Source organism: Hyperolius riggenbachi, chromosome 3 (assembly GCF_040937935.1).
Source record: "Hyperolius riggenbachi isolate aHypRig1 chromosome 3, aHypRig1.pri, whole genome shotgun sequence".
NCBI classification, from domain to species: Eukaryota; Metazoa; Chordata; class Amphibia; order Anura; family Hyperoliidae; genus Hyperolius; species Hyperolius riggenbachi.
The window spans coordinates 235257577-235834292 of NC_090648.1; the positions used below are offsets into that span (position 1 = coordinate 235257577).

General features: G+C 43.9%; 4 protein-coding genes across 18 annotated transcripts; 2 read left to right on the forward strand and 2 right to left on the reverse strand.

Moving 5' to 3' along the window:
* Positions 1 to 81543: 81543 nt before the first annotated feature.
* NET1 (neuroepithelial cell transforming 1) lies at positions 81544 to 153792 on the reverse strand. Of its 2 annotated transcripts, XM_068275998.1 has the most exons (11): positions 153554 to 153792; positions 123269 to 123335; positions 115417 to 115476; positions 91579 to 91686; positions 89839 to 90006; positions 89115 to 89274; positions 88938 to 89014; positions 88564 to 88821; positions 87123 to 87293; positions 84887 to 85073; positions 81544 to 83649 (listed from the first exon to the last, which is right to left on the reverse strand). In XM_068275998.1, the coding sequence occupies exons 1-11, from the start codon at positions 153703 to 153705 to the stop codon at positions 83255 to 83257; spliced, it is 1803 nt and encodes a 600-aa protein (XP_068132099.1). In that variant the 5' UTR covers positions 153706 to 153792; the 3' UTR covers positions 81544 to 83254. The 2 variants fall into 2 exon arrangements, with proteins under 2 accessions (XP_068132099.1, XP_068132100.1); XM_068275999.1 differs by lacking the exons at positions 115417 to 115476; positions 123269 to 123335; positions 153554 to 153792 and adding an exon at positions 94670 to 94921.
* A 113-nt stretch (positions 153793 to 153905) lies between these two features.
* On the forward strand, positions 153906 to 186351 carry LOC137561351 (tubulin alpha chain). 2 transcript variants are annotated; one of them, XM_068272637.1, is made up of 4 exons: positions 153906 to 153961; positions 179956 to 180172; positions 182090 to 182238; positions 185272 to 186351. In XM_068272637.1, exons 2-4 carry the CDS (start codon positions 179998 to 180000, stop codon positions 186244 to 186246), a joined length of 1299 nt encoding a protein of 432 aa, XP_068128738.1. In that variant the 5' UTR covers positions 153906 to 153961; positions 179956 to 179997; the 3' UTR covers positions 186247 to 186351. The 2 variants fall into 2 exon arrangements, with proteins under 2 accessions (XP_068128738.1, XP_068128737.1); XM_068272636.1 differs by having other exon boundaries at positions 153908 to 153998.
* A 23641-nt stretch (positions 186352 to 209992) lies between these two features.
* On the forward strand, positions 209993 to 221810 carry LOC137561352 (tubulin alpha chain-like). Its single transcript, XM_068272638.1, has 3 exons — positions 209993 to 210203; positions 214841 to 214989; positions 220836 to 221810. Exons 1-3 carry the CDS (start codon positions 210029 to 210031, stop codon positions 221808 to 221810), a joined length of 1299 nt encoding a protein of 432 aa, XP_068128739.1. The 5' UTR covers positions 209993 to 210028.
* A 1027-nt stretch (positions 221811 to 222837) lies between these two features.
* On the reverse strand, positions 222838 to 458664 carry LOC137563493 (testis-specific gene 13 protein-like). Of its 13 annotated transcripts, XM_068276004.1 has the most exons (14): positions 452011 to 452866; positions 429542 to 429629; positions 383924 to 384103; positions 363947 to 364030; positions 334825 to 334962; positions 306858 to 306955; positions 300962 to 301029; positions 239898 to 240012; positions 238159 to 238250; positions 237892 to 237983; positions 236221 to 236430; positions 230856 to 230974; positions 227043 to 227194; positions 222838 to 223699 (listed from the first exon to the last, which is right to left on the reverse strand). In XM_068276004.1, the coding sequence occupies exons 8-14, from the start codon at positions 239969 to 239971 to the stop codon at positions 223536 to 223538; spliced, it is 903 nt and encodes a 300-aa protein (XP_068132105.1). In that variant the 5' UTR covers positions 239972 to 240012; positions 300962 to 301029; positions 306858 to 306955; positions 334825 to 334962; positions 363947 to 364030; positions 383924 to 384103; positions 429542 to 429629; positions 452011 to 452866; the 3' UTR covers positions 222838 to 223535. The 13 variants fall into 13 exon arrangements, with proteins under 13 accessions (XP_068132105.1, XP_068132108.1, XP_068132103.1 ...); XM_068276007.1 differs by lacking the exons at positions 334825 to 334962; positions 452011 to 452866 and adding an exon at positions 458585 to 458664; XM_068276002.1 differs by lacking the exon at positions 334825 to 334962.
* Between the last annotated feature and the right edge of the window lie 118052 nt (positions 458665 to 576716).

Genomic DNA, 576716 nt, shown 5'->3' on the forward strand with positions numbered 1-576716 from the left:
AAAATGAACAATCTCATCTACATAGGTGATGCAGTCATGTAAGACCATCCTACCTTTTAAAAGCCCAGGGATCTGAATTCATTGGCTGCGTCCGTGTCAGGCGGCGAGTGCTAAGGGCTCTGGGTGGATGTGGGCGCACAGGTGATTATGGCCGCGTGCGGGCAATCATGTGCGCGAGCTCGGGCGTATGTCAGCTGTTCATGTCAGTTTAAAAACTGGTGTTCTCTTCAATGCTGTTATGTGACTCAAGTAAGTTCTCAGGTTACTATCTGTAGTACTGTGGAGCTGAGTAGCTATGTGCAGTGATAGTTAGAAGACTGAAATAAGAGAAATATAGAAACTGCCATGTTTATTTTCTTTTAATCAATGCGAATTGCCTGGCCGTCCTGATAATCCACTGCCTCAAATACTTTTAGCCATAGACCCTTAACAAGCATGCAGATCAGGTGCTCTGACTGAAGTCTGACTTTGTAAGCCACATCCTTGTTTCAGATACGTGATACAGACACTACTGCAACGAAGAAAATCAGCAGGACTGCCAGGCAACCGGTACTGTTTAGTTTCAAAAACTTTTATTTGCAAATGTATAGAAAATCATTACAAAGCAACTTAAGAGATGTCCAGTACAAATCGTTATACATAGTTACAATTTACCTTTTGATATACATACAATCCATAACATTTCGAATAGGATTATATAGACCATAGTTTCTCAACGTGTGGTACGCGTACCCCAGGGGGTACTTCTGAGGGTTCCAGGGGGTACTCGGGCTTGATATACTTAACCAAGAATAACAAATTTAGAGTTTTAGAAAATGATAATTCTTATTTGAACAAAGCCAAGTTAGTATATTAGCTAATTATAAGCAATAGTAAAAGCTTGGAAATGGTTTAAAACCAATTATAATGTACTACGATTAAATATATATTTGTCAAGGGGTACTTGTGATAATGTTTACTATGCTAGGGGGTACTTCGTGAGTATATGGTTTTGAAAGGGGTACATAGGATTTTCTATAGGCATATGTTTGATATCAATTTTCTAAAGTTTTTTTTTCCCAACCGGTACTGTATAAAAGGAACTAAAATATGGCAGCCACCATGTGCCTGCAAACAGAAATCTTCTCAAATCTCAATCTGTGTCCAGCCAGGAATCTCAATCTGTTCCCATCCCAAAAGCATGATGATATCCAGCTGAACTTTAGCAGTCCCGCCCACAGATCATGCTGTTAACTCTTTCATCTGGGCTGCTTCAAGTCACATGACTACAGTTCTAAAAAAATGAATTTTAACCTGCAGAAGCTTGGTTCCATATTATAAGCTAGTATTCCAATGCTCAGCTAATCAATCTTTTTGATGGTATATATAAATTTGTGCCAGCAACTGGGCTTTTAAAATAATATAAATCAGCAATTTATACTTTGATATAATTAACCAAGAACATGTATAGTTTCCATCTGAACCAGCTGACTCATACAACTCATGGTCTGAAAAACAGCATTCTGTAATGTTCTGTACATATGAGTGGCAATAAAGTGTGTGTACACTGATAAGGTGGAGTAACTATGTCACATGCATTCTTCACATTCCCACTGCTGTACAGTATATTATTATATGGAACTGTACTGTACTATGTATTTTATCTTGAAATATCACGGGATATATTGGTGTAATAGGAGGTGTGCCTAGGTTTGTTCAGAAGCTGCTCTGTGACATAGGAACATTACATTGAGGTACTGTATGCATTCTATAATAGAAATATGGAAGGTGTCTGATAACGTAAGTTGTCATACTTCTATGCCCATCATCTGGCTTGTATACTTTCCGGAACACTAACTGGAATAGCGTTGCTTTAATAAATAACTATTCAATTTGTGGGTAGTTTGGCTGATGAGTTGTACATAACAACAGCAGCATGCTGCAAAAATTATAATCAAATGGCAGTCATACTTTAAAAGGATTCTCTCTTGAAGCATAAACCTCAACACGCATGTCAGACTGGTAGATCCAGGGCACAGTGCCCTATGCTGGGGGACATGGAGTGGCATCTCCATTGCTATGGCATGTGTCATCACCATTACAGTAGGCAGAGCGTGGTGCACAGAAGTCATTACCCAGCATGCAAGGGGGCAGAAGAGTGCACAACACGGAGGCGTGTGGTGGGCGGGGCTACAGATGCATTACACCAGTGTTCCCCAACCCTGTCCTCAAGGCCCACCAACAGTGCATGTTTTCAGGAAATCCACAAAGGTAGATAATCAGCTCTGCTGAGACACTAATTACCCCACCTGTGTATGATTGGGGTTTTCTGCAAAACATGCACCGTTGGTGGGCCTTGAGGATGGGGTTGGGGAAGTGTGCATTACACTGCCTGCCAGTAAGGAGGAATGAGCCTCACTTTTCCCTCACCGACTGCCCAGACCCATGTGATATCTGCTGCTGGGCAGTGTAATGCATCTGTAGCTCTGCTCCCCACATGCATCCGGCTTGTGCAGGCTTCTACCCCCAGCACGCCAGGTAATGATTTCATTAGGATTCCAGCCTGTGTCCATCACACTGATGTAGCAGGCATATAAAACTTAGAACACAAAAGACAGAAGTATGCTATTATGTATGGTTTAATTGTTAGATGGAGAGCAGGTAGTACTTTATTACAACTAACAAGGTGTTGTGTTTCTTTTGTTATTTCAAATGCGTAAGAGGTGTTATTCTATATCTGCTAGTAACAGCATTCTCTATAGGTTTTGTATTTATGTTACACATAGAAGATACATTTTCTTTTGGTTCATAAATATAGTATTTCCAAATATGGCAACATTTGTTATGTAAAACTTATTTCTCAGGGCTAAATGTACTAATGGATGTGGAGCTCAAACTTACATAAGACCTGAGATTTCATATGGACTGAATGACTAGAGCTTTTGGTGTGGCTATATTGATCTCCCTAGGCATCTTCTGTATGTTGAGTGGCTTTCTTTTTTGTTTTAACTAAGCTGTACCTGTGCCTACAGGATATTGTGCATATATGTTGTAATTACATACATGTTTCAGAAGATGGACTGAGTGGCATGAAAAAGTTTAAAGTTCGGCATACTGTTATTGCAAAACAAGGAAACTTCATAAAAAAAAAAAATTGGAGGGGCAACTTTTACTCAGGTCACGCTTTATCTCTTAGGGCCTGAGCCCACTAACGCAGTTGTGTGCAGTTGTGTCCTAGAGTCCCAGCAAAGCATCTTTCAATCTGCAGCCGGGGTTCCCTATTAGTTCACTGTCTGAGACATTTTCATTGGTCCAGACTGTGAACCAATGGGGAGCCCCGGTGGCAGATTCAAAGATGCTTTGCCGGGACTCTATGATAGAGAGAGTAATTACAGTGACTCATACACTGTAACTACACGTCGGGGACTTGCGGAGAGATGCGGCGGAGTCACAGCGGTCGGACAGAAATTGATTCACAGTACCTTCGCAGATACTGGGGGGCTTCATAGATGAGCAGCGGCCCGGCAGGAAGCTCCGGGGGTCTCCTTATTAAAGGAGGCCGCCAGATGCAATGGCGGAAGATGTCGACGGGTGTGCACATATGTGCGGAGCGAGGCCATGGTGCTGAAGGACAGCACCACAGGGTAAAACCTTGCTCCTCATCACCCGTAACATGGGAGCATCGTTTAGGCTTTCACCTGAATAATGCTCCCTAACGATCGGCCATGGCACGAGTGAAACTGGCAATAGGATTTGCCGGTAATCCTCGTGCGATGGCAAGGTGATAAGTAGCTCACATCTTGCAAGCTACTTATCACCTTGAATAGCATCAGGCCCCAAGTTTAGTAACTATTAATGTAACAGTGTCTGCACAGCAGGCTTGAAAATCCTGTACTCTGTCCTTCTTGTGTGCGTTGTGATGACACTACCAGCAACAAAGCAGCTTCTCTTCATACAGTAAAGAAAAAAGGTCATACATCAGCTATGGAAAATAGGAATTCATGAAAACACACTGTGAATATCTGTTTAGTATTTATTTTAAGTTTGCCTTAAGTAAAGGTTTGTTTTAAATAATCTGAGTAATCCATGAATAAAAAGTTAGGACTCAACATGCTTAGCTATTTAGATCTTTGTTGATTCTGTTCACTGGGATATTTGAACACATCACATACTCTGCACGTCAATACCAAGATAGCTGTGCTGCATTTATCAGTGCAAGGGCCACTAGTAAATCCCCTGGAATACCGGCTGCTGGAGTTTTATATTGGGCAGCAATTCTCAGCATGCTATGAATTTATGTAAATATGTTTTACTGGCTTATGCTTGCTTTACAGGGTATGTAATAAAGCGGCTATGTATCATAATAAAACAAAGTTACAAACACTCTAAAACATTGATATACATAATATTATACAGAGAAGATCATTTTCAAGATCATTACGTGGATGGGCATCCAGTGGCTGCATAATACATATTGCCATGCCTTAGGTACAATTGAGTAATCATCATTATTATTATTACATAGTGCTGAATATGACAATCATCTACTTTGTGTCCTCTGATTTCATAATCTAAGCCCAGTATGTATATATCTTGCCTTTTTTCTCAGCCTGCTGGGTCTCCTCATCTATGTCCCTCCCACCCAGGGCCATGCAGAGCTTACACTCACCTGTCCGCCGGTGTGTGTCTTCTCTCCACCACCCGCGCTTCTCCCTTCTATCCCTGGGAGCTGTGTTTCCCATAACTAAACACTAGAGGCCAAACACTACAGGCACAATGGCGTGACAATGAACACAACATGCCATGGCGTGGCATTACATGACCTCTAGAGGCCTGATAGTGTTTGGCCTATAATGTTTGTCATGTGACAAAGGTGTCCTGGGACAGAAGAAATGAGAGAAAGTGCCAGCAGACAGGTGAGTATAGCTCTGCTGCTGCATTTTTTTCTTCCCCAGACTACCTTGTTATCCTTATGTAAGGCAATAGTGTGATAAGGTGATGTATTGGTATGGATCTGTATATCAGACCAGAAAGTGGGAAAGAGGTGCAGATGATTTGAATCCAAAGTGGGAACAGAACTGTGTCTTTAAAAGGAAGAATGTTGAGATCCAGTGCCAAACCCACATCAGAATACCAGCAAGTAGAAAACTCAGAACCTGTACAAGGGAGCAGCACAGCTAGGGAATTGCTAAATAGACTAAATGGGAACCCAAGGCCACTCCAAAACATATTTCGCCCAAAGTTTGTAACTTTGTTTTAATATGCAATTGGACTGGCTTGCAGAAACACTATTTACTGCAAGAACTTGCCTAATAAACAGCGTATAACATTTTACATTTCCTTTTTCTTGAAAGTCACCAGCGGAAACTAGTTGGCCTCTATTATATGTATTCACATTTCTGGGAAGAAGTATAATAGTAAATGAATGCTGACAGACTCATAGCATCAGTGAACAGTGAGTTATGCTTCCTTTTCCCAAGACCTGACACAAATTCGAACTAGAGTCCGCCCTGTTTGAACATCATCAGTTTTATGATGCCCGCAGAGGCTTAGCAGTACTATCTGACTAGAATTTGTACATTTTTCCCTATGTTAATAGGGGGTTCCTCCAGAAAAAACAGTTCCTCCAACATCCTAAAAACCATACTGGTAGGCTTATTGGCTTCCCTCAGATTGGAGTATGTGGTGGACATTAGACTGTGATAGGTTGTATTAGGCCTGAACGATTTTAGGAAAACATTTAATTGTGCAATTTCTGTCTGAAATTGCAATTTCGATTCGATTCACAATTTCCTTCAAATCAAGCTTTGTTCCCCCTCTGTCTCCGTCTCTCTTTGTGCCCCCTTTGCCTCTGTAAGGAAACGCGGAAAATCAGCCGCCTCTACTCAGCGTGAGGCGGCTGTTACCATGGAGGGCATGGCGGAACGCGGAAAAACCGCCGCATCTGACGCGGCAGATAGCGCGCAGTGCCCTGCTGCTGACACTTTGACCCAAAGGTGCGACCAACCCTGCGCATGGGTCAGCAGAGACATTGCAAGGCAGTGCGAGGGTGGCTGGGACTGATAGTCCACCTAGGTTCAGAGTGACGCGCGTGCGCGCGGAGAGGCAGAACTTTTATGACAGTCAGAGAAGGGTCAGCTCACCAGGCCGGTCAGCTGACAATCACAGCAATTTAATTGGTCCAGCAATTAGGGGAGGTGCTGGAGAGCACTAGTGTATATATGCTGGGTGCTGGTCATTCTCTGGTTGTCTGGCGTTGCGATCACAACGTGGTAGCACTCAGACCTTGTTCATATCTGTGTTCTAGCATAGTCTCCAAAGGTGTTGACATCAAGGCGTTCACACCTTAGCGTTAGGAATATTATCTGTATTATTTGTTATGAACTTTTGCCTGCCTGACTATTCTTCTGAACTCTGATCCTGTACCTTGCTAATTCTGTTATCCTGTTGCCAAACTCTGCTCGTTCCTGGACTCTGTTTTGGCCTGCTGACTCTGTACCTCGTTATTCTGATTTCCCGTTGCCAAACCTTGCCTGTTATTGGATTCCGCATCTGCCTTCTGATTCTGTACTTTATCTGTCTGTGTGTTGACGACCTGGCTTGGCCGACCTCGAGAACTAGCCTTACTGTTAGAGGCAGTTCCCAGATCTGTTAGTGACACCCTCTCTCCTTGGTGTCACTCACACTCTGTCCTTCCTACTCTCTGCCCCCGGGAGAGTCTAGGCTCACGGAAGGAACATACTACGGTGTGTACTCAAAGTATTACTGTTGCACTAACACTCGCTCATTACTCAGGTGTCCAGAGGTTAGAATATATATATATATCTGATTATCGGTGATACTGCAGATCATCAATAATCGGGTATATTCTGCATTCTCGGTGATACTGCAGTTCACCGGTAATCAGACCCTCTCTGTGTTACACCGATCGTTACAGAACGCCAGACCAAAACAATATGGACGCACGCACTGATCGTCTGGGCGCACTTGCCACTTCGGTGGATAACATCAACCAAGTGCTGGGTACTCACCAAGCGTTAATTGATGCCCTATCAGGGTCTGTACAAACCCTCCAAGTTTCCACAAAGATAGGCACCGCACTCCAGATGTATTAATCAGCTCTTATGCTTTATTGCATGAAAAAGTGACAGGCAGCGACAGCCCGCTGTTTCGGCCCATATGGCCTTTATCAAGTTGCCAAAGTGTCATGTGATTAATACATCTGGAGTGCGGTGCCTATCTTTGTGGAAACTTGACCTGTGGACCCTTTGGTACAAGGGTGAGGATTTGGGCACGCCTCATTGAAACTTTTGAGCCTGGTGTGGGTGCTCCTGGACACACGTTTGGGTGTACAAACCCTCCAGACGTCAGTGGATGAGGTGCGATCCCCTCCTAGCATTGACATACGTATGCCCGTACCCGAAAGATTTTCTGGCCATAGATCTGACTTTCGAAATTTCAGTAGTAGAGTGTTGTCTTATTTTGAATTGAGACCCCGATCGTCGGGGACCGAGACCCAGAAGGTTACATTTATTAAAACCTTGTTATCTGGCGACTCTCAGACATGGGCGTACAGTTTGCCCACCGGAGACCTAGCCCTTACTTCGGTGGAGGAATTTTTTAAAACCATGGCAGTAATTTACGATGATCTGGACCTTGCCTCGACTTCTGAGCGCAAGCTCAAGCTTTTGCGTCAAGGCAGAGGTCCGGTCGAAGATTATGGAGCTGAATTTAGGAGGTGGTCAGTTACAGCCCGGTGGGACACTTATGCCCTGTTAGATTGTTTCTTGTCAGGGCTGTCCGATGAGGTCTCTGATCTAATGCTAAGCCAGCCCGAGCCCAGAACAGTCGATGAGGCCATCTCAGCGGCCATACGAATCGACCGCAGGCTACGCTATCAAAAACAGACCAGGGGTACTCATCGTGCTAGAGTAGTGTCTTACTTACGCCACAACACCAGTGACACCACTTCCTTCTGTCTCATCTCCTCCCGTCTCACCTCCACCCGAGCCAATGCAGATTGGTCGGTCCAAGCTGTCCCAGGTGGAGCGAAGACGGAGGATGTCTGAACAGCTGTGTCTGTATTGCGCTGAAGGGGGACATAGAGTACGAGACTGTCCTAACAAACCGGGAAACGCTACCGCCTAGGAATTGTAGGGGGTAGCACCCTAGGTGCCCGATTCTTACCCCTAGAAGATAAACGGTTGCTTCTTCCTTGCACTGTTACGTGGGAAGATAAAACCGAGGTCACTGAAGCCTTTGTTGATTCAGGCTCTGCCGCTAATTTTATGGATTTTGAGTTTGCTAAGAAATTGGGAATTCACTCACCCCAGTAAAACCACCCATCCAGGTTACAGCTGTGGATGATTCCCCCCTGCAGAGGAATCATCCGTTATCTCAGACACCGGAGGTGGGAGTCACTATAGGGGTGCTGCACAGAGAAAGATTGCAGTTCTATGTGTTACACATGACAACCTCCACAGTTATCCTTGGCATGCCCTGGTTGCACCTCCACTCTCCCCAGATCGATTGGGCCACCGGGCAGCTAACTAGCTGGTCAGATCATTGTGTTCAGCAGTGTTTAGGGAAGGTGAAGTTGGGCCAAACCAGGGTTCATTTGGAGGGTGTACCCGTGCAGTATTCTGAGTATTCTGATGTGTTCTGTCCCAAAGCTGCAGATAAGTTGCCTCCCCATCGCCCGTTCGATTGCCCCATCGATCTCCGATCTGGTTGTATGCCTCCCAGGGGCCATCTTTATAATTTATCTGGGCCAGAGAAGGTGGCCATGCAGGAATACATCCGTGAAAACCTAGCCAAAGGGTTCATTCGCCCGTCCCGGTCGCCCGCTGGCGCAGGTTTCTTTTTTGTTAAGAAAAAAGACGGTGGCCTGCGTCCCTGCATAGATTACCGGGGTTTGAATAAGATCACAGTAAAGAATCGCTATCCTTTGCCCTTGATAGACGACTTATTCTTGCAGGTTACTGACGCTCAGGTTTTTTCAAAATTGGATTTACGGGGTGCATACAACCTGGTGAGAATTAGAGAGGGCGATGAATGAAAGACGGCCTTTAACACACCCGACGGGCATTACGAGTATTTAGTGATGCCCTTCGGGCTGTGTAATGCCCCGGCCGTCTTCCAAGAACTGATTAATGAGGTATTCAGAGAGGTTTTGGGCAGATTCGTCCTGGTCTATCTGGATGAAATCCCTATTTTCTCCAATAACCTCTTTGAGCACAGATCTCATGTCAAGTTCGTGCTGAAAAAATTAAGGCAAAACATGCTTTATGCGAAACTGGAAAAATGCACCTTTGAGGTCACATCTGTCGCCTTCCTAGGATATATAATTTCCACCTCGGGCCTGTCTATGGACCCTGCCAAAGTCTCCGCTGTTCTCGAATGGCCACAGCCAGTGGGGTTAAAGTCTTTGCAGCGTTTTTTAGGCTTTGCGAATTACTATAGAAGGTTCATAAAGGGGTACTCCACTATCATTGCACCCCTTACCAGTCTCACAAAAAAAGGAGCAGATACCACCCACTGGTCTCCAGAAGCTCTACGGGCCTTTTCCACTTTAAAGGATCTGTTCTGCTCTGCACCCATCCTGAGACACGTTGACACTTCTTACCCCTTTATTGTTGAGGTGGACGCCTCGGAGGTCGGAGTGGGGGCTGTGCTGTCTCAGCGGTCAGGGTTGCAGGGTAGATTGCACCCGTGCGCCTATTTTTCTCATAGGTTCTCTCCGGCAGAGAGAAACTACGACATAGGCAACAGGGAGCTCCTGGCCATCAAGTTAGCCTTTGAGGAATGGCGACATTGGTTAGAAGGAGCAGAACATACGATCACGGTTTACACGGATCACAAAAATCTGGAATACATCGAGGGGGCTAAAAGGTTAAGCCCTCGTCAGGCTCGATGGTCACTGTTTTTCTCAAGGTTCAGATTTATTATTACGTACACGCCGGGTAGCAAGAATATTAAGGCAGATGCCCTCTCCAGGTGCTTTGAACCAGAGACAGCACAGCCCTCCATTCCTGAGACCATTGTCCCACAGAAATTGGTGCTAGCTGCAACTGAAACTTGGGAAGACTGGAAGGAGACTTTAGGTCCCTTTCAGCAGGACATCCCGGAAGGGAAACCAGATGGGGTTATGTTTATTCCGTTACCATTTCGTCTCCAGGTCTTGGAAATGTTCCATTCACACAAGAATGCGGGACATCCTGGGGCGTCTAGAACGCAAGATCTTGAAGCCAGGTGTGCTTGGTGGCCTTCTCTGGCAGCAGATTGCAGAGAGTTTGTAAGGGAGTGTGCGGTATGTGCTAAGAGCAAGCCCTCCCGGCTGGCACCTGTAGGTACGTTGCAGCCCTTGCCCACCCCGAGTGAGCCGTGGACCCACCTGTCCATGGATTTTGTGGGTGAGCTTCCCAGGTCTGAGGGCATGTCGGTCATTTGGGTGGTAGTCGACCGCTTCAGCAAAATGGCCCATTTTGTGCCCTTGAAAGGACTCCCCTCGGCCCAGGAATTGGCCGATTTGTTCATCACCCACGTTTTCCGGCTGCATGGCATTCTGGAAAACATAGTGTCAGATCGGGGAGTCCAATTTATTTCTAGATTCTGGAGGGCATTTTGCCACCAAATAGGCATGAAGCTGTCATTTTCATCGGGCTACCACCCACAGACCAATGGTCAGACTTAGAGAGTCAATCAGTCATTGGTGCAGTTTTTGAGGTGTTACGTTGCGGAGGCACAGAATGACTTGGTCAAGTTTCTGCCTTTCGCAGAATTTGCACAAAATAATCTGAAAAGTTCTTCCTCTGAATTTTCTCCGTTTCAGGTAGTGACAGGGAGATTGCCCAAATTCTCCCCATTGCCAGTGGCCTCCACTCCGTTTCCAGCTCTGGAGGCTTGGCAGAGGTCTTTTAAGGACATTTGGTGGACCGTGAGAAGCAATTTGGAAAAGGCGTTTCAGGGTCAAAAGGGTCAAGCTGACAAGAGACGTTCTTTAGAGTGGAGATTCCAACCAGGAGACTTGGTATGGGTGTCCACACGTCACTTAACCCTGAAACAGCCCTCAGACAAGTTGTGCCCCAGGTTTGTCGGTCTATTTCCGGTGGCTAGAAAGATCAACAATGTTACTTATACCATTGATCTTCCTGCCAGCATGCGTGGCGTAAGATCTTTCCATGTGTCACTGCTCAAACCAGCAGTCCATGTGGGTCCCACTCCTCCTCCTCCTGTGATGATAGATAACCAACCAGAGTACGAAGTAGAGAAGATCTTAGACTCACGTGTGGTGCAGAATTCAGTACAGTATTTGGTGCACTGGAAGGGGTATGGGATTGAGGAAAGGACATGGGTGCCTGAGTGTCGCATGCACGCTGACAAATTAAAAAGGAAATTCCACGCCTTACATCCTGAGAAGACAGGAAGGAGCTGTCCGGAGTCCACTCCTCGGGGGGGGGTTGGGGGGTACTGTAAGGAAACGCGGAAAATCAGCCACCTCTACTCAGCGTGAGGCGGCTGTTTCCATGGAGGGCATGGTGGAACGCGGAAAAACCGCCGCAATGCCCTGCTGCTGACACTTTGACCCAGCGCGGGGAGGCCGCTGCCGGTGTGGATAGCGGTGCGACCAACCCCGCGCATGGGTCAGCAGAGACATTGCAAGGCAGTGCGAGGGTGGCTGGGACTGATAGTCCACCTAGGTTCAGAGTGACGCGCGTGCGCGCGGAGAGGCAGAACTTTTATGACAGTCAGAGAAGGGTCAGCTCACCAGGCCGGTCAGCTGACAATCACAGCAATTTCATTGGTCCAGCATTTAAGGGAGGTGCTGGAGAGCACTAGTGTATATATGCTGGGTGCTGGTCATTCTCTGGTTGTCTGGCGTTGCGATCACAACGTGGTAGCACTCAGACCTTGTTCGTATCTGTGTTCTAGCATAGTTTCCAAAGGTGTTGACATCAAGGCGTTCACACCTTAGTGTTAGGAATATTATCTGTATTATTTGTTATGACCTTTTGCCTGCCTGACTATTCTTCTGAACTCTGATCTTGTACCTTGCTAATTCTGTTATCCTGTTGCCAAACTCTGCTCGTTCTTGGACTCTGTATTGGCCTGCTGAGTCTGTACCTCGTTATTCTGATTTCCCGTTGCCAAACCTTGCTTGTTATTGGATTCCGCATCTGCCTTCTGATTCTGTACTTTATCTGTCTGTGTGTTGACGACCTGGCTTGGCCGACCTCGAGAACTAGCCTTACTGTTAGAGGCAGTTCCCAGATCTGTTAGTGACACCCTCACTCCTTGGTGTCACTCACACTCTGTCCTTCCTACTCTCTGCTTAGCTCCTCCCCCGGGAGAGTCTAGGCTCACGGAAGGAACATACTTCGGTGTGTACTCAAAGTATTACTGTTGCACTAACACTCGCTCATTACTCAGGTGTCCAGAGGTTAGAATATATATATCTGATTATCGGTGATACTGCAGATCATCAATAATCGGGTATATTCTGCATTCTCGGTGATACTGCAGTTCACCGGTAATCAGACCCTCTCTGTGTTACACCGATCGTTACAGCCTCTTTATGCCTCCTCTGGGTTTCTCTCTTGCCCCCTTTGTGTCTCTGTTCCCGATCTGTTTATCTCTGTGTCTCTCTCTGTGCCCCCTCTGTGTCTCTCTCTGTGCCCCCTCTGTGTCTCTCTCTGTGCCCCTTCTGTGTCTCTCTTTGTGCTCCCTCTGTGTCTCTCTCTGTGCCCCCTCTGTGTCTCTCTCTGTGCCCCCTCTGTGTCTCTCTTTGTACCCCCTCTGTGTCTCTCTCTGTGCCCCCTCTGTGTTTCTCTTTGTGCCCCCTGTGTCTCTTTTTGTGCCCCCTCTGTGTCTCTTTTTGTGCCCTCTCTGTGTCTCTCTTTGTGCCCCTTCTGTGTCTCTCTTTGTGCTCCCTCTGTGTCTCTCTCTGTGCCCGTTCTGTGTATCTCTCTGTGCCCCCTCTGTGTCTCTCTCTGTGCCCCCTCTGTGTCTCTCTTTGTACCCCCTCTGTGTCTCTCTCTGTGCCCCCTCTGTGTTTCTCTTTGTGCCCCCTCTGTGTCTCTTTTTGTGCCCCCTCTGTGTCTCTTTTTGTGCCCTCTCTGTGTCTCTCTTTGTGCCCACTCTGTGTCTCTCTGTGGCTCCTCTGTCCCTCAAGCTGCATCAGTTCTGGACATAGCTTCCAGCACGAGTCCAGCGATGCCCGTCTATCCACTTCGCCTCCTGCAGGCTCTAATGCACAGAATACTTCCTGTATGTCTTGTGACATAGAGGAACCCGGAGTTTTGCCAAACACAAGAGCCGGCAGACGGCCAAAGAGGACAGACAGCGTTGGACTCATGCGGAAGGTATGTCCAACGCTGCGGGCCGCACGCGCTGGGATTTTGGGGAAGTTTGAAGCCACTTCTTCAAACTTCCCCATGTGGAAATGATGAGATCGCGATAATTGCCACTTTGACGATTCCGATGTGAGGGGTAGACAGTGGCAGGAATAGGTGAATGTTCTCTATGCACCACAGAAATTCTCTATAAATCACCCCAGAAATTGTAGCAGTATACTAATGTATAGTATTAACAATTACCAAGAGCTTATTACAGGTTCGTACACTGGTAGCATAACCCCCCCCCCCTCCACACACACACACACCCACACACACGATCATCCTCAACCCAGTGTGTAAGGCACACAAAGGGCTTGATTCACTAAACCATGATAACTCATATCACGACCGCCCTAGCGTTTTCGCGTGCAATTACAAATTTTCGCGCGCAAATATTTGCGATTGCGCGTGGAAATTCCCCCCCAAAATAGAAAACGCACGCAAAAACTGTAGCGCGGCCGTGATAGGAGTTATCAAGGTTTAGTGAATCAAGCCCTACAGGGGAGAAATGTATACTGTACAAAGTTTATATAGAACTTAAAGTGGAGTTCACCAACCACTGTTTATATGGGAAGAGGCAAATCTGAGTTCTTAACCATAACAATGCAGTAACTCACAGAAGTTTCACATTGCAGATATAGCACAGTCTTTTGACCTGAAAGGGTTTATATTTGATCTGAAGATCCTTTAAATTCCAACGTTTCGCAGGTTGAGCCATGCTGATCTAAAGTGTCAATTAGATTTTATCAGGGCCAGATTTATACCATAAGAACTTGTAGTAGGCACAAATATATCTCTTATGCTCTGTAGGCACGAATCTGCAGATAGTGTGATACCTATAGACACCTGCCAACTGTAATCAACAGGAAATCTGAGCCTGAGGTTCATTGGAACACTTGTCAGTATATTGTAAGGAACTGCATATGGAAATGAGTAAAAGTGGGACCTACTGCTATGGTGTATTTGTACAGGAGCACATCCCAGCATTAGTGATGATCATGTCTGGGAGAACTCATGGAGAAGCATGTGATTTGTTTCAATAGCTCATGGATTTGCAAAGCCCTGATTTGCTGTAATCATGTCCTGCTTTAGCACATGATCCTGACGGATCAGTGAATAATGGCGCACAGTGCCTATGCATAAAAATGGCGGCACATTAAAAAGATACGCTTATCGCTATTTATCGTTAGTACTGCATAATAATGGCGCACAGGGAAAAAAGAAGAAAAACGGCACACACTAACGTTATTTATCAATAGTGGCACACACTAACGATATTTATCAATAGTGCCGTTCATTTCTCAAACAGCAGACGTTAATGCCCACAGTAACGTTATTTATCAATAGCGCCCTGCATAAGTCAAATTGCAGACGTTATTTAACTTCAAAACGGTGAATGGATTTAATGTAACGCTGTCAAGGTTAGGGTTAGGCACCACTGGGGGGTCTTAAGGTAAGGCACCATCAGGGGGGTCTTAGGGTTAGGCACCACCAGGGGGGTCTTAGGGTTAGGCACCACCAGGGGGGGTCTTAGGGTTAGGCACCACCAGGGGGGGTCTTAGGGTTAGGCACCACCAGGGGGGTCTTAGGGTTAGGCACCACCAGGGGGGTGAAAGGGTTAGGCACCACCAGTGAGGGGGGTTAGGGTTAGGCACCACCAGGTGGGGTGGTTATGGTTAGGCACCACCAGGGGGGTCTTAGGGTTAGGCACCACCAGGGGGGTGGTTAAGATTAGGCACCACCAGGGGGGTGGTTAGGGTTAGGCACCACCAGGGGGGTCTTAGGGTTAGGCACCACCAGGGGGGTCTTAGGGTTAGGCACCACCAGGGGGGTCTTAGGGTTAGGCACCACCAGGGGGGGTTTAGGGGTTAGGGATAGGTACAGAGAGGGTTCTGTGTGTTAACGCTAAATAACTATAAGGCTTTAACGCTAAACAACAATAAGGCTTTAACGTTAAATAACAATAAGGCTTTAACGTTAAATAGCGATAAGCGGCAAACGGATTAGCGGCAACACCGTGCGCCATTATTCACAGGCGCCATTTTCAGATGGATCCCTAGGAGAACTCACGGAGAAGCATGTAATCAGTTTAGTCGGGTGATAGACATGTAAGTCTCTGATTTGCTAGTCAGGATCGGATCCATCTGAACATGACCATCACTACTAGCATGGGTCACCCATACCTCAGAACACAATACCACAAAGCAGACAGAAAGCAAGTTTGGCCAGTTGGATCGCAGCCAAACATGATGGTGTTGACAGGTCGGGAGCTACAAAAATAAACTGCAGTGCCCAGACATAACAGATACCGTCTTATGTCTGTACTTCTTTGTGCATTTTCCATGCCCTGCAGCTGACCCAACTCAGGAGCACAGCAAATAAACGTGTAGATTTTTTTCTATTTTCCTTCTTTTGGTTGTTGCCATTGTTTCCCTTCTACCCCACCCTGATGCCCATCACCAGTACTGTACATCTTTGAGCTGAGCCTGCATGTCTGTACAGAGATGCCTGGGCACACTAAAGACAATAGCTGAACCAAGCTTTGCACTGGCTAGGTATTATCTAATGTGTGTTCAGGGCTTAGACTTACATGGGAACTTTATGCCTGAAGCCAAATGTGTATGTGTATAATATTTATTTATTTATTTATTTATTTATTTGTTGTATTTATAAAGCGCCAACATATTACGCAGCGCTGATAATATAGTGAACAATAAAATCTGGATATAAATAGTTCTTTAGGAAGCATAGTCATTGTTACTGTAACACTGGGCATCCAGATTCCTGCACAAAATAAATGGAAGAGAGGTCTTCTCTTGTTGCATAATAGGAGAGCCGGCTCTGTTACAGTTCTATGATGGATGTGTTCATGGCTTGTGTTTAACTACTTAAACAATCACTTCCTCTCTAATAATTCTGTCCTATGCTAAGGATTTCCAGCAGCTGTCGGTAATGTATGCACTCCATGTAATCCAAACAATTCCTGTTGGCATCTCCAAAGATGGGCAAGTGCTTCTAATGTAAACCCAGATGAGCAATAAAATAATATACACAGCTAGGGCAGCGAGATCCTGAATGTACTGGATTCAGTATAAACCTTCCACAACCCCAGTTGGGAGTAACAGCACCAGGCCATTAAACTATGAGCCCATTGCAGATATTAAAGGAGGTCTCATTCTCCACACTTTATTTTTTTATATTTTCCTGTGTTTTTGGTAGCAGGAAGAAAAGGGCGCCGCAATAGACTATAATGCAATTGTCGTTAATACGGCGAAAAAAGCAGAAAAAAGGGTGACGTGATAAATTTAGCCTACAACATTAGAACATTAAAGTTTTTGAAGCTTGCAACTTTATAGTTTGTCATCAGAGGCGGCCTTTGGGGGTGGCAAGTGGGGCGATCGCCCCAGGCTCCGCACCTGAAGAGGGCCCCGCATGTCATGCCCGCCATACCATGCTCATTTTGGTGGTGGTGAAGGAAAGGTCTACAGAACTCTAGCTGTTTGTGTTCTGAGCAGTGTGTCATTTACATATACTCAGATTTTCCTATTTTGTTTTACACACCTTATATTTTGCACAGCCCCCCCTTTTATTGCTCAGGTTTTCGTCTTCACCATGCTTTACTGTACTATGCCATTTGCATTTTTGTAATGAATTTCTGCACTGACATGAAGCTTGCCAAATGTCAGATCGCTAGCCCTGTTTTGGGGGGGCACGTGCCCCCAATCTGTCCTGGGGTGCCACGGATCTCCGCCCGGCCGCCCCCTCTGTCAGACTCAGCGGCTCCATCCAGCCGCCGCGTCACTGACAGTCTCAGACCTCAGGATCAGGCGGCGAGCCGGGGGCGACCAATCGTGCGGGCGCTAGGACCCAGCGCCCGCACTGATATGCGGAAGTGACATCACTTCCGCATATAGAGCGGGTGCGTCCAGCGCCCGCTCGTACAACTGGTCAGGTCGCCACTGATCCTGAGGTCTGCTGAGAGGTAGGGGGGGAGCGGCGGCGGCGGCTAGAGGGGGGGCCTCCCTGTCACTCACTCACTCACTCACTCACTCAAGGGCCTCCCTGTCACTCACTCACTCCCTAAAGGGGCTCCCTGGCACGCACTCACTCCCTAAAGGGGCTCCCTGTCACTCACTCCCTAAAGGGGCTCCCTGTCACTCACTCACTCAAGGGGCTCCCTGTCACTCACTCACTCCCTAAAGGGCCTCCCTGTCACTCACTCACTCCCTAAAGGGGCTCCCTGGCACTCACTCACTCCCTAAAGGGGCTCCCTGGCACTCACTCACTCCCTAAAGGGCCTCCCTGTCACTCACTCACTCCCTAAAGGGGCTCCCTGGCACGCACTCACTCCCTAAAGGGGCTCCCTGTTACTCACTCACTCTCTAAAGGGGCTCCCTGGCACTCACTCACTCACTCCCTAAAGGGGCTCCCTGGCACGCACTCCCTAAAAGGGCTCCCTGCCACTCACTCACTCCCTAAAGGGCCTCCCTGTCACTCACTCACTCCCTAAAGGGCCTCCCTGTCACTCACTCACTCCCTAAAGGGGCTCCCTGGCACTCACTCACTCCCTAAAGGGGCTCCCTGGCACTCACTCACTCCCTAAAGGGGCTCCCTGGCACTCACTCACTTCCTAAAGGGGCTCCCTGGCACTCACTCATTGCCTAAAGGGGCTCCCTGGCATTCACTCACTGCCTAAAGGGGCTCCCTGGCACTCACTCACTGCCTAAAGTGGCTCCCTGACACTCGCTCACTGCCTAAAGGGCCTCCCTGGCACTCACTCACTGCCTAAAGGGCCTCCCTGGCACTCACTCACTGCCTAAAGGGCCTCCCTGGCACTCACTCACTGCCTAAAGGGCCTCCCTGGCACTCACTCACTGCCTAAAGGGCCTCCCTGTCACTCACTCACTGCCTAAAGGGGCTCCCTGTCACTCACTCACTGCCTAAAGGGGCTCCCTGGCACTCACTCACTGCCTAAAGGGCCTCCCTGTCACTCACTCACTGCCTAAAGGACCTTCCTGTCGCTCACTCACTGCCTAAAGGGCCTCCCTGGCACTCACTCACTGCCTAAAGGGCCTCCCTGGCACTCACTCACTGCCTAAAGGGCCTCCCTGGCACTCACTCACTGCCTAAAGGGCCTCCCTGGCACTCACTCACTGCCTAAAGGGCCTCCCTGGCACTCACTCACTTCCTAAATGGCCTCCCTGGCACTCACTCACTGCCTAAAGGGCCTCCCTGGCACTCACTCACTGCCTAAAGGGCCTCCCTGGCACTCACTCACTGCCTAAAGGGCCTCCCTGTCACTCACTCACTGCCTAAAGGGCCTCCCTGGCACTCACTCACTGCCTAAAGGGCCTCCTTGGCACTCACTCACTGCCTAAAGGGCCTCCCTGGCACTCACTCACTGCCTAAAGGGCCTCCCTGGCACTCACTCACTGCCTAAAGGGCCTCCCTGGCACTCACTCACTGCCTAAAGGGCCTCCCTGGCACTCACTCACTGCCTAAAGGGCCTCCCTGGCACTCACTCACTGCCTAAAGGGCCTCCCTGGCACTCACTCACTGCCTAAAGGGCCTCCCTGGCACTCACTCACTGCCTAAAGGGCCTCCCTGGCACTCACTCACTGCCTAAAGGGCCTCCCTGGCACTCACTCACTGCCTAAAGGGCCTCCCTGGCACTCTCACTGCCTAAAGGGCCTCCCTGGCACTCTCACTGCCTAAAGGGCCTCCCTGGCACTCACTCACTGCCTAAAGGGCCTCCCTGGCACTCTCACTGCCTAAAGGGCCTCCCTGGCACTTACTCACTGCCTAAAGGGCCTCCCTGTCACTCACTCACTCACTGCCTAAAGGGCCTCCCTGTCACTCACTCACTGCCTAAAGGGGCTCCCTGTCACTCACTCACTGCCTAAAGGGGCTCCCTGTCACTCACTCACTGCCTAAAGGGGCTCCCTGTCACTCACTCACTGCCTAAAGGGGCTCCCTGTCACTCACTCACTGCCTAAAGGGGCTCCCTGGCACTCACTCACTACCTAAAGGGGCTCCCTGTCACTCACTATCGGGGTCCCTGTCACTCACTACCTAACTGGAGGCGCCTGTCGCTCACTAGCTATCCTGCGGGTCCCTGTCACTCACTAGCTAACTTGGGGGGCTACCATATTAAGGGGGCATTCTGCCTATTTATGTGAAATGCTGTCTATTTATGTGCCTCATGACTGCTGAATTTGTCTTGTTGGGAGCCTTATGATTTGTTGGGGGCCTCAAGATTGCTGAATTTGTCTTGTTGGGGGCCTCATGATTTGTTGGAGGCCTCATGATTGCTGAATTTGTCTTGTTGGGGGCCTCATGATTTGTTCGGGGCCTCATGATTGCTGAATTTGTCTTGTTGGGGACCTCATGATTTGTTGGGGGCCTCATGATTGCTGAATTTGTCTTGTTAGGGGCCTCATGATTTGTTGGGGGCCTCATGATTGCTGAATATGTCTTGTTGAGGGTCACATGATTGCTAACTGCGAGACTATGGGAAAAGCTGAATCCTTATCATATGAGACAATAGCATTAAACCTACTTTTTTAGCGTTTTAAAACAGAAAATAAAACTGGGAGGTTCTAAAAAATTGAATACATTTTTCAGGAGTAGGATGGATGAAATTGTTTATCTTCACAGTTTATTTTCAACTTGGATTTTCCATAATGTTCATGTATGAGTTAAAACGTTTGTACAGTATTTAGTTTAAATTGCTGTTGCCACTTTGCGATAGATAAGTGACTTTTGGGTTGCAGTTTGGGCACTCGGCCTCCAAAAGGTTCGCCACCACTGTCCTAATCTGATGTCCCACCATTGCTAGGTTCATGTAAATTTGTCTCCACCCGTTACCACACCTATATTCTGGTCCATGGCCCACCCATTTTTTGGTGCGGCGCGATAAGCACGCCGCACAACGTGATCCTCATATTTTTTGCATGCTAGCTGCAGTGTGCTGAATTCTGCTGCCTACAGTATGTACAGTATACGCTGTTCTCTAGTGCCTGCACTGTGTGCTGATTTACCTACAGTGTGTACAGTGTAAGGTGTTAGGCTCAACACACACCAGACAATCGTGGTTGTTCAATCCTACCACTTTCATGTAGTATAAGAGCTTATCCAATCAATCATTTAAGGTATTTTCAATCTGTTGGCCCTTATACTACATAGATTTGGTAAAGCTGTACAACCAAGATTGTATTGTGTGTGTTGAGCATTACTCTGTGCCTTTGATTGTAAACCAGCTGTATTGTATGCTGATCCCTGCTACTTTCAGTATGTACAGTATTAGCTGTAAAGCCTGGTACACACATACAATTTTGATTAGCCAATTTTAGCTCTGTTCATAAAATTCATTGTCTGTTGGCCCACTTACTGCATGGGGGTGGGAAAATTGGGGGTCAGTGATTGACCAATCAAAATTGTATGTGCGTATACATCTTTGATCTATGCCTATACTGATTGTAAATTATCTAAATAAAGGACAGGGGGCTCCGTCCAATATTTCGATGGGCAGGCCCGTTATCCGTAGCTTACACCGCTGCTAAGTTCATGTACATTTGGCCCCACCCATGGCCACGCCCACTCACCGCATGGCCACGCCCATTTTTTGCCGCGGCGCGCGCCTCCCTGCCTGGTGCCCACAGGTGCCCCCGATCTCCAGGGACCCTAGAAACGCCCCTGGATAACATGCAAGAGCCTCAGTCCGAGGGCCCCAGGGGCATTTAGGTCAGTCAAGGCTGGGGAGCTAGGGATAGGTACAGTTTGATTACATTACGTATTGTAATTGTTTCTATATTGGTTGGCTTAGTTTTTAAACAATAATAAGGCATACTGCATTAGAGGTGGACAAGCCCGTGACTGTGGTGGTACGGTACATGGCCTTCACTTATTGCTCTAGGCCCCAGGCCCCGCGTACTCTAAGGCCGCCTCTGCTTGTCATATTATTTCGTTTGTATGTAAAGATCTTACATTATCAAAGATATTATCATTTCTATGTGGAAAAGGGTGTTTCTACAGAGTGAGTGGTTAGAGTTAGGCAACATCAGGGGGAGTGTTTAGGGTTAGGCAACACCCGGGCGGCGGTTAATCTTAGCCAACACCAGGGGGGTGGTTAGGGTTAGGCACCACCGAGGGATAGTTAGGGTTAGGCACCACCGAGGGATAGTTAGAGTTAGGCACCACCAGGGGGTTGTTTAGAGTTAGGCGCCACCAGGGGAGTGGTTAGTTTTAGGCACCACCAGGGGAAGGTTCTGTGTGAGAGTAGGGTTGTATTAAGCTATATTGTTATATTATATAACGATTTTTTACGTTAATATATTTTTGCTATTATTTCCCGTCTGTTTTATCAATGGTATTTATTGTTAACCAAGTTTGAGAAGGATGTATATCGTTATCAGATTTCGTTAGCCACCGGCGCCATTTCGTTATCCAGCTGGGCGTGTTCATGCACGCGTGTTTTTCAGTTGTTTGCACATCAGGAGTTACGATCAACTCCACTGAAATTAATAGGGAAACGGACACACACGTACTTATACATGGTTAATTACAGAACGCGACGGGGGAGCGTGCCTGGCCACACATGCGCAGCGAAGCGCGACTCGGCCAAGCTTTCGGACAATATTACGGGTTACTCCCTGCACACCCTGGGAGACGGCAAGGGACGAGCGGCCTCAAAGAGGCTTAAGGAAGCCCCAGGTAAGTATGGTACCTGAGACACCTCTCGCCTCAGGTACACATTAAATCAATGTACATTTTCTATATCCCTAGGTAGATTGCTAGCATGTCCGGTTTCCAGCTGCAGTTGTTGGTTTTTATCATGCCAGGTAGCTAGTCCCTGGGCCACCACTTATCTTTCAGTGTAAGCCTGGAACTTGTTACGGTGGACTAGGAAGTAGAGTTGCCCCGAACGGTTCGGGCGAACATCGGTGATTTGCGTTTACGTCGAGACGCGAACTTTATGGCGAGTTCGACCCGTCAGCAGACACACGGCAGCCAATCATGCTGCACTCCCTCCTGGAGCGGCCCCCCCCCCCCCTTATATAAGGCAGCAGCATAGGCCAAGTTCTCACTTACAGTGCTGCTGTATTAGGGAGAGAAGGGAGAGACATTGGAGAGATAGTGAAAGCTTAGTTAGGCTCTTGTTAGGTTTGCTAGTTTGCTCCTTGCTGATACTTATTGCACCATCAAAACCGCTCTTTTGAGAGCTAATGTTCTTGTGATGTGTTTTTTTTTTTTTTGTGTGGCTCACTGACACTTGCATATACAGCCCTGTCTGTCACAGCTGGCCCTTGCTAATTGCTATACTGTGCCAGGTCTAGCACATTCAGTGTACACCTTTCACTGAACCTGTGTGTGTTAACACCAGTAACATCCACTGCGCGCTACCATATCTGCAAAACAATCTGACATAGCGTAACCTGCCTTCTTTGCATATAACTACGCCCACATCAACCGTGTCAATGGTGAGATAGTGCCCGTGCAAAACTCCCTCCACCTCTAATAACCTGTGTGTGACTGCACATATTATACAAGCAGTCAGTACCTTTCACTGCATCTGTGAGTGACTGCATATTTGTGCCATTGACCCTGCATATTACAGCCCTGTGTGTCGCAGCTGGCCCTTGCCAATAGCTATACTGTGCCAGGCCCAGCACATTCAGTGCCTACCTTTTCACTGCACCTGTGTGTGTGACAGCTGCACATATTATACAAGCAGTCAGTACCTTTCACTGCATCTGTGTGTGACTGCACATTTGTGCCATTGACACTGCATATTACAGCCCTGTGTGTCGCAGCTGGCCCTTGCTTATTGGTATACTGTGGCAGACTCAGCACAGTCCGTGCATACCTTTCACTGCACCTGTGTGACAGCACGCAGTTTTATATACCAGTCACTGCATACCTGTTCACTGTAAATGTGTGTGTGACAGCTGCACATTTATAAACCAGTCCGTGCATACCTTTCACTGCACCTGTGTAACAGCACGCAGTTTTATATACCAGTCACTGCATACCTGTTCACTGCACCTGCGTGACCGCACATTGTTGTACCAGCAGTCACTGCAACCTTTTCACTGCACCTGTATAACCACACACTGTTGTACCAGCAGTCACCTTTTCACTGCACCTGTGTAACCGCACATTGTTATACCAGTAGTCACCTTTTCACTGCACCTGTGTGATCACACATTGTTTACCAGCATTTACTGCAACCTTTTCACTGCACCTGTGTAACTGCACATCATATTAGTCAAGTCAATGCATACCTTTCACTTCATCCCCCCCAATATGGACAAAACAAGAGGCAGAGCCAGAGGCAGGCCTCCCGGCAGGTCTGTTTGAGGTCGAGGTGGCATGATTTTGTGCGGCCCTGGACCAAAGTATAGTGTTCAGAAGGCATGTGCCATCAACTCCTAAGATTGCCAGGACGTACTTGACTATTTAACACAGAACACCTCATCTTCCTCAGCTTCTGCATGGAACCATGACATATCTTCTTCCGCAGCCACCACTGCTACAACTAGCACCACATCTGCCCCATTTGACACTTCGCAGGAGTTGGTGGAATTAACTGATTCACAGCCATTCTTGTTACAAGATGACGGTGCTAAGCATGTTACACCACCACCTCATATATCTGAGTTAGGTGCCAGAATGGATCTAAGATTTGAGGATGATAGTACCTGTTGTTGGTGTAGTTTTGGAGGTGGCTGATACAAGTGAAGCTGTGGAGGATGATTATGATGATGATACTGCCATGGATGTCACGTGGGATCCTAATAGACATGATGACCAGGGGGACAGTTCAGAGGGGGAGTCAAAGAGGAGTAGGAGGAGATGAGTTGCTGAAAGAAGCAGGGGGAGCTCATCAACAGAAACAGCTCGAGGCAGTGTCCGGCGACATGTATCGCCACCTATAGACAGCCAGCCAACATGCTCTTCAAGGTAGGCTGCTGACGCCACCACCAAAGTGCCATCATTCCAGGGCTCAGCGGTGTGGAGGTTTTTTTTGTGTGTCTGCCTCAGATGAGAGCAATGCCATCTGTACTATCTGCGATCAAAGATTGAGTCGTGGAAAGACCAAGACCCACTTAGGGACAACTGAAGGTACATGGTGAAAAAGCACAAACGGCAATGGGAAGACCACCTGAGGAAAAGCAAAGCCACCCTCCACCTCCTTTTCCTCCTTCAGGTGCAGCATCTTCTTCAGCTGCTTTATCCCTTGCACCTAGACAGCCACCCTCCTCCACTCCGCCTCTCACCTTGAGGGCTTCCTGCTCCTCTGCCCACAGCAGCAGCCAGGTGTCCGTGAAGGAAATATTTGAGCGGAAGAAGCCAATGTCTGCCAGTCACCCCCTTGCCCGGCGTTTGACAGCTGGCTTGGTGGAACTGTTAACTCGCCAGCTGTTACCATACCAGCTAGTGGACTCTGAGGCCTTCCGGAAATTTGTGGCGATTGGGAAACCGCAGTGGAAGATACCAGGCCCCAATTACTTTTCTCAAAAGTCGATACCCAAACTGTACCGTGATGTAGAAAGGCTAGTAGTGTCATCTCTGGCACACAGCGTTGGGTCAAGGGTCCATCTGACCACGGATGCCTGGTCTGCCAAGCACAGTCAGGGCAGGTACATTACTTATACGGCACATAGGGTCAACCTGGTGACCGCTGGCAAGCAGGGGCTGTGTAGCGGACCTAGTTGTGACACCTCCATAGCTTGCAGGCAGGCCTGCTGCCACCTCCTCTCCTTCTCCTCCTACTCCTCCTGCTACATCCTCTCCAACTACACACCCCCAGCTCCCCAGGGCCTATGCTGCATGCCAGGTACGACGGTGTCATGCCATCTTGGACATGTCTTGCCTCAAAGCCCAGAGTCACACTGGAGCAGCTCTCCTGGCTGCTCTGAACAAACAGGTGGATCAGTGGCTGACCCTGCACCAACTGGCAACGTGGTGTGTGACAACGGCAGCAATCTCATTTTGGCTTTGAGTTTGGGAAAGTTGACACATGTACCCTGCATGGCACATGTGCTCAATCTTATAATCCAAAGATTTGTGTGTAAGTACCCAGGCTTACAGGAGGTCCTGAAACAGTCCAGGAAGGTGTGTGGGCATTTCAGGCAGTCCTACACGTGCATGGCGCGCTTGGCCCATATTCGGCGGAGAAACAACTTGCTGGTGAGGCGCTTGATTTGTGATAGCCCGACTTGCTGGAATTCAATGCTCCTCATCTTTGACCACCTGCTACAACAGGAGAAAGCCGTCAAACAGTATCCGTACAACTACAGTGAAAGGACATGCTCTGGGGAGCTAGGGATGTTATGGCCGAAGTACTGGACACTCATGCGTAATGCCTGCAGGCTCATGCATCCATTTAAAGAGGTGACAAACCTGGTGAGTCGCAGTGAAGGTCCCATATGCTGTCTTCCTGGAGCGTGCCGTGAGTAGAGTGGTGGATGAAGCTGTTGAAGAGCGTGACCAGGAACAGGAGGAGGAGGAAGAGTTTTTGTAAACATCACATACGGCATCATCAACACCTGCGGCATCACAGAGTAGGGGGAAGGAGGAGGAGTCGTCGTCTGGGGAAGAGGAGTCAGATGAGGAAGGTGTTTTTTCTTAGGAGAAAACGGAAGAACAACTGCAGCAGGCGTCGCAAGGGGCTTGTGCTACTCACCTTTCCCGTGGTATTGTTCGTGGCTGGGGGGAGAAGGAGAACTTACCTGACATCACTGAGGAAGAGCAAGACAAGACGGCTAGTACGGCGGCATCCAACTTTGTGCAGATGGCGTCTTTCATGCTGTCCAGCCTGTTGAGGGACCCCCGTATGAAAAAAACTCAAGGGGAATGACCTGTACTGGGTGGCAACACTACTAGACCCTCGTTATAAGCACAAAGTGGCAGATATGTTACCAAATACCCACAAGGCTAAGAGGATACAGCACTTGAAACACCAAGTTTGGCAAGTATGCTTTACAGTGTGTTTAAGGGTGATGTCAAAGCAAAACGGAATAAAGGTGCCACTGCCAGTAATCTTCCTCCTCCTCCCATGTCCACGCAGGCAAGGACAGGACGCTCTAGCGATCTCATGGTGATGTCCGACATGAAGACATTCTTTACTCCAACGCCTAGCCTTAGCCATTCTGGATCCACCCTCCACCAACGCCTCGACCAGCAGGTAGCTGACTACTTGGCCTTAAGTGTGAATGTAGACACTCTGAGCAGCAATGAACCCCTGGACTACTGGGTACGCAGGCTTGATCTGTGGCCAGAGCTGTCTCAATTGTGCCTTCTGGTTTGCCCTGCCTCAAGCGTCCTGTCAGAAAGGACCTTCAGCGCAGCTGGAGGCATTGTCAGTGAGAGTCAGTGAGAAGAGAAGTCGCCTAGATCACAAAAGTGTTCAGTACCTCACCTTTATCAAAATTAATGAAGCATGGATCCCGGCGGGCTACTGCCTGCCCGAAGACTAAGTCAGTCCCCACACACAGCATCTCTGCCTACACGCCGTGTGACTGCCTGCCCCAAGACTAAGTTGATCCCCACACAGCATCTCTGCCTGCAGGCCGCTTGACTACCTTCTCCACAACCACCAACAGGGTCCAGGACTCCAGGTGGATTCCTGAATTTTTAAGGCTATAATAATTTTTCTGGTGCGTGTACATGCCTGCCTAATTTTTCTGGCTGCACTGCGGCTGCAACAACAAAACAAAAAGGCATGTACTTGTGTCAATTCCCCTTCGTGATCGTTACCTTGCCACGGTGAAGGGGCTTGCGTATCACCAGGGGCGTTGCTAGGATCCCAAGAGATCCGGCGCACCTTTGGGCACTCCAAATAGAAAATGGGTGTGGCCACACACCAGAATGTGGGTGTGGTCATGGGCGGTCCAAATTTAAATGAACTTAACAGCGGTCTAAGTAGGCATGCCCAGCAAAATGTTGGATGAAGCCCCCTCTCCATTAATACAAAAATGCAGCATATCACATAAATAGGCAGTGTCACTTAAATATAACAAGGCAGAGTTACCTGGCTTCTGTGCTGGCTGGTCTGGCTTTCTGCTGGACAGGCTGGCCTGCTGCCAGGTTGTCTGGCAGTTCCTCATAGCCTTCCCTAACCTTCTAGTAGACCCCCCCCCAAGCTCCCATAGGCTTCCCATTGAGGCACCACAACTACCAGCATGACCCCATAGAAGAACCACAACTCCTTGCATGCCTCCATAAAGGCATCACAGCACCCAGCATGGCACCATAGCACCCAGTATGCCCAGATAGAAGCACCACAGTACCCTGCATACCCCCGATTGATGCACCACGGCTCCCAGCATGCCTGCCATTGAGGCACCACAGCCGATTCTGCCTGGGGGACATCCGGGGCACCTCAGAATAGATCCGGGGCACGTGCCACTGATCTTTGGGGACTAGCAACGCCCCGTATCACAATGAAGCAATGACCGGCTATATGAGTGTGTTGGGGGGCACACCTGACCCACGATAATAAGGTCGTTGCTTCATTGTGGACAGACCAAATTCGATCAGCTGGACACTCAGTCACTGTTGTTCTGTCATTCAGCTACCTCAGCCTGACCATATGAGCTTGAAAACCGCCACGGCCTGCACTCTCGCCATCACGCACACCAGTCCAGCACGGACGTCACTACACAAACAGCTGTTTGCGGTGCATTACACAGTGAGTTTGGTGTGTCAGTGTGAAGCAGTACACTAATTACACTCCCTGATTGATGTATACACATGCAAGATGTTTTAAAGCACTTTAGGCCTCCAATTTAGCAATGCAATGTGATTTTTGCTATTAAACCCTGCTGTGCGTCAAATCCGGATTTATGAACAGCTAGAGAAGAGGACGCAATTTGCAATAAAGTAGAGGGTTAATGAATTACATGGACAGTGATGGTATCCTCACTGCCAGGGGTAAGAGAGGCAATCCTTTGCTGGTTTTTTTTTCTTCATTTTTTTGGAAGGAGATCGTTGCACTTAAGAAATCTGTAATCTAAACGTTCTAACTCTTCTGAAGACCAACGGGCTCAGAACATTCAGAACACAATGCAGAACTGGTACAAGGCACATTACAATACAAACAGTCATTTACAGAGGTTATAGTTGTTTAGACTTCAAGTCCTTCAGCAAAAATAAGACTGTGAGTGTAAATCAATGAATTCCTACATAATAGCATAACATTTTTATAGATATGGTGTCTCTTTTAAGATGGGTATCACCATCCAAGTGCGGCAACATAAAAAGAAGTTATTTGGGTTGACATTTAGTTCAGCCAGTACAAAATGTACTATACATGGTGTTTGCCTCTCATATTGATGAATATGTTTATGACAGAGGGTTGCTGCTTGCCAGTAGAAAATCCCAAATATAAGTCATCCCCAGAAGATTATCCAGCCCAGAGGCCATGTTCACTCCAAACACAAATATAATTTAATAGTAAGTTTAGTTCAATACTTTTCAAACATTTCCTTTGGGTTATCTAAAACTAGAACTATACAGTTCAAAAAACCATATTAGTATTTTACACCTAAAACATTCAGTAAATTCACAGTAGAATGGACATTACATTTTCTATTGAGTGCACATTTATTATATGTACTGTATACAGTAAATTCCCGATTTTGGGTAACTTTCAAACTTTGCACAATTTTTTTCAGAGGTCATTACTCACAAACACTGCATTGGTCAAAGTTGTGTGAATGACTAAAATCATAAAGTAAGCTCATTAATTGCTTCACTTATTTCCCTGCTACTTCTGGGAAACAGGAACCTTCTATGGTTTCAGAGGTTTAGGAATAGGAAACAATGTATTACAGAACCAAAGACTTAATAGATAACTGTACAGTTGTTAAAAATAGATAGTGTTACTAACTTCCTGTCAGTATTACACAATTCATTTTGTAGATTTCCGACTTTACTGCGACCACTACAAACACCTCCAAGTATTGTCCCATTTTTTTCACTTTTAGTGGTAGGCCACTTTCTCTGATCATAGCTGTTTTGCAGTTTATCTGACATAAACCATTTTGGTATTATTTTCCTCAGAATGGATTGGGCTTTGTTTTTATACTTATAAATGATTAATTCATTACAATAAACAAATTATACATTTTTTTCATTTTGATATGATAAAAAATGTTTGAAACTAAACTTATTTTTACAATTTGTCTTGTGTGAAGTGACAACAAAAATATGGTTGCTGGTTTCCAGCTTGGTAGAATTGGATGACAGAGGAAAATGTCTATGCTTTGAGTTTTTCGACTGAAATCAAATATTATTTTTTTCTGGCACCTTATTTTATTAAAGTGGTTCGGAAGTGCCAAGTAGAGATGGCCTGAACAGTTCACCGGTGAACGGTTCCAGGCTAACTTCCGGGGGTTCGCGATCGCGGAGAACCGCGAACTTTACCGGAAGTTCGGTTCACCCCCATAGTGCACCATTAGGGTCAACTTTGACCCTCTACATCACAGTCAGCAGGCACATTGCAGCCAATTAGGCTATACTCCCTCCTGGAGCCACTCCCCCTCTTATAAAAGTCAGGCAGCACCGGCCATTTCAGTCACTCGTGTACCTGCAGTAAATAGAGAAGTGACAGCTGCTGCAGACTCTCATAGGGAAAGATTAGTTAGGCTTTTGTAGGCTTCTTAGCTTGCTCCTTGCTGATTTTTATTGCTAAAATAGCACCCACAACAGCTCTTTTGAGAGCTAATCTTGTTCTTGTGATCTATTTTTTTCTGTGTGTCCCACTGACACTTGTGTTGCATATACAGCCTTGATAATTCATACTGTGTGTGCCACTGCCAGTCAGGCCCAGCACATTAGGTGACTACCTGTGTGTGTGACAGGTGCACATTGTAATACCCATTACTGCATATACCTACCTACCTGTTGTTCACAGTGCACCCACCTAACTACGTGAGCTGAGCGCACGCAGTGTCACTGTGCCTGTCCGCTACCTGTCTGTGTGTGACAGGTGCACATTGTAATACCCATTGCTGCATATACCTACCTACCTGTTGTTCACAGTGCACCCACCTACCTACGTGAGTTGAGCGCATGCAGTGTCACTGTGCCTGTCCGCTACCTGTCTGTGTGTGACAGGTGCACATTGTAATACCCATTACTGCATATACCTACCTACCTGTTGTTCACAGTGCATACCTTTCACTTGAATGGATGGCAGACTTGCCCTCCATAACAGATTCTCGTTACAGGTAGTACAGTCTATCATTGTCATCTACAGCAGGGCCTCGAAAGTCCTCCTTTTGGTCACTACCTCGGGACGTGCATGCCATGCCGGTAGCCGTGCCTGCTGCCTTCCTTGGATGTGTGGTGGTGGTAGCCGTTTCTTAGGCTCCCACTCCGGACTGGAATCGAACCAGGATTCAAAAAAATAGATGTAAGCTTTAACAATGGTAGAGAAAGAACCATTGAAAGTTTTTAAGGCAGTCAGACATTACCTGACATCACTGAGTGAGGAAGAGCAATCTCGCCATGGTGTGCACCAGTCCAGCACAGCCGTCACTACACAAACAGCTGTTTGCGGTGCGTTACACAGTGAGTTTGGTGTGTCAGTGTGAAGCAGTACTCTAATTACCCTCCCTGATTGATGTATACATATGCAAGATGTTTTTAAGCACTTTAGACCTGCAATTTAGCATTCAATGTGATTTCTGCCCCTAAAACGCTGCTTTGCGTCCAATCCAAAATTTCCCCCTGGACTTTTGGCTTCTATCCCACTCCGCCATGCCCCCCTCCAGGTGTTAGACTCCTTGAAACATCTTTTTCATCACTTTTGTGGCCAGCATAAATGTTTCTAGTTTTCAAAGTTCGCCTCCCCATTGAAGTCTATTGCGGTTCGCGAAAGTTCGCGCAAACCGAATGTTTAGCGGAGGTTTTCGCGAACCGAAAATCGGAGGTTCGGGCCATCTCTAGTGCCAAGACCCTTATAATATCCCCATCCCCCTATCGACTTAATCTAGAGCACCAGACTCCCCCAATGTGTTTGGCTAGAGTTATTATGATGGAGTTGACCCTTTGGATCTTTTCTTGATTACAATTGGAAGGTGGAGTTAAAAATTAAAGATTAATTGTTTATGCTAAAAGAAGATAAACCATACATACTGTGCACTGGCCAGAAATACTCTCTAAGATTATTAGAAAACTCCTGTAAATAAAGATACCAGGCAGTAGTACTTTGGTTGCATTCTGAGAAAATGCTGGCACCCAAATTCAAAAAGAATGTGAGAATGTGGTTTGGGTATTACATTTCATTTATATAAAATGTAGATCCCCACCCCATTACCATTTATGATTTAAATGTTAATTCAAGGCTCAGATTTGGATAGAAATATGCCTATGAAAGAATAATATACAGTATATCTGCAATATTACAGCCCAATTCAGGTGGTAGTCCAGGTGGACACCATACAATAAAATCCAATAATCCAATCCAATCCGATTTTACGGCAATCAGTGGTGTAACAATAGACCCTGCAAGGGATGCAGCCGCAGGGGGGCCCAGAAGCAACAGTGGGCCCCGTTCTTAGAGACTGACAACCAAGGGCAAGGAGAGAAAAAACTTGCTGCTCTCTACACAATTGTTCTAATGACTGCATCTGCTCAGCCACTTATAAGGAATCATACAAAGTTTTGCAAACAAAGATTTGTAGACAGTCTTTATTCAGTATTCAGCAGGGTCTTGTGTACAGCACTGCTCTACACCCAGCCTTTCTACTCCTCCTCAAGTGTTCTATAGTGATGTTTGAGGAGTCTGGGAACGGAGAGAAAAAGCTTTTTATTCTCTGCACAATTGTTTTAATGACTGCATCTGCTCAGCCACTGATAACGAACCATACAAGGTTTTGTAGACAAAGATTTGTAGACAGTCCCTATTCAGTGTGCAGCAGGCTCTTCTGTACAATGCCTAGCCGCCAACCTCTCTACCCTTACCCAAGTGCTGTGTACTGTAGTAATGCTGGAGAAGTCTGCAGAGCCAGTTCTGCTCCAACTGAGATAGACAGAGTGAGTGTAATAAGCTGAGGCTGGGAACACACTCATCTGTCGGTTTCTGTATGTGTTTTCTGCACACCATGTGTGTCTGTATGTGTAAAAACATGCCCATATATCACAGAAACTAATGTAATTGATAGAGAAAATGCATGCAGTGCTTCACTGCTGTCTGTTTTTATCTGCATGGGAAAAACACATTCAAGTGCACTAGCCCAGTGTTTCTCAACATTTTATTGGTATGTACCCCTTTTAAAACCATGTACTCACCAAGGACCCCATAGCATAGTAAACATTATCACAAGTACCCCTTGACAAATATATATTAATCCTAGTACATGATAATTGGTTCTAAACAATTTTCAAGTATTTACTATTGCTTTTAATTAGCTAAAACACTAAATTGGTGTTGTTTAACCATTTCAGCCCGCAGGGATTTTTTTCTTCATCGGAGCAATTTTCACCTCCCAATCATTCACTAATAACTTTATCACTACTTATCACAATTTATTGATCTATATCTTGTTTTCTCCGCCACTAATTAGGCTTTCTGTGGGTGGTACATTTTGCTAAGAGCCACTTTACCGTAAATGCATTTTAACAGGATAAATACGAAAAAATTCATTATTTCTCAGTTTTCGGCCATTATAGCTTTAAAATAATCCATGCTACCATAATTAAAACCTATGTATTTTATTTGCCCGTATGTCTCAGTTATTATACCATTTAAATTTTGTCCCTATCACAATGTATGGCGCCAATATTTTATTTGGAAATAAAGGTGCATTGTTTCCGTTTTGCGTCCATCACTATTTACAAGCTTATAATTTAAAAAATGTTTGTAGTATACCCCCTTCAAATGCATATTTTAAAAGTTCAGACCCTTAGGTAACTATTTATGTCTTTTTTTTTTTAATTGTAATTTTTTTTTTCCATTAAAATTTTTATTTGGTTAATATTTGGGTGTGGGATATAAACAGTAAATTTTTTATGTTGTTATCTGTGTAAATAGTAATGTTAAAAATGTGTAGCTGTAGTTTTACTATTTGGCCACAAGATGGCCACCTTCCTTTTTGTTTACACTACTTGTACTTCTCGCTAAGCGGAAGTACAAGGGGGATGCGGAAATCTGTCCGGGCACAAGAACTGAAGCCTCACAGGTGAATGCTTCGGTTTTTCTGCGGGGGAAAGGGATCGGTGATCGGGAACCATGTTCCCTTTCACTGATCCCAGGGCTACCGGGGGACACAACGGGGGCGCGAGGGCGGGAGCGTGCCCAAGCGCGGGAGCGCTGCCGCCCGGAAGTGAGCTTCACGTCCGGGCGGCAGAAATGGTTAAATAAAATTTATAATTTTCTAAAACTCTCAATTTGTTATTCTTGGTTAAGTTAAGTATATCAAGCCTAAGTACCCCCTGGCAGGGGCTTAGCAATAGGGGTTGCAGAGGTTGTGACCGCATCGGGACCCTTGGTCCAGAGGGCCCCGAAGGGCCCTCCCTCAGCTACAATATTAGCTTTCTATTGGTCCTGTGCTCATAATAATCACTTCTATAGATACTTTGCATAGTGGTAATCATTAACAAACTGCTCCCCGCCCCCTTGTTGCACCTGTAGTTGCCATTGGCAGGTTTTTTGTGCGCCGTATCAATTCTTATGTATAGAGTGCTTGGGGGACCCCATTGTAAAACTTGCATCGGGGCCCACAGCTCCTTAGCTACACCACTTCCTCCTGGAACCATCAGAAGTACCCCCTGGGGTATGCGTACCACATGTTGAAAACCTAGGCACTAGCCAACTGAATAACATTGGTTCTCAGGAGAAGAAATGGAGACGGCACACCAATGGCTCAGCAAACAACTGTATTGAGTATGCAGAGGCACAGACACCACGACATGTTTCGGGCGTTGCCCTTCCTCAGGTGTGCCCCACCCTACTCCAGTGACACCTTTATACCCCACCCACAGGAAACCACCTGACCTTAAACCTGGTCACATGGTGGACAGCCATCATAGTGTAAATAGTAAACCATATACAAACAAATTCATCATTTGTCATACATCAATTGTCCATTAGTCCACATTTGGGAATCAGGTGTAGTTCCCCAAATGTGGACTAATGGACAATTGATGTATGACAAATGATGAATTTGTTTGTATATGGTTTACTATTTACACTATGATGGCTGTCCACCATGTGACCAGGTTTAAGGTCAGGTGGTTTCCTGTGGGTGGGGTATAAAGGTGTCACTGGAGTAGGGTGGGGCACACCTGAGGAAGGGCAACGCCCGAAACATGTCGTGTCTGTGCCTCTGCATACTCAATACAGTTGTTTGCTGAGCCATTGGTGTGCCGTCTCCATTTCTTCTATTGTACAAGTATTTGCAGGAGTGGTGGACCTGCAGGAGCTCAAGGTACCGGCAGCGGTCTAAGCTACTTGGACCTGACAGGTGAGCAAAAGTGTGGAACAAAAATTTAGATTCCTTTCACCAACGCACACACTCACCTAGAGTATGACAGAAAGTGGCATCCATGATACCTTGGACGAAGCTTTGGCAGTCACATTTGCCTATGGGAAAGAGGATATTGAGAGAATCTTGAGTCAAGTCACCTGTGAACCCTTGGTGGAGGATGAAGAGTCCCTGGTGGAGCATAAGAAAAATTAACTGTTTAATCTAAAGAAGTTGGAAGCCAGATATATGTCACATCAGTCGTTTCTGGTGGAATATGTGCGGGCTAAGCGCATACCGCGCGGATATAGAATCACCTTAAGATCAACCTTGTTGGTGCAAGATGTGGTGTTTCAGACAAGATTCTTTGAAATACTGAATAAAGGAAGTCTGGATGTTATGGTATTGACAATTGAGCGATTGCAGGTACATATCATCGAAATACGTTCTGAAGTGGGAAAACTGCAAGACGAATTGACCACGTCATTGTCCCCACTAGATTATGCAGCCATTAATATCGACTTCAATATACATGTGACCGCTTTAAAAAAAGAGCTGGCCGCCACCAAACAGTCTAAAATAAGGCGAGACATTGAGGATTACAAATTGGGCAGAGTCTATACCTGGCAGCAGGAACGACGGAGTGCTCGAGGGAGGCGGCCACAAGATCCAGATAGCCGGGGACCGGAGGACAAGCCGCCGCGTCATTCTCGCCCCGGAAGTGGTAAGCCGCAACCCGGAAGTGGTCACCCGCGCCAACCAGGAAGCCAACCAAGGCAAGTGAAGCGCCGCCGACATCCGAAAAAGAAGGGCCCACACCAGGGCGAGCAAGGCAGCACTCCAGCAGAGACCACTGAGGACACTCTCCCGGAAGGTTCCAGTGCGGGGTCCTCTCGGGATTTTCACGAGGCCGAGACCAGTTCAGACACCGGAGGCACCGGCGGAGCCGGGGCTCCAGTGAGGTCTATAGGAAAGCGGAACCCCAGAGAACCGTTTCCACGGGACCAATATCCAAAGAGGGTCACGAAACGCTAAAAGGGGTAAGCAACCCTGTAGTTAATATTTCCGTATATAACTTGACAAAATCTGAATTGAGTGTTCTAAGTAAAGGTCTGGGATTTGTCCCTACGGCTGAAGGTGATTTTTTCACCTGGGAAGTGGACTTCTACAAGTTTGTACGATCTATTAAATTGAAAATGACATTTGCTGATAAACCTATGATAGAAGGTAGAACATTTTTCAAGAAAAGTGACTGGGTCCCTGATATAATGAATACCTCTGTGAACTTGTTTGAGGGGGCGGTTTTACATGAAGTCCGATTATTATGGGAACAGCATAGTCGGAAAAACAAAAAATCATTATACAACAATTTGTCAGTGTTGGAGAGAGAAGCACTCAGAAGTTTACATGATAATGAAGGTATTATTGTATCAAAAGCAGATAAGGGAGGGGCCATTGTGGTCCAGGATAGGTCCCTATATGTTCAAGAAGCGATGTCTCAGCTGAATCAAGTTGGTCACTATAGAGAGTGTGATAGTGACCCAGGTTTTGAAATCAAAAAGAAAGCTGATGTGTTAATCCAGCAAGGGGTGGAAGATGGTGTGTTGGATGAGTCCACAGCAGCATTTTTGACTGTGGATAACCCACAGACGCCAATCCTATACCTATTACCGAAAATTCACAAATGTCTGGATGCCCCTCCTGGGCGTCCTATAGTATCTAGTATGGGGTCTGTGTTGTATCCACTGGCCAAATATGTTGACTTTTACTTGCAGGACCTAGTCAAGGATATAAAAACATGTCTGATTGACACAAAAGATTTCTTGTGTAGGTTAAGGGAGATTGGGCCAATTCCGGAGAATCTGTTATTGTGTACCTTAGACGTGCAGAGTCTTTTTACGTCAATCCCTCATGATGAGGGTATGCGTCGGATTGAAGAAAAATTATTGGAAACTGCAATCCCCAATGAGAGGATTTTTTTCTTGTTGGATGCATTAGAGTTAATATTGCGTTCCAATTATTTCCGTTTTCTCGATAAATTTTATATTCAATGTCAAGGCACGAGTATGGGTTCTCCGGTGGCTCCTTCTTTTGCAAATTTGTTCCTCACTGACCTGGAAAGGGCAATGTTTATCGACCACGAAAAGTATAAGAAACACATCGTAACGTTTTTTCGGTTCGTGGATGATATTTTTATACTGTGGAATGGATCTCAGGAGCTGTTCAAAGAGATGGTGGATGAGGCAAATTTAGCCCATCCAACAATCAAATTTTCAGCAGATTGTTCTGTAAGCAATATTAATTATCTCGATGTGACGGTTTATATTGAGAATGGTGAACTGTGCACACGTTTGTTTCAGAAACCGACTGAAAGGAACAATCTGCTACGTACGGATAGCTTCCATGCGGCCACAGTTAAAAGGGGTATTCCCAAAGGCCAGTTTTTGCGAGCGCGCAGAATCTCGTCGAAATTCGAAGATTATGAAAAATCGGCGGAATTGCTGATTGATAAAATGTTGGAAAAAGGGTATGATGAAACAACCCTTAGAAAGGTCAGTGAGGAGGTGAGGTCCATGGAAAGGGGTGATTTGTTGCTTCCCAAAAAGAAAAAGACATCCAATCGGTTACCTTTTGTGTGTGATTATGGTTATTTGTCAGATCGGGTGCGTTCTGTGGTGCGGAAGTTTTGGCCGATCCTCAGACAAGATCCCGATTTTGGGAAACTCTTTGTGGATCCGCCGGTGTTTGCGTACCGCAGAGGGAAAACAGTGAAAAATTGGGTATGCAAATCTGATGTTGCCGTTAAACCTAAAGTTCCATGCCTAAGCTGTAACTGTTGCAGTGGTATTATTAAAGGCAATAGTATTTCCCACCCATTCACAGGTGAAAAGGTCTTAGTTAAAGGTAGATACACTTGCTTAAGTACATATGTGGTGTATGGCCTCAAGTGTCCCTGTGGCAAGGTATATATCGGTAAGACAGAGAGAGAGGTAAAAGCACGAATACAAGAGCATAAAAGAAATATTGTGAATTTTGCGAAAGGGAAAAAAAGTTATGAGACGTCTGTGTCAAGGCATTTTTTAGAATGTCGCCACAGCGCATCCCAATTGCGATGGTTCGTGATTGAGGATGTACCAGCCTTGTCCAGAGGAGGTGATAGGAAAAAATTCCTTTTACAATGTGAGGCCAGGTGGATAAAGAGATTTGATTGTATTCATCCAAAAGGTCTTAATGAAAACCTAAGTCTCAAGTGTTTTCTCTAATGTGTCCTTTTTTACAGGCTTTTATGTGACTGCCCTAGAAAAGATATAGAAAAGATATTGAAATCTGAAAACTGAATGTATCAAGAATGGTATTGTAACATATTTTGAATTTACTTATCGGGGTAACTATTTCCTCAGTGATTCTCTGGGGTAGACACCGTCAGGTGTAGTTCCCCAAATGTGGACTAATGGACAATTGATGTATGACAAATGATGAATTTGTTTGTATATGGTTTACTATTTACACTATGATGGCTGTCCACCATGTGACCAGGTTTAAGGTCAGGTGGTTTCCTGTGGGTGGGGTATAAAGGTGTCACTGGAGTAGGGTGGGGCACACCTGAGGAAGGGCAACGCCCGAAACATGTCGTGTCTGTGCCTCTGCATACTCAATACAGTTGTTTGCTGAGCCATTGGTGTGCCGTCTCCATTTCTTCTATTGTACAAGTATTTGCAGGAGTGGTGGACCTGCAGGAGCTCAAGGCACCGGCAGCGGTCTAAGCTACTTGGACCTGACAGGTGAGCAAAAGTGTGGAACAAAAATTAACATTGGTTCTCAGGTTACCTGTGCAGAAAGTTTGGCAGGAGGGGGCCCCATCCAATGTTTCGCACTGGGGAGGGGGGGGGGGAAGGGCAGTGATTTCTAGTCATGCAATTCAATAAAAAGAATTGGTTGTCCCGAAAAATCGAAAGCTTTTTATTTTTTCATTAATTTGGGAAATCTGATTGAATTTCCGGTGTTTATTTCATCATAACTGGGAAACAAATTGAACATACCGTATATACTCGCATACAAGCCGAATTTTTGACCCCCAAAATGGGGGTCAAAAGTTGGGGGGTCGGCTTGTATGCGAGTCTTCCCTGGTGGTCTAGTGGTGGGTGGGTGGGTGGTGGGTGGTCCGCGCCCCGCTCCCCCCCGGCCGCCGCTGCTAATACCTGTTTAGGCAGCGGCCGCTTCCTAATCCGCGTTCCTCTTCTTAAGTGTCTTCTCAGAGTATCACAGCAGCGCGCCCGGCGCTGCTGCTGTGACGATGCAGGGGGCAGGAAAGAGCGGTTCCCTTGGCAACGGCGATACAGATCGCCGCTATAGGGAGCCGCGCTCTTTCCTGCACTCTACATCGTCACAGCAGCAGCGCCGGGCGCGCTGCTGTGATACTCTGAGAAGAAACTTAAGAAGAGGAACGCGGATTAGGAAGCGGCCGCTTCCTAAACAGGTAATAGCAGCAGCGGGGGGGGCGGGGGGGCGGAGCACTACCTACCTATGCTGGGCACTAAACTGGGCACTATACTGGCTAAACTGGGCACTATACTAGCTAAACTGGGCACTATACTAGCTAAACTGGGCACTATACTGGCTAAACTGGGCACTATACTGGCTAAACTGGGCACTATACTGGCTAAACTGGGCACTATACTAGCTAAACTGGGCACTATACTGGCTAAACTGGGCACTTTACTAGCTAAACTGGGCACTATACTGGCTAAACTGGGCACTTTACTAGCTAAACTGGGCACTATACTGGCTAAACTGGGCACTATACTAGCTAAACTGGGCACTATACTGGCTAAACTGGGCACTATACTGGCTAAACTGGGCACTATACTGGCTAAACTGGGCACTATACTGGCTAAACTGGGCACTTTACTAGCTAAACTGGGCACTATACTAGCTAAACTGGGCACTATACTAGCTAAACTGGGCACTATACTGGCTAAACTGGGCACTATACTGGCTAAACTGGGCACTATACTGGCTAAACTTGGCACTATACTAACTAAACTGGGCACTATACTGGCTAAACTTGGCACTATACTAACTAAACTGGGCACTTTACTAGCCATACTGGGGCACTATACTAGCTAAACTGGGCACTATACTAGCTAAACTGAGGCACTACCTACCCATACTGGGCGCTATACTGGCTATACTGGGCACTATACTGGCAATACTGGGCACTTTACTAGCTATACTGGACACTACCTACCTATACTGGGCACTATACTAGCTATACTGGGACACACTGGGGGGCTGCACCAATCCAGCATTTCCTACCCCCGGCTTATATGGGGGTCAATCATTTTTCCCTGTTTTTTCAGGGAAAAGTTGGGGGGTCGGCTTATATGCGGGTCGGCTTATATGCGAGTATATACGGTATGTGTGTGGTACATTGGTCAGATTTTTTTAATGTTACAATCACAGTCAGAAACATTGATTACAATTCTTGAATTGAAAAGATATTTTTAAAAAATTGTATGGTGTGTGGCCACCTTTATAAGGAACAAAAAGTTATTAGTGGTTAAACTGATGTAGCACTACAATGGACAACATGCTTTGGCCCTGAAGTGGTTAATGCAATGTTTATCGCATTATGTCACACCTGCAGATGAGTCCGCACAGCTGAGCAATTCTCATTTTACCATGAAAGTTGTCTAGGCTTTGATCTAGAAAAAAGATTGCCTTTTGTAGAAGAAATAATAAAAACATCAATGACTTTCCCAGGTGTATGTAACATGACGACACAGTATATGGAATTGACAACAAAAAGCTCACAACAGGAATTACCTGAATTCCCAAGTTCTGCCAACAGACAGGTGGTCTGTGGATATCCGAGAGTGAGTTACACACAACAACTGCTCTGTATCAAGTTTCATTTTTAGTTTTAAACAAAGACTTGACCTGTCTTAATTAAAGTAATAGCTAATGTGCCCAATGGGCATTATGTATTTCACGGTAGATGAGCTTAGCGGTAGAATAAGGGTCAATGCTAAGATGGTAGCTCAGGCAGAGCAAAGGTTAAGTTAATACTGATTGGTTGCCTCAGGCAGAGGAGCAGATGAGCACATTTATGATTTTTCTAAGCTAAAGCCATCATTCATGGTCATTTCAACCAGAAATATTCTGTAAGTCTGTACAGGTGAAGTTGTTGCACAGATCAATGACCCCGACCAGTACTTACTTCATGGGCTCTGCCCTTTTTGTTGCAATGTCAGTACCATGCACAATGGCTTGGTAACATCCTACACCTCTGTTTCTCTATAGTGATCCCACCTTGTTGTCTGTAAGTACATATCTTAGTGCTTCAATGTTTGCAAAAGGAAGATAATGTTCTGCCCTTTTAACCACTTGATGACCCACCCTTTACCCCCCCTTAAGGACCAGCGCTGTTTTTACTGATCTGTGCTGGGTGGGCTCTGCAGCCCCCAGCACAGATCAGGTAGCAGGCAGAGAGATCAGATTGCCCCCCTTTTTTCCCCATGGGGATGATGTGCTGGGGGGGTCTGATCTCTTCTGCCTGCTGGGTGATGCGGGGGGGGGGCACCTCAAAGCCCCCCTCCGCGGCGAAATTCCCCCCTCCCTCTCCTACCTGCTGCCCCCCCCCGGCGATCGAGGCTGCACAGGACGCTATCCGTCCTGTGCAGCCAGTGACAGGACGTCCCGTCACATGGAGGCGATCCCCGGCCGCTGATTGGCCGGGGATCGCCGATCTGTCTTACGGCGCTGCTGCGCAGCAGCGCCGTACAAATGTAAACAAAGCGGATTATTTCCGCTTGTGTTTACATTTAGCCTGCGAGCCGCCATCGGCGGCCCGCAGGCTATTCACGGAGCCCCCCGCCGTGAATTGACAGGAAGCAGCCGCTCGCGCGAGCGGCTGCTTCCTGATTAATTAGCCTGCAGCTGGCGACGCAGTACTGCGTCGCTGGTCCTGCAGCTGCCACTTTGCCGACGCACGGTATAAGCGTGCGGTCGGCAAGTGGTTAAATGGGATAAAACTCCATAATAACTGAAACAAATAAAATAAATCATCCAATAAGAAATTACTTATTTAGCTTACCTATGCTGTTGTTTTTAGTGTCCAATGAATTAAAGGGACTCCGAGCAGTGCAGAAACTATGGAAAGATGCATATCATTTTAAAGCTCTCTTTCTCCTCTTTCCAATGATATATAAACCACCACCCTACGTCTTTTAGTTTTCGCTATTTTCGCGATTAAAATCGCCGCGGCCGCGATTTCGATCGCGAAAATAGAGAAAACTAAAAGGTGTAGGGCAACGATTTAGGTGTCGTCAGAAAGAGGAGAAAGAGAGCTTTAAAATGATATCCATCAAGCCATAGTTATATTGTATTACACAGGACGACACTTTCCCCAGTGTCAGCAGCTCCATTTTGCTGAATGCAGCTGCTGACTTTGACAAAAAGTCGCCCTGTGTAATACAATATAACTATGGCTTGATGGATATCATTTTAAAGCTCTCTTTCTCCTCTTTCTGACGACACCTAAATCGTTGCCCTACGCCTTTTAGTTTTCTCTATTTTTGCGATCGAAATCGCGGCCGCGGCAATTTCAATCGCAAAAATAGCAAAAACTAAAAGGCGTAGGGTGGCGGTTTATATATCATTGGAAAGAGGAGAAAGAGAGCTTTAAATGATGTGCATCTTTCCATAATTTCTGCACTGCTCGGAGTCCCTTTAAGAGAAATGTGATAAGAAAAAAAAAGAAAATCGTATTTCTGCTGGTTTCTGGAGAGCGATCAAACCCATTTGGACATATACACCTCTGTAGGGTGGTTGGACCCATCACACCCAAGACTTCTACTGTGGTTTCCAATTTGCAGCCCAGGTTTCTGAGTACCAACTTGTTTTTATTTGTACCAATCATCCCGACATACTACACCAAGGGGCTCCTGGTCTCTTCTGTGTTTTTTTTTTCTCTGTCTGATCTGCAGGTGTTCCACACCTCCACTATAAAGGGGACACTATAATGGTTGGGATACACAACCCTTCACCCTGGTCCTGTGTTAGGCCCCAGGTGTTCCTGAGCTTCTGTATGCTATTTTTGTGCATATAGAAACCTCTTGCAATATATTATTCTTCATCAGGAATTGGCTCATAAAGACCTAATCTTACCTTATTTTAGACCTGTTTTAGGCTAATTATACAAATTAAATTGACTTAGGATGCTAAAAATAGAAACCCCCTGCAGTTAAGCCTGCATTTAGACAAGGTATTTTCCAGCTCTGGTACAACAAATGTGACCTAATGGTTGATTATCAGTTTTCCATTTTGCATTGCAACATATAAATTTCCTGACAGTTTACCCATGTCTGTTTTCATACCTCTGACAGTCTGACGTCAAGCAGTCTAGCAGCAAGCCGCCAACACCATCAATTTCATCTGTGGCTTTTATTATGTTGCATTAGGTTATAGGTTTGTATCTGAATTGCTTCTAGCCTTTATATCACCTCTCAAGTTTAGAGCTGTCATCAGGTCTCATAACGGGTTCTATCTTTGTAGGTCTGATGTAATACAGACTTTGTATGTTTATCTGAAGCTGGCTACTAGCCATTACCTTGCATATAAACTTCCTCTGGTGCATAAGGGATTGCAGCCATACAGCAATTCACATTTAACCGAGCATCAATCTGATATGTATTTTAGGCTGACAACTTCGCTGACCCCTTCAAGAACCTCTTACTCTCTTTTTTTACAGTATCTTTTTTTTGCCCCCCCCCCCCACACACACCTTCTGTAATACTTACCTAATGTCAATGTGGTGTAACGGGAATGGGGTAGGGGTTGAGTTTTACCCTCTGGGGTGGGCTTGCAGAGCTGTCAGACACACAACACAGCTGCCCAGCTGCTAACTAACTTAAACAAAGTAAATGTTGTTATCTATGGCACTACAGACAGAAAAACTATCACAAAGAACAAAAATACCTGTTTAGGTTTCCCTGAATTCACAAAGCAGACCTGCAAAGCTCTTGCTCTATCACCAGCAGCCCCAGAGTGAGCAGCTGCCTGCCCATTTTTCCCTTCTTTTAACTCATCTTGCAGGTCAGCTCCAGCTGCATTAATTATGCAAACAGGGCTGCATAATAGAGTTACCTAGGAGAGAAGTACCTTCCCTCCAGCACTATTCCCATTTACTCTTTCTCCCATTACATGCCACAGTGGGTTGTTCGGGGCCATGTAACTTCTATGAGATAGTTTCACCCAGTGCTTCTCTATACCAGTCAGTTGCCTGGCTATCTTAACATCACCCCATATACCAGGCTATACCACTTTTCATACACTACAATAGAGGTAAGAAAAGTAGCAGATTGGATGTACCTCCCACAATCCCCCAATCATGTACGATTCCAGAATCCATTGCAGTAGAGTTGAGCAGAAGTGGTGAGTACTTCACTCTGTTGACTTTGGGGGAGTAAACTGAATGCTTTTCAATGACTTTTTGAAATATAGACCGAGTCTGTATGCCATTGCACCTCTATATCTGGGAGAAAAATTGGTTCTTAAAATGTGTTTGCCCTTTAAATCTCCTATCCTGGGACTCTATTCCTGGTTTGTCCATTTTTTAAAGTCTGAAAAAGGTGACACTAGCAAAAATCAAAGGTGCATTCTGGTCATCCTTCTCTTCCTGGGTTTTAGATTGGAACTAAGAGTGCATCATTGGGCATTTTCAAGCTGAGTTGTGGACAATTGAGCTGAGGTTTGTGAAGAGAGTTTAGCAATGGACAAGGGCGTAGGGCCCGTGGTCGCAGCGGTCGCCTTGGCGACCGGGCCCGGCTCCTGAGGAGGCGGGGGAGGGGCCCGGGGGGCCCATCTCCGTTTGGAGGGCCATGCGCCCGTTCGCGCTGGTAGGAGGGAGCCGCAGCCGCGGGGAGGGCAGCCCGACCTCTTCCTCCCTTCCTCTCCCCGGGGCCCGCCCTCAGATGCAGAGTAAGCGGCTAACGGAAGCGCTATAGGCAGAACTCACCTCCCTGCGTTCCACTCGCCGCTGATCTCCTCTCTGGCTGGCTCTGCATAGATGCTTACACACGCAGCTTCCTGTTTAGCCGAAAGCTGCGTGTGTAAGCATCTATGCAGAGCCAGCCAGAGAGGAGATCAGCGGCGATTGGAACCAGGGAAGGAGGTGAGTTCTGCCTATAGCGCTTCCGTTAGCCGCTTACTCTGCATCTGAGGGGGGGCCCCGGGGAGAGGAAGGGAGGGAGAGGTCGGGCTGCCCTCCCCGCGGCTGCGGCCCCCCCCCTCCATTATGGGGACGGGCAGCTACCTAATCTATCCTGGGGGGCAGCTACCTAATCTATCCTGGTGGGCACCTACCTAATCTAACCTATACTGGGGGGCAGCTACCTAATCTATCCTGGGGGCAGCTACCTAATCTATCCTGGGGGGCACCTACCTAATCTAACCTAATCCTGGGGGGCAGCTACCTAATCTAACCTATACTGGGGGGCACCTACCTAATCTATCCTGGGGGCAGCTACCTAATCTATCCTGGGGGGCACCTACCTAATCTAACCTAATCCTGGGGGGCAGCTACCTAATCTAACCTATACTGGGGGGCACCTACCTAATCTATCCTGGGGGGCACCTACCTATTCTAACCTAATCCTGGGGGGCAGCTATCTAATCTATCCTGGGGGGCAGCTACCTAATCTATCCTGGGGGGAAGCTACCTAATCTATCCTGGGGGGCAGCTACCTCATCTAACCTATACTGGGGGGCACCTACCTAATCTATCCTGGGGGCAGCTACCTAATCTATCCTGGGGGGCAGCTACCTAATCTAACCTATACTGGGGGGCAGCTACCTAATCTAACCTATACTAGGGGGCACCGACCTAATCTAATTTATACTGAAGCAGAGGGACACCAAGAGCCCCAATAGTGTAATTCGTCTTGGGGACAACAAAATAAATGAGAAGTTACAATTATACTCACAAACCAGGGTTACCAATAGGCAACCACTGTATAGGCAGGTGGGGAGAACAATCCTGACCCCACTCAGGAATAAAAAGTCGCTCTCCGTAGACAGGAAGATAGGGTAACAACCCTCCACCCAGGGTGGACTCAATGTAGTGTACAAGATACAGAGGCGCCAAAAGAATAAAAGGTAATTAAATGAACTTAAAAAACCAACTGGTTAAACAGAGGAGGCAGCGGTGGTCTTACCCCCTCCAAACAGACACAGGCAAGGACTGCGATTCAGACAGTCAACAATTTATTCGGAACTCCAAAAAACAATGCAACGCGTTTCACGGGCCATACATCCCGCTTCCTCAGGCAAAATACAGTAGGAATCACAGCATCTGTATTATATCAGCGAGCGCCGAGCTCGCTGATATAATACAGATGCTGTGACTCCTACTGTATTTTGCCTGAGGAAGCGGGATGTATGGCCCGTGAAACGCGTTGCATTGTTTTTTGGAGTTCCGAATAAATTGTTGACTATCTGAATCGCAGTCCTTGCCTGTGTCTGTTTGGAGGGGGTAAGACCACCGCTGCCTCCTCTGTTTAACCAGTTGGTTTTTTAAGTTCATTTAATTACCTTTTATTCTTTTGGCGCCTCTGTATCTTGTACACTAATTTATACTGAGGGCACCTACCTATCTAACCTATACTGGGGGCACTTACTTATCTAACCTGTATTGGGGGCACCTAGCTAGCCTATACAGGTGGCAACTAAACTGGCTACCTATATTGGAGGCACCTACCTAACTAACCTATACTGGGGGCACCTACCTATCTAACCTACGCTGGGGGCAACTATTCTGGCTACCTATATTAGAGGCACCCACCTAGCTAACCTGTACTGGGGGCACCTATCTATCTAACTTATACCGGCGGCGCCTGCCTATCTCACCTATACCGGGGGCAACTATACTGGCTTACCTATGCCTGACTACCTATACTGGGGGTACCTATAGCTGGCTATAGGGATTTTGATATGTGTGTGCATCCGTCGGGTGTTGTCGGGGGAGGGGGGGCTGTTGTTGCCGGGGGGGCCCACATCCAGATTCCGCATCGGGGCCCAGAGGTTTGTAGCTACGCCACTGGCAATAGAATATATTACATCTCTCATTTCAGACTGGATTTTGTCTCTAAATGCTTCTTGATAGCAATTTTGACATATCAGTTTATTTAGATGCATATCTGCACCACAAAACCAGCCCTAGTTTCTTCTGAGCTATAGGCAGTGCTCTGTTTTGCAACTGTACAGTATGTGTCAGAAAACTTAAAAACAGCATTTGATGACAGTAGCTGCAGGGAGATGGTGGCGCCGAGGGGGTGTGTACTTCTCTGCACCATACGCAGTCTGAAAAGACCTTTAAAATATAAGAAAAACCTAGCAACGTCCACCCAGCAACAAATAATTTAATTCCTGTGTAATTCAGAGTGTGATGATATGATCTCTATTTCTGTAATTTTTTTTCTAAATATTTGTATTTATTGGAATATTTACCAGGAGCTTCCGAGAAACAGCCTCCCACTCTAAACTCTGTTTATGTGGGTTGCATGAGAAAAAGGTTATAGCTTATTCCTTGTAACATTATTGTATGAGATTAGTCACAAGCCTAAAATAAGGTTTCACAGAAATAGCAACAGTATATTACTAACGGGATGGGACAATTTTAAGGTCCTGATGGATATACAATACAGCCCAAATATGAATTATGCAGCATTTAACGCCTGGTTGTGTGGTGCTGGACTGTGTACCTCTATTTGCCTGTATAGAATGGAGATATGCCACATGGCACTGTGGACCATAGTTGTGTGCTTCGCTCGGCATGTGTGAACAGTGTCTTAGAAGAGGTTATGATCATTTAACTACTGTAAACCATCATAATTACAGGTGGTTTTACAGACTCCTTTTCACCAGGTTTAACTTAGATATGAAGGATATTTTCCTTAATCGTTTCCATATATCCAGGCTTAGCTATCCACAATCACTGCACTCCACTCCTATTGTAGTTAATAGTCTCTAGGGGTGTCAAACTCATCACATAAGGGCAGGTGACTTCCTAAAAACAATAGTTCTCATCACAGAAGAGAGGAAGAAGGTCTTAAATGGTCATCTCAAAATAAATAACTAAATAAATTAACAATGGTCTTCTTAAACAAAACGTAAGCAGTCCTCACCTATAAGCAGAATCAGAATGCACTTGTGACCCAGCTGCAGGAGCATAATAGGATGTTGCCACACAAACAATAGACGTAGAGTGAGACTCATCTATCCCAGTAGATGGCTGGAGGGGAGACCAATGGTGTCCAGTTACAGTCCAATCTAGAAGTTCATTTGAAATTATCACAAATTATTATTTTGGCAACAAAAAAAATCTTCCTGTGTGTTTAGCTTTCAACCCCTGTAGTGTTTTTGTGCCTGAAAGCTGCAGACAAGTTTAGCACAGCTCAGATAAAGGAACCCTATCGATTAACGTTTTTTAACCTGGGATTGAGAGTTCCTGAAGTGCTGGTATATAATGATGTATACATTTCACTTGCTTATCTCTTTTGTTTACTGTATCAAATTCCTTTCACTCTTAAGCAGCCCATACACTCAGCCGATTTTCTGGCCGACCGATCGATCCCGATCGATCGATCGATCAATCGATTGCAAATCGGTTGACCAATCGACCGATCGACGGCCGATTTCGATGGATTTCGATGGATTTCCATCGAACTTGCAGGGTGGAAAATTTAGGTCGATCTGATGAGATTGCTTATCAGTTTGCATTGGCCTTAATGGAAATCTGATGGCAAAAAAATGCCATCAGATCGAATTTCAATAGATTTCAAACTGAAATCTATTGGAATTCTATCCTGGTAAAAAATGTTCTAAAAACGCATCAGATAGATCATCAGATGCATTTCTTATCTATCTGCTGCCAATCTGACGAGTGTATGGGCACCTTTAACTGACAGCAAGTCTGCTCTAATCTGATGGCAGAGTGAACCATGAGGGGAGGAAGAATTCCCTCACAGTGCATCTGTTCACCCTGTGTGTGAGAGAAAGCTCTCTGAGCAGCTGCCTGTGTACTGTGTCTCTGACTGAAGTCTCTGAAGAGAGCAGAGGAAATGTAACTTCTTATAAACATTTGTAATTGTCTGTGACACCACAGCTTTTCATACTTTTTTTGCTTTCAGAGAAAAATACTTTGTAGTCTGATATGCAAAAAAAAAAAAAACAACATTGGCTGTGCATTGAAGCAGACACCCATTTTGAAAATGATTTGTTCCAATAGATATAAATCCTACACACAATGAATTAATAGTGTTCTTTTAACCACTTCCTGACCGCCTAACGCACAGGGGCGGCCGGGAATTGGAGCCCGCAAGGACCAGCTCACCCACAGAGGCGGCGGTCCTTGTAGGGGCATGGGCGGAGCGATCGCGTCATCCGTGAAGCGATCCTCCGCCGGCGCCTGACTCCGTTCACCCGCCGCAACATCCCGCCGGCCATACGGAAGCGCCGGCGGGATGTTAACCCGACGATCGCCGCATACAAAGTGTATAATATACTTTGCAATGTTTACAAAGTGTATTATACAGGCTGCCTCCTCCAAGGGACAACCAGGGCAGGCTGCAGCCACCCTAGTCTGCACCCAAGCACACTGATCTCCCCCCCTGATCGCCCACAGCACCCCTCAGACCCCCCCCTGCCCACCCCCCAGACCCCTGTTTACACCCAATCACCCCCCTAATCACCCATCACCCTGTCACTATCTGTCAACGCTATTTTTTTTTTAACCCTAAAAAAAATAAAATCTTCTATGAACTCACCGTACTACTAACGGAATACCTTGGGGTGTCTTCTTTCTAAAATGGGGTCATTTGTGTGGTTCCTATACTGTTCTGGCATTTTAGGGGCCCTAAACCGTGAGGAGTAGTCTTGAAACGAAATTTCTCAAAATGACCTGTGAAATCCTAAAGGTACTCATTGGACTTTGGGCCCCTTAGCGCAGTTAGGGTGCAAAAAAGTTCCACACATGTGGTATCGCCGTACTCAGGAGAAGTAGTATAATGTGTTTTGGGGTGTATTTTTACACATACCCATGCTGAGTGGGAGAAAGACCTCTGTAAATGGACAATTGTGTGTAAAAAAAATTAAAAAATTGTCATTTACAGAGATATTTCTCCCACCCAGCATCGGTATGTGTAAAAATACACCCCAAAACACATTATACTACTTCTACGGAGTACGGCAATACCACATGTGTGGCACTTTTTTGCAGCCTAACTGCGCTAAGGGGCCCAAAGTCCAATGAGCACCTTTAGGCTTTACAGGGGTGCTTACAAATTAGCACCCCCCAAAATGCGAGGACAGTAAACACACCCCACAAATGACCCCATTTTGGAAAGTAGACACTTCAAGGTATTCAGAGAGGGGCATGGTGAGTCGCAAGTTAGAAGAAATGGAAACTTTTTCTTTTTTTTTTTGTCACAAAGTGTCATTTTCCGCTTACTTGTGACAAAAAATAATATCTTCTATGAACTCACTATGCCTCTCAGTGAATACTTTGGGATGTCTTCTTTCCAAAATGGGGTCATTTGGGGGGTATTTATACTATCCTGGAATTCTAGCCCCTCATGAAACATGACAGGGGGTCAGAAAAGTCATAGATGCTTGAAAATGGGAAAATTCACTTTTTGCACCATAGTTTGTAAACGCTATAACTTTTACCCAAACCAATAAATATACACTGAATGGGTTTTTTTTTTATCAAAAACATGTTTGTCCACATTTTTCGCGCTGCATGTATACAGAAATTTTACTTTATTTAAAAAATGTCAGCACAGAAAGTTAAAAAAATAATTTTTTTTTGCCAAAATTCATGTCTTTTTTGATGAATATAATAAAAAGTAAAAATCGCAGCAGCAATCAAATAGCACCAAAAGAAAGCTTTATTAGTGACAAGAAAAGGAGCCAACATTCATTTAGGTGGTAGGTTGTATGAGCGAGCAATAAACCGTGAAAGCTGCAGTGGTCTGAATGGAAAAAAAAGTGCCTAGTCCTTAAGGGGGGTAAAGCCCACGGTCCTCAAGTGGTTAAGCATTAACAGGTGCACAACAGGTGCTGTGTCTTTTCCAAACTCCACACTGGAAGGTACCCATATTTTTTATCTGTGAACCTGGCTTCTAGCGAATTTACAATGAATAACTTTTGTCAAACATACAGATTCAGGGTCAAGTGACATGTTTTTAGTAGAGGTTTGATGACTGTTTTCTTTAGTGCTCACATTGCCAGGGCCGTTTTAAGCAACAATGGGGCCCCAGGGCAAAATAAACCTGGGGGGCCCCCCCAACATATACCCCGGAACAAAAATCAGCATTAGGGGACCTTTTGCAGCTTGTATAGTCAGGGTGTGAAGTCCCAATCGGTCGGAGCTCCACATTCTGGCTATCCCAGCCTGCATGGGGGACAAGGGGTTAAAAAGTTTCAGGAGGGGGGACCCCACATAATTAAAAAAAAAAATTCCCACACTCTAAACATAAAAACAAAATTGGGAAAATAGAAAAAAATGCCAGGGATCTTCATACAGCCATATTGCGGCTGTATAGCGATCCCTGGCCAAAGCGCTGTGGCTGCGTATGGACCCCATGGAAACCCCGTCAGGAAATTTATTGCGCTTTCGTTTGATGCATGTAAAATTACACTACCGTTAGATTGCTACTAAAAGTGACATTTACCGCATTTAAAATTATAGTTTTTCCCTTCGAAACTTTAAAATCGATTTTCTCAAAAACTATAAGGTCTTTTTGAAAAATGTTTTTTTTCTCTTATTCCTAATGATCTCAACATATCCTGCACATTTAGGGTTTCTAGCATTTAAGGTGGTTTTGCTATAAACCATTAAAGTCGGCAGGTTTTTTAAATGTGTATATTTTTTCCTTTGAAACTTTAAATCGATTTTCTCAGAAACTATAAGGCCGATTTGCAAAAATTTTTTTCCTCTTGTAGCCACTGGGGGCCCCTACAAGCTCTGGGGCCCTGGGGCAGCTGCCTCCTCTGCCTCTATGGTAGCGCCGGCCCTGCACATTGCGATGAGCTCCGAGATATTTTGTGTAAAGCCTGATCAGCTCTGTGAACTGTATTAAGGGACTGACTGGTTCAGGTTCAAGATCACAGATGTTAAGCATTGACAGTGTATAATGATTTTAAATACCTTTTGATTCTTGGCCTTCACTATCTGCATGGAATCTGTATGTTATTCCTGCGTTTGTCTGGGTTTTCTCCCAATGTAAAATCAGTAATCCCACTACTGATAAAGGAGCATTTTGGAAGTGATTTAATATATTTAAGTTATAAGTTGACTTATAATTTAATCGTTCCACATATCGACAAGTTGGACCAACACCCAACTGGATAACAGGAGAATTTCTATTTATGGCAAATCTTGTTTATCTTTCATAACGTACTTCCATTGTCCTCCATTTCAGATCATATTTTTCACTTCTATCCATTACATATACGCTGTACATTTTACCAGATTTTACCAAATTAGACAATAGATTCAATGAAAACATCAAATCTAATTTTAAAAAAATCATTAAGAACTAGGGCTGCGCTGGTTAAGATTTTTAATGTGTGCAATGCAATGCCAGTGACAGCAGGATGATCAATGTTTAACAAGAGTTTTGCTAAAATGTTGTCATCTTATGGTGCATGGTAGAAGACATGGGCCCATATGCAATTCACTTCTCCTAAGTTTTCTACTAGGTGATATTTTAAAACTCAATAAAACACCTTTTAAGCCATCAGAAAGCAAGAAAATACTCAAAATAATTTTGATAGTACCTTTCACCTACTTTTTGGTACTTTTTTCAGTTGAAAAGTGCTGGAAAGTTATTTTAATCAGAAGATGATCTCCTAGGAGAAAACTCATGAGAAATGTTAATGGCATATGGACCCTAGGCCCATTTGCCAACTTTCTCTCCTGGGTTTTCTACTAGGTGATAATTTCAAGCTTGTCAATAAAATGCCTTTTAAACCACCAGCAAGCAAGAAAATACTCAAAATAATTTGTAATCATTAACAAACTGTTCCCCATCCCCTTCTTGCACCTCTGACACTGTAGTTGCCATTGGCAGGTTTTGGTGCACCATATCAATTATCATGTATAGAGTGGTTGGGGAGGCCATGGCTTCTTAGCTACACCACTGGTAGGAGTGTGTAGGGTACAGGTGACATCTTATACCTTGACCTATATTTGTAGTTGGAAAATAGAGATAAAATAGGACAAAATATGAAACACTTCAAAACAGTCACATGAATTACAGCAATATGTTAGGTATCCATCCACACAGGGTAAAACATTTATTAGTGACATGGTACATAAAGCAACAGTCAGACATAGATGAAGGTAGATAGGGAATGCCAAATCTGTCTAGGAACATATGATTTCTTGCCTGTTGGGATCCGCTCTGCTACAGCTGTTCTTTGAATTTCACAGTTGCTCAGTTGAAGCAGGACAGAGCACAGCTGAACATATAGAAACTTGCAGCTTGGTTTCTAACTTTCAAATCTCCAAAGTGGTAAGTTGATAAGATTAGCCTGAAAGATGTTTGAAATAGAGGAGGTGGCAGCATTGCCTTTCACATACAAAAACACCTTGTGAAAGGATAGGATGGAAAAATAACTATGTAAAGATATACTGTGCAGTAAAATTAGTGCTGCATATGTAAGAGGAAGATGGCAATGTTATTGGGATATATTCATTTTCTTCATCATGTTACTGCCCCCAGGCAGGAGCTGGTGTTAGGCAAAAAGGCTGATCCTGAATGATGGTTATCATAACAGGGCTTTTCAACTCAGGACAGACCATAAATATAACTGGTTTGGTGTTGTTTTATTAAGATGACTTTACAGGTACCTTCAAAAATCAAACAGTTTATAGTAACTTTTCTAAAGTCTGATGTAAAAGTAACATGATTGTTGCAAGCTGCAGCCAATTCTGCTCTGTGTTTGACAGCCCGACTACTTACAGTGTAGACAATCCAACAGTCCTCCTTGCTCGATAATGTCACAAGGCAATGACACAGCACCACTACAGACCACCAGGATAAAGCAGCTGCAGCAGTCAAATAGCCAGAAATACTTTTCGAAGGAAATAGGAAATGTGGGTGATTGCACTAAGTGGACAATTTGGGTGCTGCCATTGGCACTAATTAGTTAATTAGCGTCAGCTGAGCACCCAAGCAGAAATGAGGGTGCCTGGTAAAATGTGTTGTTAATATTATTTATTGTTAATATTATAATTTATGCGGGGGGGGGGGGGGAGGGGGCGGGGTGGCAGTTAAGGTTAGGTGCCAGGAAGGGGGTTTGCACTGGGAGGGAGGGGGTGTTAAGGTTAGGCATCAGCAAAAGGGTTTGCGCAGGGGGCGGTTAAAATTAGGAGTCAGGAAGAGGGTGGGTAGGGTTAGGCATTGGAGGTGGAGTGTTCTGTGTGAAAGTAGTTGCAAACAGCAAGTATTATCAGCACACCAATTTTGCGATTTATAGCACGCTCTTTATTGTGCTAGTATCCCCAGAAAAGTCCAACAATTGTTTCTGGGGCCTCAGGGTCCCTCTTTGTCAAGGCGTGTCAAAAGAAGTGGAGGAACAAGAAGTCCCAAAAGAAGTGGAAGAAGCCCCAGGGTACATCGGTCGGGTAAGGAGGGGTAGGACCTGCCGGAGTGTGCGGACTACATCCTGGAGAACCCTGGAGTGTGTGGACTACATCTTAGGGAACCTTTTCAAAAGTTGTATTGATTGGATAACCAGGCTACAGGATACTGGAGGTAATCCTAGCTGGTCCATGGGCTATTAGGGTGAGACAGCTATAACGACGGTGATTGCTCAAATTAGCAAAAAGAAAAAGGGGTAACTTGGCCACTTAAAATAGCCGGTGCCCAAATGATGTGTCTACTTTCTCCCAAAGCCCCTCCCCCCTCCCGAGTTGCTACAACTCGGAAGGGGAATAGCAGTAACACCACCCAGAAATTTCAGCAGGCGCAAGGTGAACCATCTTTCGGCTTCACCCTGCACCGAAATTTGGCCATTTTCTATGGCTTTTAGAGATCAGGTGAAAAAAAATGTATTATGTTGTTAGTGTGAAATGGAAAAAGTCAGTTTGCTTAACCTCCTTGCCGGTTATCCCGAGCTCAGCTCGGGATAACCTGCACAGGAGGATTTCTCAGGTCCGCTGGGCCGATTTGCATAATTTTTTAGTCAGTTTGCTTAACCTCCTTGCTGGTTATCCCGAGCTCAGCTCGGGATAACCTGCGCAGGAGGATTTCTCAGGCCCGCTGGGCCGATTTGCATAATTTTTTTTTGTTACATGCAGCTAGCACTTTGTTAGCTGCTTGTAACATCCGCTCGCCGCCGATCCGCCGCTACCCGCCACGCTGCGCCGCCCCCCCCTCTCCAGACCCCTTGTGCAGCCTGGCCAATCAGTGCCAGGCAGCGCTGAGGGGTGGATCGGGATTCCCTCTGACGTCCCGACGTCCATGACGTCAGTGGCGTCATCCCGCCCCGTCGCCATGGCGACGGGAGAAGCCCACCAGGAAATCCCGTTCTGAACGGGATTTCCTGCTTGCAAAGATCGCCGGCGGTGATTGAAGTAGGTAGGGAGATGCCACTTGTCAGTGGCTATCATGTAGCGAGCCCTGGGCTCGCTACATGATTTAAAAAAAAAACATTTAAAAAAAAGTGCTGCGCCGCCCCCTTGCCGTCAGAATTGGAACGGCAAGGGGGTTAAGCATCATACACATGCTAGATGGCTTGAAGCCGAGGCAGTGAGTCAGAGCCACCATCTCTGGTGAAAATCTTGTGTGTGTAGAACCTACACAATGTATCATCCAGAGATCTGTACCGGATTGTCTCTGGAGTACTGGGTCCCTTTTCCTCTCTCCATAGCAACAGAACACATGTCCCAAGACTATATTGGCCTCAATTCACTAAGCAGTTTACACTAGTCTACTGATGGTTTTAGTCTACTGATGGTTTGGTCAGTTGTATCAAAGGGGAATTCACTAATAATTACCGAATGTTTTTGACCTGTTCTAAAAAATTCTGTATTTAGGTCGGTAAAGCAGTGGGAACAAAAGATGCAATTCACAAACGAGTAACTATGACTGACATCCTTCTCCTCTGATGAGCTCTCCACTGGATACAATTAAACTCCTGCATAATTAATTCAAAAGGGTCCATCCTCACGTCTAAAATACCTCACAGTATTACTTTACCGACAGAAATCAGCTGGTCTAATCTCTATTAGAAAAAGTGGGCGTGGTTACTCCTTGTTTGCCTTTGAATTGCATCTTTTGATAATTTCCCCTGCTTTACCGACCTAGTTAACGAATGTTTCAGACCAGGTCTAAAAACATTACACCAAACCATCAGTAGACTAAAAACCATCAGTAGACTAGTCTAAACTGCTTAGTGAATTGAGGCTCTGGAAGCATCTGTACAGCATTTGGGAACGTCCAAGGGATTGAGTTCCAATGAATGCAGAAGACGTTTTTTGTTCATTTGTATATTGCACAAGAGCAAGAAAAGGTGAACTATAAGATCTGTGTATAGATAGGCCACCAAAGGCTATCTGGTCCTGATGAGATACTGGAAAGTACCACACACATATTTTACTTCATTGTTTCTGCAGAACATCATAGATCAAAAGTCCTAATTTTTACTATTATATTAAAAAAGCAGCTCTGTTATGTTAATACTGCATGACAGTGTACAGAACACCTTGATGACTGTTTCAAACAATCAGAATGTTGACTAAGATTTCATGCTGGTAATGCAGGTGCCTTCACTGGTGTCTAGAATAATCACATCTAAACCAGCCAGTAAAATGTTATGTACAGTACATTATCATGAAAGTTTATTCATGGTGACCTCTATGTCACAGGCTTGCAGCTGAATTTGACTCTGGCATCATCACAGTGTCATTCCCCCATATGCATGCAAAGAACTCCCGACATTATGACATCATTTGTAGGTTATCAAACCAGCAACACTTTCCCTGCAGCCAACGCCCTGTGTGTATTTAAGATAATGAAAACCGGACCAGAGCTTTGGGGTGATTTTCCAGAGCGAGCAGGAATAGAAACTATTACATACTAGCTGCAGTGATAGTGTACCATTTCACAGTTTCCTCTAAAAGGGGGTGGAAGTAAGAGATAAGAATTGCTCTTGAAAACACATCCAAATTTCCACACAGCTTGAAAGGATTTCCTGGAAAAGTCACAAACTTCTCTTTGAAGAAAAATAGCATGTTTAAATTTAACAGTACACTAATGTTTATTATGCAGTGCATAAAGTGAACCTGTCAGCATTTTTTGGACTGGCATTGCTGCTTAAAGTATAACTGGATGTATGCAGTAGTTCAGATACAATTGGTTAACTGCAAACCTACAGGGAAGAATTTCACTCTGATACTGTCACACTATTTATAGGTACTGTAAATGACAGGAAGCAAAGAGAAATCTCAACAGAGACACGGACAACAATAACGGCACTATTGCTGCCTTTGTGTCCCTATTGGGGGAATTTAATTCACTTTCTGTCAAATGTAACACACAAAACAGGAAGTCCAAAGAACTCCTCTTCTTGATCTTGTCACATATAACAGAAAGGAAATTCTCCACAATACAGAAAGGGAATCTTGTGGGATAATGTATCAAACCCTTCTCCACTGATCCAGAATTAAAAGGAATAGTTATTCCGTCTTGTGTTCAGCCTCAGTATGTCTCCACACTGTTTGTCAGTCAGTCCTGTCACGCCAGCCTTCACATAGCCCTCTCACACCCGTCCTGCCCCATCTGTTAGTCCAGTTATCTAATCTTATCAGGCCTGTCATCTAGCACTACCTTCAGTCAGTCCAGTTACTATTACTGCCAGTCTTGTCCTCAACCAGGATGATCATTAGTTTGTCCTTCTTCCCTTAATGCAGGGTTTGCCCTCCTGTTCTTCTTGTCACTGGTGGGGCAGCCCTGGGGGTTGTGACCTGGTTGCCACCAGGCAGCAAAGTAGTCAATCACCCGCTTGGGGTGATGGCCTATCATCCCTTGTGGGTTACACTGGTGGTCCCTGCTCACTTAGACTCCATGCCCCAGGGGTGCCCAGCACCAATCACTGGTGCCGAGATCTACAGAACCTTGACAGAAACATGGTTGACATTGGCATTGAAATAACAATTCTGAATATACATATATAACCTACAGGCGTACATGTCTCTTTTTACTCCTTGGAAGGTTTCCTGGGAGCCCAGAATCCTGAAGCACCCAAATACGGCAGCCTAGCTATGACTGCCTTCCTAGATTTCCCCCGATAGCTACCTTCTACACAGACAAGAAGTACTTTTCTCTTCTCTCACCCTGGTAATAATGAAAAACAAATCTTCAGCTTAAAATAGATCTTCCTCTCCAAAGGGAAAAATAATTACGTGCTGAATTCACTTATTCACTAGGCTTGGCCAAAAATCTGCCTGTGTGAAGGATTTCAAGTCTTAATAATGCATGTGTCACAGCTGAAAAGCTTCTGCATTCTTCTATTGGAATAAAAGAGTACAAGAAACATGTTTAGTTTACAAAATTAGTGATTCATATAACTGTATGAGTTGTTGTATTGTACTGAAACCCTAAATGGGAAATCAGTTGGGGAAAGAAGTAAAACATAATTAAATATTAAAATATGACAAAAAATTGTTAAAAATATTGAACTATATTAATGTCAAAAAGGTGCCAGGCCAGCAATATGAATCTAAATGGAACACTGTGAATCTAAATGGAACACATCCTTAATGCCATAGTGGAGACATTCACAGAGAGGCGATTCCATCTAAAGTATTGCTACATTCTTATATAAAATGTAGTGGATATGTTGGATGACATGCTGATGGGCCCTGTTCTGTTTCGATTCCCATTTTATGTGTGAGGCACACTCCAGAAGACCCAGTCTGTATAGCAATATGTCTCCACATTGATTCAGAAACCTCCACAGGCATTTTAACTCGAAGTATCTTTACTTACAATTAAAAGCATACAGGGATGTTTTTAGAGCTTTTCTATAGGTAAAAAGGCGATGCGTCTGCAAGGTACACACATGATTACCTCACCAACTCAACTCAAATCTATAACTAAATCTTCTACAAAATGGCTGCTGGGAGTGATATCTAGAAAAACAAAAGTTTGCTTTCCTAAAACAGAAAGAATTTGCGATAATTCAGGTTGGAGTGAGCTCGAGATGTCTCCCAGGCACCACTGCTGAATATATGCAAATTAACCATTGTACCCTTAGAAGCTAAACACACCTCCAGAACCGCTGGAATGCAATGATGTGTCAGCTTGTTAATATGTACAGAGCCATAATAATCCAACATGCATACAGACTGTTTCGGATTGTTTGATCCTCATCAGTGCATGGCATGGGTTAATTTGGCTCTATGGAGTAGGGCTTGTAAATCCGAGAGGCACAGACTAACCAGCAAGCTCATGGTGACCCAGAACTCATTGGGGTGTGTAAGGGACTACAATGGTCCTAAAAGCCCCCTTACTAAGATGTTAAGAAAAACAAAAGTTTGCTTTCCTAAAACAGAAAGAATTTGCGATAATTCAGGTTGGAGTGAGCTCGAGATGTCTCCCAGGCACCACTGCTGAATATATGCAAATTAACCATTGTACCCTTAGAAGCTAAACACACCTCCAGAACCGCTGGAATGCAATGATGTGTCAGCTTGTTAATATGTACAGAGCCATAATAATCCAACATGCATACAGACTGTTTCGGATTGTTTGATCCTCATCAGTGCATGGCATGGGTTAATTTGGCTCTATGGAGTAGGGCTTGTAAATCCGAGAGGCACAGACTAACCAGCAAGCTCATGGTGACCCAGAACTCATTGGGGTGTGTAAGGGACTACAATGGTCCTAAAAGCCCCCTTACTAAGATGTTAAGAAAAACAAAAGTTTGCTTTCCTAAAACAGAAAGAATTTGCGATAATTCAGGTTGTGATAATTCACAATGTGATTCAGGAGTGATATCTGGGATATGCTAACTAGTTAAATCCTGCAGGGGAATTGGAATAAACAAAAAAATATAATCAATGTTGTCATTCAAAGAGGTAGCTGCAGGTAACAGTGTTTGTGTCACTTTGTCCAATAATTTAATCCTGAATTGTTCCTGTTATTATGTCACATATCATTTTGTTCTCTCTGTAAAAGCTGAGGTCTCCACTTCTGCTTGATGTAGAAATCTGCAAGGAGCTGGGGACATCCACACGTTCTCAATGGACATTTCTCAACCTCCGCCCCTACATCACTGTCATCTCCACTGAGAAACTCCTCTGCTCTCCATTAGCAGATGGAAAGTAATGAAGGGTCATAAGGCATTCATGAAAGTAACAAACAACACATTGCTCAATGGCTGTCTAGAAGTCACACTAACATCTAGAAACAAAGAGCTACATGTACTACAGCTGTACTCTGATATCACCACACCCCCTCCACTGATGATCAATTCTACTCTATCCACAGCAAACTTGATGCTGCTACGGCATAACTGGAAACAGGGTTACTCTCTGACCAATTATTTCTGCAGTAATAACAATAATGACAATAGTCTAGCAGTACTTAAAATGAACCTAAACCATACTAAATAAAAAGAGTTTCACTTACCTGGGGCTTCTACCAGCCCCGCCACAGCCATCCTATTCCCACGCCAGTCCTCAAAGATCCTCTGTTCCCCTGCGGCTTAGTTTCAATTCTGCCGCAATGCACCTGTGCAGCCCTGGCCTCATATATCCTTGTACGCATTCACGTTGGCGAGAGCGTCCTGCGCAGGTGCAGAACAAGGTTTTCTCTTACTGTGCCGGAAGCTCTCACTGACTTGAACGTATTCAAGAGGCAGTGGACAGAATCGAAACTAAGCTGTGGTGGGGGAACGGAGGATCGTTGCGGACCGGTGCAGGCACAGGACGGCTGCGCTGGGCTGGTAGAAGCCCCAGGTAAATGAAACTTTTTATTTTGTATGGTTTAGGTTCACTTTAAAGAACAAGCGACACCCATGCTAACCTAGAAATAAAAAAACACATATACAAGTAGATAAATACTATTTCTACTTACATAACAGATGTATTGTGCTATCCACGTAATGATTCCTGTGAATTTTATAAAGGAAAAGCAGAAAATCCTATTCTAGGTTGTGGCCATTTTGACAAGCTAATGCTTACATCATATCCTCCCTGACTCTTGTTTTCCCCCCTCCCTTCTCTTGTTCATTGTGTATTCATTAGCTTCCCTCCTTCAAGAGTCTTCAGACACTCCCACTGTCTATACTAACAACTGCACTGTCTTTTTTTTATTTACACATTGAATCACTGAGTTACCTCAGCCTTGCTTGTAAACAGTAATCAGAGGGTGTTTCTGATAAGCAGCTAGGCAGGGAAATAAATGGAAGAGGAGGAATATATTATAGATAAAAAGAACTCCCAGCATTCAACTCTTTAGCACTGTTTGGCACTAGGGCTAGTGCTCCTAAAGTACGGTATGTGATAACTACAAACCATAACAGCAGAAAAAGTTTTGCAAGTTTTGAATGCAGGATTAGCATCTTTATCACTTAATACACTCAGACCAGTTGCTGTTGAAATTTGATTTTTATGGTGACAATACTGCTTTAAAGGGAACCTAAAGTGTGAACAATGCCAGTTGCTTGACTTCTATGTGTGTGCTCTGCCTCCAATACACTGTCTTCTAGCGATGAGCAAACACATCTCCTAAAATGCACATTTTCACTGACCCAGAAAATAAAAGATTTTTTTTTTGCCTGTAAAACCCACCAGCTGCTGATCAATTAGCTAGAAGCTCATTAATGGAACAGTAGCTTAGATTTACTTAATTTAAATCCCTACCTAGGTCACTGGTGGTTTGCATGTGAAAACTATATTTTGATCATCAATATTGTCTCCTTGGGTAACAGGTTGGTTTATGGTTTCGGGGTAATCAATTGAGCCAGTTAGACCTGCAGGCACCTCACAACTGGTCCAATAACGGACTCAGTACTAGCAGGCGGAAACAGCATGAGTAGCTCACTGATTGACATTGCAAGTTGTCTGGAATTACCCTTTAAAACTTTACGAGATTTGGTAACTGAACAAAATCTATACATCAAACGCCTTTTGTTTCTGCCAAACGGAATTACACAAGAGGTTTGAATTAAAATATATAAGGATAAGAGCAAAATATTCCACAATATATATTATTACGTATGGTTTGCCGCTCTATAAAAAGCTACACACTTTACAAGCAATAATAAATTGTTTAGAGTGATTCCAGAATACCAAGCTTTGCAACTGGATAACAGTTATTGTGTCAGGGTCAGGACCTCGGCAAGGAATACTTACAACTGGAATTGCCTTCAGACTCGGCGAGCAGGAGGTGCATTCCTTACTTATTATGTCAAGTCTGACCCGCATGTTAGTCCAAAGTCGTGAAATACCAGGTGTACTGCACAGCGTCCTTCATAATAATCTTTCCAGACACATGATGTAGGAAAATACGTACTTTTACAGAGATTTGACCTTCCAGTAATATGAAACCGTAAGAGAACTGAGCAGCCTGCTAATCTCCTGGGCCGCAGTAGGTTTCACACTCCTGGCCTTTACTAACTCACTGAAGGAGCTCTCTACTTTTTTCGGAACCATAAATAAATGGTAAAATAATAATTCTTTCTATTTAAAAGTGGTTAAAAGAAAAACAAATTAGAGCCAAATTAATCCATGCCATGCATTGATGAGGATCAAACAACCCAAAACAGTCTGTATGCAAGAGTAACAATGGTTAATTTGCATATATTCAGCAGTGATGCACTGGGAGACATCTCAAGCTCACTCCAACCTGAATTATCACAAATTCTTTCAGTTTTAAGAAAGCAAACTTTTGTTTTCTTAGCATTTTAGTAAGTGGGCTTTTAGGACCATTGTAGCCCCTCACACACTCCAATGACTTATGGTTCACCATGAGCTTACTGGTTAGTCTGTACCTGTCAGTGTTACAAGCCCACTCCATAGAGCCAAATTAATCTATGCCATGCACTGATGAGGATCAAACAATCCGAAACAGTCTGTATGCATGTTGGATTATTATGGCTCTGTACAAATTAACAAATTGACACATCAGTGCATTCCAGCGGTTCTGGAGGCGTGTTTAGCTTCTAAGGGTAACAATGGTTAATTTGCATATATTCAGCAGTGATGCACTGGGAGACATCGAAAGCTCACTCCAACCTGAATTATCGCACATTCTTTCTGTTTTAAGAAAGCAAACTTTTGTTTTTCCTATACCAATTTGAAAGATTACTCGCTTTCAGAAATTATACTTGGAATATGACTAATTATTCATAGCTCCCAACTGTCCCTCTGTTGGAGGGACAGTCCCTCTTTGGGAAGCAAATCCTACTGTCCCTCTTTTAGAACTCATTATAGATCTATGCAAATATATGTATTTTTCTACAAAAAAATGTGTTTAACTGACTCTAAACTTTATTCCGTATCAAACGCAGATAGAATAGAGGCGCCAAAAAGAGTAAAAACACTATTATTTAAAAACAGTAAAAAGAGGGAAGGTAAGGTGGACTTACCTCCCTCTAGCAGTGGAAAACAAAACTCTGAGGTAGAGTAGAATGCATTTATTAAACAGTGTAACTCCTAAAGATGCAACGCGTTTCGCGGGCCACAGCACCGCTTCCTCAGGCTATACAGGAGTTCGAAAAAGCTGTAAATGGGACATATACATAAATCAACAAAAAAGCATCAAACACTGACAGAGGCATACAGCTGTAACATTGGAACATAAATTTCATTATAACCAGCATCTGCTGGTCTGTGAAGGTCAGATAAGTCTATCTTATCTAAGCAAAAAACACACAAAAAAAAAATACAAAAAAAACACGCAAAAAAAAAATAAAATGCAAGAATCTTTACACATGTATATTCGGACTGAAACAGTCACAATGATATAACCGCCAAGACTATGTAAGTGTAAAAACAGTTTAGAGAGCATGCACTCTCCCCACTGTCACACAACCTTTTTTTTTTTTTTTTTGCGTGTTTTTTTTGTATTTTTTTTTGTGTGTTTTGTGCTTAGATAAGATAGACTTATCTGACCTTCACAGACCAGCAGATGCTGGTTATAATGAAATTTATGTTCCAATGTTACAGCTGTATGCCTCTGTCAGTGTTTGATGCTTTTTTGTTGATTTATATATATGTCCCATTTACAGCTTTTTTGAACTCCTGTATAGCCTGAGGAAGCGGTGCTGTGGCCCGCGAAACGCGTTGCATCTTTAGGAGTTACACTGTTTAATAAATGCATTCTACTCTACCTCAGAGTTTTGTTTTCCACTGCTAGAGGGAGGTAAGTCCACCTTACCTTCCCTCTTTTTACTGTTTTTAAATAATAGTGTTTTTACTCTTTTTGGCGCCTCTGTTCTATCTGCGTTTGATACATATTACTTATCCACCCTTGGTGGAGGGGCACGCCCCCTTTTTTCTCCTGTCTACAGAGAGCGACTTTTATACCCGAGTGGGGTCGGGTACCAATTCTCCCCACCTGCCTTTCAAGTGGTTGCCTGCTGGTGACCCTTTTTTGTGAGTATATTTCTGCACGAACTATCTAGACAGATTTTCTCTGTTAAAACTATATTGCACTATTGGGCTCTCGGTGCCCTGTTTTTTCTTTTGTTTTACTAAACTTTATTCCCATCATTTTAATTGATAAATTCCTTATGATAGAAAGGACTTGTTATTTGAATGATAAAACTACATCTTTTGATTCTGAATTCTTTGTGATATGCATGGTGAGGGGTGTGGTAAAAAAAAAGTTGGGAGGTATGAAAATGAACAGCTGATGTGTATGCATTTTCCTACATATAAAATTCTACCTCAGGTTCTGAGAGCTAGGTTAGAAGCAAATGTACAGCTAATGATATAGAGGAAGCTCTATGCATAGTGTGCTACATAGCAAAACCAGAATGCTAAAAACACTGCTTTGACTTTACTTCCCCAAACTACTGGAGAAGTTGAATGTTCTGTAGTAGGAGATCTGAGGCTGTAGTATCAGAACTGAGACTGACATTGAGAACTGCAAGATTAGCTCATCACAAGTGACTCTTATGCTGGGCATACACAGCACGATTTTGCCGCTCGATTCCGTGCCTGATCGTTTTCCGCGCTCGATTCTGCAGGCGATTCTCTTATCTTCTGCTCGTTTTTCTTATCTTTTCCCATTGTCCTTCATGCAGAATCGAGTGCAGAAACGATCGAGCATGCAGGAGATTATCTATCGAGCCATATAAATGGCTCAGAATCGAGCCGTGTATTCCCAGCATAAAAGGAAACCTGAGGTGAAAATAAACTGATGAGATAAATAATTGCATCTTTCCTTTGCATCTATCCTGCTACGGATGAAAAACAATTGTATCTATCCTCAGTATCCTAAAAGATGACCTTTTTTTTTTAGATATCCCAGTTTTATTTTATAATTTTTAGATTTGTACTGTTTCATTGTCTATGCTCAATAACACCTACATTGAAGTATGTCAGAGCTCAAAGCTATGAATTATTGACCCTTTTTATCTCTTTCCTGCTCTAAGAAGCCATTTACTAACAAGAAAGTGTTTTATGGCTGTAATTACTTATCCGCGAGGGTTATGCTATAATCTGACCCAGTCTGACCCGGTCCTGACCTGGGCAGAAACTGTCACTTGCATATCTGATGTTTAACTTTTTCAGGAAGAGAAAGAAAAAAATAATAATCAGAATATTTATATAGCGCTTTTCTCCTGGCGGACTCAAAGCGCTCAAGAGCTGCAGCCACTGGGGCGCGCTCAAGAGGCCACCCTGCAGTGTTAGGGAGTCTTGCCTTGAACTCCTTACTGAATATGTACTGACCCTAGCCAGGATTCGAACCCTGGTCTCCCACATCAAAGGCAGAGCCCTTAACCAGTACACTTTCCAGCCACTACACACTATCCAGCCACAAAGGAATGCAGCCTAGTTATGTGTGTGCTTGGCACTGTACAATGACATTTCTATCTCATTATGTCATATGTCACCTCGGTTGTCCTTTAAGAATCCAACAGTTTTATTTTATTTTACTTAGACCTGTAGTCATTAGCCTAGGAGGAATATATGTGACCAGGAGTGCATGTGGTTTTGCAAATAAAAAAATGGGATGATGCTAGTGATAGCAATAACTCCCCTTTTTTACTTGCAAAACCACATGCACTCCCGGTCACATATATTAGGCTCCTAGGCTAACGGCTGCAGTTCTATCCAGGCTGTGGCCCCATACTGCTTGGCGCATAACTGTCCTGTGGAGAGGATACATTTTGCTATCGATTTACTGGAAAAGCAACAAATCCTGCTAACACTCTGGCCCAAGCCTAAGTGGCACAGGCTCGCATGCTGTGTCTGTTTTAAGATGCAGCCATCACATAAGGTGAGAGTCACTCATTTGTGACCCCCACCATTAGTACTTTCCATACATACTTTCCATACACAGGGAGGGCCTCTGGTTCGTTATAGAAAACATTTAACAGTTTTCAGGTTCATAAGAGAAATGGTGGCCTTAGAGGGTTTGATCTTACCCGAATTTTGCTTCAAACAAGTTCTTTTCAGTGCCAGGTCATTTTGGAATAGTCCTGGGCATACCAATTATCAAGTCTTTTCATCATATATGGTACCACTTGCACGTAAAAAAAAACTAAAAAAATCAGAACAGGTTAGGGTTAGGCCAGTGCTTTCCACATTCTGGTACCAGTGGTAGGTGCAGACTCCCCAGGGTTCAGATTCTAAGTGTAGGTTGTGGTCCCTGGGATTGCGCTAACAGAAACAAAGAGAAAAGGGAGTACTGTGAGGTTGAGTACAAATTGCAGGGTGCAGACTAAGCAAAGTTAGAAAAACAAAATAGGTCAGAGAAGACAACGAACAGTGTAACTGAGAATCAGGCCTGAGGTTGGGGCAAGCAAGAAACAATTAAAGTTGTGAACTCAAGCAAAAGATCGGGATAGGCAGTGATGAAGGAGAGGTCAGACTAGCCACGGGCACAATGGAATCAGACTATAACTGGTAATGAAAGAGGTAGGTACAAATTTAGGAACTACTGTTTTGGCCATAACTTATGCTCCTGTTTTGCATGTGCATTTGCAAGAGCAAAACCTATATCCACCTGTTAAACGACAGCATTTGATGTGCACCTGCATAAAAGGGTGCACAAAACCTGGATGCTACTGCAAAGGTAACTTATGACACCAACCATTTACAAGTCATGACCTATCACGTTGAAATTTCACCACTTCTTTACACAACATGGCAACATATCAACATATGTTTCAAACAAATATTATCAAAATATTAAAAATGTGTTCACCTTGTTAAAGAATTGCCTGGCTATGATGCGCTTGCTTACAAGATTTGCAGTCTGCCCTTGCTAGCTGACTTACTTGTCTGGCCTGGTGCTGGAGTCCCTGATCTGGTGCTGCCTGGTGTGGCATAAGCTGTTGGTGCTTATGCTGTCCTGCTAATGGCACTCCAGTACTGGCTTATGATACCATCCTAGCATTCCTAGCTGCTGCTACTACCGTGTTTCCCCCAAAATATGGCAGGCTGTTATATTAATTTTTGCTCCAAAAGATACATTAAGACTGTGCTGAGTCTTCTTTGCTGGTTGTGGCTGCTTGGTCTGGTTGTGTCTGTTCTACTCTACTGGTGGCTGGTTCTGGCTATTTGGTGGGGTTGTGCCCGTTCTACTGCTCTGGCGATTGGTTCTGGGTGAGCTGGATGGCCCCATATTAAACTAAATCCAAAGAATTGGACACTGATATCATTAGAGGTTGTATTATACAGACTCCCTGGAATGCTTATTTATGTATTTATGCCCACATCCTGCACATGCCAGTGTTTATAAGTGAATCCTTCTAATGCTAAATGCGAAGATTTGTTTGCCTTTTAGGCAAAGCTAGTTTCACTATACATGTGCCAGAACACATCACAGAATATAAACAATGTTATTTAATTAATGAACATTTCTAGGAAAACAGTAAAACACATTCCGGTCTGCATCACTGTGTGCCATGTTCCAAAGAATATTTCATATTGCTCTGTGAAACCTTTACAAGCTTTTGGGAGCAGGTGAGGTTAGTTTAGATGTGACTTAAAGAGGAACTCCAGTGAAAATAATGTAATAAAAAGTGCTTAATTTTTACAATATTATGTATAAATGATTTAGTGTTTGCTCATTGTAAAATCTTTCCTCTCCCTGATTTACATTCAGACATTTATCACATGGTGACATTTTTACTGCTGGCAGGTGATGTCACTGGAAGGAGATGCTGCTTGCTTTTTTGGCAGTTGGAAACAGCTGTTTTATTCCTACAATGCAACAAGGCTCCCACAGCGTGATGTCAGGACCTCAGTGCTGTGAGGTGCTGACATCACACTGTGGGAGGGGTTTCACCACAAAGTCAGCCATACAGATCCCCCGATGATCCATTTGAGAAAAGGAAAAGATTTCCCATGGGAAAGGGGGTATCAGCTACTGATTGGGATGAAGTTCAATTCTTGGTCACGGTTTCTCTTTAAGACTTTAAGGCTAGAGCAGAGGAGTAACTAGAGGTGCAGCCGCTGTGACTGCAGGGGGGCCCAGAGCTGTAAGGGGGCCCATACTACTACTTCACTCCCTCTGATAAAGGAGTCCATTCTTCAGATCAGGTGCCTTTGTGGCTACACTTGTTATGGGTGTGACGATTATGAAGTCCACACTTGTTTTTTGACCTTTGCAAGATGGGCCCTCAGGCTGTGAGAGTCAATAAGGGTAGGCAAGGGAAACGGTGTGAACGTTGGGGACCCCATGATTTGTAGTTATGCCCCTGGGCTGGAGATTATTAGAGAATAAAAGTCACTCTGGATCCCTGACATGTACAAACTGTCTTCTGTACCCGTCATGCGCGGCAGCTGGGTAAAATATCAGCTTTCCATGAATTAACTTTGAGATATCAGTGCTGACTACATATATACATGGTAATGAAGGGAATGGGGGAGGGAAATTGTATTGACACCCACCAATTAACCTTATATTCCACTTGGTTTATTTAACTCAACCGCCACAATTGTCCTACAATAAATTGATAAGTGACATGGTTGTCGTGAAAAAGGATTTAGTTTAATGGTTTCTCTGTGACACAGCAAAACATAAAAGTGTGCCTAGACACATCATTTAAAAACACCAGCACTGTTGTACATAGCTGCAGCACTCTGCCATACCCAGACACACCACCCAGTCACTACATGCACACGGGCCCAAAGCAAAAAAGGTCCACCATTACTATGATTCTTCAATTGTAAGAACACTATTTGATTGTATTCTTTAGGATTCTGAGGAAAAAAGTTAGGGCAACTGTATTGTTGGCAAGTCCAGCAACAGATGTAGAAAACTGTCTGCGTAGCAATTGCAAAGCAAGAAGCAGCAAGCAGTCCAAGACATATATAACTCACAGCCGTCAGGCTTGCTTATACTCACACCTCTTAGCTACTTCACTCCATTGAGGAAAACAGAAGACTGGTACCTTCATGCGGGGGCCTCTTTAGACTTTATTGTGCATGCATCAGTTCTCTTCCGCCGGCGACGTTCCTGATCTCCTGCATTCACGCTGTTTGTATGACATAACATGTGGTCTCCATCACCCACGAGTTGCTTGCACTCATGTCCTCTTACTAGGCAGTGCGCGGTAGTGAAGATCCCGCCTCTACACTGAAGCTCCTGGACTACGGTGGCCGCCTCTCGCAGGATGGTTATCCAGCCGTGACCTGCACCACACAGTCAGCAGAGATATCTTCCAGGACGCCACCGGAGAGAGCAAGGCTAAGTGGCGGCCTGGGTCGCAGGGCAGCACAGCGAGTCCGACTAGTTTCGACCGGTACTTCCGGTCTTTATCAGGGCGTCATATATACATGGTACAGAAGCAGGTATCACCTTTTATGATTACATATCTCCTAAATGCAGTTGACATTGAGACTGCATTATGAAGCATCAGTCGCTATAATTATTGGTCGCAGGAATTATCACTTTCGCGCCAGGGTTATGTTCCAGAAATCAGGCGTGTTCATAGGAGTAACTATAACCCCTGGGATGGCTCCTCTTCACCCCTTCTGCAGAGCTGCACAGAGGATCATATTACCAGCCTCAGCACTGCACATAGTCTGCTCAGTTCCCCTCAGAAGCCCTATGCTACCATCCTCCAGCTCCCGTTGACATGACATTTATTGGGAGCCATAGAAAGGTATCATAGAGGGTGCGGCTGCCTGGAAGAACTGAGGAGACCCAACGCAGTGCTGGAGCAGGCAATATAATGCTCCGCTCTGCAATGTGTGGAGAACTTTACTGGTAAGACTTGCAGAACAAGTGTGTTATGTTGTTAAAACTTAAGGGGAGCAGGGATTAGATCTTAGGGAGGGGGCCTCATGCTATTTTTGCTATTGCCCCATGGGCTCTAGTTACACCCCTGCTTGTGTTCTACATTTTAGTTGTGCCTACCAGTATGGGTCTTATTGCAAATCACATTGAATTGAGTCTGTATTTAGAATCCTTCTAATTTGTTGCTAACATAGCTATAAACTGCAGACCAAACCTTTGTACATTGCTAAATCTCTGTATGGTACCTAACTGCAGTGAATGTCTGCAAGGTAATTACCATATGTGGCTACAATATTACAGAGGATCTGTGTGCACCATTGCTCGGTATCTTTTTAAATACAGCCCAGTACCGGGAGAACACTTTCTGAACATGTGCTTTATCATATCTGCACATTCCAGCATCCTCAATACACTTGCTTTACTCTTTAGTTTAAACATTTGCATAATTTAAACAAAATGCCTGATATTATGTAGTTTTAAAATAGTTTAATTTCAAACTATGTAAGCAGAAAATTTCACTTGGTAAAATGTAGAACAAAAATTTGCATATCATATGTTGGAACTGAGAATTGTTAACGATTTATTAAAAATATAGTATACCATATGGTTATTGTGCATCTGATGCAAGAAAATCAAATCCTGGACAGGAAGAAAAGACTGGAAAAGTTGTGTAATGTTGATCTATGAGACTCCCATAAGAAAAGATGTGGGAACCAATATTTCACCCTGAGAAACATTATTTGCACAAATAGGGCAAGATTTAAAGTAAACCTGAGACACTGAAAAAACATTTTATACATACCTGGGGCTTCTTCCAACCCCCTTCAGGCTGACGATCATGAGAGGTCTGGAAGTGTCCACCTCATTGTCAGTCTCATTTCAACTGGCTCTTCACTCACTTCAATGGAGTTACTCGCATTGCATCTAGATTCAAGCCAATGCCACATTTGGTCTAGCTGCTGTAGTAAATACGGTATGCATTCATGCTTCTGTCTATAAAGAGAGAAGTATTGAGGATTCACACGTTAGATCAGTGGTTCTTAACCTGTGTTTGACCGGACCCCAGGGGTTCAGTGAGTCAGTCTCAGGGGTTTGGTGGAGGTATGCGTGTGTCCATATAGTTCAGTAAATATTACCGCCAGAACCCAAAGTCTGGCCACTTCAGGTTCTGGCTGGCCAAGATGCAAAGTGGGCAGGCTAATGTGGCCAATGTGCAAAGCAAGTCACGTTTCAGCACAAATTTCAATCACTCCTGAAAGAATTCTGTATTTGACGCCTCTGTTGCCTGCCCCTTGTGTCCTCCTCTCACCTCAGCATGCAGGGATGTAATATACAGGGCAGTCTGTCCAGTGTGCCTGTACTCGCTCCCTGTGTGTGTGTGGTGTCTCCGTGGGGTTTTATTGCAGCCTGTGTCACCAGTATTCGCTGACGAAACATATGCACACACATAAAGCAGGGAGGGAGAGAGTGCAGGCACAGGCTGCCCTGTTTATCTTCTACCTGCAAATATCGCTTCTCATATTGGCTACAGTAGCCCGGCCACTTCGCATCTGGCCAGGCCAGAACCCTAAGTGGACAGACTTTGGGTTCAGACTGTAACACATACACGCAGTGTGTGACATTCATGTTTTATTGGCTTTGTTCTTCGAACACAGTGATTTTATGTGCAACTGGTGCATTTCTATGTGTGTGTGTGTGTGTGTGTGTGTATGTGTATATATATATATATATATATATATATATATATATATATATATATATACACATACACACACACAGTATATTTCCAACTACGATGGGTTTGGTGAATGCACATATGAAATTTGCGTCAGTACCTACAACAAGGTTAATGGACACCCGAGGCGAAAATAAACGAATTAAATAAATGATTGTATCTATCTTCCTTCTCCTAAAAATGACTTTTTCAGATATTCCACAGTTTTATTTTATGTTTAAATCTACTTTTTAAGTTTTAACTGTTTTATTATATTTGCTCAATTGCACATTCATTGACGTATGCCAGAGCTAAAATCTATGAACTATTGACCATTTTTATCACTTTCCTGCTCTCAGAAGCCATTTTCTGCTAGGAAAGTGTTTTATAGTTGGAATTTCTTATCAGTGAGGGTCACGTTGTAGTCACTTTCTGTCAGGACTGAGTCAGCCACTTACATACCTGATATTTAACTCTTTCAGTTCGCATTCACAGTGGGACGGTGCGATTAATGCGACGTTAAAGTGTCAACGTGTCTGCGTTAAGAGGTAACACACTGCAAGCAGTGAGTTACCACAACGCAACAATTTGTTTTTTTTTTAACGCAACTTTAACGTCGCACTGTGAACGGCAGATAGGATTAGCGTTGCAGTGCGGTAAGCTGCGTTATAAGACTTTATAACACGTGACCATAACGTCCCACAGTGAATGCGACCTTAGACAGAGAAAGAAAAAAAGGAACAAAGCATAGTTATTTGTGTGCTATGCACTGTACATACCCATGTCTATCTCATCATGTCACCTCGGGTATCCTTTAAGAACCACTGCCTGCACTGCTAGAATATCTAAAAGAGTGCCCAGAGAAAGTTTTTCCTTCTTGGTTCCTTAGTTAAATATCCACAGAACACCATGTTCAGAATAATCTCAGAAATAGTTAATTGACTTGCACGGACTGCCATGCTGTAATCTTTTGACATCAGTGTTAAGGCATTAAAACAATTATTATCAACATACCATGTAAACTTTGAATTGGGTTGCTGAACCGAGACATTGTCTGCATAATGTTGACATTCACACTGTTTTACACGTGATCGAGATATTTAGAGAATGAAAGACAACTATGAGGTTCTTCCTTTGGTGCCCAAGTAACATTAAAACAAAGTAATGTGTTCAGAAACAACTGCCAAACATTATGCAACACATAACATTTTTAGACTGCACAAGACTCAATATTAAAGGACAACTGCAATGAGAGGGTTATATGGATGCTGCCATATTTATTTCTTTTTAACCCTCTGGGCGATACAATAAGATCGCCCAGGAGGGGGCGCAGCACTTTTTTTTTTTAATTTTTTAGTTTTTAAATCATGTAGCGAGCCCTGGGCTCGCTACATGATAGCCGCTGCCCAGCGGCATCCCCCCACCCACCCTTCGGCGATCAGAGTAAGCAGGAAATCCCGTTCAGAACGGGATTTCCTGCTGGGCTTCCCCGTCAGAGGGAGTCCCGATCCACCCCTCAGCGCTGCCTGGCACTGATTGGCCAGGCTGCGCAAGGGGTCGGAGAGGGGGGGGGGGGCTGCGCGGCACGGCGGCGATCGGAAGTTACACGTGTAACGAAAAAAAATTATGCAAATCGGCCCACCAGGGCCTGAGAACTCCTCCTGCGCGACATACCCCGAGCTCAGCTCGGGATTATCGCTCAGGAGGTTAAACAATAGCAGTTAACTGGCTTTCCTGCTGATCCTATGTAGCCATAGACCCTGAACAAGCATATGCAGTTCAGTTCATGTATTTATGACATTATTGTCAGATCTGTAAAGATTAGCTGCATGCTTGTTTCTGGTGTTATTCAAAGATTACTGCAGCCAAATAGATCAGCAGGGCTGCCAGGCAACTGGTATTGTTTAAAAGGAAATCGATATGGCAGCCTACATATTTTTCTCAGTTCAGTTGTCCTTTAAAGGAGAATTTGCTATACACTGCACATGCTTATAACATAACCCCAGATCTCCAGTGGTTCTCCAGGAGATGGAGATTTTAGAATAACCTTGATAGGTACTTATCCGTTAGCCGGGCGCATCTGGCAGGTGGCGACAAAACTCCACCAGAGTTACATCTTTCCCTACTATCCATGTCGGCCTGGAGGAGGAATAGTAATTAGCGCCACCTGCCGGATGCGCCCGGCTAACGGATAAGTACCCCTGATATTTTAGAGAACACACTGATTATGGATAAGTTAAAAACTGGCTACAACAGTTACTATCTGTTTTTGGCTGTCCAGGGTTAATTTTAGAGCTGGATGTTTGACTATGACACAACTAAAATGCCAGGCTTGGCTGTCCTGGCAGGGTTACTTTTGTTGGCAGGTGTTTGGCAAATAAAAAGCCCAAACACGGATTCTCTGGACATGGCTTTGTCAGCTATACTGATGGCCATTTTCCCTCCTGCCCTCTCTATAGCAATAGACCCGTCACATTTCTATAGCAGAGCGGGGTGTCTGTACAGCATTCAGCCTACTTTCATATGAGGGATTGAGTCCTGACCCCTTTGGGTGACAAACCAATGTGCATGTGGACGCATCTTTCGAGGCAGAATTAACTGTTAAATATCAGAAAAAAGTACTGTGTTCTAATAATGTAATTTTTAGAGTTAGCAGAAAACAAGATGTCAGGCAACATGACATCCAGAAAGTGAACAGATATCTAAAGGGGAGTAAATATCTTTTAAATGGGGAAGTCAATTTTGCTAGATGGTATAATACACAAGTATAGTACCTTGCATAATTATACAATCATTCATGGGGAGGATGCAAATCTACCTAGGGCCTGCAACTCCATCCAATTTTGATTGGCCAATCATTGACCAATTTTACCACTTCTATGTAGTATGAGGTCCAACAGATTTTCAGTGCTATGAACAAATTATGTACGTAAGCTCTCATACTACATGGAAGTGGTAAAATTAGCCAATCATCTGATGTGTGTATGTACCTTAACCTTCCTGGCGGTAAGCCCGAGCTGAGCTCGGGCTATGCCGCCGGAAGGCACCGCTCAGGCCCCGCTGGGCCGATTTGCATAATTTTTTTTTCCTGCACGCAGCTAGCACTTTGCTAGCTGCGTGCAGTGCCCGATCGCCGCCGCTACCCGCCGATCCGCCGCGCCGCAGCCGCCCCCCCCCCAGACCCCGTGCGCTGCCTGGCCAATCAGTGCCAGGCAGCTCTATGGGGTGGATCGGAATCCCCTATGACGTCACGACGTCGTTGAAGTCATCCCGCCCCGTCGCCATGGCGACGGGGGAAGCCCTCCAGGAGATCCCGTTCTTTGAACGGGATCTCCTGATCGCCGATCGCCGGCGGCGATCGAAGGGGCTGGGGGGATGCCGCTGAGCAGCGGCTATTATGTAGCGAGACTTTGTCTCGCTACATGAAAAAAAAAAAAAATAAAAAAAAAAAAAAGATTTGCTGCCCCCTGGCGATTTTTCAGCAAACCGCCAGGAGGGTTTTTAAAGTGGATCCGAGATGAACTTTTTCACATTGCATAATTGTGTTCCTTTCCTATTGTTTATAGGGCATCCTTAAGCCAAATACTTGTTTGATTTTGTTTTAATACTCCAATTCCCTATAAAAAAGCCACGCCCACAGGTTTTCAGAGAGCTAAGGCACTTTCAGACAGTAGCAAGGGCTCATGGGAGCTCAGCCTGGGCAGGAGGAAGGGGAGGTATTACTAGCCAGAGATTTCAGAGGCAGAGAGGAGGAGGGTGGATTAGGTTTTTTTGCTCAAGATGCAGATAAGCCTGTCTCTGTGTAATGTTTACAAACAACATGGCTGCCCTCATTGTATCCCAGGAAAAAATAATCATATTCTATTAAAGCTGTTTGCAGATAGATTTGCTGTGTAAACTATCTAAACATTAGATAAGATACATAGACAAGTTACTTGTTATATTTAGTTTTTCATGTGGGATTCCGCTTTAAGCGTCATTCTATTTTTCACTTTAGAATTGCAGCAGAGGTCCATTTTAAACTGAGAAATCCTGAATTGCTAACCATTGTAAAGACACGCAGAGTAAACCTTGTGTTGTTTTTGTCTTTTGCATTTTGGAATATTTTAGATAAAAGTTTCCATCTTCCTGGATAACCCAAGGCATTTCCTACCATCAGGAGTGATATCTGATTCCTTTGCTCTGAGACTATCTGGCAGCATGCCCAAACATCCATTACGTCGATTTAAGCTGAAGAAGGGTCTTCTGGCTTTCTGAAAAACAAGTTATGTCCTGTCTGTAGGAATAAAAATAAATTGAAAGACCCTTCTAAAAAGTTTATTCTATTTAAAATATTTGAAGATGTCTGAGTATTGTATACAATTTAAGCCAAATGCATTCATGAATTCATAGGATCTGAAAGAATAACATACTGGCGCAAAGCAAATCATTTCAGTTTGCGCCCAATTATACTGTATTGCATAAACAAGATGTCAGGTATGTTAGATAATTCCAAGTTGATGCAAAATGTTATGCAGCTTGAAAGTGAACCAATCAAATACTGCTGCTGCGGCATTTGATTGATCCATGTTCAAGCAGCATGTGTTTGCATAAAAATTTGCAAAAACTTGGGAGTTATTTGCATCTCACTGATTATCTAAATTCAGGAAGCAAAATACCTGAATTTTGTCACCCATGAGAGCAGCAATTGCCTGATTCAAACTAATTCAGATAACTTTACATTAACCCCTTCGGGACCATGGACGCTACAGTTACATCCTGTGCTGCTGAATGGACGTAACTGTAATGCCCCTTGGTCCTGCTGCGCACAGCCAAATGGGGGAGATTTAGCTATGCACATAGATACAGATCCTTAGAAATACTGTATATGCCAATACATGACTATGGAAGTAAACACAACACTGTTCAAAAGCAAAAGACAGCCATAGTATCATAAATTAAACGCATAAACACCAAGTATGTAAAATAGTCTCAAATTTGTTAGGAACGCATCCCTTTAAAAACAAAACCGATGCAGAGGCAGGTCAAGCAATCATAATACAATCATATGGTAATCAAAATGTTATTACAGTACCACCAGGGAAAAACCGAACCATAAAGGAACACAATACAGATAAATGAATATGGGAAACGTTGGCTGCAATAGGCGATACTGAAGTTAAGTGAATGGTATATACCAGTGATAGGCAAACTTGGCTCTCCAGCCGTTAAGGAACTACAAGTCCCACAATGCATTTGCCTTTATGAATCATGATTGTGGCTATCAGACTCCTGCAATGCATTGTTGGACTTGTATGGTAATAGTGGGCACTTCGGCTTGAGAAAGGGCTGAGATCAGAAATAGCGGGCTGTGGTCGTATAGCCACTTGATTTTATTGATGATTCAATAAAAGAGCTTTATTTACTTGGAAATGCCAGCCTTCATCTTGTCTGCAAACTGTTTGGATCCCAAGGTGCAGGGGTCTTCTGAGGCTTAGGCACACTAATCTCCTTTTACAGTGAGTGTTTTTGTTTTTTTTTAGCATTGTATACAAAGGTTTCAATATTTGCAGCTAAGGCACTGGTTGTCTTTCTTACCAGGGCTGTGGAGTCGGTACAAAAATCAGCCGACTCAGTTTATGAAACCTCCAAATCAATCTAATACTTACCAGGGCTGTGAAGTTGGTTCAAAAATCATCAAACTGCTTAGTTTATGAAACCACTGACCATCTCCAGTTACCCAAAAATTGCTCCAACTCCTAGACTCTGACTCCACAGCCCTGTTACTTACTAAGCCATCAAATAGAGCAGGGTTTCCCAACCCTGTCCTCAAGTACCACCAACAGATGGTCACTGTTAGACCTCTTACTGTCTTACTGAGCTCACTACATTTAATAATATATTTCAGCTAGAGTTGGTATCTTTTTGTACCCAAACCATGAAGATTTATGTGTTTTTGGCACGCCAATGTGTATGTGGAACCTGTCTTTGTGATGCACAGTTATTTTATTAAAATCAATAAAATTCTTGAAATAGACAATAGCACAGCGTAATGGAAATTAGGAAATGTGAACATTTTATTATGAGTATCTCCAGGTAACCCCATTTATTAGGGAATCTGCTCCTAGAGAGAGAGAGATGTGCTAATGGACTTTGTTATCTCCATGAGTGGTGGGAGTCCTGTACACAGGAGTGGCATAGCTTCTCTGGAATGTTGTTATTACTATAATTAGAGGATGCCTGAGGGACCCTGATACTTTTGTTCATGTGCAGCTAGCATGCCAGAGGATTTCCAAGATCTTTTAGATAGAAGCGTTGAATGCCATTGTATCTTGGAAAAACTGTTTTTTTATAGCCACTGCAAAACTGTAATTTACATTAAAATGCAAGCAAAGGCAGCACCACTTAGGCACCATTGCTTCTGATATCAAACTTTTACACTATATTTGATAGAATGGAAGAGTACTAGAATCACATAAATCAGTGTATTAAATGCTGTAATCTGTGATTCCAAGTAATGGATGGAAGCCACAAAGAAGTTTTATGGAAATCAACTTAGGGATTTTCAAAAGACTCTGTAACTAATTTTTCAGCCTTAGTTCTTCTATCCTATAAGTTCCTATGCCTGTTCTAATGTGCTCTGGCTTACTGCAGCCTTTCCTAATTGCATTGTCTCTGTAATAAATCTTATCTCCTTTCCTCTATCGTGTCTGTCGGGCTAAGGCTTGAATGTATGGAATGTGCAGGGCTGCTTGTGATTGGATAGAAGCGATACACACCCTCTGCAGGCCCCCTGCACACTCTGTATGACTCACACACATTGTTTATGTGAGCCTATAACAAGCTGGTTAGTTTGTTTGTAAACACTGCCTAAAACTGTTAATTACAATCCAGGATTGCAGCAGAGAGTGGCAGAAACAGCACAGAGGGGCACAGGAGAAAATAAGGAATAGAATGCTTTTTAGTGTAAGAATATTAGAGTACAGATTCTCTTTAAAGTAAACCAGAGACGGTAATAAAGAAAGATTTGATACTTACCCCGGGCTTCCTCCAGCCCCATAAGCATGTCAGAGTCCCTCACCATCCTCAGCCGCAATCAGCCCCGGTAACTGGCTCAGTCACATCAGTAGGGGTCTTCTGAGACAACTGAACCAGTTACCGGGGCTGGTTGCGGCTGAACAGCAGGCCGAGGGAGGACGGCGAGGGACTGAGACATGCTTATGGGGCTGGAGGAAGCCCTGGGTAAATATCAAATCTTTCTATATTACTATCTCTGATACACTTTAAAATATAAACTATAGCACATACTGCACATGCACCTATTAGCAAGTACAATACAATAGTTATTTGTACAGGCCAGACCTTAGTCACTACCATTAACGGATGGCATCAATAAAAAGTTTAAAATGTTGGTCTTTATCCAGTACAGTTACTGTGAGCCTCAGGCAAAAACGTCTGCATTAATAACAGTCACTTGATTTTAACAAGTGGTTTACAGTATTTCATTCTTTCATAATGCACTTTAATCTGTTTTGCTATGGGGAAGAAAAACTGATCTTACTACAAAGAAATACTTTTATGCTCGGGGCATGTTATACATTACCAGCTTTGTAAGAATTGTTTCAGTGTGTAAAACATAATTATACTATTCATCTGGAAAATATCAGTGTTGAACTTGCATGATTGATCCTCTTTCCCCAGGTGTGTTTGGCCAATACTGATAAAGATACAAGACAGTCAACGTAACCTTACAGGAAATGTCCATAACAGGTGACCTATCTTCTGTCTGTAGCATTCATTCACTTGATAGCGCAGGGCTGTCCATATAGTTGCCCATGGCCACATCCAGCTCTTGAGAGCTCAGGTCGCGGCTAGTCTGTTTGCTGCGTCGCTCTACTTCCTCTGCCGTGCCCACCTCTTTCTCTCCACACCTCCCCCCCCCAACCCAAAGTTACGACATTGCTACTGCACCTCCTCCAGACCAAGACTCCTGGGAGCATGTCTACAAAGTTGGACAGCACTGTGGTAGGGGATTTAGATTGTGGATAGCTGGTCTTAATATTTATGTAGGGCCTGTCTCCACTCAGTTTTTCTGTGCATTTTCTGTACAGGAAAACTGCAACCAATGTTAATTAATGGGCTAGTTCATACTAGAATGCATTTTTCACATGCAGAAAACTGTTAAGACAACTCATGAAGAAACACTGACTAGTGGAGACAGGCACTTTATTGGCTGTAATTAAGGCAATACAAACTACACTCCATTTGTAATGGTACCAGTCAAGTTCACAGATGGGTTTATTATAGAAGAATTGCTTTTCAAAGCACGAGAGACCACCCTTGTCAGCATCTCATTTACAACAAAGACGCTTGGCTTGAAGTGCAGTCAAAACATTTTACATCAGTAAACGTGGCAAAAAGGTCAGAAAGTAATTTTGTTACGGTTATAAGTAATCCCATTTTATAAAAAAAAAAAATAAAAAAATGCTCACTTCCTGTCCAGACAGGAAACAACACTTCAACTGGGAGAGACGGGGAAAAAAATTGCTCTGTAGTTAGAGGCCCTTATTCCGTTCACTTTGGGGTTGATGCATGAAAGTGTGTAATATTGCTGTGTGCAGACAACGCATTGCAATATTACCACTTGTACCAGCAGCAATGTACCGCGAGTTATGTTATTAGCGTGACCCGTGGTACTCGAATATTGTAAACGCTGCTGCAGTGACGCGCTACTAAGGAATGTTGCTGTTTGGAATGTGCGTTGTCATAGCAACGCTCACACAACCTCCAGTACTATGGGTCGTGCTTATATTGCAACTCACTGTACATTACAGCCGGTACTGATGGTAATATATTGCCGTGCGCTGTCTGCGCACAGCAATATTACCACACTTTCGTGCATCAGCACCTTTGTCTCCTAAGTTTTCTCCACTGAAATAATTTTTTCATCTTCTGTTTAAAATAACTTTTCAGCGCTCTGCAATTGAAAAACTACCAAAACAAACAAAAAAAAGTGAGAAAATACAGTCAAAATGATTCTATTTTCTTGCTTGCTGGTGGAATAAAATGCATTTTATTGATTAGATGTGAACATATCACCTAGGAGAGAGCTTAGGTGAAAAGCTGAATTGAATAAAGGCCAGAATCTCTATCGGTTTTAATGCAGTCCTTTCCTTCTATTAGAAATGACCACTCAAGGCTGACAAGAAATCACGCCAAGAAATGGAGGCAGCAGTTATAATAATAGTGGTATTTAACCTTCATTCACTAAGGGCCTGTTTCCACTACATGCAGATTGGATGCAGAAAAACTGACTCCAATGAATGCCTATGGGCCATTCTGCATCCAATCTGCATGTAGTGGAAATAGGCCCTTACCTAAAAATAAAAAAAAAATGTCGAAATTGGGTTTAAAGCAGCCGTTCATATCCACTTACTATGGAGAGGAAATGCAATATTATCAAATACGATTTCCTCATTAATGACTTGTTTCACACTTGAAAGTTATCTGAGGGATTTCTTTTTATTGTACTTGAAGATATATACCTGTACAGGTACATTTACAAAAAGACATGCATTTCATTTATGTACAGTCACCAGATTCCCAACAATGCATTATATCCAAGTTATCAAAACCGTATTTACAGTATATATGGATAGCACAGCAAATAAGATGGGCAGTGAATTTCTTTACAACACTGATTCACTAATTGTACAAAAAAAAAAAAAAAAAAGCTTTATTATTATGGTAGTATCATTTCACATTACATATTAGTTTCTTTAAACCATCTAAGATTAGCAACAGTCAAAAAGTATTTCCTTCATATTCAACTACATTAGTCGAAATTTGTTAATCTTTTACAACATTCCGCCCGACCTTCTACAACATACAAAAACCATCTACATCACATATGTGAATTATATAATATATATATATCCCATATGCCTAAAGCAGAAGCCCCAACCTTTGACGTCATTATACTTCATGAGTCTCGCAGAGTATAACAACAGAGGACAGCATTGTGCTGCCCAGGCACCGAATAGGGACAACTGGTCTAATTCTTCTTGCCCAAGTACAGTAATTCATTATTCAGCTTGCTGAGTCTACATCACAGAAATCCTTCACTATCGTCTACGTTTCTCACAAAACTAACACAAACCACAAAAAAAAAAAAACACACCTTCAAACAAAGAAGGAAAGGCAAAAAATAATAATATTATTCACCTGACAGTATTTTGGTATTCAGCTGCCCTGCAACATTTTGCTGAAAATAAAATGCATCTGGGGAATCAAATGCAGCCTCCAAGAATCTTCAAAGGTACAATAAAACTGATTAAAAAAACCCTCTAAACTACTTAAAAAATTAAATACCTGTCACACACAAAAGGAATGTACAGTAAACAAAAGGATATTCCAGTAGGTAACATGGATAACCTGTTAAAGCTCAGAGTCTGTTTCAAACTATAAATTTGCTGTAAAATGGGCATATTTTGATATTCTGTAATAGTACAAAAACTACTGGCTCAGGTTACAGTTTGCATATTTCAATAGCTTACTGCCAAGGAAATCCGCTGTAAATAAGAACACCAAACATGGCCATGATTACCAGATATCACACTGTTCTTGGAATCTACGACCTCATATACAATGCCCAATTGCCGTCATGTCACTTGGAAAGAATAATGTTTGGACAAATCTTTTCTGTCTTAAGTGCAAATGCATGGGGCATCAGCAAAAGCTTTACCAATGCAACATTTCATAGTTAAAATGCCCCCACACAGGAAAAAATAAATACAAGTATAATGCTGTATACACACTTCACATTCCCGCACTCGATGCGCCTGTCGATTCGCGTCGACTCGATTTCCGACATGTCCGGTTCGCGTTTCGATGGATCATTAGGTCGATTTGGCATACTTTACATGTAAATCGACCTAACAATCATCAAAATGCGCTCCGAAATAATTGAGTCGACGTGAATCGACGGGCGCATCGAGTGCGGGAACGCGAAGTGTGTATCCAGCATAAAACAGACCCTGATTTTAACAGTGTTAGCTGCATACCAGTAGCTGCCACTGAAAGGGAACTTGGGGAAGGTAACAAATACAGTAGGACCAGTGAAATAATCCCAGTATGCTCACATTGCAAAGTTATTAAAAAAAAAAAATGTACATATGTATAAATAACAAGTCCAGCCAAAAGGCAGATTGCAGGCTACACCAAAGTTTCTTTCCTTTTAATGCTCTGTGTTTTCTCTCTGGATTTCCAGCTGCCAGACAGAGCTCGCTGGAATCTCCCAGGCTTGGGATCTTCTGGTGAGTCCACAATGGAACTGTCTGCATTTTCTTCAAGGTCCATTTCTACAACGCCAGATACGGTGGACGATCTTCTAGATGTGACAGTGTTTGAAGATGGAGGGTGGTTTTCTTCACATTCCTCACTAAGCTCAGGGAGCTCCTTCAGTTCAGTTGGTGAAGCATTTTGGTATGGTGCGATGGCTGTTCTGATACAGTTCAGCCACTGCTGCTTGTGAAAAACATCATTTGCTTGGAGTGTGTGACTCTGGCCTATGCAGGCTTCTTGGAAGCGAACTCGGAATATATTCTTAGCTAAAAATGTAAAAGAACAAAGCACATTAGCCACAGGAAAATATTTAGAAGGACAAAGTAAAATTTTCATGTCTCAGTAGTTGATTCCATGACAACTGCTAAGACAAATACATAAAGCATAGAAAGCGTGAGATTTCAATGATTCTTGAGAGCAAGGTGAGGGCTCTTTCACACCAGTGCCCATTTTCTGTGGTTTAAAGTTAACCAAGGTAAAATGAAAGTCCATAGACTTTCACTTTACCTTTCTCATCCCACACTGCGTTTTGGTGCGTTGTGGTTCAGCGCACCCGGGTGCTTTTAATCGTCAGGAGCCGGCGTTTTCCCATCGGGTGAATTAATTACTATCGCTGCTGATTGCATCGCACCGCTACATCCCGACGACATGCCGCAGGGCATATAACAAATGCAGGAGAACGGCTCCTGCACGCGTTCTAGATGTGAAAGAGCCCTGAGAGTATTATCAAAGTGAGCCAATTTAGCAAACTTGTTCCATCCCTCTTCAAAGCTATAAAGGAGTAGGATCTGAAGAGATGGTTGGAAGATTACACCCCATAATATCTCTCATCCTCTATGGTCTGCAAGTCAGGACAAGGCCAACTTCATGTATACTTCCTTACATTAGATTCTCATATTTTAGGAAAGAAAGTGGGTAGAATTCAAGACAACACACAAAGAAAGTATTGTCGTGTCTCCCCAGTAACAAGTTCCCCAATTACAAATGTCTTGTCTCTCTCTCATAACAAGTTTAATGTGTCCCCAGCACACTGTTCCTGTTGCAGTGTGGAGCAAGGAAAATGTTAGCTTGAGAGATATAGTTACTAGACATCACAAGCTGCACTACTCCTGGAGCTCTCCTGGTGTCTCCGCCCATCTAATGAGCTCATGTGTAGTCACAAGACAGCAGATAAAATATGGATTCAGTTGCCAGGAGATTACCAGATGCCAAGAGAGGGAGTGCAGTCTGTGCTGTGTCAAGTGACTACACCCAAGCCTAATATGCTGCTCTGCACCCCTATGCATGGGACTGGGGGAGTTAATGGGGCAGGAATATTATGATTTTCTTAATTAAGAATAAGGTGAACTGAATATAAGTAGATTCCTCCCTTTTCCTACATACCCTAGCAGAGTAATCAGCTGAAATCACTTTTTCAGACTGGTGACACGATTCAGGTTTAACCAATTAGAAAACAAGTTTAATTGCCGATAAAAAGAAGCCACACTATTATAATCCGCATACCTTTGTCTGAATTGCTGAATGCACCTCTGAACGAGCCACCCATCCTCACATCACCATCTTGAAGATCCTCCAAAACCAGCTCTTGCACAGGAATTGGCTGTCTATAAACCTGGTAGCATTGGTGCTCATTCCGTGTAATTGGACGGGTTAGAACCAGAATATCTTGAAAAAGGAAAAGGTACAGCTTCTGCAAATAGAAAAAAAATATATATCCATTAGTCAGTTATACAGATCAATGTCCAACATGCTTGTCTTTGCTTAAAAGTGACATTATTTCTTCCAAGACTAAGAACAATGTGCTGAATTCTGGAGTTAGACTGGATTTGAGTGCTGAAAGTTAACCGAGCACCTAGAGAGCTCCTAGGTCAAAAGATGAATCAAATTAACCACACCCTAAGGCCTCTTGCACACTGCATGCATTTCAGATTCCGATTCCGCTTTTTAATCTGTTTTTACATCCGATTCCGATTCAGATTTTTAATCTTAACTGCATGCTGCGTTTTTTGATCCGTTTTTCTGTTGAATGTATTCAAGGAAAATCGGAAACGGAATCGGAAACGGAATCGAAAAACGGATTTGCAGTGTGCAGGGAGCCTTAAGGAGGTTTGTAAAAGGTGTCTGCTTCTCTGCCCCTGTGCTGCAGATGAAGCAGTTCAATGTTGCACACCCCTGGCCACTACTATGCATGTCAAGAGATGTAGTCCATTAAAGTGATTATAGCTCTGGGAATTGATTGCGGTGGCCAGGGACACGCGACATCACAGCGGCTACTTCAAATTGCTGTACTGTGGCACAGGGACAGACAAAGTAGTAGGTCACATATAGACACCCTCAATGATAAGTAAATGTGTGCTCCCCCATCCAAAGCACACACCATTTATAAATCTCCTTTTGATCTATTTGTTAAATATTGTGCCCAGATCCCTTTAAAGCATACATGTCAAACTCTGGCCTGTGGGCTTAATATGGCCCTCTGAGCACTCTAGACCACCAGAGAAGCTATATTGGGAAGGTAAAGCCCTAGAACACCAGGGAAGCCATATGAGGAGGAGGACAGCGCTAGATACCAGGGAACTGGATAGGGGAGGAAGGACCACTAAACATTAGGGAATGGAGGGGGACTATGAGAAACCAGGGAATTTTATAAGAGAGAGAGAGAGAGGTGGCCACTAGACATGGAGGTCGGCCCGCGACTTGGTCCAAGAGGTCAATTTCAGTCCATTTTTTATTTGAGTTTGACTCCCCTGCTTTAAAGAGAACTTGAAGTGAGAGGACTGCCAGGCAACTGGTATTATTTAATAGGAAATAAATATGGTAGCCTCCATATACTTTTCACTTTAGGTTCCCCTTAAGTGAAGAGCATGCAACCTCGTGTTCAACTTCATTTAACATTTTGAAGCGCCTGGCTATTGAGCTGGTCCTATGCCTCAGTACTTTGAGAATCAATAGTGCACAATACACATGCAGATGAGGGTCACCCACTCCTGTTGGCTGCTTGTTGCAGGTGTGTGACTTTATTCACACTACCGAAGCGAAAATCTCAGAAATTAGCAATTACCGAAAAGGAAATCTCCTTTTACCGAAATTACTTAAAGAAAAAGTCCTTTCACTTAAATGTTCCATGTACGTCGGAGTTAAAATGTAGCTTTAGATTTGCACTAAAGCCAAGGCTAGTTAGTCCAAGCTGTTTAAAGAGGGCAGCATGCTATAAAATTTGAGCTTGGGCATACAATCACTATTGTACTAGTAATGGGTCCATTTACTAAAGTCAGGCTGTTGTGAAGATAAGAGTAAGTGATATTGTACTGGGCAAACTTTATTAAGCAATTTCCTCTTTTTTCTTTAATTACTCCTTAAATGTACAGACACATTAGATAAAACACAGCTCCTATCACCTCAGTAGGTGCAGTGCTATAAAATAAGGAAATGCAGACACTTCACACTGATAGCTGCCCAAAGTGAGAAGTTTCATTGTCTAATACAATTTATGCTGCTCGCCTCTAAGTAATAATTACTTATTAGGTTACCATGATTATTGGACTTGTGCAGCAAACAGTGGTGGAGTTTACTGAGATCACTTAAAATCTAGTTTTGTTTTTTTTAAGAAACTACCCTGTACTTGGCTGGTTGTATAAAATGACCCGTCAACACATTCCTCTTTTAGGTGAATCACATCCACAGTATAATAAAAACAAATTAGTTTCCGATTGCATACTGTACATTAAGAAACACTTACATGGCCATTTTTATTCTTCAGCTCGCCATGACACAACAGTGATTTGCTTGACTCTATCCGAGGGTCTTTCTGCTTATCATCGAGGTATTCCAGCTTGTCGATGTAATATTGGCATTCAGACTCTCCCTTTTTCAAGTTAATGTCTGATAGCACGCCTTGTATTAAGCATAGCTGCAAAATAACATAGATAGGTCAGTGTGCTTATACTGTATGGTGATAAAACGACACACAAACACTTCTAAGGGTCCTTGAACACTTATTGCATTGCGGTACTCTTTCCTAGCGCAGCTTGTCACAATAGCCATAACAGGAAATGGAACATGACACGCTGCCTGTGATGTGACCGCAGTGCTCCAGGTAAAGCAGAAGCTGCAATGTGTAATCGTGCATTTTCTGCAGTAATCCTGGAAGTGTGGTTTTTTTCTAGGTACATACCGCAGCTATAAAGCGTGGTGTGACTTTTTGGCTGTGGTGCGATCGCTCCGAATCGCATCACACCAAGTGTAAAAGGACCCTTAATGTTCCAACAAAATTAGCATGCAGGTGTTTCTACAAATCTACATATGCAGAACGAAGACTCATAGATCCCCAATAAGGAAAAAACAAGACATTTTCAGAATTCATCTAGGAAGTGCAAGTTTAATGTCGAGTCATGCAAATACTCATATTTAGCAACTCTTTTATGGTTATATTCCAGCTTTTCTTATATTTCCCTGAAAACCTCTGAAACTGGTGTAGTCCCTGTGCTAAGTCTGGCTTAGATGCAGTTTGCTTCATGGGACAGTATAGTCACTAAAGTGAGAACAGCATATGGCAAATACAAATGAAGAGGTTTTATTGAAAATGGAAAGCACAGGAGTCTGATCAACTAAATTAGACTGGAGGTTAAAAATACATTCATAAAAAAGTTCTGTTTTGTAGCAAGTGGGTCATAAAAGAATAAGAGTTGCCGAAAGGTTAGCACGCTAGCAGCTATAAAACTCGCAGTGCTGCACTCACACCCAGTGTCAAAATTTCACTAGGACAGCCTGTATTTATTTATAGGTCTTTGCAATAGCGCAAACATTTCTAACCTCACGTTCTGCTGCGCAGCTGCTGCCCGAATCGTTAAGCTGTGCCATGTATGGCTAATAGGATTTGTGTGCATGCTGCAATGTATGCCTTCCTAACCCCAAACTGCAGTACAAACATACAAGCTTGTCTGAGCCTAGCGTGCATGTTTGCTCCTTCAAAGAAGGGACAGGAAGAAAAAATGGACCTCCCACTGCAATTGGAAAAAGCAACTAGCAAAACAGCCATACCAGTTCCTGTTCACCAAAAACTAGAGACACAAGATCCTGGACAATACTTCTCACTCATGATTGTCTGAGCCAAACTCAAACATATCAAACGACGAATATCTATAGGGAGCGTTAGAAACGTGCAGAGTAGGGAAACTTACAGCTTCCTCCAGACTCTTGCTGTCAGGATGCTCTTTCGCAGTGTGTCGAAGAATCTCTTTCAGCAACAGAGGATATTTCACCAAGCGGCTTCTGGGAATATCAAGGAAGCTCCAGAGGTCCAGCTTGCGGCTGAATGGCGATTCCAGACACCGTTGCAGAAAGTCCTGGACTCTCCTGTCTAATTTCTTTTTATCCAGTAGAGCCTTGGCAGCCAGCTGGTGACTACAGTATCCCTTATATGCATTTAGACGTGGTAACTGTTGAAAGAAAAGAGATTCTTGTTACATTTTGTGGTCATTTCGATGGCCAATAAATAAGACATCTGAAAACTATAATGTTAGGACACTTGAATGCAAAATAAAATGCAACTTACCCAATTAACAAGTATGTGGCCAATCTGGCCAACTGTTCCATCCTCCCTTGTAGCGTCTCTAAGTTTAGCAAGAAATTCTGAAAAAATAAAAAGTAGAACTTGAAGTCAATCAATTAAAGTAGTAATAAAAAAAAAAAAAAAAAAAAAAAACGACATTTGGTTTGGCTTTTAATGTACCTTCATGCAGGGGAATGTAAGCATCAAGGTCTCCGAATATCTGTGTGAGTTCCTCCTCTGACATGATGGACAGCTTCAGCATTGGATCATGGTAAGCCTTTCTTGCCAACTTGAGGTCTTCTATTAGGTCATGCTCTCCTCTAGTCATTTCAAAGATAGCCTACAACCAAACAAAAAATTTAAATTTTAACCTTGAAGTAGTAATTTAAGAGTGGGTTATGCAAATAAAAATTTTTTTAATTCAGACATTCTAAAGGCTCGTACACACGCTTGACTAAAATTGGATGAGGCAGCCAATAACTACCACCTCAGCCAATAAGTGTGTGTACGACAGCCCCCCAATCTGCAAGCGATCTGCCTGGCGGATCCAATCGCCAACTAATTTGAAGACGCCGCTCCCCCGCCCGCTGTCATGCAGGTGCAGCTCTGTTGCCCCTCCCTCCCCGCATAGCAACAGTATGCATCATCAGCTACATAGCTGGCATGTATCTGTACTAGGCGGCCCAGCAAAGTCACCCTAGGGGATCGGGTCCTGATCCCCGACATACATCACAGGTGTGTATAAACCTTAACACTGAGATGTTGATGCTCCAGTTTCCACTAGCTGGTGTTCCTGTATTGTTAACAGTTACTTTGTAACTAGTTTTAAACTCTGTGACTAAACTATTAATCAGATTTACATTGTGTGATTAACATAGTATACAAGGGCTAAATTAGAACTTACCTCTTGCCGTTTAATTTCTTTGGTGGTCAGGGTTTCTTTAGTATTGACATCCAGCATTTCTGACCACAAGACACTGTTCCTTCTTTTTGGAGGAGTAGGGGCCGCCATCTTGCTACAGGCCTTGTGTGCACTTGTTGGAGACTTGTTGTCAGCTCGCATGGTGAACGACTGACAGAGAGAAGTGGAAAGAGACCATCACCAATTATGACAAATAACGATGACAATAATACATTTATTAACAATATTTCACAAACATTTGCACAATGGCTTTTAATTTATTTTGTAACCATTAAGATAACAATGGAACAAAGTTTTTGTACGAATATAGCTATTCCATTAGGATTCTGGTTAAATGTAACAAATATGACCAATGTGGATAAGGAAAACTGAATTACAACACTGATGGTTGAGGGCATTGACCTCTTAGGCCTCGTTCACATCATACGCGCTTTCGTGCGGATATGGAAGCGCATATGATGTGCTGAAACGCAGGAACAGTAGAACGGCATAGACTGCCCTTCTACCGTTCAAATCTACTGAGCTGCGCAGCAGTAGGATGCCCTGGGAAGCACTTGCGTACTGCTGCCTGCATTTTTCCCGCAAGCGCAGAGCTGATACCATCACTGTCAATGGATGGGATCAGCAGCGCAGATGGCATGCGCTGCATTCAGATCACACGGCCATCTGCACTCCTCAGATGTGAACGAGGCCTTACTATCACTTATAACAACAATAATGCAATTGCAGCAAATGATTATAATATTTTGTAACATATTAGATTAATATTGTATTTATATATTTGGTTTTGTAAAGTAACCCTGTAGGGAGAGAAGTGTGTAGGCTATTTTTTTTCCTTATAAACATAGCCAATTGCAAGACTGTCCTGCTCATCTCTCAGGGCCCGTTTCCACTAGCGCGGAATCCGGGCCAAATCCGCAGATTTTCCCTGCAGGTAAATCGTGCGGGAAGATGCTGCCATAGGAGACAATGGCACCGCCGGCTGAATTGCTTACCTTAGAGATTCGGCCGACATTGCCATCAGTTTCCGTGCGGGAGTCTGCGAATCCCATAGCCGTGCATGGCACAGCTTATAAGATTCATCAGCATTCCAGCAGACCAGGAAGTGCCGCCGCACGTGTCGCAGCCGCACACGGCACTAGTGGAAATGGGCCCTCACTCTTCAGCAGGGCCTGAATTCCACAGATAAAATAAGAATGCAATTAAGCCTGGTACACATATCCAATTTTCATTGACTAATGCGTCGCCAATTTTACCAACTTCCTGTAGTAGGAGGGCCAACAGATTTTGAATGCTATGAACAGATTGTGTAGGTCAACCCTCATACTACATGGAAGGAAGTTTTGGCCTACCAGAATTGGATGTGTGTATGCAACCTGAGCTAAATCCCGATTCTGGATCTGTGACTAAAGCCTAGTATACACCTTCAATTTTGATTGGCCAATTTTACTACCTCCATGTAGTATGATAGGCAACAGATTTTGAATATTATGAACAGATTGTGTAGGTAAGCTCTCATACAATATGGAGGTAGTAAAATTGGTCAGTGATTTGCATTTTCTGCACTCCGTTATTAATGAGGGTTATGCTGCAGTTGACTTTTTTAGCCATGGATTGTTAACTTTTACAGTGAGGAAGAAAAAAAAGGCACAGGCTAGCTCTACTCAGGACTGGTACTGTACATACACTTAAAAAAACACGAAAATAAGTAGCTCGTATTACCTGGATAGTTTGTCCGAAGCGCCGAACAGCCCCATTTCTCACAGGGGATATCAAATTGGCTAGTGACGTTACACGCGCTAGAGGCCGTACTCTCTTATTGCTGGGCTCCTACAAAAGGAAAAACATATTGCATTGATTAAAGTTGAACCAGAACCATTTTTTCTCCCTCCCAGGCCCTGCAGCTACAAGAGTGTTCTCAAATCACAGACATTCTCAAACACAAACCAAATATGAAATGCTAACCTGCACTCCCTGGAACTCAGACAATACAAGCCAACATAGTTTAGCCTGTCTGCACGCAAGCTGCATTAACTAGAACAACAAAAGTAATCCCAGTAAACGTTCAAAGGGCAGTGTCTTCATGTAGAAACACATCCACGGCAAGCAAAGAGCTTGCATGAATGCTTTAAAGGACTGAGCAGATTCAATGCTATGGGGCCCAGTTTTCCAGAAAGGTGCAAACACTAGTGCAAATATTGAGCAATTTAGTAGGTTTTACCAGTTAAAATGTATCATATTTATTGTTCTGGGCAACTGCACCATTTTTGCTCCAGATTTCTGTATACAAAACTTGATAAAAACTACTGCATAAGTAGAACAGATGCACAGAACAACCAATCAGAATCCTCAAGAGCTGAACATCTGCAAGAAATTATTTGTTTCTATGTTGCTGCCACTTACAGTTTACCTAATGACAATCTGACTGATTTTAGACTAGCTCATCTCCTCATAGTAGATTCTCAGGTATTTCTTTTTCATTTCAAAAGCTCTCCCTAGAAATGATCTATACAAACATTCTGGCCAGCTTCCCTTTTCATTTGCACACTATTTTAGCAGTTGGACTGAGCAACTACCATTCAGTAAGTACTTTTGTAAATAAAGAAATACCCGAGAATATCCAATGAGGAGACAAACGATTCCAAAACCTGTCAGAATATCCTTAGCTACAGTAAGTGACAGCAACATAGGAAAACAAATGATGGTGCATTTTACTCTGGGAGAAGGTTTTATATATACCCTTTTTAATATTTTACAACTTTTCACAATAAGTGTCCTTTAGGGCTTTCCCCACCAACAAGCTAAATCCAAGTTCAACTTTTAAATAACCTGCTAGCTTAATGAAAAAATATTACTATTCAGTGCTAGCCTCCTGTACACTTTGCTCAATCTGCAATAAGCAACATCGACTTCAAAACCTCTTCACCCCCCCCCCCCCCCCACTTCCCACTCAAGTTAATCCATTCTACAAGTAGTAACATGCAAAAGCCATGGCAGATTAAACTATTGTTGGCGTCAAACCGGTCTCAGTAATGCAATCAGATGATTGTAGTTGCAAATGAACTCTAAATATTGTAAAATGTTCATTTTACTAGATCCATACAACACATAATCTGTTGTGACCCCCACTCTCACAAACAGCCTAATGTTAAACACGCAGGGCTGCATAAATACCACCAGTGGCTAAACATACAGGTCTCTTTAATCTTCCATCCACTATCAGTGTACTTTACAAGACAGCATATCTGCTAAGCACTGAGATCTGCCTCTGCATTTACTCTACATACAATGTTCTGAACTAGTAAAGGAAGACTTCCCTCAGGCATGGAGGACTGCTTAATAAATCAAACAAAGGACAATGGTTTACTGTGTCCAGTGAAAGACAGGTGTTAACGTCTTTACGGCACATATGTCAGCGTCACATTACAGGCCACTGACACAGTAAAGGCACATTTTTAACATTTGCCTGGAGGAACACAAGGAACTTCTTGTTTTAAATAAAGAAGGGGGGAAAAAAAAAATCAACTTTCAAAAAAGTAATCCACTCTTTCCAAATGGACTGATTAAAAGCAGCAGGAACGTCTGGAACTGGTTCTGCCTGAAAATCAGGGTACTTTAAGGATCTGCAACAGCCGCCACTATTACTAAACACACACTTGGAATATGCATTGCATGGAGGTAATAGGCTGCCACAGGTACAGCTCTAATTGAAAAAAAAAAAATCCAGCCACTCAATCTTGTACACTTTACTCAATACAGCTATTAAACACATACACGTCACACTGCACTCGTGACAAATTACTGCCACAACCAGGCTATGGAAATACAGGGCTGATCACAATCTACCAATCACTTTTCTCACAAGGTAATTCAAAATAAACAGGCTGCTAAACCTATACAGCCATAGCTTATTTTTGGTTTAATTACCCTGATAAAAAAAATAAATAGTAATCAGTAGCTAAATGAGACAAGTGTGAAAATGCTGTTCAACACATAAAATGTTATATTACCCGACAGGAATGTGTGTCATGTCTCCCTGTGAGTCCATTCGGAGGTCTGAAGACACGTTCTAATCAACAGGTGGAGAGTGTCACTACCACCCAGCTTAGGAATTTTATTTTTACAGCAAGTGTCCAGTGTGAGCTTACTGAAGACCATGCTAAATATATCTTCAACTCCATGAGATTTCAATGAAACGCCTAAATATATGTACATCCTATGTATTAGTCACACAGCGAAAACGTTACAGCTTTACACATTCTCCTACACAATCCCTCACTGTTGTCTCATGAAAGAGTTACTGAACAAACAAAATACTCAAAAACCATCATATAGACACGGAATGACCAGAAAGTACAAACTGAGGCTTCAAATAAGACACACATGAAAACAAAGAAAAGCTTCAGGGGGGAAAAGGATTCCAGACTATGCTACACAAACTAAACTATTCACAGCAAAAGCCCTTAGCATAAAAAAAGCACCAAACACAATACAGTTTAGACGACTTTCAAGATAAAAAGTCATGCATTTTAGTGAAAAGATGATAAAAACACATTTCAAATGCAACACACAAATTCAGTACAAAAAGCAACAGCTCCACCTCCAGTCCTAAAACAGTCCTTTTAGGCAGCAGTTACTGAAAAGCTGCCCTACCCAAAGGCAAGACAAATGAGGTGAATAGTTATTTAAATCCACATGGTGTTACCGGTACTAGTTAACATAGTACAAAAAAAAACAAAAAGCCTTAAGAATTCTGTGACAAATAAGCCTTTGAAGAAAAAAAAAAAAAAAGTTACTTCAGTCACAGTATTACCTCAAATTCCTTCGAACCTGGATTCTGTACTGCTATCACCTGAATAGTCCTTTTGATAGGCAAGAGACCTCCAATGTCATCATGAGCCACCATACTTTATAATATCCCTCTCACAGGAGTCACTGTGAATCCACTTTAGAGGTGCTGCTCTGTGTGGAGCAGCTAAATGTTCATAAACGAGTCTCCGGTGTGCTAGGAAACAGTCACGGTTTCTTCCCATGCTGCATACTTCCCTTGCTCTTGCTGGTCTGAGCCCTGGAAACTGCTCTGGCTGCTCTGAACTTAAAGGTGGGAGGGGCTACTTCAGTGGCTTAGTGGGCGTGTTCCCATGAAATACCATGTCATTACAATGACAGCTGGTACACCTACACTCTACAGATCGGGTTACATGCAGCATTCAGGCTGAGGCTACATAGCTCTTTCAAACCTACTAGTTTTTCTGATCTAAACACAACCACATAAAAAGGAGGAACACCGCTTTAAACTGAGCAGTTGCAAAAACATGTATCCAGTCTAATAACTTGTATATATGTTACTGTGGTATAAGCATTCTATTTATTTTAACTAATCTGTACCAAATTTACAAACATATCCTAGGGACTAACCAGTACTCATTTTATAGCCAACCTGAAGTTTATTATTGTTGTAATCTAGTATTTATATAGTGCTGACATCTTCCTCAGTGCTTTTACAGAATATATATTCTTGTCACTAACCTCAGAGAGGCTCACAATCTAATCCCTACCATAGTCCTATTTCCAAGGCCGATGTAGAACAAAGTGAATTAACTTATCTGTATGTTTTTGGGACATGGCTGGAAAATAAAGTACCCAAAGGAAACCCACACACAGACATAAAGAGAACACACACCTTTTTGGGTTGCCTTACTAAAGCAGGCCCCAGGTTCCCCCAGTCCAGTGTCAGGAGAAAAGATGCTGCAAACAAACACATTTTAACTGGGCATGCAGGGCCATATTTAGGGCAAGGCCACCTAGGCCATAGCCTAGGGCACCACAGGAGCAAGGGCACCAAAGCAGCAGGCTAAATTGGTGCAAGCTTGCAAATGCTGCAATGCCGGAAGATCAGGCGAGTGCCTGACTGCAGTACTCTGCTGCCAGCAGCATGTGCAGTGGCCACCTTTCTCTCTGTGCACGTTTGCTTTGCATTGTGGCCGGCGGATACGGACTTGGGCAGCATTGGAACCTGAAAGGAAGAGGAATCTTCTGCACTGGAGACGAGTGGAGAAATGAGTGACACTGATGGCTGCTGAGGGCAAGCTGGCTACCTATACTGAAAGGAGGTAGGAAAAGGAGGTATTAAAGGAAGTCATCTGGCTACCTATACTCGAGGGAAGGGGGAGGAGTCATCTTGCTACCTATACCGAAGGGGGTGGCTGGTGACAGTGGCCTTGGGCGGTAAAGAGTACAAATCCGGCCCTGTGGGCATGATAAAGTTCATGAGCTGCACATGTCCAGTAGAAGGAATTGCTCATACAACTAGTTCCTCTTACTGGTATAGTCCTCCTCTTCCAGGCTGTCCCAGCCCTGAGACCCCAGAAGGTAACAGGCATGTGGCTGCACTGTGCCTGCTCAGTAGCATGGCTCTGGCTAGGCAGACCTGATTGGTCTGTGCTACTGTGCAGTTGGCTCGCACATGCACTTTTACCGAAGCCTGAGCAGGTCCGTGAACTGTACATGTGCAAGCTGTTGATAAGCGGTTTTGCGTAGGAGATAGTGCAGGAACGGGCATATAGAGAAGGACGGGGGAACCTCTAGAGGACCCAGGGACTTCCCTTTCCCGAGGAGAGTACCCCTTTGCCACACTTTTTACATACAAGTTTCTTTTAAATATGACTACTTAAATTAAAACACAGATCAGCTAAAGTACATACTATAATTCAGTTTTACCTTCACACTCATGGAATTGACTGGGTGGCCCTTATAGCTAAAAGCTTACATTTAACCTCTTATCATTGCTCATATATGATGCTGACATTTTTCATAGTGTATGGTTGAACAAATAATGCCACTAGGGGTTGTTTTATACTGTCTGCGTATTGTGCAGGTATGTTTTATTTTGCCCGATTGCAAATGGTGCTGTTGCATTTGTGCTTGTGTAAAAAGTAAAGCAGCACAGGAAAATCCCTAAGAACTTCTTGTGCTGCAGCAATTTAAAAAAAGGATTTACGAAAAGCTGTAAATGCAATTGCATCGTGAAACCCCTCCAAACCTGTGATAATCACAGTGCAGTGAGTGTAGATAAAATCTTGACCGCGATGCAGCAGATTTATAATGTTCGCTGGAAAACAGCCTGTTTGAACTGAATACAGGGCATGGTAGTGCTGACCATTTAGGGCTCGTTTCCACTAGTGCGGTGCGAATCGCCGGGATTCCACCGCTGACGAAATTGCATGCGGATGAGATTCCGCGTGCGTTTTTTTGCCGCGATTTCGCATATTCAGGGTATATGCGAATTTAACCATGTCACTGCCTGGTTCAACTTAGATTACTTTTGGTGCGAATTCACACGCGAAATCGCGGCAAAAAACGCATGTGCGACTTCCCCTATTAAATACATTGCCTGCGAATCGCCTGCATTCCACACGCAGGCAAATTCTGCAGGCTGTACCGTGCAGAAAAACGCACCAAAAAACTGACAAGTGGAAACCGGGCCTTCCACTTGTATTGGTTATGCGAATCCGCATGCAGACAACGCATGCGGATTCGCTCTAGTGGAAACGGGTCCTTAGCATCCCCTCTTCCCTGCTGCTGACCATACCCCCCCCCTTTCACTGCAGCTGTGTTTTTCATACCACCTGCTGTATGTTACAGTCAGAGCTGTGTGGTAATGGCACTCGGGCATGATTTTAAATGGCAGAGATAGGAAACCCCATTTAATTATATTAATGCGGCTAGTCTGCTCCGTAGTCTGCTATGTGTAGCAGGCGTATCAAGCCATGTGCATAGCTCAGCACTGGTACCAGTATGAATGGACTCCAACTATCCCTGAAAGGTGCCAACAAGCTAATAACTCCACCATAGTCAAGCGCCAATTTGTGGGAAGCCACTGAACTTACCAGTGTGTTTTGTGGTTTTGGGAGGAAACCAGAGTGCATGGAAACAACACATAACATAAGAAGATCATACAAACTCAATGCAGATAGCCTCCTGGCCAGGAATCTAGTATAGGATTTTAGTACTGTCAAGTCAGAATACTAGCCACTGTGCTACACTGGCTGATATGTATAAAAAGCAGTTAGTACCTGACAGACGACTGCTTTTGGACTAGTCCATCTCCTCATGGGGGATTCTCACGGTTTTCTTTATTTCCTGAATGGCAGTTGCTAAGTCTAACGGACAAAATAGTAACCCCAGCCAACCTCCCTACTTACTATTTTGGCAGGTAGACTTAGAAACTGCTGTTCAGAAAATGCTTTTTTTTTTTAAAGAGAAACTGTGACCAAGAACTGAACTTCATCCCAATCAGTAGCTGATACCCCCTTTCCCATGAGAAATCTATTCCTTTTCACAAACGGATCATCAGGGGGCTCTATATGGCTGAGATTGTGGTGAAACCCCTCCCACAGTGTGATGTCAGGACCATGGTCCTAGCAGTTTCCTGTCTGTGAACCTCATTGTATTGTGAGAAATAACAGCTGTTTACAGCTAGGTCCAACTGCCAAAAAAAGCAAGAGGCATCCTCTTCCACTGACTTCACCTGCCAGCAGTAAAAATGTCACCATGTGGTAAGTGTCAGAATGTAAATCAGGGCAAGGAAAGACTTTACAATGGGAAAACATTGACTAAATAATTTTATGCATTATTATTGTACAAATGAAGCACTTTTTTATTACATTATTTTCACTGGAGTTCCTCTGTAAACAAATAAAACACTGAGAATCCCCATGAGTAGATGGACTAGTCCAAAACCTGTCAGTTCTGAGAGTACACTCAAAAATGGATTGAGAACATGATCATCAGCAGCAAACTATCAAAGAAACCAGCAGTTGGAAGCTTATGTTTAGTTTTGGTTGTTTGTTCAAACTAGATTTCTGCTGAAGCGGTAGAGCAGTGGCCCTCAAACTAAGGCCCGCGGGCCGAATGTGGCCCCCTGAGGCTCTGTTTCCGCCCCCCCCACTCACAAAATGTATTATAGATGCGGTCAGCTACATTTTTAAATATTGGTGGTCCGGATATAGAATGAAGCCAGAAAGCAGTAATTCGCTGGTTTCAATCAAATTCCACATCAGGTGACACTGTTGTCCAATTGGACTGCAGGTTCTCACCTGGGTATGCTTCACTGTCTGGCCCGCAAATACTTCTACATCATTTTATGTATACTCCGGCCCCCCAGCTGTCTGCAGTATGTTGACCCGGCCCTCCACCCAAAATGTTTGGAGATCCCTGCGGTAGAGGGTGCAATATTTGCAGCTTTCTGATCAGCATTTTGACACGATAGAATTTATATAAGCTGTGTGCCGCCATTCACAAGAATCGCTAAGAAGCAGTGCGATTGGTTTATGACAGTAGTTGGAAGTATCTGGAACTAAACTGATATCTGGCACTAATCACATGATATCTGGACAGTTTTTAATTGCCCGCCAATTGCCTCGCCCCACGTTTGTGGCTGACTGTGATCAGCACCATTAGGCCTCATACCTACTAGAGTTATATTTTGTGCAGCATGCAAGATCAGAAGTGTATAGACAGCAATGCCTGATGTTCCTACTTATGTTAACAGTAAATGCAGTGTAATAATAGTAAATGCAATAATGCAGCAAATGCATTATTGCAACACACTGCTGTCCCAGTAGTGTCTCATTTACAGTCAGTACATGGAATCAGCACTGCAACAGAGAGAAATATAAGTGCAGTATGTTAATACATGAAAGTACAGCCACCTGTGCTGTATAGTGGGAACAAGGATTTATTCAGCAACTGATTGCAATAATTTTCCTAGTTGCTTAAAGTGAACTTGTAGCCTCTAAAAAAAAAAAAAAAAAAACAGATACCTAAGGAGAGGTAAGGCTCTTGGTCCTACAGAGCCCTCCCGTTCTCCTCGTTACCCTGCAGGCTGCTCTGTTCGAATCTCCCGCTGCAGGAGACTCCGGCAATCTTCGTAAGCACTCGGGCTCCCGAAGACCAGCGGCTCTGTACTGTGCACGCATGAGTGCGCCAGAGAGGGCGCTCGTGCATGCGCAGTACAGAGCAGCCAGCTGGTTGTGGACTGGTAACGGGGAGCCTGCGGGGTAACGCAGAGACCGGCAGGAGAACGGGAAGGCTCTATAGGACTCAGAGCCTTCCCTCTCCTTAGGCGAGTATCTGTTTTTTTCCATTTTAAAATCCACTTCAGACTCCCTTTATTGGCTGAACACGTTAACTAAAATCACAATAACTAAATAAAATACAAGCTATAAGATGCCTAGGAAGACTAAGGCTTGGTGTCCAGTCCTGCCCTTTATATTTTTGAATGTTGGCATCAGTTTTATATGTGTTTCTAGGCTGTGTTCACACACAGGTGTACATTTCCAGGACAGTCAGGTAAAACTGACCGAAAACTGATGCGAAACTGACAGGATAGTACTGGACCGGAAATGTACAGATTTATTTATGACCCAAGCCTTAAGGTGCATACACACATCAGACTATAGTCTTTGGAAAATGAAAGATCACAGACCAATCTTACCACCCTTCATGTAGTATATGAGCCATACTCTACACAGTCTAATCTATGGAGCTGAACTCCCCATCAGAACAAAATCTTTGCAAGATGCTGCACACACAGATGCTGCACACACTCAAAAGATCTGTTCCTGCCAAAAATTCATTCCTGCAAAATGCAATGATAGTCTATGGAATCTGCAGATCCCCATACACACATGATTTAACTGACATTCATCTGCACATCAGATTCACCAGGATGGATTTTCAGATCTGCAGATGATTGCTTGATCTGCAGATGAATGTCAGTTAAATCGTGTGTGTATGATGATCTGCAGATCTCATAGACTATCATTGCATTTTGCAGGAATGGATTTTTGGCAGGAACAGATCTTTTGCAGATACTGATCTTTAGTGTCTGCACAGCATCTGTGTGTGCAGCATCTTGCAAAGATTTTTTTCTGATGTGGAGTTCATCTCCATAGAAAAGACTGTGTAAATTATGGCTCTCATACTACATGAAGGGTGGTAAGATTGATCTGTGATCTTTCATTTTCCAAAGACTATAGTCTGATGTGTGTATGAGCCTTTATAAGGGTCCATTCACACTGAATCAGTTGCTGACAGTTATAACTGAAAGGACAACTAATTAGCAAGGCAATATCCATGTTTCCCTATGGCTCAGCTCAGATTATATCCGTTTCAACTAACTTTTTCACAATGCTTTGCTTTGGAACAACTGATCAGTTAACCGCCTTAGAACCCTTTTCCATTAAGAAATGTAATTGCGGAATGTCCATTGCAGCAATTCTGCTGCGATCTGACAGGTGAACAGCGGTAGATGGAAGCCGGCACCCTTTGACAGTTCTCGTCAGTGCTTCCCTTTGTAAACGAGCTTGGCCGTACTGCGCTTGGACAGCGTTTCGGAACCACTCATTGAGGAGTGGCTTAGCTTACTGTGTGGACTGGCAGCGCTTGCTCACGAAGGTGAGCATTGCTGCGAGTACATAACCAAGAAGCTCTTGTTAGTTATGTCCAGGGAGTCCCTGTGCGTTTACGCTGGGGCAGACGAGGACAAGGGAAGCTTCTGGACAATCCTGAGGTTTCACTCTACCTAGCTAAGTATATAACTTTTTGTCCCCCTAACTTATGTTGATCTGTGTACAGATCAACACACTTTACATTCTTCTTAGCCAAATTGGCTTCCTGATCACTTAGGCCACAAATCTTACGTGCGCACCAGTGTCACCCGATGTCAGTAGCCTCCTCTTCTGCAATATGCCAGAATAGCTAGCCTCTCCTGATGTCCTTTGGCTCCTGCAGGAAACTTTAGAGTCTCAGCAACGTGTTGTCACTTGCTTGTGTCCCTACCCTCTCCATAATGCTGGGAATACACAATGGCCTCGATTCATAAAGCATTTCCGCATGAGGAAATGCTGAAAACGGCTCACTTTACCGACCACACAGCCAAATCTGTATTCATAAAGGCTTTTTCCGCATGAAAAGCCGACATCCACGAGCAGAGTGATAAATCACCGCCTTGCGCGGTGATTATCACAGCAAAAGTAACAAATGTCAATTCATAAAGATTAGAGGTAGCGGTATGCGGACGGGTATTACCGCTACCTCTGATGTGGCGAGAAGCGTGCGGAATCCGTTGCAGTGAATGGGACAGACCTCCCAAGCAGCTGCAGAGAGAACACCGCACGGAGGGATTCCGCCTGCTTCCCCTGTTTCCGCATGTCTCCCGACAGCCTAACGCCTGCCTACAGCGGAGTATCTCCGCACGCCTGTCACAACTAGCTAAATTTTTATGAATTACCACCCTGAAGGCGGAAATACCGACAGCGGTGTTTACCCGCTCGACTTTCCCCGCTCGCAGGCACTTTTATGAATCGAGGCCAATGAGTTCTTATGGAAGATAGATGGCTTGATAGATAATTTCCGGCAGGTCCAATCTAATTTCGATTGTTTTTCTGATTGATTTTCTGATCACTTCTATACAAATCGATCAGAAAAACTATCAAAAATCAGAGCAAACCTGTCGGAAATGATCTATCGAACCATCTATCTTCCGAAAAAACTCATGGTGTATTCTCAGCATAAGGTAGTACATGCTCCTTGGCTAAAAGATGAACAGCGGATGTACAGAGATCTTTCCAAAATCTAGTTTTGGGCGGCATAACGCTAATTTGTAAACCAGGCTTAACTTCTAGCAAGAACCTGAGGAAGTAGACCACACACACACACACACACACACACACACACACACACACACACACACACACACACACACACACACACACACACACACACACACACACACACACACACACACGCGCTATACTACAAAGTTTTTCTATTGCAGTGCTTTCCCCAAGGTTGTTCAGTGCTTCCTGATAGTAAAAGCAAGCCCGTTAAAAAAGGGCCAGCTTTAGGCACAACTATTAACATCCCAAAAACATACGGATAAGTCAATTGGCTTCACCCTAAAAAAAATTGGCCCTAGACTACAATATATACACTACACAATATATACATAGACATATGACTATGGTAGTGACTAGATTGTGAGCTCCTCCAAGGGATGTTAGTGACAAGACAATATATACTTTGTACAGCGCTGCGTAAGATGTCGGCGCTATATACCGTAAATACTAAATAATAATAGATTTTTATATCGCAGGTAAAAAATTCTATTTATATCATGGCTTTTTTTACACAGGGTTTCTATCTGCAACACTGAGGTGTTCAGGGCAGCGGAATCGGAGCAATTTTGGGTACCTGGAGACGGAGGTTTCATAAACTTAATAGTCAGATGATTTTTGTACCGACTCCACAGCCCTGCATGTGTTGAGAAACTTTAGTCTGACTTTTACTCTCTAACACCCCACTTGAAATACCAGTAAATATAAATGAGAAGCAAAAGGGAAAGCCACAACATGGTTAGTGTTGAGCTTCAAGAAGTAAGAGCTCATCAGCTATTAGGGCTGAGTCTTAAAATGTACTTTCGTTGCTTCAGTCACAATTATGTATAGCGAGAGCAATTCCTGGAGTCATGCACAAAGGCACATTGCAGTCACGTCAATCCTCATGCTTGTGATATGATACACTGTAATAAAATAGGCAAAACTATATTTTAAATAAATCTATAAAACACTAGAACTAAAGAGGAGGTGGATTTTTCCCTGAGATTTCTCTGCACTGTTTGTTGGATATTGTTGCTGTGAAACATAGGTAGGGCCTTACAAAAGTAAACTTAATAGTGAGTCACTTTTGTAGTAGGATGGTGTTACTACCAGAACTTTGCTCTGTAATACATTCTTGCCCAGTACAGGAAGCACTGATCATGGCAAGCCTGTGCAGGTTACACTTGAACATTTTCATAGTCTCAACACATTTTGAAAGCCACGATTTGGAAAAAGGTTTGTGCGGAACAGGGCAGACTATTTGGGTGTCAAAGCTAGGTTTGAAGCCCCACTGAAATCAATGAAGATGGAATTCAGGTGGATATTTCAAGGTCTGATTAGTAGGCTCCACTTCCCAGTCAGAGAGGACATCTACCCTGAACTGATATGACTGTACACTTATATTTAGTAGAATTGAACCTTCAGAGGTAAGCAAAGTCTCTGAATAGCTGGTCCAGATAATTCTATGGCTGGTCAACTGCAAAGATGTCTGAGCCCAGCAAAATTAAGTCTGTCACTGTGACGCCGTCGATATGACATATCGAACGCGTCATGGAGTTACGTACGCCAGTTTCTTCGCAAACCAAACTGACATTTGTTGGTTTAAAATACACTTTTTTTTCCTCTTACTCTCTGGCTGCTAACAAACCCTGGCTCTTTGGTAGCTTCTAATTACAGCTCTTCTCACCTCTGTGTTAAAGCGGTTCCCCCAGCATCCCTGGAAAGGTTATAGCTCATCCATCAGAGATTAGATGGACAGAAGCTAATAAACCGCCCCTTCCCCCAGACGGGTAGGAATCGATATCAGCAGGGGGTTCTCTCAGGATTACCTCAGCTGAAGGATCAAAGAGAATCCATCTCCCAGCTGACCTTTCTGTGATCTCACAAATATGAAATCCATCTTTTGTCATAAAGATGACTTTCCAAATAGGCAACGGCCTATAGAACCCGCTTATTATGAAATTCGGAACAAACCACACAATTGGATGTTTCCGAATTAAAGGTAAGCCCTGCCAAAGCAGAGATATGCATTTTGGGGTCACCGTTCACTCTAAACCCCCCCCAAGTTTGATATCATTGTTATCGTTAAATTCTGATCGACCTGAAAATGTTATTAGATTTAACATAACCTGTATGGTTTGAAGATTAGCACACCTATCATGACTCAGCTATATTTTTGTGTTCATGCGAGGGCCGGCAGATCTCCTGTTCCAAAGAGGTGTGTAATCCACGCCCCCTAACCCCTCCTTGCTGGAGTGGGGGCTATAACCACAGAGAGCCCAGAAAACTCTGGTTCCTTTACCTTTAATCTGACGCCTAGTAACATCCTGGCAGCCCGCAAGGACACGGGCCAAAACCTCCATCTTGGAACTATTTCTAACAAAGGCCTGTTGGCCGCATGGCAACCGCCATTTTGGACTTTACGCCAAAGACTTGCGATTGCCGCATGGACTACCAATAACGGTATTTGAACTGTATATTCGGACATTCTGTTTCTTTTAATCTATACTCTCTATCAAACCAAACTGTTCTAAAATAAGCTGTGTGTATGTAGTTTAGAAATAAACTAACGATTTTCATCGTTCAGTCGTGTGCCTTTTCTGGACATCTGATTGCTGCTATAACGAATCTGCCCTCTGAAGAGTCAGTCATACTACCGCATTGTTTTGTGATATGCTTATAAATTGTTGATTTGCTAGCTAGGTTGTAAATAACCGTTTCTTCCTTCTAGGATTAGCTAGTACCAGATTTCCTGTGCGAAATCGATAACTTTCGTTTCTCGATTGTAAATACAATTCGAGATTGCATCATATAGGGACCCAGTAACCTTTCATTTAACGTCCCATTGCTCACAGTCTTTAAGCCGTCGGAAGTGACTATTCCCCGAACGGTGACTGGAGCGTGTTGAACGTGATTGGGCTGGCTACCGTATTATGATAGCGTTGGGGTCTCTTCGCCCTAGTTGGAGACTGTCTGCTCCTCAATCAGGCAGTGGTGGCAGTGTATTTACCAGATTTCCAGCGCGAAATCGATATTGTTAGTTTACCGATTGTATATACAATCAGAATTGTACATGTATAGGCACCTCCAACCAATCTTAACCGTTTACTATGCACACAGTGAATTTGCCTCCAGCAGTCTCTAGTGCATGAGACCTGCATGGCAACAGTGGCCTAGTAATACAGGATTGGTGGATGTTTGTCCCATTACATATTGTCAGCAGCTGTGCGACCAATCTTTATGATCAGTCTGTTCACCGTACTTCCTGCATATGCTAACGGGAGCAGATTAGACGGGATTGGCACGCTCTGTCGCCTTTTCTTTCTTCTACCTCTGATGATCCAGCAACCGGTCTCGTTGTCTGTCTGCGCCCGTACTTCCTGCATACGCTAACGGGAGCAGATCTCGACGGGATCGCGGGGCTGGATTGTCACAATCACTATCTTCAGTTCTTCCTCATGCATTTGTAAAACAACTCATTGGAATAATTGACAGACTTACTTTTTGATGCATTCGAAAAAAAAAATGAAACTGCACTGACTGGAGAAGGGACCATGAGTAGTAACGCAGTATGATGCGTTTAGTGTGGTCGTGTAGGTTGACTAATCAGTTACAAACAGATCATACATCTATGGTACACATGCCACACTATTACTGTCACATTCATTATCTGAATATATAAAGCCAATAAATGACCGCAGCTTAAAGTGTACCAGAGCTGGAGTAAAGTAAACGTTTTATACATACCTGGGGCTTTCTCCAGCCCCATGTGCACGGATTGCTCCCACGCCACAGTCTTCTGTACCGGGCCCTGTTACTTCATCCAGTCGCGGCCAGTCTGCACAAGAGAAGTGCGTCCTCTACGTATCCCTCCGGCCGTTGCTGCAGAGATACGCAAAGATCGCACTTCACTTGCGTCAGACTGATGACTAATGATGACGAGTGGACAGTGCACACAGTGTATCAGAGCATCACTGGGGGGGAATAACATAGGCTTTTTTTAATATTTTTCCCAAGAGTTGTTTAATTTAATAGTCATTCTACATGTAAAAAAAATAAAAATAGGCATAAATGCAGAAATATACTATTTGGCGTGTCCAAATTAAAATGATGCCATACATGCCATATCTTGATACTAGTTGTGCGTGTAGCGGACCATTATCACCAGCCTAGGCATCTGTAGCAATTGGATGCGATCGCTAGCGTGCAGTTTGAGGACCCCAGTGCTGTACAGAAACATCACGAGGTAACAGCACAGTGATGCATCTATACAGCGTTGGGTCCTGAACTGTCACCTCCGATCGCCACGGGTGGCGACATTTCAGGTGTCAACAGATTTTAAAGGCAAGTATAGGGAACACAAGGGGTTAAAACGTCAATACAGAAAAGCAAATTATTTTATCTTTTTATTGCGACACTGTCACTCTAATAAACTTGGAAAAAATGTACACTTAGTATTCAAAGTTATTGGATGTGTGCAGGACGCGAGTATCACATCCAGGAACCTACAGGAGCACTAATCAGGACGTGAGACTTATGTCCAAAAACCGTACAGTACACCTGAACTGAGAGGGATATGGACGTTGCCATATTTACTTCCTTTCAAACAATACTAGTTGCTTGGTAGTCCTGCTGCTGATCCTCTGTCAGATCAGGTGCTCTGACCCGATTAGCTGCATGCTTGTTTCAGGTGTATGATGCAAACACTACTGCAGCCAAAGAGATCAGCAAGACGCCAGACAACTGGTATTGGTTAGTAGAACTTAAATATGGCAGCCTCCATATCCCTCTCAGTTCAGGTGTACTATAAAGGACAACTGTAGTGAGAGGGATATGGAGGCTGCCATATTTATTTTATAATTAAACAATACTAGTTGCCTGGTAGCCCTGCTGGTCTATTTGGCTGCAGTTGTTCCCGAATGACACCAGAAACAAGCATGCCACTAATCTTGTCAGATCCGACAATAATGTCAGAAATATCTGATCTGCTGTATGCTTGTTCAGGGTCTATGGCTAAAAGTATAAGAGGCAGAGGATCAGCAGATCAGCCAGGCAACTGGTATTGTTTAGAAGGTAATAAATATGGTAGCCTCCACATACCTCTTGCTACAGTTGTCCTTGAACACGGCTGTTATTAAGCTGCACATGCATTGCACACAATATCTGTGATGTGCACACAAAGGCATGGGCCTATCAGGAGATATCAGAGGCTGTCCATTTGTCAGGGAAGAATCATTCTCTTTACCTTTACCTCCCCGTACATTATTTTTTTTTTTTACATATTCTGTCTGTGACCAAAATATAAAATACAATATTCATATCTAAGTTGGAAAAAGTAATCAATTTAAACACCAGTATCATTAACCACCTTAGCGGTATGGACGAGCTCAGCTCGTCCATCACCGCCGGTGGCTGCCGCTCAGGCCCTGCTGGGCCGATTTGCTCGCTGTAAAAAGCAGCACACGCAGCCGGCACTTTGCCAGCCGCGTGTGCTGCCCGATCGCCGCCACTCTGCGGCGATCCGCCGCGAGCAGCGGCGAAAGAGGGTCCCCCCAGCCGCCTGAGCCCTGCGCAGCCGGAACAAACAGTTCCGGCCAGCGCTGAGGGCTGGATCGGAGGCGGCTGACGTCAGGACGTCGGCTGACGTCCATGACGTCACTCCGCTCGTCGCCATGGCGACGAGCAAAACGAAACAAGGAAGGCCGCTCATTGCGGCCTTCCTTGTTACTGCGGATCGCCGGAGGCGATCAGAAATATTGGTTAGGAGCGCCCTCTAGTGGGCTTTCATGCAGCCAACTTTCAGTTGCGCAGTACTTTCACGCCGGCCGCCGTGATGACGCGAGGCGGCTGGCGTGTGACGTAATCCGCGTCATATGCGGAAGAAGCAGCCCGACACTCGGGAGAGTGTCGCCCGGGCTGCGGCCTGTCAGCCATTCCGGAGCGGGGAGAAGGAGAGGAGCCAGGACGCCGGCGTGGGACCTCCCGACCAGCACTGGGCTGGAGAAAGCCCCTGGTGAGTACAACTTTTATTTTTCAGATGAGCTCGGAGTCCCTTTAAAGACAGTAGGTTTGTTTAGGCTGAAGTTTCCCTTTAAGGATTACCAATATGCAATGTGTATATATATATATATATATAGATATATATACACACACATATACATACATATACATATATAGAGATGTTCACCTCCTTAGCAGTAATCCAGAGTCTGGCTTGGGACGGAAATCTGCAGCTCTGAGTGGTTATCCCAAACCTGATTAAGTTATATGCAGGAACTGCTGCAGATCACTCTCTGGTATGTTTTATTTCTTGTTTTTAATGTCTAAAACCTTGTGAAAAAAAAAATCACAGCTTTTAGACCCTAAATCTGGAAATAATCATAACGCCAGGCAGCATAGCCCCAATGCAAAGCTAATAAGATGGAAGGAGGAGGGCACCCAGTGGGCCCCCTCTGGTCCAGGCATCCCAACCTCTGCATCTCCCCTATTGCTACGCCACTGATCCTAGTGCTGGAAAGTAAAGGTGCATACACACATCAGACTATAGTCTTTGGAAAATGAAAGATCACAGACCAATCTTACCACCCTTCATGTAGTATGAGAGCCATACCTACACAGTCTATTCTATGGAGCTGAACTCCACATCAGAAAAAAAATCTTTGCAAGATGCTGCACACACAGATGCTGTACAGGCACAAAAGATCTGTTCCTGCCAAAAATCCAAATTGCAATGATAGTCTATGAGATCTGCAGATCATCATGCACACATGATTTAACCGACAGTCATCTGCAGATCAGAACCGCCAGGATGGATTTTCAGATCTGCGGATGATTGCTTGATCTGCAGATGAATGTCAGTGAAATCATGTGTGTATGATGATCTGCAGATCTCATAGACAATCATTGCAATTTGCAGGAATGGATTTTTGGCAAGAACAGATCTTTTGCAGATACTGATCTTTTGTGTCTGTACAGCATCTGTGTGCAGCATCTTGCAAAGATTTTTTTCTGATGTGGAGTTCAGCTCCATAGAAAAAGACTGTGTAGAGCAGGGGTTTTAAACTTGCGGCCCGCGGGCCATTTGCGGCCCTCGATACAATATTTTGTGGCCCTCGCCGGCAAAAGCTTCCTTATAGTTCGCTTCAGTGCTCCCAAGTAATCCGCCGCATCCCCGCCGCTAAACGAGGGCTGCAGAGCCCCCAAATCGCCTGGGGGGCAATCCGCCGGCATTTCCTGGAAGGGGCAGAGCTTTCAGCTTCAGCTCTGCCCCTCCTGATGTCAATGAGTGAGAGGGGCGGGCAGAGGCGGCGATGCGCCGCGATTGTGAAATTCCTTATGCGGCCCAGCCTCATCCTGACTTTGCCTCCTGCGGCCCCCCAGGTAAATTGAGTTTGAGACCCCTGGTGTAGAGTATGGCTCTCATACTACATGAAGGGTGGTAAGATTGGTCTGTGATCTTTCATTTTCCAAAGACTATAGTCTGATGTGTGTATGAGCCTTAAGAGTGCTAAACATTTACATGCATCTAGCCAGAGGGAAGTGTGAATCAGCTTCTCAACTGCAAAAATATGCCTAGCGTATCCCGTGTCTTAAAGTCCATCTTCAAACAAAATACCTAAATCTACTACCAGACAGCTTAGTAAAGCACAGTGACCAATGTGAAGAGGGAGTTACTAGCAGAATCTGCAACATGAGTTTTTGGCTGAGTGGCAGAATCAGGAATTCAGATTGCAAAAAGCAGGGAATATACTGCACTCTCTAAAAGGGCAACTAAAAGTAAAGAATGTCTGTTTGCAGCAAGTGCCTCATGACCAGGTACTTTGCCAGTGGTTTGAGACAAGCTACCTATAAACTCGAATATAAACCGAGGTACTTACTTTTTCCTTGAGACACCAGAAAAATTGTTTGACTGGAGTATAAACCTAGGCTGCTACTTTTAACATCCCCATATTGTTTCTCTGGTGGTCTAGTGGACACCTTCCATCTCCAACATAGTGTCCCCCCTGCCTCATCCAGCGTTACCTGGTGTCTAGTGTTCATCCCCTCCTTTCCCCATACAGCGCTCCCTGGTATCCAGTGATCCCCATACAGTGTTCAAGTGTTTAGTGGCCACCCTCCCTCCCCACATCTCCTACTAGCAGAGTAGTGGCAGCAGAGATAGTTTAAGATCTCACTTGATCCAAGGGCACATGACACTGAAACTTTTATTGTGGTTAACCAGCTGAGCGGTCTGGACGAGCTCAGCTCGTCCAACACCGCCAGCGGCTGCCGCTCAGGCCCTGCTGGGCCGATTTTAATGAAATAAAAAGCAGCACACGCAGCCGGCACTTTGCCAGCCGTGTGTGCTGAGTGATCGCCGCCGCTCTGCGGCGATTCGCCGCGAGCAGCGCCGAAAGAGGGTCCCCCCAGCCGCCTGAGCCCAGCGTAGCCGGAACAAAAAGTTCCGGCCAGCGCTAAGGGCTGGATCGGAGGCGGCTGACGTCACGACGTCGGATGACGTCGATGACGTCACTCCGCTCGTCGCTATGGCGACGATATAAGCAAAACAAGGAAGGCCGCTTATTGCGGCCTTCCTTGTTTATTCTGGGCGCCGGAGGCGATCGGAAGATCGCCTCCGGAGCGCCCTCTAGTGGGCTTTCATGCAGCCAACTTTCAGTTGGCTGCATGAAATAGTTTTTTTTTTATTTAAAAAAAACCCTCCCGCAGCCACCCTGGCGATTTAATCAGAACGCCAGGGTGGTTAAAACATTAATGCATCATTGGAGTACTCCCTCTCTCCTAGTGCACTACAGCAACCCAAAGCTGCTGGGAGCAGCACAGTGGTATTGACACTTAGCTTCTATAGTACAGGAGTATTATCTAATACTTCCTAGGAATCTAGCCAGCAGCATGGATCCAATACTCTCCACAACAGTGAGTGCAGGTGTTAGGGGATGAATTGGACTGTAAACACATCAGTGCAATCTCATCCGCCTATGGATCAAGTGAGATATTTTATTCAGGGCTGTGGAGTCGGAGTCGGGCAATTTTGGGTGCCTGGAGTCGGGAAAAAATGCACCGACTCCGACTCCTAATGAATTTGTAACTGTAATTAAAATAGAAAATATGATAAAATGTTCTATTTCTCAGATAATGGTCATTAAAAATAATGTATATATACAGTAATAGCTGTGCTTAGTCCACAAAAATGAAATAAACCAATCAAAATTAGTTACTTGTGCTGCTTCAATAAAGCAGTCCCCGTATTTTTAAAGTCAGATATACATATCTGATTGTGACTGTATATATGATGTGTACACAGGAATCTCTTATATATGTTACGGCCAGAACCCGAAGTCTGGCCACTTCGGGTTCTGGCCGGTCAGAATGCGAAGTGGCCGGCTCATGCGGCCAAAGTAAGAAATGTGTGTGATTATCGGACTTTGGCCGGCCAGAACGCGTTGTGATTTCACCCGGCCGGCCAAGTCCCGAAGTCCCCCTTACTGCCGGCCAGCTGCTCTCCTCTCCCCACCGCCAGAAATCTCAGCTCCCCTCTCCTCCCCCGCTACTCAGACCTCCGATCAGGGCGACCGCACCAGCGAGGCAGAGAGAGGCAGAGCAGCTGCCAGCTCACGCGAGACCCGCAGGACCCGAACACTTCAATGCAGAAGTGTCATTGAACACTTCCGCATATGAAGTGTATGGGTCCGGGCGGGTAGCGAGTGCGCTGCGCTGCTCTGCCTTTCTCCACCTCTCTGGTCGCCCTGATTGGAGGTCTGCAGCAAAGCTCCCCCAGCCCAGCAAATCACCCCCAGCTATGCAAGGCACCCAGCAAAGCCCATAGCCCCCCCCCCCCCCGACCATGCATTTCCAGCCATCAAATACCCCCCAGCCATGCATAGCCCCCCAGCAAAGCACCCACAGCCATGCATAGCCCCCCAGCAAAGCACCCACAGCCATGCATAGCCCCCCAGCAAAGCACCCACAGCCATGCACAGCCCCCCAGCAAAGCACCCCTAGCCACGCACAGCCCCCCAGAAAAGCACCCACAGCCATGCACAGCCCCCCAGAAAAGCACCCACAGCCACGCACAGCCCCCCAGAAAAGCACCCACAGCCACCCACAGCCCCCCAGAAAAGCACCTGCATTTATGCATAGCCCCCCAGCAAAGACACCTCCCCGAAGCCATGCACAGCCCCCCAGCAAAGCACCCCCAGCCATGCATAGCCCCCCAGCAAAGCACCCACAGCCACGCACAGCCCCCCAGAAAAGCACCTGCATTTATGCAAAGCACCCAGCAAAGACACCTCCCCGAAGCCATGCACAGCCCCCCAGCAAAGCACCCCCAGCCATGCACAGCCCCCGAGCAAAGCACCCCCAGCCATGCACAGCCCCCCAGCAAAGCACCCACAGCCATGCAAAGTGCCCAGCAAAGCACCCAGAAAAGCCCCCTTCATCTATGACTAATCACCACTGTAATTTGATCTCTCCCCTGTGTCACCTGACTGCCACAGCAGAGCAGCTAATTTAAAAGCACAGGATGTTATCAATATGTCTGCTCCCAAGAAAGCAGGATGTAGACACACTGCCGATTTATTGCAGGATTTGTATCAGCTGTAACTAAGAAATGCTTTTCTTTAAAAAGATTATTATGCTGCATCTTTCAGAGCAGAGAGGAAGTTCCGAGTGCCATTCACGGTGCTGGACAGGACCCAGGATGTTCTGGGATTTGTGCGTTTTGGACTTTGGCCGACTGACTTTGGCCGTTTCTAGAACTGGCCGGCCAATGTCAGAAATTCCCAGCATTTTGGACTTTGGCCGACGTCAAATCGGCCAGTTCTAGAAACGGCCGGCCAATTCTAGAATTGGCCGATTTCTGGTTTTGGCCATAACATATACACTAAATAACATCTATGCTGTAAGTATAAAGCCTGATGTGTAGCTGTGTCACTAATAGAGATGGTCAACGAGATGGAAATAATTCTGCATTGATGCTGATTTATGCAAATATATGCACTCCCTTTGCTGATGAAATCAAATAATTTGATATGTTATTAAAATTTGGTTTGGTGACTACAAATTAAAGGGTAACTGAGACGGATGAAAAGTAAAGTTTTATACATACCTGGGGCTTCCTCCAGCCCCCTTCAGGCTAATCAGTCCCTCACTGTCTTCCACCACCCGGATCTTCTGCTATGAGTCCTGGTAATTCAGCCAGTCAGCGCTGTCAGGCCGCATGCCGCTCCCACAGCCAGGAACATTCTGCACCTGCGCAATAGTGCTGCACAGGTGTAGTATGCTCCTGGCGGCGGAGTGTGTGCATGCGCACTACGCCTGACTGGCTCAAGTACCTGGATTCATAGCAGAAGATCCAGGTGGTGGAGGAGGACAACGAGGGACTGATTATCCTGAAGGAGGCTGGAGGAAGCCCCAGGTATGTATAAAACTAATTTCATCTGTCTCAGGTTTACTTTGTTACACAGTAGTACTATACTCTACATATGCACTCCCCACAGAGCTGCAGGGAATCCACTGAGAATGCTGTGCACATTGAACACAGAGGTGTTGTCTGTTTACAATCTCCTCATTCCCTGCAGAGTACCTGCACATCATTCTTACATGTACCCACACTTACATTGCCTAGGGCCTGATAGATGTTCTTTGTTCCGGTTTGTACCTTTTACAAGTACTCTTACCAAGGACTAGTTTTAGTCTAAAGGGAATAAATATAGTAGTCTACATATCCTTCTCACTTCAGTTGTCTTGTAAAATTCCTAAGCGTTGGCAATTAAGAGACGAATTTCATGTTACATACTTTTAATCAACAAAATTGTAATATGCAAATTAGAGGAGTCAGAGTCGTGGAGTCGGAGTAATCCTAAACTGAGGAGTCGGAGTCGGTGGATTTTTGGACCGACTCCACAGCCCTGATTTTATTTATTGTAAGTGCCAACATATTACGCAGCACTAGTTCTTGAACAACCTCTGCTGCCATTACTCTGCTATTAAGGGAAGCCGGGAGGGATGGCAGCTACTAGACTAGACCACAAGAGAGCACCTTATTAGTGGAGGCGCCATTAGACACCAGGTAACGCTGTATGGGGGGGGGGGGGGGGGGGAGAGAGAGAGGAAAGAAGTCAGGTCCCCTAAAACCAAGTTTATTTACACTATATGGGCTTAATTGGGAACCCTTCTACTAGTAAAAAAAAATACAGGATTAAAAAAAAAAAAAAAAAAAAAACAACACACACACACACACACACACACACCTGGTTAGAATATATAATGAATTGTATGTGTAGTAGGATAATGAATACAACATTAGTAGCAAAGAAAAGGGTCTCATTTTTATTTCAGTTACGGTATATAGCTTTTTAATATTTTTTTTTATAGCTTTGCATCAAAATGTCACAGTTGCAGTTTTAAACCACACTGTCTTTTAAGCTATACAACAAAGCAGAAATAATGACCCTTTGAACTTTCCTGCATTTCAACCTTATCTCAAGCTGTCTCTCACTGTTTGGCTGTTTAAGTGCTCCAGAAAACAGGAATGTATTTGACCCAAATGGGTCAAATAGCTCAGAGAAGCTCTTTTGCAAAGAGAACTGAAGTTTTCAACTCCTTCTGTACTGTAAAACAATATGAGCCTCTTCTCTTTGCTACTAATGTTCTACTTCTTTTGTGCTACACATACAATTCATTATCTCACAAGTTTATTTTAGTTTCAGGTTTGTTTTAATTAAATGTTTCATTGCAAACATAAGGGCGGTACCAACAATATGTCAGAAAACATTTTGGGCCTAAACTTTGTTATGCTTTCCATGAGCCCAGAGGAAGTAGTGTGTTTAACAAAGTAGCTATGTATTTTGGTAACCTGACCCAAACAACCTTCACTATAATGTACAGAAGGCCTTGTTACCTTGAGATCAAAGCTACACAGGCTCAAAGTGTCATCATCCTTTTCTCTGCGTTTCCTTTTCTGAAAAGAAAAATCAGAAAGGTACACATTATACATCAACCTTAAAGCGGACCCAAACCAAACATCTTTTTAATTCAAAGTATTTAGTTGCACCACTCTGAAACATACAAAGATAAATAAACACCCCTTCAAGCCTATGAGCATTTCAGTGCATGCTTTTCACCCTTCTCTTTGCATAACTAGGGTTATATAAGAGGCCTCCATTAGCAATTCCTCCTTTGCCGGACACCATCTACTCCACCAGTTGGCCGGATTCTGTCCCGGGAATATGAAAGGAAGGGAGGGGTTTCTCCAATAAATATAAAATATTTTATATTTGTCATCATGCAGCTAAAAAAAGGCTGCTATTTATTATTATAAATTTAGAAAATAGATTTTATTTCTGAAATCTTGCATTTTTAATTTGGGTCCACTTTAAAAAGCAAAAATGCAGCCAAAGCAAGTTGAGTCTTAACAACCATGCCTAGGTAATAGGTATGAAATATGTAGTACTTACTGCGCTCACCGTAAGGCGCTGGGCCCGTTAGCAGATACAGCCGTGTGTATCTCCAACACTGATTGCCTGAGGAGGCGGGCGTTTGACCCGTGAAGCGCGTTGCATACCTGGAGGTTTTATAATAAATTATATTATATTGTATATATTAGTGACTCATTGGCTGGTCCTTGTATACTTGAGGGTGGTTCCCACCAACCGACCTCCTTTTGAACTGATTTTGAAACGGTTTTATTCTATTTTGGCGCCTCTGTTACTACATATTTCATACCTGATCCAGTCCACCCTTGGTGGAGGGGTGTATCCCCAACTTTTTCCTGTCTACAGAGAGCGACTTCTTAATACCTGAGTGGGGTCAGGCTATAATTCTACCCACCTGTACATCCAGTGGTTGCCTTTGTGGTAACCCAGACTTGTGAGTATAATACTTGTCTACGTATCATTGTGCTCGATTTACTGTGATATACTACACTATATTGGCCTCTCGGTTTCTATTCTTTGTATTTTTCCATGCCTAGGTAATAAACAGACTTATTTACTACGCAGTTGTTGCAGGTACTAAGAAAACCTACAATTGCAGACCAGTTAAAAAAAAAAAAAAAAAAAAAAAAAAAATAGTCACACAATAGACGTCTAGCACTGCTTTGCAGACATGGGAGCATAGCAAGTCCCAATACGCAAGACTAAACATGTCTGTTAAACCAATTGCAGGAGCACATCTGACTTCACTTGAGACATGTAAAGGAGCAAGTAAATTCTTTTCTCTAGTTGACACATCACTAAAATATAGTATTACAAAGGGCTCCAGCTGTTTCTGCCTCATTTTGCCTGGGGAATAAGGCAGTCAAAGGGAGGGGAACAGATCTATGATAAAATATATTAAAAATGGCCAACAGTGATACAAAACTTTTAGGGGGTGACACCACTTACGTGGCCACACGGTTTTCTATTATGTGTCCACACCCATGCAATCAGTAGCGCAGGCCATGCTACGGACACTTTCTGGCCTATTTTTAGTTGAGACTGCGTTTGTGACCCCTAAGACAGTTCACCTGGTCCTCTACCACAGAATGAATGGAAAAACAGAAGCAAGCTAATCCAAGCTTTGAGATTTATTAAAATGCAATTATTTTGTCATAGACTTACAAACCAATAACACATTTGTCTCACCAAAATACTACATATGGTAGTTTTCTGTAATAAATGTATAAGGGCCCATTCACACTTAAAAACACAAGCGATTTGCATTATGTTTTCTGCGGGTGATTTTTCCTCGATAAACGCAGAAAAGTCACTGGACAAATTTGCGGTTTTGGAGCGATCGCGATTACCGGTTCTATACATGCTAATGGCAATCGCTCCAAAATTGCCTGAAATCTGTTGCAGGTAACGCATTTGCGATTAGCGATAATTGCAAAACGCCCGCATCAGTGACAACACTGCCATAGGCTATATTAGCACTAGCGTTTTTAAAAACGCTTGCTATTAGAGGGAATCGCGAAATTCCCGCTTAATTGTGAATGAGCCCTTAAAGGGAAGGTTCAGGGACTATGAAAAATAAAAATCCACTTACCTGGGGCTTCCTCCAGCCCGTGGCAGGCAGGAGGTGCCCTCGGCGCTGCTCCGCAGGCTCCCGGTGGCCGACCCGACCAGGTCAAGCTTCCTCTGCACTCCATTCTGCGTTTCACGCCGGCGCGCTGACGTCATCGGACGTCCTCCGGGCTGTACTGCGCAGGCTCAGTAGTTCTAAGCCTGCGCAGTACAGCCCAGAGGACGTCCGATGACGTCAGCACGCCGGCGTGAAACGCAGAATGGAGCGCAGAAGAAGCCCGAGCTGGCCAGGTCGGGTCGGCCACCGGGAGCCTGCGGAGCAGCGCCGAGGGCACCTCCTGCCTGCCACGGGCTGGAGGAAGGTAAGTGGATAGCGGTAGCGATTCGGCCGGCGTTATCATTGCACTCTATGGCAGAGTTTCCCCGCACTATTCGCCTGCGGGGAAACTCTGCGGATTCGCTGCGTTTTCAGCTCAAATGGAAACGCGCCCTCAAGCAGAAGTTTGATAGTGCCTACCTCAACCTATCAGTCACTGACTGCACTGAAAACTTGGCACTGGTTTTCCACTTCATGCAAAGCTCACATTTATTGAGCTTATTACTGAGGGGCAGTCACAGCGCCTCACAGATGCATTCTGGGAATGAAATGCAAGCTAAGTTCTAGCTTAGGGCAGAAATGCTTTCTGATCTGCACGTTAGGAATTTCAGGCTACTTTCCCACCAAGACGTTGCGTTTTAGGGGACGTTATGGTCACATAACGTGCCCCTAACGCAACGCATGGTGGTGTTGAAGTTGGACGTCAGATTGAGCTGCGTTATGCGGCTCTCAAAGCAGCCGCTCCAGGTTAGTGATAGAAAGTCCGGATCTTTTTAAGGATTGGATCATTTGAATCGGATCATTAAAAAGATCAGGATCTTTGAACCAAATCATTTGAATCATTTTACTTGGGAAGCAGACTGGGTGAAATGACTAGCAGGACAGGACTTTCCCTGCACTGTACATTCTGTATGTTGCTGTTTCTTCCAGACAGACATCCACTGTGAACCGAATCTTTCATTGTGATAATCCGGATGATTCGACTCACAAAAAAGATCCGGATCAAATGAACAATTTGTTCATGATCCGGACAAAACTACGAGTCTCACCACGAGTCACCACAGTGCAGTGAATATTAGCCATGTGGCTGGCCGCGAAGGAGGAGGGGAGACGACCTCCTCCTCCAACATTACTGAGCATGTGCAAGCAGTCTAACGCTGCTTAGCCAAGTATAACGTACAGCATGCAGCACTTTGTTTAAACGTGCTGCGTTACTATGTAACGCAACGTGTGCACTGTGAACAGATTGATTGATTTTACAGTGCTGTGAGTTAGGCTGCGTTACTGGCTGCTGTAACGTGGGACTTTAACGTCCCACTGTGAAACCAGCCTCAGAGTAGCATTTCCCTGAATACATCAATGAAGTACATCCTGTGATAATCAGTCAAGTCTAAAAATGAAAATATTATTCCCCCCCCCACCCCCCTTTTCAATGATTAAAGTGTAATGGGTGCCCTCATGTGATACAGCTAAATATTGTGATGTTGATATTTGATCTTAGATTCACCTTCAAGCAAAAAGGTGAATTTAATTTAAAGTGGAATTGGGCAACATACATATATATATATATATATATATATATATATATATAAATATATATATAAAAAAAGACAGGTGAGGATATAAACTCAGCCCATCCTTTTTAGTTTGTGGTTAGTACAGTTTCCATGCAGATTTGATCACCATTTCCCTCTTTTCACCACTTGCACAAACCACATCATGATTAAGGCAAATATTCCTCCTAAAGGTGCTTACCACTTTATTTTTTTTCGATTAGATAATGTAGTTCGATTATTCCATTAGATCGAATATAAAGATGTTTCCAGTATGTCCGATCAGATTTTTCTCTAACAAAATGGGATAATCATTCGAATTTCTTGATCGTAAAAAAAAAAAAAATATTTTCAACTTTCATGCGATCATTTAGATTGAATAAATGGGAAAAATCGAACATTTTTATTGTATCGTGTATGGGCACTATAAGAGCAGGGCTGTGGAGTCGGGCAATTTTGGGTGCCTGGAGTCGAAGTCGGGAAAAAATGCACCGACTCCTAATGAATTTGTAACTGTAATTAAAATAGAAAATATGATAAAATGTTCCATTTCTCTAATAGTCATTAAAAATAATGTATATATACAGTAATAGCTGTGCTTCGTCCACAAAAATGAAATAAACCAATCAAAATTAGTAACTTGTGCTGCTTCAATAAAGCAGTCCCCGAATTTTTAAGGTCAGATATACATATCTGATTGTGACTGTATATATGATGTGTACACAGGAATCTCTTATATATACTAAATAACATCTATGCTGTAAGAATAAAGCCTGATGTGTAGCTGTGTCACTAATAGAGATGGTCAATGAGATGGAAATAATTCTGCACTGATGCTGATTTATGCAAATGTATGCACTCCCTTTGCTGATGAAATCAAATAATTTGATATGTTAAAATTTGGTTTGGTGACAACAAATTAAAGGGTAACTGAGACGGATGTAAAGTAAAGTTTTATACATACCTGGGGCTTTCTCCAGCCCCCTTCAGGCTAATCAGTCCCTCGCTGTCCTCCACCACCCGGTTCTTCTGATATGAGTCCTGGTAATTCAGCCAGTCAGCGCTGTCCGGCCGCATGCCGCTCCCACAGCCAGTAACATTCTGCACCTGCGCAATAGTGCTGCACAGGTGTAGTATGCTCCTGGCGGCGGAGTGTGTGCATGCGCACTACGCCCGACTGGCTCAAGTACCTGGACTCATAGCAGAAGATCCAGGTGGTGGAGGAGGACAACGAGGGACGGATTATCCTGAAGGCGGCTGGAGGAAGCCCCAGGTTTGTATAAAACTTTAATTTCATCTGTCTCAGGTTTACTTTGTTACACAGTAGTACTATACTCTACATATGCACTCCCCACAGAGCTGCAGGGACTCCACTGAGAATGCTGTGCACATTGAACACAGAGGTGTTGTCTGTCAGCCATAAACCTTGTTCAGATTGTGCATGAAGAATGTGTAATAGAGGAAGAATCTCCTCATTCCCCTGCAGAGTACCTGCACATCATTCTTACATGTACCCACACTTACATTGCCTAGGGCCTGATAGATGTTCTTTGTTCCGGTTTGTACCTTTTACAAGTACTCTTACCAAGGACTAGTTTTAGTCTAAAGGGAATAAATATAGTAGTCTACATATCCTTCTCACTTCAGTTGTCTTGTAAAATTCCTAAGCGTTGGCAGTTAAGAGACGAATTTCATGTTACATACTTTTAATCAACAAATTTGTAATATGCAAATTAGAGGAGTCGGAGAGTCGGAGTCGGTGGAATCCTAAACTGAGGAGTCGGAATCTGGATTTTTGGACCGACTCCACAGCCCTGTATAAGAGTGATTATGGAGGCTGCCATGTTATTTTCCTTTTAAGCAATACCAGTGGCCTGGCTCTCCTGCTGATTCTCTGCCTCTAACACTTTCAGCCATACTCCCTGAACAAGCATATGCAGATTATATAATTGACAATATTGTCCGATCGGACAAGATTAGCTGCATGCTTGTTTCAGGTGTGTGATTCAGACACTACTACAGCCAAATAGATCAGCAGGGCTGCCAGGCAACTGGTATTGCTCAAAAGGAAATAAATATGGCATCCTCCATATCACTCTCACCTCAGGTTCACTCTGGGAAAGCAAGGGTGGCAGCTTTGTTCAACAGAGATGCTTAACCTCGCACCCCTCCCAGAATTCCGTTTATTTGCAGTGACAGCACATGGTGGTTATGGTAGATTGTGAGTGAAAAGATGTGAACCAGATTTGCAGATCATTTTGACATATCTTTTTATAAGAAATAAAAGTATATTTCAGATCAGTGGACACAAATGTAAAAATGTAGCTGCAAAGTACAGCTGTAATGTGTGATAAAACACACTATGCAGACAACATACTTGGCATCCCTTTGACCGAGCAAAGATTCCCAAATCAGAACTAGTTTCCCCATTTTGGGATATAGTAAATGACCATTGTAGTCAGGATTGCCAAGAAGGTGAAATAATGCTGATGCAGGGAGGGAGAGGAACAGCAGCTGCCACTGTGAGTCACATGCACAAGAATCTGGAGGAAGCCGACCTGGAGCAATCCATCCCAAGTGATCAAACAATCCTGGCAACGTACAAGACACAATAAATCAGCAGAGGCTAAACTGACAGACCAATGCAAGGAACACACAACACAAATTTCTGGCAGATGTACCTGTCGGATCGATTTTTTCCAACATGTCCGATCTCAATTTCGATCAATTTTCCGATCAATTTCCACAGAAGTGAACGGAAAATCGACTGAAATTCAGATCGAACATGTTGGGGGGGGGGGGGGGGGGGGGGGGGGATTGTATTGTGTGTACCTAGCATTACACTCTCCTCCTCTCCATGGATAAAGCAGGCTAGATGAGGGAGATTTCATGGCTGACAACTGCTTGTAAAATGGATAGAACATGCATATAAAATGGGCATATAGGTATATGGCTCACCTGTTGGCTAGTAATGCTTGTTTGAATGTTTGCAGTGTAAGAGATAAACCATATGTAAAAAGTGTAGTTACCACTGTTTTACATGATGGAAACTAAGGAGGCCTGCAAGCTCCAGAAAGGCTGGTGGGAACTCATGAGGTATACACTACTCTTCCACTAGGGCTGGGGGAGGACTGCTGAGGCTGTTTCATCACACTGCCGGTAAACCAGGCAATAAGTGCAATACTTTTTTTTAAACATGTGGAGGACGATTTTTTTCAATTCTACTATAATACATCCAGCTACTAGTGGATGTATCTGCCCATTTGGGACAGTTTTTGGAAAGTCAGATTTATAGCCTAGTTACAGCACTTGCAAAATAAGTCAAGCTCTATACCCAGATGTAATATGCACATTTATAGGAATCATGAAGAACAAGATTATTTTCTGACTACACTTAAGTTCAAGAACTGAACTATCAGGATAAACACATGGGCATAAAAAAAATAATCTTTCCTGATCGCTTCAGGTGACATGTTTTCCTCACTTGGTGCACAAATAACCTGTTCAGCTAAACAAGCCATTCTGTACTGTGGAGAGGTTAAGGCAGAGACCAAGCAAGGGGCGTCTGCTGCAGATCATACATGGGGAGGCTGCCAGTGTTGGAGGTAGAGGTGTGTGTGTGTGCGTGTGGTGTTTCAGAGGACACAAAGTCACCCAGCGCTAGGGTAAGTGGGAAGAATAATGCTTCCTCCAGCCCCATAAGCACGGATGCATTCCTGGCTGCCCTCCCGCTTGCCTCCGCTACGCAGCAATCAGCTCAGGTATTCAGCTCAGTGACGTCAGCAGGAGACCTTCTGCGCATGGGTGGACCTTCTGCGCAAGCACAGAAGACCCCGGCTGATGTCACTCAGACTGACCGGAATAACGGAGCTGACTGCGGCTTAACTGAGGCACGAGGGAGGACAGCGAGGCATGCATCCATGCTTATGGGGCTGGAGGAGGCCCTGGGTAAGTAAAAAAAAAAAAAAAAAAAATTTAAAATCTGTCATCTCTGAGTCTCTTTAAACAAGCACAAAAGAAAAGTGTGGCTGAAATTAAGCCTACTGTATTACATATTTGTATGTATACATGCCAATACAGTATTCCCACAGTACTCACCAGAGTAAAATCCCATTGTGGCCCAGGGGTCAAGAAAGTAAAAGAACTTCCCCTTCTTAGAGAATGCCTGAAAAAGAACAGCAGCAGCAGCTTAGTATAGGAATTCTGGACTTATAATTATCAGTACAAGCTATACACCATTTGCTTCACCAACAGTGCACGTGTATGACCTCTTTAGAGCTACAAAGTTAAACTGATGGCGCTGCTGCCTACCGTTACATGGCAGGGTCCGCACAGCACAATAATCACAGAGTTCTCAATCATTCTACGAAAGTAGTAACGGGAAGGGGGAGGAGTTTGAGTTTAACACTGCACTCCAACGTTGATGGTAAAAGGGTGAATGGCATCTTTTTTCAAGGGGCACAAGTATAGTACTTGCATCTGTATGTACAGCTATCTTAACAAGGCACATAGGCACTCCAGGTAGCCTTCCTTTAATTTAATCTAGGTGCATTCCTGATATCTACTTTTACAAAAGAAAAAAAAAAAAAAAAAAAAAAAAAAAAAAAAAAACTTTGCATATGGTTTATAGTAAGTACCATGCTGTGGATTGAAATAATTGAATGTGTACTAACTGGATCTCTCCTCTTATCTCAAATTTGCACTGTATAACTAGTTTACTGGGGATTGTAAATAGTAACAGGATATTTAAAGCTCATTTCCTTGATACAATATAGTGAAAAGTGTAGCTGGTGCATTTTCAATGAATGTTCATCGGAAAACATGGGCAAGGTATACTCCACAATGCAAATGTTTTCAAATAAAAAAGGTAGTTGAAGAAACAGCTGAATTCGGAAGATCCCACTCCTTAACCGGCTCAGGACTGCATATAGCAGATTCTACACCTCAAATCGCAGCCCTTCAACTCTGATGCAGTGTCGAGTTGATGTCACCCAGACTTCTGTGGTCCTGAGCCAATCAGTTGTGCGTGTGGCAGCCAATTCGGCTGTCATGTGAAAGCTGAACTTCTTTTCTATCAGTAAGGAGCCAGTTTCATTGGCTCCTTACCAGGTGATCACTGTGAACCCGTGATCATAAACGAAAGTATGGAAGAAGAAAAGAGAAGGAAAAGAAAAAAAAAAAACACCCCAAAAAGAAAAAAAAAAAAAAAAAAACCTAAAACGAAAAACACCACACTTTTGGTCCTTAAAGCGGAACTGTAGATACAAATGTAACACATTGTTTCACTTACCTGGGGCTTCTGCAAGCCCCCAGCAGCTGTACTGTCCCGCGCCGAGTCTCCATGAATCTCCGTTCCTGCTCCTCGACTTGTAAGTCAATGCCAGCGCAGCCCTGCCAAGCGTATCCTTTCTTCGCGTTCCCCCTCTGCAATAGCGGGGAACGCGAAGAAAGGATATGTGTGGTCAGAGTTGCACAGGCGCAGTGGCCTGGCGGCGAAACCGAAAGTAGCTGGCGGTGGGAGAACGGAGGCTCGTCGAGGAGCGGCGCAGGACAGGACGGCTGCTGGGAGCTTGGTGAAGCCCCAGGTAAGTGAAAATGTGTTTAAATTTGTATCTTCAGTTCCGCTTTAAAGTGTGAAGCTGAATCAAAGAAAACATTTTATCCATACCTGGGGCTTCCCTCCAGCCCCATCCGCTCGGATTGCTCCCATACCGCCATCCTCTGCTGTCTGCAGCTCCGGTACCAGGTCACATCATGGGAGTGATCCGAGCGGATGGGGCTATAGGAAGCCCCAGGTATGCATCAAACTTTATTTGATTCAGCTCTGGTTTCCTTTAAGGGGCCAGAGCCTGTCAGTACTAAATGATTTAATTTTATGTCTGTGCACATTTTAAGTATATATTTGTTACTAGTTTAACCCTGATATACTAGTAACAGATTCCAGAGTTAAAGGGAACCAAAGTTCAGAGGGATATGGAGGCGGATATGTTGGTTTATTTTTAAAGAATGCAGATTGCCTGGCTGTCTTGCTGATCCTCTGCCTGTAATACTTTAAGCCATAAACCCAGAACAAGCATACAGATCAGATGCCTATGACAAATCTGATAAGATTTGCTGCATTCTTGTGTCAGGTATGCGATTTAAGGAACATACACACGTCTGATTTTCACAAAGTCGCAGTAGAGCGGCCCGACGGAGATTGGCTATTTTTGCCCATCTCCGTGGGAAAAGCGGATACTGCGCCAGCGCTGGAGCCAAAAGGTAAATATTTACATCTCCGCCGCTCCGGGAGGATTTTCTCTGCTGCCGTGGGGCCGAGGAGGACGACGGGGAAAGCTTTAATAAGATCCGGATGCTTCCCCCACCCGAGGCGAGTACCCCCCAGGGGAGGTTTTTTTATTACAGATTTTTTTTTAAAGAAAATAAGTATGGCAGCTTCCACAGATCTCTCACCTTGGGTTTCTTTTAACCTCCCAGGTGTACAATCTTTGCGGACATGCCTCCGCGGGAGGGAAATTTTTGTTTTAAACGTCAGTGTTCTCCCCAGGTTCTTTTATTCGGGTGCTCCACCCGGCTAGTTTTGGTGAGCACCCGGCAGCCATCGGCTCACCTCTTTCTATGCTGTAAGCAGAGTTGCACACAGACGCACTGGCCCTGCATTCTCTCACCTTGCCCCACCCGGCTACTTTTTCATGCCACCCGGCTACTTTTTCACGCCACCCAGCTGGAAAAAAATTCTGGGGAGAACACTCAATGTGTTTTAAATAATGTAGCTAGCACTAGGCTAGCTAAACATGTGCGCGATCCCACGAGAACCGCAACTTCCCCGAACAGCTGTCGTCGCTAAGGCAACGATCGACATGACATCTTCGACGCCATGCGCAGTCCCGATCCTCCCCATAGCGACACCTGGAGGCTATTGGAGAGGCTGCGCCATCGCAGGTTCCGGGGGGAGGTATGTATAAGGGCGGTGGCGATCGGGGGACACATGTAGCTAGCCAAGTGCTAGCTACATGATGTAAAACTATTTTTATTTTTTTTTAAAAACACCCGGGGCCATGTGATCCTCTGCGGTGGTTAAGGCCCGGTTCAGTGGAGAGAAGGGCTTGGCATTAGTTCTCGTCATTTGGTAAACACGTTGCATTTTGACCTCCCCTGCAGGGGGACACGGATAAGCCAAGACATTGCTTGAGCGACGAACGCCAAATGTGAACCATTACTAAAGGTAGAAACTAGACAGCTTCTAGTTTCAGGGCCCTTTCACACCGGGGCAGTGCAGTATTTTTACCGCACCCCACCGCCGGGCAATAAAAGTCTATGGAGACTTTCATACTTTGGCGGTACGGCGCAATCCCCGCAGGTCCAAAACTACATTAACGTTGCGGTGATCCGTTGCTGCGATCGGCCCGGAAGTCATGTTAGCCTATGGCGACACATGGATTTTTTTTTGTAAATTACCGGCACGTTGTTGATGTGTGCATGTGCAGAAGCGTATTTCAACAATACACTTCTGCATACCCGAAGCAGGAAGTGACGGCAAGCGCATGTCAATTCCTGCATGGCCGGTGGCCAGACAGGGAACACTGCACAATAGCGCGGTGTTCCCTGAAGGCTTGTTATTGATGGTGCAATGCGTCGGACACGACACACACCGCATCGCTAATGCTGGTTTTCAGTCTGAAACTAGCCTCAAAGAGCTGGGGGGCCATCTACTGCTTCCTTGCCGGTGCCACCCATCAGGTGGTGGCTACAGAATATAAACAAACAAAAGTTTCAGATCAGACATCCCCTGGTGCCTGAGGGCACAGCTAAAGACTACTCCATCGAAAAAAAAAAGGAAGCAGTTAAAATCTGACAGAACCAAGAGGTTTTGGACAAGTCCATCTCCTTATGGGGGATTCTCAGGGTATTCTTTGTTTTCAAAAGCATTTCCTGAATGAGGAGATGGACTAGTCCAAAACCTGTCGGTTCTGTCAGACTTTGACTGCTAATTTTTTATAAATAACATAACAGATATATAAAAGTGGTTGATATTTAAAGAAAACCTAAACCCTCCCCCAAAAATGAGTTTCATTTACCTGGGGCTTCTACCAGCCCCCTGCGGAGATTAACACATACATTGTCCGCGATAGCTTTCTGCACCAGCGGGAATACGTGCAAAGGAACGCATGGTGGCCCACCGACAGTCGGCAAAAACTAAAACTAGCTGGCGGCGGGGGACCGGAGCAGCAGTGAGTGACTACGAGGGCACAGGATGGCTGCACGGAGCTGGTAGAAGTGAAACTTTTGGGGGGGGGGGGGGGGGGGGTGGAATGTTTAAGTTTCCTTTAAAGGGACACTTAAGTCAAACAAAAAAAATGAGTTTTACTCACCTAGGGCTTCCAATAGCCCCCTGCAGCTGTCCAGTGCCCTCGCCGTCTCCCTCCGATCCTCCTGGCCCCGCCGGCAGCCACTTCCTGTTTCGGTGACAGGAGCTGACAGGCTGGGGACGCGAGTGATTCTTTGCGTTCCCAGACACATTAGCACCCTCTATGCTGCTATATGGTCTATGTTATATGCTATAGCAGCATAGATGGCGCTATTGTGGCCAGGAACGCGAAGAATTACTCGCGTCCCCAGCCTGTCAGCTCCTGTCACCGAAACAGGAAGTGGCTGCCGGCGGGGCCAGGAGGATCGGAGGGAGACGGCGAGGGCACTGGACAGCTGCAGGGGGCTATTGGAAGCCCCAGGTGAGTAAAACTCATTTTTTCTTTTTTGACTTAAAGTGAACCAGAGACGAAGCACCCTTGTGTATTTTACCATTGAAATCAGTGGGAACATTAGAGAAAACATTTACCATGCTCTCTGTTCCATCCTCACTGCTAAAAGTGTCTGTTATCTAGCTGAGATAAGAATCCCGGACTGAGCATTGATTCTGGCTTTGCTATAATGACTCAGCTATAATGATTCCTGAGCAAAGCCAGCAGGGGGCAGGCTTGGACTTGAAGACAGCAAAGAACACAGTCTCAGCTATAATTATTCTGTAGCAAAGCCAGACCGACTGCTTAGTCGGGATTCTTATCTTAGAGGTGATAACAGGCAAATTAAACAGAGAACAATGTAACAAAGAGCAGATTAGGTGTTTACTGTCATGTTCCCACTGATTTATAAGGTAAAATACATGAGGTTGCTTCATCTCTGGTTCTCTTTAAGTGTCCCTTTAAGGAAAACATGAATTAGGCATTCATCAAAAGTGTTCATTTATAGTGCATGTGATGCCAGCAGGAGCACTGGGGCTGCAGTGATATGCAAGGAACATCCTCATTGCGTTGTACTGTATCATGCAGTACAAACCTAGTGGCAGAGGCATAACAAATATTACAGTCTAGTTCTTGTCCAATATCTAATGGCACAAAGGGCTCTATTCACAATGAGATACCGCATGAGGTAATTTAGGTAGCACCATATTTTTCGGACCATAAGACGCACTTTTTCTCCCCCAAACATGGTCTTTATGCGTCTTATGGTCCGAATGCTGCTTGGCACCACATGTCCCCCACTGTAAGTATGCAAATTCAACCATGTCAGTGCCTGTGTGCATTTATATTGATTTTAAGCGAAAACGTACACAAATTCACATGGAAAATTCGCATAACGAATACACATGTGATTTTTCAATTAATTACATTACAGGCGAATAGCACACTAGCCTTGCGGTGTGCAGATTCTGAGGGCTCTGCTGTGCAGTTTTTTTTCTGCACAGTCCACCGCACACATTTTCAGGGCTGTGGAGTCGGTCCAAAAATCCGACTCCGACTCCTCAGTTTAGGATTCCACCGACTCAGACTCCTCGACTCCGACTCCTCTAATTTGCATATTACAATTTTGTTGATTAACAGTATGTAACATGAAATTCATCTCTTAACTGCCAACGCTTAGGAATTTTATAAGACAACTGAAGTGAGAAGGATATGTAGACTACTATATTTATTCCCTTTAGACTAAAACTAGTCCTTGGTAAGAGTACTTGTAAAAGGTACAGACCGGACCAAAGAACATCTATCAGGCCCTAGGCAATTTAACTGTGGGTACATGCAAGAATGATGTGCAGGTACTCTGCAGGGGAATGAGGAGATTCTTCCTCTATTACACATTCTTCATGCACAATCTGAACAAGGTTTATGGGTGATAGACAACACCTCTGTGTTCGATGTGCACAACATTCTCAGTGGATTCCCTGCAGCTCTGTGGGGAGAGCATATGTAGAGTATAGTACTACTGTGTAACAAAGTAAACCTGAGACAGATGAAATTAAAGTTTTATACATACCTGGGGCTTCCTCCAGCCCCCTTCAGGCTAATCAGTACCTCGCTGTCCTCCTCCGCCACCTGGATCTTCTGCTATGAGTCCAGGTACTTGAGCCAGTTTGGTGTAGTGCGCATGCACACACTCCGCCGCCGGGAGCAAACTACACCTGCGCAGCACTATTGTGCAGGTGCAGAACGCTCCTGGCTGTGGAAGCGGCACGTAGCCAGACTGCTCTGACTGGCTGATTTACCTGGACTCATAGCAGAAGATCCAGGTGGCAGAGGAGGACAGCGAGCGACCGAATGGCCTGAAGGGGGCTGGAGGAAGCCCCAGGTATGTATAAAGCTTTTCTTTTAATTTGCCTCAGGTACCCTTTAATTCATAGTCCCCAAACCACATTTTAACAACATATCAAATTATTTGATTTCATGAGCAAAGTACATTTGCATAAAACAGCATCAATGCAGAATTATTTCCATCTCATTGACCATCTCTATTAGTGACAAGGCTACACATCAGGCTTTATACTTACAGCATAGATGTTATTTAGTATATATAAGAGATTCCTGTGTACACATCATATATACTGTACAGTCATAATCAGATATGTATATCTGACTTTAAAAATACGGGGACTGCTTTATTGAAGCAGCACAAGTAACTAATTTTGATTGGTTGATTTCATTTTTGTGGACTAAACACAGTTATTACTGTATATATACACATTATTTTTAATGACTATTATCTGAGAAATAGAACATTTTATCATATTTTCTATTTTAATTACAGTTACAAATTCATTAGGAGTCGGAGCATTTTTTCCCGACTCCGACTCCAGGCACCCAAAATTGCTCCGACTCCACAGCCCTGCAGATTTTCAAGTGGAAACAGGCCCATTGATTTACATTGGTTAAGCGAATCTGCATGCAGTTTCGCTCTAGTAGAAATGGGCCCTTAAAGTGCCCCTTAATTGTACAATTTACATTGGTAATGACTTTCAGATCCGATAAGATTGATCAAACTGGCTGAAATTAAAGGGTGCTAAAGTTGCATTTCAACAAAAAATGATCTCGTTATTGATCAGTTTACTGCCAGTAGTTGATCAGTCCAGCAAATTTATTTCATCTAAAAATATCAGATCATCCCAATTATGACTGATCAATGATTTCTGATCTTTTCCTTTCGATAGCCATTATCAGATCGGGTTGGTTAAGGTGCCCATTAACTGTACAATTTTTTAACTAGTGCACTCCTCCTCATAGGAGGATCACATCCGATTTGCCATCAACCAGCAGCATGGCCTGACTAAAACATACTTCTGCGTAGATTATGTTTGAACAGTTAGGTACCATCTAATTGTTCTCAGAAAATGTAACAGGCAATCCACTAGAACAATCTCCTGCTTATGTATATGGAGAGGAGGGAGCAACATTTCAAAAGAATTTATCTGGAGCAACTGCATCAAACATGACAATTGTGCGAGTAAGAGCTGGTTCACACAGGCATTAAACATGGCGGTCATGGTGTTCTTCGCTCAAGTGCTGTCCAGGATCGGCTAACTGCGGTGCTTCAGTGTCTCCTACAGGGGTCAAAACCTGACGACCGAACTACTGGAATCGATGCCAACCGCTTTTCTGCTTGCTTGAAGGGAAGTGTTTGGCATCAGCTAAACACAACCTGCCTGAGCACACGTCTGAACCAACTCTAATAGCCCCATATTCACCTTTACCGTCAATAAAAAAAACTCCAGGCCGTAAATTTCTACAAAACCTGAGTGTTTGCAAGCACACTGCTGATTATTGAAAATAGTTTTTATCCTGTTATCTTCCACCATCTAGTGGCGAAGTACTGGTTGCAAAAAGCTTTTAGCTTTTCAGCTTCCTAAAGTTCTACACACGTGTAAACCACGTTTGCTCTAACCCCTGCGTATCCTTCGCATTTCTCTCCTGCGCAGGTGCAGAACGCTATTGTGGACGGGAATGCAAAGAAGCATACGCGTGGACAGAGTAGTGAAGGCGCAGTGGCCCATCGATTTCAACCAGAAAACAAAGTACAACACCCTCACATATCCCTGTTGATCCACAGGAAGGCGAAAAAAACCCTTACAAGGCATGGTCCAATTAGCTCCAAAAGGGAAAAATTCCTTCTCGACTCCAGATGGCAATCCGATAAAATCCCTGGTTCAACACCACTGAGCATTACCTAGCAATTATAGCCATGGATGTCTTTCATCGCAAGGAAAGCATCTAAGCTTCCTTTAAAAATGCAGATATAGAATTTGCCATAACTACTAGAGTGAATCTCAAAACTGCTCTGGCAAAGCTCTTTTTCCAAAAACGCAGCACGCAGTGGAGCGCCGGGAGGGGGAGCACAAAGTTTTTAGGTGTGAATGAGGCCTCAAAGCACTTTTTCAAACGTTTTGCGATTTCCCTATGCCTTGTATTGCAGTGCAAACGCTAAGGAAATGGTGCAGGACCCGCGTTTGCGCTTGGAAAGAAAGTAGATCGCTCCTGTGAGAACACTCAGAGCAATATTCTATAAGCACTTTTATGGTGATTTTAAAAAACTGCCAGCACTTAAGAAAAAACGAAAATGCTCACAGAGTGAACAAGCCCTAAAAATGATTAGAAACAATCCATGAGAGGACATTTGCTAATTGTTCACAGTGGTTAGCACTCTTGCAGCTCTGGGACCCCAGTTTGAATCCCAGCCAGGGCACTATCTGCACTCAGTTTGTATGTTCGCCCCGTGTCTGCATGGGTTTCTTCTGGGCTCTCCAGTTCCTCCCATATCCCAAAAACATATAGATAAGGTAATCGGCTTCCCCCTAAATAGGCCCTTGGCTACAATACATACGACTATGGTAGGGACTACATTGTGAGCCCCTCTGAGGGACAGTTAAGTGACAAGACTATATACGCTGCACGATGTTGTGAAAGATGCCAGTGCTATGTAAATAAAAAAATAATACATAGCATTATGTCCACTGGTTATTCTTCTAGCCATGCAATTTCAGCTCTGTAGAATGATGATTTTTTTTTAACCAATACTGAAGTTATAGCATGTGAGACTTGCTTTACTCGTCACCACATCTCCTGGTGGAAAACGTAGGCACAATCTTATGGACAGGATTCATTTGGCCTTTAACTATTTATGTAAAGTCAGATAATCTATACAGTAAAACTCCCATTATCTGTCAACAACTGGGATTGACTGATGCTGGATAAGTGTAGTTTCTGGTTGCTTGAGAGTCAATGTTAGAAATAGGCCTAGCTAAAAAAAAACCCAAAATAGTAGCATACCCCACACCGTATACTTATCGTAAACTCTATATTAATGTTGTAATACAGTAACTGAAAAAAAAAAATGAAGGCCTCTTTTCCATGGACTGTTCACGGATGAGCAGCAAAATGCCTCTCAGAATCTCATAACTGCTTGCTGCTGCCTGGTAATTGCTTGCTGAGCACAGTCCATGGAAAAGAGGCTCAAGACAAAGGGCAGACTTAATTTAAAGCTTAAAGTGGATCCGAGATGAACTTTTACTCCTTGCATAATTGTGTTCCTTACATATAGTTTATAGGGCATTCCTCAAGCCAAATACTTGTTTTGTTTTGTTTTAATACCCCAATTTCCTATAAACTAAACAAGCCACACCCAAAGCTTCTCCAGAGTGCCTTGGCGCTTGCAAGGGATTGTGGGATTTCAGTCTGGGCAGGTGAAAAAGGTGTTACTAGCTATAGATTTCAGAGGCAGAGTTTTCACAATCTGAGAGCTGCAGTGCAGATACAGATCGGTTGCCTGTGTAATGGAGGAGATAAGAGTGGAGTTTTCACAGAATATGCAGATTAGCATGCCTAAATACAGATAAGCTTGCCTGTGTGTGTAATTGTGTAATAGTGACAAGCAGAAAAGCCGAGCTACTTACCGGTAGTAGTGTTTCGGCGAAGCCTCCAGGACAGCTCACCTGAGATTACTATTGAGCCCCTCCCCTGTGGAAACAATGCACCAATCAATTAAATCTGACCACCCCTCTGCTTACTTAGCTCTGTTCACCCCTCCTTCCATCAGTTCTTAGAAGAGTACATAGCTCACCCGTAACATATATCTATTACGTACAAACAGGTTTATCACTTATATCACTTTTTTTTTTTTTTTTTTTCCAATAGGGCTGGGAACTAAGGCAGCTGTCCTGGAGGCTTCGCCGAAACACTACTACCGGTAAGTAGCTCGGCTTTTCTCCCTTCATCCTCCAGGACAGCTCACCTGAGACCAGCGAGAACTCTTTGTACCTTAGGGTGGGATGACTGCCTGGAGCACCTTGCGTCCAAATGCTTGATCCTGGTTTGAAAGTTGCTCCACCCGGTAATGCTTGACAAACGTAGAATGTCCCGACCAGGTTGCTGCTCTGCATATTTGGTCTAGTGTGGCCCCCGACCTTTCCGCCCAAGAGGCTGCCAGTGATCTTGTTGAGTGCGCCCTGATGTCTGACGGTGCAGTGGTGTCTCTCTCTTTGTAAGCTAACTGAATTATCTCCCTAATCCATCTGGATATTGAATTCTTTGAGGCTTGTAAACCTTTCCTGCTACCCGCAAACAGCACAAATAAATGACTCGATCTCCTCCACTGTTGTGTTCTTTTCAAATAAGTTAGAATTGCCTGTCTCACATCTAGTCTTGCCAGTCTGACTTCTCTGTCATTTTTGGGATTTGTAGAAAAAGAAGGCAATACTATCTCTTGACTTCTGTGAAAATGTGTGGCCACCTTTGGTAGATATGTAGGATCTGGACGAAAGACTATACGATCTGAAGGAATGATCATGTAAGGGTCTTTTATTGATAGAGCTTGGATATCTCCTACCCTCCTTGCTGTGGTTATGGCCACCAGGAAGGCTACCTTTAGCGTCAACATCTTTATGGAAATGGTTTCTGACGGAAACAATTCATCCGCCATCAAATAATCTAGCACTAGTGACAGGTCCCAGGGAGGTATCATTTTGGTTGGAAGAGGCTGCGACCTGGCCACAGCCTTCAGGAAATTTTTTATATGCAACTCAGTGGATAAGCGCCTGTTTAAAAAAATGGATAAGGCTGAAATTTGGACTCTGAGGGTGCTTACCGCTAACCCCATGTCCACTCCGTCTTGCAAGAATTCCAAGACAAATTTTAAGTCATTTGTCCTAATATTGTTTTTCTCCTTCCAAGAACAAAAAACTCGCCAAACCTTGGCGTAAATTTTCCGTGTGTTGTCCTTCCTGCATCTAAGCAACGTATTGACAACCCTGTCTGAAAATCCTAACCGTCTTAAGCTCTCCCTTTCAGGATCCATGCTGTGAGATTGAAGAACCCCGGATCTGGATGTACCTGGTCGCTCTGGAGCAGTAAATCCGCTCTGTTCCCCAAATGCCATGGTCCCTTTACTTTTAGGGACTGCAGAAAAGGGAACCAGGCCCTTCTCGGCCACCATGGCGCTATGAAAATCACTTCCGCTTGTGAATCTCTCAACTTGCCTAGTGCTCTGGGAATCAAATTGAAGGGGGGAAAAGCATACAAGAGCCCCCTTGGCCAAACAATTGCTAATGCATCCAACCGGGTCGTTGAAGAGGAAGGATGAAGGGAACAGAAATCCCCCACCTTCGCGTTGTGAGGTGTAGCAAATAGATCTAGAATAGGCCTTGTCACGGACGATTGCGGGGACGCAGGCGCGTCCTGGAACCGCCCGTGAAGAAAAGAACGATCGCACTCGATTCCTGCGTCGATTGCGCTTCAAATCGGTACAATCTGGATTTATTGTGTAGGAGGTCTGCAGTCCCTTCTTAGCAGAGGAATAGCATCACCTTAACTGCAGGATGGCTCTTTTGATATGCTAATGAGCCTAATCTGCCCTGGAGGGCCCTGGCTTCAAGCTGTGCTGATGGCCATCCATCAGGTACAAGGTGACAAGCATCCTGGCAGAAGCAATCTAGCTGGGGGGAAAGCCAGACCCACTGGCTCCCTCACTGCAGGGGAGATGACACCTAGCTGGCTGCCCCAAACTTCAAAGAAGCCTTTGCCTGGGAATAACCTCTGTCTCATAGCCATATCTATAACTTCCCAGATCTGTCATATTTCTGGGGTTCCTAAGGTGGCAGCAGTGCCAAACGTGGGGGAAGGGTAGCATGAGCCCCGGTGCTGGTTCTGAGGAAGTTTCAGAACATTCTGAGGTAAGGACTACCAGTTAGGCAGTCCCAAAATGCCCTGATGATACCGCAGGGGTCCCACCCCTCATGTCTGGTATCAGGGCGCTGGGTAAATCGAGACAGACCTGAAAATGTTAATAAATCTGCCCTGACCTGTACGGTTCTGTGAGATAGAGCCCATATATGGGTAGATATGATTTCTAGCCCCAGTACAAGGGGAGGGCTCATCTCATCTTTGAAGGGGGTGTATGGCTCCCCGCCCTCACTCCCTCCTACTGAAGCAGGGGCATAAGAATGGCTGAGGACCCAAACTCAGTGTCCTCCATTCTGAAACATCTTGAACTCATTTATGCCAGCTTGAGGATATGCTGGCATCTGCCTGGTCTGAACTCTGGACTTTGATTGAAACCAAGGACTTTACAAGTTTTCCCACTAAAGGACCTCTTTCCACCTACTAAGTATTTTTCTCCCTTCTTTTATTTTCTTACTGGTTATTACTGTCTTAACGATTGTTGATTTTAATAATTGTCTGTATATATTAATTATTTATATTGCGTGAATAAACGACTTTCTCCAAGTCATTCACTTTCCGCTACCCTACTTATCAGCACACACACAGAAGTGATCCCGTGTCTCTGAAGATACGCTACTGTTTGTTGTTGGCTAGACAGAATATCGTGTGTTTAACCGTTTTATTCGCAGGATTAGTCAGTCAGTAAATCGGGTCCACTGGCCCATACCAGTGGTGGTGGCAAATCCCATGAACCAGTGGGTGACGTTGTAATCACCCATATCTCACAGGCTCCCTTCTGAGTTGTCTGCGGCTAATTCTTAACGGTTCCTGCGCATTGACTGCGACCAGAGTTCGCACGATCTGTGCGCTGGCACCGTTTAGAAGGCTAAGTGCGGTCAGCCACTGAGGGCTCCTGTGACAGTGTTAGGCAGCGGTTGGGACCTGTGTTGTGCTGAAAGTATCTACGATAGCGCTAGCGCTATCGAGAAACGAACTAATTCGTTGGTGTAGCTGGAAGGCAATATATTTTTTATATATACAGAGAGACTGTGTAGCCAGTACCCCTCCCCCTAAGTTTTCTTTTATTTGGCATGGAAATGTCCGGGAATTACAAGGTCATGGTCCTATCCGACCTGCAGAGTCTGTGCGAGGCGAGAGGCATGGACATCCGCGGCAAGAAACAGCAGGACCTGATAACGGACTTGTACCGATGGGATAGCCAGAATCTGCGGACGCTGGAGGTGTCCACTGTGGAGGACACCGGCTCATCTAACGCAAGTCGAGGGGAACCAGAGACTGAAGATCCTGTGCGTACCGAGGTTGAGCAACCCGCGGGCAATGCGGCAACAGATACGCAGGAGGCTGTCAGTGTGATCCCCGACCCCAGAACCCCTGAAAGTACTCGCCTGGAACCGGCCAGTACTGGACTGTCCAGTTATGTTGATCCAGTAATGCAGCAGGCATTGCAAAAGCTGATGGAAACTGATGTGGACAAGTACCTGCAGTACATGGCGGAGCAAAAGCGAGAGGAACGCCAATCTGCAGAGGCGCGGGAGAGACGACAGCATGAGCTGAACATGGCGAAAGTGCAGCAAGCCAGCCGGAGTTCAACGCCCAGCCTCCCTGCTGAAGGGACTGCCGCTCCAGTAAGTGCAAAATTTAAATTTGCTATTATTGAAAAAGACACTGACATTGACTTGTTTTTGAGGTCTTTTGAAAAGGCCTGCCGTCAGTATCGTCTGTCCCAAGACCAGTGGGCCAGACATCTGACACCTTTGCTGCGCTACAAAGCGCTTGATGCCTTCGCAGAATTGCCTGCGGAGAAGGATAATGATTATGCCGCTATAAAAGACGCTATCATTACTAAGTACCAGCTGACGCCAGAAGCCTATCGGAAAAAGTTCAGGGCCTGGCAGAAAAAGCCTTCTGATTCGTACCGAGATGTGGCCAGCAGCTTGCTCACCACACTCCGGCAGTGGACTCTAGGCCTCACCAAAGGGGCTTATGATGTCCTGGAGGACTTGATAGTCCTGGAACAATTTCTGAACATTTGCCCTGCTGATGTACGACAATTTGTGCTAGAACGCAAGCCGGCTTCAGCAACTGTCGCTGCAGACCTTGCTGAGACTTTTGCAACTACCCGGGTGGCTGATACCCGCAGAACTGTTCCATCCAGCTGGAGAGGAGGTCAGCCCAATACCTCGGCAGACCCTCCTGCCCCTGTGAGCCGTCCGCCACAGAGGCCACCCAGCGCAGCTGCTGCACCCAGGCCTGCAGCGCCTGGAGAGGTCATCTGTCACTACTGCCGCCAGCCCGGACACATGAAGTTCGACTGCCCGGAGCGGAGACAGACACCACCAGCATCTGGATCATCTGCATCACCTGCACCTCACCCACAGCAGAGGCAACCCGCCAGTGAACCACAGCCTGCCTCATCAGATTTTGTCCTGTTTGCCCGCGGAAAGGAAATCCGCGACCGAACCGACCAGCAGCAACTGGTTAGAGTGAACGGCAAAGTTGTCACCGGATTCCGAGACACCGGAGCTGACATCACGTTAGTTCACTCACACCTTGTGCCAAAGGAGAGCATCAGCTCCAGCCGATCCCTTGCCCTTACTGGAGTAGAGGGCACCCTTTTTCACATAGCCCACGCCAGAGTGAAGCTGGATTGGGGAGTGGGGGGAGTCCAAGAAAGGGTTGTTGGGGTTATGAAGGATCTCCCCGTCCCTGTGTTGCTAGGGACTGATTTGGGCAAGCTTGTGTCCTACTATGAACCTGCCACGACCGCCTTGTCACTCACGGAAGGAGACGGACTCTCCACCCACCACCAGGTACTTTATACACTTGGGGGAGCACCAGGGGGAGGTGGGTTGAATGTGCCCAGTTCAAGGGTACCAGGTTCAATAGTGCCTGCTTCAAAGGCACCTGAGTTTGAGGTACAGACTGTCTATTGTGATGATGCTGTAACTGTACCTGAGTTTACTGTACAACCTGTCTGTAATGAAAAAATGTCTATACCTGTCAACGTCATTACTGCATGCAATGATGATTTGAGTAATGCCAATATGTGCCATTCTGACAGTGTACCTGTGCTAGCCATACCGCACAGCTGCACTGCTCGGAACCCGAGCTCAGAACAGGTGGAGGGGGTTCCGGCCTCCTCCCCCTCCTCTGACCACAGGGATGAGACCTTTCAGCCGCTGGCCTCGTGTGACATGAGCCAGTTGGCTGAAACTGACAGCGCCATATTCTCAGCCGCACTACAAAGTGACCCAAGCCTGGAGGTGCTCAGGCAGCGAGCCGCTGAGCCCCTCGCAGACGGGGCCGCTTTCAAGGTGTACTGGGAAGGTGGGAGACTGTACAGTGAGTCTGCACAGCCCCCTACAGGTAGATCCCACGCGAATACCAAATGGCTTGTGGTCCCGAGTGCGTTCAGGGGACATGTGCTGAAATCCGCACATGGTAATCCTCTGACCGGGCACTCGGGTGTCCGCAAGACACTCGCCGGTATTCGGAAACAGTTTTATTGGCCCCGGATGAACAGGGATGTAGCCAACTACTGCAGGGCATGTGCCGTCTGTCAGGAGCTGGGAAGGTCCAGGGATTCCCGCGGGGTTCCCTTAGGTCCACAGCCACTCAGCAGGGGAACCCTGCGTGGGCTGGCTGTTGACCTAACCAACCCACTGCCCGTTGTCCGCAGTCCCGGCAGACACCACGTCCGACTGCAGTGGCGCAAACGCCCTGTCCAGAACGGTCCATGTTGGGTCAACCCTGAGGGTAGCCGACCGCGACCGGTCCAGGGGAACCGAGCCACAGGCTCCAATAGGTTTTCCCGCCGTACCGGCAACTCGAGACCCGTCAGCCAGGCTAGCGGCGCCGCCACACATCTTGCGGATGAGTGGCTAAGCCACGGACAAGGGGGGGGGCTGTCACGGACGATTGCGGGGACGCAGGCGCGTCCTGGAACCGCCCGTGAAGAAAAGAACGATCGCACTCGATTCCTGCGTCGATTGCGCTTCAAATCGGTACAATCTGGATTTATTGTGTAGGAGGTCTGCAGTCCCTTCTTAGCAGAGGAATAGCATCACCTTAACTGCAGGATGGCTCTTTTGATATGCTAATGAGCCTAATCTGCCCTGGAGGGCCCTGGCTTCAAGCTGTGCTGATGGCCATCCATCAGGTACAAGGTGACAAGCATCCTGGCAGAAGCAATCTAGCTGGGGGGAAAGCCAGACCCACTGGCTCCCTCACTGCAGGGGAGATGACACCTAGCTGGCTGCCCCAAACTTCAAAGAAGCCTTTGCCTGGGAATAACCTCTGTCTCATAGCCATATCTATAACTTCCCAGATCTGTCATATTTCTGGGGTTCCTAAGGTGGCAGCAGTGCCAAACGTGGGGGAAGGGTAGCATGAGCCCCGGTGCTGGTTCTGAGGAAGTTTCAGAACATTCTGAGGTAAGGACTACCAGTTAGGCAGTCCCAAAATGCCCTGATGATACCGCAGGGGTCCCACCCCTCATGTCTGGTATCAGGGCGCTGGGTAAATCGAGACAGACCTGAAAATGTTAATAAATCTGCCCTGACCTGTACGGTTCTGTGAGATAGAGCCCATATATGGGTAGATATGATTTCTAGCCCCAGTACAAGGGGAGGGCTCATCTCATCTTTGAAGGGGGTGTATGGCTCCCCGCCCTCACTCCCTCCTACTGAAGCAGGGGCATAAGAATGGCTGAGGACCCAAACTCAGTGTCCTCCATTCTGAAACATCTTGAACTCATTTATGCCAGCTTGAGGATATGCTGGCATCTGCCTGGTCTGAACTCTGGACTTTGATTGAAACCAAGGACTTTACAAGTTTTCCCACTAAAGGACCTCTTTCCACCTACTAAGTATTTTTCTCCCTTCTTTTATTTTCTTACTGGTTATTACTGTCTTAACGATTGTTGATTTTAATAATTGTCTGTATATATTAATTATTTATATTGCGTGAATAAACGACTTTCTCCAAGTCATTCACTTTCCGCTACCCTACTTATCAGCACACACACAGAAGTGATCCCGTGTCTCTGAAGATACGCTACTGTTTGTTGTTGGCTAGACAGAATATCGTGTGTTTAACCGTTTTATTCGCAGGATTAGTCAGTCAGTAAATCGGGTCCACTGGCCCATACCAGTGGTGGTGGCAAATCCCATGAACCAGTGGGTGACGTTGTAATCACCCATATCTCACAGGCTCCCTTCTGAGTTGTCTGCGGCTAATTCTTAACGGTTCCTGCGCATTGACTGCGACCAGAGTTCGCACGATCTGTGCGCTGGCACCGTTTAGAAGGCTAAGTGCGGTCAGCCACTGAGGGCTCCTGTGACAGGCCTCCCCCATTCCTTGGTGACACTGTCGAAAACCTCCTGATTTAAATGCCATTCGGATTCCCTTATGACTGAGCGGCTGAGTGCGTCCGCCCATCTGTTCTGGGTACCCTGGATGTGGGTGGCCGTGAGTGACTGCAGATTTGCTTCTGCCCAGTCCAAAATTTGAATTGTTAGAGACATCAGAGATTGAACTCTGGTCCCTCCCTGTCTCCTGACATAGGAGACCGTGACCATGTTGTCGGAGTATAGGCTTACCTCCCTGTCCTGAATGTGTGGCGCCAGGGACTGTAGCGCTACCTTGACCGCCAGAAGTTCCCTGAAATTTGAGGAGCTTTCTCTGACTTGGGGGGACCACTGTCCCTGAACCTGATGGTCCAGACAGTGCGCTCCCCAGCCCCAAGAGCTTGCGTCCGTGTAAAGCTTTACCGGATCTTTCTGCCTCCAAGGACGACCACTGGCTAATCGCTCTGGATTCAGCCACCAGTCTAATGTCAGGAGGACTTCCTGCGGAGGTACTACCAGCCTGTCTAATGACTCCTTCCTCCTGTCCCATACCTGAAGAAACCATGCCTGTAAATGCCTTGTGTGTGCTTGTGCCCATTCCACTGCTGGGATAACTGCTGTCATCTGCCCCAGTAATGACATAGTCTGCCTCAGGGATACCATTGGTTCTGCCCTGTAAGCAGATACAGCCGCTATGAGTTTGGACACCTTCAGCTGCGGGAGTATAATTTTCCCCTGAACCGTGTCCCATGTCAGGCCCAGGAATAGAGTGGACTGGGCTGGCTGCATGCAAGACTTTTCGCTGCTGATCAACCACCCTAGTCCCTCGAGGGTTTGTATGCAGATTTGTAGATTTTCCCTCAGGAGCTGTTCGGAGGATGCCAAGACTAGGAAATCGTCCAAGTATGGCAGAACCCTCACATTCTGGAGATGTAGATGTGCCACTGCCTCTGCGACTACTTTCGTAAATATCCTCGGGGCCGAGGATATTCCGAAGGGTAGGGCACGATATTGATAATGGCATATCGCATCCCCCATGACTACCGCAAATCTCAAGAATCTCTGGAAGTGCGGATGGATCGGGATGTGGAGGTAAGCATCCTCCAGATCCAAGGTGGCCATAAAAGCTCCTGGCCAAATTAAATTGCGAATTGAGGCTATACTTTCCATACGAAATTTTTTCTCCAGAATGTAAGGGTTCAAAGGCTTTAGATTGAGGATCATCCTGAATTTCCCGGACGGCTTTTGAACTAAAAACACTCGGGAATAGAACCCCCTGGACTGCTCTCGTTCCGGTACTCTCTGAATTACCCTCTGTTGTAATAACTTTGTCACAGAGGAATTTATGGCTTCTGCTTTCTGTGGATCTCTTGGAGTTCCTGTAATAACAAAATTTCCCGGGGGTGGGGTATGGAACTCTATTCTGTATCCGTTTTTTATCAAATCTAAAATAAATTCGTTGCTTGTTACTTTCTGCCAAGCGTGAAAAAAATAAAGAAGCCTTCCCCCCACTTGTAAATCTGTGTCATTTACTAGTTTTGGTTGCGGGCGGTTGAGGTTTGTTAAATAGGAAACCTGACTTACCCCTGCCCGAGCTACAAGTCCATCTACCGGATCTCTGTCTTTGTTGCTGTCTTCCCTGATCCTGCCTGGGAAAAGTACGTCTTCCCTGGAAGGGTTTAGTAGCCTTTTTCCTTTTGTCTGGGAATTTCTTAGCTCTGTCTGAGGATCTTTCTAAGATAACCTCCAGATCTTTGCCAAACAGCAAGTCTCCTTGAAATTCCATTGCGCATAATTGATGCTTGGAAGAGACATCGCCCTCCCAAGCATTCAACCATATTGCCCGCCTGGAGGAATTAATTAACGCAGCTGTTTTGGCGGAGGCCCGTAATGATTCCGTCGCCCCGTCTGCCAAAAAGGCCACTGTCCTTTCCATAACAGGTAGGGATTCCAGCATCTTTTCATGAGCTGTGCCGGCTACTAGATGCGCTCTTAACCCCCGCATCCATTTCTCTAAGTTGCGGGTTAGGCATATGGCTGCGATTGCTGGCTTAAACCCAAAAGAAGCTGATTGCCATGCTCTTTTTAGTAATATTTCCGCCTTGCGGTCCATGGGATTTTTCAGGGTGCCTGCATCCTCAAAGGAAAGGTCTGCCGACCTAGAATGTTGAGACAAAGGTGCGTCAATCTTTGGGCACTTAGACCAGGGTTCCTGATCATCCTGAGAGAAAGGAAATCTTCTCTTGAATGATCTCGGGATAAACAATCTTTTTTCAGGCTGCTTCCACTGAGAAGATATCACCCCTTTGATGGACCTATGTACTGGAAATGTCCTGCTACTTGTGTCCTCTAACCCCCTATATATATCATCCTGAATTGAGGCCGTGGGAGTTGCATTTTGGATGTGTTCCGACTCGTACACTGCTTTCAGAAGCTCTGGGGTGTCTTCTACATTAAATAAATATCTAGGGGTCTTGGCCCTGGGAATGTCCTCTCCTGAATCCCTAGCCTCCCCCTCCTCTAATGATTCCTCTGACATATCCTCATAGGACTCATGTGGGGAATCGGGCTCTATCGGGCCTGTCAAAGGAGGTAAGGGTCGCACCGGCTGACTCTGGGGTATAAGTGTTTGGGATCCCTGAGGCTGTTCCTCCCCCCTGTCTCTGTTGTGGGCTTGTGCGGGAATGGCCTGGGATGCTGACTGCCCTGATTGTGGAGGTACTAGCGGCTGAAGCACTGCCTGCAGCTGAGGTTGTGTTGGAAAGGCTGCCCGAAAGGCCGCGAATGTACATGTTAACTCTTTTTTCATGGATTTCATCAAGTCTATCATCATTACATTGGTATCTGTGCTAGACTCCCCCTTATGTCTACATCTGTCGCATGAGGATCTATTGTAATTAGGTGGTAAGATGTCGCCACACTTTGGACATTTGTTGGATTTCTGTGACGCCTTTTGGCTCTTCTGTAAAACAGAGATAACCAGAGAGACCAAAAAACATAATGTCATTACTATTCTCCTGAGTCATTCACAAGCAGGGATAGAAGACAAAATTATCTTTTAAAATACCTGAGCCTGTACTGGATCATGGTCTGAGGCCGGTATCTTGCTGCTGCTCGCGGTGGAGGCTTCAGCTGATTCCATCTCCACGCCGCACTGACAGCGTGTCGGCGTCCCTCATGCGCGCTCTCGGCTTATACCAGCCGCTTCCGGCATCCAGCACCGCCCCCCCGAGGTCAGGGAAGACCTTCCTGCCATCAGCCAAAGAAAAACGCCCGTATGGGCGGAGCTGAACGCGACCCTCCCCGATGATGTAGAGGGTCACGTGCCCGCACGAGCTGTAACGCCGATGGGGCGGCCTAGAGGAGGAACGCAACCAACCCACCGCAACGGGCGGCCGCGTCGATCGGAAGCCACACAGTTTTCCAACATAACACGCGGCTCCCATCCGCTCTGCCAACGCAAGCATGAGCTGCAACCTCCAGGGGACTCCAACGCGACTCCTTGTCGGTGCATACACACTACAGGTGCCCCTCAGGCTCCCCTATAGCGCTTCCTGTCCACGGGTGAGTGGAAACAATAATGAACTGATGGAAGGAGGGGTGAACAGAGCTAAGTAAGCAGAGGGGTGGTCAGATTTAATTGATTGGTGCATTGTTTCCACAGGGGAGGGGCTCAATAGTAATCTCAGGTGAGCTGTCCTGGAGGATGAAGGGAGAAAACATGTCTGCTCCCATTGTATCACAGGAAAAAAATATTAATATACTGTTGAAGCTGTTTGAAGATAGATTTGATGTGTAAACTATCTAAACTTTAGATAAGATATATAGACAAGTCACTTGTTATATTTAGTTTTTCATCTCGGATCCGCTTTAAGTCTGAAAAAAAAAAATCTATCTGTTGGTCGAACCTGATGGCAAATCGACCAGTGTATGGCTACCTTAAAGTGAACCTTAAGCCAGAAAAAAAGTTTTACTCACCTGGGGCTTCTACCAGCCCCCTGCAGCAGTCCTGTGCCCTCGCAGCCACTCACTGATCCTCTGGTCCCCCGCTGCCAGCTAGTTTCGTTTTTGCCGACAGGCCCGTCAGGACTGGCCAAGCGTAGCTTTTTCCGCATTCCCGACTGTAATTAGCTCTATTGCGGGCCACAACGCATACAAAAATACGCGTTGCCGCATATCTATGCGTTCGTAATGCGGCAACGCGCATTTTCACCTGAACAACATCACAAAAATCAAGCACCTTATCCCCCTGAAGATCTGCCAATGTTAGTTCATGCCTTCAATACATCATGAATGGACTACTGTAATGCTCTACACCGGCCTTCCAAAAAAATAAAAAAAAAATAAAAGACTTGTACCACCTACAGCTGATACAGAATACTGCTGCCAGACTGTTAACCAACCCCATCACTGTCACATAACAGTCCTGCAATCCCGTTCTTGGCTACCTATAGCATGCAGGATCCTATTCAAGATCGGCCTACTGACATTTAAGTCACTACATAATCTGGGCCCTGAATACATGAAAGAATGTTGCAATTGCATAGCAATCCCTGAAATCTCAGATCCACAAGTTCTAGTCATACCCAGAGTCCACCTGAAAGCTTTTGGTCCCAGAGCCTTCTGTCATGTCGCTCTTACATTATGGAACTAAACAGATCAGCTCCATCCCTGGACGTGTTTAAATCCAGGCTGAAAACCCACCTGTTCACTTTGGAGTTTTCAGAAATATAATTTTATTGTGTTAAAGCTAATGGGAACCGGTTTAAAAAAAAATAAAAATACTCACCTAAGGAGAGGGAGGCTCTGGGTCCTATAGAGCACTCCCTCTCCTCTCCCAGTGCCCGCTGCTGTCCTGCTCCCCCTGTAGCGGTATTCGACCGTTTCGGTCAAATACCTCTGTCTCCCAGCCGAAGGGAGGCTTCGGAAATGCTTCGGGAGCCCGAGTGCTCCCGAAGACGGGCCACGATAACACTGCACACGCGCCCTCTATGATGCACTCGCGTGTGCGCCGCCTGTCTTCGGGAGGACTCGGCTCCCGAAGACTTCCGAAGTCCCCTCGGTGTGGGATGAGAACGGAGGAGCCAGCGCAGCACCGGGGCCACCTCTCCTTAGGTGAGTATCTGACCCTTTTTTTTTTTTTTTTTTTTAAACAGGGGTTACATTAGCTTTAATACAACCTAGATTAAGGCTGCTTTCACAGTGGGACGTTACAGGCGCACGTTAGTGCAGCCTGTAACGCTCCCCCAACGCACAGCAATGTAACACAAGTGGGCTGTTCACAGTGCCCACGTTGCGTTACATGTAACGCTGCGCGTTGTAGTGAAAGTGCAGCATGCTGTGCGGTTAGACTGTTTGCACATGCTCAGTGGGGGGCGGAGAGGAGGCGGGGAGATGCCGCTACAGTAGCCGCGCACATGGCTACTTAATATGCACTGCACTGGCGGACGCTGATTGGCCAGCGGGACCACGTGATGCGGAGTGTCTCGCTCCGCATCACGTGGTCCCGCCAGCCAATCAGCGCCACTCTGGAAGACCTTATGCGGATAGAGCCGCCTAACGCGGCTCACTCTACCGTCCTCTCCCGCACCAGCAGGCGTTGCGTTAGGGGCACGTTATGCGACCATAACGTCCCCTAAAACGCAACGTCTTAGTGTGTAAGTAGCCTTAAAGCAGATTCAACCATCAGATAGATTCTTGTCAACCTCCATTGAAGCAGCCGTGCTGCGGGCGCGTAAGGCGTCCAATTGCCCCACTGCAGCTGATGATTTCCAGGTGAGCTCCTATACACTTTTTCTTCGCACTATCTCACTGTATTTATTTATTTATTGCACTAGCACTTTTTAATGACTGTAGGCTTTGCCTGCCTTTATTGGGCATATTTTTCATAAGAATCCATTTTTTGGCACGCTTTGCACAATATTTTTGAGGTGTTGAAATTTATTTATATTTTTTTTTTTTAAATAATCTGTTTTTTGCACAAAAGTTTTTTTTTTATTGGCACAAAAAATTGACTATTATGATGCAGCCTCCATGATTTTATTTTTTTTGCACAGGTGATAGCTAAGCTCGATAGTATATATTTTTGGACTTATTTGTATCAGCAGCAGTTTGTCTGATTATATCAGTCTAGGGAGCAATGTTTTATCAGTATTTTATGTGATGCTTTTTTTTGCCAGTAATTATTTACTTAAGATTGTATCTTGAAATATATTTGAGAGGATTGTTGTGCTTATTTAGGTACATATTTGGGCAACTTTTCTTTGTGGTTTAGAGAGAAGAGTGCAACGCTGCATTTCGATGGATTTTCAATAGGTTTCACTTTGGAAATCTGTTTCTTGTGTGTGGATTGATTCCTGTCAGATTCGATCTGACAGGAATCAATCCACCCACTAGGAACAGATTTCCAAAGTGAAACCTATTGAAAATCCATCGAAATGTAGCGTTGCACTCTTCTCTCTAATGCAATGCTATGGGCCATCGATCCAATTTAGGTTTTTCCATCAGGAATGATCGAGTAAATTGATCGAATTCAGCCAGAAATTGATCTATCAAGCTGCCTGTTGCATCGATTTCTAGTCAATTTGATCAGAACAGTCGAATCGCCGCATACCAATGGCAGAAATCGATGAGTGTATGGGTACCTTTAGGTCACTTTCACATGGTAGATTAGTGGTAGCGCACAGAACAAAACAGGCCTCTGGGGATTACCGCGCTTGTACGCAGTAATGCCCAGTGGGCAGCCAGCCAAACAGGAACTGACGCTCACTTCCTGTTGGGAAATCTATGACATGCACGAAAGCACATTGCTAAAATAAAACGAGCATCGCCACAGACTTACATGACTTCCGGTCCGCAGCACTGTATCGTAGGTATGCACTCGTGTTAGGGTACTTCCAGCACAGCGCACCGCAGGCAATATGACTTGACCCATAGACTTTCATTGGCCTGCGGTAGGCTGCGGTGAAAATGCTGCACCGCTCCAGTGTGAAAGGGCCCTCAAAGTTAGGAGTAGATAGTGGAGGGATAGTGTGAGAGGAAGGTCAGGTAAAGTGATAAAATATAAGTAAAATTACCGATATTCTACTTTCGGTATTCTCCAGTTCCTAATAGTAGAAGATCAGTAACACTGAGGATATTCTACTAGTGGCTTCACCTGACACCCAAATTTCTGAATGACCTTATATGATGTATGCAAACCAATGTGCCTCATTACATCCTTATAAATAGGGTGCTACAAGTTCTTGCATTAAAACTGAACTGACAGTTCTCATTTACAATAGACTGCTGAATAGGGGCGTTGCTAGGATCCTAGGGCTCTTGCACATTAGGGCAGATTTTCTGCGTTTCAACGCAAGGGGTAAAGTTTGCGTTACCCAAGGTAAAATGAAAGCCCATAGACTTTCATTTTAGCTTTCACATATAACGCTGCGTTTTTGTGCGTTGCATTACACTGCACCCAGGCGCAGTTTTTCGGCCGACGCTAGCTTTATGCGTTACAAGGTTAGTCAATGTAAAACGCACACTATGCGCGTTTTTAATCCGTTAACGCAGGCAATCAGTCCCAGAATGCAACAGAGGAACAATGTAGAAAGTTGAAAACTAAAAAGAAAAAAAAAAATTACCTGCGTTTTCCTATGTGCTGTAACGGATTGAAAACGCATTAAAAACGCACACTCACTGCAGTGCAACGCATATCAAAACGCATTAAAAACGCATACAACAAAACGTATGCTTTAAGCGTTCTCCAACACAAGCTCTGATGTGAAAGAGCCCTGGGCATTCCAGCTGGAAAATGGCTGTGGTCATGCACCAGACTGTGGGTGTGGCCATGGGTGGAGCCAAATTTACATAAACTTTGCAGCACTCTAGTAGGCCTGCCCAGCAAAATGTTAGCTGAAGCAACCCTCTCCATTAATACAAGGGGAAAACAAAAATGCAGCATATCACATAAATAGGCAGTCATTTAAACATGGCTAGGTAGTGTTATCTGTCAGTCCCCCCCCCATAGTCTTCCCTGACCTTTTAATGGACCTTCCCCACAGGCCTCCCACTGAGGCACCACAGCACTCATTATGGCCGCATAGAGGCACCACAGCTCCCAGCTTGCCCGCCATTGAGGCAGCACAGCAGACTTTGCCTGGGGGACATCCAGGGCACCCCAGAATAGATCCGGGGCACGTGCCACTGATCTTTGGGGCTAGCAACGCCCCTGCGAGTCCTGAAAGCAAACTACTTTGGGCTGAACTGGACCTCAGCACATGAATTATCAAATTCTTAGGGTTAGCGATTAATACAGTAGAATCCCTTTATAGTAAACTTCTAGTGAACTAGCCAAGTAGCTTATTATATCAGAATTTGACATACATTGTATATTTAAATAGGTGCACAGCCAGGACCTGGAGAGAGAGTTTACTATACCAAGATTCTACTATACCTGACACTACAGGTTGAGGTACTTAATCCTGCGTAAAGTTCCAGTTTTGTCAACAATTTTGCTTCCTGTGTTGCAAGACCATAAACTAAAGCAGCTTTTTCCACAATGAGCAGCATATAACGATACATAATGACCGGGTGCCAGGCCAGAGGCCACAGAAATCAAACAAACAAATCATGCAAAATAAAGCCAAGTAGTTCCCACACCTCCTCTGCCACCCCACAGTGCACATTACACCTCCTCTGCCACCCCACGGGGCACCTCCTCTGCCACCCCACAGGGCAAAGGACACCTCCTCTGCCACCCCACAGGGCAAAGGACAACTCCTCTGCCACCCCACAGGGCAAAGGACAACTCCTCTGCCACCCCACAGGGCAAAGGACAACTCCTCTGCCACCCCACAGGGCAAAGGACAACTCCTCTGCCACCCCACAGGGCAAAGGACAACTCCTATGCCACCCCACAGGGCAAAGGACAACTCCTATGCCACCCCACAGGGCAAAGGACAACTCCTATGCCACCCCACAGGACAACTCCTCTGCCACCCCACAGGACAAAGCACACAGGACACCTCCTCTGCCACCCCACAGGGCAAAGCACACCTCCTCTGCCACCCCACAGGGCAAAGCACACCTCCTCTGCCACCCCACAGGACACCTCCTCTGCCACCCCACAGGACACCTCCGCTGCCACCCCACAGGACACCTCCTCTGCCACCCCACAGGACAACTCCTCTGCCACCCCACAGGACAACTCCTCTGCCACCCCAAAGGGCACAGTACACCTCTGCCACACTACAGTGCTCAGTACACCTTCTCTGCCACCCCACAAGGCACAGTAACCTCTGCCACTGTAATGAAAAATATTACATCCTGTAATATTTTGCAACTTGAATATACTGTCCTTAACTGTGCATGCGCGCCTTCTTTCACATTTCCTGGCTGTCATTACGCCCAGTACAGGAGGGTTCTGTGTGAGAACAGGGTTAGGTTGGGTTGCATTTTCTGATACAAATACATTGAAATCAATAGTTCAGTTGCACTTTCTGATAGCTCTAAGTATAAATTACTGCAACCGGGTGCAAAAATTTTAACCACATTACCAGTGCACAGTACACCGTCTATTTGATCGCAAAGTGCACAGTACACTTCCTTTGGTACCTCACAGGACTCAGTACACCTCTGCCATCCCACTATGCACCTCCTCTGCCACCTCCACAGTGTACGGTACACCGACCCCACAGTACACTTCCCTTTGCCACCACACAGGGCACAGCACACCTCTGCCCCACTACAGTGCCCAGTACACCTCCTCTGCGAAATAATGGCACACTACCACACAGGGCACAATACACCTCTGCCACCCGATAGGACACTATACACCTCTTCTGTCACTCCACAGTGCACTGTACACCTACTCTGCCACCCCATAGGATACTGTACACCTACTCTGCCAACCATTAGGACACTGTACACCTATTTTGACACCGCACAGGGCACTGTACACTGTTATACCAACATCTGTGCGCTCAGATTACCCCAGGGGAGGACTGGGACCTTTTGGCCTGGGTGAAACACAAACTAGAGACTCGTTTTCATGGCAGCCCCAGCCCAAATGACGTCACAAACGCACCCCATGTTGCATGTGCCAGTAGTCACGTGGAGAGCCAATGCGGACATATACAGCAAGGACACTCAAGGGACAGTGTGACAGGTAAAGTGCAGGCACCGGGGGCACATAATACATTTTGAGGGACTACGGCGGGGGTTTCTGTCGTGTCTATCATTCGTGGTTATCGCACACCATGATTATCGCACCTGTCAAACACATTGACCCGAGATTTCCAAAAATCTCAGATCGATACATTCAGCCAATTTCCACCAAAAATGTATTCAATTCGATAATATCAAGGCTCATTCCCCCCCCCCCCCCCTTATGTCCTCCCCTTCGCCACCATCTCTACTAATCCCTCAAATATGCCACTCTTCCATCTCTGATACCCCTTCCCCTTTACCAGACCACCATCTCCCTCAGTCAGGTAACATTTACTGACGTCCCTCCTAGCACTATGATCCCTGCCACGCTAATTTCTGTACCCCTCCTTCCATCACTGTTTTCACTCCCCCAATAACCCCCCCCCCCCCCCCCCCCCCACATCCATGCCTTGTTTACCCGCTTTTTATTGGTGGCCAGTGGCAGTGCCTGCCCATGGCCAACTTTACTATAGTATGAAACCCTATAGGCCACATCCATACTCAGTACTGACAGGTGAAAAAGCCATTATGATTCAATCATAGTGAAAGAATCTGTAAGTAACAATTGATGCATGTATGGCCAGCTTTAGATTATGGTTTCTAATAAGATTGGAGAGGAGAGAGAAGGCAAAGCAACGACTCAGCGGGGGGAATAGTATTTAACGCCGCCGGGGAGTTTAGAGGCAGCAGGGAGAGTTGTCATTCAACACTCCCCGCACCCAACTCACCCGCAGCCTACAAATACTAAGGGCTCAGACACACTATAAGCGCTTTTCTGAGCACGTTTTGGCTATCAGAGCTAGAGCTTTTTAACCACTTAAGGACCGCGGTGTTAAACCCCCTAGTTACCAGGCCTTTTTTTCACAAATTGGGCCACTGCAGCTTTAAGGTCTTACTGCAGGGCCGTACAACTCAGCACAAAAGTGATCCCCTACACCCTTTTCTCCCCACCAAGAGAGCTTTCTGTTGGTGGGGTCGGATCGCCCCCAGGAATGTTTATTTTTAATATTTTAATAAATGTCCTTTTTTTTTTTGTATTTTAACATCCCTTCCTCCCTCTCCGTCAGCCTATCACAGCAGATCGCTCCTGTGTCCCCCAGGGAGACAGCCATGTCACACAGCTGTCCCCAGTACAGCGCTGCCTTAGATCGCAGCGCTGTACATAGTTATTAGACGGCCGTTTGACACTGTGAGACTGAAGGTAGAGCGGAGCTCTGTCATTGGAGCGGAGATGTGCGCGCAAACCCCACAGGAAGAAATTCACGCCCATCGGCGTGGAGCAGTCCTGGGGCTGTATGACAAGAAGACACAAACACCCAGTAGTACTAGGGGAAGAGGGGAACAAAGGTGAATGAGGGAGGCCTGGTGCACACCAAGAGTGCTTCTGAGCGTTTTTTAAATCAACAGTAATTTGAAAAGCGCTTGGCTAATGTTACCCTATGAGGGTGTTCTCACAGCAGTGTTGTGATCTTTTTTAAAGTCGCAAACACGTTGCATGTAGCATTTTTTGGAGCCATTCATTCAAAAATCACTTCACACAAATCGCACTCGCAAATTGCTAGCGATTGCTGTTGCAATTTTTGGCGTGCACTAGCCCAGAGAGAAAAGGAGTGGAAAGAAATTTAGAATAGCCTGAGATGGAGCAGATTCTATATTGCAAACCCACATCACACAGAGGCTAGTTGCCTGTAATATGACTTCTGTCCCTGCCAGTCACTCACACAAGTCAGAGAGCAGCCCTCCTGGAGTCTAGGGAGTGTCAAAAACTTTTTAACTTGTTTAACACCTTATCCACACATGCAGTCATTATCACAATGGGGAGAGACCAGACAGATTTTTGCCCATGGACCCTCCAGGCAAGCTCTGCAACAGCATGTGTATATTTACCAGCTAGCCTGCCCTCTAATTGCACTTTCATCAGCTAGCCTAGTGTTTCACATTGCCTTACAACAAACCTGAATACGCCAGGCCCTAAATCGCAGAATGTAAGGCAGCCTAATAAGGGCTCTTTTCCACTATGAAATGCGATCGCAATTCCGATCGCAATCGCATTTCAATTTCCACCATGCGATTGAGCTACTATACTCATTATAGTCCAGCTCAATCGCATACAAAACGCAGCAGGACAACAATTGCGCTTTGACCAAAATCGCATTGCAATCGGATCGCACTAATGGAAATTGCTGCTGCAGTTTCCATTAGTTTAATGTACCTTGCGATCAGAAGCAAATCGCAGGCTAGTGGAAAAAGGCCCTAAGTGGAAAATCGCCCCACTTCTACCTTGGCCAGTCCGAGCCTGGATTACCCACACCTCCACCGCTGTATCAGAAAGCCCTCCAAATGCCTACCTCCTGCTGCTGTTGTCTCTGTCTGGGGACGTCTGGGCAGCCAGGCTGGTGAGGGAAGATTTCCGCTTGGAGACATTTCTTTTTTTGGACTTTACATTGACAGAGGGCGGAGAGGGGTCCGCCGGGGGTGCCATTACCTCCTCCCCCTCCATAGTTGGTGAGCTCAACAATAACACGGCGGACACTGAAGAAGGTTCCTCACTCGCTCAACCGCCCGGCCGCTAGTTTGAAAAGAGCGGAAACCGGGCATCAACCAATTGGATGGCAAGAATGTAGTTGCTAAGAGACGAGAGAAGGAGGGCGCAGTCTTTAGAGAACCTGCTTCTACTATTACGTTCACTTAGCAAGTGCGCATGTGCGAAGCTACTGTGTCAGCGCGATGTTGCAAATAGTTCTCACAGCCTTTGTGTAATTGTGCAGTATAACTGTATCAGGTCATCCTAATGTTAGTTTGGCTTTTATGGAAGTTTAAACAGTTTGAGGAGTGTGCTGCAGGATAGAGCCTCTTACCAGCAGGCACGGACTGGCCAGGGGCAAGGGGGGGCGATTCCCCCCCAGGCCGCCTTACATTCAGTGATTTAGGGGGTCTGGTGCCTGGTATATTCAGGTTTGTTGTTGTAAGGCAAAGACACTAGGTTAGCTGATAAAAGTGCAATTAGAGCTTGTTCACACTTCAGCGGGAAACGCACGATTCCGGCTCACCGCAAATCGCTAGCGGTTTTTTAACCGGTTCAGCGCCGCGGTCCGAAAATCTCATGCATCCGAGCAACGTTCACCTCCCATTCATTCGCCTATAACTTTATTGCTACTTATCACAATGAATTGATCTATAGCTTGTTTTTTCTGCCACCAATTAGGCTTTCTGTGGGTGATACATTTTGCTAAGAGCCACTTTACTGTAAATGCATTTTAACAGGAAGAATAAGAAAAAAACGGAAGAAATTCATTATTTCTCAGTTTTTGGCCATTATAGTTTGAAATTAATATATGCTACCGTAATTAAAACGCATGTATTTTATTTGCCCATCTGTCCCGGTTATTATACCATTTAAACGATGTCCCTATCACAATTTATGGTGCCGATATTTCATTTAGAAATAAAGGTGCATTTTTTCAATTTGCGTCCATCACTATTTATAAGCTTATAATTTTAAATAATATAATAACATATTCTCTTGACATGCATATTTAAAAAGTTCAGACCCTTGGGTAACTATTTATGTTGTTTTTGTTTTGTTTTTTAATTGTTTTTTTTTTTTTTTTAAATAAAAAAAGTGTATGTGGGTAATTTTTGGTGTGGGAGGGAAACTGCTAATTTTAAATGTAAAATAATGTTTTTTTTTAATCAAAAATGTATGTGGGTGCAGTTTACTATTTGGCCACAAGATGGCCACAGTGAAAAAAGTCCTAGATGCGAACCAGCTCGCATCTAGGAACTAAAATGCTGAGGAGTTGTTTCCTGGGGGCAGAAATACCGCGCTCTCTGGAGAGAAAGCGTCGGTATTTCTGCGGGGAAGTTAGATCGGTGAATGGGAATTATATTCCCATTCACTGATCGGGGGGCTAGCGGCGGGCAGCGGGAGCGCGCGCGGGGGTGCGCCCGATCGCGCGCACGAGCCGGCGGCAGCACCAGTGCCTATCTGGACGAGGAAGCTCGTCCAGATAGGCCGAACTGGTTAAAAGCCGCTAGCTATTTAATCCTATGGCAGTGTTCTCATTGTTTTGCGGTTAGCGTTAACCGCAAACCCGTTACATGCAGCGTTTTCTCGGCAATTTCCGAGTGATCGCGATTAGCATGTATAGAACCGCTATTCGCGATCGCTCCCAAAACGCTAGTGTCTCGTGATTTTTTTCCACGTTAATCGCGGTAAAAACACTCCAGCAAAACGCTAGCAGTAATCGCTTGCGATTTTAGATGTGAACAGAGCCTTAGGGCCCATTCACACTTGCAAAACGCTGGCGCTTTTGGTAGCGTTTTGCTCTGGCGATTTTTGGCGATTAACGCAAAAAAAAATCACCATTCACACTTGCCGATTTTTTTGCGATCGCGATTAGCGCTTCTGTAACACTAAACGCGATCACTGGAAAATCGCCTGAAAATGGTGCAGGATAAATATTTGTGTTTGGCTATTTGCGTTAATCGCCGGCGATTAACGCAAATCGCCCAAGTGAGAACAGGCCCATAGGGTATTAGGGCACTTGCGCTTTAAAAAAGCGCTAGTGCTTGAGCGTTTTGCCGAAATCGCCAGAAAAACGCTCAAATGTGAACGGGGCCTTAGAGGGCAGGCTAGCTGGTAAATTACACAGTATGATGCAGTGCTTGCAGGAGGGTCCGTGGGCAAAAATCTGTTCTCTCCCCATTGTGATAATGACTGCATGTGTGGATAAGGTGTTAAAGGATACCCGAAGTGACTTGTGAGATAGACATGTGTATGTACAGTGCCTAGCACACAAATAACTATGCTGTGTTCCTTTTTTTCTTTCTCTGCCTGAAAGAGTTAAATATCAGGTATGTTAGTGGCTGACTCAGACAGGAAGTGACTACAGTGTGACCCTCACTGATAAGAAATTCCCCTTTTTACCTCTTTCTTGCTCTCAGAAGCCATTTTCTGCTAGGAAAGTGTTTTATAGTTGGAATTTCTTATCAGTGATGGTCACACTCAGTGGCGTAGCTAAAGAGCTGTGGGCCCCGGTGCAAGTTTTACATGGGGCCCCCCCAAGCACTCTATACATAACAATTGATACGGCGCACCAAAACCTGCCAAGGACAACTACAGTGTCAGAGGTGCAAGAAGGGGATGGGGAACAGTGTGTTAAGGATTACTACTATTCAAAGCATCTATAGAAGTGATTATTACCAGCACAGGACCAATAGAGAGCTAATACTGTGATAGAGGGTGGACCCTTCGGGGCCCCTCTGGCCCAAGGGCCCCGATGCGGTCGCTACCTCTGCACCCCCTATTGCTACGCCCCTGGTCACACTGTAGTCACTTCCTGTCTAAGTTAGGAATGAGTCAGCCACTTACATACCTAATATTTAACTCTTTCAGGCAGAGAATGAAAAAAAGGAACACAGCATACCGTAGTTATTTGTGTGCTAGGCACTGTACATACACATGTCTATCTCATCATGTCACATGTCACTTCAGGTATCCTTTAAACAAGTTGAAAAGTTTTTGACATTCCCTAGACTCCAGAAGTGCTGCTTTCTGACTTGTGTGAGTGACTGTCAGGGACAGAAGTCATATTACAGGCAAGTAGCCCCTGTGTGATGTGGGGCTTCAATACAGATAAGCTATCTGCTCCATCTCAGGCTATTCTCAATTTCTTTCCACTTCTTTTCTCTCTGGGCTAGTGCACGCCAAAACCGCAACAGCAATCACTAGCAATTTGCGAGTGCAATAGTGTGAAGCGATTTTTGAATGAATCGCTCCAAAAAATGCTACATGCAACGTGTTTGCGATTTTGAAAAAAATCACAACACTGCTGTGAAAACACCCTCATAGGGTAACATTTGCCAAGTGCTTTTCAAATTGCTGTCTATTTGAAAAACGCTCAGAAGCGCTCTTGGTGTGCACCAGCCCTGCCTCATTCACTTTTATTCCACACTTCCCCTAGTACTACTGGGTGTTTGTGTCTTCTTGTCATACAGGAAAGCTAAATAAAAGTGTAATCCTGGGGAGGCAAATATCTTCTTCTCTCTCTTTCAGCTTTTTTATCCTCACTGTTTCTCCCCTTCTCTGCATAATGGCTAAGACACACTATAAGCGCTTTTCTGAGTAATTTTACCGTGATTTTAATATGGGAAGTGCTCAGAAAAGCACCTATAGTGTGTCTGAGCCCTTAGTATTTGTAGGCTGCGGGTGAGTTGGGCGCTGGAAGTGTCCGATAGGGTTTCATACTATAGTAAAGTGGGCTTTGGGCAGGCACTGCCACTGACCACCAATAAAAAGCAGGTAAGCAAAGCATGGATGTTGGGGGGGATGGGGGAGTGAAAACAGTGATGGAAGGAGGGGTACAGAAACTTCGGAAATTAGCATTAGCGAGACAGGGATCATAGTGCCAGGAGGGAGGTCAGTACAGATGTGTTACCTGATGAAGGGAGATGGTGGTCTGGTAAGGGGGGAGGGGATATCCGAGATGGAAGAGGGGCATATTTGAGGGCTTAGTAGAGATGGTGGCGAAGGGGAGGACATAAGGGAGGGGAGGAATGAACCTTGGGGAATTAAAGTGGCCATACATCTGTTGACTTGACAGCCGATCGACCAACCATTTTGATATTATCGAATCGGATAAAAATTTTGGATGGAAATTGGTTGAATGTATCGATCTGAGATATTTGGAAATCTCGGGCCAATGTGTTTGACTGGTGCGATAATCACGGTGTGCGATAACCACGAATGATAGACACGACGGAAACCCCGGCCGTTGTCCCTCAAAATGTATTATGCGCCCCCCGGTGCCTGCATTTTACCTGTCACACTGTCCCTCGAGTGTCCTCGCTGTATATTTCCGCATTGGCGCTCCACGTGACTACTGGCACATACAACATGGGGTGCTTGTGTGACGTCATTTGGGCTGGGGCTGCCATGAGAAAGGGCCTCTAGTTTGTGTTTCCCCCAGGCCAAAAGGTCCCAGTCCTCCCCTGTTGACAACCCATATATAGCGCTCATATTGCACACCACTTGCGATTCCTTTAGCCCACGGTAAGCTGACTGCAAATGACCAGCTTGCTGACAAAGGAAATTGTCAGTTGAAAACTGATGTCACTTTGAACCCTCTCTCCAGGGCTCTAAAAAGAAACCTTATATTGCCAGATACACACCATGCAATTTCCCATCAGATTTCGGGTCAAATCAATAATTTCTGACAGGTCCAATGTGATTTTCAATTGTTTTTCCGATCGATTTGTACAGAAGTGATTCAAAAATCTTTTAGAAAAATGATCAGGAATCTGAGCAATTGCGATTACCAAAATCGCGAACGCAGGACATGCAGCATTTTTAGCGTTTAGCATTAGCAGTTAGCGTTTCTGCAATGTAAAGTATATAAATGCTGGTGCAATCGCTCGTCAAAACCTACACAGAGCGATTTTGCTAGCGTTTTGAAGTTACTGCACACTGTAAAAAAATTACATCACTAATCGCTACCCAATCGCTGTCAAAACGCTTACACTTTTTAAAATCGCTACCAAAATCGCCAGAAAACACTCATGAAATCGCTTACAAAATGCTCATACAAAACGCTAGAGATTAGCGATAACGATTTGGAGTGGGTTCCAGGCCTCATTCATGTTTCAATGCATGTGAATATGAACATAGAAAAATGTAGTGTATTATACAGTAGGAAACATGAGTGGTGTCAGTGTTAAAGGATTGAGTGCTTTTTAAATCCATGGAGGAAGCCATCGGCAGGGGCGTAGGAATAGGCCCTGCAGCCCCTGCGCCCGCGGGGGGGCCCGGCACCCCCCCTGGGGCCCGCTCGGGGCCGTTTTGTGGGTGCTGGAGGGGTGGCAGCATGAGGGGAAAGCCTTGCCCACAGTCGGAGACTTCTCCCTCTAGCGGCTGACGTCACTTCCGGAAGTGACGTCAGCCGCTAGAGGGAGAAGTCTCCGATGGAACGCACGGAAGCAGGTATGTATCTGCCTGCCGCTCGCTGCCCACCACAGCCCCACAGACACTTACGAGCTGGAGGGGGGCGCAGAGGGGAGAGCCCCGAGGTGAGGGAGAGGGGGGAACTACCCCTCTCCCCGCCGACTGTGGGCAAGGCTTTCCCCTCATGCTGCCACCCCTCCAGCACCCACAAAACGGCCGCGAGCGGGCCCCGGGGGGGGGGGGGGGGGCGGGGCCCGCTCAGAAAATCTGCAGGGGGGCCCGGTGGGGCCTAGTTACGCCCCTGGCCATCGGTGCCCTCTGTTCCTTTCCGCCGCAATTATTCACTTAGAACTGGCCCCAGGTTGGGTCCTGACCCACCGCACGGGTTGTTTTATTATTCCCCTCCAAAGATGGCTGCCGAGCTGAGCTACACAGTACGCATTGGCGCGAGTGCCGCTGCGCAGCTCTCAGCCCTCCTCCAGCCGCGTACTCGGTCCCCACATCCTCCTGTGCGTCAATTGAAGATCGCTGGCATCAGCAATTTCAATTTTAGATGTGAACCAGCCCTCAGAGATACAACGTTTTTATGTAAATTAATTTCATTGGTATTCATGGAAAAAAGTGTGAACTTTCACATACAAACACATTTCAAACATCACAAAAACGTGCACAAATGCTCCTTCAAAACAAAATAAATTGCAACCGCAGAATTATGCATGGAGAAAATTGCATGCATGAATTGCAAGGGTAAGTGTGAATGCTCGCTTAGGGCTCGTTCACACTAGGGGGTTTTTAACCTTTTTTAAGTACTGGCGATTTTAAATTCGATTTCGATTTTTCGCCCTGGAAGCGCTTGTGCAATGATTATTTATGAGAAAGTTCACATCTGAGCGGTTAGTTTCCAATCCGCTCAGAAAAGCGGTGCATGGGCCATTTTTGAGGTGATTCCGCCTCAATGGAAGGTATAGGAAAAAAGCAAAACGCTCACAAAACCGCTTTGTGAGGCGATTGCGTTTGCGTTTTTAAGAATAAATACATTGTATTTATTCTTTTCTGGATCAAAAAGTTCACTTCCTGACTTGCGTCAGGGAGTGAATTAAAAAACCGCTCGGGAAAACTGCTTAAGCAAAAAATGCCCAGCGCATTTGCAAGACAGCAAGCTCCGGGAATCGGAAAAAAAATTGTGTCAAAAAATGGGCAACGCGGATGGCCACGCGAACAGAACACAATGTGAAGCAAAAGTAGAAAGATTCCGGGCACCAGCTAGGTTGCAAATGCTAATTTATTTCATCCTTCCAGTGACAGACACCATGTATCAGGCAATTGGTCTAACAGCCGTTTCGCAAGCTAAAGATGCTTGCTTTCTCAGAGACCAACCAATGCCTTGTGACAACACATATATATACATAACAGTAATGCAGATAATCAGACAAAAAGATGGATTATCTGCATTACTGTTATGTATATATTATATATATAGGTGTTGTCACAAGGCATTGGTTGGTCTCTGAGGAAGCAAGCATTTTTAGCTTGCGAAACGGCTGTTAGACCTATTGCCTGATACATGGTGTCTGTCACTGGATGGATGAAATAAATTAGCATTTGCAACCTAGCTGGTGCCCGGAATCTTTCTACTTTTGCTATTACACAGTTGACTTCTTAAAACCGGAGGCAAAGTGAGTAAATGCTAAAGACCCCCCAGAAGGTTTGCCAATTCAGCATTTAGTGCCGATCGTTCTTCTGACTCTATAGCAATAGAACACAATGAGAACAAGGCTTTAGGGCTTGTTCACACCTAGGGCGTTTTGCGTCTTTTATAAGCGCCGGCGATTTTCTAAATCGCCCTAAAAGCGCTTGTGCAATGATTCCTAATGAGACTGTTAACATCTGAGTGGTTTGTTTCCAATCCACTCAGTAAAGTGCTGCCTGTATCATTTTTGGGACGATTTCCCTATAATGGCAGGTATAGGGAAATTGCAAAACGCTTGAAAAAGCGATTTCCCCAGTACTTTTAAGAATAAATACATTGTATTTATTCTTTTCCGGGTCAAAGAGTTCACTTCCTGACTTGCATCAGGAAGTGAAAAAACAAATCGCTCTGCTAAAGCGCTTTGAAAAGCGATTTACAAAAAAACAAAGCGCGCCCTGTTTCTATGCAGGGCGCTTAGCTGGCTGCAAGCGTCCAGCACTTGTGGTGACCACTGCATGTGCATCCAAGCTGGCAGTAGCTGGCCCTGGATGTTACATGCAGCGTTTTTTTTTTACCAGGCTGTAACCGTACCGTGTGCCAACCACTGACTTGCTTGTGGTTATGAATTTGGAATAACAAAAATTGTTTTGCAACCAATGGCACTTAACCCAGCAATTTGCAGCTAAACGGTGCAAAAAATGCGCAGTTAGTCTGAAAGAGCCCTTAGTCAAAAAATGTTGATTTTAGAGACACCTAAGCCAGTGTTCCCCAACCCTGTCCTCAAGGCCCACCAACAGTACATTTTGCAGAAAACCACAAACATGCACAGGAGAGATAATTAGTGTCTCAGCAGAGCTGATTAACAGGCATGCTCAGATGTACCAAAATTCGGTTCGGGTACATTCGAATTCGGGTCCGCATGACATTCGAATTCGCCTTCGACCACGAAATTCGGTTCGAGTTCATATTCGGTTCGAGGTTACGCCTAAAAATTCGTTAAAAATTCGTATTCGTGAATTCGGGGTTTTTGTGTGTGTTTTTTTAAAGTGAATTCACATTGAAATAGGTGTACTTAAAAAAACAAAACTGAAAACGTGACGTGTGGCACTGGCAGCAGGCAATGCATAGTGTGGACCCTGGTGGTGGGACCACTGACAGCAGCAGGATAAATACAACAGCAGCAGTAGGAGGAGGAGTGACGTGTGGCACTGACAGCAGGCAATGCATAGTGTGGACTCTGGTGGTGGGACCACTGACAGCAGCAGGATAAATACAACAGCAGCAGGAGGAGGTGGAGTGACGTGTGGCACTGACAGCAGGCAATGCATAGTGTGGACTCTGGCGGTGGGACCACTGACAGCAGCAGGATAAATACAACAGCAGCAGGAGGAGGTGGAGTGACGTGTGGCACTGGCAGCAGGCAATGCATAGTGTGGACCCTGGCGGTGGGACCTCTGACAGCAGTAGGATAAATACAACAGCAGCAGTAGGAGGAGGAGTGACGTGTGGCACTGGCAGCAGGCAATGCATAGTGTGGACCCTGGTGGTGGGACCACTGACAGCAGCAGGATAAATACAACAGCAGCAGTAGGAGGAGGAGTGACGTGTGGCACTGACAGCAGGCAATGCATAGTGTGGACTCTGGTGGTGGGACCACTGACAGCAGCAGGATAAATACAACAGCAGCAGGAGGAGGTGGAGTGACGTGTGGCACTGACAGCAGGCAATGCATAGTGTGGACTCTGGCGGTGGGACCACTGACAGCAGCAGGATAAATACAACAGCAGCAGGAGGAGGTGGAGTGACGTGTGGCACTGGCAGCAGGCAATGCATAGTGTGGACCCTGGCGGTGGGACCTCTGACAGCAGTAGGATAAATACAACAGCAGCAGTAGGAGGAGGAGTGACGTGTGGCACTGACAGCAGGCAATGCATAGTGTGGACCCTGGCGGTGGGACCTCTGACAGCAGTAGCATAAATACAACAGCAGCAGCAGGAGGAGGAGTGACGTGTGGCACTGACAGCAGGCAATGCGTAGTGTGGACCCTGGTGGTGGGACCACTGACAGCAGCAGGATAAATACAACAGCAGCAGTAGGAGGAGGAGTGACGTGTGGCACTGACAGCAGGCAATGCATAGTGTGGACCCTGGAGGTGGGACCTCTGACAGCAGTAGGATAAATACAACAGCAGCAGCAGGAGGAGGAGTGACGTGTGGCACTGACAGCAGGCAATGCATAGTGTGGACCCTGGTGGTGGGACCACTGACAGCAGCAGGATAAATACAACAGCAGCAGTAGGAGGAGGAGTGACGTGTGGCACTGACAGCAGGCAATGTATAGTGTGGACCCTGGTGGTGGGACCACTGACAGCAGCAGGATAAATACAACAGCAGCAGGAGGAGGTGGAGTGACGTGTGGCACTGACAGCAGGCAATGCATAGTGTGGACTCTGGCGGTGGAACCACTGACAGCAGCAGGATAAATACAACAGCAGCAGGAGGAGGTGGAGTGACGTGTGGCACTGACAGCAGGCAATGCATAGTGTGGACTCTGGCGGTGGGACCACTGACAGCAGCAGGATAAATACAACAGCAGCAGCAGGAGGAGGTGGAGTGACGTGTGGCACTGGCAGCAGGCAATGCATTGTGTGGGCGGTGGGACCACTGACAGCAGCAGGATGAAAATGAGCGCAGTGTAATATGTTGCCGCTTTAGAAATACAATAAATACATAAATAAATTGATAGGTAAATCAATGCAGCAGGCCAGCAGGAGGAGGAGGAGTCCGGTAGAAATACAATAAATAAATAAATACATAAATAAATTCATAGGTAAATCAATGCAGCAGGCCAGCAGCAGCAGCAGGAGTCCGGTAGAAATACAATAAATAAATACATAAATAAATTCATAGGTAAATCAATGCAGCAGGCCAGCAGCAGCAGCAGGAGTCCGGTAGAAATACAATAAATAAATACATAAATAAATTCATAGGTAAATCAATGCAGCAGGCCTGCAGCAGGAGTCCGGTAGAAATACAATAAATTAATAAATACATAAATAAATTGATAGGTAAATCAATGCAGCAGGCCAGCAGGAGGAGGAGGAGTCCGGTAGAAATACAATAAATAAATAAATACATAAATAAATTCATAGGTAAATCAATGCAGCAGGCCTGCAGCAGCAGCAGGAGTCCGGTAGAAATACAATAAATAAATAAATACATAAATAAATTCATAGGTAAATCAATGCAGCAGGCCAGCAGCAGCAGCAGGAGTCCGGTAGAAATACAATAAATAAATACATAAATAAATTCATAGGTAAATCAATGCAGCAGGCCAGCAGCAGGAGTCCGGTAGAAATACAATAAATAAATACATAAATAAATTCATAGGTAAATCAATGCAGCAGGCCAGCAGGAGGAGGAGTCGTCACGTATGGCAGGCAACAGGCAATGTATTGTAATTCCCAGGCAGGCACCTCATGTCCTCCTTTCGCCGACAACAGGTGCCAGGAACGTGCCTTCTATCCAGGCCTAGTTAATCTTCAAAAATGTCAGTCTGTCCACGCCCTCTGTGGACAGACGAGAGCGCTTCTTGGTGACCACGCCACCGGCCGCACTGAAGCACCTCTCAGACAGCACGCTGGAAGGGGGGCAAGACAATACCTCCAGGGCGTACTGCGCAAGCTCCCTCCAGATGTGCAAGCGCTCCACCCAGTACTCCATGGGGTCCACAGGCTCTTCGCTGCCGGTGTCAAGCCCACTGAAGGACCCCATGTAGTCGGCCACCATCCGGATCATGCGCTGGCTGTGACTCTCACCGAAGGTGGCTGCTGCCCGCACCTCCTCTCTCGGCTGCTGTACCTTCATGTAGAACGCCTGCGTCAATGACAGAAGGTCTCCTGGGCGCCTGATGCTGCTGCTGGCCGCAGGCACCTGCTGCTGTGCTGCTGGCTGCTGGACAGGGACAGAGGGAGTGGAAGGCGGGGGGAAGGCTTCCTCCAGTCGCCGAACAAGGATCTCCTGCAACTCCCTTGCTCGCTGCTCACGGTCTCTGGCAGGCAGAAACTGATCCCACCTCCCCCTCAGCCGTGGGTCCAGGATCTTGCTGATGCAGGCGTCCTCCCTCGCTTGCATCCGCTTGACCCTGGGGTCTGTGCGCAGGCAGCGCAGCATGTGCGCTGCCATGGGGAACAGGGTGGACCCTCTAACAGAGACATCAGGGTCAGCGTCCTCCTCCTCCTCTTGCCCCTGAGACTCTTCCTCCTCTCTCCACCCTCGCACCACTGCTGCTGCGCTCTGATGTTCCCCCCCTGCAGCAACGTCCAGCACCTCCAACTCCTCCTCCTCCTCCAGGGACTCAAATATCTGCGGAGCAGTGGACTGCACAGGCGGCTGCTGTTCCAGCTGCTTCAGGGCCTCCTCTCCCAAATCCACCAAATCGCCAAGTGCCCTGTCCAGCAGACAAATAAAGGGCACCCACTGGCAGAGGGATGCCCGTTGTTCACTCACCAGGTTGGTTCCCTGCAGGAAGGGAGCCAACACCAAGCAGACCTGCTGCATCTGCCCCCATTGCGCGTTGGTGAGGAGCTGGAGTGTGGTGCTGCTTCTGCTGCCGGTGCCGGCGACAGTGGCATCATAGATGTACCGGTTGACAGCCCTCCTCTGCTCAACCAGCCGGGAGTGAGTTGCTGCTGTGCTCCTGCTGCTGCTGCTGCTGCTGGATGGGCAGGAGGCAGGGGCGTAGCAATAGGGGGTGCAGAGGTAGCGACCGCATCGGGGCCCTTGGGCCAGAGGGGCCCCGAAGGGCTCTCCCTCAACTACAGTATTAGCTCTCTATTGGTCCTGTGCTCATAATAATCACTTCTATAGATCCTTTGAATGGTGGTAATCATTAACAAACTGTGCTTCATCCCCTTCTTGCACCTCTGACACTGTAGTTGCCATTGGCAGGTTTTGGTGTGCCGTATCAATTGTTATGTATAGAGTGCTTGGGGGGCCCCATTGTAAAACTTGCATCGGGGCCCACAGCTCCTTAGCTACGCCACTGGCAGGAGGGTCGGCTGCTGCTGCTGCTGCTGAAATCTGTGCAGTGGCTGTCTGGCTCTGACCACTGCCTGCACCACTTTGCATAAGCTTCTCCAACTCATTAAAGTCCTCAAAATGTCTGCTCTGTAAGTGGGTCTGCAGGCACGAGGTACTTAATTTGTGGATATCGCGACCTCTGCTGAGACTGAGATTGCAACTGTTGCAAATTGCACGGGTCGGGTCCACTGGGCACTTGGTGAAGTACCGCCAGACTGGGGACTTCAACCTGCTCTTTGCGCTTAAGGGCTGGGGTTTTTGGGTGCCCTTGGAGGATTGTGCCTTTTTGGTTGTAGTTAGAGGTTTGCTGCGGGTGGTGGTAGCGACTGAAGCAGCAGGCTGTGGCTCCTGCCTTACACGCCCTGTGCTGGCCGCCTTGCTGCTGCCGCGCCTCTGCGCCAGAGACGCCTCCTCCTCCGATGATGAGCTGCCTTTAACCAACTGTGCTGGTGGTACTGGTGGCACATAGGAAGGATCTATCAAGTCATCATCATCAACCCCAAACAAATCCTGTGAGCCCGACTCAACCAACTCCTCTACCCCAACATCCCCTGCATCACGCCCTCCTCCTCAGTGCCAACAACAAACTTCTGCACCTGTAACTCCTCCTCCTCCTTGCATAGCCCCATCATCTCCAACTCATACTTCTCCAAAACATCCCTGTACATGGTCACAGTCTCAGGGGAGAAGAGCGTGCTCATTGAGGGCAGGCTGGTCGATGGGGTCACCGTGACCATGGCCTCAAGCGCTGGTGGAGGCCTGCTGCGGACAGGAGTGCTGGTGGCACTAGTCTCGCTGCTGCTGGAGGCCTGGCTGGAAAAGGTGGCTTCCTGCCCCGCCATCATTTCCACCACAGCCTGCACCTGACTCTCCCCAATGGGCCGTGGGCGACGACCCGTCTCAAAGATGGGCGCAACACGCTGCTGTTGCGCCTCTGCTCCCTCCTCCCTGTGGTCAGTGGCTGGCGGCGCACCAGTCCCAGACCTGCTGCTGCTGGCAGTGGCTCCTGCAATGGCGCTTCCTCTCCTGGTGGTGCCTCGCCCTCTACCTCTGCCAGTCATAGTGCACTATACAAATACAGTAAAAAAAAAATAAGTAGAAGAGGGCGGGAAAGGGTGTAAACTTTAATAAAGTCTGTGTTGGTGGTGACTAGTAGTACAGTAGTAGACACTAGTAGTATGCACGCACGCAGGTAACTAAGAAACACAAGTAAGTCGTGCGGCAGACAATCGGTGACAATTACAAACGGTCACACATGGTCAGACGCAATCAATCAATAGGCCTGGGCAGGTGAGGTGACAGACAGTCACAGGTCACTCACAACGGATGCTGGTGTGGTGGCCTGTATGTGTTGTAAGTAACTCTTATTTATTACACACACTACAGATGATAATAAAATCACACAGTAAAATTGAAAAAAAAATTAGTGAACGGGTACTAGACTAGTAGACTAGTAGTATAGTAGTAGACAGTAGACACTAGTAGTATGCACGCAGGTAACTAGGAAACACCTAGCGTAATAGGCTACAAGTAAGTCGTGCGGCAGACAATCGGTGACAATTACAAACGGTCACACACAGTCAGACGCAATCAATCAATAGGCTCGGGCAGGTGAGGTGACAGACAGTCACAGGTCACTCACAACGGATGCTGGTGTGGTGGCCTGTATGTGTTGTAACTCTTATTTATTACACACACTACGGATGATAATAAAATCACACAGTAAAATTGAAAAAAAAATTAGTGAACGGGTACTAGACTAGTAGTATAGTAGTAGACAGTAGACACTAGTAGTATGCACGCAGGTAACTAAGAAACACCTAGCGTAATAGGCTACAAGTAAGTCGTGCGGCAGACAATCGGTGACAATTAAAAACGGTCACACACGGTCAGACGCAATCAATCAAAAGGCTCGGGCAGGTGAGGTGACAGACAGTCACAGGTCAGGTCACTCACAATGGATGCTGGTGGTGACCTGTCACTCACAGTCAGTAACTAACTAACACAGTACTGAAACTAATAAAGTAACAGACTACAGCAGTAATAATTAACTAAACTAGTACTACTAGTACACAACTAACTACAATCCCTAACCTACCTAAGCTAGTAGTAGGCTAAGGCTACCTAGGCTAGCAGGCCTAGCCTGCTCACAGACTAACACTACCCTAGCACAGTATACACTATACACTAGCTGACTAAAAACAATGAAAATACTAGCTAACTATATAAGACAACAATAAATATGTTTAGGAGGTGTTTACAGGGCCGGCCCGCCCATGAGGCGGGGTGAGGCAGGTTCCTCAGGCGGCAGGAAGTGGAGGGGCGGCACCAGACATAAAGAGGAAGTGTGACTGCGGAGAGGAGAGAGAGTGCAGGCTGCAGTGCAGACTCTGCAGTGAAGTCCGGCTGCTCCTTTGGTGCCCGACCCCGTCTCCGACCCCGTGCCTGCACTGCACACACGGTGAGTGACCCTCCGCTGAGAACTAGTCCGCCCGGACTGTGTTCTGGCTGGGACCCGCCACCCATTAAGCTGTGCACCGCCCGCCCGCCAGTTCTGCTGCCACGTGCCACCTATGATGCCGCCGGGCCCGGCCTCCGAGTCCGACGACTCCGAGCTCTGTGGCCTCTCCTGTCTCCTCCAAGGCTGTGACGCAGCGCTGCCTAAGCCTGCTGATGGTGGCGGCTGCCGCCCGCTCTGCTGCCCTGCCTGATTGTCACGGACACGGTCAGTCACTGAGTGCCGCCGTCGTGACCGTGACTATGATGATGAGCTTGGCTGGCTGCCGCCGGCCGTTGTCGACCGGGGGAGGGGGGCGCCTTCACGATCTTTGCCTCAGGCAGCAGAAAGTCCAGGACCGGCCCTGGGTGTTTAGGAAGCAAAACGCTAGGTTTAGCAGTGAAAAGCACTTGCTCAGACACAGCACAGCACTGGAGAATCTCTCAGTACCAGCAGCAGTCACACAAGTGCGTGGCTCCGCAACATGGCCGCCGCCTTATATAGAGGAGGGGAGGGCCAGGCTCCCCTCCTCTGATTGGTTGCTAGGGTTGCCAGCTCCTCGGCAGGGGGACTTCTGATTGGCCCAATCACGTCATCCCCGAATCCCGAAGCCGAAACCGAACCCACAGCTCCATCCGGCCGAATTCCAGCGCGCGCATTCGGCATGCTTCGTATTCGGCCTGGCTGGAAAAGGTGGCTTCCTGCCCCGCCATCATTTCCCCCACAGCCTGCACCTGACTCTCCCCAATGGGCCGTGGGCGAGGACCCGTCTCAAAGATGGGCGCAACACACTGCTGTTGCGCCTCTGCTCCCTCCTCCCTGTGGTCAGTGGCTGGCGGCGCACCAGTCCCAGACCTGCTGCTGCTGGCAGTGGCTCCTGCAATGGCGCTTCCTCTCCTGGTGGTGCCTCGCCCTCTACCTCTGCCAGTCATAGTGCACTATACAAATACAGTAAAAAAAAATAAGTAGAAGAGGGCGGGAAAGGGTGTAAACTTTAATAAAGTCTGTGTTGGTGGTGACTTGGTGGTGACTAGTAGTACAGTAGTAGACACTAGTAGTATGCACGCACGCAGGTAACTAAGAAACACAAGTAAGTTGTGCGGCAGACAATCGGTGACAATTACAAACGGTCACACACGGTCAGACGCAATCAATCAATAGGCTCGGGCAGGTGAGGTGACAGACAGTCACAGGTCACTCACAACGGATGCTGGTGTGGTGGCCTGTATGTGTTGTAACTCTTATTTATTACACACACTACGGATGATAATAAAATCACACAGTACAATTGAAAAAAAAATTAGTGAACGGGTACTAGTCTAGACTAGTAGACTAGTAGAATAGTAGTAGACACTAGAAGTATGCACGCACGCAGGTAACTAAGAAACACCTAGCGTACTACTGTAATAAATCACCTTTAGCTCCGGCACCAGCAACTCATCAGAGCTGCAACTCACAGCGACAGCATACAGGAGATAGAGCGGAGACAGCCTTCTTCACCTTTCAAAAGGGTTTATTAAGCATCTTGTGTTACAGTTTGATTTCTTCAAAGTATAAATAGTCTTTCCTATGTCCTATGTACATCACATATATTTACATCATACATACAGGAAGCTAGTATTCTAACTAGGAAGCATAGAGAGCCGGATAGCTGGAAAGTAGAGTGCAGACCCTTTTCCCTCCGTGCTCCCTCTTTATATGAACCAGAAAGAGTTAAATGTGACCTCATCTGAGCCATCTATGATTGGTTCAGATCCCTTGGGATGTCAGGACACACACCTACTCGATTAATATTCAATAAGATATTATGCCCTAGTTGCAAGAATGTTATGTTTTATAAATATGGCCCATGTTGATTGTTCCCGTAGTCCATTTGTCTGGGGCAGTGTAGGCCTAAGACCTTGGACTAGGAACATCTTCTCAGTATCTGCTTGTATCATTTGCTTCAAGCAGACACTGAGATGCTTCTGCCTGCATCACGAGAAACTCTATTTAAAGGTATATTCTGCGAACAAGCCTTTTACCTAAAACTCAGTCCCAATAACTGAGGCCTACTTAAATTATAACAATCCCCCCTAAAATGGCTTGATCCGCAAATCCCAGCTTCGGAACCCAGCAGTACCTGGTTTCTTTCCTTTATGTTTCACTTTTCGATGCTCGTGCTCACACACCTTCTCTGCTCTAGACGGTTACCCCTTGAAGAGAGAGAGAGCACGACCTCTTGGTCTTCCTGTAACCAGGCTCTCTGGGGAGGCCCTACTTCTAAGTCCCTCTATACCACATGCTCAGCATTTGTGTCACTTGCGTATCACTCACAAACTTGCATGACCACAGAAAAGTGAAACTTGTGTGTTTGTTACTCAATGGAGCAGTGCCAGGTGCCTTCTAAAAGAGCGCCTTTATACAATCAGCTCCATCACAGGTACTACTAAACCTATACCCGTACCCTGTATATCCCTTAATTTGAAAATATCGGTTCAGGAGATTGTTTATGAGGCACCAATCTCTGGACCAGGTTAATTTGTTTTACGTAATTTTAACACGCAACCTCACCTGGATAATGATGCCTAAAGTTGTCATCCCCATCCAGACGACCAGTGGGTGTAGAAAGAACTTTGGAACTGCAGAGGCCCAGTCCGAGTGTCCCTGGAACATCACCGGAAACCTTTTCCACCAGGTCAGACTGGAACTCACCTGCTTATTTGTGCGTTCTACCTCGTTAAGATCACCTGGATCATGGTGAAATCTTACCTCTAACTTAGTGTACTGTTTGTTTAACCTTTGTAACAAAATGTGGTCGTCTTGGATCAAAACCTGTTCCCCTTCGTCCCATGTCATGTTCTCTTTCAGGACGGGAACTACCCGTGAAACTTTGCACTTTAGAGTTCTCTTAACAATTTGAGAAATAACGTCATCCAACCTGGATTACTGGATCCATATGGGATCTCCGCTCACCCAATATGTTCCCCTTGACAGATCCCCCTTATTGGAACAATTATGAACATGTACCTTGAATGTGTCCTTAGACAGGATGCTAAAAAAACAAACCTTTCCTTCAGCCACAGGAACTATCGGTTGGGCTTCAGGGTGGATCTTTTGAATGGTAGCCTCGCATTCTGCGTTATTGAGCCCGCAGGCTTCTTCACTAAATTTGACTTGCCCCGGCCAACGCAGGTACTTCTGCAAGAATTGCCCGCATGAGGACAACTCTACTTGTTTCACCTCCCCGTCTAGCACCAAAAAAGGTTGACCTCTCAGGTCCTGGTGGAAGACACGGGTTGAGGTGGGAACTAAGGAAGTGGCTGTGCCTAAAGGAATGTTGCACAGTTTCCATTTGTTCACCCAAACATCTCGAAGCTGCCATGCAAAAGATCCTTCTCCAGAAAAATCGATATACCTCCCCTTGTCCAATCTCAGTTGCACAGGATCTTTAAGCATCTCCCTGACAAAATATGCCCCCAACTGTCCTGATTGGACCTCTTCCAACCTTATGTCCTGAGGCACAATATGTACCTGAGGTCGGGAAGACTGTACTCTCTGCAATCTTTCAATTAAGAGTACCTCTTCACTTACCCAACTAGCATGAGGATAAGTGGCTGCATATGGACTGTGTAATATCGTCCCCTGTGGTGACCCGTGTGGTGTGAATGGGGTTCCCTGTGTTGGCTTTCCCTCCCCCGAGACCGCTCTCTCCACCCTCTTTGTCACCTGGAAATGTGGCTTGATCTCGATTTTTACTTCTTGTTTCGAGAACCACCAACCCTCGGCTTTCCAGCCTTTACGTGTGTATAGTTGTTTCAGAGGCACTCTCTGTTGGTAGCTCCAGAGTGTGATGTTGTCCCCTGCGTCTCTCTGGTAGAAGAATTGACGCCTCCTGCTCGTTCCTCTCCAATCTGGAACCATCTCACTCTGCATAACCAAGACAAGGTACCCCTGAATCACACACTCTACCTTTTGCATGTACCCATTGTACTGCAATGTACCTTTGAACAAACCTTTGGATCGGTGCATCGATTCTGGGAGTGTGGCATTCAATAGCAGATTTACACTGCCATTCAATTCCCACTGCCCGCACACCTGACCCTTCAGACCTGTCACCCACCTTGTGCCATGAAATTTGTTTTCTCCTGGCACAAGTGCTCTTTTCCTCCATCCCTGCTTGGTCCGTCTGTGCCTAGTGGAGGGAGGTGTGGAAGGATCAGTACCTTTGTCACCCAACATCAACATGTTTGGGCCTTGCATTCTCATTAACCCCTTATTATACATGAGAATGTCCTCTCTTCGTTCTCCTCGGACGAAATGGCAACCTAGGATCCCCATCAGCACGGTACTCTTCATTATAAAAGCACCACCTTGGGAAAGAAAAACATTAGCAATTTGCACTATGCTTTGCTCAGTCAGTTTTTTTTAGTCGTTTTCCCATCTCCGGAATCTCGTTTTTTTAGTCTCTTTCCAATTTCAGGAATCTCGTGTTTTAGTCTCTTTCCAATTTCAGGAATCTCATGTTTTCCAAACTCAGATTGGCATCTGGAACTTTTCGCTTATCCGACTGACATCTCCATCTTTGCTGTCAGCACTGCCGCTGTCTCGACTCCATATTGCCAAACTCCTTATCAAAACCTCTTGCGGTGTGTGGCCTCTGTACCAGAAATGAGCTCTGAGTCTCCCAGCAATCTTGGCCCAAGTTTTCCTCACAGGCGTCGGATGCGCTGAAGGTCCTAATGGGATCTGGCCAAACCCATTCTCTTGGACTGCCTTCCCCTATGTGTGGCGTACGTCCACTCCAATTAGGGCGCCCACATCGACCCTGCCACTGGGATTTTCCCGACTCACTCCGCACAGAGCTTATCTCTGCTTGAAAAGCTTTGCACTTCTCGTCTCTGGCCTCCGTAGTCCGCTCTTAACTCTTCCAGCTCAGCTCGCTCTGAGCTTCTCCTGTTCTCTTGTGCTTGCCTCACAGAGATCTAAGTCGCTGCTTCGAGAAGTCTCAATTAGACTGACTCTTGTGCCCACCTGGATCACCAATCAATGACCTGGGATTGGCCAAGGGTTTTGGCACCAACTGTAATAAATCACCTTTAGCTCCGGCACCAGCAACTCATCAGAGCTGCAACTCACAGCGACAGCATACAGGAGATAGAGCGGAGACAGCCTTCTTCACCTTTCAAAGGGGTTTATTAAGCATCTTGTGTTACAGTTTGATTTCTTCAAAGTATAAATAGTCTTTCCTATGTCCTATGTACATCACATATATTTACATCATACATACAGGAAGCTAGTATTCTAACTAGGAAGCATAGAGAGCCGGATAGCTGGAAAGTAGAGTGCAGACCCTTTTCCCTCCGTGCTCCCTCTTTATATGAACCAGAAAGAGTTAAATGTGACCTCATCTGAGCCATCTATGATTGGTTCAGATCCCTTGTGATGTCAGGACACACACCTACTCGATTAATATTCAATAAGATATTATGGCCTAGTTGCAAGAATGTTATGTTTTATAAATATGGCCCATGTTGATTGTTCCCCTAGTCCATTTGTCTGGGGCAGTGTAGGCCTAAGACCTTGGACTAGGAACATCTTCTCAGTATCTGCTTGTATCATTTGCTTCAAGCAGACACTGAGATGCTTCTGCCTGCATCACGAGAAACTCTATTTAAAGGTATATTCTGCGAACAAGCCTTTTACCTAAAACTCAGTCCCAATAACTGAGGCCTACTTAAATTATAACAACTACGCTACAAGTAAGTCGTGCGGCAGACAATCGGTGACAATTACAAACGGTCACACATGGTCAGACGCAATCAATCAATAGGCTCGGGCAGGTGAGGTGACAGACAGTCACAGGTCACTCACAACGGATGCTGGTGTGGTGGCCTGTATGTGTTGTAACTCTTATTTATTACACACACTACAGATGATAATAAAATCATACAGTAAAATTGAAAAAAAAATTAGTGAACGGGTACTAGACTAGTAGACTATTAGTATAGTAGTAGACAGTAGACACTAGTAGTATGCACGCAGGTAACTAAGAAACACCTAGCGTAATAGGCTACAAGTAAGTCGTGCGGCAGACAATCGGTGACAATTACAAACGGTCAAACACGGTCAGACGCAATCAATCAATAGGCTCGGGCAGGTGAGGTGACAGACAGTCACAGGTCACTCACAACGGATGCTGGTGTGGTGGCCTGTATGTGTTGTAACTCTTATTTATTACACACACTACGGATGATAATAAAATCACACAGTAAAGTTGAAAAAAAAATTAGTGAACGGGTACTAGACTAGTAGTATAGTAGTAGACAGTAGACACTAGTAGTATGCACGCAGGTAACTAAGAAACACCTAGCGTAATAGGCTACAAGTAAGTCGTGCGGCAGACAATCGGTGACAATTAAAAACGGTCACACACGGTCAGACGCAATCACTCAATAGGCTCGGGCAGGTGAGGTGACAGACAGTCACAGGTCAGGTCACTCACAATGGATGCTGGTGGTGACCTGTCACTCACAGTCAGTAACTAACTAACACAGTACTGAAACTAATAAAGTAACAGACTACAGCAGTAATAATTAACTAAACTAGTACTACTAGTACACAACTAACTACAATCCCTAACCTACCTAAGCTAGTAGTAGGCTAAGGCTACCTAGGCTAGCAGGCCTAGCCTGCTCACAGACTAACACTAGCCTAGCACAGTATACACTATACACTAGCTGACTAAAAACAATGAAAATACTAGCTAACTATATAAGACAACAATAAATGTGTTTAGGAGGTGTTTAGGAAGCAAAACGCTAGGTTTAGCAGTGAAAAGCACTTGCTCAGACACAGCACAGCACTGGAGAATCTCTCAGTACCAGCAGCAGTCACACAAGTGCGTGGCTCCGCAACATGGCCGCTGCCTTATATAGAGGAGGGGAGGGCCAGGCTCCCTTCCTCTGATTGGTTGCTAGGGTTGCCAGCTCCTCGGCAGGAATACTTCTGATTGGCCCAATCACGTCATCCCCGAATCCCGAAGCCGAAACCGAACCCACAGCTCCATCCGGCCGAATTCCAGCGCGCGCATTCGGCATGCTTCGTATTCGGGTTCGGCAAGAAATCGCAGCATTCGGGTTCGGGTTCGCATGCGGCAAACCTAAAAAACACCCGAATTTTTCGGGGAAACTTCGCATTCAGGGTCCTGCTGAGCAACCCTGCTGATCAACCTCCTTGGCGGTAATCCCCAACTGAGTTCGCGCTAAGCCGCCGCGGAGGATTTCTCAGGCCCTGGTGGGCCAATTTGCATATTTTTTTTTGTTACATGCAGCTAGCACTTTGCTAGCTGCGTGTACTACGCGATCGCCGCCGCTCCGCGCCAATTCGCTGCTTGCTGAGCACACAGCTCAACAGTTCGTGGAAAGGACCCCTAATATTCAGGAAAAAAGTTTGCAATAGTAGCCTTTGGGTGCTAGTCTATTTTAGGGGACCCAGCAGGAAACCTCACAGGTTAATTCAGCTAATGTGATTGGGTGGACGGCACCCTCTCAACCTGCTAGGCTTCCAAAAGGTTGTAGTAAACTATGCCCACACTATTTGGCCAATCACAATGCTTTGTGCTGTGATTGGAAAACTGTTCCCTATGAGGATTTCTGCTGCATCCCCCTAAGGCCTCCTTTCCACAGACTGTTGATAAGCAGTGAAATGCCTCTAAAACTCTCACAACTGTTCACTGCTGCCTGGTAAATGCTTGCTGCTGCCTGATAACTGCTTGCTGAGCACACAGCTCAATAGTCCGTGGAAAGGAGGCCTAAAGTAGACTAGTAGCAGCCTTTATAGGTTTGCACTGATTTGAAAATGAGCTTCCCCTTTAATAATCTGAGCCCTCCCACCTCACAGCAGCCACAGTTTAAATGCTGACAGGTTCTTGTTGAAGGTGTTTTCTGATTTTCTTTGCTTCTTGGTGGTTATGCGCAGTGTGAAAGGGTGAAAATGGTGAGTGCTAGTGTAATAAGGCATTTTGGTTTCAGGAATGATCATTGTCTTTGACTTGCTCACTGTGGTTCTTAAATTATCAGCAGGGGCAGAAGCCTGTCTAGTGATATCTTACCTGTAGCAGGAACTAACCTCTCACTAGTGTGCAGCTATTGCAGAGCAGCTACTGCTGTGTGAGAGCTGATATAGCTTGCTGGCTGCTACAAACTAGGCCCTATAACAAATGAATAGATGGTATCTGATCGTGGCATGAAAACCCTTATAAATTCTGGTCACTAGGAACTTTGTAGCTGGTTAACAATAGTGATTTCCTGCAGACACTTGGCCCAGGGGTGTAACAATAGCCGCTGCAGGGGGGCCAAAAGCTGCAGGGGCCCCATGGGGGTGAAGTATCTTTTTTCTGTCCTGAGAAACTGACAACTAAGGGCACAGAGAGAATTTTTTTTTGCTCTGCACAATTGTTCTAATGACTGCATCTGCTCAGCCACTGATGTGGAATCCTACAAACATTTGTAGAAAAGTCCCTATTCAGTGTTCAGCAGGGTGTTGTGTGCAGTGCCCAGCCCCCAACCTCTCTACCCCCCTTCCCAAGTGCTCTGTACTGTTGTGATGCTGGAGAAGTCTCCAGGGCCAGCTCTGCTCCATCAGCGATGGACTGAGTGAGTGTAATAAGCTGAGGCTGGGGGCACACACGTGTGTGTGTGTGTGATTTACCTCATGAGGTAATGACATTAAGCAATTCTGGTAGGTTTTAGTCATATTTTTACCTCATGTGGTAAATTGAGGTAATTTGCATTCATTTTACCAAAATTAGGTATTCTCATAGAAGTTAGAGGGTATGTTGGCACATAATTTACCGATCAGTTTAAAGGCTCATACACACATCAGACCATAGTCTTTGGAAAATGAAAGCTCACAGACCAATTTTACCCCCTTCCATGTAGTATGAGAGCCATACCTACAGTCTATTCTATGGAGCTGAACTCCCCATCAGACAGAAATCTTTGCAGGATGCTGCACACAAAGATGCTGTAGACATTCAAAAGATCATTATCTGCAAAAGATCTGTTCCTGCAAAATGCATTCATAGTCTATAAGATCTGCAGATCATCATACACACCTTGTTTAACAGACATTCATCTGCAAATCAGATCCACCAGGATGGATTTTCAGATCTGCAGATGATTGTCTGATTTGCAGATGAATGTTAGTTAAACAAGGTGTGTATGATGATCTGCACATCTCATAGACTATGAATGCAATTTGCAGGAACTGATCTTTGGCAGGAACAGATCTTTTGCAGATACTGATCTTGTGTCTGTACAGCATCTGTGTGCAGCATCTTGCAAAGATTTTTTTTTCTGATGGGGGAGTTCAGCTCCATAGAAGACTGTGAAGGTATAGCTCTCATACTACATGGAAGGGGGTAAGAATGGTCTGTGATCTTTCATTTTCCAAAGACTAGTCTGATGTGTGTATGAGCCTTTAGACAGAGTACATTTGCAGGGGCGTATCTGGGTAAACCAGCGCCTGTGGCAAACACTAAAATTGTGCACCCCCCCTCCAAAAAAAACCCCCACCCACACCCCCACCACACAAAATAAACCCATCCCCCCCCCCCCCCTTGCCAGACCGGTAGCCCCCTTACCTTCTCCCTGTGCTGCGCTCAAAATTGCGCTCCCATGCTAAAATGTATGTATTGAGCCGCGGCTCAATACAGTTTCCACTCTCCCCCGTGCTGCACACATTAGAATCAGCAGCGGCAGTAAAATGTATTTTTGAGCCTCCGCTCAAAACGCTGATTCGATCAGAGAGGGATCTATCTGTTGGTCGAACCTGATGGCAAATCGACCAGTGTATGGCTACCTTAAAGTGAACCTTAAGCCAGAAAAAAAGTTTTACTCACCTGGGGCTTCTACCAGCCCCCTGCAGCAGTCCTGTGCCCTTGCAGCCACTCACTCATCCTCTCGTCCCCCGCAGCCAGCTAGTTTCGTTTTTGCCGACAGGCCCGTCAGGACTGGCCATGCGTAGCTTTTTCCGCATTCCCGACTGTAATTAGCGCTATTGCGGGCCGCAATGCGTACAAAAATACGTGTTGTCGCATATCTATCTATGCATGTGTAATGCAGCAACGCGTATTTTTGGACGCGTTGCGGCCCGCTATAGCGCTAATTACAGTCGGGAATGCGGAAAAAGCTACGCATGGCCAGTCCTGACGGGCCTGTCGGCAAAAACGAAAGTAGCTGGCAGCGGGGGACCAGAGGATGAGTGAGTGGCTGCGAGGGCACAGGACTGCTGCAGGGGGCTGGTAGAAGGCCCAGGTGAGTAAAACTCATTTTTTTTCCTGGCTTAAGTGTCCCTTTAAGCGTGTGTTACACTGAGTGACATCATGTAAACAAACTCATGGCCGCCATCTTGTGGCCAAAAAGTAAAACTACAACTAAAAGTGAAAAATAAAACTCAAGACACATTTACATTATAAAACTATGGTTTACATCCCACTCTCCCAAAAATACCCAAATAAAATGTTTAATACAAAAAAACAAAAAAATTACAATAAAAAAACATGTAAATATTTACCTAAGGGTCTAAACTTTTTAAACATCAATGTAAAGATGAAATATTTCTCTTTTTTTTTTTTATTTTTTTTTATTTTAAACTTGTAAATAGTGATCGATGCAAAACGGAAAAAATGCACCTTTATTTCCAAATAAAATATTGTCGCCATACATTGTGATAGGGACATAATTTTAACGGTGTAATAACCGGGACATATGGGCAAATACAATACGTGAGTTTTAATTATGGAGGCATGTATTATTTTAAAACTATAATGGCTGAAAACTGAGAAATAATAATTTTTTTCCTTTTTTTTCTTCCTGTTAAAATGCATTTACAGTAAAGTGGCTCTTAGCAAAATGTACCCCCCAAAGAAAGCCTAATTGGTGGCGGAAAAAACGAGACATAGATCAGTTCATTGTGATAAGTAGTGATAAAGTTATAGGCTAATGAATGGGAGGTGAAAATTGCTCAGATGCATAAAGTAAAAACGACTGAAGGCTGAAGTGGTTAAGGAACTGGCTAATGGACAGAAATCCTAGTTATGGTCACTAGATCAAAGTGAAAATGGGTGACTGGCAGTGGGAATCCACAGGGGTCAGTACTGGGTCCCACTAACAGTTGTGCCCGCTTCTGTCAGCTTTTCAGCATCTGTAACATTGATGTGTTGCTGAAAAGCAGACACAACTGCGTTAGTGTGCTCAGGCCCTTACTAATGACCTAGTAGGAGTAGTAATGTTGCTGTCTTTGCAGATGATACAAAGTTGCAGAATGATCAACACACAGGAAGCTAGGGATATTGCAGAAGGCTGAATAGGATGGCTATATGGGCATGCAAATGGCACATGACATTCAATCTTGAAAAATGTAAAGTTATGCATCTTGGTCATACCATCGGTCTAGCACCATCCAGAATAAATGGGACCTTTTCAGCTGATGTAGGCTAGGATGTGTAGCCATTGGTCTTTGATGCTGTCTAATGCAGTCATGGTTTCTCTTTTCAGAGGGAGTGCCTCTCTATTCATATTGGCCAAGCAGGTGTGCAGATGGGCAATGCTTGCTGGGAGCTGTATTGTCTAGAGCATGGAATCCAGCCTGACGGTGTCTTTTTTAAAGATACCACCACATCAGATTCATCCTTTGGCACTTTCTTCAGTGAGACCGGTTCTGGTAAACATGTACCACGGGCAATATTTGCTGACCTTGAGCCATCAGTTATTGGTAAGTATGACTGTATCCTCATTATCACAGGCATGCAACTCAACCATGGGTCTTTAAAGAAATCTATTGGGATACACTGTCTCTCTAGCATCTTTATCAATGCCATGTGCTAAAGCGAGCTACCTGATTATGGCTTGAAGGTATGTTAAAACTGAACCTCGCGGGGGGAGGGGGGTTGGGGGTAAATGCACTCGTTCCCCCTTCCTGTGACCCAGCGTGCACCTGTTGCAACACCGCTGGAGGAATATATCTGTCCAGATTGTCCAGCAGGGGCTGCTTAGCGGCAGATCTATTCATACAAATGGACTTAAGTGGTTAACCTCTTGCTGACCGCGTCACGCCTATGGGCGTGGCCGCGGCAGCCCCAGGACCGCCTAATGCCAATTGGCGTAAAGACCTGGGGCTCTGTTTTGCAGGAGATCGCGCGCATCTCCTGCTTGGGGGGCGGAGCTCCGCCTTAAGTCTCTGAGCGGCTATCGCCGCTCGGGAGACTGTTAGACGGCGTGATCGCCGTCTATTTATATGGTGCTGCGATCAGCAGCGCTGCACTGGGGACAGCTGTGTGACACGGCTGTCCCCCTGGGGGACAAGAGAGCGATCGGCTCTCATAGGGTGAAGACTATGAGAGCTGATCGCCATGATTGGCTGGGGGGAGGGAGGGGGTTTAAAGGAACAGTGTTTTAAAAAAAACTAAAAAAACACAAACATAAATATTGATAAAAAAAAAATAAACATGGGGGAGCGATCAGACCCCACCAACAGAGAGCTCTGTTGGTGGGGAGAAAAGGGGGGAATCACTTGTGTGCTATGTTGTGAGGCCCTGCAGCTTGGCCTTAAAGCTGCAGTGGCCTTTTTTTTACTAAAAATGGCCTGGTCACTAGGGAGGTTTAGCCCTGCAGTCCTGAAGAGGTTAAGGGCCTGTCCTTATGGATTTTTGGTTGCAAAAAAAAACCCTTCATCACCAGAGTACTACGGTGCAGCTCGTGTTATACCAATGGATCTGTTGAACCACACTAAGGCCAGAAACTCACTAAGGAGTGATTTCTAATTGCTAGTGATTTGAAAAAGCTCTTGCTAATGCAATGCTATGAGGGATTTTTATAAAATCACATCGCTCAAGTAAGATCACAACCATAGCATTACATTAGCAAGAGTTTTCAAATCGCAAAGCGCTCAGAAAATCGCTCCTAGTGAGTTTCTGTCCTAAGGGCCTGTTTCCATTACACGCAGACTGGATGCAGAAAAATTTACTCAATGAATGCCTATGGGAAAATCTGCATCAGAATAATCGCGTTTAGTGGAAACAGGCCCATAGGCATTCATTGGAGTCAGTTTTTCTGCATCCATTCTGTGTAGTGGAAACAGGTCCTAAGGCCTCTTTTCCACAGACATTTGATAGGCAGTAAAATGCCTCTCACCTCACAACTGCTCACTGCTGCCTGGTAGCTGCTTGCTGAGCACACAGATCAACAGTCTGTGGAAAAGAGGCCTAACAAGCTGATGTGGATGTAGCATTACAATATCATTGCATTAGCAATGTAATGTTGTTTTTCATATTCTCCTGATGCTCAACCCCCAGTGTATGTAGCCTAAAGGGGTGAGGACTAAGGACATGGGCCTGGGACCCACTAGCAGTTTTTTTTTTTTTTTTTTTTTGGGCTAATGCAATGCTATGGGATTTAAAAAAATAATAAAAAAAACCACTAATCCCCCCCCCCCCCCCTTCCCAAGTGGGATCACACCCATAACATTACATAAGAGCTTTTCGACACACAGGCGCTTTTCGACACACAGGCGCTTAGGAAAGGGCTGCTAGTGGGTTTCAGGCCTTAGATGTGTAATTGTTGGCAAATATATTTTCTACATAGAATAATTTTCATAACCATTAATTATGGTAAATTTAAATCCTTTTATCAGATGAGATTCGAACTGGACTGTATGGCAAACTGTTTCACCCAGAACAACTAATAAATGGCAAGGAGGACGCAGCAAATAATTATGCTCGAGGTCACTATACTGTTGGAAAGGAGATAATTGATCACTGTATTGACAAAATACGGAAAATGGTAAGTTGTACGTCAATGCGAGGCTGTCTGAAGGTTTATCATGGCTACATCTACTGCCTAAGGCAGAGTTTTCCTGTGTCAAAATCGCATGCGTTATTTGCATGCAAATTCATATTTGAGCTTGAAACCCAGAGCAGGATTATCCACCAGGCAACCAAGGCAGGTGCTTGGGGCCTAGTGGGTGTGAAGGGGCCCACCTACCACCTTCTCTTCCCCTTACCAAAAGAACCACAAGGGGGGTCCAAATCTACTACCTTGCCTAGGGCCTCATAACATCTTAATCCATCTGTTGAAACCAATGCAAGTCAATGGGCTGATGCACGCCAGAGTGGATTTTTTTAAAACGCTTGCAGGGAGAAAACCGCTTGGCTAATGAAAGTGAATGGGCTAGTGCACACCAGAGCGGCTTGTTTTTCCACAAACCTTTTTTAGATTTGAGGCGTTTCTGCCTCAATGTTAAAGTATAGGAAAGTGGAAAACGCTAGATCAGAGCGGTTTTCCAGGTGTTTTTGTTATAGAAGCTGTTCAGTAACAGCTTTTACTGTAACAATATTTGTAATCTGCTACACAAAACACACCAAAAACCGCTAAGCATGTTCAGAAAACCTCTCTAAACGTGCCTAGAATCGCTCTGAAATCTGCTAGTTTTTGGTGTGCACTGGGCCAACATTTGTATTTAAATGCAAATTTCACATGCAGGAAAAAACGTAATTTTCTTCATTCTGTTTCTCATTGAGCTACAGTGGGGAAAAAAACACAATGTGTTACGCACAGTCTGACATCAACTTGCCAAAAAGTTCATGTTTCCCTGCACAGACAAGTGTGAACCTCCCCTGGGCCCTTTCACATGGGCAGCTGAACTGCGCGCTCAGTGAGCAGTTTACAAGCACCAGCAAGCATTTTACAATTTAATTGCTTCTTTGAAAGGGCCCTAAAGCCGCATCTACACGCGTAGATGCGGCGGCGATGTGGCATCAGCGGCTCAATTGATAAGATCCGACAGGACGGATCTCCCCACCACCGATTCCCTGCTCGTTCCCCGCGAGGGGAAAATGGCAAGGAATCGAGTGGAAGATGAGCGGGGAATCGAATCTGGCGTGGGGATGCGGAAGAGGCGATCCGGCGGCTAATCGAGCTGCCGGATCGCAGCCTCATCTACCCATGTAGATGAGGCTTTATAGTGGCTAAAGATGGTCCATGAGATGCAAATGTTGCTAACTTTATGAAATTTGGAATTGTACTAATTAAAATCAGCTACTGCATTTGATTGGTACAAATTTGCATGAAAAACTGCCTATATTTAATAGTGACATTGACTAGGCAGCTTCTCTTCCTATACACGTTTAGGTGGACAGGAATTTTTGCACAGGACTGAGGTGGCACATTGGCAGGCTAATGACTTATACTGGTCAGCCTGATTGGCTGTCTAATAAAGCAATGCTTTTCAAGTCTGATTAACATGTAAAGTGTTTACATCTGCCCATTCTAATTCTGCTTCCTGTGGAGGAAGAAACTCTACTGAACTTGAAATAGAAGCTTCCCTCTGCTGCATAAATAGACACTCCTGTTGTATAACCCAGGGAGGCAGTCCTAAGTCAACCTGTAGCTTCAGTATCTACTGACATGTACCTTAGAAAGAGGGACACTTTTGTGACATGCCCCTGCCATGCATACTGATGAAAATTCATAAGCAAAATCTGTAACTTTAAAATTCAAATCACACTGGCTTTTTTTAATTTATTTTTTCTTTCATATTAACTTTGGAAATTTAAAAGGATGGGAATAAAGTTGTTTGGCATCAACTACATTTTTCAGTAGAGAAATACATATATTTACACAGATCTGTACATCAGTCCTGAAAGACTGACCAAAGCACACAGAGGGATTTGGTTCCTAAAGGGGTTTGTCCCCTGAAATAAGGGCAGTTGGGAGATATGGACAACTTTAAAGAGAACACGAGGTGGGATTTCATTATGTTAGTGAAGCACAGAGGCTGGTTGTGCACACTAACACCAGCCTCTGTTGCTCCATGGTGTGCCTCCATGTCCCCCCTGCGCGCCCCTATACCCCCGCAGTGCTGGCGACACGCAGCGTGTCGCCAGCACAATGTTTACCTAAGCGCTATCTGTCAGCACCACTCCCCCGCCTCCTCCGCATCGGCGCTACCCGCCCGTGTCCCTTCCCTCCCGCTGATAGGAGGGAAGTGATGCGGGCGGGTAGCGCCGATGCGGGGGAGCGGCGCTGACTGACAGCGCTTAGGTAAACATTGTGCTGGCGACGCACTGCGGGGGCTATAGCGGCGCGCAGGGGGGACATGAAGGCACACGATGGGGCAACAGAGGCTGGTCTTAGTGTGCACAACCAGCCTCTGTGCCCCAGTAACATAATTAAATACCACCTCGGGTTCTCTTTAACAAGAGGGATATGTTGGCTGCCATATTTCCTTTTTGAACACCAGTTACCTTCCTAATCTGCCAATACTCTGCCTCTAATACTTTTAGACCTAGACCCTGAACACGCATATGCAAATCGGGTGTTTCTGACAAGATTAGCCACATGCTTGTTTCTGGTGCTATACAAATACTACTGCAGCCAAATAGACCAGCAGAGCTTGCCAGGCAAATGGTATTGATTTAAAAGGAAATAAATATGGCAGCCCCACTTCAATTGTCATTAAACCTGAAGTGAGGCATGTGGTGGTGACCATATTTGTTTTAAGCAATTCCAGTTGTCTGGCAGTCCTAATCTTTGGCTGAAGTAGTATCTGAATAGCACACATGAAACAAGCATGTGGCAAATCTGGTCAGAGCACCTGAAATTGCAGGGAGACTATCAGCAGGACAGTCAGGTAATCTGCATTGTTTAATGGGATCCTGACCAGACCCTTAAAGTAAAAATCTACACTTACCTGGGGCTTCCTCCAGGTAAGCTTCTTTAGTGAATTAACTCTTAAAATGCAAGGGATTTATTTATTTATTTTTCATTTTAGTTAAATATTTAGTAATGCCCCCTTTCCTTTCTGTTTTCATCTAGAGTGAACAGTGTTCTGGCCTTCAAGGATTTTTGATCTTTCACAGCTTTGGAGGAGGTACAGGTTCTGGTTTCACTTCCTTACTTATGGAACGTCTATCTGTTGACTATGGAAAGAAGTCAAAGCTGGAATTTTCTGTTTACCCTGCTCCACAGATCTCCACTGCAGTGGTGGAACCATATAATTCTATTCTAACAACCCACACAACTCTGGAACATTCAGACTGTGCCTTCATGGTGGACAATGAAGCTATCTATGATATCTGCAAGCGAAATCTAGACATTGAACGCCCCACTTACACCAACTTGAATAGATTGATAGGCCAAATAGTTTCTTCCATAACGGCGTCTTTGAGGTTTGATGGCGCACTAAATGTGGATCTTACAGAATTTCAAACAAATTTGGTTCCTTATCCTCGAATCCATTTCCCACTGGTCACCTATTCACCCATAATCTCAGCAGAAAAGGCTTACCATGAGCAGCTTTCTGTACCAGAAATCACAAACGCTTGTTTTGAATTTTCAAATCAGATGGTAAAATGTGACCCTCGACGTGGTAAATACATGGCTTGCTGTCTGTTGTATAGGGGTGATGTGGTGCCAAAAGATGTAAATGCTGCAATAGCTGCCATTAAATCCAGAAGGTCCATTCAGTTTGTGGATTGGTGTCCTACTGGTTTTAAGGTGGGAATAAACTACCAGCCCCCTACTGTGGTTCCAAAAGGAGACCTGGCTAAAGTCCAGCGTGCGGTCTGTATGTTGAGTAATACTACAGCTATTGCAGAGGCCTGGGCCAGGCTTGACCATAAATTTGACCTTATGTATGCTAAGAGGGCCTTTGTACACTGGTATGTGGGAGAGGGCATGGAGGAAGGGGAGTTCTCTGAAGCAAGGGAAGATTTGGCCGCTCTTGAAAAGGATTATGAAGAAGTAGGAACAGATTCTGTGAATGATGAAGAGGAAGAAGATGAATACTGATCCTGGGCCGACCTGTGTCAAAAAGCTGGTTCTAAATAACTGTACCACTAAATTAAAATGTAATATTTGAACATGAAGAAAATCTATTTATGTAACTTAATTTGCTTATGCTAATAAATGTATATTGATAGTTTCTATCTCTTTACTTGGTAAAAAAAAAACAAAGGCTGGTTACACGTTATAGAAATAGCTTGAGAATGTGATAAATGGAATTACACTAGCACATGTGGCCTGACTTGCTAGGGCATTTCCAGCAATCCTTAAGGGTCCTTTTACACTGATGTGTTGCGGTAGTGGTGCATTTTGCAATAAACGCAACGCAGCCAAAAGTCTCACTGCACATTATAGCTGCCGACTAAAGGGGATAAAATTGCAACTACTGGTGCACTTCTGGGAGTCACGGTAACTCACTGCAGCACCAAGACCACTTCTGCCACCTCACCTCATGCCATGGCTCACTGACTTTAATGGCCAGATTTCAGACAAAGCCACAAAGGCCATGGCCTAGGGCACCAGGAAAGCGAGGGGGGCAGCAGGGTGGCAATAGCAGTTAGCCTGCCAAACATTCGTCTTGCTACTCAGTTTGCACATAGTGGTGTGCAGCTACCAATAGCCGGATCTGGCACTCTGGGGATGAAAGGGCAGAAACGGGCTCTGAAGGTAATCTGAGCTGCTTGTCACTCACCAAGGAGCTTACAATCTAATCTCTGCCATGTTAAAAGGTGGGGGGCTAGGATGCTGTTGGTCCAGGGGCAGCTGGTGATAGTGGGCCTTGGGCATAAAGTCTGGACCTGATGGACACTACAAAGAGCTGCGGTGGAGTGGTGTGATGCAGTCAGTGTAAAAGGGCCATTAACCACTTGCTGACCGCCCACTACCTATAGGCGGCAAGGTGGCTACCCAGGACCGCGTAACACTGACCGGCGGCACCTGGGGGACTAATTAGCCAGAGATTGCGTGCATCTGCTGGCATTAGGCTCCGCCCACCCGTTATGTCAACCCGCCGGCCAATTAGCAGCACCGGCTAATTTGGTTGTAAACGCCCGATCTCCCCGTTACTAATAGTATACACTTTGTTAAGCTAATAAAGTATTATACTGGCTGCCTCATCTGGTGGTCCCAGTGATTGAGCGTTCACCAGGGGAGGAGGCAGCAGTGTATGTAAAAGTGCACACCCTGCCCCTGCCCCCCTGATCGCCCACAGCACCCGTCAGACCCCCCTGATCACCCCCTCAGATCACTGTTTGCACCCAGTCACCCCCCCTAATCGGCCATCAATCACCCCCTGTCACTATCTGTCAACTCTATATTTTGATTGGGTCCTAAACTGCCCCTGGGGCTCCTGATCACCCCCACCCGCAGATCCTCCCCAGACCCCCTATGTACTGTATACATTTTTCCCTGTAATCACCCACTGATCACTTGTCAATCACCCCCTGTCACTGCCACCCATCAGATCAGACCCTAACCTGCCCCTTCCGGGCACCTGATCACCCGCCCACACACTCAGATCACCTGCAGACCTGCCCTCAGATCACCTCCCAAGTGCATTGTTTACATCTGCTCTCCCCTCTAATCACCCATCAATCACCACCTGTCACTGCTACCCATCATACAAGTCCCTTATCTGCCCCTTGCAGGCACCCAATCACCCACCCACACCCTCAGACCCCCCCCAATCACCTCCCCAGTGCATTGATTGCATCTATTCCCCCTCTAATCACACCCGGCGACACCCATCAATTGCCTCCTGTCACCCCCCCCCCCCCCCCCAGCACTCCCACCCATCAGATCAGGCTCTAATCTGATCACCCGGCCAAACCCTCGCCCACCCCACCGCAGTGACAGAATTATTTTTTTTTCTTCTGATCACTGCAAAAAACACTGTACAATAACTGGTGCTGTAAAGATCAGTTTTAATTTAATCAAAACTCAGTGACCACAGCTTTCTACTTCACAAGTACTCACCCCCCCCCAGGTAGGTTCTTTTTTTTTTTTTTCCCTGGGTAGTCTCATAGGAATACCCCCTAAATTTAGCAGTCCACCATGGCAAAAAAAGGGGTATTCCGCTGAAGAGGCCGCCGAGACCCTGGCCCAGTGGGGTGAGTGTGATTGGGAAGCTTCATCCGACGAATCATCTGGGTCAGAATACAAACCGGTGAACAGCAGTGGCTCTCTGATCAATAGCAATGACAAGGTTGAAGTCCTGGCTAGAGCCAGGCGTACTACACCCCATGTCACTGGACCACAGGATCAGACTCAAGGGCAGCAGAGTGGTGCTAGCGCTGATCCGAGTTTTCTTGGTGAGGCATGCGCCAGCAACGTAGCATCTCCTGGACCTAGCACCAGTACTACCGTAGACTCTAGTGAAGTGGCAAGCACAGCATGGTAATTGAAACTGGTTTGGTGGCACGTGCATTAAGACCTGAGTCGCAGCCACCAGCAAAATGGGCCTGTACTACCCATAGTCTCCCAGAGGTGCTGGCAAATCCCAATTGGCAGTCCCCTGGTTCCACCACACCCGTACTGTCCCCTTTCACCGCCCAGTCTGGAGTCCAGGTGGAGACATATAATCTAGGATTGGCCCTAGACTTTCATCTGTTCTGCACCGTGGATCTCAACGACTTAACTGTGGCTGAGACCAACCGTTATGTCACGCAATATGCAACCGCCAATCCGAGAAGCTACCATGCCCAGCTTCTTCGGTGGAAACCACTCCAAGTTTACAAACTTAAGTTTTTGTTTTTTTTTGGGGGGGGGGGCTTCTCAACATGGGTCTAGTCAAAAAGAATGTATTGTGGTCTTATTGGTCTACGCACCCAATACATCACATGCCCATGTTCTCTGCTTCCATGTCCAGGTGGCGATTTGAGAACATCCTGCACTTCAGTGCCAATACAACCTGTCATCTAAGAGGCCACCCTGCTTATGACCGATTACACAAAATTCAGCCCCTCATAGACCACCTGTCAAAATTTGCAGATGCTTATACCCCTGAATAGTCATTTTGAGGCATTTGGTTTCCAGACTACTCCTCACGGTTTTGGGCCCCTAAAATGTCAGGGCGGTATAGGAACCCCACAAGTGACCCCATTTTAGAAAGATACCCCAAGGTAGTCCGTCAGGTGTAGGCGTTCATAGATTTTTAATTTTTGTCACAAGTTAGTGGCAAATGACACTTTGGGCTCTATTCTCAATGATTTACCGCATGCGGAAATGCACTTGCGGTAAATTTCCGACTGAAAAAAAACCATCTTGATATTCACAAATGTTTACGCATGAATTACCCGCATGCGTAAAAAATGCGGTAAAAGTCCGCAAAAGTCGGTAGTTTCCGCAATAAAATCTAAATTCACAAAAAAAAAAGAGGCGCCTTATTTCTGACTTAACTACCGAATTTTTATCACCTACAAGTACATGGTGATATATTTCGCTTCCCATTGACTTAAATGGAGTCTGGAGCCTTGAGTGCTGTGTTTGCTGAACCTTTTTTTTTTTTATGAAACTTTTTTCCCGCATGGTTTCCTATGTAATTACGTATGTATCCCAAATTTTTTTTACACATTGTTCCCGCATGCGGGAAACATGTGGAACATTTTTAGTGAATGTGGAAAAAATGCGGAATTTATCACATGCGGTAATATAGTGGTAAAAAAATATCTTACTGCATGTGTGATTGAGAATAGAGCCCTTTGTGGGGAAAAAAAAAAATCAATTTCCGCTAACTTGTGACAAAATCTTTTATGAACTCACCATACTCCTAACGGCATACCTTGGGGTGTCTTTCTAAAATGGGGTCACTTGTGGAGATCCTATACTGCCCTGGCATTTTAGGGGCCCTAAATCGTGTGTAGTCTGGAAATCAAATGCCTTAAAATGACCTGTGAAATCCTAAAGGTACTCTTAAGACTTTGGGCTCCTTAGAGCACCTAGGCTGCAAAAAAGTGTCACGTGATATCGCCGTACTCAGTAATAAAAATACTCAAAAAATAACATCTTCTATGAACTTACTATGCCTCTTAGTGAATACTTTGGAATGTCTTCTTTCGAAAATGGGGTCATTTGGGGGTTATTTATACTATCCTGGAATTCTAGAACCTCATGAAACATGACAGGTGCTCAGAAAATTCAGTAGCGTTGGGGGAAAATTCACTTTTTTCACCATAGTTTTTAAACACTATAACCAGAGGCGTAACTAGCAGTCCCTGGGCCCCCCTGCAAGAATTTGAGCGGCCCCCCCTCTCCCCTGTGGGGCCCGCTCATGGCTGTTTTGGGGTGGCAGGAGGGGTCGCAGCATGAGGGGAGAGCTTTGCACATCAGGCTCTCCCCTCCTGCAGCTATATAAGTGTCGGCAGCAGCTATAATTACCTCCATTCACCACCAGAGGTCTCCAATCTGCAGGGGCTTCACATTACTTCCTGTTACAGGAAGTAATGTGAAGCCCTTGCAGATCGGAGACCTCTGTGGTAAATGGAGGTAATTATAGCTGCTACTAATAGATGCAGGAGGGGAGCGCAGAGGGGAGAGCCCCCCCCCTCCCCGCTGATAGGCAAAGCTCTCCCCTCATGCTGCAACCCCTCCTGCCACCCCAAAATGGCCATGAGCGGGGGCAGGGGCTGCTTCCCCTATTGTTACGCCAGTGGCTATAACTTTTACCAAACAAACAAAAAAAAAAATCCAATGTCTGTCTATTGATCAAAGATATGTAGCACAATAAATTTAGACAAATGTATATAGAAATTTTACTTTATTCGAAAAATGTCAGCACAGAAAGTTAAAATCATTTTTTGACAAAATTCATGTCTTTTTTTTATGATGAATATAATAAAAACTAAAAATCACAGCAGCAATCAAATAGCACCAAAAGAAAGCTGTATTAGGCCTGGTGCACACCAGAGGAGTTTTTCTGAGCGTTTTGAGTTTTTAAATCTGCTTCTAATGTTATCCTATGTGTCTGTGCACACTGGAGCACTGAGGTTTTGTAAAAAACCCATAGCATTACATTGGGAAGAGCTTTTAGAGGTTTCAAAAGCTCTTCCCAATGTAATGCTATGGGTTTTTTTTACAAAACCTCATTGCTCCAGTGTGCACAGACACATAGGATAACATTAGCAGCAGATTTAAAAACTCAAAACACTCAGAAAAACTCCTCTGGTGTGCTTCAGGCCTTAGTGACAAGAAAAGGAGGTAAAATTAATTTAGATAGTAGGTTGTATGACCGAGCAGGGAAGCGAATGATCTTTGCTGTAACATGGTCTCTGTGCTTATTCTAACCACACACAGTGAATGTGAGGACATCTAGTGGTAACAAATACAGTATAGATATACAGAAGTAAAGAGTACACATTTTACACCAGTGTTGCACTTTGTAAATTCGCACCAGGTGTCAAATTACTTACACATTCTTACCTCCCCCCCCAAAAAAAACCACCAATTTTTTTTCTTTTTGATGAGGGTTGATGGGTTGTCGCTGCAAATTTTTGAGGAAAAAGATTCATCAGGATGTGGACAGAGCTACCCATTAAACTCTGTACTCTATTCAGTGCTGCAGAAGATGTCAGTGCCACTGGCTTCTGCAACAGCAGACCGCTCTGCATTATTGCTCTGATCAGGATAAATAATTAATAGTCTAGGGCCTAGGTTCTCAACATGTGGTACGCGTACCCCAGGGGGTACTTCTGATGGTTCCGGGGGTACTCGAGCTTGATATACTTAACCAGGAATAACAAATTTAGAGTTTTAGAAAATGATAAATCTTATTAAAAACAATACCAAATTAGTATTTTAGCTAATTAAAAGCAATCGTAAATGCTTGGAAATTGTTTAGAACCAATGATCATGTACTACGATTAAATATATATTGGTCAGGGGGTACTTGTGATAATGTTTACTATGCTAGTGGGTACTCGGTGAGTACAGGGTATTAAAAGGGGTACATACCAAAAATATGTTGAGAAACACTGGTCTAGGGCACTCTAGTATTACAGCAGCCAGTGCACATGGCTACTAATTACAGGCAATTTCTGAAGCACTGAACACATCCTGCCACCTCTCCCTAATGTCCCATCTGCAGCACAGCAATCATTCTCTCTACTCGCCCTGCTGCTCTGCACATTCACTCACTGCAGGCTGAGTGTAGAGCGAGGAGACACATTGCCCACAGGACGAGGGAGGGGTGCTACATCTAGTGCAGGAAGTAGTACAGTCCCTGCACTGCCTGCTCCTATTTTCCCAAATGTTGCCCAAACTATGAATAAAGGTCCCAGGTGGAAGAACAGTGACTGAGCACCACAGCGGCATGCCTGGCCATGGCTACACCCGCTGCTGTGAGCACCTGCAGCCTTATTGTAGGTATGCCACTGTTTTACACTACATTTTACACTTTGTAAATAAATTAATACATCCTGCCCCCACCCATAGTTAACAAAATAAAACTCTTGTTAAAGATGGCATTAAAAAAATAGTTATGTTGTTAACTATGTTCACTTATAACTTAATTATTGCAAATTTCCTTCTGTTTTAAGAAGGCAAATTTCACCAAGCATTGCTTATTAGTAGCAGGGCTTTTCGGTCTCTTTCATCTCCCTGTACATTCCTAGTGGTTTGGGTCACCCTGAGCTGCTTGGTTACTCTGTTTTTAACTATGATGGCTGAAAACTGAAGACATTTTTTTTTTCTTATTCCTTTTTAAAATGCATTTTAAATAATTCTTAGCATAATGTACCACCCAAAGAAAGCCTAATTGGTTGTGGGGAAAAAACATACAGATCATTTTGTTGGGACAAGTAGTGAAAAAAAAACCCTGCTAATCATGTGACGCTTGGTGTAATGAAGCGCACACGCAGCCCAGGGGAGGCAGAGGAAACAGCGTGCTTCTGAGCCGATCGCTATGCGCTGGCCAGAAGTGAACAGGGGAGGACATACTGCGCACACAGGGCACAGTATGTCCGGGTGGGGGGTCAAGAGAGTCGCCGGACACCGGGAGGAATATTAGACTAACAGCGGCAGACGGAGGGGGGGCAGGAAGACGAGAGGTATATAATTTTAACCCCCAACACACTGCAGCTATAATTTGTTTCGGTTGAGGTATCCTTGATATATCTGAGAGTAAAAAAATTATGTCGCCAAGTAACCCCATTGCCCAACGTCTGACAGCTGGCTTGTCGGAGCTGCTAGCCCACCAGCTTTTACCATACCAGCTGGTTGAATGTGAGGCATTTAAAGAATTGGTATGCAATGCGCACCACAGCGAAAGGTATCGGGAAGAATATATTTTAGCCGGCTCCTCTCTTCAGGCTGGTGCACACCAGAGCGGTTCTGAATCGTTTTTTTAAATGCTTGCAGGGGGAAAACCGCTTGGCTAATGAAAGTGAATGGGCTGGTTCACACCAGAGCAGTTCGTTTTTTCCACAAACGCAAACTCAGGGGCTGCAGCATTTTTTTAGATTTCTGAGGCATTTCTGCCTCAATGTTAAAGTGTAGAAAAGTGGAAAAAACGCTCTGAAAAACGATAGATCAGAGCGGTTTTCCAGGCGTTTTTGTTACAGAAGCTGTTTAGTAACACTTTACTGTAACAATATTTGAAATCTGCTACACAAAAACGCTCCAAAAACGATAGGCATGTTTAGAAAACCTCTCTAAACATGCCTAGAATCGCTCTGAAATCTGCTTCAAAAACCTCTAGCGGTTTGCGGATCTGCTAGAGGTTTTTGGTGTGCACTGGGCCTTCTTCCTGTTTCCCTGCATGATGCGTGATACATGCATCATACAGAGATCGGGCGGCCAGAGAAGAGCCGGCTGCCAAGAAGGATGGGCGCGTCGTATGGAGCAGGTTAGTCATTTACAAAACATATAGGAAAAAAGGTACTGGAACTCAACAGGTATTGAAGTAATGAAAACCACAAAGTGGGAGCACGGGACTGAAAGGGTTAGAGACTAGAAAAATATATTGAGTCAGGCCCTGCTTCACATTCAATAAACAACTTTATTCAAAAAGGTGAACAACACCGTATTGACACTAAGTGCCTCTTTAAAACCATAAAACACTCACTGCAGATGTTAAGCACGCAGCCGGCTGGGCTCACACGTACAGCAAACTTATCACACCAATCAAACCTGGGATCCCATCACACTCCTGTTGGACTGTAGATACTGACTGTTTAACAAAGCACTATAAGCACAAGCATAGTCCCAATACTGGTTCTCCGCAGAAGCACAAGGACAAAACAGAGGGCAGAAAGCTACTTTACAGATCCACAGCTCTAGGTGCATATGCACATGCAGTTGATGTAAACCGGCTGCCTCACTGAGGCTCTCACCACTCAGTCGACCAGTCAATAGTCATCGCTATTCCAGCTGCTGTGGGGTAGAAGGTTGCTTGGTAGATGGCCTTCCCTGCTGCAGACAGTTAGGGCTGGTGCACACCGAGCGGCTTTTTGGGCGTTTTCAGATCCGCTTGCGGCTGCGGATCTGCTTGGTCAATGTATCTCAATGGGGTGGTGCACACCAGAGCGGCAGGCGTTTTGCAGAAACGAAAAATGCCTGGGTGAGGCATTTTTTGGATTGCGGATGCGTTTCTGCCTCAATGTTAAGTATAGGAAAAACGCAAACCGCTCTGAAAAACGGCACTTCAGAGCGGTTTTGCAGGCGTTTTTGTTACAGAAGCTGTTCAGTAACAGCTTTACTGTAACAATATATGAAATCTACTATACTGAAAACCGCAGCAGCAATCCGCAAAACGCTAGCAAAATGCCTCATAAAAATAAAAAAAAGCGTTTAAAAATCTGCTAGCGTTTTGCGGATCTGCTAGCGGGTTTTGGTGTGCACCAGCCCTTAGTGTCAATACAGTGTTGTTCACCTTTTTGAATAAAGTTGTTTATTGAATGTAAAGCAGGGCCTGACTCAATATATTTTTCTAGTCATTTACAAAACACACTGCTGTGGCAGCTCTGCAGAGAGAAACGGAGGGGAGCCCATGGAGAGGGAGGGTGTATGTCGACCCCCCTCTCCCTGAATTGTCATCCACCTCCTCTAACCCAGTGGCATCTATACCTGGCTACCTGTACTGAGGGCAGGTACACCTGTCTTCCTATAATGGGGCAACCTATACCTATCTTCCTATACTGGGGGCACCTATACCTGGTTACCTATACTAGGATGACCTATACCTAGCTATCTATACTGGGTGCATCTATACTTGGCTACTTATAAGTTGCTGGACTCCGAATTACATCTCCCTCCAAGTTGCAACAACAACAGGGGGAATAGAGTTTTGCAGCAGCAGGGAGAGCCGTCATTCGGCACTCCCAGCGCCCAACTCAACAGCGAGTCAACACATACATACGTACGCCTATTACTGGCTTTCTAAACAGGTGGAACATATACCTGGCTACCTATACTGGGGCCACCTATAGCTGGCTTCCTATATAGGGTGCACCAATACCTGGCTTCCTATACTAGGGGCACCTATAGTTATAGCTACCTATAGCTATCTAGCTTCCACAATGTCCTAAAGCAGGCCAGGAAAGTGGCTGCTTATTACAGGTGATCCTACACGGCCATGGCTGGCCTTGCCGACATTTAGCAGCAATACAAAATGCCTGTGAGATGTCTTATTTGCGACAACCCCATCAGATGGAATTCAACATTGCTTGTGTCGGCTGTACCATTCACACCTAGAATCGCAAAACGCTAGCGATTACCGCTAGCGCTTTGCGGGAGTGATTTTTCCACGTTTAACACAGAAAAATCACTGGACACTGCAGCGTTTTGGGAGTGATCGCGATTAGCGGTGCTATGCATGCTAGTTGCGATCGCTAATTGCGAATCGCTGGCAACACGCTGCATGTTACACATTTGCGGGGCAACGCTACTGAGAACACTGCCATAGGCTAACATGAACTAGCGGTTTTCAAAAACTGCTAGCGTTTTGCGCTGAGCGGGAATCGCGCGATTCCTGCTCATGTGTGAATGGGCCCTTACATCTTTTTTCTAGAGCGGAATCAGCTGATCCTGTTTGGTTCTGGACAACTGAGTCTACCGTAGTTGCTTTTTACCGACATCCTCTAGATCTCTAGATGCAAATATTTCTGGATTGTTGGGCTGGTCAGTGAGAGTCAAATATTTCCATATTAAGTTGAGGTGGTGTGATTGGTCAATCAAAATTACAGTAGATGTGTGTATGCACCCTAAGCCTTGTACACCTTGCGTAACGTTCGCTTGTCCGTCCGCGTTTTTTTGAGGCATCTTTTTATTTCTGATTCCCGGCAGTTGGGTGGGCGATTTGTTTTTGTGCTTAGCGGTTTTCTAAGCATTTTTTCCGAGCGGTTTTGTAATTCACTCCCTGACGCAAGTCAGGAAGTGAACTCTTTGACCCGGAAAAGAATAAATACAATGTATTTATTCTTAAAAACGCGAACGCAATCGCTGCACAAAGCGATTTTGTGAGCGTTTTGCATTTCTCCTATACTTTTCATTGAGGCGCCTCAAAAATGGTACACGCAGCGCTTTGCTAGCCGCACACCGCACGACCAGCGCTGATATGAACCTTCTCATAGACATTCTTTGTCCACGCAGCCGAGGGCATTTTTTAAAAACGCACGCGGACGAAAAAAAAAATGAAAACATAGTACCTTTTCACAAAAATATGCAATGATTATACATGCACATTGATACAGGAATATGCAAATTTATGCAGCTTGGGAACAGTCTAATCAAATCCCTCCTAGGTGCAATACAAGTGGTCCATCTTTCAAGATGCAAAAATTTGCATACAAACTTTGCATAAGTAGGCATCAACTTAGTGCTATTTACATCTCATTGACCATCCCTATATATTTAGCAACCAAATAATTGCAGGATTGGGGCAAATCTGTATGCAAATTTATGCATGTTTTAAATAGACCAATCGAATTCCACTTTGGCTGGATCCATTTAAACCAATTGCATGGTGCATCAATTTGCATAAAAATTGCATTATTCTACATCAACTCAGAATTATTTGCATCTTATTGACCATTTCAATTAACTTAGGCCTCTTTTCCATGAACTGTTTACAGGCAGTGAAATGCCTCTCAAACTCTCACAAATGCTTGCTGCTGCCTGGCAACTGCTCACTGCTGCCTGGCAACTGCTTGCTGAGCACACAGCTCAACAGTTCGTGGAAACAAATAAATAAATAAAAATTGATTTTAGAGACAATATTCAGGACAAGGTTTGCAATAGCAGCCTTTGTAGGTTTACACTAATTTGAAAATGAGCTTCCCCTTTAGGCCTCTTTTCTACGAACTGTTGAGCTGTGTGCTCAGCAAGCAGTTTTACAGGCAGCGACAAGCAGTTACCAGGCAGCGACAAGCAGTTACCAGGCTGCAGTGAGCAGTTGTGAGAGTTTGAGAGGCATTTCACTGCCTAGAAACAGTCCGGGGAAAAGAGGCCTTAATAGTCTGAGCCCTCCCACCTCACAGCAGCCACAGTTTAAATGCTGACAGATCCTTGCTGAAGGTGTTTCCATTTCGGTGGCTGTGTGAAAGGGTGAAGATGGTGAGTGGTAGTGTAATAAAACTGATATGAGCCATTTTTGTGTTCTTTATGCATCAGTAATATCAAAAAGCTATTGTCTTCAGGCATAATCATTGTCCCATACTTGTGCGCTGTGGTTCATATATTGTCATCAGGGGCAGAAGTCTGTTTAGTGATCTTTTACTTGTAGTAGGAACTAACCTCTCACTAAGGCCTGGTTCACACTGGCACAAATGGGAAAACTGATCTGTGTAAAAACTGAACCATGGGATGGATCAGATTTTAAAGGCCTCAATTTTCCAGCTCTGTTCCATTAGTGTGTGGACAATGTGACTCATCCGTTGATCTGGTAAAACTGCAAAATTTTGGTCTGTCCAGTGGATCTTGTGGAACAAATCAATTTGAATGGGCCAATGTGAATGCATCCATAGGCTAACATTGGATCTGTCTGCATCCATTCTGTTATGATCTGCTAATGGATGTCGTTTTTTTTTTTTTTTTTTTTTTTTTTTTTTGTGCCAGTGGGACCCAGCCCTGATGTGTAGCTGCTCCTGCTGTGTGAAAGCTGATATAGATTGCTGGCTGCTACAAACTAGTCGCTATTACAAACAAGTGGATGGTGTCTGATACTGGCATATAAACCTTCATAAATTCTGGTCACTAAGAACTCTTTAGTGGGTTGTTATCAATAGCAATTTCCTGCATATGCGTGGCCATCAATGGGTTGTAGCAAAATGGGTCACTACACTAGTGTTGCCATGAAAAATGTGAATTGCTGGGGTTGTTGTAGATGTCCTCACTATACCACCTCCCCATAGGGCTAATGAAATTTGAAAAGTATATTACTTTATCTGATAGATTAAATTCTGAATTTTGCTTACTTTATTTTACTTGCTTTGGTGATTTCTTCTATATATATATATATATATATATATATATATATATATATATATATATATATATATATATATATATATATATATATATATATATATATATATATATATATATATATATATATATATATATATATATATATATATATATATATATCTCTATATATATATATATATATCTCTATATATATATATATATCTCTATATATATATATATATATATATATATATATATATATATATATATATATATATCTCTTTATTTATTTTCTTCTCTGGTGCCCGTGGCCACCCCTGCTAGGCAGTTAGCTGTGAAATACATCGTCCTGGTGCTTTTTTTTTTTTTTTTTTTTTTTTTTTTTTTTTTTTTTTTTTTTTTTTTTTTTTTGTCCAGTGCATTTCCATGATATCCATGTGATTACCTGCATGATCTTGTATTGTAGTGGCTGGGTGGTTTTAAAGGGCTAGTTCACACTGTTGTGCAGTAATACAGCAGATGTATGGATATTGCATGGACCCTTTCACATAAGTTTGTTTTCTGGGAAGCAGACCATGTTGGTTCTTATCAAATGAATGGCACACCTGTGTCCTGAGCAGCGATAGACCCTGTGCTGAAAGTATATGTGACTGGTATGGTTGGTGCAACATGTGTGAACTGGTCCCCAGGATTTTTCCTTGTTAGCTGAAACACTACTGATGTAGTACTGGCAATGCAAACTGCCTCCTGGCATCCGAAAACCCAGATGCTACAATGTAAATTTGTGTGACCACTTTTGGTAACTGGCATGGGAATTTAGTTCCATGGTTTGCCTCCTTTTGCTGTATCTTTAGCAACATTTTAAAATAAGACTGCTGCCTTCTACACCAATATTCCTGTCACCACTGCTGTTCCCTTGTATTATGAAATCATAAAGCAAGTGTTGGGGCATGTCCTTCACTGTAGTGTCCCATGGGTTTGGGTAGAAGATTGGCTTTAGGCTTCTTTTACACTGCAAAATGAAAAATTGGAATCGCATGTTTTGTAAGACACTGAATCCTCCTGGTGTTCATTTACTGCAATGTGGCTTTTAGGAGGCTTGATCCTGGTGCAGGCAGGGATGAGTTTTCTCTGCCTAATCATGTTGTATGATTTCCTAGCTATGGTCTGGCATTGGATTTTGTCATTCAATATGGGCCTGTTGGGAGGGGGGGCTGGGGGCGCACTATAAGGACACAGGCTGGGCACTGTATGCAGAATGTGCCTCTGTCCTAATGATGGCAGGAACCCACCTCGTGTTTAACTTAATTCCCTGAATATGGCATTCAGTTCTGAACACCACATCACAGGAGGAACACTGCAGTTTTACAGCAGGTGCAGAGACTAGCAACAAGATTGATTAGAGGGATGAAAGGTCCCAATTACCAGCAAAAGTTAAGGTGGCCACTGATGCAATTTGCTGAACAATCATTTTGCTAATGATTTTTCTGAACGATAGGTAATTAATGTTTGGGACCACTAACAGACAAAAATCTTCTAACCAATCTGATCAGACTGATGACAAGATTAATGAAATAATCGGATTTTTGGATTAATCTGATCGGATTGATTAGGAAATTTTTACCCATCAGTGGTTCCATATGTTAATTTGCAAACGTTTCTACAAATAATCATTCATAAACTATCGTTCGCCAAATAGTTTCGTTGGTGGCCACCTTTAGATAAATAGGCTTAGGCCTCTTTTCCACAGACAGTTGCTGGGCAGTAAATGCCTCTCAAATTCTTACAACTGCTCACTGCGGCCTGGTAACTGCTTGAGCACACAGTTCAACTGCCTGTGGAAAAGAGGCCTTATTTAGTCTGCTAGCCTGTTGCATGCTTTCAATCATGATTGGCCAATCGTTGACCAATTTTGCTTCCTCCATATGCTGTAGTATGAGATCTTACCTACACAATGTGCTCATAGCATTAAGGCCCCTTTTCAACGAGTAGTTGATAGGCAGTAAAATGCCTTTCAAACTCTCAACTGCTCACTGCTGCCTGATAACTGCTGAGCACACAGTTCAACTGTCTATGGAAAAGAGGCCTTAAAGTAAACCTGAACTGAGTAGAATTATTTGAAATAAACACAATATATCTGCAAATGAATATTGCATACTTGCCTGACTGTTGTTTTTCCAGTAACCCTCCAGGACAGGCGAACTACGAGATTTGACCCCTCCCAGGAAACGGGAAACATCCACTTGGTCTCTCTGAGTTTAGACCCACCGCAGGTGTCCGGCAGTATGGATGGTTCCTGTTCCCTGGAACAGGTCTCTCTATAGGTGTCCTAGACCTGGAGAGCCTGGGTGGCTAGGGTCTTTGGGCATGCTGCTGAGATGAGGCTGTATGAAAGACAGCGGTGGAGTCCAGCAGCTTACCTCCCTCATACGCTGATGGTGGATTTTTGATGGCGGCAGGGAGAAGGCTGTGGCGAAGATGCTCTTTGGCAGACGCTACTGGCATGGTTGGATGCTGGGGGAAGAGGAGCGGTAGGCAGAACCTGTGTGCAGGTTTCCCTCAACTAAGATGACGGCGCGGGTACTTCCGGCGCCGCCGTGATGTCACTTCCGCCCGCCAGGATTGAAGAGCTGCAGCGTCTCACTATCCTGAGACAGTGTAAGAGATGGACGCCGCTCAAGAGGATAGCAAACCAAGGCAGGAGGCCAAGAAGGACACTAAGGCCGACAAACTTGAGACAGACCAAGCCAAAACAGACGCAGGAGCGAGCAATGGTGCTGATAAATCTGACAGGCCCAGGTCTAAACGTTGCCCTACTTGTAATGTTAAATTGTCGCATACATGAACTAAAACATTGTCAGGCATGCATAATTACAGTGAATCAGGAGTCGGCCACTTCATATAAATGCTTAATGAGTACAATGAGGAGTGAAATGGCTGAATCTATTAAGGCTTTCAGAGAAGCAATGGCTGTATCTGTTACGCAAACACCTGTGGGTAATGTGGTTCAAGATAATGCACCTATACCAATTAATGTGGAGGCTAATATTTCAGCACCAGCAGTGGTTGCTACAAATTCTGCAGTTACTAATGATGTGCCTGTATCTGTCAGAAGGAATAGCTAGTAAAGTATCTGAGGAGCCCGTTACTGTGCATAAAAAAAGCTACTGCTAAGACTAATACAGGTGTCTGATTCCGAACCTGAAGAGATTGATATGGATGATATTTCAGCTTCTGAGGATGAGGAAGATGTGTGTGCAGAGTTGAACACGGATAAACCGACAAGATTTAAAGGGAACCAGAGCTGAAATACTGAAGTTATACATACCTGAGGCTTCCTCCAGCCCCATACGGGCTGATCGATTCCACGCTGCCATCCTCCTCTGCCCACAGCTACGAGAACCGGCTCCGCGATGATCCGTCAGTCGGAGCCAGTCTAAGCGTAGCAGAGGTGCGCTCTTTGTGTATCTCTGCAGGAGTGTATGGAGAGATACGTAGAGGGCACACTTCTCCTGCGTAGGCCGGCTCCGCTGACGTCAGCGATGGGAGCCGGTTCTCGTAGATGCGGGCAGCGGTGAATGGCAGCGTGGGATTGATAAGCGGGTATGGGGCTGGAGGAAGCCCCAGGTATGTATAACTTCTTTATTTTTTTTTATTTATTTTTTTAGCTAGGGTACATCTCTGGTACCCTTTAAGTTTGCATCTAGTGAGACTGAAGAGTTGTTGAAGGCTATATGATGCTTTGGATTTGAAAACTGATGTAAACCTCTGACTTCTATATATGATGAACTGTATGCAGGAAAGAAGGGAGATCAACCACTTGTATTCCCTGTACATGCTTCTACTAAGAACATGATTAACAATCAATGGAAAAATCCAGATAGAAACTTTTTTTTTTTTAATAATCCAGAGGGTATAAACGCAGGTTTCCATTCTCAGAGGAAGATGGAAACATTGGGACAAGTGTCCTAAGCTGGACGCAGTTCTCAAAGTAATCGTGAGAATGAGTTAGCTTTTGAGGATATTGGTAATTTGAAAGAGCCTTCTGATGAAGACAGTTTGCTTTAAAGAAGACTTGGACCGCAATTGGTGCAAATTTTCAGCCTGCTGCAGCTACTACTGTGGTTGCTCGCACTCTTAAATTTGTGGATGCGGCAGGTTGAAAAGCACATAAAAATTGGGTCTAGTAAAGGGATATTAAATTCCTTTATGGTGATGTTTAAAGCAATTTTATCATAGATGCAGCTTCTGAGTCGATTAGTTTGACTGCAAGAGCTGCAGCACTGGCTAATGTAGCTCGAAGGAATCTTTGGATAAAAACATGGGAGGGAAGTGCTTTATCCAAAAACAGTCTGTACAATCCCGTTTTTTTAGGAGATCTATTATTCAGGCCGGAATAGGAACAGATTCTCGAACGTACGTCGGATAAAAAGTCTTTCCCAAAGAGAATTTTTAAGCAAAAGTTTTTTTTTCGTAATGACAAACAAAATGTTAAACCGAACCAGCAGAATAAGCGGAAGCAGTGGTCCTTAAATAGCAGAACAAGCCAAACGCTCTGTTCAAAGCCTCTGACAGTCCAAACAGAAGGGACGACGAGAACCAGGTGGGGGGGAAGACTTGGGCGGTTTCTTCCACACTGGAAACTATTTGCAAAAAGCCCATTTATAATAGATCTCATCAAACGGTTATCACATAGCATCTGGGAGGTTTCTCCTGAAATACTATGACAACAAATCCATTAAAGATTGCAAAAAATGTAGGATTTCCAGATGATTCTGCAGGATATGCTGGAAAGACAAGTGATAACAATTGTACTCGTAGGTGAGGGGGGAAAAGGGGTTTTACTCAAAATTTTCTGGTCAATAAACAGACAGGAAAATTTCGATTAATATTGAATCTGAAACTGATAAATCCGTTCAGAATGGAATCTTTACACAGTTTGGAATCTTCTTATTCCAGGGGGGTACATGATAAGCATAGACCTCAAAGATGCTTATTGGCATGTACCATTCGAAGCAAAGTCTCAGGCATTTCTGAGATTCAGTGAAAAATGCAAACGGAATGCAGCACTATCAGTTCCGCTGCCTCCCCTTTGGAATAAAGTCGGCGCCCAGAATTTTTATGAAAGTTATTGCGGAAATAGTGGCCGAACTTCAGAGAAGGAATCATACTGATTCCTTACCTGGACGATTTACTGGTTCAAGCAGATTCAATACAGGAGTTATTGCTTCACAGAGAAATGGTAATCACAGAACTGAAAAAGGCGGGATGGATAATCAGTGTGGAAAAATCTCGGATAATTCAGTTTTTAGGATTTGTGATAAATTCAGTAGAACAAAAGCTATTTCTACCAGAACAAAAAATAGAAAAAATTGTACAGGAAGTAGAAATTTGATCGCTAATATCGATCTCTATCAGATGTAATGAGACTGTTAGGTCTGCTAACATCTTCGGCACCTGCAATACAGTGGGCCATGCTACACACGAGTCTTGTGGGTGCTGAAAATGTGGGGCAAAACTGTACAAACATTAGATTTAATTGTAAAGATAACAGAGGAAGTAAATTTATCACCCCAATGGTGGTTGAACAGACAGATGTTATCGCAGGGAAGACTGTGGCAGTTCCCGATAGAAGTAGTTCTGACAACGGACGCAAGCATGTCAGGTTGGAGGGCCCACATAAAAGGTTTCAAAATGCAGGGTCTCTGGGATCGGCATATAAAAACTCAGTCTTACAATTACAGAGATATGCTGGCAGTAAAACTTTCAATGATGGCAGCAATGCATTTACTAAACAATCATCATGTGCAATTGAGAACGGACAACGCTACGGTGGTAGCTTACATGAACCGACAAGGAGGAATGAAATCGTTTCAAGTTGCTAAATTTGGCTCTAGAAATTCTGGAATTAGCGGAAAACAATCTGAGGTAATTCACAGCAGTACACTTAAAGGGCTCATTAAACAATCTTGCAGATTTTCTCAGTGGAACGCAAATGTCAAATGGAGTGGACAATGAATATAGAAGTATTCAGATTGCTGACCCAGATCTGGGGAATACCAGAGGTAGATCTGTTCGCAAACAGAGGGAATGCGAAGTGCGGTATGTTCTCACTGAATGCGTTGGATCATCCGGCAGCGGTGGATGCTCTGGCGCAGAGGTGGGAGTTCAGACTTGCACACGCGTTTCCTCCTCCTCTGAACATATTGCCTCTGGTTCTCAGGAAAATAATGAATTTGAAGACTACGGTCATACTAGTGGCACCAAATTGGGACAAACGATCATGGTTTCCACTGTTATTGAAAATAAAGATACCTTTACTGGTGAGGAACAATCTAATCACAGTTCAAGGAGAGAATGTTCCACAGGGAATAAACTGGATTCTCTCGGCTTGGTTAGTGAAAGGTCTAGTCTCAGGGAGAAGGGACTGTCAAACCTCTATTGGACAGTCGAAAATTTAATACTCGTAAAATTTACAAGAAATATTGGAAGACCTATAACCAGTGGTTACAACAGTCTAAGGTTTTTAAGTCTTCTGAAATTGGTACGGTATTAGAATTTTTACAAAACGGGGTTGATAATGGCATAGCCCTAAGCACAATTAGGGATTTAGGTTTCAGCATTATCGGTCTTTTTAGATAAGCAGTTGGCTAATCATCCTTTTGGTGGTTAGTTTTTTTTTTTTTTATTGGTCGAGTGGAAGAGGCCGGTCCGAGTAAAACCATTTCCCAAATGGGATTTATCGACTGTGTTGAAAGCCTTAACAGTTTCTCCTTTTGTTCCGTTAGAAGACTTAGACTTAAGACTAGTAACATTAAAAACAGTCTTCTTGATAGCCATAACGTCTGCAAGGCCAATAAGTGAACTAGAGGCTTTGTCATGTAGAGAACCTTTCTGTACAATATGATAGTTGTACTCAGAACAATTCTACCAAAAGAGGGAGTCCGGTTTCACAGATGTCAAAATTACCTTTTTTAGATGAATACTTTGAAAAGGAAGAAAAATGGAGCACGTTAGATGTGAGGAAAAATCTGAATATCTGAAAAAAGTAAGATATCAGGAAATCAGAAAGTTTGTTTAATTTTTCAGGCAAGCTAATAGGCCAAAAAGCTTCAAAGAAGACTATTGCTAGATGGATTCATCTACGTATAGTAGAGGCTTACAAAAGCATGAACTTAGAATTACCTGAGGCAGTGAAAGCTCATTCTACTAGGGCAACGGCTATGACTTGGGCCTTCAGAGCTGGAGTGTCTCCATTGGAGATATGTAAAGCGGCGACATTGAAGAATATCAATACATTCATGCGCCACTACAAATTTGATCGGATGACTGCAAGAGATCAGGAATTTGGAAGGAAAGTCCTGCAAGCGGTCAGCCCGCCCTAAGGTTGGTGATGTTTATTTTTTTTCGCTCATAATCTCGTAGTTCACCTGTTCTGGAGGGTTACTGGAAAAACCCTAAGCTAGCTAACGGGTAGATATATTTTAGGTAACCCTCCAGGACAGGTTGGGAACACACCCTTTTTAAAATATTTATTTGTGTACTAATGCAATGTTAAGGGTAGTCTGGGGTGTAGACAATGTTCAGGGTTTCTTGTATACATACTGCCGGACACCTGCGGTGGGTCTAAACTTATAGAGACCAAGTGGATGTTTCCTGGGAGGGGTCAAATCTCATAGTTCACCTGTCCTGGAGGGTTACTTAAAATATATATCTACCCGTTAGCTAGCTTAGGGTTTCCTCTTAGAAGCTTCATACAAGATTTTGTCACAACTAAAATATCAGTAGCTGTAAGTTATAACTGAAATGACAACTGATGTGCAAGGTAATGTCTGTTTCCCTATGGCTCAAGTGGGTGATATCCCAGTTTAACAGAGTGCTGACCAGTAAGCGGTTATTGGGTAATGGCAATTTACAAAATGGAGGACAGAATTACATTGAGCACAGTGGACAAACCGGATGCAGGAGAGGAGAAAGATTGAGTAGACTACACAAGAGGTAAGTATGTGTGTATGTTTACTTTGACTATAATTTTCAGTTCAGGTTTGCTTTAACCACTTAGGTCTATCTGGATGGATATATCCATCCAGATAGCCTGCCATGCTGCTCCCGCTGCCCCTGAGATTAATGAATGGGAATACAGTTCCCATTCATTGATCTATGTCCCCCTAAGAAAAACAGATGGCTTTCTTTAAAAGGCTGCAATTTTTCTATTAAACCGCGCATGTGCAGTACTGTCACGCCAGCCACCGTGATGTGAGGCGGCTGGTGTGGTGACGACTGTCATCTTTCTGGAAGAGGGAGCCCGATACTCGGTCCCGGTGTCGCCGGGAGCCATTTCTGAGCAGGGCCTGGGAGAGGAGCCAGGAGGACAGAGGGACCTCCCGAATCACGGTGGGCTGGAGAAAGCACCAGGTAAGTTCAGATTTTTTTTTTATTCACTGCTTGGAGTCCCTTTAAGGGCCTGAACTTTTTTAATATGCATGCCAAGCGAGGTAGAAGTTAAAAAATATATAAGCTTGTAAATCGTGATGGACGCAATTTGGAAAAATGCAGCTTTATTTCCAAATAAAATATTGACACCATACATTGTTATAGGGACATAAATAAATTAAATGGTGTAATAACAGGACACATAAAATACGTAGGTTTTAATTATGGTAGCATGTATTTTAAGGCTATAATGGCTGAAAACTGAATTTTTTTTTTTCTTAATCCGTTTAAAATGCATTTTTAAAAAAAATTATTCTTAGCAAAATGTACCACCCAAAGAAAGCCTAATTGGTGGAGGAAAAAACAAATAGATCAATTACCATATTTTTCGCCGTATAAGACGCACTTTTTCTCCCCAAAAAATGGGATGAAAAAATCCCTGCATCTTATATGGCATAGGCAGGAAATCCCCGACTTCCAAACGCCTGCCGATACGAAATGCCGACATCGGGGATTCCCTGCCTGTGTCCCCGCTGTGCCTGGCTCCCTGCTGTGATTAACCTGCCCCCTGTTTATGCCTCTGGCCCCCCCGCTTATGTCTCCGGGTCCCCCATGCAGTGTCAGTGGCGGCAGCTTACCACCTCCATCTTGCCCGCAGCGATTGAAGACATCCAGCTTCATTAGAAGCCGGCACTAGAGGAAGCCACACACTGAAGTGGGGGGCAGGGAAGCCATCAGGGGGGTACAAGAGTGACAGTAGTATGGGGCCCAGGAAGGGTTTGGGGCCCAAACAGTGGCAGTGAAATTCGAGCCTCTGCTGGCAATTCTACTGTGGCATAACAGGAGTTGTGTGGTCAGCTCCCTCTTACCTGTTGTATGACTGGTGAACATGCATCAAGGCAGGGGGGAGGGAGTTATGGGAAACGGGCAAGTTGCTTTGACTAGCCAACATACCATGGCTCTGCCCCCACACAATGTATTTATCAGATTATTTGGCGTGAGGGGGGCGCTGTAGGTTTGCCAAGTATGGGGCCCAGAAAATTCTGATGGCAGCCCTGGTGGGGGGTGACCACAGGGCACAGGGGGGCAGACGAGAGGACACGGAGGGGTGACCACAGGACACTTGGGGTAGACAGGGGGAGATGAGAGGACACGTGGTACACAGAACACCATTTGGGGGAGGATATGTACAAGATACTCCTGAAATATGGACGCACCAGGTTTCGTTATTTTTTTTCCCGTTTCTTGCCCTCTAAACCTGGGTGCGGCTTATATTCTGGAGCGTCTTATACGGTGAAAAATACGGTAATTGTGATAAAGTTATTGGCGAATGAATGGGAGGTGAAAGTTGCTCAGATGCATAAGGGGAAATATCACTGTAGGCTGAAGACGTGGTTAATGTCTGGCCCTCATTCTACATGGAGGTGATAATAATGGTCAGCAGTTGGCCATTAATAATTGGAAGTGTGTACTATGCTTTAGAGGAGACTTATAATTTTATCAGAGGGCAATATAGAAGTGTGGCAAATGAGCTTTTGGTCCCTAAACTAAGGGGACATGGTCTGTGCACGGAAGGAAAGTTGTGTTTTTTTTTTTTTGTTGCCATTCCTTTAGGAAAGGGTTCTTAGTAAAGACTGGTACACACATCCAATTTTGATTAGAAAAATGATTGGCCAATTTTATCACTTCATGTAGTATTCATAGTACTCAAAGATCTGTTAGCCCTCATACATGGAGGTGGTAAAACTGGTCAGTGATTGGCCAATCAAAATTGCATGTGTGCATTCATCTTTTAGTGTGGTTAAAATGTTACCGTATTTTTTTTTGCCATAAGATGCACCTAGGTTTAGTGGGCAAAAGCCAAGGGGAAAAGATGGATAGATATTAGATGTTCTCCCCAATGTCCTCCAGTGCCCATGTGTTCCCAGTGCTGGTCCCTCACATGTGCTTAGGTGTCCCCAGCTCCCTGTGTCGTCTGCTCCCCATGTACTGTAATTTGTGTAGCAGCATATATAACATTGTGCTGCACATGTGTCCCTGACTCCTCATGTGTTCTTGCATCCTGCTTCCCTCCCTGCTTGTGTGTGCGGGGCTTAGATGCTTTCCTTGCATTGAAAGACATCCATGGCTATAATCACTAGGTTTTTTTGTTGCCTTAGGGCTAATTAGTCTAAGCATTTTAAAGAGGAACTCCAGTGAAAATAATAAAAAAAGTGCTTCAATTTTAGCATAATGTATAACTGATTTAGTCAGTGTTTGCTCATTGTAAAATCTTTCCTCTCCCAGATTCACATTCTGACATGTATTACATGGTGACATTGTTACTGTGGGCAAGTTATGTAGCTGTTTCTAGCTGCTCTGGCTGTTACAGACAGCTTTAAGCAGCAATTTCCTGTCTGTGAACATTGTTACATTGTGGCAGAGTACCGCGGTATTCAGAGCCTCTTGTGGGAGGGGTTTCAGCACAAAATTAGTCACACAGCGCCCCCTGATGGTCTGTTTGTGAAAATCATTCTATTTCTCATGTAAAAGGGGGTATCAGCTACTGATTGGGATAAAGTTCAATTCTTGGTTGGAGTTTCTCTTTAAGTGTTTTCCGTAAAAGCGGCCTAAGTGGCAAGCCCAAATGCTCCCACTATTTTAAATGCATGGTGCAGTAGTGATATAAAGTTTGACACCACGTTGAACAAGAGAGACAATTGCACCCCTAGCGGCAGCCAGGTTTTATGTTGAACTGTCTGGTGCTGAACTGGTGTCAGTGTTGGACATAGTCAGTCCTACACTGGATTGGCACCGGTTAAAAGGGATTCTGAAATGGTGTCTGGAGTGTTTTATCATGCCAGCTGATGTAGGCTAGGATGTGTAGCCATTGGTCTTTGATGCTGTCTAATGCAGTCATGGCTTCTCTTTTTTTCAGAGGGAGTGCCTCTCTATACATATTGGCCAAGCAGGTGTGCAGATGGGCAATGCTTGCTGGGAGCTGTATTGTCTAGAGCATGGAATCCAGCCTGACGGTGTCTTTTCTAAAGATGCCAACACATCAGATTCATGCTTCGGCACATTCTTCAGTGAGACCAGCTCTGGCAAACATGTACCACGGGCAATATTTGCTGACCTTGAGCCATCAGTTATTGGTAAGTATGACTGTATCATTATCACCGGCATGCAACCCAACCATGGGTCTGTAATCTATTGTGATAGACCGTCTCTTCAGCACCATTTTCAATGCCAAGTGCTATAGAGCACTATTAGATAATGGCTTGGAGGTATGTTAAAATGGAACCTGAGGCAAGTAGCTAAATGTAAGCCGGGTATATGAGCATATATCAGAGCACCTGGCCCATACCCAGCCTACAGTCATACCCATTCCCTTTTCTTTATCTCCAGTAGTTCAAACATTAAAGGCGCACTCACAAAAAATTTAAAATGCATTACATATAAGATGTACATTTGTCCCACTGATTCAGTGCCTTAAGGCTCGTCCAACACCGCCAGAGGCTGCCGCTCAGGCCCTGCTGGGACGATTTTCGTAAAATAAAAAGCAGCACACGCAGCCGGCACTTTGCCAGCCGCGTGTGCTGCCTGATCGCCGCCGCTCTGCAGCGGCGAAAGAGGGTCCCCCCAGCCGCCTGAGCCCAGCGTAGCCGGAACAAAAAGTTCCGGCCAGCGCTAAGGGCTGGATCGGAGGCGGCTGACGTCAGGACGTCGGCTGACGTCGATGACGTCACTCCGCTCGTCGCTATGGCGACGATCTAAGCAAAACAAGGAAGGCCGCTCATTGCGGCCTTCCTTGTTTATTCTGGGCGCCGGAGGCGATCGGAAGAACGCCTCCGGAGCGCCCTCTAGTGGGCTTCCATGCAGCCAACTTTCAGTTGGCTGCATGAAATAGTTTTTTTTTTTTATTTAAAAAAAACCCTCCCCCAGCCACCCTGGCGATTTAATCAGAACGCCAGGGTGGTTAAAGTCCAACGTTACAGCAGCCAGTAACGCAGCCTAACTCAAAGCACTGTAAAATCAATTTGCTGTTTCACAGTGCACACGTTGTGTTATATAGTAAACGTTTAAACAAAGTGCTGCATGCTGTACGTTATACTGCCCTAAGCCACGTTAGACTATTTGCACATGCTCAGTAATGTTGGAGGTCTCCCCTCCTCCTCTGCAGCCAGCCACATGGCTAATATTCACTGCACTGAGGTGACTCGTGGTGGGACTGTAGTGTTGTCCGTATCATGAACGAATCGTTCATTTTGGGCTGGAACCCACTGAAAACAGCAAACGCAAAAAGCAACCGCTAACGTTTTGCCTGAGCGGTTTGCAAGCGGATTCATGCGAGTTTTCGGTCGCGTTTTGCAACAGTGTATTTTTTTTCCTCAGCGGTTGTGTAGCGTTTTGCGTTTTTATCCTGATTGGTCCTATGAATTATTTTTAATTTTGTTAGTGTGCTGAACCGCAAAACGCTAGCAAAACCGCTCAGTTTAGGTTTTGCTGAGCGTTTCTGCTAGCGTTTCAATACTTTACATTGAAGCGCTAACGCTCCCAAAATGCTGCAGGTCCTGCGTTTGCGTTTCTGGGAAACACAAACGTTCCTGTGGCAGTTGCCCCATCCATTAACATCAGCTGAGCGTTTTGGCAAAACGCTAGCGTATCGCAGCGCTGCCAAAATGCTAAAAAAAACGCTCTTGTGGGTTCCAGCCCTTTATCCGGATCTTTTTTGAGTCGAATCATCCGGATCATCACAATGAAAGATTCGGTTCACAGTGGGTGTCTGGAAGAAACAGGAACATACAGAATGTACAGTGCAGGGAAAGTCCTGTCCTGCTAATCATTTCACCCAATCTGCTTCCCCAGTAAAATGATTCAAATGATCCGATTCAAATGATCAGAATCCTTAAAAAGATCCGGACTTCCTATCACTAACCTGGAGCGGCTGCTTTGAGAGCTGCACAATGCAGCTCAATCTGACGGCCAACTTTAACACCACCATACGTTGCGTTAGGGGCACGTTATGCGACCATAACGTCCCCTAAAACGCAACGTCTTGGTGGGAAAGTAGCCTAAAGGGAATGCGAAGTGAAAATAAATTTGATTTGTATGTGTAGTACTTCAAAGAAACGCATTCAAAGCAGAGAAGTCTAATATTGTTAAACTCCAGTTATCTAAGCAAAAAGAGCTCATCTGAGCTCCACGACTTTCAGTCAGACTGTCTTCTGAAGCTTATGATTTCAAGTTTGTCACGGTTGTTTTTTTTTCTGCAGAGGGCAGTTCAAAAGGTCACTAGCCTGCTCTGTGAAATCATTTAGAATGCTGTGTAGGGTGTAAACTGCAAATATTAGAGAATGTTGCAATGTTATAAAAACAAAACAAAAAACCTGAAAATAAAAATTTTCTTTGCTACTAATGTTCTATTAATAATCTATTCTACACAACTAATTGATTAGATCATCTTATTTTTTCACTTAGTGTCCCTTTAATAGTTACATCCTAGTGCAGTTCAGGGGGCTATCCTTATAAATTTTGTGTGCGTGGTGTTAATAAAAAGGTTAAACTAGTGGTTTATTTTTTTTAAGGTTTTATAACCTACTGTTAAGAGGCCCATACACTGGTCGATTTCAGCGATCGATAAGAAATCGATTTTTTTCAAATCGATTTGTGTCCCATTTCGATGTGACAGGATGGAAGATCTAGGTTGATCTGTTGCTGGCAGCAGATCGATGGCTCATAGTTGCGCTAGATCTAATGGTCCAATAATGCATTTAGATCTTTTTTGTTTGTTCAATAGTTTTCATTCTGATAGATTTCTGTCAGATTAGACTTGACAGTAATCTGATGGTCGAATCTGCTGTAAATCTGTGTATGGCCGCCTTAATGGGTGCTAACATTTTTAAAAGATTCCATTTATAGTAATACTTTCTATGTGTACTGGACATCTTAAAACACAGCTTCTGTATCCAAAGATTTTTGGATAATCTAAATCGATGTGAATAAACTGTATTAGGCTTGGAACCCATTAGCAGCACCTTCCTAACTGTTTGCAATTGGAATAGCTCTTGTTAATGTAATGCTATTTGTGTTTTTTTTTTGTTAAATCACTTCCCTCAAGTGGGATCACACACAGCATTTACATTGGCAAGGGCATTTCAAATCACGAGCTCTTAGAAAAGCACCGTTACTGGGATCCAGGCCTTAAAGGATACAGGGGGCAAGAAAATAAACCTTTTACTCATCTGGGGCTTCTTCCAGCCCCTAGAATCTGTCACTGCTACACCCTCTGTAAGATTGTGACCTGCAGGTGGGTCAGATCTTCTTTTGCGCATGCAGGTAAGTAAAATGTCTTTCTTGCCTCCATATCCTTTAAAGAGAACCGGGGGGTTCGCAGATGGGACACAGAGGCATGTTCCCTGCCTCATTTGACATGCCTCTGTAGCCCCTCAATTATTGTCGCTATTCTGACCATATTAATGGTAGGAGATGGATTCCCTGTTCCAAAACTCCCACCACCCACTAGGGGTATTCCTGCAGGCTTTTCCTCAGCTGCCATTGGGCAGCTCTTACTGGCCACTCCCCTGCTGCTCCCCACCTTCCTGCACGCAGGGAGAGAATCTCTCTCTCCTTCCATGGTTGTGACCCCCCAAAGGTCCCAAAAGTGAAAGTGACTGCATGTGGGCCAACGGGGTGGTGGGGATGGATCCACCCAGCCCCTGGGCAGTGTAGTGTTTGTGGTTTGTTTTTGTGCCCACCTTGGGCTCTCTTTAAAAAAATGACATTTAGGAGGGTGAGCTGTGTTAAACTCTGTGATATAAGCAGCCCATAAAATGTGCCCTGAATCTAAAGTTTACAATTTTTATTTTAATATACATTTTGTAACATCACTTCCTCCCACTGTAGTCTGTTTTGGACGAGTCCAGTAACCTACTATACCATGCAGCTTCTGCTTTTGTCATGTAGATTAAGTTAACACTTTGAAAAACCAGGATAGAAAATGACTTTTGCTTTTCAAAGTTGTAGTAAAAATGTTTTTGTCCCATGATGCCACAACAGGGGAACTCATGAAGGGCAGTATGTTCAACTGTACATTAAGGCTAAGTTCACACTAGGGAGTTTGTTGCAAACCTGCTTTTACAGAGAATACAGCACGAGGGGAAAATTGCATGGTATGATGTGACACATGCGGTAAAGCATCTGTGCAACTGAAAACCAGCATGTTGTCCAGTACCTCACAGCATGACTCTTGTTATGCCAATGGATTTGTTGCACCACACGAACGCGCTGATCTAAATGTACCATTAGGGCCCATTCACACTTGCTGTTAGCAAAACGCTAGCACTTTTGTTTGCGATTTGCTCTGGAGACTTTTGGTGGTCAACTCCAAAAAATCGACTTTCACACTTGGCGCTTTTTTTTTTTTTTTTTTGCAATCGCAATTAGAGCTTCTATAGCACTGAAACGCAATCGCCGGGAAATAACCTGAAAATGGTGCAGGTGATGCATTTGCATTTCTCATTTTTGGGCAATTTGCGCAAATCGCCCAAAAATGCAAAACGCGTCGCCTGCACCATTTTCAGACTAATTTCCGATTAGTGCAAATCTCCCTAGTAAACTTAAATTACAAGTAGCGCTTTGAAAAGCGCTAGCGTTTTGCCAAAATCGCCAGCAAAACGCTCAAGTGTGAATGGGCCCTTACAATACTGACTTGCATGTTTAATTGTTGGTAGATGTGTATTTTCTACAGAGGATAATTTTCACAAGAATTAACTGTAAATCCTTTACTCAGATGAGATCCGAACTGGACTGTATGGCAAACTGTTTCACCCAGAACAACTAATAAACGGCAAGGAAGACGCAGCAAATAATTATGCTCGAGGTCACTATACTGTTGGAAAGGAAATAATTGATAACTGTATTGACAGAGTACGGAAACTGGTAAGTTGTGAGGTTATCTGGAGATTTATCATCGCCACATCTGCTGTCTAATGGTGCCCATACATGGTACAAATGTTTTCTTTTTTCGATTAGATAACTTCGTTTTAGTATTCCGTTAGATTGACTATAAAGATTTTTCCAACATGTACAATCGGATTTTTATTGAAAAAAAGATCACTGCTTTTTCTTGATCGAAAAAATATTTTTTACTTTCAATTCGCTCATTTTGGTCAAATATGAAAATCAAATGGTTTTTATTGTATCATGTATGGGCACTATAAGGCAGTTTTCATGTGTCAATATCGCATGCTTTTTCTTGCATGCAAATTCACATTTGAGCTTGAAACTAATGTAAGTCAATGGGATGGCTTGCATTTACGGTAAATGTGAATTTTGCATGTGGGAAACTCGCCTACACTAATCATACAGTGGCCTCAATATTCGCCAAGCTTTATCAACGTTTAATTTACCTCATGAGTAAAATCTAATTTTGAATTCACTAATGTGTTATAGATTTATTGAACATTTTATTGATACAATTTGATAAATGTTTAACACCTTAGTGAATTCAAAGTTAGATTTTACCCATTAGGTAAATTATCAAACATTTGATAGTTTAATAAAGCTTAGTGAATTGAGGCCATTGTGTTCTTTTTTTTTTTTTTTTTTTTTTTTTTGTATTGTTTGCTGTTTTGTCTGAGTTACTGTGGAAAAATGCATATAACATAATGTGGACCCATATGCAATTCATTTTTTCTCCTGAGTTTTCTCCCAAGAGAATTTTTCATCTTCAATTTAACTTTTTAGCACTTTGCAATGGACAAAGCAACAAAAGTAGGATGAAAAAGTACCATCAAAATTATTTTGAGTATTTGCTTGCTGGGATGCAAAGACATTTTATTTGGAAGTTGTGAAAATATCACTTAGGAGAAAACACAGGTGAAAAGTAAACTGCATATGGCCCATGGTCTGAAATGCAAGTGGGAGAAAAGTTCATGTCTGCGCAGACAAGTGTGAAGCCCTCCCTAAGGCCTTGTTCACATTGCGTTCGCGTAAGCTTTTTTTCTTTTTGACTTTTTTTTTTTTTTTTTTTTTATTTAGATTTGCACAGTTTTTGTGAGCGGTTTGTGTTTTTCCTATACCTTCCATTGAGGCGGAATCTCCTCAAAAATGGTACTTTCCTGAGCAGATCAGAGACAAACCCCTCAGATGTGAACTCCTGTCATAGAGAATCATTGCACAATCGCTTTCAGTGCGATTTTGAAAAAAGGGCAAAAAACGCCCTCAGTGTGAACGAACCCTCCTAGTGGCTAGAGATGGTCATTGAGATGCTAATTTTGAATTGATGCAAAGTTTGCTGACTATATGAAGCTCCGCAGCTATTGCGTTTGAGTACTAGTAGTCAAAATCCAAACTGCATACATTTGCATATAGCCTGTGTGTATGAACTCGGTAACTTCTCACTGGCCATATTTAATAGTAAAATTTGACTAGGCAGCTTCTCTTCCTATATGCTGAGTGGAAACTCAACTGGGCTAAAACTGTCTTTTTAAAAAAAAAATGGCAGGCTTATGAATATTTGTATACCTGTTTTACTAGTTGTCTGTTAACCCATTCAGGTTCCGTCGTTTTCACGTGAGAAATGTTCACCTCCCATTCATTAGCCTATAACTTTATCACTAATCACAATGAACTGATCTATATCTTGTTTTTTCCGCCACCAATTAGGCTTTCTTTGGGGGGTACATTTTGCTAAGAGCCACTTTACTGTAAATGCATTTTAACAGGAAGAATAAGAAAAAATGGAAAAATTCATTATTTCTCAGTTTTCAGCCATTATAGTTTTAAAATAATACATGCCTCCATAATTAAAACTCACGTATTGTATATGCCCATATGTCCCGGTTATTACACCGTTAACATTATGTCCCTATCACAATGTATGGCGACAATATTTTATTTGGAAATAAAGGTGCATTTTTTCAATTTTGCATCTATCACTATTTACAAGTTTAAAATAAAAAAATATAGAAATATTTCATCTTTACATTGATATTTAAAAAGTTTAGACCCTTAGGTAAATATTTACCTTTTTTTTATTGTAATGGTTTTTTTTTATACTAAAAATTTTATTAGGGTACTTTTGGGAGGGTGGGAGGTAAACAATAGATTTATAATGTAAATGTGTGTTAATTCTGTGTTTTTTTTTTTTTTTTTTTTCCAGGTGTAGTATTACTTTTTGGCCGCAAGATGGTGGCCATGAGTTTGTTTACATGACGTCACTCTAAGCGTAGCACGCGCTTAGTGACGCATCAGGAAGAAGACGGCCAGAAAAAGCTCAGCTTCCGAGAGAAGCTGTCGCTTTTTCAGCGGGGGAGAGGAATCAATGATCGGGCTCCGTAGCCCGATACATTGATTCCTTGGCTACCGAATCCGCGGCCGGGAGTGCGCGTGCACGCGCATGATCGGCCACGGGGGTGCGCGGTACCGCGCATGGTTCCTGGACGTAGAAACTACGTCCAGGAACCAAAATAGGTTAATAAAGCAATACTTTGCCATTTTCCACTGACTTGTATGATCCCTTCTTAAAATGGGGAAAGTCTGCCTATAGGTAGCTAGCTATAGGTGCCCCCAGTATAGGTAGCTAGCTATAGGTGCCCCCATATAGGTAGCCAGTTACAGGTGGAGCAGCAGGCGAGGAGCCTGCCCCCCACCACCACAGGGTCCCCTTTCAGCGCTTTCCCCTCCAGCAAATGACAGCAGTGGTGATTAGCTCAGTAAGAGGTGAGAGGATTTGCATGGAACGTGGAAGAGTTGGGTTCGCGTTCCCTGCCCGCTGCTGTCACGCTGGAGGGGTGCTGTAGGGGGAGCCTGAGGGGGGGGGGGGGGGGAGGAGGTGGGGGGAGGAGGTGGGCCCCCTTCCCACTGCTTGTGTCTACTGCACCGCATTCTACCCAAAACTGCCCTGGTTGGGCTTCAGAGCCATGGGCTTCCCCGCAGGCTTCCTCCTCTAAGGGCCCCCTCCGCATCTGCACCCCTTGCAGGGGGGATTGTTATGCCCCTGTATTTAACAAATTGTATGTGTTATAGGGATTATTAATAGCACATTAGTAGCCGAGTCTTTTGGCATCATTCTGCAATATTTGGAATTTACAAACTGCACACTAGTTTAAACTATAAAACAGAGCAGAACTAATGACCCTTTGAACTTTTCTAAAGTAAAGCCTTGTCAGAAGCTCTCTCATGGTTTCTTAAAGTGCATCAGAAAATATGGTATTTGACCCAAGCTGGGTCGGAGAGCTCAGAGAAGCTTTTTTTCATAGTTAACTGAAGTTTCTTAAGTCTTCCTGTACTGGAAAACATAATCATTTATTTGCTACTAATGCTCTTAGCTGTAATACACATACCATTATCTCATAAGTAAAACATTTTGCTTCAGGTTTGCTTTAAAAACGGGGCTTTGCTACTTGTACTTTATTGTAGTTCTGTTCAATGGCGTACCTACCACAGGGCTGCAGGTGCTCACAGCAGCGGGTGTAGCCATGGCTAGGGGGTGCCGCTGTGGTGCTCAATCACTGTTCTTCCACCTGAGACTTTTTCATAGTTCAGGCAACATTCAGGAAAATAGCAGCAAGCAGTGTAGGGGACTGTGCTACTTCCTGCACTAGATCTAGTCCCCCCTCCCCCTTCCTGTCCCATGAGTAATGTTTCCTTGCTCTCTACACACAGCCTGCAGTGAGTGAATGTGCAGAGCAGCAGGGTAAGTAGAGAGAATGATTACTGTGCTGCATCTGGGACATTAGCAGAAAGAGGTGGCAGGATGTGTTTAGTGCTTCAGAAGTTGCCTGTCATTAGTAGCCATGTGCACTGGCTGCTGTAATAACCGTGCCCTAGACCACAGTTCCCCCAACCCTGTCCTCAAGGCCCACCAACAGTACATGTTTTGCAGAAAACCACATACATGCACAGGTGAGGAAATTAGTCTTAGCAAAGCTGATTAACTACCTCTGCCCTAGACTATTGATTGCAGCGACATGCTTGTCGCCCCAACCCTCCCTTCAAAAAATTGTTTTTGGGAGGTCTGTAAATCTGCACCAGGTGTCAAATTCCATAGTTACACTAGTTACTGTACCTCTGTAGTCTGTACCCAGGGGTACAGCTAAGGTTTTGGTGGCCCCAAGCAGTCCATAACTTGAGGCCCCATCCATGAAAAGTGCCTCGCCGCTTCTAAAAAAAAATAGCCACACCCGAAAACAAAGCCGTGGCGAAAAATGGGCGTTGCCAAAACATAGCGGGTGGAGCCAAATACTAGCAGTTTCTAGGCTAAATTACACCCAGGGTGAGGGTGTAAAATGCACGTGGAGACTGGTATAGGTGCCTGCAGTATAGGTAGCCAGCTGTAGGTCCCCCAGTATAGGTAGCCCATATAGTTGCCCCAGTATAGGTAAGATGGGTTGATGCCCCCATATAAGTTAGATAGGTTGGTGCCCCGTATAGGTTAGATAGGTAGGTGCCTCCAATATAGGTAGCCAGTATATTTGCCCCAGTACAGGTTAGATGGGTGTATGGCCCCCAGTATAGGTTAGATGGGTATATGGCCCCCAGTCGTAAGAGCTTCCCCTGTGATGACATGCGGTACGTCATCACAGGGGGCGTTGTTACCATAGCGACAGACATCGGGACAGGAAGTAGATAGAAGCGGTCAGGATCAAGGAAGGTAAGTTGAAACTTAACTCGCTCTGCCTGGTGCCCCCCGCAGCGTGAGGCCCCAAGCGGGGGATTGGCTTGCTTGTATGTGGACGGCGCCCCTGTCTGTACATCTGGGTTTTTCGAGTCCTACTCTATAGAGCCAAATTAATCCATGCCGTGCACTGAGGCTCAACCAATCCAGTCTGCATGCATGTTGGATTATGCTCTGTACTAATTGCAAGCTGACACAGTGGCCTCAATTCATTAAACAGTTTAGACTAGTCTACTGGTTGTTTTTTGGTCTGATTTGGTCCGTTGCATCAAAGGGGAATTCACTATTGCCAAATGTGTTAGACCTGGTCTAAAACATTTGGTAATTAGGTGGGCAAAGCAGGAGAAATGCTCAAAAGATGCAATTCACAAACCAGTAGCTATGACTGATATCCTTCTTTGATGAGCTCTCCTCTGCATACAATTAAACTCCTACATAATTAATTCAAAAGGTTCCATCCTCACATCTAAAATACCTCACAGAATTACTTTACCTACAGAAATCAGCTGGTCTAATCGCTGTCATAAGTGGGTGTGGTTACTAGTTTGCCTTTGTGAATTGTGTAATTACTGAATGAGACCAGGTCTAAAACATTACACCAAACCATCTGTAGAGTGTAGACTAGTCTAAACTGCTTAGTGAATTGAGGCCATGATTGCATTCAAGCGGATCTGGAGGTGTTTAGCTTCTAAGTACAATGGTTAATTTGCATATATTCAGCAGTGATGCACTGGGAGACATCTCAGAGCTCACTCCAACCTGCATTATCGCAAATTCTTTGTGTAAGCAACCTTTGTTTTCCATGCATTTTTAGTACGGGGGCTTTTTGGACCATTGTAGCCCCTTACACACTCCAATGAGTTCTGGTTCACCATGACCTTGATGTTTAGTCTGTTAAAAGTACTAAAACATTAACTTTTTCTATCTAGCCATACTCTGTTTATCTACTTTGACAGAGATGGTTTGGAACACCTAGTGGATTTTTGTTGGGATAGCCAAACTCTAGAGACCATGGTTTTGTGAGTGTGAAGTGGGGTAAAGTGTCTACATCCATTTGTATTAGTCAGTAATACCCCTTTATCCTCTTTTTGTTTGTTTTTTACAGAGTGAACAATGTTCTGGCCTTCAAGGATTTTTGATCTTTCACAGCTTTGGAGGAGGTACAGGTTCTGGTTTCACTTCCTTACTGATGGAACGTCTATCTGTTGACTATGGAAAGAAGTCAAAGCTGGAATTTTCTGTTTACCCTGCTCCACAGATATCCACTGCAGTGGTGGAACCATATAATTCTATTCTGACAACCCACACAACTCTGGAACATTCAGACTGTGCCTTCATGGTGGACAATGAAGCTATCTATGATATCTGCAAGCGAAATTTAGACATTGAACGCCCTGCTTACACCAACTTGAATAGATTGATAGGCCAAATAGTTTCTTCCATAACGGCGTCTTTAAGGTTTGATGGCGCACTAAATGTAGATCTTACAGAATTTCAAACAAATTTGGTTCCTTATCCTCGAATCCATTTCCCACTGGTCACCTATTCACCCATAATCTCAGCAGAAAAGGCTTACCATGAGCAGCTTTCTGTACCAGAAATCACAAACTCTTGTTTTGAATTTTCAAATCAGATGGTAAAATGTGACCCTCGACGTGGTAAATACATGGCTTGCTGTCTGTTGTATAGGGGTGATGTGGTGCCAAAAGATGTAAATGCTGCAATAGCTGCCATTAAATCCAGAAGGTCCATTCTGTTTGTGGATTGGTGTCCTACTGGTTTTAAGGTGGGAATAAACTACCAGCCTCCTACTGTGGTTCCAAAAGGAGACCTGGCTAAAGTCCAGCGTGCGGTCTGTATGTTGAGTAATACTACAGCTATTGCAGAGGCCTGGGCCAGGCTTGACCATAAATTTGACCTTATGTATGCTAAGAGGGCCTTTGTACACTGGTATGTGGGAGAGGGCATGGAGGAAGGGGAGTTCTCTGAAGCAAGGGAAGATATGGCCGCTCTTGAAAAGGATTATGAAGAAGTAGGAACAGATACTGTGAATGACGAAGAGGAAGAAGATGAATACTGATCCTGGGCTGACCTGTGTCAAAAAGCTGGTTCTAAATGTGCCACTAAATTAAAATGTAATATATTTGAACATGAGAAAAAAATCTAACATTTACTTGTGCTAATAAATGTATTGATATACATATATTGATATTTTCTCTTATTTAGAGTGAAAAAAATATTCACACGTTTTAGAAATGGGGTTGAGAACCTGATAAATGGCATTACACTAGTACTGCACATGTGGCCTGACTTGCTAAGGCATTTCCAGCGAACCTGAAGGTTCCTTGAACACTGATGCACTGTGATAGCAGTGCATTATGGAATAATGACACCACAGCTAAAGTCGCAATGTGTACTATAGCTGCAGTGTGACTGCACTAAAACGCAACTTCTGGTGCACTTCTGGGAGTCATGGGGTAATGCACTGCAGGTTCTGCGTTACTTCTGCGGTGCCCAGAGCACTTCCGCAGGCAGTGTTACGGCTCATTGACTTTAATGGCCACTGTGACCATGGAGAGTGATGGGACACAGGGAAGAAATGTGACTGACAAAACTTTTACTGGACTAATTAACATGGTCTGTTTGGGTCACTTTGGAACAAAGTAGAATTGTTGTTTTAGATTGTATACTCTAGTGACCACTCCTGAGGCATAGTACAAGATAATACAAGGTAAATATGGTTGCACAAACCATGATGGATACAGATGATACACAGCTGAACAGGCAGTGCTGGGACAAGGGTCTCTAGCTCCCAAGGATCATGTGCACCCAACCCCAAATCTACATTTCAGTGTCTTGCTTATGTTAGATGCTGTGCATGATATTCTAAAAAGCTGCATGCACTGACATAACAAAAAGGAGGGTATGCCGGGCTAGCCATAGGATGGTATGACCTAAGTGTGATATGAGTATTAATAATATTGTGAAGTTACCTCAATTCACAATACATGCTTAATACTTGCATGAAACACTGTATTCATCACATACAGTACACTGTACAGTCACACACTATGGTCAAAAAGAGAAGTCTCTCAAACAGTGGAGCATCCAAATGGAAAATACTTTATTGGCACATCATGTTGGGCTGATGTGTAATTGGCCCTTAGTCATACACACTAGTGATGGGGCATGCACCACAAAGGACAGAACGGTATACTGTTTCCACACACTAGACACACTGTATATATACCTCGAGAGACAGTTTCTCAAACACTGACACAAATCCACTCACAAAAGTAAACTAGCTTCTCTCCTTGCCTCTTCCCAGGAGCTGCCTGCAGGTGTCAGCCCCTCCTCTCCCACATCGTCAGTCTTCGCTCTACAGCTGTCATTAGGGAGAGGGTGGAGCTTCACTCTCTTCCTTGAGGGTAGGGGAAAAATGTATAAGGGCTCAAACCCACTAGCAGCCTTTTCTAAGCACTAGTGATTTGAAAAAGCTCTTGCTAATGCAATACTATGGGGGATTTTTATAAAATCACATCGCTCAAGTGGTTAGCATTACATTAGCAAGAGCTTTTCAAATCAAAGCGCTCATTAAAGTGCTCCTAGTGGTTTCCAGGCCTTCCCTGTGGATAGGGGCAGAAAAGGAATGGGGAAGGCCTGGGTGGGAAAGCTGTCCCCAAATGCCCCAGTATGGTGAATCCAATGAATAATTAAAGAAAAAAAAGCATAGAAGACACACTTTTCAAGCTACATAGTTTGTCTCTTATAGGTTGCATTTGGCTTGTCACATCTAAGACATCTGTTAATTTAGGAAAGAGCTGTTTACAAGCCAGAAGGTTGGTTGTCCATGTCTGAAATACCCTCTTCCTGACACACTTAAAGAATGGCTGGAGTCCATTAATGCTGTAAAGGTCAAAGGTTCCCAAGCAAGGCTTCTGTGATCACTCATTGGGCTGTAGGGTGATGCTATAAAACAAAAAAGGGACTGTCAATTTCTAAATTGCGAGAGTAGTGATAAGAAAACTGCTAAACTGAAAATACATGTTACTATCTGGTCTGCTACTAAACTGGAATAGCTTCACCCACTCTGCCCCATCCCACTGATGGGTGCCTGTCCTGTATCCACACAACACACAATAGCTCCCCCCTGCCCTCCCACTGGTGTGGAAGGAAGAAGTGCCATAGCCTGACAGTTCTACAGCATGATGTTCATGACCTCATTGCTCCAGGAATGGGATGGGGTCGTCATGGAGCAGCCCACAAGCATGAATGAGGGTAGGGGTGTGCACTTTGGTTAGCAAGGCAGGCTGCTCATATGAAGCCTTACTGTACTGGTTTAAAATGATTTTCGGGGAACAATTATTCATGTTCCCATAAACTTTCATAAATGGAAGTCATACATATGGGTACCATTGTTTAGACTTGAATAATGGCTTGGATACTATCAGTAGCTGTACGTCTCTTGTATGTTTCCCTTATATACTCTGGTTTCTTCCCACAGTGAAAAGGGTCTTTGACTTCCTTTAAAGGTGGCCCCACACTGTACAATTAAAAGATCCAATTTTACATCAATTTGATAATTAGTCGGTTGTCCCAAAGATTCAAAAGCTTTTAATTTAATTCTTTTGAGATCTGATGGAATTTTCCATTTTTATTTGATAGTGTTTTTCTGATCAATTTTTATCAAAATTGTGTGCGGCAGATTGTCAATTACTTGATGTACAGACCCAAGCAAAATTTTTTTTTTCCTGAGTTTTCTTTTTTTTTTTTTTAATTTCATGGTTGTGGAAAAAATTTAACACTGCCATTCCAGTGCAGGAGACTTGTGCACAGCAGTGAGTAACTTCAGCGCTGTCAGACTGAGCTGAAGTTCCTTATAAAACACTATAATTCGGCCTCCAGCAATCGCTGGAAGCCAAATTATTTCATTCCCCACCATCCATGGTGGCCTGGAGGGGAATAGTATTTAAAAATCAATAGAAATTTGTGCAGGAGCAGGATGAGCCATACAGGCTGTATCCTGCACCCAAGTCTCCTGCGCCAATTCCTCTCATATGTGAAAAATGTGAGTGTGGGGTACATTGGTCAGATTTTTGATGTTACAATCAGTCAAAAATGGATTGCAATTCTTAAATTGAAAAGAGATTTAACTACCTAAAGACCGCCCCACGCCAATGGCATCAAGTCCTGGGGCTCTGATTTGCATGAGATCACACGCACCTCCTGCTAGGGGGGGCGGAGCTCCACCCCCTCTTCATTCTCTGAGTGGCAATCGCCGCTTGGGAGACTGTTAGATGGTGTGATCGCCATCTATTTACATGTACAGTGCTGCGATTGGCAGCAGCGCTGTACTGGGGACAGCCGTGTGACACTGCTGTCCCCTCCTGAGGCTGGGGAGTGATCGGCTGTCATAGGCTGAAGCCTATGACAGCTGATTACCCTGATTGGCTGGTGGGAGGGAGCAGAGGAGGGTAAATAAAAAAAAAAATGGCAATGTATTACATTTTATAAAAAAAAAAGCGGCCCTGCAGCTTGGCCTTAAAGCTGCAGTGGCCAATATAGCAATAATGAGCCTGGTCTTTAGGTGGGTTTTAAGCCCAATCTACAGGATACGAATCTTTGTACGATTTGATTACGATCCGATTAAATCCGACATGTCCGATCGGGATTTGATTTGCCATTGCAAAACAATGGCAAATCGAGTTGAATCAAATCGAATCCCGATCGGACATGTCAGATTTAATCAGATCGTAAATAGAACCATAATCGAATCGCACAAAGAATCGTATCGTGTAGATGTGGCTTAACACTGCAGTCCTCAAGTGGTTAAATTGTATGAGGTGTGGCCACCTTTAAATTGGCCCTAAATGGGCAGAGAGTGAGACCTAAGATTGTTAGGGATAGTTATTGACTAGACTAAATCTGTTGTCACTATACTACTGCCATATATTGTTTGTATGGATTTTGCAGGAAACAATAAGATGGAAAGTGATATAAATGGTAACAAAAGTATTCTGAAATGTACTGAGGAATGTTGGTGCTATATTCTCTAGAGCTGGAGAATGTTTGATTAAAGCGGACCCAAACCAAACTTTTTTTTAAATTTAAAAATATTTAGTTGCACCACTCTGACACATACAAAGATAAATAAACACTCCTTCAAACCTATGAGCATTTCAGTGCATACTTTTCACCCTTGTCTTTTCATAACTAGGGTTATACTGGGGGCAGTCATTAGCAATTCCATTTGCGGTATTCGTTGTTTGACCCTGCATAGTTTGGCGTGCGAAAGCAAATTCATTTTTGCATGATCATTGCCTCATAAATTGCCTCCCCCTCTGGGGTGCTGCTGTGGTTCCCAGGCGGTGAGTGACTGGGACCCCGCGGTTCCCTGGTTGTATGGGGGCATTGGGAAGCCTCCCCGTGGTGCTCCTGGATAGTGCTAATGTGGCATGAACTGATTCCCGCAGGGAGTTCGTTTTTGACCCTGCATAGTTTGGCGTGCGAAAGCAAATGCATATTTGCATGAGCATTGCCTCATGAATAGCCAATTGAGCCAGACTTGCTAGGATTAAAATTTGGTGTTAGAGCACGCATACATTTTCCTCAGGTAAGCGTCATTAGCAATTCCTCCATTGCCGGACACCATTTACTCCACCAGTTTGCCAGATTTTTTTCCCGGCAATTTGAAAGGAAGGGAGGGGTTCCTCCAATAAATGTAAAATATTTTATATTTGTCATGCAGCTGAAAAAAAAAGGCTATTTAGAAAATAGATTTTATTTCTGAAATCTTGTATTTTTAATTTGGGTCCACTTTAACCAAATCTGAACTAAATATATTACTAAAGGTGTGTGTGTGTGCAATTATGAGGTCTATGGTTCAACAGCTTTTACCTTTTTGCCTGGTCATAGCAGATTGTAATGAACGCTATAAAGAGAACTAGCAGTCATACATATGTATCTGCAAGCACAAACCTGCAGTGATAATGTCTCAGAATTACTCCTGGGCAACCTGGATCCATTACATAAATCTCCATCTATGGGTGGGAGAATCATACTGTGATTGCTATCATGACTGCTATATTACTGGCTTTTGCAAGTTTTACTGTCTGTGCGCCAGGTAAGCTGTTGTCCCCAAATACTGTATATGCTTATTTTTTTATAAGCTCAGACTTGGGTTGCTGGATCATTTAATTCATTACTGGTTTCCGCTTCAGAAAATCATTTGTAATCAGATTATGGCAAATTAGGAATAAAAGAATAGGTGTTTTATTTCATATACACCTATTATGGGAAATATAAATCTCACCATCCTCACTGATGTGCAGGTTGGCCATTTGGGTATATTCCTTGGATTTACTGTTACGTTTTGATCTTATTGTGTATCTTGGGTCCTTTTTGTTATGATGGCATTTAGAAACGTCTGGTTTCAATCCATGAGATATTTCTTCTGTTGATAATCTAAAAACAGAATACATAAATGGTATACATGTAGAATATAGATGGATAGTATGTGTGTATACTCTAGGTTACTAGATTGCTGAAAGACTAATGCAAGTTGCAAACAGAATTGGTCTGTATTCTGTATAAACATACTCCCCATATAGCTCCTTGGGCATGTTCACATAATTGCTTTGCTATTAATTCTGTTATCTCAACACACTATCTACAGCAAGGTTCTAGATAACATGTGTAGCAACCTATTATGTATGTGTGAAAGCTTTGCTATATGCAAAACTGTGGCAGAAGAAGTTAACTTGCCTTTATCAACATCCAGCTCTCCATTTTTCCGACTCTTCCCTGTCGAACCTCCAGTTGTGAAGAAGGAAGTGTCGAAGGTGGAGAGCAATGTGCCGCGCATTGGCAAGAGGCGGTGTAATAAGTTAATCCCTACTGCACCCCTGTACATGCTGGGACAGTCTTGCATTTTGCAAAATTGTTCCCGCCCATCATTGTATAAAACTGCACATATATTGTAATCAATGCAATGCACACTGTAATATTCACATATTGGGAACAAAGCCTTATATCTGTATGGCCTTTTTAGTAAGGATCTGAACTACTGTAATGTTTACAAGTACAATCAAGGTTGGAGCTTCATGACTGTATTGTAGTAGCAGTAGGATTGTACTGTTAGCCATCAGTAAACGCAAGAAATTTTGGGAGAAACTCGACAAACTCTGCGCAAACGTATGAACAGGCTGGTACACTATTAACAATACCAAATCTGTACTCCCAGTTTCTACACACTTTTGTTCCAAAAGACACTGCTTGAATGATCTTCATGTCACTGTCCTGAAGGGTGGCCTCAAATCGTCAATAGCAGAGACAAAATGTATAAATTGATTAGAAGCTGTGGACAAAGGCTTGACTAAGAACAAAAACTTTTTATATTGGTATGAGGCTGATGCCATAACTCTTTCTCGGCCTATTATTGCATCTACTCTGCTTGTAGCTAAACTTGTGAACTCAGAATTTACGATGCCTCTGACAGTCAGAGGCCTGGAACCCACTAGAGCAGGGGTCCCCAACCTGGGGGCCGCGGCCCCCTTGGTGGTCCCTGGGCAGTTTTTCTGAGGGGCCGAGTGTATATACTACACTCACAATCGGGGGAAAAAAGGCAGGAGGGGGACTGCCGCCGCCACTAACCACGACCCCCAAATCCCCGCCCCCCTCCCCCGGGCCCCAGAGAAAAGTTTGGTCGGTATAGGGGGCCCCGGGCTCAAAAAGGTTGGGGACCCCTGCACTAGAGCGTTCTTTTTGAGAGTTTAGGGAGCCCTGTCAGTTGCTAGCGATTACCCTAAATGCTCTGCCAATGTAAATGGATGGGACAGATTCCACTATAAAGATTGTGATTAGGGAAATTGCAATCGCAGGACATGCAGCATTTCGGGGAAATTTTTGATTTCTGGCGTCCATGCTTGTTACCATATTTTAAATGCACTTGTATTGAACTGAAGAAGGCTGAGACCCGTGAAACGGTTTGTCCTTTTAATCGTGCTGAATAAATAATTTAATCTATATTAACCCTGTGGTTTGGGTTCTTCCATCTTGAGTGGTAAAGACACCCTCCCTCCACCATATTTTTGTTTCATTACATTACCTATTTTCGGGCGCCTCCACACCCAGTACTATATATTACATCTCCTTTGGAGGTGTTCACCTTCCAGGTGTGGTGTTTTCTACAACCAAGAAGGATCAATCAGGAGTGCGACCATCCAGTTCCAGTAAGGACCTGGAATACTGAGCGGGGATGGTTATTTCCCCGTTGGCGATATACGGTGGTTGCAGGGACTGCAACCCACCTTTGTGAGTATAAATACTCTTATACTACAATCTAACATAATACCCCACAATACTGCACCATTTGGCTCCTGGTTTCTCCTTGTCATACAGGTGACCGTGGTATCCCCACAGGGACCACCTTTTCTACTAGAACTGCTGGTCTATTTGGCTGCAGTAGTGTCTGAATCGCAGTAGAAACTAGAAGTATGCAGCTAATCTTGTCAGATCTGACAATGTCAAACACTTGATCTGCTGCATGCTTGTTCAGGTTCTATTGCTACAAGTATTACAGGCAGAGGATCAGTAGGCTAGCCAGGCAATGGGCATTAATTAAAAAAGAAAATAAATATGGCCGCCTCCATATCCCTCGCCTTACAATTGTCCTTTAACCAATGCAACTTTTTGTTTGTATTTACTGCTCCTTTATAAATAGAAATATTTACCCACTAAAAAGTTGTTACATCTGTAAAATATTCACTTGCTTATATACAGATGCTAATATGAAGGGAAAGTAGTGATTAAAGAAAGGAAGAGAAGAACTGTAGTGAGAGATATATGGAGGCCGCCATATTGATTTCCTTTTAACCCCCTTGCCGTTCCAATTATTGCGGCAAGCGGGCAGTGCAGCACTTTTTATTTTTTTATAAATCATGTAGCTAGCCTAGCGCTAGCTACATATGATAGCCACTGAGCAGCGGCATCCCCCCACCCCACACCGTTCAGAACGGGATTTCCTGCATGGCTTCCCTTTCGCCATGGCTACGATCGTGATGACGTCATGGACATCAGAGGGAGTCCCGATCCACCCCTCAGCGCTGCCTGGCACTGATTGGCCAGGCTGCGCAAGGGGTTGGGGGGGGGCGCGACAGGTAGCGGCGAATCGGCAGCGGCGATCGAGTTATGCACGCAGCTAGCAAAGTGCTAGCTGTGTGCAATAAAATTGTGAAAATTGGCCCAGCTGGGCCTGAGCAATCCTCCTGCGCGGGTTACCCCGAGCTCAGCTCGGGAAAACCAGCAAGGAGGTTAAGCAATATCCGTTACCTGGCAGCCCTGTTCAGATCTAGGGCTAAAAGTATTAGGCCGGGTTTCCACTGCTGCGAATCCCGGCCGATTCCCCGCCCACGAATTCAGATAGAATACAGCAGCCTACAGAAGTCTGAGAGCCATCCAAATTCGTGGCCGAGGAAAAATCTGAGGCCCTGCAGCATAATTTCGTCCGTAGCTGTCTGAATCCCATAGCCGTGCATAGCGCGGCTAGAGGGATTCGGCTGCGAGAGGCAGCAGTTGTGCCGGCATCGCGTCTCGCAAGACGCATGCCGCCGCACAAATGGAAACGTAGCCTTAGAGGCAGAGAAGCAGCAGGATAGACAGGCAACTGGTATTGCTTAAAAGGAAATCAATATGGCAGCCTCTATATACCTCTCACTACAGTTCTCCTTTTAAACAATGAAAATATGTCTTTAGCTCATGCATTCTAAATGGCCTGTGTGACTGGGGGTCCAGTCAGGGAGTGACTAGGGCAGTGGTGGGAGGAGGAGGGTGTCTCTCTTGCACACATGCTTTTGTAAGGAGCTGAAGGGTATGTCTCTTGGTTATGGCATAGTCTGTTTTATTTTTCTATTGTTTAGCTTTGCCTAAAATTTTTCAGTTGCTACAAAATTGCACAGCAAGATCTAAGAGCAGATCTTTGATTGAGCCCTTTCTACGGACCCCATTGCAGGTATCTGCATTCACCTTTCAAGTGGACATAGCTGGTTATATCAGTTTTGGATGACTATCTTTTTTTTTTTTTTTTTTTAGCTGAAAATCATGTAAGACATAGAAGGATTTTTCTCACCTGTAGTTCATATTTACACCTGGCAATGTTAGTTTGTCACTTATACCCTCATTAGAAGTGTTTGCGTTTTTAGCATTCAAACTGGGCAAATGAAATGTCTTCTGCAAGTCATTTACTTTCTGTAGAAATAAAAATAAATAGTAAAATTCATTCAAACAAATTGAACTAATGCTGGGCATACACGGGTCGATCCGGCGGCCAATTAGCCACGGGATCGTCTTCCGCCGCGTCACCGCTCGTCCGCGCGTGCACCCGGATCTATTCCCGCTCATCCCCGCCGGCGCTTCTTATCTTCCGCTCGATTCGCCGCTATTGTCCGCCCACGGGTATCGGCGGCTCGATTGATAAGCCTGTATCGAGCCGTGTATGCCCAGCATTAGTAATAACCATGGGCTTTATGGTGGATTTTTAAATCCATATGGTGTTGACATCAAAGCTACTACGTAATTAGTTTAAAAGTGTGTGACTGGGTAAAGACATTCTCCTTTCCTGAATCTCCGAGTAGATCTAGCAGGATTGTTAGTGCTGCTGGCTTACTTGAATCCATTATCCCATCAGGTAGGCCCCACAGTGTGTTTGTGGATGAATGACTGGTGGTTGTCTGATGAACCACACCTAGAATTCACTCTCACTTAAGGTACCCATACACTCGTCCGATTAGCAGCAGATAGATCATCAGATGGAATTCTTATCTATCTGATGTGTAAAAGGAACATTTTTTACTAGAATAGAATTCCAATAGATTTCAGTTTGAAATCTATTGAAAAACGATCTGATGGCATTTTTTTGCCATCAGATTTCCATTAGGGCCAATGCAAAATGATAAGCAATCTCAACAGATCGACCTAGATTTTCCACCCTGCCAGTTCGATGGAAATCCATCGAAATCGATCGAAATCGGCCGTCGATCGGTCGATTCGGCAACCGATTTGCAATTGATCGATCGATTTGGATCGATCGGCCAGAAAATCGGCTGAGTGTATGGGCCCCTTAAGCTATGTTAGATTTTATTACACATGAAAGAGATGAGCTGCTGTCCAAGAAAGGTGCACCAGAGAGTAAAAGGCTGCTGTACATGGAAGAGGGGGTGCACATGGAATGGAATGAAGAGTAGTTACAAGAAGGTTTGCCTAGGGGCAGAAGTATTAATCTGGGCTTGGCTACTGTAAGGTATAAAGGGATTATAGCAGACAGAGGTGGATAGTTAAAAGTGCTGTGGTGGTAAAACTACTGGATTTTCAATGAGTAAGCAATACAGAGCCAAATGTAGTAACTCTACTAGACTGTGTTACCACATTAGGAGTGAATTAGGAGTGATGCCATGGTTGAGAAGCAGAGGAAGTGAAATGCATAAGCATGCTTTGCACTAGTATGAAGCAATGGATGATTCACAGCTCATAGAGGTGGACATATTACAGCAGATACAGTTTCTAAAGCCTCATACACACGGGCTACAACTGTCGCCGCAACCACATGGCATGCGCATGTTGCGGCGACAGGTCGCCGTGTGTATGACGCGCGCCCCGAACCGTCGCCCGTCGGAGCTGTCGCCAGGCGATTGGCGCGGTCAATTGCCTGCTAAAGCTGTTGCTAGTCCGCCGTATGTATGCGGACTAGCGACAGCGACACACCATCGACGGAGCTTCCGGCGGGGGGAGGAACCTTCGGTGACCGCTTCCACCGCATCCCTGTCCCTCTGTGCGCCGTGTGTACGGCTGCAGCACAGAGGGACCTGGCGACGAGCTGTCCCTGCTTTTTTTGTTTTTGCGACTGGCAACATTTGTGCCTCGTGAGTACGAGGCTTTAGAGTCGGAGCTGTGTTCAAGAGGAGTGGTGGTTGTATATGGGGAGTAGAGCATTGTGTTGTAATAGCAGCTTTGAAGTGGGTAATGTGACCACATGGTGCTGCCACTGAGAGGGATATAATAACAGACAGCCAGGCAGGCATAAGGGCTCATTTACACTACAGATTGCAATGCACTAATGTGTTTTCCTGCATGCATTCCCATCGTACGGAATGCGCATCTTGGTGTGTGAGGCCTCTTGCACACTACGTGCGATTCCAATTTTTTTTTTTCCCTATACGATCCATTTTTTTTATTCCGATTATAAAAAAAAAAGTACTACATGCTGCTACATTTTTTTTTAAATCTAAATCAAAAATAGGGTCATATATAAAAAAAAAAATTGGAATCGCATGTAGGGTGTAAGAGGCCTCAATGAGCTCTTAATCCTGCCCAGTTTAGCTACTGAGTACTGGGTGTGCAGTGCACACAGAACTCATTTCTGTCCTGATAAAGGTTCAATTGGACAGCTACTTTTAATTCAGACACTTTTAAATTCTGTACAACAACAAGACAGATATGTTAACATTTCTAGGATTGGCACAGTCAACTCTGATGGTTGTGGTAAGGGTCTGATCTTCAGGCCCTATTGCAGTTTTGTGTTTTATGATCAGAGCTGGAACATCCACAAGACAAAACTAGGCAGTTTCCTAGGACCTGGGGAGAGTCTAGGGGCATGGGGGATGCTAGCCCCCACCAAATCTTACTAAAATAGCAGTTAACCATCAGTGGTGGGCAAAAACTGTTTTGCCTAGGGCCTCATTTCATCTTGATACTTTTCTGTTCATGACAGAGTTCCAAGTACATTAATTAATAGTACATTTATTTATAGGCAATATGCATCTTCCCAAATAACAATAGGAAGTTGTGGATAGAAAGATTGTGAAATGAAATTCAAATTGGAAGCTATTCTCTAGAATCAGCAACCCCCTGTGATGTATGTGTTTGTAGAAGCCAATGTGCTCAAATTGAACACGGCAGTCCTGCTGTCTCCTGGCTACATTGTGAGTCGATAATTGGAAGCTATTTATTTTCCTGAGATGACCTTTCAGAATTAAAGGGAACCTAAACTGAGAGGGATATGGATGTTTCCTTTTAAACAATACCAGTTGCCTGGCAGTCCTGCTGATCTCTTTGGCTACAGTAGTGGCTGAATCACACACCTGAAAGAAGCATGCAGCTAATCCAGTCTGGCTTCAGTCACAGACAGTTTTGCCAACTCATCCCTTTAATTACTGACACATATGAATTATACAGGTTTTGTGGCTAGGTAGATGCAGTTAAGGCACTGATTGTGTGCAAATAGCCCCAGAACCTGTATAACTTAGATGTGTCAGTAATTAAAGGGATGAGTTGGCAACACTGGTCAGAGCACCTGATCTGCATGCTTGCTGAGGGGCTGTGGCTAAAAGTATTAGGGTGCATACATACATCAGACAATAGTCTTTGGAAAATGAAAGATCACAGACCAATTTTACCCCTTTCCATGTAGTATGAGAGCCATACCTACACAGTCTATTCTATTGAGCTGAACTCACTGGCATACCAATAGGGGATGCGACCCCTGCCACCGCAGCATAAGAGGAGAGTGTGGCAGATCGGTGGGGAGGGGGGAGATTCCCCCCCCCCCCCCTCACCTCGGGCTCTCCTCTCAGCGTTCCCCCTCCTGAAATCACTGGTGGCAGCGGGCAGGCAGCAGCAGCAGCAGCAGCGGCAGGATGAATACATTACCTCCTTCTCACTGGGGGACTTCCGTTCTAAGAGCTTCTTGCAACTTCCTGTGTAAACAGGAAGTTGCTCTTAGAGAACGGAAGTCCTCCAGCGAGAAGGAGGTAATGTATCATCCTGCCGCCACCGCCGCTGCTGCCTGCCCGCTGCCACCAATGATTTTAGGAGGGGGAGCGCTGAGAGGAGAGCCCGAGGTGAAGGAGTAGGTGGGAATTTCCCCCCCCCCTCCCCACCGATCTGCCACACTCTCCTCTTATGCTGCGACCTTTCTGCCCCCAAAAGTCCCTGAGTGGGCCCTGGGGGGGGGGGGGGTGGATTTTATTTTTTTTTGCAGGGGGGCCTGGGGATTTCTAGGTACGCCCCTGGCTGAACTCCCCATCAGATAGAAATCTTTGCAAGATGTTGCACACAAAGATGCTGTACACATTCAAAAGATCAGTATCTGCATTCATAGTCTATGATATCTGCAGATCCTCATACACACCTTGTTTAACCGACATTCATCTGCAGATCAGATCCACCAGGATGGATCTTCAGATGTATGATGGTCTGCGGATCTCATAGACTATAAATGCATTTTGCAGATACTGATCTTTTGAATGTGTACAGCATCTTTGTGTACAGCATCTTGCAAAGATTTCTATCTGATGGGGAGCTCAGCTCCATAGAATAGACTGCGTAGAGTATGGCTCTCATACTACATGGAAGGGGGTAACATTGGTCTGTGACCTTTCATTTTCCAAAGACTATGGTCTGATGTGTGTATGAGCCTTTATAGACACAAGATCAGCAGGAGAGTCAGGCAACTGGTAATGTTTTAAAAGGAAAAATCCATATCCTTCTCAGTTTAGGTTCAATTTAAGGGACAACTGAAGTGAGAGGGATATGGAAGCTGCCTGCCGATCCTCTAACACTTTTAGCTATCTGATCTGCTGCATGCTTGTTCAGGGTCTACGTTTCTGACATTGTCAGATCTTATACGATTAGTTGTATGCTTGTTCCTGGTGTTATTCAGACACTACTGCAGCCAAATACAGTAGATCAGCAGGGAAATAAATATGTCAGCCTCCATACTCTTCTCACTTTAGTTGTCTTTAAACCACCCTTGGCCAGTTCTGATTCTAAACAAAGATGCTGATTGGCCAGGAATTTCTAGCTACTAGTTGCTTTTTGGAGCAGTCTAAGCATAGAGGGCTTTTTATACTGAGATACAAATACACAGTAATAAACCAATAAGCAATGGCTGGATGTAACTTTTCTGTATTAACTGCAGCATGGTGTATCATTATGGAAGTTCAGGGAACTCCTCCCCCCCTCCCCCCCTCCAAGTAGCTTTCAGCTGCTCTAAAAGAGTTAAAGGACCTGGAAAATCACTACCATGGATGCTGATTTCCAGGCCAGTGGTAATGAAGGGCACATCCTGAAACCTCTTATACTATATATTTTGGACTCTCCACTGACTTTTACATGTTTCAGCAAATTCACATTTTGTCTTTGTTTTTCATGAATTTATCTATAAAACAGAATAATTCCAAAATTACTATTTTCTACTTGCTTTGTTCTAAATAATTCTAATAGATCTGATGATCTGCATTGCTGGCCACAGAGAGTTAATCTTTCAGTTGTAGAGACAGGAAATGGACAGTGATATTGGCCTGCATGACTGCCTTGTAAAAAGGAATTTTCTCTGAAACTGTGTCAAATATAAAAGTTGCTGAGTAATGGCAATTCACCTTTGGTAACTTTGACAGTCATGGAAGGATGAACTAGGTCTGTAAAGATATATATCTTACCTTAGTAAATAAAGTGTCCTTGCTTGGATACCGTATAGGTGGATGTTTATTTTTCCATTCAGTAAAATATGTAAGGGGGTTGTTGGCCAGCATCAGCATTGCTCTTTCCTCATTAATCTCTGCGGCTCTGGCCATCAGCCCCAGACTTTTCTTGTGACCTCTGATCCGATCTAGACGTTTCGAAGGTGGAAACTGACTAAAATTTGAACTCTAAACAAAACACACAAGTATTAGTCAATACATGCTTAATTGTATTAGTATCTTATTTAACCACTCTACTGAGTATATGCCCTGGCTTCCACATATACTTAAAATGAATGGTGCAGACATTGTGTAAAGACCTGCACGATTTGTTAAAATAACAGTATTCTATATGTACACTCAGATAGATAAACATTCTGCTAATAAATGCTTGCTATCAGTCCTTGCAATGTGTTGGGCTGAGCTAAAGGAATTGCTTTCTTTCAACTATAAAAGGTGGAATTTACTTTAAATAAGTAAAATAAATAAATCAAACATAATTACAAATGTTGAGTTTACCTACTTGGATAAACCTGAACTCAAATTAAAAACACAGATCCATGTTCATTAGACCAAACTGATGAAGTGACTTCAGACTACAGCTGTCCTGCAGTTGACTTGTATTAAGGCTAATGTTAAAATAACAGATCAATTATCACCAGGGCAGAGCTTCCAATATCAGTCACAGAGTATTCATTACCCTTTCCGTGTCTAGTAGAAACTCCACTTGACTTTGGAACTTTAGGTAGACAACAAAGGACATCGATCCATCTGAAAATGGTGCCTGCGAATAATGGCACACGGTGTTGCCGCTAATCCGTTTGCCGCTTATCGCTATTTAACTTTAAAGCCTTATTGTTATTTAGCGTTAAAGCCTTATCGTTATTTAGCGTTAACACAAAGAACCCTCTCTGTACCTGTCCCTAACCCCTAAACCCTCCCTGGTGGTGCCTAACCCTAACCACCCCCCTGGTGGTGCCTAACTCTAAGACCCCCCTGGTGGTACCAAACCCTAAGACCCCTCTGGTGGTGCCTAACCCTAAGACCCCCCCGATGGTGCCTAACCCTAAGACCCCCCCCAGTGGTGCGTAACCCTAACCTTGACAGTGTTACATTAAATCCATTCACTGTTTTGCAGTTAAATGACGTCTGCAGTTTGGCTTATGTAGGGCGCTATTAAAAAATAACGTTACTGTGGGCAATAACCTCTGCTGTTTGGCAAATAAACGGCACTATTGATAAATAACGTTAGTGTGTGCCACTATTGATAAATAACGTTAGTGTGTGCCACTATTGATAAATAACGTTAGTGTGTGCCGTTTTTCTTCTTTTTTCCCTGTGCGCCATTATTATGCAGTACTAACGATAAATAGCGATAAGCGTATCTTTTCAATGCGGTGCCATTTTTATGCATAGGCGCTGTGCGCCATTATTCACTGACCCCAAGGACATTGCTATTGTCTAGAAGTGCCTGATTGGATAGAAGGAGCACACTAGGGCACTGTAGCCATAACTCTGTATCTGGATAGGAGTTGCAGCTTAGTTTTGATGTACTTGGGGAAGGGAGGAGGGATACAGCTGTATTAATAATTGTGAATACATTTTTTTTTTCTTTTTCATTAAATAAATTGGAACCAGAAGAGCTTGTACCATTAATTTTCCAGGTATATCGGTAATATGTTGTGTCATCTGTGCTTCAGAATGATCCCTAAGGAGCCGCCAGTAGTCATCTGCTCCATAGCCTAGAAAATATATAACTGTTTCAAAACCTGCTACATCACAATGAACAAACAAGTCCTAAATGTAAAACGATCAAAACTTGAGAATCAGCCAACAAAAAATAATCATTTTTTTTGTGATGTAAAATCTGAGTACATACATATTGCAATATAATTAGCATATGTGTACTTAACTTACCTTCTCTCCCCAGGAGCAGTGGATGCACAGGTCTATCTGGGATCTCATAAGAAGAATCAAGCAAACGCTCCGTAAATTGTTGACCGAAAAACCTGAAGGAAACATCATATAAGAAAATATGAGATATGGGTCCATCTAGTTTCCCAACTGGATGAGGGCCCCAGTCAGATGGCATAGTGTATGGCCAAAGTCTTTTAACTGAAATGTATTTAGGCGTTTAGAATATCGACTTATATTTTTTTTAGTATGTAGATAATATTTTTGCTTGTATGTTATTGGTCCCTTAACACAGGGGTCACTGCCAACTGTTTTGTGCCAGCTGTAGATCTAGCTCCTTCTCTCTCTCTCTTTTTTTTTTCCAGCAGAGCAGCATGCAGCAGAGAGTCAGTAGGTGGCGCTGTTCTCTCATTACAACATCAGTTGTGCTCCCTTTAAATTCTTTGCTGCATGCTTCTCTAATGAAAGAAAAAAGAAGATGCCAGACCCATGGTGGTAAGGCTGACTGGGGGCACATCTAGCTCCCTCAAATATAACCTACTACCTTGTGCTTCACACAACCAATTACTGAAATAACAAAAAACCTCAGAGATCAATGAATGATAAATGAAATACGTGTATTATGAAAATCACATCACATTAATTACACACAATAATCCCATGATCCCCAATTATTGCACCATCCCTTTAAAACCCATGAAATATACTCCTGACCATCTAACTGGACTAACATATGCACTATTATGCCACGCTAATCACATTTCCTATGCAGTTCAATCAAACAGAGTTATAAGTTCTCTGCCTAACTAGCAGCTAATACTATCGCCTCAGCAGTCTGTGTATAGCTCTGGTTTTCCTAGCACAGTCAAAGAGAGTGCAGTTTATTGCTGGATACTGAGGTCCCAAACAGAACTGCTTCACTGAAAAAAAGCACGTGCAAAAAATAGTAAGCATATGCAATTCATCTGGCCAGGATTGCTCATATATACTTCACAGCAGTGATTAAAAACATGCAGTGTGTCTTACCATACTTAGCCCACTCCCTGTGCACCCGGGAGGGGCCTTTCACCAACTCTGTCCCAAGAGACCAAGCACCTTGTTCAGTATTGCAGTGTAGTTGCAAGAACAGCCTTGCCCCAGTACAAATGTCCTCAGCACGGCGTCCCAGCTGCTGCAGGGTCTTACTGGCTGTGCACTCTGATCTTCCGTCCCTCTGCCCCCTCTCTCACCGTGAGGCAGGGGTGTAGCAAGCTGCAAACAATGTATCAGCTCTGAAGTCACTCCATCTAGCTACCTAACCTGGGAGGGGGGCTACAGAACACTAGGGGGCACATCTAGCTAACTAACCTGGGAGTTAGCTAGATGTCACGCCTGCCACCGTGATGACGCGAGGCAGCAGAGTGGTGACGACAGACATGACGTTTCAGGAAGAGGAGCCCGACACTCGGGCCCAGTGTCACCGGGAGCCGCCGGGGAGCCATTTCTGACCAGGCCCTGGGTGAAGAGCCAGATGGACGCCGTGGGACCTCCCGACCTACGGTGGGCTGCAGAAAGCCCCAGGTAAGTACCAATTTCGTTTTTATTCAGAGATCGGAGTCAATTTAAAATAATTGTTTTTTACAGATATTTAAACAAAAGTTGGTTATAATTTATAAAAATTGCAGATCTCTGACTATCAAGAGGCCAAATTGTTGGTGCTCGTATGGCAGGCGCTACTGTAACATTGCATAACCAGCTCTTACTTGTGTAGTAGCAAAATATGTGGTTCCATCTCTGGCTTCTCTTCATTTTGTATGTTGTGAACTGTGACCTCCATATCTTGAAAGACTATGCGACTCCTGTGCTCTTTCAGATCGTCTGTGAATCACATACAATTTCCTGTTGTTGTGAAATAATATGGCACATAAAGACCTACAGACATTTTTGGAAAAGTATTAATAATATTACTATGCAAGCTGAAAGAATGCCTAATGCTGTTTTCACCGCCTAACTGACTTAAAGAGGAACTAAGTGAAAAGAATGTAATGAATAAAATTGCTTATTTTTTACAATATTCATTTATAGATTATTTAGTCAGTGTTTGCCCATTGTAAAAGCTTTCCTCTCCCTTATTTGCATTCTGAAATGTATCACTGGTGGTGACATCTTTAGTCCTGCCAGGTGATCTGTACAGAATATTTACAGTGGGTTGCAAAAGTATTAGGCCCCCTTGAAGTTTTCCACATTTTGTCATATTACTGCCACAAACATGAATCAATTTTATTGGAATTCCACATGAAAGACCAATACAAAGTGGTGTACACTGGAGAAGTGGAACGAAAATCATACATGATTCCAAACATTTTTCTACAAATAAATAACTGCAAAGTGGGGTGTGCTTAATTATTCGGCCCCCTTTGATCTGAGTGCAGTCAGTTGCCTATAGACATTGCCTGATGAGTGCTAATGACTAGAGTGCACCTGTGTGTAATCTAATGTCAGTACAAATACAGCTGCTCTGTGAGAGCCTCAGAGGTTGTCTAAGAGAATATTGGGAGCAACAACACTGTGAAGTCCAAAGAACACACAAGACAGGTCAGGGATCAAATTATTGAGAAATTTAAAGCAGGCTTCGGCTACAAAATGATTTCCAAAGCCTTGAACGTCCCACAGAACACTGTTCAAGCGATCATTCAGAAATGGAAGGAGTATGGAACAACTGTAAACCTACCAAGACAAGGCCATCCACCTAAACTCACAGGCCGAACAAGGAGAGCGCTGATCAGAAATGCAGTCAAGAGGCCCATGGTGACTCTGAACGAGCTGCAGAGATCTACAGCTCAGGTGGGAGACTCTGTCCATAGGTTAACTATTAGTCATGCACTGTACAAAGTTGGCCTTTATGGAAGAGTGGCAAGAAGAAAGGCATTGTTAACAGAAAGCATAAGAAGTCCCGTTTGCAGTTTGCCACAAGCCATGTGGGGGACACAGCAACCATGTGGAAGAAGGTGCTCTGGTCAGATGAGACCAAAATTGAACTTTTTGGTCAAAATGCAAAACGCTATGTGTGGCAGAAAACTAACACTGCACCTCACTCTGAACACACCATCCCCACTGTCAAATATGGTGGTGGCAGCATCATGCTCGGGGGGTGCATCTCTTCAGCAGGGACAGGGAAGCTGGTCAGAAGTGATGGGAAGATGGATGGAGCCAAATACAGGGCAAACTTGGAAGAAAACCTCTTGGAGACTGCAAAAGACTTGAGACCGGGGCGGAGGTTCACCTTCCAGCAGGACAATGACCCTAAACATAAAGCCAGGGCAACAATGGAATGGTTTAAAACAAAACATATCTATGTGTTAGAATGGCCCAGTCAAAGTCCAGATCTAAATCCAATCCATAATCTGTGGCAAGATCTGAAAACTGCTGTTCACAAGCGCTGTCCATCTAATCTGACTGAGCTGGAGCTGTTTTGCAAAGAAGAATGGGCAAGGATTTCAGTCTCTAGATGTGCAAAGCTGGTAGAGACACACCCTAAAAGACTGGCAGCTGTAATTGCAGCAAAAGGTGGTTCTACAAAGTATTGACTCAGGGGGCCAAATAATTACGCACACCCCACTTTGCAGTTATTTATTTGTAAAAAATGTTTGAAATGATGTATGAGTTTTGTTCCACTTCTCACATGTACACCACTTTGTATTGGTCTTTCACATGGAATTCCAATAAAATTGATGCATGTTTGTGGCAGTAATGTGACAAAATGTGGAAAACGTCAAGGGGGCCGAATACTTTTGCAACCCACTGTATTTACTGAAAGTTCTATGCACAGAGGGAGATGCTGCTGGCTTGGCAGTTGGAAAAAGCCATTATTTCCCCACAATGCAACGAGGATTACAGACAACAAACTGTTAGGACCATGGTCATGACATCCCACTGTGGGAGGGGGTTCACTACATTATCAGCCATAAACCCCCCCCCCCCCCCCCTTACCCTGATCTATTCGGGAAAAGGTAAAGATTTCTCATTAGAAAAGGGGCATCGGCTACTGATTGGGATGAAGTTTAATCTTCAGTTAAAGATCCACTATAAAGGTATCGGTATAAACACTTCTCAGGAACCACCATCCATGTCTTACACCAAACTGATCTAACCCAGCCTTTGGCAAAGCTATTTTGTAATAGAATCAGGCTTACATTTTCTATTTTCAATAAGCCTAGTAAAACCAAGGAAATAAGGTTGCTAGGTATTATGTTTAGAGTAGAATGCAAGTACATACCTAGTACAATAAGTAATGATCAGAGCAAGTGACATCATAGCCTGTAGAGATTTGCACCTACTGTATATCTGTTACCTCATTCATATTCAAGTGGCAGTTATATGGCATCTTATGAGCAAGACAGTTTTCCAAACACCTCATTTGCTTTTCTGAGACCCATAGTTCAGTCAACTCTACAAATGAGAAGTAGTCTGCAGTATGGCTTTCATAGATGGAGAAATCCAAAGTAGTTATTGTCTTTAGAAACAGAAATACAGAAGACTTCCTGTCTCAGATGATGCATTTGTACAGCATCAGCAGTGCTCTGTTGCCCTAGTGATGGTGTACCGAACCCTGCTGGGCGACCGTGTTTCCCTGTGTGTACGGGGCTTTAGAGGTAAGCCCATACAGTTTTATATTTGAATGTGTACATGTGAGCTGCAGGGAGGCTTATAATACACAACAAGAGCCTGTGCTGTGTGCAGATCTCAATTCAGTCCCTAAGCCACAGGCTAGCTGTGGCTGTAAAAGTTTGATGAATCATTTGGTTTTTCAAAGAATGTTAATTTATGTATGAAATATGCAAATATGTATTGTATTGTATACATAATTAGCTACTACATTAGTGACTAGATGAATGCAAAACTTTGCTTACACTATTACGATTTTGAATAGAAAGGGAAAATATTAAAATAAACTAAAAGTTAAAACAGGTGTTGATGGCATCAGAGAAGTTTCCTGAGTCAGCCCTGATGCTTGATACTATATTTACTTTAGTCATATTGGTAGCCTCCCTGCTCCTAGGGAGTCTGCCCACACCTGTGCTGCACTCCAACCAGCACAGACTTGGTAGTCAAAAGAATTCCGTGCAGCATTCAATAAAAGTGTACCTCACAATCTATATGCATTATTTCAGTTATTTTTCACTTCATAACGTGCTTCCAAAAATACCTATATCAGCATTATTTGAGGTGATAATATCTGTTTACTGCTTCAGTAGTTTGAACAGGCTTTCACAGCCTTTCTACCTGTGTTAACAATAAGCAATTTCCCCCAGTTAGAACTCTATTGTCTCTTGAGTGGTCAACCATGTTCATAAGCTAATTGATTAAAATCGGGAAATTCCTACAGATGTGGTTGGAGAGGTGCTTGGAAAGACTGCTGTCTGAAGGAGCAGTAAAACTGTTGTAGCTGAAAAAATTTGAAGGACAAACATATTTAAAAACAGAGCAATCTGGAGCCCATACATAACAAACTATTAACAGGCAGGTATAACGTGTATAACTTGACCCAAATGTTAGACACTCAAGTCGTTAGGTACAATACAAGGTCAAAGCTGAATAGGACTGGCCCTACCTCCCTACCCCTTATGTACATCCAACATTTCTCCCTATTTTGTCCTAATACCTTCACCACCTCAGAGAACTATTATTTTCTTCAACAACTTCTCTAATTTTAGAACTTGCAACTGTCAATGATAATATAACATTTTATGTAGGCAAGTAGAGTCCTGGTTTCTTGGAAAGTCTGTGGACTAGCCCAGGTCCCTTTAAAGGACCACTGTCATGAAAATCTTAACATTTAAAATATTCCAGAGTAAAATGAGCCATAAATTACTTTTCTCCTATGTTGCTCTCACTTACAGTAAGTAGTAGAAATCTGACAGAACATACAGGTTTTGGACAAGCCCATCTCTAAAACCTCAACATTTTCTTTATTTTCAAAAGCACTTAGTGAATGGCAGTTGCTCCATCCAACTGCCAAAAAAGTGTGCAGGGAGCGAGGAGGCTGGCCAGCATCTTTCTATAAATCTTTCTCAAGGAGTGTCTTTATAAAGAATAAAGGCCATGTTGAGAATCCCCTATGGAGAGATGAACTAGCCTAAAACCTGTAGGTAATGTCAGATTTCTACTACTTACTGTAAGTGGGACATGTGAGACGTGAGAAAAGTAATTTATGGCTCATTTTACTCTGGAAAAAAACGTACTTCTTACTTGTATGTGTTTACATATATTTTAAATTTTAAGAATTTTGCGACAGTGGTCCTTTAAATAAATAAATAAATGAGGTGCTAAAGGCATAAGTCAAACAAGCCTATAGTAGAGAATTTAACCCTAAATCAGTATCAGGCATACTTTAGCTAGCTATGAGTTAACAGGATATACAACTGATACTGTACTGAATGTCTAGTCTATTATGTCTCATTTGTCGTAATGAAACAGTTGGAAAGTCAGGTATATTATTATGTCACTGTGACAATCCAGCCCCGCGATCCCGTCTAATCTGCTCCTGTTAGCGTACGCAGGAAGTACGGGTGCAGACAGACAACAAGACCGGTTGCTGGATCGTCAGGGGAAGAAGGTTAATGTGACAGTGTGTCAATACCATCTAATCTGCTCCCGTTAGCATACGCAGGAAGTACGGTGAGCAGACTGATAATAGAGATTGGTCGCACAGCTGCCGACAATATGTAATGTGACAATCACTCACAAATCCCGTATTACTAGGCCACTGTTGCCATGCAGGTCTCATGCACTAGAGACTTCTGGAGGCAAATTCACTGTGTGCGTAGTAAACGGTTAAGATTGGTTGGAGGTGCCCATACATGTACAATCACGATTGTATGTACAATCCGTAAACTAAAAATATCGATTTTGCGCTGGAAATCGGGTAAATTCACTGCCACCACTCTTCCAGTTCGGTAGGGAAGGAAGAGGCTCCCGCTATCATAATATGGTAGCCAGCCCAGTCACGTTTGACATGCTCCAGTCAGCGTTCAGGGAATAGTCACTTCTGAAGGCTTTAAAGACTGTGAGCAATGTGACGTTTAAAGAAAGGTTACTGGGTCCATATATGATGCAATCTCTATTGTATGTCCAATTGAGAAACTAAAGTTATCGATTTTGCACAGGAAATCGGGTACTAGCTAATCCTAAAAGAAAGAAACGGTTATTTACAACCTAGCTAGCAAATCAACAATTGATAAGCAAATAATAAAACAATGCGGTAGTATGACTGACTCTTCAGAGGGCAGATTCATTGTAGCAACAATCAGATGACCAGAACAGGCAAAAGACTGAACGATAAAATTGTTAGTTTTATTCTAAAACTACATACACATAGCCTAATTTAGCCCACCGATAAAGGTACCTGTCCGGCAGAACAGATTGGTTTGATAGAAAGAGAATAGAGATGAAAAGAAACAGAATGTCTTATTGTATAGTTCTAATACCGTTATTGGTAGTCCATGCGACAATCAAAGTCCAGAATGGCCGATTGCCATGCGGCCTGAGGCCTTTGTGAGAAATAATCCAAGATGGAGGTTTTGGCCCGTGTCCTTGTGGGCTGGTCGATTGATGTTAATTTGATGTCAGATTAAAGGTGAAGGATGCTGGACCTTTGTGTCATTGGAGTTTTAATCCTCACTGTAGATGGGCGGGGTCATGACACGTACAAGTCCAGCCTTGTGCAATTTGAATAGGGCAGTGCCCCCTTAGACAGGGAGAGACTTTGGCCCAATTCATGTTGTGCCCGCTCTCTCCGTGCCCGTAGGTCACATCAAGAACCCGAATGAATATTCATAATCAGCGTAATTGTGTGAATCTGTTCATACCAAACACAAGGATCAGATATGACTGATAACAGTTTTTTACTTCCTCCCTTTGTAGTATTGGTTCTGGAAGTTCCAGATGCTTGAAAATCTCTCAGAACCAGTGTCACGTGAAGTCCAATAAACGCTGCGAATTTGAAGGACCTGCTATCTTGGTAACACCTGAAATATTACAAAACTGTGCCTATTATTAAATATAGTTTGTAAGGTTGGTTGAACTTTTGGGAGTCCCCAGCTGGAGTGATAAGGACAATCCTGCGTCTCTTTCAACTCAGGCCAGAAGGCAGCTACGTGTCAGACACCTGCTGGGTCGGTTCCCAACAGTCTAGAAAAGGATGCTTTTAATTAGCTTCCATCCATCTAATCTCTGATGGATGAGCCATATAACTTCCCAGAAAGGCTAGGTGACAGATTTCACACAAAACTGCCAGGGCTTGCTAGTAGAGCCAGGAAGGAGAGTAGGGGGAAAAAAAGAGTTGATTTAAACTAAAAATGTCATTTTGGTTGTTTTGCAAAGAAACTTGCGTTTGTGACTCCATGATGCATTTGATATGTCATATCAAAGGCGTCACAGTCACACAGAAGTAAATGGAAGCTGTTACCTAAAGTTCCAGCATTCAATGCTCATTATGCATGTTCCAAACGTTGAACATGCTTTATTTTACATATAACTGTGATGTGACCTATAACTACATTGCTTTTTGTTCGTTATGGATAGTCTCTTACAATGTTGTCATTATTGCTGTCTTCTGTTCAAATCAAAATAAAATCAATAAAAAAAAATATTAAAACTAAAAGCAGAGAAATCACAGCTGTTGCTATTTAGTACCCAATCCATGAAAATGCAGTTAGCATACACTTATATTGCTTAGAGAACAGCACATTCTGCTTTCTCTATATTTAACCTTGAAAATACCTTACGGAAGAATAAAGTAGAATAGCACTTGCAATCTGAGATACCAAAGTTATTGGCGAAAAACACAGATTCAACATCACAGAGGTGTTAAAATAGCATTTCAACAAAGGCACCTATAAGTTATAATCCGAGGATGAACAGTCTGTAATCATTTCAAGGACACCATAGTCAATGTCGTTTTGAAATAGTCTGTTCCCTGTGATAATTTCAATGAATACAGCACTAGTGTCCTAGGTCTGCATGAACAATAGTTTCATGGTTTGTTTTTCCACTCCCAGACATATATTTGTAGTTTAAAGTGCACCTGACATGACTACTGTACATGGACCTATCATTCAGTTCAGCTGTAACTTTAACATTAGTTTTTGACTGCAGGTCATTTACATTTTGAAGTCAGTCACTCAGTTTTTGCAGGTATACAGAAACATTTTTCTTCAATTTGAGCATAGACTGACATAAGAACGCGAAGTGAACTCCAAGCTCAAAGGACATCCGAGGTGAAAATAAACAGATGGGAAAAACAATTGTATCTATCCTCCTTCTCCTAAAAATGACCTTTTTTAGATATCCCACAGTTTTATTTTATGTTTAAATATAATGTTTAAGTTTTTACTGTTTCATTGGCTCTGCTCAATTACACCTTCATTGAAGTATGCTAGAGCTCATTTCTATGAATTATTATTATTATTTAGTATTTATATAGCTCCGACATCTTCCGCAGCGCTGTACATAGTATATATAGAGTCTTTGTCACTAACTGTTCCTCAGAGAAGCTCACAATTTAGTCCTTATCATAGTCATATGTCTGTGTATGTATCGTGTAGTGTACAGTATGTATCGTAACTAGGGCCAATTTTTTAAAAATTTTTTTAGGGGGAAGCCAATTAACGTACCTGTATGTTTTTGGGATGTGGGAGGAAACCGGAGTGCCTGGAGGAAATCCACACAGACAGGGGGAGAACATACAAACGCCTTGCAGATGTTGACCTGGCTGGGATTCAAACCAGGAACCCATCGATGCAAGGCGAGAGCGCTAACCACTATGCCAAAGTATTTTATGGCTGTAATTACTTATCAATAAGGGTAATTCTATAGTCTGACCCGTTCCTGACCTGGATAGAAACGGTCACTTGCATGCCCGATGTTTAACTCTTTCAGGGAGAGAAAGAAAAAAGGAACACAGCCTAGTCAATTGTGTGCTTGGCACTGTACATACCCATGCCTGTCTCATAATGTCACATGTCACCTCGATTGTCCTTTAATGCACACTAGCCCTTTATATGCATGTCCTGATTGGAATAAATGGCTAAGTAAACCATGTACTACCCCTGCCAAACAAGCCTAGCCAGATGGACATGACAAGACAGCTACACAAATGGATACTTTGAGTTGACAGCACTAGTGGAATACTGCAAATTCAAAGGATAGGAAGTAAATGTAAACACAGCTATGATTTGTGTTCAGACACACGAGGATTAAGCACAATAGAAAAAGCCTTTACCTACCACCATATTTTAGAAGACTGTAGTTTACACTGCTGATTTGCCACTCTGCACACTGCACATGTAGCTTCTACATGCTAATGTTTCATCCAGGGTATACATTACAAAGCTGCCAAAGTAAAATTTTTAGATAAGCCGGGACTCCGGGAGAGTACTTACAATTTTGATGAAGTCCTTATTCTTGACTAACGCTCGCACACTAAATGGAAGCTTTCACAACTCCTTTGTGCCTGACTGGTGCTGTAAAATGCAAGCTCTTGAGTTGATATTGATAGGTATGCATTGGTGGCTTGCCAGTGTTTGCTGAGTGCCATACATACTTAACAAAGGCATTTTGTTCAGTGTATGTGAATTACTTAGCTGAGGTTTATAGAGCTATAGTGTTTTTAAACCCTTGAATACTTCCACATGGCAACCTCAGGGAACAGGCTTCCAAAAAATCACTGTCCATTTTTCACAGGCTTGAGTATGACCACTTTGTTTCGTTCCAGCAAATAAAGCATTGTACTTGTATTTGACTAATATTTGTTCTTAACTTTACTGTGGAGCTTTGTCTGGAGACACATGCTATCAATAATATCAACTTCCAGTGTAAACTAATTAGATACTCTGTACAAGTTTAACCTCTGTATGACCAAGGATCTTTTAAGCCATTATGAATATTGAGTGACATGCAGGCTTTAAACTATCATTGTCCAAAACGATTGTTAAACAACTGAAGTGATATTGTTTCAGGTTACAAATTTTAAATGATTTCTGTACAGACATGTTGCTCAGCTACTGGCTTTGAGGTAGGTTCTGCTTTAGGGGGAGGGGAGGGAGGAGGACGAGTGAGCAGTGCCCTACTAAAGGAAGTTTAAAGTCAATGGAATAAAAAAAAAAAATCAGCCAGATACTCACCTAAGGAGTGGGAAGGCTCTGGGTCCTATAGAGCCTTCCTGCTTCTCTCACGGTCCCCTTCTTTAAGTGGCAGCTCCTCTGTTTGAATACCCAGGTGTGAGGTACTTCGGAAGTCTTTGGGAGCTGAGTCCTTCCATAGACAGGCTGCTCTATACTGCACACGCGCGAGTGTGCGAGATAGGGCGCTCACGTGTGCTCAGTATGGAGCAGCCCACTCGAGCTCCCCGAAGACTTCCAAAGTCTCCTTCGGTAGTGGAAAGCAGTATTTGACCAATTTGGATGAATATTAATAAATAATAAATATACTGCTATGGGGTAGCCAGCGCTGAACACGGGAACTGTGAAAGGACCCAGAGCCTTCCCTCTCCTTAGGTAAGTATCTGGATTTTTTTATTTTTGTTACCATTGACTTTAAAGAGAGTCTGAAGCGAGAATAAATCTCGCTTTAGACCTCATAAATAGCAGGGGCACGTGTGCCCCTGCTAAAACGCCGCTATAGCGCGGCTTAACGGGGGTCCCTTCACCCCCAAATCCCCCTCGATACACCCGGGGAGCGCTTCCTGGTTGGGGCAGGGCTAACCGCCGCAGCCCTGCCCCACGCGCGTCTGTCAGCGCGTATCTCCGCCTCTCCCCCGCCCCTCTCAGTCTTCCTTCACTGAGAGGGGCGGGGGAGAGGCGGCGATGCGCCGCTGACAGACGCGACTGGAGGCAGGGCTGCAGCCGTTAGCCCTGCCTCCAGGAAGGGAAATTCTGCGACCTTTCTACGACACACTTTTGCGGGGGGTGGGTTGGGGGTGAAGGGACCCCCGTTTAGCCGCGGGATAGCGGCGTTTTAGCAGGGGCACACGTGCCCCTGCTATTTATGAGCTCTGAAGCGAGATTTATTCTCGCTTCAGAGTCTCTTTAAGGTAATTTCCCACAGAAATAATAGATGTTGTGTGGAGGGCCAGGGCTTCTGTATGGTCAAACTGGGAATTGCCCAGGTCTCCAAGCTTCTTAAGGGACCCACAAGTTAGGGACTGCAGAGGTCACACATTTACTGTCAGTACAGTATGAAAACGTAAGGGGCCTTTTTATCTAATGTTGTCCCTGGTCGGGTGAGAGCAATCTGACCCATTGGATTATTGAAGAGGAGGCCAGCAACTTCAGGGGACATGTGTACATGATTGTTTCAGCCAGGTAAAATCAAAAGTGTGTACAAAGCTTTAAATATTTAGGAAGAAGGAGACAACACAAACTGAGCTTGATATTCCTGAAGCCAGCAGTAACTGAAGACCGCCTATATATCTATTTACCACTAGAGGGAGCACTATCACCATGAAAGGTGTGCATTTAGTTGCAATGCTGGTTAAAGTGGGCACTAATTGAGGTTGACAGAGAATCATAATAATGTGATTACCAATATCCTGCTGTTAGCTTTGTGACAGTGCTTTTGTCTTGGTTCTCTGCACTTCTCCCTGTCGAATGGCTGTACCTAAACAACACCTAACCCTAACCTTCCCAGATCTAAAGTCATTCCTGATGCTAGACTCTAACCTTTCCCACCCAAATGTATAGTCCTTTCTAAAGCCAAACCCTAACCTCCTATCCTAACTGTTAAATCTAACATGCCCATACACAAACCTGCTATATTAGTGCTGAATCTCAGAGACGGGACAAGGTCCTCCAGCACCCAAGGCTGAGACACCAAAGTGCCCCCCCATTCATCGCACACTTATTACTATTAGAATAAGAGGCATCCCAGGGCCCCCAACACCCTCAACACCTTTATATCTAGTTATCTGGCTTGCAGTCACTGCCATGTATCCCCTTTTATTATTTCTTTCTGCTTCATACACAATAGGGGAATGATAGCTGAGTGAGTTGTGCGCCCCCTCCTACACAGCGCCCTGAGGCTGGAGCCTCTCCTGCCTCTGCCTCGGCCCGGCCCTGCTGAATCTTAACCACTAACTCTAAAGGTGGCACTAACAGTGCAATTTCTGGCGAAAAATCGTTCGAGCAATCAGAAATTCTGATCGGATTGGTGGTAAATAATCTCAGTTGATGGGCACAATTGATTACAAACGATTATAAAAAACGTCCGATTGGATTTTTGTCAAAACAAAATTTGGATTTTTTTTCCTTGGTTGTGATAGATAGAAAGCAAAGATTGGTTTGTTGATGGTGTAAGGAACGATTTTTCTTACGATCGGAATATCTGATCGCTCAAACAATTTTTCACTAGAAATTGGACTGTTAGTGGCCACCTTTACATTGTGCTCATTAACAGGTGTATCATAAAAGCAGACTATTGAATAGCCAAGAATGAAGGGTTGGCTATCACCTAAGGTGCATCAACATTAGGCTATAAAATAGCTAAATGACTAGCACCTAATTAATGCACTGTAGCTGGTAGCCATGCCCCATTACTCAATCATACACTTTGTGCTGCCAACCTGCATATTTTAAGCCACCAGCAACAAAAAAACACTCAAAATAATTTTGATAGTACTTTTTCACCTACTTTTTAAAATTGCAAAGTGCTGAAAAGTTATTTTAAAGACTAGATGGATAATTATATTAGGAAAAAACTCCAGAGAAAAATTCAATTGCATATTGGCCCTAGTCCGTTGTGTTACATCGCAATGGGCAATATCACCACATTGCAATGCGATGCAATGATATTCCTATGGGGCTTTACACGCTCCTTGGAGAAAACTCAGCAGATAGAAGTCAATTGCATATAAGCCCACCTCCGTTACAAAAATAACAATTTTACCTCCAGTAGTACTTTGTAAAGCTGAATGCAGAATGTAGTTTGATAGCAATGCGCTTGTGAACCAAAAAACTATCTTTTGTAGTGCTCTTAGGGTGAATTGGTGTCACCACAACATTCAACCCCCCCCATTATGTAAAGTCCCTGTTCTCATTGGGAAGACCACTTTTACTTTGTCTATTTTTAATCTTGATTGTAAAGACAAATTGTATTTGAATGAATTGATTAATTCAGTCCATTTGGAAACCCAATATGGATTCTCCTAGTAAACCTGACCCACCATCAAACATAGAAATAATATTACAGGTGTGGCATACCAGGGAGAAATAAGAAATAAGGGAATAACGAAGGAAAGTGAACAATTAGAATGGGGAAATGAGAGTGGTGGCATACCTGGCCAAGGTTCAATACTAGATGCAGAATATGAGATATTTGAATATCCCACAGCAGGGGTCAGAACAATGTCTATACTCTACAGCAGCCTTTCTCAACCTTTTTACCCTGGAGGAACCCCTGCTAACAATGTTTTGATCTCGAGGAACCCCCGCATTTATTTTGCAGGAAGCATGGTCTTTAAAAGTATGTGTAGCTGTTTATGTCACTACTCCCTATTACACTGCCACTCATTATACTGTCTCCTGAGCCCCCAATTTAGTGCTTCTTGTTACAGTACCACCTATTATAATGTGCTCTATTATACTTCCCCCACGATAGGGGAAAATGCCAAGGAACCCCTGCAGAGTGCTCAAGGAACCCTGGTTGAGAAAGCAAGCTCTGCAGCAATAACACACCACAGGTGTAGTTATACATATTTCTAGAACAGAGACAAGCGGATAAACAGACACGTCAATGTATACTTTGTTATCTATAGGATCCATTTGGACATGTCCATCTTCAACATGTATGTTGTCTCTGTTGTGGTAGCGGAACACAAAGGGCTTGATTCACTAAGCTGCGTTGCTACAGCAGCACAGCTTAATGACTGTTGGGGGTGTTATAATTCCCTGTGCATGCTATGCAGCCATAGCGCAGTACAATTACGCTGGGCTCAATTAGTTTAACTACCTAACGACGGCGTCACACCAATGGACGTGAATGCGGCGGCAGCCCCAGGACCCCCTAACGACAATTGGCATCAGGTCCTGGAGCTGGCTACTGCAGGAGATCGTGTGCAGGCTGCGCGCGCATCTCCTGCTCGGGGGCGGAGCTCCGCTCCGCCTTCAGTCTCCGAGTGGCAATCAGAAACCACCATCTTTACACTTAGTACAGCACTGCGATCAGCAGCAGCGCTGTACTGGGGACAGCCATATGACACGGCTGTCCCCTGGGGGACAAGAGAGTGATCGGCTCTCATAGGAAGAAGCCTATGACAGCCAATCACCATGATTGGCAGGCTGGGGCAAGGGAGGAGTTTAGGAAAAAAAGCAAAAAGCAAAATGTATTAATAAAAAAATTAATGTAAAAAAAATAAAAATAAACACTGTGGGGGGATCAGACCCCACCAACAGGAAGCTCTGTTGGTGGGGGGGAAAAGGGGGGGGGGATCACTTGTGTGCTGTGTTGTGCAGCCCTGCAGCTTGGCCTTAAAGCTGCAGTGGCCAATTTCAGGAAAAACAGCCTGGTCTTTAGGGGGGTTTAACACTGCAGTCCTCAAGAGGTTAAACAACACTTTGTTACATTTAACGATCGCTCCACTGAACCCGCCAGGATCCCGGAGGGTCCAGTAGCTTCAAAGAACGATATTGATGCACTTTGATTGGCCCAGTAGCCTGACTGTCAAGTGATGGCAGCAATATCATTCTTTGAAACGAGTGGACCAACAAGGCTCTGGGCGGGTTCAGTGGAGCGATTGTTAAATATAACAAAGCGCTCTTTAAACTAACTGAGCACAGCGTAATTGGACTGTGCACACTATGGCTGGCTGCATAGTGTGCACAGGGAATAGCACTCCCTGTAGTCATTAAGCTGTGCTGCTGTAGCAGCACAGCTTAGTGAATGAAGTCCAAAGTCCTGTCTTACAGCGACTTTTTAATGATACAGTATGCATGGCAACAGACCAAGAAAATCTATAGAAATGGACTATATCCGTTCCCACTTGTGCTTGCAATGGAGAATGAACATGGCTAAAATATCAAAAACCCACCACGACACCTCCCAAATCAGGTCTGCTTTGTTGTCTGTTGTCCAAACGCATGCTACAACAGACAACGGAATAGAAAATGTCAGATCTCTCAAATCAAATTTTTACAACCTACCGTAACAGTGACATACGAGGAAAGTAACTTGTTGTGCATTTTACTCTGGGAAAACTACTTATATGTATGAGCACACATGTATTTTACATTTTTCATGATAGTGGTCCTTTAAAGATGCTGTATGTTTTGGAATTTGTTACTTGTTTAGGAATACCAGGCACATTTCTAAATGAATTCAATCCAGGTTTACTGGTTCACACAAGCTCTCTGCAACTCTCCAATCATCATAAGTCAGTGCCATTGTCCCAGAAAATTCATCCAAATGGCATCAACACTTCTAAGAAGCAAGCTAAGCCAAGATTAGCACAGTCAAATCAAGGATGCGTCCCATGCCTTCCTGTACCATGCTTCTGTGGAGTCAGGTACAAAGGAGGATCCGCAGACCAGAACAGGATGAGGTAAAAAAGGCTGAAAAGTTTATTTGAAAAAATCCACAGACAAGGCAATAAAATCACAGGATCAACTAACGCGTATCGGGCCTACCATCTGCCCTTAGTCGTAGTTAAAAGTGAACCTGTATGAGAGGAAATTTATATGAGGCCAAGGGAGAGAAAGATCCACCCCCGGGAACATACAAACCGCCTCTTAAAGAGATATACATCCCCAAAGAATACAATATAAAAATACAATAATAACATTGAAAATGTCATATAAAAGATGTAAAAAAGCGTTGTCACTGACTAACTATGAAGCTGAAAATGGAGAAGGAGAGAGGACAACAATTCACATAGATCATTGGCTAGGCACTATATGTATAATCAGGGAGAAGCAAAAGAGGGCATCAATATGTGTAAACTAGACTGAAGTCCCATCGCTTATTTAAACCCTGTGGTATACGAGTACCTAACCTATGGATCCAAAAAGCCTCGCGCTTCAAAAGTAATCTCTGCATGTCACCTCCCCTAACTGGACAGACCACCCGCTCCACTCCCTGAAAAACAAAAGAAGAAAGATCCCTTTCATGTACTGTTTCAAAATGTTTGGAAACCGCAGATTTGCGAAAAGTGTTCCAATTAGTGCCACAATAATGTTCCGCTATGCGGGCTCTGAGGTGACGAGTGGTACATCCCACATATTGTATGTGACATATCATGCAGGAAATAACGTAAATTGTGTATTTAGTGTCGCAGTTCACATACTGCTTGATGGGAAAACTTTTATTCTGTGCAAAAGAAAAAAATCGAATTGCTTTTTTTGTGACACTGGCAATAATTGCATGTGGAGAACCCGCAGGGGTAAGAACCCACTGTGGCCAGCCATGTCGGGGCGCGGGAGGAGGAGGGAGTCCGAAAGAGACTGGGTGAAAGGATGGACCCCAGAGTGCTTCTGTGGAGTCAATCGCCAGAGGAATTCATTTTTAAACATTAAGAAAAATGTTAGCACAGCTATACCCTCCAAGAAAATCGTATACATACACCCCGGAGCTATAATGAAGTTCCACTTGGAATGGAACAGATGGAGAAACCGTTCCTGGATCTCCTGCATAAACATGTTGTATCACAATATGAAGCCCCTAGGTCCAGGTCAAAATAAGCAGCTGCCTGTGTTGTTTAATTGTAATCTATGTTAAAATATTATCTACTGTGAGCCGCAGTACTGTGTAACTTCATTTAGATGATGAACCCTTGTTTGCAATTTCTGTTATGTAACTGACTTGTAACCCTACGCCATGCAGCACTTACATTGGTTGTAGTGTATACTTGCATAACTTGTACTGTACGCTTTGCCTTGTTTGAAACTTTCAATAAACTTTATTTGTTTAAATAAAAACATTAAGAAAAATACTTCTACAAATATAAGGTTTGGTGGTTGGGAATGATAACTAATGGAGCAACTGCATCATTAATCATTCTCAGATTCACTCATGTAGCTCATGACTGCCATCTAGTGTGTACAATTTTACTACAATAACACATATCTACTTATTGCCATGTTGCAAGGGGCAAAGGTCGACTAGAATAACTCCATATACTCAAAATGCTACCATCACCAAATTCAAAACCTAAACTTTTATCCTGCCAGGATGAACAGTAATGCTGGAAAGGAATATTGTACTGGTCAATGCAGAACTGCCCTTACAAACACAAATTGTATTTACTGTACTGTCTTCAAGGCAGCCTCTTTTTCAGTTCTTTCTGTCTTCAAGGCAGCCTCTTTTTCAGTTCTTTCTGTCTTCAAGGCAGCCTCTTTTTCAGTTCTTTGTTATAAGGCTAGGTTCACAAAGCATATCAACTCCCTGCCCATACAATTCTATGGGACTGTTCACAGTTCTGCATTGTAGCTGATTCCGTTATTCTAACTCACTGCATGCAGGCTTTGTATTAAATGTTATGTCCAGTCTCCATTGCAGTTCACACCAGTGGAGTTGCTAAGGAGCTGTGGTCCCCGATGCAAGTTTTACAATGGAGTCCCACAAGCACTCTATACATAACAATTGATACGGCGCACCAAAACCTGCCAAGGACAGCCATAGTGTCAGAGGTGCGAGAAGGGGATGTTATCTGTGCTCCCAGCCTTAGGAGACAATTCAGGAGAAAAAGTGAATTGCATATGGGTCCATGTGTTCTGACTGACCAAGAAGACAGTCATAAAATATTTCCACCCTTTCATTGAAACAAAAAGCCATGAACAGGCTTTGAGTCGACCTTTTAGTGGGAAGTGTTTACATTTATGGCAAAATCCAAGCTCTTGTGGGAACCCATTTAACTGAATTGCTTGCTACTGCTACTTAAAAGTGGGCAGAACTGTTTGAAACTTTATGAATACAAATGAAATAGCTTCCGTTACCTAAAAGGTGTCAGTAATTTGAAGTCTGGCACCCGAATTACCGTGTATGGGCTGTGGACTATAGCATTGCAGCTATAGTGGTGCCCAACTTGGGCACTATGATACTGCGTCCGTGCATCGAAAAGACCTGCTTTGCCCAATGTAAACATCAATATATAGTGTGATGATAATAAAAGGAACATTCTTACTTCATTGTGGTGGTTAAGAAATAATTTATTTGACACCTCACCCGCTTCTTAACTACTTTGGCCTTTTGGACATATAATATACATCCAAAAGGCCACATGTGCGCTCCCACGAACGATCGCACACCTGCACTTGTGCTCCGGGGCCGCGGTTTGTTAGCCAGGGAATCAATGAATCGGGACATGGTGCCGATCATTGATCCCTTTCCCCAGCAGAAAGAGCGACGGCTTCTTTCGGAAGCTTTACTCTTTCTGCCTCTTACGTCCCTCTAAGCTTACATGTTACGCCAAATTGTAAAACTACATGTACATTTAAAAATCAACAACACATATTTACATAAAAAAATTACTATTTACATCCCACCCTCCCAAAAATACCCAAATAAAATGTTTAACCACTTCACAACTGAGGGGTTTTACCCCTTGAGCACCAGAGCAATTTTCACCTTTCAGTGCTCCTTCCATTCATTCGTCTATAACGTTATCATTACTTATCGCAATGAAATGAACTATAGCTTGCTTTTTTTCGCCACCAATTAGGCTTTCTTTAGGTGGGACATTATGCCAAGAATTATTTTATTCTAAATGTGTTTTAATGGGAAAATAGGAAAAATGTGGGAAAAAAATTATTATTTTTCAGTTTTCAGCCATTATAGTCTTTAAATAATGCATGCTACTGTAATTAAAACCCATGAAATGTATTTGCCCATTTGTCCCGGTTATAAAACCGTTTAAATTATGTCCCTATCACAATGTTTGGCGCCAATATTTTATTTGGAAATAAAGGTGCATGTTTTTTCAGTTTTGCGTCCATCTCTAATTACAAGCCCATAGTTTATAAAGTAACAGTGTTATACCCTCTTGACATAAATATTTAAAAAGTTCAGTCCCTAAGGTAACTATTTATGTATTTTTTTATTGTACATTTTTTTTAATTACAAAAAATAAATAAATTGGGGCGTGTGGGAGGTAATGAGTTAATTTTTAGTGTAAAACTAAAGTATTTGTATATGAAAAATGCTTTAGGGTGTAGTTTTACTATTTGTCCACAAGATGGCCACAGTAACTTTTTGTTTATGCGACCTGCAAGCGTAAGTATGCTTGCAGGAAGTCTTATGAGGCTGGGAAACTTTTTTTTTTCACACTGATCGCTGCGTCTCATAGAAGCAGCCGATCATTGCGGGGGGCTTAGATCAATAAACAGGAACGGTTTTTGCCCGTTCATTGATCTCCGGGCGAGCGGGCGGTGGCGTGCATGAGAGCGGGAGCGCACGAGTGAGCGGGCGCGCGGATATCTCCGTCCCTGGGGGTGAAAGGATGGAAAAAGGGATGTAGATATCCGCACCTATAGGGGTAAAGTGGTTAATAAAAAAAAAAACTTAAATATTTATCTAAGGGTCTAAACTTTTTAAATATCCATGTAAAGATAAAATATTTCTTTTTTTTACTTTTTTTTATTATAAGCTTGTAAATAGTGATTGATGCAAAATGGAAAAAATGCACTTTTATTTCCAAACAAAATATTGTCGCCATACATTGTGATAGGGACATCATTTAAACGGTGTAATACCCGGGACTATTAGGCAAATACAATGTGTGTTTTAATTATGGAGGCATGTTTATTTTAAAACTATAATGACCGAAAACTGAGAAATAATGAATTTTTTCAGTTTTATTCTTCCTGCTAAAATGCATTTACAGTAAAGTAGCTTTTAGCAAAATGTATCACTCAAAGAAAGCCTAATTGGGGGCAGAAAAAACAAGATATAGATCAGTTCATTGTGATAAGTAGTGATAAAGTCATAGGCGAATGAATGGGAGGTGAAAATTGCTTGGATGCATAAGGTGAAACACGACTGAGAGCTGAAGTGGTTAAAGGACCTCTGTCGCGAAAATCTTAAAATTTTAAATATATGTAAACATATACAAATAAGAAGTACGTTTCTTCCAGAGTAAAATGAGCCATAAATTGCCTTTCTCCTATGCTGCTGTCACTTAGTAAGTAGTAGAAAGCTGACATTACCGACAGATTTTGGACAAGCCCATCTTAAAATGGGGGGTTCTCAGGGTTTTCTTTATTTTTAAAAGCACTTAGTGAATGGCAGTTGCTCCGTCCAACTGCCAAAATAGTGTGCAGTGAGCAGGGAGGCTGGCCAGGATCTTTATATAAATCTTTTTCAGTGAATGTCTTTATAAAGAATAAGGCCATACTGAGAATCCCCCATGAAGAGATGGACTAACCCAAAACCTGTCGGTAATGTTAGATTTCTAATACTTTCTGTAAGTGACAGCAACATAGGAGAAAGGTCATTTATGGTGCATTTCACTCTGGAAGAAATTAACTTCTTCTTTGTATGTGTTTTAATTTTAAGATTTTTGCGACAGTTCCTCTTTAAGGTTAATAAACAGTGTCTTTGAAGTAAGCAGCAAACTGCCTGAGGGCTCATTCACATTAGAGGAGTTTTTTTGGCCTTTTTTCAAGTGCAGGCGATTTTTAAAATCGCTCACAAAACGCTTGTGCAATGAATCTCTATGAGGAGGTTCATATCAGCGCGGTTCGTACACTGTGGGTGCAGCAAAGCGGTGCCTGTACCATTTTTGGGGCGACTTTGCCTCAATGGAAGGTATAGGAAAAACGCAAACGCTCACAAAATCGCTTTGTGCAGTGATTGCGTTTTTAAGAATAAATACATTGTATTTATTCTTTTCCGGGTCAAAGAGTTCACTTCCTGACTTGCGTCAAGGAGTGAATTACAAAACCGCTCTGGAAAAGTGTGTAACGATCGGTGTAACACAGAGAGGGTCTGATTACCGGTGATCTGCAGTATCACCGAGAATGCAGAATATACCCGATTATTGATGATCTGCAGTATCACCGATAATCAGATATATCTACTAACCTCTGGACACCTGAGAGAGAAGTGAGTGTTTGGGTGTAACAGTAACACTAGAGGACTGTACCTAAGGAGTAGGTACAGAGGCAGTAAGGAATACTGCACAGAAGTATGCTCCGTTCGTAAGCCTAGACTCTCCCGGGGGAGGAGCTAAGCAGAATGTGGGAAGGACAGAGCGTGAGTGACACCAATGAGCGGGTGTCACTAACAGATCTGGGAACTGCCTCTAACAGTAAGGCTAGTTCTCGAGGTCGGCCAAGCCAGGTCGTCAACACACAGACAGATAAAGTACAGAATCAGAAGGCAGATACGGAATCCAATAACAGGCAGGGTCAGGCAACGGAGAATCAGAATAACGAGGTACAGAATCAGGAGGCAGGTATAGAGTCCAGGAACGAGCAGAGATTGGCAACAGGATATCAGAAATAGCAAGGTACAGGATCAGAGTTCAGAGGAATAGTCAGGCAGGCAGAAGGTCATAACAAATAATACAATTCAATATTCCTAATGCTAAGGTGTGAGCTCCTTGATGTCAACACCTTTGGAAACTATGCTAGAACACAGAAACAGACAAGGCCTGAGTGCTACCACGTAGTGATCGCAACGCCAGACACCAGAGAAATGACCAGCACCCAGTATATATACTATAGCGCTCTCCAGCGCCACCCTTAAGTGCTGGACCAATGAAAAGTGGTGGAAATGTCAGCTGACCAGCTTGGTCAGCTGATCTTCTTCTGGCTGTCATATAAACTCTGCCTCTCAGCGCGCGCGCGTCATTCTGAACCTGTGTGGACTATCAGTCCCAGCCACACTTTGCAATGTCTCTGCTGGCCTGCACGCGGGGTGAGACGCACCGCTATCTGCACATGCAGTGGCCTCCCCGCGCCTGGTCAGACTGTCAGTAGCAGGCCTGTGCGCGCAAACCGCCGCGTCCCGCTATGCTAGCCGCGGAAACAGCCGCCTCATCCTGCGTCCATGTGGTGGCTTTTCCGCGTTTCTTCACAAAGTGCTTTCAAAAGCGCTTTTACCAGAAACGCAGCACGCAGTGGAGTGCTGGGAAAAAAATACACAAAAATGCAAAAGGCTTACGTTTTCAATTTTAGGTGTGAATGAGGCCTAATACTTTGTCACTGGTGACTAGGGATGGTCAATTAGATGCAAATAATCAGAGATGATGCAGGATTATGTAAATGTTGTATGCAAATCCATGCAGCTTAAAAATACTTCAGCTTGTCGTGATTGGTCTATTTTTATGCTACATACATAATTTACAAAATCCTTCACCAACACAATTGTTTGCAACTAGCGGACAATCCTTACTGGTGACACTAGCTGTGCCCATTAGAAAACAACTAGCATTTACACAAAACCCCAAAAATATTTGCAGTAGATCAAGTCACCTTTTAATATTGAGCCAAGTTCAAACATTGAGGAAGAATGTCCTGGCAGGTATATCCAATTGCCAGTCAATTCACTGTCAGTGAATATTTAAAGCTGTCAGTATATTTTTTTATTTTTATAACTACAGGTGCAGTAGTTTGATTCAGTCACTGGGATGTTGCTTAAACTGTAATAATTCCCCTCCTCTGCAACTTGCTCTCCTGTCTTGTAACCACAAGGAGTCTTCTTCCTCTGCACAGCAGCTCCTGTGTCTGCCAGATATCAAAGACTGGAGAGAGGATACCTGGAAGGAAAGGGGAGCCAAGAAACCCAGACAAGGAAGAAAAACAGCTTTAGGAAGGAGTGTGAAACCTCACCAGATAGGACAGGAGAGGAAAGTGATTGGCATCTCATTCCCACAAGCTCAGCATGTTTAGATTGTATTTGTACATCTGTGCATTATTTATTTGGCACAGTGCACCTCTGACGGACATCTTACATTCGGCACATTTCTGAGCATTATATACCTGGCCCATGTCTCTGGGTATATTATATCTAGTCTGTCTGGCCATTATATATTTGACATGTCTCTCCCATGTCTCTGGGTATGTTATATCTAGTCTGGGTATGTTATATCTAGTCTATCTGTCTGGCCATTATATATTTGACATGTCTCTGGCCATTAAATATCTGGCATGCCTTTGGTCATTTATCTGGCACGTTTCTATATGTGATACACTAAGAAGTTTTGAATGAGGATGATACCACCTATTGTCTAACTTCAAATAAAAAGAGTAAGCTTTAGGCCAATAAGCTTTCCTCAAACTCTATTCCTGTACACTATATTAATAGTCTGAAGAAACCTTATTGGCCCAAAGCTTATTTTTTCTGAGCACCATTATTGGCTGCTCTCAAGCCTCCCCCCATCTATATGTTGGTCATCATTGTCCTTCCCGTGCCACAGATGAAGCAGCTTGAATTGGCTGCGGTGATGTCGCACTTCCTCAGCCTCTGCAATGCATGCTGGGGAATTGTAGTCTTCAATGTGAATACATATCCTAGACTACATCTCCCAGCATTTACAACAACGATATGAGCTGCTTCATGGTTGGTAAGCTGGAGGCCAGCAATAGTATGTGGGGGGTGAGGGGATTAGGTAACAGCCCTTTGAAAGTAAGTAAATGCTTGCTCCCCCCCCCCCCCCTCCCAAAATAAATAAATAAATAAAGCTCACACGATTTATGAAGGTTTATTTGGTTAATTGAACTTTATCCTAATCAGTAGCTGATACCCCCGTTTACATGAGAAATCTATTCCTTTTCACAAACAGACCATCAGGGGGCGCTGTATGGCTGATATTGTGGTGAAACCCCTCCCACAAAGAAATTCTGAGTACGTACTCTTGGCAGTTTCCTGTCTGTGAACCTTGCTGCATTGTGGGAAATAGCCGTTTACAGCTGTTTCCAACTGCCAAAAAAGTATGCAGCAGCTACATCACCTGCCCACAGTAAAAATGTCACCATGTAATAAATGTCAGAATGTAAATCAGGAATTTAAAAGCTTTTACAATGGGCAAACACTGACTAAATCATTTATACATAATTATTGTAAAAATGAAGCACTTTTTTTTATTACATTATTTTCACTGGAGTTCCTATTTAAATCACTTTATGCAAGTTCATAAATGGTATAATTCTGATTTAACTGCTATAACTGATGGATAACATGGTACAATACTATTTTACTATCTCTGAGAATTATATATCTGGCAGACATCTCAGGGTCTTGACATTTCTGGACATTATCCACCTGGCACACCTTTGGGCATGATACGTGTGGCACATTTTTGTGTATATTATATCGAACAGTTGTCTTTGCACTGCTGGGCATTGTATATGTGGCACATCTCCTCTACTTGACATTTCAAAGGTACACATTTTTAGATAGCTAGGTATTGCATTACATACATATCTAATGGGTCACATTTTAGGCCTCTTTCACACCAAGACGTTGCGTTTTAGGGGACGTTAAGGTCGCATAACGTGCCCCTAACGCAAGGCATGGTGGTGTTGAAGTTGGACGTCAGATTGATCCGCGTCATGCGGCTCTTGGTGCGCCGTTTTCTTTCTATACTGGGAAGTCCGGATCTTTTCAATGATTCGAATCGGATCATTGAAAAGATCCTGATCTTTGAATCATTTTACTAGGGAAGCAGGGGTGCAGCAGAGTGAGAGGTGCAGGAGAATGAGGGCACATTGAGGGTGCTAATGGGGAAGGGAGAGATGCAGCAGGAAGATTGTGCTTGAGCACAGAAGCTGCAGTTCCTGTTTCTTCCAGACATCCACTGTGAACCGAATCATTCATTGTGATGATCCGGATGATTCGACTCACAAAAAAGATCCGGATCAAAGATCCGAATCGTTCATGATCTGGACAACACTACAGTGCAGTAAGTATTAATTAGCCATGTGGCTAGACACAATAGCGGACTCTCCCCTCCTCCTCTCCTGACATACATTACTGAGCATGTGCAAGCAGTCTAACGCAGCCACATAGGAGTATAACGCACAGCATGCTGCACTTTCATTTAACGTGCAGCGTTATACTCGTATTCAACGTGGGCACTGTGAACAGCCCATTGACTTTTAATTGATGTGAGTTGGGCTGCATTACAGACTACTGTAATGTGGGACTTTAACTTCCCACTGTGAAAGCAGCCTTATGCAAGAAAAGAGCTTTAACTACATTTCAAGTGTGGTGCCGGTGCTTTAGAAGAAAATAATCTGGAGGCTCAGGCTGGGTTCACATATGACATAGCGTGAAAGACTGCGTTTTATGTTAAGTGTTTTTTTTGCTGCGTTTAATACATCTTTCATGCGTTTTGTATGTATTTTTATATTTAAATTTATGCAAATCACAAGTAAAACAGTAGGAAGCGAAATACTTCAGAAATCGTATTTTTTTTTAAAATAAAACTTTAAAAAATGCATCAAAAATACAATCCATTGCGTTTCTATTATGTGCGTTTTGGCACCAATCCTGCATTATATGCAAAAAAACAAGCATTTGCTAAACGCATACTGTTAATCGCAGGTCTCCGCGTTTTTTTTCTGCATTCCATTGACTAACATTGCTGCATAAAAGCAGCGTTTTACGCAATGCTAGCGTTTCTGCTATGCGTGTGAAAGGATATGTAGGTATATATGTATATATATATATATATGTATGTATATATATATTAGTATATAGATCAATTTCATATACAAGCATACATGTATCTAAGTCTGTGCCTCATGTATCTATTCAGTGTAATATTAATGTGTCTATAGAACAATCAGCCACCCACACACATCTGTGCAGGAAGAGCTGGCTGCATGAGGTAGAAAATAGCCAAATTCTTCTCTCTGGGCAAAACCCATAAAATGCCCCAACTGGGGACACCTGGAATGTCATAAATAACATGTTTTCCCCGTGATCATTGAACTGTGTTAATTCTCGTAAATCACATGACTTTCTGTAATTATGGTGACATATGATGATAAACTGCGCATGAGCAAAATCCTGTATTGAGTAGGATATAAGGAAAGCAACTGTAATAAAGATTCAGCATAATTTGTGCTCACAACTCCTGTGTGTGTGTGTGTCCTGTTAACCACGTTATGTGACATGTCCTGGCGCCAGGAAATGAAGTAGTCTAAAGCATCTGATATCTGACATGAACTTAAATAGATCCAACTCCTTTCAGCTGGGGGCTCGTCCGGGATGGTCTTCTGCAGAGTTCACGTAAGTAATATGACTATACTTCTCTTTTTGTTTTTTTTAAAGAGAGAGGTGTCTATATTATTTATGTGAAATTTCTGTTGATACCAAAACGAATCCGGTGTTGGAGTTTGTGTTTTTTGATAGTATAATTTAATTATATACATTATAAGGTTTTTAGAAGGCCTTAGTTTAAAAAAAAAAAAAAAAAAAAAAAAATTAGGGAGAATGTAGACTTTTGGTAAGTCTGTTACACTTCTCTTAGTAGGTCTAAGGGAAATATAGATTTTTTTGGGAAAAATCTAACAAATTTGAAGTCTGATCAACTTCAATAAATTATTTTCTTTTGGTAAGAAAATAGAGTTCATTTGGGAAATGAACAGGACACCATATGGTATGGATTTCTGGGTATTTGTAGTTCTTCTTAGGTTTTGAATGGGTTTATTACAGTTTATTTTTGTAAGGTTTTTATAATGTCAGATAAGATTCAGATGTTTTAGATTATTTGTCTGCGTTTGTTTTGTAACTAATAATCTGTTTTATTAGTAAGGTTAAGAAAAAAGTTATTAAACTCTGAGAAACAGTTTGGGTTTAGTGAGGTTGTAGAAAGATAAAATCCCTAGACAAAGTTTGTTTTGTTCTCATGAGATGAGAATTATAGATAGAATTATTGATATATATTAGTTATTGATAAAAATAGTGTTGATAAATTTTAAAAATATATAAATTATAATTTATCTAGCTAAGAATTGTCTATTGGTACGGCAATATCTTATATTTATAGTTGATACATAGATTTAATAGAGGGCCAATAAATTGCAGTATAAAACTGGAATTAGATCAATAGGTCAAAATATTGTCAAAATGTTTACTATCCCAATCCCTAATATAGATGAAATTTATGAACCTTTGTGTTGCCAGAATATCTGGAAGAAAAATATTTTGTTCATCTTTGGGTAGAATATAATATATTATATTAGTCTTGGGCTGTCATTCCCTTGGGGGGAGGGGGGGGGGGGAGAAAGGAATAATAGTTCAATCCATATACAATTGGTTAAAGAACTATGTCTAACGGTGATTAGAATTATATATGTCCAAGTCTGTCTTGCTTGTGTGTTAATCTTGACTAGTAATGTGTGTTTTATGTCTGTTTTCCGTCTGGTTGCGCCAGCGATGAAAAAAAGTATTATATAAAGTGTTATAAGATTCTTACTGTATTTCCGAGAGATGGTTAGTAAAATTAATATTAAGGACACTCATGAAACTCAGATAAGAGCGGTCACTTGCAGAAAATCGCCAGTATAAATTCTATGTACGTACAAAACTGGTTTCAGATGCCACCTTGGGAAAAATTCTGTTATACTGGACTTTTTGTAGATGACCGATCATTAATATTGTCTGAATTATCCATGGGTCATTTAATACAAACTTCGTTGAAAAAAAAAAACATTTCCGAAATACAGTAATGTAATTAATTTCCTGCAAATTTGGGTATAGTTATAAAATAACATGTATCACAATGTATTCATATGTATTATGTGTAAACTGACACATATGTGTGAAAATTGAGAGATTGTATCGAGTACATGATTGTCATGTGTATGGTAGAGAGAGGTAATATCCGCAGGGACGTAGCAATAGGGGGGGTACAGAGGTAGTGGCCGCACCTAGGCCTTTGGTCCACAAGGGCCCCGAAGGGTCCACCCTCTATCGCAGTATTAGCTCTCTATTTGTCCTGTAGTGGTAATAATCACTTCTATAGATGCTTTGAATAGTAGCAATCCCTAATCCCCTTCTTGTATCTCTGACGCTGTAGTTGTCTTTGATAAATTTTGGCGCGCTGTATCAATTGCTATGTATAGAGGTCTTGGGGGGGCCCTAATGTAAAACTTACACCAGGGCCCGCAGTTCCTTAGTCACGTCACTGGGCACCCGCTAAATTATATGTTGAAACTATGGGTATATCTGCCTCAATAAAATAGATTTTCTTCTTAGTTATTAGCGAGTAGTTAATTAGGCAGATACACACTCCTATAGGTAATGATTTTTAGAGGTAATCTTGAAATAATCAGAAATACTTAAATTGTCTTATTAAATAGTGTTAGAATTCCCCTGTAAGTTTGAAAGGGTTAAAGATAAGGACACGTCATTCTTAAGTGATCTAATCTGCGCCCGCCAACATCTGTGTGGTGAGGAAGTAAAAAGTTTATTACTTTTTACTCTAATAGGGTTTAACATTAAAACATTAGATTAATTAGGAAACATATATGTCCGTATGTATGAAGAAATGTCAGAGATATTTGCCTTCTGAAATAGTAGTATTTTTATCTCTTTTTCTCAGTTAATAATGATTTCTGCATATATACGGATGTATACTTGATAGTGGCAGAGTATGGAAAGGGTTAAATGTCATTTTTTAAAAGTGATTTTTTTTTCTCTCTCTCTGAGGAAGCTATGCCACCAACAGTAAAATGAGGAAGTAACCCTACCAACTTAAACGTACTCGTTTTTTTTCCTGCTGAAGAAAAAGAAAGTGCATTCTGAATACGTAATGTGTAAGAATGTAATTTAATTGTCATACGTATCTAAACAACATCTTAGGTTTTTTTCTTAGTTAGATGTAGAGGTTAGTAAATAATGACCTAATAATTCTTGTCCCTATCTTTCCTTAAGTTTTTTGAGAATGATTTTTTTCTGAAACTTAGTGTCCTTAGATTAAAATTGCCAACTGTCACCCCGGTCTATATGTATGCGAATGAAGTTTCTCATATTACAGAATAGATTTGTCTGTGGGTTTTTTGGTGAGGAAACTAAGTGTCTAGGGGAAACCCATGCAGACACGAGGAGATCATGCAGACTCAGTGCAGATATTAACTAGACAGAGATTTGAGTAACATTGCAAAGCGAAAGCACTGGTTGCTGCACCACCGTGTTAGTATAGTTTTTTGTGTAAAATGAATTGAGTTTTTAGTACAACTTAATAACATTATGGATATGATGACAAATTGTCCCTTAGACCCATTATATGTGTAATTAAAGTTAGAAATAGTATCACATTTATTTTAAAGTAATAGTTAGTGGTGTTCATTTGAACAGAATTTCTATGGATTACTGAAATAACATTGTATTTCAGAGTCATATAGGATTCATATATTATATTCGGTGGTTCAATGCGGATCAATCCTAGACATTTTGAGGATAAAATTTTGCTCATACGTTGATAGGGAATGTTTAATTAAAACTCCTAACAGATAGATATCTTATATAAAAATGCACCTACTTTTGTTGAAAGTCTGCCTCATTCTGTAAAAGCCTCTGATAAAGTCCTCCATACTGGCCTAGTCCACCAGAATACAAAAATAATAATAAATCCTCATCACAAATCTATCTCTCTTCGCCACACAGAGAGAAGGAAAAAAAATGCTCCTCCAAAACCACATTGTTGAAATGAAATGTAAACTGCCTGCATTCTGATTCAGATGTTTCTAAGTATCACTGTTAAGGAGATATTGTATCTGATCTTAGATTTGTACAACTATGAACGCAATTTTGAGATCCGTCTGCATGATTTGCATATAAACACTGAATTTCCTGTATTCGAGTTTCTGTGAGTAGTATGCTGTCACTGCATAATGCTTTAGCAGAAACGCCATTTAAAGCTTCATATATGGGTCCAGGCCATTATTGTGATCATTTCCTGTATTTAATAAGGATATATGTTTTTTTTAAGCCCAAAACCTTTAAAGTAAAATAAATCCTTGCACTCAGCATAGGAAAATAAGTACATTTTTTACCCTTAGGAAAATAGTTTATTTTAGTGCTTGAACTTTTTTGACAAACTGCAGAATCATTTGATGTTGGTATGACAATTATGATGGATTTTTCACTGTTCTGAAGACTCCAGGGAAAAAAATACACTGTTTTATAGTGTACTGATTAGAAGCTTTACCTCTGACAGAATTTTAATTTCAGTTCTGCTTGATCTGTAGGTCAGTGTCTGTTTAGTAAGGAGGCCTTAGCCTAGTCTCTGTAGTGCTGTTCGTTGTATGTGTGCCTATAGAAGTGTGTCTCGGGGACAACCATAGGTATAGTACCTTAAGCGCACTATGGGGAAAAGGACACTATAGATGTTCTTTGTATGTCTGTAGCTTTAAATCTGAAAGGGGACCCAACCCTATTACAGGGAGACAGTGCTGGCCACTGATCCACTGTACTGTGACCCTGCTCATATTATGCCATATAGCCTTTTGCTAATTCTGACCAGACATTAAAATAAATTTAATGTATGCTCAAATGGGGGAAAAGAGGGGGGAAAGAGGTATAGGGAACGGTCATGTTAGTCTATACACATGTCCAGCCCTGTCCAGGCCTAGTGTATAGTAAGAAGGGGTAGTGAGATATTGCACTAGGGCCACCTAAGTTTTTTGGAAGGTATGATGGAATGAGAGTGTGACTTGTAAATGAAGAATGAAAAATGGGAATTCATTATGGTGTAAAAATTCATTGGGAATTTATCCTCTCTGCCATGTATGGAGTCACATACTCGCACGGGTACAGCGACTCGACGACATGCGAACGGGGTGTTGCGAGAGATCCGTTAGGATCACAGAAAGATCCGCTAAGTATGTTTTGAAGTTCATGGTAGAGAGTATGAATCATCACAAGTACTAAAGTACTAGGAAAAATAAATGACTTATTGGATTTTTGGGAAAAACATGATACTCGCACATTTTTCTTTATTCTTTCAGAAACAACTTGCCAGACATCTATCCTGAGGAGGATAAGACCAGAGTCCATCCGGAAGTAATCCATCTAGGTGAATCCATCCAGAGAAGACGCTATCCTGAAGCTATCTTTATAAAAGGATTTTCTACTGGTTCCACTGTAGAGGGTGAAATAGGTCGACTAAGTCCTGAATCCCAAAAAGATACTATTCATCAGGTGGACAGTAACGCGTGCTCTGATAAAAGTTTCAAGGTTGCTTGTGTCATCTGTTGAAGAATGGAACAAGATCTGGATCTCAGACCCAGGAAGATTGTATGGATTGTGGGACATTCTTATGTGTATTGGGCTCGTAGGAAAGCTACTACTAGTGACTATGGGGAAAACCTTGGTTTATCTAAAAATAACTTCTATTGGTTCAGTACTAGAGGGGTGGGCTACGATATTAAGGATATTCTAGATGGAGAGTTAGTTGTAAGTCACATTATGGGTTACTGCTTTCTGAATAAGTAACAGCCTTCATCTCTGCTATATCATCCTTTAGGAAAGAATTATAATTAGGTTTTTGTAAGTTATATAATGGGTTGATATGTAATGAGCAGATATTTTTCTCAATTACTAAATAAGGCCAAATGCTGATAAATCCAGGGATTTTTTCTGATTGCCATTTTGGAGTCAGGAAGGAATTTTCCCTTTCAGGGGCTAATAACACTATGCCTTATAAGGGTTTTTCGCCTTCCTCTGGACCAGCAGTGAAATGGGCCGGTATGGTTTTTTTTTTTGGTTAAACGTTATGTACACACCTCTTGCTTCAACCCAGATAACTATAAAACTGTATATTTATCAGACAGTAAAATTTATATATCTATATACATATGCTTATTTGTTACTGACCCATATAATTCAGCAGGCCTGATTTCAGTGGGCAATTTTCAGGGAACAAGTCTCCTATTTTTTGGTACCTTGGTCTTTAGTAAATTCAAGTTGGTCATAGTTGTCTTGCTAAGTTTTGCTAGAGTATTATATTTTGTCCTATCCTGATTGTGAATATAGTTGTTGAAGTGTCCATATGTTTGATTAGCAGAGTCCTTCTAGTATAGTCAAATCTGTAGGTAGCCATCATTACAGTTGTCCTGTTAGTCCTGAGCTGGAAAGAGTATCTATGGCAGCGGTTGCTATTAGTTACATCTTTTTCTGCTTTGATTTGTAGGGTGTCTGTATAGATATTTACCATTACTGTGGTAAAACGTCAATTAGCTAACATTCCCTTTCCTTGTTAAATCAGAGTTATATCTGTTTGTCTGAACAAGCATAACAGGACTTTGGTCAGTTTGATTGGTGTGATGGACTACAATTTCACAGCAACACAGTTGCCTTGAGCAACCTAATTGGTATATTTAATATGGGATAATTGGAAGGCCAGAGATGTTGATGGTCTCATGCAGCCTTGTTCCCTAGACTTCTGCTGTGATCTGTATTCTCTCTCACAGATATGTCCTGGACTGAGGCCTGTAGCTACGGTTTTGACTTGCTTAGTGAGTTCTGGCAGTACTCCTGTATTTCTGACCTCAGCCTCTGTACTCTGGGCATTAAGGCCTGAGTATGATTGTATTTGGGTTGGTGTCCACCCCCTGGGTTAACAGGATTGTGTGACTCTGAGTAAAGGACGCAGAGATAGCTTGGAGTACAGTGGCTGATGGAAGATGAGTGGCCTGCCATGCCTCACAAAGTTTGTGAACTAAATTGTAACGTCAAAACCACCCTCTCCCAAATATAGCCACCTTATGCCTGTGTTAGTTGCCATCATAAGGGTTTTTGACCTCGGCCGACCTAAGGCCTAGTATTTAGAAAAGCCTTTTTCTAGACAGGAGCAGATGGAAGCTTCTCTTGGAGGAAGTGCTGATATAAGGCAGTTTCTTTCTTGTATTGATCTAAGAGAAATATTCCTGCCGCAGGCTAAGTTAAACACATGAGTGTACCCTCACATGTAGTCCGCATAAGATCTTTACTAGATCACATCAGGAAAGAGAAATGTTCTTGCATCAGGAAAAATAATTATTGGGTTTTTTCCTGAATAATTTCTGATTTGGTTCTTTTCTGATTTTTCTGATTTGTTCGGCCATTAGATTGGCCAACATTGTTTAATTGATTATTTAAGGTTACAGGTTAGTTAATCATTTTCTTTGTTATGAGTACTTTACCAAATAGCTATTCGTGTTTTGACCATTAGGAGACTTCGACCAAAATTTTGCCCACTGTGATGCTAGCTCTGCCTGCTTTAGGTATTGGCTTTAGTATGGTCATCTTCTTCCTTTGGAAGAAATGACCAAAGGGGGGACTGAAAGGATATGTAGGTATATATGTATATATATATATATGTATATATATATTAGTATATAGATCAATTTCATATACAAGCATACATGTATCTAAGTCTGTGCCTCATGTATCTATTCAGTGTGATATTAATGTGTCTATAGAACAATCAGCCACCCACACACATCTGTGCAGGAAGAGCTGGCTGCATGAGGTAGAAAATAGCCAAATTCTTCTCTCTGGGCAAAACCCATAAAATGCCCCAACTGGGGACACCTGGAATGTCATAAATAACATGTTTTCCCCGTGATCATTGAACTGTGTTAATTCTCGTAAATCACATGACTTTCTGTAATTATGGTGACATATGATGATAAACTGCGCATGAGCAAAATCCTGTATTGAGTAGGATATAAGGAAAGCAACTGTAATAAAGATTCAGCATAATTTGTGCTCACAACTCCTGTGTGTGTGTGTGTCCTGTTAACCACGTTATGTGACATGTCCTGGCGCCAGGAAATGAAGTAGTCTAAAGCATCTGATATCTGACATGAACTTAAATAGATCCAACTCCTTTCAGCGTGCACCCAGCCGGAGGTAGAAAATAAAAAACTTCCCGAGGAGTGTTGCAATGTAGTTCAGCTGCATTCTGTGTGTTCATACTGTGGAGAGGTTTGGCGATAAGCTGGAAATGGATGTAGCTCCTTCCACAGAGATCTTTCTAGAGCTGGATATAGAATAGTTTCTCTTAAAATAGACTTACGCTGTGCCCAAAGGGCACCAATTTGCTACTTGTTATTCGTGATTGATGTGTTGGGATTATTTTCTGTGGTGTTACAAAATAATATTCAACCATGAGTACTTAAAGTGTAAGTGTATTTATAACTCACTCCCATTGCTTCCCTCTTGGTATTTATAATTATGGGTGTATTTAAGTTTTTTCTTTTTTTAAATTATAAGGTATTATGCTGCTGGCCAAGATACTAGTGTTAAGAAATGGGCTGCTTTTGACCCACAGCATGCTTTAGTGTGGCAGTCATTTTAGGTCTGAACTCACAGACTTTACTTCCTGTAAGCACTGGCCTTGGGGAATACCTGTTAAAACAGTCTTTAGCCAATCACAGAAGCTCCAGAAGAGTAAAGCCTGGTATACACTTTCAAATATGATTGGCCAATCACTGACTAATTTTACCCTCTGTATGCAGTATGAGGCAGGTTTCATACTGCGAATTGGTGGCTGCACCACACAAAACAGGCCTTTGGGGATTACCGCGTTAATATGTGGTAAGCCCCTTCTGGCCGATAGCCAAACAGGAAGTGACGCTCCCTTCCGGTTTAGGAAATATGGAAGTGCACAGAAGTGTATTGCAAAAATATGCTTCCGCATATGTGCTCCGCCACCATTTTTTGAAAATCCCTGTGTTGCCATAGACTTACATGACTTCCGGTCTGCCACAGATCGCTGCACGGTAACGTAGGTATACACTCACGTTAGATAGGGGACTTCTGGTGCAGCGCAGGCAATGTGATTTAACCCATAGATTTACATTGCCCTTTAGTAGGAATGCAGTAAATTACCACACCACCCCAGTGTGAAAGGCCTCTGAGGGATTACCTGCACAATCTGCTCATAGTATTCAGTATATGTTGACCCTCATACTACATGGAGATGGTAAATTGGTCAGTGATTGGACAATCATAATTGAAAATGTGTACCAGCCATAAGTGAGGAGTGCAGAGGGGGTGAAGTGAAACCTATACTCTACACCAGGTGACAACCTATACTCTCTACACTAGGTGAAACGTTTCAGGACTCCTCCCAAAACGTTGCTGTTCTGATGCATTGCCCGCTTTTTCATGCCGTTACCTTCCTCTTTTGCTGATGCTTGAAAAAAAGAGGTTTATACATTATCTTGACATTGCTGGGTCATCTACTGGTTTTCCACTTTCCTACAATCCCTGGAGGGAAGGGATCTGGAAGCACGTCAACCTGATCTGGTGGGTGCAACCTGCATCTTGGCATTTCTCCAAAAGACAGATAGTGACATATTACAACAGGATCTTGGCAACAAGGTCATATGGGCAGAACGCATTATCACACTGATGCAGCTCACATTGCAGTGGGCGGAACGCGTATGTGGGCATGGTTGTAAGGACGCTGAGCTGGAGTGACTTCTGAAAGCAGCAAGCTTCCAGACACGCTGGAGAGCAGCAAAAGTGAAAGCTGTTAGCCCGGAATGGGCGGTGCGGATTCATCCATCCATAGGTACCTGTGACCCGCAGGAAGCCGCGACTGGTTGTTTGAGTTTGGTCCGCAGAGCCACCAGCTGCTGAGGGATGCATATGGAGCAAGGACCTTTGTATACACACAGATTTCAATAGGATTGCTGATGTTTTGAAGCAACAACTGAATTGCCAAATCTGAATCAGAACTGTCCTTTTTATGTGAAAAGCTATCCTTGTCTCTTTACAGCATGACACAGGCACAAGTTGTTTACAGATCGGCCGATCTAGACCTGTAGTGTGTATGATTTGAGTGTCAGGTGTGTGCACCAGGAGTACTCCTGTTTTGGATGCCATCTCCTTTTTGGTTTTAGGATATTCAGAGGGGTTTTTGGAATTTTTCTACTAATAAAGCATATTTCTTGACATAAAGTTCTGAAGAGTGGCGGTTGTTCTTAAATGTTATAAGGTCATATGGGCAGGCACATGGCAGATGAAATTTACTGTTGATAAATGTAAATTCATGTACCTTGGACAGACCAATGGTAGAGCACCATATAAAATAAATGGCATACAGCTGGGAACATCAGACTTGGAGAAGTACTAAGTAATACCGGCTGATAAGTTATGTAACTGTATACAATACCAGTGGTAGCTAAAGCAAATAAAATTCAGAGATGCAAAAAATCTGGAAATAAAATCTCAAGATGCTAGTATACGTCTCCCTCTGTATAAATAATTTATTAGGCCACATCTGTAGTATGGGATACAGTTTTGGGCACCACACTATAGAAAGGAAACAGACCTTTTGCAATGGTACAAAAAATGGGGAACTAAATTAATCAAAAGGATGGAAGATCTCACCAAGAAAGGTTGGACAAAATGGGCTTATTTAACTTGGAGTAAAAGTGTCTGAGAGGTGATCCGATTCACATGTATAATTATAATAGAGGGCAATATAAAAGCTTGTCAAATTAGCTTTTTGTCCTAAGGGTTGTACAACCGACAAGGGGACATGATCTGTGAATGGAGGAATTTTTTTTTTTTTTTGCGATCTATTTAGAAAAGGGGTCATTCACAGTAAATGTGGGTCAAATCTGGATTATTTTAGCTTAGGGAGTAGTTGTAGCAATCTCTATATCTGCATTTAAAGAGGTCTTGGATGCTTAACTTGCACCGAAGGGCATTAACGGCTATAATTTCTAGGTAATTCCTGGGAGAGTTGATCCAGGGATTTATCTGAGGCTAAGTTCACAGTGGGACGTTTAAGTCGCGCGTTAAAACAGCATTTAACGCAGAATAACTCACTGCAATGAAAAATCAATGCCCTATTCACAGTGCACACGTTGCGTTGGTGTCCAACGCTGCACGTTAAGTAAAAGTACTGCATGCTGTGCGTTATACACGTTATTAGCTGCGTTGGACTGTTTGCACATGCTCAGTAATGACTTGGAAGCATACTTTTCATTGCCTGTATTTTTTACTGTATCTGCTGTATGCGACGGTAACGCTGCGTTGCCACTTTTTGGGCGCATTGCGTTGTAGGCTTGCAGTGCTACTTTAACGTGGCATCAAAACGCAACGTCCCACTGTGAATCTAGCCTGACCGTAATCTGGAGTCAGGAAACATTTTTGCCTTCCCCTGGATCAGTTGGGATAAGTGCGGGTTCAGAACAGTGTTTTTCTAGTTGAACTGGATGGACAGATGTATTTTTTCAACCAAACTATGTTATTATATTACATTTTACAAAATCAAAATGACAAAAAAAAACACACAAGTGGTTAAAGATGTCTCCGCTTTACAAAACACAATAAGGGCTCTTTTCCACAATCGCTAGGGTTTGCTAAATAACATAGGAATAGCGGTAGAGTATTTCCACTACCGCGATTCGTTTTTTGTCAAACGCGATCGCGCCGCGGAGCAATCTTTGCCGCGATTTTGCTATGCAGTACAGTGCATAGCAAAATCGTGAACGCAATCGCCGGAGGTTTCCTGACTTTTGCGATACAGCAATCGCTAGCGTTCAGCGTGAACGCTAGCGACTGCTAGTGGAAAAGGGCCCTTAGACGACAGGGGGAACATAGATACAATTAAAAATGTACAGCAGAGTCCCAAGCAGCACAAATATTGTGACAAAAACTGTAAAATTTTATGCAAATTGTATGCACTTTGAAACTGGGCCAGTCAGGCGCACTTCCTGCTAATTCTGACCCAGATACAAGCTGCTTTCAATTTTTATGCAAGCCAGAGTTATGAGCATCTCATAAAAGATCTCTTCCAAACAGGTGGACTAACTAGAAACTTGTAAGCGAACTGCTGATGGGAAATAGAATTCTCAGTACCTTGGTCATGTCACAGCACAGTGCATTTTGTAAGTGCAATACTACAGCATTTGTTTTACCAAAGTTTAATACCGTTAGAATGGTGAATGGTTTCATACGTCTTTGTTGACACGTTTAATGCCGATTTCTGCTCAAAGGAAACATTTTCATCATAGAAGGCTTTGTTTAAATATATATTTTTTTGGGGAGGGGGGGGGGGGGGGGAGCAGAGCTTATCTTCTCTGTATGTTAGTAATAGTCATGTGTCTACTTAAAAGTTTCATTTCTGACACTTAACATTGTGCCATTTATACAGTGGGCAATAACATTTCAGGGCACAGTTAGAAACATAGTATACCCTCTGGTGTACAGGGCACTATCCTGCAACCTCTGTACTAATGACATTCCAGCAGCTTGCAGTGCATAGCACAATATATTCCAGCTTTTGAAGTAGACCTGTGATCTTGCCAGTGTCTCCTGTAGTGTGGTCCTTGCTGATGTAAACCCACTGCTGTTGTGCATGGGATACCAAGTAGGTGACAAATGGCCCGGATAATATGGACAGTAAAGTCAGAAGAGAGTAAGGCTGATATATACAAAAAATGAATGTAAATATCCTGGAAAAGGACTGTGCTGAAGCCCAGGAAACCATTAAAATAATGTGTTTATTTTAATAGCTAAAACTTTGTGTTTCTGATTGTGGTTTAAAGGGAACCAGAGAGGATTCAATATACATACCTGGGGCTTCCTCCAGCCCCATACGCACGGATCGCTCCCACGCCGCCGTCCTCCGCTGCCTGGATCCGCCGCCACCGGGTCCCGTCATTGCCGCGAGTCGGCAAGTCGGCCGGCGGACGCGGCCAATTCTCCGCATTACAGGGTGCTCTCTCTCCATACAGATACGCATGTGGCTGCTTACTGCGCTGCCGCATGCGTACATGTATGGAGGGAGCCCCTGTGATGCGGACAATTGGCCGCGTCCCCCGGAAGTGACGGGCCCGGTACCGGCGGATCCAGGAAGCTGAGGACGGCGGCGTGGGAGCGATTTAGGCTTATGGAGCTGGAAGAAGCCCCAGGTATGTATAAAATCATTTTCTTTTTTCAACCCCCCGTTCCTCTCTGGTTCCCTTTAAGTAGAATGTAAACTGATGCGACTTTAAAGAGAAACTCCGACCAAGAATTGAACTTTATCCCAATCAGTAGCTGATACACCCTTTTACATGAGAAATCTATTCCTTTTCACAAACAGAGCATCAGGGGGCGCTGTATGACTAATATTGTGGTGAAACCCCTGCCACGAGAAACAAGAAAAGTACGTACTCTTGGCAGTTTCCTGTCTGTGAACCTTGCTGCATTGTGGGAAACAGCCGTTTACAGCTGTTTAGAACTGCCCAAAAAAAATGCAGCAGCTACATCACCTGCCAACAGTAAAATGTTCACTGGAGTTCCTCTTTAAACAGTGTACCATTTACAAGAATCAAATGACTTTATAAGGACTGGGTCCTGGCAGAGATGTAAATATACAACAGTTGATGCAACTAAAAATGTCTGTTATACATTACTAGTAGACCCAAGTCTTTCAAAACAGGCTCTAGGTCTCGCCTCCCTCCCCTCTCATCCTCCCGATGACCGCTGCACAGTCACCGCGCATGTGCACACCACCTGTGCCTTTTGGCCCCATCCTGCCTCAGCTCTCCTCAGTCTCTGCGTCCCTCCCTGCACATGCGCAGTAGTGCAAAACACGACACACACACACACACACACACACACACACACACACACACACACACACACACACACACACACACACAGGAAGTGCAGGAATGGGACGCAGAGACAAAGGGGTTTTATTATAGAAGAGGTCACATGATCTGAAGGAACAGAGCTGTAAGATCATTAGTTCTTAAAATTACAAAACTTCCAATAATAGAAGTCTGTGCTGATGATTTAGCAAATTAAGGACCTTTAATGGAGGCTATTTATTGGGGAAGGAAAGAAGCAAAGTTTAATACTGTAAACATATTCATGGGATCTTGAACTCATCCCTTAGTAATCATTACTGGTAGTTGCAAAGGATGATACAGTGAAAAGAAACAGTCCAAATAAAAGCAAATAATATTAAAAAAGTGGTCATTGACATTAACACCAAAACAATTCATAAATAAGGTCAGGCAGAGTGCACTGCTGTAGCATGCAGTCAGTTCCTGCAGTATAGGTGAGTCTTCCCCGGTCATTATAACCGATTTCAAATGGTGCTAGAAAATTCAGAAGACTCTGAACACCAGAAGAAATCGGTCATCTTTTAAAAGGGGTATATATCTTCAGATTTGTGTTGCTTGATTGATGTCTTCCTTATTCATATTATATCTTCTGTGACTTCTTGGTAAATCTAAAAGAAAAAATCCAAAGTGCAAACAAAAAACTAAAAGGTAAAAATTCTATACACTGCAGAAGTATTTACTGTAGGCAATATTGGTAAGTTTCAAACAAGAGATTTTTCATTTCTCCAGGTGCAAAGAAAAGGTCAGATTAAATAGAAATGACCTGTCTCAATAACAGCCTGTAGTACTAAAATACATGCATTTAATAAACTTAAATGCGAACCAAACCTATTATGCTTTAGTTTAAATTAGCTCAGGGTAGAGGTAGATCAAGTGCCAGGCTTTCATGTCAGTGTCCCCTTTGGGAAGATTGTGCTTTACTTCCTGTTCCAGTGACAACCAAGGACCAAATATAAGATGAACCCCCTTTGCCTTCTCTGCAGTACATGTTCCATATACTGTGTTGCTATAGGGCAGCGTTGGCAAACCTATGGCACGAGTGCCAGACCCAGCACGCGTAGCCTAATCTGCTGGCACACCAATGCTGCTTGTGAACTGGCCGCGTCGTCTACTAGACGCCGCCGCGCCAGTTCATAGCCCGCAGAAGCAGTCTCCTGGGAGGCAGAGCAGGGCTACGGGAAGATGGCGTCCGTAGCCCTGTACTGGAGACTATTTGTGTCTCCAGTACAGGGCTTCGGGCACCATCTTTCCGTAGCCCTGCTCTGCCTGTCAGCGCGGGAGACTGTAGGAGGATCGTCCGGGGGAGATGCGCGCCGGAGCCTGGCCGAGAGAAGACTTCTGTCAGGTGAGTACATTACTTTTTTTGCAGGGTAAATACGGCCCACTGTTATTTTCTGCTGAAATGTGGCCCACCGCGTCTATTTTCTGGTGAAATGTGGCCCACCGCGTCTATTTTCTGGTGAAATGTGGCCCACCGCGTCTATTTTCTGGTGAAATGTGGCCCACCGCGTCTATTTTCTGGTGAAATGTGGCCCACCGCATCTATTTTCTGGTGAAATGTGGCCCACCGCATCTATTTTCTGGTGAAATGTGGCCCACCGCATCTATTTTCTGGTGAAATGTGGCCCACCGCGTCTATTTTCTGGTGAAATGTGGCCCACCGCGTCTATTTTCTGGTGAAATGTGGCCCACCGCATCTATTTTCTGGTGAAATGTGGCCCACCGCATCTATTTTCTGGTGAAATGTGGCCCACCGCGTCTATTTTCTGGTGAAATGTGGCCCACCGCGTCTATTTTCTGGTGAAATGCTGCCAACTGCGTTTATTTTCTGGTGAAATGTAGCGCACATTGCGTTATTTTCTGGTGAAATGCGACCCACTGCGTTTATTTTCTGCTGAAATGTTGCCCACATTGCGTGATTTTCTGCTGAAATGTTGCCCACATTGCATTTATTTTCTGGTGTCTGGGGTAACTGTTGCTGCATTATTTAATGGTCATTGTTGGCTATATTTTATTAGTATACCCGCCGTAACCCCAAAGCAGCAAATATAGCCAACTATGACCATTAAATAATAAACAACAGTGTCTAAAGGTCTGTTCACACCATGGGCTTAATTCACTAAACCGCGATAACTCAAATATCACACCTTATGAAGAGATATCACACCTTATGAAGAGATATCACACCTTATGAAGAGATATCACACCTTATGAAGAGATATCACACCTTATGAAAAGATATCACACCTTATGAAAAGATATCACACCTTATGAAAGTTAACACTCCTTATCAGAGTAGCGTAGCGAGCGCTACAAACTTATGCCTGCTAATTAAAATGCTCCTGCCCTGAGCCCCTGCGGCTTCGTAGCGCTCGCTATGCTACTTTGCGTGTTAACTTGGATAAGGTGTGATATCTTTGATAAGGTGTGAGATCTTTTCATAAGGTGTGATATTTGAGTTATAACGGTTTAGTGAATCAAGCCCCATGTGTGGTGCCATCTGTTACAGTGTATTTCTATACTGTATGTGTAACCTGTATATACATAAAAATTCCATAAGATCTCATGCAATCATTCAGAGCCACAAGCATTGGTGCTGTGTGAATAATAAATAACAAAGCATTATGATTTTTTTCACACAGTGCACGGGTCTGTAGGTAGCATGCATCTATACAAAAAGCGAGCATTTTCACTTTTTTTTTTTAAATCACCTGGATGTCATCTTCAAAAGTGCATACACAAACCACAAATGGCAACCCATGTGTATGTACTATGTAAGGAGGAGTACTGTGGCATCAGTGGATCAGTCCTCCAGTGGTCCAGATCATTCCTGACTGACAGAACACAGAGAGTATCCCTAGGTCCTATAATGTCCAAACCTGCACCTCTACAATTCGGAGTGCCACAAGGATCAATCCTATCCCCTCTGCTGTTTGCAATCTACACTTTGCCACTCAGTACACTTATCCTACGTCATGGCCTGATGTACCACTGCTACGCCGATGACACACAGCTATACCTGTCCTTCAAACCTGGTGGAACATACCCTACCCCAAACATAAACTCTTGCTTAGCTGAGCTACAGGCATGGATGAATGATAACTGGTTGAAACTGAATGCTGACAAAACTGAGGTCCTGTTTGTCCAAAGCCAGCACTCGCCATCAAAACAGCTCTATCCTAAAACAACACCAATCAGGATTGGGAATTCAGACATATAAACAGCTCCAACCTTGTGCGCAGCCTTGGCGTAATAATCGATGGGGAATGGAGTTTCAGAAACCAAATTTCATCTGCAGTTAAATCTTCCTACTTTCATCTGAAGAACATTGCAAAGATTAAACATCTGATTCCCCCAGAGGATCTTCCAACCCTTATCCACGCCTTCATCACATCACGGCTGGACTACTGCAATGCCCTTTATGCTGGCCTCCCCAAAAAGGACCTGTGTCGCCTGCAATTAGTGCAGAATGCTGCTGCCAGATTGCTAACAAACCAGCCTAGCCACTGTCCCATTACACCGATCCTTCACTCACTGCACTGGCTACCAGTAGAATGGAGAATACTCTTCAAGATTGGACTGCTGACATTCAAATCCCTGCACAATCTGGGTCCTGGATACATGAAGGAAATGCTGAAGCTGCACCACACCTCTCACAACCTCAGATCAGCAAGTTCTATAAACTTATAAACTTGGTCACTCCCAGAGTGCACCTCAAAAAATCTGGAGATAGAGCCTTCTGTCATGCTGCCCCTACTCTTTGGAACTCCCTGCCACACCCATTCAAATCCAGACTGAAAAGCCACCTGTTTAGCCTGACATTTCCAGACTTATAAAATTCTTCCTCTGTACCACGATGGTCGGAGCCATGCTTATGCGTTTGAGTCCCATGGGAGAAAAGCGCTTTACAAATGTGATTTGTTGTTGTTGTAAGATCTTTTATATGTAGGCATAAAGGGTCTTTCTCTCTCCTGGATATCTTCCCACCTCCCTAGAAGGTCTTTCAGTCTCTTACGCAGCTCAGACCTCTTCTCCACATTCTTTGTCTGTGGGGGTACCTCAAAGCTCTGTCCTTGGTCCTCTTTTCTTTTCCATCTACAGGCACAGTCTTGACAACTTAATCAACTCATTTGGGTTTAAATACCACTTACATGTAGTTGATACACAACTGTACCTCTCAGCCCCAGACCTTAACTCCCTCCTGACATGTGTGCCTCACTGCTTGTCTGCTATATCCTCTTTCTCTCTGTCCACCTCTCTGCCTGATACAACAAAAAAGTGTTAATAACAACCTTATAACAAATGTTCCCAAAGCACGGTGCTTAGAGGTAGTAATTGACTCCTCTCACTATTTTATTCCTCAAAATCACTCCCTAACCAGCTCCTTTAACTTCTTGCCGACCGCTCTACGCCGATTGGCGTGAACACAGCAGCAGCCCCAGGACCGTTCCACGCCGACTGGCGTGGATGGCTTTCAATGGGGCTAGCAGGAGATCGCGCAATTGCCACTAGGCGACTGTTAGACGGCGAAACCACCCTCTATTAACATAGTACAGTGCTGCGATCTAAGACAGCGATGTACTGGGAACAGCCTTGTGACACGGCTGTCCTGCTGGTACACAGTAGAGCGAACGGCTCTCATAGGCTGAAGCCTATGACAGCTGATCACTGTGATTGGCTGGCTGGGGGGTGGGAGGGATTTAAGAAAAAATAATGAAATTTATTTAATAATAAAAAAAAAATAAAAAACACTGGGGGAGTGATCAGACCCCACCAACAGAGAGCTTTGTTGGTGGGGATAAAGGGAGGGGGGTGTCACTTATGTGTGGATTTGTGCGGCCCTGCAGCGGGCCCTTAAAAGATGCAGTGGCCCAATTTAAGAAAAATGGCCTGGTCTTTAGGGGGATTTAACACCGCGGTCCTCAAGTGGTTAATCTCCAACTCAAAAACATATCTTGCATCCAACCTTTTCTCACTCAGGACACAAATAAAATGTTAATACAATGCTCTTATAATATCTTGTCTAGACTCTTGTAACATACAACTTTGTGGACTTCCAACTAACAGACTGGCAATGCTCCAATCTGTACTGAACTCTGCTGCTTGACTCATTCATCTTTATTTTCACTCTCTCTGCAGCTCCTCTACAGGTCCTTCTAAAAAAATTAGCATATTGTGATAAAGTTTATTATTTTCTGTAATGTACTGATAAACATTAGACTTTCATATATTTTAGATTCATTACACACAACTGAAGTAGTTCAAGCCTTTTATTGTTTTAAGATTGATGATTTTGGCATACAGCTCATGAAAACCCAAAAGTCATATCTCAAAAAAATTAGATCATTAAAATGTTCTCTAAATGAGCTATTAACCTAATCATCTGAATCAACTAATTAACTCTAAACACCTGCAAAAGATTCCTGAGGCTTTTAAAAACTCCCAGCCTGGTTCATTACTCAAAACCGCAATCATGGGTAAGACTGCCGACCTGGCTGCTGTCCAGAAGGCCATCATTGACACCCTCAAGCAAGAGGGTAAAACACAGAAAGAAATTTATGAACGAATAGGCTGTTCCCAGAGTGCTGTATCAAGGCACCTCAGTGGAAAGTCTGTGGGAAGGAAAAAAGTGTGGCAGAAAACGCTGCACAACGAGAAGAGGTGACTGGACCCTGAGGAAGATTGTGGAGAAGGACTGATTCCAGACCTTGGGGGACCTGCGGAAGCAGTGGACTGAGTCTGGAGTAGAAACATCTAGAGCCACCGTGTACAGGCGTGTGCATGAAATGGGCTACAGGTGCCGTCAAGTCACTTTTGAACCAGAAACAGCGGCAGAAGTGCCTGACCTACAGAGAAGCAGCACTGGACTGTTGCTCAGTGGTCCAAAGTACTTTTTTTTCGGATGAAAGCAACTTTTGCATGTCATTCGCAAATCAAGGTGCCAGAGCCTGGAGGAAGACTGGGGAGAGGGAAATGACAAAATGCCTGAAGTCCAGTGTCAAGTACCCACAGTCAGTGATGGTCTGGGGTGCTATGTCAGCTGCTGGTGTTGGTCCACTGTGTTTTATCAAGGGCAGGGTCAATGCAGCTAGCTATCAGGAGATTTTGCAGCACTTCATGCTTCCATCTGCTGAAAAGCTTTATGGAGATGAAGATTTCATTTTTCAGCACGACCTGGCACCTGCTCACAGTGCCAAAACCACTGGTAAATGGTTTACTGACCATGGTTTACTGTGCTCAATTGGCCTGCCAACTCTCCTGACCTGAACCCCATAGAGAATCTGTGGGATATTGTGAAGAGAAAGTTGAGAGACGCAAGACCCAACACTCTGGATGAGCTTAAAGGAGAACTGTAGTGAGAGGGATATGGAGGCTGCCATATTTATTTCCTTTTAAAGGGAACCTTAACTGCCGTGGAAAAATAAATTCACTTACCTCGGGGCTTTCCCAAGCCTCCTGCAGCCGTCCTGTGCCCGCGCCGGTCTTTCGGTGCCCTCCGGTCTCCCTCCGCCGCTAAGTTTCGATTTCGGACGACTGCCAGTCGTCCTTGGGCCTCTTCCGCATTCCTCGTCGTAAACTGCAGTAAAGCGCGTCCGCATGACGCGTTTGGCGTCAAGCGATGACGCGTTTGGCGTCATGCGGACGCGCTTTACTGCAGTTTACGACGAGGAATGCGGAAGAGGCCCGAGGACGACTGGCAGTCGTCCAAAATCGAAACTTAGCGGCGGAGGGAGACCGGAGGGCACCGAAGGACCGGCGCGGGCACCGGACGGCTGCAGGAGGCTTGGGAAAGCCCCCAGGTAAGTGAATTTATTTTTCCACGGCAGTTAAGGTTCCCTTTAAGCAATACCAGTTGCCTGGCAGCCCTGGTGGTCTATTTGCCTAAAGAAGTGTCTGAATCACACCAGAAACCAGCATGCAGCTAATCTTGTCATATCTGTCTAAATTTGTCAGAAACACCTGATCTGCTGCATGCTTGTTCAGGGCCTATGGCTGAAAGTATTAGAGGCAGAGGATTAGCTGAATAGCCAGGCAACTGGTATTGCTTAAAAGGAAATAAATATGGCAGCCTCCATATACCTCTCACTACAGTTCTCCTTTAAGGCTGCTATCGAAGCATCCTGGGCCTCCATAACACCTGAGCAGTGCCACAGGCTGATTGACTCCATGCCACGCCGCATTGAAGCAGTCATTTCTGCAAAAGGATTCCCGACCAAGTATTGAGTGCATAACTGAACATAATTATTTGAAGGTTGACTTTTTTTTTTGTTTTAAAAAACACTTTTTTTATTGGTCGGATGAAATATGCAAATTTTTTGAGATAGGAATTTTGGGTTTTCATGAGCTGTATGCGAAAATCAATATTTAAACAATAAAAGGCTTGAACTACTTCAGTTGTGTGTAATGAATATAAAATATATGAAAGTCTAATGTTTATCAGTACATTACAGAAAATAATGAACTTTATCGCAATATGCTAATTTTTTGTGAAGGACCTGTATATCAAGCTCTTCATTGGCTAACAATCAAACAGAGAATCCAGTTAAAGCTCTTAACCCTATCCTACAAAGCTCTCTGCAATATTTCTCCCTTGTACACCTCCTCGCTAGTTTCCAGATACCAACCCAACTGCAATCTCAGATCTGCACTTGACCTTCTTTTGTCCTCTTGCATTCATGTATACAAGATTTCTCACCCCTCCTCTGGAATCACCTTCTACAACACACCCATCCCTCTCCAACCTTTGAGATCTTTTAACTCTTCCTCAAAATTCACTTTTTCCAACAAGCATACGCTCTACCTTAGGCCATTTCCCTTTTGACCTCTGGCCAACTCACTGCCTCTAGGTATGAATATTGTATACTACCCCACCTCTTGTTCCCCTCCTATTCCTTTGGTTTATAAGCTTGCAAGGGCAGGGCTCTCAGCCTTTTGTGTCTTAACCACTTAAGCCCAACTGGACGAGATTTCTCGTCCAGTTGGGCTGCGCGCACTCCCGCGGGTCGCGCGCGCTCCCGCGGGCCCCCCCCCCGTGCGCGCCCCCGCTGCTGGCCGCTAGCCCACCGATCAGTGAAAGGGATTATAAATCCCTTTCGCTGATCGGACCCCCCCCCGGAGAAAAGCCGACAGCGTCTCTTCAGATGCTGCGGCTTTTCTGAGCTCTGGGCTCCTTTCTTCTGCCTGGGAGCGAGATCGATCGCTCCCAGGACTTTTTGATTCTGGCCATCTTGTGGCCAAATAGCAAATTACACCTGAAAAAAAATAAATTGCAAATTAAACATATAAATATATTAAAAAAAAACCCTGTTTACCTCCCACACCAAAAAATACCCACATACAAGTTTAAATAAAAAAAAAAAAAAATTACAATAATAAAAAAAACAAATAGTTACCTAAGGGTCTGAACTTTTTAAATATGCATGTCAAAGGAGTATATCAATATGATTTAATAAATTATGGGCTTCTAAACAGTGATGGACGCAAAACGGAAAAAATGCACCTTTATTTCCAAATAAAATATTGTCGCCATACATTGTGATAGGGACATAATTTTAATGGTGAAATACCCGTGGCATATGGGCAAATACAATACGTGAGTTTTAATTATGGAGGCATGTATTATTTTAAAACTATAATGGCTGAAAACTGAGAAATAATGAATTTTTTCCATTTTTTTCTTATTCTTCCTGTTAAAATGCATTTACAGTAAAGGGGCTCTTAGCAAAATATACCACCCACAGAAAGCCTAATTGGTGGCGGAAAAAACAAGATATAGATCAATTAATTGTGATGAGTAGTGATAAAGTTATTGGCAAATGAATGGGGGGGGTGAAAGTTGTTCGGATGTAAAAAAATTTCAACCCTTCGGGCTTAAGTGGTTAAAATATGCTTCACATTTTATTCATGTTACTTTTGTCACTGAAATGACCAATTCTGTATTTTGTACCAATTCTGTATATTACTGTACACCATTGTCTTTATTATGTACCCCATGTTTGTTTCTTACTTTGTACAGCACCAGGGACTACATTGGCCCTTTAAAATAATAATAATCATAAATATAAGAATAAGTAATAAAAATGCAATTCAGTATGCAACTGACGCATTGGTATGTACAAACTAAGCATACAGGAAGTATGAATAAACCTTGCATATTTTTATTTTTGCAGTGTGAACAAGCCCTAAAGTGTCACTAGGATAGTAAGGAAGCAGAATTTCTACAAGGGGCACAGAGCACTAAACACCCAGCAAACATTTTAGTGCTTCCCCATAAAAGCCAGTGAAATAAAACAGTTTATTTCATGCTCCCTCAGATTTTAAACTACAATTGACTTAGATGCAACATGTCCGCCTCCCATGTGAAAGATGCCTGAGTCTAGGCATACTCAGGTGTGACTCAATAGAAAGGAGGGGAGGGCAGGCCTCTCCACCTGCCGTGCCGAGCATTATCAAGCATCTGGACTGTGTCTTTTATATGGGCAGCTGACAGGCAGTGAATTCATCACCTGTCAGTTGCTCTACTGCACCAGCCAGGCTCTTTTTAGCACTCGGTACCAGCACTGGACAGGAAGCTTCCCCATAAAAGTTGCATCTAAAGGCAGTTCAGCTGTCCGCCTTAAAGAGGGACTAAGGGAGCAGCTGCCTCCATGTGAAAAAGGGCTAGTATTTGTTATTATTCATTGCTCGTCTTAGTTGTTTGTCCTTAACTACTTTCGGACCGAGCGAGTGCGAATCTACGTCGGGCAGGGGGCGCTGCGGTCCTGACAGGACGTAAACTCTATGTCCCATTGACCGCGCGCCCCTGCCCGTCTCCGCCGCTCTGCCCCCGCCGCTCGTTGCTGCCCTGCCGCCTCTATGACAGCAGAGCACTGTGAGCCGGGCAGGAGCCGTTTTCATTGGCTCCTGGCCCTGTCATTCATGTAAGCCGCTCTCATTGGCTTACATGGAGTGACAGGGTCAGGAGCCAATGAAAGCGGCTCCTGACCGGCGCACAGCGCTCTGCCGTCATAGCGACGGCAGAGAGAGCAGCCTGCGGCGGGGACAGAGCGGCGTGTTTGTCGGGAGCGGCGGATCATTGCGGCGATTCGTCGGGAAGCGGCGATTTACGGGACCAGCACCCTCTGGTCCTTAAGGAGGCAGAGGGTGCTGGTCCAGAAAGGGTTAAATATGACCTGAACATAAACTACGCAGCACATACTGTAGCTATGTGCTCAAACAGCTATTTATCAAATGGGATTACCAGGTGATATAAAATCATTACAGTTGAGCTCCAGGCAAACATAAGTCCTTCACTACCGCCAACAGAGTCAGTCACCCCTTATATTAGAGCAGATTTAACTTTTTTTCCTTATCACAGCTCTTACATCGGTTACCTGACATACACAATCTTGGCATCTGTACCAAACCTCTAACCCTATAAACGACAAGAAAAATAAATGCACAAACCCCCACAACATTTAGAAAAAAATGCTTTTTTTTCATTTTAAAAAGACAATGATAGAAACCGGACATGCTATTTGTAGTGTTTTTCAAATCTATCCATTAGTGTTTTAAAGATTTAGGTCTCTTTCACACCAAGACATTGCGATAGATGCGACGTTAAGGTCGCATAACGCGTCCCTAACGCAACGCATGTGAGCTTTGAAGTTGGACGTTATATAGAGCCGCGTTATGTGTCTCTTGATGCGTACTTTTTGACGCATACTATCGAACGAAAACGGCGCATGCAGCAAAAGACTGTGGAGACCACTTGATCGGAACACTCCGCATCACGTGGTCCTGCCAGCCAATCGTCGCACAAAGCGGCCGCTCCAGGAAGAAAACACGTTACGTCAGCACAGTGTAGTGAATATTAATTAGCCATGTGGCTAGGCACAATAGCGGACTCTCCCCTCCTCCTTTCCTGCACTGAAAAAAAAACAAATATTAGTGAGCATGTGCAAACAGTCTAACGCGGCTAAAACCGCGTATAAAGCACAGCATGCTGCACTTTCATTGAACGTGCAGCATTACACTGTAACGCAACGTGGGCACTGAGAACAGCCCATTGATGTATCATTACTGTGAGTTGGGCTGCGTTACAGGCTGCTCTAACATGCGCCTGTAACGTCCCACTGTGAAAGCAGCCTTAATGTCAAATGATTAATTGGTGGTGGTGTTTATTATTATTGTATGACATTTTTTGCCCCTTCAAACAGTTTGATTTTTTTTTTTTTTTTTTTTAAACGGTTTTTGAAAGAGACACATAGGCCTCAATTCACTAAGCTTTATCAAACACTTGATCAAACGTTTGATAATTTACCTCATGGGTAAAATCTAAATTTTGAATTCACTAAGGTGTTATAGATTTATTGAACGTTTTAGTGATAAAACATTTGATAAATATAGAACACCTTAGTGAATTCAAAATTAGATTTTACCCATGGGGTAGATTATTAAACGTTTGATAAAGTGTTTGATAAAGCTTAGTGAATTGAGGCCATAGGCTTTTGCCAACAGTATGTTCTGGTCCACAAGTATTTTTACCCAAATTACATTTTTATGAAAGATCAAAAAAGGGATGTTAAAATGTAATTAGAATAGCAAAGTAATAAAACCTTTGAAATTACTGAGGTTAGGAACAGAAAAAAGAAAACAGTGTAGCACAGAAAATAGTTAATGAAACTTGTCACAGGGGATATATTCGAGGAATGCTGGCATCCACAATGGTCTGAAAAGAAGATAGAGGGAGAGGGGTGGCGCTACTTCATGACTGTTACATCTCAAAATGCACAAGTTTCCTAGGCAAAGAATACCATAGAGTAAGTTTATTTTCCTATAAAGAAAACCTGTAATGTTTAGGGAAAGGAAAATGAGATACTTTCCTTTGGAGGTGGAAGCCTCTTGAAAGCCTCCTGTCCTCCCCCACCAAGCCGTTTGAGAACAGAAACCCCCAAGGCCCGGCCACACTGCAACTACAAAGTAGCATAAACCTGCCCAGGTTTCAGTGGAAACAGCAGAGATTAGGTCTGTGCTACTGTACAAGCGCAAATGGCTTGCGTTTGCATAATATCATGGACCCGTTTGGGCTCAGCTTTTTCCACTTAAGCCTGAGCGAAACCATGCTACTGCGCAAACGCCAGTCGCCGACAAACACTCCTTGATAGTTTTGCGGAGGGGACAGAGCTGGAATGGCCTGTGGAGGAGGACGGGGAAGCATCTGGAGGATCCCTCTCCCAAGGGGAGTACCCATTTGGGGCACTCTTTTCCTCTACAGGTATATACACAGTATAAAAAGGTTTCTTTGCTTACTAAATAACTGCATGTTTCTGAAGTCCTGCAGTTTGACAAAGCTATAGACAAATACTTCCAATTTAGAGATCCGATTACCTTAAGCAGGGGGAAAGTCCATATTAATTACTAAAGAAAATTCTTGCCTCTTGTACTGCCATTCAGGAGGAATGCAAAAGTCTTTATAGAGAAGGATCAATCGTAGAGACTCCGGTATTTCTGATGCAGAATTACTGCTTCCAAGGACACTGATTTCATATGGTGCTAGACATTGCCAAGTTAAATCTAAACCACCACGTGAAACCAGCCTCCTGAGAACGTGACACTGTGGTGTGCTGCTCCTGTTATTGTTCCAGCTGCAGTCTTGTATGTGCGGATCTGCCACTTACCTTTATCAGCGCCATTTCAATGTTCTCACGACTCCTCACCTGCTGTAACAATGCAGGAATGAAGGCACTGCCAGGGCTGACCGAAAGAGTTACAGCTCAGAAAAGAGTCACCATCATGACAACAAAGGAAGAAAGCAAACTTTACCTGTGATCATTTTGTTCAACATTATACTGTAGTGGAAAAAAATGAAATTAGAATAATATAATCAGAGTTTCTATGCAGAATTCAGCCAACCATCAGTTATATAAGCAATTAGTGTCCGTTACAAGACCAAAATCAGCTGGCTGTGAAAATGGGTAGCAAAGACAGATTTTCTTTTCTCTAAATGCATAAATCAAGCTAGTTAAACCAGACCTGAACTCAAAACTTCCTCTCTGCTCTAAATGGATAAGCAACAGCATAATAACCTTTAAAGAAAAACATTTCTTGGTTACAGCTGATACAAATCTTAAAATAAATCTCCAGTGTTTCTACTTCCTTCTTTCATGGAAGCAGACATAATGTTAACATTCTGTGCTTTCAAATGAGCTTATCTGCCATGACGTCAGGTTACACAAGGGAGAGATCAAATTACAACTTGTGATTAGACACAAATGAGGGGGAAGTAAACAGGTTAAACTCTCTTTATACACAAAAAGTGCACTTCTTTCTGTTTTCCTTCTGTCCTGCGAAAGAGTTCAGGTCCACTTTAACATTTTTTTTCAATATTCTAATGTTTATCTCAAAGTAAGGGTTAAAAGCTCCAGCCATAACTCATGGAAGTTTCAAGTGACTCCAGCAGTGAAGGGGTTAGGCGTGATGGCGACGTTCACATATCCAGCTGGGATGTCACGTGCCAGTCAGAAGATTAGTCCGGGTAAACAGGCATGCTGTGTTTGTGTGACTCAGCACAGAGTGCAGAAAATACACATGAACAAACGTCATGCTATTATAAAAAGCACTGCGGATGAATGCTTGAAGAAAACACAAGAGGGCCTTCTGAGTTCGTCAGTTGTTTCTCAATAGCGTTGAATTACGCATCCCCATATGTGCTCAGCACACTTCACTTCCACCCTTAAATTAAACAAATGCTTCAAGTGGTCTCTTTTATACATGTACATCCCCATCTGATCCAGGGAATAGCCATGACAACCTCTGTCCATTCCAGTGAGAGGAATCTTCAACAGCTAAAGAAAGATTTGATAGGCCCCTTTTTCCTGTCAGACGGTCACTGTGATATGCTGACAGATGGACAGTAAATAAGTGTATAATAACATTCTAACGGCAAGTGTTCTAGGGATTAGGAGTCTCCTATCAAATGTTTATTTTTAAATTATCTGATGCTGCCAAAGTCCTCAGGCTATACATGTTTTTCCAAACTATGACAAACAAATAAGCATGCAGATCAGAGGTTTCTTACTGAAGTCTGACTAGATTAGCTGCATGCTTGTTCCAGGTAATTGGTTCAGACACTACTGATACCAAAAAGATCTGCAGGACAGCCAGGCAACTGGTGTTTAAAGCCAATGGGTACCGGATTAAAAAAGAAAAAGTCAGATACTCACCTAAGAAGAGGGAAGGCTCGGTCCTAATGAGCCTTCCCTCTCCTCTCCCGGTGCCCTCGGTGCTGCGCTGGCTCCCCCGTTCGCGTCCGCCGCCGCAGGGACTTCGGAGGTGTTCGGGAGCACTCGGGCTTCCGAAGACGGGCCGCTCCATACTACGTACGCGCGAGTGCGTCATAGAGGGCGCTCGCGCATGCGTAGTATGGAGCGGCCGCGTCATCGGGAGCCCGAGTGCTCCCGAAGGCATGCGGAAGTGGCAGTATTTGACCGAACTGGTCGAATACTGCCACGGGGGATCCTGCGCGGGACCGGGCACCGGGAGAGGAGGGGGAAGGCTCATTAGGACCGAGCCTTCCCTCTCCTTAGGTGAGTATCTGACTTTTTCTTTTTTAATCTGGTAAACATTCACTTTAAGAGAAAATAAATATGGCAGCCTCCATATGACTCACTTCAGGTGCCCCTTAAAGGGAACCTAAACCTTAAACAATACCAGTTGCCTGGCAATCCTGCTGATCTCTTTAGCTGCAGTAGAGGCTTAATAACAGACCTGAAACAAGCATGCAGCTAATCCAGTCTGAGGCCTAGTGCACACCGAGCGTTTTTTGGAGCGATCCGCCGGCCGCATCCGCCTGTAAAAACGCTTGGCTAATGTATTGCAATGGGATGGTGCACACCGGAGGTTTGAGGTTTTTGCCCAGCCACAAACGTGCCTCCTGCTGCACGTCTGCGGTTTGCAGAAGCGTTTCATCCTCAATGTAAAGTATAGGAAAAACACAAACCGCTCTGAAAAACGCTACTTCAGAGCGGTTTGCCAGGCGTTTTTGTTACAGAAGCTGTTCAGTAACTGTAACAATATGTGTAGTCTGCTACACAAAAACGCACCCAAAACCGCTAGGTAGGTTTAGAAAACCTCTCTAAACATACCTAGAATCGCTCTGAAATCAGCTCCCAAAACCGCTAGCATATTGTGGATCTGCTAGCGGTTTTGGTGTTCACTGGGCCTGACTTCAGTCAGAGAACCTGATCTGCATGCTTGTTCAAGGGCTGTTGCTGAAAGTATTAGAGACACAGGATCAGCAGGAGAGTCAGGCCAAGGAAAAATCCATATCCTTCTCAGTTTAGATTCCCTTTAAGCACACCCAGCTTACCCTTACTGTACCTACTGAACTACGACCAGTTTTGCTCATTTCTTATGAAAGAACTACTTTTATCACATTCCAGTTTCTGCTTTATGCACCTGCAATAAAAACCATTAGATTATAAAGAGTGCAAAATAAAAACATTTGGATTATAAAGGAGTGCACCTTGACATATCCAGGCTGTGTGTCTTCTACCTCTATGGACTCCATTGTACCATACAAACGTAACTGCTGCTTGTGATGTGTTTGTTTTGAAGGCCTATCAGAAGCACAACCTTCATGCACATATAAGGAAAAAGTCTAATCATGTATTTGCACAAGGAGCTGTGGAACCAAATTCAAATAATCAAAGAGCTGTCTATTTATCCTGTCTCCTCTACACATGAAGAGTAGGGATGGCCAATGAGATGCAAATAATCCCACCTTGCATGCAAATGTATGCAGCTTGGAATGGGAAATGCTCCTCCAGCTGATTTTGCTTTCCCCAGTTCCAAGCTGCATACAATTTGCAGTAACTGTGCCTGCAAGTCAGAATTAGGCCTCTTTTCCACGGACTGTTGATAGGCAGTGAAATGCCTCTCAAACTCTCACCACAGCTTGCTGCTGCCTGATAACTGCTCACTGCTGCCTGGTAACTGCTTGCTGAGCACACAGCTCAACAGTTCGTGGAAAAGAGGCCTTAATTGCATCTTCTAATTTACAGAAATGAATACAGTATGTAGTGGCTACTGCAGTATCTCTTTCCCAGCATGTGAAACAGCATAGTAGGGATAGGCCACTTCTGTGCATTGACTGAAAAAGATATACCGTATATAACTGTGGATAGGACTTTCGACACCCACATTTCGACACCAAAAGCTGAGAGGTTGGCCTATCTGTGGGGGACCCTCGTATGCAGAGTGTGTTTTAGAATGTATAGCTTCCTGTGCTTTCTCCGGCTTGCTTCCTCTAGAGCCCTGTGCAGCTTTCCAAACTGCCCACCAGAGCTTCAGGCTCATTGCAGTCACGTGAAAGTGACACTAGAGGAAGCACGCCAGAGTGAAGGCAGATCCTGCACCTGTTGGCACGATACAAATCAGCAATCTGCATGAAGGTGGGGGGATGGGATGCGACAGCAGCACATTTAGGGGTGTGTGTGTTAGCCAATCGGTGGGTCATAGCTTTTGGCAAATTCTGTAGGCCAAAAGTGGGGGAGAGTTGGGCTTATCCATGCGTATATATGGTATTAATGGACAATATCTACAAAATGATTCCACTTTAAGGGCTCTTTCACACTAAGACGTTGCGTTTCATGCGACGTTAAGGTTGCATAACGTGCCCCTAACGCAACGCATGTTTTGAAGTTGGACGTTCTATAGTGCCGCGTTATGCGTCTCTTGATGCGTACTTTTTGACGCATACTATCGAACGAAAACGGCGCATGCGGCAAATTAAAAAAAACAAAACAGTACTGAGCATGTGCAAACATCCAAACGCAGCTAAATACAAGTATAACGTACAGCACACTGCACTTTCATTGAACGTGCAGCGTTATACTCCAACGCAACGTGGGCACTGTGAACAGCCCATTGATGTATCATTGCTGTGAGTTGGGCTGCGTTACAGGCTGCTCTAACGTGTGCCTGTAATGTCCCACTGTGAAAGCAGCCTAAAGGTAAAAGTTGAAGCAGTTGCTGTTCTGCCAGCTATATGTCATGCTGCGTTATTTCCCTGACTGTGGTTCTGCTTATAAGAGCCTGCATGCTGAGATGACACTGATTATGCATGAGCGCTCCTGAAAGCAAGATCTGCTGCTTCGTTTAAAAATATTATCAGCACATCAAAGTTTCTTTGTCGCTCAGCAGTACAAGTTCTCTAAATAGTGAGCAAGTCAGTCAGCTGAGTCACTTAATCTTTCTTCTGTGCAGAGGCCTGAAAGCAAAAGCTGGCTGATAAATACATTAAAGAGAACCCGAGGCGGGTTCCTCCATCGCAATCCCCATACAGAGGCTGGGTCTGCCTATAGAGCCCAGCCTCTGTTGCTAGTTAGTTTCCTCCAGAGCCCCCCCTGCGCTCAGCCAGACCCCATAAAACACAGCCGCGCTATGTGGCTGTGTTTACCTCACTAACGTCAGTCTCGGCTGCTCCCCGCCTCCTGAATCACTCCGGTCCCTGCCCGCATCCCTTCCCTCCAATCAGCGGGAAGGGAAGGGACGTGGGCGGGGACCGGAGCGATTCAGGAGGCGGGGGAGAGCGGAGACTGACATTAGTGAGATAAACACAGCCGGCTGCGACACGCTGCGTGTCGACAGCGCGGCTGTGTTTTATGGGGTCTGACAGCGCGTGGGGGGGGGGGGAGCTTTGGAGGAAACTAAATAGCAACAGAGGCTGGGCTCTATAGGCAGACCCAGCCTCTGTATGTGGATTGCGATGGAAGAACCCCGCCTCGGGTTCTCTTTAAACATTTGTGCAGAGGCAGAAGCAATGTGGCCTCAATATCATTTTCCATGAAGGATGGACAAACAGGGATTTCATCATAAGACTGGTGGTAAAATCAGTCTGTTTATGGCTAGCTATAATGGGTGATTTATAACTGTAGTCATTTACCCTTGCTTTTACGCTTTTAGACTATCTTGTGCTGCGTATGAATTTCATAACTGTTGTCACTTAGTTCTAATTTGCTTTTCACATGTGTCATGCACACTGAGGCAGACAGCCCTTCCCTATGAGGTCACACTGACTATCCAATGGGAACAGTCTGTTCTGTTTGCTGGCTTCTTCCATTCGCTCATTGTTTGCATAGCTTATTCATAACAATGTATGCTGCAGTAACCCCTTCAATAGCATGAAAATGAAAGTAAATAACTAGTTTGGCTTGATGAGCAAGATAGCCATTATTCCTATGTGGAGAACCTTTGTGGAGAGATTTACATCAACAGATTTCAGGTTTGCAAACAATTAGTCAGCTGGATATTTTTAATGGTAACCATCCTGTTAACCTGTGTCCACATTCTGCAAAGTAAAGTGTATTTGTAAAAGCTTTCTGCAGCTTGCCAACTTGTTAATGCCATGTGCTTGGCTTTAGGCTACTTTCCAGGGCTGTGGAGTCGAGGAGTCGGGGCAATTTGGGCACCCAGAGTCGGAGTCGTTGATTTCATTCTGAGGAGTCGGATGATTTTTGTACAAAATCCACAGCACTGTTAAGTATTAGACTAAGGAGTCGGAGAGTCAGAGTTGGGGCCATTTTGGGTACCCGGAGTTAGAGTCGTGGTTTCATAAACTGAGGAGTCTGAGTATTTTTGTACCAACTCCACAGCCCTGCTACTTTCACACTACAGACTGCATTACATCGGACAATATAATCGCATAGCAAAAGTGATGAGGTTATAGCACAATGGGACGTTCACACCGGCTTCACATCGGTGAGGTGGTATCTGTTAGAAAAACGTGAGGGTGCCATACCGGATAATGTGTGCGTTTACAGTTGTGGTGAAGCATTCTTATGTACTGTATGTTTCATGCTTAATGCACGATGCAACCTTTCCCCTCTGTTGTTATCCTGTTTTTACAGGATATGCAACACAATTTACTGGTGTGAAATTAGCCTAAGGCTCCTTTCACACCAGACAATGCGTGCAGGAGCCATTCTCCTGCACGCGTTGATAGCGGCGTGTCGTCGGGTATCTGCGATGCCACGCAATCAGCAGTGGAAGCTATTAATTGAACCCGAAGGAAAATGCCGGCTCCCGGTGGATCGACGCTCCTGGGTGCGTCGGAACCGCAACATACCGAAACGTAGTGTCGGGTGTGAAAGGTAAAATGAAAGTCTATAGACTTTTATTTTACCTTGGTTAACGCAAAGAATTGCCTTTATGTTACAATGCAGTAAAGGGCTCTGGTGTGAAAGAGCCCTAAGAGAATATTTTCCCTGCTTCTCACCTTTGGTTGGTGTGAGACTCAGGCTTGTCATAAACTGTGCCCACCTCTTCCTGCCTCACTAAGGTGCTCACTAGCCGTCACCATCTCGAGTCATGTGATATTAATGACAGGATTAGTAGTGACCCATTTGCAATTAGCCTAGAGCAGCAGCAGAGAGAACTGCACCTCAGGGCCCTATGTGTGGGAAGGATACATGCTTGCTGCCCACAGAATAAGTCATATTTTTGTTGCATTTGTAAATCAGCATTATAAAATGACAGTCAGAAACATGACAAGTGTTTTAGAGGAATCAAGGCTACTGTTACATACACTTGAGATGACAAGTGCGGGACCTGGACTTCCTGTTTGCCCAATCCCTCAAAGGAGACAATGCTTGCTTACCTGCAAAAAATTTTTTTTAAGTATTTCTATGTAATTCAGAAATGTCTGCTGTGTGTTTACTTTAATAAAATACATACACCCCAAGCAAATTATTTACACAGACGTCATCTGCCTGTAAATAAACCACAAATCATTTCCAAATTTCCATAATGCTGTTTTCAAACATTTAACAAAATAAGAAAAGAAGCTTGAAACCGCAGATGGCGCACTTGTTTTTTTTATGGTTCCAGGTGGTTTTTTTTTTAATATGAATCAGCATGCTGTAATGCAGAACAGCCACTTGAGGGTGCTGTGTGACTGCCAAGTACTAGCCAAGTAACTACGCACACAAATGAAACGTATCATTCAAAGTATGGGGCCATTTTATAAAGACGGAGCAATCTCCCGGAACATTTGCAGGCCTGGATTCGTCTGAATTCACTAGCACCATAATACTTCCTGACAAGAGCTGCACAGAATGAACACAAATAAAATGCTGATCTGCGGCACATTTGCTGTATAACTGATCTTTAGTGAAAATCAGAAATTTCATAACTGAATTTCTCCAGAAGCTCAACACCTGCCACTAGTAATAGTAAAAAAATTACATAAAAACATCACATAAAACAAAAACAGTAAACCCACATGATGAATGCATCTTTCTTTCATGAGTAAGGCTGGTTTCACAGTGGGACGTTACAGGCGCACGTTAGAGCAGCCTGTAACGCAGCCCACCGCACAGTAATGAAAAATCAATGGGGCTGTTCACAGTGCGGACGTTGCGTTTCATTGTAACGCTGCGTCACAAGACAACGTACTGCATGCAGTACTTTGGACGCGGCTGAGCCGTGTTAGACTGCTTGCACATGCTCAGTAATGTTGGGGAGGAGCGGAGAGCGGCCAGGCACATGGCTAATTAATATGCACTGCACGTTATGACGTGCAGTGTTTACTTCCTGGAGCAGCCGCTCTGTGCGGCGATTGGCCGGCGGGACCACGTGATGCCGCATGCGCACAAGAGTGCGCATCACGGCATCACTGACGCCAGAGTGAGCTGCACAACGCGGCTCACTCTGACGTCCAGATCCAGCACCACCAGGCGTTGAGTTAGGGGGACGTTATGCGACCTTAACGCCCCCTCTAACGCAACGTCCTGGTGTGAAATTAGCCTAAATCGGTCACTGCATTTTTTATAAATAGGAAGATTTTATGATGGTGAACATAGCAAATCAATTGAAAATCAGTGCAGCCAGACTGCACACTTTCATAAACTGACCTCAGACTTCTACTTCATAGAAAATAAACAGCAGACATGTTACTTCAATCCTATTATGCACTGCTAAAACTTATTTATATAAAAATATGCTGCATATGTAGTGTTATAGCACAAGTGATGCAGCAAGCTAATACTATTTTGAGGTAGATTAGTAAGATTCAAAGAAGTTTCCACAACTCACCTTCTATTCCGCCCAATGGGGATGAATGAGATAAGACCCCAACGCACTCCAGTGTATAACCCTTAAAGTGTACCAGAGATGGTACACTGGGCCCGTATTTATACTTACTGGGGCAGGGGTTTAGCAATAGGGGTTGCAACCGCATCAGGGCCCTTGGGCCAGAGGGCCCCTCCCTCAACTGCAGTTTTAGCTCTCTATTGGTCCTGTGCTCATAATAATCACTACTATAGGTGCTTTGAATAGTTGTAATCATTTACAAACCGCTCTCCATCCCCTCTTGGTGCACCGTATCAGTTATGTATAGAGTGCTTGGGGGGCCCCAATGTAAAACTTGCATCGGGGCCCACAGCTCCTTAGCTACGCTACTGACCTTGGGCTTCCCCCAGCCCATGAGCTTTCCTCGTCGTCCTCTTCAGCCCTTCCATCCTGGTGCTATGATTACTGGTAATCTGGTACTTCGCCGCCAGTCGTCGGGTTTGAGCATGCGCAGCTTGACTGCACTTCTGTCCCCTGGAACATTCTGCGCCTGCACAGTACGCTCCAGGGCACAGGAGCCCGATGAGGGGTGTGCCTGTGGCCAAGCCATGCATGCGCAGAAGCCCGTGACTGCCCAGATTGGTGGGAGTTATTGTGGGAGAACAGAGGGACCGAAGAGTACGGTGAGGGAGGAAGCCCCAGGTAAGTATAAATATGGTCTAGTTAACCATCTCAGGTTTACTTTAACTTCCATTTATATAACCCTTTATCTCCTGATCAACTCCCCCAAAAAGTATCACATAAGTATAGGCCCTCAGTGGGACATTGTAGTGTTCATACTTGAACACCATGCACAGAGCAACCATAATATACAATGGGTATTATGCTTATTTTATTTTTCACATTCTCTCTAAAGGACACCTGAACTGACCTAAACAAATTGTAACATTAAACATGATATTCTGTGTTTTATGGGGTTCTGATACTTAAAGGTCCCCTTATTTTGCTGGGCTCCCCTCCATAACGCTGCTCTCCCCCCCATTCGTGGCTCCGACTGGAGTCAGTGGAATGGAAGCTGAAACAACAGCACATGCTCTGCCTCATTCCGCACTCCGTGTATGCGCATACTGCATACCAATTCTCAGTTCAGGTGTTAAATCACATATATAGGTGCATGCCTTTGGCTCATCAGGTGTCAGTACAACTACATATACCTCAATCTATAAGTGATGTGGCAGCAAGGTGGCGGACAAGTGGAGGCCAGTAACACGTCACATAGAACCTGAAAGACAACATACAATCTTGTTATATGCAATGTGTCATAATGCAATTTATCTTTATATTTCAAAGGTATTTAATGAATCCTCCACACTGCAAATAGTGCTAAAGGAGTAATCCTGGAAGCAGGCTCCTACCTGCAGCTGCTGCGATACCCATGTCTACTCGAACACGCTGAAACCAGCGCTGGACACTTGGGCGCAACAGCGCAGGAGACTTGGGCGCACCCGGCGCCACCATAGGCCGTAATAGGAACTACGGCTATAGCAGGCACAGGGAGTAACTTCAGTGCCATCAGAAGACAGAGCTGAAGTTACTTTTAAAACATAATAATTCGGCTTCCAGCATTTGCTGGAAGCTGAATTATTTCATTCCCCACCATCCATGGCGGCCTGGAGGGGGAATAGTATTTAATACGACCGGGACTTTTGCGGCAGCAGGATCAGCCATATACCGGCTGTATCCTGCGCCCAAGTCTCCAGCGCCGTTATCTCTCGTATGCTTTCTACTCCAGTGGATCAGGACTGTGTTGATTCTTCACACACACACAGCTGAGATCTGCTGCAACAAACTGCTTTTGTATATTCTAATAAATCCGTAAAAAAAGATTTACCCTGTTCCTTTCACTGTGGACTAAATGCTTCTTCAAGCAAACTCCAACAAGTTTTTGGTTGTGTGTTGTGAAGTGATGATACATGGTTGCATGGCTGACAGCTGTGTGTCTTTGAAACAGCCCAGGCCCTGACCGTGGCTACAAGTCTCTAGTGATTAAGCTCAGCTAGAACGGAAGGTTTAAATGAGCTACACCTGTTCTAAGCTCCACACGTCAACAGAAGACAGCTTACTCTTCCAGCAGCCAAGGTGATTATGGAGCAAAGCTCTCACAGCATGTGTATGGAGACTGTTTACTGTAGCCTATGTGGATAATGAATGGCAGCCATCTCACCATCAGGTCATTGGTACATGTGATTGCCTCAGGGTCACACAGCAGCCACAAATAGCAACACACTTCACATCAACAAAAACTAAACTCTAATAACCCCTCGAAGTTCAGGAAGAAAGAATTCATCATTGTGTACAAGATAAATATACTTACAAGATACCATTTTTAACTTTGTAAACTGTTGTCTTAAAGGGACTCCGAGCTCAGAAAAAAAAGGCAAGTTGTACTCACCAGGGGCTTTTTCCAGCCCAGTGCTGGTCGGGAGGTCCCACGCCGGCGTCCTGGCTCCTCTCCTTCTCCCCGCTCCGGAATGGCTGGCAGGCCGCAGCCCGGGCGACACTCTCCCGAGTGTCGGGCTGCTTCTTCCGCATATGACGCGGATTACGTCACATGCCGGCCGCCTCGCGTCATCACGCCGGCCGGCGTGAAAGTACTGCGCATGCGCGAACAAAGCATTTGCAAACATTTGGCACACATTTCCTTTGCCCTGCAGGAAAACTTTTATTTCTAAAGGGTAAATCTGATTACTTCCAATTACAGATTGCAGCATAGCAGAGGCTAAGAGCAAACACTATTTTAAGAAACCATTGCATTCCAGATGAAAGGCATTAATTAGAGTAGTCACAATTAAAAGTTCCGACCATAGAGCAGGGGTGTCACACTCCAATAGTGTGGGCAAAAATTAGAAAAATTGGGTCGCGGGCCAAGCTCATTGTTTTGTGGGCATCTCCCTCCTTTATACAGTTCCCTGGTGTCTAATGACCCCCTCCCATATACAGTTCCCTGGTGCCCCCCCTCCCTTCACTATAATGTTCCCTGGTGTCTAATGGCCTTCCTCCCCACTACAGTTTGTGCCCACCCCCCCTAAACTGTTCCCTGGTTTCTAGTGGTCCCCCCTTATACAATTCTCTTCTGTCTAGGGGCCCTCTGCCTTATACAGTTCTCAGGTGTCTCTGCATCGGCGCTACCCGCCCGCGTCACTTCCCTCCCATCAGCGGGAGGGAAGGGACACGGGCGGGTAGCGCCGATGCTGAGGAGGCGGGGGAGCGGCGCTGACAGACAGCACTTAGGTAAACATTGTGCTGGCGACACGCTGCGTGTCGCCAGCACTGCGGGGGTATAGCGGCACGCAGGGGGGTCCCGGAGGCACACCATGGGGCAACAGAGGCTGGTCTTAGTGTGCACAACCAGCCTCTGTGCCCCAGTAAAATCCCACCTCGGGTTCTCTTTAAGAAAAACTGAAATCAAAATAGACTGTTTCAGCACTTTCATAAATTAGACATGAAGTTCCCTACATTTGTCATTACAGTCTGTCATATTGCAAAATATTCACAGATGCATTTGTATGTGACATGATGGACTATGCTGCACAGCACATCCAAAGATATTACCATTGACAGGATCCCTGCTGAAAGATGAGAAACTTTCCAAAAGGAAGTCTGTAGCTTGGATGAACAACATACCGTACATTATTTGCATAATTACAGTACTAAAACCTACTAGAGATGTAGTGGTATGTAGAAGAACCCAGGAGCACCGATGGCTTAAAAGTAGATGCGTGCCACGGTCCCACCTCTGTACCAAGGGTCCCAATAGCAAAAATCCAAGTAAGGACCGGCACCGCAAAAAGAGTATTATAGCTCAAATACTTTAATTTAATGCTTAATTTAAGTATTTGAGCTATAATTCTCTTTTTGCGGTGCCGGTCCTTGCTTGGATTTTTACTAGAGATGTAGTGAACTGTTCTTCTGCAAACAGTCCATGGGCAGCCTGCCTCTGTACTACTTCTGGCTTGGCAAGGTCCCACAGTAGTAGGTAGGCACTGGCCTGGCGGCGCAAGTCCTCGATCGCGTGCCTGTGGCACAACTTCACCATTCCACTGTTTGGAATACCTTTGATTGGTTCTGATAGTACAGACCAGTGTTCTGTCAAATTCTTATATCTGACCTTTTTGAATACAAACTTTTTTGCATTGAATATCACGGTGTGCGTGTCCTTGTGTTATTTAAGGATTTTTTTCAAAATCACATCGCTACAGTGAGAACACACACATATGATAACATTAGCAAGAGCTTTTAAAAGCATAAAGCGCTTATAGTGTGAGCAAGCCCTTACTATGTTTCAATGTTAATAGTGAAAACATATTGTGGACTGTGTCCTCATTATAGATTATTCAATTGTAGTCAGTGGAATAGGAGTTGAAAGGTTATACTCCCAACCAGAAGCCAGGCGGCAATAAAAATCTGATTTCTAACCTTATTCCATCCTATCAAAAACATAACAAAAGAAAATGTTCTGGTGTTCAACTTTAAGAATCACAGTGCTGACTTGCAATGAATATTATAGGTACATATGGAGAGAGGGGGCCCTTTGGCAGTTTAAGGCTCTGTGGCAACATGGTCTGGCTATATCTTGAAATTCAGTGGTAAGGCAAAAAGACTCTGCCCCAATGGGGAGTATGAAAAAACATTCTGTACTTGTGTATTATACTTTTATTACACTATTGCATTTCCCTATTACCTTGCCTTTTTAAACACTACTTCCCTATGACATATCTCTTTATAGTTCCTGTGTATGTCACAAGTAACTGGCTGCTTGTCTTTCCATCCATTTCCCTCCATTGTTCCTTGGTACAGGATCTCACTTCATGAGCTGCTGGAGCAATAGCAAGCCACTAAAAATATAATTCTCCAATCGCTATTAATGGTTTTATGATATTTATAATAAATAAAAGAAAAAGTGAACATTCAATAAAGTCTTGTATGCTGTGTAGCCTGTACATATCTATGTTGCATAGATGTAGGCTCTGGCATGTTTGTCTTGTTTGATTTGAGATTGCTATTCTTGCATCTACAGTGTCCCAGCATTTTTGGAAATTGGATTATAAATACTATAAACAGAATATTTTCCAGGGCTGTGGAGTCGGAGTCTAGGAGTCTGAGCAATTTTTGGGTACCTGGAGTCTGATTTGGAGTCTGTGGTTTCATAAACTGAGGAGTCAGAGTAGGATGATTATTGTACTCACTCCATAGCCATGCAAGGGCTGTGGAGTTGTAGTCAGAACAATTTTGAGTACCTGGTGCTGGGGGGTTCATAAACTGAGGAGTTGGGAGTGGGATGATTTTAGTACCGACTCCACAGCCCTGTATTTTTCGGACCATAAGACGCACTGATGGGGGAAAAGTCAGCGCATCTTATGAACTGAATAATACATATTCAGTGCAGTGCCAGGTGTCCTGTCCCCCGCCATGCTGACTCTTCAGCACCTCTCGAGGCACCCCAGCAGTAATACCCATGTGGGAGAATTCCTATTTTGATACTGCACCACCCATGCCCCCCATAATGCAGCGACCGTAAGAGTGCAAAGAGCAAGCCCTTACCTCTCTAGCCAGTGCGTTTCGAGTGCTCCGCCTTGTGTCCCCTCCTGCTTGCATCGTCACTGGCACCCTCTCACTGCATCGACCTGGCAGCACACGTGTTGGGATCACAGAGAGTGCCAGTGATGATTTTATATTGTTGTTAAATGTAAATAGCCAGTACTTATACATTTATATATGAGTAACCTGTCATTTCTGAGAAATAAATAGCCAATCAGATTCTGCCTTCTGAAATAATCACCTAGCTCTGCGCAGTGAATGCCTTTACTGGTCAGCCATGCAATGATGATATGGCTGTTCTCAGATTTACAGCTGTCTTATTTGCTGCAAACATGAGTAGCATACCACTATTGCAGCTTGTCCTCTCTGTGGGTGCTTTTTAGGCGGCATTGTGTGACTACTTTAGAAAAGAACATTCTCACTCAAAGAGAGCTGTCAGATGTTGGACGAGGCACAATAATTTTGAGTAACAGAAATGTCTCCTAGTGGCCATGTTAGAGAAGATGACAGACCTGATTACTAAGACATCTCTGGCCTGATGAACATCATTATTGTAGCCTAATGTATTTGCCCACATGGAAAAACTTTTTCAATAAAGCCTCATTGCCACTGCTTGCAAGTGACTGCAACAGCCCTTTGTATAGCATGATAGAGTATGACCCAAAGGAGGGCTGCAAACACACAAGAACAGATCTTCATTATCCAGATCTGCAGACACACTTATGATTTATAGTACACAAATATCTTAGCAAATCAGGTCAATATCTTGTTAGTCTCTTAGCATGGCAACATATCCACAGAAAGCATATAAGAAACTTAAGGCCCATACTCACGGGCAACTTTTTTGCATGTCGCAAGCACACGGGAGCGTGCTTGCGACATGCTGGCGACAGCTAGTAGCCAGGTCCCTCCGCATACACACGGCGGAGGGACCTGGCAACTGATGCGACGGAAGCTGTCGCCGTTGTCCCTCCCCCCGCCGGAAGCGCCGTTTATTTACTATCATGTTGCTGTCGCTAGTCCGCGTACTCACGCGGACTAGCGACAGTTGCGGCGGAGGTGCGGCGGCGACTGTTGCCATGCGATTGAAACTTTCAATCGCATGGCGACATGAGAGACGGGCGACAGTTCGGGGTGCGCGCGCGTGCAACGGCCCATACTCACGGGCGACCTGTCGCCGCAACACGCGCGCGCCGCGTGTTGAGGTGACAAAAGTCCCTCGTGAGTATGGGCCATTACAGAAGATGTGGTAACTGAACAGCAATGACAGAGGGATTATAGTACCACTGCATGGATGACTGACCTGAGATTGAGAAACACAACAAGCCTGCACACTACAAGCACTGTGATTGTAAATGTGTTTACTGTTCCTGGGACATGTGTATGGAATGTGAGGAATGTTAATAAAGCACATATACATCTAATTGTCCTATGTGTGACACACCTCGGAATACAACCTACACAATCTCATACCACCCTTTTTGTCCTGCATTTAATGAAAGCATCAAATACCTGGGATCTTGGCAGCCTCCATCCTGTCATCGCCTGCCTGGACAGGCTGGAAGAGAACGGGTGGAAACTAAGATGCTGCTTGCATTCGAAGATTCGGTCTGAAAGAGAAAGCATCACGGGAGTGGTAAGATTTCTGCCCACACCCAAAAGGAAAAAGAATGGCAATGGACCAAAATCATACTTTACAACTCTATCACATTGCTATGGAAAGTCAAAATATTCATTAGCTCACACGTCTTTTACCTACTTGAAAATCTGTAATGGTAAACTAAACATATCCGTTGGTAATTATGCAAGATTATCTCACATTACAGGAATTGTTATCACAATAGATTAGAAGACTTTTATGGACCCTAACATCTTAAAGAGAAGCTAGTACAATAGTCTAGTGCAAAGGGAAAGGGAAAAAGAAAATTCACTCATTGCAGCATTCTGTGACAATCAATCTATGATCACTTTGTTGAAGTTTAACTAGTCAAAAGATTTATGATTGGCTATTTTGAATTACTGTACCTCACTGATGACATTATGGTATTTAAAGAGACTCTGGAGTCTAAATTCACTTTAACATGCAGTCATGTAAAGAACTATAACCCCTGCTAAACCGCTGCTATCCTGCGGCAAAACGAGGGGTTTATACCCCCAAATCCCCTCTCCTACATCTGGGGAGCACTTCCTGATGAGGCAGAGCTTAAGGCTGTAGCTCTGCCTCTCAGGGCGTCAATTCCCGCTGATCGCCACCTCTCCCTGCCCCTCTCAATCTGCCTTCACAGAGAGGGACAGGGGAGAGGCGGAGATCCGCGCGGCGATTGACACGCATGGAGGCAGAGCTGCAGCTCATAGCTCTGCCTCCATGATCAGCAAAATCCACGACCAAGAAAGTCGTGGATTTTGCAGGGGGGATTTGTCCCGTTTTGCCGCGGAATAGCGGCGGTTTAGCAGGGGTTATAGTTCTTAACATGACTGCATGTTAAAAAAGTGAATTTAGACTCGCTTCAGTCTCTTTAAAATGATCCTGTAGCAGTGCAAATATGTACTACATTTGTACTACTATAATAGGTAAAGATGCATACTGAGCAGCCTTACCACCACCTCCTCAGTAGCTGTTATCACTTACTGACTCCATGGGGTCCTGGTTAAGTCCCTACAGTCTACTGGGAATTCAACTATGGACTTGTCAGTCAATTTCATCCTCACTCCCAACATCATTGGCTGTCTGGGTTCTGCACTGGTAGACACCAGGCTGTGTCATGGAGGAAGAAGGTGAGGAAGGACATGGTCCAGGGCAGGTGGAAGTATGGTCAGCAGTGGGTGAATGCATAATATGGGCAGGAGGGTGAGTGGCTGAACTTTTAAACCAGGGTGTCTGAAAATTTCAGGAAGCTGGCGGCTGTTTGGGTGTTCAGAGAACATTGATGCTGCATAATAAGCAGTGCTATTTCCATTTCAGCATTTTGCAAGGCCCCACATGGTAAACACCAGCATCCATCATAATCCAATCCCAAATCATTTTCTTTATTCCGACTTCTTGTAACTAAACTAAGCTATTGAAAATTTCACATAATTACTATCGGTACTTTTTACAAAGATCTTCATAATTTTACTGACAAGGGTTTCAGTTACATTAATGACTATTATGATGCAGTGTAGTTCCACTTCAGATATAATTTATAGGAAAGATGTACATGAAACACTAATGTACTCCTACCAGTTTAAAAAGTCAATACATTTAGACAGATTGACATTGTTGGGCACAGTGACACCTGGAAATGAGCAGACCTGTGAATGATTGCTGGCACTTTCCAGCCAAGTATGACACAGACCTTGGGCTGTTAAAGAGTGTAAAAAGCAGAGCACAAGACGGGACACAAAATAGCTAGGGTTTTAAAAAGCATGTCTCAGGTAGCTTACATGTGGGTGATAACATGTGAGGTGGGGACAACAGCCCAAGCAGATTACTAACAACAACAATGACACAGAGGGACACCTATACTCATGCTAGATTTTGCATGTACTACATAAGATAAGTTGGTTTATGAGCTAAGTAGTTACTGCGCAGGTGCAGAATGCTGTTGGGCAGGGGGGCGCAACTGGGGCATGCACGCGGCCGGGCTGAGCGATGAAGCTCAACTTGGCAAGGCTTAGGCCCGGTTCACATTAGCGTTCCCTGTCCGGATCCACCTGATCGGATCCGGACCGTATACTGCACAAACGGAACGCAAGTTCCGCATAGCAATGCAAAGTCTATGCGGACGTTCACATGCGTACGTTTCATACAGAACGGAGCCGGATCGGATCCGGACTCCGGACACTTTTCCAACATGCGCTATTTTTCGGGTCCGGATCATCCGGCCCACGCACCCGGACCGGAGCCTGACTGCACCATCTGGAAATAGAAACCTATGGGGAACGGAAAGCACAGAACACACAGGATACAAACACCTGACGTTCTACCCCACTTCCTATGCGTATTCTAGCGGCCATTTCAGATGGGGACACATGGGCAGCAGTGGAGCAGCAGTGACCTTACGTGCTGGAGCGGTTTGGCAGTATGTCGGAGGTGGAGGTGAGGCCTAAACAGCGGAGGACCTGATTCTACAGGTGCACCTTCTGCTGACCCCAACAATTATTAATTATATTTCGCTGTTTTTACCACACGGATCCGGGTGGCAGCCTGATGCAAACGGACCGGATCGGATCCAGATAGGAACCGTACGGTTCCGATCCGGATCAGGTCCTGATCCGATCCGGTCCGTTTGCATGCCAAAATGCAAGTGTGAACGGGGCCTAATGTGCAGTCCAGCACAGGACAGGAGACACCCAGGGAGATGACAAGGGACTGAGCGGCCTCAAGGAGGGTTAAGGAAGCCCCAGGTAAGAATAAAACCTGAGACTTTAGCCTCAGGCTCCCTTTAAAGGGAACCTAAACTGAGAAGGATATGGATTTTTCCTTTTAAAATAATACCAGTTGCCTGACTCTCATGCTGATCCAGTGTCTCTAAAACTTTCAACTACAGCCCTTCAACAGGCATGCAGATCAGGTGCTCTGACGTCAGACTGGATTAGCTGCATGCTTGTTTCAGGTGTGTGATTCAGCCACTACAACAGCCAAAGAGATCAGCAGGACTGCCTGGCAAATTATATTGTTTAAAAGGAAACATCCATATCCCTCTCAGTTTAGGTTCCCTTTAACTATGGAAAGACTTCACTGTTAACAGTTTCAATGATGTCCTGAATTTAGAAGAGTGATTTTTTGTGCGCAAGAGAACTACCCAGACTTCCTTTGCTCCCTGCTTTGCAGAATTCCAGGACAGGGTGATCAGTAATAAGTCAGAGACTAAAAAAGGGTTCCAGTGAGACTATTTCACAGAATACTATTCAAGTCAGATTCTTCTGATATTGAAAATTTCCCTATCATGGCCTGTGTACAATGCTTCTGCTCGATATAAAATATTTAACATTTTCACAGTACTCCTGAAAGGATTGCATTTCCATAGAAAAAAGTAGTAAATTTTTGGGAGCGTACTTGTTTATTTTTCTTGCTATAAATAAATATTTGTTGTAACAGTATATTTTAATTGGCCATTTGCAGAGACTGTGAATGGTAAAAAGCAACTGCAAGAACGAGGCTTTTGTGAGGCTACATTCATACTGACTCATTGCGTTGGCCAATATAATTGCTTTGCAAACGCTATACTATTGGAATGGATGTTCATATCAACGTATTAGTGGTGCGGTGGATTGCATCTGAAGTACAGAAGGCATGTTGTGCGGTACTGGACAACATGCGTGTTTACAGTTGCAGTGAAGAATAATTTTCCTGTACTGTGTGCATTACATGTGTAACACATGATGCGACTATTACCCTTCATTGCATTGCAATTCTGTTCTTAACCAGTTAAGCACGATGCTAATTGAAATCTAGGCCCTGTTTTGATGCTGATCCGGCTGGCAGAGGGTAGATTTCAAATCGCCGATGCTGTGCGTTGTCGCCGTTTGCGTCACTCCCGCCGATTTTGCCGCTTTCTCCCTGCCACAGCCAACTCGCTCTGATGTCTCTATAACGGAAGAACCCTGTGAGCGGGTCAGGAGCCAATTTTTATTGCCTCCTGATCCTGTCCATCAATGTAAGAAACTCCCCTTGGCTTACATTGATAGACACGGTCAGGCGCCAATGAAAGTGGCTCACAGGAACTCTGCCGTCATGGAGAGGACAGAGTGGTTGGCTGAGGTTCCCAGAACGTGGCTTGGATGGCGGGTATGTGTGGTGATTCGTCTGTTTCTGTTATCAGCGGTCTCTGGTCCATAGGGGGGCAGAGACCCCTGGTACTTAAGTGGTTAAAGGATGTGTACCGCAATGCCCCAGTGTGAAACTAGCTTTATTAACTGCTTCCGGACAGGGCTAATTTAAATCTATGCCCTGTTTGGGACCTGTAATCCCTGCCAGGGCACTGAATTCAGTTACAGCACAGCTCCCCATGATTGCGCCGCTCTACCACCGCTGAAGCCCACTTGCTCTGCTATTGGTATGACAGCAGAGCTCCACGAGCCAGTCAGAAGCTGATTTCATTGGTTCCTGACCTTGTGAGCCAATCCCATTGACAGTGATCACAGGGTAAGGAGCCAATGAATTCGGCTCCTGACTGGCTCACGGAGATCGGATGTCATACCGACAGCAGAGCAGCGAAAACAGCAAGAGAGACAGGTCCGTGCAGTGTGACGTCCGTGAGCCTTCATTTTTATCCAGAAGTCTCAGGTCCTTAAGGGGCCAGAGACTTCTGGTACTGAAGAGGTTAAAGCAGCTTTCTTGGCACCCTTTTTGATCAGTTCCACTGAATACTGTGTATCCCAATACTAGGGGGAGGCATTTGTTTTCTTGACCACTGATGTAAAATTAATTGTGTTGCACCTACTAGCCAAAGCTTTTACTCAAACATATGGTTTATTATGGCTAAAAATATGGTTCAACTATGTTTGTACCAAACTGAATTTAACACAAACAGAAAAGGTGTCAAACAAAAAATGGTGTCATGTATGTAGGTTTCTCAATTTACCTTAAAACACAAACATGCTATCTTTAATGCCTGCTTAGATAGTACACATAAATGAAAAACTCCCTGAACATAGTTTCACAGTTGAATTAATAACTTACTGTCTAAGGTTGGACTGTATGATAGAGAAAGGAGAGCAACAACTTGTAGCAGTGTTTTATTGCACATCTGTAGTCTGCTTCCTCTTCCTGTAGGAAACCACTCTTCCTCTGCACAGGAGAAGTAAATTTGACAGTTCAAAGCCTAACTGTTCTCAAAATACTAATCAGGTTGATAAGGCCCAGTTCACACTGCACCGTGAACAGCAGATGAAGAAACAGCATGGTAAGCAAAACTGAACTGTTCAGAATGCGCTGGTGTCGTTCACAAACCTGACATTTTGCATGTACTGCATTTGCATTACCATCTGTCCGCTGCTTGTCCCAAAACCAATCCGAGCCTAGCAGAAGCATGGGGCTGGATGTTGGATTGTAAAAAATCAACAGAGGTCCTACCTAGCAACAGGGAGGATTCTTATTGGTCCACCATGAAGTAATGGGAATTTTCTCTGTTGAAGCAGGATTCCCACTGTTTTTTTTTGCATACCGTTGGGGTGCCCCATGCTTCTGCTGGCCTATGATATGCTTTGGACTGAACGACAGGTGCCAGCAGTGGTGAAACCAAATCCAGCGCACAGATGAGCCTGTGTTTTGCATGCAGCGATCAGCCAAGTGAGAATAGCTAGATACAGTTGCGGAAAAATGCAACAGACCAGGGCGGTCCAATACATGCATGTCATGTTCTGATTGATGGCCTGAGCCCACTGACACAGTTGTGTCAGCTTTTCAGTTACACATCAATGTTACTGATGCTGAAAAGCGGACACAACTGTGTTAGTGGGCTCAGGCCCTGACAGTGTAAACACATCCTATTAATAACATAGGATGCTTTCACTGTCTGATTTTGCGTTTTCTTATGGTACGGAAAACGCTGCTTTTTCCTGCAGCGTGAACAGAAACAGTTTATAGAACAAAAGTGGTGGATAGAATATATTTTTCATGAGTAAATTTTGCTTGGCAGTGCACTACAGCAAGCTTTCTTCCCTCTACATTCACCTAGTGGGTTGCACAATCAGGAGTGACCATGTGACTCTAAAGTAGGTAGAACAATAGAGACCAGCCTGTGCCTGTCATAATTACAGTAGAAAATGTGACTGAAGGTCTTGCTAAAAGCAGTGAGAGGCAATGATAAGGATGGAGCATGGAAATATTTTGCACATTTGTTTCTATAGCTGGAGAGTTCACTACTCATTTCATCCATGAATAGCTTAATGCACAAGAGATAGGTGGGAACTTGTATCAAGTCACTATGCTGACTTGTGGTTTACAGGAAGTGTGATCTCACGATCTCGCTATATAAACAGTGAACCAGCAAACTACAGGGATCCTCAGCTGTAGGTAAGTACAATATACAGGATGGTGAGCAAATGACTGGACAAGGTGCCGGTCACAAGCGCTAGCATACAGATCAGATTTAGCTTCAGTATGAAACAACCAGCATAGTATAAAAGTTATTGTGATTGCTACTCTTTGTTATTGCTCTTTGCGCCTTTAAGTATCATACCACATATAGCATGAGAAGACTAGACTTTTCACATTGTTAAGGCTAAAGCAAACAAGGCGTGTAACCTAACCTACACGTAGCAGAGCACTCTCTAGTCTTGGCACTCTTAAACACAATATAAACTTTTCTGACAAAAAAAGCAAGATTATATTCTGTTCTAGCAAAACTCCACGTCTTCTCGTGTTTATGCCAGAATGAGGCAGTCACTGTAAAATCTGATAGCGCTACCTGAAAGAAATGGTTAATCATAAAACACAAATAATCTCCATTCTATTTAGTATCTCCACACCCTTTCCTTTTCTTTAGTTTATTACACCCACATAGCAACTACAGTAAGCTACTTGCCTCTGACCTTGCCGCCCACGCTTGGCACTAGGAGAAAGTTACTTTCAGATGTATACGTCAAGACCCATTCTTGGTTTCCTGGCTAACTGAAACTTTGGATAATACTTACCTAACATTACACAACACAGGCAATCAAAGGGGACGTACTGAATTTGCAAAATGTTATTAGCATTCAAAACATCAGACTTCAGAAATCTATCTGAAGTGTTAGTTTATACTTAAAAGTTAAGGGACCCATACACCTAATGATTTTCCCACTGATATACAGATTCGATCACTGTGATCGAATCTGCTGTGAAATCGTTGTGCAAACGCTGACCGAATAATCGATTTCCGTCTGAAATTGATCGTTCCCGTCGATCCGTCCATGCGGAAGATTTCGCTCGATCGCCGGTGGGTCGGGAGTGAGTCGATAGCGGCGTTAGAATGTCCGACGACCGACGCTAGAGGCAATACATTACCTGCTCCGTCGGCGCGTGTCCCCGCTGCTCCTTCTCCGCTGGGTTCTGGCAGGCTTCACTTCTTCCTGTCCCGACAGGAAGATTAAACAGTAAAGCGCCCTCTACTGTTTAAAACTTCCCCCGACAGGAAGAAGTGAAGCCTGCCGGAACCCAGCGGAGAAGGAGCAGCGGTGACAGCGGGGACACGCGCCGGCGGAGCAGGTAATGTATGCAAGGGAGGCGGCGGCGGCAACAGCTTCACAGATGGTGAATCGATTTCATGCTGAAATCGATTTACAATCTGTTTGCAGTAAAGGCAGCCATACGATCCTTCTCTGATTAGATTTGATCAGAGAGGGATCTATCTGTTGGTCGGTCTAATGGCAAATCGACCAGTGTATGGCCACCTTTAGTTAACATTTCTGATTTTAGCCCCATTTAACCATCTTAGTGGTATGGACGAGCTCAGCTCGTCCATCACCGCCGATGGCTGCCGCTCAGGCCCTGCTGGGCCGATTTTGTTCAAATAAAAAGCAGCACACGCAGCCGGCACTTTGCCAGCCGCGTGTGCTGCCCGATAGCCGCCGCTCTGCGGCGATCCGCCGCGAGCAGCGGCGAAAGAGGGTCCCCCCAGCCGCCTGAGCCCTGCGCAGCCGGAACAAATAGTTCCGGCCAGCGCTAAGGGCTGGATCGGAGGCGGCTGACGTCAGGACGTCGGCTGACGTCCATGACGTCACTCTGCTCGTCGCCATGGCGACGAAGTAAGCAAAACACGGAAGGCCGCTCATTGCGGCCTTCCGTGTTACTTCTGGCTGCCCTCTAGTGGGCTTTCATGCAGCCAACTTTCAGTTGGCTGCATGAAATACTTTTTTTAATTTAAAAAAAACCCTCCCGCAGCCGCCCTGGCGATCTTAATAGAACGCCAGGGTGGTTAAAGCTACTAGAAATCTGTTACTGTGTATAGTAGCATCTGGCTTAAAGGGACTCAGAGCACCTCTCCTGGGTATGCCTTTAAGCATACTCACGAACAATTGACTGTGTCAGCACACCTACCAGCCACTTGTTTTATCCAAACTCCCCCTGGTATTGCCGCTATAAAATGCATGGGGCCAGACGACTCCCAACAAAGTCATGCTATGCCCCCTCTGGAGGAGCCTCTTGCAATGGCCTTGCTTGTCACTTCCTCTTCCTTCTTCATTCAGTGATGCACTTCTAACAGAGAAGACAGGGTGACCCGGAAGTTATAACATAGCCAAGATGGCAGACACGATTTCTAAATTGAAACTGAACGAAAACTATTTGGTGCAGAAACGGCGATTCAGGCATCAAATGAAAGAGGAGATCAGTAGCTACAGAAAGGTCTGCATCTGTAAGTACTTTGCAGTACTGGTCGGAGTCTCTTTAAAGTGCAAAAAATGGTGCTCCTAAAATGGTAAAACTGCTTAAGAAGTGTCCAGCAATGCAGCATCCTCATTAAAATTGTGCCAAAGAGAGAAAAGTCAATTTCAAGCCTGCGGTTGCTGTCACCCTTTCATTCCCTTTCCCAATATGGAAGCTCTCCCCTTCTGCGGTCCATAGAGAAGCTTCTCCACACACTTGCTTCCCATCTCATCCAAGAGATGTGGCTGCTTTCCATCCATAGGGCCTCTTTTCATTGCAGCCAAACGCTTTTCTGGTACCGCACAGAAAAGCATTTTAACATTGTTTGTCACCACGTCATGTTTAGAGATCTAGGGGAATAGAATATAACCACCAAGCCCACAGACTCCAGAGGCTGTACAGAGCGTCTCAGAAAACTCGTTCGACTGAAGTGCTTGAGTAAACAATTCTCCCATTCATCTCAATTACAACGCATTGGATCCCTAGAGGTAACCGCCGGGGATAAACATTGTTAGGTGTCCATTTGAACAGACCCTTATGGACAGCAGTGCACTTTAGACACTTATCTGCCTTTCCATACTTATCAGTGGCCACTGACTCTTACATAGTTACATAGTTATTGTGGTTGAAAAAAGGCATACGTCCATCGAGGTCAACCAGCACTTATGAAGTTGTCAGTACTGGTGACAGAGTCAGGTCAGTGGCCATAAGAACAGGTGTGCCTAAGGTGCTTCCCTGCTGGATAAAGGGAGAGAGCACAGAGGAAAGAAGCCACAGCACTTAAAGAGGAACTCCAGTGAAAATAATGTAATAAAAAAGTGTTTCATTTTTACAATAATTATGTATAAATGATTTAGTCAGTGTTTGCCCATTGTAAAATCTTTCAAATCCCTGATTTATATTCTGACATTTATCAAATGGTGACATTTTTACTGCTGGCAATTGATGTAGCTGCTGCTTGCTGTTTTGGCATTTGGAAACAGCTGTAAACAGCCATTTCCCACAATGCAACAGGGTTCACAGACAGTAAACTGTCAAGAGTACGTACTCTTAATTGTGGGAGGGGTTTCACCACAATATCAGCCATACAGCGCCCCCTGATGGTCTGTTTGTGAAAAGCAATAGATTTCTCATGTAAAAAGGGGCACCAGCTACTAATTGGGATAAAGTTCAATTCTTGTTCGGAGTTTCTCTTTAACAGCTGTGTGTGTGCGGGTGCCTGCAAATCATTCCAAAGCTGCATTCCAAAGTAATTTCGGTTCTAAAGCTGGCCATACACTATAGAATCGCACCTCGATTGGCATCACCAAGAACGGTCATTGCTGCTCTCGTGAGGTCGATCGAAATACTGATCGTAGGAATATTGATGTGCTGATGGAATAAACTTTTTTTGAATGTCTGGGAAAAAATGTATAGTGCATGGCCAGCAAAAGAAGGAAAAATAGTCTACTGTTACACTAAAACTAGTCTTTAGCAATACAAGAGCAAAGTCATCAGACTAGGCTTTCTCACCCCAGGGTTCCTTAAAGGGACTCCGAGCAGTGCAGAAACTATGGAAAGATGCATATCATTTTAAAGGTCTCTTTCTCCTCTTTCCAATGATATATAAACCACCGCCCTACGCCTTTTAGTTTTCGCTATTTTCGCGATTGAAATTGCCGCGGCTGTGAGTTCAATCGCGAAAATAGAGAAAACTAAAAGGCGCAGGGCAACGATTTAGGGGTCGTCAGAAAGAGGAGAAAGAGAGCTTTAAAATAATATCCATCTTTCCTTAGTTACTTGTATTACACAGGGCGACTTTTTCCTAAAGTCAGCAGCTCCATTCTGCTGAATAAAGCTGCTGACTTTAGGAAAAAGTCGCCCTGTGTAATACAATGTAACTATGGAAAGATGCATATCATTTTAAAGCTCTCTCTTTCTCCTCTTTCTGGCGACACCTAAATCGTCACCCTACGCCTTTTAGTTTTCTCTATTTTTGCGATTGAAATCGCGGCCGCAGCAATTTCAATCACGAAAATAGCGAAAACTAAAAGGCGTAGGGCGGCGGTTTATATATCATTGGAAAGAGGAGAAAGAGAACTTTAAAATGATATGCATCTTTCCATAGTAATCTGCACTGCTCGGAGTCCCTTTAAGTACTCTGCAGGGGTGCCCTGGCATTTTTCCCATCATGGGGGAAGTATGATAAAGCACACTAAAATAGTGTAAAAAGAAGCACTAAATTGGGGGCAAGAATAATAATGTGCACATTAATAAAATGCACTAGAATAAGGAGACAGTATAATGAGGGGTACTGTAATCTACTTTTAAATCTACTGTAATCCACATCTACTTTGAAAGGCCAGGCCTACTGCAAAATAAATGCAGGGGTTCCTTGAGATCCAAAAATTATTTGCAGGGTTTCCATGAGATCCAAACATTATTTCCAGGGTTCCTCCAGGTTAAAAAGATTGAGAAAGGCTGCACTAGACTTTTTTCAGGCCATTTTGGCATTTATAGAGCTTGCCAAATTAGTTTTACGTATTTACACAGCGGACTTTCACTGTCCGAAATGTTTGTTATTTGTACAAGTGTCGTCCAACGTCAGTGTTCCTCTTCAGCAATCCTCTAAGCTGGAAAATCCTTGGCTGTTTACTATTGTAGCTCCCGCTACAGCTGACAGCAGAATGCCTCCCCCCGCCACCTCCATAGCATAGGCTGCTTGGCACGAAGCCACACAGGGATCGTTTTGGGCAACAAGCATTTTGTGTGTACGAGAGGCTTTGGACCATCTGCTGGAGCTGTATATCACATTTTCCTTTGTGATATTTAATATTTTACTTAAAAATAAAATACTTCAAAAATCGACTGTTCAGTACCAAACCTTAGAAATACATTACGAAAAAATGAATTACATAACTAAACTCCCTTTAAGTTTCCCCTGGCATGCAGCAGGATGAACGTTTTTACCAAAAACCTTAAGCAAACATACACCAATCACCTTATAAATATGGCTAATATTGTAAACAAGACAACACAATGACTTGGCAGTATTATTCATTCACCCAACCAAAGGCAGCAATTTTTATAGATTACACATGATTATAGGTGGCCAGTGTAGATGAGATTCACCACAAACTGCTGACAGTACGTGACCACACAGCTATAAAAGGGAAACCTCAGTACTTACAGAAGACAGCTACTCCTCCTCCTTAGGTGACAAGGAGAAACCAACAATCAACAGGCATAAAAGAGTGAATCACTGCTTTGTAGTGATTTATGTCATTCAAATATTACCTCAAGGCACATTAATATTCCTGCCAAAATCAAGTGATACTATTGTTTGTCTATAGGTACTGGATATCTGGCAAATTAGGCACATTCTGTAAATGATTAACCTCCATGTGGGCTGAAGATCACTGCTGCCATTGATATTTGACCACATCTACACAGGTAGAACAGCAGATTCAGTTACAATAATAACTGCACCTGTCAGAGTAGGCCTTATTATGAGTCTGTGAAGTAAGTACTGTTGCAGACAGTCTCTGTTGCTTGAATAAGATTCACTGGAAAATGTAAATTTACCGGCTAAGACCATTTTTTCCCTCAGATGCTTTATAAATAAGGCCTTAGACCAGCCATTCTCAACCGGGGTTCCGCGGAACCCTAGGTTTCCGTGAGATTCCTTCAGGGGTTCTGCGGCAATTTTGCAGGACAAAATAGTCCTGCTTCCCCATTTTCGTGGGACAAAATAGTCCCACTGCTCTATTGGTGCGTCCGGCGGATTTATCTAATCTGCGTCGCATCACCCAGCTCTCCTATTGGGCTGCTTAAGTGCTTAAGACGGAGAGTTAGCGTGTATGCGGGAAGTGTGAAGGAGACGAGCCTGAGCAGTAGTGATGGTGCGTACAAGATGAGCAAAGCAACACGGAGGAGAAGAAAACAAGATAGAGGCAGCTACATACGGTGAGTATGTTCCCCTCTCTCCCGCTGATCACCAAGCACTGAGCACCATATATTTTTTGAGGGGGAGATAGCCAGACGTGCTGTGCTGGGCATTCACCTGCAGCCAGTTCTCACTTCCAGCCAGGATGCGGCCTCCCTACTCACCCACAAGCCGCTTTGTGCACAGAGGTTGGTTCTGGAATGCTGCACTCATTTGGGGTTCTTAGTGACATAGCTGACACTTCACTTGACGCATGACATGTGCCCATTCAAAGTCCACTGACACCAATGCTGCACTGTGGGGGTAATTGTTGGCATTCTTATATGAGGTGATTGCTACACTGTGGGTAATTCTTTCCAATTTTATGTGGGGGGATTGCTAAACTGTGGGGTAATTGTTACTATTCTTATGTGGGGTGATTGCTACTTTGTGGGGTAATAGTTGCACTTCATATTTAGGGAGATTGCTGCACTGTGGCGTAATTGTTGCAATTCTAATGTGGGGTGATTGGGGTACTATGGGGTAATTGTTGCTATTCTTATGTGAGGTGATTGCTACACTGAGGGGTAATTGTTGCACTTCATATTTGGGGAGATTGCTGCACTGTGGGGTAATGGTTGGTATTCTAATGTGGGGTTTGCATTTGTAACATGGGGTAGTGATTGCTGTGTATGTAATATGACACTGGTACTATTGTGGCGTGACAAAAAGTGGCGTGAATCTATGCAGGGGTTCCCCGAGACATGAAAAATTTTGTAGGGGTTCCTCGACTCTAAAAAGTTTGAGAAAGGCTGCCTTAGACAATATCACTCTATAGCTAGTATGAATATCATACATGACACAGTAATCAAACTCATTGCTTTCAAAACTATATGCCTAATTGTGCATGATAAATGAAGTGGTTGAGTTAAGTGGAAGCATAATATAATGATAGAGCAACTTATGTTTGGTATAAAGGAAACTACTAACACTGTATTAAAATTGTCACTAAATACAGCACGGTTTTCATTGTGACCAGTCTGAACATTAATAGCCTGTTATGACATGTAATCTGCATTAAAGTGAACCTGAAGTGAAAAAAAAACTTACAAAATAATTCATTGTATGTGTAGAACAGTACTAGTGATAGATACAGTTGTGTTCAAAATTATTCAACCCCTAATGCTGTAAAGGGTTTTATGGAATTTAGTGTACATTTGTAATTGTGTTCAGAATGAAATCTTACAAGGACTTTTTAAAGAAACAAATGCAACTAAAATGACTTGTTTTTGTAATACAGTATTACAAAAACATTTTTTTTTTGTGTGATTTCTTCATTGACACAATTATTCAACCCCTTAAGACTACCACTCTTAAGAACAGAGGTTCATTCAAGTGTTTTCAATCAGGTATTGAAAACACCTGTGGATGTTAACGAGCAGCAATCAAGCATAAGTACCAATTAGGCAGATTTAAAATGACTGTGATACTCAGCTCCTTCTAGACATTTACTGGTGTGTTTACAAACATGGTGAAGTCAAGAGAATGGTCCAGGAAGACAAGAGAAGAGGTGATTTCTCTTCACAGGAAGGGCAATGGCTATAAGAAGATTGCAAAGATGTTAAACATACCAAGAGACACCATAGGAAGCATCATTCACAAATTCAAGGCAAAGGGCACTGTTGAAACGCTACCTGGTCATGGCAGAAAGAAGATGCTGACTTCAACTGCTGTACGGTACCTGAAGCGCAAAGTGGAGAAAAGTCCCCGTGTGACTGCTGAGGAACTGAAAAAATATTTGTCAGATGCGGGTACTGAAGTTTCAGTTCAGACAATAAGGCGCACACTGCGTAATGAATGCCTTCATGCCAGAACTCCCAGGCGCACCCCCTTGCTGTCTCCAAAGAATAAGAAGAGTCGACTGCAGTATGCCAAACGTCATGTGGACAAACCACAAAAGTTTTGGGATAGTGTTCTGTAGACTGATGAAACAAAATTAGAACGGTTTGGGCCCATGGATCAACGCTATGTTTGGAGGAGGAAGAACAAGGCCTATGAAGAAAAGAACACCTTGCCTAGTGTGAAGCATGGCGGGGGGGGGGGGGGGGGGGTCAATCATGCTTTAGGGCTGTTTTGCTTCTGCAGGTACAAAGAAGCTTCAGTGTGTGCAAGGTACCATGAATTCTCTTCAATACCAGGAGATATTGGATGAAAATGTGATGCAGTCCGTCACAAACCTGAGGCTTGGGAGACATTGGACCTTTCAACAGGACAATGATCCCAAGCATACCTCCAACTCCACTAGAGCATGGTTGCAGATTAAAGGCTGGAACATTTTGGAGTGGCCATTGCAGTCACCAGACTTAAATCCGATTGAGAACCTCTGGTGGGACTTAAAGAAAGCAGTTGCAGCGCGCAAGCCTAAGAATGTGACTGAACTGGAGGCTTTTGTCCATGAAGAATGGGTTAAGATACCCGTAGATCGCTGCAAAACACTTGTGTCAAGCTATGCTTCACATTTAAAAGCTGTTCTAACTGGAAAATGATGCTGTACTAAGTACTAAGAATGAATGTCACTTGGGGGTTGAATAAAACTGATAACGATGTGAGCACAGAAAAGACATTTGTGGTTATTTCATTATAAATATTATATTTGTCTGACTTACAAGTGCCTCTTTGATTTAATTGTAAACAAGATGACTGAAATGATCAAAATCAATGTCAAACTGGCCAAAACACTCAATTTCGGTGTGGGTTGAATAATTTTGAACACAATTGTATAATAATAGTAACATAGACCAGAGTCTCATAATTTTATCAGTTTAATGGCTTCATTTTTAAGATTTTCACAGCAAATGTTTAGAATTCAAACTTTGCTGAACTGAAAAAGAAACTAAAGTAATGACTCTTAACGTTCCTGCAGTAAAACCTAATCATTTGCATTCTCTTTGACAGATAAGACTTCTTTGGCTTCTATTTACTTTACAGGAAACGGACTAAAGATGCCCATACATCAGGCGACTGATGGCTGATCGATCAACCAATTTGATTATTATTATCAAACTGGTTGAAAATCGGTGAAGCCAAGTGCAGGCCTGACCGACGATGTGACCAATTTCGGGCCAAAATTTGTTGCGTTAGTCGATTGCGCCTGGTGCAAAATATTGGGCCAAAGTTGGTTGATTAGGCGTGTGGCGGTACGGCGACAGATTTCGGAATGAGCTATGAAACCCCCCTCCGCTGCCCCCCCAATGTATAAATGTGCCTCTCGTGTGTCCTGTGTCAGCCTCCATGCGGTGTACTTAACCTCCAGACGGCTTGCCGTATACGCCACTGGCACATAGCTTCTGGCGTCGGCATATAGTGTCAGCCTGCAGTATATGGGCAGCTTCGACGAAGAGACAAAATGTATCTCTAATCAGGTTTGATTAGAGATATATTTGTTGAATCTGCCCATAATCTTCTGATGTATGGGCACCTTAAATTCTATAAACTGTTCAGCAAGCTCATTTACATAGAAAACACTTGTTTTTAACAATGGTTGTATTGAATAACACAAAGGAACTTCAGACAATTTCTTATCAGGACTAGTACTATGTGTATATGTAAAAATGCTTATCTCATCATGTCACATGTCAGGTATGCTTTAAACAGATTCTGCAAATGCTGTACTAAGCCATCGTAACCTTACTATAATCTGCATAGCTTTTGAATTAGCGGGTCAGATAAACCCAACCCTTACTCAAGATCTAATCTGACTGTGTTTACATGCTTTGCCATCGTTGTCCCAGTCCACCCTGGAACATTCACATAGGTGTGATTGAGACAGCAACACTTGCTAGTAGGGAGGAGAATTATCACATAGAAAATTATAGTGGAGAAATGGATGATAAGCAGGGCATATCCAGCACAGTCTTCCTGTGGCTACTAAAATAAGGAGCAGACGTTTTTCCTGGTTTTTGAATGCTAAACAGATGTCACATGGCTAGTACATTTTTGGGTGAGAAGGCATTTTGGCTTCACCAATTTTCTATATTGGTATGAGATTGATGATATATGAACTGTCTCAGCCACCCTAGCTGAACTTGTGAACTAAGAATTTACGATACCTCTGGGTCAATCCTAATACCAGGTCTGTGAGCAATAAAGTAAACAAGGATCCTTATCTTACCCCATTTAGATGGTCTGTTTGTATTAAGGCATCTTAATGATGTATTTATGCTTGAAAAAAATATCTGTTTTTCCTTTTGATGTTGCATGTATATAAGCTGTCTGTACCACCAGCTTGCAAACTAACAGGATATAAACCTGACGAAGGCTGCAAGGCCGAAAGCTTGTTTATTCTTATTCATTTGTAGTTAGCCAATAAATGGTATCATCCTGATTTAAAACTTCTTGCTTCTCAATTTTGGTAAATATGCCCCGTTTACCTTGTGGATAACACGGTTTTGGAAATCTGCCCACACATTTTAAGGTCCATCTGAGAATCTGGCACATGGAATTCTGCATAAGACTTGAGCAACCTAATTTGTTTTTATACACAGGCTGTAGGAGTCATTCTGACCTAGATTCAGTTGTTTATGTACAGTTTTGGCTTTTGCTGCAAGACTCCAGTACACAATCCTAGTTACAGTATGTAAAGACACAAGTCAACTTTTTGTCCCATGCTGCAACTTCGTCAAATTGGCTATAGGCTTCACAGGGCTGCATGATGTAACCCTAGAGGCTTTATAAAGCAAGGACAAAGCAAATAGCAGAATCAAATGTGTAGGCTGTTTAGTAAACTATTTGTTTTGTGTGGGAACTGCTTGCTTGCTTTTTACTTGTCTGCTCTATACTGCAGCCTTCTTTACAAGAAAGCTTTTACTGTATACACTAAGCTGGAATGTGAATGCAGCAGTACTTCTACCCACACTTCAGTAATTACAAGGCACAGGACGCGGAGCTGGAATGCTGTTATGGGCATGACATGTGCAAGGTACTAATGGACAGAGAAAATCAGGGTGTTCTAACCTGCAAGATCAAGAGAACAAAAAATGTCACGTTTTCTTTCTGATGCAATACATGTAGGGAGTTTCCATGCATCAATTAAATTGCTTTGCACTGGAAACAGAATGTTTGTGTTAAAATCCACACAGATGGCAATGTAATATAAAAATCAATGACAGTCCCTTATGCATGTAGTTTGACAAACCCACGAGACTATAAAAATACTGCAATAAGTCATCTATATCAATCAATACAAATGACCCACACACATTCGTGTAAAATAAGACAAAATAAATAGAATTAAAGAATGCACTGCACAAACATTCAATGCTGTAAATCTACCACTTAAAAATTGTAATTATAAGATTTTAAAATCCTTTTTCTGGGCTACATATTCAGATAATTTTGAGTAATGTAAATATGTGTAAATGCAAAGATACATTTTTGTGTTTTGTCAGCCCATTCCCCCACAAGTACCAGTGCTAATCTTTAAAGGGACCCTGAGCAGAGCTTTAAAATGAAAATATGCACTTACCTGTGGCTTCCTCCAGCCCCTCGTAGCCTACAAGGTCCCCCCGCATGAGCCTCCTGCTTACGGCGACGCGCGATCGAGCCAGGCGCGTGGACGGGCTGCACATGCACAACTTCGGCTGAAGTTGCCAGCCTGACGGGGCCACCAGTGGGACTATGGAGGGGACCCAAAGGACCTCGTTGGCTACGGAGGTCTAGAGGAAGCCCCAGGTAAGTGCAGATTTTCATATTAAAGCTCTGCTCATGGTCCCTTTAATTGTGCTAGTGCCATAAAACATATGCTGATATCTGCACAAATCTATAAAAAAATTATATAAAATACAAAAATGACAGCTCTGAATATAAACATAAGCTTACCTGGCCAAGCACAAAATACTGAGCATGCATATCACATAATTCTTGTTAACATTACACAAGTACAATCATCCTCTACAGCAGTGCTGTCCAACTTCACGGGCATGGAGAGCCATTTTTTTTTTCAGACCCCATGGTGGAGGGCCGAAGGTTCTTGCTAGAGCCGCAGACACCCCCCCCCCCCAGGGAAAAAAATGCAATAAAAAGGACAATTAGATTGGCAGCACTTTCCACAAAATGCAATTCAAGATTTCGGTGAAGTTGTGTGGCGCGCGCAGTGTTACGAAAAACATGAGGGTTCCGTTTGATGAAAAATGGGTGTGGCCATGGACCAGAATGTGGGTGTGGCCACGGGTGGAGACAAATTTACAAACACTTAGCAATGTGGGACAATAGATTAGGTCAGTGGTGGCGAACCTTTTGGAGGCCGAGTGCCCAAACTGCAACCCAAAAGTCACTTTATCTATCGCAAAGTGGCAACAGCAATTTAAACTACATACAAACGTTTTAACTCGTTCATGAACATTATGGAAAATTCAAGTTGAAAATAAACAATTTCATCCATCCTACTCCTGAAAAATGTATTCTTTTTTTTTTTAGAACCTTCCAGTTTTATTTTCTATTTTAAAAAGCTAAAAAAGTAGGTTTAATGCTATTGTCTCATATGATGATGATTCAGCTTTTCCCATAGTCTCGCAGTTAGCAATCATGTGACCCCCAACAAGACACATTCAGCAATCATGATGCCCCCAACTAGACAAATTTAGCAATCATGAGGCTCCCAACAAATCATGAGGCTCCCAACAAGACACATTCAGCAATCTTGAGCCCCCCAACAAATCATGAGGCCCCCAACAAGACACATTCAGCAATCATGATGCCCCCAACAAGACAAATTTAGCAATCATGAGGCCCCCAACAAATCATGAGGCTCCCAACAAGACACATTCAGCAATCTTGAGGCCCCCAACAAATCATGAGGCCCCCAACAAGACACATTCAGCAATCATGATGCCCCCAACAAGACAAATTCAGCAGTCACGAGGCACATAAATAGACCGTATTTCACATAAATAGGCAGAATGCCCCTTTAATATGGTAGACACCTCTCACCTGGCTTCTAAATTCTCCTCTACTGGCTGCTATGCCTGGCTGGCAATACTGTTTTTGGCTGGATTGGGGATGATGTGTGGGCTGAAGAGCCTTGCGGTGATGCTGTGGCCAGGCTGGCGGTGATGCTGTGGCCGGATGAGGTAGTGACAGGTGCCCCCCCCAGTTGAGGTAGTGACAGGTGCCTCCCCAGATAGTGACAGGTGTCCCCCCAAATGAGGTAGTGACAGGTGCCCCCCCCCCAGTTAGATAGTGACAGGTGTCCCCCCCCCCAGCTGAGATAGTGACAGGTACCCCCCCCCCAGTTAGATAGTGACAGGTATCCCCCCAGTCAGATAGTGACAGGTGTCCCCCCAAATGAGGTAGTGACAGGTGCCCCCCCCCCCCCCCCCAGCTGAGATAGTGACAGGTACCCCCCCAGTTAGATAGTGACAGGTATCCCAGCAGTCAGATAGTGACAGGTGTCCCCCCAGTTAGATAGTGACAGGTGTCCCCCCAGTTAGATAGTGACAGGTGTCCCCCCCAGTTAGTGACAGGTGTCCCCCCAGTTAGATAGTGACAGGTGTCCCCCCAGTTAGATAGTGACAGGTGTCCCCCCAGTTAGATAGTGACAGGTGTCCCCCCAGTTAGATAGTGACAGGTGTCCCCCCAGTTAGATATTGACAGGTGCCCCCCCCCCCCCAGTTAGATAGCGAGAGGTGTCCCCCCAGTGAGATAGTGACAGCCGGTATATGGCTGATCGTGCTGCTGCACAAGTCCCGGCGGCGTTAATTACTATTCCCCCGCCAGGCCGCCATGGATAGTGGGGAATGATATAATTCGGCTTCCAGCTATTGCTGGAGGCCGAATTATTGTGTTTTAAAAGCAACTTCAGCTCCATTTTTTGACGGAGCCGACGGTACTCACTGAGCGCCGCTATAGCTGTAATTCCTATTAAAGTCTATGGTGGCGTCAGCTGCGCCCAAATCGTCCTGCGCTGAAAAGCTCTGCTCCATCTATAATTCCCCTTTTGCTTGTTCTGCATATCACTTTAGTTGAAGTATATATATCGTTCAGTTGTATATCTTAAAGAAGAAGAGAAAAATAAATTCCATGTAAAGCTATGGAGGAAATTAAGATGTTTTGAAATCATTTGGCAGTAGTTTGCACAAGAATACACCATTTATATCAGGTATGTCAAACCGGTCCTACGAGGGCCGAGATCCTCACACATTTTTGATACAGTTTAAATGAATTGATGGGTCTGAATCAGGAAAGGTGTGGTCCATCAGGTAGAACACATTCCTTTCTTTCTCAGTCCATCCTAAACACTGGCATGGATCTGGCCCTCCAGGCCTGGAGTTCGACACCTGTGATTTATATAATGCTTACATAGAAATGCAAGTTTGCATTACATCAATGAAGCATTCCACTAGGCAGACGCAGCTTCAAGCGTAGTCTCTGACATCACTACAGGCCACATATATTCTACACTCGCCACCATTGGCTGCATCCTTCTGGCACAGCACTGCTCCCCATCCACTCTCCATAGTGATAATGCTCAGCTAAGCCAAGGATTCAAGCATTGCCATTTCAGATTAGAGCGGATGGACTGTGCCTCCACTTTATTTATTTCCTTTTCTGCTTCATTCATAATAAATACCAAATAATAGAGGATTATGAGTTTTTGCATTTAAAATATGATAAAAGATGCATAAGTAAGCCGGAATAAGTTTTTTTTGTTATTTAATGAAAAGCATAAAGGTATGCTTTGAAAGAATGTACATGCAAATACTGAGTACTCTGAATAAATATATCTGGAACAAGGGGTACTGGAGATGCAGTTATTCAAAATATGGGGTATGTCAGGACACCCTACCTCTCATAAAGGGGTGCGTGCTGTCATAATGTTGACAAACACTGGTATAAAACATTGGGCATCAGTGAAGTGAAGTGACAGTGTGTGCACGACCATTGACCACATAGGACACCAAATGTTATTTAGTAGTTTTTATATTGTGCAGACATCTTCCGCAGTCCATCGTATTCTAGGGTGAATTTAGGGGGAAGCCAATTATCTATCTGTATGTTTTGGGGATATGGGAGGAAACCCACGTAGACATGGGGAGCCTATACAAACCAGGGACCCAGCACTGCAAGGCAAGAGTGCTGTCCACTATGTCACAGTGCCCTTTCCATTCCTGTGTACGATTACTTTCCAGTTCAGCACCAATGTGGGACATAGTCAGACACAAACATGGCTGCCACTAGGGGACTTCGTGCAACCACCAGTTCATAATTTACATATTACGTACGTGCTGTTGCCAGATCTCGTCTGGTATGGTGTCATGCTTTGAGGATCAAAGGACGAAGTCCAACACTTTCAATCCCCTTCTTGTTACCACACTGCACAAGATTGTTATTACACTGGTGCGTGAGCATTTGGGGAAGAGCTACAGCATGTAAGCTGGCACCCGGTTACCTCCTCGCTTTAGTGTGAGGAGGTAAAGAGCCTACAGGACCACCTCGCAGCAAGACTCCTACATTCAGCAATGTGCCCCCCCATCGCACACAAGAAAAAGGTAGGTGGAAGGTTGACCTCTTGAACTCCAAAACTCATGTGTACAGCAACTTGTAACACAGACAGTAATTAAAACCAGCCCAACTATTCACTATGGCAATAACCTTTCAACCTCATACCATTTATCTCATATTTGTTTATTGTTCCTCCAATTTTATCTTATAAATGGTGAATGTTTAATCACAATAATCAATATTTCAGTTATGATATATTAATGAATCCTGAATGTGTTGGCGTGCCGAGATCTCGGATTTCCTGCCCCAACTGCCAGAATGGCTAACAAATGAAGAGGTAGGCTGGCTGACATCTACAGGTATATAGAGATCCTTCCATAGTTTGCTTTTGTGAGTTAGTGAGTGAGTAAAGATACTGAGAATCTCCCAAGAGGAGATGGACTAGTCCAAAACTTGTCGGATCTGTCAGATTTTTACTACTTACTGTAAGCGACGGCAAGATAGGAAAAGGGTCACCATAGTGCAATTTAATCTTGGAGAAATGTACTTCTTATAAGTATGTGTACACGTGTATTTTACATTTTGTAATTTTTTTTTTTTGTGATAGTGGTCCATTTAAATAACTGTATAACTAGAATGAGCTGTAACAATCTTCCTGCTGGTTCCATTTCTCTCTTTTACAACACTGCCTGTAACTGACACAGCCATGTCCAGTCTACCTGGAGCGCTCTTCTCTCTGCCTCTTCAGACAGCTGGGCTTAATTAACTAAGCAAGGTAAAAGATGGCATGCAACCTGTAATAATGAATGGGAACCAGATGTCACCTTTTATCACTAAAATACAGATTAAAGATTATGATTGGTTGTCTTAGATTGCTGAACTTTGCTCTTCATCGTATTACAATTGTAAATATGACAAGGAAGAATTAGAGAAGGAACACACTAGGCAGAATCCGATGAGTTTTCCCCATAGCACATAGTGGAAAACGCATATGCGATTCTGCCTAGTGTGTTCCTACCTTCAGTCAGTATGCTATTGTGAAACCTTCCATCACTAAGTATATACTACCCTTCTTGGTTTATTCATTTGTAACTACTTATTATTTTCTAAGTTAAATTAATGCACTTTTTCTTAAGTTGGCTGAAATGTCTTAAAGTGAAGTTCTGGTCAACAGTGCAATATATGCTTGCAACACCGAATTTAGCTTTGCTTTAAAATACTGGCAAGTGACTCACATGGTTTGTAGTAAGAAAAGAATCAACACTAGGATATACAGCATTATCGATCAGGGCTCCATCTTAAGACATTCTACAGTACAAGGAACTATAGATAAGAGTGTTCTATCTAATACAAAAGCTCTGCAGAGAAGACAGTGCAGCTACCAACACACAGCAGTCTGCAGAGGAGCATTCGGGTGAAATGTCACGTTGACAGATTGATGGTAACACCTGATGGCACAACACATAAGCTTATTCAAAAGAGCTCTGATTCATCCTTATGATGAAAATGGGCTGTAATACACACAGTCAGGTTCTGCATGCAGCAAGCACATAAGACACACCTCAGAGCAGGCTGTACTCGAAATAATGACCTTCCTTTATTACCCACTGCAGGCTGCGCTCTGTACCAAGAAGCATCAATTCATGGGTGCCAACACTGAAGGACATCACCTGTGATAATTCAACATACAACCACAGAACACAACTCAGTAATGTTTTTTGACAGCAGTGATTATTGGATCTCAGCCGACAGACCCATTTTGTGTTATGAAGCTTGCTCATTGCAGTGTCACCTACAGGATCAAGCTCGGTCTAGATAGGTGACACTAGTCCAGCAGCGTATGGAGCTTTAAATTACAAATAAGGACATTTTGTTCCGACTACAGAAAAGCTTTTCTGTAACCAGATTTACACTTCCCATCTGCTCTAAAAGTTAAGCAACAGCATAATAACCTTTAAAGAAAAACATTTGCTACAGCCGATACAAATCCAACAATAAATCTGCAGTTTGTCTACTTCCTGCTTTCTTGGAAGCAGACATATTGTTAACATCCTGTGCTTACAAATTAGGTCTCTGCCATGGCAGTCAACTGACACAGCTGAGGGATTAAATTACAAGTTGTGATTAAACACAGATGAGGGGGAATTAGACAGGCTAAACTCTCTAAATACATACAGGGTGCATTTCTCTATGTTTTCCTTCTGTCCTGTGCAAGAGTTTAAGTCCACTTTAACACATGATTAATAAGACGCACCTTCCAAACCGTAACATTTTTATTCTCGTATACCAGGAAACGTACATCTCAACAGTCAAACGGATTTCAGCAGATCAATACAATGACACTGGTAATGTCATTTTTTAAATTTCATTTCTGTCCACTAGTCAGTTTTTCATATGGGGACTCGCATAACTGAAGTTAAAGTTTGGTAGCTGTTAATAGGTGTGAAATGCAGGCATTTGACATGGCTTGGCAATATACACACAGGAATCGGATTTCACAGGAGAAGGAAACATAACTGAACAAGGCTGAGAGTTCACTGGAAATGTTAGAAGCAATAAAATGATCTCCCGTAATTGAGAGGTGGTCGGCTCTTGGAGGTGACTCACAGGGGATGTCAGGGAAATTGCAACATACCAGTCTATATGAATCAAACTGAATCATGCTATTTCCCGATACAGTACAGGGTTTCTACAGAAGAGCTTAAAAAAAAAAAAAAAAGCGGAATAAGTGAAGCTTTTGAAAGCAGAAAAAGTTCAGTTAAAGATTCATTTTTGGATAAAAGATTACTTCTGGAAGGCATTTAAAGAAAAAACACACAAAAAAACAACAACTTGTCAGCCGTTTCATATTCTCTCCATGTTCAAACCAGCATACTTTTGCAAGTAGTTCCTAGTGGCTGAGCTGTTTATATACAGTGGCGTAACAAAAGTCTCCAGAGCCTTTTTTAAAGGGACCCAAGCATTGTTTTTAGCATTTTAAAAATGCAAGTACAGCTCTGTACTCACATCTCCTGGACTACATCTTCCAGCATGCATCACAGCGCACGTGACCTCTGCCAGGAATTAGTAATTGCCACAGAAGCTGACAGTCGGAAGAGAAAGATGGCACATGTTGAATGGGCTGGCGGCCAGAGGATCACTAACCCATAGGTAAGTAATGGTGCTACCCCTAATCCCCAGATGCCCACACCATCACGAATACACCACCAGAATAATTTGATGGGGGCATATTTGCCCTGCCTATCAGCAACGCAAAGCAGCGTGAAAGCATCCTGTTCAATTCAGTTACTTGACGTTGTGCATGAGAAAGCCCGTCAGCAACACTTGGAGAGGGAAGGCTCTGGGTCCTATAGAGCCTTCCTACACCTCTCCCGGTTCCCTCCATTAAGCGCTGCCCCCCCACCCATTTGAAGTCTTCGGTAGCCCGAGTGCTTCTGAAGACAGGTGACTTGCGAGTGTGCGAGAGAGCTTGCACATGCACAGTATGGAGCCGTCTTTAGGAGCACTCCAGCTCCCGGAGACTTCCAAAGCCTCCCTTCGGCGGCAGAGACAGCAGCATTTGACCAAATTGGTTAAATACTGCTACCGGGGAGCCAGCGCTGGAACGGGGACAGAGAGAGAAATGGGAAGGCTCTATAGGACCCAGAGCCTTCTCTCTCCCTAGGTAAGTATCTGGCGGATATTTTTTTCATCGATTCCCATTGACTTTAAAATATACTGCTTGCCTGGCTGCCATGAAGAGTCTCTACCTAGATTACGGAGTCTACCACTCAAAACAAATACGAGGATCGGGTGTCCAGAACCAAATGGACTAAACTCACACTGGAAACTGACATTTTATAAAAAGGAATACAATCAGCAGCCTTCATATTATTCTTACTGTATAATGTGTTTAAAAAATTAAACTTCGAACAGCGATATTCAGCATGGTGGACACAGGTGCAGATATGTTTGGTTTGCTATACATACCTATTCGGTGGTAGATCTGTTTCCAAAACTGGTTTGAAACTTCCAGCTGAACTGCTTCAATAATGAACTATACCGTCTTATGTTTGTATGTAGTCAATGAACTAAATGGATTCAGATGCTGCACACCAAAGGGTGATAAGGAATCACACACCTGTTAGGGACCCAGGTCTTTAATGAACCAGACCTACAAATGGCTCCTGTGTGGCAGCATACCTGCAGTCACCTCCACTCATTCTGCTGAATATCAGAAGGTAGAGGTAGGTAGAGTTCTCCTTTAAGTTCAATTTAACAATGTTTGGTAAACTTCAAAAGATGTACCTGGCAGAGATGCTTGAGTTTTATTGTGAGCGGCTGTGTGCAAAATGTGCACAGGAACTGTTCAAGTGACTGCAGATGTACCTTTATGGTATGGTTGGTGTCCAATGGGGCTGACCAGCAACTTTCTACATTTGAATTTGTAATCACTGCCATTACCTGAAAGTTAAAGTAAACATGATCTGCTACATCTGTAATTAAATCTTCTCCAGGATATAATACAAACTATGCTTGTCTCAGGACGGGACCTACAATATCCAGTAGGCAATAGAATCAGGAGACACATTTTAGAATGGAATCAGCCTGATTGGGTCTCCCTGTACTGTTTACTGCTGTGCCTGGCCCTAGTCAGCAGCTGGGTGACAGAGGTGCTGGTGGATGTAGTTATTCCCGCCTCTCTTGCACAGCTCAGGGTATCTACCACTGGCCTGTTGATTTGGTTCAACATTGTTTTGCATTTTGTACCAGAAGAAAGCTGCTGCATTGGCTTTGTATTCCTACATGTTACATCAGTCCCATCTCATTTCTGATACAATGAACACTGCAGTCATCAGATGGGCTGGGATATATGCAAAAAGAGATCAGTAATACACATTTCATACTGAAACATTTTTATTAGTAAGTATAATTGTATTAACTAAGAAGGGGGTCAAAATGATTCTCCTGTAAGATAACCATGCAACATAAAGGTAAATATCTGACCTTTAATCATTCTCACTAAAGCTTTCCCGATCAGCTTCCACCATTAGATCCAATACACCACAGTATTCTTTTTCATTCTGTGCTATACAGTTTGAGACATCCCCTTTAAATGATCCTTACTGGAGAACATTACTATGCTTATGATACTGACAGCCCTGACAATCCATCTTACGGCAGTAGATAGATTGGATTTCTCACCCACTACTGTTCCTCACGCTATAAGCTGCCTGCCCACGCCTCCCTTATTCATGGGTATGAACCAAGCTGAGCAATCGTGTTTATGTGCATAATGGCCAAGAGACATGCCTGAGGGCGGTCACATCATACCTGCGTGACTGAGTGACTTCTTACATCTATCACCAGGTTTACTTATGTGTATTACCTTTATGTTTAAGAGAATTTCTCACTGCCGCCACTTCCAACAAACAGCACACAAATCACCCATCGTATTCCCCCTAACTACAAATACAAGTTGAACACTAGCAACAACAAGAAGTGACAGCAACAATAATAGATTACTCAAAAAATGTCAGTAAATCCCTCAAACAGAACAAAGAATTTGCCCTGCAGGTATGTAACATAATCATTCAGCAATTAGCATGTGCTTCAGTGTACCATAACTAAATGATAAATAGACACCGCTAATTTGCTTCGAGTAAAATCACACATCTATCTGCTAAATGAAATAATCCCTATGCTAGCAGTGATTGGACAGGGTAATGGAATGAACACGGCTGTAGAATGATGTATAAAGTACTTACTTTCTCTTTCCTCAGACCTCACAGCCCTCGCATGTTCTGATGGAAGGTGAAAAGACTGCTTCTACATCAGGCAATGTAACAAGTGCTTCCCCTCAGGAGTCTTGGCTTCTCCTATACTGCCTGGTCCTCCTCCAAATCCTTTGAAATAAATGTCAATAACAGAAACCACAATGACTTGTTTTTCTAATTCCTCGAAACTGAGTCAGTCTGTCATCAGCAACAGCATGCACGCTCTGATGGACATCCAACAATCCAGAGAGGCAGCAGTGTTCCATCCTCAGCACACACATAGCCATCACAGTGCTCGCTCCAGCGTATATCAGCATCCCAGCTACATCCCACTGCTACTGGAATATCTTATATAAGCATTCTGAGACAGGGCACGTGCTCTTCCTCATCAACAAGAAAACATGCAAATATCCAAATGATAAAGTTTACAGATCCAGAGAAGGATGGATGCACACAGATCAAGAAGGATGAAAAACAATCCAGTGTTACTTCACTGGGGTCCTGCACTGCCTCAAGTAAACTCCTGTTTATGTTTTTCTCAGCTTCGTCTCTGTTTTCCCAAACAAGAAGGCTCACAAGCCTCTGCCGTCAGTTTATAAGCTGTGCTCTCCAATCCTACTCTGTGTAACAAACAGCTCGAGATTTCGCAACAGCCTCTTACTTAACCCGACTGTTCCACCTACTCACATTTGCACTAGAATAGAAAGCAACAGAAAGACAGCACAGGAAGCTAGAGTAACTGCCAGTACTGCGTATTCCCAGAAATACAAGGCTGAAACCTGTCCTGGAAGATAAATTTAATATTTTCAAGGAATTGTTTTAAGGGATTGCATATTGAGTGGACATAATAATGCAAACTGCTTTATCCCTCTGAGGAAAACACAATTGTGAATGTACAAGATGATCATCAGTTCAGATGCAGTCACAGCTTTTGCCTTCAAGCGTCACAAACTGAGCAAATCAGATAAACAGCATTGTTTATTTCATGTGTTTAGATAATGGCCACATATTATGGTGTACATTACATAATACAAAGAGCCAGGAATAGATTAGATGCAGCAGCATTTGACACACACGCTCTCCCTTTCTTCGAAACAAGAAGTTTTAAATCAGGATGATACCATTGATTGGCTAACCAAACATGTATAAGAATAAGCAAGTTTTCGGCCTTGCAGCCTTCGTCGGGCTTACATCCTGTTAGTTTGCAAGCTGGTGGTACAGACAGCTATATACATGCAACATCAAAAGGGAAAACAGATTTTTTTCAAGCATAAATACATGTCATTAAAATGCCTTAATTGAAACAGAACATCTAAATGGGGTTAGAGGTTGTTAGCCAAGATAAGGATCCTTGTTTACTCCATGCTCACAGACCTGGGAGTTGGACTGGCACAGAGGTATCGTAAATTCTGAGTTCACAAGTTCAGCTACATAGGCTGAGAAAGAGTTCAAATATCATCAGCCTCATACCAATATGAAAAGTTTTTGCCCCTATTCAAGCCCTTGTCCACAGCTTTGAACCAATTTATAAACTTTGTTTCTGCTATTAATCGATCATTTGACGTTTTAAAGCCACCCTTCGGGGCAGTGACACGAAGATCATACATGCTGTGTCCATTGGAACGAAAGTGTATAGCAACTGGGAGTTCAGCGAAACAGCAGCATTTAATCTCTTCCTCTTGTCTTTGAATGGTCAGACTTCACCTAACCCGCCAGGAAGGATTTGGGATGTGGGGAGCACCCAAATGAATATAATATCATTGGGAACTATAGACGGCGAGTGAAGGATGGGCAGAGAGGAGGAAGAACTGCCACTTCCCCTCCGTTAATAATCAACTTTCTGCTCAGTCGAATATTAAGGCAGAGCACCATCCACAAGGGCAGCCTCACTCTGGACCTTGACTATACTCGGCCATGCTCCATCTCAATCATTGATAACTCTCCATTTCCTCTAACAGATCACAACCTTGTAACTTTCATAATTTGTTCATCTTTGTTGTACTTATTCTGTCAAAGGAATACTCACTTCTATTTGTGGATGCATGTAGCTTTTTAATTTTGCTTATGGACAATCCAACTGTACTACAAAAACTATGCTATGAATTTATGGGACCCTCTATTTTCCGTATAGTACGCTGGACAGCAACACGGAAGAGGGTGTCACTGTATACACGGATACAAATAAATGCACCTGTAAATTTAAAGTGTACCAGAGATGGTACACTGGGCCCTTATATATACTTACCTGGGGCTTCCTCCAGCCCCATGAGCCCCGGGGCCTCCCTTGCCATCCTCTTCAGCCCCTAAGTTCTGGCGCTACGACTCCCGGTAATCTGGTCAGTCGCTGCCAGTCGTTGGCTCCTGCATATTACTACTGTGCAGGCGCAGAGTGCTCTAGGGGATGGGAGCGCGAAGAGGGGTTTGCACGCGGCTGAGGTGTGCATGCACAGGAGCCAACCACTAGCAGCAACTGCCTGGATTGACCGCAGAAGGCCGCAACTGCCCGGAATACCGGGAGTCATATTGTCAGAACGGAGGGCTGAGGAGGACGGCGAGGGAGTCCGCGATGCTCATGGGGCTGGAGGAAGCCCCAGGTAAGTATAAATAAAGGCTAGAGAACCATCTCAGGTTCCCTTTAAGATGATATGAAAAATCATTAGCATTTCCAGTCTGTCTGCCTGACACAGTTTATCAGAATCAGTTTATCTGGTAGAAAAAAACAAAGGTTTGTAAAAGTAATACCTTTTACTAATTTCCTCAACAATGACACAGACATACCATTTTGAGATGAGCCATAACAAAACAAACAAAAAAAACCCTGCTTTTTGAACTTGCTTGAAATCTGTTGCTGCCCTGTTTATTGATCATTAAGTTCCAATCAAATTTCAGTTACTGATTGACTAAAAGCACAACTGGACTAGTTAGAAAATTTAGATCAAATTTGTACTTAACTGAGCATCACAAACCAGATCTAGGGAAACACATGTAATCAGATTACCTTTCCTTTTGCAGTGTACACTCTCTGTGTATAAACCTCCCTGGCATGTTTTTCCTTTCTCACTCTCCACTGTTCTGACAGAGTTTTATGAATGAAATCCCCTTCCCACCATTGACAAAAATTCCTGGCTTGTAAAACAAGTTTCTCAGTAATGCAGCTACTCTGTTTTGCATTAAATCTGTTTTCTGTGGCAAAAGGCATTTATATGCATGAAGCCAAGTTCCAGGCACAGCTTGGTTTGTATATTATCCAAATGTTACAAATTTTGTAAAATGAGATATCTGAAGCTAAAATCCAGATTTTATGTGTTCGGTGATATGAACAGAAGGAACGCAGATGATGGTGTTAAGAGAAGTTTATTGGCAGGGCAGCCATTGCTGCTGGACTCTGAAAGACTGCAGCCTGTAGCTTTCGAAATTTGAGCTACATGAAGTGGCTGATACAGCAGCACCTAGACATTAAAAGTGATTTATCTGACATTAGCCAACCAAGGAATTTATATGCAGATAAAACAAATGTTAAACTTTTTTTTCAGCTTCTTATTTAATACATAATATAGTAAACCCAAATTAGCTACGCACAATGTTCTGTTGCACTGTACTTCTGTAATTTTTTTGCTACAACTACAGTTAAATTATATAGATGGCTGGGTCCTGTAGTCCCATATAAGTGTAATTTTACTGGAGAGAAAGCTGTCCAGACTCCTCCCTATCCCTTCATCACCAATATGAGGCGGTTAGAGTATCTGCATAGGGAAGTAGCCAGTCTACAGGCTCGTACACACGGCGTACCAGAAGCAACGACGGGTCTGCCGGACCCTCCCGCTGGGCGGTGTTTGGCCAATAGTATGCGCGTGTGTATCAGCAGACTGATAAGGCGGTTTGGGCGGATCGTTCAGAAACAGCCTTATCAGTCCGCCGACAGCGAGTACAGGTGCGCACACTGTCGGCTACACACCGCCCAGCAGGAGGGTCCGGGGGACCAGTTGTTGCTTCTGGTACGGCGTGTGTACGAGCCTTTACTGTGATCACAGATCACCTGATCTTATCTATGTCCTCTACCTGTTAGGCCACATACACACATCAGACCATAGTCTTTTGAAAATGAAAGATCACAGACCAATTTTACCCCCTTCCATGTAGTATGAGAGCCATACCTTCACAATCTTTTCTATGGAGCTGAACTCCCCATCAGAAAAAAAGATCATCATACACACCTTGTTTAACTGACATTCATCTGCAGATCAGACAATCATCTGCAGATCTGAAAATCCATCCTGGTGGATCTGATCTGCAGATGAATGTCTGTTAAACAAGGTGTGTATGAGGATCTGCAGATATCATAGACTATGAATGCATTTGCAGGAACGGATCTTTTGCAGGAACAGATCTTTTGCAGATACTGATCTTTTGAATGTCTACAGCATCTTTGTGTGCAGCATCTTGCAAGATTTCTGTCTGATGGGGAGCTCAGCTCCATAGAATAGACTGTGTAGAGTATGGCTCTCATACTACATGGAAGGGGGTAAAATTGGTCTGTGATCTTTGATTTTCAAAAGACTATGGTCCGATGTGTATGAGCCTTTAGAGTAAGATTAACTTTTTGTGTCCAGCACTAAAGCTACAGTTTGGTCTCAGAATGCCAATCTGTCAAAATGTAGTGCTTTCCACAGCAGCACAGATGAGCTGGACATTGCCATCTGCTCTCCATCAGGGCACCTCCCACTCTGCTGCCCAATCTATGCCTTATAGAGGGACTCTTGGGCTACAACTGACTTTTCTAAAGGTGGTGTTTGCACAGTTTTCATAATTGGTGTATAAACAATGGCTTTGCGAACAATAAAAAACAATATGGGAGAGTGAACTAGGACTTTATGTGTTTGCCTACACATTACTGGAAAATGTTTTAGATCTTTAGAATGCTGCATCTAGAAACCACAACACAAGCTATGGGGTAGATTAGTATGCACACAACTGGAAAGTGGCACTGATAAGATTCAGATTCCACCAGTAGATGGCAGAAGTGTGGGGTCAAACCAAAGTCGGGATTATTGAAGTGCATATTTAGTAGAGTTCATGGAATTCAGAAGGGTTGAACGGACCTACCCACTTTAAACTGAACCTTAACACAACTTACAAAAGATTTCAAGTCCCCCCAGAACACAACTGGTACCAGCAGGTGTGGATTATAGTATGGTGCACAGCCCATCCATCTCATCACTGCTTGCTGACAGCCCTCGCAGGCCAGTATCAGAATCTGACAATGCACTCAAGTATTATCTCCTCACAGCGTGACATCTGCCAGACAAGAAATGATGTCACCAGGAGGCAGGTAGAAGGCGGGTGCAAGCATGACCAAAGACAGGCGTAGACATGGTTAGGCTTCCACACTAGTAAGTCCATCCTAAGACTTGCACCTATCAAAATGTAATAGAGCTCTGATGCTTAGAACAGCCTGTGCTTCAGAAGTGCCATATAGCATTACTAATAGACAAGGAGGTAATAACTCAGGGACATTTTAAATGACGAGTGTACTTATAAGTACCATTACATTATTCCTCTGTCTTGACTATGATTAGTGGTATCTAACCTCTGTTGAGCAGAGATTGCACTTTTACTGAAGTGAATAAAAACGGTCAGTCCAGCTGATGGTCAGAACCTGTTGCACTTAAACTTTTATTTTATTATCTGTGGGGTATCTGTAGGGCACACTCTTTCATTTCTAAAAGTATCATTCCACTTAAAAGGACACCTGTCAGAGAAACAAAGAAGCTGCCATGGCTGACCTACTTCTCAAAGTGTAGCTTGAAAGTGTAGCAGTTCTGGAACCATACGTGTTTGTGACATCAGGGGACCAATGTGTCTACTGAACCATTGTACAGCAAATGTTATAAGGTAATTTAGGTGTGGTCAGTGGAGAAAGGACAACATGTCTTTTTCTGGCTCTGCATACTATGATGATCCCCAGAGCGAGTTCTCCTTGCATATACCAATTATGTGCTCCAGGCTTCTCATTTTGATGTGAGCTTGGATGTTGCATTGTTAGTCACCCATCTGAGAAGCCTGCAGTAAACAGTGATTTCACAATCCTCATTCCTTTCAGAGCAGCTATTCCTGACTGGAAGTGATTCACTCATTAAAAAATGCATTGTCCTTGCTGCTCTGAGAAAACCACCTCACTGTGAGCAGCAATTTGGTTTATTTAGGGGGCACGTGTATTTGTGACCACCAACAACTGGTCTCTGAGTCACCCATATCATAAGATGATTCGCCCTGAGACATTTCCTTCTGTCTCCATTTATCTATCCTCTGGCTTCACTTTCTCTTGGATCTGGTTTCCAGACTTTATTAAGCATCTGATCCCCATGTCAATTTCCACAGTTCACCTCAAAAAGCTCTCTGCAAAGGATATTAGTCATAGCTTCACAAAGCCATGCTGTTCCAATCTATGATCAAGTCCTCCTTCACCTATTTTAATTTTGGTGATTTGTTGTAGGACTGAATACTACTAAATCTAAAAGATGTAACCAATATATTTTAAAGATTTTCAACAGAACATTATAGCTGTGATTATCTGCGCGCGAACAAAATATTAAGTGTGTATTAGCCCATTGATTAACATGAGTTCTCAGTTTTTCTGTGCAGAAAACGCGTACGAAAACAGTCAAGTGTGTTCCCTGCCTCATTGGCATCCAGTCCTGGAGAGACTTGCGTGTGTCTAAGATAGGCGCTGAAAGACAGTCACTGCTCAAGTGATGTCCATTTAAATAAATAGACAACACTCGATACTGGCTTTTACCATCTCTCAGTCCTGTCTTGTTAAAGGTGGCCTCTAATGATCCAATTTCTAGTGAAAAACACTTTGAGCAACCAGATAATTCAGATCGTAAGTGAAATATCGTAATACGTCGTTCACTACACCATCAATGAACCAATCTTTGCTTCCTATATATCACAACTAACAAGAAAATCCAAATTATGGTTCGTCAAAAATCTATTGCACCCATCAACGTAGATTATTTACAACCAATCAGATCACATCTGATCAGAACAACCAGTACACTTGTACAGATAATTACATGTAGTTTCCAGGATCACCAAATTGCAGTGATTTTTTTTAAAAAATCTACGCGGCGTCAGACTAACATGACTTCTGGGCCGACGCAGATCTCCATAACTTACTGCATTGTTAACATAGTTTTGGAGATGCAGCAAAAATGTCACTTCTGTTTCGCTGTAATGTCGCAATATGAAAGTCTCCATAGACTCATTGCCTGGCGGTAGAGATGGCCCGAATGGTTCGCACGCAAATTTATTGGCGCAAACTACGGTGGTTCGTGTTCGCAGTGAATCGCGAACTATATGCGAATTCGACCCGCAACCTATACTACTTCATTAGGGTCAACTTTGACCCTCTACATCACAGTCAGAATACACATGGTAGCCAATCAGGCTACACTCCCTCCTTGAGCCCCCACCCCCCCTTAAAAGGCAGGCAGCGTCAGCCATTTCACGCACTTGTGTGGCTGCAGTAATTAGAGAAGGGAGAGAACCTGCTGTAGACATAGGGAAAGCTTAGTTAGGCTCTTGTAGGCTTGTTAGCTTGCTCCTTGCTGATACTTATTGCTAAAAAAGCACCCCTCAACAGCTCTTTTGAGAGCTAATGTTTTTGTGATCTATTTTTTTTTGTGTGCGTGTCCCACAGACACTTGTGTTGCATATACAGCCCTGTCAGTCAGTCGCAGCTGGCCCTTGGCCCCTTGGTAATTCCTACTGTGCCACTGCTAGGCCCAGCACATTCAGTGACTACCTGTGTGTGTGACAGCTGCACCATACCTACCTGTTCAGTGCACCTACCTACATGAGCGCACGCAGTTTTATATACCAGTCAATGCACCTGTTTACAGTACCTGTGTGTGTGACAGCTGCACATTTGTAAAACCAGTCACTGCATACCTACCTGTTCAGTGCACCTACCTATGTGAGCGCATTCAGTGTTATATACCAGTCACTGAACCTATTCACGGTACTTGTGTGTGTGACAGCTGCACATTTGTAATACTAATCACTGCATACCTACCTGTTCAGTGCACCTACCTACGTGACCGCAAGCAGTGTTATATTATATACCAGTCACTGCACCTGTTCACGGTACCTGTGTGTGTGACAGCTGCACATTGTTTTGATACCAGTCACTGCATACCTGTTCACTGCACCTGTGTGACTGCACATTGCATTAGTCAAGTCAGTGCATACTTTTCACTTCATCCCCCCCCCAATATGGGTAAAACAGGCAGAGGCAGGCCACCCAGCAGGTTTGTTCGAGGTCATGCTGTCGTGATTTTGTGCGGCCCTGGATCAAAGTACAGTGTTCAGAAGGCGCGTGACATCAACCACCAAGATTGTCAGGACGTAGTTGACTATTTAACACAGAACACTTTGTCTTCCTTAGCTTCCACACGGAACCATGACATATCTTCCTCCTCCTGCTCAGATTCTGGCACCCCACTTAACACTCAGTCGGCCGCCACCACCAAAGTGCCATCACCCCAGGGCTCAGCGGTGTGGACATTTTTTTGTGTGTCTGCCTCAGATGTGAGCAATGCCATCTGTACTCTCTGCCACCGAAAATTGAGCCGTAGAAAGACCAAGACCCGCATAGGGACAACTTCCTTACGAAGGCACATGATGACAAAGCACAAACTGCAATGGGATGACCACATGAGGAAAAGCAGCACACAAAAGCAAAGCCACATACTGCAGTGGAAGATACCAGGCCGCAATTATTTCTCAAAAAAGGGGATACCCAAACTGTACAGTGATGTTGAAAGGCAAGTGGTGTCATCCCTGGCACACAGCATTGGGTCAAGGGTCAATCTGACCACGTGGTCTGCAAAGCACGGTCAAGCCTGCCCGAAGACTAAGTCAGTCCCCACACACAGCATCTCTGCCTGCACGCCGTGTGACTGCCTGTCTCAAGACTAAGTCGCTCCCCACACAGCATCTCTGCCTGCAGGCCGCTTGACTGCCTTCTCCGCCACCACCAACAGGGTCCAGGACTCCAGGCGGATTCCTGATTTTTGAAGGCCGCTGCTAGCAGGGGCTGCTATAATAATTTTTCTGGTGCGTGTACATGCCTGCCTAATTTTTCTGGCTGCACAGCAGCTGCAACAACAAAACAAAAGGCATGTACATGTGTCAATTCCCCTTCGTGATCATTACCTTGCCGCGGTGAAGGGGCTTGCGTATCACAATGAAGCAATGACTGCCGGCTATATGAGTGTCTTGGAGGGGGGGCACCCCCAAGATAATAAGGTTGTTGCTTCATTGTGGACAGACCAAATTCGATCAGCTGGAAAGTCACTGTTGTTGTCATTGAGCTATCTCAGCCCGGCGACCATATGGGCTTGAAAACCGCTATCGCCTGCACTCTGGCCATGGTGTGCACCAGTCCAGCACGGCCGTCACTACACAAACAGCTGTTTGCGGTGCGTTACACAGCGAGTTTGGTCTGTCAGTGTGAAGCAGTACACTAATTACTACCTGATTGATGTATTAAAGCACTTTACGCCTCCAATTTAGCATGCAATGTGATTTTTGCCCTTAAAACGCTGCTGTGCGTCAAATCCAGATTTTTCCCCGGGACTTTTGGTGTGTATCCCACTCATCCATGCAAAAACTCAGGTGTTAGACCCCTTGAAACATCTTTTCCATCACTTTTGTGGCCAACATAAATGTTTGTAGTTTTCAAAGTTCGCTTCCCCATTGAAGTCTATTGCGGTTCGCGAAAGTTTGCGCGAACCGAACTTTTGCGGAAGTTTCCGTTCGAGGTTCGCAAACCGAAAATTGGAGGTTTAAGCTATCTCTACCGGGCGGTGGGGTGCAGTAAAAATACGGCACCGCCTCGGTGTGAAAGGGCCCTTAATGTTGTCTGTACCCCTATTATCATTGTCTGCAACCCTATTTATTGTTCAGCGCTGTGTAATATGTTGGTGCTCTATAAATCCAATAATAATAATATACCCTGTTTATTCATGTAAAGTGTGGTTGTAGGGATAGATCTGTTTCAATGTCTGTTCCAAGCAACAAATTTGCTTTAGGAGCAGCTTTAGCTATTATGAGCAATATGAGTGTAGGATGAAATGTTACGCAGCAGCTCTGCAAGGATCATTAAAAAACAAATATTAAAATAACTGATGGAACCAGGAGATTTAGAATAACATATTTACTGTGTGGGCGACGGGTTTCCATTGTGCATGTAAATTTCAGACATGTAACTGAACATTAGGAATGCAACTTCCCTCTTAGTAGAATACTAGTATTGCTGATTTTTATCATAAATACACACATATCTAGAGCAGAATAACATCTGCCGGCTGTTTACAACCATATTTTAACTGGTTTCTACCGCATTGGTAGAAATATACATCCTGCAGGTGGCTGCGCGGCTCTGAAAGGACGTAGATTTCGTCTTACCTGCCGTTACCGCCGATTTCGCCACTCTGCACTCGCCACACTGCCGATCTCGCTGCGAAATACTCGCCCTGCCGTCTATAAGTCAGCAGAGCTGTGTGAGCAGGTCAGGAGACGCTTTCATTGGCTCCTGGCTGCGTGATCACTGTGAGCCAATCACATTGGCCTACACTGATAGACAGCGTCAGAAGCCAATGAAAGAGGCTCCTGACCGGCTGGCACCGCTCTGCCATCATAAAGACAGCAGAGAGAGGGACCTGCAGCGATGGGGGGGGGGGGGGGGGGGGCATCGTGACCAGCGGAAGAGACAGGTATGTGCGGCAAATCGTCCGGAAGCACCGTTTTCTGGTACCAGCGGTCTCTGGTCTTCAAGGGGCCAGAGACTGCTGGTACGCAAATGGTTAAAGCAGTCTGACCTCAACTAGAAGAAAACAAAACAAAAACCTGTTCTTCCTTCAGCCTCCCATAGTCTGTCAGGTCCTTCAATGTCCTCTGGGTCCCTCCATCGTGCTCTGCATGCACAGAACACTTCTGGCCACAAAAGTTCTAATAGCTTTGTAACTGCGCATGTGCAGAATGTTCCCAGCCATGCGCCTCTTCGATAGCCCTCTTGCAGCCCGGAATATTCTGCCCATGTGCAGTTACAACTGCGCATGCACAGAAGAGGACCTAGAGGAACCTGACCGACTACAGGGGCTGTAAGAAGCCCCAGGAAAGTAAACGTCATCTTATTTCCCTTTCTCATGCTGGGAATACACCATACAATTTTCTGTTAGCTTTCCGCCGGGCGGATCGTTCAGGAACAGCCTTATCAGTCCTCCGACAGTGCGTACACACGCACTACAGTCTGCTGAAAACCCGCCCAGCGGGAGGTGCCGACGGACCCGTCGTTGGCTGCTGTTGTGAATGTGTACGCATCTTTACCTGCCAGATAGATAAAGTTCAACATGTTGGAAATGTATCCATCTTACCATCTATCTGCCGAGCAATTAGGCATTGTTCTACTCAGCCGGAGATAAACAAAAGACAATGCACCAGAGATAATGACCATTCTCTACAGAAAATAATCTAATTATGCATTCTAACAGAAAATCTAACAGAAGAATCTAACAGAAAATTGTATGGTGTATTCCCAGCATTATGCTGGGCATACACGGGTCGTTCTGGCGGCCGATTAGCCGCCGGATTGACCCCCGCCGCGTCCCCGCTCGCCCGCGCGGATCGATTCCCGCTCGTCCCCGCCGGCGCTTCTTACCACCCACTCGATTCGCTGCTATTGCCTGCCTGCGGGGATCGAGCGTGGAAACGATCCCCGCGGTGATCGGACACGCCGGATATAATCAATTGAGCCAATAGGCTCGATTGATAATTCTCCCCTCGGCGCCGTGTATGCCCAGCATTAGGCACACTTTAAGTGATTTTCTGGGATGGATTGTGGTCCTTCGGCCACTACTGCTCATGCGTGAAGCTCTTTCACTGATCCTGCAGTAGGACACTGCTTGCTCATCCTCCCCCTAACCTCTATTTACATCAGAATTTGGTGCTCAGCCTAGGAGTGCAGCAGTCTGTACAGGGCTTGTTAGTATGCTTCAATCTCTCTTAAAATTGTACTGTGCAATAAGAATCTGCCCTACTACAACTGTCCAGTTATGTCTATGGAGCATGACTGGTCTTCCTTACTATGAAATCCAGCGAAATTCAGAACCCATCTGTGGTTCAGGAGAGGCCAGTTTGGAAAGGTCTGATAAAGCGATAAGTCTGCCTCAGACACATTAGTTTGGTTTAAAAATGTTTTCTCAACATTTATAATAGTGTTTGCTTTTTAGGGGGAATCCAGTTAACTTATCAGTATGTTTTTTGGATGTGGGAGGAAACCAGAGTGCCAGAAGGAAACCCATGCAGACACAGGGAGAACATATAAACTCTGGGCAGAGAGTGCTCTGGCTGGGATTTTAGCTTAGCATTGCAAGTCGAGAGTGCAATCCACTACACAACCGTGCTGCTCATACTAGAAATTCTTATTGCAGTTTTTTTGTCTGGATTCAATTTTTTTATTCTCTGAAAGCTTACTATAATGGATTTACTGTGACAATTTTGATTACCTCCTAAGCCCAACACAAGGATCCCCTGGGGTAAACAAACCATATGAGTAGGATTTAAAGCAATTCACTGCAAGATCATTTTAAACTATTTACGGTTTCTGGTTGACCAGGCTGAAGTGCTTATGTCAAGAACTGACAGTGTGGTTTGTATGTAGTTTAAGTAGTTCGGCCTTGCAAATTTTATCAGAGAAAAAGAATTCTGTAACACTCTACAAGAAATGGCTTTGCCTTTCTGCAATGATAATCCCTGCCTGCTGCTGGAGAGCACATGCTTGTTTATGTTCATACCAATTATCATCTTTCTTTTTTGTCTGACCAATTCAATAAGAGGATCCTCCGTGTAAATGTGAGGAAGTATGTGGGGAATGTGTCGCATTCCGTGTATTCCTATGATGTCAGATGCATGCTGCAGCAGACAGAGCAATGCCTTTCACATGTATCACTGATCAGTAGTGGTAAATCCTACCTTTCATGTGTATGTGTAAACAGAGGTGGAATAGAAGTTAAGGAATGTCTTTTAAAGAAAAACTCCAGTTTTGTTAAAGGACTTCCGAGGTAAAAAATAAATAAATAAATAAATAAAAAAAAAAAAAAAAATAGAAATTTTGATTTTTACCCGTTTAATATTTGATTCCATAGGGGAGTTCCACCGCGCCCTCCGTTGTAATCCACCTCAAAAGTATCCATTTTATTCCCCCCAGGCTGCGACCCGACCCCACAGCACGGGTCGTCTCCTATGCCACAAGATGGCCGCCGCAAAGATCCACAGCTGCGCAGTACGCATGGCGGAGAGTGCAGCTGCGCAGCTCTCCGCCCTCGCTGTGAGCGCGCCCGCTGTCACCCTAGGAGGACGCTAACAGCGAGTACGCGGCTGGGAGAGGGCGGAGAGCTGCGCAGCCGCACTCTCCGCCATGCGTACTGTGCAGCCGCGGATCTTTGCGGCGGCCATTTTGAATGTGGCATAGGAGACGACCCGTGCTGTGGGGTCGGGTCGCAGCCTGGGGGGAATAAAAAGGATACTTTTGAGGCGGATTAGAACGGAGGGCGTGGTGGAACTCCCCTATGGAATCAAATATTAAACAGGTAAAGATCAAAATTTTGATTTTTGACCTCGTAAGTCCTTTAAGATAACAGATATCAAGGGCGCTTTAGCGGTATAATGCACGTATCATTTTTCATGCTCAATCGCGAATTTTCACGTGCAAATGACCGCGTTTTGGCGCAAGAACTCGCGTTTGCGTGCAAAAAACCTTATGCGCGTTGTAACGCTAGCGTGGCCATGATATCAGTTATCATGGTTTAGTGAATCAAGCCCTATGTGTGGTGCAGTTAGTTATGGCACACAGCTGACCAAACGTTCGACAACGTAACTATTCCTAGTGTATCAAAGTTCTTTTCCCAACATTATGGCAAAGCATACTTCCCCATACTCACTTATGGCATCACCACCCCAGCTAAGGTTGTGGGATACTGCACATATGTGCGCCTCTCTTGGTCACACTTCTGGTCAAAAATCTTTTGGAGGGAAACAGCGTCACCCTGGAGGGCAGCGGAAATACAATGAGAGACTTGATAGACTGCTAGGGGCTAGAAGAAGCCCCAGGTAAGTAAATCTAATCTCCCCTCTTACCTTAGATCTCATTTAAAGCTTACCTGAAGTGACATGCGACATGATTAGATAGGTACACAAGGGTAAATATAGTACTGGTCCTAATAAAGGTAGCCATACATCTAGTAATGATGGGTAGATTCGACCAACAGACAAATCTCTCTCTGATCGAATCTGATAAGAGAGAGATCTGTCGGCTGCCCATATACCACAGGCTGATTCCCAATCAATTTCATGCTGAAATTGTTCAGGAATTGGCCTTGTTCACCGCATCCGCCGCTGTGCCCCCAATGAAGAAAGTGCCCCGTGAAAAGTATACATTACGTCATACGGGCGTCCTTACTAGGAAACCATGTGGGGCGTGCGTGTGTGGAGAGGGAAATGCGTCCGGAGTAGCGAAGGGACAAGTGCAGGCCACGGACAGATAATGTATACTGTACTTTACACGGGGCACAGCGTCGGGGGTTTTGTCGAATGTCTCAAAATTGCACGCCATTCCTGCCATGCACCCACTCGAGCAAGTCGGCCCTACATCTTGCAGCATGCAGGATCGAGAATGCAACCAATTTTCATCCTGAAATTGGTCGCATTGTCGGTCGGGCATGCACTTGGCAACACTGATTTTTATCCAATTTGATAATAATCGAAATCGGAAAGTCGATTGGCCGCCAAGTTGCCTGATGCAAGGCCACCTGAAGAAAATGTCTAATATTCCTTTCTGTTTTTGAGTACAGCAAGTATTGAATTGTTATCTATGCAAATAAGCTTGCCAAAGTCAGGTTTCCTAAAAAGTAAATAAAAATCTATTAGCCTAAACGGCTACTATCTGTGGGAGAAAGGGCTTCTGATAAGGTTTTAGTGCTCGACAGTTCGAAGGGTTGTTACTTCTGTATATTTTTTAGCTCAATAAGGCAGTGTTTGGATTCTTAACTGCAGCTGTGACTGTTTGATACAATCTTAATAATGAATCCATTAACTGAAAATAAAAATATATCTGTTTTGTGTTACTAATGTTACATTTATCATCAGGACTACACATACAATTATCTCAGACATTTATTTTAAGGTTTGTTTTAAATATAAATCGGTGAGTATATCAATCCCATGTCCCTGAATTAAGCTACATTAATTTCAATGTAATGGCCCAATGGGACTTTTAATTTGCTTGATAAACAATACATCAGGATCAATACATACCTGCGTATGACACAGGCATTGATATTAATACATCAATTTATTTTTAATATACATATATAATTGGTACAGAAGTAACTTTCATAAACCAAGTAGTGCTCATTGAAGTACCTTGGCTGATGAAAGGTTTATGAACTGTTGCATATAAAGTATTGCTGAAAATTTTGACTTGAAAATATGCAACTTATTGGCTAATATAAACGATTCAAAGAGTAAGCTTCCAGTATATAATAATATCTTCTTCAGACTTCACTCTATATCAGGCATGGGCAAATTTGGCCCTCCAGCTGTTAAGGAACTACAAGTCCCACAATGGATTGCAGGAGTCTTACAGCCACAGTCATGACTCATAAAGGCAAATGCATTGTGGGACTTGTAGTTCCTTAACAGCTGGAGGGCCAAGTTTGCCCATGCCTGCTCTATATATAGCTGAACATCAGGACCATGGAGCTTGTTTGTTGATATGGTACAGCGTGTGATTCTTACATCATAAGAAAAAATACAGAATTGTGTAATCTAGAAGATATTTATAGCTAAAAGATTTTCCACTGTTACTTAGGAAGCAGTATTTTCTTCTTTGGGTGGAGTTCATAGGAGACATTCATTGCTATGTTATAGCAGACTACATTGTTGTAGTAATCTTTGTCAGTATACAAAGAATTAATAAAGTAAAGGGTCTTTTGGGTCCTTTAATACCCTTTCACCAAGAACGCTGTAAGTTCAGATGTCCAGAGATCTTGTAAGGCGACTGCTTAAAGCTAGTACCAAAATGTAGTACTCCCCTCCATCCCTGCCGCCCCGAACAGGCTGGAGTGCCCTCAGATACTTTGAACAACTCATCATACGCACATGGTTACCAATCGCTAGGGGTAGGCCACCTCCCCCCCACAGAAACCTAAGCTGCATTTTGCTGTACCAGCCTGCCATCCTGCAGGTGCCCCGCTCCCTCCAACTATAGAGTAACACTGGATCATCTAACAAACCCTCAACCCACAATGCCCCATAAGAGATTCTATAAGAGATTATACTATAAGAGATTATACTAAGCCATCCCAAGGTTGTGGAAGGGAGTGGAAGGTTATTCATGATATTAAGTACTAAAATGCCATTTCCTCTAAACCACCAAAAAGATTTGGTGACTGAGGAGAATTAATATGAAAACTTCAACTTTTACTAGGAACACACACTTAAAAATGTGAAAGTAGAGCATTAAGTTAGCTTTTCTACATATCTTGCTAGACTGATTTTAATCTGGTCTGGCTATAAATGGAACTGATAATGTTAAACACATTAAATGTCAAACACATTGAAAATCTACCTGTAAACACATAAGGTACACTAGAGAAATAACACATCAATGAAAAGTAAGCTCCTACTTATTTTAATGACAGTACAAAATAAAAACATAAAATTCACAGAGATGACCCTCCATGCAAGCCAATGAGTTAAATATTTATCACACACCAGAATGACTCAGGCCATCTACATGTGAATTCTATACATGCATGGGGAGGTAGAAAAGTGAATGGGTAACTGATGCGGTCTGTTTATGAGTAATGTCAGTGATTTACGAGAACTGATGGACGTGATAATGGTTGGAATTTGTTTAACAATTCCTTTCAATCTAGTCATCCTTCTTCTGTTGAAGCAGGTGGGCTCTAAGAAAGAATGATGGCTGCAGTTGTAAGTTTACCCACTAGGTTGCAGTATAAAAGAAAAACTACTGTTGTAATGCACACTAAAAAAAAGAATCTGAAACTGTCACAGCACAGCACTTGACATAGAACCAACCACATCTTAAAACAAAGAAATCTCTAAATGCACTGTGACAACATAAGTTTGAATGCTGATATGAAATGCTAAAACTATGTATGTTATGTACTCCAGAAAAGCAGTTAAAAGCAGTTTTAAAGGGGCTTTCTTTAATTAATGGATTCCTTCTTAAAAGACCACTATTGCGAAAAATTGTAAAATTTAAAATACATGTAAACACATACAAATAAGAATTATGTTTCTTCCAGAGTAAAATAAGCTATAAATTATGTTTCTCCTATGTTGCTGTCACTTACAGTAGGTAGTAGAAATATGACAGAACTGACAGGTTTTTGACTAGTCCATCTCTTCATGGGAAATTTAAATCATATTTTGATCTGTTCTCAATTCTACAAAGCTTACATAAAATATTCTTGTTTAATAAACAGTTAAGTCATTTTATAATACTCCCTATGACTGATACAAGTGTGACATATTTCCGGGCTAAATGCTATCACATAAGCAGCTGCATTTATGACTGAATTTACAGATCAATGAGTAACTTGGGGACTGATAAGAAGCACTTTCCTTCCTTCATGCCTGAACTCACTTGTTTCATTTGTTTTTTTCCCCTCAAAACTTTCCGCAGCACAAGCAAAGTTCAAACAGTAATTCAAAGATATGTAGGAGAGCCGCCAAGCACAACCGTTCCAGGCAAACAAACCTGCCCAGGCTTTTATTAAGGGACACTTCCAGCTTGGATGAAGAAAGAACATCTTGGGAAAAAGATGGATTAACAGGGAAGTGAAACACTAAAATAAAAAGATGAAGCAGAGCTTTATGTCTGGAAAAAGTACTCAGGACAGGGGGGTTTCTAAATCCGATTGAAAATGATGGTATACTGTAGGATACCAGTTGTTTACACCATGAAATGTCCAGGTGGCAGGATCTATGTTGGCAAAACTATGAGGCCATTTAAACAATGGTTACAGGTGACTCCAATTGGCTGTGATTTATGGTCCTGCCTCGGGTAAGCATATCAGGTGTAAAGGTTAAGGCTATATACAAACTCCTCATTTCCCAACTATGTGGAGATTTTGATCTCATTTTGAAACAAACAAAAAAAAAAAAAAAATACATGTGGCAATATAATCTGGGGAGTATGATGCCCATGGGTTGAAAACAGATTGTTCAACCCATGGTAGCATATTAGCCAATCTCCTTTAGATATAATGGGTTATGTTGCTGTGTCTCTCCTTTGATCTGCAATTTGTGGTGGGTGCTCCATACACATTTAGGTGAATGTGTCTTGGGTCTGACTGAGCGTGATTGCCTATGTTTCAATATCTATGAAGGGGCGTTGTGGGTATCTTGCTATAAAAGATGGATGGGACATTCCCCTTCGCTTGCCCTGACGAAGCGCACGTGACTGTGGGTAGGCTCCACCCACCGACATACACACATTCTCATGCCGCTCTCTCTTGCCAGAAAAGCCGTTGTGAGCGGAAGAGTTTGAGCCACTGCATGCCACATCATACCAGTGATTGGACAATTATGCCCTGTTGATCTATCGGGTATTTAGGAGGATGTCCTCGAGAGTCAATGCCTGGTTGTTGGACATCCATCTGGATGGAGACCCTTGCTAATGTGACTATCTGTGGGGACTAACCGAGCACATGGACTAGCTAAACACGGTGACCCCAAAATGCTGCAAGTATGACTACAGTGCATTAGGTCCAGTGTACTAATGGACTGGCTAGGTCTTTCTTTATATGCTCATGGCTGTCCCTATGTTGCCATTACTACGTGTGCTTTTGTCCACTGCTTACTAAGAAATAGTTGGCTTGCTGTGATTCTGGCAGCTGACAGGCTCATGCATATCCTTCCCTTCACTGCTCATGCTGAATAACTGCTCAACTTTCAGTGTGTTCTATGTAGATAAATCAGTGACTGTGGTTAAACCAATATTGTCCTTCAGTGCCATAAGTTCATGAACTGTCTCCATGATTATAACATCCATGGACTTATAAGTATAAGAATACTTTAAGAATTTAAGTGTTCCCTAATTATATAGGACAGCACTTACTCTCCCTTGAAGCTACGGCCTGATTCACATAATCAAATGCAGATGGCTGTGCATTCGGTACATGATGCACACTATCTGCGTTGTCCATTGTGCTGCTGATCCCTTTCACTGCAATTAATGGGTCTGTGCTACGTTTGCTGCATGCATTTATGGCAAGTGTGTTATCGCAAGGCACTGCTGCTCTGCACAATACTGAAAACCTCAGACAGTCCAGTCTATGCACTTCTGATGCTCTTGCGTATCGCACATTATACATATTGCCGAAATGGGCAGGGTAAAAAAAAACAAGTGCTTCTGAACTAAACAAGTCTGATCTCCCCTGATGCCTGCTGTTTGCCCCAATCTCTTGCAATAACAATGCATGAGGTGGTGTGCTGCAGAATAGGGCATTACCACACTTTCTTAATTAATGTATTACCTATCACTGGCATTTTACCCGTCAGAAATGCAGTGTAGGGCTATTTTGTGGTGGTCTGTATAGCCCTATTACACCTGATTATGCAGCACGTCAGGAATCCAAAGCTGGTATGTATGTGTAAGCTATCTTTTTAATTCATTAACATGTAATATTGAGCATTCAATTTTAGGGGAATTCTGGGGGCAATTTGGGTCATCCTAGAGTTTTTAGGTTTGCTAATGCGAACCAGTTTATAAATCTACCAGTTAAGATAAGGCCATTGTGGCGAAAACCTGTTATACACTATTTTACACTCTATTTCACACATTCAACAAGTCAATTTCTAATATGAGTAGCTCAGTCACAATTCTACATACTCACGTAGATAAACCCTTCCAGCATGACTTATTAGGGGAGCTCGAAGACCAGAGGTGACACACACTGTGTTAGTCATGTCCTCATTTTAGAAAATGTGTCATTTAACACGAAAACCACCAACCACATTTGTGGTTGTAGACAAAATCCCTCAAACCTTGTACCATAAGCAGTCTGACTATAGTGGGCTCCACACAATAACTCAATCCCTGGAACACTGAATATGATCACCGCTCTGTTGCTTTATTGGGAACTGCAGTAGCATAGGTTTATGAATGAGGCAGGATGCCAATGGGATCTCAGATTGGTGAGCCACTAGTAAACGCCAATAAATAAATCTCTAGAACATACTAATGAAAGGTTCACTGTAGATCAGCTTGTCATCTCCAAGACATAACGCCTCCAAGCTAAAAAACTGATCACTGAAAAATCAAGTAGGAAACATTATACTTCGTTACCGCCATTATTCATATGTCTGAAAAGCACTGCAGCATCTATATGTCTACAAAGGAGGTATATTTAAGTTAGGCAACTAAATAATATTGACATTTTTAATTAGAATACATAACAAGCAAATTAATCTTTATTAACCAGTATACACAAACTGCCTCTCTTAAGTACTCCTGGGTGACCAGAAGCAGCATTGCGTAGCTGATGTCTGGATAACCTACGGTTGAGCTTTTATTACTGAGGTGCCCATTAACAATCCAATTTCCAGAACGATTGACTGTCCAATCCAATTGTTGCGATCCATTGGAAATGATTGTTCGGGCCCACCAACAGAGAGGGAAATGCTAAGCAATACAACCAGAATAACAGAATCAGTACAAAATTTGGATCTACAGATCTATCTTTCATAGAACAGTCATTTATCATTGACACACATCCTTGACTACCATTAATGGGCACCTTTAATTAGAGCTCTAACAAGTAACAACATAATTTATGAGGAGATTCAAACTCTATGCAGATTGTGTTCTGACCAAGATGCTCTTAATACCCTATGTGCAAAGTAATACCATGGAAAATAATACGGTCTGCTTACTGGACACACCAAGACCAAAACTATAAAAAAAAAATGTTCAAATGTTCCAGCTGTGGAGAACACTGGTCTGTCTCCATAGGTATTGCATTCTTGCCAAGGACTAAGCCACTCATCTCCCCCTCGGAATCATGCTACACCACAAGAGAAATGAATCTAATAGTTGCTGTATGAAACAGGATGATCCATATAGCAGCTAGGGAGTAAAATTAATGAATCATGCTGACTCCTGGTAACTATATACCTTACTACATATTTATGAAATGTTCTTAAAATATGGGTAATTTTCAAAGTAATGTAGCAAAGCTACTGATAAATGTGTAAATATTGATATATACTTGCAGTATATGCTGTTCAACTATAACATTAAAACTATCTACCTGTTTAGGTGCCCCCCGTGCCACAAAACAACAGCTTTGACTTGTTGAGGTATGGACCTCTGAAGGTGCACTGTGGTATCTGGCACCAAGAGGATACCAGCAAATCCTTTAAATCCTGTTGGGAGATGTGGCTTCCATGGTGACCAAAAAATGTAATCTATTAGACCAGGTCATGTTCTGATCTAATGCTCACACGACCATTGTAGGTGCATCCAGTGGTAGACAGAATTCAGCCTGGGCACCTTGTCGCTACACAGTCTAGTTATGCAGCATGCTGAAATGTGTCTCCAGCATTAAAGGAATACTGTAGGGGGGGGGGGGGGGGGTCGGGGGAAAATGAGTTGAACTTACCCGGGGCTTCTAATGGTCCCCCGCAGACATCCTGTGCCCGCGCAGCCACTCACCGATGCTCCGACCCCGCCTCCGGTTCACTTCTGGAATTTCAGACTTTAAAGTCTGAAAACCACTGCACCTACATTGCCGTGTCCACGCTCCCGCTGATGTCACCAGGAGCGTACTGCGGAGGCATAGACCATACTGGGTCTGCACAGTCCGCTCCTGGTGACATCGGCGGGAGCGTGGACACAGCAACGCAGGCGCAGTGGTTTTCAGACTTTAAAGTCTGAAATTCTAGAAGTGAACTGGAGGCGGGGCCGGAGCATTGGTGAGTGGCTGCACGGGGGACCATTAGAAGCCCCAGGTAAGTTCAACTAATTTTCCCCCGACCTCCTACAGTATTCCTTTAAGTTTTTCAGCAATCTCTGCTACAATAGCTCATCTCATGGATCAGACAAGGCGGGCTAGCCTTTCCTGCCCATGCATCAATGAGACTTGAGTGCCATGATCCTTTTGGCGGTCCACTGTTTGTCTTTCTATAGACAACTTTTGGTACGTATGAACTGCTCTATACAGGTATAACCCCACAAGACCTGTCAGTTAACAGAAGCTCTGACCTGCTTATCAAGCCATAAAGGCCAAAATTTGGCCTTTACCATTTTTCCAGCTTTCAACACATCACTTTCAAGATCTGACTGATTACTTGACATACCCCGTATCTTGACGGGAAACTAGATAATTAGTGTTATTCGCTTCACCTGTCAGAGGGCTGATCAATGTATGAATCCCACTGATAAAATAATGTATGTGTACATGAGCATTATGCACTCCGTATAGGAGTTTTATATTTATTTGGTGTCTCAATATGAGTAGCATAAATACTTATATGGGTGTGTGGATATGAGGAGTGTATATAGTTATATACTATTTGTGTGTAGTAGATACGGAGTGAACAGCATATAAACAACATCATCAATGCATATAAAATAATTTCCAAGAACTTACACATTGATTTCTGAACAGTAAGTATTTTCTGCTGCAAGTTTAAATTACTTGCTCTTAAACAAATATATTTTGCTAGCACTAAAAAAGAATTTGCCTCACCAGATCCACAACATGATATAACAAGACAGTGTCCACTATAGAAATTATTAAATACATGGCAAGGGGATTAATCATCAAGCAGTTTATTTCCCAGTTAAGTGGCATACTAGTTACAACACTCCCCTAACATTTCAATAGCGTTTCTAACATGCCTGAGGAATGTGTCATTCTTCCTGCAGACCTTCTTAGGACAGGTGCATTAAATCACACAAAAAAAATCTCTAAATCTCAAGAGTCAGGAATAATAATGCAAGTATTAAAGTAAAAACGCAATAAACTGTACAATAATATATTCTTAAGAAGAAAACATGCATCATTAAAGACTACCCGAGGCGACATGTGACATGATGAGATAACCGTATATGTACAGTGCAAAAACATATTGAAGTGTACCTGTTATGCAAAAAAAGAAAGCCACTGTGGAATACTTAGCTCGGGAGGGGGAAGCCCCTGGTTTCTAATAAGGCTTTCCCTGTCTCCTCCTGCTGCCCTGACCCAGCACTGACTTCCCCCGAAATTCTGCCGACAAGCTTGGCTAGTGTGGGCTCCAGGACCATAAAAATCCTGTGAGAGCCTCGGGCAGGCGCAGTAGAGCTCATCCCATCTTTCTTGCCATTTCTGCCTGACCCCGAACAAAAACCACAAGTGCACCTGCGCCAGGCTCTCACAGGATTGGTCCTGGGCAAGTTCGGGGGTCTCGGCACAGGATCCGGAGGATGGAGGAGGTCAGGGAAAGCCTCATTAGGATCCAGAGGCTATCTCCTCCTGAGGTAAGTACCCGGGTGCTCTTTTTTGTTATGGATTTACTTTAATAACCAGGCTGTTTTTCTTGTTGTATTTTGCTGCCTGAGTTAATTTTCAGGCATGCAAGTGACAGCTTCTGTCTTGTCAGGAATATAGTAAACTTTACTGATAAGGAAGTTATAGCCATAAAAGTTTTCCCTGCAGAATACAACTTCTGAGGGCAGTGGAGAGATAGAAAAAGGCCAACAGTTCATGTATTTTAACTCTGCCATTGAGCAGAGACAAACATTTAATCTACTTTGTAAATGTGTAAATATAAAATAAAAGCATGGGATATCTAAAAGGTCATTTTTGGGAGTTGGAGGATAAATACAATTGTTCATCTCATCAGTTTATTTTCACCTCGGGTTCACTTTAACATTGTGACATTCACATCACTACTTCCTAAACAGCAGTTATCACGCCTATAAGATCACTTATGTGGTAGGATTTACTGAGAACAGAAATCTGAAAAAGTTACATTTTATAACGACATTTGCAAATCTTTTTGTAAAGACATACAAACACAAGCTTGATTAGCAAGCACAGGTTATTACCTGGCTGGCATTCTGATAGCCGCGGGAACGTTTTTTGTGCATATTTTTTTTTATCCTGTAGCTAGCCTAGCGCTAGCTACATGATTTCCCCCCTCCCTGCTTCCTCCCTCCCACCCCTCCGATCGCCGCCGGCGCAAAGACCCGTCCGGAAATCCCATTCTGCACGGGATTTCCTTCAGGGCTTCCCCAGTCGCCATGGCGACGAATGGAGTGACGTCATCGACGTCATGATGTCACAGGGAGTCCCGATCCACCCCTCAGCGCTGCCTGGCACTGATTGGCCAGGCAGCGCACGTGGTCTCGGGGAGGGTTGGGGGCCTGTATCGCGGCGGGTAGTGGCGGATCGGCGGCGATCGGGTAGGACACGCAGCAAGCAAAGTGCTTGCTGCGTGTTTTTAAAAAAAAAAAAATATTCAAAATCGGGCCAGCGGGGCCTGAGCGGTGACCTCCGGCATCTCTAGACGAGCTCAGCTCGTCCAGAATGCTAGGGAGGTTAATAAATTCAGCTTTTTGTGCTGCTAACAAGATATTACACCATCAGCGTATAGTTTCACCTACTGATTGTTTGGCAGGTTCAAAAGCTCTTGTAATGCTCCTGAATCCTAATTTTACCCTCCAATTATTTCCACAGCTACAGTAACCTTTCATGGTTTGCTCTGGGAAATCTGAAAACCGAGATTCTGAACAGTATGTGTTATTAGACAGTAATAAGTGTGTCTTTGTCTAGTAGTAGGGCTGGACAGGAACTTTGAGTTGGCCTTTTGCTGCCATTACGCTAACTTGTCATAAATCTGTGCCTCATCACGGCCTATAGGCAATCCCCGACCCTCCAAAACCACCAACTGCCTGCTTGTGGACTGGAATTTCATATACAATCGGTTGCCTGCTTTCGGCCAGGAACTTTGTGCAAACTTATTGCTGCTATTACATTTCCCTGCATCTCAGCATCCTTACATCAAGGATTCTCTAGCCTTATGGGTTATCCCCTTGAATTTGGGGTGCATTGCTATCTTTCCTTGTTTTGAATCGTGTTATATTGCTGTATATTTGCTGTTGTATAATAACATATTTTTCCCTCAACTGCCCAGATACTCAAATCACCTAAAATTGTATGACCAATACTAACTTTTTTTTAATTGTATCAATAAATGGTATTTTTTATTCATATATATCCTTTGGTGTGTATGACTCATTGAAGTTAGTCTTGGGTGCAGATGGGTTCTGCTTCCTTTTCTTTGCTTTTTTTTAACCCAGTCACTCTGAGTCATATTTATAGGTGTTAATTATATACATGTAGGAATGGATCGGTGTTGGATGAATCGCATATATATTTGTAGTGGTAGGGTTGGTTCACACTCGGAACACAATCGCAAAGCGCTCATGATTTGTATGGTGATTTTACCGTAACTGCACTTTGCGATTCTTGGGCATTGTGATTGTTCTCTAAATGCTGCATTTGCAATTTATGCAAAACACGAACATTGTAGCTAGAATGGACCCATAGGAATAAATTGTTACAGCACTTTGCTGATCAGCAAAGCCTTGAAACGGTGTGAACCAGCCATAAACAATGTAGTGAAAGTAGTTGGTATTAGTTTACAGTAATGTTCAGGGGTTACTTGTAAACCTTTATGTACAGGTCCTTCTGAAAAAATTAGCATATTGTGATAAAGTTCATTCTTTTCTGTAATGCGCTGATAAACATTAGACTTTTATATATTTTAGATTCACTACACACAACTGAAGTAGTTCAAGATGATTTTGGCATACAGCTCATGAAAACCCAAAATTCCTATCAAAAAATTAGCATATCATGAAAAGGTTCTCTAAACGAGCTATTAACCTAATCATCTGAATCAACTAATTAACTCTAAACACCTGCAAAAGATTTCTGAGACTGTTAAAAATTCCCAGCCTGGTTCATTACTCAAAACCGCACTCATGGGTAAAGGTGGCCATACACTGGTCGATTTGCCATCAGATTCGACCAACAGATAGATCCCTCTCTGATCGAATCGGATCAGAGAGGGATCGTATGGCTACCTTTACAGCAAACAGATTGTGAACCGATTTCAGCCTGAAACCGTTCACAATCTGTTGTGGTGGTACTGCTGCTGCTGCCCCCGCCCGCCCGCATACATTACCTGCTCCGCCGGCGCGACTGCAGTCTCCCGGTCATCGCTGCTCCGTCTGCGCTCTGGTCTCCAGATCCGGCATGCCTCACTTCTTCTAGCCCGGCAGGAAGTTTAAACAGTAGAGGGCGCTCTACTGTTTAAACTTCCTGCCGGGCTAGAAGAAGTGAGGCATGCCGGACCTGGAGACCAGAGCGCAGACGGAGCAGCGGTGACCGGGAGACTGCAGTCGCGCCGGCGGAGCAGGTAATGTATGCGGGCTCTATTGCGTCGGTCGTCGGGCACTCGAACGCCGCTAGCGATGCGCTCTTTACCCGCGGGCGATCGACGGTTATTTTCCGCACGGCACGATCGACGGGATCGGACGAAATGGATCGAAATTCGGCGTGTAGCGTGAACGATTGGCAGCAGATTCGATCCCAGTGATCGAATCTGCTGTCGAAACGGGCGCAAATCGGGTCAGTGTATGGCCTGCTTTAGACTGCCGACCTGACTGCTGTCCAGAAGGCCATCATTGACTCCCTCAAGCAAGAGGGTAAGACACAAAGAAATTTCTGAACGAATAGGCTGTTTATAGAGTGCTGTATCAAGGCACCTCAGTGGGAAGTCTGTGGGAAGGAAAAAGTGTGGCAGAAAACGCTGCACAACGAGAAGAGGTGACCGGACCCTAAGGACCGATTCCAGACCTTGGGGGACCTGCGGAAGCAGTGGACTGAGTCTGGAGTAGAAACATCCAGAGCCACCGTGTACAGGCGTGTGCAGGAAATGGGCTACAAGTGCCGCATTCCCCAGGTCAAGCCACTTTTGAACCAGAAACAGTGGCAGAAGCGCCTGACCTGGGCTACAGAGAAGCAGCACTGGACTGTTGCTCAGTGGAACAAAGTACTTTTTTCGGATGAAAGCAACTTTTGCATGTCATTCGGAAATCAAGGTGCCAGAATCTGGAGGAAGACTGTGGAGAGGGAAATGCCGAAATGCCTGAAGTCCAGTGTCAAGTACCCACAGTCAGTGATGGTCTGGGGTGCCATGTCAGCTGCTGGTGTTGGTCCACTGTGTTTTATCAACGGCAGGGTCAATGCAGCTAGCTATCAGGAGATTTTGCAGCACTTCATGCTTCCATCTGCTGAAAAGCTTTATGGAGATGAAGATTTCATTTTTAAGCACAACCTGGCACATGCTCACAGTGCCAAAACCACTGGTAAATGGTTTACTGACCATGGTATTACTGTGCTCAATTGGCCTGCCAACTATCCTGACCTGAACCCCATAGAGAATCTGTGGGATATTGTGAAGAGAAAGTTGAGAGACGCAAGACCCAACACTCTGGATGAGCTTAAGGCCGCTATCGAAGCATCCTGGGCCTCCATAACACCTGAGCAGTGCCACAGGCTGATTGCCTCCATGCCATGCCGCACTGAAGCAGTCACTTCTGCAAAAGGATTCCAGACCAAGTATTGAGTGCATAACTGAACATAATTATTTGAAGGTTGACTTTTTTTGTTTTAAAAACACTTTTCTTTTGTTGGTCGGATGAAATATGCTAATTTTTTGAGATAGGAATTTTTGGGTTTTCATGAGCTGTATGCCAAAATCATCAATATTAAAACAATAAAAGGCTTGAACTACTTCAGTTGTGTGTAATGAATCTAAAATATATGAAAGTCTAATGTTTATCAGTATATTACAGAAAATAATGAACTTTATCACAATATGCTAATTTTTTTAGAAGGACCTATACAGAAAGACTTAAAGAGAACCCGAGGTGTGTTTAAAGAATGTTATCTGCATACAGAGGCTGGATCTGCCTATACAGCCCAGCCTCTGTTCCTTCCCAAACCCCACTAAGGTCCCCCTGCACTCTGCAATCGCTCATAAATCACAGCCATGCTGTGAGACTGTGTTTACATCTGTAGTGTCAGTCTCAGCTGCTCCCCCGCCTCCTGCATAGCTCCGGTCCTTGCCCCCGTCCCTTCCCTCCAATCAGCAGGGAGGGAAGGGATGCAGGCGGGGCCTGGAGTTCTGCAGGAGGAGGGGAGAGCAGCAGACTGACACTAGAGATAAACACAGCCAGCTCTGACAAGCTGTTTGTCAGCAGCGTGGCTGTGATTTATGAGGGATTGCAGAGTGCAGGGGGACCTTAGGGAGGTTTGGGATAGCAACAGAGGCTGGGCTGTATAGGCAGATCCAGCCTCTGTATGCAGATAATATTCTTCAAACCCACCTCGGGTTCTCTTTAAGGTATACCTGAAGTCACATTTACCATAAAGAGATAAGTGTATACAAAGTACCTATTTTACTTAGACACTGCCTGTTTTTACTTTTTGACTGTAAGGAAAAATATTCTCACCGATAACTAATTAGAAATCATAAAACATTGATGTGACCGTGAAACAATTTTTGAAAATATAAGTCACAATTACTATGTATGGGAGCATAATAAACAAAGAGGTGTCAGTGAGACAGCTTGATCTTCAAGCCTAGACTTTAAACCCCTAAAAAAAAAAAGTATATAGGGCTCCAGGAAAATCATATTTAGGACTATTTCTATAAGTACAATTGTTTATCTTATTAGGTTGAGTCCCATTAATTGTAGAGAAACCAAGCCTGCTGTCATTCCATAATGGCAAACTCAATAAAAGATCACCACTAACCTCATGCCTAACCCGTTGAAAACATTGACTGGGTAAATGTAAACACTTTACGTAAAACAGCTGACATTGCTAGAATGTATAAAATAAAACTGTAGATCTATTTACAAACAGAATTTGAAATTAAATTAATGCATGCCTGTTACCAGCAAAGTGTCAGATGTCACTGTCTAAGAAATAGCTAGTTGTCATCTCACGATCTTGAGGGAGGTTTGCACATTTAGTGAGCTCTGTTGTGGCAAGAAGGAAAAAAAAACTTTTTGTAAACTTTGCACCGAACAGCCAATGAGATCTGAGGTTTCACAAAAGGTTAGATAAATAATGCCTTATTTCATAAACTGGAAATGTCTGGTATCATATTATGCATAGATAATCTAGAAGCACACAAATCACAATTAATGCACTGGGGCTTTCTAAACATAACATACTTAACTAATGTAGAAACATCAAAACTTCAAGTCAAAGTTGAAATTCCACCAGAAAACCCAGTGAGTCGCTGTTTAGTGATACCAGTAAGTTATTGTGACTGGTACACAGCTCTGCACACAGCACAAACCAGAAGATGCTGATGAGGGTTACTGTTCTCACTAACTCTCACGCGTGTCACACTATAATTCAGTTTCAGCATAGTAAGTCTTGAAATGTTTTTGTACAGCTCTCAGAAGCAAAACTGTTCAGAAACAAAAATGAAGTTATTCTTTTAACATACACAGAAGTCCTACTTCTCAAAGACCATTTTTATTGAACTCAAACAGCTGTAAATCCAGACTCAATCTTGCTCTCATTCAGGGCTCATTTACATGTTGTGGGTTGCATAACGTGCACGTAATGGTATACATACTGTGCGCATCAAAGAGCATCTTATTTCCTAGCCTGGCTAATTACTAAGATATGCGTGTTTGCGCACACATTATCCAGAAGCATGCAGTAGACAGAGTATAAGGATGACACAGCCCATTACAAGGTAGCAATGTGCACATGCCCATATAGTTCTTTGGGATAAGTTTATGCTGTCCAGGAAGTAGTGATATGTCCATCATCTTCAGCAGCTTGCTGTGCCTCTGTTTTGCCTAATCTGAAAACATGTTTTTACTTTGCATTACTTCAATTCACTCATAGAAGAATGAAAGTCACTACTACATCAACCAATATTAGCACAGTGTTCTGTGTAAAAGAGGGTCCTTTCACCTCAAACCTTGCTTCACACAAAAACTCATCTTAGTGGTGAAATGGGTTCACCAATTATATATGATGTTATCAGTTATTAGTCGATTGGCTTTGTAATATAATGTTAGAATATCACATCTAAATGATATCCATAAATCAGACTAATATGTATGTCCCACCCAAATTCCTTCCCCACCAAAAAGGGCACTGATTACCAGATAGACTATGTAAAGGATGTTTACGGAGAACATAATCAGGATTATGCCAACTATTATTATTCTGTACATAACCCGTAATTGTAGCAGTGGGAGAAAAAGGGTTTAGGCTTGCTCCACACTATGCCAGATTCACAGCATTACGTGAATACACTGTGTCTGTCGCATGTAGTGTTAAGGGGAAGGAAGAATGTGGAAAGCATGAAACCATTATTATCATAACCTAATAAGAAGCACCGCTGCTTACATTTTGATTGGTGGAAGCTGGCTGTGAATAAGTTGTGCTTTGGCAATATAAAACCTCAAGTTCGTTTCGGTGCTGTGGATACCAGTTTAGTAATGTAATGGATGTAAGCTCTTGGCAAACAATATAGAATATATAAAAATCCTAGTTCTCATTTAAAACCCTCTCAGAGCACAGATCAGAACCTAATAGTATTGCTGTGACTGGCAATGCTGTATTGTCTTATAGGGATCTGAAGAAGCAGAACTACATTGATGTTGCAAAGCTATTTAACACTAGATTATGTGACCCAACATCCAATGGCTGTGGCAGGAAATGAGTAGGCAACTAAAAGCAAACTTACTTGTGCCAGGATTGGTTATTTTAATCTACCTACTGAAGATCCAGCGATGGCGCTGAGGGGAGGAGCAGGAAGTTTAGGCAATACGCTCACGCACATAATTTGAGTGCAAGGTTCTGTGTGGGAATGGATGAAACGCTTTTACGTTGGTTTTCATGTCCTCCATGGGTAGCTGATCGGACTACCCGTGGACTCTCCATTGCATTTTCCAGACTGTATCAGACAGATCCATTTTTAAGTCTAGGCGGCCAACATTTTTAACATTGTAATCCGTGAATACGGTTTTTTGTCCTCCCCAGAAAGCGTACAGAACGGGTACATTTTTATTGCATGTGTGAACCAGCCCTAAGTGAGGAGGGTCACTAAATATTCTGTCTTTCCTCCTGTATTCAGATAGGAGAAAATATACCTTGGTTGGACTATCACGTAAGACAATAAAAAAGCCTCATTAAAAAGCCCTCCATCCACAACTTACTTTTGAGAATAAAATTATATTTACCAATGTGTCATGGTTATATCCAGTGCTGTGATTAACATTCTCTAGCTAGTTATATGTGTAACTGCTAGTTGAAGCTGAGGTCCATGCTATGAACACTAAATGAAATGCCGAATGACAAGCAAAGGAAAGAGATCACTTGAGGAACTTCAACTCATAGGAGCTAAAGTGTGGGATATGTGACTATAAGTGTGATTTTGTTTCCCACAGTTTGCCATCACTCATCACTATTCTCTTACAGTTACGGTACATGTACTTAACTGCTGTGAACTGAAACTTTCTAGCATAATATAGAAATCAGGCTAACAGGCAGTGGACACGAAATGATTCAGACATAAGTTTCCATGTTATTCATTTAACTGCCTACAAGGTTAGATGTGCTACTTGACAATGCGCAAAATAGCACTTAAGTCCATCATATCTAGAAAGTTGACCTTTTGCTAAAAAATGGTAGTGTCCCTTTTCTCATTAGGCTAGCAAGAAATGATACTCATGCAGCTAGAACAAGATATCTGTGTCAAACTGCTTCTGCAACTTTCCTCTTAAACTACATTATACTGTATGGTAGGAAAATGCACAAGCTGGTATGCACTTATGGGATTAATTTATGTGGGACAAATTTTAATTTTCTTGTCTAATAACAGTTCCCAAAGCAGTGTTAAAAGAAATCATGAAGTTTTAAATCAGGATGATACCATTTATTGGCTAACTAAAAATAAGCAAGCTTTCGGCCTTGCAGCGTTCGTCGGGCTTATATCCTGTTAGTTTGCAGGCTGGTGGTACAGACCGCTATATACATGCAACATCAAAAGGGAAAACAGATTTTTTCAAGCATAAATACATGTCATTAAAAAAGCGGAATATAACCCTGCATTTCAACTTTGCTCTAAAACATTATTTACAGCATTTTATATGCAACCAGCAATTTTTTTTTACTAGACCAGCATTGGAAGGGTTAAACTCAGAGGTTTAAAGTTCCGTGGAGAGATATGCAGATGTTCAGATAGATACATTTAACTAAATAGAATGTAACAAGTGATAAATGTTACACACTCTTTGGCTGTCCTTCAGCTCCTTCTCAGTCAGAGAGAGTGAGTCACATTCAACACTTAGATACATTTATGTAAACAAAATGTATCTATGTAAGCTTCGGATGCGTCTGCAGTTCTCTCCAGGAACTTTAAAGCTCTGTGTAACCCTTCCAATGCTGGTCTAGTAAAAAAAAATGCTGGTTGCATATAATATACTGTAAATTATGTTTTAGAGCAAAGTTGAAATGCAGGGTTATATTCCACTTTAATTCAAACAGACCATCTAAATGGGGTTAGAGGTTGTTAGCTGAGAGAAGGATCCTTGTTTACTCCATGCTCACAGACCTGGGATTAGGATTGACCCAGAGGTATCGAAAATTCTTAGTTCACAAGTTCAGCTAGAATGGCTGAGAAAGTTCAAATATCATCAGCCTCATACCAATATAAAAAGTTGTTGTCCTTATTCAAACCCTTCTCCACAGCTTTGAACCAATTTATAAATTTTGTTTCTGTTTTAATCGATCAAATTGGCTTGGTAAGCTCAGTGACCCCTGACCTACATACACAGGTGAATCCAATTGTAAGAACGAGTATTTAAGGGGGGTCAATTGTACATTCATCTCCTCTTTTAAATTTCTCTGAAGAGTAGCAACATGGGGGTCTCAAAACAACTCTCAAATGACCTGAAGACAAAGATTGTTCACCATCATGGTTTAGGGGAAGGATACAGAAAGCGGTCTCAGAGATTTCAGTTGTCTGTTTCCACAGTTAGGAACATATTGAGGAAATGGAAGACCACAGGCTCAGTTCAAGTTAAGGCTCGAAGTGGCAGACCAAGAAAAATCTCGGATAAAAAGAAGCAACGAATTCTGAGAACAGTCAGAGTCAACCCATAGACCAGCATCAAAGACCTACAACATCATCTTGCTGCAGATGGAGTTACTGTGCATCGTTCAACCATTTGGCGCACTTTACACAAGGAGATGCTGTATGCAGAGGAAGCTATTTTCTCCGCCCACACCATAAATAGAGCCGCTTGATGTATGCTAAAGCACATTTGGACAAGCCAGCTTCATTTTGGAATAAGGTGCTGTGGACTGCTGAAACTAAAATTTGGTTATTTGGGCATAACAAGGGGCGTTATGCATGGAGGAAAAACAACACAGCATTTCAAGAAAAACAACTGCTACCTACAGTAAAATATGGTTGTGGTTCCATCATGCTGTGGGGCTGTGTGGCCAGTGCAGGGACTGGGAATCTTGTCAAAGTTGAGTGACGTATGGGTTCCACTCAGTATCAGCAGATTCTGAAAACCAATGTCCAGGTATCAGTGACAAAGCTGAAGCTGCGCCGGGGCTGGATCTTTCAACATGACAACGACCCTAAACACTACTCAAAATTCACTAAGGCATTCATGCAGAGGAACAAGTACAACATTCTGGAATGGCCATCTCAGTCCCCAGACCTGAATATAATTGAAAATCTGTGGTGCGAGTTAAAAAGTTCTGTCCATGCTTGGAAGCCATCAAACCTGCATGAACTAGAGATGTTTTGTAAAGGGGAATGGTCCAAAATACCTTCAACCAGAATCCAGACTCATTGGAACCTACAGGAAGCATTAGGAGGCTGTAATTTCTGCAAAAGGAGGATCTACTAAGTATTGATTTAATTTCTTTTTTGTGGTGCCAAAATGTATGCACCTACCTAATTTTGTTTAAACAATTATTGCACACTTTCTATACATTCAATAAACTTAATTTCACTTATCAAGTATCACTGTGTGTGTCTTCTATATGATATATTTAACTGACTTTTTTATCGTAACAATTTATACAGGAAAATCACGATGATTAACAACGTTGCCCAAACTTTAGCATCCCACTGTAGATACCCAACCATCATGCACACTTATAAAAAAAATTGTAACGGTAGCTAAAAATAAAAATGGGAAGGAGGCATTTACATGCTATCTTTTGTAAAGGTGACCTAACTACCAATCTAGCTATCTTTCTGTACAATGCACGTCTTCACTTTTGCCGGCTCACTGCATATAGGAGCCCAGTAGCAACACAAATCAATTAGAACAATGGTTGTAATATTGCTAGGCCAGGGTTAGGCCCAGGAAGAGGCAACAGACTGGAGTGCAGTGGTGAGGGGAGGCCGTGGAAGCATTGGAATCAGTGCAGTTGTGTCTGGGAACTACTGCACTTTGCACAATCTAACCTTGCTCTTATCCCCAGCAGTCATATTAGTTAGTGCAGAAATGTTAGTTTAAAGAGAAGATGAAAATGATCTCCTAGGAGATAACTCAGGTGAAAAAGTTAATTGCATATGGGCCACAATGTCTGTGCCGAGCTGCTACTTTTTAACCCTTGAAAATCATTTGAAAAATCAGGGGTCGTCTTATACGCCGGGTGTCATTGATGCCGGGTGGTACACCCTATCAGGTTACAGCCTCTCAGTCTCGCTGCTGAGAACTGTAGTGAAGCGGCGCAGGCGCACATGTGCGAGATCTGAGAGGCAGAGAAGGAGGTAAATATGATACAAGGGTGGGCCAGAAGGGTGAAAGAGGCGTGTTTTATGGTCACAGCGCAATCTATTATTTTATACCGCTTTGATAAACAGGGAGAACTGACCAATTCGCTTAGGGAGAGCTGACCAATCCAACCAGTCAATCACCTACATTCTGTTAAATAATGGGCACCCCATACAGTGCAGCACCAGTATCTGTTCATTCATAGCACCAGTGTATGATTTTATTTTTACTTTTTATTTGGTGTGCGTTGGAAGTAGTCTTATACGGCGAGTATATCCCGAACTCTATATTTTAACTGGAAAAGTTGGGTGGTCATCTTATACGCCCAGTCGGTACATATTACTATTTTTTTTTGTTTTTGCAAATATGGGCTTGTAATTACGTATGCAAAATGAGAAAAATGCACCTTTATTTTCAAATAAAATATTGTCGCCATACATTGTACTAGGGACATATTTTAAATGTTGTAATAACCATGACAAATGGGCAAATAAAATGTGTGGATTTTATCCACAGCAGCAGGTTTTATTTTAAAACAATAATGGACAAAAACTGAGAAAGAATGACTTTGTTCCATTTTTTCTTATTATTCCTGATAAAATGTATTCAGAATAAAATAATTCTTAGCAAAACGTACCACCTAAAGAAAGCTTAAGCAGTAAATTGGGGTCCTGCAGATAAATCCATGTGGTCCCTCACACTATCCAGATATCTGTTTACATTAAAGCAGTGTGTTCATCTCAGACTTGTAAGATCAGTGTGGGGGTGCCGAGAAAACCTTTTATTATATGAAAAAGCATATAACATGTGCATCAGCCCTCTGACATATAAAAACACAAAAGGCCATGCACAGCATGAATGGGGTCTAAAAATTTTAGGGTAGGAACACACTAGGTAGAGCATTTTCCATAGCACATAGTGGAAAATGCATATGCGATTCTGCTTAGTGTGTTCCTACTCTCAATTCACACAAAAACAAATATAAAAGCAGTGTTCTTCCCAGAATTTTTTTTCAGCCGGGTGGCATGAAAAAGTAGCCGGGTGGGACGAGATAAGAGAATGCAGGGCCAGTGCTTCTCTGCTTACAGCTACAGCATAGGAGGAGGTGAGCTGATGACAGCCGGGTGCTTACCAAAACTAGCCGGGTTCAGCACCCAGCTTAAAGAGCCTGGGGAGAACACTGTAAAAGTGTTGGTCAATGTTAAGAATTTAAATCTGTAAGCTTACTTACAGATCCCAAACAACCTTCCCATTCCTCCCACCCATCATATGTCCCACAGCAACTGGGGAAATGGCTTTTTGGAGGAAACCTCATCAGGTCATCGGGATTATAAAGTGGTTCTGGTATTCTGCTTGCCACACACAAGCAGATTATATTAATAAAGGGCCAAATTCGAGCAGTTGCATAAAGAAAGATTTAAATCCAGTTATCATCCACATTTGAAACCTTGCACATAAAACTATCAATCAAATAACCATGATTCTTTGAACACGCTGTTTTGCTTTCACTTCTAACTACTGTTAGGAGTACAAAACATAACTACTTTTATGTGACGGCTTTACAAAGCATTTTTATGTAAAGTGTAAAAACACTGCAGCCTTCAGGGTTAATGGTTAACATTGCTAAGTCATTATGAATTGGCATAATCTTACATTCCATTAATATGGGGCATAATGTAGGCATTAGGAGTGCAATATTTGGACAAGATAACCATTACCCCTAACGTGTTAAAAAAGTGAAGCATTTTATCCTGTACAATAAAAAATATGCCTATTTCCTATAAAAAAATGGGGCTCTCAAAAATGCTTATAGATAGGACATTAAAGCTTCCCTCTTAAAGGGACCCTGGGCAGTAGAAAAAAAGAAAAGAAATCGGGACTTACCTGGGGCTTCCTCAGGCCTATGAGGCCCCCGGTGTCGTCCTGCCTCTTCTCCAGGTCCCGCATGCAGCTCCGGTAATTTGGTGACTGCTGGTGATGTCTGCTGAGCTCTCCAGCAGCTGCTGGAGAGATACGCAAATAGCGCACTTCTCTTATGTCACATTTGCTCCTACTGACGGAAGTGCGGGAAAGCGGTATCGGAGCTGCGGGAAGGCTGCGGACGGCGGTGTGGGAGTGAGCGGAGCGTATGGGGCTGGAGGAAGCCCCAGGTATGTATAAAATGTTTTGTATTATCCAGCTCTGAGTCCCTTTAAGGCCTCTTTCACAGTGGGACATTGCGTTTGATGAGACGTTAAGGTCGCATAACGTGCCCCTAATGCAACGCATTGAAAGACTATACCTTGGACGTTATAGTACATTCTTTAGCCCTGCGTCTGTTGCGCCGTTTTCATCGCACAGTGATGGAACGAAAATGGCGCATGCATTACATAAAAAAAACAAAACCATTACTGAGCATGTGCAACACACACAACGCAGCAGATTTATTGCTAAACGCACAGCATGCAGCACTTTCTAAATATTGCTACACGTTACACACAACGCAACGTGTGCACTGTGAATGTTGCACAGACTTAATATTGCTGTGCGTTAGTCCACGTTAAAACATTTTCTAACGTGCGACTTTAACGTCCCACTGTGAAAGAGGCCTAAGGGTAACTTTTTTCCTTTTAGGTACACAATAAGAATTTATTTTCCACTTCCTTTAAAGGACAACTGTAGCGAGAAGAATATGGAGGCTGCCATATTTATTTACTTTTAAACAAAACCAGTTGCCTAGCAGTCCTACTTGTCTATTTGGCTGCAGTAATGTCTGAATCACACCTGAAAAAAGCATGCAGCTAACCTTGTCAGGTCTGACAATAACGTCAAACACCTGAACTGCTGCATGCTTGTTCAGGGTCTATGGCTATAAGTACTAGAGACAGAGGATCAGCATAGTTGCCAGGCAACTGGTATTACTTAAAAGGAAATAAATATGGCAGCCGCCATATCCCTCTCACTTCAGTTGTCCTTTAGGCTGCTTCCACACAGGGACGTTACAGGCGCACGTTAGTGCAGCCTGTAACGCTCCCCCAACGCACAGCAATGTAACACAAGTGGGCTGTTCACACTGCCCACGTTGCGTTACATGTAACGCTGCACGTTGTAGTGAGAGTGCAGCATGCTGTGCGTTCTAGCGGCTTTAGCCGCATTAGACTGTTTGCACATGCTCAGCGGGGGGCGGAGAGGAGGCGGGGAGATGCCGCTACAGTAGCCGCGCACATGGCTACTTAATATGCACGGCACTGGCAGCCGCTGATTGGCCGGCGGGACCACGTGATGTGGAGTGTCTCGCTCCGCATCACGTGGTCCCACCGGCCAATCAGCGCCACCCTTGGAGACCTTATGCGGATAGAGCCGCCTAACGCGGTTCACTCTACCGTCCTCTCCCGCACCACCATGCGTTGCGTTAGGGGCACGTTATGCGACCATAACGTCCCCTAAAATGCAACGTCTTGGTGTGTAAGTAGCCTTAAAGTAGACCAGAGCTGTAAAAAAAAAAAAAAATGTGATATTCACCCACAGCTTCCTCCTGCAGCATAAACCTTCTTCCGTGGTGGTCCCTCAGTGATGACGCCCCCCACGTGTCCCTGTAATGATGCTGTGTGCATCCCTTGGTGTCCGGCACACGCAAACTCATCACATTTGGCAACAAACAAAATTTTTTTTTTGCTTTGGATTCAATACACAAAATCTGTATTAGATCCAATTTAAAAAATTCTAAGTGTAAAAAAAAAAAAAAAAAAAAAATGCTATGGGCAAGCACTACTGCACATAGCAGCAATCATTAAGGTGAAAAACATTTTTTACAGTAAAAATTAAAGTAAGCTTCTTTTTTATATTTTAAGCATGCTTGCAGGACCACAACGGTCCGCAAAAATGTTAACAATATAATGAGATGCATGAAAAAAGTAGCACTTTTGGTACAAAACTTCTGCAGAAATTGCACGCCAGGGAGGTTAAATTAACTGGGTTTCTACAGTTTTTTTTCCCTTTTTTAATTTGAACTTAATGGACAACTGAATTAATTCAGCCAAACTAGGTTTCAAGTTTAGGGAGAAAAGTATATTTCTAAATGGGATTAACAATGTATTTGCTTTGTAGCCCAGACTGTGATGTATTTTGCTTTGTGGCCTTCAGTGCCATGTAAAAATTACACAGAGCCTTAAGTAATTCTTTGAGTTAAATGAACAAGTCCTTTAAAGCAGTTTGCCTTTATTTGAAAGTTTTGCAAAGCAAACAGTGCCTATAACATTCAATCAAACAAATGTCTGCTCAAAGCCTGCATCCATGAAATCAAAAGCATTAATGAAGAATACTACGGCCTGGTGCACACCAAAAACCGCTAGCAGATCCACAAAATGCTAGCAGATTTTGAAACGCTTTTTCTTCTTTTTCTGTAGCGTTTCTGCTAGCATTTTGCGGTTTTGGGAAGCGTTTTTGGTGTAGTAGATTTCATGTGTTGTTACAGTAAAGCTGTTACTGAACAGCTACTGTAACAAAAACCGCCTGGTAAACCGCTCTGAAGTGCCGTTTTTCAGAGCGGTTTGCGTTTTTCCTATACTTAACATTGAGGCAGAAACGCATCCGCAATCCAAAATCTGCAGCAGCCCGGGAGTATGCGTTTCTGCAAAACGCCTCCCGCTCTGGTGTGCACCAGCCCATTGAAATACATTACCCTAGCGGATCCGCACCCGCAAGCGGATCGCAAACCGCAGCGGAAACGCTCTGGTGTGCACTAGGCCTACATGTACAGGAACATTACAGACAATAGGCCGCTCAGCCACAAGATATCTGACATGTTTCTGACCCCACTGGATCCTTAGTCGTGACTACTGTTAGGACAGACTTACACATAAAGATTTATTTTGTTCACATAGACTGAAGTTGGTCTTCTACTTTAAAACTTGCTGCCCAATTCCAAAGTGATGCCAGGACCTTCCCTAAAGCCCCATACACGCAATGTTCTGAACTTTCTTCAATTCTCCAGAACCATTTATAAAGTCCTATCTACAAATGAATTATACCAAGAATTTTTTATACACAGGTGAAAGAGTGCAGATCAGATACTATGACTGGTCCTGATCTGCATATGCATCTATGCCATTACAATAAAAATATGTAAGGAAATGTTTCCAGATGACAATATAGAATGATTTATTGATAAATATGCCAGTACACATCCAGGGCAGTGCACCTCCCTGTGTCAGATCTTTCGCAATATCCTGAATGTTACTATAGGAACGTGGGCTGTATTTTACTTCACCTCATGGGGTGTTGGCAAGTGGGCAGAGGTGGATCTGTACTGGCATATTAAGCAACAAAGAATTAATTGAATATTTTGTACTGCATACACACGCACGCACACACATACAGATACAGCCAAAGCAACCCAGAAGTTTATTAAAGCAAAAGAAGTGGAAAATTCTTGATTGGCTAAGTCAGTCACCCGATCTTAACCAAATTGAGCATGCATTTCACTTGTTGAAGACATGTAGGTAGAAAAAAAAACAAAGTCTTGTAAAAGTAATACCTTTTAATGGCTAACTGATAACGTTAAATAATGCAAGCTTTCTGGGATCTAGTCCCCTTCTTCAGGCATATTTCCAGATGTAAGCTGTAGTAAAACACTGATGCAGCGAAATAGCAAACATGAAGATGGCCGTTGTGTTGGTTGCTGTTTAGCAGTTAGATGTCAGGTGATCAGCAGGCTGGAGCCAGTGAGCTTATGCAAGCAAACATAAAATCTAGCAGGTTTCTAAAGATAGTGAAGCCAAGTCAATCATGTTACATAAGGAGTCATGAATCCCATTCCACAATTTAAACCTTCTGTTAATGTCTTGAACATTTTCATAAATTTGTACTCAGAAATCTTTCTTGCTTGTTCATTTTTGAAGTTACCCTTAAGAACAAATACTTTTAGATCTTGCATGCTGTGTCCTGGTTCACAGAAGTGTTGGCCCACTGGTGTGTCCATTTTACCCTCATTAATTTTAAAGCGGTGATGGTTCATTCTTGTGCGCAGTTTTTGTCCTGTTTCTCCTATATAGATTCCTCTTGAGGGGCATTTCATGCAGCGTATCATGTATACAGCATTGGATGATTCACAGGAAAATTGGTCTGATATTTGATGATATTTCTGTGAGTTTGGTATCTGTATTTGGCTTGTGCACAAGATATAAGGGCAGGTCTCACACTTTGTGTTATTGCAGGGTAATGTGCCTGGAGTTTCTGGTGTAGATAATGCACTTCTGATAATCATTTGTCTCAAATTGGGAGGTTGTCTGAAAGCAAGCAGTGGTAAATCAGGAAAAACTTCTTTCAGGCGTTTGTCTTTGTGAAGTATCGGTTGCAAGGCTTTCGATATCTTCCTCAGTGTCTTTAATCTTGGGTTGTAGGTGACCACTATTGGGACTCTGTTTTCAGTCTTTGGGGTGTACTTCAATAGTTCCTCTCTAGATTTTAAAGTTGCTCTGTGTATTTGATTATCAACGATTCGTGGATGATATCCCTGATCTATGAATATATTACCGAGCGACATAAGTTGTCTGTCTCTGTCCTCTGAATTAGAACATATTCGGTTATACCTCAGAGCCTGGCTGTAAACAATAGATTTATTGGTGTGTTCCGGGTGGAAACTATTCCACTTGAGGTAAATATGCTGGTCAGTTGGTTTACGGTAGATGGAGGTTTGTAAAAATCTATCTTGTACATAAATTGTGGTATCCAGGAAACTGACATGGGAGGATGAAAAGTTGAGAGTTAACTTGATGTTCTTGTGGTATTCTGAGAAGTTTTTGTGGAATTTGATTAATTCTTCCTGTGATGCTGTCCAAATTAATAGGATATCGTCTATAAATCTGAAGTAAGCCCATGGTTTAATTTCACAAGTTGAAAGGAAGTTTTCCTCCAATCTGGCCATAAATAAATTTGCATACTGGGGTGACATTCTACTTCCCATAGCACTGCCCATTGTCTGTAAATATACATCATTCCCAAATGAAAAATAGTTATGAGTTAGTATATACCTGATAAGTTGTAGTGTGGGCTCTGTTGGTAGATCATTAAGCTAAAGGAAATGTTGGCAAGCTGCAATACCGTCCTCGTGTGGAATGTTGGTATAAAGGGATTCAACATCCATTGTAGCCAGGATAGCACCCTCTGGGATTGGACCCATGGCAGTCAATTTGTTAAGAAGGTCAGTGGTGTCCTGGATGTAGCTGGCTGTATTCTTTACCATGGGTTTAAGAAGGTTTTCTACCCAACCAGATATCTTTTCTGTTAGTGTCCCCAAACCAGAGATGATAGGTCGACCTGGGTTTCCTTCTTTGTGTATTTTTGGTAAGATGTAGAAGGTGCCTATTTTAGGATTATCTGGTATTAATGTAAGTATGTTAGAGGATACTGAGGAAAGATCATTAAGCATATTCTTTAATTCCCTTGAGTATTGCAGCGTGGGGTTTGTTTCTAGTCTTTTGTAGTAGGTGTTGTTGGAGAGCTTTCTGTTTACTTCTTGAACATAGGTGGATTTATCCAAAATCACTACAGCTCTTCCTTTGTCAGCTGGTTTAATTACTATGTTGTTGTTGCTTTTAAGGTTCAGTATTGCTTTCCTTTCTTGAGTGTTGAGGTTGTAGCGTGTCTGTATTTGCTTGTCCAGTATCTTCAATTTGATTATTTTCCTGAAGTGGTCAATATATTCTTCTAATTTCTTGTTCCGCCCTGATTTTGGTGTCCAGGTACTGCTCTTTTTGGTTTTGCTATTTGTAGGTTCGGTGTTTTCAAATGTTGAATAATAAGGTCTGTTGTGAAAAAACTCTTTTAGTCGTATCCTCCGAAAAAAATTCTTCCATGTCACTACAAAATTCTGTTTCATCAAATCTTTTGGTGGGGCAAAAAGTGAGTCCTTTAGATAGAACAGCTAATTCAGTCTTGCTTGAGTTATAGCTGGACAAGTTAACCACAGGTAAAAGTTTGGCAGTTTTAGGCTCTGAATGGGGTTCACTTGTATCATTCTCCAGAATGTTCGCAGCTTTGAGTCTAAGGCTGTTGAGTTTCTTTTTCTTGTTTTGGATTAAACGGTGCTGTAATTGTTTGTAGAATTTCTGTAATGTAGATTTAAGGCTTTCTGATGATGGTCCTTGCATTGTAGAATAGAGTAAATGTAGATTATCTTGGGTAATTCTTGCTGTAACAAACCTTAATGAGATGATTCCTGAGCCTTTCCGCTGTTCTGTAGCAGAGTTGCTGTGAAAAATGGGTGTTGAAGGTATGCTGAATTGGGTTTCTGATAGTAATACCTTTTGGGATCAGATTTTCTTTCTTGCACTTTGATAGAAAAAAGATGTCACTGTCCAGTTGTGCCAATTTCTTCAGTAGGGTTTTACATTCCAAATGTTGAAGACTAAACTTCGAACAGAAAGGCTCACAAACAGCAGCTGAAAGCCACTGCAGTAAAGGCCTGGCAGAGCCTTAAAAAATGAGGAAACCCTTCATCTGGTGATGTCCACGAGACTGAGTTCAAGACTTCAGGATGTCCTTGCCAGCAAAGGGGTTTCAACAAAGTATTAGAAATACTTTAATTTTAGATTTAATTTGTCCAATTACTTTTGAGCCCCTAAAGTGGAGGGATTGTGTTAAATGCTTTAGTTGCCTCACATTTTTATGCAATTATTTTGTTCACCCCCCTGAATTAAAGTAGACCCAAGCTCTTGCAAAGAACAGACTGAAAAGTGTTGATTACACATACTGGAAAAATCATTTGCACTGAGCTTTGTTTGTTTATTTAGATACAATTAAGTGTAACAAGAATGTAATCAGTAGGCATGACTCACAGGCACTGCTAAACAGGAAAAGACAGATGCTTTAACCCTTCCTTTGCTCCTTGAAAATTCATCCAAAATAGTTTATGGGCTTTTTTATTTCTGTGCATTGTAAGAAAGACATTTTTTCTTTGATTGTTTTTATACTATGCCTATACAGAGAGGAAGCTCTGAGCTCAGATCCACTTTAAAGCTAAACGTCTGCACATCAACTGCATCTAAGTTATTTAATTTGAAATTCATTGTGATAATGAAAAAAAAAACAAAATTAGAAAAAAAAAGTCTGTCCAAATATTGATAGATCTAACTGTAAATACTTTCATTCCTAAAACTATCTTCAAGCAATAATTGCAGAAAAATGTGCAAGGCTTATTTATTCCAAGATAAAAATATGTGAAAATAAAAAAAAAAAACATTTGTCTTCGTGTTTAAAAAGAAAGATATTATGGAAAACAAGTTCTCACTGTAAAACAAAGTTACAGCATAGTCTTCTAAAAGCAGAAGGCATTTAGGTGACATAACTTCAAAACAAACAGAATGTATCCTAACTTTAGGACAATACACAGTTTGAAAGTTGTATACACAATGGATTAACAGCTCTGGCAGTTTAAAGAGGAACTCCAGTGAAAATAATGTAATAAAAAAAGTGCTTCATTTTTACAATAATTATGTATACATGATTTAGTCAGGGTTTGCTCATTGTAAAATCTTTCCTCTCCCAGATTCACATTCTGACATGTATTACATGGTGACATTGTTACTGTGGGCAGATTAACCAGCTGAGCGGTCTGGACGAGCTCAGCTCGTCCAACACCGCCAGCGGCTGCCGCTCAGGCCCTGCTGGGCCGATTTTGATGAAATAAAAAGCAGCACACGCAGCCGGCACTTTGCCAGCCGCGTGTGCTGCCTGATCGCCGCCGCTCTGCGGCGATTCGCCGCGAGCAGCGGCGAAAGAGGGTCCCCCCAGCCGCCTGAGCCCAGCGTAGCCGGAACAAAAAGTTCCGGCCAGCGCTAAGGGCTGGATCGGAGGCGGCTGACGTCACGACGTCGGCTGACGTCGATGACGTCACTCCGCTCGTCGCTATGGCGACGATATAAGCAAAACAAGGAAGGCCGCTCATTGCGGCCTTCCTTGTTTATTCTGGGCGCCGGAGGCGATCGGAAGATCGCCTCCGGAGCGCCCTCTAGTGGGCTTTCATGCAGCCAACTTTCAGTTGGCTGCATGAAATAGTTTTTTTTTTATTTAAAAAAAACCCTCCCGCAGCCACCCTGGCGATTTAATCAGAACGCCAGGGTGGTTAAGGAGCTGTTGCTAGCTGGTCTGGCTTTAACAGACAGCTGTAAGCAGCTATTTCCTCTCTGAACATTGTTACATTGTGGCAGTTTGCCAGGAGTACCGTACGGTACCAGAGCCTCTTGTGGGAGGGGTTTCAGCACAAAATCAGTCATACAGCGCCCCCTGATGGTCTGTTTGTGAAAATCATTATTTTTCTCATGTAAAAGTGGGTATCAGCTACTGATTGGGATAAAGTTCAATTCTTGGTCGGAGTTTCTCTTTAAAGGTGCGTACACCCGTCGGATTTGTCCAAACGACCGGTCGTTTGGACGTCAAATCAGGCGTGTGTACAAATGGTTGTTCAGCTGATAAGACTGGTTTTGACTGATCTGCCAAGCGGATCGGTCAAATCCAGAGTTATCAGCTGAATGAACATTTGTACACACACCCGATTTGACATCCAAATGACCAGTCGTTCAGACGTCCAAACAACCGGTCGTTTGGAAAAATCCAACGTGTGTATGTATCTTTAGGGTGCATCTATGCTGTAAAGCAAGGGGGTCAGCATGTTTAGTTTGACCAACAGGAATATAATTTAGAGCTTACAATTAAGCAACATTTTAAAAGGGTTTACATATTTTTTAAAGTATTGTAATAAATTATATCCTTTCTAAAAAAAAAAAGTGACTTTGTTCCTTTAACAGCAATCACTGATTACAATACATGAATGTGCTACTACTAGTCCATAGGAACACTGCTTAGCAACAACATTAGAATAGATCATATCATACGGTGCTCCTGACTATTCACATAAAAGATCTAAATATCAGATGGAAGTGGATTATTCGTGGCGGCACAGCAAGCACAGTTGCCCCAGTATAGGGAGTCTAGTTACCCCGGTACAGCTAGTATAGTGCCCCAGTATAATTAGTATCAAAGTGATCAAATATAGTTGCCCCAGTATAGCTAGTATAGTGACCCAGTATAGCTAATATAGTGGGTGCCCCAGTATAGCTAGTATAGTGCCCCAGTATAGCTAGTAGAGTGCCCCAGAATAGCTAGTATAGTGCCCCAGGATAGCTAGTATAGTGCCCCAGGATAGCAAGTATAGTGCCCCAGGATAGCAAGTATAGTGCCCCAGGATAGCTAGTATAGTGCCCCAGGATAGCTAGTATAGTGCCCCAGGATAGCTAGTATAGTGCCCAGTATAGCGAATATAGTGCCCAGTGTGCCCCAGTATAGCTAATATAGTGCCCAGTGTGCCCCAGGATAGCTAGTATAGTGCCCAGTGTGCCCCAGGATAGCTAGTATTTGTGGTGATATATTGGGGTGCTGATGATTTTAGGGAATACAGGAACATATTTCTGTCATTTTTCTGTCTACTATGTCTGCTAAAAGCTATTCTGGCTCTTGAAGGTGCCACCTGGCCCCAGGAAACGGTTAATGGGAGCCTGTATGTACATGTGAATTCTGTATGTAAATGTACATTACCTCTGCCCTCATTGTCCAGCAGGGGAAGAGGTGTCTACTGCTAATTAGCTGCCAATTGAGGAAGAATAGGCTGATGGCCTGGCTTTTGAACTCGAGAGTCAGCCATTGTCCCATTATACAATGCAAGACTACCAGAGTCTTGGGGACAGGGGAAGTTGACACCTGAAGGTTTGAAATGTACATGACAGCCAGCTGGAAGGGGTTGGAAATCTCTGCAGACTTTAAAAATGGAGACAGGAAAACTTTGATGCTAGGAAATAATGTTGAGGAAGCCTTTTGATGTCTGTTAGGATACAATCTTACCTGTTGAATCCTGCAACCTTCAAAAAGCTAAAACAGGAACCCTTTAAAGTTTGCATATCACAGGAAGACTAGGACAAGCATTCGGTGATGTCACAAAGGGGGAGATTGCATTAGTTCCTGGGGGCTGGACATTAAATGCCCCAGGGGACACTTCAGACTATTTAAGTTGGTCCTTGACAGTCACAGGTATCTTCTCCTGGGGATAGCGCATAGCTAGGGATGATCTCGACTCCTGGTCGAAAAAAGGCGTGCTCCCGCCAACAACGTTTAGACCTTTAAGTTGGTAACGTTTTAATCCCCATTTTTATGCAAATATCCTTGTGTGTATTTTTTTAAACTGTGTAACTTTTTTACTTTGTTTTTGTACATCTTTTGTATATATTAAGTTCTGCATTGTTCCATGTTTTTTCTGGAATATTAAATTGTTATTTAAATAAGTTTGACTTCTGCTGTACTAAACTAACACTCATAGCCTAGAAGAGACTGAAGTGCGACTGTGTATAAATCCATGCCTAATTGTACGTTAGAGCAACCCTACCGTATGAGATTGTAATTGCATTGTGTGTGGGGGCGTTTGTCATACGTTGGCCTAAAGCGCGCAGCTGACCCAGCGTACGAAAACGCCAGTGTGAGTAGCTCGACAGCAGAGTGGCTAACAGTATCGTTCGGAACGACTGTTAGTGGTTTTGCTTCACTACAGTGTAAGATTGCAACTGTGCGTGTGTGTGCGTGGCGTTCCCGTATTCGGTCTAAAGCGCAAAGCTGACCCAAATACGAAAACGCAGATTGCGTGCTGAGCACTCGACAGCCGAGTGGACGTGTCTAGCAAACCGCTAGTGGTGGCAGTAAGGAGCTTTTGAGGGGTCACAGCCTTGTTTGTAGCTCGAATAAGGCTGCTCCCCGCTTGATCTGGTCAAACCCGCAGTCGGGAACCGCATACGCAGGCGTGCCGCGGGCCGGTTCCTGACAGTATAGTGCCCCAGGATAGCTAGTATAGTGCCAAGTGTGCCCCAGTATAGCTAATATAGTGCCCAGTGTGCCCCAGGATAGCTAGTATACTGCCCGAGGATAGCTAGTATAGTGCCCAGTGTGCCCCAGTATAGTGCCCAGTGTGCCCTAGGATAGCTAGTATAGTGCCCCAGCATAGCTAGTATAGTGCCCCAGTATAGCTAGTATAGTGCCCCAGTATAGCTAATATAGTGCCCAGTATGCCCCAGGATAGCTAGTATAGTGCCCCAGGATAGCTAGTATAGTGCCCAGTGTGCCCCAGTATAGCTAGTATAGTGCCCAGTGTGCCCCAGGATAGCTAGTATAGTGCCCCAGGATAGCTAGTATAGTGCCCCAGGATAGCTAGTATAGTGCCCAGTGTGCCCCAGTATAGCTAGTATAGTGCCCAGTGTGCCCCAGGATAGCTAGTATAGTGCCCCAGGATAGCTAGTATAGTGCCCCATGCGCCCCAGTATAGCTAGTATAGTGCCCCGGTATAGCTAGTGTAGTGCCCCAGTATAGCTAGTATAGTGCCCCATGTGCCCCAGTATAGCTAGTATAGTGCCCCATGTGCCACAGTATAGCTAGTATAGTGCCTCAGGATAGCCCACTCCCCCCGCGGCCGCCGCTCCTGTTACCTTATGAGCTGGCGGCCGCTTCCTGTCACAGATTCCCGTAGCCGCTCTCCTCCGTGCAGCATCTTCTATTTACAGCAGCGCGTCGCACGGCTGCTGTAAGGAGGGAAGGAGGCGGGGCAGCGGTTCCCATGGTAACGGCGATCGCCGCTACAGGAAGCCACTGCCCTGCCTCCTTCCCTCCTTAAAGCAGCCGCACAGGAAGCGCTGCTGTAATAGGAGATGCTACAAAGAGGAGAGCAGCTACGGGGAATCTGACAGGAAGCGGCCGCCAGCTCATAAGGTGACAGGAGCAGGGGGAAAGAAGGGGCGAGAGACCAGACCCGCCGCGGCCCAGCTGGAAACTGCCCACGGACCGGCAGTGGGCCGCGGCCCGGTGGTTGGGGACCCCTGCATTAGCCCATAAATGTTTATGATTTTTGGCTCTAGCCAGACAATGTACATGCCATCTCAATAATAGTTATCTTATGTCAATAGTAAATTCTCTAACAGATAAACCAGACAATGCAGTCAGAGTTGGCCAATTAAAAAAAATCACGTTCTCTCTAAAAAAATTTAAATCTCAAGTATTTTAACAAGCTTTATTACACAGACATACCTGTATCTACTGTTTTCCCAGGCCATGGTAGAGTGCTGCACATCTCACTGTGAAAGCTGTTTTGCATAGCTCTCAGACTGCACTGGGATAGGAATGCTTACTAGAGACTTTGTATCCTGAGCTAGTATTCCTATAGATACTGTATGTAGAACACCTCATCCCTGTAAAATGAATGGGTCACTGTAGGAAGTAAGAAATGTTATATTAATGGATATAATATTAACACAGACTGGAGTGTGTACTTATTAAAATATCCCTTTGTTTTTTATGTACATGGACAAGCCCAATTCAATACAAGTACAATTTACCAAAGGCAATTAAATTAGATGGACTAAAAAACATCTATGTGGCATATGCATCTCCATCTAACGACTAAGCAACTGTCTTAAACTTAAAGTGTACCAGAGATGGTACACTAGGCTTAATTTACACTTACCCGGGGTTTCCTCCAGCCATGTGCAGCACTGAGTCTCTCGCCGTCCTCCTCAGCCCCTCCATTCCGGCACTGTGACTGCTAGTAATCCGCTCAGTCGCCACCAGTCAAGGTCTTCTGTGCTTGTGCAGAACACTCCAGGAGACGGGAGCACAACAAGAGGCGTGCACGTGGCGGACCCTGCGCAGAAGGCCGCAACTGCCCGGATTAACGGGAGTCATATCGGCGTAACGGAGGGGTCGGGGAGGACGGTGAGGGACTCCGCGCTGCTCATGGGGCTGGAGGAAGCCCCGGGTAAGTATAAATTAAGCCTCGTGAATCATCTCTGGTTCACTTTAAGATTAACAAACTGATTGTGGCTCATTTTGCAAATTACAGACACCAGTCCTGTAATCTAAGGGGGATGGTTATTGAACATTAGGAGGGGGGGGGGGTGTTAAACCATTTCTGCAGTTTCCTCAGTTATTACAATTAGTGAATTATTGTTGATGTGCCATTTATTCACCATCAATATCACAGCATTCAATCCATATATATATATATTTTTTTTTTTTTTTCATTTTGTGTCTTGAGTGCTTTTTTGCCACGATTCCTGGTATATATCTTTTCCATAATTATGGATGAAAATGGCATAATTTCTGTCTGTAGAAATAAGGCTCTGTGGATGTTTCCCAATTCCATTATCATTGCAATGTGCATATATTCTTCCAGCTGTCCCCCTTTAATTTTGAAGTCATATGTGGCTGTGCAGCCTTCTGTCCATCATGCCCCTCCCATAACTAAGAATTTGTGCTTTGATTATCTTTGGTCATTTACGTATTTTTGTTGTACTATCTATTTGTTATATGGACTTTTTTTTTTTTAATATGCTAGTTTCTTTTTCCACAGTTACCTCGCATTCTTCTCCCCAATTGCCACTTCAATTTCGAACATTTTCTGCTTGGTGATAAGACAGGTTGTGCGTTGCTATACTATAGGAACCTATGGGCACATCTCCTCCACACAACACTTCTACTTTCGGATGTAACTGCCACAACAGCATTACTGTTTGGGAGCGCAGGAACTGCTGCTCATTGCTTAATAGATGTACCAGTGAAGGGCACTTTGTAGCAACCACTGTAACTGTGCATATCCCCTTTTGGAGTCCACCAACAGAGTGAATGATTTCCCCCAGCTCTTGCTGTCATTTATTGGACAGTACAGCAAAACAATTGCGGCTTAAATGTTTTTATTATATTTGTGTCTTAACACTGCTTTACTTTGATTTTGTATTAGATGCCTTAAAGAGACTCTAACGTCAAAAAGATCCCCTGGGGGGTACTCACCTCGGGTGGGGGAAGCCTCCGGATCCTAATGAGGCTTCCCACGCCGTCCTCTGTCACACGGGGGTCTCGCTGCAGCCCTCCGAACAGCCGGCGACAGAGCCGACTGTCAGTTCAATATTTACCTTTGCAGGCTCCAGCGGGGGCGCTGTGGCTGCTTTCCGCTCCGAACTACACGGAAATACCCGATCTCAGTCAGGTCCGCTCTACTGCGCAGGCGCCGGAAACTTGCGCCTGCGCAGTAGAGCAGACCCGACGGTAATCGGGTATTTCCGTGTAGTTCGGAGCCGACAGCAGTCAGAGCGCCTGCGCAGGAGCCGGGAAGGTAAAGAATGACGTCATCTTGTACGGAGGGCTGCAGCGAGACCCCCGTGGGACAGAGGACGGCGTGGGAAGCCTCATTAGGATCCGGAGGCTTCCCCCACCCGAGGTGAGTAACCCCCAGGGGATCTTATGATGTTACAGATCCTCTTTAACTTTGACATTTTATAACAACAGACATTAAGGAGTACTTTAATATTTAATGTTGCGTTCTGATGCTGGCTATTAATACACAAATTTCCTTTTCTCTAATAAATAATATTAGGTGTGATTTATGGCCTGTATTTTCAACAGCCTTGCCTGTGACAGCTGCATCTAGGGCAGGGGTCTCAAACTCGCGGCCCGCGAGCCATTTGCGGCCCTCGATACAATATTTTGTGGCCCCAGAGCTTGTAGGGGCCCCCAGTGGCTACAAGAGGAAAAAAAATTTCAAATCGGCCTTATAGTTTTTGAGAAAATCGATTTTAAAGTTGCAAAGGAAAAAAATACACATTTAAAAACCCGCCGACTTAAATGGTTAATAGCAAATCCACCTTAAATGCTAGAAACCCTAAATTTGCAGGATATGTTAAGGAGATCATTAGAAATAATAGGAAAAAACTATTTTGCAAAAAGACCTTATAGTTTTTGAGAAAATCGATTTTAAAGTTTCGAAGGAAAAAAGTATACTTTTAAATGCGGTAAATGTCACTTTTAGTAGCAAACCTAACGGTAGTGTAATTTTACATGTATCAAAAGAAAGAGCAATACATTTCCTGACAGGGTTTCCAGGGGGTCCATACACAGCCGCAGCGCTTTGGCCAGGGATCGCTATACAGCCGCAATATGGCTGTATGAAGATTCTTGGCATTTTTTCCTATTTTCCCAATTTTTTTTTTATGTTTAGAGTGTGGGAATTTTTTTTTTTAAATTATGTGGGGTCCCCCCTCCTGAAACTTTTTAACCTCTTGACGACCAGCTAACGCCGATTGGCGTAAACTGGTCGTCTGCGGGTTACCATGGAAACGGCCGCTCGATCGAGCGGCCTTTCCATGTCAGTTCACGGAGGGTGTCTCCGTGAACAGCCGGAGAGCCGCCGATCGCAGCTCTCCGGCAAAATGTAAACAGGCGGGGAAGAAATCCCCGCTGTTTACATCATACGGCGCTGCTGCGCAGCAGCGCCGTAAGGCAGATCGGCGATCCCCGGCCTCTGATTGGCTGGGGATCGCCGGCATATGATAGGCTGAAGCCTATCCTTCAATGCGCAGGACGGAACTCCGTCCTGCGCATTACGGAGAGAGGGAGGGAGGGAGGTAAGGAGGAAGAGGGCGGAAATGGCTGCGGAGGGGGGCTTTGAGAAGCCCCCCCCGCAAAACGCAGATGGCCGGCGGCGATCAGACCCCCCCAGCAGGACATCCCCCTAGTGGGGAAAAAAGGGGGGTAGTCTGATCGCCCTGCTGCACTCCTGATCGGTGCTGCGGGCTGTAGAGCCCCCGCAGCACCGATCAGTGAAAAATCCATTGGTCGGCAAGTGGTTAACCCCTTGTCCCCCATGCAGGCTGCGATAGCCAGAATGTGGAGCTCCAACCGATTGGGGCTTCACACCCTGACTATACCAGCTGCAAAAAAGGTCCCTTAATGCCGATTTTTGTTCCAGGGTATCTGTTGGGGGGGGGGCCTGCCTGCCGGGGGGGGGGGGGCCTGCCTGCCGGCAAAAGAGACACGGAAGCGAACTATATTTGCCTATTTTACCTTATAGTTCGCTTCAGTGCTCCCAAGTAATCCGCCGCATCCCCGCCGCTAAACAAGGGCTGCAGACCCCCAAATCCCCCGCGCAAACATCCACGACTGTGCTGAGGGGCAGAGCTTCCAGCTGTAGCTCTGCCCCTCCTGACGTCAATCGCCGAACGGATCGCCGCCTCTCCCCCGACCCTCTCTGTGAAGGAAGAGTGAGGGGGGCGGGCAGAGGCGGCGATCCGCCGCGATTGACGTCAGGAGGGGCAGAGCTGAAGCTGAAAGCTCTGCCCCTTCCAGGAAATGCCGGCGGATTGCCCCCCGGGTCGATTTGGGGGCTCTGCAGCCCTCGCTTTGTGGCGGGGACACGTGAACTCCCTTATGCGGCCCAGCCTCATCCTGACTTTGCCTCCTGCGGCCCCCGGGTAAATTGAGTTTGAGACCCCTGATCTAGGGTGAGAACTAAATACTGCATGGTTCTAACTACACAGACTTTGTATTGTTTCTTGCTGCACGTTTTAGCAGCGAAATGGCTTTACTCTATTGCTGATATACTAGAACATTGATACACTACAGTAACCACATGCTGGACTGTTTTTATAATATATCTATAACTATAAAGTCACTGATTTATATATATTAATGTTATAATGCACTGTGGTGTTGGCCATGCCTTGTAGTACAAACATGGTCTATTTACCTTTGGCTTGTACTACTCTTTTTTTTTTGCTGGTTGGTTCCTGTTTAAGTCCGATTACATATTGCTGCTTGTCTTTACAGAATATCCTTGAATATATCCTGACTGCAGCACCTTTGGTTGGTATGCTTTAATGCTTCTTCTAATAAATGTTTAATGGAATGATGACTCAAGCTACACGTGTTGACTTTGCTGCTGGCGGTGGCATCATCCAGCTGAAGAGCTTGAGCATCTGTATATGGATGCAGCTATAAGGAGCACAAATCATTTACCGGTATTTTACCTTCTATGAGATGAAAGAAGAACCTAGCGAGCATATTGGTAGATTAATCAAATCAATACACGCAGCATGTTATGCTCAGCACTACATTTTGCAGAGGATAGCCTTTGTTTAGGCAGTCTGTATAGAAAATGTAATACCGTGCATTTCTAGCAGGTTAGGGGAAAGGGTTATATAGGAGCATCATCAGCTTCACCAGCTTAAAGTGACCATGATAGGAGGGTTGCAAAAAGATTTCTACATACCTGGGGCTTCCTCCAGCCCCCTCTACGCAGATTGCTTCCTCGCCACAGTCTAAAGCCTCCTGGATTGGCCGGTATCAGTCCCGTTCTTCCTGGCCAGTTGGGTGTACTGTGCATACGTGGCCCGGCTTGGCCGTCCAGCTCCTGTCGCTGGGAGAGTCCTGCACCTGCATCCTGTGTGGTTCTCTAAAGATTGAACTGTGCAGGACACCTACGGCGATCAGGGGCACGCGCGGGATCATCCGAGCCACCAGTGGGACCATGGAAGGGGCCACGCAGGCTACGGGGGACTGGAGGAAGCTCCAGGTAAGTCCAGATTTCCTTTTTTTATTGCACTGCTAAGGGTCCCTTTTAAAGGGGGAGACTGAGACTTAAATTGATACACTCATCAGGTCTGCAGAAAACAGTCCTTAAAGTGAACTTGAAGGGAAAATAAACTTGTAAGATACTACATTGTGTGTGTAGTACAGATGATAGATAGAACATTCGTAGTGTAGAAATGAGTCTCATTTTTATAGCTTTATTTGTAAGAGTATATTAGACTGTCACAGCTACTGTTTAAAATCCACAGTCTGCCTTTTAAGCTGAAAAAAAGCATAAAAAGTGATGACCCCGCCAACTTTCCAACACTAAAATCTTATTACATGATCTTCCCTTTGACAAATAAATAAAAGGCTTTTAGTTTCTATTTACTTTTCAGGAAATGGGATTGAATTCAAGTTGTTTGACAAGCGTTTTTTTGCATAGATAACGCAAGTTTTTTAAATATTGCTGCACTGGAAAACAGAATTACTTTAGATAATTACTTAGTATACTTAGTAGGGCTAGTACTATATGTGTGTATGTTTATCTCATCGTGTTACTTCAGTTAAGCACTAAAATATAATCAAAAGTCTTGAGTGACTGATAACACAAGAAGATATGAAATGACAGCACAGAATAAAATAGATTCAATGAGATTAAGTTGTTTTAAAGATTAGATGATCGTTTTAGCTGGATGGCAAAAGTACAGCCAAGTGAGAAATCTGTAGAAACATCAAAAATAGAAAGAGTGGTCCAGAGGCTGAGGCTCCACAGAGCAAAGCTGGGCAATAGGTTGGACGGGCAAAGATTCAGGTGGGGAAACAGGTTTAGACAAGAATTGGGCTGGGCAACAGCTTGGAAAGCCACAGAGGTGGGATGAGCAGCAGGCCATGTCTACACAGAGACAGAGGTGTTGAGACACCAGGCAAGGTATTGGCATAGGTAGGATTGAGCACCAGGCTAGGTCTCGGCAGAGGCATTATTGATTCCTGGCAAAATCTAAGAAGTGGCAGACCAAATTCCAGGCAAAGTCTCGAAAGTGACAGACTGGGTGCTAGGAAAGGTCTTCAAAAGGCATGCTGAATTCTAGGCAAGGTCTTGGCAGAGGCAGTCTGGATGTCAGGTACAAGATGGGCAGAACTACAATGGACAAGGTCTCAGCAGATACCAAACAAGGTCTCGGCAGGGGAAGATTTTTTGCTGCCTACACTGCAAGGTCTCAGCAGAAGCAGTGTGAAAACGCTGGGACTCTATACAGCTTGTCTGAACAGAGGCTGAGACTCCACAGGTGGAATGAGCAGTGCACAGTCATACAGAATACAGGGCAAATGATTGGCAAGCATGGTTGGCGCAGGGGTTGAATGGGCACCAGGGAAGGTTTTGGCACATAAAGACACTAGCAAAGTCTCAGCACAGCTAGACCAGAAAACTTACAAAGTCAACAGTGGTAGACTGAACACCCCGCAAGGTCTCAGACGAGCCAGTCTGGATGCCAGGCAACATCTTGGCAGAGAAAAACTGTACACTTAATTTCACAGGTAGCTTTACTCTAGAACAAACTAGAGAACACCCATGGAGAGCTTACAATGACGAGCATTTTAATGCTAACATCCATTGTTTTTATTAAGGAGCTGCAAATTAGCAGTAAAACCCCATGTGCACAACATATATTGTAAAAGTCAGTACAGCAACCTCTAAAGAAGCATAGATGGCAAATAGCCATTAAATAATGTTTCTAAAAATTACTTTATAACTTTCATAGTCACCCTACAATGGAAAATATGGTATATGTAATTAAAATATAAGCTACTGGGTAACATTAGCAGTCCATAGGGGGTAAAACAAGGGCTATCATGTTCCCTTCCACCAACTAAACACAGAGATCCACGTGTGCATGTGGCCTTTATCTCTTTTGGTACACAGAAATCAAGTTTAATTCACATACTAAGAATAAAATATTTCACTACACTTTTTTCAGAACTCTTTAAAATGTTGCAAAACTGTATAACTGTGCCCTGCTGTTATGTGTTGGTAAACTGGCATATGTCCACAAGGTCTTTGGAAAGTAATCGTTGTGCTCAAAACAGAAACACAGGTTGGGAATGTTCTGTCCTTTTAACTTATCACCAGCATTATCGCTATCTCTCCACAATGGAGCTGTGCACATCCTTTGTTGGGCAATCAATAAAGGGCAATGTGCCGCTGAAGACGGCGTTAAGAAGTCATTAACAATATTTAAAAGACAAAGTCCAGCTAGAAACCAAACATAAAATCTGAAATGTTCAGCTGTTGTAAAAATTTTGAGGGCTTTAAAATTCTAAGGTATAATTTAATTAAAGGTTCCAAACCATTACCTGGTTCAGACCTATCAATGACTAAAATTCACATATAATGGGCATAACATGACACAACCTCAACAATGCACAAACAAAACCCACCAGTCTGCACCAATAAGGGGTATATTGAGGGCTTTAAAATTCTAAGGTATAATTTAATTAAAGGTTCCAAACCATTACCTGGTTCAGACCTATCAATGACTGAAATTCACATATAATGGGCATAACATGACACAACCTCAACAATGCACAAACAAAACCCACTAGTCTGCACCAATAAGGGGTATATTTATACACTAAAAATAAACAAAAAACAACAACTGGGCTTTGCACTTTCATGGTGGGAGACAATTTGGAATCATTCATACAAAAATAAGCTGTCTACTATCTGTTCTCCTTTTACACTTTAATACCTAAATTTGACTTGTTCAAGTCCTGGGAGGCACATTTTACTAGCAGAAGGGCCATAAAGAGGAAACTGTCGTCCATGCCATCTGCAGAACATACTGAGAACATTTTCTGCTGTTTCCCTTCTGCATGTGTGAAGCCCTGCCTTGCTGCTGAACTTACTGAATGCAGGGCAAAGGGAAAATAGCAGTTTTAAGATATGCCTACTTTATGTGCAAAGCAACCTTTTTAAACCACAGATTTTTGTAGCATCCCCTTAGAATAAACATGTAGATGTGTGCCAATAATAATGAAGCCAATATGATTCCATCGTTTCACACACTGGGCCATATGTACCACAACAGAAAAGAAAGTGTTGCCACAGCAACCGATTGTATTCTAGCTGACATTTATCTAGTGCCCTTTACAAATGAAAGTAAACATATGATTACTGTGGGTAACACTACTATTGTAAATTTCAAGTGGATGTGTTTTGCTGTACATCAGTGTTTCCAGTCTTTGGTCAGTTGTGTTTCAGAATTACAGTTAGGTGCCACCTGTAGCATTAGCAGATTTCCAATCAACACACGTATTAGAACAATGTTTATTTGCGTGAGTCGTCTCTAGACTCTCAAATAGCTATCTGCAACACATTGCTTCTTGTTTGTCAGGCTTCTTGCTGTGCTTCTCCACCATTCCAACACACATGCTACTGTGTATAATGTGAACATGATATTCTACCACTTAATAAAATGTTTGAAAAACAACACAAACTGCCCTCCATGACACACAAGTGGGATTAACAGAAGTTATCAGGATCTTTCGCAACACGTTGTTTCACATAAACAAAACAATTGAGTGAGGGGATTATTGGGTTATAAAGGCAGTAACACTAGGTTACTGATGCAATTTAAAGGTGCCCACTAATTATGCAATTTTGATTGCACAATTTTACCACTTCTACATAGACTGACCTTTTCATGAACTGGTCCCACTATAAAGCAACAAGTGTTGTCTGTGCAATATACTATCCTTATCATTTCTCAGGTAATGAATAGATTTACTAGAATAAATATGAAAAAAGCATGCCCATATAAAAATGACATACATGATATTATTTCTGCTACAAAATGGTAGCACACTGTGGCCTTTGGAATATGTGGCTCCCATAGTATGCTGCCAGTGAGGTGACAAATACTGTCAAATGTCAGTTGCATGTCGGTTTCCTAATGTTTGCTTTTCCATGACTTACTGATACTGCATTGTCATACTTCATTTCCTTATGTAGAAAAAAAAAAAAAACTAGTTTATATGAAGCTATATTCCCCAATTTCTATTTACAGCATGGTTTCCCAGAGCTGTCTGCAACCCCAATGTATATACGTAGCAGACCAGGCTTGTTTTTGTATAAAATGTTCTTATGGTAACAGTATACTCTGTATCACAGGCTCTGACATCTATTTATTTATCAAGTTGTTATGACTGCCTAATGTGCAGATTATGCAGCAGCAGAGTGAAGTCAGTGCTTGCATGTAAGTTATAGGACATGTATGGATGGTTATAAACACGCAAATAATGTTTACTATTTGTGGCAATAAGGTGAGAAGCACCTTTGCTGCCCTACCGTCCAGATATTTATTATTATGGCATATCATTTTCAGTACTTCACTCTTGTGGGGAGATTCAAGACATACGAAGGAGATCTAGAAAAATTGTGTACAGTACTGATATAGTTACCGATTTACTTTTACTAACAAACCAAAACTTAATCAACCAAATCAGTGTATGGGAAGGGTTAAATGCTTAGTTATAATAAATGTAACAGTGAGAACAGAACAGCAATAAGTGCTGGAGCAGTGAATCTTTCACAGTAGAGGGAGAAGTCAAGTGTTGAGTTGTGTGCCCACAGGAAAAGATAGGAGCTGGGAGTGGCATCCAGCCTATCGGACAACCTCATATTGGTGATGACTGGATAGCAAGAGGTGTTAGGATATATGACAAACTTACTTTTCTTACAAGCAAGCAACTGGCATTTGCAAAACCAGCCCATCAAGAGTAAAGCCAAGAAATTATGGCAGATAAGTATGCACTGTCTTATGTAAACATTACCCCCTCCAGAATCAGTTCTACATTCTGGAGGTGGGTAGGTACTTGGAAAATGACTCTCTCCCACAGCTGATTTTAGCAATAAAAATCAAATCATACAACAAATACATTATTTCCCACAAATAAGGAACTACTGAGCTTAACTACTGAGCATGGATTACTAAACTGTTAGATTATGTTTAGACCAGTTCTTATAGTTTGTTGGGAATAACATTATGTAACAGGTTAGATAACCTTCTTGCCGCTAACTATAAACCCCTGCTGACTGATATAAAGAAGAAGTTGAGGGATTGGAACAGACCCTGTTTTAATGTATTGGGGCGCACTGCAATCATTAAAATGATGATATTACCTAAGATCCTGTTTATAATGCAATGCATTCCAATAAATTTACCGGGCTCATGGTTTAAGTCCTGGCATAACATCTTTCAGGACTTCATATGGGCTAATAGTAAGAGAAAGATAAAGTATAGTATGATCAGTAAGAAAAAAAAAAAGAGGATGGGGGCCTGGCAGCACCAAACCTCCTGTGGTATTATAGAAGCATCCATCTTACAAGAGTAACTTCATGGAGATTAGAGGACGGCAGGGCAGATTCCAAGTTACTGTGGACCGCGTTAGAGCAATGCGAAGTAGCTTTTGCAAAAATATTCTCATGGATTCCAGAAAATATTAAAGAATTAATTAAAACAACAACGAACATATAAATCAAACCAACATTAAATACACTCCTGCAGACAATAGAAACATGTGATAGATCAACGGGCATATCACCTTTGATATCTCTGAAAGACAATAAGGAATTCCTTCCTGCTTGCAATCTAAACTGGTTTAATAAGATCGCTTACGATACTAGAATCATAGATATTGTGGGTAACAAAGAATTAAAAATTGCCGGTCTAAATTGTGAGCAGGCAGGGAAAGGATATTGGTGGCTAAATCAGGTGAATAGTTATCTTGGCAGACTGGAATCAACGGGTAAAAAAAATTAAGGAAAAATTAAATATACTAGAGAAAAATATCTACTCTAGAAGGTGCCAGAAAGGTATGATCTCCATCTATTATGACTTTTATGCTGACCTGCTGAATCCTGGATTACCTTTGTTCTGTGGTAGCTGGGAGAGAGACTGTACACAAAAATGGCGCAGTATTTGGCAAAAAATGAATGCAATTCATGATACAAGTTTACTATTAATACAATACAAACTCTTAAATAAATGGTATATGACACCAAAAAGGTTAAACAAAATCTCTAAGCGAAATAGCGATAGGTGTGGAAGATGCAACAAGGATTTAGGGGACGAAATCCATATCTGGTGGGGGTGCCCAAGGATCCAAGAATTTTGGGAAAGGATAGAGCTCTTCGTGAGAGGTAAATCTGTAAGAAATGAGGAGTGTAAGAGGAAAAGAATATTGACAGCAGAAGGGGTGATCTTTAGTATCGCTGATACAGATGATAATAGAGTTACTAGATTCCTAAAAGAAATGGGAACTCTAGTTGCAAAGGCGCTCATTACCAAATACTGGAAAGGAGGTCAGATCCCTACTTTGGAGGAATGGTGTAACTACATGAATAATACACTGAGAAGGCAGGAAGAAGAGACATTAGGAGAGGGTGTTATAGAGGAATTAAGAGAGACCTGGAAAAAAATATTGCATGAATGGAGAAATGACAAGGAATAGAGCTCAAATAAAGATAGGCGGTTTAATTACCCTAACCAAGATTCTCTCTCCAGGCCTCCACACAGCGAACAAGGTGGGCGATATTGGGAGTAACAGGCAGACTGCAGTGGGTAGTACGCGGCAGCATGATACTATGGAGGATGTGTTCTGGGGTTCCCTGTTTCCAATGGGGTGGGGGAGGGGGGAGTGAGATTGTCGGGATGAGTCTGGTCAATTAATGGATGGATAGATGGATGCTTGAAGTGGGAGTTTGATTGGATGAAGTGGCTGCGTCCCATGAGACGGTATCTCATGAGAGAGATGGCGCCCCATGAGACGGTATCGCATGAGAGAGATACATGGGTATCTGCGCATTTAATAGCATGATTTTAGAAGAACATAAGGGTTCGTGCGCAGATTCACTTTTTCGCCCGAGCCCCTCTTTATGAGAAGAACCCTCACCTCCAATTTGGGACATTACTTGGGTATTCTATTGTAGAAATGTTGTTAGGTGGGGGTGGAGTTGTTAGGTGGGGCGGAGATTAAAATCTAGACTTGGGTTGAGGTACAAGCGGATTCGTTGAGAAGTTTGGGGAGAACTCGGGCGAGGAAGGGTACTGCGTATGGGCCAAGGGGATAAAAATTTGGGTTCGGGGCAGAATGTATAATTTATAATCTGTATGTAGAGTATATAAATGACCTATTTGTAGATATTTGGTTTGGCTTTATTTCCCTTATTGATGCTTTAACTACAAGAATTAATAATAATAAAAGGAAAGAAAATAAATAAGGAAAATCGAACGATGATGCGAACCATACCCAATGATGGGAGTGCTTTAATGAAGCTAAATTTTCTCTTGGGTACAGTACCGTGGGTACGCTGAGTTTGGAGAAAAAAAAAAAAAAAAGTAAAGCCAAGAAATTATGGCAGATAAGTATGCACTGTCTTATGTAAACATTACCCCCTCCAGAATCATTTCTACATTCTGGAGGTGGGTAGGTACTTGGAAAATGACTCTCTCTCTCTCTCTCCCACAGCTGATTCTAGCAATGGAATCAAATCATACAACAAATACATTATTTCCCACAAATAAGGAACTACTGATCTTAACTACTGAGCATGGATTACTAAACTGTTAGATTAGGTTTACACCAGTGCTTATAGTTTGTAAATAAGGTATGGATACGACATTGACCTCTGATCTGCTTCTGACTTATTGGAATATCTGACTAATTTCCCCTTCAAATGAACTGATAATCCTTTAGGTTTCCATACTATTTGCCACACACACACACACACACACACACACACACACACACACACTGTGACTAGTGTTGGTGTTTGAATGTGCATATAAAATTCAAAAAGCTTCACCGACTTTCCAAACACAAATAAACACTGTCTGTCCGAAAGTGGTCTGAGAAAGCTGTCACAGGAATCCTGTGACCAGCAGACACCAGGAGGATGGCAAAAAATGTTATGTATGTCCCTTTCAACAGATTACACTCTAATACTAGGCACACACTGAGATTTTCTGGCAGATTTATACTCAGATCGATTATTTCCAACGAGTCTGATCGATTTCCGATTGAAGTGAACAGAAAATAGTCAGAAATCGATTGGAAAATGATTAGAAATCGATCGGAAATGTTGGAAATATTTGATCTGACAGTAAATCTGCCAGAAAATATCAGTGTGTATCTAGCATAAGAAAGGCCAGTGAATTATCACAAAAATAATACAATTTGTGGTAGGAGCACCTGGCGCTCAGAATGGTAAGCCAAAGTGATAAAAATGTAGACAGTCACAATATTTGATCAGCCGAGCATCAAATGCGGGGAAGCACTGTAGGGGCGGCAACGCCTCTCTCTCAACCCACAGTGAATTGCCCGTCTTACACAAGTCTCGTAACAGTACCTCTAGACTGGATCAAATACCCCAACCGAGGATGGTGCCTTTTCCTCCTATGGTGTAATCCGTTCCGGAATATGGAGGAAAGAGAAGGTTCTCAATAGCGCAGCTGGGCTCAGAGCTCGCGCAGAGGTACTCCGTCCTTCCCTCTCCACATCCGCCGGTAGTGACGTCACCCTCTGCGTTTCACCGCTCTCCAACCAAGTGTCGGCTTACTTCCTGGATAAGGGCATACAGAGGGGACAAAACTAATTGTGCAGACTGCGCTGAGTGTTGGTAACGCTGCGCATAAGAATGCACTTACAGGACGGATTCTTGATTTTATTGCATATAAAAATTGTGTATCCCGATCCGGATTTCGGCCTCACGCCTTCATCAGGGGATACTTTGTACAAACTGAGCAAGATTTATATAGATGTACACAATTGAATGGATCCTCCTCCCACCACTCCCATTAATTAGCCGACAATACAGGAGGCAGGAAGGGACAATTGTGTGTCCTAGAATTACAATATATGTACAATCAAATAAATACGGATGATTCTACTATATCACAGAAGCTATGATAATTCATAAAACATATTAAACATATTCAGCAGACTAAAACATATAAAAGTTAATCATAAAACTAATTCATCTCTAATAAAACAATTAAGATCAATATGGGCATTTAAACCCCCTGGTCTAAGTGTATCTAACTGATAGATCCATCGTGTCTCTAATTGGGATAACGTTTTGATAGTATTTCCACCCCTCCAATTAGGTTTTACACAATCAATTGCAAAGCATCTTATGCCATCAGGGGACTTATTATGACACTCAGCAAAATGCTCCGGAATACTATGTGACTTATCATCAGGATGTTGGATATTATAAATGTGTTCCGAAAAACGTTTCTTGGTCATTCTGCCCGTGCGGCCCACATATTGCAGACCGCACGGACAGATGACCAAATATACTACATATTTGGTAGTGCAAGTGAGAAAATGGTGAATTTTGAACTCCTTCCCATTCACCCGAGAATTAAAAGTTTTTGTGACTCTCCCCCCAAATTCACAAATTTTGCAAAGATGGCTCTTTTTACATGGAAAAAAGCCCTTTAAATTGGGGAACATGTAGGGCCTCTGTATGGAAATGAAATTTTTTACCAATCTACTACTCATGTTGGGTGGCCTTCTAAAAATTATATGGGGTTTTTTGGGGAGATTGGGGCCCAGGACCGGGTCTTGTTTCAGAATACCCCAATTTTTCTCCATAACGTGTCTAACGTGATGATGGTCCTTTGAAAAGGTGGTAATAAAGGAAAACTCATTTTTGGAGTTGTCTCTGGCCTGTGAGGGCTTTTTCAATAATCTGGCTGGACGTCCTTCCTGTAGGACTTTTTCTCTGTCCCTACGTACACTGTTCGCGTCATATCCCTTAGATAAAAAACGTTCTTCTATAATGTGAGATTGCTCCCAATAGTCGGACTCAAAGGAGCAATTTCTCATGACTCTGCAAAATTGTCCTCTAGGGGCATTGCTGAGCCATGGACGGTAATGACAGCTGTCATACCTGATGTAAGAATTGCGGTCTGTTCCCTTAAAGAAACATTTTGTTCTCCACAATCCCTCTACTAAAAATATACTAAGATCTAAAAAATTTGCGGATGTAAAACTGTATGACACTTCAAATTGCAGGTTCCATTGATTGTTGTTTATATGGGAGATAAACGAGAGTAGCGACTCCTCGTCTCCATCCCAAAAAAACAAGCAATCATCAATGAACCTCTTCCAAGATATCAATGGTCCCCCCCTATAACTCCCCAAATGTTGTTCTTCCCATGCGGACATGTATAAATTAGCTACACTAGGAGCATGTTTTGCTCCCATAGCTACTCCCCGCTGTTGATTATAGAACCGATGTTCAAACCAAAAATAATTCTTGGTGAACGAAAACGTGCATAATCTTTTCAAAAATTCTATCTTGGGTGTCAATAAGTTTCCCCCGCTCTCCAAGTAATTCCCAATGACTTCTAATGATCTCTCTTGAGGTATACATGTATACAGTGACTTCACATCTGCAGTACAGATGTAAACCGGATGGTCCATCCCTTGGACCATCCGGTTGACCTCATTAATGTGCAAAATAGCATCAAGGGTATCCTTTAAAAAAGCCGGGGTGGTTGTGACCAGGGGCTGGAGAAATTGGTCAAGATACTCCCCCACTCGGTAGGTTACCGAGTGAATACCCGATACAAATAGGTCTACCGGGTGGGGCTTCCTGATCTTTGTGTAGCTTGGGGAGCACGTATATGACCGGTCTCCTAGGATATTTGATATTCAAGTAATCAAATTCCTTTTGGGTCAAAATATCGTGTTCCAGACCATCTTTCAATAGAACCTCTAGTTCCTCTCTATATTTGATAGTAGGGTCCCCCTTTAGAGGTCTGTAGGTCTCAATGTCATTCAGTTGTTGTTGAATCTCATGAATATACACATCTTTCTCCCAAACAACAATGCCTCCCCCTTTATCAGCTGCCTTTACAACACATGTTTCATCTTTACTCATCTCCCGTAACAGCAATTGTTCTTTCCTAGTAAAATTGGATTTGACATGGCGATTACTTTCAGTGTTGATATCATCCAATTCCTCCAAAACGACTTTTTTGAATATATCCACGTGTTTGTTATTTAAAAGATAAGGATTGAACAGGGATGGCTTTTTAAGATTGGTGTGTTGGTACATAGGAGGGGATTGGCTGGTGCGCAATGGGGCGGTTTGTTGTAAAAAACTTTTTTTAATATTGATTTTCCTAATGAATTTATTAACATCGATGTACGTTTCAAATTTATTCATCTTGGTGTCAGGAACAAATTTGAGGCCCTTGTCTAAAATCTTTTTCTTGTCCTCTGTCATAGTTACACCACCCACCTCAAAGATACCATCAAACTTAGATTCTATTCTCTTAATCTTTTTATGTCTGGAGTGTAATTTTCTTCCTCCCCTTCTTCCTCGTCGTCTCGGAACCTTTTTCTGTCCCAGCCCTCCCCGTATACCCGTTGGTCGTATGGTGGAAGTTTTTTTCTTGGGAGTAATGGTTTCGGTCTCTGGGGCAATGGGGGGGGGGGTTGGGTCGTGGAGGATAATAGGGGGTCGGGGCCATGGGTCTTTTTGGGCGTGTTGGATAACCGTATGGCATCCTCCGAGGGGAAGGATGGTACCATGAGGTCTCCTAAAAAGGGGTTCTGGGTTCTAAAGGAGTGTATCTATTATAGGTGGGTATAGATGGGTCATATGGCCGACCTCTAGGTGGATAATATGGTCTGTGCGGATTATATCGTGGACGTGGATTAGGTTGCTTGGGAGTTGGATGACGTGGGTGGGGTGGGGGAGGATTTCTGTCCTCAAGTGGAAGTTCTATGGGTTTGGGGATGTGGGGTTTCTTAGGCTTCTGCCATTTATACATGTTTTTGGACCTACAATCCAATTTATCTCGTTTAAATTTCTTGCACTTTTTTTCTTTGATCACCTTTTCACCCTTAATCATGGCCTCCTGACAGGCCTTAGAAAATGTGGAGTAATCATCCAAAGCCTTCAGGGGAGCCATCTGTTCCCTTACAAGATCTATCCCACAACTTACAAGATCTATCCCCAGAGACCGAAACCATTACCCCCAAGAAAAACGGGTATACGGGGAGGGCTGGGACAGAAAAAGGTTCCGAGACGACGAGGAAGAAGGGGAGGAAGAAAATTACACTCCAGACATAAAAAGATTAAGAGAATAGAATCTAAGTTTTGATGGTATCTTTGAGGTGGGTGGTGTAACTATGACAGAGGACAAGAAAAAGATTCTAGACAAGGGCCTCAAATTTGTTCCTGACACCAAGATGAATAAATTTGAAACGTACATCGATGTTAATAAATTCATTAGGAAAATCAATATTAAAAAAAAGTTTTTTACAACAAACCGCCCCATTGCGCACCAGCCAATCCCCTCCTATGTACCAACACACCAATCTTAAAAAGCCATCCCTGTTCAATCCTTATCTTTTAAATAACAAACACGTGGATATATTCAAAAAAGTCGTTTTGGAGGAATTGGATGATATCAACACTGAAAGTAATCGCCATGTCAAATCCAATTTTACTAGGAAAGAACAATTGCTGTTACGGGAGATGAGTAAAGATGAAACGTGTTGTAAAGGCAGCTGATAAAGGGGGAGGCATTGTTGTTTGGGAGAAAGATGCGTATATTCATGAGATTCAACAACAACTGAATGACATTGAGACCTACAGACCTCTAAAGGGGGACCCTACTATCAAATATAGAGAGGAACTAGAGGTTCTATTGAAAGATGGTCTGGAACATGATATTTTGACCCAAAAGGAATTTGATTACTTGAATATCAAATATCCTAGGAGACCGGTCATATACGTGCTCCCCAAGCTACACAAAGATCAGGAAGCCCCACCCGGTAGACCTATTGTATCAGGTATTCACTCGGTAACCTACCGGGTGGGGGAGTATCTTGACCAATTTCTCCAGCCCCTGGTCACAACCACCCCGGCTTTTTTAAAGGATACCCTTGATGCTATTTTGCACATTCATGAGGTCAACCGGATGGTCCAAGGGATGGACCATCCGGTTTACATCTGTACTGCAGACGTGAAGTCACTGTATACATGTATACCTCAAGAGAGATCATTAGAAGTCATTGGGAATTACTTGGAGAGCGGGGGAAACTTATTGACACCCCAGATAGAATTTTTGAAAAGATTATGCACGTTTTCGTTCACCAAGAATTATTTTTGGTTTGAACATCGGTTCTATAATCAACAGCGGGGAGTAGCTATGGGAGCAAAACATGCTCCTAGTGTAGCTAATTTATACATGTCAGCATGGGAAGAACAACATTTGGGGAGTTATAGGGGGGGACCATTGATATCTTGGAAGAGGTTCATTGATGATTGCTTGTTTTTTTGGGATGGAGGCGAGGAGTCGCTACTCTCGTTTATCTCCCATATAAACAACAATCAATGGAACCTGCAATTTGAAGTGTCATACAGTTTTACATTCGCAAATTTTTTAGATCTTAGTATATTTTTAGTAGAGGGATTGTGGAGAACAAAATGTTTCTTTAAGGGAACAGACCGCAATTCTTACATCAGGTATGACAGCTGTCATTACCGTCCATGGCTCAGCAATGCCCCTAGAGGACAATTTTGCAGAGTCATGAGAAATTGCTCCTTTGAGTCCGACTATTGGGAGCAATCTCACATTATAGAAGAACGTTTTTTATCTAAGGGATATGACGCGAACAGTGTACGTAGGGACAGAGAAAAAGTCCTACAGGAAGGACGTCCAGCCAGATTATTGAAAAAGCCCTCACAGGCCAGAGACAACTCCAAAAATGAGTTTTCCTTTATTACCACCTTTTCAAAGGACCATCATCACATTAGACACGTTATGGAGAAAAATTGGGGTATTCTGAAACAAGACCCGGTCCTGGGCCCCAATCTCCCCAAAAAACCCCATATAATTTTTAGAAGGCCACCCAACATGAGTAGTAGATTGGTAAAAAATTTCATTTCCATACAGAGGCCCTACATGTTCCCCAATTTAAAGGGCTTTTTTCCATGTAAAAAGAGCCATCTTTGCAAAATTTGTGAATTTGGGGGGAGAGTCACAAAAACTTTTAATTCTCGGGTGAATGGGAAGGAGTTCAAAATTCACCATTTTCTCACTTGCACTACCAAATATGTAGTATATTTGGTCATCTGTCCGTGCGGTCTGCAATATGTGGGCCGCACGGGCAGAATGACCAAGAAACGTTTTTCGGAACACATTTATAATATCCAACATCCTGATGATAAGTCACATAGTATTCCGGAGCATTTTGCTGAGTGTCATAATAAGTCCCCTGATGGCATAAGATGCTTTGCAATTGATTGTGTAAAACCTAATTGGAGGGGTGGAAATACTATCAAAACGTTATCCCAATTAGAGACACGATGGATCTATCAGTTAGATACACTTAGACCAGGGGGTTTAAATGCCCATATTGATCTTAATTGTTTTATTCGAGATGAATAATTAGTTTTATGATTAGCTTTTATATGTTTTAGTCTGCTGAATATGTTTAATATGTTTTATGAATTATCATAGCTTCTGTGATATAGTAGAATCATCCGTATTTATTTGATTGTACATATATTGTAATTCTAGGACACACAATTGTCCCTTCCTGCCTCCTGTATTGTCGGCTAATTAATGGGAGTGGTGGGAGGAGGATCCATTCAATTGTGTACATCTATATAAATCTTGCTCAGTTTGTACAAAGTATCCCCTGATGAAGGCGTGAGGCCGAAATCCGGATCGGGATACACAATTTTTATATGCAATAAAATCAAGAATCCGTCCTGTAAGTGCATTCTTATGCGCAGCGTTACCAACACTCAGCGCAGTCTGCACAATTAGTTTTGTCCCCTCTGTATGCCCTTATCCAGGAAGTAAGCCGACACTTGGTTGGAGAGCGGTGAAACGCAGAGGGTGACGTCACTACCGGCGGATGTGGAGAGGAAAGGACGGAGTACCTCCGCGCGAGCTCTGAGCCCAGCTGCGCTATTGAGAACCTTCTCTTTCCTCCATATTCCGGAACGGATTACACCATAGGAGGAAAAGGCACCATCCTCGGTTGGGGTATTTGATCCAGTCTAGAGGTACTGTTACGAGACTTGTGTAAGACGGGCAATTCACTGTGGGTTGAGAGAGGCGTTGCCGCCCCTACAGTGCTTCCCCGCATTTGATGCTCGGCTGATCAAATATTGTGACTGTCTACATTTTTATCACTTTGGCTTACCATTCTGAGCGCCAGGTGCTCCTACCACAAATTGTATTACTTTTCTTTAGGGGTTGAGGACTGACCCTGAGTACACCCAGGCTGCTCCATCCACTAGTGCGCGACTGTTTGCTCCCCTTTTTTACTACGAATTATCACAAAAAGGAGTGGTGATTAAAGCAGGTAAATTAATTATTTCAGGGAACACCACAGAAATTATGAAGAATTGTTTAAATATTTGGTCTAAATATCGCCATGAAATTAGATAAAATAGATAGCTGTAAATAACTTTAGGAGTGTAGGTTCCCTACATCTAAATGGCTGTAAGGAAATTGTGGAATTTTGAATACATCTGGTGCATATTATGTTATCTAATTAATCCTGTATCATACTCAGATTTGCAAATGTATTTGTTTTTCAAATACACATGTGCCCAAAGGCTGTTCTGACCAGCCATATGCTGCCAGAATGCTATTGCACCCACTGACTGACCAGTCTTGTTCAGAGTCAGTCTGTCTATTTACTGGCAAGCATTGGGTAGACATGATTTATAATAACATTTCCTGACAATAAATACAGTTTTTCTTTTCAGAGGTGAATCCTCTTTATATTGTCCAATTTTTAGCTTTAGTTTTCTTGCTGAAAAAGGGTCACAGAGACCTCATACAGACAGACTTTTTCACAGCTACAGCTGATCATTAGTAATTAAAATCTTACAGACTGCTATCTGTAAAGACATCACCAGTCTTCTGCATCTTACATAATCTGGACAGGTAGCAATCTGCTTGGACAAACACTATGCAGTGCTTTCATGCGTTTCATTACTCTTGCAGAGAAAGGGTATCATCAAGGTACAAAAATGATCCAACTCAGACTCCTCAGTTTATAAAACCACCGACTCCGACTCCTGGTACCCCAAATTGCTCCGATTTCTTAGTCTAATACTATTATCCTGCTACTTTTTACTCCTGCCCTCCCCACTGACCAGCAAAAGCAGTTTAACCAAGACAATTGTCCTTAACTGCTGCTGGCAGTGTTGGTGTTCAAATTCGGGAACCCAAATTCTCTAGCACAACACACTTCAGCACCTGAAGCAGTGGACAGGGAGAAGAGAGCATTGGAGCCACATGAAGCAGAGTGAAGTGTGGCGGGCGGGAGAATTCAGATTTCTGAACTAAATCTCGCAAATTCGAACACCAAAACTAGTTTCTTGCTGCAACGCCAACTGTAAGCTAAACTAATTTGCAAGTGATTGTTTTGGCTGGATCAGGGTTTCCATAAAATATATATATATATATATATATATATATATATATATATATATATATATATATATATATATATATATATATATATATATATATATATATATATATATATATATATATATATATATATATATATATATATATATATATATATATATATATATATATATATATATATATATATATATAGGCCTGTCTGCAGTTGGCAGGCCTGCTGAAGGTGCTTTTTATATTTCTGAAAGTCTCTGGGTACCTTAATAGCTGAGTATTATTTAGGATGGTGAACTATGGTTTCCATACACAGGTCAATTTTTCTAGTACATTTGTTCATTTTCATGGATCTATTGACCCCCAAAATACCCAACTGATAACTTTCAGACCGATTTTGCAAAATGCATTTCAAAGTGTTGATATCTTTAACGACTACACTGTTTATTGCAAGCTTCAAAACATTACGTTTCTTCTTCAGGAGTTATAGAGAACTGGTTCAGAGCCCTACAAAATTTTGCAATAAACCATGTATTTATTCATTAAAGGTATTACCAAATCAACGTTTGTTAGTTTGATGTCAGCATTTAAGTCAAAACACTGTGCCATCTCTGTCCCCTGTACTTCCTCCATGCCTCCAGTGTACCCCTCTGTCACTAATATTCCCACGTGTCTTTAGAGTCCCCTACTGGTTTCCACTTATTCGGAAGCTATAGAATGTTTAGGGAACAGGTGAATAGAGTGTTTTCTATCACCTCATGCTTTCTATTTTTGAACATGTCTATGGTGTGATGAACCACTAGCGAGATATAGGAGAAAAAAAATTATATAGATACGGTGACTACATGTGGCAGACTGAAGCCTTATATTTATAACCACTGTGGGAATGGAAGTCTGTATGTTATTCATGTTCACTACCTTAACAGCACACTTTATAGGTATTCTCTAATAAGCTGTTAAATAGATTTGAGATATGCTTGCACAATCCAGAAGGATATTCCAAAAAAAAAAAAAAAAATAAAAAAAAAATCATGCTATAAATAGAGCGCTTGGTTTCCACCTAGTGAGAATTTAAAAAATTGTATCATGCCGTACAGGATTTGTATACAGCTGAATCAGTGACCATGAAATGTTTTGCCAAATGACTACACTGTTCTTTAGGATAAGTCACTAGTGTGCAAGTTATTACATTAAATTTGTACTGAAAAGTAATATGAAATTAGCTGCTAGCTTCATCCTAAAAATTATACAATTATACATATCTTAGTATTATGCTGATGATCTGCTTTCAATGCTAAACGCTGGACTCTACAAAACACTAATCTATCACATTAGATTTAACAGTGGTCATGGTCTCTAAATTAGCAATGGTTTTTTGACTAGATTAAATTTAAATAATTTTTTTTTCTACTTACCTTTCAGAAACCTAATTAAGATTACGTCCCAGCATCTACATGACCCCCGGTTACCCTCTCATATTACTCCCCAGCACATGGAGGCCAATGTTTTAGAGGGTGTACAGATAAAGGAACATTCCACACATGCCCTAAGTTTCAGAATATCTATTCAATGACCTTGCAAGTTTTTCTCTTGAGAATGCCTATCTTGAGTAGGATATTGATATCCCCGATAGAGGAAAAGCTAATCCACTGTAATCCATTCTAATAAAAATCAATTATTGCCGCTCCCTCAGGTGTTCCCCTTGTTAAAAGTGTCCACTAATGCATTTTTTCCGCCCGTTTCTCCGCTCAATCGATTTTGCCGCTTGATTCTCTTATCTTCTGCTTTTTTTTTTTTTTTTTTTTTTTTTTTCTCTCCATTCACTTCTATGATAAATCAAGTGGGTAAAACGATTGAACATAAGATCGGACATGTAGGAAATTATCTATCGAACATCTATTTGATGGAAAAACGCATGGTGTATTCCCAGCATTAGGGTACAATTTTCAAATAAGGATCGCCGAGCATTTTGATAAATGCGATCGGAAATAAAATGTTGTAATACATAGATTATTTCACCATCAATTAACCAATCTGTACTTCCTATCCATCATAACCAATGATAAAATAACATTTTTCTAATCAACTTAATTGCAATTTGATTGCATTTACTGATTGCTCAGGCGATCCTTTGTTGAAAATTGTACTGTTAGTGGCTAACTTAATACTGCTATCCCCAGAGCCCCTGTAGAGTATTAATGCAGCAAAGCAAACTCACACTCACCTCTCCTGCAGACACACTCTTCCTTGCTGCTTCCATCACCTCCCGATGCCCCATCGTCACGTGCATGCTTATGCTGGGTCACGGAGTATGGGCACCAGGCGAAAAAGGAGAACACACGAGGGAGCACGCTAAGTAAATAGGTCGGTGTGACTTCCCTCAGCTGTGCTTATACTCTGCAGGTCACACTGGGGAGGACAGCATGGTGACGTAGTGGATAGCACTCTCGCCTTGAAGTGCTGGGTCCCTGGTTCAAATTCCAGGCAGGGCACTGTCTGCATGGAGTTTGTATATTTTTCCTGTGTCTGCGTGGGTTTCCTCCGGGACACTCTAGTTTCCCTCCACATTCCCAGAGAGATGAATCTACCTGGCTATCTGGGGTTCTCTTTAGACAACTGTTGAACAAAAAAGACAAGGCCATGTCTGGCTACATATCCGTAAGCAGTGGCTGCAAGGTGTAATGGTTAAGGGCTCTGCCTCTGACACAGGAGACCAGAGTTCAAATATCAGCTCTGTCTGTTCAGTAAGCCAGCACCTATTCGGTAGGAGACCTTAGGCAAGTCTTCCTAACACTGCTACTGTCTATAGAGCATGCCCTAGTGGCTGCAGCTCTGGTGCTTTGAGTCCGTCAGGAGAAAAGTGTGATATAAATGTTATTTGTCTTGTCTACTTTTGTTCTTGTGTTGAGCATAAATGGTACATTTTAGGCCAGCTTCAGTTACTACTGTTGTGGTACAGTGGTTAGTGTGCTTGCCCACCACACAGTGAGACCCAGGTTCAAATCCCAGCCAATGTGAGTTGGCTTTTATGCTACAAATCCTTAAAGGGAACCTAAACTGAGAAGGATATGGGTTTTTCCTTTTAAAATAATACCAGTTGCCTGAATTGCCTGCTGATCCTGTGTCTCTAATACTTTTAGCCACAGCCCCTGAACAAGCATGCAGATCAGGTGCTCTGACTGAAGTCAGACTGGATTAGCTGCATGCTTCTTTCAGGGTGTGATTCAGCCACTATTGCAGTCACAAAGATCAGCTGGACTGCCAGGCAACTGGTATTGTTTACAGGAAACATCCATATCACTCTCAGTTAAGGTTCCCTTTAAGCAACCTAATGTTTCTATTGCATTGAGCATACATGGTAAATTTTAGGCCAGCTTCAGTTACTACTGTTGTGGTACAGTGGTTAGTGTGCTTGCCCACCACACAGTGAGATCTGGGTTCGATTCCCGGCCATGGTATGATGTAAACTGGTTTTTGAAATAGTATAATTCCCTGGCAGATGAGACCCTCCTCCCTCCGGTAGGAGGGAGGAGGGAATAGGTAGAAGGGTAGAAGGGTAGGTGGGAGGAGACCCACAAGAGGCTAATTAAAATCTCCCTAGCAGAGTGTGTAGCAGCTGTCCCATAACTAATTAGTGTACTGAGTCAAATGGTATAAGGACCTTGCTTGGAGGAGGGAAGGAGGGCGGGTCCTCCAGCAGTGATGTGTATTTCACTCAATCAGGTGTGCCTCCAGGTATTAGAGCTCTTGAAACATGTTTTCTATCATTTTTACAGCCGGTAGAAGATTTAAAAATTTTCAAAGTTCGCCTCCCCATTGAAGTCTATTGCGGTTCGCGAACCGAACCTTTCGCGGAGGTTCGCGAACCTAAAATCGGAGGTTCGCGACATCTCTACAATTCACCTTCTCCTAGCTTATTGCACCCAAACACCTGACTTGTGCCATACCCAAAGGGCAGCAATCTGCCAATTAAATAGTGGTTTATTCTATTATCTGCATACCCTTCAAACTGCATTGCATCTTCTGCAAACTGAGCTATCTGACAGACATCAAAAAAGAAATTCTAGGTGATGGCTTATTATCCAGTATCAGAAAAGAAAATGAAAGATCATATTTGAAAACTGTACACTTTCTTTAAAGGGAAGGTTCAAGCAAAAAAAAAAAAAATGAGATTCACTTACCTGGGGCTTCTACCAGCCCCATGTAGCCATCCTGTGCCCTTGTAGTCACTCACTGCTGCTCCAGTCCCCCGCTGGCAGCTTTCTGACCTCGGAGGTCAGGGCCACATTGCATACATTTTTACGCATTCCAGCTAGTGCAGGAACAAAAATTTACGCGTTTCACCACTAACGCGTAAAAATGTATGTGTTAATGTTCCTGCACTAGCGGGAATGTGTAAAAATGTACGCAATTTGGCCCTGACCTCCGAGGTCAGAAAGCTGCCAGCGGAGGACTGGAGCAGCAGTGAGTGACTACGAGGGCACAGGATGGCTGCATGGGGCTGGTAGAAGCCCCAGGTAGGTGAATCTCATTTTTTTTTTTTGCTTGGACCTTCCCTTTAAATCACATAATGCTTTTATATAATGAACTTTATAAGCAAAAAACGAGTCACATTATCTTCTGTTCCTCAGCAGGACATGCAATCGACAACAGTCTAAGAACTCATACACACAATTATCGCTGCCTATTGTTGTTAAAGTTAAAACAACATTATGGAGAACAAACAGTGCACAGACATGCCATAGCTATGGCGTATACAAGGCTTTTGGCCAATTTCAAGATTAGTCAATTAACCTGCCAGTATGCCTATACAAACAACATATAAATGCCATACACAGAATATCCTGGCTGAGACTTGAACCTAAAACTGTAGTGCTGCAGCCTGAGGTCACTAACCACCTAATTCACTATGCTGCCCACTAAGATCAAAATTGCACTTATCCTATTAAAGCGGATCCGAGATGAAAAACTAAGTATAACAAGTAACTTGTCTATATATCTTATGTAAAGTTTAGATAGTTTACACAGCATATCTAGCTGCAAACAGCTTTAATAGAATATGATTATTTATTTCCTATGATACGACAGCAGCCATGTTTGTAAACATTACACAGAGGCAGGCTTATGTGCATCTTGAGCAAAAAAAACCTTATCCCCCCTCCTCCTCTGAAATCTGTGGCTAGTAATACCTCCCCCTCCTCCTGCCCAGACTGAGCCCCCATGAGCCCTTGCTACTGTCTGAAAGTGCCTTGGCTCTCTGAAAACCTGTGGGCGTGGTTTGTTTAGTTTATAGGGAATTAGAGTATTAAAACAAAAAAAGTATTTGGCTTGAGGAATGCCCTATAAACAATAGGAAAGGAACACAATTATGCAATGTGTAAAAGTTCATCTCAGATCCACTTTAAGTGTCATTAGAACATTACTGCTATATACTGCCTTATTTATTAAGATCATTTGCCTAATTTAAAAAAAAACTAAACAAATGCTAGGTCTCTTTTCCAAGCAGGCACAATCCAAAGAATTGTCTACTTTAGTCTTTTTTTTTTTATTTTTTATAAAGTTCATCGCTTTAATTGGGTTTCTGTTAAATGTGTTTTTGCATGTCCAAAACAACAGCTTTGCACGTAAGGAGTTTCATTATAGTGGGGCGTTTGCAAACAGAAAATATTCCGACAGTAACGTCAATTCCGGAAAAACAAAATAGAGAACAAAGGATCTTTGAGGAGGACTTGTGAGGCATGTAACATTATGTAATGACTTAATAGGTGTTTTGCATATGCCATATTTTTATGAATACACCAGGCAGCCTTGGTCAAACAAAACTGTTACAGACTGTAAAAGGAATGAGGAAACAAAGTTTCATTAAAACAGAACTCAGCAAAAATATGAAAAACTACTTAAAAACTACTTTCAAAAGATAAGCAAAAAAAAATAAAAACATCTGCTCCGAGTTCCGATTTGCAAGAAGAAATACAAGCAAATCAAGTCTCCAATACACTCTCCATTTAATTTCCATTCTAACGGAATGCTGTTGCTGGGCATACACAAGGCTTAAAGAGACTAACAAAATTTTCAGCCTTATTTTTTGTATCCTATAAGTTTTTTTACCTGTTCGAATGTGGTCTGTCTTACTGCAGCCTTTCCTAGTTGCAAAGTGGCTGTATTATCTCTGTTATATAATCTAAGCTTCTTAGATAAAAATTTTCGGTAAAAATCGTAAATGTTGGAAAAATCTTTATATTCGATCTAACAGGATAATCAAACAAAATTATCTAATTGAAAAAAATGAAAACATTGTACCATGTATGGGCTCCATAACACTATTGGACAAAGGCTGGTCAAGCAGCTTTCTTGCATCTGACATGGACGAGCGTATGTGCAGACCTTACTCGTGTAGCATGCCATCAGTCAGGACTGCTGGGAGCATGATCAGAAGATAAAAATGGATCTTATGCTGGAATCGATGAGGTTTGTGAAGCCTCTGGACCATCCAGGGGCCTTTAAGAACTGAGGTTAGTATCTAACATTTAACCCAAACTACAGATTAAGGCCCCGTTCAGACTGCAGAACGCAACGCATGCGGACCGCAACGCGTACGAACGCACGCCATCCGCGTTCGTATGCGTTGCGTGGCTGATCCCATCACTGAAAAGTGAATGGGACAGCCACGCGTTTTTACAAAAAATGCGTGCAGCATGCGTTCCCGGACGGCACAGGTCCGGAACGCATGCAGTGTGAACATCAGACATCGCACTCTATGCAATGTCTGATGTCGTGCGTGTCGGCTACCTGCACGCGTTTCCAAAACGCGGCTGGAAACGCGTGCAGTGTGAACGGGGCCTTACATTCTGTAAGACATTCAAAGAAAAAAGATATTTATTCAAAAAATAATCAAAAATACAAATGATTCACTCAGTGTTGAGCAATACTGTACCTTCTATATACACCTGACTTTACAGAACTCAGTATCAAAGTGTTGCTTTCAGAAAAGGATGATGCCCAGCACTGTCCATCCACATCACTTCATACAACGCTACAGACTTTTTGGCCAGTAAAAAAGAATGCATTGAAAACTGGCAAACCTGAGGTCCAGCTTTTGTTTCTACTCTTGATTCCTGAATACTGATCAACCAGGTTTCGAATGAGGTGCTTAGGGATGTAAATTCAAGCACATTTAGACAGCTCTCCATGTTTGCTTTTAAAGGCTTATGTCAGCTTTAGTATGTTAGAGAAGTGACAGGTTTACTAGGTGAAGATGATATTCTGTCATAGCAAATGCTGTGCATTTTACGCACTTGAGTCCATAACGTCAGTGAATAATAATGCTCTTTTGTTTTTGTTAGGCATGTGTAAGCTTTGACAAAACATTGCATTTACTGTTTAATGCTTAAGAAAAAACCCCAAACCACTTCACACACACAACTTTTCTAAGAAACTCAGAAAACAGGAAACAAAATGCACTGCGTGCCGGGTAACAAATCAGATAAAGATAAGTGCAAAATGAAGAGATCGTGAGAAGCTGAAACTAAAAATGCAATTGGAATAAGGGACACATCAAATAAACAATATATGCATATACATACATATACACATATATATATATATATATATATATATATATATATATATATATATATATATATATATATATATATATATATATATATATATATACACATATATACATATCTACATATCTATATATCTATATATATATATATATATATATATATATATATATATATATATATATATATATCTATATCTATCTATCGATATCTATATCTATATCTATATCTATATATATATATATATATATATATATATATCTCAATATACTGCAAATAAAAAATAATAATTTTGTCTTTTTAAAATTCTGTTTTGCATAGCATTCTTAGTAAGGAGGAGTTTTGGTCCTTTTTAGCCCCTTAAAAACTGCTAGGAATTCAGGTTCACCCTGAGCTTGCTGGGCAATCTGTAACTAAAAAAAAAAAAAAAAGTGTCTCATTCTATATAAAGTGCACACAAATTAATAAGCCAAGTATGCAGAGCTGCCATGACAGCCTTTTCCACACAGATTATATCTGTATTGCACTCTATGTCATCTAAAGGATATGAATGATCAATGAGATGCAAATATTTCCAAGTTAATGTAGAATTATATTAAATTTTTTATGCAAAAAAATGTGGGACATGATTGGTCCATTTTCAAGCTGCTTGCATAAAACTGTGCATAATCCTCCATGAACACAAAAATATTGGCATCTCACTCATTATCCCTACTTAAAGGGACACTGAAGCGAAAAAAAACCCTTATGATATAATTAATTGTATGTGTTGTATGGATAATTAATAGAATATTAGTAGCAAATCAAAGCGTGCCATATTTTTATTTTCAGTTATATAGCTTCTTTTTTTTCCTTATAACATTGCATAATTTTCTAATATTTGCAATTTACAAACTACACTCTGCATTTATGATTTATGAAACAGAGCAGAGCTAATGACCACTTGAACTTTTCTGAAGTAACGATAAAGACAAAAGAAATACCGAGAGCCCAATAGAGTGTAGTATGCAAAACAAGGGGTTGGAAATGAAAAGTATATAATGTATATACTCTCAAACGTGGGTTACCGCCTAGGTAACCACTGTATAGGCAGGTGAGGAGATTAGACCTGTCCTCACTCAGGATTAAAAGTCGCTCTCTGTAGATAAGCAAAAATGGGGATCAACCCCTCCACCAGGGGTGGATATTGATAATGTAAGAGTGAACAGAGGCGCCAGCAGGATAAAAGGTTCTAAAAGGCTTAAAATCCCTCAGGAGGTGGTGGTGTACTCGCCTCCCTGAAGCAGACAAGATACCGTCAGTTTTATGACAACAGGTTTATTAATATACTCCAAAACAAAGAGTGCAATGCGTTTCAAGGGTATGTTCCCGCTTCCTCAGGCAATAAACAGATAGGAGTACACAGTATATAGTCTGCAGGTCACGAATAGCGCCCCTGTCAGAGGGGCTATTCGTGATCTTGAGACTATACTGTGTACTCCTATCTGTTTATTGCCTGAGGAAGCGGGAACATACCCGTGAAACGCGTTGCACTGTTTGTTTTGGAGTATATTAATAAACCTGTTGTCATAAAACTGACGGTATCTTGTCTGCTTCGGGGAGGCGAGTCCACCACCACCTCCTGAGGGATTTTAAGCCCTTTAGAACCTTTTATCCTGCTGGCGCCTCTGTTCACTCTTAAATTTTCTGAAGTAAGTTGTCATTGTTTTTTTTTTATGTATAAGTGCTTCAGAAAATAGCATCTTGAACTTCATCCCAATCAGTAGCTGGTACCCCCTTTCCCATAAGAAATCTTTACCTTTTCTCAAACGGATCATCAGAGGGCTCTGTATGGCTGATTTTGTGGTGTAACCCCTCCCACAGTGTGATGTCAACACCAGGGCGCTGATATCAGACTGTGGGACCCTTGTTGCATTGTGAGAAATAACAGCGGTTTTCAACTGCCAAAAATGAATCATCTCTTTATACAGACATCACCTGCCAGCAGTAAAGATGTCGCCATGTGATAAATGACAGACTGTAAATCAGGGAGAGAAAAGATTTTACAATGGGCAAACATTGACTAAATCATTTTTACATAATTATTGTAAAAATTAAGCATTTTTTTTCATTAGTTTATTTTCACTGCAAATCCTCGTTAACTCTTCCTGTACTGGAAACAATATGAGAAACACATCTGTGCTACTAATGTTCTATTTCTTCGCTGTACTACACACACAATCCATTATATCATACGTTTACTTTCACTTCAGATTCCCTTTAAGGACATGTGAACATTATACTATTCAGATGGCTGTCCATTGTGCTGATTCCATTCATTACACCTAATGCGGCGGTGCACAGAAAGGTGGGTAGCAGTGCAATGTACTGATCTGCACCACGCTAAACAAAATATTTCTGTTTATTTTTAAAGCAAATCTGTAGTAAACAAAAAAAGTCAGATACTTACCTATGGATCCTAATGGATCCTAAAGAGCATTCCCTTTCCTCCCTTGGATCCAGCAGTCAGTCCTATTCGAATTTGGCATTTCCACCAGCCTTTGGAAGGCTTTGGGAGCACTTGTGTTACCACGTGTTCCTGGAGACCGGCAGCTCTGTACTGCGCATGAGCGGGCTCACGGAGCTATCTATATTTGACCAGTTGGGGGGTGGGGGTGACAGCGCTGGAACAACGGGATCGAGAGGGAACAGGGAAGACTCAATAGTAACCAGAGTTTTCCCTCTTCATAGGTAAGTATCTTACTTTTTTCACTTCAAATTTACTTTAATAAGTTGACATTTATATAGTTTTATTTTAGGCTCTTTTCACATTACAATTGGTTATGTGCCCATCTTCGCAGCGTACAATGTAAAATTTACCTATTAAATACGTAGCTTCTTTAACACTTGCTCCCATGCAGCACACAACGCACTGCTGCACACGTTGTTCTCGTCATTGTACACACGTCTGCCATTCATTACATCCTTTTGTCTTAGCCAGTTTTAAAACAAACCACTCTGCACTTTTCTACATGGAAGCGGTTTTCTAGATACCATATTGCTGTATCTTTATAAGCCTATAAACATTTTTCACGCTTTATTTCATCACATCTGTCAGCTGAAGGCAAACATTGAGTATTTTTGAACAAGTTGATAATGGTGAAGAAGGCTGTTTCTGAGTGCCACCCTCTATCTGTGTAGCACACGGAAACAAGTAGGTACATGCAATTAAAAGGAACACCTCAAACAAAATCGAACACGTGGAATCCAGTGCAGGAGACTTGGGCACAGCCGGCGCCACCATAAGCAGTAATAGGAAATACGGCTATAGCTGCGCACAGGGAGTAACTTTGGTGTCATCAGTAGACGGAGCTGAAGTTACTTTTAAACACTATAATTCGGTCTCCAGCAATTGCCCCGCATGTCGATCTGCGACGATTCTCTCCTAAGTAAAAAGGCAAGATAGCCACCATGTTCAGTATCTTAACCACCTTCAAAATGCACCAACCCATGTGGCTGGTAGTATGGCCTGCCTCATGAAAATGTCTTGCCAATGGTGATTGTCTGCCTGACAAGTTTTTCATAAATTGAAAGCCACTTTTGTGATCATTAATCCGAATCTTAACCTCTTTGTGGACTGGTTTTCTTGTGATCTGTTCCCAGATCTTCCTCACTTCCGGTTCTCTGAAATTGTGTCACCTGGGGAGGAATTAACCTCCCTGGCGTTCTATTAAGATCGCCAGGGCGGCTGCGGGAGGGTTTTTTTTTAACAAAAAAAAAAAACTATTACATGCAGCCAACTGAAAGTCCACTAGAGGGCACGCCTCCGGCGATCAGAAGTAACAAGGAAGGCCGCAATGAGCAGCCTTCCTTGTTTCGCTTTCCTCGTCGCCATGGCGACGAGCGGAGTGACGTCATGGACGTCAGCCGACGTCCTGACGTCTTCCGCCTCCGATCTAGCCCTTAGCGTTGGCCGGAACTGTTTGATCTGGCTGCGCTGAATTTGGGCGGCTGGGGGGACCCTCTTTCGCCGCTGCGCGCGGCGGATGGCGATCAGGTAGCACACGCGGCTGGCAAAGTGCCGGCTGCGTGTGCTTTTTATTTGAAACAAATCGGCCCAGCAGGGCCTGAGCGGCACCCTCCGGCGGTAATGGACGAGCTGAGCTCGTCCAGACCGCTAAGGAGGTTAAGAGAATGCTTCTCAAAAATAAACACAAAATATACTACAGCAGAATGCCTTTATAGTAAACTCCAAGGGACCAGGAAAAGTAGTTTACTATATCAGAATTCTTCATACATTGTATATTTATACAGACATATTTGCTGGGACCTGAGGACTGAGTTTACTATATCCAGAGGTCTACTACAGCAGAGTTTACTATAACGAGATTCTACTGTATTTTATTTTGGGGCAGTTATGTAGAAAGACAGTAGTGGATCTAGTAGATGACATCAAATTCAACATACGTACCTTGTTAATCTCTACACATGGCTTATGAAATAAGCAGCTTTCAAACAACGCCTAAGCTTTATGTATAATTAATTAACCTTTAAAACCATCTGCCTTTATCTATGGTAGCCTTAAGACTGAATGGACAAAAAAATTAAGACACTTTGTTGTTACTTTAAAAGTGATACTTCAGTTTGCTGAGCAAAAAATATAAAACAGGCCTTTCCAGTTTGATTCTATTCACTGAAAATATGTTGGTAAAAGTTATTCCAGATCATTACCCTGTTCTCATGTGCATATAATAATGACAAGAAATAATGCACTGTATTACTACAGCAAATGCTAACCAGGACTGGGCAATCTGTTACAATGGCTCCATTAGTCTTGAGGTTCGTACGCACGCTCTACTTTCAGGAATGACGGGTCCGTCAGACCCTCCCGCTGGGCGGGGGCATTCCAGCGACAGTACAGCGTGTGTACAGTCTGTCAGGCAGACTGATGAGGCTGTTTCTCAACGATCCGCTGAGCGGATCATTCAGAAACGGCCTTATCAGTCTGCCTGACAGACTGTACTGTACGCCCGCCCAGCGGGAGGGTCCGACGGACCCGTCATTCCTGAAAATAGAGCGCGTGTATGAACCTTTGGGTTTGAACAAACAGAAAAGGAAAACCCTTATAGATAGGATTCTCTTGTAAACCAGCTAAAATCCAAAGTGGATCTCAATAAGTCTAACAAATGTTAAAGCATGAAGGTCAGCCATACTACCCCAGGGAAAAAAACAACACATATATAAGTAGGTAAATACTTATTCTACTTAGGTAACATATGTATTGTATTGTCCACATTTTGATTTCAGTGAATTCTACATAGTAAATAAAGAGCTCACAATCTAGTCCCTACTACGTGCCTGATCGTAATATTTGTCCATTACACAGGACTATTCTATTGATAGGGAAGTGCCTGAGCTGACCATCAACAGTGTACAACAGTTACTTGCAAAAATGCATTTTAATGCAAATGACCCTTTCGGATTTTTGTTTTAATTAACCACTTAAGGACCCCGGTGTTAAACACCCCTAGTGACCAGGCCATTTTTTATTAAATAGGCTACTGCAGCTTTAAGGCCACGCAGCAGGGCCACACAACTCGGCACACAAGTGATTCCCACCCCCCCTTTTCTGCCCACCAACAGAGCTCTCTGCTAGTGGGCAATGATCGCACCCAGGATGTTTTTTTTTATCTTTATAAATATTTATTTCCTTTATTTTTAAATATTTTTTTTTTATTTTGCTGCATCCCCTCCCTTCCTCCCCCTGCCAGCCAATCACTGTGATCGGCTGTCATGGGCATCAGCCTATGACTGGTGATCACTTTTGTGTCTTTAGAGGGGACAGCCGTGTCACGTAGCTGTCCCCAGTACAGTGCTGCCATAGATCGCAGCGCTGTACAGTGATAAACAGTCTCCAAGTGGCGATCTCCGAGCGGAGCTCCGCCATTCCAGCGGGGATGCACCCTGCAATCTCCACCCAGAACCATTCACACCAATCGGCGTGGAGCGGTCCTGGGGCTGCCCCACTGCTCACGCGTTGCTGAAAGGTTAAAGTTATCCAGAAGTACAGGAAAGAGGCTGAATTCCCCTGCAGAATGCAGAAGTACTTATCTCTCTGCTAAAGAAATGACTGGTCTCAGAACTCCATCTCAGGATTTAAAAATACAGAATTTACCTTCAGAGTTATTGGAGGAAATATTTTATTTGCTAGATAACCTCTGGATATTTTGGAATATATTACACCCTAACAATGTCTATGTAAGCTATCCATGTGTTGTGGACGTTCAGGTACATCAAGATTGATTTCTTGACAGAGTGACTTGCCGACCATTTGTCCTGTATACTAACTAGGCAAACATATTAAACTTCTTGCATTTGTTTTGGAACATGGAATGCCTAGTTAAGCTGCATGTAGCTTAAGCATTTCAATTCTGGGAATACTATTCTTTGCCCTGACAAAAGTAGGTCAATGGCAAATTAGAGAATGACGCAATGGCAAAAACTCCTGTAAGATGAGAACTCTTTTTTTTTTTTTGTAACTGAGTAGACAACCTTTTTTTCTTGCAACTCTTCTATTTCTCTAAAGTCTGCTGCTTTGCTCCTTACTATAGATGCTCAAGGAAATGTGTTTTTTGTCATTTGTGGTTAATTAAGGAAATGTAAACCATTACAGCTGTGTATTACAAAAATAAAGCAATAGCAACGTTGTAACTAACAACTACTACTAACCATCCGACCTAGGACAGGGTTGTCTCTTTTTAAGTTGGTAAAAGTGTTCACTGCAATTACAACCCATTTCTGAACCTAAATGAGATGTGGAATTTGTATTTAGTTATACTGCTAGCCTCAATGTACTTTTGGTGTCACGCAACAGGAGCTTAATCAACCATAGAACGGTTACAGGAATCTAGTACACACGATTATTTCCAGCATGTCCAAACTGATTTCCGTTCGATTTTCCATTTACTTCTATGGAAAATTGAACAGAAATCAGATTGGATATGTTGGAAATAAAAGATCTGGCAAGAAATCTGCCAGAAAATATCATCATGTGTACCTAGCATAAGTAACCACCGCCATATTACAGGAGACCGAGAAATTGATGCTATGTTTCAAGAGACAAAGTGCACAGCCATGTTACAGGAGGCCAAGTAAGTGATGTTTTGTGACAGTAGTCCAAGTGACTGCAGCCATGGTACAAGAGGTAAAATGACCAGGGATTTAGGACAATAATGCATATAGAAAATATGAAAGCAATAAGGACTAATCAGACTGAAAGTACCTGCATGGTCCAGCATTGGGGAAAGCAAATCGTCATACTATCAACATTCTCAGACATCATGTCACTCTTCTCTGTCTTGGAACTTGCCTGATATCCCATTTCATAATGAACCTGGAGATGTGAGCAGAGTGCTCTGCTCCAAAGCCTTTAACCGTACTGCCTACAGCCCATTCTCAACTCCCATTCTCTGAAGCTGGAATCAGAAGAATTTTAGCTCATTTAAGCAAATACAGTATAATCTCGTTATAATAAACTCTGATATAGTAAACATTTGGGTATAATAAACAATCTCTCCAGGTCCCTGCCAATCTCAATTACAAGTTTATGGGAGCAACACCTGGTATAGTAAACTTTGATATAATAAAACTTCTGTACTAGTAAGCATGTTTTTTTTGGTCCTTACGTGGGTAGTGGGCAGCGCATGCATCATATGTTAGTGTGAAACCCATGGTCAGCTGCTCTCTTCAAGCTGGTAGCAAGTGAGTTGATGCCCGTCACAGTCCTCCCACGGGATTGTACGCACTCCCTGGTATCACTTCCCTTGTTAGCGATGACGCTCCTGGTAGCGTGTGGAGCGCAGTACAGGCTACTTTTACTTGTAGTGCAGATCAGAGCTGGCCTACTCGCTGCAAAACTTTAAAATGTACAGAGGGGAGTGCTAAGTCCCGCCCGTGGTGGTATGAGAGCGACTCGCATTACAGATGAGAGTGGCTTATGATTGGCTGCATTTTGAAGAGAGGCGTCATGATTGGCTCAAGTGTTAGCAGAAAGTTTTGCAGGACACGTGCTGCAAGTCTCATCCACGGAGGTATCGGAGCCACTCACAGGAAGCTATCCAGTGTTGGCTGCAATTTTTATTGAGCCCTGGATACTGTACTAATGATTTGTCCACCGTGGCTATGCAGCCCTAAGGCATACCTAACCTTGTAGTCCACCAAAAGTGCAAGTGCGTCTACTGTACCTCAAATTGGAGGACAGAGTTGCTCCTTTGCAGCTGGGCTATTTCTAGGACAATTTCTGATATAGTAAACTTCTGATATAGTAAACCACTTTTCTTGGTCCCTTGGAGTTTACTATAACAAGATTATACTTTATTTACTAATTCCCACTACAAATAAATGTAATCGTATACAGTTGGCATATAAACCGAGCTTCCCATTTTTACCATAAAGGACATTTTTTTTAACCACTTGATGACCCAGCCTTTACCCCCCCTTAAGGACCAGCGCTGATCTGTGCTGGGTGGGCTCTACAGCCCCAGCATAGATCAAACACCAGGCAGAGCGACCAGATCGCCCCTCTTTTTTCCCCACTAGGGGGATGATGTGCTGGGGGGGGGGGGGGGTCTGATTGCTCCTGCCTGCGTATGGCTGGCGGGGGGGCACCTCAAAGCCCCCTCCACCGCAGGATTCCCCCTCTCCCTCTCCTCCCTCCCTTCCCCGGTGATCGGAGGCTGCACAGGAACGGATCTGTCCTGTGAAGCCTCTAACAGGCTCCTGCCTGTCATGTGACAGCAATCCCGGCCGCTGATTGGCCGGGGATCGCTGATCTAGTACAACGCTGCTACTGTTAGCAGCGTTGTACAAATGTAAACAAAGCGGATTATTTCCGCTTGTGTTTACATTTAGCCTGCGAGCCGCGATCGGCGGCCCGCAGGCTATTCACGGAGCCCCCCGCCGTGAATTGACAGGAAGCTCGCGCAAGGGGCTGTTTCCTGATTAATTAGCCTGCAGCCGGCGACGCAGATGTGCGTCGCTGGTCCTGCAGCTGCCACTTTGCCGACGCGTGTTATGAGTGCGCGGTCGGCAAGTGGTTAAGTTTTGTCCTTTGTTTTAAACTATACAGTAACAGAAAGTTTGAAAAAAATGACATCAGTGCAGAATGTAAAGCCTTCAGACCCAAACTAACAGGTTAGGAGTCTAAAAAGAAGCTTGATGACTCACACTTGTTTTGACAATACGCCTTTCATGTTGCGTGCCCGCAGACAATATAGGATATATATAATTAGTATATTTAAAATAAATTCCCTATATAGATATAATATTAAAGGTTTCATGTGCCAGTTGCACAGCCCTGCCTACAGGCAAAATACTAAAATGACAGAAAATGCATAAATGCGAATTGTCTCACTTGCCAAAAAGGATTTACATACACAGGAATGCAGCAACAACACGTCCTATAGTGCTCTGCATAAGTGGACTCCCAACTTGCACCTTATAGAAATTTGTAGTGTAGCAATGTGTAATTCAAGTAAATTTGATTGTGATTTTGTGTTATCAATTTTTACAATCTAGTGTAAATAGGAATAAAATCCGCAGTTTTCAAGGCTGCACACAACTGAAAAGCCTTTGCCAAGAGTTTGTATCGGTTACTGTGAAATCTTAGGTCTTATATGCCCACTGGCCTTCAGAATCCAGTTGTGTGACTAAACGTGTCACAGGACACCAAGGCAAGTCCACATGTCTCTGGAGACTCCAGAGTCTTGACATAATGGACCATATGCAATTAACTTTTTCTGCTTGGTTTTCCCCAGGTGATATTTTTTACAACTTGTCAATTAAATGCCAGTTAAACCACCAGCAAGCAAGAAAATACTCAAGTATAATAATTTCAATACTACTTTTTTTTACCAAGTCATGAAAAGTTATTTTTAAGAGAAGATGGAGAAAAAGAGAAAACTCAGGTGAGAAAGTATATTGCATCTGGCCCCACATAGCTAAAATTAACAGCATCAAGGAAAAAAAACTATAAGGGCCCATTCACACTTGGCGATTTCGGCAAAACGCTCAAACGCTAGCGCTTTTGAAAGCACTAGCGTAATAAAAGTCTATGGGCCCGTTCTTACTTGGGCGATTTGTGGTAATTGCTGCAAATCACCCAAAATCACGAATCACAATTCCGTAGCCTGCACCATTTTTAGGCTATTTCCCAGCGATCGCGTTTCAGTGCAATAGAAGCGCTAAGCGCGGTTGCGGAGAAATCGCTCCACAGCCCAGTGATTTTTCCGCGTTAAATCACAGAAAAATCACTCCCGCAAAACGCCGGCAAAAATCACCGGCGTTTTGCGTTTCTAAGTGTGAATGGGCCATAAGAGCCTATGGCCCATATGCAATTAACTTTTTCTCCTGAGTTTTCTCCTAGGTGATAAATTTAGACTTGTCAATAACATGCTTTTTAAACCACAAGCAAGCAAACAAGTAATCAAAATAATTGTGACAGTACTTTTTCACCTACTTTTGGTACTTTTTCCATTGCAAGGTGCTGAAAAATTATTTTAAATATAAGTTAACTGCATATGGCCGTTAGGGATGATCAAGGACTTGCAAATTGTTCTGAAATTATGCAAATGTATAGTTTGAAAATGGACCAATCAATTTAAACCCAGGTTTAAATTGATTAGTCCATTTTCAAGCTGCATACATTTGCATACAAATTTGCATAAACTCAAAACAATTTGTATATCTGTGATTATCCCTAACGGCTGTATGTGTATGTATGGACAAGTACCAGTCATGACTGAGATTACCGTAAATATTCCTTCAAAAAACTGATAAATGTGCTGTTAAATGATGGAAAGACTCTGGCACAAATGAGATCTGTTCTAGAGAAAAGAGCCTACCAACGTCAGTGCTACAGTAAAAGAGAAATAAATGTGAGTAGAAAACAAACAAACAAACTGCTGTGACTACAGAGTTAGAGAAGTTCACAAAAACATGACAGAAATCATAAATGAGCCAGCCATAAGAGCCTGTTTACATCCAACCATGTTCACGCATGCTACATTTGCAAGACTTTAAAATTGCAGTCCAGTTCAGCAATGTTCACTATTAAACCTTCTTGTTATTTTTGCCAAGAAGAATGGTCAACAACTGAAGGATGCAGTGTGCAAGCTGGACACAACCCATTCATAAAATGCAGCTATAGCTGTACCCAGAGGTGACACCACCAAGTATTTCTCTACATCTTCAATGTTTACCTCATGTGACATTTAAAGTGTACCTGAAATGGGATGAAATAAAAAAATATACATGCCTGGGGCTTGGTGCGCCTGCTCTATCGGAGGCGCTGCGGAGACCACGTGAGCGGAGCTCTCCGCATCACGTGGTCCCGCCAGCCAATCAGCGGCCGCTCCAAAGAGTAAACACTGCAAGTGCAGTGAATGCCAAGTAGCCATGTGCCTGGCTACGTAGCGGCCTCTCCCTGCCTCCTCTCCACCCCTAAAATAAAAAAACCCCACCCGTACTGAGCATGTGCAAACAGTCTAACGCGGCTTAGCCACGTATAAAGTACTGCATGCAGTACGTTGTCTTGACGTGAAGCGTTACAATGTAACGCAACATGGGCACTGTGAACAGCCCATTGATTTTTCATTGCTGTGCGGTGGGGGTGCGTTACAGGCTGCTCTAACGTGCGCCTGTAACGTCCCACTGTGAAAGCAGCCTAAATCATCTGGCAAAATCTCACTTACATACATTTTATGTCTAGGATATAATACTACACATGTGCAACAGTTGGAATTTCCTTGAGTTGAACAGTAAGGCCCCGTTCACACTGCACGCGTTTCCAGCCGCGTTTTGGAAACGCGTGCAGGTGGCCGACACGCACGACATCAGACATTGCATAGAGTGCAATGTCTGATGTTCACACTGCATGCGTTCCGGACCTGTGCGGTCCGGGAACGCATGCTGCATGCATTTTTTGTAAAAACGCATGGCTGTCCCATTCACTTTTCAGTGATGGGATCAGCCACGCAACGCACACAAACGCGGATGGTGTGCGTTCGTACGCGTTGCGGTCCGCACGCATGGCCATCCGCGTTTGTGATGTGAACGGGGCCTAAAAGCTTCCTCAGTAACCTGCCTAACCAAAATGTATCATAAAACTGATGATTATGTATCTAACTGGCACAAAGCAAGCTGCATAAATAGGTTGTGTAACCTATCTTGCTACAGTGCAGCAGGCCTGAGTAAATTTACAAGAATCCTCCATTCACTAGTACACAATAGTTTCAAAGTCCTGTCCTTGCTGCCCACCAACAGTGCATGTTGTGCAGGTAACCTCACCTACGCACAGGTAAGGTAATTAGTGTCTGGACTATGTGGAATAGCTAAGACACTAATTATCCCACCTGTGCATATGTGGCATTACCTGCAATGCATGAACTGATTGTGGGCTGTGTGGAAAGGTTTGGGAAACACTGCACTAGGACAAGAGTATATAATTAGAGGGTTTACTTGTAGTACCACCTATTGATGAATGTCAGTAATGCAGTATAACCTATGAGGATTGATGTACTTTGATGTACACATTTCAGCCCACCAGGCTATGGAAACCACTTTTAAATGGAAACTAAAGTAATTAAAGTAATTCAATAAATAAAATATTGTCACCATACCTTGTGATAGGGACATCATTTAAATGGTGTAATAACCGTGATAAATGAGCAAATAAAATATGTGGGTTTTAATTATGCTAGAATGTAACTATAATGGCCGAAAACTGGGAAATAATGATTTCCCCCCCCCCCATTTTTTGTGTATTATTCCCATTAGAATGCATTTAGAAAAAAGTTATTCTTAGCAAAAATTTACCAGCCAAAGAAAACTTAATGTGAAAAACAAAAACAAGATATAGATCATTTCGTTGTGATAAGTAGTGATAAAGTTATTGGCGGATGAAAGGGAGGAGCGCTGACAAGTGAAAATTGCTCTGGTCCATAAGTGGAAAAACCTCTAAGGGCCCATTTCCACTATCGCAAATCCGCATGCGTTGCCCGCATGCGGATTCGCACAGCCAGTATAAGTGGATGGGACTGTTTCCAATTGTGCGTTTTCCTGCACGTTTTTCTGTGCAGAAAAAAATCTGCAGGGTAGGGTCCTCAGAATTCGCCTGCGTGTGGAATGCAGGCGAATCGCACACAATGTATTTAATAGGGAAATCGCATGCGTTTTCCTGATGCGTTTTTTGCCGCGATTTCGCGATGTTAATTCACACAGGCAGTGACATGGTTAAAATCGCATCACCCTAACCTATGCGAAATCGCATGCGAAATCGCGGCAAAAAACGCATGCGGAATCGCACCCGCATGCGATTTTCCTGCGGTGATTCGCCGGCGATTCCGCAACGCTATAGTGGAAACGGGCCCTAAGTGGTGAACTGGTTAATTACATTGTTTTACAAATACATTTTTAATGCAGAATCAATCCATGGGTGAGTGATGTGAAACGCAAATACGTGACCCTGTCCACATTTCTAGGTGCTGAAATGTGGCGATGCTTGAATCTGGATTTTCAAATTTCAATAACCCAAATTCGAACACCAACAGTAACTAAGGGTACACTTCACTAAGTAACTTCCCCTTTGTTTATTTTTATAACCAATTTCATATTTTAAGGCAGGGAAGAAAAACAACCTTATAAACAGTATTCCTTACCTTTTGAATTTCAGTGCAAATCAGTTATAATCCATGCCAGTTAAAGTAAACCTGTGGCTTTTGAAATGCCCAAAAATCAGATACTTACCTCGGGAGGGGGAAGCCTCTGTATCCTAAAGAACCTTCCCTTGACCTCCTCCGCAGTCTCGTTTCATCACTGGGACCCAGGAAAAGTGACCACCCTGCACATATGCGCTAGCCTCATCCTGCTCGGGCTCTGGCGGAAATAGCAAAGCCTGATCGGATCTGTGCTACTAAGCAAGTACACAGGGCTTGCATCTGCGCATTAGTGCTCACCCGATCAAGCATGGCTATTTCTGAAGGAAGCCAAGCGGGATAAAGCTAGCGTGCATGCACAGGAAGTTCACTCTTCCCCAGGGTCCCAGCGATGGAATGAGACTGCGGAGAAGGACAAGGGAAGTCTCTTTAGGAACCAGTCTTCCCCCTCCCAAGGTAAGTACCGCACAGGGCCACCTTTTTTTTCCACTACAGGTGACTTTAAAAGCACAGATTATTGTGGTTTATATGTTGATAATGCTTTAAGTATGTACTAAGTAGTTAATTTATTATAACTCTTATGGTTATTAATATTAACTTTATTGTAAGGGAGGCTTGGTGTTAAAGGGAAGGTTCAGGGAACTCTTGAAAAAAATAAAAATCCCTATCCACTTACCTGGGGCTTCCTCCAGCCCGTGGCAGGCAGGAGGTGCTCTCGCCGCCGCTCCAGAGGCTTCCGGTCGTCTTCGGTGGCCGACCCGACCTGGCTAGGCCGGCTGCCAGGTCGGGCTCTTCTGCGCTCCATGGCCGGGCTCTTCTGCGTCCCACGCGGGCGCGCTGACGTCATCGGACGTCCTCCGGGCTGTACTGCGCCTGCGCAGTACAGCCCGGAGGACGTCCGATGACGTCAGCGCGCCGGCGTGGGACGCAGAAGAGCCCGGCCATGGAGCGCAGAAGAGCCCGACCTGGCAGCCGGCCTGGCCAGGTCGGGTCGGCCACCGAAGACGACCGGAAGCCTCTGGAGCGCAGCGAGGGCACCTCCTGCCTGCCACGGGCTGGAGGAAGCCCCAGGTAAGTGGATAGGGATTTTTATTTTTTTCAAGAGTTCCCTGAACCTTCCCTTTAAGCCTCATACAAATGTAAGCTCCAATCAACTGAAATGTTCATTCATGACTTTTTAGGCTGACAGCTTGTTTGGCAGTCAGTGACAATTCTAGCACTGCTTTATGGAGAGGCAAGCAATCTTTTGCTGCATGCCTAACTAAAGCAGTCAGGCAAAAAAAAAACCTTGCCTGTTAGTCATCCATCGACAGCGAAAACAATTGTGAGCTATCGTTTTGGGCAATACATTTCTAATGTCTTTTGAAGGCTTTACTGACCTGTTATTATATAATTTGCTGTTACAGCCTGTATTCACATGCAATGGTGCAGAGAAATGCACACTGATTGGCAAAGCTGTTGGTCATATTAGTGAATTGGTTTGGCATGGCCCTTTTCAATATAGGAAAATGGGACTGCCAATACATTCTTTTCTGTGCCCAACCAAACAGTGTGTAAAATTGTGAACTTAAAACAGGAGCCCATAAAGCAGCAGTGAGAGTGTGGTGTGCACTGTGTTATGTGTAAACAGGCCCTTCAACTAAATAGTAATGTGAGTTAGTATCAGGCATAATTTGAAGATTTACAAGAGAACCCCTGGAATTGCACAGAAAAGAAAAGAATGGAAAGACAACTCTTCTCATCTCTTCTCTAATGGTGGCCATACATGGTACCATTTTTTCATACAATCTTACCATTTCTATGTAGTATAAGGGTAAATTAAGTGAATATACTGAAAAGATAATTTAGGCAGTGCCCTTCTATTACACAGAAATGGTAAGATTGTAGGAAAAAAAATTGTACCATGTATGGCCACCATTAGACTCCTAACACATCCCAATCTTCCTCATTACTTTAAAGCCAATGGGTACCACATTAAAAATAAAAAAGTCAGATACTCACCTAAGGAGAGGGAAGGCTCGGTCCTAATGAGCCTTCCATCTCCTCTCCCGGTGCCCTCGGTGCCGCGCTGGCTCCCCCGTTCGCGTCCGCAGGAACTTCTGAGGTCTTCGGGAGCACTCGGGCTTCCGAAGACGGGCTGCTCCATACTACGCACGCCCGAGTGCGTCATAGAGGGCGCTCACGCATGCGTAGTATGGAGCGGCCCGTCTTTGGGAGCCCGAGTGCTCCCGAAGGCTTCCGAAAGCTCCCTTCGGCATGCCGAAGTGGCAGTATTTGACCGAACTGGTCGAATACTGCCACGGGGGATCCTGCGCGGGACCGGGAGAGGAGAGGGAAGGCTCATTAGGACCGAGCCTTCCCTCTCCTTAGGGGAGTATCCGACTTTTTTATTTTTAAAATGGTAAACACTCACTTTAAAGCACTATTCTCCCCTAGTATCATTAAGTGACAGCAGCACAGAACTTACAACTCCTGTTGAAAGATGGCCACCATGTGCCACACTTTTAAGCAATGTAAAGTATGGAAATAAAAAGGAAAGCAGCTTTGACTAGATTGCTACACTCTTACCTTTCCCAAAGGTTCCAATGACCGGAAGTGGCAGCACTGACATTCAGGAATTTGGCATCGCACAACTCTGTCCATCGCTTTGCTTTCACTGCAACACATGGGTGAGAGGAAAGCTTCAGGTTAAAGAAGAGAACTGGAAACCATCAGAATCCTGAGAGAGGGGAGTATCATGTTAATCTCAGTACAGTTTTAATTTGTGCCTGGAAATCTGGTTAAAAATTAAAGTTACTTTTAAGGAGATAATGGCAGTGTTAGGGATGGTACACATTACTAAAGTGTTCTGGGATGTGGTGGCCCATCAGGGCCATATCTGATGACAATGTGGCAGGTAGAGTACAGCTGCCATAATGCATCACCAATCTGGAGTCCTGGATCAGCCTAGTAAGAGTACAGAAAGGCTGGCACACAATGCTAGCTGGGGCACTGAGTCTGGGAACTGCAGTGTGCTCCAGCATGCAGATTTTCAATTACACTGTAGAAGAGATGTGCACCAGGGTCTCATACAGAGAGACATTCAATTGGGAGTGACAGATAGCCTAACAGTCCTTTTACACGAGAATCCCCGCTGCCTCAGAGACCGAATCGGGTTTTATCCCGCAAAAGTCTGTTAGGCCATCTGTTACTGCCCTACATGCCAGATAGGGCTGCTGCTTGAACTGCATCATCCTGCAGTTCAGACTGCAAGGAGGAAGGCACAGACTGGACCAGTTTAAGAATATTCCTGTAGCAATGACAGTCTTTGGTGTAGGAAGTTGCCAATGTCTGGACTCCTATGTATGTAACTGAAGTAAAATAAAAAAAAACAAAAATATACCTCTGTAGTGGGAAGCCCCTGGATATTTCCAGGGCAGGTTCTGCACTTCTGGCTTCCTAAAGCAGACTTGTGAGAATGCCCCTCCCCCCTCCTTATCTAGCTATGCATACACAGTCATTAGAACAATGGGAAAGAGCACACACATTTATTTTCTACGGACCCTGCAGACAAGCCTCTGGTCTTCATCATACTGTGTACATTCGCCAGTTTGCCCACCCTCTAATTGCTCTGTAACTGCTGCCACTTGAAGCAAGTGGTTCACATTTCTTTATACGAGAACCGGCCCTGGATACTCCAGGGACTTCCCTGTTCCTCTTACAACCTCACCTTTCCAGCAGTGCAGTGTTCTCCCCAGAATTTTTTTCCAGCTGGGTGACATAAAATAGTAGCCGGTTGGCATGAAAAAGTAGGCGGGTAGGGCAATATGAGAAAATGCTGGGCTGGTGCTTCTGTGCGCAACATGTTTGACACGACCTTATCAAATGTATTGCTTGTGGCGGAGCTTCCATCTGAGTACAAGCGTCTCTATACTGGGCATGGTCAAGTAAGGTCCATTTATGGCTATTTGAATGAAGCCATTTGTACACTGCTTTTCCCTCCATGCACGAGTGCTTCATTCTACTGGGCAAGTGCAGACCTTACTAACGCATGCCCAGTATTGAGAAGCTCATACTAAAATGGAAGCTACCAGCTAGAAATTGTCCTAGGTAGCAGTGGTGGCTTCAAGGAGGATATGGTAGTCGTCTGGACCATCCAGAGGCTTGCCACTACTAAGGTAAGCATTTGATTTTTTAATATTTTTTCCTCACAGGTTTGCTTTAGGCTGGTTTCACACCAGGACGTTGCGTTTTAGGGGACGTTATGGTCGCATAACGTGCCCCTAACGCAACGCCTGGTGCTCCCTGCTTTGGACGTCAGAGTGAGACGCGTTGTGCAGCTCACTCTGGCGTCCGTGATGCCGTGATGCGTACTCTTGTGCGCATGCGGCATCACGTGGTCCCGCCGGCCAATCGCTGCACAGAGCGGCCGCTCCAGGAAGTAAACACTGCACGTCACTGAGTGCAGTGAATATTAATTAGCCATGTGCCTGGCCGCTCTCCGCTGCTCCCCAACGTTACTGAGCATGTGCAAGCAGTCTAACGCGGCTCTGCCGCTTAGAAAGTACTGCATGCAGTACGTTGTCTGGTGGCGCAGCGTTACTATGTAACGCAACGTGGGCACTGTGAACAGCCCATTGATTTTTCATTGCTCTGCGGTGGGGTGCGTTACAGGCTGCTCTAACGTGCGCCTGTAATGTCCCACTGTGAAACCAGCCTTAAAGGTGATTTTACATAATCTAATCAAGGCGCTTATATTCTCTGCAACTGAGTGCCAGCATAGATGTGGGAAAACATCAGCGTCTACAGTGATGCTTATTATAGAGCAGGATTCCATTACTTATCAGGAAGCAATTTTAAAGCTTTTACATACAAAAACGAAAAGTACAGCTGAGCGTTAATGAGTAAACTGAGATATCTAGCGAAAAGGGTTTTTTTGGTGGGTTTGTTTTGCTTCAGAACCATTATAGTAAAATTTGAAACGTATTTCAAGATTTTCTTGCTGCCCGTGTTACCACTGTGGTGTCTTCTTCCTCACATCCTGCTGTCTGTGACTCAGGTGATCTGGATAGAAATGAACAGAATCTTCTTGTGGGCAGACAGAGGCTTTCTTAGAGCCTTTTTCTATGTGGGGAGGCATTTATTAAGCAAGGTTTCAATAGAATAAACAAAACATATGGGTTATGCTTTGGGAAATAAGTATACACGAACGTTATTGCATAGTATTCATAAATACATAAACAATACATCTGATTAAGACACACATACTGTATAAAAAAAAGGTGATGACATCAGAAACCTTTGGGGCAAGAAGCACATACAAAATCCTGATAAGTTAAGCCACATAAACACATGTAGCCACATAACCTGTAGTCCGAATACCAAGTAGAAAATGCTTAGTAATGTTTAAAGCAACCTCTTCTATAAAATTGTCAATTTAGGTCTAGGATATAAAGGGAAGGTTCAGGGAGGGTGGGTAAAAAATCAAAATCAATTTCCACTTACCTGGGGCTTCCTCCAGCCCGTGGCAGGCAGGAGGTGCCCTCGCCGCCGCTCCGCAGGCTCCCGGTGGTCTCCGGTGGCGCGCCCGACCTGGCCAGGCCGGCTGCCAGGTCGGGCTCTTCTGCGCTCCAAGGCCCGGAACTTCTGCGTCCCACGCCGGCGCTCTGACGTCATCGGACGTCCTCCGGGCTCTACTGCGCAGGCGCAGAACTACTGCGCATGCGCAGTAGAGCCCGGAGGACGTCCGATGACGTCAGAGCGCCGGCGTGGGACGCAGAAGTTCCGGGCCTTGGAGCGCAGAAGAGCCCGACCTGGCAGCCGGCCTGGCCAGGTCGGACGCGCCACCGGAGTCCACCGGGAGCCTGCGGAGCGGCGGCGAGGGCACCTCCTGCCTGCCACGGGCTGGAGGAAGCCCCAGGTAAGTGGAAATTGATTTTGATTTTTTACCCACCCTCCCTGAACCTTTCCTGCATGCAACAGTTCAAGTAAGCGTTCCAGGTTGTGAAGAGTGTTAAAGTGAACCAGAGACGAAGCACCCTTATGTATTTTACCATATATATCAGTGGGAACATTAGAGAAAACACCTACCCTGCTCTCTGTTTCATTCTTTACTGCTCAGCCTGCTTGTTAACAGCCCTGATAAAATACCTGACTGTGCATTCAGTCTGGCTTTGCTCAGGAATGTTTATAGCGGAGTCATAACAGAGCCAGAATGGGGCAGGCTTGGGCTTGAAAAGACATCAGAGAAGACAGACTCCGATATAAAGATTCCTGAATGCTCAGTCAGGGATTTTATCAGGGCTGATAAGAAGCAAGCTGAACAGTAAAGAATGAAAGTGAGCAGGGTAGGTGTTTTCTCTAATGTTCCCACTAATATTAATATATATATATATATATATATATATATATATATATATATATATATATATATATATATATATATATATATATATATATATATGGTAAAATACATGAGGGTGCTTCATCTCTGGTTCCCTTTAAGTCAGAGTATCCAACATATACATACCGTAAGCATCAGCCTGAACATTTTTGTCAAACCAAGAATCCACCATATGCACAAGTATCAGCGTAAACGTTTCTGCAAATCCATGATGGATTTTCCTACATGTAAAACGGAGGCAGCTTCTGATATAGAATCAAATCCACAATAGTTGCATTTAATAGTCTTCAGATAGACTAAGTCAATATTTTATTGCTGCCTGTATCCCCACTGTGGTGTTTTTCTCTCACATCCTTTTAGGATATGAAATGTCACCTCACTTCCTGTTTTTGGTGACACCCAGGACATAGGCAAAAGGCCATGGGAAGCCTATTGGACTGAAACCCCAGGTATGAGGAGAGAGGAGTTAAAATGTTTTCTTGCACCACCAAGGTGAACAATAGACTTGAAATTACGCTTTAAAGGTTAATTATGGTAATACCAACTTTAAAACAAGCAGGTGTTGATAAAAGAAAGTACAGGCTCATTTCCCCAGTGGCAGAGAAAGGTGCCAGCAAAAGGATGGCAAAGATGCAGGAGTGCATGCAAAGAGAACACAGCAAAAAAACATGGCGTTTGTAGTCCCAATACTGTTTAAGGGGTGGGGTGGGGTGAAGTTTATTGCTGTTGTGCTGCACATCACTACTGCAGTGTAAACAGGGCCATTTTCTATGTGTGGGGGTTTCAACGGGCTAGTAAAGAGCTTATCTAGTACTAATTAAGTTACCAAGTTTTTCTGTCACTTTCCAATGGTTTTATTTACACAGCTGAAACTTATGAATCAGGTATATCCCATAAAAATTTTTTTTATTTATTTCACAGTTCCTTGTTGTGTTGCAGAACTCACAAATATCGCTTCATATGTTTTTTTTTTTTTCATACAGGAGTCAGGAAATATAAATCACTTGTATTTGCACTTTGCCAGCAGCCAAGCAGCCAGCATAAGGGCCCTTTTCCACTAGAGTGATTGTGATTGCTGAATCGCAAAATCGCAAATCGCTAGTGATTTTTAAATCGCTAGGGTTGTTACTTTATCATAGAAATCACGAGAAGTATTTTCCACTACAGTGATTCGATTTGGAAATCGCTAATCGCAAATCGCAATCGCTTGCTGGAGCGATTTTTACAATGATAATGCAATGCAAATGAAAATCGCAAATCGCAATCGCATAATAGAATTAATGAAAAATCACAATCGCAATCGCTGGCGTTTGTGATTTGTGATTGCTAGTGGAAAAGGGCCCTTAGAAACAATATGGGATGTTTGTTAGGCTCAATCACACACTAGTCAGGTGTTTACATCACTCGGCTCTAAATTTCCACTCATGTAATTGATAAGGTCACTACCTAAAGGCTTTTGGAAACCCCCGCCTGATGTGTCAGAATGGAACTTACCACTGTCACTATCAGGATGCCTGGCAGATCATGCCATTCCAGAAAATACTTGTTTAACACCTACTAACTGCTACGCATGCAAAATTACAAAAAGCCCTATTAGTATTGCTAATGCTGGGCATAGACGGATCGTTTTATATTATCAATCGAGCCGCTGATAGTTCGATTGATAATATTCAACCTGTCTGATCACCTCGGCGGGTCGATACTGCGCTCGATCCCCACAGGCGGACAAGGAAGCGCCTGCAGGGACGAGCGGTGATCGATCCGCACGCACGAGCCGGCGCATAAACGAACCGCCTATGCCCATCATAACAGCCAATAAAAATAAACCTTTCAAATGCATTAGCATCATTACAAAAACACAGACGTAAAGTACAGTTCCTGCTTGAACACAGACAAAAACTATTATACTTCAAGTGGAGTGGTAGTCACTGGCACTCACTCTAGAATGACCATACTAGGGCTGCATGATTTTAGGGAAAAATCGAAATTGCGATTTTTCTCTCAGAAATTGCAATCTCGATTTTTCCCCGATTTTTTTTAAATTCCTGCCTTTCGCACTTTGGGCGGGGGGGGGGGGGGGGAGGGGGGCATTGGCTCACGGTCTGCACTGCCTGGTCCGCTGTCTGTACCATCTTGCTTCTGGCCCCGCTGTGCGCGGATTGGCCAGAAGCAGTGAATATGTATAAGTGTTAATGACGGGGGGCGGATCCACTAGAGCGAGCGGCCGGGCACATCATACAGCATTACCTATCACTGGCTAGCGATGGAATGACGGCAGCGGTAGGCGGAGCTGTATGCTCTGTACATCTCCACCTACCGCTGCCGTCATTCCATCGCTAGCCAGTGATAGGTAATGCTGTATGATGTGCCCGGCCGCTCGCTCTAGTGGATCTGCCCCCCACTCATTACCCCTTATATATATTCACTGCTCACGGTCCGCACTGCCCGTTCCGCTGTCTGTAACATCTTGCTTCTGGCCCCGCTGTGCGCGGATTGGCCAGAAGCAGTGAATATGTATAGGTCTATCGGCCTGTTTCCACTAAACACTATTTGTCCGATGCAGATTTTTCCATAGGCATTCACTGAAGTCAGTGTTTCTGCATCCAATCTGCGTGTAGTGGAAACAGGCCCTTACATATGAAAAGTGCATCAGATTGTGTGCATTGGGAACAGGGCTTAAAATCTGCATACTTATGTTGGATCAATCATTAAGACAGTGTTAAACTCTGGGTTCTAAAAAATTTGAGTTAATTCATCTTCACCATACGCTTGCAGAGACTGCTAACCTGTCTTTAGGACACAATGGCTACAATTCCCAAAGGGTTGTTCGATTAAAAAAAATAAAAATCAGGTAGGTAAAACTCTGCATTCCGTATTTTAAATGTGCAATAGAAATTTACAAAAAAACATGGCTTCAATTCCGAAAGACCTGTTTGGTAAACAGTAGTACAGCTGTGGAGTAGCTCTGTTCTGTTATGGTGAGGTTTTCCCACTTTTGTGCAGTGACAGCATTACAATAGTAAGAGGCATCCTCGGCATCCCTTTAGATCTACATGTCCCCTTCTAGTCCTTTTGAATCTCTCTATCAGTCTTTATTAACATTTTATATAATGGCCAGAGTTTAGATAAACTTTCAATAAACATAAAACTCAGCATGCTTGGTTAATTTCACTAATTGCTTCTCCGCATCTTCAAACAGGAGTCTAAAGGGTTAATCTCTTCTGTGCTGGCACACTTCTCTGCTGCCTTTGGGGGTGGGGAACATGTCCCTGCTGATAGTATATCTGAACCAATGTAGGAAGTAGCAGGAGGGGGAGGGTCTTCCTATTGGCTCTCTGCTTCAATCTGTAGTGTTATCGCATGCTGATAGCAACTTTCCGACAGATCAGCACCGGTCTTAAATAGCGAACATCTTACTTGGCTTTACCGCAACCTCTATTCTTTGTGAATTGATATTTCTTGAGGTATTTTCGGTAATTTACCTCACTGCTCGATAATTTCAGCTTGCCATGCAGTTACAGCCTTAATGAATTAATATTTCACTAAATGTTTGGTAAAACCAGCAGTATTCTGCATTCCCGCATGCGGTAATGCTTTATGAATCGAAGCCAAAGCCTAAATAAACTGATCAGCCAAAACATAAACAAAACAAACAGGTGAAATTAAGCCCGGTTCACATTAGCGTTCCCTGTCCGGATCCGGACCGTATACTGTACAAACGGAACGTCCGTTCCGCATAGCAATGCAAAGGCTATGCGGACGTTCACACGCGTCCGTTCCGTACAGTATGGAGCCGGACCGGATCCGGACACTTTTCCAACATGCGCTATTTTTTGGTCCGGCTCATCCGGCCAAGAACCTGACTGCACCATCCGGATAAAGAAAACCAATGGGAAACGGAAGCACAGAACACACTGGAGACAACACGGGACGTTTAACCCCACTTCCTATGAGGATTTATAGCGGACATTTCGGATGGGGACACATGGGCCCAGCATATCTGGAGTGGAGCAGCAGTGACACACGTGCTGGAGCTGTCTTGGCAGTATGTCGGAGGTGGAGGGGAGGCCTACAGCGGAGGACCTGATTCTACAGGTGCACCAGGTGCACCTTCTGCAGACCCCAACAAATTTTAAGGTATTTTGATGTTGTCCCCCCCCCCCCCCCCCCCCCCCCACGGATCCGGATGGCAGCCTGAAGCAGTCCTGATGCAAACAGACCGGATCGGAACCGTACGGTTCCAATCCGGATCAGGTCCTGATACGATCCGGATCCGGTCCGTTTGCATGCCAAAACGCAAGTGTGAACGGGGCCTAAGTTACATTGGTTATCGTGTTACAATTGCAGCTGTCAAGGAATGGGACATATTAGACAGCAAGTAAACAAGTGTAAGTGTCTTGACAGTGATATGCTGGAAGCAGAAGAATTGAGAAGTGAAAGGATCTGAGTGACTGACAGGGGTCAAACTGTGATGGATCCATGACTGGGTCAGAGCATCTTCAAAACAGCAGGTTCTATGGAGTGTTCCTGGTATGCAGTAGTTAGGACCTACTAAAACAGTCCAGGTAGGAACAACAAATCTCACTGATATGCTTGACTGTGTTCACGAATCCCACTAAAGATTTACTATAGAACTGTGCAAAGTGCTGAAAAACTTAAAGCTGATCATGAGAGGAAGTGTCAAACACACAGTGAATGTGCTACATGTGGGGATGTGCGGCTACAAACCAGAGTGCCCATGCTGATACCTCTTCAGTGCCAAATGTCAAAACTGAATCAAGGAGCAATGGAATAAAGTAAGCCTGCTTTGATGAATCAAGCTTTATTTTGTGACTGTTACTTTGACATGCACCTCCTAAAGAATGTTGGAGACCAAGTACAAATCTTCATAGCAATTGTATAGCTTGATGGCAGATGACTGAAGGAAACCACTGTTATTACAACTGTAATATGCAAGTAATGCTAATAATTTATTGCTGGACTAGCTGACCTAAGCCCGTTTGAAAACGGGCTCTAGGTCTGTCACCAACGCATGCTTCCGCCCGATGCGTGCGCGCGCACCAGCTCCCACCCGCTCGGCCGCCGCACCCGCCCAACTGCTGTCAGTGCTTGACATGCGCAGTAGCGCAAAAGCACTGACACAGGGACAGACGCAGGGACACTTGTACTTTATACATGTAGATATGAGCTGGTTAGAGTGGCCTGTTAAATATTGCAGCATCTGCGACAAGCTTTGAGTAACACTGGCAGGACATCACCGTTGTTGTTGAACAGTGTTGTGGAAGGAATGAGTACAGAAAATGTCACAGTGAAGCTAATTAATAATGTCAGCCACGCATATGGACTGTATATCCTGGATACATAAGAGTCCGCTTAGGAGCATGAAACATTTGTGCTGAGGCCAGCAATGCAACTGACTTGAGCACATATAAGGAATACAGAGCTGGAACTTTATCTCCATTGCGCAGTGACACTGCAGGAGTGTCTGTCTACAGCTGACGCATGGTGTAGAGCTAGAAATCTGTTTGCATGCTACATAGACTCTTGTGCTTATTGGTTTTATACAACAGGGAGGCTATACCAATGACTGGGTTATCTTATCGTATGTACTAAAGTAGGAATCCATGCTGGTTCCAGTAAATCTACGGCCATCTGATAAACCATATTGGTTGAATGTTTAATAAGCATATGCACATTGATCCCATATTGTGTTACTTCCATAGCATATAGGTTTTACATGTTATGATTTAATCAGGACTGTGGGGTTGGTACAAAAATCATCCCACTCTGACTCCTAAGTTTATGAAACCACCAACTCCGACTCGAGGTATCCAAAATTTGCTCCTCAACTGCGACTCCACAGTCCTGGATATAATTGTTATGTTTAACAGTAGTCCCGGGACGTTTATTTGAGCAGATTGTGTGAAAAGTATTGTACTATATTATGCACGACTGGAGATTGTGCTAAGTTATTAGCATTATTTTCATATTACAGTTATGAGTATTTTTATTATCTAATAGTTTATACCTGTGCAAAAGCACAGACTAGAGGCCTGCATCGGGTCGGGAACCCACGGGTTACCCAAAATGCAGGTCAGGTTCGGGTACCCGTTTTGATTTTAATCGGGTTGCAGGTCGGGTGCGGGTAGTAGGCCTGCGGTTGCGGGTCGGGTACCAGATTCACCAGAAAGCAGGTTGTGGGTCTAAAAAATTTACATAATATTAGGCAGGTACTGTTAACCCTTTCCAATCCTGTGTCAGACTTTGGTGCTGAACTGGAAAGTGTCAATGTCGGACAATGTGCGACATAGCCTGACACAAACAAAATAGCAGCCGTTAGGGCCCAGTTACTGTATTTAGTCCTGCACGGCGTCAGTACCTTTAGATAAAAGTCCAAGTGTCAGACTAACTACAACACTTTGATCCCCCACTGTGCCACATAAAATCAATATTACGTGGGCGCATTTGGGCTTCGGCACAATACTGCACCCTGTATTTATGCTGGGGGAGGAGCTACAGCGCATGCAAGCTGGCAGTGTGGTTAAAACATAATTTCCTCCTTGTCTGCTGGACATTAAATTTACACAGCAATTCAATAATACAGGATCTTCTAAAAAAAAATTAGCATATTGTGATAAAGTTCATTATTTTCTGTAATGTACTATAAACATTAGACTTTCATATATTTTAGATTCAAATACACACAACTGAAGTCGCAAGACCCAACACTCTGGATGAGCTTAAAGAGACTCCGTAACAAAAATTGCATCCTGTTTTTTATCATCCTACAAGTTCAAAAAGCTATTCTAATGTGTTCTGGCATACTGCAGCACGTTCTACTATCACCATCTCTGTAATAAATCAACTTGTCTCTCTCTTGTCAGACTTGTCAGCCTGTGTCTGGAAGGCTGCCAAGTTCTTCAGTGTTGTGGTTCTGCTATGAACTCCCCCTTCCAGGCCCCTGTATGCACACTGCCTGTGTGTTATTTAGGATTAGAGCAGCTTCTCTCTTATCTTTTACAAGCTGGATAAATCGTCCTCTGGGCTGGCTGGGCTTTCACATACTGAAGAATTACAGACAAGGGCAAAGCTGTTTGCAGGAAGAAACAAGCAGCCTGAAACTTCAGTGCATGAGAACAGGGGGAAAGAAACACACAAATGATCTCTTGAGATTCAAAAGGAAGGCTGTATACAGCCTGCTTGTGTATGGATGTATTTTCTATGTGTGGACATACTGTATATCAACCTACTTCCTGTTTTGGTGGCCATTTTGTTTGTTTATAAACAAACTTTTTAAAACTGTTTTTAACCACTTTTAATGCGGCGAGGAGCGGCGAAATTGTGACAGAGGGGAATAGGAGATGTCCCCTAATGCACTGGTATGTTTACTTTTGTGCGATTTTAACAATACAGATTCTCTTTAAGGTCGCTATCGAAGCATCCTGGGCCTCCATAACACCTGAGCAGTGCCACAGGCTGATTGCCTCCATGCCACGCCGCACTGAAGCAGTCATTTCTGTAAAAGGATTCCCAACTAAGTATTGAGTGCATAACTGAACATAATTATTTGAAGGTTGACTATTTTTGTTTTAAAAACACTTTTCTTTTATTGGTCAGATGAAATATGCTAATTTTTTGAGATAGGAAATTTGGGTTTTCATGAGCTGTATGGCAAAATCATCAATATTAAAACAATAAAAGGCTTGAACTACTTCAGTTGTGTGTATTTGAATCTAAAATATATAATGTTTAGCAGTACATTACAGAAAATAATGAACTTTATCACAATATGCTAATTTTTTGAGAAGGACCTGTACATAAAGGTTTACAAGTAACCCCTGAACATTACTGTAAAAAAATTTTTTTAGAAGATCCTGTATAACAATATTCAATCCCCAATGCAGCTACCGCTATTTGCCTTAATAGAAGGGGTGACAGAGTACAACCTTTACATGTTGGATTACCTGCTGTCACCCTTCCACAGGCAGTTCCTCAATCCCCCATATATGGCCCTACTTAGCAGAGCAGTCAGAGGACTTGGAAAGACATCATAATGATATAGCTCCTTACTCCGTACAACATAAATCAGTAATAATAATATCCTCATTTATAGTTCTTTGTCTGTAGTACTTCAACAAAGTCATAAAATTAGCACGCAGCTAGGCAAGTTTCTTTCTTAAAAAGTGAAAAAAATAATGGACTATTCATGCTCACACAGCATGTTTTGTCTCCAGGTGACTGGATTAGAGATGGTCACGTACGCTTTTGGAAGTGTCCCAAGAAAAATAAAAAATACTACTTTCGTTTGCAATGTGATGCTAAAGCTTGCCCCAAACACTGGTCAATGAGTCCAACCAGAACATACCCAGAATGGGGTGAAGCCATACTTGACTTACCAGGAAGTTCAACATTAACGTCCAGGTCAGGAGTTCTCAATCTATGCTGTGTTCCATGAAGAAAAGTATATATCCACATCAAAAATTAGAAATCTGCTTTTAACAGTGATAAAAAAAAAAATGATCTAAAGTAACAACAGTCTTCTTAGCAGCAGGAACTCATTACAGTCATTGTTTCGTTTTCTGACCTGGGCGATCAAACTGGTCATTAGAAGTGGAATTGAAACTGAACTCTGGATAAAAAAGCACATTTCCTCAGAAGAAATCTTACAGGAGGGCCTAAGCACAGCAAGCTGGCAAAAAACTATCTTTAGAAAAGCTTCTAAAGATAGGTTTTTTTTATGCTTTATTAGGGATTGGCAAGGTTCTCTGTACAACATTACAATTCCCTAAAAGATCATAAATCCAAAGGCCAGTAAAGAATGGATTATCCGGACTTCCCTGAGGACAATAATGTATCACAAAAACAAGTCTCTTACTGGAACAGAGGTACATTTTTTGAGGAACTTGAAAGTCTAGACCGTCTTTCCACTGTGTATATTTAGAAATTTCACGGAAAACTCTTAGCTTACTGAACTGTATGCTTGTTTTAGCTGCACCTATCACTTCCTTGGGGGTTCAGTTTATGTGATAAAAAGTCTTCTCACCGGTAAGAATTACAGAGTTGTATACCACATGCCCAACAAACACATTACTAAAAAACTCACTTATTATACAGTCATATAGAATTCTCATTTTCCACAACACTTTCCAGAGTACAAGGTCACATCACCAACTGTTCCTCACAGAATCTTACAATCTAATCTCTATTATAATCTAATATCCATATCATAGCCCAAGGCCAATTTTAGTGGGGGAACCAACTGACCTATCGGTATGTTTTTGGGATCATTCATCTCATAAAAGTAAGTCTCACCTCAAGTCTGAATGCTCTGAGCTGAGGGCATTTCAATATGTCAATAGGTTTCAAAGCAAAACAGTAGAGTGGTGTACCGTATTAGCCATCAGTAAAAGCAGGGAGGGGTGTGTGTGTGTGTGTGTGTGTGTGTGTGTGTGTGTGTGTGTGTGTGTGTGTGTGTGTGTGTGTGTGTGTGTGTGTGTGTGTGTGTGTGTGTGTGTGTGTGTGTGTGTGTGTGTGTGTGTGTGTGTGTGTGTGTGTGTGTGTGTGTGTGTGTGTGTGTGTGTGTGTGTGTGTGTGTGTGTGTGTGTGTGTGTGTGTGTGTGTGTGTGTTTTTTCTGATAAGGCTTATTATAAGCCGAAAGCTTACTGTTTATTCATCTCTAAGTTAGCCAAAAAATTGTATCATACAGATTCAAAACTCCTTGCTTTTAAAGCAAAAACAGGAAATTTTTCTGTCTTGCACAAAGCAGAACTGCAGTTACACTGATGTAGCTGAGGTGAACTCAGACACTGAAATTGGTTATGAAGTCACTTGCATTCATATTCCCTGCCCTAGAAGTGGCCATCCAGAAAGTCAATAAGAAAAAAACATTCTGTATGACTCACTGCTCTGATGATGCCATAGCTCTCTCACTCTTCTTAGCTGAATCTAATATACCAACAAACTAGGGCTTTTACCTTCATAAAAGGCCTAGAATTTATATATAACAGGGCTGTGGAGTCTGTCTAAAAAGCCACCGACTCCGACTCCTCAGTTTAGGATTCCACCGACTCTGACTCCTCGACTCCGACTCCTCTAATTTGCATATTACAATTTTGTTGATTAAAAGTATGTAACGTGAAATTCGTCTCTTAACTGCCAACGCTTAGGAATTTTACAAGACAACTGAAGTGAGAAGGATATGTAGACTACTATATTTATTCCCTTTAGACTAAAACTAGTCCTTGGTAAGAGTACTTGTAAAAGGTACAAACCGGAACAAAGAACATCTATCAGTCCCTAGGCAATGTAAGTGTGGGTACATGTAAGAATGATGTGCAGGTACTCTGCAGGGGAATAAGGAGATTGTAAACAGACAACACCTCTGTGTTCAATGTGCACAACATTCTCAGTGGATTCCCTGCAGCTCTGTGGGGAGTGCATATGTAGAGTATAGTACTACTGTGTAACAAAGTAAACCTGAGACAGATGAAATTAAAGTTTTATACATACCTGGGGCTTCCTCCAGCCCCCTTCAGGCTAATCAGTCCCTCGCTGTCCTCCTCCGCCACCTGGATCTTCTGCTTTGAGTCCAGGTCACAATCAATGTAGAGAACACCCCAATAGCATCAACCCCCAAAGCTCGTTGCCTAGGGGTAACTCTGGACTCTGAGCTCTCCTTTAAACCACATATTAACACTTTAACTACCTCCTGCTACTTCCATCTCAAAAACATTTCCAGAATCCGTCCCTTCCTTTCACAAGAAGCAACTAAAATGCTTGTGCATGCCCTAATCATCTCCCGTCTTGACTACTGCAACACCCTACTCTGTGGTCTACCAAAAAGCAGACTGGCACCTCTCCAATCCCTACTAAACTCTGCAGCCCGTCTCATCCACCTCTCTTCTAGATCCTCTGAGGCAGCCCCTCTCTGCCAATCCCTCCACTGGTTACCAGTTGCCCAAAGGATCCAGTTTAAACTTCTCACACTTGCATACAAAGCTCTACACAAGCTGTCGCCTCCATACATTTCCTCTTTAATCTCCAGATACCTCCCCGCTCGGACCCTCCGTTCCTCACAGGAGACCCTTTTGTCCTCCAGCCTAGTCACCTCCTCTCACTCTCGCATCCAAGACTTCTCACGGGCGGTCCCTCTCCTTTGGAACTCTCTCCCTCAGCCGGTTCGTCATGCCACGAGTCTGGAAACCTTCAAACGTACTCTGAAAACACACCTGTTCAGAAAAGCCTATAATTTGCTATAGGCAGCACTGAAGGCACACTGGCTCACCCACTAATCCTGGTGTTTCCTTCCCCTTTGTTTCCTCCCCACTACCCTCTAGATTGTAAGCTCGCAAGGGCAGGGACCTCCTCCTAGTGTTTCTCATACTGCTGTAATTTTAACATATGTATATGTACCAACTACATATCAACTATGTATGTATCTGTATTTATTCTATTCAATGTCATGACTGTACAGTGTCTTGTATTTCTTATGTATATTTGTTCCCCATTATTTGTTTGTACAATGTACAGCGCTACGGAAGATGTTGGCGCTATATAAATAAAAAAATAATAATAATAATAATAATAAAAAGGTACTTGAGCCAGTCGGGCGTAGTGCGCATGCACACACTCCGCCGCCAGGAGCATACTACACCTGTGCAGCACTATTGCGCAGGTGCAGAATGTTCCTGGCTGTGGGAGCGGCATGCGGCCGGACAGCGCTGACTGGCTGAATTACCAGGACTCATAGCAGAAGATCCAGGTGGTGGTGGAGGACAGCGAGGGGGGGGCTGGAGGAAGCCCCAGGTATGTATAAAACTTTACTTTTCATCCGTCTCAGGTACCCTTTAATTTGTAGTCACTAAACCAAATTTTAACAACATATCAAATTATTTGATTTCATCAGCAAAGGGGGTGCATACATTTGCATAAATCAGAATCAATGCAGAATTATTTCCATCTCACTGACCATCTCTATTAGTGACACAGCTACACATCAGGCTTTATTTTTACAGCATAGATGTTATTTAGTATATATAAGAGATTCCTGTGTACACATCATATATACAGTCACAATCAGATGTGTATATCTGACCTTAAAAATACGGGGACTGCTTTATTGAAGCAGCACAAGTAACTAATTTTGATTGGTTTATTTCATTTTTGTGGACTAAACACAGCTATTACTGTATATATACATTATTTTTAATGACCATTATCTGAGAAATAGAACATTTTATCATATTTTCTATTTTAATTACAGTTACAAATTCATTAGGAGTCGGAGTCAGAGTCGGTGCATTTTTTCCCGACTCCGACTCCAGGCACCCAAAATTGCCTGACTCCACAGCCCTGATATATAATCTGCATTTTTTTTAGATTTGACAAACGGTTAACAAAGCTATGAAGGTATCCATTAATGTAGGTCTCTTATCCCGAAACTAAGTAGAAAATTGCTATAGATCACTGCCTTATTACAGCACAAGACAGTACGTAAATAACGTCTGTTAAAATATTAGGCTCCTGTTTCTTAGAACTACTTTGCCTATTCACCACTTCCAGCAAAATGGACACATAAACTTCCTATCTGTGCACCTTTAGTACAACTAGGACATTTATAAAAGTCCTGCTATTCCGCTAAAGCACGGGTGCACATTTGAACCCTTCAGCCCATGCTATGAAGTGGTTAGAACTCACCTGAGTAAATCTGTAGAGGCCATACCACCTGATTCTGGCAAGTAACAGACCTTATTCATGTCTTACTGAGACAGGAATACAAATTGGTGAAAACAATACAGCCTTCATGCAGCACCTGGTGGAGACAGCTATAATAGATGATGCAGCTCTGATGACACATGCAGGCCACTTTGACACACGAAACTGGAGTGCTACATATTTGTGAAATGGACTGTATGATTGTGCTCTTAGGAGATGCACAAAAAAGACCAATGACTGGCATTCTAAAATGACACAGACTACGCACCATGTGATTTCAGACGTCAGATTGTTTTATTTAAAGTCTTCCTGTGCTGAGAGAACCATGGAAGCCTTCACCCCAGCATTAACTCTTCCTAAATTCTATCTGGCTAGAATACTTCTTGACTCACGTCACTGGGAACATGTAAACAAAGAGATATTATAGCTTTCCTGATCTGCATATTCTTCCACATACCGTGACTCTAAACATTATAGCCATAGGATAAGCTTTTCAGAAATCTAACATTTCCGGGAGGGAAACTTCTATATATCGATCATAAATCGAATTGTAATGGAGTTCACATATAAATCTGTGAAAAAAAAACAAAAAACAAAAAAACTTGTTTTTCCTGAGGAAAAGAAAGCGCAGAAGAGAAGAGAGAAAATGGAATAGGAGATGAGAGGTATAGGAAGATTGAAGAGGAAATTAGAAAGTACAATACGGTAGTGTGGAGGAGAATAAAGAAAGTAACAGGATAGGGGGAAAAGAGCAGACAGGACAGGAGTAGAAAATAGAGATTAAGAAGGAGAAGAAAGTAGGCGTCATGGGATGAGGACCACACAAATGGAAGGATAAGAAAGAGAACACAACAAGAATGAGAAAATAAAACAAGACTAAAGGAGAAGAGAAATTTGGAGCCAATATGAGAGGGTAGAAGATGGATACAAGAAAAGTGACGCGACAGGAGGAAAGACAGTACATGACAGGATGGAGAAGGAAAGAGCACAGGATAGGAGAAAGATAATGGAAAGAGATAATCAGAAGCATCCAAAGTTGATGTCCTTTTGAAAGTACTTCTTCTGTGAATACAATACTGATCAACTGGCTATAATCCTTTCTAATACAGATCAGGTACATAGACACTTCTGTGATGCTCCTTATTGTCTCAGAAGGTTTTATAACCAGATTATCTGCATTATGGGCAGATAGCTAGCACTTTCATGAGATCAACAATAGCTGCTCCCATAGTTCTCTTGTGACAGGTGTATTTAAAAAAAGAAAGTGGGAGGATGAGGGAAAGAGAGAGTAGATGAGAGGAGAACCATGGAGAGGATAAAAGAGGAAGCAGCGAGAGCTAGGAGATAAAATAATGAAAATGGAAGTAAAAAGTAGGAAAGTCAAAGAGGATCTCCAGCCATAGAAATAGGGCAGTACTGCTTTCTGTATAGACTAACTACATAGCCTGTACCACAGATGTTGCTAGCTACAGATTTGACACTTACCTGGGGCTTCCTCCCGCCCCATAAACACGTCCTCTAGCAGTCTGCCGTTCAGTCGCAATCAACTTGCTCAGTCACATCAGTCCGGATCTACTGCGCATGCGACCCAGACTGGACCCGACCGGGCAAGTTACCGAGGCTGATTGCGGCTGAATGGCAGACCGGAGGAGGACAGCGAGGGACTCAGACGTGTTTATGAGGCGGGAGGAAGCCCCAGGTAAGTATCAAATCTTTAGCTAGTGAAGTCTATGGTTTACGTTAAAAATTCATTGTGTTATTTCCTGATAGTTTGACTCACAAACTGCTTTATAAGTGTTCTCACTCCTCCTGTATGGCACGGATTATTCATGGTTTATCCTCTTTTTAGAGTAAAGGTATGTGTAGATGTGAAATATGAATGCCACCTTGAGTAATGATCACTGTATAGACATGCTACGTTGCTACAGCCAAGCACCTTTTTATGTTCTATGAATAGGGGAAAGGGATGAGACGCAGACTACAGATTAGAACTTGCAGTGGAAAGAACAATTAATTGTGCTCATTCATCGTGCGGTGATCCATCTTGACCACTGTTCTCCCCAGGCTCTTTTAGCCGGGGGCTCCACCCAGCTAGTTTTGGTGAGCACCCGGCTGTCATCAGCTCACCTCCTCCTCTGCTGTAAGCAGAGAAGCGCCAGCCCTGCATTCTGTCATCTCGCCCCACCCGGCTACTTTTTCATGCCACCCGGCTGGAAAAAATTTCTGGGGAGTACACTGTTGACCAATGGCTTAATAAGGTTGTTGCAGAACTTTCACATGAGATGATCATGAATGATTATCGCTAATGAGGCATCAATAATGAAAATATAACATGTGCACATAGCTCAAATCACAGAACTGGTTTTCTAAACAACCCTCTGAGCACCACTGTGTCTAAGCTGTTCTCTTTATTCCTTATCACTTGTGAGTGATAAAACCTCAAACATCTACTCATGTATTACAGTAGAATGCCTTTACTGTAAACTCCAAGGAACCAGGCCAAGTAGTTTACAATATCAGGATTTGTCATACATTGTATACTCATAGAGATGCTGGGTCGGGACTTGGGGACAGAATTTACAGTAGCCAGAGGTTTACTATATCAGCGTTTACTACAACAAGATTATACTGTATGAAACAGCGTGTATGATTGCAAAACAAATAAAAAATGGGGAAAGGAAAGAGAGGTAGGTGGAGAAAAGGGAAGGCTCATGATACTCCCAGACTGAATCCACATGAATTTCAATTAAAGGACCACTCCAGCGAAAAAAGTAAGAAGTTGAAATCTGACAGGTTTTAGATTAGTCAATTTCCTCATGGGTGATTCTTAGGGATTTCTTTGTTTTCAAAAGCATTTCCTGAATAGCAGGTGCTAAGTCTAACTGCCAAAATAGTGTGCAAGTGAATAGGGAGACTGGCTGGTATCTTACTATCTTGGCAGTTAAATGCCCTTCAGGTAATGCTTTTGAAAACAAATACCCCCCCCCCCCCCCATGAGGAGATGCACAAGTCAAAAACCTGTCTGTTCTGCCAGATTTCAACTGCTTACATTTTTCGTTGGAGTGGTCCTTTATCTTTCGCCGAGATCATACCTACTGTCATTTTAAGCAACAGGAAACATTTACAGATGGCCAACAAGATGCAAATGATTGTAGCTAGATTTAAAATTCCTGCAAATACAGTATGCAGCTTGTAACTGGGCCAATAAAGTGTATTCTAGTTTATTACCACTGACTCATTTCCAAGTTACATAATATGCATGAAATCTGCATTATCTATATTCCATTGGCCACCTATGACCGCATTCGATTTTTTTTTTTTTAATCTTGAATATGCACCATTTATGTTATATAGAGGGGAGAGAAACTAAAGTAGAAGAACTGAAACAGTCTGTAAACTCAAAGAAAAAGGAAGGGGGAGAATAGAGGAGCTGAGATGAAAAAAAGGTTGTTTGAGAAGAAGAGAGGGGGGGGGGGGGGGGGGTTGAAGAGTGGAAAACAATCCAGGATAGAGTATACGCATCACAAAAATAAAAATAGGTACTCTTTACTAATCCACACAGAATACATTAGGAATTCTTCACATTATGAAATCCATGGGCAGTAAAATGCTGGGTTGTTTGCCAAATGATGATTTTCTATACTGCAAAAGTACATACGCAATCATTTCAACGTGCGTCACTGTGATTAGCCCAATGTACGTGGGCAGCAGTGAGGAGATGCCAGGCCACAGGGATGACATAAGATGTGGCTAGAAAGGATGTACAGCAGCTGTACATGAGGAAACATGCAGACACACCCCCTAAATGCAGCACACAAAGTCCATGTTGGAGGAGGAGTGTCATCGCTGCGAAGTGTGCTGCGTCCAGCATCCAGCTTCTCCCACAGTCCGGACATTACTACGCAATGTGGATGTGACATCTGCGGAGTCATCGCCAGGCAGAGGAGTGGCGGGCTGGTTACATCACAGCGCTGGCTACATGCATACATGCGTGTGTGTTTACATAAGGGCACTAATCGCCAGCCGGGCACACAACAACACGGGCTCTATGAGAAAGGAGGGGCGCGAGGGGAAGACCGAGCTCGTCAGCTCCTCCTCTCTGTTTACAGCAGCTCTGAATTTTATCTGCGCAACATGAGCTGGAATGCGGACATTGAGAAAAGAGAAGTGATCACAACAAACAGTGTCAGCAGCATGCAGCACTCCGGAGCACCACATCCTGCGCAGACACACGTCCTCCCCTATATATGCATGCATGGAGACACACAACTTCCCTATACACCATACACAGAGACACAGAACAGCCTCCCCCATGCCCACATGGAGACACAAATCATCCCTTATACGTCACACATACATACAGCCTCCATACATACACCATACATGCATGCAGAGACACACAGCCTCTCCTATACACCATACAGAGACACACAGCCTCCACTATACACCATACAGAGACACACAGCCTCCACTATACACCATACAGAGACACACAGCCTCCACTATACACCATACAGAGACACACAGCCTCCACTATACACCATACAGAGACACACAGCCTCCACTATACACCATACAGAGACACACAGCCTCCACTATACACCATACAGAGACACACAGCCTCCACTATACACCATACACAGAGACACACAGCCTCCCCTATACACCATACACAGAGACACACAGCCTCCCCTATACACCATACACAGAGACACACAGCCTCCCCTATACACCATACACAGAGACACACAGCCTCCCCTATACACCATACACAGAGACACACAGCCTCCCCAATACACCATACACAGAGACACACAGCCTCCCCAATACACCATACACAGCCTCCCCAATACACCATACACAGAGACACAGCCTCCCCAATACACCATACACACAGCCTCCCCAATACACCATACACACAGCCTCCCCAATACACCATACACACAGCCTCCCCCAATACACCATACACAGAGACACACAGCCTCCCCAATACACCAGAGAAGCACACCCTCTGCTATACAACATATATACATATAGAGAAATACAGACACACACAACACACAGCATCACCTATAAAACATACATACATACCTAGAGACACAGCCTCCCCTATACACCATACATACCGTATACAGAGAATAAAGTATCCCCTATACACCATGCATGCGCAGCAGCCAAATGCCATGAACACGCACTGCCTGTGAACAGGAGATGTATGGCTTGCACATGATGTAGATGTTATGTGACAGAACACTGCAAGGCAATAACGCACCCTAGCAACATGTAAGAGCACAGTAGCCATGGCAGAAGAGAACTAGCGAAAAGTGTGCGTCACAGCAACTCAGGCCAGCACATGATGAGCCATCTACACAGCACAGATCACACTGCATCACCATGGCCTGCCTGCCACTTGTAAAGAGGGTTATTACCACATGTATAATACCACAGCTAGCGCTGACCTTGGTGAAAGCAGAAATCAATGAGATAAGGGGAAGTGGGCATTTCCTGGACATCACGAGCTCTCAGGGGCATATGTATATAAATACATGAGTGAGAGAGCTATACACATTATCACTGTGCAGTCGCCATTGCTTTCCCATATATAGGTAGTTGTTAAATTATCATAAGATCTAAAGATTTCAGCTATAATACGTTCAATTTGTCAGAGCCACGATCCCAAAGACATACATTATACAAATCTGTACCCTGATTTGTAGGTTTAACTCCTATATACGCCACAACAAAAGGGGGGCGTGGCGCACATAGAAGAGATTGCAGACTACCATCGCATTAGTTATTTTCCCATGGAAAAACAAATAGACTAATCATTTAAATGCACAGACCTGCACGATCACACCTCTACAACGTCATTTTTGACGTCATTTTTGTTTATTATACGATATATATATGTGATATTACTGAAATAAAATGGTAACTCACCAAGAATAGCGTGTTGAGCTGTTGGCCATTGACAGAAGCATCATGTTCCTGTAGATCAGGCATGTAATAGGGTGATGCGTAGTTGGCTGTGGCAGCAGCAGGAGGTGAGAGCTGGAGGTGAGTGCTGCTGCTATTGCAGGTGGGTGTTTCTTCCTTCTCCATGTGTTGTGCTGGAAGTGGCTGCTCCTCCTCCTCCCTCGTCATTTTTTCCTCTGTTGGATGTAGATCCTGCTGCTTCTCCCTCTGCCGTCCAATAACACGCTGTGCTTGTTTCTCCCTTTATTCCCGAGCAGCCTTGGTGTTCTAGAACTCCGGGAGTGAATGTGCTGGAACTTTTCCCTGTCTCCTGTGCTGCGCATACTGCGTGTGTCCTGCTGCCTGGCCTCCCTGCTACACATAGGAGGCTGCTGTCACTTCTCCTTTCTGCGTAGCCACATAGAGCTGATAGGAAAAGTTGCAGTGTGGGTTTCTTCCCTTTCACTGTCCCTCTAGAAGGCTCTACGAATCACCTGCTCTCACAATGGCTATTTTCCTGCACTGAGAGAGGCCACCCATTGAGCGCAGTTACAGCACAGGTATACTGTACTGAGGGACGTCTCTCGCCTCCTAGGAAGTAGTCGTGTTGTCACCTGCAGCACAACTCAGGGTTACACTGCATAGGATATTACAGACACCCAAATGGCTGCCCTCGGCCCTGAGTGACGCAGCGGTCTAATACGCAGAGTGCTGCCGTCCCACTCGTTACTTTCTCTCCTTGCTGCCTCTGGGTTCTCTCTCTGCCTCCCTCTCTGTGCTTACATTATATCATGTCCATCATGTGACACCACTAGCTGCTCTCAATGGAAACTTAAAGGGCCCACCACGTGACTGCAGGACCAGCAATCAGCAGACGCATCATCCCGCAGCCTCCCTCCTCCTGCCGAACAGGACCACTCGTGCTTGCAGCATCATCCCCAGTCAGGATGATGAGTCGTCGTACTTTACATGGGGAATCAGGTGGTCGCTTTCACTGAAAGGTTGCTGCAGCATCACTGCTCAGCCAATGTTTTCATCACATGGGCACTCTCTCTGCGCTTTTCCGACAAGTCAGTTGTTGCGCAGAAAGTAATTCACTTCCCAAGCTCGCAGACAGTTAATTCCACTGAAATAAGCGAGCCAGAGAGAAACGTGACTAAGCATTTGCTTTGGCCTAGAAACGGCTTTAGCAGTCTGGGATCTGCGTGCCTTGCAGTAGATAGACTTTATATACTAATATACGTCATCTGAGATGAATTGACTTTATAACAGTATATGTTGCTTGAGATAAATTGACTTTATAACAGTATATGTTATGTGAGGTAGACTTTAAACCAGTATATGTCGTCTGAGATAGAATTTATAACAGTATACATTATCAGAGATATATTTTTCCCAGATCAACAGATGTTTCCCTTGGAAACGCATCTGCTCTGTGCTGGGCTCCAACCAGATCACAGTGGACCATTAGAACAGACATTACGCTGTCTTCTGGCCATTGGAGGTCCATCTGAACTGAGAATCTAGCTTCATGGTATCGTACAGTTCAGTGGCGTAGCTAAGGAGCTGTGGGCCCTGATGCAAGTTTTACAATGGCAACCCCCCCCATGCACTCTACATAACAATTGATATGGCGCATAGAGATGCGAAGTTCGGATCTCTTCAATGATCCAGATGATTTGAATCGGATCATTGAAAAGATCCAGATCTTTGATCCGAATCTCGGATCATTTTACTACAGAAGCATTTGGGGGTGAAATAAATAGCAGGACAGGTCTTTCCCTGCGGTGGACAGAGAAGGGGAGGGGGGTGGACACACAGAGAAGGGGAGAAGATGGACAGAGGGCAGGAAGTGGACAGAGAAGGGAGCAGAAATGTTTGTTTGCACACAATACCCACATGCTGCAATCATATGCTTTACATATATTTTACCTATATGTTCATCTGTATACTTTGAAAGCAAACATCGCACAGTGAAAGAAAACATTCTCCAAAGCATTCCCAGAAGTGAAGTGCAGCTGTTTAGAGCAATGCAGGAGGATCAGATTGCCCTGCAATCACAGTGCCTGCAAAGTTACTAGCTGTGCTGAGCCAAAAGTTTCCCATTTGTTCACTGAGCACAACTACGGAACAGACAGCCTATAATGAGCAGCACATTATAGCCAGTATGTGTGCTCTACACATATCTGGCAGTGGCACCCATGTCCCCTCTCTCTCATCTACTTGTCCCTGGCTCCCCTCCAACAGAGCGATTCATCTCTGCTCTGCTTCCAGGACCCCACTGCCCGCTGAGAGGGGGCGTGTCACTTCTGGCCCCACCCCTTTTGCGATCCGAATCACTCATTTTGATGATTCGACTCACAAAAGAGATTCGGATCAAAGATGCGAATCGTTCATGATCCGGACAACACTAATGGCGCACCAAAACCTGCAAATGGCAACTAGTGTCAGAGGTGCAAGAAGGGGATGGGTAACAGCTTGCTAATGATTACCACTATTCAAAGTATCTACGGAAGTCATTATTATGAGCACAGGACCAATAGAGAGCTAATACTGTAGTTGAGGAAGGGCCCTACGGGCCCCTCTGGCCCTAATGCAGTCACTACCTCTGCACCCTCTATTGCTATGCCCCTGGTACAGTTACATAACAGGAGAATAGCAATAGCACTAATAGTGATATAGTGATAATATGATTTACATTATATTGCTGGTGTCCTAGAGTTTACTATCCAAAAAATGTGGAGAAGCATGAACAGTGGAAAGCAAACCTAATTTTTCCACCAAACAAGTTCATTAGGCAGAGTTCATTTAGAAAAAAAATCAGGTACTTCCAGGCAGTTACACTCTCAGGAAAAGTTACAATGTTTCAATCCCTTCAGTGTCAGCAAGTGTATACAATGTTTCAATCCCTTCAGTGTCAGCAAGTGTATACAATGTTTCAATCCCTTCAGTGTCAGTATCTCAGATTTAGCCTGGAATCTCTTTCAAAAGAGGTGCTGTGGCTATTAGGTTTAGAATGAACACATTTAAAGAGACTCTGTAACATCAAAAAGATCCCCTGTGGGGTACTCACCTCGGGTGAGGGAAGTCTCAGGATCCTAATGAGGCTTCCCACACCGTCCTCCGTCCCTCAGGGGTCTCGCTGCAGCCCTCCGAACAGCCGGCGACAGACCCGACTGTCAATTCAATATTTACCTTTACAGGCTCCAGCGGGGGCGCTGTGGCTGCTTTCGGCTCAGAACTAGACGGAATTACCCGATCTCCGTCGGGTCCGCTCTACTGCACAGGCGCCGGAGACTTGCGCCTGCGCAGTAGAGCAGACCCGACCACGATCGGGTAGTTCCGCCTACTTCAGAGCCGACAGCCACCAGAGCGCTTGCGCAGGAGCAGGGAAGGTAAAATTTACGTCGCCGCTGTATGGAGGGCTGCAGCGAGACCCCCGAGGGACGGAGGATGGCGTGTAAAGCCTCATTAGGATCCTGAGGCTTCCCCCACCCGAGGTGAGTACCCCCCAGGGGACATTTTGATGTTACAGTTCCTCTTTAAAGAGAATCTGTATTGTTAAAATCGCACAAAAGTAAACATACCAGTGCGTTAGGGGACATCTCCTATTACCCTCTGACACAATTTCACCGCTCCTCGCCGCATTAAAAGTGGTTAAAAACAGTTTTAAAAAGTTTGTTTATAAACAAACAAAATGGCCACCAAAACAGGAAGTAGATTGATGTACAGTATGTCCACACATAGAAAATACATCCATACACAAGCAGGCTGTATACAGCCTTCCTTTTGAATCTCAAGAGATCATTTGTGTGTTTCTTTTCCCCTGTTCTCATGCACTGAAGTTTCAGGCTGCTTGTTTCTTCCTGCAAACAGCTTTGCCCTTGTCTGTAATTCTTCAGTATGTGAAAGCCCAGCCAGCTCAGAGGACGATTTATCCAGCTTGTAAAAGATAATAGAGCAGAGAGAAGCTGCACTAATCTAAATAACACACAGGCAGTGTGCAGAGAGGGGCCTGGAAGGGGGAGTTCATAGCAGAACCACAACACTGAAGAACTTGGCAGCCTTCCAGACACAGGCCGACAAGTCTGAGGCCTAGTGCACACCAAAATCCGCAAAATGCTAGCATATTTTGAAACGCTTTTTCTTATTTTTCTGCAGCATTTAAGCTAGCATTTTGCGGTTTTGTGTAGCGGTTTTGGTATAGTAGATTTCATGTATTGTTACAGTAAAGCTGTTACTGAACAGCTACTGTAACAAAAACCGCCTGGCAAACCGCTCTGAAGTGCCGTTTTTCAGAGCGGTTTGCGGTTTTCCTATACTTAACATTGAGGCAGAAACGCCTCCGCAATCCAAAATCTGCAGTAGCCCGGGAGTATGCGTTTCTGTAAAACGCCTCCCGCTCTGGTGTGCACCAGCCCATTGAAATACATTACCCTAGCAGATCCGCACCCGCAAGCAGATCGCAAACCGCAGCGGAAACGCTCCGGTGTGTACTAGGCCTGACAGGGGAAAGATACATTGATTTATTACAGAGACAGTGATAGTATAAAGTGCTGCAGTAAGCCAGAACACATTAGAATAGCTTTTTGAACTTGTAGGATGATAAAAAACAGGATGCAATTTTTGTTACAGAGTCTCTTTAAGTACATAAAGAATTACAGTACATAACTAAAAACATAGGAAAAAAATATTTTAGTAAAATTAGTAACCCTTAACCCACCCTCATTAAAGGTACTCAGAGCTCTAGCAAGTTGAAAGATTTATACATACCTGGGGCTTCCTCCTCAGCCGATACCGGGTCCCCGCACTTCCATCAGTCTATCCAGTCTATGCCAGAGAAGTGCGCTCTTTGCGTATCTCTCCAGCAGCTGCTGGAGATACGTAGAGGTCACACTTCTCTTACGTCAAACTAGCTCCGACTGATGGAAGTGCAGGGACTTGGTACTGGCGCTGCAGGAGACTGAGAATGGCGGGGTGGGAGCGATTGGAGTGTATGGGGCCGGAGAAAGCCCCAGGTATGTATCCATTTTTCTATTTGCTAGAGCTCTGACTTTAAAGAGATTCTGTAACTTTACAAAGTGCCCCTGGAGAGTAGCAGCTCTGAATCAGGCGGAAATAACCAATACCAGTTGGGTCCGCACTACGACGCAGGCTACTTGTGCCTGCGCTGTAGAACGACCCGACTGGAATCAGCAATTTCAGCCCAATCCCAAACCGAGAGCCACTACTGCACCTGAGCTGGGAAAGGTAAATATTGCAGGCGCTACTGGCATTCATGAACATCTGACTATCTCCTTTGTAACACAACCCAGCCTGCAACCCTGTATTAATCTGAGACACAACTATGCGCTTTGAGTCCTATGGGAGAAAAGCGCTTTACAAATGTTATTGTATTGTAAGTACCCCCCCCCCCAAGGGCACTTTTAAAGTTACAGAGTCTCTTTAACCCTAACCCTTCACCTCCACCATCTTTAAATTCTAACCTTAGAGGATACCCAAAGCGAAAAACTAATGAAATAAATGATTGTATCCATCTTTCTTCTCCTAAAAATGAATTTTAAAGATATTCCACAGTTTTATTTTAGGTTTAAATCTACTTTTTAAGTTTTAACTGTTTTATTGTTTTTGCTCCATGACACATTCATTGAACTATGCCAGAGCTAAAATGTATGAACTATTGACCCTTTATATCTCTTTCCTGCTCTCAGAAGCCATTTTCTGCTAGGAAAGTGTTTTATAGTTGGAATTTCTCATCAGTGAGGGTCACACTGTAGTCACTTCCTGTCTGAGTCAGGACTGAGTCAGCCACTGACATACCTGATATTTAACTCTGAGGCAGAGAAAGAAAAAAAAGGAACACAGCATATTTATTAGTCCCAGGGTAGCCCTCATGGAGCCAGCGGGGGAAAGCAGTGTGGCAACATGTCCCCCTCTCCCTTCCGCCTTGCTGATCCTCTCTCCCTCCCTTCCACCTTGCTGATCCCCCATCCCTCCCTGCCGATCCCCGGGCACCGCTTTGAGATGAGCTGGGGGGTATTACTCACCATAGGCTCTCTCCAGCGATGATCACCAATTCTCCTCCGCCGTTCAGCTCCAGACTACTGTTCACAGTAGGCGATGCCGCTTGATGACGTCATCAACTCACATCCCCAGTACTGTGAACAGTAGCCCGGAGCTGTGGAGGAGAATGGGCAATCATCGTTGGAGAGAGTCTCTGGTGAGTTATACCCCCCAGCTCATCTCACAGCTCCACTGGGGGATCGGGAGGGAGAGTGGCAGCACCTATAGCTGCCTTACCTACGCTGGGGACACTAATCCTAGGCTTACCTATACTGTGGAACATAGCTGACATACCTATACTCTGGCACCTATAGCTGCCTTACCTATAGTGTGGACACTCATACCTGTCTTACCTATACTGTGCAACCTATAGCTGGCTTACCTATTCTGTGGAAACTATATCTGGCTTACCTATTCTGTGGAAACCATAGCTGGCTTACCTTTCCTAGGGCACCTATAGCTGGTTAACCTATACTGGAACTTACAGTATACTCACCATTGGCGTGCTGATCCTTCGTTGTGTACCTCCGATAGCTTTCCCAGTGTCCTCTTCAATGTCCCTCGGCGGATTTTCTTCTCCCTTGGCGATGATGACATGTTCTCAGGCGATCGGTGTTGATGACTCCAGGGTTACGCAGCGTCAACATCTGGCGGCAAACTATTTTTTTTTTTATTATTGAATTCAATACATAAACTTGTATTGAATTCAATATATAAAAAAGTAAGTACAGAAAAAAAAAAAGATTGAAATTAATTTGAAATTAATTGAACCACTTTTTGCACAGAACTCCTGGGGAACTAACTTTAAAGTGACTCAGAGATCAATTAAAAAAAACAACTGTTTTTACTTACCCAGGGCTTCCTCCAGCTCCATAAGCATGGATGCGTCCCTCGCCTTCATCACGCCTGCCTTCCGGGGTCCGCCCAGAATCCTCCGTGTAGCCACAACCAAACCCCGGTAGACGGCTCAGTCTGACTGAGTGACTGTCCGCGCATGCGCAAAATGCCCCCTGCTGACGTCACACAGCCGCTCACTGGAGCAGATTGCGGCTTAATGTAGGATCGCAGGAGGGAGGTAAGGGACACATCCATGCTTCTGGGGCTGAAGGAAGCCCCGGGTAAGTAAAAGACAGTCTTTTTATTAATCTCTGGGTCACTTTAACCACCCCCCCTTCCCCTCTTTAACCTCCCTCCTTCTTAACCTAACCCTTAACCTCCCCCTTAAACCCTAACCCTTAACACCTCCTTAACTCCTAACCTTAGCCCTAACCTTTAACCCCCCTCCTTAAAGAGGAACTGTCACAAAACTCTTAAAATTAAAAACACATACAAATTAAGAAGTACATTTCTCCCAGAGTAAAATTATTATTATTATTATTTATTTATAAAATGCCAACATATTCCGTGGCGCTGTACAATGTAAGAAAACAAACAAGGGATACATAATGATACAGACAATGATATACATGAAAATATGAACACTGATACAAGATACAGAACTGCTGATTACAATTTGATTGAACATGATGACTAAAATGTATAAATGTCTAACAGTGTGCAAGCAATTAAATTAATAACATTCCATGACACAAAAGGGTGAGAGCCCTGCCCTTGCGAGCTTACAATCTAAAGGAATGGGGTGGAAACAAGAGGTGGGGCAGTATACAGTATATGTACAGGCAGTGCGTAATTAGGTTATTTAGTGGGTGCATGGCCTAAGCTAGAGAATATGCTTGTCGGAAAAGGTGGGTTTTGAGGGAGCGTTTAAAGATTTCAAAGGTGGGAGAGTGGCGGATGTGTTGTGGAAGGGCATTCCAGAGGAGGGGTGAGGCACGTGAGAAGTCTTGTACATGTGAATGCGAGGAGGTAAGGCCCATACACAAGTCGGAATCCGACGTGTGTATGGGCCTGTAATTGTAGAAGAGGATAGAAGAAGCTCGTGTGCAGATCTGAGATTGCGGTTGGGTTGGTATCTGGAGACTAGTGAGGAAATGTACAGGGGAGAGAGATTGTTGAGAGCTTTGTAGGTTAGGGTTAAGAGTTTGAACTGAATCATCTCATTAATTGGTAGCCAGTGAAGAGCTTGACAGAGAGGGTCAGCAGAGGAAGAGCGAGAGGAGAGATGAATGAGTTGAGTATCAGAGTTCAGTACAGAATTGAGCGGTGCTAGTCGGTTAGTTGGAAGTCCACCAAGCAATATATTGCAATAGTCCAATCGAGATCTAATAAGAGCATGTACTAACATTTTGGTTGTGTTATGGGAGAGAAAAGGTCGGATACGTGCTATGTTTTTCAGTTGGAAATGGCAGGAACTGGTTAGGGAGTTAATGTGAGGAGTAAATGAGCCATAAATTACTTTTCTCCTATGTTGCTGTCACTTTCAGTAGGTAGTAGAAATTTTGCATTACCGACAGGGTTTGGGCCAGTCCATCCCTTCATGTGGGATTCTCAGCATGGTCTTTATTCTTTATAAAGACATTCTCTTAAAATGATTAATAAAAAGATGCTGACCAGCCTCCCTGCTCGCTGCACACTATTTTGGCAGTTGGAAGGAGCTACTGCCATTCACTAAGTGCTTTTAAAAATAAAGAAAACCCTGAGAACCCCCTAAGAGAAGATGGGCTAGTCCAAAATCTGTTGGTAATGACAGATTTCTACTACCTACTGTAAGTGACAGCAGCATAGGAGAAAAGTAATTTATGGGTTATTTTACTCTAGGAGAAATGTACTTCTTATTTGTATGTGTTTTAAAGGGAAGGTCCAAGCAAAATAAAAAATGGAGTTTCACTTACCTGGGGCTTCATTAACACATACATTTTTACGCATTACTGGTTCAATGCGTAAAAATTTACGCATTGAATCAGTAATGCGTAAAAATGTATGTGTTAATGTTCCTGCACTAGCGGGAATGCGTAAAAATGTACGCAATGCGGCCCGCCGACCTTCGAGGTCGGCAAGCTGCCAGCGGGGGACTGGAGCAGCAGTGAGTGACTACGAGGGCACAGGATAGCTGCATGGGGCTGGTAGAAGCCCCAGGTAAGTGAAACTCAATTTTTTATTTTGCTTGGAGCTTCCCTTTACATTTTAAGATTTCCGCGACAGTTCCTCTTTAACTTCTAACCTTAACCCTAACCCCCCCCCCCCCTCCTTAGCACCTAACCTAAACTCTTAAGCAACTCCCCCTCCTTAACTCCTAACCTTAACCCTCCCTTGCCCCTCTATAACTCCTAACCTTGGGGAGGGGGTTAGAAGTTAAGGAGGTGGGATTAACGGTTAGATTTAAATTTAGGCGTTTGGGGGGGGGCAAAGGATAAGGTTGATGGTTTAAGAGTTAGGAGTTAAGGAGGAGGGCTTAAGGCTCAGCTTTTGAGGAAGGCAAGGAGGTTAAGAATTAGGGATAGGAAGGGGGAGGATAAGGGTTAGGAAGGGGGAGGATAAGGGTTAAGATTAGGGGTTAAATTAAGGAGAAGGGAGTTTGAGGTTAGGAGGGGGAAGGTAAGGGTTAGTGTTAAGAGTTAAGGAAGGGGAAGGTGAGGGGTTAGGATTTAAGGGGGGAGGATAAGGGTTACTAATTTTACGTAAATATTTTTTCCCGTTACTTTTGTTATGTACTGTAATTTATTATGTAAGTAAATGTGTTCATTCTGTGCAGCCACAGCACCTCCATTGCAAGAAATTGCAGGTTGTAATCTAAGATACTAATGTGGAGATATATTGAGGTGCTGATGATATTAGGGAGTACAGAAACCTATTCTATCATTTTTATGTCTGCTGTATATCTTTCAGAGGTGATTTTGTGTGGGGTCAATAGACAGACAAAAGGGAACCTCATTACCTGTTTCTGGCTGTCCAGAGGAACTGTACACTGTGATCTTTTGTATTGATGTAGCAGCTGCCATTGTCTTCAGTGCATGGACCAGTCCCCTTCAATAGGCAAGGAAATAATGAGGAGGAAGCTTTTTGATGTCTGGTAGGATACAATCTCACCTATTGAATTCTGCAGACTTCAAGAAGCTAAAACAGGAACCCCTTTGAAGTTTGCATATCACAAGAAAGATTATGACAAGCGTTCGGTGATGTCACAAACGGGGAAAGTGCATTAGTTCCTGGGGGCTGGACATTAAATGCCCCAGGGGACACTTCAGACTATTTAAGCTGACCCAGGACAGCCACCGGTATCTGCTCTTGGAGTTAGCGCATAGCTAGAGTTGATCTCGACTTCTGGTCAAACAAGCGGCATGCTCCTGCCGACAACGTTGAGACCTTCAAGTTGGTAATGTTTTTTTAATCCCCATTTTTATTTTACGCAAATATCCGTGTGTGTTATCTTTGTAACTTTTATCTTGTAACTATTTTTACTTTGTTTTTTGTAATCTTTTGTATATATTAAGTTCTGCATTGTTCTATGTTTTTCTGGAATATTAAATTATTATTTAATAAGCTTGACTTCTGCCGTACTAAACTAACACTCATAGCCTAAAGGAGACTGAAGTGTAACCGTGTACAAGTTCATGCCTAATTGTACGCTTCAGCAACACTACCGTATGAAATTGTAATTGCATTGTGTGTGGGGGCGTTTGTCATATGTTGGCCTAAGCGCGCAGCTGACCCAACGTACGAACAACGCCAGTGCGAGTAGCGACAGCAGAGTGGCTAACAGTATCGTTCGGAACGACTGTTAGTGGGTCTTTGCTTCACGACAGTGTAAGATTGCAACTGTGTGTGTGTGTGGGTGTGTGGCGTTCCCGTATTTAGCCTAAGCGCAAAGCTGACCCGAATACGAAAACGCAGAGTGCGCGCTGAGGACTCAACAGCAGAGTGGAAGTGTCTAGCAAACAGCTAGTGGTGGCAGTGAGAGGTGTTCTGAGGGGTCCCAGCCTTGTTTTAGCTTGAATAAGGCTGTTCCCCACTTAATCTGGTCAAACCCGCAGTCGGGAACCGTATACGCAGGCGTGCCGCGGGCCGGTTCCTGACAACTAATGCTGAAGAGGTTGAAACATTGTATACACTTTCTCACGCTGAAGGGATTGAAACATTGTATACACTTGCTGATGCTGTGGGGATTGAAACATTGTATACACTTGCTGACGCTGTGGGGATTGAAACATTGTATACACTTGCTGACGCTGTGGGGATTGAAACATTGTATACACTTGCTGACGCTGTAGGGATTGAAGTATTGTATACACTTTTCCTGAGTGTGTAACTGCCTGCATGGCATAAGGCAGGGCTGCCCAATGCGTCGATCGGAAGGACTGCTGGGTAGATTGTGGTCGGCGTTTTAAAATAGTACTCCAGGCGCTGACTATGCAGCGTACCATCTAATTGTACTGCTCTGCTGCCCTACACAGAGCAACACAGCCAATAGGGAGAGGCAAAGGTACAGCCGCATCCTGCCCACCTCCTTCCTCCCCAGTCCTCCCCCTTCCTCTTTGTCCGCTGCTCTCTTCAATATGTTGTCCGGATCCCCTCGCTGACTCTGCATGCCTTGCAGCACTGAGACATCTGATTAGCGGCAATCTGCAGTGGAGAGGAGAGCGGTGGGTAAGGATGTGTATACAGGAAGTGCTTTTCCTGTATACACGCAGTTACCCTCCACTCTCCTCTCCACCGCTGGTTGCCGCTATCAGATGTCTCAGTGCTGCATGCTCCTCCGGGCATGCAGGGTCAGTGAAGGTCGGTGGAGGAGAGCAGCGGCTGGTGGATGGAGAGGGGCATCTATGCCTAACTATCTATATGGCAGGCACCTATGCCTAACTATCTACAGTATATGGGAGGCAGGCACCTATGCCTAGCTATCTATATGTGGAGGGGCACCTATACCTAGCTATCTATATGTGGGGGGGCACCTATGCCTAGCTATCTATGTGGGGGACACCTATGCCTAGCTATCTATATGTGGGGGCACCTATGCCTAGATATATATATATATATATATACACACATATATATATATATATATATATATATACATACACACCTATAGGGATATTTGGGGTGTGCATATACCTAGCTATCTACATGGGGGACACCTAAGCCTAGCTATCTATATGGGAGGCACCTATGCCTAGCTACAGTGGTTTGCAAAAGTATTCATAAACATTCAAGTTTTCCACATTTTGTCATATTGCTGCCGCAAACATGAATAAATTTTATTGGAATTCCATGTGAAAAACCAATACAAAGTGGTGTACATGTGAGAAGTGGAACGAAAATCATACAGGATTCCGTTTAAAAAACAAAACAAAACTGCAAATTGGGATATGCGCAATTATTCAGCCCCCTGAGTCAATACTTTGTAGAACCACCTTTTGCTGCAATTACAGCTGCCAGTCTGTTAGGGTATTTCTCTACCAGCTTTGCACATCTAGAGACTGAAATCCTTGCCCATTCTTCTTTGCAAAACAGCTCCAGCTCAGTCAGATTAGATGGACAGCGTTTGTGAACAGCAGTTTTCAGATCTTACCGCAGATTCTCGATTGGATTTAGATATGGACTTTGACTGGGCCATTCTAACACATGGATATGTTTTGTTTTAAACCATTCCATTATTGCCCTGGCTTTATGTTTAGGGTCGTGTTCCTGCTGGAAGGTGAACCTCCGCCCCAGTCTCAAGTCTTTTGCAGATTTCAATAGGTTTTCTTCCAAGATTGCCCTGTATTTGGCTCCATCCATCTTCCCATCAACTCTGAGCAGCTTCCCTGTCCCTGCTGAAGAGAAGCACCCCCAGAGCATGATGCTGCCACCACCATATTTGACAGTGGGGATGTGTTCAGTGTGATGCAGTGTTAGTTTTCCACCACCCATAGCGTTTTGCATTTTGGCCAAAAAAGTTCCATTTTGGTCTCATCTGACCAGACCACCTTCTTCCACATGTTTGCCGTGTCCCCCACATGGCTTGTGGCAAACTGCAAATGGGAATTCTTGTGCTTTTCTGTTAACAATGGCTTTCTTCTAGCCACTCTTCCATAAAGGCCAACTTTGTGCAGTGCACGACTAATAGCTGTCCTATGACCAGATTCCCCCACCTGAGCTGTAGATCTCTGCTGCTCGTCCAGAGTCACCATGGGCCTCTTGACTGCATTTCTGATCAGCGCTCTCCTTGTTCGGCCTGTGCATTTAGGTGGATGGCCTTGTCTTAGTAGGTTTACAGTTGTGCCATACTCCTTCCATTTCTGAATGATCGCTTGAACAGTGCTCCGTGGGATGTTCAAGGCTTTGGAAATCTAAGCATGCTTTAAATTTCTCAATAACTTTATCCCTGACCTGTCTGGTGTGTTCTTTGGACTTCATGGGGTTGTTGCTCCCAATATTAGTATATACAAATCACGCACACCATGAGTTTTTTGAATGCAAAAAAGATATATATTGTCTTATAACAACACAGAGCAGAAAGACATAAATACAGTATACATACAAGAGGATCAAGATAACATGGCCCAGCAACTGCATTTGCAAACAGCATGTAATATACATATACAATAAACCACCAGATATATGCAGAGAAAAAAACTGCTATAAATTGTCACAAAAATGTAGCGGCAAATACACTCAGAAGATCTGTGGAAAAACTGCTGTATATCAAAAAATCAGAGCTGGCACATGGCCATAGGAAATGTCCAGAAGCAAGCAACAAAAGTCCAAAGAAATATACAGAGCAAGTGAGGCACTGACACCGCTATATTACCCAGACGCGGCATTTCGAGTCCTTTGTCAATGGGTATGCATACAGCAGGTGGCAACTCGAGCAGGTGGAAGGCGGTGAAATTGCTCCCAATATTCTCTTAGACAACCACTGAGGCCGTCACAGAGCAGCTGTATTTGACAGTCTACACCACTTCACCATGCACGGTGGTTTGACAGCTCACTAAAGGACCTAAAGAAAGAAGTGCGCAGACTAGAAAGGAAGTGGCGAAAATCTCAGAATTCAAAAGATAAGCACACCCTTGTCTCTCACCTGGAAAGCTACCAAAATGCGATCACCAAGAAAAAAATCCTCCTACCTATCACAGGAGATCGCAAAGGCCGGCAACAGGCCAGCCCAACTATTCCGCACAGTTGATAGACTCTGTAACCTATCCTGTCTAAACCCTACTATAACTCCCTCAAAGGAGCTATGTGAGAAATTTGCTTGCTACTTTGCCGACAAAGTATCCTCTATTCGGTCTCTCATTCAGTCCACAGCACCTAAGACTTATGCAACTCCTGGAAATAGTTGCAAGAACAACCTAACACCCTGGACTGACTTCAAAAGTATTAGTGAGGAAGAGATCTCAGACATCCTCCATCGCCTCCCCCAGACAACCTGCGACCTGGACCAACCTGGACCCTGGACCAACTAAACATATGCTGAAATACCCTGTCCAGCATTTCACAAAATGGTAAATTGCTCTCTGTAAGCAGGGAGGTTTCCTACCTTTCTAAAAGAAGGAATCATCAAGCCCCTTCTTAAAAAAAACCTTCCATGGATCCAGATTCAATGAGCAGCTACAGACCTGTCTCCAACCTCCCCTTCTTAGGTAAAGTTATTGAAAAGGCTGTCTATCTGCTACTTGAAACCAGGCTGTCCGTAAACAACATCCTGGACCCTCTACAATCTGGCTTTAAGAAACACCACAGCTGTGAAACAGCCCTCATCCAAGTCTGCAACGATTTGCTCATGGCAAGGGACAGAGGGGAATGCTCCATCCTAATCCTGTTGGATCTCTCAGTGGCTTTTGATACAGTTGACCATGAAATCCTGCTTAGCAGACTGCAGGAGTACTGTGGCATCAGTGGATCAGTCCTCCAGTGGTTCAGATCATTCCTGACTGACAGAACACAGAGAGTATCCCTAGGACCTATAATGTCCAAACCTGCACCTCTACAATTCGGAGTGCCACAAGGATCAATCCTATCCCCTCTGCTGTTTGCAATCTACATGTTGCCACTCTGTACACTTATCCAACGACATGGCCTGACTAACCACTGCTACGCAGATGACACACAGCTATACCTGTCCTTCAAACCTGGTGGAACAGACCCTACTCCAAAAATAAACTCTTGCTAAGCTGAGCTACAGGCGTGGATGAATGATAACTGGTTGAAACTGAATGCTGACAAAACTGAGGTCCTTTTTGTCCAAAGCCAGTGCTCGCCATCAAAACAGCTCTATCCTAAAGCAACACCAATCAGGATTGTGAATTCAGACATAAACAGCTCCAACCTTGTGCGCAGCCTTGAAGTACTAATCGATGGGGAATTGAGTTTCAGAAACCAAATTTCATCTGTAGTTAAATCTTCCTACTTTCATCTGAAGAACATTGCAAAGATTAAACATCTGATTCCCCAGAGGATCTTCCAACCCTAGTTCACGCCTTCATCACATCACGGCTGGACTACTGCAATGCCCTTTATGCTGGCCTCCCAAAAAAGGACCTGCGTCGCCTGCAATTAGTGCAGAATGCTGCTGCCAGATTGCTAACAAACCAGCCTCGCCACTGTCACATTACACCGATCCTTCACTCACTGCACTGGCTACCAGTAGAATGGAGAATACTCTTCAAGATTGGACTGCTGACATTCAAATCCCTGCACAATCTGGGCCCTGGATACATGAAGGACTTGCTGAAGCTGCACCACACCTCTCACAACCTCAGATCAGCAAGTTCTATAAACTTGGTCTCTCCCAGAGTGCACCTCAAAAAATCTGGAGACAGAGCCTTCTGTCATGCTGTCCCTACTCTTTGGAACTCCCTGCCACACCCAGTAAAGACAGCACCATCCCTGGAGCTATTCAAATCCAGACTGAAAAGTCACCTGTTTAGCCTGGCATTTCCGGACTTTTTCCGGAATTCTTCCTCTGTACCACGATGGTCTAAGCCATGCTTTTGCGCTTTGAGTCCTACGGGAGAAAAGCGCTTTACAAATGTCATTTTTTGTTGTTGTTGACATTAGATTGCACACAGGTGCACTCTATTTAGTCATTAGCACTAATCAGGCAATGTCTATGGGCAACTGACTGCACTCAGACCAAAGGGGGCTGAATAATTACGCACACCCCACTTTGCAGTTATTTTTTTTTATTTTTTTTACCTCCTGGGCGAAACAATAAAATCGCCAGGGAGGCGGCGCAGTTAATCATGTAGCTAGCCTAGCGCTAGCTACATGATAGCCGCTGTGCAGCAGCATCCCACCACCCCTTCCGATCGCCTCCGGCGATCAGAGCAAACAGGAAATCCAGTTCAGAACGGGATTTCCTGTTTGGCTTCCCCCATCGCCATGGCGATGATCGGGATGACATCATGGCGTCGGAGGGAATCCCGATCCACCCCCCTTAGCGCTGCCTGGCGGTGATTGGCCAGGCTAATCGGCCCACTGGGGCCTGAGAAATCCTCCGCGGCGGCATAGCCCAAGCTCATCTCGGGATTATCGCCCAGGAGGTTAAATGTTTGGAATCATGTATCATTTTCGTTCCACTTCTCACGTGTACACCACTTTGTATTGGTCTTTCATGTGGAATTCCGATAAAATTGATTCAGGTTTGTGGCAGTAATATGACAAAATGTGGAAAACTTCAAGGGAGCCGAATACTTTTGCAAGCCACTGTATGCCACCTATGCCTAGCTATCTATATTAAGGGCACCTATACCTGGCTATTTTAAAAGTTAGTAGATCTCTTGAGCTCAGGAATTTTCAAAGTAGCTCGCGAGTCAAAAAAGTGTGGGCACCCCTGGCATAAGGCCTCATTCACATCTATGCAGCACAGGTGGCCGTGCGATCGGAATGCAACGCCTACGATCGCATGCCATCTGAGCCGCTACCCGATGCGCATCCCATCCATTGACAGTGATGGGATCAGCTCTGCGCTTGCGGGCAAAATGCAAGCAGCAGTACGCAAGCGCATCATAGCACATCGTACTGCTGCACAACGCCTTTGATGTGAATGACAGAAGGGCTGTCTATACCCTTCTTGTATGTCACCTCGTCATACGCGCTTCCAAATGTGCACGGAAGCATGCATGATGTGAACGACGCCCTAACACGTACCAAAAATCCCTGTAAACAGAAGTTGGTCCCCCCAAATATTTGGCAAGTTCCCCCAAATATTGTGGGACGTCCCCCTGATAGTAAGCAGCAATCACCCAAATATTAGGTAGCGTGACCCCCAAACATTATGCACAGTACTTTTCAATCTGCTTACTGAACCACAGCTGTGGAGCTGTACATGCCATTGCAGTAACGACTCGTGGGCTGAATGCAGTTCTACTAAGTGCCTTAGTGGGCTGTATGGGTCTGCTTTCTCAACAAAATGGAAATTGCACGTACAAAGAAATGTGTTTTTTCTTTAATGCATGGCACATAGGCTATATCTTATGGTCATCTTTATTTTGTTTAAATATAATAGGCAGAGTGAACTTAGGTGCAGTGCGCAAAAGTAGAGTTTAATTGCACTAGTCCGGTCCCCCAATGGCCTGATGAATGTTAAAGTGGCTCTTGGTCTAAAAAAGTAAGGACCTCTGCACCAGCCTATCTATAATAATAATAATAATGATGTCCAGGCTGGAACCTGTGTATGTGTGTCCATCTGCCCTGGACACGTCCTCTCCTGCCCCCCCACTCCCGCACCAATTGGCTGCAATGCCGATTGGATGGCATGTGTGGGGCAATGGCACGTGTGCAGCAGCATAGAGCATGTGCGGGGGATGGACATTGTGCATGCAGTTCTGCCTCATGCACTGTAGCATGCACCACCAGCTAGTTAGTAATACTGTGTTCCTACTTTAAATATGTATGTCCAACTCTCACCTACCCCATGCTCATCTTCATCTTTGGCATTATGTGATCCCACCACCAGGATTGCCACCTCATGCCTTTAAATACAGACACATCTAAGTTATACAGGTTCTGGGGCTATCCACACATGATCAGTGGCTAAACTGCATCTAACTAGCCACAAGGCATGTATAATTCATATGTGTCTGTATTTAAAGGGATAAGGTGGCAACCCTGCCCACCACCCAGCTTAACAGCCATCAATAGCGGTATACTGGGTGCCTCTATGTGGGCATACTGGGTGCTGTAGTGCCATACTGGGCACTGTGATGCCTTTATGGGGGCATGCAGGGAGCTGTGGATCTTCTATGGGAGTATGCTGGGAGTTGTGGTGCCTGAATGGGAGGTCCTTGTAAGCATGGGAAGGGGTCCAGTAGAAGGTCAGGGAATTATATATGGGGGAACTGCCAAATAACCTGGCGGCAGGCCAGCCCATGCAGCAGAAAGCCAGTACTGCCAGCACAAAAGCCAGGTAACTCTGCCTAGTTATGTTTAAATGACACTGCCTATTCATGTGATATGCTGCATTTTTTTTAGTATTAATAGAGGGGGCTGCATCCAACATTTTGCTGGGCAGGCCTACTTAGACCGCTGTTAAGTTCATGTAAATTTGCATCCACCCATGACCACACCCACATTCTGGTGCATGGCCATACCCATTTTCTAGCTGGAGTGCTCAAAAGTGCCCTGTATCTCTTTGGATCCTAACAATGCCCCTGGCTTACAGGAAGCTGTCAGGAAGCCCCAGTGTTACATCATTGCTGAACTTCAGGGGTCTCTTGAGTATAAAAGGGGTAGTGTTAGGGAGGGAAGGTGGCAAACACTTGAAAGGTGTAGTTAGACTTTAAATCAATCAGTGGAGCTAACAATGTGGGTGCAGGATGTCTACCATTGTGAGGAAATCAGTAGATGCCCACTGATGCAGAGCCTGCAGGTAAGCTGTGTAGACTATAGCAGCATTTCTCTTGAACAGTCTAAGTAATGTGGAATTATTTCCCCGCAGGAGGTGACATCACTGGTTCCAAGACCCAGCAGTAGAGGTATTTATTTCTAATAGCGTGTTTAGCATATACGCCGTCCAACACAGGTAGAAGCTACGCATCTCTGAGGAGGGCTGATATTTTTTCAAGCTAATCTCACCAGTTTAACCAAGTCTACCTGGGATCTATTGCTTTTATCATGTCTAAGCAATCACTTGTGATCGATTCTCTCCAGCTCGTCAGTCATAAGAAGAATGTTAGAAAATCCCCACTGAGCAGTCAGTGGGAGGAATGATGGAGGACCAATGGGTGCATAGTGTTGAACTGTATCCAGCCATCTATGATCAGATTTATAATGAAGGAAAATTAGTAAAATCTTTCAGTACTGCTGTTATTGACCTGCACAAGGTTAGCAGGACTATCGCCTCTGCCTCCATGCACTGTATGGAGTTTGTATATTGATGTATCCACTCACATCAATGTGTGAGGAATGCTACCGCTCAAGTGTGCCTGGGGACAAACAGCTCATCAAAATTTTGCTGTGAGGCACCACGATTTGTAGTTAAAGAATAACTGCACCTTTGGAGCAAGTTATATCATACAGACAGTCACTTGTTTAAGGCCCGGGTCCACTACGAGCACTTTTTGGCTGTGGAATTGGTACAAAAATCATCCAACTCATACTCCTCAGTTTATGAAACCTCCGACTCCAACTCCAGGTACCCAATATTGCTCCGACTCCTTGATTCCGTCTCCACAGGGCTATGGAGTGGAAACAAAAATCATCTGACTTCGAAGTTTATGAAATCTCCAACTCCAGGTACCCAAACATTGCTCCGGCTGCACAGCTCTGCGATTTAGCACCCTGATTTTAGACAATATGAAGGAATGCGATTTGCCTTTAACACATATCACTCCATGATCACAACGCTACAGTGGAACCACCTCATAGGTTTCCACTGTTGCATCGCATTGCCAATTGTCGGTGATGGGCAAGTGCTGCAAAAGCGCTTCAGGGGAGCCATATCAAGATGTAGGGGGAAAGCACTAAACACCAAGGAACTGTATAGGCGAGGGTGGGGGCCTCTAGACACCAGAAAACTGTATAGGGGAGGGTGGGGGTTTGTAGACACCAAGGAACTTTATAAGGGAGTAAGGTGGCCAGTAGACATTAAGGTTGGCCCATGACTAGGTCGCAGTGCACAATTTGAGCCCACTTTGGCCTAAATTCATAAAGCATTACCGCATGCATTATCGCCCAAGTGGTAAATTACCGCATGGTATGTTTTTGTTAGTGGATTCATAAAATTTACTGCATGTTTATCGCATATTTACCGCATGTTTACGTAATAGTGAGGTATTAGTGCGGTAATGTAAACGTTGTTTGTGTCGGTAAAGTGAATGAAGTGTATTCATGGAAAAAAAAAAAGGGGGAGTAAGGAAGCAATAAATAACAGCTTGTTATCGCCAGCAAAGACCTGGCGAGTTTGCTCTACACAGTAGCATTTTAGGTGACAAATGGAGCCCTTTCAGCTTAAAGTTATGGAATTTTTAAGGATACAGAGGAGGAAGTGTATCTATACAGTTTGGCCGCTCACAAAATAAACAATCAATTACAGAGGAGGAAGGGTTAGAAATCGTACAGAGTTATATAATTTATAAGAATATTATATATATATATATATATGCGACTGCTATCACACTCTGAATTTTTTTTTTATGAATTCACTGCAAAAACCCCCATTTACCACTAGCGGTAATTTCCTGCCCATCTCTGAACTACCACACTAATTTTTATGAATTGAGGCCTTTGTGTTTGAGTTTGACACCCTAGATATAGAGTGTTTATGTTGCTGTCACCTGAAAAAGATGTGTTTCCTGCTCTTTTCAGCAACTGTAGGCCTTTTTTTCAGCCATTTATCTCCTTAGTTCCCAGTCACACTGCTCTAGCTGGGACACAGTAACTGGATTTCCTGCCTTTTAATTGGTCATTCAGAAAATCAATAGCCTGTGGTGTTAACTAAATATGAATGAATATATCCAGGTACAGCGCTCAATTCTTATTTTATGTTTAATAATACTTAGGCCTGGTGCACACCAAAAACCGCTAGCAGATCCGCAAAATGCTAGCAGATTTTGAAACGCTTTTTCTTCTTTTTCTGTAGCGTTTCAGCTAGCGTTTTGCGGTTTTGGTGTAGTAGATTTCATGTATTGTTACAGTAAAGCTGTTACTGAACAGCTACTGTAACAAAAAACGCCTGGCAAACCGCTCTGAAGTGCCGTTTTTCAGAGCAGTTTGCGGTTTTCCTATACTTAACAGTGAGGCAGAAACGCATCCGCAATCCAAAATCTGCAGCAGCCCGGGAGTATGCGTTTCTGCAAAACGCCTCCCGCTCTGGTGTGCACCAGCCCATTGAAATACATTACCCTAGCGGATCCACACCAGCAAGTGGATCGCAAACTGCAGCGGAAACGCTCCGGTGTGCACTAGGCCAAAGAGGGTACCCTTACCCTTTAGGCATTTTATCCCTGCAAATTCCTAACTAGCGCTGCGTAATATGTTGGCGCTTTCTAAATAAAATCAATTAATAAATTCAAGCATATTACTTACATTTCCGATTCTACGTTTTTGCTTTTTCGTTCTCAGCTTTTCTTATTTTGTGCACATTTTGTAAGTGATTTTTCATATTGGGATTATTCATACCAATTAAGTCAATTTACCAATTGTAGAGTGTAGGTAATCAACTTAAAATTTGCATGTGCTTTTTCCACGATTACATATACTTCACTTGCAAGTCACAAGAAAAATTCTCACTGCAAAGATAAATTTAATTTCAAAAAATCATACAACTCCATTGCAATGCCAAAACCGGAAACTGAATGTGAATTCCATTATGTGTGAACAACTAGTTAGGCTATTGCAATATTTCCACCGACATCTCATTTGCATGTACGGTACACTGTTTCGGGCATGGATTTTAACACACGCATATGCATTAAAACCTGTGCATTTGTGGTGCCAGTACAGTTCATGTCATCAACATAATCATCAAGTTCAGCCTGACTGCTCTGCTCTGTTTTGGTTTAGAAGGCAACTGGATTGCGAGGTTTACAGTAGTGCAATGCGGCGTAATGGCCACACTGTAACAGCTTGCTGCTCTGCAATGCATCACCTGTGCAACATTCACAGTGTGGGTTTGCGGCAGTGTAAAAGCGTGCAGCATGTAACGCACTGCATGCAATGTGTTACAGCAAATCACGTGCCTTAACAGTGTCAGTGAAGCATATTTTTCATTGACTATATGCTTCACTGTATGAGGCGGAACACATGGATAATGAGCAGCACTGTTTTCCCATTCCATTGTGTTCCTGCTCTTACAGAGAATGCAACGACAACTGTAAACCGAGCCTTAATATTTATATTTTCCTTTCTTGTTCACCCAAAGTTGGAATCAATCTTTGAAAGAAGCCAAGAACTAGTAAATGTGCACTGCTGTCCTGCCATGTGATAAAGAGAAATAAATCACATTATGCAATGATGGGCATTTTGGCCATAAAGTGTGGAGATATGTTTTCTGTACCTCCAGGATCAGTGCAGTGTTCATGCAGCATTACTTTAGCTCACAGATGTGCCAGCAGCAATACCTTTCCACACACCAATGTGGGAACCTCAGCTGTCAGCAACTCCACGCTTGTGGGTTTTGTGGGGTGGGCATGGCAGAGACTGAAGTCAAAGCAGAGATGAGGCCAGTGTAAACTGTGTGCCTGCCCAGGTCTACAAAATAGGTTTCCCTGTGTATTAACACAAGCACCCCAGTAAGCACTATCATCAATCCTCAGTATAAATTCCAAAAACAACTTTATGCATATAAAAACAAAACTTAAAGAGGCACTGTAGTGACTTATAGTCAGTGGCGTAGCTAAGGAGCTGTGGGCCCCGATGCAAGTTTTACAATGGGGCCCCCAAGCACTCTATACATAACAATTGATGCGGCGCACCAACACCCACCAATGGCCACTACAGTGTCAGAGGTGCAAGAAGGGGATGGGGGAGCAGCTTGTTAATGATTACCACTATTCAAAGTATCTATAGAAGGGATTATCATGAGCACAGGACCAATAGAGAGCTAATACTGTAGTTGAGGGAGGGATCTCCGGGGCCCCTCTGGCCCAAGGGCCCCGATGCGGTCGCTACCTCTGCACCCCCTATTGCTACGCCCCTGCTTATAGTAGAATGCAGGAAATCATTCAGGATACCCATTTTTATGTTCATTTTCCTGGTTTCAGCATCAGAAACACTTCTTATATGTATATATTGCTGGATATTGGTATGTAGCTCTGCCCTCCCAGTGATTAACCTAGACTGTTTAGCTATGCAGAATTCTCCTCCCAGAGGAGACCAGGTATATGTTGACCAGGTATATTTTGTACTGGCTTCGAAACTTTCAGTAAACAAACAAAAACTGTACTTGACAGGGCTAAGGGCCCTTTTCTAATCCGCCGTTCTGCAACTCAATGACAGGGCTAAGGGCCCTTTTGTAATCTGCCGTTCTGCAACTCAATGACAGGGCTAAGGGCCCTTTTCTAATATGCCGTTCTGCAACTCAATTCCATTTGCTTGCAGATTGCAAAATGCTAAGTATTGCAAAACTGATGGAATTTGTCAAATGTTTTTTTATTACTGTGCTGCATTTAAGATGCATTTTTTTCCTGAGCATAATCGCAGTCCTGCTGCATTTCATTTTATAGGAGGGCAGGATAATCTCATAGCTATCACACCGCTACACGGTTTTCCATGATTTGGCAATTTAAAGAGAATCCGAGGTGTGTTTAAAGAATGTTATCTGCATACAGAGGCTGGAGGCCTATACAGCCCAGCCTCTGTTGCTATCCCAAACCCCACTAAGGTCCCCCTGCAATCTGCAATCCCTCATAAATCACAGCCGTGCTGTGAGGCTGTGTTTACATCTGTAGTGTCAGTCTCAGCTGCTCCCCCGCCTCCTGCATAGCTCCAGTCCCTGCCCCCGTCCCTTCCCTCCAATCAGCAGGGAGGGAAGGGATGCAGGCGGGGACTGGAGTTCTGCAGAAGGCGGGGAGAGCAGCAGACTGACACTATAGAGATAAACACAGCCAGCTCTGACAAGCTGTTTGTCAGCAGCGTGGCTGTGATTTATGGAGGGATTGCAGAGTGCAGGGGGACCTTAGGGGGGTTTGGGATAGCAACAGAGGCTGGGCTGTATAGGCAGATCCAGCCTCTGTATGCAGATACTATTCTTCAAACCCACCTCGGGTTCTCTTTAAATATGTTTTCCTGCTTGTTCTTTTCTCCCCATGCACTGCACCACAATCACATTATACACCTGAGAGATCTTGGCAGAATCGCGGTAGTGGACAACAAAAATAACTGCAAATGCAATTGCAGCATTGTGTTTCTTAGTGGAACAGGGCCCGTGAGATGTTGCAACCTGTGATAAATTTAATAATGTAGATCAGGGTGAGGAAAGATTTTACAATGGGCAAAGAATGACGAAATAATTTCTAAATGGAAAAAAATAAGCAATTTGATTATGTTATTTTCAGTACAGTTCCTCATTAACCACTTGCCGACCGCACGCTTATACCGTGCGTCGGCAAAGTGGCAGCTGCAGGACCAGCGACGCAGTACTGCGTCGCCAGCTGCAGCTTAATAAATCAAGAAGCAGCCGCTCGCGCGAGCGGCTGCTTCTTGTCAAATCACGGCGGGGGGCTCCGTGAATAGCCTGCGGGCCGCCGATGGCGGCTCGCAGGCTAGATGTAAACACAAGCGGAAATAATCCGCTTTGTTTACATTTGTACGGCGCTGCTGCGCAGCAGCGCCGTAAGGCAGATCGGCGATCCCCGGCCAATCAGCGGCCGGGGATCGCCGCCATGTGACAGAAGACAGCCTGTCACTGGCTGCACAGGACGGATAGCGTCCTGTGCAGCCCAGATCTCCGGGGGGAGCAGGTAGGAGAGGGAGGGGGGAGAATGTCGCCGCGGGGGGGGCTTTGAGGTGCCCCCCCCGCAACATGCCAGACAGGAGGAGCGATCAGACCCCCCCTGCACATCATCCCCCTAGTGGGGAAAAAAGGGGGGCGATCTGATCGCTCTGTGTGGCCGCGGATCTGTGCTGGGGGCTGCAGAGCCCACCCAGCACAGATCCAAACAAACAGCGCTGGTCCTTAAGGGGGGGTAAAGGGTGGGTCCTCAAGTGGTTAAAGGAATATTGTAACGAAAAAAAAAAAAAAGATGAGTTTAACTTACCTGGGGCTTCTACTGCCCCCCTTCAGATGTCCTGTGGCCGCGCCGGGACAAAATTATCCCCCAGTCCCCCAGCTGCAGCTCGCTTCCGGTATTTGCGACTTTTATACCGCAAGCTACTGTGCCTGCGTGGTCCTGGCTGCGCGCATCCTCGCTCCGGCTGACGTCGCCAGGAGCTTCCTGTGCAGGCGCAGTGGCGGGTACAGGTAGAAGCCCCAGGTAAGTTAAAGAGAGTCTGAAGCGAGAATAAATCTCGCTTCAGACCTCATAGATAGCAGGGGCATGTTTGCCCCTGCTAAAACGCTGCTATCCCGCGGCTAAACGGGGGTCCCTGATCCCCCAAACCCCTCCGTGCAGCGGGGGATCTCTTCCGCATTGAGGCAGGGCTAACCGCCGCAGCCCTGCCTCACGCGCGTGTCTCCGCCTCTCTCAGTCTTCCTTCACCGAGAGGGGCGGGGGAGAGGCGGCGATGCGCCGCTGATAGACGCGACTGGAGGCAGGGCTGCGGCTGTTAGCTCTGCCTCCAGGAGCCGCAAAATCCACGACCAAGTTGGTTGTGGATTTTGCAAGGGGGGATTTGGGGGTGAAGGGACCCCCGTTTAGCCGCGGGATAGCGACGTTTTAGCAGGGGCAAACATGCCCCTGCTGAATATGAGCTCTGAAGCGAGATTTATTCAGTCTCTTTAAACTCACTTTTTTTTTGTTACAGTATTCCTTTAACCTTCTAGGGACTGGCTGACACTATTTTTTAAATATATATTTTTTTATATCATGTAGCGAGCTTAGGGCTGTACAGCGGCATCCCCCTACCCACTTCGATCGCCTCCGGCGATCTTTGATCAGGAAATCCCATTCAAAGAAAGGGCTTCCCCCGTCGCCATGGCGGGATGATGTCACCGACGTCATGACGTCTAAGGGAGTCCCGATCCACCCCTCAGTGCTGCCTGGCACTGATTGGCCAGGCAGCGCACGGGGTCTGGGGGTGGGGGCGTGGCGAAGCGAACAGCGGCGATCGAGCGTGGAGTGGCAGCGATCGGAATGCTTACGCAGCTAGCAAAATGCTAGCTGCGTGTTGCAAAAAAAAAAAGTAAGTAAATCGGCCCAGCAGGGCCTGAGAAATCCTCCTGCGCGACATAGCCCGAGCTCAGCTCGGGCTTACCGCCAGAGAGGTTAAGGACCATGGCATTTTATCTGCGGAAGAGGGGGGGGGGTGGTGGCACATTTGGGGGATCAGGCAGCTGGATCCCCAGTATAGTTAGCTAGGCATTAGGGTCCCCAATATAGTAAGGTGTCCCCTTATTGACAGAAGCCTTTACTCGCCTTCCTGGGTCCTGTGATGTGCAGCTCTAGCCCCCTCCACTCTGGTCGGCATCCCTGCTCGCACTGAATCTAAGTTCTGGGTCACGGCTTGATGACGTCATCAAGACGGGACTCGACACTTGAGTCAGAGTGAGCAAAGATGCCGGGAAGAGCGGAGGCATGCGAAGATTGCCAGGGGAACGTTAGGAAGGCGAGTCCCGTCTTCTCCTTCCCCTACTACCGCCGCTGCAGAATAGCGATTACTTACATTCGATCGGCGATCATAGTGATCATGTGATCATGAGCCAATCATGATGGCTCCTGATCATTGAGGGGAGATCTCGGCAGTCATATAACAGCTTAATCTCCCCTCTCCGGTGTGCACGATCGTATCGGGAGTGGAAGCAGCAGGTGGCGTAAATCCTAGCATCAGGCTTAGACAGCCACAAGTGTGACATAGGATTTACTATCAGCGGGCCCCAGAAAGTTAAGCTGACCTCCAAGTGCAGATACTCTTTACATAAACAAGAAAAGTTTTAAATACTTTTGGTAACGTCAGAAGTAATCATGCGATTTCCAGTGTTCCCTTCTGCAGACTGTTAGCCAGGAACCCAGCACTGACTGCTGTTAAGTAAAGGTGGCCACTAACGATCCAATGTCTAGCGAAAAATTGTTTGATCGATCAGATAATTCTGATCGGAAGAGAAATCTCATAATACATCGTTCACTACACCATCAACGAACCAATCATGCTTCCGATCACAACTGACAACAAAACCCAATTTTGGTTCAACGAAAATCCAGTCGGATGATTGTTTTTAAAATCGTTTAATCTACTGTGCCCATCAACTGAGATTATTTATAACCAATCTTATCACATCCAATGAGAATTATCTCATCACTCGAACGATTTTTTGCTAGAAATTGGACCATTAGTTTCCACTTTTAGCTACCTTAGTTAAAGCACCACCCCAAAAGCCAGGAAGGAGAGGAGCAGGTGCTCACCCACTTCTGACATGACAGCGGGAGCTTGGGGGAGGGCTTAACACAATGTACACACTTACGCATACTAACATTAACCATTTGGATTCCAAAATTCACAAGCACAGCAACCTTTAACACAAACCGTAACAAAAAAACAAACATTGTTAAAACATATGATAACAATCTTTTATCAACATGAGGGCTGAGACACACGAGAGAGATATGGGGCGTTTTTGAAGCTCCCACAATTACCGGCGGTTTCAAAAACGATTTGCTAGTGTAAGTCAATGATGTTGAGCCCACTAGAGCGCTTGTGATTTTGGAAATCACAAATGCAAGACCTGCAGCATTTTGTGAGCTTTTGGGCTCAAATACATAATATATGAGTTACCTTAATCGCCGGAAAACACAGCACAAATCACCAACAAAACACTGACACAAAGCGCTAGCGATTGCGATATCGCTTTGCGATTTCTAGTGTGCCCCTGGCCTTAAGGTGGCCACTAACAATACAATTTTCTAAACGATTGTTTACAAATGATTCTTTGGATGAACGATTGGAAATGATAGTTTGGGACCACTAAGTGACAAAAATCCCCTAACCAATCCTATCAGATTATTGAAATAGATTCCAATTTTGGTTCGATTTCATTTAATTGATTGTCTAGGAAATTTGTGTCCATAAGCAGTCCCAAATTATCATTTCTGATCGTTCATACGAATCGTTCGTAAACGATCGTTCAGAAAATTGTATCATTTGTGGCCAACTTTAGCAGATTTTATTGCTGCTGTCTGTGTAACAGGTTGCTGCGCACATGAATTCTGAAATGCAAAGGGTTTACAGTATATCAATATATATTTTTACTTTAGCACATGCCCTAGTCTAGTCTATTTTAAATCCATGGATGATGAGTACATTTGGATTTGTGTGTATGCAGATTTTCAATTACTGTTGCAGAAAATGACTGTTGATTGTTTCAGGAGACAGTTCAAGAACAAACACTGTATTGTCACACAGCTCCACAGATGCAAGGATGAGCAGGGAATCAAAGCTCTGCGGAAAATACAATAGAGTAACAACAGCATCAAATGTTAGTGATCCAGCAACATTAGTGGGTGCTTGTAATCGCATACTGTACTTGCTCTGGCATCAGTCAGCTGAATGCGGAAAGAAGCCGAGACGTCCCTCCCTACACGTGCCACTGATATTCCCCTACTGATTACCTATCCTGTCATACAGTGGCACAAGACATACATGGCTGTGTACATATAACATTTTAGCTATAGTGGCGCCCAGGTCTGACTTTGTGCGGCTGCCAGCGAGTGTTGAAATGACCTGCTTCACCTGTACTCACAGTACATATTCACCTGAGTTGATTTAAAGAGTGCATGAGTCGACTCAAAATGTCTTAAAATAAACATATAAATTTGTCCATTATGAGGTCCTGGTACTTACAGGTCCCCTGGTTATGTCGACCTCCCTCCTGTTCCACCATTTTGCCCTCCCCTCCCTCCCCCCCGCATTTGTGGGTCCAACTGAAGCGGGGAGCACTCTAGGCATGTGCCCTTCAGAACTGCTGCACGTGCAAGAGGGGGAAGGGATAATGCAGAGCAGTGGAACAGAGAGGAGGACGGAATAACCAGGGAATTGGTAAGTTACAGGACCCCATAAAACACACATTTCTATGTTTATTTTTGGTCAATTCTGGTACCCTTTAACGACATAAAATTTATGATGGTTAACGGTAGCATGGTAAGAGTGCAGTGCTGCTTCTGTAAAGCCTATTTCCTACTTCAGATTTAAATGTTTCCATGGCAGCAGTTTCCATAAAGATTTTTTCAAATTAGTTTAGCTTAGCTGATCCTTTTTACCATAAATAAGGTTAAAGAGAACCAGAGACGAAGCACCCTCATGTATTTTATTACATTTATCAGCGGGAACATGACAGTAAACACCTACCATGCTTTTAGTTTTATTGTTCTCTGCCTAATCTGTCTCTTATCAGCTGTGATAAGAATCCCCGACTGAGCATTCAGTCTAGGTTTGACCTGGAATCATTATAGCCGAGTCAGTCTTCCGTGGAGTCTTTTCAAGGCCAAGCCTGCCCCCTTCTGGCTCAGCTTTCTTGCTTTGCATACTTAGAGCTCTGATGACATGGGAGGGGCTGCTGCGAGAAAGAACCTCTAAAACAGACAAGTGTATCTGTGTGCTCTGTGCAGCCAGTCATATCTACTGTATGCAGTTTAATTTCTATGAGAGACTTCCTACAGGCAGCCACACAGCATGCCAGAATAATAAAGTTGAAAGCACACAGAAGAAAGGCTGCAGCAGCCGTTTGTCTACCCTGTATAGTCTCAGAGGCTAGACAGCACATCCAGAACAGCTTATAACCTGGAAGCAGAAGGGATATGAGCCGGCGGCCATATTGGATTTTTCTCCCATCGTCTTCCAGGACGGCTGCTGCTGAGACATTGCATGTCTCCGGTCACGCTGGAAACATCTGAAATAAATTTAAAATGTAAATGAAGTGTGAGCCTATAAAGGAACTCCTCCCTCCCCATATCACCAGTTTTTTTGCGGTTTCCCATTCATGTTGGTCGCCTGAATAGACAGTGGGTTTGTTGTTTTACCTGATACAGGATTTGGCCTGGGGCACCTGTATTATAGATAGGTAGGATTGCCTTGTGGCGGTTAGGGTCGGTGACGGGATGTTCCGGCCCTGACAGGAGTCGGAGGTGTATGGATTACCTGGTCTCCTGTATCTCTGGTGGATAGGAGAAGCCGCCATGGCCGCCTAGTCTCAGCGTTCGGGGAGCGTGCAGCTGGGGGTGGATCTGGCCGGCTCAGTCTCGCTCTGTTAGGCTTGGTGGTGTATTCTCCACAGTCAGCATGCAACACATAAGCTGACGTGAAGGAGGTACACACACCAGCACAAGGAATCAGGATATCCCCAGTTTAGTGGAGGAGAGGACTGACTCCAATAGGAGATTGTGGCGCACAGAGCCGGTGCAGATCCGAACAGCCACAAACAATACTTTCGTGATAACGTCTCAGCGCAAAGTAGCGCTGAGCGCATAAACCAGAACTGAGGAGATCAGGACAGGTAGACAGAATGAACGCTTGCTTAACTAGCCTCTACTTAGCGACAGCAAGCATCCACCACAAGACAGACTGGAATGAGGCAGCCAATGCGTTTGCAGCGATGGCGTGCCTCACAAAGACAGGACAGGATAGTCAGGAAATAGCAGGATCAAGATAGATGAACGTAACACAAACAAAAATACAATAAGTATGTTTTCCTAGCGCATTACAATTACAGCTATCAATGAAACTATTTGTAACGTCTGACTAACATATGTACAGTGGTGTGAAACACTATTTGCCCCCTTCCTGATTTCTTATTCTTTTGCATGTTTGTCACACTTAAATGTTTCTGCTCATCAAAAACCGGTAACTATTAGTCAAAGATAACATAATTGAACACAAAATGCAGTTTTAAATGATGGATTTTATTATTTAGTGAGAAAAAAAAACCTCAAAACTTACATGGCCCTGTGTGAAAAAGAAATTGCCCCCTGAACCTAATAACTGGTTGGGCCACCCTTAGCAGCAATAACTGCAATCAAGCGTTTGCGATAACTTGCAACAAGTCTTTTACAGCTCTCTGGAGGGATTTTGGCCCACTCATCTTTGCAGAATTGTTCTAATTCAGCTTTATTTGAGGGTTTTCTAGCATGAACCGCCTTTTTAAGGTCATGCCACAACATCTCAATAGGATTCAGGTCAGGACTTTGACTAGGCCACTCCAAAGTCTTCATTTTGTTTTTCTTCAGCCATTCAGAGGTGGATTTGCTGGTGTGTTTTGGGTCATTGTCCTGCTGCAGCACCCAAGATCGCTTCAGCTTGAGTTGACGAACAGATGGCCGGACATTCTCCTTCAGGATTTTTTGGTAGACAGTAGAATTCATGGTTCCATCTATCACAGCAAGCCTTCCAGGTCCTGAAGCAGCAAAACAACCCCAGACCATCACACTATCACCACCAAATTTTACTGTTGGTATGATGTTCTTTTGCTGAAATGCTGTGTTACTTTTACGCCAGATGTAACGGGACACGCACCTTCCAAAAAGTTCAACTTTTGTCTCGTTGGTCCACAAAGTATTTTCCCAAAAGTCTTGGCAATCATTGAGATGTTTTTTAGCAAAATTGAGATGAGCCTTAATGTTGTTTTTGCTTAAAAGTGTTTTGCGCCTTGGATATCTGCCATGCAGGCCGTTTTTGCCCAGTCTCTTTCTTATGGTGGAGTCGTGAACACTGACCTTAATTGAGGCAAGTGAGGCCTGCAGTTCTTTAGATGTTGTCCTGGGGTCTTTTGTGGCCTCTTGGATGAGTTTTCTCTGCGCTCTTGGGGTAATTTTAGTCAGCCGGCCACTCCTGGGAAGGTTCATCACTGTTCCATGTGTTTGTCATTTGTGGATAATGGCTCTCACTGTGGTTCGCTGGAGTCCCAAAGCTTTAGAAATGGCTTCATAACCTTTACCAGACTGATAGATCTCAATTACAGTACTTTTGTTCTCATTTGTTCCTGAATTTCTTTGGATCTTGGCATGATGTCTAGCTTTTGAGGTGCTTTTGGTCTACTTCTCTGTGTCAGATAGCTCCTATTTAAGTGATTTCTTGATTGAAACAGGTGTGGCAGTAATCAGGCCTGGGGGTGACTACAGAAATTGAACTCAGGTGTGATAAACCATAGTTAAGTTATTTTTTAACAAAGGGGGCAATCACTTTTTCACACAGGGCCATGTAGATTTGGAGTTTTTTTCTCACTAATTAATAAAAACCATCATTTAAAACTGCATTTTGTGTTCAATTATGTTATCTTTGACTAATAGTTAAAGGACTTACGAGCCCAAAATGTCTAAAAAAGCAAAGTACCTGTAAGCTGTTTAAATGCACGGAGGACGCCGTCTGCGCCCTCCGTGCAGTTCCGCCGGGTCCCCTTCCTGAGATCGCCCCCCGCGCCGACCCCGACCCCCCAGGCCGGGTCGGGCTCTCGTGCCGCTCTCAATATGGCCGCTTCCATTGGCCGCGGCTGCGCAGTCCGCCTGGCCGCGAGTGCGGCTGCGCAGCTCTACGGCCAACCCCTCTGATCCACGCTACAGTGCGTGGTTCGGGGGGTTGGCCGTAGAGCTGCGCAGCCGCACTCGCGGCCAGGCGGACTGCGCAGCCGCGGCCAATGGAAGCGGCCATATTGAGAGCGGCATGAGAGCCCGACCCGGCCTGGGGGGTCGGGGTCGGCGCGGGGGGCGATCTCAGGAAGGGGACCCGGCGGAACTGCACGGAGGGCGCGGACGGCGTCCTCCGTGCATTTAAACAGCTTACAGGTACTTTGCTTTTTTAGACAGTTTGGGCTCGTAAGTCCTTTAACGGTTTTTGATGAGCAGAAACATTTAAGTTGACAAACATGCAAAATAATAAGAAATCAGGAAGGGGGCAAATCGTTTTTCACACCACTGTATATAATCGGCAATGAACCGATATATGACATAAGCAGGAACACTGACTAGGACTGGAGCAATACAGGGAACAGGACTCGGAAGGATTCGCTATCTCTTTGCAGAGATGAACGCAATCCACAAACGGTAACAGAACAGGATTCAGAAGGATTAGTTATCTCTTCGCAGAGATGAACGCAATCCACAAACGGTAACAGAACAGGATTCAGAAGGATTAGTTATCTCTTCGCAGAGATGAACGCAATCCACAAACAGAACCAGGAGCAGGATAACTAACTCAGCACGGGTGATCACGATACGCGCAAACTACCAAAACATGCTGGAAAGCTGACTAACTGAACACAGGATATAAACAGTTCGTGTACGTATACATCAGCGACACTGATGTATCAACGTAACACGAATACAAGGAAAATAATAAACGTGCTGGTATGCATATATATTGGCAATGAACCAATATATGATGCAAGACCAGCAAAGTATCTTTAGAACAAGAAACACGATCTGGGGCTGAAGCAACAGCAAGACAGGCTTAAACTGAAGCTATGATAGCCCAAGGAGCCCTGCAGGAAGCAGATCTTTATACTGAGGTCATCCAATGGGAGCAGACATGCAGATTCCCACACAGGTGAATGATAATTAGTCACAAGCTGACAGCAGGAAAAGGCAGACAAAGCTATGCAGCTTGCATGGAAAGAGATCAGAACTGCCTGAGCTGCAGCACTACTACTGCCAGTGGTACCTGCTGCAGAAGCGATCATAACACGCTCGATAAGACTGAGCGGATGTCGTCATTTCCAAATCCGGTATCTGGTGGAGGGCAGGGGGCGGCGTCCAAAACCAGGAAGTGAGGCTATACAAGTTGCACTTCAGCGCGAGGAATGCCGCTCACGCTGCATCATGGAGCAGATGCAGTCCTCCAATGCGGCAGATGAGAATGCCCCGGCGGCCATTCCGGTGGATGCAGGCGCAAGTCCGCGGGTATGTAAAAGGAAGCTTAGCTTGCTTTCACTCCCCATTGTCTCTGACAGATTAACTAAGTAGCTGTTTTTTCTTTTGTGTGTTTTTTTCCCCACAGAAAGCGACAGCAAAGCAGAAGATTAGATGTAGGGTCTGTAATGCTAGACTTCAGGAGGGGGCTACTAAAAACATATGCAGAGATTGTCACTTAGAGTCAAAGCATCCTTCGGTCCCAGGTCTGCTTTGTCTGTAACCCAGGATCAAAGTCAGACTCTAGGGCACGATTCTCAATCCCCAGCAGCTACCTCAGGGGGACTACGAGAGGAGGTATTAGCTGGTCAGTCTTCAGTTATCCAGGATGTGTCCGGTCAGCAATCTTCAGTTTCTCAGAGTTGTCTGTGTCTCTCATACAAGTGTCTTCTGAGGACTCAGGGGAAGAAGGTGAAGCGTTAGATTCAGATAGATCAGAGAATTCGAAAACAGTAAGATCGTCACGTTACTTGTTTTCTGCGGAAGACACAGAGGAAATATTAAAGGCTATATATGACTCATAACAGGCAAATCTGACTTTATCTGTTCGATCTGTCAGAGATGATATATACAAAGGTCTAGTTGTGCAGACTATGAAGGTCTTTCCCATACATGACATACATGGATGCTGCCTTGGCGCAGTATTCAAAGAACTCAGATTTATCGTTCGAGGATGCGGGCTCTTTAAAGGATCCCATGGACAGAAAGGCAGAAGCCTTACTTAGACGCGCATGGGATGCGGTGTCCTTTTCTTTCAAGCCAGCGATTGCCTCTATCTGCTTGGCTAGCAACTTAGTGAGATGGATTGATGGTTTGCAGAGTCATCTAATTGCGGATACTCCGCATGAAAAGATTCTTGAGTCCTTGCCGGTTATTTCCAAGTCGGTTGCTTTCCTGGCTGATGCAGCCTCGGAGAGCATGAGAGCCTCTGCCAAGGCTGCGGCCCTTGTCAACTTCTCCAGACGAGCGGGATGGTTAAACGCTTGGGAGGGAGATCCGGCTTCGAAACATAACTTATGTTCGATGGAGTTCAAGGGCGAGTTATTATTTGGGAAAGATCTTTATGTGGTATTAGAAAGATCCTTGGATAAAGGTAAAAAATTTCCAGACAAAAGGAAAAAGATCCCCAAAAAGCCCTTTGTCATTAAGAGAACCCCGTCTCGGGGGGAGTCGTCATCAAGGGGGGGTTTCAGTCCAAAAGGTGGACCTATAATGCAGGCAGGGGAAGGGGTTCATTTCTGTTCAACAAACCCCAAGCCCCTCCCAATAAGCAATCTAAGTGACTATCAAGCAGTAGGGGGGAGGCTGAGTCTCTTTCTTCCGGCCTGGAGGGAGATAACCAAGAGCCCTTATGTTCTGAATTTAATTCAATCTGGATACAAGATCGAATTCAGTTTAGTTCCTCCTCCCAGCAAGTTAGTGACAGCAGTCCCAAAGGACCCTCGGAGAGCTCAGGCTCTAAGAGATTCGATAATTTCATTGTTGGAAAAGAGGGTAATCGAAAGAGTTCCCCTCCAGGAACATTTTCAGGGGTTTTATTCAAAAGTTTTTCTAATACTCAAACCCTCGGGAAAGTTCAGAATGATTTTGAATCTAAAGCCCCTGAACCCTTACATTGTGGAGAAAAGGTTCCGCATGGAAAGCATTACCTCTATAAGAAATTTAATGGTTTCACAAGCGTTTCTCGCGACATTGGACTTAGAAGATGCATATCTTCATGTACCAATACACCTGTCGTATCTAAAATACCTCAGATTTGCGGTGCAAATCGGGGAATCAATTTGCCATTGTCAATATCGAGCTCTGCCGTTCGGAATTACGTCCGCTCCGAGAATTTTCACAAAAATAATAGCAGAGGTAATTGCTTTCCTACATCTCCACAATGTAAGGGTTCTGCCCTATTTGGACGATTCCCTGTTTCTTGCAGAAACCGAGGAAATCTTAAAAAAGCAGCTAAGTTTTTCAATGCAATGGTTAACAAAGCTGGGTTGGATCATAAGCAAAGAAAAATCCCAGATGAATCCGACTCAAAGACTGTTGTTTCTGGGATTGTTGTGGGACACAGGGACTCAGATGGTGTACCTGCCCGAAGACAAGGTGTACAAGTTAGTGCAAAGAGTGCAAATGTTCAGGAAGGAGAAAGCGGTGTCATTACGGAATGTAATGTCTCTACTAGGGCAGATGTCCTCAACCTTCCCAGCAGTAGAATGTGCTCAGGCTCATTCAAGGGACACTCAGGCATGGTTCCTGTCAGTTTGGGACAGGAGTCAGATCATTAGACGACTTGGTACAGTTGCCAGACCAAATTCGAAGATCCCTCCAGTGGTGGACTTGTCTAAGTCATTTGTCACTAGGGAGGCGTTGGTTTCAAACGTCCCCGGCAAGGGTTTATACAGATGTCAGTTTGACGGGCTGGGGGGCTCATTGTTCGACATTCCAGGTCCAGGGTTGTTGGGGTCAGGAAATGATAGACAGTTCTTCCAATTTCAGAGAACTGATGGCTGTGAAGCTGGGACTTCAACAGCTCCAGGATCAAATTATAGGAAAGGAGGTCTTGTTTTACTCAGACAACATAGTGACGGTGTCCTACCTGAAGAAACAGGGGGGTACCAGGGTGGAAAGTTTGCGGGATCTCACATTACAGATAATGTCCTGGGCGGAATCGAATCTGATATCTCTGACAGCAGTGCACATTCAGGGGATAAAGAACAGATGGGCGGATTCACTAAGCAGAGGAATGAGTATGGAGGCGGAGTGGCAGCTCAATCAAAAAGTTTTTTTACAGGTTGTACAAGAATGGGGGTGGCCGGTAATAGATTTGTTTGCGACCCCACAGAATACAAAAGTAAAGGACTTCTGCTCCCTGTATCCCACAGTACCGGAGAATCGGTTAGACGCCCTGATGGTGGATTGGCCTACGGGGCTCCTTTATGCCTTTCCCCCATTCAATCTAATTCCCAGAGTACTGAGGAAAATAGAAATGTCAAATTGCAGTGTGATATTCATAGGTCCGTGGTGGCCCAGAAGGACTTGGTTTCCATATCTGCAACAGCTAGTCAGCAGGGGTCCATGGCATCTGGGCAGCAGAACAGATCTGTTAATTCAGGAGGGCCGACTTCATCCCAATCCTCAAATGCTGAACCTCACTGATTGGATACTGAAGAAAGCATCCTAGAAAGGTGGGGGTTTTCAAAGAAGGTAGTTTCCACATTAGTTAGATGTAGGAAACCTTCAACAAGGAAAAAGTACAGAAACATTTGGAAAGCTTTTCTACTTTGGAAGGGAAAAAATGGAGTCAGAACTAATGACCTAAAATTTATTTTAGAGTTTTTGCAGAGTGGAGTGGATCTAGGGCTAGCTGTTCGTTCCCTTAGAGTCCATGTGTCAGCTCTTTCAGTTTTCCTTAATAGACAGTTGTCAAAAAATAATTTTGTTAAAAACTTCCTTTCCTCAGTAGCTAGAACTCAGCCAATTCCAGAGAAGCTGGTCCCGCCTTGGGATCTATCATTGGTTCTTGATTTCTTAACGTCAGAGAAATTTGAACCTTTGACGGAGGTACCGTTTAAATTCTTATCCTTAAAAGTGGCCTTTTTAGTGGCAATCACGTCAGCAAGAAGGGTTAGTGACATTCAATCCTTGTCTATAAAAGATCCATACATGGTAGTGCATCCAGACAGGATAGTTTTTAGGCCAGACCCAGCGTACTTACCTAAAGTGGCTTCGGCTTTCCATAGATCTCAAGAGGTGGTGCTTTCTTTTTCCACAAATCCAACCAATGAGCAAGAAAGGAAATGGAGTACTCTAGACCAGGGGTACCAAGGTCCCCAACCTTTTCCGGCCCGGGGACCACTTTCTGACCAAATTTTTCTACGGACGCTTGGTTTAGCGTCCTAGTGGACAGTGTCGTGCACAGCGGGTTACGGGGAGGGGGGGGGCATAGCTAGCTTGGTTGCCCCAGTATAGGGAGTTTAGTTGCCCCAGTATGGCTAGTACAGTTACCCCGTATAGCTAGTATAGTGCCCAGTAAAGCTAATATAGTGCCCAGTAAAGCTAATATAGGGCCCAGTGTAACTAGTATAGTGCCCAGTATAGGTAGGCAGTTCCCCAGTATAGCTAGTATAGTGCCCAGTATGGGTAGGTAGTGCCCCAGTATAGCTAGTTAAGTGCCCAGTATAGCTAGTATGCCCCAGTATAGTTAGTATGCCCCAGTATAGCTAGTATAGTGCCCCAGTATAGCTAGTATAGTGCCCCAGTATAGCTAGTATAGTGCCCCTGTATAGCTAGTATAGTGCCCCAGTATAGCTAGTATAGTGCCCCAGTATAGCTAGTAAAGCCCCAGTACGGCTAGTAAAGCCCCAGTACGGCTGGTATAGTGCCCAGTATAGCAAGTATAGTGCCTCAGTATAGCTAGTATGCCCCAGTATAGCTAGTATAGTGCCCCAGTATAGCTAGTATGCCCCAGTATAGCTAGTATGCCCCAGTATAGCTAGTATAGTGCCCCAGTATAGCCAGTATAGTGCCCACTACGCCTAGTATAGTGCCCACTACGCCTAGTATAGTGCCCCAGTATAGCAAGTATAGTGCCCCAGTATAGCAAGTATAGTGCCCCAGTATAGCAAGTATAGTGCCCCAGTATAGCAAGTATAGTGCCCTAGTATAGTGCCCCAGTATAGCAAGTATAGTGCCCCAGTATAGCAAGTATAGTGCCCCAGTATAGCAAGTATAGTGCCCTAGTATAGTGCCCCAGTATAGCAAGTATAGTGCCCCAGTATAGCAGCCCCCACCTCCCCCCCGCGGCCGCCGCTGCAGTTACCTTGGCCGGCGGTCTCTCATATTCCCCTCTCTCTCTCTTCCCAGCGTGTGAGTCACAACAGCGCACCCTGCGGCTGCTGTGATAGAGAGGGAGGAAGCAGGAAGGAGAGAGTGGTTCCCATAGTAACGGCACGCCGCTACAGGAGGCCGCTCTTTCTCTCCTGCTTCCTCCCTCTCTATCACAGCAGCCGCAGGGCGCGCTGTTGTGACTCACACGCTGGGAAGAGAGAAAAGGGGAGTATAAGAGACCACGCGGCCGCCAAAGGTAACAGCAGCGGTGGCCGCGGAGGGGGCGGGGCGGTGGGGGCAGACAAGAGGACAGTCCCGCGGCCCAACTGAAAACGTCCTGCGGACCACCAGTGGGCCGCGGACCACAGGTTGGGGATCCCTGCTCTAGACGTTAGGAGAGCGATCTTAATATACCTCCAACGAACAGCTGAGTGGAGGAGGTCAAGTCATTTACTGATCTCTTGCAGGGGCAAGTAAAGACTTACAGGCATCAAAAGGTACCATTTCTAGATGGGTGAAGGAAGTTATTACATTAGCTTACAAATCTTCAAATACCACAACTCCTTCCAAAATAACAGCACACTCTACAAGGTCTTTGGCAGCTTCGTGGGCAGAGAGGTCAGGTGCAAGTCTAGAACAGATTTGTAGAGCAGCAACCTGGTCTTCTCATACTACGTTCATCAGGCATTATCGAGTGGAGCTACTGTCAAGCCAGGACCAAAGTTTCGGACGAAAGGTCCTACAAGCCATCATCCCTCCCTAAGGTAAAGATTTCTTGCTGGTCTCAGCAGCAGCCGTCCTGGAGGACGATGGGAGAAAGTCCCAGCTGCTTACCTGTAGCCGTGTTTCAGCGAGTCCTCCAGGACGGCTGCCTGAGTTCCCAACCCTATATGATGCAAGTGTGTGTGTGTGTGTGTGTGTGTGTGTGTGCGCATAATATATATATATATATATATATATATATATATATATATATATATGTATGAATGGGTACTCGGATTGAACTGGTGATATGGGGAGGGAGGAGTTCCTTTATGGGCTCGCACTTCATTTACATTTTAAATTTATTTCAGATGTTTCCAGCGTGACCGGAGACATGCAATGTCTCAGCAGCAGCCATCCTGGAGGACTCGCCGAAACACGGCTACAGGTAAGCAGCTGGGACTTTCCTGGAGCAATAATGGATAAAAAACACTCAAAAAGGCACACCAGAGTGGCGAAATTATCAGGTAGAGCATTTATTCTTTACATTAGCTGATATGTTTATTTTGTGTGAATCGTTCATCTCTGGTTCCCTTTAAAGAACTCCTGGATACATTGTTCTGTAGACTGCAGCAACATACGTGTTAAAGGGTTCCTGTACTCAAGTGTTCATAATATGGGTTCCTGATCAATAATGTAATATACTAATATTACAGATTTTTTTTAGGACACAGTCAAGAAGTATGGAGAGACTAATCTCAGATGTAAAATATGAATGTCTGGGAAGCTATTCAGACAATCACCATAGCTCCCAACTGTCCCTTTTTTGAGGGGGGTGGGGGGGGGGGGGCAATTGAACACTTCCTGGTAACACAGAATAGTGTTTGCAGCACCATCTAGTGGTGAAAAAGTACAAAATTGCAGCTAGGATACATTTTAATTTGACAAATAATACAATTAATCCCTTCCTAAGCCCCTGCCCCCAAACAAGTACAAAAATGACAGTTTAAAAAAAATACATAAATAGTTGCCTTAGAGACTCAGCTTTTTAAATATGAATGTCATGGGGGTATATTACTGTTATTTTAGTAAATAAGGGCTTGTACTTGATGACCTACAAAAAAAAAAAAAAATAGTATATTGCCTACATCCATTGTACAAGGGACATAATTTAAATGTTGTGATAACCGAGACTAATGGGCAAATAAAATGGGTGGGTTTTATTTATAGTAGCATTGCTTATTTTAAACTATAGGGGATGGAATTTGAGAAATTGTGTATTTTTTTTCTTGTTTTTCCCTATAAAATGCATAGAAAATAATTACTGAAAGAAAGTTACACCCACAAAAAGCCTAAGCTGTGGCGAAAAAACAGGATATAGATTATTCAGGAGTGAGAAGCAGTGATAAAGTTATGGCCAAATAAATGGGCGGAGTGCTGGCTCTGAAAATGGCTCTAGGCGGTAAGGGTAAAATAGCCTGTGGGCTGAAGTGGTTCAATTGATATATTGCTTGTTTTCAAATGGTAATATGAAGAAAAATGAACAAAGATAGAAAGGACCAGTGTGCTTTGAATTATAAAACAACATATTTTTCTTATGAAATCTGTATGGTATGTGTGACTAGGGGTTGTGACAGGGGTGTAGTTTAAGTGTCCCTCTTTCTTATATCAAAAAGTTTGTAGGTATGGTTAAACATCTATATTACACTTTAATTGCTTGTGAAGAACACTGCAAAATGCTTGAGGACAATAACTACATAAAAATACTGAATTAAAAACAAATAATTCAGTAATACCAATGCACCACACATGCATACATTCCTCTACTATAATCCCTACAAGGATCCCTCAAAATATCCTTGACAGAAGAAAAATGTTGATCATTTATTAGGCCTAGTGCACACCAGAGCGGTTCGGCTGCGTTTTGCGAACCGCTTGCGGGTGCGGATCTGCTAGGGTAATGTATTTCAATGGGCTGGTGCACACCAGAGCGGGAGGCGTTTTGCAGAAACGCATACTCCCGGGCTGCTGCAGATTTTGGATTGCGGAGGCGTTTCTGCCTCAATGTTAAGTATAGGAAAAATGCAAACCGCTCTGAAAAACGGCAGTTCAGAGCGGATTTGCAGGCGTTTTTTGTTACAGTAGCTGTTCAGTAACAGCTTTACTGTAACAATACATGAAATCTACTACACCAAAAATGCTTCACAAAACCGCAAACTGCTTGCTGAAACGCTACAGAAAAAGAAGAAAAAGCGTTTCAAAATCTGCTAGCATTTTGCGGATCTGCTAGCGGTTTTTGGTGTGCACTAGGCCTTACTGCAGATTGAGGCCAGATGGATTTTTGTGCTGTAAACAGTTACTGTCTGGCCTGAACATGGACCTGAGTTTGGCCTCCTTTCTACTGGAATAAAGTTATGAGGTGGGCAGACTTTTGTTGGCCAAGTCCCCACTGATTTATACCAATCAAGGTTCATAGCAATAATTGTCAGGTTACCAAAATGTATACATTGTAACTCTTCCTCTGATTTTTTTTTTCATTGGTCCCCCTGACAAGTTACACTGTGCCCCAAATGCCCATTATAGTGTGTGCTGTATACTAATGGTGTGAATGGGTGTACATCTATGTGCACCAAAAGCTAATAGAAGGGGAGGGGGGGGGGGGGGGTTTAGGGGTTGGGAGGGGAGGGGGGTTTAGGGGTTGGGAAGGGGCTAATGGGGACAAAACACTGAAATTTAGAATACAGGTAGCACTCGACTTATGAACGCCTGACTTACAAATGACCCACCAATACAAATGGATTGAAAATGTGAAATTTGTTTCTGTGGTAAAAAAAATAATGTTTGCAGTTTTTGAGAAAATCGGTTTTAAAAAATGCAAAGAAAAACTTTTTTTTTTAAACTGAAAAAATGAGATTTTGCCGCAGTACAATCAGAGTACAGGAGGACAGAGGCGACACAGAGTGGGTCACTGCAGGCAGAGGGGGGCATTCAAAAGGTACAGGGAACAGAGATGGCACAGTGTTTCGAATTATGAACAGATTCAGGTTAAGAATTAACCTACAGCCCCTATCTTGTATGTTAACTGGGGACTGACTACCTGTACTGCACTCTTTACTGTCAAAACTGACTATTTGAAGAAGATGTGATAGGAGGGCAATTCATGTCAGAGTAGGAGCGGTATTTATCCAGCAATCACGGTAACACAGGTGAAATGACAGGAGTAAGCTTCAGTCAGGGAACCTAGGTGTACACGCCAATCTCTCCTGACTGCAAGCATACTAGTCTGCTTAAACGGGGAGCTTCTCTCCTAGGAGATTTTTTCACACCTCATCAATAAAATACCTTTAAAGCACCCAGCAAGCAAGAAAATACTCAAAATAAGTTTGATATCACTTTTTAGTACCTTTTCAATTGGTAAGTGCTGAAAATAGGATGTTTGACAGCTACTTGTGGGTCATTGAGAAGTACTTTTGGCAGCTTCTTGTAAAAAACTTAGATTAGTGTGAGATTGCCATAGGGTGGAAGACTGCATGGATGTAGTGAGCAATTGTGTACAGGGTTGTGGATGGCTGCTCACAGCATATGATGCATCTCAAGCACCAATTATAAGTTAGTTGGTTACACTAAGGAGTTAGAATTATGGATTGGCAAGTCACAGCATTTAGCAGCTGTTATCGGTTAGTGATTTGTTAGCCCCAACTTCCCCATCCCTGGTGAAACTAATTTGCAAGTTAAGAGTTTTTCGTTCATTACTGTTGGTACCCCATCCCATATTCGCTCTCATTTGTACGCAATAAACTGTGCACCTTTGCTAAATGAGGACACACATTACTGTTGATGGCCCCACTTCATGTTCTGTCCCATAGGTATGTAATAACCTGTGCATCTTTGCTAAATGAGGATAGCTGCATTCATCACTGCTGGTAACCCCACATTGTGTGTATGTAACAATCTGTGTAGCTTTGCTAAATGGGGACATCATTTCTGCTTTCAGAAGTTTCCCTGCTTAGTTAACGGTGCTGAGATAAGCAAAGGCAAAAAAGATCTGCATTCCTGTATTGCTTTTACAGACACATTAAGCGAAAGTGATATGGAGGGTGCCATATTTATCTCCTTTTAAACAATACCAGTTGCCTGGCTGTCCAGCTGACCTCTTTGGCTGCAGCAGTATCTGAATTACACACCTGAAACAAGCATGTGGCAAATCTAGTCAAACATCTGATCTGCATACTTTTTCAAGGTCCATGGTTAAAAGTATTAGAGGCAGAGGATCAGCAGAACAGCCAGGCAATTTGCATTGTTTAAAGGGAAATAAATATGGCAGCCTCCATTTTCCTGTCACTTTGAGGGTCCTTTAAATAATCACTTACTGAATGCAGATGGCACTGTCACGTAATGTAACAACAAATCCAAGCAGAACTAAATTTGTTAATAAAAGATTGACAAACACTTTGCCTCGCTGGATTTGTGGAGATAAAGTAAAGTATATCTACCCATGTAAAGAGGTTTACAACTTGACCTGTTCTAAAACATGCAGTGTTCTTGGGTATAAGGCTGATCCTCTCTCAGGCTATAATACTTTATAATTCACTCATATAAGAACAGCACACAGTTCAGGAGGAATATTCCTTTAAATAATTTCAATGTAAATAGTTCCATCACAGGTACACTTTATAGCAGACAGACTCTTAAGAGTACTGAGCTAATAACATGAGATATAACCATGATCTTACTGGGATTATGACACATTTCTCAGTAGTAAGATGTCATCTCATAAGCTGGTAAGACCACACATCACCACTGCCCAGCACGACATGATTCAATAGGTCATAACTTCCAGGAACACGGGCTGGTTTGCTTGTAATTTATCTTCTAAAAAACTAGCCTAGCAGGTCGCATTTAGGCAGACGTTTTATGATTCTATCGGGTAATAGGTTTTAATAATACACAAAAAACAAAACTACTGTGTTATTTTTACTTAACTGTTGTGTCAATTAATTATGCCTGAGGAACACTCTTCTACAATCTAGTCACACCTTTGATTTTAACCCCTTAAAGCCCAGATCATTACTAATACATTGATTCAGGTATTTATTAAGACATATATGGCAGAACTTGAAAAAAATGAGGTTGAACCTCCAAAACATCCTTGTGATATTGTCATAAATGTCTTAATAAATAAAGAAAAAGCAATTACAATCGATGGTCCAGCACTACTTAGAAGCAACTCATTGTGCTACTGAGCTCATTTCCAAGCACATAACATGACACCATTACAGGAGTGCAGGAGCGCATGCCAATCCAATACTACTGTAAAACATTAGTTAAAGGATCAATGTCACGAAAATCTTAAAATGTACAATATATGTAAACATATACATATAAGAAGTAAATTTCTTCCCGAGTAAAAATGAGCCATACATTACTTTTGTCCTATGTTGTCGTCACAGTTAGTAGTAGAAATCTGAAAGAACCAACAGGTTTCGACTTGCTCATCTCCTCATTGGGGATTCTCAGGGTTTTCTTTAATTTTCAAAAGCACTTAGTGAATGCCTGTTGCTCCGTCCAACTGCCAGAAAAGTGTGCAGGGAGCACGGAAGCTGGCCACCATCTTTCTATAAATCTTTTTCAAGGATTGTCTTTATAAAGAATAAAGGCCATGCTGAGAATCCCCTATGGAGGAATGGACTAGCCCAAAAGTGTAATGTCAGATTTCTACTACCTAATGTAAGTGACAGCAACATAGGAGAGAAGTAATTTATAGCTCATTTTACTCTGGAAGAAACATGCTTTTTATTTGTATGTGTTTATATGTATTCTAAATTTTAAGATTTTCGTGACAGTGGTCCTTTAAAGCAGAACCAACAGTTTTACTCCATTTTCCCTAACAACTAGTCCTTTCTTTCAGTGGTGGCTTCACCTGCAGATCTCTTTCCTTTGCAGAAGCTATTAAGAAAAAAATGCTTCTCAACCAAGTTTTATAATACTGTACACTTCTTTTAAATATGAGACATATGCATTATGAACTATACTACACCTCCTACCCCCCTCCAGCTACCAAGAGAAAAAGTTATTACATCAGCTGTATTGTACACATTATTAATGCATATCCAGTACTACAGGGTATGATTTATTAGACATTAAAATTCAAATTTGTGGGTTAAATGTAGTAATATTTTGGGTATGCCTGTTCTTGGAAAATTGCATAGTTTTCTAAAAGCTGTCAATAACAAGCACATTCTTTTGAAATGCTCTAGTTCTGGAGAAGTATTGCACAATTTATTTTAACTTATAATGCTTTATTTGTACAAAATAATGTGTGCATAAAGCATGATTCTCTTTTCAAAATTACCAAGTCACAGTTTAATCCCTTGCCGACCGCTTAACGCCGATTGGCGTGAACGCAGCGGCAGCCCCATGACCACCCCACGCCAATTTACGCATCCAAATAACTCTTGCTATGCCATGCTATAGTCTATAGGGATTCACATGCATTCTCTGTTTTTTGTGATGCAAAACATGTAGGTGGAAGGCGTTATCAGTTCTGTGCGAGCCACGGACATGATGCCCACACACTAGCTCCACAATATGCAGCCTAGCTAAAACGTCAATCGGCGGCAACGCCTAACAGAAAAATCCTGCAGAAGTGTTGAGACCATGGTGCTCACAGCTGGATGACGGGTCAGCAGCTGTAACACGCAGGAGAGAAGACGGACAGAGCTGCACAGCACTAGGCAGACTGCAAGTATCGCTGCATCTTCCTCACTATAAAAACTAATACAGACTAATTGTACACAGCAAACAGTGGAACTTAATAGGAAAATTAACATTGGTATTAGCTGGCCAACTTAAAAAATTGTTGCATGCACTATTTCCAGGAATATGTACTAATCCCTATTAGAGGGAGGCAGCTGCTGAATTAATGGCTAGGACGGTTGGCGTTGAATGTTGCTTAGGTGGATGAGCTTTGGCTACACTGGCATATAGATCCGCATTACAGGCGATTTGTTTACATACTGTAGATAGCCATGAGCATTGGGTCTATTGGTGCTCCTTGGATTTTAAATACATATTCTGTGCAAAAATGTTTTTTATAATATTTTGCTTGGTCTGGCTTCATAACAGGAACAGATGTGTCCAAATTCTTGTGCAACAAATAAAATGTCTTGGACAGTTTTGCAGAAGGTGTGTTATACCATTTATTAAAAAAATCGACTTTCTTGCACAATCAATTTCTAATGCTTCATTTGTTTTAAGTATTGTATGGATAAAGCATGATCCCCTTTTCAAAATTACCAAGTCACAGTCTAAAACTGCATACACTATAATGAAGGTAGACTATCCAGTGATACCATATTGATTAGCGTTATGCATGGTTTCTTGTTGACACACATAGACTAAAAGTAGCCATACACTGGTCAATTTTCCATCAGATTCGACCAACAGATAGATCCCTCTCTGATCGAATCTGATCAGAGAGGGATCGTATGGCTGCCTTTACTGCAAACAGATTGTGAATCGATTTCAGCCTGAAACCGTTCACAATCTGTGGTGGCGGTGGAGCCGCCGCTCCCCCCCCCCCATACATTACCTGCTCCACTGGCGCGACTCCCCAGGTCTCCGCTGTCTTCTTCTCCGCTCTAGTCTGGGCTCCGGATCCAGCAGGCTTCACTTCTTCCTGTCTGGGGGAAGTTTAAACAGTGGAGCGCCCTCTACTGTTTAAACTACCTGCCGGGACAGGAAGAATTGAAGCCTGCCGGACCCGGAGACCAGACCAGAGCGAAAAAGAAGACAGCAGAGACCGGGAGAGTTGCGCCGGCAGAGAAGGTAATATATTGCAGCTGTATTGCGTCGGTCGTCGGGCACTCGAACGCCACTAGCGGCGCGCCCCCTACCCGCGGGTGATTGACGGTAATTTCCCGCACGGAGCGATCGACGGGATCGATCTATTTCGGGATGAAATAGATCGAAATTTAGCGTTAACGTTTTGACAGCAGATTCGATCCCAGTGATCGAATCTGCTGTCGATCGGCGGGGAAGCGGCCTAGTGTATGGCCAGCTTAAGGCCCCGATCACTGTGCACAGAATGCATCTTGTGAGATGTGATATGAGGTGAATCTGAATCCCTCTAACCATGCCATTCAAGTCTATAGGGATTCGCATCAAACTTCAAAAATGGATCAGCACCACTGGGGTTCCATAATGATATGCTCTTTTATTGCACGTGAAAGACAGCATTAGCAATAATAGACGATGTTTCGGGCAGCAGTGCCCTTTCTTGGAGGGGGGGGGGGGGTGGGATTGGGATCCTTGTCTAGAGCTTTATACAGCACAAAAGACCAGCCCTACTACCTGTCATGTGTGCAAGTTTACAAGAAAACGCTGGCCTGTCCCTTGTTGTCTGTGCCCTCCCCATGTTCATTAAAGGAGTTCTGTGGGGGGTTGTGGAAGAGAAAAACGGACACTTACCTTGGGCTTCTATCAGCCCCGTGCAGCGGTAATGTCCCACGCCGTCCTCCTCCCATCTGCCGTTCTCCGCCGCCGGCCCCGGTCTAAGCGGCATGGGATCCAACTGCGGCTGCGCTAGAGTGGCCACGCACCCGCTCACTTCCGCCTGCGTCATCAGAAGCTTACTGCGCAAGCGCAGTACAAGGCTCCGTTGTACTGCGCAGCCTGTGTAGTCTCTATTTACTGCTGTATGGGTAACACACTCATATGCAAATTCAGGTGATACTGGCATCAATCAAGCCGGAAAGGAGACATACAGCAGAGACAGAACAGGGGGCACACAGGGACAGGCCAGCCAGCGCTTACCTGTATATTTGCACGCCTAACAGGCAGCTGGGCAGGTCATTTGTGAACCACATTGTACTCTATTAACGGCAGGGAAAGGGGTTAATACCCGCCTAACGCTAACATCTACCAATCACTGTCTGCCTTCCACTAGGATCAACCAGTCACTGCCTGCTTGCTGATAAAATCGACCGATCACTACCAGTCTGCCACTAGAGTTGACCAATCACTACCAGCCTGCCACTATAATCAACGGATCACTACCAGCCTGCCACTAAACTCCGCAGATCACTACCAAATCACTCAACAGACCTCTACCAGCCTGTTCCAAAAATTGACAGAACAGTGCCAGCCTGCCACTAGAATCAGCAGATCACTACCAGCCTGTCAATACACTCAACAGATCACTACCAAATCACTCAACATATCACTACCAGCCCGCCACTAGACTCAACAGATCTAGAATCAACAGATCACTTCCTGCCTGCCATTAGACACAACAGACCATTACCAGCCTGCCACAAGAATCAATCAAACACTGCCAGCCTGCCACTAGAATCAACTGATCACTACCGACCTGCCACAAGAACCAATTGATCATTACAGCTGGCCTATAGAATAGCTAAATAATCAAGGTACTCAAGTCAGATAAGTCCTTAGTTATAAGCTGTCTGATTCTGATTTGCTCATGCAAAAATAGTGGTACAGCCCATGCTAAAGCTATGTGTGGTTTTGATTTGTCTCAGCTGAAACTATGATGAATCTATCCATCTCAGTTTTTGTGTTGTTTGTATAATTTTTTACTTGTTATTTGTATGATCTACTAGTTGCTGGTTATGTCAGCCTATATTTGGTTAATTCAGAATGTCACTGGCAATATCTTATATTGTTGGTACTCTCTATTTGTCTTTGGAAATATCTTTATTAGGTTGTGCATGGTTTATTTCATAAGAAAATTGGGTACGGCCTGGGATATGGCCTGTATGGAGGGACAGGGTTTAGGGCACCAGAACTTCTGTGCTTATAGGCTTTCGAGCTGTAAATCTGGACCTTGACTAGAGGGTTTTGCAAAGGACTGCAACAAATGCAGTTTTACATTGGGACAGCCTCCATCCAGTATATACTGTACTAGGAAATTGCATTATTATTTTGGCCAATTGAGGTTGAAATGCAATAATAAGACTTAGGATGACTTCCTTACATAGGCAAGAGAATTAAGAGGATGCTTTCTACAGAGAGGATTCACAGTGTAAATGGATTATAAAGCCTTCACGGACTCTATGGAGAGATCAAGGAATTAGAGAAGAACTAAACATTGAGGTCAAACTGATTCAGGCTCTCACCAGAGCGCCATATTAATGTTCAACTATTCCCCTATGGCGACTAAAATTAAAGAGAAGATCATGAAACTCTGGCCAATGTTAAGATGACCCACTGTTATTGAATATAACAAAAAATATCCACTGTTTGTTGTGTTTTGAAGATGTATGACAATTGGGAATATGGTCATAGCAAGTGAATTTTATAAGAACATTAACAGTAGCTGGTTGACTAGTTGTATCCCCATGGGTAACTACCTATGTGGGCAATGTGTGATCTGCCCCTTTGTGGAGAAAATTAAAGGCATAACCCTAGGGGGAGTAAATTTCAAGATTGAGGAGTTCATCACTTGCATCTCATGTTTTGTGGTATATGCCATTTATAAAATAAAAAATAAAATATCTTATTTCTCAGTTTTCGACCATTATAGTTTTAAAATAAAACGTTCAAGTGTGGATACAACCCACACAATTTATTTGCCCATTTGCCCCAGTTATTGAAACGTTTAAATTATATCCCTAGTACAATGTATGGTGACAATATTTTATTTGGAAATAAAGGTGCATTGTTCAGTGTTACATCCATCACTAACTACAAGCCCATAAATTTAATTTTGTGTGTCTTTATTAAAATTAAGGTATGTAGGTGTATGTATGTAGGTGTAATTTACTATTTGGCCACAAGATGTCCTCACGCATTATTGCCTATTAGCGTACTTTAAGTGAGCAAATAGGAAGTAACACGTGGATGTGATACGTCAGACATTACAAATGATTAACTGCATCCCCATTTATTCATCTCCCCTCTAACAGGCGGAGAGAGCAAGCGGAGGTGCATGACGGCACGATCGCGTGCACGTTGCCAAAATCGAATGAGAATGATTACTGTTTTTGAACAAAAACAGTGATCATTCTTGCTGCACAAGAATGGATTGGCTCAGGAGACTTCTGTCCCCGGCCAACAATTCCTCGTCTCCGTGACCATCGCGACCACGCGTGCTTCCCTACAAAGTGCACGGACGTGAGTCTCGCATACCTGCCGCTGTAGCAGCAGCCACGAATGTGAGCAGGGCTGTGGAGTCGGAGTCGAGGAGTCGGAGCAATTTTTGGGTATCTGGAGTCAGAGTCAGGAAAAAATTTACCGACTCCTAATGAATTTAAACTGTAATTAAAATAGAAGATATGATAAAAGGTTTTAATTATCAGAGAATAGTCATCATAAATAATTTATATATACAGTAATTCCTTAGTCAACAAAAAGGAAATAAACCAATCAAAAAATAGTTACTTGTGCTGCTTCAATAAAGCAGTTCCTGTATTTTTAAAGTCAGATATACATATCTGATTGTGACTGTACAATATATATGATGTGTACACAGGAATCTCTTATCTATACTAAATAACATCTATGCTGTAAGAATAAAGCTTGATGTGTAGCTGTGTCACTATGCTGCTCATGAAATCAAATAATTTGATATGTTGTTAAAATGTGGTTTGGTGACTACGAATTAAAGGGTACATGAGACGGATGAAAAGAAAAGTTTTATACATACCTAGGGCTTCCTCCAGCCCCCTTCAGGCTAATCAGTCCCTCACTGTCCTCCTCCGTCATCTGGATCTTCTGCTATGAGTCCCGGTAATATAGCCAGTCAGTGCAGTCCGGCCGCGTGCCGCTCCCACAGCCAGGAGCATTCTGCACCTGCGGAATAGCGCTGCACAGGTGTAGTAAGCTCCCGGCGGCGGAGTGTGTGCATGCGCACTACACTTGACTGGCTCAAGTACCTGGACCCATAGCAGAAGTTCCAGGTGGCGGAGGACAGCAAGGGACTGCTTAGCCTGAAGAGGGCTATGTATAAAGGTACGTATCAAACTTTAATTTAATCTGTCTCAGGTTTACTTTGTTACACAGTAGTACTATACATATGCACTCCCCACAGAGCTGCAGGGAATCCACTGAGAATGTTGTGCACATTGAACACAGAGGTGTTGTCTATCACCCATAAACCTGGTTCAGATTGTACATGAAGAATGTGTAATAGAAGAAGAATAGCCTCATTCTCCTGCAGAGTACCTGCATATCACTCATAGGCCTCTTGCACACTGCAAGCGATTCCGATTCAGATTCCGCTTTTTAATCAGTTTTTACCTCCGATTCAGATTCAGATTTGCAGTGTGCAAGGAGCAAACTGCAAATCTGAATCTGAATCTGAATTGGAAGGAAAAAAAGATTAAAAAGCGGAATCTTAATCTGAATTGCCTGCAGTGTGCAAGAGGCCTTAGGCTTCTTGCACACTACAAGCGATTCCGATTCAGATTCCGCTTTTTAATCAGTTTTTACATAAGATTCAGATTCCGATTTTCAGTGTGCAGGGAGCAAACTGCAAATCGGAATCGGATGTAAAAACCGATTAAAAAGCGGAATCTGAATCGGAATCGCTTGCAGTGTGCAAGAGGCCTTACATGTACCCACAGTTACATTGCCTAGGACCTGATAGATGTTCATTGTTCCTGTCTTCTACAAGTACTCTTACCAAGGACTAGTTTTAGTCTATGACTAAAAGTATTACAGACAGAAGATTCGCTGGATATCCAGGTAACTGGTATTGTTTAAAAGGGAATAAATATGGCAGCCTCCATATCCCTCACTTCAGTTGTCTTTTAAAATTCCTAAGCGTTGACAGTTAAGAGATGCATTTCATGTTACATACTTTCAATCAACAAGATTGTAATATGCAAATTAGAGGAGTCAGAGTGGAGAAGTCGGAGTAATCCTAACCTGAGTCGGAGGATTTTTGTATCGACTCCACAGCCCTGGATGTGAGACTCACGTCCATGGGGCTAAAATGTAACCATTTTAGCCGCACGGACGGTTGTGAGACTCTGCACAGTGGAAAAAAAGCGCAATCGTTGTCCTGCCGCGTTTTGTATGCGATTGAGCTGTACTATAATGAGTATAGTAGCTTAACCGCATGGTGGAAATTGAAACGCGATCGCAATCCCGATCACATTTCATAGTGGAAAAGAGCCCAAAGACTGGGTGATAAAGACTTTTTACAAAAAGAAGCTGAAATTATAGCAGATACTAATGTGATGGGCAATCTGGGGTTAAATGAATGAGTTATGGTGTTTCCTGGAGCATTGCTTACTATCTCTGGTCGCCATTCCATGCAATTGCATAAAGTTGTTAGGATTATGAATGTATGTATTCTTCCCCTCTCCCTATACTGTATCTAAACCTTCCTCTATCTATGGTAGTGGCGGATTGTTGCACAATTAGTGGCTGATTGTACAATTGCCGATCAATTGTGTATAGGTTCATTGAGGTCACACCTACTTGCATGCTCCTGCATACCTATACTGTAAGCCCTCTTTTTAAACTAGAACGCTGGCTGCGCATTGTGAGGAGGCTGCGCACACAGGATAATTAAAAACAGCCTCCCTGTCCCCTTTAGCTAAACACCTCTAATGATGCCAGTACCACTCACAAAACAGCTTGAAGTAAGGCCCGGTTCACATTGGCGTTCCAGGTCCGGCTTCCCCGGACCCGGAACGCTCCGTACACAGCGGATGGTGAACGGATACATTGTTAATCAATGTATCCATTCACACTCGTGTGCTGTCCGGAACCGATCCGGGAACGCAGCTCCAGGACGGTCCGGCTTTTTTTCCAACATGCGCTATTTTTCAGTCCGTCCCGGTGCGGCTGCGGACCCGGACCGGATCCTGACCCGAACATGCGGCCCATGCTGTGTAATGAAAAACGGATGTCTCTCATCACACTGGCAATAGGACCGGATGCTTCCAGCACCGGTCCTATGCCACTTAGGGGGCCCGGACTACACGCCGGTATCCCCCATGCTTGCAGTGCCTTTCCGGCACTGCAAAGTATCTAGTTCCGGCTACTTTATTGTAGCCGGAACTGATACATGCATCCGGCGCAACTTGTTGCCAGCGCAGAGACCCATACGGTCTATTTGCGGCCCCCGGACCCGGACCCCCGGACACTTGCGGACTCGAACCGCAAGTGTGAATGGGGCCAAAGGGTGGGCGGAGTATCTTCAAACAAGGACCTCCTCTGCACACATCTGTTTGCAAAATAAATACTATTAAATAAATAGAAACACAAAAAATAAATAGAAATTCAAAATAAATAATTTTTTTTTTAATCAGAACAATACCAATTATTGGTTAACTTAGAAGACAACTGTAGTGAGAGGTTTATGGAGGCTGCCATATTCATTTCCTTTTAAGAAATACCAGTTGCCTGGCTAGCCTGCTCCTCCTCTGTCTATAATACTTTTAGCCATTGACCCTGAACAAGCATGCAGCAGATCAGGTGTTTCTGACATTATTGTCAGACCTGACAAGATTAGCTGCATGCTGTTTCTGGTGGTGTTCAGACACTACTGCAGCCAAACAGACCAGCAGGGCTGCCAGACAACTGGTATTGCTTAAAAGTAGATAAATATGGCAGCCTCCATATACCTCTCACTACAGTTATCCGTTAAAGGTAAATAAAAAGTAAGCTTTCGGCTAATAAGCCTTCATCGGACTTAGTCCCTGCACATTGACAAGATGTTAAAAACACAGCTTATATACACTGGACATTCAAAGGAGAAACATTTCTTTGCAAACAAAAATAAATGTAATTAGATGATTTAATTGCCACTTTAGGAGGGTCTCACAGGGATGCTAGCTAATTTATGACAAACAGATAATACCACTAGTTTGCCAAGACACCACATACCACATATTGTAAATCCAGAGTTCAAAACCTGACTAGGCAGAGTACATACACCATTTGTTATAAGCTACAGAGAATTGTGGCATTTAAAACCCATCTTCCCAGCACATGAAATAAAATGAATATTGACATTAAACACCATCTTTCCAGCATATGAAATAAAAACTAAAACTGAAATAAAACAAATCGAGGCTTTTAGAACCCATCGTACCAGCACAAGAAGTTGGAGTCCTTGTTTAAACCTTCTTCTACAGTTTTGAACCAATGTATACATTTAATTTCTTGTGTTGGTCTATACAGTGATGAGAAGATCGCTTAAACGGTGTCCACATAAACAGAAATGTGTGGGTAATGGGAGATTGGTATATTTTTTTTTTTTTGCTGTTAATAGTGAACCTGTGGTGGTTCATCCGCTCACGTAGAGTTCGTCCTGTTTCTCCCACAAAAATTCATTTGGAGCATTTTGCACACATGATTAGGTATATTAGAAAATATTGGTTGCTTTATAAATTAATAATAATAATAATAATACTAATAAATGAATCACTGGAAAAGGCACCTTGTACTATGTATTCCTGTTGTGTATACCTGGTATTAGTATCCTGTCAGTGGAATGGATGTGTTTACAGGTCTCACACCTTTTCTCCCGGCAGGGGAATGTTCCATTCTATTCTGGCCTATTCAAGGCACTGCTGACAATCATTTGATTGGGTGGCTGTCGGTATGCCAGGAAGGAAGATTCAGGGAATATCTTTCTAATGGTGGCCATACACGGTACAGTAAAAATGTTTGATTATCCCATTTATTCGATCTAAATGATCGAATCAAATGAAAGTTGAAAATATTTTTTTTTTACAATCAAGAAATTTGAACGATTATCCCGCTTTTTTTTTTTTTTTTAAAAATCACATCGGTCATGCTGGAAAAATCTTTATATTCGATCTAACGGAATAATCAAACTAAATTACCTAATCGAAAAAAATGAAAAATTATACCATGTATGGCCACCTTTAGTCTCTGATCCTTGCTTAAAACATGATGAATGTCTTTTGCAATGTTTGGGCTGGTGCACACCGGAGCAGTTCTGGAGCGTTTTTTAAAATGCTTGCAGGGGGAAAACCTAATGAAATTAGGCAAATGAAAGTGAATGGGCTCGTGCACACCAGAGCAGGTCGTTTTTTCCACGAACGCAAACTCCCGGGCTGCAGCATTTTTTAGATTTCTGAGGCGTTTCTGCCTCAATGTTAAAGTATAGGAGAGTGGAAAAACGCTAGATCAGAGCGGTTTTCCAGGTGTTTTTGTTACAGAAGCTGTTCAGTAACAGCTTTTACTGTAACAATATTTGTAATCTGCTACACAAAAATGCTCCAAAAACTGCTAGGCATGTTTAGAAAACCTCTCTAAACATGCCTAGAATCGCTCTGAAATCTGCTTCAAAAACCTCTAGCATTTTGCAGATCTGCTAGAGGTTTTTGGTGTGCATTGGGCCTTTCTTAAGATTGACATGTGTGGTTTGTAGGTGACCACCAGTGGGTCAAGGCTCTCTTCCTGGTTTTGCCTGTACTGCAGGAGTTGAGTCCTAGGGATGTTGTGAGCTTTGATTTGATTTGGGTCTCAGCCATTAGAGGATTGTATCCTTGTTTAATAAAAAAAAAAAATGTTCAGGTAACCCATGTGTTTAAGTCTGTCATCCCTGTCGGAACAGATTCGATTGCATCTTATTGCGGGCTGTAAATTATGGAATTATTTATATGTTTGAGGTGGAAACGGTCATACCTGAGACTTGGTTGTCCCCCCCCCCCTGGTGTATATGGTGGTGTCAAGAAAGTTAATCTTCCTGTGAGAGTGCTTAGTTTCAGTTTGATTGTGGGATGGAAGGCATTGAAGTTCATGTGGAATTAGGCAAGATCCTCCTCACTTGCAGTCCAGATGATCAAGATATCAAAATAAATACCATCAAGATATCAAAATAAATACCAGACGTTATTTTAGCCTGTGCCTGTCTTCTAGTGCCCAAACTAATGACTAATACAAAATAAACCAATAATAAAGCACAAGGGGAAATCCTGCTCAGTGGTGCAACACTGCTTTAGGTTTTAAAGTGGCCACTGCTGCTCCCTGTATATTACATATTATATTAAGAGACCACTTGCGTACAAACCAGAGAAGATGGTCACTATAACTGTATAATGCTTAAAAAGTGCCCGAGGTGGGTAAAAAAAAAAAAAAAAAAAAAGGAGGCTACCTGATTCGCAGGGCTGAGCAGATCAGGTAGCCACAAAAAAGCTGCTCCTGTGTGCCACAAGGGCCCACTTTCACTTGCGTGACCCCTGCACAGTGTTCTCTCATAGCGTGCAGGGAGACAGGGGAGTGGCAGGAGGCATGGCCAGGTGAGAGAGCTGGCCAATGGCAGGAACGCCCCTGGCGGGCGTTTTAAACAGGTAATTCCTCTCCCCTGTGTTTACCTCCGAGTCAGTGACAAATCTTGTCGCTAAACTCAGGGGGCTATAGCACGGCGGTGTGTGTGTGTGGGGGGGGGGGTATGGGGGGCAGAGAGCGGCGGTTGGGGGACATATGGCAGAGAACATGGCTTTGTGTCCCCCGAAGATGAACCTCCGGTTCTCTTTAAGTTCTTGTTTGATTTGGATGTAATTTTATTGAATCTCTGGTAAAATGTACCATTTCTTGTTTGATTAAAATGTTTGAGTTTCTAAATATCGGTAATGATTCTTTACATCATATCACTTACAGAGTTGCAGTGAGTATTACAAAATTATGTACAAAAAAGCAAGCCTGAAACATTTGTCTGTTTTGACCATAAGTCTTCACAAGCCAGTCACCTGGAACAATTCCATAGTTCATGTTATCACACTTTGATCTAATCTGCTCCATCTACATCCTTAATAAAGGCGATTCATTTATGATGACGTTTTGGGAGCAGAAATGGGGCATTTCTTAGTGCTCAGGTGAGGAAGCTTACGTTAATTATGATTACTCTGGGAACTTCTAATTAGCTTGTTTTGTGGTAAGCAGTATTCTAACACCAGCAAGATCCAGGCTCACCACTAAAGTAAGCTAAATAGGAATTTACGGGCCAGCCCTGACAAATGTTTTAGGGAGAGATGTAAAGACTAAACCTTTTCTAAAGAACACCACTTTGGTTGCCGTTTCAAAGAAAGAAAAATACTTCTGTGATTATACCCACAACCCCTACTCCCCTTCCAATACAAACACAGAAAATATACAGATTCTTGTTAATCCCTTTTATTAGAACTGCTACACAGTTTGTTGTGTCTCTATGCACTGCTGTGGCATCACTATTTGGTTGGCGAGTTGGTGGAATAGGCATAGTGACAGGGGCTGGGGTCCATGGAAACAACTTTGTCTGTATCTCTGAAACGTAACTCTAGTCATTTGTAAGTAGGGGACTGTCTACTTCTAATGCATTTGTAATCTAACAAGAAATAACAGTAGCCACAATAATAGAATAGTGCAAATGAATCTGAAGTAGAAACAGAAAACACAAAGCTGAAAAGGAAAATACCCTTGTAAAATCACAAAATGTCACTTTTATGCTACACACTATATAATTTTATGTCAGATTTACCTGTCAGATCGATTTTTTTCCAACATGTTCACTGAGGAAGACAACTTGCTTTTATACCCTGTATTTGCAGCATAATTTTAACAGCAGAGTTTGCGTTTTATTGTTAGTTATAAAGGCTAGTGTATATTCTGCCTTTTCCGATATCTTACTTTAAATACCTTATAATATTCTCATTGACATACATTTCACAAGAGTTGAGGTTCACTTGCCAGTATTACTGACTATATAAAAAGGTCCACTATTGCAATGCACATACATATAACAAGTACATTTCGCCCAGAGTAAAATAAACTATACAATACTTTTCTCTTACGCTGCTGTGACTTATAGTAGGCATTAAACATCTGATGAATCTGACAGGTTTCAGACTAGTCTACCTCATGGGAGATTCTCAGTATCTACTTTTTTTTTTTTTTTACAAAAGCACTCTGTGGAAAGGATCGATACAAAGATGCATGCCTACCTACCTACTCGCTTGCACACTATTTTAGCAGAGGGACCAAGCAACTGCTGTTTAGAAAGTGATTTTGAAAATAAAGACAACCCTGAGAATCCCCTATGCGGATACAGACTAGTCCAAAACCTATAAGATCTGTCAGATTTTTATAACTTATTGTTAGTGACAAGAACATAGGAAAAAAAATTACAATGCATTTTACTCTAGGACAATTGTACATTTTATACATAGGCATACAGCAATCATCACCAAATATTCATAAACATGCATCATTTCAGGAGATTGCCTTAAATCAGAACCATGTCTGAACATAGATGAGCCTGCTTTATCAACCAACATCTCCAGAATCGTGTACATGCAGGAAGGAAACAAAAGATAAGCCTATACTAAGAAATTTCATGGAATCAACTTTGCAGACTCAGCTCGGCAACCTAATTGGTCTGCTCTATGTGAATACCTATATATGTTAAAAAACTGAGAGTATAGGTTGGACCCAGAAACAGAGAAAAAAGTAGCATAATGAAGACTGGCAAGCTGCGTGCGCACACTGCAAGATATGAGTTTATTCTTGCTCACTGAGCAAGGTTAGTTGATGAAAATAACAAAAAATACTGATGCATCTCAAGTGCTCATATTTCTCATTTTAGCTGTATGTACAGACTCTTTAAAAGCACTTGTGTGCCTTGTCATTTTGGCTGCACTTAATGCATCTGAAAAAAAGAAAAAGCCAAGATAGCTCACCTGGCTGCAACAATCAGGGTCCATTGAATGTCACTAACCAATGTTGTAGAGCATTTGTTAATGTAGTGGAAAGCAACATATTCTGTTCAATAGAGTAGCGGAGATCAAAAAGTTCACAGGAACTCCCAAGCATCCATATACACATCCTTTAGGAAACTTATAGAGATAGTAGTATGAAGGCTAACATGTATACTACTTTTTAAAATGCCAATTGCCTGGTTGTCATACTGATGTTTCATTCGAATCAGGTTATTTCACCGTGTGGCCCTGAGCGCAGTATGCTGAAGTTGGGCGCCGTCATAGCAATGCTATGATGCACATACCGTATATCGGTAATTCGGGGCTCTGGCGGCTGTCAGACCCCGAATTACATCTCCCTCCGAGTTGCCACAACTCGGAGAGGGAATAGTATTTAACGCTGTTATGTGGCTCTCCCTGTGCCGAACTTACTGGCGCCAAGACGCCAAATACTCACCTCACAAACTTGGAAGGAGAATGCAGCTAAAAAAAGTCAAACCGGAGTCAGATCAGTCAGTGACTCGGAAGATTATTAGAGATGAAGGCAAGACAATTTAGAATGTATTTATTTATTTTTTAGAAGGGATTAAAGATGACAGCCTTTATATTCTTCTCAGTGCAGATTTAGTTTAAAGTAAACCTGAACTGAGTAACTATTACATACTTACCTCGCCGTCAGTTCCTCTTAGAAGCTCACCATTTTCTTCTAACAATGATTCCTTTCAGTTCTGACCAGATCTTGTGAGACTTGTCTCTCAAGAAACTGAAAAAGTCTTAGGTCCTTTTTCACTATATCAGTTGCTGCCAGTTATAACTGGAAGGACAACTGACGTGCAAGGTAATGTTCATGCTTCCCTATGGCTCAAGCAACACTGGTTAACAGAGTGCTCACCTGAAAGCTGTTACAGGGTCATCACCATTTTTAAAATAGAGGATGGACAATTCCATTGATCACAGTGGACAAATAGGACACAGGAGATAGAAAGAGATTGATGAGTAGACTACACGTCAGGTAAGTAGGACGTGTATATGTTTATTTTGACTTTTATTTTTCAGTTCATGTCTGCTTTATTCACCTGCAGGATAGGTGAATAAACATAATGATATCCTGCAATATATAGATTTAAGAAGTTTTTGCTGCTAAAACCAGTATAACTAAGGTAAAAATGGGTATTTGGAAACAATTTAGCACAACTTGCTAAGTGTCAACAAACTGTTCATTTAACTACTTGCGCGTTCATTTCACTACTTGCATTTATGCCCGTTGTTTGTTCCCACGCCATATTTCGTCGCTGCAAAGCCCCCGAACCATCTATCACGATTTTGTGGTGGGTATTCAACTTAAAACCTGCATACAGCTTAAGACAACATGTTTCATTGGCTAACTCCAGCTTTGTCAGGTAATTAGTATTGCCCAAGTATTCTGGGAGCACGGGAGCCTCAAAAAAAAAAAAAAAAAAAAAAAAAAAAAAAAACATTCCCTTTGGCCTGCGCCTATTCCCTGAAGAAGGAGGATCTAACTTGTGAAATGCATTGTTTTGGTGCTTAAAAAAAAAAAAAAAAATCTTATGCATAGCACTGCCTCAAACTGTCTGATCAGTAGGCAAGTTGAAAATTATATTACTCGTTTTAAAGTCTAAGCACTTTATTTTGAACTGTTATGTGTTCCATTAATTTTCAAAAGTGGAAAATAATTCTTGACCACAGCCAGACTTTACCAGCACCATACAGGTAGCTTGTGCTCTGTACTAACTGCAGAACCACTTCCATGGAAAAGAGGCTTTGTGCATTATTTTATTAATCTGATTTCTAGAAACTGCTAGGCTAGAACATACTGTTCACAAATTGCTATAGTAATTCAGGATATCAATTACAGTACTTAAAAATGAACAGGTTACCATAACTCTGCAGTTTAAACAGGGCAAAATGTTCTGCTTTTTATTGTATTCTAAAGCAATGTTTTTTTTCTGTTAGTTGTTATTTTTTGAAGAAAAAACTAATATTATAAATTGTCACAAGAACCTTTTACACCTTTAAGTTATATTAAATCTTTTAATATACATCAAAATTTAACCACTTGCCGACCGCCCCCAGCCGATGGGCGGCGGCAAAGACTGGGCCTAAACGACCGCAATACGCCCATCGGCGGAGGCAGGCGTGGTTATGCGGCGATTGCGTCATTCGTGACGCGATCAGCCGCCGGCGACTGGCTCTGCCCCCTCGCGCTGTAGCCCGACGGCCGTTCGGAAGCGCCGGCGGGTTACTAGCACCCGGATCGCCGCATGTAAATAGTATAATAGGCTTTGTAATGTATACAAAGCCTATTATACTGGCTGCCTCCTGCCCTGGTGGTCCCAGTGTCCGAGGGACCACCAGGGCAGGCTGCAGCCACCCTAGTCTGCACCTAAGCACACTGATTTCCCCCCCCCCTGCCCCCTGATCACCCACAGCACCCCTTTAGACCCCCCCCTGCCCACCCCCCAGACCACTGTTAACACCCAATCACCCCCCTAATCACCCATCAATCACTCCCTGTCACTTTCTGTCAACGCTATTTTTTTAACCCTAAACTGCCCCCTGCTCCCTCCTGATCACCCCCCCCACCCCTCAAATTCTCCCCAGACCCCCCCCCCTTCCTGTGTACTGTATGCATCTATCCCCCCTGATCACCTGCCAATCACCCATCAATCAGCCCCTAACCTGCCCCTTGAGGGCAATCTGATCACCCACCCACACCAATAGATCGCCCGCAGATCCGACATCAGATCACCTCCCATGTGCAGTGTTTACATCTGTTCTCTACTCTAAACACCCACTAATTACCCATCAATTACCCCCTATCACCACCTGTCACTGTAACCCATCAGATTAGACCCTAACCTGCCCCTTGTGGGCACCCAATCACCCGCTCAGATTGCCCTCAGACCCCCCCTTATCAATTCGCCAGTGCATTATTTACATCTGTTCTTCCCTGTAATAACCCACTGATCACCTGTCAATCACCCCCTGTCACTGCCACCCATCAATTACCCCCTGTCACTGCCACCCATCAATCAGCCCCTAACCTGCCCATTGCGGGCAATCTGATCACCCACCCACACCATCAGATTGCCCCAGACCTACACTCAGATCACCTCCAAAGTGCATTGTTTACATCTGTTCTGCCATCTAATCACCCATCAATCATCCCCTGTCACTGATACCCATCAGATTAGACCCCTATCTGCCCCTAGGGCACCTAATCACCCGCCCACACCCTCAGAACGCCCTCAGATCCCAGCCCTGATCACCTCACCAGTGCATTGCTTGCATCCATTTCCCCCCTCTAATCACACCTTGAGACACCCATCAATCACCTCCTGTCACCACCTGTCACCCCCTAGCACACCTACCCATCAGATTAGGCCCTAATTTGCCCCGTGTGGGCTCCTGATCACTCGGCCAAACCCTCAGATCCCCCTCAGACCCCCTTCCGATCACCTCCCCAGTGCATTGATTGCATCTATTTTCCCCTCTAACCACCCCCTGAGACACCCATCAATTACCTCCTGTTACCCCCCTAGCACTCCTATCCATCAGATCAGGCCCAATACAACCTGTGGGAACCTATACTGCTCTGGCATTTTAGGGGCTCTAAACCGTGAGGAGTAGTCTAGAAAACAAATGCCTCAAAATGACCTGTGAATAGGACGTTGGGCCCCTTAGCGCACCTAGGCTGCAAAAAAGTGTCACACATGTGGTATCGCCGTACTCAGGAGAAGTAGTATAATGTTTTTTGTGGTGTATTTTTACACATACCCATGCTGGGTGGGGGAAATCTCTCTGTAAATGGACAATTGTGTGTAAAAAAAAAATCAAAAATGTGTCATTTACAGAGATATTTCTCCCACCCAGCATGATTATATGTAAAAATACACCCCAAAACACATTATACTACTTCTCCTGAGTACGGCGATACTACGTGTGACACTTTTTTGCACCCTAACTGCGCTAAGGGGCCTAAAGTCCAATGAGTACCTTTAGGATTAAAGGGTCATTTTGCAGCATTTGGTTTCCAGACTACTCCTCACGGTTTAGGGCCTTTAAAATGCCAGGGCAGTATAGGAACCCCACAAGTGACCCCATTTTAGAAAGAAGACACCCCAAGGTATTCTGTTAGGTGAATGATGAGTTCATAGAAGATTTTATTTTTTGTCACAAGTTAGCGGAAAATGACACTTTGTGAAAAAACACAATTAAAATCAATTTCCGCTAACTTGTAACAAACAAACAAATCTTCTATGAACTCACCATACTCCTAACGGAATACCTTGGGGTGTCTTCTTTCTAAAATGGGGTCATTTGTGGGGTTCCTATACTGCCCTGGCATTTTAGGGGCCCTAAACCGTGAGGAGTAGTCTTGAAACCAAATGTCGCAAAAATGACCTGTGAAATCCTAAAGGTACTCATTGGACTTTGGGCCCCTTAGCGCAGTTAGGGTGCAAAAAAATAGCACACATGTGGTATCACCGTACTCAAGAGAAGTAGTATTATGTGTTTTGGAGTGTATTTTTACACATACCCATGCTGGGTGGTAGAAATATCTCTGTAAATGACTTTTTTTTTTTTTTTTACACACAATTGTCCATTTACAGAGATATTTCTCCCACCCAGCATGGGTATGTGTAAAAATACACCCCAAAACACATTATACTACTTCTCCTGAATACGGCAATACCACATGTGTGGCACTTTTTTGCAGCCTAACTGCGCTAAGGGGCCCAAAGTCCAATGAGCATCTTTAGGCTTTACAGGGGTGCTTACAATTAGGCACCCCCTAAAATGCCAGGACAGTGAACACACCCCACAAATGACCCCATTTTGGAAAGTAGACACTTCAAGGTATTCAGAGAGGAGCATAGTGAGTCCGTGGCAGATTTCATTTTTTTTTTGGCGCAAGTTAGAAGAAATGGAAACTTTTTTTTTTGTCACAAAGTGTCATTTTCCGCTAACTTGTGACAAAAAATAAAATCTTCTATGAACTCACCATGCCTCTCACTGAATACTTTGGGATGTCTTCTTTCCAAAATTGGGTCATTTGGGGGGTATTTATACTATCCTGGAATTTTAGCACCTCATGAAACATGACAGGTGGTTAGAAAAGGCAGAGATGCTTCAAAATGGGAAAATTCACTTTTGGCACCATAGTTTGTAAACGCTATAACTTTTACCCAATCCAATATACATACACTGAAGTGTTTTTTTTATCAAACACATGTAGCAGAATAACTTTTGCGCTGAAATGTATAGGAAATTTAACTTTATTTGAAAAATGTCAGCACAGAAAGTTAAAAAAGTCATTTTTTTGACAAAATTCATGTCTTTTTTGATGAATATAATAAAAAGTAAAACTCGCAGCAGCAATCAAATAGCACCAAAAGAAAGCTGTATTAGTGACAAGAAAAGGAGGTAAAATTCATTTAGGTGGTAGGTTGTATGAGCGAGCAATAAACCGTGAAAGCTGCAGTGGTCTGAATGGAAAAAAAGGCTCTGGTCCTTAAGGGGCGAAAAGACTGTGGTCCTCAAGTGGTTAAACCACCTTCATGTAAAAATGGAGTGAATAAAGATTCTATACTAAAATGTTACTATATGAAAAAATTATGCATCTTGTTTTCATGTTAAATTATTGATTTATGACAAAAATGTCAGTAATGGATTATTGCACTGTTAGTCATCAGTTAGGGCTTGTTCACATAATGAGCGTTTGCGTATTTTTTAAAGCGCCGGCTATTTTAGAATTCGCCCTAAAAGCGATTGTGCAATGATTCCCAATTGCGATCCACCTTCAAAAGCGATGCATGTACCATTTTCTGTGCGCTTTGGCTCAATGGAAAGTATACGAAAATCGCAAAGCACTTGAAAAAGTGCTTTTGTATAGCGATTTCCCGCGGTCTTCTATGAATAAATACTTTGTATTTATTCATTTCCGGTTAATGGGGTCCCTTCCTGACTGCAAAAGTGATTAGAAAAGCACTTGTCTAGGCGCAAAGCGCAGGGAAAAGCGGTGACAAAACTCTCAAATCGCTCAGCGCTTGCGATAGCGCTGGTGCTTTAGAATGTGAACATAGCCTTAAAGTCCACCCAAGGCAAACCTCGGACTCAAAAACATACTTACCTAAAAGAGGTAAGCCGATAGAGGCTCCCCATCCCGTGCACGAGCAGCTCCATGCTACTGCCAGAAGAGGAGCACAGCCCCGACGTGCCAGAGGGTCCCAGGCAGTGGAGCTTTTTCACCCGATATTCGCCACGTGTTTGCTTTAAGACTGACAGTTTAACCACTTCTGTACCAGGGGGGGGGGGTTGCCTGATCGGTGCTGCGTGGGCTCTCCAGCCCGCAGCACCGACAGCTAGCAGCCAGGGCGATCAGACTACCCCCCTTTTTTCCCCACTAGGGGGATGTCCTGCTGGGGGGGTCTGATCGCCGCCGGCTGTTTGCGCTTGCGGGGGGGGGGGGCTCTTCAAAGCCCCCCTCCGCAGCGCTTCCTGGCCTCCTTCCCCTTCCCTCCCTCTCCCTCCCCCTGTGAGCGGCGCAGGACGGAATTCCGTCCTGCGCCAGATAGGACAGGCTTCAGCCTATCAGGTGCCGGCGATCCCCGGCCAATCAGAGGCCGGGGATCGCCGATCTCCGCTACGGCGTTGCTGCGCAGCAGCGCCGTATACATGTAAACAGCGGGGAAGATCTTCCCCGTGTGTTTACATTTACCCTGCGAGCCACGATCGGCGGCTCGCAGGGTGTTCACGGAGACACCCTCCGTGAACTGACATGGAACGGCCGCTCGAACGAGCGGCCGTTTCCATGGAATCCACTTCAGGATTCAGGGGCGTAGTTAAGCGTACGCCGAATCCTGAAGTGGTTAAACTCAGAACGTATAAAAGCAGTTCCCTACTTACAAACAACTCGAATTGCAATTGTTCATACATACAAATAAAATTGTCACCATGTATAAAAAATATGCATTACTGTTTTTTGTATTACTTATTTTTGTTGCTACATGTTACAGTATTGTATAAAGTGTTTTAAGTTGTTTAAAACAACCAAAAACATTGTTTATACAGTTTGAGATCTCCTTCAGGCACCTTTAAATCAATGTACAGTATGTGCTTTGCTTAAAAAGCCTTATCTGAGTGAGTCCTGAATTCTTTTTTATTTTTTATGCAAGGTCAGATTTTCCAAGCGGTGTAGGAATTTTTCAAAAAAGCTCATCAAGCGGTCTTAAAATACCTGAAGTGAAAAAGTGGGAGGAAGCCTCCGGATAATCCAGAGACTTGCATCATTCCCCTCCAAGCAACCGTTACAGCGCTGTGACCCCCTTCCCCAAAAGTCATGGACAAGCCTTTATTGATGGCTCCAGTGGCTACAGTGCAAAGTATTATTAAAAAATTCAATATGTTCCGCACTGTGGAAAATCTCAGAGGACTAGAGATGGCCCAAACGGGTCACCGGCGAACTTCGGTGGTTCGAGTTCGCGGATAACCGCTAACTTTTCCGGAAGTTAGATTCGCCCCCATAGTGCATCATTAGGGTCAACTTTGACCCTCTACATCACAGTCAGCAGGCACATTGTAGCCAATTAGGCTACACTCCCTCCTAGAGCCACTCCCTCCCCTTATAAAAGGCAGGCAGCGTCAGGCATTGGACTCACTCGTGTGCCTGCAGTAATTAGAGAAGGTAGAGCGGATGTGCAGAGACCTATAGGGAAAGCTTAGTTAGGCTCTTGTAGGCTTCTTAGCTTGCTCCTTGCTGATTCTTATTGCTAAAAAAGCACCCCTCACCAGCTCTTTTGAGAGCTAACCTTGTTCTTGTGATCGATTTTTTTTTTACACTTGTGTCCCACAGACACTTGTGTTGCATAGACAGCCTTGGTAATTCCTACTGTGGGTGCCACTGCTAGGCCCAGCACATTCAGTGACTACCTGTGTGTGAGAGGTGCACATTGTAATACCCATCACTGCATATACCTACCTGTTCACTTCAGTGCACCCACCTACCTACGTGAGTGCACGCAGTGTGATATTCAATACCACCAGTCACTGTACCTGTTCACGGTACATGTGTGTGACAGGTGCACATTTGTAATACCCATCACTGCATATACCTACCTGTTGTGTTCAGTGCACCCACCTACCTACGTGAGTGCACGCAGTGTGATATACCACTCCGTGCATACCTGTTAACTGCACCTGTGTGACTGCACATTGTATTAGTCAAGTCAGTGCATACCTTTCACTTCGTCCCCCGCAATATGGACAAAACAAAAGGCAGGAGGCAGGCCACCTGGCAGGTCAGTTCGAGGTCGCGCTGTCTTGATTTTGTGCAGCCCTCGACCAAAGTACAGTGTTCAGAAGAAGGCACGTGCCATCAACCCCCAATATTGTCAGGACGTAGTTGACTATTTAACACACAACACCTCATCTTTCTCAGCTTCTGCACGTAAGCGTGACATATCTTCCTCCTCCTGCTCTGATTCTGGAACCCCACTTAAAACTCAGTCGGCCGCCACCACCAAAGTGCCATCACCCCAGGGCTCAGCGGTGTGGAAATTTTTGTGTGTGTCTGCCTCAGATGAGAGCAATGCCATCTGTACTCTCTGCCACCAAAAATTGAGCTGTGGAAAGACCAAGACCCACGTAGCGAAAACTACCTTACGAAGGCACATGATTACAAAGCACAAACTGCAATGGGATGACCACCTGAGGAAAAGCAGCACACAAAAGCAAAGCCACACACCGCAGTGGAAGATACCAGGCCGCAATTTTTTCTCAAAAAAGGCGATACCTAAACTGTACCTTGATGTTGAAAAGCAAGTGGTGACATCTCTGGCACACAGCGTTGGGTCAAGGGTCCATCTGACCACGGATGCCTGGTCTGCAAAGCACGCTCAGGCCTGCCCGAAGACCAAGTCAGTCCCCACACAGCTTCTCTGCTTGCACGCCATGTGACTGCCTGCCCCGAGACTAAGTCGCTCCCCACACAGTATCTCTGCCCGCAGGCCGGTTGACTGCCTTCTCCGCCACCACCAACAGGGTCCAGGACTCCAGGTGGATTCCTGAATTTTCAAGGCCGCTGCTAGCGCTATAATTTTTCTGGTGTGTGTACATGCCTGCCTAAATCTGGCTGCACTGCAGCTGCAACAACAAAACAAAAAGGCATGTACATGTGTCATTTCCCCTTCGTGATCATTACCTTGCCGCGGTGAAGGGGCTTGCGTATCACAATAAAGCAATGACCGACGGCTATATGAGTGTCTCGGGGGGTGGCACACCAAAGATAATAAGGTCATTGCTTCATTGTGGACAGACCAAATTCAATCAGCTGGACAATCACTGTTGTTCTGTCATTGAGCTACCTCAGACCAGCGACCATATGGGCTTGAAAACTGCTATCGCCTGCACTCTCGCCATGGTGCGCAACAGTCAAGCACGGCCGTCACAACACAAACAGCTGTTTGCGGTGCGTTACACAGTGAGTTTGGTTTGTCAGTGTGAAGCAGTACTCTAATTACACTCCCTGATTGATGTATACACATGCAAAATGTTTTAAAGCACGTTAAGCCAGCAATTTAGCATTCAATGCGATTTCTGCCCTTAAAACGCTGCTTTGCCTCAAATCCAGATTGTTCCCGGGGACTTTTAGCGTCTATCCCACTCATCCATGAAAAAAACTCAGATATTAGACCCCTTGAAACATCTTTTCCATTACTCTTCTGGCCAGCATAAGTGTTTCTAATTTTCAAAGTTCGCCTCCCCATTGAAGTCTATTGCGGTTCGCGCGAACCAAACTTTTGCGGTAGTTTGCGAACTTAAAATCGGAGGTTCAGGCCATCTCTACAGAGGACATGGTCGGAAGCCAAATTGACACCTGTGCTGGCCAGGAAGATAGTGAGAGAAGTGAAAAAGAATCCAAAGATCACCACCAAGGCCATCCTGGTGAATCTGGGCTCTGCTGGTGGCAATGTCTCAAGGCAGACAATCCAACGGACACTGCACACTGCTGGGTTCCACGGATGCAGACCAAAGAGGATGCCACTTCTCCAGATAAGGCACACAAAAGCTTGTTTTGCCTTTGCAAATGCTAACATGGACAAAGAAGACTTCTGGTCTTCTGTGTTATGGTCAGATGAAACAAAAGTTGAATTGTTTGGTCACCACAAGGTTTTCTTCATTTGGCGTAAAAAAAGATGCAGCCTTCAACTCAAAGAACACTATCCCCACTGTCAAACATTGGGTTGGGAACTAAATGTTTTGGGGGTGTTTTTCAGCCAATGGACCAGGGAACCTAATCACAGTAAATGGCACCATGAAAAAAAGAGCAATACATGAGGATTCTCAATGACAACAACAGGCAGTCTGCAGAGAAACTTGGCCTTGGGCACCAGTGGACATTTCAGCAGGACAATGACCCAAAACACACAGCAAAAGTGGTGGAGAAATGGTTAGCAGACAACAACAGTAATGTTTTGGAGTGGCCCAGCCAGAGTCCTAACTTGAATCCAATTGAGAATCTGTGGAGGAGTGGGTAATGGCAAGAAGACCCTCCATTCGGAAAGATTCGGAGCTCATTTTTAAAGATGAATGGGCAAAAATACCTGTGAAGACATGCAAAAAGCTGGTCTACAATTATTATATGAAGGGTTTGATTGCTGTAATAGCCAATAAAGGCTTTTCTATTATAAGCTATTTTTTAACATGGTGGTGCAGCAATGGCCCCATTTGCTTGCCGACATTTCTTTGCCGGTTTCTCGCTCCCAGTCTAGCTGGTACTTATATTTCTCCTCAGGATCATCCTTAAAAAGCATATAGTAGAAGTCTGAAATGAGACCTTTATTCAGAGGTCCATTTCTACATCTTGTTTCAAATAATGTGTATAAGCATATTTCTTTAATTGGTTGAAGTTTATCAATATAATCAAATATTTGATATGCCCTAGGGAGTTCTTGACGTGGCACTTCTTTCTCACTCAGGAATTGTCTAAGTGAGGTTAAGCGGAAAGCTGAGGTAAATTTACCTAATCTAATGAGACCCTTTGATGACCACCAAGAGAAAAGTGAGGCGTTCCAGCCTGGAGGGAAATCAGGGTTCCCCAAAATTGTGGACATGAGAGTGGTCGGTGACTGGAGCTTATAGACGAATCTGAGGTTTAGCCATAGTTTAATGGCTGAACCAAACACTGGAGATAACGCTTGTATTTTTTTCAGTGGAATTTTTGTGGCCCACATTACACCTTGTGTGGTAAGTGGGTGTATAAGTCGGGATTCAATGTCCACCCAGAGAGGTGCCATATTACCTGCGTTTACCAAAACTAGTTGAGAAAGTCTAGCGGCTTTAAAATATGTCATGAGCATGGGAAGTTTTAAACCTCCTCTATCTTTTGTTCTTGTTAATGTAGAGTACTTAATCCTGGCTTTCTTGTTGGACCATATGAATTTATGTATCTTCTTTTGTAGGTCTAATAAGTGAGAGGGTCTAATTGTAATAGGGAGGACTCTAAAGAGGTATAGGAGTCTCGGGAAGAGGGTCATTTTTACTGAATGGACTTTTCCAATTAAAGACAGGGGCAGTTTCGGCCAAGAATCCAGATCAGCCGAGAGCTTTCTATATAGTGCAGGGTAATTAACATCGTATAGATGGTTAGGATTTAGAGCTAAATTTATCCCAAGATACTTTATGTATTTGCCTTGATGTTGTAAACCCAGGGAGTCTGCTAGATTCTGAGCTGTCCTATGTGGCATGCGGGATATCATAATTTCTGATTTATCTTTATTGAGCTGGAACCCCGAAAAGACAGAAAAGTCCTGGATAACCTTAAACAGGTTCGGGATAGAGGTATGTGGGGAAGAGAGGGTCAGTAGTATATCGTCGGCAAACAGGTTTAGTTTGCACTGCCGTTTACCGATTTGTATACCAAGGATCTCAGGTGATGTCCTAATTTTGTTTGCTAGAGGCTCTATGGCCAGTGCAAATATACCCGGGGATAGAGGGCATCCTTGTCTCGTACCCCTGCGGATGGGGAATCTTGTTTGGGATTGGGATGGTAATTTTAAGTATGCGTAAGGGGAAGAATATAGGATTTTGATTGCATTAATGTATTCACCATAGAATCCAAATCTTTGGAGGACTGATATCATGTATGGCCATTTAATCTTATCGAATGCTTTTTCCATATCCAATGATAGTAATGTTAGGCTTTGGGATGATTGTAGGCAGTGGTATTGTATATCCAGGACTTTTCTTATGTTGTCTGGGGCCTGCCTTTGGGGGATGAATCCTACCTGATCCTTATGTATCAACGCAGGCAAGACTGAGTTTAGCCTGACAGCCAATATAGAGGTGAATAGTTTATAGTCTATGCCTAAAAGGGAAATTGGTCTATAGTTTTTCGGGGATAGGGGGTCTCTAGGTGGCTTATGAATAATGCAGATTGCCGAGGCCAAGAATTCTTGTGGAGGGTTCTTACCTTTTAGCAGGGAATTAAAGAATTTTAAAAGGTGGGGGGTCAATATATCCTCAAATTTTTTATAGTATAGGGACGGAAATCCATCTGGGCCGGGGGCCTTATGGAAACGTCACTCAAATTATTACATCGCACATATTTTACTCCAACGAGGATGCATGCTTTTTGCCCAGATCGGACTGAGATATGCCCTAGGGGGTGTGGACAGAAAGGTACCATGTGGCACATGTGGTGGCAATGCCCTGCGGCGAGAGCTTTCTGGAAAACTATCTGGAGATGTACTTCCCTCATACTTAAAATTAACATTCCCTTTGATCCCACGGTAGCCCTCTTAGGAAACAAACCACACAAAATGTCCCAGATAACTAACAAACTCCTACACCATATTATGGCCCTGGCAAGAAGGCAGATAGCTTACAACTGGAAGTCTCCAAGGCTCAACCCTCAATTAGTATTTTCAAAACTTAATGAAGCCATGCTATCAGAGCACATCTTAGCAAAAGTACGTGATAAATTGGACTCCTTTCTCGATATCTGGACTCCATGGATCGAGTACCAGGACAACGAAGGACTACCCTACATCCTCCACAAGTTCTGATCATACAGAACCTCTTATGGCGTTGATGCGTCAAACTAAAAAACAAAGAATAAAAGTTATGTTGGGACTCGGGGAAAACGGACATCTCTGTTATAATTTTTCATATATTGTTTAGCTAATAATTACTAGGGGCTCTTCCTCCCTTCTGGGAGATTTCCCTTCCCCACCCTTACCCCTACACCTCCCCCCCCCCTCCCTCTACTCCTCCCTTTCCCCCCCCCTTCTTTCCCTATGTCTGTCCCATTGGCATGCTGTGGCACCCCCACTCATGGGATAGACTAACCTCTTCCCCCCCCCCTTCATTCCCCCTCCCCCCCTTCTTAATAAAACACTAGAAAAATTTGGATGTTTTTATATGTTTGAATATAATGATACTACTTTAGGATAAGTAAGATTGTAAGTTCTAAATTTTTGTTTTTGTATCATACACCAACCTTGGTTGGAATGACTATATTACTGTTTCAAGTTTTGACATTCCCCCAAGGGGGACTTGATATGTGATTTGTTTAAGATATCATTGTGAACTTATTTCTTACATAATAAACACCCTTGAAACGAAAGGCTTTTCTATTGATTATTGAGAAGGGTATGAATAATTTTGGACTGGACACTTTTTGCTCAAAAGTAAATAAAAGCTGAGAAATGTTTTTTTCCCCACAATAAAGCCTCTTGTACATTGTCTTATCTTTTGGGAGACACCTATGTCATTTCCCGTCAAAAAATTACTTGCAGGTTGAATAAAAGTAACTTGAAATCAAAATTTGCCAGGGATATGAATAATTATGGGCAGCACTGTATACAGCAGTGGTCCTCACACTGCGGCCCCCTAAGGCTTTTTTACCGGCCCCCCACACAAAATGTATTACTTATCGATGCAGTCAGCTACATCTTTAAATATTGGTGGTCCGCATATAGAATAGCAGTGCTGGCACCACCACCCATCCACATGGAAGCCAGAAAGCAGTAATTTGCTGGTTTCCAATCACATTCCACATCAGGTGACGCTGCTGTCCAATTGGACTTCCAAGTTGTCACCTGGGTATGCTTCACTGTCTGACCCGCAAAGACAATTTATGTATACTCCGGCCCCCCAGCAGTCTGAAGTATGTTGACCCGGCCCTCAACTCAAAACGTTTGCGGACCCCTGGCTGGTATACAGTACGTATATGTATGTATATGTATGTATGTGTACCGTATTTTTCGGACTATAAGACGCTCCGGACTATAAGACGCACCTAGGTTTAGAGGGCAAAAATCAGGGGAAAAAAAAATAATACTAAACCTGGTGCGTCTATGGTGCAGGGGCATCTTATGGACCTTCTCCCTCAAACTGTCTTCATCTAAGCTACACCGCCCAGCTACACTAACCCCTGATGCCCCCCAGCTACAGTAACTCCCTTACATTAACCCTTGCTGTCTCACCAGCTATACTAAACCCTGCTGCCCCCAAAACGTAGACTAAACTACAATGCCCCCAAAACATACAGTATACTAAGCTACAATGCCCCTATTGCCTACAATAAGCAAGAATACCCCCACTGCCTACACTAAGCAAGAATGCCCCTACTGCCTACACTAAGTAAGAATGCCCCCACTGCCTACACTAAGCTACAATGCCCCCACTAGTTACACTAGGCTATAAATGCATGTTTCATGCTTACCGATCCTACAGGACAGGCTGTTGAATCTGGACTACTGTCAATGGGGATGGCATCTAAGGTACCCTGCAGTCCTAGAGTGTCGCGGTCGCACTGCATCGGTGGCAAGGATCAGATCACAGGGGCAGCTCCAGCTGATTGCCCACGTGATTCAGTGCCGCTGATGTCCTGGGTTGTGAAGAGGGCGGCATGTCCTGGGTCCCCAGAGCAGTGTAAGTAAAGCAGGCGGCGTGTCCTGGGTCCCTTTAGCGGCGGAAGTGTAGTGGCTGGCATTTTCCTGGGTCCCCGTAGCGGCGGCAGTGAAGTAGCAGGCATGTCCTGGGTCCCCGTAGCCGGCGGAAGTGAAGTGCCCGGCATGTCCTTGGTCCCCGTAGCGGCGGAAGTGAAGTGCCCGGCATGTCCTTGGTCCCCGTAGCGGCGGAAGTGAAGTGCCCGGCATGTCCGGGGTCCCCGTAGCCGGCGGAAGTGAAGTGCCCGGCATGTCCTTGGTCCTCATAGCGGCGGAAGTGAAGTGTCCGGCATATCTTTGGTCCCCGTAGCGGCGGAAGTGAAATGCCCGGCATGTCTTTGGTCCCCATAGCGGCGGAAGTGAAGTGCCCGGCATGTCCTTGGTCCCCTGTAGCGGCGGAAGTGACGTGCCCGGCATGTCCTTGGTCCCCTGTAGCGGCGGAAGTGACGTGCCAGGCATGTCCTTGGTCCCTGTAACGGCGGAAGGGAAGCGGACGACATGTGATGGATGTCGTGGCTGGGTCCTGGCAGTGGCTGAAGGGAAGCAGGCAGCATGTCCTGGTAGCGGCAGAAGTGAACATGACGGCATGTGATGGATGTCCTGGGTCCCGACAGTGGCAGACATAGCAGCGGAAGGAAAGCGGGTGGCATATGCTGGAGCCAGAGCCTCTGCATCATCTGCATGCGAAGTAAGTCAGATATACTGGACGCAGAAAGAGGAAGCAGGATGCAGCGCCTATCCAGCCACGTGCTCTGAAGGCTTTCAGTATGTCCTACACCTGCTTTTGGGGGACATCTGGCCATGCATTCGGACTATAAGACGCACTGACTTTTCCCCCCCACTTTTGGGGAAGAAAAAGTGCGTCTTATAGTCCGAAAAATACGGTATATATCTCTATCTCTCTATCTCTATCTATCTATATTTACCTCCTGTCTCCCAGCATCCTCCTATGTGTCCCTGCGTTTAGCCTAGCACACATGTGTGGCACGCGGGTGGACTTGGGACAGCAGGAGGAGAAGGAATGTGTGTGTATCCGTGCGCTCATTGCGGGTGGTGTTAGAAGGGAGGTCAAAACAGAGCCCTAGCACCCATTTTTAAATGGGCGGGCTTATTACTAGTATAAATATAGTGCAATGATGGAAAACCAGACATCATCATCATCATCATCATTATTTTGCACACCTTGATGGCCAAACAGCAGGTAAGGTCAATACCCACCATCCTTACCAAAAAAACCCTATTTTTTGAAGCATACATAGTCATATATAAAAAAAAAAAAATTAAAATTGGTTGCTACATGAGAAGCATCTGATTTCTGATGGACATTTTCTGAAATTAAATGCAAATGACTTCTTAAATCTTTCCATAGAATAATAGAATCATTTAATAAAATAATAACTGTAAATTATTTGTAATTGCAAATAATTTCATAGAATAGGAATTGTAGTACAAGACACAACGGCGTGATTCTGTAACTGCAGCTAGGCCACATTTACACTGTAGCTACGTTCTACACAGGGTTCAATGACCTCTGCAAGCATTGTCAGATATGCTTTATTCACTTTTCAAATGAATCTAAAACGCAAAGTGACTTGGATGCCTAGAAAATGCAACACATTTTGTATCTCTGCAAAACACTTTTTACTACAAAAATTACAGCTGTAAGTTTGTATTTGTGTATTGCAAAAACAAAGCATTTCTGCAGCTCTGGTACCGGGTCCTGTCACTTCAGCCCGTCGGGGCCAGTCTATGCAGGAGAAGTGTGCCCTCTACGCAAAGACCGCACTCTTACGTCAGACTGGCTGAGACTGACAGGAGTGACAGGATCCAGTACCGAAGCTGCAGACATCGGAGGACGGCGGCGTAGGAGCGATCCGAGCCGATGGGGCTGGAGGAAGCCCCAGGTATGTATAACATTTTTTCTTTTATTCAGCTCTGGTTTCCTTTAAGGTCTTGGCACAACATCTCAGTGGGTTCCACTCAGGATTTTGATTTGGCTACCTCAAATTCTATACTTTAAATTTCTTTTAGCCAATGAGAGGTGGACTTGCTGTTGTAATTTGGACCATTGTCTTGCTGCATAACCCAGTTGTGCTTGAGCTTCAAACTGATAATCAGACTTTGTTCTTGACCTGAAATCCTGCTTCCTCAATTATGGTCCAAGGCCCGAGGCAGCAAAGCATGTAGACAACATCAGTTGGACTGTGAACACAAGTGTTTTTTTTATTTTTTATATATTTTAGTCCAGTGGCTTTGTAATGTTGGTATCATAAAGCCATGCATTAAAGAGCTGAGAGGTCCAATGTTTCTTAGGAGTTCTTCTGTGACTTTCCTCATGAGATTTTCATGTGCTCTAAAAGATTTCCCACTGTTACAACTTTTTTTTTTGCATTTGGAGAAGAGCTTTTAATTGCCTTATGGTGCTCACAAGCTCTTATGGTGGGTCTCTGGAGTCACTTAGTAGAAGACTTGCCCCCTTTTTCCTTTTATAGATACCCAAGCTTATCCAGATTGCTTATGGCTCTGTTTTAAACTGATAATTAGTGCAATATCACTGCTCTTTTGCCACAATTGTCTCCTTGCCACAATTGTTTTGCCACGATTCTTGTTCCATGAGAACTGCAAATGCAATCACAGAAAAATGTTGCCACAAATTTTAGTAAGAAAGACTGGTTTTCACACTGTTATTTTCTGCTATTTTTCTCCTTTTGATAGGCTGCTATGCCAGTGCTCATCCCGTACTGCTGCCATTTATCTGCTCTCCACTAGGTTGCCATGTCGATGTTGTGTCTGACCCTCCTATATCTACAGTATCATATTATGCTACTGATATTAAAGGCTTTTATTTCTGTGCACTCATAGCTTCTACACACTCCAAATTGCAGCCCCCCAGGTCCACAAGATAGCTTTGATATACCCCATCTCAATAAAGCGGAATATAACCCAGTATTTCTTCTTTGCTCTAAAAGATTATTTACAGCATATAATATACTAGCACAATGGTTTTTATTTTTTTTTAGTAAAACAGCATTTAAAGGGTTACATCACAGGAGTGACTTTTATTCCTGCAGGGGCTGCCTCATCCGAACTGGTGATTAGCTTATCTTCAGTATACATTCTTTACTTGATACAATTAAGTAAACATTCTCTGGCTGCGCAGAAACTTATGCTAATGAGTCCTGGAGTGAAACACAGTTCAGAAATCACTGATGGTTGCATTTAAAACAGAATTACAACAGTTATGAATAAAATGCACCAGCAGCTTTCAAAGTAAATAAACTGAACTATGGGAAGTTAAAATTTATAAATGAATGAGAATACTTGTGCACAACAGCAAACATGATAATTGTATGGATTATAAAAAGTAGGAAAACACATTTTTGTTGAATATTTTGTTTTAAACCGTTTAAAAGTGGACCCAAATTAAAAATACAAGATTTCAGAAATAAAATCTATTTTCTAAATTATAATAATAATAAATAGCAGCCTTTTTTCAGCTGCATGATGACAAATATAAAATATTTTACATGTATTGGAGGAACCCCTCCCTTTCTTTCATATTGCCGGGACAGAATCCGGCAGACTGGTGGAGTAGGTGTCCGGCAAAGGAGGAATTGCTAATGGCTGCCACCTGTACAACCCTAGTTATGGAAAGAGAAGGGTTAAAAGCATGCACTGAAATGCTCATAGGCGTGAAGGAGTGTTCGTTTATCTTTATATATGTCAGAGTGGTGCAACTAAATATTTTGAATTAAAAAAATGTTTGGTTTGGGTCCGCTTTAACCAACAGGGTTGTGGGGCTGCATATGTAATTCGGGGAGGTCCCATCCCCTGAAACAACTCAAAACAGCGCAGGGAAATTTGGGTGCACCATGCACTGCCATAGGCCGTAATGTAAATGTCAAAAGACGACACCTAAATTACTATAAAAATAGCGTAATTTTGCTGCCAGCTTTTGCTGGTGGCCAAATTACTTCTTTCAACAAGTCCAAGGTGGCCTGCAGGCAGAACAGTATTTAACGTCGCTGGGCGTTCAGTTTCTTTTCAAAGTGATCCTTGACTGAAAAAAAAAAAAAAAAGCAAGAGTTTCACTTACCTGGGGCTTGCACCAGCCCCCCGCAGCCTTCCTGTGCCCGTGGCTTGCCGCACCGATCCTCCGTTTCCCCATCGCAGCTTACTTTCCTTTCTGCCAACTGATCAGTCAGCCATCCACTGCACCTGCATGTGTATCCTCATACGCATTCACGTCATCGAGAGCGTCCTGTGCAGGTGCAGTAAGGGGTCTTCAGTTGAGGATCACTTTAACCTCCTTGGCGGTAACCCCGTGTGTGACACGGGGTAAGCTGCCGGAGGGTGCCGCTCAGGCCCTGCTAGGCCGATTTACATAATTTTTTTTCAAACACGCAGCTAGCACTTTGCTAGCTGCGTGTTTGCTCTGATCGCCGCCGCCGATGCGCCGCTACCCGCCGCGGAAACAGCCCCCCCCCGCATACCCCTTGCGCAGCCTGGCCAATCGCCGCAAGGCTGCGCTGTGGGGTGGATCGGGACTCCCTGTGACGTCACGACGTCCGTGACGTCGATGACGTCACTCCATTCGTCGCCATGGCGACGAGGGAAGCCCTCAAGGAAATCCCGTTCAGAATGGGATTTCCTTATGGGCAAGCGGCGCCGGCAGCGATCGGTGGGGACGGGCGGACGCCGCGGGGAGGGGGGGGAAGCATGTAGCTAGCGCTAGGCTAGCTACATGCTTAAAAAATTAAAAAAAAAAAAAAGCGAAAAAACCCTCCCGCGGCTGCGCAGCCGCGGGAATTATACCGCCAGGGGGGTTAAAGCAAATAGAAAGAGTATCACATACACAACTGAAGCGATTTTTTGATGCTACCAAATAGAGCACATTATTCACTATAGAAAATCTAACAATGGATTTACAGTGGGTTGCAAAAGTATTCGGCCCCCTTGAAGTTTTCCACATTTTGTCATATTACTGCCACAAACATTAATCAATTTGATTGGAATTCCACATGAAAGACCGACACAAAGTGGTGTACATGTGAGAAGTGGAACGAACATCATACATGATCCCAAACATTTTTTACAAATAACTGCGAAGTGGGGTGTGCATAATTATTCAGTGCAGTCAGTTGCCTATAGACATTGCCTGATGAGTGCGAATGACTAAATAGAGTGCACCTGTGTGTAATCTAATGTCAGTACAAATACAGCTGCTCTGTGAGGCGCTCAGAGGTTGTCTAAGAGAATATTGGGAGCAACAACACCATGAAGTCCAAAGAACACACAAGACAGGTCAGGGATAAAGTTATTGAGAAATTTAAAGCAGGCTTAGGCTACAAAAAGATTTCCAAAGCCTTGAACATCCCACGGAGCACTGTTCAAGCGATCATTCAGAAATGGAAGGAGTATGGCACAACTGTAAACCTACCAAGAGAAGGCCATCCACCTAAACTCACAGGCCGAACAAGGAGAGCGCTGATCAGGAATGCAGTCAAGAGGCCCATGGTGACTCTGGACGAGCTGCAGAGATCTACAGCTCAGGTGGGAGACTCTGTCCATAGGACAACTATTAGTCATGCACTGTACAAAGTTGGCCTTTATAGAAGAGTGGCAAGAAGAGAGTCATTGTTAAGAGAGAGCATAAGAAGTCCCGTTTGCAGTTTGCCACAAGCCATGTGGGGGACACAGCAACCATGTGGAAGAAGGTGCTCTGGTCAGATGAGACCAAAATGGAACTTTTTGGCCAAAATGCAAAACGCTATGTGTGGCAGAAAACTAACACTGCACATCACTCTGAACACACCATCCCCACTGTCAAATATGGTGGTGGCAGCATCATGCTCGGGGGTGCATCTCTTCAGCAGGGACAGGGAAGCTGGTCAGAGTTTATGGGAAGATGGATGGAGCCAAATACAGGGCAAACTTGGAAGAAAACCTCTTGGAGACTGCAAAAGACTTGAGACTGGGGCAGAGGTTCACCTTCCAGCAGGACAATGACCCTAAACATAAAGCCAGGGCAACAATGGAATGGTTTAAAACAAAACATATCTATGTGTTAGAATGGCCCTGTCAAAGTCCAGATCTAAATCCAATCGAGAATCTGTGGCAAGATCTGAAAACTGCTGTTCACAAGCGCTGTCCATCTAATCTGACTGAGCTGGAGCTGTTTTGCAAAGAAGAATGGGCAAGGATTTCAGTCTCTAGATGTGCAAAGCTGGTAGAGACATACCCTAAAAGACTGGCAGCTGTAATTGCAGCAAAAAGGTGGTTCTACCAAGTATTGACTCAGGGGCCGAATAATTACGCACACCCCACTTTGCAGTTATTTATTTGTAAAAAATGTTTGGAATGATGTATGATTTTCGATCCACTTCTCACATGTACACCAGTTTGTATTGGTCTTTCATGTGGAATTCCAATAAAATTGATGCATGTTTGTGGCAGTAATGTGACAAAATGTGGAAAACTTCAAGGGGGCCGAATACTTTTGCAACCCACTGTACATCTAGAAAAGGCTAGGACTGAAGAAGCAAAATAGAATCCAAAGCAAGCTGGAACTATTTAGTGATACAAGAACCAATACAGCATAAGATGACCGTTAGTTTTGAATCTTTGATGAATTGTAATCCTCAAATATGGATTGTAAACTTAATATTTTGAAATATCTACGGTAACATGAAAAATTATGTTCATGTTTACAGGTAGTCCCCGACTTACAAATGCCCTACTTACGAACAACCCGCCGATACGAACGGCATGGATTCCGTGTTTCCATGGGAACAAGCCAAAAAAATTCAAATTGGACTGGTAGTTTTTGAGAAAATCGATTTAAAAAAAATGTAAAGAAAAAATGGCTTTTAAACTTGTATAAGCAGGCACAAAGGGCAAAGGTGACACAGAGGGGGACACTGGAGGCACGGGGTCACAGAGGAGGTACAGGGGACAGAGATGGCACATTGTTCCAACTTAACAGATTTAGGTTAAGAACGAACCTACAGTCCTTATCTCATTCATTAACCGGGGACTACCTGTATTTTAATAAGAAAAACAAAAATAAAGTCTGAAGGTATCCACACACCGTACAATACAATGATCCAATTTTATGGCAATTTGCTAAAAAATTATTATTTTTATTAGTTCGAGAAATTGAATTTCCTGGTTTTATTTAATAAAAGAAGTTCAGGATTGTTGGATTTTCTGATCAATTTATTTAAAAATTTAATGGTATAGGGTAGAGTGACAATTTATTGTTTTCAATAATTTTTTGAGTTTTTGTGCCCCATCCATCTCTGTCTATTGCTGCCTATTTCCAATTGCGTATATGAAGTAGTTCTTTGGCATCTTTGTCAACTTCATCTGCCCATCTCTTTCTAGGTCTTCGTCCATCCATGCTTCTTGTAAAGATTCTTTTTGGGATCCTATGGTCATCCATTCTAACCACATGTTCTGCCCATTTCAACTGTTGAATCCTAATATAGTCTGATAGTGGGAGATCTTACTATAGTTTATATAGCTCATAGTTGTATTTAATTCTCCATACGCCATTCTCGTGGGTGGGGCCATAGACTTTGCGTAATATCTTCCTTTCAAAAGCATCCATTTTGTTTGCTAGGTTTTGGGTAAGTATCCATAATTCACACCCGTAGGCAAGTATAGGTCTGATTATGGTCTTATATATCCGGGATTTTGCTGTTCCTTTGTACATTGTTCAGATTTTTAAAATGTTAATTAATCAGAAAAATTGATTGAAATTCTTGAATTGAAAATATATTGAAAAATTGTATGGTGTGTGGCCACCTTTAGCCTATACTGGTTTGAAAAATGCTACTACTATATATGCATGCATGCATGTATGTGTTTGAAAATGCTAGTGTGTGTGTGTGTGTGTGTGTGTGTGTGTGTGTGTGTGTGTGTGTGTGTGTGTGTGTGTGTGTGTGTGTGTGTGTGTGTGTGTGTGTGTGTGTGTGTGCACTTTTTCTCCTGGCAGACAATGCGCTTCAGGGCTGCAGCCACTTAGGGCACAAACCATGAGTGACCAGGATCATTAGGAAGCCTTGCCCAAAGACTCCTCACTGTTTTACCCACTTCCATGGGGTAGGATTCGAATCCTGGTCAAAGGCTAAAACCCTACTTCAAAGGCAACAGCCTTAACCAGTATGCTATCCAGCTGACCTGAAATAATATACAACACCATAAAATGATAACTCAATATTTTTTATTTATGAACACCTAAGGTGAAAAATCAAATATCTTATGGAAATATAGATGTACAATTTCAGTGATGCCCACAATTATTCATGCCCCTGGCAAATTTTGACTTAAAGTTACTTTTATTCAAATAGTAAGCCATTTTTTGACAGGAAATTGCATAGGGGTCTCCCAAAAAATAATAAATATACAAGAGGCATTATTGTGGAAAAAAAAATTATCAGCTTTTATTCACATTTCAGCAAAAAGAGTCCAGTCCAAAATTATTCATACCTTTCTCAATAATCAACAGAAAAGCCTTTATTGGGTATTACAGTAATCAAACACTTCCTATAATTGCAGACCAGCTTTTTGAATGTCTCCACAGTATTTTGACCATTCAACTTTAGCAATGAGCTCCAAATCTTTCAGGTTGGAGGGTCTTCTTGCCATCACCCTGGTCTTTAGCTCCCTCCACAGATTCTCAATTGGATTCAAGTCTGGACTCTGGTCCGCTGGTGCCCAAGGCCAAGTTTCTCTGCAGACTGCCTGATGTTGTCATTGAGAATCCTCATATATTGCTCTTTTTTCATGGTGCCGTTTACTGTGATTAGGTTCCCTGGTCCACTGGCTGAAAAACACCCCCAAAGCATTAGGTTCCCACCACAATGTTTGACAGTCTGGATGTGTTCTTTGGGTTGAAGGCTTCTCCTTTTTTACGCCAAATGAAGGAAACATCATTGTGACCAAACAATTAAAATTTTGTTTCATCTGTCCATAACACAGAAGACCAGAAGTCTTCTTCTTTGTCCAGATGAGCATTTGCAAAGGCCAAGCGAGCTTTTGTGTGCCTTATCTGGAGAAGTGGCGTCCTCCTTGGTCTGCATCCGTGGTACCCAGCAGGGTGCAGTGTCTGTTTGATTGTCTGCCTTTACACATTGCCACCAGATTCACCAGGATGGCCTTGGTGGTGATCCTTGGATTCTTTATCACCTCTCTCACTATGCTCCTGGCCAGCACAGGTTGGCTTTCGACCACGTCCTCTGAGATTTTCCACAGTGCGTGTATTTTTTAATAATACTTTGCACTGTAGCCACTGGAACTTGAAAACATTTAGAAATGGCCTTGTAGTCTTCTCCTGACTTGTGAGAAGCCACAATGCGCAGCCGCAAGTCCTCACTGAGCTCCTTTGTCTTAGCCATGACTGTCCACAAACCAACTGCATACAGCTGCTGTTTTTCACCTGTTGAGTTGAGTAAAACAGCTGTTCCTAATTAATCAGGGTACTTAGGATGCTTTAGAACAGCTTGGACGATTTGGAATGGTATAGAACTTTGGATTTTTTTCCACAGACTGTGACAGTTTGTGAAGGGTATGAATTTTGGACTGGACACTTTTTGCTCAAATGTAAATAAAAGCTAAGAATTTTTTTTTTTTTTTTTTTTTAACAAGTATGCCTCTTGTACATCGTCTTATCTTTTGGGGGACACATATTTAATTTACCATCAAAAATTACTTGCTGGTTGAAAAAAAAACTATTTGCCAGGGGTATAAATAATTGTGGGCAGCACTGTATACATATAAATTATACATACAAGCAGGGGAGGACTGGCCCAGGGGGACGGGGGGCAATTGCCCCCCGGGCTGCCCGAATCTTAAGTAATTAGGGCTGGCCGCTGCTATACGCAGCGGCCGCAGACATACCACAGGTGACAGGTTCGCAGTGGGGATCGCAACCTCGCACGATATTTCCCGGCAAGTTGAAGTATCCAATCAAAGAAGGGGCTGAGGCGGCCGGCCGTGGTGTGCCCTTGTGCGTGGCTGCGCCTGCGGTGGATGTGAGCGGCACAAGGACACAAATAGCTTAGGTCCTCTCCGGCCAGGTGGGTTGAAACTGCTTGACTCCGCACCCCGCCTGGAGCCATTGCCGCCCGCAACGTGCTGCTGTGCCTGCGGGGTCATCGGAGTGAGCTGTCTCACTCTTCAGCTTTCTGTGCTGGGGGGGCTGGGGGCCTGGAGCTGTGGCTACGAGTGGCTGGCTGGAGGAGTCGGACACAGTCCTCCCCTGTGCTGCTGTGCCTGAGGTGTCGTCGGAGTGAGCTGTCTCACTCTTCAGCTTTCTGTGCTGGGGGCCTGGAGCTGCGGCTACGAGTGGCTGGCTGGCTGTCCTGGCTGGAGGAGTCGGACACTCTTGGGGCTGGGAGTTGGAGATGCCACCTATAGCTGCTTGCTGCTGTGGAGGAGGAGGAGGTGTAGGACTGAGGAGACAGGAGGATAGAGGAGGTTGGGTCCAGGTTGCCAGAGGAGAAGGTGGTTTTTATAAATTTTGTTGTGTGTACTTCTTCTCCCTTCTTGTCACTGAGTTACTCACACTTTGCTGCCTGCCTGCTACTGCTGTCAAATTCAATTCTCTGCCCAGGCCAGTGCCCTCAGTTTTTTTTTTGTGTGATAATCATCCCCATTCTGACCCTGGCCTGAGGGGGAACGCTTTTTCTTCTTGTGGTGTGATTGGCGGCAGGGGAGGGGGGAGGCAGGCAGTTAGGCACTGTCAAACAGGTAGTTGGAGGGGGGGGAGTAGGTGTCAGACAAGTAGTTTGTATGGTGGGTGGGCAGGAGTGGGGTTAGGCATCACCAGGTAGGTAGGTTTGTGTGTGTGTGTGTGTGGGGGGGGGGGGTTGTTTAAAGGAGTTATCAGGCATTTTTAATGAAATAAATGCTACTTACCCAGGGCTTCCTCCAGCCCCACGCTCCCAGCATGTCCCTCGCCGCAGCTCTGCAGTCAGCCATTCGCTGCCGCTGCCTCCCAGTCCTTGGCAATGGCACCAGTCCGACCTGGAGGTCGGCCTGTACTGCGCCTGTGCGAGCAGCACTGTCAATCACCGCCACTTGGACCGGAGTGTACTGCGCAGGCGCAGTAGTTCTGCGTCTGCACAGTACGCTCTGGTCCATGTGGCGGTGATTGACAGCGCCGCTCGCACAGGCGCAGTTGGCCTGACGTCATCGCCGGGGGCTGGGAGGCAGCGGCAGCGAACAGCTGACTGCAGAGCTGCGGCAAGGGACATGCTGGGAGCTTGAGGCTGGAGGAGCCCTGGGTAAGTAGCACTTATTTTCATAAAAAAAAAAAAAGCCTGATAACTCCTTTAAGGTTAGGCATCAGCCACAGACAGCTAGATTGTGCGGAGAAATGGGGTTAGGCATCAGGTACATAGTGTGTGTGTCTGTGGCTGGGGCTGTTAGTCATCACAATTTGAAGATTTGCACACAAGAAAGATATGGCTTTGGGCTGGGGATGCCGTGAAACGGGCCTCTAGTTTGTGTTGTCCCCCCAGGCCAAAAGGTCCCAGTCCTCCCCTGCATACAAGTATACACATATAAAAGCACTTAAATCATATATTCAAAGCTACAATCCCCTTTTCTTTTTTAAGCAATGTTTGACAAGACTCCACTTGACCTGCCTTTCACCCGAGATGCAGCTAACAAAAAATCTGACCTTGCAAAAAAATATTAGTGATAACATAACAACCAAATTCTAAAATCTGGGCTGGCTTATTGTAAGTGACAAAATGTTTATTAAAACACTCAAGAATATTTAAATGAGATCAATATTGTCTTTGTACATTACTGGATTTTAAATCCATAACTTACCGTACTTAGGTCTACCACATTTAGTTCAGTGTGGTTTGCATCATGATAGAAGTAAATTCAGCTTACCCAATAGCATTTTAATTACTTCACTAAAAAGTTCACAAGTTCAACAAAATTGCTGCTCTATTTCATCACTTCTGTCAGATCAGAGCAGTCAGTCACAAGCACCTGACATAGCATTTCATTTACTTTCCATAATTAGCACTATAGCCATGTGCCCATCACATGTCTGTAAAATGAAAACAGGAACTAAAGTTCCCCACGGCATGAAACACAAGCCAAGTACCAATTCTGACATAGTCATCCAACAGCAAGGTATTTTATTTGTATGAAAGCATTTTGCAAATGTCACAAACTGGTGTGTGTGTGTACACATTTGTGAGGGTTAGAGGTCTGTAGCGAAGCCAGCTGAAGATCAATAACCTATACGTTCTCCCATCATCCACCAAATACTGTTGTATTATGTAGCGGCAATGACATGTCTGAGCCAGCTGATATGGTAGAATGGTGTTGGTGCATTCATTGCTGATCTGCTATTTCAGATTTGTAACACTTTTGTGGTTGTTGCAGCTAGTCTTTCTCATGGCTAGTCCAATCCTAAGCAATGCCCATAAAAATAAATTCACTTTCTAATGCCTAACCCTATCCTCCCCACCCCCTCAACGCTGACCCTCTCCTGATGCTGAACTACCTAATCTGTTTTTAAACAGTAAACCCTTCATTATGCGTAACCCTAACCTCCCTATGTTAACACCTTAACACCAAAACCTAATCTCACCCGTAACATTAACTCCTTAGGGCCTAAGCACACTAGCACGCTTATGTCTAGTTTTCACCAACACATCCATATTAGGACCTGAGAACACTCTTGCATTTGTGCCCACTTCTGTCTGCTTTTCAGCATCTTTAACATTGATGTGTTGATGAAAAGCGGACACAAATTCATTACTGGGCTCATGAATAAAAACAGACACAAGCAAAGTAATCTTAAACCCTGACCTCCATCCTGACATTAACCCCAAAGTTTAATTCCTAACACCTAACTAACTGCAACCCCAACCTTGAACCACTTTGTGGCAGTAAAGCTCAAATTTGTAACACTGCCATCTAAAACTAATACTGCATTACCCTAACACTAACCTTCCTAATTGGTGCCAAAACTTAACAGATGACCCTTTCAATACTTACCTTCCATCATGGCTTCAGCATCATCTGTTATGGAAACCCAAATCAACCATGTGAAACCAGTATTCAGTTATAAAGTGTTGATTAGAAATGGCCGAGCTCAGTTTCACAAGAAGCGCAACTGAACCTGGGGCAGAGAGCATTCATTTACGTGTCTTGCTACCTCTAGCCGCTGCAGTGCACATTGCTTTCCACCTTCCCAACCCTTCGGCCTTCACAGCCGGAACTTCTGCTGTAAAAGCGGGAGTATCAGACAGATGGAGAGCAGCATGCAGCACAGTGGCTAGAGGTGGTGAGATAGGCAAGTTAACCCTCTCTGCCCCTCATCCTCCCCCACCTGTCAAACTGTGCTTGCTCATACATAGTGCTAATTAGAGGTGGCCATTATAAACCGCAGTGTCTATAAAATTTCCAACCTCCACCCCAATCCACATACACATGCCTCTTAACAGAACTACTGCAATGTAAACCACAGCAGAAAAAAAAACCTTAATAGGAAATTTTACTTTATTTTCAAAATAAAACAAAAACTACAATATATGACAATAACTAGATGGCGCTGCTACTACGACTTCAAAAGATATTTTCAAGATACACAAAATAGGTTACACTTCCCACCTGCTGCTGCCTAATTAACTTGGGTGAACCCCTACTCCCACCAATAAAAACTCCACAAATTTAAATTCTAAAGGCGCGCTGGTGATAGAGATATATTCATATAGATCACTCTGTAATAGATAAAACAATACTTTTATTGTGAAACAAGGACGATACCAACATGCCTTACCCACCAATCACTCTGCACATTCACTCATACATGGGAGTACATATGGCGTCCTGCATAAAAATGATAAAAGTGTATGTATATGCACGTATATGTGCGCTATCACAAAAACATATGCTGCAAGTAAAAAATGATAAAATAATGTCTCTAAATAGACTCGCAAGCCTCTGTATAAGAGTAATAGGCTAAAAAATATATATCTCGGAGCAATATCGTCTCTCTCAAAACACTTCCAACTTCACTTTGGGGCTTCAGAAGGAATAGATTCCAGCTTTCCTGTATCAGACAGTGTCTCCAGTCCTCTATTTCACACAACAGATATATACTGACAGCGTAGAGAACAATGCCTTAAATCAATAAGGAGTCTATATCACCTGTAATATCTCCGCTATAGTTCCGTTATCTTTACCTCCACCAGATCGCCGTCCTACGGGGTAGCGTGTATAGAATACCCGACCTTCCGGATAGATACGTCACAACTCTCACTACTCCACAGTCTCGCGAGAGTACTTCCGTAGTGCCGTAACGCCGCTCCCAGCCTGTGTGTCACACTGTGTGATACAACAATATATAGACGATTAAGGAGTGATCCAAGTATGACTTTTGGCAAACAAATGGAGACTATGCTAAAAATGGGTAAACAGGAGGGAATATTGAATTCCAAAGAATTTGATTTTATTAATATTGCTCATCCAAGATCAGCCATTTTTTATCACATGCCAAAGATTCATAAATCGCTAGTGGATCCTCCAGGTAGGCCGATAGTGTCGGGTATCGGCTCCTTGACCTCCAATTTGTCAAAATATGTTGATCAATTTCTTCAGAAATATGTCAGAGAAACCCCGGCCTACCTGGAGGATTCGAGACATGTTCTTAACCTGCTAAATGGGATTAAGTGGGAGGAGGGTTGGATATTGGGTACTCTCGATGTTACAGCATTGTACACTATTATCCAGCATGAACACGGGATCGAGGCGGTTGAGCACTACCTCGCTCAAGATCCTAATTTGAAAGTTGAACAGAAACAATTTATTGTGGAAGCAATCAGATTCATACTTAGCCATAATTTTCTCAACTATGAGGGGGAGTGGTTCCTCCAGACGAGTGGGACGGCAATGGGGACCAGGTTCGCCCCGGGATATGCTAATTTGTTTAAGGCACACTGGGGGATGGACCATATTTTTGGTCCATGTGGTCCCGGGGGGGACCTGGTCCTATGGAAAAGATTTATAGATGACGTCCTATTCGTCTGGAGGGGCACAGAGGCCTCCCTGCAGAATTTCTTAACAAATGTTAATATAAATGATAAAAATATCCAATTTACTGCGACTACTAGTCGGGAAACAGTAAATTTTTTAGATTTAAAGATCTATGTGGAGGATCTGGTGATAAAAACTTGCACCTATAAAAAAAAAAATCTACTGATGTCAATGGCTATATTTTAGCGATATGCTGCCATCTCCCTGCCTGGTTAAATAATGTCCCAAAAGTACAATTCATCAGACTTAAAAGGAATTGTACTGATGAGGAAAATTATAAGTCTGAGAGGGAAGAATTGGGCAAACAATTCCAGCAGAAAGGATATAGTGAAGATATTATAGAAAGCACGAAACATTCCGTAGACCAGTTAGAGAGAAAAGACCTTCTTACTAAGAGATATAAAGATACAATGATAGATCATGGCCTAAAAATTAACCTTAAATATTGCGCACAGAGTTATGTGGTCAAAAAATTGATCACTAGACACTGGCATCTGTTGAGAGAAGATACAATTTTAAACAAACTGCTATCTGAACGCCCAGAATTTGTATATAGGAAACCTGGGAATGTGGGTCTAAGGGTGGCAACGGCGGCTATGAGTATGGGAAGTCAGGACCAATCCCGGTCTGGTAGTGGTTTTGTGAGATGTGGGCGATGTAAAAACTGCCAGAGTACTCAGGGATATAGGAAAATAGAAATAGTCGAGGGCCCACATGGGCAATTTAACATCAGACAGTTGGTGACCTGTGATAGCAAAGGGGTCATATACTGCCTGATTTGCCCATGTGGGAAAAAATACATTGGGCGTACCAAAAGGGAACTGCATAAAAGAATAGGTGAGCATTTTAATAATATACGGAAAGGTTGGGAGGAACACCCCCTCTCTAAACATTATAAGGAATATCATGCCTGTAGTGTGTATAGTACTCTATTTTTTGGAATAGAGGTGATTCAAAGAGATCCAAGGGGGGGGGGGGGTGATTTTATAGCTAAGATGTCACGAGGGGAAAGTAAATGGATATTTGACCTAGACACCCTGGCCCCCAGGGGTCTGAATGAGGAAATTGAAATTTTGGGGTTTTTATGAGGGGTATGTGTATTGATTTATATGGATGAATGTGTCTGTATGGGGAGTTTTAATGGCGTTCCTGGAGAGTATGGAGTCCTGTGTTCTGGATTAGGCATATATATATGTATGCAATTTTTATGAGAGGTGTTCTCTTCATATGTACCTTTAATATACTGTTGAGGTATTGTGCTGTATGTATCAGTTAAAGATACGCTAAAGGCAGCTGAATATTCCTATAGTAATGAATGATGAGGAGAGGTGTGCCAGTTGTGGAAGCGGAGGAGTCTACCGGATATATAAAGATGGAGACCACAAGGGAGAATTAGATACTGATTCTGATGAAGACAAGTGACGTTGTCGAAACATGTCAATCAAAGTGAGTCTGAAGGGGCGCCCTATAGACTACTGAGGTATCTAACTAGGAGGTCCTATTACCATCTGAAGGAATACATTGGACACGTTCTTATCATCCTTTACAATCTCCGGGGAACAAGAAAGCACTATAGGTACTTGTGGAACGCAGGAAATCCGGATCCTGAACCTAGCTGGAACGCACAGTGTGGCACACAGGCTGGGAGCGGCGTTACGGCACTACGGAAATACTCTCGCGAGACTGTGGAGTAGTGAGAGTTGTGACGTATCTAGCCGGAAGGTCAGGTATTCTATACACGCTACCCCGTAGGACGGCGATCTGGTGGAGGTAAAGATAACGGAACTATAGCGGAGATATTACAGGTGATATACACTCCTTATTGATTTAAGGCATTGTTCTCTACGCTGTCAGTATATATCTGTTGTGTGAAATAGAGCATAGGTTCTCAACGTGTGGTACGCATACCCCAGGGGGTACTTCTGAGGGTTCTAGGGGGTACTCAGGCTTGATTATACTTCACCAAAAATAACAAATTTAGAGTTTTTGAAAATGATAAATCTTATTTAAACACCACCAAATTAGTATTTTAGCTAATTAAAAGCAATAGTAAATGCTTGGAAATGGTTTAGAACCAATTATAATGTACTACGATTAAATATATATTTGTCAAGGGGTACGTGTGATAATGTTTACTATGCTAGGGGGTACTTGGTGAGTACAGGGTTTTAAAAGGGGTACATACCAATAAAATGTTGAGAAACACTGAAATAGAGGACTGGAGACACTGTCTGATACAGGAAAGCTGGTATCAATTCCTTCTGCAGCCCCAAAGTGAAGTTGGAAGTGTTTGAGAGAGACAATATTGCTCCGAGATATATATTTTTTAGCCTATTACTCTTATACAGAGGCTTGTGAGTCTATTTAGAGACATTATTTTATCATTTTTTACTTGCAGCATATGTTCTTGTGATAGCGCACATATACGTGTATATACATACACTTTTATCATTTTTATGCAGGACGCCATATGTACTCCCATGTATGAGTGAATGTGCAGAGTGATTGGTGGGTAAGGCATGTTGGTATCATCCTTGTTTCACAATAAAAGTATTGTTTTATCTATTACAGAGTGATCTATATGAATATATCTCTATCACCAGCGCACCTTTAGAATTTAAAAAAACTACAATATAGCTCAGTACTGCACACATTTTATTGCAATTACATGTTGTTAAAATGTATCCATCCTCTTCGACCTGCAGCGAGCTAAGAACATCCCAAACTGTCAGTATGCCAAAATTGCTCCTTAGTAACAGTAGTTTTTGTCCAGTGTTGGACACACTGGCATCAATTCACTAAGCAGTTTAGACTTGTCTACAGATGGTTTTTAGTCTACGGATGGTTTGGTGTAATGTTATAGACCTGTTTTTATACCTGGTCTAGCATTGAGTAATAACACAATTCACAAAGGCAAACAAAGAGTACCCACGCCCACTTTTCCTGACAGAGATTAGACCAGCTGATTTCTTGTTAGTAAAGTAACTCTGTGAGGTATTTTAGATGTGAGGATGGAACCTTTTGATTTAATTATGCAGGAGTTTAATTGTATGCAGAGGAGAGCTCATCAAAACGAGAAGGATGTCAGTCATAGCTACTTGTTTGTGAATTGCATCTTTTGATCATTTCCCCTGCTTTCCCACCTAATTACCAAATGGTTTTAGACCAGGTCTAAAACATTTGGTAATAGTGAAATCCCAGCGGTATCATCACCATAAAAATCAAATTTCAACAGCAACTGGTCTGAGTGTATTAAGTGATAAAGATGCTAATCCTGCATTCAAAACTTTCAAAACTTTTTCTGCTGTTATGATTTGGAGTTATCACATACTTAGGGAACACTGGCCCTTTAGTAGTCGTGCCAAAGAATTGCATGCTGGGGGTTCTTTTTATCTATATTTTATTCCTCCTCTTCCCTTTATTTCCCTGCCAGCTTCTTATCTGAAACCTAATCCCCTACTCACTTGTGTTTACAAGCAAGGCTGAGGTGACTCAGCGATTGGAGGAGACAAGAAAAAAAGTAAAAGGGCAGAAATGACATCACGGGTTAGCCTTAACTGTGGGCAAAAGACATGGCCCCCATCAGGAAAAGAATTCTCCTAATTTACTATATAACATTCACTGAAATCAAAACGTGGACAGTATAATACATGTGTTATGTAAGTAGATCAAGTATCTACATACTTGATCTACTTATATAACACATGTATTATACTGTGTTTTTCCCTGGCATAGTATGGCTGATCCTACTGCTTTAATGCAACTGACCAAACCATCAGTAGACTAAAAACCATCAGTAGACTTGTCTAAACTGCTTCGTGAATTGAGGCCATTGTGGCAAAGGCAAGAGGCATCATTGCTCATCTTTAACTCCTGAAATAATCCAGTGACCTGAAACAAACTGATACTCCTCCCATTTACTAGTTTATATTAGGGACACTGTGAAAAGTGATCCAAAATAAAAAAAAAACATTTGCCATTATTACCTAAGTTTGTTTCTACAAACATGGAATTTTCCCTTAACATTTTCACCACCTCTTCCTGTTTATTGCCCACCAGGGAAGGAGCGGCAGCATGGACACTTGGATACCCCCCCCCCCCCTAAAAAAATAACTGAAGTGTTGCACTCACTTGTAATAATGTTCCCCAAGATCATCTTGGGGGGGGGGGGGGATCATGTTACAGATATGTTGTTTGGGTCCCAGCTGAGAAGGGTTTGCTGCTCTATGGAGAGGGGGCAGACATGTGTGAGGCATCATGTTTCGTGAACTTCCATTAGCCCAGACATTCGGCACGTCTACCTCTGGAAGGATCTCTAGAGTTAGAAGAGAGAATTTCATGTGCTGAATGACTGGGTTTTAATTCTCTCTTCAGACCTCCAGAGGTAAACTTACATGTGCTGAATGACTGGGCTAAAACAGAGTAAAACCTTTTCTTTCCAGCCACCACGGCAGAAGTCATAGCCTAGTGGTAAAGAAACTGCCTTTAAACCAAAATAAGTATGTCAACTGGGCAATCAGTATTTTTTGTTGAATTAGGTCAACTCTGCCAGTTTTCACTCTCTCTCAGTATGGACAAGTACAGGTACCTTTGTATACATTAGTAAAAATGAGCAGACAGAAGTTCCGTCTTCTAGACTCTGGAGTGAAAAAAAACTACTTTTAATCCATACCTGGGGTAATAAAAGAGCTTACTATGAAGGGACATGCACTGCCAGAAGTACCGGTAAAAACTACTCATCCAAAATTGTTGTGCACTGCAGAGCACACTGCTTATATGGTTTTAACAACAGCATTAATGACCATTTTAAGTCATTTAGATACTGCAGCCAAGTAGTCAAACTTCAAAGACTTCAGCCGTTAAAATGTAAGGACTGCAAGCAAACTATTTGGGGTTTTAGTTGTCACTAATTAAAATAGACATGCATTTTTATGCATTGCATGCCTTTACGTCACATTTTCTTAAAAACCTTCTTTATTGCTACAACGTCTCTTATGTTTGCTTTGAAAAGCTGTCCAGTTTTCTTAGGCTGCTAGCCCAGAAAATGGTGACGTCAGGAGCACTACAACATTATTTGGGAAAGTCAGAATCAGCTGAGAAAAGAAGGTATTCCTGTCCAAGAGTTATTCATAATTATTATGTTTTTAACTGTGATTCCCATAATAATGTCATCAGAAAACTGTTGCACTCACTGTTTTGGGGTGGGAAGATCATAGTACACATTAAGGTCACACAATTCATTTGTCATACACGCTGACAAGATTCTCTAATCTAATAGAATAATGAAACCACGTATACGGATTTACTGAGCTTCAAGTGACAGTTTGGATTAAATATACTTTTTGTCCTTAAAGAGGAACAGCAGTGAAAATAATATAATGAAATAAGTGCTTATTTATAAATGATTTAGTCAGTGATTGCCCGTTGTAAAATCTTTCCTCTACCTGATTTACATTCTAAAATGTATCACGTGGTGACATCTTTACTGCTGGCAGGTGATTTCCCACAATGCAACAAGGCTCCCACAGTGTGATGACATCACTTTAATGTCATATTAATATACACATATACACATACCTAGGTGCTGACATCACACTGTGGGAGGTGTTTCACCACAATATCAGCCACACAGAGCCCCCTGATGATTTATTTGAGAAAAAGTAAAGATTTCTCATGGGAAAGGGGGTATCAGCTACTGATTGGGATGAAGTTCAATCCTTGGTTACAGTTCCTCTTTAACAAATCAAAAGGTACGTGTACACTGGACAGAGTCAGGTACACTACAATCACATTTTAATGTTTTGTACTAACAGCTTCAGTTATAAATACTGTATATAATAATATCATCAAAACATTGTAGTAGAGACATCAGGTAAAGCAAATGTTTCGAGTTAGGATGATACCATTTCTGGCTACTTTATATAAAAAAAATAAAAAAAATAAAGAGATTCAAACAGTAATCTCTCAGAGTATGGTTACATCATCTTCAGACGCTCATCTGGTGTACTGAATGTCATCATAAAACATTATTTCAATTTGGACATCATAGAGAAGCAGCGCTTTCTTACCAACATAAATCAATGACATTAAGATGTATCAAAAACAACGGATCATCAGAATGGTACTGTACATGGAGCGTGCTTGCTAATACAAATCCATGCAATATAAAAGTTGTAAAGTTATTTACAAAAAGCAGATGAAACCTCTTGAGAATTTTTCACATATTTGAAAAGTCTGATCTGGCTATGAATCTATGATGTACTCAGATAACGTAGTGGAACAGATAGAAAAGTATAAGGTAGTTAACGCAGATACAATGGTATGTGTTTTGTTGGCAGTAATAACAGAACACATTAGCACACATGAGCACTTTCCCGTACAGCTCAATGGGCATGCATGCATTCAAAACAGTATGCCTAAGTGCCTGTTTCCACTACATGCAGATTGGATGCAGAATGGATGCAGAAAAACGGACTCCAATGACTGCCTATGGGAAATCTGCATTAGAAAACTTGCATTTAGTGGAAACATGCCCATAGGCATTCATTGGAGTCATTTTTTCTGCATTAAATCTGTGTGTAGTGGAAACCGGGCCTTAATAAAATATTGTGCCAAGTTTCCATGTTCCAGGGCATCTTTCCTTCCTGAATAGGAGTAATCGCAGGAGAAGCATCTCTAATTATACATTAAGAGGAGGCCATGCTAATAGAATGATTGTTGTGTTTTCTGCCACATGCAGACTTCGTAACTGGTTTGTCAAAAGGAACAGCATTTGTTGATTCAAGTACAAAGACCTATCTTACCACTCATCTGAGTTTTCATTAATGGGACTTCAGAATGGTTAGTGTTTTGGAGGTTATTCCAGATGTCTACAAAGCAATGTAAGAGGTTAATAAAACACCCATATAAATGAGTAGTATTATTTACTATGCACATTTAAGACATTGCAGAACTAAGAAAATGATGATATAAGACGTTCAGAACATTAAAGTTCTGGGCTTGAAGTACACTGCAGTGAAAATTGCATGTAAAAAACAGTGAAAAATGCATGTAAAAAACAATTAATAGTTCCAGGAATATTAGCTGTTAGAATAATACCCAAATTTTGACAAAACTGGCTGTTCTTGTTAAATTTGATCTCTTTAAGTTTCTAAGTCTTCCAATTGGTCTCTACTGTAATAGGTGGTTTCATTGACCAATAAGGGAACGCTGGGGCTCTCCTCTCTCTTTGCTCTGACCTTGATATCACCTCATGATAGCAACCTAAATTGGCAAGTTTGGAAGAGGAACCTTGGATGCCGGGGTCTGCCCATCATGCAGCAATCCAAGCGTCCCTCAAGTAATGAAACTCCTAATGTACTGTATATAGTTGGCAGAGTCAGAACAAATCAGTGAGGACTTCTGGCTCTTATAGAGAAACCGTGACCAAGGATTGAACTTCATCCCAATCAGTAGCTGATACCTCCTTGCCCATGAGAAATCTTTTCCTTTTCTCAAATGGATAATCAGGGGGCTCTGTATGGATGGCTGATATGGTGTTGAAACACCTCCCACAGTGTGATGTCAGGACCATGATGCTGACATCACACTGTGGGAAACTTGTTGCATTGTGGGAAATGACAGCTGTTTCCAACGGCCAAAAAAGCAAGCAGCAGCTACTTCCACTGACATCACCTACCCGCAGTAAAAATTTCAGAATGTAAATCAGGGAGAGGAAAGATTTTACAATGGGCAAACACTGACTAAATCATTTATACATAATTATTGTAAATATTAAGCACTTTTATTACATTATTTTCACTGGAGTTCCTCTTTAAGGTAATGGAAAAACCATAGAGAGTAGGATCATCGTGTTAGGCGAGGAGGGTGCATAAAGCACTTTGCTGGTGTTTGGGTGAAGGGATGGGGGAGTGGGAGAATAAAAGGGGATAACAAGAACAACATCAATAAAATACATCTCCAGAGTATGGGAGACAACTAAACAATAATAAACATGGAAGCATGAGGCCAGAAATAATACATTTGTTGTGGACAATATAATCTATGTAAATTTGTTATGATCTGCCAGAGAAAATCATGAGAAAAGTTTAGAAGTATTTCCCCCCAGAGTTAGGCTTTAAACACAAGTTCACTATTCAAATATATATCATCTGTCCTATGCCATACATAAGTAAGAGGCATGCCTCGGACATCACAATGTCTTTCTAAAACCGCTCTTTTATTTCAGGTTAAGCTAGCTCCCGGGTCCTATTGTTTCAGGTTAAGCTAGCTCCCAGGTCCTATTGCACACTGCGAGTTTAAATTGGCTGAACCACCCCATACATAGCAGATGTGGCCTGGTTTCAAAATGCTTCCATTGTACTCTTTATGCAACCATATGACTATATTTCCCCTCAGTTTGCAGCACAAATACACAGGAGTTGAAACTCAATGCAACAGAGACATCAGTTGGACATATCACAATACATGTTGGCAGGGAGGCCATGTGTCTCGTATCCCTACTCTAACCCAGGGCTGTGGAGTTGGTACAAAAATCCACCGACTAACTCCTCAGGTTAGGATTCCACTGACTCAGACTCCTCTAATTTGCATATTACAATCTTGTTGATTGAAAGTATGCAACGTGAAATGCATCTCTTAACTGCCAACACTTAGGAATTTTAAAAGACAACTGAAGTGAGAGGGATATGAAGGCTGCCATATTTATTCCCTTTTAAACAATACCAGTTACATGGATATCCGGAGGATCTTCTGCCTCTAATACTTTTAGTCATAGACTAAAACTAGTCCTCTTGGTAAGAGAACTTGTAGAAGGTACAGACAGGAACAAAAAACATCTATCAGGCCCTAGGCAATGTGACTGTGGGTACATGTAAGAATGATGTGCAGGTACTCTGCAGGAGAATGAGGCGATTCTTCCTCTATTACACATTCTTCATGTACAATCTGAACCAGGTTTATGGGTGATAGACAACACCTCTGTGTTCAATGTGCACAACTTTCTTAGTGGATTCCCTGCAGCTCTGTGTAGAGTGCATATGTAGAGTATAGTACTACTGTGTGTTATACATACCTGGGGCTTCCTCCAGCCCCCTTCAGGCTAATCAATCCCTTGCTGTCCTCCTCCACCACCTGGATCTTCTGCTATGGGCCCTGGTACTTGAGTCAGTCGGGCATAGTGCGCATGCACACACTCCGCCGCTGGGAGCGTACTACACCTGCGCAGAATTATTGCGCAGGTGCAGAATGTTCCTGGCAGTGGGAGCGGCACGCGGCCGGACTGCGCTGACTGGCTGAATTACCGGGACTCATAGCAGAAGATCCAGGTGGCGGAGGAGGACAGCGACTGGATTGGCCTGAAGGGGGCTGGAGGAAACCCCAGGTATGTATAAAACTTTTCTTTTCATCTGTCTCCGGTACCCTTTAATTCCTAGTCATCAAACCAAATTTTAACAATATATCAAATTATTTGATTTCATGAGCAAAGGGAGCACATACATTTGCATAAACCAGCATCAACGCAGATTTATTTCCATCTCATTTACCATCTCTATTAGTGACTCAGCTACATATCAGGCTTTATTCTTACAGCATAGATGTTATTTAGTATATATGAGATTTCTGTGTACACAACACATCATATATACAGTCAAAATCAGATATGTATATGTAATGCTTGGGAGTTATACGTTGACCACCCACAGCAACAAGGCTGGTAGCTGAATAATGGAAGAGGCTACACAGGCTGCCCAGAGCAACTGCAGCACTGGGCTTCCGATATCGCTACAAATTAAATACAATGGCAGCGCAGTGTGATGTTGCGCTGCCTTAGCGATAGCAAGCATTCAGACTGGTACAAGACAGGACTATAGATTGGAGCGTAACTAGTAGCAACCGCAGCTCACAGTCACACCCACAGAAGCAGAACAAGCAGGCTAACAGTCACCAGCAAGCATCCACCCAGGCAAGACTACAGGATAGAACATAACTAATAGCAACTGCAGCCTATAGTTACGTTCTCAGAAACTAGAGTAGTAGGAATACTACCAGTCACCAACGTGGTGATGGCAGAATCCAAGCTATCTGGATAATGGACTTCACTGACGTCCATCAAGCATGGAACTAGGCAATACACAATAATAAGAAAAATAAACAGCTCAACTAACAAATATATATTAGCAAGTCTGCATACCGTATATATTTATCAAGAAGCTAGCTAAAGCACAAGTAATACGTTCGCATAGAACTACAATAACAGAACTATACAGAGTAACAAGGTGCCCAGTAAATCAGCGTACTGACCACTATGACGGGCGGGGTAAGAAATGGGAGGCAGACTTTTATGCTGGCATCAGCCAATGGATGCAGGTATGCACATCTCCACACAACTGAATGGTAATCACTCAATCCTGAGCTGGCTTGATTACCATTTGCTAGCTGGCTGTGAATGCAAAGGACTCCCATAAGAAATACATGCAGTATTATGTAACAACATGCATTCAGGAAATCCAGGGCTATCTGGCCGCAGCTCAGCTGCAACAAGCAATTGGTGGAATGATGACAGCATCCTGAGCTGTCCAGAACTGTAGAGCGATTGCAAATGACAATGAGACATATTACAAATGCAAAACCGAATGGAAGCAGATAAGCCAGAGCAGTCCGTTTGCAGCTCCACTGCAACGAACAGAATACGCTACAGGAGGGATGCTTACAGTATATCTGACTTTAAAAATACGGGGACTGCTTTATTGAAGCAGCGCAAGTAACTATTTTTTGATTTTTTTTTTCATTTTTGTGGACTAAGCACAGCTATTACTGTATATATAAATTATTTATGATTTTATGATGACTATTATCTGAGAAATAGAACATTTTTTTCATATTTTCTATTTTAATTACAGTTTAAATTCATTAGGCATCTGAGCATTTTTCCCCGACTCCAGGTACCCAAAAATTTGCTCCAACTCCTCGACGCCGACTCCACAGCCCTGCTCTAACCTCTATTGAGTGTTACCCAATTTTAGGAATAAGTATGCAGTGGGACTTGGAGCCTAGTTTACCTGCAGAATCAATTGCACAAAATGTGATCCTAAAATGGCTGAAAAGGCTGCAGCCTTATATAAGAAAGGTGCTTCTTGGTATCGGAGAGCTTTCCTTTATCACACTTCATGCAAAAATTCAATAAGGAAAAAGAATAAGACAGCATTTTCTGCGACTGCTGCATGCTTTGCAGGGGTTCAGTTACAGCGGTGTTACAAACAAAATGAGGCTTTACTGAATCTGGAACAAACAGGCTTTATAAAGTGAGCACAGTTGAAAGAGCCACCTTCACTTACAGCATCAACAATCTATTTCAGTGTAGTTACATTAGTGCATTAGTCATATGCAGTCATTCACTTATCTCAGATGACACATGCTGTGATTCCAGTATCTGGAGATTTTCTGTTTGAAGAATAATGTTACTCATGGCTGCAAATGAATTATGGTAAATCAAAAATACATTGTGTGACTCAGTGAACGTGTTATGTCAGCCATAGATTACTCCAGAATGTGTAAAATGATCACTAACAATAATTCTCTTTGCTACCGCATCATACAAAGGGGAAATTAAATGCATTTAAACTTCTTGCTCAATTCATATTGATATGGTATTCATGAAACCTTATTGTAGATGCTCAGTTCGGCACTAAAATAATGCAAAAGATTTGTGATTGTGCTATGACTCATCACCATTTTAATCATTACATCAAGGATTACAACCAGCATTCTCTGCTTTTCAAGGAAAACCTATTAATGACCTTTCATCTAATGCATTTTATAGGTTCTTTACTTTAGTCATTTTCGAGAGATGAAAGCACGGTCAGTCAAGAGACTGTAACCCTACTCTCCCTCTTGCCTCCTTGTCGTGGTAAGTTATAGCACTACTTTCTTGCCAGGAGCTAGGATATTATTACAGTGATTTTCAGTGACTCAACAAAGCTTGTACGTCAATAGCTTCTGTCTCAGGGGGCAAGAGAAATCAGAAGTCATAAATTGCTTCTCTTAAACAAGGAAATTTTGTATTCAAACAGATTTGATAATCTAGCGTACCTGAGGCAAATTATGAATATAAAATTATATACATAGCTCAGTAGATGGAAGCCTTTTAATGGTTGGGAGGCTTCTTAATCCACCTCAAGACCTCTGTTCAAGTGCGGAGTCCCTCTGAATATAGTCGACAAGAGTTCACTGAATATGGTCTTGTGGCAGCACTGCTGCAAGTACATCTGTACTGCACATACGTACTCGTCACACATACGCAGTAGAATTAAGCCACTCACGCACAGCTTTTTCCTGCAAGCACAAGCAGCTTAGTTCTACTGTGCATGTGCAGATCATACTTGAACATGCACTGTATTGATGAGCGGAAGTGCATCCATGAAGAAGAGAGTCCTGCACAGCAGCTGTGGGCTCCAGGAGAATGGGGGGAAACCTCTGGACCAGCCAGAGGCTTTCCACTACTTAGGCAAGTATCTTAACTAGTAGCATCCAGCTGTACATCCAGATTGAAATAGAACAATCCCATACTGAGGGTGAAGCATACAAATTTAATACAAATTTTATGTAGCTTGGAAATGGACCAATCAGATTCACTTTATGCTGAATCTGATTGGACTAATTCCAAGCTGCATACAATTTGCATGCATGTTATAATGATTTGCTTATTAGGTGCTTCAAGAAATCCACCATCGTCCCTGCCCCAAAAAGCAAGGAGCCTTTGATCTAAACAACTTCAGACCCGTAGTCCTGACATCCATCATCATGAAGACCTTTGAAATAGTCGTCCTGTCATTTCTTAAAGAAAGCCTGTAACGAAAAAAAAACCTCCCCTGGGGGTACTCACTAGAGATGGGCCGAACGGTTCGCCGGCGAACGGTTCCAGGCAAACTTTGGTTGTTCGCGTTCGCCTGGACCAGGCAAACTTTTGCGGAAGTTCGATTCGCCCCATAATGCACTATGAGGGTCAACTTTGACCCTCTGCATCACAGTCAGCAGGCACATTGTAGCCATTCAGGCTACACTAAGCCCTGGAGCCCTACCCCCCCCCCCCCTTATATAAGGCAGGCTCCGGCCATAAGCCTCACTCGTGTGCCTGCTAGAGACAGACTAGGGACAGCTGCTGCAGACTTGTTCTTCTAGGGACAGATTAGTTAGGTTCTTGGCTGCTTAACTTGCTCCTGGCTGATTATTAGCGCTTTTATAGCACCCCTCAACAGCTCTTTTCAGAGCTCATCCTGTACTTTTTTTTTTTTCTGTGTGTCAAACTGACACTTTTGCTGCATGCACAGCCTTGCTAATTCATAGTGTGTGTGTGCCACTGCCAGCATCCCAGCACATTCAGTGACTACCTGTGTGTGTGACAGGGAGCTGCACATTGTACTACCCAGTACTGCATATACCCAGTACCTGTTGTGTTTACTTAACCCACCTCATCACTGCATATACCTAGCTTTGTGTTGAGTGAACCCACCTCACTGCATCTAAGTACCTTTACTGTTCAGTGAACCCACCTCACTGCATCTAACTACCTGTTGTGTTGAGTGAACCCACCTCACTGCATCTAACTACCTGTTGTGTTGAGTGAACCCACCTCACTGCATCTAAGTACCTTTACTGTTCAGTGAACCCACCTCACTGCATCTAACTGCCTGTTGTGTTGAGTGAACCCACCTCACTGCATCTAAGTACCTTTACTGTTCAGTGAACCCACCTCACTGCATCTAACTACCTGTTGTGTTGAGTGAACCCACCTCACTGCATCTAACTACCTGTTGTGTTGAGTGAACCCACCTCACTGCATCTAAGTACCTTTACTGTTCAGTGAACCCACCTCACTGCATTTAACTGCCAGTTGTGTTGAGTGAACCCACCTCACTGCATCTAAGTACCTTTACTGTTCAGTGAACCCACCTCACTGCATCTAAGTGCCTGTTGTGTTGAATGAACCCACCTCACTGCATCTAAGTACCTTTACTGTTCAGTGAACCCACCTCACTGCATCTAACTACCTGTTGTGTTGAGTGAACCCACCTCACTGCATATACCTAGCATCCCCCCGAGATGGACAAAATGGACAAACCAGGTAGAGGAAGAGGTAGAGGCAGACCCAGAGGAAGGCCACCAGGCACCGGCAGGTCTGTGCGAGGTGGTGTTGCTGTGATTTTGTGCGGACCTGTCCCAAAATACAGTGCTCAGAAGAAGGCACGTGCCATCACTTACCAAAATTGTGAGGACGTGGTTGAGTATTTAACACAGAACACCTCATCTCCTGCAGCCAAGAGCGCTACAACAAGCACCACATCCGCTGCATTTGACACTTCGCAGGAGTTATTTGGTGGTGGTGGTGAAATCACTGATTCCCAGCCACTACTGCAACAACAAGAAGAAAGCGCAGGTACACCACCTCATACGTCTGAGTTAGGTAGCGATAGTATGGACGTAACGTGCAGTTGAGGTGTCTGAGGAAAGCGAAGCTGGGCAGGAGGATTATGATGACGATTATACGGATGCCACGTATGTTCCCAGTAGAGGAGATGACCAGGGGGACAGTTCAGAGGGGGAGTCAGAGAGGAGTAAGAGGAGACGACTCCATGATAGAAGCAGAGGGAGCTCGTCCTCAGAAACAGCTGGGGGCAGTGTCCGGCGCCATGTATCGCCAGCTATGGACAGCCAGCCAACATGTCCTTCAACGTCAGCTGCTGATGCCACCGTAGCGCCATCACCCCAGGGTGGCTCAGTGGTTTGGAAAATTTTTAACATGTGTGTCTCAGATCGGAGCAAAGCCATATATTCTCTCTGCCAGCAAAAATTGAGCCGTGGAAAGGCCAACTCTCACGTAGGGACAAGTGCCTTACGAAGGCACCTGGAGAGAAGGCACAAACAGCTATGGCAAGAACACCTGAGGAAAAGCAGCACCCAAAAGACAAACCACCCTCCTTCTCCTCTTCCTCCTTCAGGTGCATTGTCTTCATCCACTTTCTCCCTTGCACCTTCACAGCCACCCTCCTCCACACCGCCTCTTCCCTTGAGCGGTTCTTTCTCCTCTGTCCACAGCAGTACCCAGCTGTCCGTAAAGGAAGTATTTGAGCGTAAGAAGCAAAATGTCTGCCAGTCACCCTCTTGCCAGGTGTCTGACAGCTGGCGTGGCGGAACTATTAGCTCTCCAGCTATTACCATACAAGCTGGTGGAGTCAGAGGCTTTCCGTAAATTTGTGGACACCGTAGTGGAAGATACCAGGCCGCACTTATTTTTCACAAAAGGCCATACCGAAACTGCACCGTGCAGTTGAGAGGCAAGTGGTGTCATCTATTGCGAAGAGCGTTGGGTCAAGGGTCCACCTGACCACGGATGCCTGGTCTGCCAAGCACGGGCAGGGCCGCTACATTACGTACACAGCCCATTGGGTCAACCTGGTGACCGATGGCAGCAAGCAGGGAGTACGTGGCTGCATAGCGGACCGACTGGTCACACCTCCACGGCTTGCAGGCAGGCCTCCAGCCACCTCCTCTCCGTCTGCTACCACCTGATCGCTGTCGTCATCCTCCTCGGCTGGTGCCGTGATCTCCTCTCCAGCTACACAGCCTCCGCACTCCAGGGCCTATGCTGCATGCCAGGTACGACGGTGTCACGCAGTGTTAAACAGGTCTTGCCTGAAAGCGGAGAGTCACACTGAAGCAGCTCTCCTGGCTGCTCTTAAAGAATACCCGAACTGAAATGTGACGTAATGAGATAGACATGTGTATGTACAGTGCCTAGCACACAAATAACTATGCTGTGTTCCTTTTCTTTCTCTGCCTGAAAGAGTTGAATATCAGGTATGAAAGTGGCTGACTCAGTCCTGACTCAGACAGGAAGTGACTACAGTGTGACCCTCACTGATAAGAAATTCCCCTTTTTATCTCTTTCTTGCTCTCAGAAGCCATTTTCTGCTAGGAAAGTGTTTTATAGTTGGAATTTATTATCAGTGAGGGTCACACTGTAGTCACTTCCTGCCTGAGTCAGGACTGAGTCAGCCACTTACATACCTGATATTCAACTCTTTCAGGCAGAGAAAGAAGAAAAGGAACACAGCATAGATATTTGTGTGCTAGGCACTGTACATACCTATGTCTATCTCATCATGTCACATGTCAGTTGAGGTATCCTTTAACAAACAGGTGGAGCAATGGCTGACTCCGCACAAGCTTGAGATCGGCAACGTGGTGTGTGACAACGGCAGCAATCTCATTTCCGCGTTGAATTTGGGAAAGCTGACACACGTTCCCTGCATGGCACATGTGCTGAATCTGGTCGTGCAAAGATTTGTGTCCAAGTACCCAGGCTTAGAGGACGTCCTGAAGCAGGCCAGGAAGTTGTGTGGGCATTTCAGGCGCTCTTACAAGGCCATGGCAGGCTTCGCTGGAATTCCACCCTGCTGATGTTCTCTCGCCTGCTAGACCAGGAGAAAGCCGTCACCCAGTACCTGTATCATTAGGAAGTGACCAAACTGGTGAGTCGCGCTGAGGGCACCATCAGCGACTTGATCCCCTACGCCTACTTCCTGGAGCGTGCCGTGCGTAGAGTGGTGGATACAGCTGTGGAGGAGCGTGAACAAGAACAGTTATGGCAGCAGGAGTCGTGGGAGCAATTTACATCCAAACCCGATGTTTCCACAACACCTGCGGCAGCACAGAGGGGGGAGGAGGAGGAAGAGGAGTCGTGTGGAAAAGGAGAGGAGTCAGACTCTGATGATGAGGAAGGTGTTTCTGTGGAGGAGAAAGAGGCAGCGGAAGAATAACAACCGCGGCAGTCGTCACAGGGGGCTTCTGCTGCTCCACGTTCCCTTGGTATTGTTCGTGGCTGGGGGGAGGAAGAGGAGTTGCGTCCCGTCACTGAGGAAGAGCAAGAGGAGATGGAGAGTACGTCTGCATCCAGCTTTGTGCAGATGGCCTCTTTCATGTTGTCCAGCCTGTTGAGGGACCCCGTATCAAAAAACTCAAGGGGAATGACCTGTACTGGGTGGCCACGCTTCTAGATCCTCGGTACAGGCACAAAGTGGCGGACCTGTTACCAACTCAACAGAAGGCGGAAAGGATGAAGCACTTGCAGAACAAGCTGTCGATGATGCTTTACAATGTGTTTAAGGGTGATGTGGCTGCACAACGCAATCAAGGTACCACTGGCAGTAACCCTCCTCCTCCCAAGTCATCGCAGGCAAGGACAGGACGCTCCAGCGATCTCAGGGTGATGTCGGACATGCGGACATTCTTTAGTCCAACTCCTCGCCATAGTCCTTCCGGATCCACCCTCCACCAATGCCTGGACCGGCAGGTAGCCGACTACCTGGCCTTGAGTGTGGATGTAGACACTGCGAAAAGCGACGATGAACCCTTGGACTACTGGTTGCTCAGGCTTGACCTGTGGCCAGAGCTGTCCAAATTTGCCATCCAACTTCTCTCTTGCCCTGCCGCAAGCGTCCTGTCGGAAAGGACCTTCAGTGCAGCTGGAGGCATTGTCACTGAGAAGAGAAGTCGCCTAAGTCACGACAGTGTTCAGTACCTGACCTTTATCAAAATGAATGAGGAATGGATCACGGAGGGATACTGCATGACCGAAGACTAGGTCAGTCCCCACACACAGCATCTCTGCCTGCAGGCCACTTGCCTTCTCCGCCACCACCAACAGGGTCCAGGACTCTAGGCGGATTCCTAAATTTTTAAGGCCGCTGCTAGCAGCGGCCGCTACACTAATTTTTCTGTTGCGTGTACATGCCTGCCTAATTTTTATGGCTGCACTGCGGGCGGCTGCAACAAACAAAAAGGCATGTACATGTGCCCATCCCCCTTCGTGATCATTACCTTGCCGCGGTGAACAGGCTTGCGTATCACAATGAAGCAATGACCGCCGGCTATTTGAGTGTCTTGGGTGGGGGTGACACACAAAAGATAATAAGGTCGTTGCTTCATTGTGGTCAGACCAAATTTGATCAGCTGGACAGTCACTGTTGTTCTATCATTGAGCTACCACAGCCCGGCGACCATATGGGCTTGAAAACCGCCACGGCCTACACTCTCGCCACGGTGCACACCAGTCCAGCACGGCCGTCACTACGCTGTTTGCAGTGCGTTACACAGTGAGTTTGGTGTGTCAGTGTGAAGCAGAACTCTAATTACACTTCCTGATTGATGTATATACACATGCAAGATGTTTGAAAGTACTTTAGGCCTGCAATTTAGCATTCAATGTGATTTCTGCCCCTAAAACGCTGCTTTGCATTCAATCCAGATTTTTCCCCGGGACTTTTGGCGTCTATCCCACTCCGCCATGCCCCCCTCCAGGTGTTAGACCCCTTGAAACATCTTTTCCATCAGTTTTGTGGCCAGCATAATTTTTTCTATTTTTCAAAGTTCGCATCCCCATTGAAGTCTAATGCGGTTCGCGAACTTTTCCGCAAACCGAACCTTCCGCGAAGGTTCGCGAACCGAAAATCGGAGGTTCGGCCCATCTCTACTACTCACCTGGGGTGGGGGAAGCCTCCGGATCCTATTGAGGCTTCCCCAGTCCTCAGTCCCACAGCTGTGGAGATAAAGCTCTCCGAACAGAGGGATGTAAATATTTACCTTCCCAGCTCCAGCGCAGTATCGGCTCTCCACCTCAAAGATAGGCAGAAATAGCCGATCGCTGTCGGGCCGCTCTACTGCGCAAGTCGCCTGCGCAGTAGAGCGGACCCAACAGAGATTGGCTATTTTCGCCTATCTCTGTGCAGAGAGCCGCAACAGTGCCCCCCCGGTGGAACCATGAAAGGTAAATAAATCAGCGCTTGTCAAGGGAGGATTCCGGGACACTTCGGGGGAGCCAGCACTGGACTGCCTGCAGCTACAGGGGAAGCCTCATTGGGACCCTGAGGCTACCCCCTTCTGAGGTGAGTACCCCCCAGGGAAACTTTTTTTTAAGCCTCTTTTTAAGCGCTCAAAAAGAGGCAAATATCAGCAGCACCGCTTAGCAAAATAAGGTCTTTATAGAACACATGCAATTAAAATTACATATCAGAGATGGGCTGGAAGCAGCTGCAGCCCGCTGTTTCGAAGTATACAACTTCTTTGTCAAGCTGCAAGCTCACTCTGACAAGTGCAAAAACACAGCTATATACAGTGGCTTGCAAAAGTATTCGTCCCCCTTGAAGTTTTCCACATTTTGTCATATTACTGCCACAAACATATATCAATTTTAATGGAATTCCACTTGAAACACCAATACAAAGTGGTGTACACATGAGAAGTGGAACGAAAATCATACACTATTCCAAACATTTTTTTTTTTTTACAAATAAATAACTGCAAAGTGGGGTGTGCATAATTATTCAGCCCCCTTTGGTCTGAGTGCAGTCAGTTGCCCTTAGACATTTCCTGATGAGTGGTAATGACTAAATAGAGTGCACCTGTGTGTAATCTAATGTCAGTACAAATACAGCAGCTCTGTGGTGGCCTCAGAGGTTGTCTAAGAGAATATTGGGAGCAACAACACCGTGAAGTCCAAAGAAGACACCAGACGGGTCAGAAATAAAGTTATTGAGAAATTTAAAGCAGGCTTAGGCTACAAAAAGATTTCCAAAGCCTTGAACATCCCACAGAGCACTGTTCAAGCGATCATTCAGAAATGGAAGATGTATGGCACAACTGTAAACCTACAAAGACACGGCCGTCCACCTAAACTCACAGGCCGAACAAGGAGAGCACTGATCAGAAATGCAGCCAAGAGGCCCATGGTGACTTTGGGTGAGCTTCAGAGATCTACAGCTCAGGTGGGGGAATCTGTCCATAGGACAACTATTAGGCCTGCACTGCACAAAGTTGGCCTTTATGGAAGAGTGGCAAGAAGAAAGCCATTGTAAACAGAAAAGCATAAGAAGTCCCATTTGCAGTTTGCCACAAGCCATGTGGGGGACACAGCAACCATGTGGAAGAAAGTGCTCTGGTCAGATGAGACCAAAATGGAACTTTTTGTCCAAAACGCAAAACGCTAGGTGTGGCGGAAAACTAGCACTGCACATCATTCAGAACACACCATCCCCACTGTCAAATATGGTGGTGGCAGCATCATGCTCTGGGGGTGCTTCTCTTCAGCAGGGACAGGGAAGCTGGTCAGTTGATGGGAAGATGGATGGAGCCAAATACAGGGCAATCTTGGAAGAAAACCTCTTGGAGTCTGCAAAAGACTTCAGATTGGGGCGGAGGTTCACCTTCCAGCAGGACAACCCTAAAAATAGAGCCAGGGCAACAATGGAATTGTTTACAACAAAACATATCCATGTGTTAGAATGGCCCTGTCAAAGTCCAGATCTAAATCTAATCGAGAATCTGTGGCAAGATCTGAAAACTTCTGTTCACAAACTCTGTCCATTTAATCTGACTGAGCTGGAGCTGTTTTGCAAAGGAGAATGGGCAAGGATTTCAGTCTCTAGATGTGCAAAGCTGGTAGAGACATACCCTAAAAGACTGGCAGCTGTAATTGCAGCAAAAGGTGGTTCTACAAAGTATTGACTCAGGGGGCTGAATAATTACGCACACCCCACTTTGCAGTTATTGATTTGTAAAAAATGTTTGGAATCGTGTATGAGTTTCGTTCCACTTCTCACATGTACACCACTTTGTATTGGTCTTTCATGTGGAATTCCAATAAAATTGATTCATGTTTGTGGCAGTAATGTGACAAAATGTGGAAAACTTCAAGGGAGTCGAATACTTTTGCAAGCCACTTTACACTGTTGAACAAATTCAAAATAGCCAATCCATTTTTCTTCACAGTTAATACATTTTTGATGATTTTTTTTAACATGGGCGAGTACTTCCTTTTATTACATAGTTCCCCATGATATCCTCCACATTGAGGGGTGTGCTCATTGTTTGCCCACTTGCTACATGTGATTTGATTGGCTATTTTGAATTTGTCCAACAGTATATATAGCTGTATTTTTGCTTTTGTCAGAGTGAGCTTGCAGCTTTACAAAGAAATTGTATAAAACAGCGGGCTATAGCTGCTTCCAGACCATCTCTGACATGTTATTTTATTTGCATGTGTTCAATCAAGAGCTTATTTTCCTAAGCAGTGCTGCTGATATTTGCCTCTTTTTGATCTTTGATCCTGGAGGGCAACGGGATCTGATCAGCTATAGCACGCTTTGTCTCCATTGGAGTGTTGGGCCTGACGTCTTTTTTCCCCCTTCTTTAGTGCTCTACATTGGCCCTCCTGGAGCCGTTACAGTTTGCATATAGAGCAAACAGGTCCACTGACAATGGACAAGTGGCAGGGATAGAAGAGCACAGAAATGGCAGTTTAGTTCCTGAGATGTGGTGTGGGGGGTTGCAGGGGAGGGGGCTGGGTTCAGAACAGTGTAAACTGGCTCAGAGGATTGTGGCTGTCTGTCTGGACAGTGGAGTCCCATAATTCTCAAAGTTGAGGACCCCAGTAGGTGAGTAGAGGGTACTCCGTTAGGTTAATTATGCAGATGGAAATGAGTAGTGTCACAAGCCCCCTAGTGGCCGGACCGCACAATGCCTTCCAATCGGTTTCAGTACACAGACCATGCAATCTGTGGTCACAATCGGTGCGCAGAAACCACTGGGATTTTGGCAGATCGACTAGAAGGGAGCTTGTGAGTTACGGTAATACAAAATACACACTATTTCAGGGTATAACTGCCACCACTTCTACAGAAGGGTAGGAGACCTAACTGCAAATAAAAACGGTTAAAACACACTCTAGTTTATCTAGCTATCAACAGTAGTAGTGACTCTTCAGAAGCTAGGGTTCAGTTTGTGCGGCTGAATAGCAGGGGTAGCTGAATAAATAAAATGAGTTTTTAGTTGTTTATTATTAATGCAATATAATTAATATATACAGAAAATCATTAAAATCAACAATTATGGAGACAATCGTAGAGCAGTATGAAAATAAAAATAAGGGAAGAAATAAACGGATACTTAAGCCAGGTGAAAATAGGTCCTTTCTGGGAAAACACGTGCAGTTCTTAGTTTCAGTTCAGGAGCCAAAGTTCAGACAAGATGGCCGCTGCTCTTCCTCAAAGCAGCAAAATGCTCCCATGAAGATGGAATTCAGAGGAATACCCCTCCCTGTATGCACCCTGGTTTTATGGAAGCTCGTTTTGGGGTTGGAGCAAAGCCAGCCCCCTCCAGTTCAAAAACCAATCACAGTTCATTCCCCCGAAGAGAGATTTAGGTTTAAACTTATAAACCGCTGTAATTCAAAACCAGGAAATGCCATATTTGTGCGGATGACAGATTCATATTCCTCAGAATATGACAATTCCTATGACATCAGACGTGGCTTCCATATTAGGTTTAGTTCCTGAGAGGTTTAATACTTTGTCGTGGCTTATTCCTGGCCCCCCAAAATGTCCATCAAAACACCATGAATTAAAGTATATAACTCCCATAACCATCCTGGGCACAGTATTCCTTTAACAGGCTAAAAATCATATACAGCATTCATTTTCTCTCTGCTCCCAACGGAGTCGAGCAGTCTGGTCTCCTGCCAAGTTTATCCTGTCTTCTTCAAAAGGCCATTTGGGGCTTATTGCTAGAAAGCTTTCACACCTTGGTGTCACTGGCCCAGGAAGGGACGACTTTTGATCAAGTTAATTTAAACAAACATGCCTTCACTGGTCAACAAATGTACTTCATGAAAAGAGTTCCTCTAGAAGCTATGAAACCAGAGACCCCCAGGCTCACAGTCTGCTACCCCCTAGACATAAAATCTTGATCTGGCAACACAACAACAATCGGTGCAGGAAACCAATTGCGATTTCTGGTCTCACGGCTCTTCCATTGACAAGTAGTAGGAGTAGGCTTTAATTTGCATACAGAGCAAAGATGTATATAATTAGCCAATGCACTTCACTAATAAGCAGCTTATTGAGAAACCGCAGATGCACAGAAGGGACAATTTAATAATAGTTTGGGTTTTTTTTGTATGTGAACACTTGTTAAATCAGGGCAGAAAAGGTGAATTGCATGAGGACACAGCTTTACCTGGTCACATACTTCCCCGAATTCTGATAAGCAGAGGATAATTGTCTCCCCCCCTTCTACTAATTGTGTTTGTGCTCACACAGGGCAATAACTGGCTCATTCGCAATGAAGCATTTTACATCATTGATGCTGGTCTTTAATGGACACTTAGGAAGACAAAATTGCAAACTGCACTTAAAACTTAATACAGAGTACATGAAGCACATGAAGCAGCATCACCTCAGGTACACTGAAGGAACACTGAAGAACCAAGCCACTAGCAATATTAACTAGAGCAAAGGAAAACCACAAACAAGTTTGATTTTTCTTTGAAGGGCTTTTTGAAAGTTTTAAAATTGTAAGAGCACATACTGTACAAATAAAGTTTATAGTTGTATCAAGCAAGCTTATGTTATAACTGAATTTTATATAAATGCCATAATAAATATAATGTCTATATGCGATTGGCTTGGTAGAGCAAGACACATTTTTAGTGGTTTAGGAACTTGTTTAGGATAGCACCCAGTTTTTGGAATGTGTGCAATTTGTTGTACTGGTACCTGGATAACGGATTAATAAAATGATAGCAATCCCAGTTTCCTGCAAAATCATGTGTACACACTAGGTTTTTGTTACTTGAATAAACCAAATATTACCACTCACCTATCTATCATATCAGTATACAAAAAAGAGCAATGGCCTGCACAAAGGATAGGGGGAATGGGGGAGACGGAGTTAAAAACTATCAAGATGACACCAGGAAAAAAAAAATCACTAAGTGAAAGGGTGGGAAATAGTAATGATGTTCGAAAAGGATGTTTATCTGGTATGTTTAACTTGGATTTTTCCTCAAATCTTCCTTCAGGAAGGCTTACCTGAGAGATTAGTAAGCAGATATAGGCCTACCCTATACGGGAACCACACCCTGGATCACCCTTCTGGAGAACAATATAGCTTGCTGGAAAAGGACATAATGGCTGATGAAGGTCCTAGCTTTTTCTGTTCAGGAAGTAGTTAGCGTCTGCGCTGACTTGACTTTCATGACTATTTGAATCTCTGCCTCCCTATGAGACATTGCAGTGGACTCTCTAATCTATTTAGCAATGGCTTAAATGCTTGGAGGTCCCCATTGGGACCCAAGAATAACTAGAATAAAAAGCTGGATCGCCTGAATATTTTTGTTCTGTCCAGTAAGCAAGAAGTGCCTGTCTGACAGCTATCATATGCAATGCCTTTGCATTATCAGTAGGGGAGAACTTGCATAAGGAGCACTATGTCCTGTGAAATGTAGAAAGTGTTGACTTTTGTTAGGCTGTTGGGTCTCTGCTTAAAACATACCTATATAGACAAACATATAAGAATAGCCCTTTAAAGAGAAACTTTAGCCAAAAGGGGGAAAAATATATCAATACATTGCAAAGCGAGAAATTAAAAAATAAAAGAGAACCGGGAAATGATTTATCAGGGCTGTAGAGTCGGTCCAAAAATCCACCGACTCTGACTCCTCAGTTTAGGATTCCACCGACTCCGACTCCTCGACTCCGACTCCTCAAATTTGCATATTACAATTTTGTTGATTAAAAGTATGTAACATGAAATTCGTCTCTTAACTGCCAACGCTTAGGAATTTTACAAGACAACTGAAGTGAGAAGGATATGTAGACTACTATATTTATTCCTTTTAGACTAAAACTAGTCCTTGGTAAGAGTACAGTGAAGAAAGGATCCGCAAACCAGGGTTGGCTTAGTGAAAAAATGTCCGTTCTTTATTAGAAAAATCCACATGACAGAAAATGTGCAATAAAATCACAGGATCGACTGACGCGTATCGGGCTTACAATCTGCCCTTAGTCATAGTCATAGACTATGAATTGTTACATTGCCGCCGGCTGAATTGCATTAAATGAACTAAGTTGTTATACGTTTGGACGCTGCGCTTCGGCCAGAAGATACATTAATATCAGAGGAATCATTCCATTTCTAACATTGGCCGCAGCGCAGCGGCCACTTCGCGCATTGGCCGGCCAGAACCCGAAGTGGCCGGCCAGAACTAGAAGTGGCCAAACTTCGGGTTCTGGCCGTAACATATATAAGAGATTCCTGTGTACGCATCATATATACAGTCACAATCAGATATGTATATCTGACCTTAGAAATACGGGGACTGCTTTATTGAAGCAGCACAAGTAACTAATTTTGATTGGTTTATTTCATTTTTGTGGACTAAGCACAGCTATTACTATATATATATATATATATATATATATATATATATATATATATATATATATATATATATATATATATATATATATATATATATATATATATATATATATATATATATATATATATATATATATATATATATATATATATACATATATACACACACATATACATATATATATATATATATATATATATATATATACACACACACATTATTCTTAATGACTATTATCTGAGAAATAGAACATTTTATCATATTTTCTATTTTAATTACAGTTACAAATTCATTAGGAGTCGGAGTCGGTGCATTTTTTCCCGACTCCAGGCACCCAAAATTGCCCGACTCCACAGCCCTGTGATTTATATGCGCCATGCAATTTGTTCATATTGTTTGATCCACAATCAGCCTGCACGTAATCATCTTCACTACTGGAAGACATTAAAAAACCAGACAGCACCAACTGCCATTATTTATAACCACACCCCCTAACAATGTGATAGGCTAAAGGGATTTTTTTTTATAGATCTACATATGCTCAGAGGGAGATACTGGTTGCTTAGCAGTTAGAAACAGCCGTTATTTCCCAAAATGCAATGGGGTTCACTGAGAGGTAAAATATCAGGACCTAAGTCCTGACATCACACTGTGGGAGGGGTTTCACCACAATAAAAGCCATACAAACCCCCCTGATGAACTAATTGGGAAACGCAGCTACTGATTGGGATGAAGTTCAATCCTTGGTCACAGTTCCTCTAACTAATCAGCCTTGCAGCTCCCTCATTCTCCATGCAGATGTAATGGTTATAAGTAGAGTAAGCTTCTGTGACAGGAGCTTCACTTGACTGTCCAAATTTGGCTCAAATGTAACCTTAGAAAACCAACTAAAGACATATCAAAAGAAGGAACAGCCTTTTTTTACAACTATTCTGGATCCTTGAATTGCCTTAAAGAAGGTGCATGTGTGAACATTTGATGCATTCCACACATGCTTATGTAAAAACCCAATGTTGTGAGGCACAAACATGCCCATGCCTCAAACCATGTTCATAAGGCATGCCAACGCGTTGATTGGCACAAGGAGCGGAAAGTCTTCCAGTATTATCTTTGTTCCTTTCTTCTGTATCCTCCTTATTACTTTGAGCTTTAGTGCCAGTGTCGAGAAGCCTATGAAAAATGAAAATTCAGGACAGCTAAGAGCACCAGTGTCAGCTGAAAGAAGTAACCTTGATCTTTTTTTTGGGGGGGGGGGGGGGGGGGGGGGAGGGGGAGAGGGGGGATGGGGAAGCGGTCATCAAGCTGGCCTGTACCTCCAGCAAGGCAAGGCAAATTAGGAACCAGCCCCTTGCGGCACTCCGAGGTGGTGTTGCAAAGGGGGGGGGGGGGGGGGGTCAGTGTCTAACTGCCAGCTAGTATATTTTTTTTAAAGCCCCCGGGAAGTTGGGATTGTGGGCCACAGTGGCGTTGGGGCCATGTAGTTATGGCATACGTAGAGTGGGTAATGAGGATGCTTACGTTGGCGGGATCCATGCTGTCACACTCACCATGGCGGCCGCCCGCAGCATCACCAGATGTCTTCCCGTGTGCGCACGCGCAGGGGCTCATTGGCATTGCTTTGTTCTCTTCCAACGCGACGCTGCGCGCTGTGCACAAAGTATTGCATGTGCAGGAAATTGTATGCGTGCGCAAAGTGTTGCGCGCGTTCTGCGCGTGCGCAGAGCGCTAATTTTGGAGCCAATCTACAGTATAAAAGCAGCACTACCCTTAGCTGCAGTGCTGCTCGTTCTGACAGCTTGGCTAGCTTGTTAGTGAACCGTGTTCCTGTTTTGTTTGATTCTGATCTTCTGTTGTGACCTTGGCCTGTGACCCACACTTCCGCTGATCTCTGCCTGCCCCGATCTTTGGCTGTTTCCTGGATTACTGCTGTCTGCCCAACCTCTAGCTTGTGACCCCCGACTACCGTTGATCTCCGCATGCCCCGACCTCTGGCTTGTGACCCAGACTTTCGTAGACTGCCGAGACCTCCAGCTCTTGTCTCACCAAATCAACTCCACAATCAGTGTAACCTGTTCTCCTGACCACTCGCTGAGGCAATCCCAATAGTGACCTGGTACGGCATTAGGCAGCGAAGTTCCGCATCCCCCTCCTGGGGGTGTGGTCCTGCACTTCCCTCAAGAGGGTGTGGGTGAAGACCCGTGGTCACCTAGACTCCACTACTGGGTAACGCCTCTTCCTTTGTGGGAAGGTCAACAGGGACTGAAGAGAAACCCTAACAGTAACCATAAAGTGGTCGATATAGTGAAGATATCGTTGACGAAGTGTTGGAAGGTGGCTGGAGCGTTGCATAACCGAAGGGTATCACCAGATATTCAAAATGCCCAAAGCGGGAGCGAAAGGACGCTCATGAAGAATGGTGATATCTTCTAGAAGGGGCGGAGCAACCAATCCTAATCTTCACAGACCACAAGGATCTGGAGTATTTGCGTTCAGCCAAGAGGCTTAGGCCACGTCAAGCCCGATGGTCACTCTTCTTCTCCAGATTCAACTTCCACTTAACACATCGCCCCGGATCCAAGAATATTAAGCCGGACGCTTTATCCCGGATGTTTCAACCGGAGTCTGTTCCGGATTTAACACCTGAAACCATCCTATCTCTGCAACATTTCCTACTCCTGCAGTCCAGTCTCATGGAACTCATCAAGCAAGCTTCTTCCCAGCTTAGCATGCCTCTGGATCTACCAATGGAAGAGGGGTTTTACTATCTCCAGAACAAGATCTTCGTTCCCACGGAAGCACGTATGTTGGTGCTTCAAGCCTGCCACGACAACAAATTAGCTGAGCATTTTGGGGTTAACAGGACTCGGGAACTCACACAAAGAAAGTTTTGGTGGCCTGAGTTGCTCAAGGACTGCAAATCCTATGTGACCTCTTGTGAAACTTGTGCCCGCTCTAAGAATACCCGTACCCGACCTTGGGGCCTCTTGAACCCTCTTCCTGTTCCAACCCAGCCGTGGAGAGACATTGCAATGGACTTTGTAGTGGACCTACCTCCCTCTGAAGGGTTCACCACCATCCTGGTTGTGGTAGACCGTTTCTCTAAGATAGCCCATTTCCTGCCTTTTAAGCATGTTCCTTCAGCCGCAGAAACTGCTTAAGTCTTTATTCGAGAGATATTGCGACTTCATGGTTTGCCGTCCAATATCGTGTCTGACCGAGGATCACAATTTACTTCATGGTTCTGGTAAGAACTTTGCAGAGGTATCCAAATCGAGCTTTTCTCTGCTGGCCACTGCTGAATTCGCCTTTAACAATTCTGTTCACTTATCTACTCATCAGTCTCCATTCTTCATTAATTATAGTGTTTATCCCGTATTTCTGCCTGGTCTGGATTTCTCCTCAGATTGTCCTGGAGTACAGGAGAGAATCGCTAATATACAACGTAACTTTGACACCGTTCACAGTGCCCTTAAGCAAACCCAGGAGAGAGGAAAAAGGGTTTGCGGACAGGCACAGAAGAAAAGGACCGGACTTCCCTATACTGCAAAAGATCAATCCGGTAGCATTTAAACTGTCTCTTCCAGCCTCCCTTCGAGTCCACCCGGTGTTCCAGGTCACCTGCCTAAAGAAAGTATCTCCTAACAATTTTCCTGGTCGCTCCTCTGATCCTCCTCTACCAGTCCTTATTGAAGGTACAGAAGAATTTGAGGTGCAAAAGATCCTAGATAGCAGGAGAGTAAGAAATTCCCTTCAGTACTTAATCAAGTGGAGGGGCTTTGGAATTGAGGAGAACTCGTGGGAACCAGCTGCTAATATACATGCTCCTACACTGGTCAGACGGTATCACCAGAGATTCCCTGACAAGCCTGGTCCTAGGGGCACCCGGAGGTTGCCCCTAGGGGGGGGCAATGTCACACTCACCATGGCGGCCGTCCGCAGCATCCCCAGATGTCTTCCCATGTGCAATAAAAACTCCAAAACCGCGCTGATATCAATGTAGGGTGTAACTTTCGGTGGTGCGCTGCTGTACACAATAGTAATCAATAGAGTCTCAAACAATGGCTGCGCACAAGAACATCAGCAGGCTGTGTTCCACACTCCAAGTGGTAACCGTCACTCCTCCTACTCAGGGTCAGACCAGACCGCTTCACTTCAGTGAGACACCACCACCACACCCCAAGCAGTGGCCACTCACCGTTAATAGAGACCCTCAATTAGATGGGTCCACAGCGCTTGTGGGGTCATCTGGCCGCCCCCTGCCGTTAAATGGAAGATCACCTCCTCGCCACTTTCTGTATCAGTTGCTGGTTCATTCACCTCAAAAGACATACACCAGAGCTCCCATAGCGTAAAATTGTATAAAAGTTTTATTAATAAAAAGAATTCACACTTACAAACACATCCAGGGTATATTCGTATAGAGTTTTTGTGGGCTCCACCCCAAACGTTGGCCACCGGGTTGGCTGTAGAGCGCTGTTTCTAACGCCTTCCCCTCTGCGTCCATGTTCCTCCCCTTGGATGGTGATAAGACCGCGTGTACTTGACCGGTTTCGTCGCTCTAGGCGACTCCTCAGAAGCATGCGCGGCCTGCACCAGTCTGTCTTAAGTACCCTCTGCTGATATGAATTTCATCTCCCCACCCACCCTAACCCGGAAGTCAAGCCCTTTGTCCTATGGCTACTCGCCAGATTGTGGGAAGTAATTGTTGCCTGTACTTCCTGCGTCCCAGAGTGGTTCTGTGCCAAAGCGCTTCCTCTCAGGGAGGGTCTTACACGCCTAATGGGCGTGTTGGTTTACTCCGCCTCCTTAGCCTCTTCACTAACCGCGCGTATAACGCGCGTCTCCGCCCTCCCCACTACACTCACGGCGCGTTGTTCCACCCCCATCATAGCACCATGGCAACCCATCTCAACCCTGCATATCGATCCACTGGGGTCATCGCTCGCCGCGCAGTTAGCGCGCGCGTCCGCTCTCCCTGCCGCTTAGGCGGCGCGTGGCTCCTCCCTCCCTCAACAGCAATGGTTGCCCTGGCAACCTTACCCTTTGCCCTGCGCCTTTCCCTGACGTGCATCATGCGCTCCAAAGCCATCCCAATCACCACATCAGATAAGCCTTCCCACATCCTCGCCCTTGGACTCAGGATAGGGTGCTTACTGCATGTAAATCATATGAGCATGTAAACAAGTGCAGCCTGCGTGCACACAATTTGATTATGGGATAAGCCTTTGATTCTTATAATACCCTTTCCTACAAGTTACAATATTCCAACATTTTTAGACAGATATATTTCCCATTTCCTTGTGTTAACACATTATTATTGTTCCTTCTTCTTCATATTTTATTTAATTTTTTAGTTAATTTTTAGACAGAAATAATCTCCCTACCCTTCTATTGACACATTAATATTATTCCTTCTTCTTCCTTCCCCTCTTATCATATAGGTTGGGTTACCTCCAGGATACCACTTCCCTCAATCCTTAAAGTGATAACTCAAAACGGTGCCCCTTAATCCCGTGTTCCTCTCACAATCCCCTCCCCCCCCCATATTTAACCCTATAATTGCACTCCTGACCCCTTAACATTGTGCTAATGTGTCCTTAACATTGTGTTATATTCACCCACCCAAAAATTTCCATGGGATATTAGGATTCAGATCCCGGAGGCATCCCTCCTATCTCTAATCATCGGCAAGGAAACAAACCAGGTCAATTTCAGCATTGTGTCCCCTTGGTTTCAGGGTATCCAAGAGGTATATCCACTTCGTTTCCCTCTGTGAGACCTCCCTCACCATGTCCCCTCCCCTCCATGGTCTCGTAATTTTTTCAACCCCACAAAAAGTCAGGAGTGAGGGGTTACTATTATGCACTTTTTTAAAATGGGCCGATAGACTATGGCTCATCAGTCCCTTGGCAATGTTTCTAAGGTGCTCCCCTATCCTTTCTTTTAATGGCCTCGTTGTTCTTCCAACGTATTGTGTTCCACATGGGCACCATGCCACATATATAACATTAAGGACACATTAGCACAATGTTAAGGGGTCAGGAGTGCAATTATAGGGTTAAATATGGGGGGGGGATTTTGAGAGGAACACGGGATTAAGGGGCACCACATCAGAGGTCTCTCCTCCTCTTATGGGCAGCAGGCGGGGACGTCCCCGGGAGTCGTTCGTCGCACCAGGAAAGCAGAGCGGGGAGGCTGCAGACATCGCTTCTGCCAGCACCCGCTCTGCAAGAACGGCAGGATTCCCCTGCCGCGACGAACGACTCCGGGGGGGGCACTCGTGTCCCCGCCCGGCTGCCCATAGGAGAGAGCGAGAGAGGCGGGAGGGGGGGGGGGGGGAGAAGGAGAGAGAGAGATGCAGAGAAAAAGCCGGCGGCTTGAATAGTTACATTGCCGCCGGCTGAATTGCATTAAATGAACTAAGTTGTTCTACGTTTGGCCGCTGCGCTGCGGCCAGAAGATACATTAATGTCAGAGGAATCATTCCATTTCTCACATTGGCCGCAGCGCAGCGGCCACTTCGCGCATTGGCCGGCCGGAACCCGAAGTGGCCGGCCAGAACTAGAAGTGGCCAAACTTCGGGTTCTGGCCGTAACATATATAAGAGATTCCTGTGTACACATCATATATACTGTACAGTCACAATCAGATATGTATATCTGACCTTAAAAATACGGGCACTGCTTTATTGAAGCAGCACAAGTAACTAATTTTGATTGGTTCATTTCATTTTTGTGGACTAAGCACAGCTATTACTGTATATATACACATTATTTTTAATGACTGATCTGAGAAATAGAACATTTTATCATATTTTCTATTTTAATTACAGTTACAAATTCATTAGGAGTCGGTGCATTTTTTCCCGACTCCGACTCCAGGCACCCAAAATTGCCCGACTCCACGACTGACTCCGACTCCACAGCCCTGGTATGTAGAAGGGATATTACTGGAAAGCGAGTTCAGGTATATGGAAGTTAAGGAGTTTACAATCCCGACATTCTATATAATCCCCAAAACCCACAAAAATTTGATGAATCCCCCGGGTATGCCCATTATATCTGCAAGGGGGGGGGGGCCTTAGAGAGAATAGCACAGTATGTGGAAAAGAAATTACAACCCATGGTAGTCTCTCTGCCTTCATACGTGAAGGACACAATGGGGGTATTGAATAAAATTGAGGGGCTAGCCATACCAGAAGATAGTTTGTTAGTGTCATTAGATGTTGAGTCATTGTTTACATCTATACCACATAAGGAAGGTCTTAACCACTTCGCATCCAGGCCTTGTTTTCCCCTTATTGACCAGAGCAGTTTTGACGCTTTAGCGGTGTCCCTGTTTAATCACCAATAACTTCATCTGTACTCGTGCCACATAAATGATCTATATATCTTTTTTTTCTAAGACAAACTAAGCTTTCATTGGGGGGTATTTGGTCCCAAGTAAAATGTTCCTCTCTATGCATGTTAATGGGAAAAAGGGGGGGAAAATAAAAAAATGCACTATTTCTCAATTTTGACCAATTTCTAATTAAAAATAAAAAGTGCGATTGACATAAAAAACTGTGCCACCAGTTAAAGTCGCCCCAGTATAGATATCCAGATGTGTCCCCAGTATCACCCCACCCCCCAGTATAGCCAGATGTGTCCCCAATATCAGCCCCCCCAGCATAGCCAGATGTGTCCCGTGTTTGCCACCCCCAGAATAGATTGACAGATGCACCCCCAGGAATAGTGCCCCTCTTTATAGCCAGATGTTTCCCCGGATCAGGATTGCCCCCATTATGGCCAGATGTACCCCCAGGATTAGCGCTGCCCCCCATTATAGCCAAATGTGCCCCCAGTATTAAGGTATGGCCCCCCCAGGTGCCCAGATGTGCAAAATTTGTAAACCCCCCTCCCCTTGGTTACTCAGATGTCCCCCAGTAAATATGTATGCCCCCCTTTGCATATCCCCCTCCCCTCAAGAACCTATAGCCAGATGCCCCCCCCCCCATCAGGCAGCCCCCTCCGTGCAGAGATAGTTAAAAAAATACACAAGCAAGCAGTCTCACTCACCTACCTCGGTCCTGCGACTATCCTGAAGCCTGATCCTCCGATCCCCGCTCTGCAGTCAGCCGCATATTGCCGGTAACCCGGGTCCCGGCTTGATGACGTCATCAAGCTGGGACCCGGGTTTCCGACAATATGCGGCTGACTGGATCGGAGGATCAGGCTTCAGGATAGTCGCAGGACCGAGGTAGGTGAGTGTGGCTGCTTGCTTGTGCATTTTTTAAACTATATGTGTGCCAAGGGGGACAAGTGAAGGATCGCTGCAGTTCACTACTGCAGCGATCGTTCATGGGAGGGGGGTGGCCAAAATGGAACATGTTCCCTTCCACCAATTAGTATTGCAGCTGACAGTGCCGGAGGGTGCGCTCTAAAGAGCACCCGACTGTGCACAGCAGGGCTGCAGCCAGGTCAGTATATCTACGTGGCTGTGGCTTGGAGGGCGCCACAGCTGAAGTAGATATACTGTAGTGGTGGGGAAAGTGGTTAAAGCATTATCCTATTTTTTGGAAGGCTATTATGGACAAAGAGAGGAAGCACGTAATAACTTTGTGATTGATCTAATTAACCTCCTTAGCGGTAACCCCGTGTGTGACACGGGGTAAGCCGCCGGAGGGTGCCGCTCAGGCCCTGCTGGGCCGATTTACTTAATTTTTTTTTGCTGGACGCAGCTAGCACTTTGCTAGCTGCGCCAGCACCCCGATCGCCGCCGCCGCGCGCCCGATCGCCGCTATCCGGTGCGGCGCGCGGCCCCCCCCCCGACCCCGAGCGCTGCCTGGCCAATCAGTGCCAGGCAGCGCCGAGGGGTGGATCGGGTCTCCCAATGACGTCCCGACATCGGTGACGTCATCCCGCCCCGTCGCCATGGCGACGGGGGAAGCCCTCCAGGAAATCCCGTTCTTTGAACGGGATTTCCTGATCGCCTATCGCCGGAGGCGATCGGCGGGGCTGGGGGGATGCCGCTGAGCAGCGGCTATCATGTAGCGAGCCCTCGGCTCGCTACATGATAAAAAAAAAAAAAAAAATTTAAAAAAAACTGTTGCGCTTCCCCCTGGCGGTATTTTTCATACCGCCAAGGGGGTTAAGTTGATATTGAATAAAAACTTTTTTGAATTTGATGGGAAATATTATCAACAGGTTAGGGGCGTGGCCATGGGCGTGGCGTGCTCCCCGGCCTACGCATGCCTGCACCTAGGGATGTGGGAGCAGGAGGAGCTGTATGGCATGTGTGGGTATCGGGAGCATGTCGCGCTCTGGCTGCGCTTTATAGATGACGTATTACTGGTATGGAGAGGTGATAGGAGGAGTTTGAGTGAATTTGTGGATAAACAATCACAATCACAGGAATATCTACACAACCAGGGGCGTAGGAATAGGCCCTGCAGCCCCTGCGCCCGCGGGGGGGCCCGCCCCCCCCCCTGGGGCCCGCCCGGGGCCGTTTTGTGGGTGCTGGAGGGGTGGCAGCATGAGGGGAAAGCCTTGCCCACAGTCGGCGGGGAGAGGGGTAGTTCCCCCCTCTCCCTCACCTCGGGGCTCTCCCCTCTGCGCCCCCCTCCAGCTCGTAAGTGTCTGTGGGGCTGTGGTGGGCAGCGAGCGGCGGGCAGATACATACCTGCTTCCGTGCGTTCCATCGGAGACTTCTCCCTCTAGCGGCTGACGTCACTTCCGGAAGTGACGTCAGCCGCTAGAGGGAGAAGTCTCCGATGGAACGCACGGAAGCAGGTATGTATCTGCCCGCCGCTCGCTGCCCACCACAGCCCCACAGACACTTACGAGCTGGAGGGGAGCGCAGAGGGGAGAGCCCCGAGGTGAGGGAGAGGGGGGAACTACCCCTCTCCCCGCCGACTGTGGGCAAGGCTTTCCCCTCATGCTGCCACCCCTCCAGCACCCACAAAACGTCCGCGAGCGGGCCCGGGGGGGGGGGGGGGGGCCCGCTCAGAAAATCTGCAGGGGGGCCCGGTGGGGCCTAGTTACGCCCCTGTACACAACGTTTAATTGTGATGAAAAGTCCATAACCTTTTTGGACTTAAAATTAACAAAAAAGGACGGTAAACTGATATCGAACACGTATAGGAAAGAAAGCGCGGGTAATACCCTACTGCACGCCTCGAGTCATCACCTGGGGTGCCAGGTCAAGTCTGTACCCACAGGGGAATTTTTGAGAATAAGGAGGAATTGTTCAACAATTGAATCCT

What these genes read in the sequence shown, in the direction of transcription:
- NET1 (XM_068275998.1), bottom strand. Translation starts at nt 153,705, where the DNA reads ATGGAGGGGGAGGAGGTAATGGCACCCCCGGCGGACCCCTCTCCGCCC. An exon ending in CACAATGGGATTTTACTCTG is followed by an intron (nt 115,477 to 123,268) that starts GTGAGTACTGTG and finishes TTTTCTTTTCAG; the next exon opens with AAAAGGAAACGCAGAGAAAA. An exon ending in GCAAGAGTCTGGAGGAAGCT is followed by an intron (nt 87,294 to 88,563) that starts GTAAGTTTCCCT and finishes GTTATTTTGCAG; the next exon opens with CTATGCTTAATACAAGGCGT.
- LOC137563493 (XM_068276000.1), bottom strand. Translation starts at nt 268,664, where the DNA reads ATGGAGGACTTTATCAGAGGCTTTTACAGAATGAGGCAGACTTTCAAC. An exon ending in ATATACCTGGAAAATTAATG is followed by an intron (nt 236,431 to 237,891) that starts GTACAAGCTCTT and finishes TGTTTTGTTTAG; the next exon opens with AGTTCAAATTTTAGTCAGTT. An exon ending in AGGACACTTTATTTACTAAG is followed by an intron (nt 230,975 to 236,220) that starts GTAAGATATATA and finishes TTATTTCTACAG; the next exon opens with AAAGTAAATGACTTGCAGAA.
- LOC137561351 (XM_068272637.1), top strand. Translation starts at nt 179,998, where the DNA reads ATGGGCAATGCTTGCTGGGAGCTGTATTGTCTAGAGCATGGAATCCAG. An exon ending in CCTTGAGCCATCAGTTATTG is followed by an intron (nt 180,173 to 182,089) that starts GTAAGTATGACT and finishes TCCTTTTATCAG; the next exon opens with ATGAGATTCGAACTGGACTG. An exon ending in TTGACAAAATACGGAAAATG is followed by an intron (nt 182,239 to 185,271) that starts GTAAGTTGTACG and finishes GTTTTCATCTAG; the next exon opens with AGTGAACAGTGTTCTGGCCT.
- LOC137561352 (XM_068272638.1), top strand. Translation starts at nt 210,029, where the DNA reads ATGGGCAATGCTTGCTGGGAGCTGTATTGTCTAGAGCATGGAATCCAG. An exon ending in CCTTGAGCCATCAGTTATTG is followed by an intron (nt 210,204 to 214,840) that starts GTAAGTATGACT and finishes TCCTTTACTCAG; the next exon opens with ATGAGATCCGAACTGGACTG. An exon ending in TTGACAGAGTACGGAAACTG is followed by an intron (nt 214,990 to 220,835) that starts GTAAGTTGTGAG and finishes TGTTTTTTACAG; the next exon opens with AGTGAACAATGTTCTGGCCT.